This window comes from Hyperolius riggenbachi, chromosome 3, assembly GCF_040937935.1.
Source record: "Hyperolius riggenbachi isolate aHypRig1 chromosome 3, aHypRig1.pri, whole genome shotgun sequence".
Classification (NCBI taxonomy): domain Eukaryota; kingdom Metazoa; phylum Chordata; class Amphibia; order Anura; family Hyperoliidae; genus Hyperolius; species Hyperolius riggenbachi.
The window spans coordinates 486757369-487315683 of NC_090648.1; the positions used below are offsets into that span (position 1 = coordinate 486757369).

At 46.1% G+C, this 558315-nt stretch overlaps 3 protein-coding genes and 2 long non-coding RNA genes across 10 annotated transcripts; 3 read left to right on the forward strand and 2 right to left on the reverse strand.

The window, feature by feature from the left end:
* Positions 1 to 28872: 28872 nt before the first annotated feature.
* Positions 28873 to 177015, reverse strand: LOC137564361 (uncharacterized). The gene is made up of 2 exons (XR_011030584.1): positions 176864 to 177015; positions 28873 to 29014 (listed from the first exon to the last, which is right to left on the reverse strand). It is a non-coding gene; the product is annotated as an uncharacterized lncRNA (long non-coding RNA).
* On the forward strand, positions 121348 to 342386 carry CALD1 (caldesmon 1). 6 transcript variants are annotated; one of them, XM_068278142.1, is made up of 16 exons: positions 121348 to 121444; positions 204539 to 204638; positions 238225 to 238325; positions 300015 to 300140; positions 301358 to 302438; positions 304843 to 304914; positions 309440 to 309585; positions 315176 to 315431; positions 316447 to 316587; positions 321573 to 321616; positions 325668 to 325740; positions 330832 to 330969; positions 331972 to 332067; positions 335990 to 336070; positions 337772 to 337805; positions 339520 to 342386. In XM_068278142.1, the coding sequence occupies exons 3-16, from the start codon at positions 238255 to 238257 to the stop codon at positions 339543 to 339545; spliced, it is 2385 nt and encodes a 794-aa protein (XP_068134243.1). In that variant the 5' UTR covers positions 121348 to 121444; positions 204539 to 204638; positions 238225 to 238254; the 3' UTR covers positions 339546 to 342386. The 6 variants fall into 6 exon arrangements, 5 of the variants coding, with proteins under 5 accessions (XP_068134243.1, XP_068134246.1, XP_068134244.1 ...); XM_068278145.1 differs by lacking the exon at positions 304843 to 304914 and having other exon boundaries at positions 301358 to 301781; XM_068278143.1 differs by lacking the exons at positions 121348 to 121444; positions 204539 to 204638 and adding an exon at positions 231942 to 232138.
* LOC137564362 (uncharacterized) lies at positions 304477 to 335137 on the reverse strand. Its single transcript, XR_011030585.1, has 3 exons — positions 335052 to 335137; positions 323219 to 323321; positions 304477 to 304749 (listed from the first exon to the last, which is right to left on the reverse strand). It is a non-coding gene; the product is annotated as an uncharacterized lncRNA (long non-coding RNA).
* A 38132-nt stretch (positions 342387 to 380518) lies between the features above and the next one.
* Positions 380519 to 409743, forward strand: LOC137561722 (hepatitis A virus cellular receptor 1 homolog). The gene is made up of 4 exons (XM_068273060.1): positions 380519 to 380794; positions 403642 to 403977; positions 406925 to 407299; positions 409660 to 409743. Exons 1-3 carry the CDS (start codon positions 380734 to 380736, stop codon positions 407086 to 407088), a joined length of 561 nt encoding a protein of 186 aa, XP_068129161.1. The 5' UTR covers positions 380519 to 380733; the 3' UTR covers positions 407089 to 407299; positions 409660 to 409743.
* Positions 409744 to 478769: 69026 nt separating this feature from the next.
* LOC137561723 (hepatitis A virus cellular receptor 1 homolog) lies at positions 478770 to 503305 on the forward strand. Its single transcript, XM_068273061.1, has 6 exons — positions 478770 to 478834; positions 482089 to 482430; positions 487431 to 487459; positions 491691 to 491805; positions 495574 to 495604; positions 502002 to 503305. The coding sequence occupies exons 1-6, from the start codon at positions 478789 to 478791 to the stop codon at positions 502069 to 502071; spliced, it is 633 nt and encodes a 210-aa protein (XP_068129162.1). The 5' UTR covers positions 478770 to 478788; the 3' UTR covers positions 502072 to 503305.
* Positions 503306 to 558315: the final 55010 nt, after the last annotated feature.

Genomic DNA, 558315 nt, shown 5'->3' on the forward strand with positions numbered 1-558315 from the left:
CAGCACAGGTATGCAGTGGTGGGTTCACTGAACAGGTATACAGTGGCGGGTCCACTGAACAGAACAGGTATGCAGTGGCGGGTTCACTGAACAGAACAGGTATACAGTGGCGGGTTCACAGAACAGGTATGCAGTGGCAGGTTCACTGAACACAACAGGTATGCAGTGGCGGGGTCACTAAACAGGTATACAGTGGCGGGTCCACTGAACAGAACAGGTATGCAGTGGCGGGTTCACTGAACACAACAGGTATGCAGTGGCGGGTTCACAGAACAGGTATGCAGTGGTGGGTTCACAGAACAGGTATGCAGTGGTGGGTTCACAGCACAGGTATGCAGTGGTGGGTTCACAGCACAGGTATGCAGTGGTGGGTTCACTGAACAGGTATGCAGTGGTGGGTTCACAGAACAGGTATGCAGTGGCAGGTTCACTGAACAGGTATGCAATGGTGGGTTCACTGAACAGGTATGCAGTGGTGGGTTCACTGAACAGGTATGCAGTGGTGGGTTCACAGAACAGGTATGCAGTGGCAGGTTCACTGAACAGGTATGCAGTGGTGGGTTCACAGCACAGGTATGCAGTGGTGGGTTCACAGAACAGGTATGCAGTGGTGGGTTCACAGCACAGGTATGCAGTGGTGGGTTCACAGCACAGGTATGCAGTGGTGGGTTCACAGCACAGGTATGCAGTGGTGGGTTCACAGCACAGGTATGCAGTGGTGGGTTCACAGCACAGGTATGCAGTGGTGGGTTCACAGCACAGGTATGCAGTGGTGGGTTCACAGAACAGGTATGCAGCCAGACAGGAACAAGTTAAGCCTAACTAATCTTTCCCTGAGAGACAGTCTGCAGCAGCTCGCCCTACTCTCACTAACGCAGGCAGCACACGAGTGACCGTAATGGCCGCCGCTGCCTGCCTTACATAAGGGGGGGTGGGGCTCCAGGGGCTAGTGTAGCCTAATTGGCTACACTGGGCCTGCTGACTGTGATGTAGAGGGTCAAAGTTGACCCTCCATGTGCATTATGGGGCGAACCGAACTTCCGCAAAGGTTCGCCTGCGGGACGCGAACGCGAACCACTGAAGTTCGCATGGAACCGTTCGCAGGCGAACCGTTCGGCCCAACTCTACTGATGTATCAATAAAGGAAGAAACGTTTTACACCCACCCTTGGTGCAGCGGGACATCATTCTTCTATTTGAGTTTAGATGAACTTTAAATAAACATAAGACAGACCATGCTTAGAGGATTTTACCAGTTGCTCTTCGGCATCTTGAAGCAGGAGCCTAAAGGATTAATGTCTGCAGGGCTGCAGGAAACTGCTTCCTGTGCCGTGTCTCTTCTCTGCTGCCTGGTAGAGAGAAATGAGTCCCGTCCGGCAGTATGGATCAGTGAATAATGGCGCACAGTGCCTATGCATGAAAATGGCGCCACATTAAAAAGATACGCTTATCGCTACTTATCGTTAGTACTGCATAATAATGGCGCACAGGGAAAAAAGAAGAAAAACGGCACACACTAACGTTATTTATCAATAGCGCCGTTCATATGCCAAACAGCAGACGTTATTGCGCACAGTACGTTATTTATCAATAGCAAAACGGTGAATGGATTTAATGTAACACTGTGAAGGTTAGGGTTAGGCACCATCAGGGGGAATTTAGGGTTAGGCACCACCAGGGAGGTCTTAGGGTTAGGCACCACCAGGGAGGTCTTAGGGTTAGGCACCACCAGGGGGTGCTTAGGGTTAGGCACCTCCAGGGGGGTCTTAGGGTTATGCACCACCAGGGGGGTGGTTAGGGTTAGGCACCACCAGGGGGGTGGTTAGGGTTAGGCACCACCAGGGGGGTGCTTAGGGATGGCACCACCAGGGGGTGGTTAGGGTTAGGCACCACAAGGGGGGTCTTAGGGTTATGCACCACCAGGGGGGTGGTTAGGGTTAGGCACCACCAGGGGAGTGGTTAGGGTTAGGCACCACGGGTTAGGCACCACCAGGGGAGTGGTTAAGGTTAGGCACCACCAGGGGAGTGGTTAGGGTTAGGCACCACGGGTTAGGCACCACCAGGGGGGTGGTTAGAGTTAGGCACCACCAGGGGGGTTTAGGGGTTAGGGATAGGTACAGAGAGGGTTCTGTGTGGTAATGCTAAATAACGATAAGGCTTTAATGTTAAATAGCGGTAAGCGACAAACGGATTAGCAGCAACACTGTGCGCCATTATGCGCAGGCGCCATTTTCAGATGGATCCCCGGCAGTATATCGACACCAATGGAGGGAGTAGCAGGATGGGGCGGCTCCTTACATTGGCTGTCTCCCTTGGCTGTAACATTTTATCAAAGGCCTGATTGTTGGTTATGGACAGCTCAACGCTGTAAATAGATACCTCACATCTCACTTGATTTTGCTGCATGCTCTAATCTTTGTGAATTGACATTTCTTGTGGTATTTTATGCATAAGTTGTTAACTAACCTCACTGGTCGGTAATTTCAGCTTGCCATACTGTAATAGCTGTAGTGAATTGACATTTGATAAACTGTTCGGTAAAATCGGCTGTTTTCAATGCTTTGTGAATTGTTCCCTATGTCCCCTGCCTGTAAACTCACTGCAACTGCGGACAAACTCCCAGGCCCTCTCGTCGTCCTCATCTGTCATGTGAACAGGCCCGGAAGGAGACCAGCCACATTAAACACCTCATCATTTCACAGCCAGAAATATTAGATGAGATTCTAAATAAATCACTAGCCAAGATTAATCACAAGACAGGACAGCTATTTCAAGAATGAGACAAAAGCAGGTCTGCCGTAGACTGGAGCTCTCCAAACATCGTGGAAAAATCATTTCTCTCTTGTTAGTTGTAAATTCGGAAAAAGTTTGGTGATGTGGTGTGAATCTTTACACGTCTCTCCGAGTGGAACAACAATTTCAGTTTCAAAATCAAATTGCTTCCCAGGAAATTAGTCCTAGTCCAGGCCGTTAAATTAAATGGCCCTGATGCAATTCCCTTATTCTACTAAAGCAGTGATCTGCAAAATTGGCTCTCCAACTCTACAAGTCCCACAATGCATTGCAGGAGTCTGACAGCCACAGTCATGAATCATAAAAGCAAATGCATTGTGGGACTTGTAGTTCCTTAACAGCTGGAGAGCCAAGTTTGCAGATCACTGTCCTAAGGGGTAATACATAATGAAGGAGGGGAGGAGGATTCCAGTGGCAACCTTTGGCTCTCTTGTGACCTCCATGCCCAATTTTAAGGCAGCGCTGGAAAATAATGGTGGCACACAAAATATGTACACCATATGTACACCATGGCAGAATGTTGGCATTCTTCACTTGTCACTTTTGTACCAGCGGATTAGACAATACTGGCTGCTTTACATTGGGCCTCATTCACCAAGCTTTCCTGTTAAATTATCTCACCTTATTTATCAACTCACAATTTACCTCTCCTTACTTACTTAACTCATGATTTACCTCTCCTTATCTAACTTAACTCATGGTTTAGCTCTCCTTATCTAACTTAACTAATAGTTTAGCTCTCCTTATTGGACATAACTCCTGGTTTAGCTCTCCTTATTTGACATAACTCCTGGTTTAGCTCTCCTTATTTGACATAACTCAAGGTTTAGCTCTCCTTATTTGACATAACTCATGGTTTAGCTCTCCTTATTTGGCATAACTCATGGCTTAGCTCTCCTTATTTGGCATAACTCAAGGTTTAGCTGTCCTTATTTGGCATAACTCATGGCTTAGCTCTCCTTATATGACATAACTCATGATTTAGCTCTCCTTATTTGACATAACTCATGGTTTAGCTCTCCTTATTTGGCATAACTCATGGTTTAGCTATCCTTATTTGACATAACTCATGGTTTAGCTCTCCTTATTTGACATAACTCATGGTTTAGCTCTCCTTATTTGACATAATTTATGGTTTAGCTCTACTTATTTGACATAACTCATGGTTTAGCTCTCCTTATTTGACATAACTCATGGTTTAGCTCTCCTTATTTAGCATAACTCATGGTTTAGCTCTCCTTATTAGACATAACTCATGGTTTAGCTCTCCTTATCTATTTATCTCATGATTTATCTCTCCTTTTTTGTTTATCTCCTGCATTAGCACTCCATACAATTAAAGTGAAAAATAAGTAACCTTTTGTGCGGTTTAGCAAATTTTCGTAATATTGCAAAAATAGTCTATTTTTGCGAAAATTTTTCGCAAAATTGAAAATGCCATTTTTGTTGAGAAAATGGCTTTGCCAAAAAGTTGCAAGCTAAGGATTGCAACTCTATAACCTGTTCCTATTTGTCCTGCAATCTGACATGCTTTCAATGGCTTATTTAGTCAAAGTTGTTTCATTTGTAAAAAAAAAACAAAGTAATATTTAGGCCTAAAATACCCTTTCATTCCTAATGTATCCCATTTCCCACCAACGTCCAGAGCGGTTTGTCAGATCCCAGCCTGTAATATTTTCCAGTTGTCCCCCTGCCAGCACTGTGGTATCAGCTTCTTTTGGACGGGGAGATATTTGCATTGTGGGTATTTCTTGCATTCTTGTCGTTAGCAGTTTTTTAGACTTTCTTTATTCTTGCCGTTCCCGGTCTCCCGGCACGGCACAGTTGCCGTCGTCAGCAGAGCGGCTGCCATTTGTCACCAGGCCGGTTATTTGACAGACTTCCCTTAGATGTTCTTTGTGCCGTACTGAGGGTCCGCCCTTCATGATGGAGGAGATATCCGGTTAAAAGGAATTTATTCATCCGTATAATTGTGACGGTAAAATGTATGGAGTGGTCTGGGTTTAATCACTGGAAGCTGGATGCCAAATACCTGTGGTTAAAGGGTAGCCCCACCTTGAGAGATTTTTCTCTTTCTTGTTTTTGGCCAAGCTCAGATTCCTAGCCAGGGCAGAGAAATGATCGACTTGTAGACAGTCCTCATCACTACCTGAGACTCAATGTTCTTCCCTCCCTTCTCTGAATTGCTCTCTAATGTATTTGTCTGACTGTTAGGCCCTGGGCCTAAAAGACAAAACAATGGACCATTTCTATGTTAATTATAGGATCCATGCACAGTTGTCAGTCTGCAATGGATCTGTTTGATCCCTTGCAGTAAGGAAAGAACTCGAATAAGAACTCAAATTTGGGACCTGCGGACCACCAGGGAAAGAGATGCCAACGGAGTGAATGCAAGCCTATGAGAATAGACAGTGCCTATTGTCATATCTCCCACTTGTCCCTTTTTCGAGGCGACAGTCCCTCTTTGGGAACCAAATCCCTCTCTCCCTCTTTCTTCCTCATTTGCCCCTTTTTCAGGACTGATGTACAGATCTGTGTAAATAGATGTTTTATATTTGTTTGTTTTTTTATCTCCTGAAAAATGTTTTAAATTGACTTTATTCTCATTTTTTAAATTAATATATTTCTTACTTTTAAACAGACACTGAAGCGAAAAAAAATGATATAATGAATTGGTTGTGTAGTACAGATAATTACTAGAACATTAGTAGCAAAGAAAATATTCTCATATTTTTATTTTCAGTTATATAGTGTTTTTTTAACATTGCATCATTCTCTAATATTTGCAGTTTACACACTACTCAGCATTTTAAATGATTTTACAGAGCAGGCCAGTGAACTGTTGAACCCTTCTCTGCAGAGAAAAAGACATTACAATGACTGACAGTTGAGATGACAAGCTTCAGAAAACAGAGCTCTCTGCGACTTTGAAAGTTGTGGAGCTCAATGGCTTTTTTGCATAGATAACAACTGGAGTTTCTTAACTCTTCCTGTACTGGAAGCTGTACTGCACATACAAATCATTATACCATCTTTTTTTTCCACTTCAGTGTTTCTTTAACCTCCTTGGCGGTAACCCCGAACGTAGTTCGGAGTAAGCCGCGCAGGAGGTTTTCTCCGGCCCTGCTGGGCCGATTTGTTTATTTTTTTTTTTTGCTGCACGCAGCTAGCACTTTGCTAGCTGCGTCAGCACACCGATCGCCGCCGCCCCGCGCTCGATCGCCGCTATTCGTCGCGCCACACGGGCCCCCCCTTCCCCCCAGACCCCGTGCGCTGCCTGGCCAATCAGTGCCAGGCAGCGCTGAGGGGTGGTTCGGGACTCCCAATGACGTCCCGACATCGGTGACATCATCCCGCCCCGTCGCCATGGCAACGGGGGAAGCCCTCCAGGGAATCCCGTTCTTTGAACGGGATTTCCTGATCGAAGAGGGCGGGGGGATGCCGCAGAGCAGCGGCTATCATGTAGCGAGCCCTGGGCTCGCTACATGATATAGGAAAAAAAAAACTTAAAAAAAACCTGCTGCGCTCCCTCCTGGCGGATTTTTTTATACCGCCAGGGGGGTTAAATGTTATCATGAAATAAAACTAATGGTGATAGAAAGGACTAGTGTGGTATAAATGATAATATAACAACTTTTGCTTATGGATTCTTTGTGGTATGCATGACTAAGTGTGAGGGTGGGCGTGGCAAGAGGGGTGTGGCAGGGGCATGTCTTAAGGTGTCCCTCTTTCTTTACTGAAAAAGTTGGGAAGTAGGGGTGTGGCCTGATGACGAGTTGCATGGACGCATAGCCCTGTAGCAAGCTCAATTTTCGCGTTTATGCAGAATTTGGTAATTAAAATCGTTTTTCATAATTACAATCGTTTTCATAATGGAAACTAATCGTAATTTTCGTATTTAACAAGGAAATTTGTCTGTTCTTGAAATTGTGTTTCAGTCTAGAGCCTCCTGATACATTTAAAGTGACAGCACTTGCAGGGACCTTTGCATTATCAAATACAGGATCTTCTCAAAAGATTAACATATTGTGATAAAGTTCATTATTTTCTGCAATCTACTGATAAACATTAGACTTTCATATATTTTAGATTCATTACACACAACTGAAGTAGTTCAAGCCTTTTATTGTTTTAATATTGATGATTTTGGCATACAGCTCATGAAAACCCAAATTTCCTATCTCAAAAAATTAGCATATTGCATCCGACCAATAAAAGAAAAGTGTTTTTAAAACAAAAAGTCAACCTTCAAATAATTATGTTCAGTTATGCACTCAATACTTGGTCGGGAATGATTTTGCAGAAATGACTGCTTCAATGCGGCGTGGCATGGAGGCAATCAGCCTGTGGCACTGCTCAGGTGTTATGGAGGCCCAGGATGCTTCGATAGCGGCCTTAAGCTCATCCAGAGTGTTGGGTCTTGCGTCTCTCAACTTTCTCTTCACAATATCCCACAGATTCTCTATGGGGTTCAGGTCAGGAGAGTTGGCAGGCCAATTGAGCACAGTAATACCATGGTCAGTAAACCATTTACCAGTAGTTTTGGCACTGTGAGCAAGTGCCAGGTCGTGCTGAAAAATTAAATCTTCATCTCCATAAAGCTTTTCAGCAGATGGAAGCATGAACCCACTTTTGAACCAGAAACAGCAGCAGAAGCGCCTGACCTGGGCTACAGAGCAGCAGCACTGGACTGTTGCTCAGTGGTCCAAAGTACTTCTTTCGGATGAAAGCAACTTTTACATGTCATTCGGAAATCAAGGTGCCAGAGTCTGGAGGAAGACTTGAGAGAGGGAAATGCCAAAATGCCTGAGGTCCAGTGTCAAGTACCCACAGTCAGTGATGGTCTGAGGTGCCATGTCAGCTGCTGGTGTTGGTCCACTGTGTTTTATCAAGGGCAGGGTCAATGCAGCTAGCTATCAGGAGATTTTGGAGCACTTCATGCTTCTATCTGCTGAAAAGCTTTATGAAGATGAAGATTTCATTTTTCAGCATGACCTGGCACCTTCTCACAGTGCCAAAACCACTGGTAAATGGTTTACTGACCATGGTATTACTGTGCTCAATTGGCCTGCCAACTCTCCTGACCTGAACACCATAGAGAATCTGTGGGATATTGTGAAGAGAAAGTTGAGAGATGCAAGACCCAACACTCTGGATGAGCTTTAGGCCGCTATCGAAGCATACTGGGCCTCCATAACACCTGAGCAGTGCCACAGGCTGATTGCCTCCATGCCACGCCGCATTGAAGCAGTCATTTCTGCAAAAGGATTCCCAACCAAGTATTGAGTGCAAAACTGAACATAATTATTTGAAGGTTGACTTTTTTGTTTTAAAAACACTTTTCTTTTATTGGTCGGATGAAATATGCTAATTTTTTTAGATAGGAAATTTGGGATTTCATGAGCTGTATGCCAAAATTATCAATATTAAAACAATAAAAGGCTTGAACTACTTCAGTTGTGTGTATTTGAATCTAAAATATATGAAAGTCTAATGTTTATCAGTACATTACAGAAAATGATGAACTTTATCACAATATGCTAATTTTTTGAGAAGATCCTGTATTGCAAGGCCCAAAACTAAGTGTCTCAGCATGCATGACCACTAAGTGCACCTTGGCAAAGAGCACCTGTCTTAGAAGTGGCTGCAGGTAGAGCCTCCTGATACATTTAAAGCCACAGCACATACAGGGGCCTTTGCATTATCAGTAATTGCAATCAATGAGTGACTTTCCAAAGTTTAGTAATGTCTTAAATTTGCATGATTACTATTAAAAACAAAATTATGTCCATTTTCGTAAACAAAATAACTTTCGTAAACAAAATTAAACGCAAATTTGCGCTAAAACGCAAAATTAAACCATGGAAATTACACTTACGGAATTCCGAATGACAGTTTGTATGGGAATTACGAATTTGCGGCAAAAATTGTGTCCGTAACTACAGAAACGCAAAATTACCCAAATTTCGGCTTAACACTAGTGACACTGTAGCAGCAACGGCACCCTAGAGAAAGCCCCCATCACCCTCGCAATATTTCTATTATGTGTCCCAGCGGTGGAGGATACGATCAGAGTTAGCCTCTCATTTCGATCTGAAGAGGTTGACGCTATATCGGATTTTATCCAACCACAGCGCCACCTGGTGGCAGTCAATTTTCGTATGTCAGACTATGTCCAACAATGGAGTGGAAAGGGTTAAGTTAGCATTTCACACAGATGAAGATACTTTGAGCCAAAGGCAGGTAGGATAACTATATGGACAGTAAGGAGTTGGGTAACTGTATTCCTTCTTTAAGGTGGCAGTTTTGGTATTCAGGAATTTCAGCTTTAAGAAAAGAAAAGACAAAAACACTGTTTTTTGCTCGAGAAGAAGAATTGAACGCGAGACTAAGTGGTTCTGTCAGAGCCAAGAAAGTGTCGAGTTAATAATCTGAAGAAAATGAGAAAACGGATACAGTAGTCCGCCCATCTGCTGCGAGGAGCACGAGACCCCAGCGTTGGCCAGACTTCACTAGTTTTAATGATTCTTCACATCTGTTTCGAAATTTGTCTGGTAACCGCCACGCTGCTTTGATAGTGAGCCCCGGATTACATGCCTGCGCAGTGCTCCATCTCGCTGTCAGGGGGAGGAAGGTGCAGCTGTTACACAAACCACCTCTTTTCTACCTCTCTGTGCATATTATGGGCAAGGTAACGCAACTTAAAGAGACACTGAAGCGAGAAAAAATATATGATATAATGAATTGGTTGTGTACTATGAATAATTACTAGAAGTTTAGCAGCAAAGAAAATATTCTCATATTTTTATTTTCAGGTATATAGTGTTTTTTCTAACATAGCATCATTCTATAATATGTGCAGATTACACAACACTCAGCATTCAAAATGATTCTTTCAGAGCAGTCTGTGAACTAATGACCTCTCCTCTGGCAGAGAAAAAGTAAATTGTTCAATAACACTTAACAGCCCTCTCCACGACTTTGAAAGTTGCATAGCTTAATTGCTTTTTTGCATAGAGATAACAACTGGAGTTTCTTAACTCTTCCTGTACTGGAAACAATTAGACTGATGTATCTGATCTTAATGTTTTATTTCTTAGCTGTACTACACATACAAATCATAATATCATATTTTTTTTTTCGCTTCAGTGTCTCTTTAACCTTTTGTGCACCGCTAATAGTAAATCCTAAGCCGCACTTGTGGCTTTCTGAGCCAGATGCGGCGTAGGATCTACACCAACTGCCATTTTCGCACCCGACGCAAGGGGAGATTAAGCTCTAGATTGTAAGCCTTTGGCAGGGCCCTCTCCACTTTTGTATCATACATAACTGTGTGCACTTTACCCAGAATTTGGAACTTGTCTGCATTGTGTTGTGTATCTTTTTGCTATTACCTGCATTGTTGAATCTATTGTCTATTACCTGTATTCTGCTGTCACCCCTGTTATCATTGTCTGTAATCCTATTTATTGTACAGCGCTGCGTAATATGTTGGCGCTATATAAATCTAATAAATAATAATAATAATAATATGACAGCTGACATCTCCCCTCAGTGATCAGGAGCCATCGCAATTGGTGAGTGGCGTGATCACCATGATCGCCGGCGGATTGTAGTGATCATTATTAGAGCAGCGGCGGTAGGCGGGAAAGAAGAGGATCCACTCACCTTCCTGACATTCCACTGGCGATTGGCCCTCCCCTCCGCTCTGGCCCGGCATCCCCACTTGCTCTGACGCAAGTGTCAGGTCCTGGCTTGATGACGTCATCAATCCACAACCCGGTACTTAACGGCAGTGCGAGTGGGGATGCCGGCCAGAGCGGAGGGGCTAGAGCTGTTCATTGCTGGAGCCTGGGAGGTGAGTAAAGGCTGCTGGCAATACAGGGAACACCTGGCAATACAGGGGACCCCATGGGCAGCTATCTATAGTGGGGATGCGGTGGCCTGACCCCCCAAAATGCGCCCCCCCCGAATGTAAAAGGGCCTGGTCCTTATGGGGGGTTAGGCAGCCGGTCCCCAAAGGGTTGAAGCAAACCTGAACTGAAAATTAAAAGTCAAAATTCATACACAGGTTATACTTGCCTCCTGTGTAGTCTACTCATCAATCTCTTTCTCCTCTCCCGTGTCTTGTTTGTCCACTGTGATCAATGGAGTTCTACGTCCTCCATTGGGAAAATGGGCATTACCCCATAGCAGCTTCCTGGTCAGCACACTGTTAGGCCTAGTGCACCCCAGAGCGGTTCGGCTGCGTTTTGCGATCCGCTTGTGGCTGCGGATACGCTTGGGTAATGTATTTCATTGGGCTGGTGCACACCAGAGCGGGAGGCGTTTTGCAGAAACGCATACTCCCGGGCTGCTGCAGATTTTGGATTGCGGAGGCGTTTCTGCCTCAATGTTAAGTATAGGAAAAAAGCAAACCGCTCTGGAAAACGGCAGTTCAGAGCGGTTTGCCAGGCGTTTTTTGTTACAGTAGCTGTTCAGTAACAGCTTTACTGTAACAATACATGAAATCTACTACACCAAAAACGCTTCACAAAACCGCAAAATGCTAGCTGAAACGCTACAGAAAAGAAGAAAAAGCGTTTCAAAATCTGCTAGCATTTTGTGGATCTGCTAGCGGTTTTTGGTGTGCACTAGGCCTAAAACTGTAATATCGCCCACTTGAGCCATAGGAAAACATGGACATCACCTTGCACATCAGTTGTCCTTTCAGTTATAACTGACGGCAACTGATATATAACTGACAGCAACTGATATATTTCAGTTCTGAAAAAATCTTGTCAAAATGTAGGAATGGGGGACATTCTGGCTCCGCATTCTGGCTATCCCAGCCCAGACCAGACAAGGGCTGAAAGAGGCTCAGGAAGGGGGACCCCACGTCATTTTTAAAAAAATTTGCCACACTGAACATATATATATATATATATATATATATATATATACACACACAGTATAGTAGCAAATTTAGTGTTTCTAGCAAGTAAGGGGGCTTTGCTATTAACCGCTAAAGTCGGCGGCTGCTGAAACATTTCCCACACTCTGCACTAGAACTTTAAAATCGATTTTCTCAAAAATGATAAGGTCTTTTTGAAAAAAATGCCCCTCTTGTTTCCAGTGTTCTTCTTAACCTTTCCTGGACCGACGCGGTACGAATCTACGTCCAGCGGGTGGTGATGCGGCCCTGACTGGACGCAGACTCTATGTCGCATTGGCCGCGCATCCCGGATCCTGACTGGCGCACAGCACAGGAGAAGGAGGAGGAGCCTGCGGCGGGGACAGGACAGCATGACCGGCGGATTTTGCGGCGATTCTTCGGGAAGCGGCGTTTTACTATACCAGCAGCCTCTGGTCCTTAAGGGGGCAGAGACTGCTGGTACCAAAGTGGTTAAGATACCCTGAAAATGTGGTGTTTCTAGCATGTAAGGGGGATTTCCTATTAACCCGCTAAATTCGGCGGCTGCTGAAACATTTCCCCCACACTGCACTAGATTTTCTCAAAAACTATAAGGTCTTTTTGAAAAAAAAAATGTCCCTCTTGTTCCCAATGTTTTTCTTAACATACCCTGCAAATCTGGTGTTTCTAGCATGTACAGAGGCTTTGCTATTAACCATTAAACTAATCATGGGGTTCGACTCGTGATTACGGATGTAATGCGAAATTCTGACTCGTAACCGCATTTGAAACTCCGATTCTATCTGTAATCATGTTCACAGCAAAACCGGAGGTGGGTGGAGCTGTGATCAAAACCACTCCAATACAGAATCGGGTGCATCCAAGCAACACTGTCTGTAGCTACGCCATCGTCCAAATTCTTCCAGAGGGGTAAGATTACCTCTCTGTTTATACGTAAGATCCCCAGCTTCATTAGCCCATCTCCTATGCACTGGACTCCACTCCTGTTTTAATATCTCAAAATGAGGAAACTGACACCAATGAAAACTTGTCCTTATTTGCTTTATCCACATTTTTAAAATTAAAGAGTTGTCTGTAGCAGGAAAAAAGGGTGCCGCCTGAGGGTGGACGAAAAGGGCGCCGCCATAGACTTTAATGCAATTATCGTTAATACGGCAAAAAAAGCAGAAAAAAGGTTGCCGTGAAAAATTTCGTTAATAAGATTATAACATTATAGTTTTTGAGGTAGTTATCATTTTAGAAGTTTACAACGTTATAGTTTTTGTCATATTTTGTTAATAAGTACAGATTTTATGTTTTCAAAGGTATTATCGTTAATATATTTAAAGGGTGTTCCTGCAGAGGGAGTGGTTAGGGCTAGGCACCACCAGGGGGAGTGGTTAGGGTTAGGCACCACCTAGGCAGTGGTTAGGTTTAGGCAACACCAGGGGTGGTGGTTAGGGTCAGGCACCACCGGGGGGTTAGGGTTAGGCACCACCGGGGGGGGGTTGGTTAGGGTTAGGCACCACCGGGTGTGTGGTTAGTGTTAGGCGCCACTAGGGGAGTGGTTAGTTTTAGGCACCACCAGGGGAGGGTTCTGTGTGAGAGTGGGGTTGGGTTAAGTAGTATTGACAAAAACGCAACGACATTTAATGTTAATAATTGCAGTATTTGTATAGCGCATTTCTCCTGTCTGACTCAAAGCGCTTGCGAGGCAGCCACTAGAGCGCACTCAGTAGGCAGTAGCAGTGTTAAGGAGACTTGCTCAAGAAACTCCTTACTGAATAGGTGCTGGCTTACTGAACAGGCAGAGCCGAGAATTGAACCCAGGTCTCCTGTGTCAGAGGCAGAGCCCTTACCATTACACTATTCGTTATTATACCTCGTTTGTTTTTTGCAACAATAAATATCATTAATAAAGCTTGACAACGATGGGTCTCGTTATCAAATTTCGTTAATACCTGGCGCCGAATTCGTTAATAAGTCGGGCCATTTTTCATACGTGCGAGTTGTCCTTGTGCTGTGAATCCCGGGATTGCTACAGATTGTGAGGATTGAGCAGCTGCAAAGCATCAGCAGCAGGAGACAGACTGGGGCGCCCCGGCGGACGTACATAGCAGTAAAACTGACATCTGAGGGGATGGCTGCTCATATCTTTATTTCAGGGATTTATTGTATTAAGGTTAAAGTAATTGCTGTTTTTGATTTGCTACTGGTATCTGCCCATCCTTTTACCTCCTCGCCATAAATGTCCACATCCCCTCCTCTGATAGGTTACTGCGACCCCGCCGAGTTACTCCCCACTGCTAACCCCTTTCCATCTCAGCCACAGTATTAGATCATAAATAAGCTTAAAGTTCTCCAGACAACTAACAAACCATCTAATAGCTCAATGATCAGGAGTCAGGACTAGAATAAGATGCTAATTATTCTGGATTGCGTGCAAATTTAATGCAGCTTGAAGGAAAAAGAGGTTCAGTTGTGAAGAAGGCTTCAGGGTGCCCATGAAAGTCCACTAAGTGCCAGGACCGCCTCCTGAAGATGATTCAGCTGCAGGATCGGGGTACAACCACCAGTGCAGAGCTTGCTCAGGAATGGCAGCAGGCTGGTGTGAGTTCATGGATATGAGGAAAGGCCATAAAGGCCATGGCCTAGGGCACAAAGAAGCAAGAGGCGGGAAGAGGGCTGGCACACTAAGGCAATTAAACTGCCAAACATGTAAACTGCAGCAGTCACAAACCCAGTACGTGCGTCCTGCTTCCACACTGCTCCTGTGCTCCCCCATCCTGTGCTGTGCTGTGCTCCCTCCAAGGGCGGGGCTGGTGACAGTGGGCCTTGGGAGGTAAAATGTCCAGATTCAGCCCTGCATGCACAGGGAGGCAAAGATGTGTGGAGGATGTCCTGGCGTCAAGAAGGGCAGCAAAGAAGCCACTTTTCTCCAAGAAAAACCTCAGGAACAGGCTGATATTCTGTAAAGAGTACAGGGACTGGCCTACTGTGGACTGGGGTAAAGTCATTTTTTCTGATGAAGCCCCTTTTGAAATGTTTGGGGCATGATTGTCGGGAGAAGAAAAGTCCTGTCTCATGCCAACAGTAAAGCATCCGGAGACCATCCATGTGTGGGGCTGCTTCTCATGCAAGGGAGGGGGCTCACTCACAATTCATGTGTGGGGCTGCTTCTCATGCAAGGGAGCGGGCTCACTCACAATTCATGTGTGGGGCTGCTTCTCATGTAAGGGAGGGGGCTCACTCACAATTCATGTGTGGGGCTGCTTCTCATGCAAGGGAGCGGGCTCACGCACAATTCATGTGTGGGGCTGCTTCTCATGCAAGGCAGGGGGCTCACTCACTATCCATATGTGGGGTTGCTTCTCATGCAAGGGAGCGGGCTCACTCACAATTCATGTGTGGGGCTGCTTCTCATGCAAGGCAGGGGGCTCACGCACAATTCATGTGTGAGGCTGCTTCTCATGCAAGGGAGGGGGCTCACGCACAATTCATGTGTGAGGCTGCTTCTCATGCAAGGGAGGGGGCTCATTCACAATTCATGTGTGGGGCTGCTTCTCATGCAAGGGAGCGGGCTCACTCACAATTCATGTGTGGGGCTGCTTGTCATGTAAGGGAGGGGGCTCACTCACAATTCATGTGTGGGGCTGCTTCTCATGCAAGGGAGCGGGCTCACGCACAATTCATGTGTGGGGCTGCTTCTCATGCAAGGCAGGGGGCTCACTCACTATCCATATGTTGGGTTGCTTCTCATGCAAGGGAGCGGGCTCACTCACAATTCATGTGTGGGGCTGCTTCTCATGCAAGGCAGGGGGCTCACGCACAATTCATGTGTGGGGCTGCTTCTCATGCAAGGGAGGGGGCTCACGCACAATTCATGTGTGAGGCTGCTTCTCATGCAAGGGAGGGGGCTCACTCACAATTCATGTGTGGGGCTGCTTCTCATGCAAGGGAGCGGGCTCACTCACAATTCATGTGTGGGGCTGCTTCTCATGCAAGGGAGCGGGCTCACTCACAATTCATGTGTGGGGCTGCTTCTCATGCAAGGGAGGGGGCTCACTCACAATTCATGTGTGGGGCTGCTTCTCATCCCAGGGAGTGGGCTCACTCACAATTCATGTGTGGGGCTGCTTCTCATGCAAGGGAGGGGGCTCACTCACAATTCATGTGTGGGGCTGCTTCTCATGCAAGGGAGCGGGCTCACGCACCATTCATGTGTGGGGCTGCTTCTCATGCAAGCGAGCGGGCTCACTCACAATTCATGTGTGTGGCTGCTTCTCATGCAAGGGAGCGGGCTCACTCACAATTCATGTGTGGGGCTGCTTCTCATGCAAGGGAGCCGTCTCACTCACAATTCATGTGTGGGGCTGCTTCTTGTGCAAGGGAGGGGGCTCACTCACAATTCATGTGTGGGGCTGCTTCTCGTGCAAGGGAGGGGGCTCACTCACTATCCATGTGTGGGGCTGCTTCTCATGCAAGGGAGGGGGCTCACTCACAATTCATGTGTGGGGCTGCTTCTCATGCAAGGGAGCCGTCTCACTCACAATTCATGTGTGGGGCTGCTTCTCATGCAAGGGAGCGGGCTCACTCACAATTCATGTGTGGGGCTGCTTTTCATGCAAGGGAGGGGCTAACTCACAATTCATGTGTGGGGCTGCTTCTCATGCAAGGGAGGGGGCTCACTCACAATTCATGTGTGGGGCTGCTTCTCATGCAAGGGAGGGGGCTCACTCACAATTCATGTGTGGGGCTGCTTCTCGTGCAAGGGAGGGGGCTCACTCACAATTCATGTGTGGGGCTGCTTCTCATGCAAGACAGTGGGCTCATTCACAATTTTGCCTAATAACACAGCCATGAATAAAGAATGGTACAAAAACATCCTCCGACAGCAACTTCTACCAACCATCCAAAAACAGTTTGGTGAAGAACAATGCCTTTTACCAGAATCGTGGAGCACCGTGCCATAAAGCCAAAGTGACGACAAAGTGTCTCCAGGGAATAAAGCATTGACATGTTGCGTCCATGGCCAGGAAAATCCCTAGAGTTAGTTAAGCAATCAACTTTACTGGGCGATCAACTACAGTGTGGTTGATAAAAGTCGATGGACTAGCGGCCTGCACACTGCAAGCGAGATCCTGTTGATTCTCCTTCACTGATCGACTTGAACAATGTTGTGCCTCCATACTATGAAAAAAAAAAAACGATTCTGTATCGATCAAAATCATGTGAGCATTAGCTGCTTGATTTATGATCCACCAATATTTTCCATCCTGCTGATCGAGTAAGTTTGTTGATTTAGGAAGATACGGGATACCTTCCATAGATCGAGCAGATTGATCCAATAAAATGATCTAATTAAACGGTCGATCAAACAGGAATGTATGGGCACCTTAAAGTACCCCAGAACCAAGGGTTTTTTCTTCGCGTGTTTTTAATCTTATTTTATGCGCGGTGCTGTGATCTATGTCACAGCCCCATCCTCAGCGCCCACTGTGGTCCCCGCACTGCTCAGCAGTAAAATTTCACTGTCCATTGACTTGTATTTACTCCGCCGAAGCCACAGAAGTCGCATGCTAATGCGCTGTTTAATTTGCAGCGGTCGGAAATATCCGACATGATGGGGTAAGTATACTGAGCCTCATAGACTTTCTTTGCTGTTGCATTACCCTGCGTGCAGAAAAGGTCAGGGCCAGAGCTACCATAGGAAAAAATGGGCAATTGCCCCAGGGCCCCAGAGCCTGTAGGGGCCCCCAAGGTGTCCCTCCCCTATCTTAAAGGGGCACTATTGCGAATTCCCTGGATTTTAGTCCCTTTAACATAGATATGTGTAAGTGGAGCAATGTTATTGCCACTTATTGTGACTGATCAAAAGGATTTTATACATTGCCACTGACCATTTATAGTTAGTGAGTCACGTCGGAAGGTTTACCTTTCTGACGCGACTTAGCATAATCCATTCTGCAGTAGGAGGCATCTGTAGTTGTAGTTACTGCAGCTGTTACATCTCCCCCTCTGGTCAGCCCAAGTTTGGTCCAACTTGTAACTGAACTATCGTGCAGTTACGAAGTTCTGTGTACGCTGCAGCCGCCATACGGGTCTATAGTTACATGCTGCCCGCTGAGGACCTCTTATTTGCAGCTGGCACAGTGACGGACACCTATTGGTGTCCGTTGCTGTGGTAACCAGCAATCGGCTTTCTAATTGCGCAAGCCAGCGACGGCATCAGCGAGCAGACACAAACGTGTATCTGCTCACTGATGCCGCCGCTGGCTTGCACAATTAGAAAGCCGATTGCTGGTTACCACAGCAACGGACACCAATAGGTGTCCGTCACTGTGCCAGCTGCAAATAAGAGGTCCTCAGCGGGCAGCATGTAACTATAGACCCGTATGGCGGCTGCAGCGTACACAGAACTCCGTAACTGCACGATAGTTCAGTTACAAGTTGGACCAAACTTAGCTGGGCTGACCAGAGGGGGGGATGTAACAGCTGCAGTAACTACAACTACAGATGCCTCCTACAGCAGAATGGATTATGCTAAGTCGCGTCAGAAAGGTAAACCTTCCGACGTGACTCACTAACTATAAATGGTCAGTGGCAATGTATAAAATCCTTTTGATCAGTCACAGTAAGTGGCAATAACATTGCTCCACTTACACATATCTATGTTAAAGGGACTACAATCCAGGGAATTCGCAATAGTGCCCCTTTAACTGTTGCTCCCCAGGGACTCTGCAGAGTCTGTTAAGTTGGGAGGTGATTGGGGGAGGGTCAGCAGCCAGCTCTTGGGCCCAGGAGGAAAATTTGGCTCCAACAAAGGACCTCTAATGACGCGTTTTGGTCGGGGGGTGTCTGTTGGGGGGCCCCAGGCTAATTTTGCCCTAGGGCCCAATTGTTACTTGAACCGGCCCTGGAAAAGGTAACACACCGCAAAGAAAGTTGGAAAGTGTAAAAGGGGCCCAAAGGAAACCTAGAGCAAAAAAAAAACAAAACCAAAAAAATAGTTACAAATTATTTCCCTCATTGCAATGAGGTTCACAGACAGCAAACTGTCAGCACCTTGGTCCTGACATCACACTGTGGGAGGGGTTTTGCCACAATATCAGCCATACAGACCCCCCTGATGATCTATTCAAGAAAAGGAATACATTTCTCCTGGGAAAGGAGGTATCAGCTACTGATTGGGATGAAGTTCAATCCTTGGTTTACGTTCCTCTTTAAATCTGGTTTATGAACTCCTTAGATCTGTGAGAAGCAGAGCCGCCTGTGCAGCCAGCCTATAGGAGATGTGTATTATTCTTCAGCATACATGTGCTTTGTCATATCTTTGTTCTCATTTACTGGCGTGGATAAATTATAACATCGCTCACCTGAGAGGGTCACTTGGCCGTAGCGCAATGAAGAACGAGCGGAAATCGCGCTGATCTCGTCAGAAACATGCACAGAGGCCGAGCCTGCAGTTTGTCTGCTGTAATTAGATGTAACAGCTGTGTGAGATGAATTATGTCTGGCCCCTGCCGATGTGTTTCAGCGTGTGGCGTGGAATCGATCGCACGCACGCTTCTCCTTAATGTGAATCTGGCACGTCAAGCGAGAGCCATCAGTCTGATCGTTAACGAATAAATGAACTTATAAAAATCTGCCAAGTTAGCTCCTCCTCGGTCCATAATACATTACTAATGCTCCTCCAGCTGGCTTAGGCTGGGTGCACACATAGCAGAAACGCTAGCGTAGCGGAAAACACTGCATTTTCACTGCTAATGGAAGTCTATGGGCCGCCAGAAAAACGCATATCAAAAACGCACTGCCTGCGCTTTTGAAAACGCTGGTTTTGTTACATAATCTTCAAAAATGCATCAAAAACGCACATAATGAAAGTCAATGGAAACGCAAGGTATGCGTTTTCCATGCGTTTTTGTTAAAAAAATTGTTTTGTGATGTATTTCCACTTCCTGTTGTCTTCCTAGTGATTTGCATAAAACGCAATTAAAAACGCAGGAAAAAAGCATACAAAATGCATATACGTTTTGTATATGCAAACCGCAAAAGCATTAAAATGCACGCAAAATGCGCTTGCGTTAAAAAAACGCAAACGCACCAAAGACGCATAACAAAAACGCACACAACATAAAATGAAACACGTCATAAAAAATGACGTCAACATTTCATGTTATGTTATGTATGGACCTACCCTGAGGCCTCATTCACACCTAAAAACTAAAACGCCAGCGTTTTTGTGCGCTTTCCCCCCCTCCCGGCGCTCCACTGCGCGCTGCATTTCTGGTAAAAGCGCTTTTCTAAGCACTTTTCCAGAGCGGTTTTGTAATTCACTCCCTGACGCAAGTCAGGACGTGAACTCTTTGACCTGGAAAAGAATAAATACAATTTATTTATTCTTAAAAACGCTCACGCAATCTCTGCACAAAGCGATTTTGTGAGTGTTTTGCGTTTTTCCTATACCTTCTGTTGAGACAAAATCACCTCAAAGATGGTCCAGGCAGCGCTTTGCTGAGTGGATCGCAAACGAACCGCTTGGATGTGAACTCCCTCATAGGGAATCGATGCACAAGCGATTTTAGGGCGATTTTGAAAATCACTTGTGCTTCAAAAAAAGGGCCTTAGTGTGAACGAGCCCTGAGAGAAATTGAGTACGATGCATGCCTGACAAATTAAGTGCAGCCATATTCCCTAATGTAATTAGTGCTTATGGTGTACCTGTCTCTATCTTTTACCAGGTTTACATTTATTTATTTATATATTGCTAACATATTACTGAGCCCAATACTACCTATGGGGCATCTTACTACCATTGGGGGCACATCTGGGGCACCTTACTACCTATATGGGGGTACCTTACTGCCTTAGGGCTGGAACCCACAAGGGCGATTTTATGAGCGTTTAGGGAGCGTTTGAAAACGCTAGCGTTTTTCAAAAATGCTCAGCTAATGTAAATGGATGGGCAACTTCCACTGGAGCGATTGCGATTAGAAAAATCACAAACGCAGGACATGCAGCATTTTGGGAGAGTTAGTGCTTCAATGTTAAGTATGTAATCGCTCATCAAAACCTGCACTGAGCGATTTTGCAAGCCTTTTGAAGTTACTGCACACTGTAACAAAATTAAAATTAATTGAAAGGACCAATCAGACTTTAAAACGCTAATCTCTAATCAACCGCTGGCAAATTGATACACTTTTTAAAAGCGCTCCCTAAAACGCTGATGAAATCGCTTACAAACTGCTCATACAAAATGCTAGCGATTGCGATTAGTGATAGCGTTTTGTAGTGAGTTCCAGGCCTAATGGGAAATTCTGCTGCATTACCTGTATGTATTGGAGAAAAACTGTGCCATTATGTGTATTTACTGGGGAAATGCTGCAACGCTCCCCCAAAACCCACCTTTTCCGACAAGCATATTCTCTAGCTTAGGCCATGCACCCTTCAACCTCGCATCTACATTTACTCCTCACTAAATAACCTAATCACGCACTGCCTGTACATATACTGTATACTTCCCCACCTCTTGTTTCCACCCCATTCCTTTAGATTGTAAGCTCGCAAGGGCAGGGCTCTCATCCTTTTGTGTCATGGAATGTTATTAATTTCATTGCTTGCACGCTGTTATACATTTATACATTTTAGTCATCATGTTACATCTGCTATTGTAATCACCTGTTCTGTATTTTGTATCAGTGTCCATATTTGATGTATATCATTGTCTGTATCATTATGTATCCCTTGTTTGTTTTCTTACATTGTACAGCCCCACGGAATATGTTGGCGCTTTATAAATAAATAATAATAATAATAATGGTGGCGCTTAACCACTTCACCATTTCCTCCCTTATGGACCAGAGCAATTTTCACATTTCATCCCTGCTCCCATTCATTCGCCAATAACTTCATCACTACTTATCCCACCAAAATTATCTATACATTGTTTTTTGCCACAAATTGGGCTAAGAACTACAGTATTTTATTTTATGTGCATTTTAATGGGAATAATATGAACTCTTAAAAAAATCATTATTCCTTAGTTTTCAGGTATTATTGTTTTGAAATAAAATGTGCTACTGTTGATGACACCCAAACATTTTATTTGCCCATTTGTCTCAGTTATACCAACATTTAAACTATGTCCTAAGTACAATGCATGGTGACAATATTTAGGTGTGAAAATTGATATATTTTTTCAGTTTTGTGTTTCTTTATACTATAACAGTGCTGTCCAACTTTGCGGGTATGGAGGGCCCCCAACCCCCCCCCCCCCCCCCAAGAAAAAAAATCTAGCAGCAGTTTCCCCACAAAGTGCAACCAGATTGGCAGCAGATTCCCCACAAAATGCAATCAGTTTAGCAGCATATTTCCCCACAAAATGCAATTAGATTAGCAACATATTTCCCCATAAAATGCAACCAGATTGGCAGCATATTTTTCCACAAAATGCGATCAGATTGGCAGCAGATTTCCCCACAAAATGCAATCAGATTGGCAGCAGATTTAACTACAAAATGCAACCAGATTGGCAGCATATTTCCCCACAAAATGCATTTTGACTGGCATCAGGAATACAGCCATAATTACCCAATAATGTCAATCAGGTCCACCATAAACCCCCTTTCCCTCATGCTGCGGCTGCTGTAATGTACATATTTACAGCCCCCCTCGTTCTTCCCGTGCTGCCGCAGCCGCTAACACACCTCAGATTGGCGGCGAACAGGAGATAGGAGCCAGCCAGACCGGCGCATAGCAGCCACACGGTGAATTCAAATGCAGGAAGTGACATCATTGGTCACGCCCAGCATTTAAAATCCACCGCGCGCCTGCTATGCGCCTGTCTGGCTGGCTCCTATCTCCTATTCGCCGCCGATCTGAGGTGTGTTAGAGGTGGCGGAAGCAGCAGCAGCACGAGGGAGAATGAGGGGGGGCTGTAAATATGTACATTACAGCAGCTGCAGCATGAGGGAAAGGTTTTTTTTTTTAAAGTCCTCTCAGCTCTGGGGACTCGGGGGGCTTTATAGCGCTGGCACTGCATGGAGCAGGCGGCAGGGGGTCACAATATGGAATGCCATTACAGCAGCACACCTGATCGAGTGATCGATGGGCACCCTTGTTCCTCCATTCTCCATCAGTTTAATCATACTATTTGCCTCTCCTTATCTTTTTATCTTGTGAATTATATCTCTATAACTAAGGTGAAGAATAAGTAATGTGAGCTAATTCATGAGATAAAAGGGAGAGAGACAGTGTGGAGGGGGAAGGTGGAAGAAGGCTCATAGACACCTCTAACATGCACACAACCACATGACAAACCACACAACCTGACGAACCACACAGTCTGTATGTCCACACGGTAAAGGCTCATAGACACGTCCAACATGCACACAACCACATGACAAACCACACAACCTGACAAACCACACGACCTGTACGTACATACGGTATGCCAAGCCCTAGACGGCTAAACAACCAACTCAATTAACATACTGCACACACAAGAGGACTGAAGAACTACACATTCAAAACAAGTACAAGTCTTTCAAATAACTTGTACACACTTGTACACACACACCAACTGCGTGATATCAGACCAACATAGATCCAACAGTTGGATTGATCAAACTGCCTGTTATCAGTTGTTCATCAAGATGTTTTGCACGCGTACACATGCCTGATTATCATCCAACAGACTAAAGTCAGATGATATAGTCAGGCTGCAGGTTGGTCTGTGTGTACTTGGCTCCAACTGATTATATTTGCTGTCTGGATTTACTTATCCATCTCTGCCAGTAGGGCTGCCATCTCAGCGGGGCACAGGAGCCCTATAAATCTGAATGAAAGCTCTGTGCCCGGGTCACGTCATAAATATTGATGGAATGCAGACAGTTGTGACGCTGGTGGAGGCAGATCGCCATGCGTTTCACATTAGTCACCATAACGCTTGTTCTTCCAGAGATGGTAAAATGTAAATGTCTCAGCCTCGGGGGTTACAGGAAGGGCGGGGCCCCTGGAGATTTCCTGACAGAGGCTATTTAGTGAAGGTAAGCTTTCATGCCACATGGGCAGCACATGGCAGCGGACACTGTCTGAGCAGGACGGGCAGCTGGAAGCGAAACTTACATCTTGGATTGCTCAGTGAGTCGCAAAGTGGACCTGTCTTTTCACAAACCTATCACACTGTGCAGCTGTGCTTAGGCAGCGTGTGTTTTAGTTACAAAAAGTCTTCTCTATCCTCTACTTAAAGGACATCTGAGGTGAAAATAAACTGATGAGAAAAACAATTGTATCTATCCTCCTTCTCTTAAAAATGACTTTTTTTTTAGATATCCCACAGTTTTATTTTATATTTAAATCTAGTTTTTACGTTTTTACTGTTTAATTATCCCTGCTCAATGACACGTTTAGTAAAGTATGCTAGAGCTCAAATCTATGAATTATTGACCTTTTTGTAATCTCTTTCCTGCTCTCAGAAGCCATTTACTGACAGGAAAGTGTTTTATGGCTGTAATTACTTATCATTGAGGGTCATGCTGTAGTCTGACCCAGTCCGGCCGGGGTAGAAACCGGGTAGAAAACCTGATTTTTAACTTTTTCAGGAAGAGAAAGAAAAACAGGAACACAGCATAGTTATTTGTGTGCTAGGCACTGTACATACACACGTCTGTCTCATCACATCACATGTCCTTGGGTTGTCCTTTAAAGAGGCCCTGTAGTGACATATAGTAGAAAATTATTCAGGATACCCACTTTTACAGTAATTAACCTGGTTTCAGTATCAGATACACTGACTTCCCAAATATTGCTGTATGTAGCCCCTCCCTCCCAGTGATGTCACAGCCAAGGTAATTTCGCTATGATGAATTCTCCTCCCAGAGCATTCTAAAAGTGGCAACTAATGGTCCAATTTCTAGAGAAAAATTGTGCGAGTGATCCGAAATTCTGATCGAATTGGTTGTAAATAATCTCCATTGATGGACACAATCGATTACGTAAGATTATACAAATAGTCGTCCGATTGGATTTTGGTCAAACCAACATTTGGATTTTCTAGTCGGTTGTAATAGATAGGAAGCAAAGATTGATTTGTTGATGGTGTAGTGAACGATTTTTCTTCCAATCAGAATTATCTGATCGCTCGAACACTGTTTCGCTAGCAGTTGGATCATTAGTGGCCACCTTAAAGGACATCCGAGATGAAAATAAACTGATGAGAAAAACAATTGTATCTATCCTCCTTCTCCTAAAAATGACTTTTCTAGATATCCTGCAGTTTTATTTTATATTTAAATCTAGTTTCTATGCTTTTACTGTTTCACTGTCTCTGCTCAATGACACATGCATTGAAGTATGCCAGAGCTCAAATCTATGAACTTTTGACCCTTTGTGTACCCTTTGTGTCTCTTTTCTGCTCGCAGAAGTCATTTACTGACAGGAAAGTTTTTATAGCTATAATTCCTTATCAGTGAGGATTACGGTATAGTCCGACCCAGACAGAAACCGTCACTTGCATACCAGACTCTTTCAGGCAGAGGAAGAACAAAAGGAACACAGCATAGTCATTTGTGTGCTAGGCACTGTACATCTACACATGTCTATCTCATCATGTCACATGTCACCTCGGTTGTCCTTTAAAAAAAACAGGTATATTTTATACTGGATTCTAAACTCTCGGCACATACGCATGACATCACAACTATGTAGTGCGCATGCACAGAGAGCTCCCAGCCGCAGGTTTGTGATCAAGGACGCGTGTCTCTGTGCAGCGCATGCGCACTACTCACTGACCTGGCTGACCCGATAGTAACTTTGAGCGGCCTTTAGGAGATAACGAAGCTGGGCAGAGGAGAAGGTGGAGGCTACCATGAGCACGAGGACTGCTTCCTACACTTTCCTCCCCCCCCCCCCCCACGTTTTTACAATTTGAGACCGCTCAGGTATTCTTTCAAGAGAAACCGTAACCAAGAATTGAACTTCATCCCAATCAGTAGCTAACACCCCCTTTCCCAGGAGAAATCTTTGCCTTTTCACAAACAGATCATCAGGGGGCTCTGCATGGCTGATATTGTAGTGAAACCCCTCCCACAGTGTGATGTCAGGACCCTGGTCCTGACAGTTTCCTGTCTGTGAACCTCGCTGCATTATGGGACGCAACAGCTGTTTACAGCTGTTTCCAACTGCCAAAAAAAGCAAGCAGCTTCTCCTTCCACTGACATCACCTGCCAGCAGTAAAAATGTCACCATGTAATAAATGTCAGAATGTATATCAGGGAGAGGAAAGATTTTCCAATGGGCAAACACTGACTAAATAAATAATTTATACATAATTATTGTAAAAATGAAGCACTTTTTTATTACATTATTTTCACTGGAGTGCCTCTTTAATGCAAACAAGAGATTATAAGTGACGGCTGTCAGCACCAACCATCACAGAGGGGGAAAAGTCTCAAGAGAACACATCCTGGTCTCACTTCTGCTTTTTGCTGATTTATATTACATCTGCTGCTTTGTCACTGGTGGCCTCCCTGGAATAAGCTGCAATTAGTGAATCAAATGTAAATTAGACATGCTGTTCTGTCGGGTGTAATTTACCCGAGTGCGTTCTGTGGCCTGGATGGTGGAACGAGGCAGCCAATAGCAGAGTTTACTGGTCAGGCTTGGGGGCAGGAGGGGGTACAATGAACATTTTTTAGAATGTGGGGCTGGAAGGCAGATTTAATTACTCGATGCTTCGTGTTTCCAAAATTCCGAGAACATTCAGCTAAAAAAATGCGTTCTGTGTAATAATACAGTAAATTGGCATCCAACGCGCGAGCTGTGGTCAGGCCCAATTCTCAGCGGGGGGAAGTGATATTTTTAAAGAGTTAGTCATGAAATATAGGCACAGAGATGCTGAGCTGTGCAGCCGAATACAAGGGTGCATATTTGTGCAAATTTCACCATTATATAGAAAGATAGATAAACACATATGGGGTAGAAGTTGTCACAAAAAAAAAACTGTAAGGTTTAAAGCAGGGCTGGATTTACTATAAGGCACTGTAGGCACGTGCCTACAGGCGCCTGAGGATGGAAAGGCGTCTCACTTTGCTCCTTGAGTACCTCTCTCTCTCCTTCCCTATGCAGGGTCCTGAGCAGAGTGTAAATGAGAGGTTACTCACCCTGATCTCGGCATTCCACTGACCAGATCTTCCTCCAGTCAAGCAGAGCCGGCCTTTGGGGGTGGCAAGTGGGGCAATCGCCCCAGGCCCTGCACCCTCTGCGGCGGTGGGGAGAGCGGGCATAGTAGTTAAAACTCACCTTTCTTCCGCCGATGCTCACAGCTTCCACCTCCTTCCTGCATGTCATCACAGGGGGCGCTGTTACCAATACACAGATGCCGGGACAGGAAGGCGATGGAAGCTGTGAGCATTCGCAGAAGAAAGCTGAGTTTTAACTACTATGCCTGCTCTCCCCACCGCTGCAACCACCAATCGAACCTTTACTCAGGGAACTTACCTATCTAATCTATACTACAGGCACCTATCTAATCTATACTGCAGGGTAGGGATGCTCAAATCCGAATCCGGGTGAATCCGGATAGTTGCTATCCGGATTTCACCCAGATACCTGTGCGGGGTGGGCGGAGGGGTCAAGCTTACCTGTCTGACGTCTTCTTTGGTCCGTCCCTCGGCGCCTCCCATGATGCATTCCATGCGGCGGTCACGTGAGTACAAACACTTCCTCCTTCCGGGTTAAAGGAGGAAGTGTTTGTAGTCACGTGATGCGCGTGGACCACATCGTGGGAGGCACCGAGGGACGGACAAAGAAGACGTCAGACAGGTAAGCTTGACCCCCCGCCCACCCCGCACAGGTTTACTGGGTGAAAAATGTCCAGCCTGTTGAGGGACCCCCGTATAAAAAAAACTCAAGGGGAATGACCTGTACTGGGTGGCTGCGCTACTAGACCCTCAGTATAGGTACAAAGTGGCAGACATGTTACCAACTCACCTGAAGGCAGAAAGGATGCAGCACTTGCAGAACAAGCTGGCAACTATGCTTTACAATGCGTTTAAGGGTGATGTCACAGCACAACGGAATAAAGGTACCACTACTAGTAATCCTCCTCCTCCCATGTCCACGCAGGCAAGGACAGGATGCTCCAGCGATCTCATGGTGATGTCAGACATGCGGACATTCTTTAGTCCAACGCCTCGCCTTAGCCCTTCCGGATCCAACCAACCTCCACCAACGCCTCGACCGGCAGGTAGCCGACTACCTGGCCTTAAGTCTGGATGTAGACACTATGAGCAGTGATGAACCCCTGGACTACTGGGTGCGCAGGCTTGACCTGTGGCCAGAGCTGTCACAATTTGCCATCCAACTTCTGTCTTGCCCTGCCTCAAGCTTCCTGTCAGAAAGGACCTTCAGCGCAGCTGGAGGCATTGTCACTGAGAAGAGCAGTCGCCTAAGTCAAAAAAGTGTTCAGCAACTCACCTTTATCAAAATTAATGAGGCATGGATCCCGGAGGGCTACTGCCCGCTGGCTCAGTGGTACTGCACATGCACGGACAGGCTTGCGTGGCTACTGCATGGCCACGCTGTAGGAAGAGGAGCTAGGGGGCCCCGATGTGGAGGCCGCACTCAGTGACAGGGGACATCTGACCACCGAGGGAAGCCTCAATAGGATTCTGAGTGAGGCTTCTCTCTCTTCAGGTAATGTCTTATTTTGGTCCAGGGCTTTGGCTCAAGATTACTTGCAAACCCATGTGTACACATAGGGCTAGGAACACATTAGGCAGAAAAGCTAGCATTGAGGAAAAGGCTAGCGTTTTGCCGCTCATGAAAGTCTATGGGCCGCGTGTAAAAACACACATAAGTGCCTTTTACATTGTGCATTTTTGAAAACGCAAAACTTGCTGCATAGTTGTAAAAAACCCTGTAAACCGCACATAATGTATCAGAATCTTAATGAAGATGCACCAGTAGCGAAGACTTTGGCGCCCAAATTTCCAGTGTTTTGCTGCTTATCGCAGCTATTAATATGGGTGTCTATGGCCACGTCCAATCTTCCCCACATTATTTCCCCATTTTTCACTCTGCCGCCAGGTCAAAAACATGAGCTCATGGTAAAACATTCTGGAACGATAACCGTGGATTCTTATCCCCGCGATGTGATGATTTTGCTCCCTAAATAAATAAAACCGGTCTGGCCATTCAATTTATTGTGGTAACCGTCACATATGTTGCCCTGGAGACATTTGTTCTTTTGTACTGGAGGAATCCTTGATGTGGTCTTTCCATCGGGTCTCGTCCTCTTCTCCCACCTCTCGCTGTTCTGCATCCCAGCCTGTGTTTCATGACATGAGAATGAGTTAAACACTATCATCATGTAATCAAAAACATCCAGTGATAACATACTTACACAGCACTAAGAGGCCTGCAACCGCCAACGGATAAGTAACGCGATCTGAAGAAGGCCGCTGCCTATTATTTGCTTCTAAAATGGAAACAATGCAAATTCCTGGTATCCATTTAGAAGATCTGCAGTTTGAGGAAGGAATTTATTGTTTTGGTGCCTTTCGTATCATGTACACATTAGATCAGGGGTAAGGAACCTTTTTGGCAGAGAGAGCCATAAATGCCACATATTTTAAAATGTAATTCTGTGTGAGCCATGCAATATGTTTCAAACTGGCACAGTGCGCATGCGCAGCAGAGGGCTCACGTCCCTGTTGCTATGGTGATGTGCATACAGTTGATCCTCCGGGCAGTGGAAGTGTCAGACACATCTTCAGCTTTTCATGAGTTTCAGCAACATCAGCAATGTCCCCAAGAGCCAGACAGGAGAAATACAGACTAACAGCTTGTACAATTAGCTAGCTGACTTGGGTTTTGATTCACTTTGTAGGATGAGATCCTCGCACTTTGGCCCAATAGGCTTGAGCCAATCAAAGTGCAGGGATCTTGTCCTACAAAGTCACTGGACCTGACAGGATTCAGGGTGAGACAATTGGAGCGGCCGTTAGTTTTGGGGGGGAGCGCGAGTAAGTTAGTAGTGCATGCTACAGCAGTAGCACGCCTACTTTAAAAATGTTACTTGCAGTGCCACACTAAGCTGTACTGCTTGGGCAGTGTAGCTTAGTGAATCAGCCCCCACTGATTTGTATGTGAGCCACATGTAGCCATCAAAACAGCCACATCTGGCTCCCGAGTCATAGGTTCCCTACCCCTGCATTAGAGTATACAAGTTGATGAAAAAGCATTGTACTAATCTGCTTTATTCTCCAGGCTGTTAACCCTCTCAAGTTAGGTTTCGCACACACCTCTTGCAGATCTATGAATCTAAGCAGAGTATAATGATGTCATCATTTAGTACCTCCCCCTAAACTATTGGAAGGCGCAAACAAATTACAGAACAGGAGGCTTCATTCAGGGGTGTAACTACAAATCATAGGGCACCCCAGCAAAACTTAGATGGAGCCCCCCCAATGTTTACCCCCTTTGTCTAGCCTACCCCTGGCGACCCTCACAGCCTGGGGATTCCATCTTTCCAGGGTTATAAAACAAGTGTGCACATCATGACCTTCACAACTATAACTAGTGTAGCCACAAAAACACCTGATATGAAGGATGGAGCCCTTTATCGGAGGCAGTGCAGTAGTGGTTGGAGCCCCCTTACAGTTCTGGGCCCCCCTGCGGTCGCAGGAGCTTCTTCCCCTGTAGTTACACCACTAGCTTCATTGTAGGTTGCTGTTTAGAATTACAAAGTAGAAGCTGTTAGGCCGTGTCCACACTATAAGCGCTTTTGTGAGTGCTTGCGTTTGATTAGCGCTTGCTGAGCGCTTGTTAAAAAATCACTCCCATTCACTTTCATGAAAATTGCTGTAAAAATCACAGATGTTCACGCGATATTTACCATGATTTTCATGAAAGTGAATGGGAGTGCTAATCAAACGCAAGTGCTTATAGGGTTTGATTCACTAAACCTTGATAACTCAAATATCACACCTTATCACAGATCACCCCTTATCAAAGATCACACCTTATCAAAGATCACACCTTATGAACCGATATCACACCTTATCAAAGATATTACACCTTATCAAAGATCACACCTTATGAAACGATATCACACCTTATCAAAGTTATCACACCTTATCAAAGTTATCACGCCTTATCAAAGTAGCATAGCGAGCGCTACGAACGTATGCCTGCTAATTGGCAATGGCACTCGTCCTGCCCTGAGCGCTCACTATACTACTCCAATAAGGCGTGCATACTTTGATAAGGTGTGATGTCTTTGATAAGTTGTGATATATTTTGTGATATCATTGATAAGGTGTGATATTTCAGTTATCACGGTTTAGTGAATCAAGCCCCTAGTGTGGACCCGGCCTTAAGGTGGCCATACACTTATAGATTTGCAGCAGATTTGACCCACCAGATACATTTCTGTCAGATGCCTGTCAAGTCGAATCTGACAGGAATCTTATGTGTGCCACACACTAGGAACAGATTTCCAATAGATTTCAGAATGAAATCTATTGGAAACCTATCTAAATGCATTATTGCACCGTTAGATCCAATGCAACTCTATGGGCCATGGATCTGCTGCCAGCAGCAGATTGGCCTAGATCTTCCATCCTGTCAGATAGATCAAATCCATCGAAATCGACCAAAATTGGCCACAAATCGATCGATCGATAGATTTGAAAGAATCAATTTCTGATGGATTCTATAGAATCGATTGATCGAATTATGGCTAAAATCGACCAGTAAGGGCCCCTTTACAAAGCCAAACGTGAGAGTGGCAGTGAAAGTGGCAGAACCTCTTTTCATCTAAAAAGCTTGGCTTTCTGAAGAGGTAATCAGAAATTGTTTGTAATTTTAGCCCAATCACAGACCTTCGGGAAGCATTGCACCAATCAGAGAAAGCAGAATTTCACAGCAGTAATTGGAAATGGGAAATTTTAAGCCAGTCACAACACTCGGAAATACTCGGTAGTATCCGAATCTTGTGATTGGTCTATAATCTCCCTGGCGATCTGATTTTCGCTGAAAAATTCTACATTCTCTGATTGATCCAATACTTCTGATTCCGATGTATTAGGCCAATCAGATAATTTGGAAGTGCAGATGTACGCATTAACCACTTGAGGACCACAGTGTTAAACCCCCCTAAAGACCAGGCCATTTTTTCAATAAATTGGCCACTGCAGCTTTAAGGCCTCGCTGCAGGGCCGCACAACTCAGCACACAAGTTATTCCCCCCTCCCCCCTTTTCTCCCCACCAACAGAGCTTTCTGTTGGTGGGGTCAGACCCCTCCACCCCGTGTTTTGTTTTTTTACAAATATTTATGTTTATTTTTCTAATACATTTTTTAATTTATTTTAAAAAAAAACCCGCCCTCCCACACAAAACCAATCACTGTGATCGGCTGTCATAGGCTTCAACCTATGTGCGGTGCGGATCCTGACATCTATTTGATAAAGTACCCTGTGCACTCCAGGGTTGATCGCTGCACGTCGAGCTCCACTGGTGCTGTCACAATTGAAGATTCTATAGGCTTTAACCTATGACAGCCGATCACCCCTGAGCCAGTGGAGGGGACAGCCGTGTCACACGGCTTTCTCCAGTACAGCGCTACCTTAGATCACAGCTCTGTACGGGAGAATTAGATGGCGGTTTCGCCGTCTAACAGTCTCCAAGCGGCAATCACCGCTGGGAGACTGAAGCCAACGGATATACGCACGCATCCGCGCGCGATCTCCTGCAAAAGCCAGTCCCAGGACTTAACGCCAATTGGCGTTAGGCGGTCCTGGGGCTGCCGCGATCACACCCATTGGCGTAACGCGGTCTTAAAGTAGTTACAGAAAATCTGTAACTAAAAAAAGTTCCCCTGGGGGTACTCACTTTGGGTGGGGGAAGCCTCTGGATCCTATTGAGGCTTCCCCCGTCCTCCTCTGTCCCATGGCGGCGGAGATAAAGCTCCCCGAACAGCGAGGATGTAAATATTTACCTTCCCGGCTCCAGCGCAGGCGCAGTATCGGCTCTCCGCTCGGAGATAGGCGGTAATAGCCGATCTCTGTTGGGTCCGCTCTACTGTGCAGTCTCCTTGGGCTTGATTCACAAAAGAGTGCTAACTGTTAGCACGGCCGTTTTCGCGCGAATTTTCGCATTGCGTACGATGGCGAATTTTCGCACGAAACGATAACATTTTTGCGCGCAAACGCGAATTTTCCCGCTAAATCGATAAAGTTTTCGCGCGAAAATTTGCGTTTGCGCACGAAAACAATATCGTTTCGCGCGAAAATTCGCGATCGCGCGCAATGCGAAAATACGCGCGAAAACGCCGCGCTAACAGTTAGCACTCTTTTGTGAATCAAGCCCCAAGTCTCGAAAGAGATCTGCTATTACTGCCTATTTCTGAGCGGAGAGCCGCAACAGCGCCCCCGCTGGAGCCAGAAATGGTAAATATTACACAGCCTGACAAATTGGCCCCTGTGCGTTCTGTGGGCTGCAGCGAGACCGCCGGGGGACAGAGGAGGATGGGGAAGCCTCGATAGGATCCAGGAATTTTTTTTTTTAATGGTGTACCTGGCTGGGTTCACACATAAAAGGTATCCAGTCCTGTCAGTTTTTGACAGTTGGCTTCAGTTTTGTATGTGTTTCTATGGCTCTGTTCACACATAAAGGGCTTGATTCACTAACCGGCGCTAAGCCGGTTAGTGTGCCCTAAGACTTAGTGTGCGCAAACCACGGCGTTAGGTGGTTATCAAGGCGCAGCACCCGCTGCGCCTTGATAACGGCGCATCGGGTGCCCCCGATGTGGCGCTTCAGGGGCACCCGATGCGCCGTTATCGTCGCACCAGGTGCGACGTTTAAGGGGCAGCGGGTGCGACGTTATCGTTGCACCGCGTACTAATATAGGCGCCCCCGCACTGTGTGCGCAGTGAGCGGGGATGCGCGCAAAGTCGCTTTGCGCGCACTAAGGGGAAAAAAAGGCTTTTCACACTGCCGCTAAGTGTTAGTGAATTAAGCCCAAAAGGTGTACAGTTCCAATCCGGTCAGGTAAAACTGATACAAAACTGACAGGACAGTACAGGACTGGACTGGACTGGACCAAAAATGTATGAACCAAGCATAAGTCCTAGTTCAGGCTCACATATACTGTATATGACCTGATATTGGTCTTTATTAAAATGGATATACAGCAAAGTCCCCGTTAACTGGAATTCAGGCAACTGGCAGTTTCAACTAATCGGCATGCCTGAGGGACAACGGGGAGCTCTCTCGTGTGGGGCCTTCTGTGGGTGCTGGCAGGTGGTAAAATACTTACGGTGACTCCAGCAATGTCTGGCATTCTCCCTCTATCTCCTCGTGGGATCCTAGCAGCTTCCGGCATCCGTGTACGTACAGAAGCCAGAGTGTCACATGACCCAGTGCAGGTCAGCTGACACTTCGCCTTCCGTGCACTGGGGAATCTAGAAAACCACTCCGAGGCCATGGGGAAGAAAGAGGGAGACTGCCAGACATTGCTGGAGCCTTGGTAAGTGTTTCAGGGGGGAGGTTTGTGCTATTTCAGTTACTCAAGCAACCGGCAAGCACAGGTATCAGGCGATCACCGCCGGTGCCGGTTACAGGGGACTTTTCTGTATAGAATAAAAGTATGGTGAGCCAAGCAGCATCAGCGCCCCTAGCCGCAGAGCCTCCTGGTGGTACCATGAGCTGGGCTCCATTGGATCACATGACCAGTTTTCTAAAATAGAATTTTTAGCTGGATTTTTATTGTGAATTATTTCCTATGGCAGAGTTTCCCCGTGGGATTTGCCTGCGGGAAAACTGCGAATTCGGCCCGGTTTCCACGCTAGTAGAAACGGGCCCTTAGCCATAGGCCCTGAACAAGCATGCAGCAGATCAGGTATTTCTGACATTATTGTCAGATCTGACAAGATTTGCTGCATGTTTGTTTCTGGTGTTATTCAGACACAATTGAAGCCAAATAGACCAGCAGGGCTGCCAGGCAACTGGTACAGTTTAACAGGAAATAAATATGGCAGCCTCCACGTACCTCTCGCCTCAAGTTCCCTTTAAGTTAGGAGCCATCTGTACCCACAGAGTTGGCCGGTATTTTGGAGAGATACATTTTTTCATTTTCACAACATGGGGAATCATTCTGGCCAAAATAATGGATGACATTTTGGTTTTATCCACTTCCTGCCAAGAGTTCCTTCATCATGCATTTCCTGCGGACTATTTTCAGTCCGTTATTGTTTCACAATGACACGCTTTAATTAGAGGGAAATTTACGGATTTGCGGGCTCAGCGGAAAATGAGCGTGACATTGTGAATCCTCGCCTTTATTCTGGTGACATGAATCCTCGACTTGATTCTCTTGATGGTCTTTGCCTTTCCTGTACTCCGTCACACCGTACCGCGGCTCGGAGACTTTTCCAAACTTTTTCCGCGATGTGTAAAATTGCGAGTCTTCCTTCTTCCAGAATGGGATTTATTTTCGTTAGATTTCTAGCCTGGGGAAGTGGGTGAATCTGCACTTCCAACAACCCTGGGAGAAGAGTGTAATGGTGGAACTGGCACAAGTATTATTTTACCTTTCACTTGTATGTATTGCTTACAGGGCCGGCCCTACCATGAAGCAGACTGAATCACGTGATTCAGGACAGCAGACTGTAGGGGACAGTATCAGCTCTACACTCCACTGATCTTTTTCAGTCACTCCTTCTGCTCTGCTGCTACTTCCTGATTCACAGAGCACAGAGCTTGCCTGCTGTGAGTTTGTGTGTGCTGGCGTACCCCTTACTTAACCACTTAACATCTTAGTCGTTTTCAGCTTATGCATCCGAGCAATGTTCACCTCCCATTCATTAGCCTATAGCTTTATCACTACTTATCACAATGAACTGATCTATATCTTGTTTTTTCCGCCACCAATTAGGCTTTCTTTGGGGGGTACATTTTGCTAAGAGCCAATTTACTGTAAATGCATTTTAACAGGAAGAATAAGAAAAAAAATGAAAAAATTCATTATTTGTCAGTTTTCGGCCATTATAGTTTTAAAATAATACATGCCTCCATAATTAAAACCCACGTATTGTTATTGCCCATTTGTCACGGTTATTTCACCATTTAAATTATGTCCCTATCACAATGTATCGCGACAATATTTTATTTGGAAATAAAAGAGCATTTTTTCCGTTTTGCATACATCACTATTTACAAGCTTATAAAAAAAAAATAGAGAGAAATATTTCATCTTTACATAGATATTTAAAAAGTTTAGACCCTTAGGTAAATATTTATGTGTTTTTTTTTTTATAGTAATGTTTTTTTTGTTTTTTTTTATTAAACATTTTATGTAGGCATTTTTGGGAGGGTGGGATATAAAAGTGTTTTATTTGGGGAAATATTGGTGTAGTGTAATGTTTTTGGGTATTTACTTGTAGTTTTACTTTTTGGCCACAAGATGGCAATCTCGATTTTTTTTACATGACGTCACTCTAAGCCAGGGTCGGGAACCTATGGCTCGCGAGCCATATATGGCTCTTTTCATGCCCGCATATGGCTCTCTGGCTCGCTAAAATACGTGTGACAGAGCGGCCAGAGAGCCTGTGTTTACTTCTGAAATCTGCGCCGCCGCCCCCTCCTCCATGCCGGGTCTTTATATTTACATGTGTGCCTCCTTCATCGGCACCGCCTCCCCTGCCAGAATTCCGCCTTTCTCCTTTCTCCTCTATCTCGCTGGCGCTGTGTGTGTGTGTGTGTGTGTGTGTGTGTGTGTGTGTGTGTGTGTGTGTGTGTGTGTGTGTGTAGACGTCGGCGCAGCCAGCGGGAACAGGCAGAACATCCATCACGCTTGGCGGGGGGGAGCAGGCGAGTCACTCAGCCAAGCCACTCAGCTAGATCTCAGCAGCAGCAGGAATGGGAACTTCAAGGAAGGAAGACTCAAGGCAGCTCAAGGTGGGTGGGTGTCCACTGTCCAGCCAGCCACCTGCCCTAATATTTTTATTTTTTTTTTGCACCAGCCACCCAGGCCTGAGCTGCCCTGAGCTGAGCCCGGCACGGCACCACCACCAACCACCAGGCCTGACTCTGAGCGCCCCACTGGGGGGTCCCAGCCCACCAGCCAGACCTGAAGCCTTCCCACCACCACCCAGGCCTGAGCTGCGCTGGGGCCTCCAGCCCACCACCACCAGCCAGGCCTGAGCTGCGCTGCGGCCCCCAGCCCACCACCAACAGCCAGGCCTGAGCTGCCCTGGGGCCCCCAGCCCACCACCACCAGCCAGGCCTGAGGTGCCCTGGGGCCCCCAGCCCACCACCTCCAGCCAGGCCTGAGCTGCCCTGGGGCCCCCAGTCCACCACCACCAGCCAGGCCTGAGGTGCCCTGGGGCCCCCAGCCCACCACCACCAGCCAGGCCTGAGGTGCCCTGGGGCCCCCAGCCCACCATCACTAGCCTGACTACCTATACTGGGGACAGCTATACACCTGGCTACATATACTGGGGATATCTATACACCTGGCTACCTGGGGACACTGGCTGTCTGTCATTATGTGCATTAACTGGTGAAACGCTGTCTCATTACATGCATTTACTGGGGAAAGGCTGTCTGTCATTATGTGCATTAACTGGTGAAAAGCTCTCTCGTGTGCATTTACTGGGGAAACGCTGTCTGTCATTACGTGCATTAACTGGTGAAAAGCTGTCTCTTATGTGCATTTACTGGTGACGTATTGTATGGCTCTCACGGAATTTCATTTTAAAAAATGTCGTGTTTATGGCTCTCTCGGCCAAAAAGGTTCCCTACCCCTGCTCTAAGCGTACAATGTACGCTTAGAGGGACACAGCTTCAGAAAGAGCGAAGCTTCCGAGAGAAGCTGTCGCTTTTTCAGCGGGGGAGAGGAATCAATGATCGGGCTCCCCAGCCCAATACATTGATTCCGTGGCTACCGACTCCGCGGCCGGGAGTGCGCGTGCACTCGCGCGATCGGCCGCGGGAGCGCGCCTGTCCTCCTTGACGTTTTTATACGTCAAGGAGGACAAAGTGGTTAAAGAGGAACTCCAGTGAAAATAGTGTAATAAAAAAAGTGCTTCATTTTAACAATAATTATGTATAAATGATTTAGTCAGTGTTTGCTCATTGTAAAATCTCTCCTCTCCCCGATTTACATTCTGACATTTATTACTTGGTGACATTTTTACTGTGGGCAGGTTATGTAGCTGCTCCTAGCTGTTTTGGCTGTTAGAGACAGCTGTAAACAGCTATTTCCTGTCTGTGAACCTTGTTACATTGTGGAAAACTGTCAAAAGTACCGCGGTCCTCAGAGCTTCTTGTGGGAGGGGTTTCAGCACAAAATCAGTCATACACCGCCCCCTGATGGTCTGTTTGGGAAAAGCAATAGATTTCTCAAGTAAAAGGGGGTATCAGCTACTGATTGGGATAAAGTTAAATTCTTGGTTGGAGTGTCTCTTTAAATATGCACTGCTCCCTGGTAGCCCCACCTCCTCTCCATGTGCCCTTCTGCCCTCTGGTTTCCCTGTGCAGGTAAGCTGCAGTTTATTGCATGTATGACGGCGGGGGAGGGTGTGTGTGTGTGTGTGTGTGCGTGTGTGTATTGTGCATGTGTGTGTGTTTTGTGTGTGTGTGTGTGAACCTCAAATCAAATCAGAAAGATATTGGCATAACCAAGATTCATACAAGCGTTGCCAAAGCAAGGGGAAATGGGGGACATGGAAAACGGTTTGAAAAAGTCTTGTGACTCCACGTAGGCTGGGTTTTTGTTAGGAATGGTGCAGTACTCTGATTTGCCAGCTGGTGGCAGTATGCGCCTGGACTGGAGATGGACCAGTAGGGCTGGGTTCACACTGGCTATAAAAACATTTTTTTTTTATGGTAAAGAAATGAAACGGGTCCAAACAGATGCATTCGGATTTAATGCAAAGCTATAGGATCTGTCCCCATCAGCCCATTCGGTCCATTCCGGTGAGCTGAAAACAAGTATTACTTTTCCGGGTCGGCTGGATGAAGGGGATGGCGACAGGCCTATGAGCGCGTCACGTACATTTCGCAAAATACTCACCTCCCAACGCCCAATCTGCCATACATTCAAGCCCCTGTATACTAGAAACACTGTTATACCGATCCCAGGCATACTGTACATGCAAAACTGGCGCTGGGAAATTGAGGCGAAGGGTGAAGCAGAAAAACAGCTCACCCTGCTACAGCAAATTTCCCACTCCAGGCCGCCTCAGGGGGTAAGATGTCATTCGTCTGCGAGCTATTGCTGGCAGCTCAATTACACTGTTTTAAAAGTCATTTGGACTGTTGACGGTAATTTGGTCTCTGTTGACAGTTGGTCTGTTGACGGCACCCAAATTACTGTCTGAGCGTCACTATAGCCGTAATTCACATTAGAGCCTATGACCGCGCATGGTGTGTCCACATTTCCCTGAACTGTTGTGTGCTGTTTCGTGAACCCAGCGCCCCGGAAGAAGCATCAGGCTACAATTGGTTTGCAGTAGACCAAATGGGAATCGTCCCCCCCCCAGCCAGGATTCTCATTGTTTCACTGAGTATTGGACCAATGAAAACCCTCTCTGGAGCTCCGGGAGGATTCCCATTAGTCTTTTGTAAGCCAATGGCAGCCTGATGCTCCTGATGGGGCTATGAGATCTGTATATATGCATTTCTAGCGTGCAGAGGCCTGATTGGACGGCGGCTCCGGAGGAACACGGCAAGAGGTATTGAGCGGGTTGAGATGGGAAAACGGAATGGAAAACAGAGAGAAAAACTGATGCCCATTTACAGGATCAGCTTTTCATCCAGTACAGTGTGACCACGGCCTAAGCAGCCATCTGCAGGACTATGGACAGAGTGGCAGTTCCGTTTTGCCTGTGAGTGGCGTCAGGAGCTCAGACCCTTGTGAATTTACATCTCTCCCCCTAGAGGTGTAACCCATTAGCTAGGGAAATATGTTTGTGTGAGGGGCGGGAGGGGGTGTGTGGTTAGAGTTAGGCATCAGAAAGGGTGTTTGTGTGGTTGGGGTGTGGTTAGGGTTAGGCATCAGGAAGGGTGTTTGTGTGGTGGAGGTGTGTTTGTGTGTGTGTGTGGGGGGGGCAATTAGGGTTAGGCATCAGGAAGGGTGTTTGTGCAGGGGGGAGGGGGGTGTGGTTAGGGTTAGGTGTCGGGAAGGGTGTTTTACGCAGGGGGATGGAGGACAGGGGAGTGGTTTGTGTTAGGCATCAGGAAGGGTGTTTGCGTGGTGGGGGGTGTGGTTAGGGTTAGATGTTAGGAAGGGTGTTTTTTGTGGTGGGGGTGTGGTTAGGGTTAGGCATCAGAAAGGGTGTTTGCGTGGTGGGGGTGTGGTTAGGGTTAGGCATCAGAAAGGGTGTTTGTGTGGTGGGGGTGTGGTTAGGGTTAGGTGTCAGGAAGGGTGTTTTTTGTGGTGGGGTGTGGTTAGGGTTAGGTGTCAGGATCAGGAAGGGTGTTTTTTGTGGTGGGGGTGTGGTTAGGGTTAGGTGTCAGGAAGGGTGTTTGTGTGGTGGGGGTGTGGTTAGGGTTAGGTGTCAGGAAGGGTGTTTTATGCGTGGGGGATGGGGACGGGGGTGGTTTGGGTTAGGTGTCAGGAAGGGTGTTTGTGTGGTGGGGGGTGTGGTTAGGGTTAGGTGTCAGGAAGGGTGTTTGTGTGGTGGGGGTGTGGTTAGGGTTAGGTGTCAGGAAGGGTGTTTGTGTGGTGGGGGTTGTGGTTAGGGTTAGGTGTCAGGAAGGGTGTTTGTGTGGTGGGGGTGTGGTTAGGGTTAAGTGTCAGGAAGGGTGTTATGTGTGGGGGATGGGGCCAGGGGGTGGTTTGGGTTAGGCATCAGGAAGAGTGTTTGTGTGGTGGGGGGTGTGGTTACGGTTAGGTGTCAGGATGGGTGTTTGTGCAGGGCGGCAGGGTTAGGCATAGGGATGCTCGTTCGGATTTTGCAGAAATGCTTTCCACATTTCTGATCAGAAATTGCATTTCCGCATCGGAATTCAGAAATTGGTAATACAAGTGACATTGATTTTCTCAAAAACTACAAGGTCTTTTTAAAAGACTTTTTCCTCTGACCATCCCTAGTTAGGCAGCACCAGGAGGGGTTAAGGATAGGCATCGGTAGTGAAAGATTCTGTGTGAGAGAGTAGGTTTAGGTTGAGCTGTAGTAAAATATCGGTAAGATTTTCTACTGTTTTATCATTTTTAACATTTCGACAATTATTAACATTTCGACAATATAATTACAGTAATATACACCATCCACACTTTAAAAATGAAGAATATCGGTAGATATTATCAATATTTTATTAACTAAATGGATATTATTAACATTATATTTTCTTGAGCCTCCTTTTCATGGACCCCCTTCCTCAGGACTATCTGGTTCCTGCCCTTCAGGAAATTACCACAAATCTGAACCTTACCCCTGGAGCCCCCAGCAACTCCTGCCTGCAGAACCCCCCCCATTTTGACTCAATAAAAATTGAAAGTGGAGTTCTGGTCTAATCTGGTTGATATGAGGTGGTAAATGTGTCAGACAATCAATATCAGGAAGATACCAATGGTTTCCTAGATCGAGTAAAAAAATTACTAAGTACTGCCTAGCTTCAGGGTCTGACTTCTGGAAAGGCCACCAAGGCCCAGGCCTTGGGCGGCTGCAGCTCAAGGGGGCACCTGGACATTAAAGAAGGGCTGCTACATATAGGCTGCAAATGGGGCGCAACTCATGAAAAGGAAAGCTGATGTCCAAGAGAGCTAAAAAAAAAAAAAAAACGGTTTGCAGTACAGGATACACATGGACAGTGTTGGACTGGAAGGTTGAAAAACTGAGGAAATCCACCTTCTGGCCAAGCAGCAGTAACCCTGTGTTATCACTCCTAATAGAAACCTGAAGCAAGTCTTCACTGTGAGCGGCGACACCTGATTACTGCTGCTTGGCCAGCAAGTGAATTTCCCCAGCTCTCCCAGTTCGTCACTGCACATGGAAGAGGGGGTGGCACATAGAATGGGAGGAGCTTAGCTGTACTTGGAAGAGGGGCCCAATATCTTGGCCTAAGGGACAAAAAAGTATAAATCCGGCCTTCTTAGCTTTAGTGTGAATCAGGCCCAGATCTGACATTTAGCATCCCCGGGAGATGCAGAGGAAGCTTACTCCTCGTGTCAGATGAGACAGTTCAGGCCCCACATCCTTTTAGAGTATGACATTTTCCACAGTTGGGTGCGTTGTTATAGACTGTGTATACATTGAGGCGTCAGGACTGCAAGGAAACAATGGTAAGAGCATTTCAGCAGTGAAGGTGGAGCGAAGGTGCAGGCTCTAAATTTAGCTGCTTTTTGCTTTGCAGATAATAGAGTCTCACTGTAAAAGGATAAAAAAGGTGAAGTCTTGTTCATATAGGCCCGACTGCATGTTCTCAACGTGTCACGGACGCTTGACGGGACTTTGAAATCTTACCTCTCGGCCTGTGGCAATGAACTGGTTAATGTTAGTTTCAAGGAGCTCCAAAGTCCATACATGGCTCTGTCCCCACGAGAAATGCTCCAGATTTATTGCTAGTAAATTTACCTTCTTGCCTCAGTTGGAGGTTATCTCCCTAATGTCTCAGTGATGCCTATGTCCACTGTCTGCTGTTTGTTATCACATCACCACTACAATTTTTTGCCTCTGGATTTCCTTCTACATTCACAAATAATAATTTCCAGTGCCAAAGGTTTGCTCACAGCCCGTGTGCAGCCACGCCCCTTACAACTTCCTATAGCCACACCCCAGTACAACTTCCTGCAGCCACACCCGATTACAACTTCCTGCAGCCACACCCGATTACGACTTCCTGCAGCCGCACCCAGTGCTGCCAACTTAGCGACTTTGTCGCTATATTTAGCAACTTTTCAAATCCCCCTAGCGACAATTTTTTTAAAAAAGCGACTAGCGACAAATCTGGTGACTTTTTCTTGTGTTATCGACTCTGATGTGACTGTACTGACTCTTCTCAACTTGCCACAGCAGCTGCCGCTGCCGCCCCCCCCCCCCCTCCGTCCCAAAGCACTCACAGACAGGCCCGTCCTCTCGCAGGAGTCCCCCCCCCCCCCCCAGCTGCAGTTACAGCAGGAGAAGAATAAACTCAATGTCATGAGATAAAAGTCGAAATCTTACAAATGGGTTTGTCAGATACAAATACACATTCTTACCATATTTCAAGCTTCAAATAAGTGTCACGTAACTTTATGAAAGCCATGTGACAGAATTGTCTCTTACTTTCGGTTTCTGAATTTGCAAATAACTTGCATGTGTGCAGCGTGCATTATGCAAATTACGTGATGACGTCATCTAGTGACTTCTACGACAGCCAATAGCTACTTTCCTTACTGACGAGTTGGCAACACTGGCCGCACCCCATTACAACTTCCTGCAGCTGCACCCCAGTACAACTTCCTGCAGCCACACCCCAGTACAAACTTCTGCAGCCACACCCCATTACAACTTCCTGCATCTACACCCCATTACAACTTCCTGCATCTACACCCCATTACAACTTCCTGCAGCTACACCCCAGTACAACTTCCTGCAGCTACACCCCATTAAAACTTCCTGCAGCTACACCCCATTGCAACTTCCTGCAGCCCCACCCCAGTATACCATCCTGCAGCCACACCCCAGTGCACCTTCCTGCAGCCACACCCCAGTGCACCTTCCTGCAGCCACACCCCATTACAACTTCCTGCAGCCACACCCCATTACAACTTCCTGCAGCCACACCCCAGTACAACTTCCTGCAGCCACACCCCATTACAACTTCCTGCGGCCACACCCCATTACAACTGCCTGCAGCTACACCCCAGTACAACTTCCTCCATCCACACCCCATTACAACTTCCTGCATCCACACCCCATTACAACTTCCTGCATCCACACCCCATTACAACTTCCTGCATCCATACCCCATTACAACTTCCTGCAGTCAAACCCCATTACAACCTACTGCAGCTACACACCAGTACAGCTTCCTGCATCCATATCCTAGTACAACTTCCTGCAGCCACACCCTATTACAACTTCCTGCAGGCTCACCCCATTACATACCTCCCAACTTTTTGAGATGAGAAAAAGGGACACTTAAGCCACACCCTTGGCCACGCCCCCACCACACATCTAGTCACGCATACCATAAAAATTTCATAAGAAAAATATGTTGTTTTATAATTCAAACCACACTTGTCCTTTCTATCCTGGCTCATTTTCCTTCAGGGTAACATTTTAAAATTAGTAATATATCAATTTAAAGGATGGGAATAAAGTTCACAGTCAATCAAACATATTTTTAGTATAGAAATATATATATTTATATAGAAAGAGGGACAAAGTCCTGAAAGAGGGACAAATGAGGGACAGGGCTCCCAAAAAGGAACTGTCCCTCCGAAAAAGGGACAGTTGGGAGCTATGCCATTACAATGACCTGTAGCTACACCCCAGTAGAACTTCCTTCAGCCAGTTCATCTATAAACCGTCCCGTAGACAGACGCCATGGGAGGTGCGGTAACGGTAAGCTCATGCGCCCCCCCCCCCCCCCCCCACACACACACACACACAAGGTGTCAATTACAGAATCCATTTAGGACTTATGCTGGGCATACACTGCTCGACGCAGGCTTATCAATCGAGCCGCTGATGGCTCGATTGATAATATCTGACGTGTCCGATCACCGCTGGGGTCGATTCCGTGCTCGATACCCACGGGTGGACAATAGCGCCAAATCAAGCGGAAGATAAGACGCACTGGCGGGGACGAGCGGAAATCGATCCGGGCGCTCACGCGGACGAGCTGGGACGTGGCGGAAGCCGATTGGATCGACCCGTGTATGCCCAGCATAAGGTATTCTTTAAAGAGAATCTGTATTGTTAAAATCACACAAAAGTAAACATACCAGTGCGTTAGGGGACATCTCCTATTACCCTCTGTCACAATTTCGCCGCTCCCCGCCACATTAAAAGTGGTTAAAAACTGTTTTAAAAAGTTTGTTTATAAACAAACAAAATGGCCACCAAAACAGGAAGTAGGTTGATGTACAGTATGTCCACACATAGAAAATACATCCATACACAAGCAGGCTGTATACAGCCTTCCTTTTGAATCTCAAGAGATCATTTGTGTGTTTCTTTCCCCCTGCATCTCTCATGCACTGAAGTTTCAGGCTGCTCTTTTCTTCCTGCAAACAGCTTTGCCCTTGTCTGTAATTCCTCACTATGTGAAAGCCCAGCCAGCTCAGAGGACGATTTATCCAGCTTGTAAGAGAGAAGAGAGAAGCTGCTCTAATCTAAATAACACACAGGCAGTGTGCAGAGAGGGGCCTGGAAGTGGGAGTTCATAGCAGAACCACAACACTGAAGAACTTGGCAGCCTTCCAGACACAGGCCGACAAGTCTGACAGGAGAGAGATAGGTTGATTTATTACAGAGACTGTGATAGCAGAAAGTGCTGCAGTAAGCCAGAACACATTAGAATAGCTTTTGGAACTTGTAGGATGATAAAAAACAGGATGCAATTTTTGTTACGGAGTCTCTTTAAGGTCTTTACATCGTGGAATGACACAACAATACACTCCCAGCTTTGCAGATCATCTGATATTGGAAAGAAGCTCTGGTTATTCTTCCATCAGCTCCTAATGACACAGATAGAAGAATGAAGACACACACAAAGACTTCTTTTCTGTTTTACTCCCCATTCTTCTTAGCCATTTCCACATCAAACCTTTTATAGCGGTTTTTATTTAGTGGTGATGGCGGTCGGTTGCTGACGTGTTGTGAGGCCGATACGCATGAAACCCAAATGTTTTCCCTTTGCCAGATGACTTGGTTTAGAGATGTTTGCAGGATCTGTCTCGGGGAAAAAACAAGACAAACCTCCAGCTAAACTTTGAGCACCCTTAGGTGGGGGCCACGTAGATGTGTTGGGATTCCACCGCGATTTTCCATGGAGCTTATCCTCGTGACGCAGGCACAATTGCCTTGGTAACGGCACGCTGTTATGATGAGCAGTCTTCCCCAAGTTTCCAGTTCACACCATCTGATCTGAGCACTAGTGAGCATGTTAAAGAGATGCTAATAATGCAGAGTTGAAGCAAATTTCATGCTCATTTTATGCAAATGTAGAAATGGAACAATCCCTGTTCCAAATGCATACATACGATTCAATAAAATTAGCTCAAAATGTTCATAAAATCTTGAACTATTAGCATCTTATTGACCACACCCCTTGTTGCTCTTAACCACCGGGCTATTTTTGGCAGATCTGTGCTGGGTGGGCTCTTCAGCCCACAGCACAGATCAGGATTGAGGCAGGGCGATCAGACTTCCCCCCTTTTTTCCCCACTAGGGGGATGTCCTGCTGGGGGGGTCTGATCGCCGCCGCTCTGTGTGGCCTAGCTGGGGGGCTCCTCAAAGCCCCCCTGTGCAGCGATATTCGGCCTCCTCTCTCTCCCTCCCTCCCATGGTCAGTACAGGACAGCGATCCGTCCTGTACCGCCTCAGATAGGCTTCAGCCTATCAGATGCCGGCGATCCCTGGCCAATCAGAGGCTGGGGATCGCCGATCTCCTGTACGGCGCCGTGCGACGTAAACACCGGGGATTTCTTCCCCGGGTGTTTACATTTAGCCTGCGAGCCGCGATCGGAGGCTCGCAGGCTGTTCACGGAGACACCCTCCGTGAACTGACATGGAAAGGCTCCATGGAAATCCATTTACGACCTGCCGCCGACTATCGGCATTAGGCGGTCGTTAAGTGGTTAAAGGACAACTGAAGTGAGAAGAATATGGAGGCTGCCATATTTATTTTTTAAACAACAACAGTTGCCTGGCTGTCCAGCTGATCTATTTGGCTGCAGTAGTGTCTAGATAACACCAGAAACAAGCATGCAGATAATCTTGTCAGATCTGACAATGTTAGAAACACCTGATATGCTGCATGCTTGTTCAGGGGCTATGGCTAATAGTATTAGAGGCAGAGGATCAGCAGGATAGTCAGGTAACTGGTATTACGTAAAAGAAAATAAATATGGCAGCTTCCATATCCCTCTCACTTCAGCTACCCTTTAAAGAAGGAAACCTGAGATGGGATAAAACAACAAAATATACATACCTGGGGCTTCCTCCAGGCTGATTGCTCCCACGCCTCCGCCTCCTCAATCTCCTGGAATTGGCACAGGAAAATCCTTCAGTCGGGGTCAGTCGGCGCAGCTGCAGTATGGGCGTGAACGCTCCTGCCGCACTCACATTGCCGGGGAGTGAGACGGGGAGAGTGCGCCCATACTGGGGCTGCGCCGACTGACCCCGACTGGAGGATTTTCCGTGGCCAGTTGTGGACAAACAGGGAGGCGGAGAAAGATGGCATGGAAGCGATCAGGCCGGAGTGGGCTGGAAGAAGCCCCAGGTATGTATATATTTTTTTGTTTTATCCCATCTCAGGTTCCCTTTGAGGCCTCTTTCACTGCGCGACGTTAAAGTCGCACGTTAGAAAATGTTTCAACGCAGAGTAACGCACAGCAATACTAAGTCTGTGCGACATTCACAGTGCACACGTTGCATTCGTGTGTAACGTGTAGCGTTATTAGAAAGTGCTGCATGCTGTGTGTTATACACGTTATTAGCTGCGTTGGACTGTTTGCACATGCTCAGTAATGATTTGGAAGTATACTTTTCATTTCCTGTATGCTCTACTCATGCAACGATAATGGGACATTAAGTTGCATTGCGATTTTTTTGGGGCGTAGCGTTGTAATTTGCGTTGCGACTTTAATGTTGCATCAAAACGCAACGTCCTACTGTGAAAGAGGCCTCAAAGTCTCCCCACACTTAGAAAATAGTGGAGTATCTGTTTTATATTCTATGTAAAGAGTTACTAAGCAGCTCGGGGTGACCCAAAACCACAAGGAAAGTATAGAGGACAAAGGCCCGGGTTAACATCTGTGTTTTTTTGAGGAGCCGGCCGTACAGATCCGGCCATCAGGATCAGGTAAAAACTGTTTTTACATCCAGTTTTCTATTTCTTCCTATGTAGCTGCAAAACCTTCCATTTACGTTCCGCTGAGCAAAACAGCTTGGAAAATTGCTGCATTTTTTTGTCCGTTCCGCTAAACGGACAACAGAACCATACGGCCGGTTCCATTGGCAAAAGAGATTGAAAAGCCCAACTTCTAAAACGCAATGCTTGGTGTGAGTTGCCTTCTTAAAACAGAAGGTATTTGCGATAATTCAGCTTTAAGCTAGCATCTGTGGCTACCCACAATGCTCCGCTAGTGAATATGCAAATTATCTGTCTATGTCTCTGAATAAAAGTGAACCTGAAGTCAAAACTGGAAGGAAAGTTAGATACTTACCTTTGTAGAGGCTTTCCCATTGTCCCCGACGATCCAGTACTGGGACCCTCTTAGCCAGGCTTATCCAAAGTCTGGCCCGGGGGGCCAAATGTGGTTTGCCAAGCCTTTTCTGGTGGCTCCCAAAGCACACTACAGTTGTTAATTCCATGCAGTCCGCAGGCCATAGCTGAGGTGCTGCATGCAGGGGGCAGCAACAGCCACTGAATAGCAGCCGCCACAGTAGGTGGGTTATTTCTGGTGGAAATGTTTTGGCAAAATTTCACAGGCATAGTGTACCCAATGACATTCAGCCAAAAATTGTGTTTCATTTCACTAGTTTGGGCGCCACCCAGCACTAGGGATGCTCAGTCGGATTCCGGGGAAATGAAATTTTTGCATTTCTGAGCGAAAACCGGCATTTAAGATCGGAAAACAGAAATCTGATTTCTGCGTCAATACCGCATTACCGCAACTCATTTTAGCCCAATCACAGAAAGCGGAAGCATTTGTCCAATCAGAGAATGCAGAGTCAACTCAGAAGTTTTTCTACCTACATCTCAGAGCTTGTTCACAGGTATACACCAGGTCGCCCCCTCCGATCCTCCAACGACCTTCGCCTCACCACCCCACGCATTTCACACTCCCATGCCCGCCTGCAGGATTTCTCAAGAGCTGCCCCCACCCTCTGGAATGCACTTCCACCACTCATCAGACTGGCTCCCTCTTTCAACTCATTCAAGCAAGCCCTCAAACCCCACCTCTTTATGATGGCCTACCCACCTCCTACCACACAGTAACTCTCTACTGAATATTTAACAGCCCCGCTTGGTGTTTCCACCCCACCCTTTAGATTGTAAGCCTCTGGCAGGGTCCTCCTTTCCCTAGTGTTATCTACAGGATCATGTACTCCTTTCCTATGACAGCCTGTAATTGTATTACTGGGCCTACCCAACCAGCCCATATCGCATGATCATGTATTTTGTACAATTTGCATGTATAACTTTGTTCTATGTTGTATAACCTTGTTATGTCTGTCATCCTTGTATCATTGTATATATTTATTGTCCAGCGCTGTGTAATATGTTGGCGCTTTATAAATACAATAAATAATAATAATAATATTATTTGGCCAACCAGAGAATGCAAAAAAATGACCAGAAAAAAAAAGACTCCTCGGAAATCATACATTCGGAAATCTGCGAAATCCATGATTGGCACTAACGGCCATCCCTACCTAACACTCTCAAGAACGGTGATATGGCCCTTGGCCTAAAAAAATGTGGCCACCCTTGCTCAAAGCAAATCTGATCTTTTTGGGGGATTTGCTCCTGTGTTTGCGCTTCCTTTCGTGTACGAGCGGTGGCGGCAGTGTGCCTGTGTGAGTTCAGGACGCGCCTGCGCAGTAGCAGGAAGCCGTTCATGCGCAGGGCTTTCTTCCATGCATGGACGGCTTCGTGATAATGTGCATGCGTAGGCAGGAATCCCACCGCAGGTGCACTGTGGCTCATACATGTGGGGGGAGCGGCCTTGAAGAACAACATGATCCCCGTCGTCAGCAGTGTGGTCGAAGAGGAGATGGGAAGGAAGGTGATGGATCATCCAGAAGCTTTCCTCTGCTAACTTTTTCTTTTTTTTTAATCACAGGGAATATTTTTTTCAAACTATTAGAATTTTTTTTTCCCTTTTAGGGCTCGTTCACACTTTGGGCTTGATTCACTAAACCGTGATAACTCAAATATCACACCTTATCATAGTTATCACCCATTATTAAAGTTAACAAGCCTTATCAGAGTAGCATAGCGAGTGCTATGAACCCGCAGGGGCTTAGGGCAGGACGAGTGCCATTGCCAGTTAGCAGGCATAAGTTTGTAGCGCTCGCTATGCTACTCTAATAAGGCTTGTTACTTTTGATAATGTGTGATATATTTGATAATGTGTGATATCTTCTTTGATAAGGTGTGATATCTTTTCATAAGGTGTGATATCTTTGATAAGGCGTGATATTGGAGCTATCACGGTTTAGTGAATCAAGCCCTATGAGCGTTTGCATGTATTTTTTTAAGCGCTGGTGATTTTAGAAATCCCCCAAAAGCGCTTGTGCAATGTTTTCCTATGAGAGTGTTCACATGTGCGCGTTTCGATTTTACTAAAATCACAAATGCGCCACATGTACCATTTTCTGAGTGCTTTGGCTCAATGGAAGGTATAGGGAAATCGCAAAGTGCTTGAAAAAGCGCTTTGTATAGCGATTTCCCGAGCGCTTCTATGAATAAAAACATTGTGTTTATTCATTTCCGGTGAAAGAGTTCACTTCCTGACTTAAAAAAAAAAATTGCTGAGCAAAAGCGCTTTTCTAAGCGTAAATCGCAGGGAAAAGCTCATCAAAAATCACAGCATAAGCACTTGCGAAAGCTCTGGTGATTTATAATGTGAACAAGGCCTTAAAGGGGAACTGAAGTAAGAGGTATACGGAGGCTGCCATATTTATTTCCTTTTAATCAATACCAGTTGCCTGGCAGCCCTGCTGGTCTATTTCTCTGCAGTAGTGTCTGAATAACACCAGAAACAAGCATGCAGCTAGTCTTGTCAGATCTGACTTTAAAGTCTGAAACACCTGATCTGCTGCATGCTTGTTCAGGGGCTATGGCTAATAGTATTAGAGGCAGAGGATCAGCAGGGCTGCCAGGCAACTGGTATTGCTTAAAAGGAAATAAACAAGGCAGCCTCCACATACCTCTCTCTTCAGTTCCCCATTAATTCTTGCTGAGAATGGGTAAGGTGTAAATCAAAAAGCCTTCTTAAAAAAAAAAAAAAAGCAATGCTACAAAAATGTGCTCACCTCCTGTTGCTCCCATTACTCATTTGTAAGCCCGATTGTTTTAAATATTAATTTGCCATCCTAAAAATACCTGTAGTAAATGAAGGACCCCCCCCTGGGGGTACTTATCTCCTGTGGGGGAAGCCTCTGGATCCTAATGAGGCTTCCCTGTCCTTTTCACCCTCCGGGATCCAGCGCTGGCAGACCCCAAATCACATGCAACAATATTTACAGTCTGAACTGCTGAGCAGGCGCAGTACAAGTTTCCCCTCAGGCTCCGACTGAAATAGCCGATCTTGACTCGCCTGCGCAGTAGAGCTGACCCAATCGGGGAAGGGAGCTTGTACTGCGCTTTTGCATGAGGTGCAGTAAATATTGCTGCGCGCTGCAGCCCCTACTGCATCTGCGCATGCTGCCGACTAACCTGTCGGCGGATTTTCGGGGGCTGCCAGCACTGGATCCCTGAGGATGAAGAGGATGGCGGAAGCCTCATTAGAATCCAGAGGCTTCCCCCTCCCAAGGTATTCAGATTTAAAGAGAACCAGAGATGAAGCACCCTCTTGTATTGTACCTTATAAATCAATGGGAACATGACAGTAAATACCTAATCTGCTCTTTGTTTCATTGTTCTCTGTTTAATCCGACTTTTATCACCTCTGATAAGAATCCCCGACTGAGCATTCAGTCTGGCTTTGCTACAGAAAGATTATAGCTGAGTCTGTCTTCTCTGGTGTCTTTTCAAGCCCAAGCCTGCCCCCTTGTGGCTCTGCTATAATGATTCAGCTATAATCATTCCCGGCAAAGCCAGACTGAATGCTCTGTCGGGGATTCTCATCACAGTTGATAACAGACACTTTTAGCAGTGAGGATGAAACTGAGAGCAGGGGGCGTGGCTAGGCACGCAGTGATGGCGGACGCATAAGAGCCGAGCTCCGGACCCAGTGCTTCTTTCTACCTAAAGGACGATCGATTAACGCAACTAAAATATACCTGGGCATGCAGACCCGAATCCAAACAAATAAGAGGTCACATATGGACGGCTACAACCCGGCTGGCAAGACGGTTCCCGAGATATTCAAGAACCAACAAGCGAGAAAGCAAAACAACGCGGCAGGGAAAATGGCGCCTACCCGCAGTGACAGCGCGGCTTCCCCCGCTCCATTCGAGGGATCCCCGGACAAAAGTAAGAGCCCCTCTACTTCCAAAAACACCCCTAAGAAAGACCCCCCCCCCCACACAATGGCAGACATGAGAGCTCTAGCAGAGGACATAAAAGCCTCCATTACATCCGCGATAGCTCAAGTCAGGGAGGAGGTAGTCGCCATCAACACAAGATTATCTGAGATAGAACAAGCGGGGAGGAAAAGGGATGTGAAAATAAAAAGCCTACATAGCACAGTGACTTTACACAACCGCAGACTGATAGATCACTGCAGGCATCTAGAAGATTTAGACAACAGAGGGAGAAGATCCAACATAAGGGTGAAAGGCCTACCCGAGACGGTCACCTCGGACACACTCACTGGCGCTCTCTCGGCATCTTCAATGAGCTCCTTGACAGGGAAAAAGACACCCCTATAGACTTTGTCAGGGCTCACAGGACCTTGAAACCACGAGGCTCGGACAGCGATCCCCCGAGAGATGTGGTCTGCTGTCTATCGTCATTTCAGCTAAAGGAGGACATTATGAAGGCAGCCAGATCACAAGAGGAAATAACCTTCAACGGCACAACGATCAGTCTGTACCAAGACCTCTCCCTCATAACCCTCACCAACCGCAGGGCGCTTAAACCACTAACGGCCATCTTGAAGGAGAGAGGCCTGCTGTATCGATGGCGCTTTCCCTTCGCCCTAACGGTACTACACAAAGGGCGTACGGCTATCCTGAGAACACCACAGGATCTACCAGGCTTCACGAAGCTTTTAGGTCTCCCTAAAATTGCTCTTCCAAGCTGGTACGAGGAATACCAAGTACAAGAAACGAAAACCGCGGATCCAGGAGGGAAAGGGGATCCACCTGAATCTCCTGCACGCACGCAGAACAGGGGAGCCCCGAGGAGCGTTTCCAGCCCCTCCAGCTTGGAAGACGGGGAGGCTTCCTAATCATCCTTTTAGAACTGTAAGTTACTACTTTCCCTCTCCTTACACGGAATACAGCGCTTTGTCCCACTCGTAAACCGCTTAAAGAAGATACGGACCTCACAAAAACACTTCCAACCAAGATTCTCACTAAAGTATGCGTATACAGGCTCAGGCCTACACGCCTGACGAGCAACACGGGACAGACCAAAGAAGGTTGACCCCATTTATGCTCCCGAACACGAAGTTATGAAACACCCCATGCTAAGCTTCCCATGCTTGACTAATACACTTTGTGGCAGTAAACCTGGGAAAAGACAGACAATCAGGCTAAAGGCGACCTGCTTGCCCCCCTTTTCTCAACCCGCGTCTCCGCTTGAACAATACCTTATGGCTTTATCATTCAAGGGAAACTAAAAGCTTTCATATACCAATGTCATACATACCTGAATGTACTAGAATTAATGCATGCTATTAGAAATGTGTAAAGGATATGATAAGCGCACACCAAGCGGACAAATTTCAGAGATGCTACATGTGGGCAACATGAAAACCTTGGGCGGGAGGGGGGGGGGGGAGGGGGGATGGTGTAGCAGACACTAAACCCACACCGAGATAACATCGAGTACGCTAACCTTAAATGTCCTTCCCCCAATAAATCAACCTTCTAACACCTTAAAAGTGAATAGCGAGGCGCAACCTCATATACGCCTTCCCCTAGCATAAAGCGCCTAGTACAGACATAAGACCTTAACATAGTGGCATGAGGGAAGGCCTTTGGGCCCTCCCATCGCCTCTACTCTCCCAGACTAGCCGTCCACTAAAAAGACACATGGGAACACGCATACACCTCACAAAATAATCTCTGTAACTCCAGTATCTTTCATATGTCCTATCTAATAAAATTCCAACTTGGGTCCTTAGACCTTGGCTTAAAATATCACTAGTGAAAAACTTTCTTACATTCATAAGAAAGCCTATAACCATTACCCCAGATCAGGGAATCTCAAATTAGAGACCCCTGAACACACCCCAATTTTATTTTGGGTGGGTATTTAGGGGTGGGTACTTACTGCCCGCCTCAAACTACCCCCCAAGGGGGCTCTCATCCAATCTCCACCTTTAAGAAATCACCCCACCTTCATATACCTTGCGTTGGTGGCCCTCGAGACTAACACCAGATTCCACAAGACAACCTCACTCTAAAGACATTAGTGAACACCTAACCCTTAAACCCGATTTGCCCAACCCTCAGGAAGGGAAATGAAAGCAAACAAGGAAAACTGGAAAGCGGAAAAGGAAACCTGGATAGTGACCTCCTGGAATGTAAACGGTCTTAATACTCCAGAAAAGAGGTCTTCCCTTCTCAGAATGCTTCAGAAGCAAAAAACTTCAATCGCCATCCTACAAGAAACACATTTCAAAAAAAATAAAATCCCGTTTCTAAAAGACAAAAATTATACTAGAGGCTACCATGCAACCTCAGGGGAGGGGAAAAGCAAAGGGGTGTCCATATTACTTCACAAAAACTGCCCCCTGAACATCACTGACAGCTAAATAGATCCAGAGGGCAGGTACCTCCTCCTTAAAGGCAATTCGGGCAACAGAATAATCACAATAGCTGCAATATATGCTCCAAATGAACATCAGGAATCCTTCCTAAACAGAATAACCAACATGATACATGACTTTGCACAAGGCATGATAATCTTGGGAGGAGATATGAATATCTCTTTAAACCCCCTCATAGACACTTCCAACGGTAAATCGTCGGTGCCCTTCAAATCATTAAAAAAAATCAAACAGGACCTACTCTCACTGAGACTCATGGACGCATGATTGGAGACTTCAACACCCACACACAAAGGACTACACATATTATTCAGACCCACACGCTAAATATTCCAGAATTGACTATATTTTGGTGACTCAAGCAGACCTGGAATGGGTTACTGAGACGGTCATTGGTCAGCGTGTGCTTTCAGACCATGCGCCGGTCTATATGACATTACAGTTCCCTACCAAAAGAACAAACCAATTCATATGGAGACTCAACCCAGACCTGCTTGATAAGCAAAACTCAATAGCTCATATAAACAAAACCATAACAGACTATTTGCACAGCAATGTAAATGCAGATAGTTCACCACTATTAATTTGGGAAGCCCACAAGCCGGTAATCAGAGGGGAATTTATTAGATTAGGCAAACAACAAAAGAAAGAAAAAGAAGCTAAGCTAAACAACCTGCTATTGAAATTACAGCAACTAGAAAGGAAACACAAAGCAAAACAAGCAGAACACATTTTCACAGAACTTCAACATACCAGGGAGGAGATTAAAAACTTACTCCACTCTTCCGCAAAGAAAAAAATTCTGAGGGCGGTAAAATACTATTATGAATGGTCTAACAAAGCAGGAGCATATCTGGCCAGGAAATTAAAAAAAAAAACAAGCAAAACAACAGATAGACATGATCATAGATAAAAAAGGTAAAAAACTAACAATCTCCAAATATATCCTAGAAACGTTCAGACAATATTACGAAGACTTGTATAACATAGAAGGCAATAACCTGACCAATCAACAAAAACTTTTAAGACAAAACAAAATCCAAAACTTTCTATCTAAATTTGGCCCAAAACCCCTACAAAAGCTAAAAACAGAGGAACTAGACCAACCAATTACAAAGGAAGAGCTCCTGCACACAATTAAAAACCTAAAAGCAGGAAAGAGCCCTGGACCAGACGGCCTAACAGACATATACTACAAAACTTTCGCAGACACCCTAGCGGACCCTTTCCTATTAGCTTTCAATACAATAGGACCCAACCCTAACCCTTCCAACCAACTCTTAGAAGCCCACATCACAATTATACACAAACAGGGCAAGGACCCAACCAACTGTGCAAGTTACAGACCCATTTCCCTCCTGAACAACGATTTAAAAATATTCGCAAAAATTATAGCCAATAGAATTTCCCCATTACTCCCAAGCTTAATAGAGCAGGATCAGGCTGGCTTCATTCCAGGAAGAGAGGGCAAGGATAATACTACCAAAGCAATAAACATTCAGCAGTGGCTGATTCGGCGCGGCGTGGAGGGCTGTTTTATCTCCACGGACGCCGAAAAAGCTTTCGACAGGGTGGCTTGGGACTATATAGCTGAAACGATTCTCCACTTAAAATTTGGTCCCAAGATGATCAACTGGATTAACCTGTTGTACTCCCGACCAACAGCCCGAATCAAAGCCAATTTCTTACTGTCTGATTCCTTTTCCCTCTCAAATGGAGCGAGGCAGGGCTGCCCTCTGTCACCTCTCATCTACATCCTCACTTTGGAACCCTTCCTGAGCCAAATCCGTCAAAATCCCAAGGGCCGGCCCTAGACTTTTTGCCGCCTGAGGCAAATTTTTTAAAAATTGCCACCGCCGCCCCCCCCCCCCTTCTGGGGGCCGCCGAGCTGGAGGGGTAGCTGGCAGGACGGGGGTATTGGGCCAGCGGCAGGGAGGGGGGTCGGACCCCCCCTACCTCGCCTGGGTCCCCCGTCCTCCGCTCCTCTCCAGCCTTAAATAGAAGCAGCCGTATGTGTGTAAGAGGCACGGGCGGGGAGGACACTCACCTCTTCCCAGCGTGCGCTCCACTGACGTCACTTCCTGCAGCGTTGCAGGAAGTGACGTCAGTGGAGCGCACGCTGGAACGAGAAAGAGGTGAGTCCTCCCCGCCCGTGCCTCTTACACACATACGGCTGCTTCTATTTAAGGCTGGAGAGGAGCGGAGGACGGGGGACCCAGGCGAGGTAGGGGGGGTCCGACCCCCCTCCCTGCCGCTGGCCCAATACCCCCGTCCTGCCAGCTACCCCTCCAGCTCGGCTGCCGGCTCCCTGCACCCACGGACAGGCGGGTGCCGCCCCTGGAAATTTGCCGCCTGAGGCAAAAGTTTCACCCCGCCTCATGAGCGGGCCGGCCATGATCCCAAAATACATGGAGTCACTGTACAACAAAAAGAACATAAAATTGCAGCTTTTGCAGACGACATGCTCTTCTTTATCACGCAACCCTTAGAATCAATCACAAACCTGATCAAATGCTTAGAAGATTTTGGAGCAAAATCCAATTTAAAAATAAATTACTCCAAATCGAGTGCGCTTAATGTTTCCCTGTCTAGCCATACACTGCACCAGTGCCAACAATCTTTCCCCCTAAGGTGGGAGTCAACAGCCATCACGTATCTTGGAATCAAACTTCCCCCCGACCCACAAATATTATTTTCACTAAACTACACCCCTTTAGAAACCAAATTACACGCGGACCTGGAAAACTGGGGGAAACTACAGGGAATTCCCTGGTTCGGGAAAATGTCAATTGTAAAAATGATAATTTTACCTAAATTTCTCTATCTTTTCCAAAACCTTCCAATAACGTTACCCAAATCTTATTTACTAAACATACAAAAGAAACTTACACAATTTATCTGGAACAAACAAAAACCTAGACTAAAATTCGACACTCTCACGAAACCCAAAATTGCAGGAGGGGTGGGCCTACCAGACTTCCACAAATATTATCTGGCAACACATCTGGTTAGAATTCTGGGATGGACAGGAAACAACCCAGAGAAAGACTGGGTGCAAATAGAGAACGCCTCCCTACAACCTCATGTATTGAAGATTCAAAGCTTACTATGGGACCCCATATCTCAACGCTCTAAAAGCATACAACAACACCCACTAATAGGCCCAACGCTAAAAGCCTTCACACTGAGCAACAAAAAGTATAGTTTAACCGGGAAAGGTAGCCTCCTGACACCTTTACTAAACAATAAGGGATTTATCCCAGGGCTAGACAAGACCTTCCTTAAAGGTTGGTTCAAAAACTCCATGCCCAGAATTGGAGACTTTGTCAAAAAAGGCGAAGTCCTCCCATATATGCAGATTAGAGATTTTACTACACCGAACGGTATACCAAAATGGCAATACTTCCAAATAAGACACTATATTAACTCGTTAAAATCTAAACACTGCTTAAAATATACAACCACGCTGTTTGAGGAGAGGATCCTATCTAACAAACCACAGAAACACCTTCTGGCATGGGCTTACTCTCTCTTAAACAACCAATACCCTGATGAACTGCTGAGGTATCAGAAAAAATGGAACATAACCTTAAAAAGGGAAATCTCGACAGATCAATGGAGAAACATAGCTCTAAATACACATAAATCATCCAGAAATGCATGGGCCCAGGAACAAAATTTTTAATTCCAGTCCTTATGGTACAACCCCCCCGAAATTATTCACAAATTTGCTCCGGAAGTCCCTAATAGGTGTTGGAGATGTGGTGGGGAGGACGGATCCTTTCTGCACTTGGCGTGGAGTTGCCCTCTTTTAAAAGCTTACTGGAGCACGGTACATGAATATACACAAAAGATACATGGCTCTCCAATCCCTTTTGAACCAGAACTTTTCCTGTTACACTGCTCTAAAACAAGCCACCAGCAATATAAAAACTCAATTCTCCCCCATTTAATCAATGCAGCTAGAGCACAAATACCTGCCCTCTGGAAACAAAAAACAATCCCCTCCATACACAACTGGTTTCAAAAAATAACTAAAACTCAAAAACTCGAAGAGCTAATACATAGCGCACAATACACAATGGACAAATTCCATGCAATATGGGATAGATGGTCTTCCTACAGTGAGGAGGCCTTTCTTCAGAACCCCTCCCCCTCCCACCCCGGTCCCTTCCTTCCTCTGAGGTTGCAACGAAACTGGAATTCCTAGAGGATCAACAACTTCCTTCAAGTAAGGCAGATAACTATCAAGGGCTAATATTAATGTCACAGCCTAATTAACATTAGAGGTTGCCTCTAGCAAAAGAGGTTCACTGACGCGAGGTACTAGTACTCTACTTACCCCATAACCCCATCTTATCTACACGAACAGGTTAGTAGGTGGAAAGATGGTGAAATAAATATGTAAAAGATATAAGGCATACTAGTTGCATAACTAACTTCTACCAAGACAACTGATAAGAAATGCCTAATTGTGATTGTTCAAGAAGTATAGTATAGATCAACATTTACAAGTTATGACAAATGTTATGTGTTTGACTAAATGACTTTATTATAGCTTGAGTTTTATACTTTAATAAATTAGCTATAGTCTGGCTTAAGTACACCCAGAAGGAATGCTCAGTACTGTGTTAAGCCACTTTGTGTGGCCTAATTTCTTAAGAAATGGAACATGATCATTCGGTGTGTACAGCCAAAATGTTTTTTCTGCATTGATATTTGTACCATTCAACCATTTATGCATCCAATAAAAGATATTGAAAGATATTGAAACAGAAACAGAGAGCAGGGTAGGTGTTTTCTCTAATGTTCTTACTGATATATATGGTAAAATACACAAGGGTGCTTCGTCTCTGGTTCCCTTTAAGTGATTGTGTTTTGTAGGCACATAGAAACAAAGTAATTGAGTCCTAAAAACATGTTTGCAACTAATCTTTACAATCTATTGAGACAAAATGAATACAAAAGTGTAATTTATTTTTTATTAGCCCTGCAAAACTCTTCTCCGGACATTAATGAGACGTGATTGCAGCCAAAGTATCTTTGCTCAGTTTTGTAGATTCTTGGCAATCCTGGCGGAGGAGGGGGGGGGACGGTGTTAGCTTGTGTACTGGAGTGTTCTAGGTACAAGCAGCTACGGCAAATGTCCTTATTATATTTTGATTACGTTGAAAAAACCCTGGACCCCTGGAATAAGCGATATGGAGGCTGTCACATGTATTACCTTTTAAACCCCCCCCCCCCCCCCCCTGAAAAGACCAGGCCATTTTTAACAAAAAGGGCCACTGCAGCTTTAAGGACTTGCTGCAGGGGCGCACAACACACCACACAAGTGATTCCCCCCTCCCCCTTCCTCCCCACCAGCAGAGCTCTCTGTTGGTGGGGTCTGATCGCTCCCCCACTGTTTATTTTTTATTACAAATATTTGTTTATTTTTTGAATAAAAAAAGACTATTTTTTTAATTTATTTTATATTACCCCCACCTCCCCCCCCCCCACCAGCCAATCAGCGTGATCACTTCCTGCATTACAGAGGGGACAGCCGTGTCACACGGCCGTCCCCAGTACATCACTGCCTTAGATCGCAGCGCTATACGGGTATATTAGACGGCCGTCTAACAGTCTCAGAGCGGAGCTCTGCCTTCCAAGCCGAGATGTGCACTCGATCTCCTGCAAAAGCCAGCCCCAGGACTTTATGCCCATCGGTGTTAGGCAGTCCTGGGGCTGCCGCCACGGCCACGCCCATCAGCGTGACGCAGTCAGGAGCTAGTTCAACAGTTCACATCGCCTGGCTGTCTTGCTGTTCTCTAATACTTTTAGCAATAGACCCTGAACAAGCATGCAGATCTGGTGTTTCTGACTGACATCCGACTAGATTAGCTGCATGCTTGTTTTTAGGTGTGTGATTCAGACAATACTGCAGCCAAAGAGATCAGCAGGACTGCCAGGCAACTGGTATTGTTTAACAGGAAATAAATATGGCAGCCTGCATATACCTCTCTCTTCAGGGTCCCTTTTACACAACTTATCTGCGTTCACAATCATGTATGTGCTGCATAGTTCACACATCACTTTATTTGCGGTTGCCAGGCTGAGGTCGTGCTCATGCCGTCTGCAGTCAGTTATTTTCTATTTCAGTACATCTTCAGGTGCTACAAACACAGCTTGCATCATTTCTCTGAATGCAACACAAAGCAGCAGAATACAAATGTAAAAAACATACGCATATATACATATACTATCACAATATATCTAAAAAGTGAACAAATGCAGTTTAAAGTGAAGTGAAAAAAACCTCATGATATATTGATTTGTATGTGTAGTACTGATAATTAGTATAACATTAGTAGCAAAGAAAATAGTCTCATAATTTAATTTTTAGATAGTCTTTTTTTTTTTATAACATTGCATAATTCTTTCATATTTGCAACTACATGCCACACGCTGTATTTTAAACTATAAGGCTACTTTCACACCAAGACGTTGCGTTTCAGGGGACATTATGGTCGCATAACGTGCCCCTAACGCAACGCAACGCCTGGTGCTCTCTGATGTGGACTTCAGAGTGAGCCGCGTTGTGCAGCTCACTCTGGCGTCCGTGATGCGTACTCTTGGACGCATGCGGCATCACGTGGTCCCGCCAGCCAATTGCCGCACGGAGTGGCGCTCCAGGAAGTAAACACTGCACGTCACACCGTGCAGTGAATATTAATTAGACATGTGCCTGGCCGAGGAGGAGGAGGGAAGACCTCCTCCTCCAACACTACTGAGCATGTGCGCACAGTCTAACGTGGCTTAGCCGCGCATAACGCACAACATGCAGCACTTTCAACTTACGTGCTGCGTTACAATGTAACGCAACGTGGGCACTGTGAACAGCCCATTGATTAATCATTGCTGTGAGTTGGGAATGCGTTACAGGCTGCACTAACGTGCGTCTGTAACGTCTTACTGTGAAAGCAGCCTAAAACAAGCAGAGTTAATGACCCTTTCAACTTCCCTGCAGTAAAAATCTTAAAGAAACTCTGTAACAAAATTTTCTGCCTTATTTCCTCTACCCTACTGTATAAGTTCCTATACCTGTTCTAATGTGGTCTGGATTGCTGCAGCCTTTTCTAGTTGCACTGTCTCTGTAATATATCTAATCTTCTGAATGGGTTGCCTCTGTTGTAATGAATACAAGTTATGCACGCCCCCTACAGGCTCTGTGTGCTTTTACTCCTCACAGACAGTTGACCCTCATGCTACATATGAGGTGGTAAAATTGGTCAGTGATTGGCCAATCATAATTGAAAGTGTGTACCAGGCTTTAGCTGTTTAATAAGTAGAATTCTCCTTTCTGGGGGTACAGGCATTATTTTCACTGGCTTCTGAACTCTCCCATAAACCAACATTCAGCAGAGCTGCACCTGCCAGGGCCAAAGAGGTCACCTCCTGTGATACATTTCAGAATGTAAATCAGGGTGAGGAAAGATTTGACAATTGGCAAACACTGATTAAATACTTTATAAACGAATACTGTAAAAAATTAAAAATAAATAGCAATTTTCTTCATTAAAGGGCAACTGAAGCGAGAGGGATATGGAGGCTGCCATATTAATTTCATTTTAAGCAATACCAGTTCCTGGCTGTCCTGCTGATCCTCTGCCTCTAATAATTTTAGCCACAAACCCTGAACAAGCATGCAGCAGATCAGGGGTTCCTGACATTATTGTCAGATCTGACAAGATTAGCTGCATGCTCGTTTCTGGTGTGATTCAGACACATAGATCAGCAGGACAGCCAAGCAACTTGTATTGTTTAAAAGGAAATAAATATGGCAGCCTCCATATTCTTCTCACTACAGTTGTCCTTTAAGTTATTTTCACTACAGGTCCTTTTAGGTTTGCAGGTGTTTTGTCCCATGTTGCGGGCGTCCTTTCCTTCTGGAATAGCCGCTTTGTTTGTCCCGCCTCCTGCGCTGAGCGTGGCGTCGGAGCTCATCACAGCCTGACAGCAGAGGGTGAATCATCGGATCATCACAATGGAGGAAGGGCTGACGGATATTCTCTGCGCTGAGAAACAGTCCGGGGTGACAATGCCAGTGAATCGTCCCAGCACATTTCTGGCAAGCAGGAAAGGTCACCGTCCTGATGTGACGATCGGCGCCGGTGACACACCGCAGGCCAAGGAGCTTTCCGTAAATGACAGATCTCAGATATCACTGCAAATGCCTGACTGTATCCCGGGACCCTGCGACCTTTATCACAACAATCCCTCACTGTGCGGATGTGTCACTCACTCTCTGACGCCCCCTCAGGCAATCGCAAATCTATTTTTTTAAATAGAAGCTTTGATGTGGTTTGATGAGTATTCTTTAAAAGGCATATTTATTTCAGTTTCTTTGGGAGCTATAGTCTTATTATTATGTATTTATATAGCTCTCACATCTTCTGCAGCACTTTATATTATTATTATTTATTTATATAGCACTGACATCTTCTGCAGCACTTTACAGAGTACATAGTCATGTCACTGACTGTCTTCAGAGGAGCTCACAATCTAATCCTACCATAGTCATAGTCTAATGTCCCCCCATATTATTATTATGTCTTAATATAGCACTGACATCTTCTGCAGCACTTTACAGAGTACATAGTCATGTCACTGACTGTCCTCAGAGGAGCTCAAAATCTAATCTTGCCATAGTCATAGTCTAATGCCCTACCATATTATTATCATGTATTTATATGGCACTGACATCTTCTGCAGCACTTTACAGAGTACATAGTCATATCACTGACTGTCCTCAGAGGAGCTCACAATCTAATCAATACCATAGTCATAGTTTAATGTCCTACCATATTATTAATATGTATTTATATAGCACTGACATCTTCTGCAGCACTTTACAGAGTACATAGTCATGTCACTGACTGTCCTCAGAGGAGCTCACAATCTAATCAATACCATAGTCATAGTCTAATGTCCTACCAGTTCATTATTATGTATTTATATAGCTCTGACATCTTCTGCAGCACTTTACAGAGTACATAGTCAAGTCACTGACTGTCCTTGGAGGAGCTTACAATCCCTAACATGGCTTTACTGTCGGGGAAGGGGGTTTGGATATGGGATCAGAGGGGACGAATTATTGAAACGTAAATCCTCAGTACTCCATATAGATCTGCTATATCAGCCCCAGTCTAGCCCCTTGTAAGAATCTCTCTCCTTCCCCGGCTGTGATGCTCGGTCCCATGAAATTCATTTGGAGAATTTGGCAGAGATATATTATGGTTGAATCAACAGAACAGAGCATTCCAATAAAATTGCATGTTCTGCGTGTAAAACAACACTGTAACAGGAACAAAAGCGCCCGTGTCTTATCATGTCACGTTCCCTGGCAACACGCCACCGCTAATGTAAACACCGCGGCAATGACACGCACGCTTATCTCTCTATAAGTCATTATTTAAAGGAAGGCAAGGGCTACAATCCAGCGTGACGCGAGTGTTATCATCTCGATATCGGTATGTCTTGTACAGATGCGATTTTCAATTCCGCTCCACTCATCTTTGCTTTACATTTATCGGTAATAATGAGCTGGTACTCTGCCAATCAGAGTAATTAATTCACCCAACAGCTTGATTAACTAATAACAGGCTGTCAGCCGATTAATCATTAGTTTTACGAATTTCATTAACCCCATGCAAGGTTGCTGTTCTGCCCTTGCTTAATTCCAAAAACTGTAGATCAAAAAAAATCACATGAAGTCAAAGTTTAAAGTAAAGCAGAGGTGAAAATAATCTGATGAGATAAACAATTATATTTATACTCCTACTCCTTAAAGGGAAGGTTCAGGGAACCGTTGAAAAAAATAAAAATCCATATCCACTTACCCGGGGCTTCCTCCAGCCCGTGGCAGGCAGGAGGTGCCCTCGCCGCCGCTCCAGAGGCTTCCGGTCGTCTTCGGTGGCCGACCCGACCTGGCCGGCTGCCAGGTCGGGCTCTTCTGCGCTCCACGGACGGGCTCTTCTGCGTCCCACGCGGGCGCGCTGACGTCATCGGACGTCCTCCGGGCTGTACTGCGCAGGCGCAGAACTACTGCACCTGCACAGTACAGCCCGGAGGACGTCCGATGACGTCAGCGCGCCCGCGTGGGACGCAGAAGAGCCCGTCCGTGGAGCGCAGAAGAGCCCGACCTGGCAGCCGGCCTGGCCAGGTCGGGTCGGCCACCGAAGACGACCGGAAGCCTCTGGAGCGGCGGCGAGGGCACCTCCTGCCTGCCACGGGCTGGAGGAAGCCCCGGGTAAGTGGATATGGATTTTTATTTTTTTCCACGTTACCCTGAACCTTTCCTTTAAGGCTACTTACACACCAAGACGTTGCGTTTTAGGGGAGGTTATGGTCGCATAACGTGCCCCTAATGCAACGCATGGTGGTCTTGAAGTTGGACGTCAGATTGAGCTGCTTTATGCAGCTCTCAAAGCAGCAGGTTAGTGATAGGAAGTCCGGATCTTTTTAAGGATTCAGATCATTTGAATCAGATAATTGAAAAGATCCGGATCTTTGAACCGAATCATTTGAATCATTTTACTAGGGAAGCAGACTGGGTGAAATGACTAGCAGGACAGGACTTTTCCTGCACTGTACATTCTGTATGTTCCTGTTTCTTCCGGACAGATATCCACTGTGAACCGCATCTTTCATTGTGATGATCCGGATGATTCGACTCACAAAAAAGATCCGGATCAAATGACCGATTCGTTCATGATCCGGACAACACTACAATCCTACCATGAGTCTCTGCAGTGCAGTGAATATTAATTAGCCATGTGGGAGGAGGAGGAGGAGGGACCTCCTCCTCCAACATTACTGAGCATGTGCAAGCAGTCTAATGGTGGCCATACATGGTACAATTTTTTCATACAATCTTACCATTTCTATGTAATATAAGGGAACTGCCTAAATTATCCTTTCAGTATATTCACTTAATTAACCCTTATACTACATAGAAATGGTAAGATTGTATGAAAAAATTGTACCATGTATGGCCACCATAACGCTGCTTAGCCCAGTATAACGTACAGCATGCAGCACTTTATGAGACCGTGTAGCGTTACAATGTAACACAACGTGGGCACTGTGAACAGCACATTGATTTTACAGTGCTGTGAGTTGGGCTGCGTTACTGGCTGCTGTAAGGTGGGACTTTAACGTCCCACTGTGAAACCAAGGGACTCCAAGTTAGTGTTGGGCGAACACCTGGATGTTCGGGTTCGGGAAAGTTCGCCGAACATGGCCGCGATGTTCGGCATGTTCGGGCCGAACCCCGAACTCCCCGAACATCCCGCTTTTGGGGGCCCTATGGGGTCGCAGGCATAAGGGGGGAGCATGCCCCAATCGCGGGGGGGTCGGAAATTCCCCCCACCCCCTCCGCTAGCGCTCCCCCCTCTGCCCGCTTCCCCATACAAAAGTTTAATGAAGTAAAACAGTACCGGTCCGGTGGTAGTGGGTGGCTGGCAGTGGGCGGCACTGTGAAGTGAGTGACTGAGGAGGAGGAGTCCGGAGAGTGACGCGTTGAGGGAGGCCGGGCAGCGGGCGGTTCAGCAGTAGTACGGTACTACTGCTGAACCGCCCGCTGCCCGGCCTCCCTCAACGCGTCACTCTCCGGACTCCTCCTCCTCAGTCACTCACTAAACAGTGCCGCCCACTGCCAGCCACCCACTACCACCGGACCGGTACTGTTTTACTTCATTAAACTTTTGTATGGGGTAGCGGGCAGAGGGGGGAGCGCTAGCGGAGGGGGTGGGGGGAATTTCCGACCCCCCCCGCGATTGGGGCATGCTCCCCCCTTATGCCTGCGACCCCATAGGGGGGCAGTATTCGGCCGAACATCGCGGCCCTGTTCGGACGAACAGGGGCCCTGTTCGGCCCTGTTCGCGGCCATTTAGTAGTTCGCGGCGAACCCGAACTTAAAAGGCTGAACACCATCAGGTGTTCGGCCGAACTCGAACATCACCCGAACAGGGTGATGTTCTGCAGAACCCGAACAGTGGCGAACACTGTTCGCCCAACACTACTCCAAGTAACTAACCTGTCATTTACACTCTCATCAGGACTCTGCATAGGGAAGGAGGGAGGGAGGCACTTGGGGAGGGAAGTGAGCCGCCTTTCCACCATCGGGCGCTTGTAGGCACGTGCCTACAGTGCCTTATGCTAAATCCAGCCCTGATTTCATATATTTTTTTCACCTAAGTTAAATTAGTGAACTAAATGGTCTTTTGCATCCCTCCTAACTTTTTAAATTGAGAAAGAGGGACACTTAAAGAGAAACTCCGACCAAAAATTGAACTTTATCCCAATCAGTATCTGATACCCCCTTTTACATGAAATCTATTCCTTTTCACAAACAGTCCATCAGGGGGTGCTGTATGGCTGATATTGTGACGAAACCCCTCCCACAAAGAAATTCTGAGTACACAGTTTCCTGTCTGTGAACCCTGTTGCATTGTGGGAAATAGCTGTTTACAGCTGTTTCCAACTGCCAAAACAGCAAGCAGCAGCTACATCACTTGCCAGCAGTAAAAATGTCACCATGTGATAAATGTCAGAATATAAATCAGGGATTTAAAATATTTTACAATGGGCAAACACTGACTAAATCATTTATACATACTTATTGTAAAAATTAAGCACTTTTTTTATTACATTATTTTCACTGGAGTTCCTCTTTAAGCCACTCCCCTGCCACACCCCATCACGCCCCTAGTCACACATACGATAAAGATTTCATATGAAAAATATGATGTTTTATCATTCAAACCACACTGGTCCTTTCTATCCTGGTTCATTTTCCTTCATAGTAACATTTTAAAATTAGTAGTACAGGTATATCTATTTAAAGGATGGGAATAAAGTTTACAATCAAACACATTTTTTAGAAGAGAAAGATATATAGTTACATAGAAAGAGGTACAAAGTTCTGAAAGAGGGACACATGAAGAGGAAAGAGGGACAGGGATCCCAAAGAGGGACTGTCCCTCCACAAGAGGACAGATGGGAGCTATGTCTTTTGCACGACATTCTAATTTTCAAGTTTCACCTGTATAATAACAGGGTATGGATATCAGTGAAATAGGTATATAATGACCTGATATGGATATTTATGAGAGCGGACGGCTGCTGTGGCTTAGGGCCAGGGATGGTCACTGTGTGCGACCTCTGCCATTCTCATCTGTAGGAGGTCAGATCTAACGTCTCATCCTCAGTCCCAGCTGTACACAGGAATATGTGCCCCGGGGCAATGGCTCTAGGAAAGGTATTTTAAATGCACACTTTGACCCCTGACCCCGTGACATTCTGCAACTTTCATTAATCGGTTAGTGCTTTCTGTTTATTTGTGTCAAGGGCTTTAAAAGTTGTGCTTTTAGTATGTTTGTAAACTGTATACTTAAAGCGGACCTGAACTCATAACTTCCTCTCTGCTCTAAAAGATAAGCAACATCATAATAACCTTTAAAGAACAACATTTCTTTGTTACAACTGATACAAATCCTGCAATAAATCTGCAGTGTGTCTACTTCCTGCTTTCATGGAACAGACATATTAACATCCTGTGTTTTTCAAAATTGCGCTATTGAATTACACTAACAGCAGTGCACAGAGTCTCCAGTTAAGTTGCCGGCCGGGGCTATCTGGATCGACCGGTCCTGGGGGAAATCCAGGCTGAACTTTCTCAATACGGATGTGGTAAGCTCCACACTTTGCACTATTACTAACGCATATATATACGCTGGAACTATTTGCTAAACGACGGTGACGTCATACGATAAACATTGTATAACAACAAGGAGATCAGCATTGTAGCCATACACTGGTCGATTTGCCATCAGATTCGACCAACAGATAGATCCCTCTCTGATCGAATATGATCAGAGAGGGATCGTATGGCTGCCTTTACTGCACACAGATTGTGAATCGATTTCAGCCTGAAACCGATTCACCATCTGCTGAGCTGCTGCTGTCGCCTGTCCCCAAACTCCCCCGCATACATTACCTGAAGCCTGGTCCCGGGCATCTTCTCCGCATCACGGTATCCGCGTATAACTTTCTGTCACTCTAGTGACAGCGGAAGTTCAAATAGAGCTCCCTCTATTTGTACTTCCGCTGTCACTGCAGTGCCACAGGAAGTTATACACGGTTGCCGTGATGCGAAGAAGGTGGGAGCCGGGAGGTGATGCGGAGAAGATGGCGGGAGCCAGCTTCAGGTAAGGTATACCTGCGTCGATCGTACGCCGCTATCGATGCACTCCCTACCCGCGGGCGATCGACGGTAATTTCCCGCACGGAGCGATCAACGGGACTGATCTATTTCGGGACGGAATCGATCAAAATTTAGTGTTTAGCATGAACGATTTGACAGCAGATTCGATCCCAGTGATCAAATCTGCTGTCGATCGGCGGGTAATCGGCCTAGTGTATGGCCAGCCTTACTGCTACTGTGATCCCTCTATCTCCATTAGAAAACAGCGACACATCAGTCTGTCCTTTGGGGCTGAGGCGGCAGCTGATCAGCAGCATACTTTATAGCGGCAGGGGAGGTTTAATTTTGAACCGCCAACCAGCCTGCTACAGTGTGACTGTATGTGTGGTTGTTTTGAATGGTAACAAGATCCTGTGCATTATTTTATTTTATATATATTCTCTTGTATTGTATACCAATTGAATTTTGTTGTATATGTTTTTAATTGCTAATCATGAAATACCTAATACTTTATGCTATATGGTCTCATTAGTCCAGAAGCGCACCCTGGCCCATATGCAATTACGTTTTTCTCTTGAGTTTTCTCCAAGGTGATATTTTTAAACGTGTCAATAAAATGCCCTTTAAACCACCACAAAGCAACAAAATACTCAAAATAATTTTGTTAGTACTTTTTCACCTATTTTTTGGTACCTTTTTAGTTGAAAAGGCATGGAAAATTACTTTAACCATTTATGCCTCCAGGACGTAGTACCTACGTCCAGGAGGCCACGTGCACGTCCGCGCACTCCCGCGGCCGATCGCGTGCGCTCCCGGCCCGCGGTTCGTTAGCCAGGCAATCAGTGAATCGGGCTATGGTGCCCGATCACTGATTCCTCTCCCCCGCTGAAAAAGCGACAGCTTCTCTCGGAAGCTTCGCTTTTTCTGGCTTCATGCGTCCCTCTAAGCGTATGTTACGCTTAGAGTGATGTCATGTAAACAAACAAATGGCTGCCATCTTGTGGCCAAAAAGTAAAACTACAACTAAATGTAAAAAATAAATAAAAATGCACATATATTTACCCCAAACAAATACTATTTACATCCCTCCCTCTCAAAAATACCCAAATAAAATGTTTAATATATAAAAAAGAAAAACATTACAATTAAAAAAAACAAAAAACATGTAAATATTTACCTAAGGGTCTAAACTTTTTAAATATCAATGTAAAGATGAAATAGTTCTATTTTTTTTTTTTTTTACTATTAAACTTGTAAATAGTGATGGATGCAAAACGGAAAAAATGCACCTTTATTTCCAAATTAAATATTGTCGCCATTCATTGTGATAGGGACATAATTTAAATGGTGTAATAACCGGGACAGATGGGAAAATACAATACGTGAGTTTTAATTATGAAGGTATGTATTATTTTAAAACTATAATGGCTGAAAACTGAGAAATATGAATGAAATGATTTTTTTCCGTTTTTTTCTTACTCTTCCTGTTAAAATGCATTTACAGTAAAGTGGCTCTTAGCAAAATGTACCACCCAAAGAAAGCCTAATTGGTGGCGGAAAAAACAAGCTATAGATCAGGTCATTGTGATAAGTAGTGATAAAGTTATAGGCTAATGAATGGGAGGTGAACATTGCTCGGATGCATAAAGTGAAAACGACTGAAGGCTGAACTGGTTAAATCAAAGATGAAAAAGTATCTCCTGGGAGAAAACTCAGGTGAAAAAGTGAATTGCATACGGCCCCATATATCCATATTGTTTTTCAAAAATAGCTGTTTTGCCAAGGCAGCCAGCTGACACAGCTGAGTGATCAAATTACACGTGTGATTAGTCACAGAGGAGTGGGCATTAGACAGGCTAAACTCTGTAAATACACACAGGGTGCATTTCTCTATGTTTTCCTTCTGTTAATTGTATGTGGAGTACGGACAATGAATAGAACATAAGTAGTAGCAAAGAAAAGAGTCTCATATTGTTGTTTTCAGTTCTATTGTTTTTTTTTATAACATTGCATCATACTGTCACTTCTACTACTGTTGTAGTTTTAAAACCACACTGTGTCTTTTAAGCATTAAAACAAAGCCGGAATAAACTCTCCTGCAGTAAAACCTTATCTCAAGCTGTTTCTCACTGTTTTTTGGCTGTTGAAGTGCTTCAGAAAACAGGACTGTATTTAACCAAGTTGGGTCGGAGAGCTCAGAGAAGCGCTTTTGCATAGATAGCAAATGACGTTTCTTAGCTCTTCCTGTACTGAAAAACAATATGAGACTATTTTCTATGCTACTAATGTTCTATTTCTTAGCTGTACGACACATACAGTTCACTATCTCATAAGTTTATTTCTGCTTCAGATTTGCTTTAACTCCATGGCCTCAATTCACTAAGCAGTTTAGCCTAGTCTACTGATGGTTTTTAGTCTACTGATGGTTTTGGTGTAATGTTTTAGACCTGGTCTAAAACATTTGGTGATTAGGTCGGTAAAGCAGGGGAAATGATCAAAAGATGCAATTCACAAAGGCAAACAAGGACAAGGAACCACGCCCACTTTTTCTGACAGGGATTAGACCAGCTGATTTCTGTCAGTAAAGTAATTCTGTGAGGTATTTTAGACGTGAGAATGGAACCTTTTGAATTACTTATGCAGGAGTTTAATTGTATCCCGATGAGAGCTCATCAAAGGAGAAGGATGTCAGTCATAGCTACTCGTTTTTGAATTGCACCTTTGATAATTTCCCCTGCTTTATTGACTTAATTACCGAATGTTTTAGACCAGGTTTAAAAAACAGGTCTAAAACATTATTAATGAATTCCCTCTTGATACAACTGATTTACACCAAACCATCAGTAGACTAAAAACCATCAGTAGACTAAAAACCATCAATAGACTAAAAACCATCAATAGACTAGTCCAAACGGCTTAGTGAATTGAGGCCCATGTATCAGGTCTTTAGAAATGTATTAATCTGCACTTCGTAACCACTGCATGCAACTGAGAAAGTGGGATAAGAAAGTGGTGACAAATTGGCTGCACTACCAACGAAGTATGCTAAAGTGTCGAGCTTTGTTCAACCACAAAAGTCATAATTGATTACAAACAATTAAGAGTAAGACCAGGTACACATAGGACCAAAAGAGTACCCCCTCACACTTGTGTAATGCGGGAGGTAACCTACTGAAGAGTACTGGACCCAATACTGAACTCTGTGGTACCCCTACCCCACTGCTAATAATCATCCATATTAAATATGATCCACTGGCCCCAACTCTTTGCTTTTTTGTCCATACAGTATAATCCTACTATAGTAAACTCTGATGTAGTAAAACAAAACATAAATTGGAAAGGCAGGGCAGGCAGGAGAAAAAAATACAGTATAGGTAGCCAGGTATAGGTGCCCCCGGTATAGTTTAGTCAGGTATAAGTGCCCCCAGTATATGTTAGCCAGGTATAGGTGCCCCCAGTATAGGTAAGCCAGGTTTAGGTGCTCCAGTATAGGTTTTTCAGGTATATGTGCCCCCAGTATAGGTTAGTCAGGTATAGGTGCCCCCAGTATAGGTTAGCCAGGTATTGGTGCCCCAGTATAGGTTAGTCAGGTATAGGTGCCCCAGTATAGGTTAGTCAGGTATAGGTGCCCCAGTATAAGTTAGTCAAGTATAGGTGTCCCAGTATAGGTTAGTCAGGTATAGGTGCCCCAGTATAGGTTAGTCAGGTATAGGTGCCCCCAGTATAGGTAAGCCAGGTTTAGGTGCTTCAGTATAAGTTATTCAGGTATAGGTGCCCCCAGTATAGGTTAGGTAAGCCAGGTTTAGGTGCTCCAGTATAGGTTTTTCAGGTATATGTGCCCCCAGTATAGGTTAGTCAGGTATAGGTGCCCCCAGTATAGGTTAGTGAGGTATAGGTGCCCCAGTATTGGTTAGTCAGGTATAGGTGTCCCCAGTATAGGTTAGTCTGGTATAGGTGCCCCCAGTATAGGTAAGCCAGGTATAGGTGCCCCAGTATAGGTTAGTCAGGTATAGCTGCCCCAATATAGGTTAGTCAGGTATAGGTGCCCCAGTATACGGTGTTATAATTTAAGTAGGCCTCAGTTATTTGGACTGAGTTAGTCAAAAAGGCTTGGGGAGCAGACCTGCCCTTTAAGGGGATTTTCTCTTAGAGAGAAAATCTTCAGTTCTGTCAGAACTAGAACATACCAAGAAGCTGTTCTATGGACAAGGCCACAGGTCTCCCTGACCTGTGCATGTACACCACTAGAACAATAAACATCAGCCATATTTACTAAACACCAAATTCTTGTATGTATGTCAAAAGCCTCACTGAATATTAATAGAGTAGGTGTGTATGATGACACCACGAAGGGGTCCACCAATAGTCTGATCTAGGGGATGGCGAAGATGATGTCATATTTAACTCTTTCCTAGTCGGTATTAAACCCCGAGTGAGCGATGGGAGCTCACTCTGCTTCTTACTTTCACACTAGCTCTCAATGCTGACTGGAACCTCTAAGTATTTTTCATTCTATATGTAATCTGATATAATGTATGCTGTACATAGGTAGTCTAGTGTAACGTAGGTTAGAAAGAAGGTACCTGATTGACTTCAGCAGGAAGTTTAATCAAGAAGCTTGTAACGCAACATGAAGATTGGCGTGGCTAGGATATGATGAACTGTATCTATCTGTATTCCTGTTTCCTGAATAAATAACGTGAATATTGAAGAAGCCTGAGAAAGTCTATCTCCTGCTTGCTGTGTTGAGAGTCAAGTTATCTCACAGTCCGTGAGACGCAACTATAAGAAGTTGCTGGTGCCGGAAAAAGGTGATTAGAACAGTTTATAACAATGGTGCCGATTAAACCCTTCGCTGCCTAGCAATACAAGCAGACAGGGGGCCGAAGAAGTTTTCAAGAAGTTTTCAAGATATTCCACAGCAAAACAAGCGGAATAGATGCGGACTGTAAAGCTTATCAAGCTGATAAGCTGGTGTGGGGAGTGTGCGGGCTGCAATTCGAGGAAATCAGCGGCGAAACTCATGGACATTACACTGTAACTGCATGTGCACAACAGTTACAAGCCTAAACCTGGGTCGGAAGGAACCCTCCGAGGCTACGGCTGCTCGCAACTGCCGCTGGAGATCGATCCACTGTGGGGGAAGGTGGTAGTCCCCCAGAAGTTCCGGAGTCCAATCTGACATTTCGCGGAGGAAAAGTTGCGAAAGCTGGTGAATTGCGAAGAGTCCGCAGATCAGGCATGTATGATTTACGTTGTTATATTGTGTTATCTGTGTTGTATTTGGTGTTGTGCAAGGAGTTGTTAATGTGTACATTCTGTGTTAATTGCAGCTTGGAGGCTGCGTGCTTCATTTTTTTTTCTTTCTTTCTTTCTTTCCTCCTTCTCTGTTTTTTGTTTTTGTTTTTCTCTCTCCCTGTCCAGAGACTGGGAAGGATGCCAGATGTGGGGGGAGGTTTGGGGGGGGGGGGGGGTGGTGGTCCCCCGCGTCAGAGAGAACCCAGCAGTGTTTCAGTCTGTTAGTAGTGGATGAGGGGGAGAGGGAAGGGTGAAAAGAGAGGAAAGCGAGTGAGAGACAGTGGTAAGCTGGTTTTTTTTTTCTTTTCTCTTTTTTTCGGTGAGCTAGGTAGACAGGAAGGCACAGCCCATGTCTCTGGGTCACTGTGAAAGTAAGTTTGTAGCTACAACTGAGATAATGGGTGAGGTGCCATTGTACTCTGGCGTTTTTTTTTCCGATCAGTGTGTTTTTTTTCTCTGTCCGTAGTGGAAGGCGTAGAAAGAAAAGCAAGTTTCTCTCGTTCCAGTCAGTGCTGCTAAAATGGTGTAATGTCTGCTTAAGTTTAATGGTTTCACGCTCTAGTAATTCTGAGCTATGGCTGAGATAAGCAGATGTTTGTGTAGAGAGAGAGATTCAACGTCACTGGGTGATACTAAGGTATATAGCATTTAGAATTACAGCTGTGACGGGTTTTGTCTCAAGTTTTGGCGGGCATCCCAGAGAGTGTAGGTAGCGGAATGCTGACTCTCTGCAATATGTATCGATGCTGTGTGTAACTATGCATAAAATGTTTGTTCTGTTTGAGTTTGTTTTTTCTCCTAATGTTTATAGGATTGAGGGGTTGCTATGGGAGCAGCCATCTTAGCTGGCAGTCCAGGACTCAAAATGGCGGCAGTGGGGAGGGCCCCGGCGGCAGTGGGGAGGGCCCCGCCCCCTAGAGTCATGGCCCCCCGCCCCCTAGAGTCATGGCCCCCACACGTCATGGCAGGGGGGGAGGAGGGGCTGGGAGGATCCACGTCACGTCAGGCTGTGCTCGCGGCTCCGGGCAGAGCAGCTGAAAGGAAGGGGGGTAGAAATAATGAGACATTCTACTGAGTATCTCGGATCCCGAATATTTCCCCATAGCCTGGGTCCAGGGATAGGAATGCCAGGATACGTGCACCAAGCTATTACTGTAAGACTAGCATGGTCACGGATAGGAATTGTTTCCCAGCTAGGTGCAGGGTGACACGGAGCATCGCAGATCAGGAAAGTATTTGTAGTGAGTGGCTTATGGGATTATTCCTTTAAGTGAGGCACCTTACCGGGTGGTGCAGCATGAGTTCCCAATAGAGAAAAGGGGGGACAGTGCATCAGGGGGGTGCCGGAGTTGGAAAAAAAAGGGAGTTGACCAATCCAGGTATCCGTCGCCGCTGCTGCAGAGCGGTAAAGTTTTTTTTCCGTTTTTTGTCGTGGACAGGTCCAGAGTTTGACTAAGAGGTCTATGCTGGGCTGGGGCTGTTCTTTGTGCGGTTTTTCCATCCACTGATTTGTCAAATATGTTTTTTTCCAGGTCCTATCAATTGTAGCACAAAGAACAAGAACTGACCGCAGTTCATGGGGCAATTATACAGATGATAGAATTGCCATTTACAGAGTGACAGTGTATCAGTACGGTGTTTGCCATATGACTACCTACCATGTGGGCATTCAGGGATCTGCATACAGGCATGTGACGCTGGTATGCTTAGCCCTGCTCCCTGTGTAGTTTAAGTGCAAAGTGCTCCTTCCTACAGGGAGGCAGCCATTTTTTTTTTGTAGTCTGAGGGTAGTGGCACGGCAAACATTGATCAGAGGGTACAACACACAGAACTTCTAGCAGAGCTGGTATCGCAATGAGGTTCTAGATAAGTAAATGCGAAAATGAGTAAGAGCATTGCAGGCTCACCTGCAAAGCAGCAACAAGTGTGGCATCCGTAATCTGTGCATGCGACGGCCGCGCATGGACAGATAGGGGGGGATGTGGAGGGAGCTTGCAATGAGGTGAGAGCTTCCAAAGGTGAAGCGAGCTTCCAAAGGTGAAGTCCACGGGAGCATATTTTACACAGGTAAGTACTTCGGATAGTACTTAGGTAGGGAAGAGAGGTTTAACTCCAATCTACCAAAAAGAGTAAACAGAGTTCATGAGAACCATAAAGCAACGAGATCAATTACGGTATATATTGATCAATTTAAAGTGTACAGAGTACAAGCCACAGGGCGAATCCCAAATCATTAATAAGAATTGATTTGTTTGTATTTCGATTTCAGGAGTTTGGCAATATGGACTCGAGACAGCTGCAGTGCTGGCAGCAAAGATGGAGATGTCAGTCGGATAAGCGAAAGGTTCCAGATGCCAATCTGAGGTTGGAGAACAGCGAGATTCCTGAAATTGGAAAGAGACTAAAAAACGAGATTTCGGAGATCGGAAAGAGACTAACAAAACTGTCTGAGCAAAGCATAATGCAAAGTGGTAATGTTTTCCTTTCCCAAGGAGGTGCTTTCCTAATGAAGAGTACCGTGCTGATGGTGATCCTAGGTTGCCATTTTGTCCTAGGAGAACGAAGAGAGGACATTCTCATGTATAATAAGGGGTTAATGAGAATGCAAGGCCCAAGCATGTTAATGTTTGGTGACAAAGGTACTAATCCTTTCACACCTCCCTCCACTTGGCACAGATGGACTATGCAGGGATGGAGGAAAAGAGCACTTGTGCCAGGTGAAAACAAATTTCATGGCACAAGGTGGGTGACAGGTCTGAAGGGTCAGAGGTGCGGGCAGTGGGAATTTAATGGCAGTGTAAATCTGCTATTGAATGTCACACTCCCAGAATCGATGCACCGATCCAAAGTTTTGTTAAAAGGTACATTGCAGTACAATGGGTACATGCAAAAGGTGGAGTGTGTGATTCAGGGGTCCCTTGTCTTGGTTATGCAGAGTGAGATGGTTCCAGATTGGAGAGGAACGAGCAGGAGGCATCAATTCTCCTGCCGGAGAGACGCGGGGGACAACATCACACTCTGGAACTACCAACAGAGAGTGCCTCTGAAACAACGATACACACGTAAAGGCTGGAAAGCCGAGGGGTGGTGGTTCTCAAAACAAGAAGTAAAATCGAGATCGAGCCACATTTCCAGGTGACAAAGAGGGTGGGGAGAGCGGTCCCGGGGGAGGGAAAGCCAACACAGGGAACCCAATCCACACTACACGGGTCACAACAGGGGACGATATTACACAGTCCATATGCAGCCGCTTATCCTCATGCTAGTTGGGTAAGTGAAGAGGTACTCTTAATTGAAAGATTGCAGAGAGTACAGTCTTCCCGACCTTCGGTACATATTGTGCCTCAGGACATAAGGGGGGAAGAGGTCCAATCAGGACAGTTGGGGACATATTTTGTCAGGGAGATGCTTAAAGATCCTGTCCAACTGAGATTGGACAAGGGGAGGTATATCGATTTTTCTGGAGAAGGTTCTTTTGCATGGAAGCTTCAAGATGTTTGGGTGAACAAATGGAAACGGTGCAACATTCCTTTAGGCACCGCCACTTCCTTAGTTCCCACCTCAACACATGTCTTACACCATGACCTGAGAGGTCAAACTTTTTTGGTGCTAGACGGGGAGGTGAAACGAGTAGAGTTGTCCTCATGCGGGCAATTCTCCCAGAGGTACCTGTGTTTGCCGGGGCAAGTCAAATTTAGTGAAGAAGCCTGCGGGTTAAATAACACAGAATGCGAGGCTACCATTCAAAAGATCCACCCTGAAGCCAAACCGATAGTTCCGGTGGCTGAAGGAAAGGTTTGTTTTTTTTAGCATCATGTCTAAGGACACATTCAAGGTACATTTTCATAATTGTTCCGATAAGGGGGATCTGTCAAGGGGAACATATTGGGTGAGCGGAGATCCCATATGGATCCAGTCATTCAGGTTTGATGACGTTATTTCTCAAATTGTTAAGAGAACTCTAAAGTTCAAAGTTTCACGGGAAGTTCCCCTCCTGAAGGAGAACACGACATGGGACAAAGGGGAACAGGGTTTGATCCAAGACGACCACACTTTGTTACAACGCTTAAACAAACAGTACACTAAGTTAGAGGTAAGATTTCACCATGATCCAGGTGATCTTAACGAGGTAGAACACAAAAATAAGCAGGTGAGTTCCAGTCTGACCTGGTGGAAAAGGTTTCCGGTGATGTTCCAGGGATACTCGGACTGGGCTTCTGCAGGTCAAAAGTTCTTCCTACACCCACTGGTCGTCTGGATGGGAATGACAACTTTAGGCATCATTATCCAGGTGAGGTTGTGTGTTAAAATTACGTAGAACAAATTAACCTGGTCAAGAGATTGGTGCCTCATAAACAATCTCATGAACCAATATTTTTAAATTAAGGGATATATAGGGTTACGGGTATAGGTTTAGTAGTACCGGTGATGGAGCTGATTGTATAAAGGCGCTCTTTTAGAAGGCACCTGGCACTGCTCCGTTGTGTAACAACCAAACGAGTTTCACTTTTCTGTGGTCATGCAAGTTTGTGAGTGATACGCAAGTGACGCAAATGCTGAGTATGTGGTATAGAGGGACTTAGAAGTAGGGCCTCCCCAGAGAGCCTGGTTACGGGAAGACCAAGAGGTCTTGTTCTCTCTCTTCCAGGGATAACCACCTAGAGCAGAGAAGTTGTGTGAGCACGAACATCGAAAAGTGAAACCTAAAGAAAAGAAACCAGGTACTGGTGGGTTCAGAAGCTGGGATCTGCGGGTCAAGCCTTTTTAGGGGGGATTGTTATAATTTAAGTAGGCCTCAGTTATTTGGACTGAGTTAGTCAAAAAGGCTTGGGGAGCAGACCTGCCCTTTAAGGGGATTTTCTCTTAGAGAGAAAATCTTCAGTTCTGTCAGAACTAGAACATACCAAGAAGCTGTTCTATGGACAAGGCCACAGGTCTCCCTGACCTGTGCATGTACACCACTAGAACAATAAACATCAGCCATATTTACTAAACACCAAATTCTTGTATGTATGTCAAAAGCCTCATTGAATATTAATCGAGTAGGTGTGTATGATGACACCACGAGGGGGTCCACCAATAGTCTGATCTAGGGGATGGCGAAGATGATGTCATATTTAACTATTTCCTAGTCGGTATTAAACCCCGAGTGAGCGATGGGAGCTCACTCTGCTTCTTACTTTCACACTAGCTCTCAATGCTGACTGGAACCTCTAAGTATTTTTTATTCTATATGTAATCTGATATAATGTATGCTGTACATAGGTAGTCTAGTGTAACGTAGGTTAGAAAGAAGGTACCTGATTGACTTCAGCAGGAAGTTTAATCAAGAAGCTTGTAACGCAACATGAAGATTGGCTTGGCTAGGATATGATGAACTGTATCTATCTGTATTCCTGTTTCCTGAATAAATAACGTGAATATTGAAGAAGCCTGAGAAAGTCTATCTCCTGCTTGCTGTGTTGAGAGTCAAGTTATCTCACAGTCCGTGAGACGCAACTATAAGAAGTTGCTGGTGCCGGAAAAAGGTGATTAGAACAGTTTATAACATACGGTAGTCAGGTATAGGTGCCCCAGTATAGGTTAGTCAGGTATAGGTGCCCCCAGTATAGGTTAGTCAGGTATAGGTGCCCCCAGTATAGGTTAGTCAGGTATAGGTGCCCCCAGTATAGGTTAGTCAGGTATAGGTGCCCCCAGTATAGGTTAGTCAGGTATAGGTGCTCCCAGTATAGGTTAGTCAGGTATAGGTGCCCCAGTATAGGTTAGTAAGGAATAGGTGCCCCCAGTATAGGTTAGGCAGGTATATGTGCCCCCAGTATAGGTAAGGCAGGTATAGGTGCCCCCAGTATAGGTTAGTCAGGTATAGGTGCCCCAGTATTGGTTAGTCTGGTATAGGTGTCCCCAGTATAGGTTAGTCTGGTATAGGTGCCCCCAGTATAGGTAAGCCAGGTATAGGTGCTCCAGTATAGGTTAGTCAGGTATAGCTGCCCCAATATAGGTTAGTCAGGTATAGGTGCCCCAGTATACGGTAGTCAGGTATAGGTGCCCCAGTATAGGTTAGTCAGGTATAGGTGCCCCCAGTATAGGTTAGTCAGGTATAGGTGCCCCCAGTATAGGTAAGCCAGGTATAGGTGCTCCAGTATAGGTTAGTCAGGTATAGATGCCCCCAGTATAGATAGCCAGGTATAGGTGCCCCCAGTATAAGTAGCTTGGAGGGGGGAGCACTGGGCACACACCGGGACGGGGAGGGGGGGCTGACAAACCCCCTCCCTCACTTATGCTTCCCCCTTCAGTGCTCCCCCCTACAGAAATTGCAGCCAGCGGGCAGAGAACACAGGACTCACCTACCAGGTTCCATGCGACTCTGCTCTCAGTCTGCAATGCTGCTCACTGTACTTCTGCTAATCAGAGAATATGTCTAGGTATGTATGGTACAGTGTATGTATTGTAGTCTAGGGCCAATTTTGGGGAAGCCAATTAGCTTATCTGTATGAGTATGACAATTTCTTATATAGTAATAGTAACCCTATAAAGGGATTCTACTGTAATAAGATAGTGGAAGTCAATTTATACGTTGAGAAAAGTGGTCTCCAAAATAAGAGGTTTTCTGTCCATTCAGAGAGAGATGAGAACAGCGCGTTCTTCCTTCTCACAGACAGCAATCCCTGCAAAAATTTCCGACCATGCTTTGCATGCGGTTAATAACCCGTCACCCATAAAAACGTAGAATTTGCAGACAAAACAATCGGTGTCTGTAGACAGCATCTCGATCTCTGGTCAATTAATGAATTGGCGGCATTGTATCCGAATGACATCAGCCAAGTCTTCTCTGCATCTGAAGGCCTTTCATCCTCTGAGGAACGAAGCCAGCGTCTCGCAAATGTTTCAAGTTCCTCCAGCACTTTGTGGTCAAGAACGTTCATGCAATAAACGTATATGTGTGTGGTCAGTGCAGTGAGGTAACGGAAGAACAGGCAGCCAGGTGACAATGACCTCTGGAATATTCTAGCGAATGTATTGAGGAAGCAACACAAGGGAACTCAGTTATCAGAACTTACCATATCGATAAGTAAACGTACTAGGTTTGGAGGTAACAGAGGTCAGACGAGATTGGGATTACAGTGAGTTAAGGTGGTCATACCTTAATTGATGGCAACCAGATGGACCATCAGATAGATGATCACCTGAATACATTGAGTCCCCGACTTACAAACGCCCGCTGATATAAGCCGCTGACCTGTTGCGATATCAGGGACACACTGTATTGCCCTATGCTCCCCCCCCCCCCCCCCGTGTGTCCTCCACTGCCCATTTTTCCTCCTCTACCCCCCATTTGTTCTCTGCTCCCCCGTGTGTCCTCCTTTGCCCCCCCCCCCCCCGTTTGTCCTTTGCTTTCTCCTCCATGAGTCCTCCTCTGCCCCCCCATTTGTCCTCCACTCCCCCCCCATGTGTTCTCCTCTGCCATTGTGTATAGCTGTCAGAAGCGGCAGTTTGGCTCACCTAATCCACGGCTCTCGCAGTGATCAGGGGTGTTTGATTTTACAATGTGGGTACGCTAGGTTTTGATGGTGGTGGGTAATTTTGAAGTAGGAGGTTATCATGCCGAAAGTGCCAGTATGACCATAGCTGAACATATACGGAAGCAAACAGAAGCATGCGTGCGTTTCAGGTATGGTCTGGATTCTCATATGGATTCAACGGAATTAAAATTTCCGCATTTCCAATCGGAAATCAGCATTTCCGATCCGAACTCAGAAATCGGAAGTCAGAATCCCGTGGAAATCCGATTTACCGCAATTTGGTAATTTTAGGCCACCAATCAGAGAATGCAGAATTTTTCTGCAAAAATCAGATTACCGCGGTAATTTTAGACCAATCACAAGACTGATTTTCCATTTTTCCGATTTTGTTTTTATCATTTTTGCATTTCCTGATGCAAAAAAACGACAAATAAAATACTCCTTGGTAATTAGAAAGTCGGAAATTGACAATGGCAAAAATCTAAATTTCTGTGGAATCGGAAATGGGCATCTCAAACCCTCCCTAGTTTCAGGCGCAGGTTTCTGCATTCTGAATGGAGGAATTGTCGAATGTTTGACCTTGAACGACCCCCAGCACTCCTAGCCACGCCTTTTCTGGATCCGCGGGCCGAGAATAAACCTGGGCGACCCCCGACCGAGGACAGCAGCGAGATCTTTCCTGCTGATCCAATTTTTAGAGTTATCCAGCGTTTTCCTCGGAGGCCACCGGCTGCCAGCTGCGGAGGATTTCTTTAATTAAGAGGCAGTCAATCAATTAGCTTCCCTGCGTACGAGGAAGTGTTCTGGCAGCGTCCGGAGAACTCCTGGCCCTCGCATGTATACATTGGACGTCTCTGCGCTGGGAAGCAGCGAGTTTACAGCTAATCATCCCTCAGACAGAATGTGCTCTCACCCCATCATTACATGCAGTCAGGTGATTACTGGCTGCCAACATACCTTGGCAAACCGCAAAGAGAAAACGGCGACACACAAGCAATAAACGTTAACAGCGCTGCCTGCACCAATCTTATATCGGTATATTTATCAGCGGGTCCAAATAATACTCATGGAAGTTGTTGCTCCTCATTTATTGAATTTAAAGTAGAACCCAGTAAATTATTCAGGATATCCACTTTCAGGGCCCATTCACACTTGCTGATCGCGATTTTGCTAGCGTTTTGCTCTGGCGATTTTTGGCGAATAACGCCAAAAAATCACCATTCCCGCCTGGCGATTTTTTTAGCGATCGTGTTTTGCGCTTCTATAGCACTAAAACGCGATCACCGGGAAATCGCCTGAAAATGGTGCAGGCTACGCGTTTGCATTTAGCGTTTTGGGGCGATTTGCGGCGATTAGCGCAAATCGCCCAAATGAGAACGGGACACTTTTATTACCTAAAAGCTCTAGCGGTTGAGCGTTTTGCCGAAATCGCCGGCAAAACGCTCAAGTGTGAATGGGCCCTTATGGTAATTTTCCTGGTTTAAGCATCAGAAACACTTCCTATAGTCCAAACTTGGCACTTTTTTTTTCGGAGAGCAGATCTCCACAGAGGCAGTTGTTGCCGGGTGCTTCTGCTGGGGCACTGGGAGTCACGTATACCAGCGTTTTTAGCGCATGAGGAATCCGAATGGGTGGTGGCCACAGCAGCGGAGGACATGAATGGACGTTGGCCGGTGAGTATTTTGCAAAACGGACTCAGGGAGAAGCCTGGTGGGAACAGACACCGTCCATTCTCATAGACTAGCACTGATTCTGTTGGCCTCTGTCGCCATCTGGCCGATCAAGAATTATCGCAGAGCACCTACAGTAGGCTTATGTTCCCCCTGATAGAATGGAACAAAGGATCTGTTCCAAACAGACTCATGTGAATAGATCCCAGAGCTGAATCATCCACCAGGCAACCTAGGCAGGTGCTTAGCGCCTTGTGGGTGTCAAGGGGCCTGTTTGCCACCTTCTCTGACCTCCCTCCACTCAGCTTCCAAAAAGGACCACAAGGGAGCGCCAGATCCACGACCTTGCCTAGGGCACCATTACATCTTAATCCATCTCTGATAGCTCCTATTGCTTTGCAACCATTTGGATCCTTTTTGTTTCATTACGCTAAACAGAACATTTTTACTGCCCCTCCAATATTTACCATCACACTATTAAGCTACTTATAGGGTGTTTTTTAATAATTTTTTTTTAATCTGTATTAACCATTTCGGGGTGGTGTCCAATTATCAGGAACCAATTCTGAGGTGTTCAGATACTGTCTGCTCAAATCTAGCTAAATGCAGTCAAATCGATTGGGCGGCATTTCATGATACAAATGGACAATGGATCAAAACATACAGCCAAAGCAGCCCAGGAGTTTATGAACCTGTTAACAGCCAGAAACGAGTTATTTCACTTTAATATAATGCACTTCTTTTGTCTTCAGCTGGCAGAACTCGTGCTGTAAATTCTTGGCTTCCTTTGATCTTTCTCTTCAAGCAAAAAACAAAGAAACTGAAAGCAGAAGTCCTCTTTTATTGCATCACACTGCCCCCTTGTGACAAGTGGCCATAAATACACATTACAGCAGTACTAATTAAGAGTTAGTATATGTAACAAAGAAGAATTTAAAAAATGTGCTAAAAATTAAATTGGCCTGGAGAACTTGCAAGCCTCTAAATACATTGGCTGCTAAAGGGTTATAGCAAAAAAAGTGGGAAATTCTTGAGTGGCCAAGCAAGTCACCTGATCTTAAAGAGAAACTCCGACCAAGAATTGAACTTTATCTAAATCAGTAGCTGATACCCACTTTTACATGAAAAATATAATGATTTTCACAAACAGACCATCAGGGGGCGCTGTATGACTGATTTTGTGCTGAAACCCCTCCCACAAGAGGCTCTGGTACCATACGGTACTCTGGGCAAACTGCCACAATGTAACAATGACACACACAGGAAATGGCTGTTTATAGCTGTCTGTTCAAGCCAGAACAGCTACATAATCTGCCCACAGTAACAATGTCACCATGTAATACATGTCAGAATGTGAATCGGGGAGAGGAAAGATTTTACAATGAGCAAACTCTGACTAAATCATGTATACATAATTATTGTAAAAATTAAGCACCTTTTTATATTAAATTATTTTCACTGGAGTTCCTCTTTAACTCCTTGAGCATGCATGTAATTTGTTGAAGACTAAACTTTGTACAGAAAGGTCCACAAAGAAACAGCAACTGAAAACTGCTGTAGTAAAGGCCAGGCAGACCATTAAAAAGGAGGAAACCAATCATCTGGTGATGTCTGTCCATGAGTTTCATTTGTCCAATTACTTTTAAGAACGTAAAATTAAGGGATTGTGTTAAAGAGGAACTCCAGTGAAAATAACGTAATGAACAAAAGCGCCTTATTTTTACTATAATTATGTATAAATGATTTAGTCAGTGTTTGCCCATTGTCAAATCTTTCCTCTCCCTGATTTACATTCTGACATTAATCACATGGTGACATTTTTACTGTTGGCAGGTGATGTCAGTGGAAGGAGCTGCTGCTTGCCTTTTTTTGGCAGTTGGAAACTGCTGTTATTTCCCACAATGCAGCAAGGCTCCCACACTGTGATGCCAGCACCATGGCCATGACATCACACTGTGGGAGGGGTTTCACCACAATATCAGCCATACAGCGCCCCCTGATGATCCGTTTGAGAAAAGGAGAAGATTTCTCATGAAAAGGGGGGTATCAGCTACTGATTGGGATGAGGTTCAATCCTTGGTTACAGTTCTCTTTAAAACAATGCTTTAGTTGCCTCACATTTTTATGCAATCCTTTTGTTCACCCCACTGACTTAAAGATGAAAGTCTGCATTTCAACTGCATCTGAGTTGTTTCATTTACAATTCCTTGTGGCAATGTACAGAACCAAAATTAGAAAAAAGTTGCCTACGTCCAAATATTTATGGACCTAACTGTAGATCTCCCCATATCTGACTTTATTTTTGTTATTGCATTGTAGACTTGGGGTGAGCACACATGCAGAGGGGCTGACCTGCAGAGCAGAGGTGTAGCTAAAGATTATGGGGCTTCCCCAGGTGTGCCTGGTCCACCAGGCCAACCAGGTAATGGGGCACTGTGTGGGGCGGGGGGGGGTGCGCTGCCGTGGGAGGACCGTGCCCCCGTGCCAGTTCATTCCCCGAAGCCCGCAGCTCACCTTAGCCTGCGGGAGTCTTCTGACAGGCAGAGCAGGCCTACGGGAAGATGGCATCCGAAGCCCTGCACTGGAGACTAACAGGGCATCGGGTGTCATCTTCTCGTAGCCCTGCTCTGTAGTGTCAGCATGGGAGTTGTGAAGATGATCTGGGAAGCTGGGAGAGGACTCTTCTTAGTAAATCTTCTTAGTAAATCTGAGTAAATGCTTTTTATTTACAGGTGCACATTATTTCCTGGTGAAACGCTGCCCACATTACAATTATTTTCTAGTGAAACATTGCTGCCATACGATTATGTTCTGGTGAAACATTGCTGCATTATGATTATTTTCTGATAAAACATTGCTGCAATACGATTATTTTCTGGTGAAAGATTGACACATGTGGATTATTTTCTAGTGAAACATTATGATTATCTTCCAGTGAAACATTACTGCATTCCGATTAATTTCTGGTGAAACGCTGCCCACATTACATTTATTTTCTGGTGAAACGCTGCCCACATTATGATTATTTTCTGGTGAAACGCTGCCCACATTATGATTTTCTGGTAAAACCCTGCCCACATTACAATTATTTTCTGGTAAAACACTGCCCACATTAGGATTATTTTCTGGTGAAATATTGCCACAGGTTTTCTTACCTGGAGTGACAAAATGGCTAGAGGCACCCCTGGGCCTCACAGCAGAATTTTGATGGGGCCCTCAGACCTAGGCACTCAAGAGCAATGCCATCTGCCCTATCCTGTAAGATATACGTTGACTGGCCAATATGCATTCCTATGCAATGTACACTGCAAACAGTCTATGGGCACTGAGATAAAGTCAGAGCGTGGAGAAAAACAAGAAAATAAATAGACCACACATTACCGCTTGGGCCCCCCTTTTCTCCAGGGTCCCATAGCAGTTGCTATGGCTGCGATGACTATTGTTACGCCCCTGCCGTATAGTGTGACAGTGTGCTTTATGTACAGCTGCTGCAGGATGGTTATCAAATAATCCTGGAACTGAAAATAAAAATAGCTTATATCAGTCATTCCCAAATTGTAATTTTTTTTCTTTGCAGCCTGGCCTAGATATGACCAGCTTCCTCTATGACTGCATTACCCAGAGGGAGGGGCGTGGTGTCATTTATGACCCACGAGATATGGGAGGCCTCTCCAATATTTTCACATATGCCTGTAAGAAACACGTAACTTGTTTTCTGAATTCACTCATTTTTAAAGGAAACCTCAACCCACACTGAGATTAAAAACAACTACTGCAGTCAATCTAGGTTTGTACAGCAAACACTTACCGCACTGTCTGCTGTTTTCAATAGTTCCTCTGAGCCCTGTAGTGCGCTGCGTGTTTTTGGGCCGACTGACCAGTCGCACAGTACTTTCCCCGGAAGTACTGGCTGATCTGCCTCCCTCGCATGGTCCTAGCGCCCGTCTCTTCTTCGCGCCTGCGCAGTACTCCACCTTGCGCGCAGGCGCATAGAGCATCATAGCGTGCGAGTGAATCTGCTTGATTCACGCTCGTCACGCTGTGTGTAGTTGTCACATACTCCCTGCAGCTTCTTGCGGGGGACAGGCAAAAATGGCGCACAGCACCAATAGTGTCAGAATGGCGCTGCACTTAAAACGATATTTATCGTTTTATATGTTAATTTTTTTTGCAGGGATCGGGCTGGAGAGGCAGTGGGCTGGCAGCGGGGGTCGGGCTGGAGAGGCAGCGGGCTGGCAGCGGGGTCAGGGTGGAGAGGCAGCGGGCTGGCAGCGGGGGTCGGGCTGGAGAGACAGCGGGGTGGAGGGAGGATTACGCAGCATGTGTATACATTACCTCGTCCCGGCCGGCGATCGCTCCTTCATTTCATAGCTTGCACGAGTCCTGCATCCAGCCAATCACCATGCGGAAACTGAAGCCGCATGGTGATTGGCTGGATGCAGGACTCGTGCAAGCTATGAAATGAAGGAGCGATCGCCGGCCGGGACGAGGTAATGTATACACATGCTGCGTAATCCTCCCTCCACCCCGCTGTCTCTCCAGCCCGACCCCCGCTGCCAGCCCACTGCCCGCTGCCTCTCCACCCTGACCCCACTGCCACCCCGCTGTCTCTCCAGCCCGACCCCCGCTGCCAGCCCACTGCCCGCTGCCTCTCCACCCTGACCCCACTGCCACCCCGCTGTCTCTCCAGCCCGACCCCCGCTGCCAGCCCGCTGCCTCTCCAGCCCGACCCCCGCTGCCAGCCCACTGCCCGCTGCCTCTCCACCCTGACCCCGCTGCCAGCCCGCTGTCTCTCCAGCCCGACCCCCGCTGCCAGCCCGCTGTCTCTCCAGCCCGACCCCCGCTGCCAGCCCACTGCCCGCTGCCTCTCCACCCTGACCACGCTGCCAGCCCACTGCCTCTCCAGCCCGACCTCCGCTGCCAGCCCGACCCCCTCTGCTAGCTCCCTGCATTGTTCAATGGCACACCGTTCTGCTGTTTTATAAAACGCTATTTACCATTTTAATGTATTTACATTAAAACGGTAAATAGCGTTTTATAATCGGCAGAACGGTGCGCCATTATTTCCTCCGCGCCATTTTTTACTGTATTCTTCTCGCGGGAGATGTACGGCAACTAGCGTGGCAGGCAGTGTTGTTCCATGCCTGCAGTGATCAATAGGACAACATTTCTCATAGCGGGCCTAACTTATATATTGGAACATAGTGAAACTGTAGATAATGGGATCGTGATTACCTTCCTATGGCCGGCTGTACGTTCCTCTTACTAGCAAACAGTGGGAGGTACTGTACACAATGAGGAAGCACAGCCGGCAACTACACTGTTTCTGAGCATGCTCCCCACTGAGACGCTCAATCTGCGTGCTCGTACGCAGCAGCAGATTCTGACAGTGAGGGAGTACGCGCTGACGTGAAAGTCAACCTGGCCACCACGCTGCCCCGGAAGTACTATCTCTCCATCGCCGCCATGTTGCTGACGTCACAGAAACAAAACTGTACCGCCGAGGGTGAACGGAGAAGAGCAGAGCGGCGAAAAAAGAAAGATTGTGCAGAGCTAATTGTGAGTAGCAAGGGGATACTTTCATTTATAAAAACAGCTCACAGTTAAGGTTCCCTTTAATGCCAATGTGTGGCTAAAATGCTACTGTCAGGGGCAATTATAGCCTTTTTGTCACTCCAAGCAAGAAGTCGTGTGTCACCCCCCCAACAAGGAAAAAAAACACATTCACTCACACACTAAAGAATATGAACCATGTGGTGTATAAGGTGAATGCTTAATACAGGGAGTCCCCAAAATAGAAACAACGTGGTGATCTTGTCGCATTTCATTGCACACCCCCTTCCTGCACTTCCCCAACCTAGTTTGTAAATGCAGAGTATAGTGCAGCAGAAGCTGTGCTCTCACCTCTCTGGTGGAGTCCAGTGCAGTGCTTCCGCCTATCCGCTTGGCCTAATGCCCATCATCTCCTACCACATGTAGCATGATTACACGCGACTTGAGGAGAGTGAGCTGCCAGCACTAGAGGGGGCAGGAGACGGACAGGATGGTCGCACAGGCACAGCACTGGACTTTGGCAGGGAGATGAGAGTACAGCTTCTGCTGTGCTATTCTATGCATTTACACACTGCTGGGCTGGGAGATTGGAGGAGGGGCCAGGGACAGATAGTCGCACAAGGGGACATAAGGAGGCACAGGGGAACAGAGAGAGAGGTACAAAGGGGACAGAAGGAGCCTGGACACAGTGGAAGGGAGGGATGCACTGGGTGGCAGAGGAATCACAAGGGGTCAGAAAGAGGCACAAGGGGAAAGAAAGAGGAATAGAAACAGAAGGAGGCACAGGAGGACAGGAGGAGGCCTGAGGGCCAGAAGGAGTCACAAAGAGGGACAGAAGGAGGCACAGGCGGGCAGAAGGAGGTACACAGAGGGACCGAAGGAGGCACAGGGGGACAGAAGGAGGCACAAAGGAGGACAGAAGGAGGCACAGGGGGAATGAAGGAGGCACACAGGGGGAGGAACAGTGAGACAGCAAAGGGCACAAAGGTCACAGAAGGAGTCACAAAGGGGTACAGAAGGAGACACGAAGGACAGAGAGGGGGACAGAAGGAGGCACGGAGGACAGAGGTCAGGTAAATAGGGACGCAGGTGGGGCAGAGGTGGCACAGTGGGGCTGAAGGTAGCACAAGGAGACAGAGGAAGGTACAAAGGGGGCAGAGGGAGGCACAGAGGGACAGAAGGAGGTGCAGGGGGACAGAGGTGGCACGGGGTCAGAAGGAAGCACAAGAGGACAGAAGGAGGTACAAAGGGGGACAGAAGGAGGCACAAGCATCTGTGGGGGCGTGTCTTTGGGATGTGTAGATTTATTCAGGGGTGGGGTTTAGTTTAGACCCCCCCAAGACCAATGGCACTCCAGGTAATGGCTTGGAATGGATTTGCTTAAAAAGTGCCGTGTGGACAGGAATCAAACCAAAGACTCCTAAGTACTTTATATATTGACTATCAATGGTTTCTATGAGCAGATCCATCAGATCCACTTACAGCTGTCAGTACAACGTAACATAATCTACATAGAAGCCTGTTAAAGAAACCAAGGACAGCCACTCGTGTTTAAACTTAAGTAGAATTCTAGACATGTTGCCAATTGTTTTCTCTGGGGATCAGTAATCCCTGAGAGCATTGGAAGAATGTCTTAACTGTTTGTTGTGGCTCTCAGTGGAGTCTGAAGACATGTGAGATTTCTGTGACATGGAAGCTTGTGAAATGCTGGTGCAGACATTTCTACATTCTGTCCATAAAGTGACAATATGTAACATAAGTGATAAGCGCATGAAACGCTGGTGCGGAGATACAAACCTTCTGCATTCCTTCCATAAAGTGACAATATGTAACATAAGTGATGAGCGCGTGAAACGATGGTGCAGAGATACAAACCTTCTGCATTCCCTCCATAAAGTGAGAATATGTAACATAAGCGAGAAGCACATGAAACGCTGGTGGGGAGATACAAATCTTCTGCATTCCCTCCATAAAGTGACAATATGTAACATAAGTGATAAGCGCGTGAAACGATGGTGCGGAGATACAAACCTTCTGCATTCCCTCCATAAAGTGACAATATGTAACATAAGTGATAAGCGCGTGAAACGCTGGTGCAGAGATACAAACCTTCTGCATTCCCTCCATAAAGTGAGAATATGTAACATAAGCGAGAAGCGCATGAAACGCTGGTGGGGAGATACAAATCTTCTGCATTCCCTCCATAAAGTGACAATATGTAACATAAGTGATAAGCGCGTGAAACGATGGTGCGGAGATACAAACCTTCTGCATTCCCTCCATAAAGTGACAATATGTAACATAAGTGATAAGCGCGTGAAACGCTGGTGCGGAGATACAAACGTTTTGCATTCCCTCCATAAAGTGAGAATATGTAACATAACTGATAAGCGCATGAAACGCTGGTGCGGGGATACAAACCTTCTGCATCACCTCCATAAAGTGAGAATATTTAACATAAGTGATAAGCGCCGTGAAACGCTGGTGCGGAGATACAAACCTTCTGCATTCCCTCCATAAAGTGAGAATATGTAAAATAAGCGAGAAGCGCATGCAACGCTGGTGGGGAGATACAAATCTTCTGCATTCCCTCCATAAAGTGACAATATGTAACATAAGTAATAAGCGCGTGAAACGATGGTGCAGAGATACAAACCTTCTGCATTCCCTCCATAAAGTGACAATATGTAACATAAGTGATAAGCGCGTGAAACACTGGTGAAGAGATACAAACCTTCTACATTCCCTCCATAAAGTGACAATATGTAACATAAGTGATAAGCGCGTGAAACGCTGGTGCGGAGATACAAACGTTTTGCCTTCCCTCCATAAAGTGAGAATATGTAACATAAGTGATAAGCGCATGAAACGCTGGTGCGAATATACAAACCTTCTGCATCACCTCCATAAAGTGAGAATATTTAACATAAGTGATAAGCGCATGCAAACGCTGGTGCGGAGATACAAACCTTCCTCATTCCCTCCATAAAGTGAGAATATATAACATAAGTGATAAGCGCGTGAAACACTGGTGCAGAGATACAAACCTTCTGCATTCCCTCCATAAAGTGAGAATATTTAACATAAGTGATAAGCGCGTGAAACGCTGGTGCAGAGATACAAACCTTCTGCATTCCCTCCATAAAGTGAGAATATGTAACATAAGTGATAAGCGCATGAAACGCTGGTCCGGAGATACAAACCTTCCGCATTCCCTCAATAAAGTGAGAATATGTAACATAAGTGATAAGCGCATGAAACGCTGGTGCGGGGATACAAACCTTCTGCATTCCCTCCATAAAGTGAGAATATATAACATAAGTGATAAGCGCATGAAAAGCTGGTCCGGAGATACAAACCTTCCGCATTCCCTCAATAAAGTGAGAATATGTAACATAAGTGATAAGCGCATGAAACGCTGGTGCGGGGATACAAACCTTCTGCATTCCCTCCATAAAGTGAGAATATTTAACATAAGTGATAAGCGCGTGAAACACTGGTGCAGAGATACAAACCTTCTGCATTCCCTCCATAAAGTGAGAATATGTAACATAAGTGATAAGCGCGTGAAACGCTGGTGCAGAGATACAAACCTTCTGCATTCCCTCCATAAAGTGAGAATATGTAACATAAGTGATAAGCGCATGAAACGCTGGTCCGGAGATACAAACCTTCCGCATTCCCTCAATAAAGTGAGAATATGTAACATAAGTGATAAGCGCATGAAACGCTGGTGCGGGGATACAAACCTTCTGCATTCCCTCCATAAAGTGAGAATATATAACATAAGTGATAAGCGGATGAAAAGCTGGTCCGGAGATACAAACCTTCCGCATTCCCTCAATAAAGTGAGAATATGTAACATAAGTGATAAGCGCATGAAACGCTGGTGCGGGGATACAAACCTTCTGCATTCCCTCCATAAAGTGAGAATATTTAACATAAGTGATAAGCGCGTGAAACACTGGTGCAGAGATACAAACCTTCTGCATTCCCTCCATAAAGTGAGAATATGTAACATAAGTGATAAGCGCATGAAACGCTGGTCCGGAGATACAAACCTTCCGCATTCCCTCAATAAAGTGAGAATATGTAACATAAGTGATAAGCGCATGAAACGCTGGTGCGGGGATACAAACCTTCTGCATTCCCTCCATAAAGTGAGAATATGTAACATAAGCGAGAAGCACATGAAACGCTGGTGGGGAGATACAAATCTTCTGCATTCCCTCCATAAAGTGACAATATGTAACATAAGTGATAAGCGCGTGAAACGATGGTGCGGAGATACAAACCTTCTGCATTCCCTCCATAAAGTGACAATATGTAACATAAGTGATAAGCGCGTGAAACGCTGGTGCAGAGATACAAACCTTCTGCATTCCCTCCATAAAGTGAGAATATGTAACATAAGCGAGAAGCGCATGAAACGCTGGTGGGGAGATACAAATCTTCTGCATTCCCTCCATAAAGTGACAATATGTAACATAAGTGATAAGCGCGTGAAACGATGGTGCGGAGATACAAACCTTCTGCATTCCCTCCATAAAGTGACAATATGTAACATAAGTGATAAGCGCGTGAAACGCTGGTGCGGAGATACAAACGTTTTGCATTCCCTCCATAAAGTGAGAATATGTAACATAACTGATAAGCGCATGAAACGCTGGTGCGGGGATACAAACCTTCTGCATCACCTCCATAAAGTGAGAATATTTAACATAAGTGATAAGCGCCGTGAAACGCTGGTGCGGAGATACAAACCTTCTGCATTCCCTCCATAAAGTGAGAATATGTAAAATAAGCGAGAAGCGCATGCAACGCTGGTGGGGAGATACAAATCTTCTGCATTCCCTCCATAAAGTGACAATATGTAACATAAGTAATAAGCGCGTGAAACGATGGTGCAGAGATACAAACCTTCTGCATTCCCTCCATAAAGTGACAATATGTAACATAAGTGATAAGCGCGTGAAACACTGGTGAAGAGATACAAACCTTCTACATTCCCTCCATAAAGTGACAATATGTAACATAAGTGATAAGCGCGTGAAACGCTGGTGCGGAGATACAAACGTTTTGCCTTCCCTCCATAAAGTGAGAATATGTAACATAAGTGATAAGCGCATGAAACGCTGGTGCGAATATACAAACCTTCTGCATCACCTCCATAAAGTGAGAATATTTAACATAAGTGATAAGCGCATGCAAACGCTGGTGCGGAGATACAAACCTTCCTCATTCCCTCCATAAAGTGAGAATATATAACATAAGTGATAAGCGCGTGAAACACTGGTGCAGAGATACAAACCTTCTGCATTCCCTCCATAAAGTGAGAATATTTAACATAAGTGATAAGCGCGTGAAACGCTGGTGCAGAGATACAAACCTTCTGCATTCCCTCCATAAAGTGAGAATATGTAACATAAGTGATAAGCGCATGAAACGCTGGTCCGGAGATACAAACCTTCCGCATTCCCTCAATAAAGTGAGAATATGTAACATAAGTGATAAGCGCATGAAACGCTGGTGCGGGGATACAAACCTTCTGCATTCCCTCCATAAAGTGAGAATATATAACATAAGTGATAAGCGCATGAAAAGCTGGTCCGGAGATACAAACCTTCCGCATTCCCTCAATAAAGTGAGAATATGTAACATAAGTGATAAGCGCATGAAACGCTGGTGCGGGGATACAAACCTTCTGCATTCCCTCCATAAAGTGAGAATATTTAACATAAGTGATAAGCGCGTGAAACACTGGTGCAGAGATACAAACCTTCTGCATTCCCTCCATAAAGTGAGAATATGTAACATAAGTGATAAGCGCGTGAAACGCTGGTGCAGAGATACAAACCTTCTGCATTCCCTCCATAAAGTGAGAATATGTAACATAAGTGATAAGCGCATGAAACGCTGGTCCGGAGATACAAACCTTCCGCATTCCCTCAATAAAGTGAGAATATGTAACATAAGTGATAAGCGCATGAAACGCTGGTGCGGGGATACAAACCTTCTGCATTCCCTCCATAAAGTGAGAATATATAACATAAGTGATAAGCGGATGAAAAGCTGGTCCGGAGATACAAACCTTCCGCATTCCCTCAATAAAGTGAGAATATGTAACATAAGTGATAAGCGCATGAAACGCTGGTGCGGGGATACAAACCTTCTGCATTCCCTCCATAAAGTGAGAATATTTAACATAAGTGATAAGCTCATGAAACGCTGGTGCGGAGATACAAACCTTCTGCATTCCCTCCATAAAGTGAGAATATTTAACATAAGTGATAAGCTCATGAAACGCTGGTGGGGAGATACAAATCTTCTGCATTCCCTCCATAAAGTGAGAATATATAACATAAGTGATAAGCTCATGAAACGCTGGTGCGGAGATACAAACCTTCTGCATTCTGTCCATAAAGTGAGAATATTTTACATAAGTGATAAGCTCATGAAACGCTGGTCCGGAGACACAAACCTTCTGCATTCCCTCCATAAAGTGAGAATATGTAACATAAGTGATAAGCGCGTGAAACGCTGGTGCGGAGATACAAATCTTCTGCATTCCCTCCATAAAGTGAGAATATATAACATAAGTGATAAGCTCATGAAACGCTGGTGCGGGGATACAAACCTTCTGCATTCTGTCCATAAAGTGAGAATATGTAACATAAGTGATAAGCGCATGAAACGCTGGTGTGGAGATACAAACCTTTTGCATTCCGTCCATAAAGTGAGAATATGTAACATAAGTGATAAGCTCATGAAACGCTGGTGCGGAGATACAAACCTTCTGCATTCTGTCCATAAAGTGAGAATATGTAACATAAGTGATAAGCGCATGAAACGCTGGTGTGGAGATACAAACCTTTTGCATTCCGTCCATAAAGTGAGAATATGTAACATAAGTGATAAGCTCATGAAACGCTGGTGGGGAGATACCATCCTTCTGCATTCCGTCCATAAAGTGAGAATATGTAACATTAGTGATAAGCTCATGAAACGCTGGTGCGGGGATACAAACCTTCTGCATTCCGTCCATAAAGTGAGAATATGTAACATAAGTGATAAGCGCGTCAAACGATTGTGCAGAGATACAAACCTTCTGCATTCCCTCTATAAAGTGACAATATGTAACATAAGTGATAAGCAGAGCCAGGACAAGGTCCTCCAGCACCCAAGGCTGAGACACCAAAGTGCGCCCCTCCATCCCTCTCATCCCAGCCGTTCCACACTGATTGCTACTAGACTAAGAGGCGCCACAGGGCCCACAACCTCCCCAACACCTTAATAACTAGTTATCTGGCTTGTAGTCACTGCCATGTATCCCCTTTTCTTATTTCTTTCTGCTTCATACACAATTAGGAATGACAGCTGTATAAATTCTGCGCCCCCTCCTACACTGCGCCCTGAAGCTGGAGCCTCTCCAGCCTCTGCCTCGGCCCGGCCCTGGTGATAAGCGCGTGAAACGCTGGTGCAGAGATACAAACCTTCTGCATTCCCTCTATAAAGTGACAATATGTAACATAAGTGATAAGCGTGTGAAACGATGGTGCGGAGATACAAACCTTCTGCATTCCCCCAATAAAGTGAGAATATGTAACATAAGCGAGAAGTGCATGACCCACTGGTGCGGAGATACAAACGTTTTGCATTCCCTCCATAAAGTGAGAATATGTAACATAAGTGATAAGCGCATTAAACGCTGGTGCGGGGATACAAACCTTCTGCATCGCCTCCATAAAGTGAGAATATGTAACATAAGTGATAAGTGCATGAAACGCTGGTGCGGAGATACAAACCTTCTGCATTCCGTCCATAAAGTGAGAATATGTAACATAAGTGATAAGCGCATGAAACGATGGTGCAGAGATACAAACCTTCTGCATTCCGTCCATAAAGTGAGAATATGTAACATAAGTGATAAGCGCATAAAACGCTGGTGCGGAGATACAAACCTTCTGCATTCCGTCCATAAAGTGAGAATATGTAACATAAGTGATAAGCGCATAAAACGCTGGTGCGGAGATACAAACCTTCTGCATTCCGTCCATAAAGTGAGAATATGTAACATAAGTGATAAGCGCATGAAACGCTGGTGTGGAGATACAAACCTTCCGCATTCCCTCCATAAAGTGAGAATATGTAACATAAGTGATAAGCGCGTGAAACGCTGGTGCAGAGATACAAACCTTCTTCATTCCCTCCATAAAGTGACAATATGTAACATAAGTGATAAGCTCATGAAACGCTGGTCCGGAGATACAAACCTTCTGCATTCCCTCCATAAAGTGACAATATGTAACATAAGTGATAAGCTCATGAAACGCTGGTCCGGAGATACAAACCTTCTACATTCCCTCCATAAAGTGAGAATATGTAACATAAGTGATAAGCGCGTGAAACACTGGTGCGGAGATACAAACCTTCTGCATTCCCTCCATAAAGTGACAATATGTAACATAAGTGATAAGCTCATGAAACGCTGGTGCGGAGATACAAACCTTCTGCATTCCCTTCATAAAGTGACAATATGTAACATAAGTGATAAGCACGTGAAACGCTGGTGCGGAGATACAAACCTTCTGCATTCCGTCCATAAAGTGAGAATATGTAACATAAGTGATAAGCGCGTGAAACGCTGGTGCGGAGATACAAACCTTCTGCATTCTGTCCATAAAGTGGGAATATGTAACATAAGTGATAAGCGCGTGAAACGCTGGTGCTGAGATACAAACCTTCTGCATTCCCTCCATAAAGTGAGAATATGTAACATAAGTGATACGCTCATGAAACGCTGGTGCGGAGATACAAACCTTCTGCATTCCGTCCATAAAGTGAGAATATGTAACATAAGCGGGAAGTATATGAAACGCTGGTGGGGAGATACAAACCTTCTGCATTCCCTCCATAAAGTGAGAATATGTAACATAAGTGATAAGCGCGTGAAACGCTGGTGCGGAGATACAAACCTTCTGCATTCCCTCCATAAAGTGAGAATATGTAACATAAGTGATAAGCTCATGAAACGCTGGTGCGGGGATCAAACCTTCTGCATTCCCTCCATAAAGTGAGAATATGTAACATAAGTGATAAGCTCATGAAACGCTGGTGTGGAGATACAAACCTTCTGCATTCCCCCAATAAAGTGAGAATATGTAACATTAGGCGGGAAGTGTATGACCCGCTGGTGCGGAGATACAAACGTTTTGCATTCCCTCCATAAAGTGAGAATATGTAACATAAGTGATAAGCGCGTGAAACGCTGGTGCGGAGATACAAACCTTCTGCATTCCCTCCATAAAGTGAGAATATATAACATAAGTGATAAGCGCATGAAACGCTGGTGTGGAGATACAAACCTTTTGCATTCCGTCCATAAAGTGAGAATATGTAACATAAGTGATAAGCGCGTGAAACGCTGGTGCGGAGATACAAACCTTCTGCATTCCCTCCATAAAGTGAGAATATGTAACATAAGTGATAAGCTCATGAAACGCTGGTGCGGGGATCAAACCTTCTGCATTCCCTCCATAAAGTGAGAATATGTAACATAAGTGATAAGCTCATGAAACGCTGGTGCGGAGATACAAACCTTCTGCATTCCGTCCATAAAGTGAGAATATGTAACATAAGTGATAAGCGCATGAAACGCTGGTGTGGAGATACAAACCTTCTGCATTCCCCCAATAAAGTGAGAATATGTAACATAAGTGATAAGCGCATGAAACGCTGGTGTGGAGATACAAACCTTCTGCATTCCCCCAATAAAGTGAGAATATGTAACATTAGGCGGGAAGTGTATGACCCGCTGGTGCGGAGATACAAACGTTTTGCATTCCCTCCATAAAGTGAGAATATGTAACATAAGTGATAAGCGCGTGAAACTCTGTACAGATAGAATCAGTTTTACTCTCCTGGGGCTCACCTGCAGCCGTCCCGTGCCCCCGCAGTCACTCTCGGATCCTCCTGTCCCCCGCTGCCAGCTAGTGTCTTTTTTCAGCTGACAGGCTTACTGCGCCTGCGCAGGCCATGCGTCTCCTTTTACGGGTTCCCACCCGCAATACCGTCCTGTGCCTTGCGGACAGTAACGCGATGAAGGCTACTTGTGGCCAGGCCTGTCGGCGAAATGAATATACTGTATGCTGCAGCTTATCTCTGACTCCAGAGTTCCTCTGCGGGCTTTTTCTGCGCCACAGCTGCTATTTATAATGACTCGAGTTCTATCTGTACATTGCAATATGTGAATGAGGACAAACCATCAGCACTATTCCTCTCAAACTGGAAAAAGAAATCAAAACTTTTGGCCGTGTGCACACTGTCTGTGAGCAGAGCAGCTAATTCAAGCATGACAAAAAAGCGCACCCCGGTAAATAGCAGGGGGTTATTAGCTACAAACAAACTGCTCAACTTCAGTCATTCTCCATTCCTCCTCACTCAGGACAGCAGTGTCACCTCCTCCCTTCTAGTGTGCAAGTCAAATGAAACACTGCTGCTGTTCTGCCTCTCCCTTCCTCACTCGCTGCCAGACTCCTCACACAGCACAACAAGCTGCTTTTCCCCAATGATGCTCTCTTGCCTCCCCCTCCTTACTCACTGTCAGACTCCTCACACAGCACAACAAGCTGCTTTTCCCCAATGATGACCTCTTCACCTCGCTCTCCTCTCACTTCTCCTCCTACTCTGACTGCATGCTGTTAGTGTAAACACAGTACGAACATGCTGCACCTGTAATCTCCACGCCCCGATGCAAATATTTCACCTTGCTTCTTCAGAGAACCGGTCCTGTACAAACTGCCTATCCCCCGCCGCCAGCTACTTTCGTTTTACTGCGCCTGCGCACGCCTGGCCATGTCTCCTTCTATGCGTTTCTGTCCGCAATAGTGTCCTGCGAAGGCATAGGATGCTATTGCGGACGGGAACGCGAATAAGGCAATGCGTTGCCAAGCCTGTCAGCAAAAGGAAAGCAACTGGCGGCGGGGGACCGGAGGAGAGACTGCGAGGGCACGAGACAGCTGCAGGGGGCTGGTAGAAGTCCTAGGTGAGTAAAACTTTTTTAAAGGCTTAAAGGACACCTGAAGTGAAAATAATCTAATGAAATAAACTATTGTATCTATCTTCCTTCTCCTAAAAATGACTTTTTTCAGATATTCCACAGTTTAATTTTATGTTTAAATCTACTATTACATTTTTAACTGTTTTATTGTTTTTGCTCAATGACACATTCATTTAAGTATGCCAGAGCTAAAATCTATGAACTATTGAACCTTTTTGTCTCTTTCCTGCTCTCAGAAGCCATTTTCTGCTAGGAAAGTGTTTTATAGTTGGAATTTCTTATCAGTGAGGGTCACACTGCAGTCTCTTCCTGTGAGTCAGGACTTAGTCAGCCACTTACATACCTGATATTTAACTCTTTCAGGCAGAGAAAGAAAAATAGAAACACCGCATAGTTATCAGTGTGCTAGGTACTGTACATATACTGTACATGTCTATCTCATTATGACACAGGTCACTTCGGGTATCCTTTAAGTATCCCTTTAAACTCTCCCTCTAAACTCACTTTTTCAGTGGAGTGGTACTCCTTGCTAAATATAAACTTAAAACACACTTCCCCTAGGAATACATACTGTATATTACCCCACCTCTTGTTTCCTCCCTATTCCTTTAGATTGTGAGCTCCCAAGGGCAGAGCTCTCTCACCCTTTTGTATTTTGGAATTTGCTATACATTTTGATCATCATGTTGATCAATATTTATTCTGTATTATGTACCGGTGTCTATATTTTGTGTATACCATAGTGAGTATTATTATATAAAGCATGTTTTGTTTCTTACTCTATACCGAGTCACAGAATATCTTGGCAATTATAAATATATATATATAGGCATGTGAAAGTTTGGGCAAAGTTGTTAATCGTCATGAATTTGAATTTCCTGTATAAATCGTTGGTTGTTACGATAAAAATTGTCAGTTAAATATATCATATAGGAGACACACACAGTGATATTTGAGAAGTGAAATGAAGTTTATTGGATTTACAGAAAGTGTGCAATAATTGTTTAAACAAAATTAGGTAAGTGCATACATTTGGGATTTATGGGATTTTTAAAAAAAAGAAATGAAATCAATACTTAGTAGATCCTCCTTTTGCAGAAATTACCGCCTCTAAATGCTTCCTGTAGGTTCCAATGAGAGTCTGGATTCTGGTTGAAGGTATTTTGGACCTTTCCTCTTTACTAAACATCTCTAGTTCATTCAGGTTTGATGGCTTCCGAGCATGGACAGCTCTCTTTAACTCACACCAGTGACATCACAGATTTTCAATTATATTCAGGTCTGGGGACCGAGATGGCCATTCCAGAACGTTGTACTTGTTCCTCTGCATGAATGCCTTAGTGGATTTTGAGCAGTATTTAGAGTCATCCTGTTGAAAGATGCAGCCCCGGCACAGCTTCAGCTTTGTCACTGATTCCTGGACATTAGTCTCCAGAATCTGCTAATACTGAGTGGATCCCCGTAGTATTCCGCGGAATTCCGCATTCCGGCGGAACCACAATGTTAAAGGGAACGTAATGGATGTTTCCTTTTAAACAAATACCAGTTCCCTGGCAGTCCTGCTGATAACTTTGGCTGTAGTGGTGGCTGAATCACAATCCTGATTAATTTTTTGGGTTTTTTTGGAGCAGCCTGAGCTGTCGTAGGCCATGAGACCTAGAGGTGGTTTCACAGCGGTCATGACAATTTTTTGGGGGGAGCAGCAGGAGTTGTCATAGGCCATGGAACCTAGAGGTGGTTTCACAGCAGTCATAGTTTTTTTTGGGAGCAGCAGGAGTTGTCGTAGGCCATGGGATCTAGAGGTGGTTCCACGTTAGTCATTACAGCAAAATTGTAATTTAGTCTGTCCAATCTTCAGTGTGAATCAGTGAGAGGGGCCTTGTAATTATCACTGATCCATGACTCGTTCATTTTTATGAACGTTAGTATGTCCACATTGTCTGTGGGCAGACGGGTCTGTTGGTCGGTGACCGCCCCACCTGTAGCACTAAATACTCTCTCAGAAAGAACACTGGCGGCGGGGCATGCAGGAAGCTCCAGTGCATACTGAGCGAGTTCAGGCCAGGTATCCAGTTGTTTTGTCCATGGGGTCATCATTACTCTCCATATTGTCTGGAGCACCGGCCGACCCCAACTAATCATTCACCGTACGGGCCAGCCGATGGCGGTGACTACTTTGCCCTCTGGTGGTGCTGCTCAGGGATGAGCAGAAACTACACCATTGTGAATTTACGCATCGTAGTTCGCATCTACGCATCGTAGTTCATAGGCGAAGTTTCAAAACGACGCTTACGAATTTACGCCCACTATGCGTAGTTAACATGTGTATGCGTAGTGAACTACGAATGTGTTACTCGCGTCTAATTTCCCGCGCGCGATTGTATGCTTACCAATTTATGCATTGGAAAGGGGAATGTAGGCATAGAAGAGTTCCCGGTATAAGCATTTAAAGAGGTATTAATGCGTAAAATTTTCTGCATGCGGGCATAAGCATCAGCATACACTATGCTTCACACTACGGGTAATTGCGTATTTTAACGCGTAGTCTACGAAATGCATACAAAGCGAATATTTGATTTCGGAGCCGTAGTTTGGCAAAGCGTAATTGCGTAAAACTACTCGTAGTTCCAGCGTAGCAAAGTTGGCTGGCTACGACCATACCTGCTTACCTAATTCCTTCTGGGTGTCCCTATCCTCCATGGAGACTGGCGGCATCTTCAGTACTTTGTTCCACTGGCTCCAGAAGATCTGCCAGTGGAGAATACAGGTCTTATGAAGTGGGCTGCAGTGCAGGGGCGTAACAATAACCCCTGCAGCTGCTGGAGGGCCCGGGGGCCCACTCCTTCTCCCTCTTCTTACCCACATGCAGAGTAGCACAGGTAGTGGAGTAATGTTTACCTGCACCAGCACTGTGTGTCTCCTTCATGCATCACAGCCGCATACTTTCTGCTGCAATTCGCTGCCTCCCGATCACATGAGCAATGAGAGTCACATGATCGGGGGCCAGCAAATGGCAGCAGAGAGTGTGCAGCTGTGATGCACGGAGGAGACCAGCAACGCTGGAGAAGGTAAATATTACTCTGGTCCCTGAGCTATTCTATATGCGTATCGGAGCAAGGTATGTGCGGGGGGGGGGGGGGGGGGGGGGGGGAGTCAGGTAGGGTGTGGAGAAGTTTGCATTCCAGGGGTAGTCCCATGACAATTTTGCAGGGGGGTCTTGTGGGCTGTTGTTTCACCTCTGCTGCAGCCAGGCATACAAGGGAGTACAGTTACAGGTATATAACATTATTCTTTTTTTTCTAAATTCTACACAGTCACTCTTTGAAGACGCGCAAAAACTTTTTTATTTAAAGTGACTCTTCAGGCAAAATGACTTGTGCTTTGTACTCTGTCCCACTAGTTGTGCAGGACGAGATTCAAAGTGTACAAAAAAAGTTCAAAAATGCCTCTACAGTATTTAGCTGCCTTTTGAAGTCCCTCTCTCTGGGTCTGGTGGGAGAGTGAAGCCTTCTGGGAGGTCAGGTGGGGCTGACATTCCTCGCCCCTCCCAATCCCATGAATGGTGCAATTTAGCAAACTGTCAACCTTACGATCGGTCAGATCAGGTAGTGTTGCTGGTGGCTGGTGCCAATCGCCAACAAATGATCAATAATGGTTTTTTTTTTGGATTGATGCCTTGTTGCCTTGTTAAATTATTTATCCCGTTTGTAGGCCCATCATTACCCTCCGATCACAATTATTGGAGGTCATTTGTTTGCTAAATTTGTATTGTTATTGGGCACCTTAAGTTTTCACTATGCGCTGCACACAAGTCAATGGACTGGGTTGAATCCAACTGAGGCAGTGGGCTTGTGGTTCCGGCTGTGGACTCCCAGAAAGTCTTCAAGAGAGCCTGACAGTCTTTTGGAAGTTACAAATTGTCTCCTCCCCCTCAACTCTGCTTAGAACAGCCCATGCCCCTCAACCAATAGCGGAAAAATCAGCCACTGTGCGACTGTCAACCAAAATCACAGATGATCAGGCTCAGCCATTTCCGTGGGAGCGGGTAGCCGCTAGTACACCTGCGTGCACCGCCGACAAGCAAGGTCCCCTCTGGTAAAGGACTGAGGGGGGGGGGGGGGGGGAAGCCTCTTTAAGATCCAGAGGCTTCCCCCTCTCGAGGTAAGTATCCCCTAGGGGCATGTTTTTCCCCTCAGGTACACTTAAGGTGTAATACCTTGTATCTGTGATGCTGACAATAACAACGCTCCATGCTGAGTGAAGAGGGACGCACTCTGCGTGGAGCACTGTTGTTATCAGCATCACAGATACAAGTTATTACACCTTAAAGAGACTCCGAGGTCAAAATAAATAAGAAAATAGTACTCACCTGAGGCTTTCTGCCGCCCAGTGTAGGTCGGGACGTCCCACGGCGGCCTCCTGGCTCTTCTCCCAAGGCCTGTCCATATATGGCTGTCCGGCGGCTCCCCTGCGACACTCGGCCGAGTGTCGGGCTCCTTCTTCCGTATAGGTCATAGCTGATGTCACACACCGGCCGCCTCGCGTCATCACGGCATCCGGCGTGACAGTACTGCACATGCGAGGTTTAATCGCGAATTCGCGTACTGTCACTGAGTCCCTTTAAGGAACTGACTGTACTTGTTATTTCTTGTTCCTCTGAGGAAGCGGTTGTTCGCCACGAAACACATCAGGCCATTATTTAGGACTCTGTATGTGAAGTTGCATGTGAACCCTCAATTTGTAATGATCTGAAGATTTTGTACAAGAATTAAATATGATTTTTTTTTTGACCAACAAAAAAGTGTTTTGGCACCATTTGAAACCCCATTCTTTAAACCTTCGGTGATATTCTAAGGTTTAGGTACTTACCACACCTTCAAGGCCTTGTTTCCACTACAAGCTTGCTTTCTGCGCTCAAAGGTCAACATTTATTGTGTTTTTTTTATGTGAATTTTTTTGTGTTGCTTTTCCGCAAGTGTCCATTCTATATAGTCCATCTAGTAAGATCAACATATGATAACTTCCTCCTCTTTACTTCCTTCACGGGTTGAAGTAGGACAGTGTTTCTCAAACCTGACCTCGTGACTCCCCAACGGTGCATGTTTTGCAGGCAACCTTACTTATCCGCAGGTGGGGTTAATTAGTGTCTCAGCCACATGGAATCCACCTAGCTGAGACACCAATTACTCCGCCTAAGCATAGGTGAGGCTGCCTGCAAAACATGCACCGCTGGGGAGTTACGAGGACAGGTTTGAGGCACACTGAAGTAGGCGAATGGTTGCAGGCAGGGCCTGTTCTAGACTTTTTGTGCTTGAAGCAATACATTGCGGGGATGCTCCACGACATGTGTGTGCAAAGTTGGACGTGAGAGGAGAGACACATTGGGTTGTGCATTGCAGGCACTGGCACTACGCTTACCTCCCTCCTCTTCCTCCAAGACAGCATCTCCTCCCTGCTGGCCCGCAGCATCTGATCCCCAGGATGCCGGGTATGTGTTGCACTTCCTCCCATAGCATCTCCTCCCTGCTGGCCCGCAGCATCTGATCCCTAGGATGCCGTGTATGTGCTGCACCTCCTCCCATAGCATCTCCTCCCTGCTGGCCCGCAGCATCTGATCCCCAGGATGCCAGGTATGTGCTGTGTCAGGAACCGGCCCGCGGCACGCCTGCGTATACGGTTCCCGACTGCGGGTTTGACCAGATTAAGCGGGGAACAGCCTTATTTAAGCTACAAACAAGGCTGGAACCCCTCAAAACACCTCTCACTGCCACCACTAGCGTTGCTAGACACTTCCACTCTGCTGTCGAGTCCTCAGCACGCACTCCGCGTTTTCGTATTTGGGTCAGCTTTGCGCTTAGGCCAACTACGGGAACGCCACGCACCCACACACACACACAGTTGCAATCTTACACTGTCGTGAAGCAAAGACCCACTAACAGTCGTTCCGAACGATACTGTTAGCTACTCGCACTGGCGTTGTTCGTACGTTGGGTCAGCTGCGCGCTTAGGCCAACGTATGACAAACGCCCCCACACACAATGCAATTACAATTTCCTACGGTAGTGTTGCTCAAGCGTACAATTAGGCATGAACTTATACACGGTTACACTTCAGTCTCTTCTAGGCTATGAGTGTTAGTTTAGTACGGCAGAAGTCAAACTTATTAAATAATAATTTAATATTCTAGAAAAACATAGAACAGTGCAAAACTGAATATATACAAAAAGATTACAAAAAAACAAAGTAAAACTAGTTACAAGATAAAATGTACAAAGATAACACACAAAGCGATTTTGCTTACCAAAATAAACGGGAAATAAACGTACCAGCGTATCGATCTGGTGTTGTTGCGGGCGGTACGCACTTCTGGTCAGGAACCAGGTTAGTTCTAGCCGTGTGAGCTACCTCCAAGAACTACAAGTTGTGGCTATCCCAGCTGCGGTTTTATACTATGAAATACGCCTGGAGGCTGTAAGCCTGTGTGGACGGGGGGAAGCTAGATTTAATAACATCCTCAGACATAATTTGATTTCCCAGAGATCTGACATCCACATGTGAACAGTGTCCTATACAACAAAAGACTTTGTTAACCTCCCATCTCCCCAGGTTACAGGTGACAATTGATTAAGGCTTTCACATTGCAGCAGGATGTCCTGTGTGATCTGCTTCAAAGCAACTGTCTGATTAAGTGTTTCCTAATTACCTGTTTTCTGGCTGTCCAGAGGAACTGTATGCTAATGTCCCAGCCCCCTGCTTCCAGAGATATTCAATTTCCACAGGTAAAAAATGGTATCAAAAGGACTTCACCCATTTCTAATAGCCTGTCATGTACATTTCAGAGGTTCCTGTGTTAGTCTCCAGACACTGGTCCTCTGGCTTAGTGTATTGAGACAATGGGCCATCTCCTGAGTTCAAACAGCCAGGCAGATAATCCCATTAGCACTCTCAGAGGAACTGCATACAGACTCAAAGCACCTCATGGTCAAGACAATCACCCATTTCCTGGCCCCAAGCAACTCAAGGTAACAGCTCCCTTCTGGCAGACTTACACGGAACACAGGCAGAAAAATGAAAGAATATATTCCTTTATTCCTAACATCATCAGCACCCCAATATATCACCACAACTCCCCTCTTTAGAATGGGGCAAGGCAGATGATCTTCCCAGATTATCCTGCCAGCACCTACATTGTTGGTTCTGCTTGACGGGACAGTCCATCAGCATTCCCATGATTGCTCCCCTTCCTATGTTGAATGGTGAAGCTATACTGTTGGAGAACTAAGCTCCATCTCAGCAGTTTTCCATTGTCCCCAGAAACCCGATGTAACCAACTAAGAGGGTTGTGGTCGGTTACGACGGTGAATACACGACCGTAGAGATAGTGCTGCAGCTTTTGTAGGGCCCATACAATTGCCAAGCACTCCTTCTCTATGGTGGCGTAAGCTACCTCCCGGGGTAGCAGCTTCCGACTTAAGTACAGAATCGGATGTTCTTCCCCAGTTTGGTTTACCTGGCTTAATACAGCACCTAGGCCAAAGGCTGAGGCGTCCGTCTGGACTACAAACCGTCGGCTGAAGTCTGGCGCTTGCAACACGGGAGGGCTGGCTAGGGCCCTCTTCAGAGCTGTGAATGACTGTTCACATTCTGGTGTCCAGAGAATCTGCTTGGGCAGCTTCTTTTTTGTGAGGTCTGTCAAGGGCTTGGCGAGGGCACTGTAGCTGGGGACAAACTTTCTATAGTACCCCGCAGTCCCTAAGAAGGACTGAATCTGCTTCTTCGTGTGGGGGGTGGGCCAGGACACAATGGCATCTACCTTCCCAGTATCTGGACGAAGCTCTCCCCCCCCCACCACATGTCCCAGGTACTGTACCTGTTTCATGCCTATCTGACACTTGCTAGGCTTGACTGTTAGTCCTGCTGCAGTGATGCGCCCCAAAACCTGTGACAGCTGCGCTAAGTGGTCGTTCCAGTTGGCGCTAAACACGGCGATGTCATCTAGGTAGGCGACAGCGCAGTGTTCCAAACCTTCCAGGAGACCATTTACAACCCTTTGGAAGGTGGCTGGGGCGTTTTTCATCCCAAAAGGCATCACATTAAACTCAAACAGACCTGAGGGGGTGATAAAGGCAGACCTCTCCCGTGCCTCAGCTGTTAGAGGGACCTGCCAGTATCCCCGACTCAAATCCACGATTGTTAGATATTGCGCGCCAGCTAGCTTATCTAACAATTCGTCGACCCTCGGCATTGGGTAAGCATCTGATGCAGTTATCAAATTTAGTTTTCGATAATCTACACAGAACCGAGTGGTCTGGTCCCGTTTGGGTACTAGCACTACAGGTGATGCCCATGCGCTGTGCGACCGTTGGATCACCCCTAGTGACAGCATTTCCTCAATCTCCTTGCTGATGTGGGCCTGAACCTCAGGGGAGACTCTATAGGCTGACTGTCTAACCGGCTTGTTATTTCCGGTGTCAACATGGTGTACAGCCAGGCTGGTCAGACCAGGGCGGGCTGTAAAGGTACCACGGTAAAGGGTCAGCACATCAGATAGCCCAGCCTGCTGCTCTGCTGTCAACTCCGGATTGATCTGCACCTCGGTAACAGAGTCGGTTTCCTGGGTGGATGCCAGGATGTCAACCAGAGCCTCTGCTTCACCATCCGGTAGCAAACTGCAGACAGGGAGAGCGCAAGCGGTTCTAGCATGATGTTCCTTTAACATATTTACATGGTATGTTTTCAGCTGCTTACCTCGGTCATCCAGCGCGACCACATAGGTCACATCACTAATCTTCCTATGTATGGTATAGGGCCCATCCCAAGCGGCCTGCAGCTTATTCTGTCGCATCGGGTTTAGGACCCATACCTTGCGACCTACCTCATAAACTCTCTCCCTAGCCCCGTGGTCATACCACTGCTTCTGGGTGGCCTGGGCTTGAGTCAGATTCTCTCGCACTAACCCCACCAGGGTGTCCATCTTTTCCCGGAACTTCAGAACGTATTCCACTATGGAGACCCCGGGGCCCATATCCTGCCCCTCCCAGACCTCTCGAATGAGATCGAGGGGTCCGCGTACCCTCCTCCCATATAATAGCTCAAAGGGCGAGAACCCGGTGGATGCCTGGGGCACCTCACGATAAGCAAACAGTAAGTGGGGCAGGTATCGCTCCCAGTCTCTCCCTTGCGATTCAACAAACACCCTTAGCATCTGTTTTAGAGTACCATTAAACCGCTCACATAACCCATTTGTCTGGGGGTGGTAAGGGCTGGCCATGATGTGTTCTACCTGCATCTGCTTACAGAGGCATTCCATTAGGCGCGACATGAATTGCGGGCCGTGATCGGTGAGCATTTCGCGGGGAAAACCGACCCGTGAGAAAATGCGCACCAATGCGTCCGCAACCTTGTCTGCCCGTATGGAGCTCAGGGCTACAGCTTCAGGGTAGCGAGTGGCATAATCTACCACCGTAAGAATGAAACGTTTCCCTGTGCTGCTGGGTACCGCTAGAGGCCCAATTATGTCAACAGCAACCCTTTGGAAGGGCTCCTCTATTATGGGTAAGGGCCTCAGTGGGGCTTTGTCGGTGTCACCTGCTTTGCCGACCCGCTGACAGGCGACACAAGACCGGCAAAAATCAGCAATATCTGTCCCCATGTGGGGCCAATAAAAATTGTGGGCAAGCCGGGATTTGGTCTTGCGGATCCCCAAGTGACCAGCCAGGGGCACCTCATGTGCTATTCTCAATAGCTGCTCCCTGTACCTGTGAGGAACAATCAACTGCCGGTCAGCCTCCTCCACTTCAGACGGCTCAGAGGGAATAACCTCTCTGTACAGTCTGCCGTGTTCCCAGTACACCCTCACTCTGTCGCCCTCCACCGGTGCCCTGTCCGCCAGACTCCTGAGCTCTTCCAGGCTGCTATCAAGTCGCACAGCCTCGGAGAACTCAGCGCTGTCGGCCACAGGCACCAGGGAGGTGGCAAACTGAGAGGCCTCTGGGTTCTCAGAGCCAGGCTCTGAAGTGGAAGAGCCCGACCCAGTGACATCAGCCCCTTCAGTGGACAATTCGTCTGCTGCAGCCCGGTGAGCACTGCGGGTCACCACTGCAGCTGACGGAACGTTCACGGTACACATGTCATTATGCAACACATCACATTTTACATCAACATTATCTGCATTCATGGTAACAACATGTCCTCCTCCAGGCCTGGGTACTGGAGACTCACTAGAGCTGGCTCCTAGTACACAGTCCGTAGCCCCTGGGGCCTCACCAGCACTCCCCGCTTGCACAGCATTATCACACAGTACCTTGCAAGAGTCCTGAACTTCTGCTGGGGGTGCAGGCCCCATGGGGTGTGGAGTAGGCTCATACCGGGCCACTAACCGTCCCAGGTCAGTACCCAACAAAACGTTTGTGGGGATGGCATCCGTTACCCCCACTTCTTTCATTCCGCTGCCGGCCCCCCAATCCAGGTGGACCAAGGCGGTGGGTATGGCGGGGGTGACACCCCCAACTCCTTTGACAGCCATAGTCTTGCCAGGAATGTACTCCTCAGGGTTCACAAGCTGGGGGTGCACTAGAGTCACCTCTGCTCCAGTGTCTCTTAGACCGGTGGTAACCGTATCCCCAACCGTGACAGGTTGCAGATTCTCTGCATAGCTACCTGAATTCCTGGTGGCACACAACGCATTCCGGGCCCCGCCAGAGTTTGGGGCTTCCTTCTTCTTTTCTGGGCACGTAGCACTGATGTGACCCGGTTTGTTACAGGCAAAACATCTCCGAGTGTCAACGGTGGCTGTTCTACCTCCAGGCGGCTGCGGGACCTGGCTTCGCTGGGTGCTCAGAGGAGAAGGTCTCGCAGGCTTTTCTCCCTTCCAGCTGGGCGCCGTAGTCCTCCGAAAATCAGATGCTCGATTGGACGTGTAGGCATCAGCAACTTTCGCGGCCTCATCCACGGTCTTTGGCTCTCGGTCCCGTACAAACTGCCGGACCTCAACAGGGCAAGTGTGGAGGAACTGGTCTTTTATTATCAGTTCCTGCAGGGCATCAAAGGTTTCAACAGCCAGTCCTTTTACCCACTGCTGGAAGGCAGTGCGCAGGTTGCAAGCATGATCCAGGTAACTGTCATTAGGACCTCGCTGCACTGTCCTGAAACGTTTGCGATACACCTCTGGCGTGAGGTGGTATCGCGCAATGATGGCTTTCTTAATTGCCTCAAAGTCTGTTTCTTCCTCCTGGGGGAGACGCACAAACGCCTCCAGGGCCTTGCCTCTCAGCCCTGGTGTGAGGTATCTTGCCCACTGCTCACGGGGCACCCCATACTGCCGACAAGTCCTTTCAAACCCCTGTAGGAAAGTGTCTATGTCAGAGTCCTTGTCCATAGCGGGGAACTTATCCAGGGGGATTCTGTGGACTCGCTCACCTTCGCGTTCTGCGGGTCCAGCAGACCGGTTCTGCTGCTGAAGTTTAGCCAGCTCCAGCTGGTGTTGCCGTTCAGCTCTTCCCTCTTCTGCCCGGAGTCTGTCCCTCTCGGCCTGGAGTCGCTGGGCAGCTTGTTCCCTCTCTGCTTGCCGATGTTCCAGAATCAGCTTTAGGCGCAGTTCAGGCTCAGCCGAACCTAGTAGCTGTAGGTCGGCTTCCAGAGATGTCATCTCCGTGTTAGGTGGATCATCCAGGACATCGTCTCCACTCGCATCCTGTGGCGGGAGCGATTCCTCCTCTGGCGTGTCGTGAGCTGCATCTGCTGACGTTGAAGCACGGGCTCGTTCTGCCTCATCATGCTCCTCGAGCGCACGAACTAACTGCTCCTTAGTCTGGCCGCTCACCGTCTCGATGCCTTTGTGCTCACACAGGTTGAGTAGTATCTCTTTGTTTTGCCTCGCATAGCTGGATGCTTTCTGAGCCATCGTGTTGCACAAAATAAAAAGAAAAAAAAAAGGGGGGGAGGGAAAGCAAACACCAAGTGTGTATCTTTGAACAAAAAAAAAAACGTATATAGATTCTGCACTGAGTAGACTTCTGTAGGCTAGTTGCTTCTAGCAAGCTTCCAGCCTTTAGTACTCAGAATAGCGAGCTAAACTGCGTACTAATGTACTAAACGATGCCACCACTGCCAGCCAGTTATGTCAGGAACCGGCCCGCGGCACGCCTGCGTATACGGTTCCCGACTGCGGGTTTGACCAGATTAAGCGGGGAACAGCCTTATTTAAGCTACAAACAAGGCTGGAACCCCTCAAAACACCTCTCACTGCCACCACTAGCGTTGCTAGACACTTCCACTCTGCTGTCGAGTCCTCAGCGCGCACTCCGCGTTTTCGTATTTGGGTCAGCTTTGCGCTTAGGCCAACTACGGGAACGCCACGCACCCACACACACACACAGTTGCAATCTTACACTGTCGTGAAGCAAAGACCCACTAACAGTCGTTCCGAACGATACTGTTAGCTACTCGCACTGGCGTTGTTCGTACGTTGGGTCAGCTGCGCGCTTAGGCCAACGTATGACAAACGCCCCCACACACAATGCAATTACAATTTCCTACGGTAGTGTTGCTCAAGCGTACAATTAGGCATGAACTTATACACGGTTACACTTCAGTCTCTTCTAGGCTATGAGTGTTAGTTTAGTACGGCAGAAGTCAAACTTATTAAATAATAATTTAATATTCTAGAAAAACATAGAACAGTGCAAAACTGAATATATACAAAAAGATTACAAAAAAACAAAGTAAAACTAGTTACAAGATAAAATGTACAAAGATAACACACAAAGCGATTTTGCTTACCAAAATAAACGGGAAATAAACGTACCAGCGTATCGATCTGGTGTTGTTGCGGGCGGTACGCACTTCTGGTCAGGAACCAGGTTAGTTCTAGCCGTGTGAGCTACCTCCAAGAACTACAAGTTGTGGCTATCCCAGCTGCGGTTTTATACTATGAAATACGCCTGGAGGCTGTAAGCCTGTGTGGACGGGGGGAAGCTAGATTTAATAACATCCTCAGACATAATTTGATTTCCCAGAGATCTGACATCCACATGTGAACAGTGTCCTATACAACAAAAGACTTTGTTAACCTCCCATCTCCCCAGGTTACAGGTGACAATTGATTAAGGCTTTCACATTGCAGCAGGATGTCCTGTGTGATCTGCTTCAAAGCAACTGTCTGATTAAGTGTTTCCTAATTACCTGTTTTCTGGCTGTCCAGAGGAACTGTATGCTAATGTCCCAGCCCCCTGCTTCCAGAGATATTCAATTTCCACAGGTAAAAAATGGTATCAAAAGGACTTCACCCATTTCTAATAGCCTGTCATGTACATTTCAGAGGTTCCTGTGTTAGTCTCCAGACACTGGTCCTCTGGCTTAGTGTATTGAGACAATGGGCCATCTCCTGAGTTCAAACAGCCAGGCAGATAATCCCATTAGCACTCTCAGAGGAACTGCATACAGACTCAAAGCACCTCATGGTCAAGACAATCACCCATTTCCTGGCCCCAAGCAACTCAAGGTAACAGCTCCCTTCTGGCAGACTTACACGGAACACAGGCAGAAAAATGAAAGAATATATTCCTTTATTCCTAACATCATCAGCACCCCAATATATCACCACATGCTGCACCTCCTCCCATAGCATCTCCTCCCTGCTGGCCCACAGCATCTGATCCCCAGGTTGCCGGGTATGTGCTGCACCTCCTCCCATAGCATCTCCTCCCTGCTGGCCCACAGCATCTGATCCCCAGGATGCCGGGTATGTGCTGCACCTCCTCCCATAGCGTCCCCTCCCTGCTGGCCCGCAGCATCTGATCCCCAGGATGCCGGGTATGTGCTGCACCTCCTCCCATAGCATTTCCTCCCTGCTGGCTCGCAGCATCTGATCCCCAGGATGCCGGGTATGTGCTGCACCTCTTCCCATAGCATCTCCTCCCTGCTGGCCCACAGCATCTGATTCCAAGGATGCCGGGTATGTGCTGCACCTCCTCCCATAGCATCTCCTCCCTGCTGGTCCACAGCATCTGATCCCAAGGATGCCGGGTATGTGCTGCACCTCCTCCCATAGCATTTTCTCCCTGCTGGCCCGCAGCATCTGATCCCCAGGATGCCGGGTATGTGCTGCACCTCTTCCCATAGCATCTGCTCCCTGCTAGCCCACAGCATCTGATCCCCAGGATGCCGGGTATGTGCTGCACCACCTCCCATAGCATCTCCTCCCTGCTGACCTGCAGAATCTGATCCCCAGGATGCCGGGTATGTGCTGCATCTCTTTCCATAGCATTTCCTCCCTGCTGGCCCACAGCATCTGATCCCCCGGATGCCGGGTATGTGCTGCATCTCCTCCCATAGCATTTTCCTCCCTGCTGGCCCACAGCATCTGATCCCCCGGATGCCGGGTATGTGCTGCACCTCCTCCCATAGCATCTCCTCCCTGTTGGCCCACAGCATCTGATCCCCAGGATGCCGGGTATGTGCTGCACCTCCTCCCATGGCATCTCCTCCCTGCTGGCCCACTGCATCTGATCCCCCAGGATGCTGGGTATGTGCTGCACCACCTCCCATAGCATCTCCTCCCTGCTGACCTGCAGCATCTGATCCCCCAGGATGCCGGGTATGTGCTGCACCTCTTCCCATAGCATCTCCTCCCTGCTGGCCCACTGCAACTGATCCCCAGGATGCCGGGTATGTGCTGCACCTCCTCCCATAGCATCTCCTTCCTGCTGGCCCGTAGCATCTGATCCCCAGGATGCCGGGTATGTGCTGCACCTCCTCCCATAGCATCTCCTCCCTGCTGACCCAGCAGCATCTGATCCCCAGTATGCCGGGTATGTACTGCACCTCTTCCCATAGCATCTACTCCCTGCTGCCCTGCAGCATCTGATCCCCAGTATGCCGGGTATGTACTGCACCTCCTCCCATAGCATCTCCTCCCTGCTGGCCCGCAGCATCTCATCCCCAGGATGCCGGGTATGTGCTGCACCTCCTCCCATAGCATCTCCTCCCTGCTGGCCCACTGCATCTGATCCCCAGTATGCCGGGTATGTGCTGCACCTCCTCCCATAGCATCTCCTCCCTGCTGGCCAGCAGCATCTGATCCCCAGGATGCTGTGTATGTGCTGCCCCTCCTCTCATAGCATCTCCTCCCTGCTGGCCCACAGCATCTGATCCCAAGGATGCCGGGTATGTGTTGCACCTCCTCCCATAGCATCTCCTCCCTGCTAGCCCACAGCATCTGATCCCAAGGATGCCGGGTATGTGCTGCACCTCCTCCCATAGCATCTCCTCCCTGCTGGCCCACTGCATCTGATCCCCAGTATGCCGGGTATGTGCTGCACCTCCTCCCATAGCATCTCCTCCCTGCTGGCCCGCAGCATCTGATCCCCAGGATGCCGTGTATGTGCTGCCCCTCCTCCCATAGCATCTTCTCCCTGCTGGCCCGCAGCATCTGATCCCCAGGATGCCGGGTATGCGCTGCACCTCCTCACATAGCATCTCCTCCCTGCTGGCCAGCAGCATCTGATCCCCAGGATGCCGAGTATGTGCTGCACCTCCTCCTATAGCATCTCCTCCCTACTGGCAGCATCTGATCCCCAGGATGCCGTGTATGTGCTGCCCCTCCTCCCATAGCATCTCCTCCCTGCTGGCCCGCAGCATCTGATCCCCAGGATGCCGGGTATGTGCTGCACCTCTTCCCATAGCATCTGCTCCCTGCTAGCCCACAGCATCTGATCCCCAGGATGCCGGGTATGTGCTGCACCACCTCCCATAGCATCTCCTCCCTGCTGACCTGCAGAATCTGATCCCCAGGATGCCGGGTATGTGCTGCATCTCTTTCCATAGCATTTCCTCCCTGCTGGCCCACAGCATCTGATCCCCCGGATGCCGGGTATGTGCTGCATCTCCTCCCATAGCATTTTCCTCCCTGCTGGCCCACAGCATCTGATCCCCCGGATGCCGGGTATGTGCTGCACCTCCTCCCATAGCATCTCCTCCCTGTTGGCCCACAGCATCTGATCCCCAGGATGCCGGGTATGTGCTGCACCTCCTCCCATGGCATCTCCTCCCTGCTGGCCCACTGCATCTGATCCCCCAGGATGCCGGGTATGTGCTGCACCACCTCCCATAGCATCTCCTCCCTGCTGACCTGCAGCATCTGATCCCCCAGGATGCCGGGTATGTGCTGCACCTCTTCCCATAGCATCTCCTCCCTGCTGGCCCACTGCAACTGATCCCCAGGATGCCGGGTATGTGCTGCACCTCCTCCCGTAGCATCTCCTCCCTGCTGGCCCGCAGATTCTGATCCCCAGGATGCCGGGTATGTGCTGCACCTCCTCCCATAGCACCTCCTCCCTGCTGGCCCTGCAGCATCTGATCCCCAGGATGCCGGGTATGTGCTGCACCTCCTCCCATAGCATCTCCTTCCTGCTGGCCCGTAGCATCTGATCCCCAGGATGCCGGGTATGTGCTGCACCTCCTCCCATAGCATCTCCTCCCTGCTGACCCAGCAGCATCTGATCCCCAGTATGCCGGGTATGTACTGCACCTCTTCCCATAGCATCTACTCCCTGCTGCCCTGCAGCATCTGATCCCCAGTATGCCGGGTATGTACTGCACCTCCTCCCATAGCATCTCCTCCCTGCTGGCCCGCAGCATCTCATCCCCAGGATGCCGGGTATGTGCTGCACCTCCTCCCATAGCATCTCCTCCCTGCTGACCCAGCAGCATCTGATCCCCAGGATGCCGGGTATGTGCTGCACCTCCTCCCATAGCATCTCCTCCCTGCTGGCCAGCAGCATCTGATCCCCAGGATGCCGTGTATGTGCTGCCCCTCCTCTCATAGCATCTCCTCCCTGCTGGCCCACAGCATCTGATCCCCAGGATGCCGGGTATGTGTTGCACCTCCTCCCATAGCATCTCCTCCCTGCTAGCCCACAGCATCTGATCCCAAGGATGCCGGGTATGTGCTGCACCTCCTCCCATAGCATCTCCTCCCTGCTGGCCCACTGCATCTGATCCCCAGTATGCCGGGTATGTGCTGCACCTCCTCCCATAGCATCTCCTCCCTGCTGGCCCGCAGCATCTGATCCCCAGGATGCCGTGTATGTGCTGCACCTCCTCCCATAGCATCTCCTCCCTGCTGGCCCGCAGCATCTGATCTCCAGGATGCCGGGTATGTGCTGCACCTCCTCACATAGCATCTCCTCCCTGCTGGCCAGCAGCATCTGATCCCCAGGATGCCGAGTATGTGCTGCACCTCCTCCTATAGCATCTCCTCCCTACTGGCAGCATCTGATCCCCAGGCTGCCGGGTATGTGTTGCACCTCCTCCCATAGCATCTCCTCCCTGCTGGCCAACAGCATCTGATCCCAAGGATGCCGGGTATGTGCTGCACCTCCTCCCATAGCATCTCCTCCCTGCTGGCCCACTGCATCTGATCCCCAGTATGCCGGGTATGTGCTGCACCTCCTCCCATAGCATCTCTTCCCTGCTGGCCCGCAGCATCTGATCCCCAGGATGCCGTGTATGTGCTGCCCCTCCTCCCATAGCATCTCCTCCCTGCTGGCCCGCAGCATCTGATCCCCAGGATGCCGTGTATGTGCTGCCCCTCCTCCCATAGCATCTCCTCCCTGCTGGCCCGCAGCATCTGATCCCCAGGATGCCGGGTATGTGCTGCACCTCCTCCCATAGCATCTCCTCCCTGCTGGCCTGCAGCATTTGATCCCCAGGATGCCAGGTATGTGCTGCACCTCCTCCCATAGCATCTCCCCCCTGCTGGCCTGCAGCATCTGATCCCCAGGAGGCCGGGTGTGTGCTGCACCTCCTCCCATAGCATCTCCTCCCTGCTAGCCCACAGCAACTGATCCTCCGGGATGCCGGGTATGTGCTGCATCTCCTTCCATAGCATTTCCTCCCTGCTGGCCCGCAGCATCTGATCCCCAGGATGCCGGGTATGTGCTGCACCTCCTACCATAGCATCTCCTCCCTGCTGGCCCGCAGCATCTGATCCCCAGGATGCCGGTTATGTGCTGCCCCTCCTCCCATAGCATCTTCTCCCTGCTGGCCCGCAGCATCTGATCCCCAGGATGCCGGGTATCTGCTGCACCTCCTCCCATAGCATCTCCTCCCTGCTGGCCCGCAGCATCTAATCCCCAGGATGCCGGGTATGTGCTGCACCTCCTCCCATAGCATCTCCTCCCTGCTGGCCCGCAGCATCTGATCCCCAGGATGCCGGGTATGTGCTGCACCTCCTCCCATAGCATCTCCTCCCTGCTGGGCCGCAGCATCTGATCCCCAGGATGCCGGGTATGTGTTGCACCTCCTCCCATAGCATCTCCTCCCTGCTGGCCCGCAGCATCTGATCCCCCGGATGCCGGGTATGTGCTGCACCTCCTCCCATAGCATCTCCTCCCTGCTGGCCCACTGCAACTGATCCCCAGGATGCCGGGTATGTACTGCGGAAACAGTAAATTCGGGCGCCTGAGGCTAGTGGACAAATCGGGCGCCGCCATTCACTCCTATAATAAATATCGTTTAATGGGCGCCCGCTAGGAAAAAAGGGCGCCGGAGAAAAATAACGTTTTAAAAGCGGCGCCCGGAGACTTAATGTTTTATTACTGCTTCTCATGATTACACATTATTTAATGATTTATACATTTTTAAATATTATTTTTAAACGAAAAACAGTACAATATTTTTTTTCAAGCATTATTTTTAAACGAAAAACAGTACATTTTTTTTTTTTTTTTTTTACATTATTTTTAAACGAAAAAACCAACAGGGGGGTCTTAGGTTTAGGCACCAACAGGGGGGTCTTAGGTTTAGGCACCAACAGGGGGGTCTTAGGTTTAGGCACCAACAGGGGGTCTTAGGTTTAGGCACCAAAAGGGGGGTCTTAGGTTTAGGCACCAACAGGGGGGTCTTAGGTTTAGGCACCAACAGGGGGTCTTAGGTTTAGGCACCAACAGGGGGTCTTAGGTTTAGGCACCAACAGGGGAGTTTTAGGTTTAGGCACTAACAGGGGGGTCTTAGGTTTAGGCACCAACAGGGGGGTCTAGGGGTTAGGGGTAGGTACAGGGAGGGTTACTTAGGCACCAACAGGGGGGGGCTTAGGTTTAGGCATCAACAGGGGGGTCTAGGGGTTAGGGGTAGGTACAGGGAGGGTTACTTAGTAATTTTTTTTTTTAAACGTTATTATACGTTTCACTATTTAAACGAAAGATTAACGTTTTTACAATTGCCGATTTAATGCACAATATTTAATGATTTATAACTTTATAAAACATTAATTTTAAACGAAATACAGTACAATACATTTTTAAACGTTATCCATGCTTATCGTTAAAAACCCGGCGCCCTTTTTTCCCAGCGCCCCTTTTTAACGTACGCATGTACTGCACCTCCTCCCATAGCATCTCCTCCCTGCTGGCCCGCAGCGTCTGATCCCCAGGATGCCGGGTATGTGCTGCACCTCCTCCCATAGCATCTCCTCCCTGCTGGTGTGCAGCACCAGCCCCCGCATCACTCACCCGCTCTCAGATTAGCGATCAGATCACCAGCCAGGCAGCCATGTGGGAAGTTTTGCTTCCTGACTACAGCGGCCCCTCATAGTACCCGGCAGCACTTACCAGGTCACCTGAGGGACCACTGTAGCCATGGATACAGGATGCTGGACAGGCGGATGGAGATCCCAGTGCTGGAAAGCTGAGACCAGGTGAGTGAAGCGGCGCCACACATCTAGGGAGGGGGAGACAGGGAGTGTAAGAAGGGGGTAGGGACGGATCTAGACCAAGTTGCGCCTGGGGCAAGGTCAGGTTTTGGCACCTAAAGGTCAGGTTTTGGCGCCTAAACTGCCATTCCCCATCCAAATTTTGCTGCCTTTTTAAGAATTCAACAAACTGCACCTGGGGCAAGAGACCCGCCTGCCCCCCCCCCCCCCCCCCTAGATCCGTCCCTGGAAGGGGGGCATTTGGGGAAGGGACAAGGAGTCACCTCTTCCCTCCTGATGCAGGTGATTCACTTTACTTCATGGAAGAACCGCCTCTGGTTGCAGATTTAATTTTGTGTGCGATTTTCACACTAAGAGGCACAAAATTGCATTTCGCAGCTGGTGCCCTTGAGAATCAATACAAGCGATCTGGACACAAATGTGTGCGGTAAGCAAAAATGAATATTTGCATGTAATGGAAATGGCAGGACGGCGCTAGTCTAGTTAAGGGGACCCAGCAGGAAACCTCATAGGGAAATTCCGCTAAAGTGATTGGGTGGACGGCACCCTCTCCAACTGCTAGGTTTCCGTTAGGTTGTAGTTAGTTACACCCACACTATTCAGCCAATCACAACGCTTGGTGCTGTTGAGGGTGCTGTAATTGGAGAACTGTTCCTCATGAGGTTTCCTAAGGGTCCCCTAAACTAAAATACAACCCTTTAGACTGTCACATGCACATTTTTTTACAGGAAAAGTGCAAAAAATGCATTATCACAGAAATTGGGTCTAAGTATTGATAAATATCTTATTGCGCTACTGGAGGGGGAGGCATGGAGATGTATGGTTTGAAAAATTCGCTTATAAAATAACAGACACACAAGGGCTTTAGAGAAGGCTCAGGCTGTCACCGCGGCGGCGCATAAAACCTTTGCGTTCTGTCGGATGCAGGATTATCGTCTGTCCCAGACACCCCGGCACGTATAAACACATGTCGTATTATTCCCTAACATCCCAGAATGTATGTACATCAGCGGGACGGTCGTTCCAAGCCTACGCACACACCTATTGGGACCGCGGCCAACCGTACGACATTACCAGGCCGCGCTCTTGTTGCTCCTGCACTGCTCGCAGGCAGACAAGCCCAGGAAAGATTTTTTTTCTCTCCCCCTTGTTCTCTGAATAGCAGCGGAGACCGCATAATCTAACATGTGGTTTTAATTGAAACCAAACTTACAACCCTCCCCCCTTTTTACATTTTTTTCCTCCTCATTTTTTCCCCCCACTACCTACATTTTACCAGTCGCCTTTATTTCTACCGATTTCTCTGTCAGAACTTTGAAAAAGTAAAAGACGAAATTCTTTGTGGGTCTTCGAGACATCCTTATTTTTTTTTAAAAAAGGAAAAAGATTAAAGATTTCTTATGATCTCTTCCTGACGGTGGTTTTACTTACAAAAGCCCGCAGAAAGCATAACCAAAAAAGGACATGTTAGGAGTTTTGGCAGGCTGCTTGAATTTGGTTTTGCGATGAGAGTTGACTCTGAGCATGCTTACGGAATGACAACTATTTTTCTACATTCAGATTAAAACCCACCTTTTTTTTTTCTTTCTAAACTCGCTCGAGGAAACCGATTGGCTGCGGCCTGAGGAAGGCTGGAGACAATGGCTGCTGCTATAGGAGAGAAGGATTCATTTTAGGCAAGATTTTTTTTCTCTCTCTCTTTCTCGTCCTCTTTTTTTGGGGGGAGTGGCTAACAAAGAAAAAAAAAGTCTACAAGTTTAATTCAATAGAGCTGTGTTTAAGCAAGCCTAGGGCTGAGTTTTTTGCCTTTGCTCGGTGCAGAGCAGCCAGTGACTATCCTTACTGCTGCACCAGGTTCTTCGAAGAGGTGAGGGAATGACCCCCTTTTTCTAACCCCCCCCTCAATACAATCAAAGTTATGCATAAGATGTGACTGTTCCACTAATGAATGGCATTAGTAATTAATTACTATTATTTCTTTCTTTTCACTTTGTGAATCTTTGAGGTTGAAAGGGATGCTGGGACACTGGTTTTTGCTTTATGCAGATACATTATTATTGTTAGTATTGTTATTATTTCTTTATGCAGGTGAGGGCAGTCGCACATTGATTCTTTTTATGCTTTTTATTTTTGTTTTTCAAATCGGTTGGTTTATTGCTTCTTCTCATTGCTTGTTGTGTATCCAAGTTGGGGCTGGATACACACACGTTACAACTGAGTGGAAAAGGAATTGGACAGAGATTGTGGACCGGCGTGGGATTTGCACCAGAAATATTTTAATCAGAAAAGTATGGATGAGGTTGTGTAGACCGGTTACTGAATAAGTGGGACAGTCTTTGCGTACAGTGCAGGAGATTGTACTGTTGGCCACACATGGGGCAATCTATTCATGCAATTGCCTGAAGTTTCTGTTATTACTTTTTTGTTTTTAAACTTGTAGTTGTTCATACATTCCAGTTGCAGCATGTATGGAAAACCAGTTCTGACTGTTTGTTAAGCATTGTTCATTGTACAGTATATCTTTACCCTGCTTTTTTCAGTATCGTTTTTATGACTTGTTACTTTTTTGTATCTTATTTGATGTTGTTGTTTGCGATAACCCTTACTGTGCAGAGGAATCAGTTTATATGTTTGAACTTTGTAAATTGTAATGTATATACTTTGTAAACGAAAAAAATGTTTGATAAGGCAGCTATAGCATCCAAGCTGGATATAATCTTCTATAGCAACCAAACGAAAGCAACCAAATAAAGTATCGCCTCTAGCAACAAAATGCAATATCACCTATAACAACCAAATTAGCTATCATCTTTTATAGCAACCGAATCAGGTATCGCCTATAGCAACCAAATGAGATATAACCTATAGCAACCAAACTCGTTATCTTCTATAGCAACCAAATTAGGTATCGCCTGTAGCAACCAAATGAGATATCACCTATAGCAATCAAACTAGCTATCATCTTCTATAGCAACTGAATCAGGTATCACCTTTAGCAACCAAATGAGAAATCCTCTATAGCTATAGCAATCAGTTATCACCTCTAGCAACCAAACAAAATATCATCTATAGCAACCAAACCAGCTATCATCTTCTATAGCAACTAAATAAGGTATCGCCTCTAGCAACCAAATGAAAAATCCTCTATAGCAACCAAATTAGCTATCATCTTCTATAGCAACCAAATCAGTTATTGCCTATAGCAATCAAATGTAACATCCCTTATAGCAACCAAAGCAGCTATCATCTTCTATAGCAACCAAATCAGTTATTGCCTCTAGCAACCAAATGAAACATTCCTTATAGCAACCAAACCAGCTATCATCTTCTATAGCAACCAAATCAGCAATCAAACCAACTATCATCTTTTTTAGGAACCAGAATGGGAATTTTCTACTATAGTAACCAAATGAAATATCACCAATAGGAACCAAAACCAAATATTGCCTATATTAACCAAACCAGCTATCATCTTCCATAGCAACCCAAATAGGCATTGTTGTCTACTATAGGAACCAAATGGGCCATCATCTTCCATAGCAATCAAACCAGATATCACCTACAGCTACTAAACCAGCTATCATCTTCTATAGCAACCAAATTAGCCATCATTTACTATAGCAACCAAATCAGATATCTCCCACACTGCAATCAAACTAGCTATCATCTTCTATAGCAACCAAATTAGCCATCATTTACTATAGCAACCATATGAGATATCACCTACAGCAACTGAATCTACTGTAATTTTCTATAGTAACCAACATATTTTATAGCAGATTGGGTATTAGCTTCTGTTCTGTATAGTAACTATTTACTCTTCTTAGTAAAGTCAAAGACAGAATATAACATTATTATTATTTGCTGTAATCATAACAGGCGTGCCCCTTAAACTGGACCTGATCTCAGAAATTCCTCTCTGCGCTAAAAGATAAGCAACAGCAAAATAACCTTTAAACAGAAACACATTTCTTTGTTACAGCTGATACAAATCCTGCGATAAAGCTGCAGTGTGTCTACTTCCTGCTTTTGTAGAAGCAGCCACAGGGTTAACATCCTGTGCTTTAAAATTAGCCTCTCTGCTGACGCAGTCAGCTGACACAGCTCAGGGATCAAATTACAACTTGTGATTAGACTCAGATGAGGGGGAATTAGGCAGGGTAATCTCTCTAAATACATAAAGGGTGCATTTCTCTCTGGTTTGTCCTGTGCAAGAGTTCAGGTCCACTTTAATGATAAAGTTTTGGTATACGGTATTGCTGTATTTATAACGTATATTTTCAAGTGTCATTTTTTTTAATAAATCCCCCCCCCCCCACGTCCTTTGTGGTGAAAGTACATTAGTCACTGTGAAGATAAAATGCTGTCATTTTGATCTCTGTGGCTTGTGACGTAGAATAAGCAATTTGGAGAGGGTCACAGTGTGGGCGTGGCTTGTGAAGACCAGTGTGACAAAAACCAGAGTAAAAATGGAGCAGTTGCCCTGGGCGACCAACCAGCCTCACTGCGGCTGACATTAGGTACACAGAAACCGAGATAAGCATTAGTGCAGTTGCACAGAGCAACCAATGAGAATCCTTGTTTCATTTAGCAGCAGGAAGCTGGTTGGCTGCTGCTCCACAAAGGCAGATACCGTCTGATAGAGGAGTATGCAGAATGCTGAGGTATTCCGTCATATGAAGCCTATGCTGCTAAAAAAAAATAAAAAAAACTGGGTGCACACTTGTCAGTGCGTGAAAGGTTGCGTTTTCTGTCTAGTGCGTTTTTGTATTTTCTGTGTAATTTGCATTTTTTCCCCCTGCATATGCGTTTTTCTAGCGTTTTGCATGCATTTTCGCATATACAAAACCCATATGCGGTTTCTATGCGTTTTCCATGCAAATCACTAGGAACAGGGAGCAGAAATACAGCAGAAAACGGTTTGTTTGTTTGTTTTTTAAATGCATGAAAAATGCATACAAAATGCATTACATTGCATTAACATTGACTTTCATGATAATTGGGCGGGTCCTCTCGGAGTGATCGCCCAATCCTTGTGTCATGCAGCTATTCCAAGAAGACAGGAAATATGACCCCCCTTCCCCCCCAACAACATGCTGAGGCAGCTCAGACTAGATGGAAGGAGCGATAGGGCCGCTGGGATGGCATTCCTGGTTGCGCAGTCATAATCCTGCTCTGGAAGGAATGACAAGAAATCTGATAACCTTTGACAGATGATTCCTTATCTCTCCAGAGGCTGTGTGATCCTCATTTCTCTCTGTCTGTGGAGAAACGCTAGATCATAATGCTGTCACCATGACATGATCAGATGTTCCTGTTTATATTAAGCTTGTATTTGATGTGAAAACACCTTCTTACATTTATACTAAAAAAAAGAGGCCCTGTGGCGACACATAGTAGAATGCAGTAAATTATTCAGGATACCGTGATTTTCCTGGTTTCAGCATCAGAGCATTTCCTATATCTGTATATTTCTGTCTATTGCCATGTATCTCCGCCCTCCCTGTGATGCTTAAGCCTAGGCTGTTTAGTTAGTGGAATTCTCAGCTTAGAGCATTTTGGGAGACCTGGTATATTTTGCATTGGCTTCGAAACAAACATTCCGCAGAGCTGCTCCTGGCAGGACTGAAGATATCATCAGCTGTGATAAATATCTGAATGTAAGTCAGGGAGAAGATTGACAAAAAAACCCTCAACAAATATTCCATTTGTTCCTCTTTAAAGGGGAACTGAAGTAAGAGGTATACGGAGGCTGCCATATTTATTTCCTTTTAAACAATACCAGTTGCCTGGCAGCCCTGCTGGTCTATTTCTCTGCAGGATAAATCTGAATAACACCAGAAACAAGCATGCAGCTAGTCTTGTCAGATCTGACTTTAAAGTCTGAAACACCTGATCTGCTGCATGCTTGTTCAGGGGCTATGGCTAGTAGTATTAGAGGCAGAGGATCAGCAGGGCTGCCAGGCAACTGGTATTGCTTAAAAGGAAATAAACATGGCAGCCTCCATATACCTCTCTCTTCAGTTCTCCTTTAAGGCTGTGTTGTAGTGATATCACTGTGTAGGTATGGCTTCCTAATTAACCTGCTTGTTTAATCTCATTCTCTGTGATCTCACCCCATATATATGTTTCCTCTCAGTGAGACACTTATGCAGGGAGGGCTCAGCCTCACCTAGGCCCAGCACTTACAAGGGGCAACTGGGCACAAAGCACAGGTTTCAGAAGTCATTATTTGCCATGACCACACCCCTGGTTTAGAGGCGGGGCCTCACTGGTGCCCCCCCCCTTCATCTCCTGTCTCTGTCGGCATGGATACTTAGAAGACCCGCTATGCTTCTGAGTTTTATCTCCATCTCTTTCTACTGGTCTTCCTTGGGATGGGGGCATTGAAGGCCGAATTTATACTTTTTATGTCCCTATGCCAACTTTTTTTGTTGCTTCCATTCCATGTGCAGCCCCCTCTTCCATGTGTATCATCCATGTACAGCAGCCCCTCCCATTCCATGTGCAGCCCCCTCTTCCATGTGTAACATGCATATACAGCAGCCCCTCCCATTCCATGTGCAGCCCCCTCTTCCATGCGTATCATCCATGTACAGCAGCCCCTCCCATTCCATGTGCAGCCCCCTCTTCCATGTGTATCATCCATGTACAGCAGCCCCTCCCATTCCATGTGCCACCCCCTCTTCCATGTGTATCATCCATGTACAGCAGCCCCTCCCATTCCATGTGCAGCCCCCTCTTCCATGTGTAACATACATGTACAGCAGCCTCTCCCATTTCATGTGCATCCTCCTCTTCCATGTGTAACATCCATGTACAACAGCCCCTCCCATTCCCTGTGCAGCCCCGTCTCCCATGTGTAACATCCATGTACAACAGCCCCTCCCATTCCCTGTGCAGCCCCGTCTCCCATGTGTAACATCCATGTACAACAGCCCCTCCCATTCCCTGTGCAGCCCCGTCTCCCATGTGTAACATCCATGTACAACAGCCCCTCCCATTCCATGTGCAGCCTCCTCTTCCATGTGTAACATCCATGTACAACAGCCCCTCCCATTCCCTGTGCAGCCCCGTCTCCCATGTGTAACATCCATGTACAACAGCCCCTCCCATTCCCTGTGCAGCCCCGTCTCCCATGTGTAACATCCATGTACAACAGCCCATCCCATTCCATGTGCAGCCTCCTCTTCCATGTGTAACATCCATGTACAGCAGCCCATCCCATTCCATGTGCAGCCCCCTCTTCCATGTGTAACATCCATGTACAGCAGCTCCTCCCATTTCATGTGCAGCCCCCTCTTCCATCCCTTGGTCGGCAGCTCCCTTTTTCCGGGTGTTTCTGATCGCTCGAACGATTTTTCGCTAGGAATTGCACCGTTAGTGGCCACCTTAAGACTCATCATCCTGTGGTTATATAACAATGGTAACTACCATGACTCCTCCCACCAGTGCTGTCACTGGAGGTGTGCCCTGTACTGGATTGGAGGAAGGATGAGAAGATGCCCCTGCCATGCTCTGGGCCCCCTGAGACTGTAGGGCTGCTTCCCCAGCTGCTCTTTGAGGGCACATTACGGTAGGTGCATTTACCATATGAATGGGGGGGGGGGGGGGGGGCACGATAATAACATCTCAATAATGGCTTCTAAATTCAGTTTAACTTAAGCATAAGTTTATCTTTGTTTATCAGTTGCGCGTCTGCATAAAATGGCATTTTGCTGTCGGTACAGTATTAAAACTCAAAGGCCCACACATCCGCCTTCCCCCGGTTTACTAACCCCCCCGCTAGCATGCTGCGCTGAGTCTCCAGCTTATCTTGGCGTATCCAGACATCCACTGGACGCCCATCTTGGCATCGTTTCACCAGGCGCAGGATATCGGATTTAAGAGGAATTCCATTTCTATTATTGTAGAGACAAGAGTTTCAGAAATGTCCATAAGGCAGCTAAAAGCGATTGAGTGAGCAATAACAGCGGACTGTTCACCAGTGTTATGGAATCCATGTTTGGCTCACAGTATCAGTATTGAGCGTGCAATAACAGCGGACTGTTCACCAGTGTTATGGAATCCATGTTTGGCTCACAGTATCAGTATTGAGCGTGCAATAACAGCGGACTGTTCACCAGTGTTATGGAATCCATGTTTGGCTCACAGTATCAGTATTGAGCGTGCAGTAACAGCGGACTGTTCACCAGTGTTATGGAATCCATGTTCCGCTCACAGTATCAGTATTGAGCGTGCAGTAACAGCGGACTGTTCACCAGTGTTATGGAATCCATGTTTGGCTCACAGTATCAGTATTGAGCGTGCAGTAACAGCGGACTGTTCCCCAGTGTTATGGAATCCATGTTCCGCTCACAGTATCAGTATTGAGCGTGCAGTAACAGCACACTGTTCACCAGTGTTATGGAGTCCATGTTCCGCTCACAGTATCAGTATTGAGCGTGCAGTAACAGCACACTGTTCACCAGTGTTATGGAATCCATGTTTCGCTCACAGTATCAGTATTGAGCGTGCAGTAACAGCACACTGTTCACCAGTGTTATGGAATCCATGTTTCGCTCACAGTATCAGTATTGAGCGTGCAGTAACAGCACACTGTTCACCAGTGTTATGGAATCCATGTTCAGCTCACAGTATCAGTATTGGGCGTGCAGTAACAGCACACTGTTCACCAGTGTTATGGAGTCCATGTTCCGCTCACAGTATCAGTATTGAGCGTGCAGTAACAGCACACTGTTCACCAGTGTTATGGAATCCATGTTTCGCTCACAGTATCAGTATTGAGCGTGCAGTAACAGCGGACTGTTCACCAGTGTTATGGAGTCCATGTTCCGCTCACAGTATCAGTATTGAGCGTGCAGTAACAGCGGACTGTTCCCCAGTGTTATGGAATCCATGTTCCGCTCACAGTATCAGTATTGAGCGTGCAGTAACAGCGGACTGTTCCCCAGTGTTATGGAATCCATGTTCCGCTCACAGTATCAGTATTGAGCGTGCAGTAACAGCACACTGTTCACCAGTGTTATGGAATCCATGTTTCGCTCACAGTATCAGTATTGAGCGTGCAGTAACAGCACACTGTTCACCAGTGTTATGGAATCCATGTTTCGCTCACAGTATCAGTATTGAGCGTGCAGTAACAGCGGACTGTTCACCAGTGTTATGGAGTCCATGTTCCGCTCACAGTATCAGTATTGAGTGAGCAATAACAGCGGACTGTTCACCAGTGTTATGGAATCCATGTTCCGCTCACAGTATCAGTATTGAGCGTGCAGTGACAGCGGACTGTTCACCAGTGTTATGGAATCAGGGACGGATCTAGGGGGGGCAAGCGGGTATCTTGCCCCAGGCGCAGTTTGTTGAATTCTTAAAAAGGCGGCAAAATGAATGGCAGTTTAGGCGCCAAAGCCTGACCTTTAGGCGCCAAAACCTGACCTTGCCCCAGGCGCAACTTGGCCTTGATCTGTCCCGTATGGAATCCTTGTTCCGCTCATAGTATCAGTATTGAGCGTGCAGTAACAGCGGACTGTTCACCAGTGTTATGGAATCCATGTTTCGCTCACAGTATCAGTATTGGGCGTGCAGTAACAGCGGACTGTTCACCAGTGTTATGGAATCCATGTTTCGCTCACAGTATCAGTATTGAGCGTGCAGTAACAGCGGACTGTTCCCCAGTGTTATGGAATCCATGTTCCGCTCATAGTATCAGTATTGAGCGTGCAGTAACAGCGGACTGTTCCCCAGTGTTATGGAATCCATGTTTCGCTCACAGTATCAGTATTGAGCGTGCAGTAACAGCGGACTGTTCACCAGTGTTATGGAATCCATGTTTCGCTCACAGTATCAGTATTGGGCATGCAGTAACAGCACACTGTTCACCAGTGTTATGGAATCCATCCATTGAGCAGCGGGGACGGGGCATTGAGCAGCGGGGACGGGGGGGGGGGGCATTGAGCAGCGGGGACTCGGCAGAACTGCACGGAGGGCGTGGATGGTGTCCTCCGTGCATTCAAATTTGGTACAGAACTTTTTTTTTACATTTCGCCTCGTAAATCCTTTAACCACTTGATGACCGCAGTGGTAATCCCCCCTAAAGACCAGGCTCATTTTTGCAGTGCTGGGCCGTGCAGGCTTTTCAGCCTCCTGCACAGCCCAGCTTAGGAGCCCAGCGATCGGACTCACCTCTTTTTTTTGTCCCTAAGGGGACATGCTGCCAGAGGAGTCCAATCGCTGCGGCCGTTTTTTTTTTTTTTTTTCCTTCAGCCTCTATGAGGCTCTCTCTCCCTTCCTCTCTCCCCTCCGGTGTCTGAATTGGACCAGGACGGCGATCCGTCCTGTTCCGCCTCTCATGAGCAACAGCCTACGAGAGGACAGCGATCCACGGCCAATCAGAGGCCGGGGATTGCCGAACTTGTACAGCGCTGCCGCGGACCGCAGCGCTGTACAGTTGTAAACAATGGGAATTTCTTTCCCCTTTCGTTTACAAACAGCCGTCTAGCCGCGATTGGCGGCTAGCAGGCTATTCCGTTCCGTGAAGTGGCATGCGCGCGGCCGTTCCCTGTGAAACTGCAGCCCCAGGACTTGACGCCAATTGGTGTTAGGCAGTCCTGGGGCTGCCACCGCAGTCACGCCCATTGGCGTGAGGCGGTCTTCAAGTAGTTAAAGGAAATCTGTAATCTGTATGTGGGCAGTGCTATACTGGGGCACAGCCCCCCCCCCCCCCCCCCCTTGGGAACCCCTGTGCCCCCCTGAGTGCCCCCTCCCCCCCGCTCAATAACATACAGTTAACTGTTTCCAGGTTCCAATAGCATACAGTAAACAGAATGGGATCAATAAAAAAACACTCCATGTCAACCTGAGTCTATGTAGGCATCATGTAAACCAAAGGTCATATCTATTTTCCATAAATACCTCACAATCCTTTCAAGATCCCTTGTAAATAATGTATCTTATATTTATATTTGCAAAAAAATGCCTCTACCTACTTCTGACTGTAAGCTCTAACATTGTTAGTCAACAGGAATAGGGTCTGAAGAAGGCTTACAAGCTGAACGTTTACAGTTTTTCTTAAATTAGCCTATAAAATAGAGCTTGTATTTTTCAGACAAGAAGTTTTGAATCAGGATAATAATCCTGTCTGTAAAATACAAGCTCTAGTGTCCAGCAATGCTTAGCTTCTTCCCCCTCTCCTTGCTTGTAGTGATTTTAGACACAGGTTGGTGGGGGCTGAAATGATTTGTCTGTGATCTGTCCACACAGGAGCAGCTTGCTAGCGATGTTCGGATTAAAGCATGGCAGCAAACTAGCCAAGTACATCCGTTGGTCACTTTTCTTCAGTAATAGCACCATCATTTGGACAATCTGCCCTGCTCAAAAGCCTCTGAGTTCTGTTTGTGCTATTTAAATTTGGTTCCTATCATTGCTGAGCTAGTTGACCTTAATTTTATCACCTGAGTTAGGCAAAAATATCTAAAGGTCGCCATACAAACAGTGATTTTGATCACCCAAATGGGCCGCACCAGCCAGCCATAGCGCCCCTTTGAGCCCCCCTCCCCCCACAATTTGAAGCTGGAGCTGCCCTACTTATCTCAGCAGGGAGAAGGTTCTGAATTCTAATGAACCCACTTTTACTATAAAAGTGTTTTTGCAATTATAATATGATGACTATCTGGTGCAGCAGTCCATAGGTGCTGAACTTCTCGCTAGGAGTTCACTTCCTGTTCCTCCTCCACAAGTCGGAACCAATTGAGGGGGAGGCGATCAGAAACCTGGACTTCTGCAGTGAGATCAGCACTAATGAACTGCCGCACCAGGTATTTTAAATTGTTTTTAATCCCAAACAATTTTTTTTTCACAGTGATATTGCTTTTAAATCTTCAACACATGAAAAAAGTATTGAATCTCCTCATATAGCAACCAGTTTCTTGCTCCCACTTCCCACCTACTCTTTAGCTAGTCGCCACAGGGAGCCGATTGGTTGTTACGCTTAGGGATGAGCTTCCGAGTTCCATAGAATTCCGATTTACACGCTTCCAATTGAAAATCAGCTTTTTGAATTGGAAAGCATGTTTTGGAAATCGGAGGGCAGAAATTGGAATTCCGCGGAACACCAAGACGCAGAGTTTTACACCAATCACAAGACTCGGAATTATTAGGCCAAGCAGAGAATTAGGACGTGTGCCGCAGTTGCGTACGAGAGATAACGGTGCTGGAGACTTGGGCGCAGGATACAGCCGGTATATGGATGAATCTGCTGCTGCACAACTTCCCGGCGGTGGTAATTACTATTCCCCCTCCAGGCCGCCATGGATGGTGGGGAATGAAATAATTCAGCTTCCAGCAATTCTGGAAGCCAAATTATTATGTTTTTAAAGTAACTTCAGCTCCGTCTTGTGACAGCGCCGGAGTTACTCTGTGTGCGCTGCTATAGCCGTAATTCCTATTACGGCCTATGGTGGCGCCAGCTGCGCCCAAATCTCCTGTGCTGGATTTACTGTGTTTGGCCGCAGTTGGCATAACAAGCTCCCTAGCAGTATTGACGGATATACACGTCCATACAAAACATGCTGTGAATAGTATTGCCATGCATAGACAAGACAAGACACAGAACATTTATATTGCACTTTTCTCCTGGCGGACTCAAAGCGCCAGAGCTGCAGCCACTAGGACGCGCCCTATAGGCAGTAGCAGTGTTAGGGAGACTTGCCCAAGGTCTCTTACTGAATAGGTGCTGGCTTACTGAACAGGCAGAGCCGAGATTCGAACCCAGGTCTCCCGTGTCAGAGGCAGAGCCCTTAACCATTACACTATCCAGCCACTTCAATACTCTCCTGCACTGTATACTAGATCCTTGCTTGACACATTTTGGCAAGTTATAGGAAAAAAAAGGTTATGACAATTAATTGGATCACTTAATGCACAGAAATCCTGGGAAAATTGAACGTCAGGGAGGGTAAAGGACACCCAAGGTGAAAATAAACTAATGAAATAAACAATTGTATCTATCCTCCTTTTTCCTAAAATTGACTTTTTAAGATATTCCACAGTCCTGTTTACATTTACTTTTTAAGTTTTTACTGTTTTATTGTTTTTGCTCAATGACGCATTCATTGAAGTATGCTAGAGCTAAAATCTATGCACTATTGACACTTTTTATCTCTTTCCTGCTCTAAGAAGCCATTTTCTGCTAGGAAAGTTTTTTTATAGTTGTAATTTCTTATCCGTGAGAGTCATACTGTAGTCTGATCCAGCCCTGACTCAGACAGGAACTGCCACTTACATACCTGATGTTTAACTCTTTCAGGCAGAGAAAGAAAAAAAGGAACACAGCACAGATATTTGTGTGCCTGGCACTGTACATACCTATGTCTATCTAATCATGTCACCTCGGGTAGCCTTCAAAAAGAGTATCTAAAAACCATTCCTCAGGAGTTCGGAATTTTCAATTCTGATTTCCGCGAAGTTACACAGAATTCAGAATGTTGCATGTCGGAATGCAGAATTCCATCACAATCGGAAAACGGCATTTCCAACCATCCCTAGTTACGTGTGTCACAGACAGTTCTGGCTTCTACATTATTCCCCCACAAGGCTTATTACTTGATTTTATAAGGTGCTATCTTTATAGCAGGTTTGGTGTCATCCCTCAGCCATGCTGCCCCTCCCACTTGTCACGGATGATGCTGGCAGAGAGGTCTGCCATCATCATTTAGTCCCATTATCTCCCTCTCTGCACGTTCCCTCACTGCCAGAACTCAGCAGATCCCATAAAAATAACATTCCTAATTGTTACGGAAGACCATAAAAATATTGTATGAGAAAAGCCGGTATTTAGCAAGCAGGATTAATGATGTTCCGGGATTATTAGCATCACAGCAGGGAGGCTTTTGTAGGAGGAGCGCTCAGTGTTCCTAAGTACAGCGGCCGATCTTGTGGATTACCTTACCCAAGATTCCCCTGAGTGATGAGCCCCCCCCGCCACCTTCCTCATATATTCCCTGGCTACATACAGCAACTCAAGGACTAAGAAGAGTGCCAGCAAGATACTAAAGAGTTAATGGTCCAGAAAGGATTAGAAGGATACAGAAGGGATAATGTGGCATGTAGGGTCAATATTGTAGACAGGGCCAGCCCTACCATGAGGGCTTCGCGGGCGAAGGGGCCCAATCAATATAGCAGAGCACGCAGTGGAGCACAAAGGCCTACTCCAGCGACGGGCCTCTCCTTCTCACCGGCCCATCTCCGCAGGGCGTATGTAATAAAAGGGCACCTTGAAATTTGGGTTGCCCAGGAAAGCCGACAGTAGAATACTGGTAAATGAAATACTCTGCTTTTAGTGTAAATAAAGATCATCAAATATTGAATACGGATATTTTACCATAGCTAAACCTAACGCTACTCTCACACAGAACCCTCCTCTTGACCCCTAACCATACTCTCCCCCCCCCCCCCATCCTTCGTACAGTTACCCTTCCAGACACCTAACTTTTACCATCACCTTTCTCCACACACACCCTACCTGATGCCTAAGCTTAACCTCCTTGCCGGTTATCCCGAGCTGAGCTCGGGGTAACCCGCCGCAGAGGATTGCTCTGGCCCTGCTGGGCCAATTTACATAATTTTTTTTTTAAATCACGCAGCAAGCACTTTGCTTGCTGTGTGTTACATGCGATCGCCGCCGATTTGCCGCAACACGCCGCATTAGAGGGCCCCCCACCCGCCGAGACCCTGTGTGCAGCCTGGCCAATCAGTGCCAGGCAGCGCTAAGGGGTGGATCGGGACGCCCGCTGACGTCATGACGTCGGTGACGTCGTCGCAACCGTCGCCATGGCGACGGGGGAAGCCCTAAAGGAAATCCCATTCAGAGCGGGATTTCCTTATGGGCGAGTGCACAGGCGGCGATCGGAGGGGTGGCACCAGGAGTGTATTGCACAGGCCCAGTATGGTCTGTGTCTGCGCAGTACGCTCCTGGTGACATCAGCAGGAGTGAGGACACGGCAACGCAGGCGCAGTGGTTTTCAGACTTTAAAGGCTGAAATTCCAGAAATGAACCGGAGGCGGGGCCGGAGCATTAGGGAGTGGCTGCGCGGGCACAGGATGCCTGCGGGGGACCATTAGAAGCCCCGGGTAAGTTCAACTCATTTTCCCCCGACCCCCTACAGTATTCCTTTTTAAATAAAGCTTATGAATAATAATTGCTCTGTGAATGCACATTTTGCACGATGGCCTGTGTTGTGACGTAGAACATTCCTGAAGAATCTCATAAGAGGTTGATAGTAACGGACGATGCATGCTTCCTGGTTAATGAGTACAAAGCGATTTGGAGGATTTAGACCAATCAGGCGCCTTGGCCAAACATGTCAGGAATTCAGTGCAGCCTCCGGGTGGCTCCAGATGCGGCAGGAAGATGGCAGGAATGCTGACATGCTCCGAGGTTAATTCTCTTGTTAGCTAATTAGAGCATCACCTCCGAGCTCTGACATTCCACTACCTTAATTACTGCTCTGCCTAATCTTTGTCATCTACTGTTTAACATGGGACCTGTGCCAGGAATCCTCTGACTTTACTGTACGTTCAACGGAGATTTACGACTTCCTTAAAAAATCAGTGCCATTGCCATACATCACAAACCATTGATCTGGGTGCCCAATTTTCATATGCATGCCGATATTTACAATGGGCGCCTGATACTTATTATACTGTTTTTTTTTAAATCATTTTTTGCAGCGGACTCTTGGGGGCTGGAGGAGCTGGCTAGGCGTCCGCGGGGAGGGTTTTAAGGGTTGGCGGGGGGGGGGGTGTGTGTGTTGAGATTTCACACCGGGGGGGGGGGGGGGGGTTGTGTGTGGGGGGGGGAGGGGGGCTAGGCATCAGGAAGGGTGTTTGTGAGTGTGGGGGCATTAGATGTCAGGAAAGGGTGTTTGTGTGAGGAGGGGGGTGGTTAGGGTTAGGCAGGGTGTTTGTGTAAGGAGGGGGGTGTTTGGGAAAGGGGGGGTTAGGGTTAGGCGTCAGGAAGTGTGTTTGTGTGGGGGTGGGTTAGGGTTAGGCATCAGGATGGGTGTGTGGGAAAGGGGGGGGGGGGTAGGGTTAGGTGTCAGGAAGGATGTTTGTGTGATGGGGACAGTTGAGGTCAGGCTTCAGGAAGGGTGTTTGTGTGTGGGGAAGGGGGGGGGGGGGAAGGTTAGGTGTCAGGAAGGGTGTTTGTGTGTGAAGGGGGGAGGGGGCATTAGGCGTCAGGAAGGGTGTTTGTGTGATGGGGGCAGTTGGGGTCAGGCTTCAGAAAGGGTGTTGGGGGGGGGGTTAGGCTTAAGGAATGGTGTTTATGCCCACTCTGTCCTGCGCCTCTCCATTGGTCCTCCACCCACTCCATAGCCTGGAAGCATGCAGCACATCTGTACAGAACTCGCCCCAACTCAGTCCCCATCCCCGCCGGGCAAGATTCGTCGCACATGAGTAACCAGCTTCAGCCAACTACTGTACTTAATAAAATGTTCTCACTTCTTCACTAGAGATGGCCCGATCAGTTAGCCGGTGGACAGTTCCCGGCGAATTTCCGATGTTCACATTTGCGGCGAAACGCAAACATTTGGCGTGCTCAACCCGCCCCCTATACTTCATTATGAAGTCATACTTTGACCCCTTACCTCACAGTCAGCAGACACATGGCAGCCAATCAGCTAGCACCCCTTCCTGGACCACCCGACCCCTATCAAAAAGCAGTTGCGGTGGCCATATTGGATTCATTCTCTGCTGACTGTTAGTGAGAGCAGGGTCAGACTCGCTGAAGATAGGTAGGGAAAGCATTAGCTAGGCCTGTGTTCTTGTTCCTCACTTGCTGTGAAAGCACCCCAAATAGCCCTTTTGAGGCCTAGTACATCGATCTCCTGTGGGTTTTTTTTTTGTGTGTGTGTGACACTCCACAGCCCACTGACACCCACAGCTGTGCGCACACTACTGCTGTTGCTACATTAAGTTGCAGGCACAGAACCACTCCAGTGCATTATTATTTCACTGTATTCTGATAGTACTACTGCATTTCTCTGTGTGTGACATTCCGCAGCCCAGTGACACCCAGAGCTGTGCACACTACTGCTATTGTTGTTACATTAAGTTGCAGGCACAGTACCACTCCAGTTCATTATTTGTAGGAATGTATGTGTTTTCTGCCCTTTAGGGTTTAAAACCCGACTTTTGCGTCAACTCCATAATTTTTAAGGGGCACCTTTGGCATGGGCCCCCCTCCGGTATGCCACAGTCCAGGTGTTAGATCCCTTAAAACAACTTTTCCATCACTTTTGTGGCCAGTAGCAGTCTTTGTAGGTTTTAAAATTTGCCCGCCCATTGAAGTCTATGGCGGTACGCCAGGTTTGCCTGTTCACAAAACATTTGCAGAAATTCAAGTTTATTGTTCGCGAACGGAAAATTTGATGTTTGTGACATCTCTATTCTTCACTAGGTTTGCATTGGTTGACAACATAAAAAATGCTATGCAGAAATAAATCTGCCACTTCTTCAATCCCCCCCCCCCCCCCTCCATCATATCCCGCCCCCTTCCTTTCTTGCCCATATTATTCAAATTCATTACTGTGTCCGATCAATACACTGTACAAAATCAGTGAAATGGGCTTGCAGAGGTAAACGGATCACAAACAAATTTGATTAACGTGATGCTGGGAAAATTCACACATGTAAGCCCACCTGAAACCAATATCTGTGTTCGGTCATCTACCTGTCAGGTCTGTCTAGGGTGAAAGGAAGAAAGTGGATTACAGGAAACACTGTTCATGCTGCCAGGCACATAGCAGATCACAGATATGGAATTGAGATCACAGACGGGTAAGTAATGCTAATACAGCACTTCTGTGCATGGCGTACAAATCACGTTTATGGAGAAGTATCTACGAGCTTTGAGTGTCTTTATACTCCAGCTCCTTTTGTGGTAGCGTTGTATGCTGTCTTAGCAATTCTTGTTAGACCTCATTCCCTGTGTCTGATAAATCCTCATTATAACTAAGTTGGCTGTAGAGCTTAGTAAATAGGTGGGCAAAGTTTTTAAGGTGGCCATACACTGGTCGATTTGCCATCAGATTCGTCCAACAGATAGATCCCTCTCTGATCGAATCTGATCAGAGAGGGATTGTATGGCTACCTTTACTGCAAACAGATTGTGAATCGATTTCAGCATGAAACCGATCACAATCTGTGGAGGTGGTGCCGCCCCCCCCCCCCCCCGGCAGCTATACATTACCTGTTACGCCGGCGCGTGTCCCTCGGTCTCCGCTGTCTCTTCTCCGCTGGGTTCCGGACCGGCAGGCTTCACTTCCTGTCCGGGGAAGTTTAAACAGTAGAGGGCGCTCTACTGTTTAAACTTCCTGCCGGGACAGGAAGTAAAGTGAAGCTGGAGCCCAGTGGAGAAGAGACAGCGGTGACCGGGAGGACTTGCGCCGGCCTGAGCAGGTAATGTATTGCCGCTGTATTGCATCGGTCGTCGGGCATTCGAACGCCACTATCGACGCACTCCCGACCCACCGGCGATCGGCAAAATGTTCCGCACGGACGGGAATAGACGGGAATGATTGATTTCGGACGGAAATCAATCATTTGCGTTTGCGCAACAATTTCACAGCAGATTCTATCACAGTGATCGAATCTGCTGTATATCGGCGGGAAAATAGTTAGGTGTATGGGCCCCTTTTCTCAGTTTCAGTTAAGCTCAGTTGTGCTGAGTTTTGTTCAGATCACAAAATAATTTTTGAGTGGCAAAAAAATTCAACCACTTTGTTTAAAATGATTAATATTCTATTTTTGGGCTGTGCGTGGGTTTAGTGTCGGCGGGAGAGACCGTGGGAGACGGGATTAATAACGATGAAGGCGATACTGTATGAAATCCAAGGCAGGAAATAGAAAATAACAAATTGTTCAGAAGTGTTGTGTTTACAAAGCTGGTAGATGCCAAATTGTTGTGTTTTATTACATCCAAATTCCTAAGATAGAAAAACATTTTGTCTAAGCTTGGCCAATGGCATTTGAGCATTGGCAGCGCATATCATATTCAGAGTATTTTTTTTTATGTTCTTGGAGAGGAAAAAAACCTCTAAGAAATCCCTGCTCGTATTTGTTCCCTAGAAAACGTTTCCTTATAAGGGTAGGATCCTATTCTTCATTCATGAGATAGTGAAGATGGTATTCACAGCAGTGGCCAAAATCCAGGAACGGACACAGTGCTGTCACTCTGTACTGAGGTCTGAGAGCCAGACTCTGCAATTCATTGATTATCTATTTGCGTATCTACAGGGCTGTATTTTCCATAAGGCACTGCAGGCATGTGCCTACAGGCTCCTCATTTGGGAACCCCCTCCCCCCCCCGCCCCCCTCAGGTCACTGACCTCAGGAGATTATAGTTTAATCCTTTCCTCATGTTACTAAGGATGATATGAGACAGTGATTAGAGTGTAAGATTCTAAGAACAGTTAGTGACACAAGAAAATTAGAGTTCACAATATTTTTACTTGGGAGTGGGGCCTGTGTTCAAAGGCGCCAGAACGCCTGTGCCTACAAGCATCTGATTCTGAGTTGTAAATCTGGCCCAGTAGTTTACTATATCATAAATTGTCATACTCAAGCACATAAAGCATACTGTAGTACTGTATCTTAATTCAGTCAATAATTGGGAGTCATTTTTTCATTTTAATGCTTCAACAAGTGAGCACAGTCAATGTTTAAAGTGGACCTGACCTCTTGCACAGGAGGACAGAAGGAAAACATAGACAATGTACCCCGTATGTATTTAGAGAGTTTAGCCTGTCTAATTCCCCCTTATCTGAGACTAAACACAAGTTGTAATTTAATCCCTCAGCTGTGCCAGCTGGCTGCCACGGCAGATAGCTCATTTTGTAAACACAGGAGGTTAACAATATGTCTGCTTCTGTGAAAGCAGGAAGTAGTCACACTGCAGATTTATTGCAGGGTTTGTATCAGCGGTAACCAAAAATTGTTTTTGTTTAAAGGTTATTATGCTGTTGCTTATCTTTTAGAGCAGAGCGGAAGTTCTGAGTTCAGGTAGACAAAAATGTGCAGTGCTCAATATGCAGGGACTTGCATGCAGTAATCATGCAACAGCTTGCACAGGAAAAATAGGTCTTCCTGTTAACGCAGGTAGAGAACTGATAGTGGGCTCCTCTGTCCAAATGTCTATGCAGCCTGGATAATACTGTAGTGTTGCAGCCATGCACAAGCAAGTCACAGATGACAGGCAGTTCCCTCAGTAATCAGGCAGCAGGTTACACAGGAAGCATAGGTCTCACCAGTTAATGCAGGTACAGTACTAATAGGGTGCTCCTTGGTCTACATTTCTGTGCAGCCTGGATTATACTGTAGCGTTGCAGCCATGCACAAGCAAGTCACAGATGACAGGCAGTTCCCTCAGTAAAGGAAGCATACGTCTCACCAGCTGGTGCCTTTGAGGTAATCCACACGGACCCAGAATAGTGTGAAGATAGTGAGCTGGCTAAAAGTGGCTGCCAGCCCGCCCACTGACCACAGCTCATGGGTCTCCGACTGATGAATGATGCATGATCCCGCCCACTTTCCACTATAGCCGGATACCGCAGAGGAAAAAAAAAATAGGTTCACTATAACCGAAGTTCTATGTACTATACCAGGCGTTACTTTCATATACTTATAATAATGATTGGCCAGGACCTGGACATTTAGTTCACTATACCCGAAGTTCTGCGTTTACTATAACAAGATTGTATTTTACAACAAGATCAGTGATTGCATCTGATGATTTCTCAGTGTATGACTGAGCTGCAGGTTTTGGCTTGCGGAGAAGCGATTGTGCTGAGCAGTGACTGTAGTTTTATAGGCAATGGATGACGGCCTGTTTACACTATTAGTTTCTCAAACGAAGAGGAAACTCCCCTGATTAAATCACATTTGAAGTAATGGTGGTGGCAGCAGGAAATGCCTCCTCCATGCACAGGATCTGGGAGGTGCCCTGTGCCAACTCTGCTGACATTCCCAGCCTGGTCACATGACCTGCTTCATTCCCAGCCTGCCGGTGTAATGTCTGATTACGCTACCCGGAAACTCCCTTCCACACTGAATAGCGCGCATGCTCAGTGTGAATTTAATTATGCTGCTGGAGATAAAATACGAAATATCTCCGCTCCCACACCTCTTACACTCCCCAAATTTTCAGGGTAGGGAGGGGACCCCCCGAACGACCTCTATGCCAAATTGCAGCCCCCGAAACCCGCTGGTTCCCGAGATAGGTTACTGTAATCTATCTCCTGAACCAGGGGGCTGCAATTTGGCATAGAGGTCGTTCGGGGGGTCCCCTCCCTACCCTGAAAATTTGGGGAGTGTAAGAGGTGTGGGAGCGGAGATATTTCGTATTTTATCTCCAGCAGCATCGTTCTATAGGAAATGTGGCCGCACAGTCTCCTACTGCGCATGCGGGGCAGCGCAAATCCACAGGCAGCGCAATCAGACATTACACCGGATGTGCAGACGGCTTCTACAGAGTTCACAGGCAGGAGCTGGCGAAACAAGACTGTCCAGATATCCGAGAACCCACCAATCACATCTGTGTGTGAAATACGGGTACCTGAACAATCCAAAAATAATATTTTTGAGAAGGTGGAAGCAAGTTTAAAGTGTACCTGAGATGGAATGATATAAAAAAAAAAAAATACATACCTGGGGCTTCCTGCAGCTCCCTTACGTCTTCAGTCGCCTCCTAATTCACCCACAGCTGGCCACGAAAAATCCTCCAGTCGGTGCAGTCGTAGTCCGGCCAGGCGTGCTCCCCCGTCTCACTCCCATCCCCGGGAGCGTTCTGCACCTGAAGGAGGAGGCGACTGAGGACGGCGAGGGAGTGATCAGGCTGGAGGGGGCTGGAAGAAACCCCAGGTATGTATAGTCTTTTGTCTTAGCCTCATCTCAAGTTCCCTTTAAAGTGGATCCGAGATAAACTTTTATTCATTGCATAATTGTGCCCCTTACTTATAGTTTATAGGGTGTTCCTCAATCCAAATACTTTTTTTTGTTTTAATGCCCTAATTCCCTATAAACTAAACAAGCCTCCAGGACCAGGCCGAGGCAGAGGCGAGAGAGGCTCCAGCCTCAGAGCGCAGTGTAGTAGGGGGCGCACAACTCTCTCAGCTGTCATTCCTAATTGTGTTTGAAGCAGAGAGAAAAAAGAAAAGGGGATACATGGCAGTGACTGCAAGCCAGATAACTAGAGGTGTTGGAGGGGTTGGGGGCCCTGGGGCACCTCTTAGTCTAATAGCAATTAGTGTGTGATGGCTGGGGTGTTGCACTTTGGTGTTTCAGCCTTGGGTGCTGGGGGACCTTGTCTCGGCTCTGCAAGCCTAGCCCACAGCTCCTCCAGCACCTAGGCATTCTAAGTCCCATGTAGCAAGTGCTCATGGGAGCTCAGTCTGGGGAGGAGGACTAGGAGGTTTTCAGAGGCAAGGGGGCGGAGAGAGGAGTGGAGTTTTCTCAGGCTAAGGGGAGGAGAGGCAGAGCAGCTTGCCTGTGTGATGACAAGCAGAACATGGCTGCTCTCATTGTATCACAGGAAGAAATAATCATATACTGTTGAAGCTGTTTGCAGACAGATTTGCTGAGTAAACCATCTAAACTTTAGACAAGATATATAGACAAGTTACTTGTTATAGTTAGTTTTTCATCTCAGATCCACTTTAAGCAGGACTTAAAGGGACTCAGAGCTCCCTAAATTTTTGTTTTTCCGTCAGTCAGAGCCAGTCTGATGTAAGGGAAGTGTGCCCTCTACGTATCTCTGGTGTGATTCAGACACTACTGCAGCCAAATAGATCAGCAGGTCTGCCAGGCAACTTGTATTGTGTAAAAGGAAATAAACATGGCAGACTCCATATCATTTTCACTACATTAGTCCTTTAACCACTTCAGGACCACAGGCTTTAAACCCCCCCCCCCCCCCCCAAAGACCAAGCCATTTTTCCCAAAAAATGGCCACTGCAGCTTTAAGGCCTCGCTTCAGGGCCGCACAACTCCCCCCCACCCTTTTTTTCCCCCCACCAACAGAGCTCTCTGTGCTCTATTGGTGGGGTTTGATCGCCCCCCAGGTGTTTGTTTAATTTTAAATAAATATTTATTCGTTTATTAATATTTTTAACTTTTTTTTTATAAATTATATACTTTCCCTTCCCTCCCTCCCCCCCCCCCCCCCCCACGCCAGCCAATCAGCGTGATCAGCTGTCATAGGCTTCAGCGTATGACAGCGGATCACTTCCGCAGTTACAGAGGGGATGGCTGTCCCCAGTACAGCGCTGTCTTAGATCGCAGCGCTGTACAGCCTAATTAGACTGCGGTTTCGCCGCCTAACAGTCTCCGATCGCCGCTGGGAGACTAAAGGCGGAGTTGGGCTCAGCCTACCAAGCAGAGATGCGCGCGATCTCCTGCAAAAGCCAGTCCCAAGCGATCGGCGTTAGGCGGTCCTGGGGCTGCCACGCCCATCGGTGCGACGCGGTCATACAGTAGTTAAAGACTGATAAGTAATCACAGTTTACCAGAAAATAGAAAACAAAAATGAAAGAAAGGCAGATCTACAAAATGCAGAGGCAGCAGCAGTGCTGGGCCGAAATTACGCATGAACGTAATTACGCATCGTAATTCAATGTAAATTTACGCGTAAGCGTTACGCGTAACTTACGGTCTTACGCGTAATTATTTACGCGTAAGACCGTAAGTGGTATCGTAATTACACTGTCTACCGTAATTGCTAGGCATGCGTAATTTTACGAACACTTACGCGTAATTTTACGCGTAATTACTAACGTAAAATCTCCCATTTTCTAAGAGTAGCCAATCAGTCAACATCCTAAGCAACCAATAGTATCTTCTCCCGCCCTTCAGTATAAGCGTACGTTTTGACGCATACGAATGATATGTACGCAATAACTGTCACATTGACGGCTATTGCGTACATATCGTCCGCATGCGTAAAAAAATACGCATTAATGGGTATTACGGCACTACGCGTAACATTGTAGTGTAAGCGCCTTCATTACGGTATCCTTACGCGTAATTGCGTAAGTTTGCGCGTAATTACAGTGATGTACCGTAGATAATTTCCTACGCCGTAACCGTAATTGCGTAATGCGTAAAATTACGCGTAATGATCCGTAAGCGTAGATTTTTCCATTACGACCAGCACTGGGCAGCAGTGATAAACAGGGGCGTAGCAATAGGGGGTGCAGAGGTAGCGACTGCATCGGGGCCCTTGGGCTAGAGGAGCCCTGTAGGGCCCACCCTCAACTGCAGTATTAGCTTTTTATTGGTCCTGTGCTTGTAATGATCACTTCTATAAATGCTTTGAATGTTAATAATCATTAAAGGATACCGGAAGTGACATGTGACATGATGAAGTAACATGGGTATGTACAGTGCCTAGCACACAAATAACTATGCTGTGTTCCTTTTTATCTTTCTCTGCCTGAAAGAGTTAAATATCAGGTATGTAAGTGGCTGACTCAGTCCTGACTCAGAAAGGAAGTGACTACAGAGTGACCCTCACTGATAAGAAATTCCCCTTTTTATCTCTTTCTTGCTCTCAGAAGCCTTTTTCTGCTAGGAAAGTGTTTTTATAGTTGGAATTTCTTATCAGTGAGAGTCAGGGCTCGTTTCCACTATCGCGAATCTGCATGCGTCCAACGCATGCAGATCCGCACATGTAATACAAGTGGATGGGCCTGTTTCCACTGTAGCGTTGTTGAGGTGCGTTTTTTTCAGCGTGAAAAAAACGCACAAAAGAGCCAACGATTTCGCCTGCGTCGGGAATCCGTGCGAATCGCCGCTAATGTATTGAATAGTAAAAACGCATGCGTTTGTTACATGCGTTTTTACCCGCGATTTCGCGTGCGATTTCGCACCTTTTTCAATTTTATTTAGCCCTGGCAGTGTCATGGTTAATTTCGCATGGCACCCTGCCATGCGAAATCGCAGGCGAAATCGCGGGTAAAAACGCATGTGGAAACGCATCCGCATGCGTTTTTACAAGCGTCGGAATGCGGCCGAAATCGCGTCGCAACAGTGGGAACGAGCCCTCACAGTCACTTCCCGTCTGAGTCAGGACTGAATCAGCCACATACTTACCTGATATTTAACTCTTTCAGGCAGAGAAAGAAAAAAAGGAACACAGCACAGTTATTTGTGTGCTAGGCACTGTACATACCCATGTCTATCTCATCATGTCACATGTCACTTTATGTATCCTTTAACAAGCTGTTCCCCATCCCCTTCCTGCACCTCTGACACTGTGGCTGTCCTTGGCAGGTTTTAGTTGGCCGTATTCAGGCCCGGTCCGCCCATGATGCCAAGTGAGGCAACTTCCTCAGACGGCACTAGTCTGGGCACCAGGCAGAAACAGGAAATAAAGAGAGTGCCTGGCCAACCTATACTGGGGGCAACTGTACCTGGATAACCTATACTGGGGGCAACTGTACCTGGCTAACCTATACTGGGGCAGCTGTACCTGGCTAACCTATACTGGGGGCAACTGTACCTGGCTAACCTATACTGGGGCAGCTGTACCTGGCTAGCCTATACTGGGGGCAACTGTACCTGGATAACCTATACTGGGGCAGCTGTACCTGGCTAACCTATACTGGGGGCAACTGTACCTGGCTAACCTTTACTAGGGGCAGCTGTACCTGGCTAACCTATACTGGGGGCAACTGTACCTGGCTAACCTATACTGGGGCAGCTGTACCTGGCAAACCTATACTGGGAGCACCTATACCTGGCTAACCTATACTGGGGGCAACTGTACCTGACCTATACTGGGGGCAACTGTACCTGGCTAACCTATACTGGGGGCAACTGTACCTGGCTAACCTATACTGGGGAAGCTGTACCTGGCTAACCTATACTGGGGGCATCTATACCTGGCTAACCTATACTGGGGGCACCTATACCTGGCTAACCTATACTGGGGCACCTATACCTGGCTAACCTATACTGGGGGCAACTGTACCTGGCTAACCTATACTGGGGGCAACTGTACCTGGCTAACCTATACTGGGGGCAACTGTACCTGGCTAACCTATACTAGGGGCAACTGTACCTTGCTACCTACCTATACTGAGGGTGTTTTGGGGGGAGCTCACCGCAGCTATAACATGCAGTGCACATTGTTGAGTGCTGTGCTATCATTATCCAGCTTGCACTGGGGCCCAGAGCTCCTGAGCTATGCCACTGGTGATAAATGAATGAAATATATAACGAAGAAAACCTGCAGATCAGCCACCATAGTTGTTTTCTGTATCTGAACACATTGTCCGTCCGCTGATGGCAGCGCTACTCTCAGCGCCTGTAGGAATATTGTGTCCATAGACTTCAGAATGGAGTGTTTATTAATATTTGACATGAAAGGAAGGCCATATGTTTTCGGTTTGGCCCTGACAGCGAGATTAGATCTCTTTGGCAGCGCTGTGAGCTGCGCGGGGGAAATGTGTATTTGCTTTCCTAATAGGGAAGCGGTCCTTGTACCGTACCCAGAATATAAGTTATAGCCGGGGAAGAGGGAAGCTAGGCAGTCCAATTGCTCCCAGATCGGGAAGCACTCCTTCTATGGGTCACAAATGAACCGCCAGAGGGAATCTGCAATGACGGGAGGACCGTTCTAAACCTGCTGCCTGCCGATGATGACTTTTTATCTCTTTCAAACCAGAAGCAAACGCCGCCAGGGTTGAGATGAACAGTAATCTGTGTTCTCATGTTGTAATGAGGAAAGGAGATGATTCAGTTAATCAAGTACTTTTTTCCATTATTAAAACAAAAAAGTACAGAAGAATCCCCTTATAGTAAACTGAAAGGGACTGGGCAACGTGGTTTACTATGGGTCCCGGGTCGAATCCCAGCCAAGTCAACATCTGCAAGAAGTCTGTATGTTCTCCCTGTGTCTGTCTGGGTTTCCTCTGTGCACCCCGGTTTCCTCCCATATCCCAAAAACATACAGATAAGTTAATTGGCTTCCCCCCTAAAATTGGCTTTGATACACACACTACACGATACATACATAGACATATGACTATAGTAGGGATTAGATTGTGAGCCTCTCTGAGGGACAGTTAAAGAGGAACTCCAGTGAAAATAAGGTAGTAAAAAAGTGCTTCATTTTTACCATAATTATGGATAAATGATTTAGTCAGTGTTTGCTCATTGTAAAATCTTTCCTCTCCCAGATTCACATTCTGTATTACATGGTGACATTGTTACTGTGGGCAGGTTATGTAGCTGCTCCTAGCTGTTTTGGCTGTTAGAGACAGCTGTAAACAGCTAATTCCTGTCTGTGAACATTGTTACATTGTGGCAGTTTGCCCAGAGTACCGCGGTACTCAGAGCTTCTTGTGGGAGGGGTTTCAGCACAAAATCAGTCATACAGTGCCCCCTGATGGTCTGTTTGTGAAAATCATTATATTTCTCATGTAAAAGGGTGTATCAGCTACTGATTGGGATAAAGTTCAATTCTAGGTTGGAGTTTCTCTTTAAGTGACAAGACAATTAGTGATAAGCGTAGTGAGCAGTCTACGCTACGCTGGAATTACGCGTAGTTTTCCGCAATTACCCATTGCTAAATTACGACTACGAAATCAGATTTGAAATATAAAATCGTAACTAAGCATAGAAAATACAAAATGACTCATAGTGCGAAACGCAGTTTATGCAGACGAATATGCCCTTATGCGGAAAAGTTTCCGCATGAATCCGACAAAATGCGCATGCGTGGAACTCTCAAATGCATACGTTCCACCTTCCAAATGCGGTATTTTATACACATAGGGCTCGATTCACAAAGCGGTGCTAACCCAGTTAGAGACTTTAGGCATGATAACCATTGCACCACTCTGGTGAAAAGCCAGTTTAGGTGTGATAAGTTTAGGCATGATAAGTTTAGGTGTGATAAGTTTAGGCATGCTAAGTTTAGATAAGTTTAGATCACTTGCAAAGTCCCGCACGCAAAGCAGCGCCATTAAACTTTATACGAAGTGCACCAGTCTTTTCTAGCGTAAAACTTTTGATCAGCTGTGCACTGCGGTGCTAACGCAGTTGGCGCTTAAACTTATCACACCTAAACTTATCACACCTAAACTTATCATGCCTAAACTTATCATGCCTAAACTGAGTTTAGGCATGATAAAGGGCTTTTCACCAGAGTGCTAACTGTTAGCACCGCTTTGTGAATCACGCCCCTAGAATGGGCAATGACACTTCTGAGCATGCGCAAGTGACCATTTAATCCGTACGCCTCAAAATAGACTCGTTTACCGCATTCATAGTTGACTTCGCTATATACATGTAAACTACGAGTAGGAGCCGTAACTATGCATAGCGGTACTTCGCTACGCGTAGATTCATAAGCGTATTTTTTAAACTACGCATTCACACTACGATGCGCAGTTGCCGAACTACGACGCGTAATTACGCATATGCATAACCCTAAAGACAATATACTCTGTACAGCGCTGCGTAATATGTCGGCGCTATATAAATACTTAAATAAATAAATAAATAAATAGTACTAGATCTTTATTCAGTCCATAATTAGGAGTTGTTTTTTTTTCTTTTCAATGCTTCAGCAAGTGAGCACAGACAGTGTCTAAGGCCTGGTGCACACCAAAAACCGCTAGCAGATCCGCAAAATGCTAGCAGATTTTGAAACGCTTTTTCTTATTTTTCTGTAGCGTTTCAGCTAGCATTTTGCGGTTTTGTGTAGCGGTTTTGGTATAGTAGATTTCAGATATTGTTACAGTAAAGCTGTTACTGAACAGCTTCTGTAACAAAAACGCCTGCAAAACTGCTCTGAAGTGCCGTTTTTCAGAGCGGTTAGCGTTTTTCCTATACTTAACATTGAGGCAGAAACGCCTCCGCAATCCAAAATCTGCAGCAGCCCGGGAGTATGCGTTTCTGCAAAACGCCTCCCGCTCTGGTGTGCACCAGCCCATTGAAATACATTACCCTAGCGTATCCGCACCCGCAAGCAGATCGCAAACCGCAGCGGAAACGCTCTGGTGTGCACTAGGCCTAAGAGACGGTGCACACCTAAAAGCACTAGCATACATGCAAACGCTGAGCGCTTTTAGAAGTGAGCGCCCGTTTCCACTAGTGCGGTGCGATTCCTTTGCAGAAAACGAAAAAACAAATTTGCATTCGCATGCAAATTTGTACGCGTTTGTATGCGAAAACCCGTTAAAATTTGCATCTGTTTAGTATGCAAATTTAACCATGTCAGTACCTGTGTGCTTTTACATTGATTATTATTTTAATAGATACCTTTAGATTTAATTCTTCATACGGTAGTTTATTGCGGTTCAAGCCTTAGGGCCCATTTCCACTATCGCAAATTCGCATAGCAATACAAGGGAATGGGACTGTTTCCACTTGTCAGGATTCCTTTGCGTTTTTCTGTGCAGAAAAAATTTGCATGGCAGAGCCATCAGAATTTGCATATCGCTATGCAAATCGCATACAATGTATTTAATAGGAAATTCACATAAGGTTTGGGTATGCGAATTTTCATGCAAATTCGCACGAAAATTCGCATAGAAACAATGGAAAAGCACACCAGCACTGCCATTCGCATACATCGTCATCCATGCGAATTTTCATAGACCCGCCCGCAAAATTCGCATTCCGCATGCGAATTTTTACCACAGCGATTCGCACCGCACAAGTGGAAATGCAGCCTTAGGGCTGGAACCCACTAGAGCGATTTTCTGAGCGTTTAGGGAGCGTGAGAAATCACTAGCGATTTCCCTAAACGCTCTGCCAATGTAAATAGATGGTACAAATTCCTCAGAAGCGATTGCGGTTAGCAAAATCGCAAACGCAGGACATGCAGCATTTTGTTAGCGTTTGCCCTTCAATGTAAAGTATATAATCGCTGGCGTAATCGCTCATCAAAACTTGCACGAAGCGAATTTGCTAGCGTTTTAAAGTTACTGCACACTGTAATAAAATTAAAAATAATTGAAAGGACCAATCAGACTTTAAAACGCTAATCGCTACACAACCGCTGGCAAATTGATTACACTTTCTAAAATCCGCTCCCTAAACCGCTCATGAAATCGCTTACAAACTGGTCATACAAACCGCTAGCGATTGCGATTAGCGATAGCGTTTTGTAGTGGGTTCCAGGCCTAAACGTGCCCACTAACAGTACAATTTTCATTGAAGAATCGCCCGAGCGATCAGATACATTTCATATCCATCACAACTTTTTAAAACCCTTTTTCCGATCTATTACATTGTCATGTAATGATCACTATTCAGGTGCCCATACATGGTACAATTTTTAATTTTTTTTTCCGATTAGATAATCTAGTTTGATTACTCCGTTATAAAGATTTTCGAATATAAAGATTTTTCCAACATGTCTGATCTGATTTTTATCGAAAAAACGGGTTAATCGTTCGTTTTTCTTGAACGAAAAAAAAAAAGATTCTTTTCAAGTTTCATTTGATTCGATCGTTTTGGTGGAAAAAAAAAAAAAAGGGAAAATCTAACGTTTTTATTGTACTGTGTATGGGTACCATATGAATCGTTAACAGACCATTTGGGACATTATTATTATTTAGTATTTATATAGCGCCAACATATTACACAGCTCTGTACAGTATATATATATATATATATATATATATATATATATATATATATATATATATATATATATATATATATATATATATATATATATATATATCTTGTCACTAACTGTCCCTCAAGGAGCTCACAATCTAATCCTCTAATCCCTACCATTGCCATATGTCTATATTATGTAGTGTAAGTACTGTAGTCTAGGGCCAATTTTTTTTTTAGGGGGAGCCAATTAACTTATCCGTATGTTTTGGGAATGTGGGAGGAAACCGGAGTGCCCGGAGGAAACCCACGCAGACACGGAGAGAACATACAAACACTTTGCAGATAGTGCCCTGGCTGGGATTCGAACCAGGGACCCAGCGCTGCAAGGCGAGAGAGCTAACCACTACGCCACCGTGCTGCCCACACGATCGAAGGTTTATTTTCTGCCAATCTGATCGTTTTTTCACAATGCTTGAACGATTCTTTGCTGAAGATTGTACTGTTAGTGGAAACCAGTTTAGGCAACGGCTGCTGATTGGTTGGTTTGGCTTGCAGGGAATCTTTGCCTTTTTAATCCAGGCGTATTTGTGGCTGTAGCTGTGTGCACATAGCAGGATGTGGTCCTGGACTCGCGCTCTGCATAAACACATTAATCCGCTCCAAATATGACAGTCCTTTCATGCAGCTCCTATTCTAAAATGGAAAATCCATCCATAATCCTTGCAGTGAAGGCTTTGGAAAAGGCCGGCAGACCTGGGAGGTGTATTATACAGACAGACAATAGTTACTGAGGATACAGTGCAGGATTTTCCTACACCATACTCTCTACATAGAGGGAGACCCACTCGCTACACTGCACTTAAAATGTGGAACTTAAAGAGAAACTCCGACCAAGAATTGAACTTTATCCCAGTCAGTAGCTGATACTCCCTTTTACATGAGAAATCTATTCCTTTTCACAAACAGACCATCAGGGGGCGCTGTATGGCTGATATTGTGGTGAAACCCCTCCCACAAGAAACAAGAAAAGTACGTACTCTTGGCAGTTTCCTGTCTGTGAACCTTGTTGTATTGTGGGAAATAGCTGTTTACAGCTGTTACCAACTGCCATAACAGCAAGCAGCAGCTACATCACCTGCCAGCAGTAAAAATGCCACCATGTAATAAACGTCAGAATGTAAATCAGGGAGAGGAAAGATTTTACAATGAGCAAACACTGACTAAATCATTTATACATAATTATTGTAAAAATGAAGCACTTTTTTTATTACATTATTTTCACTGGAGTTCCTCTTTAAAGGACAGCTGAAGTGAAAGGTATGTGGAGGCTGCCATATTTATTTCCTTTTAAACAATACCAGTTGCCTGGTTATCCTCCTGATCCTCTGCCTCTAATACGTTTAGCCATAGAACCTGAAGAAATATACAGCAGATCAGGTGCTCTGAGGGCTGCAACGCACTACAGCAATTTTCTGAGCGTTTAGCGAGCGATTCAAACCTCTAGCGATTTCCCTAAACGCTCAGCTAATGTTAATGGATGGGCCAAATTCCACTGGAGCGATTGCGTTTACCAAATCGCAAAACGCAGGACATGCAGCATTTTTCGCGTTAGCGTTTCTGCAATGTAAAGTATATAAACGCTGGCGTAATCGCTCATCAAAACCTGCACAGAGCGATTTGCTAGCGTTTGAAGTAACTGCACACTGTAAAAAAATTAATTAATTGAAAGGAGCAATCAGAATCCAAAACGCTAATCTCTAATCGCTACACAATCGCTGGGAAAAACCTTACACTTTTTAAAATCGCTACAAAAATCACTCATGAAATCGCTTACAAAATGCTCATACAAAATGCTAGCGATTGTGATTAGCGATTTGTAGTGGTTCCAGCCCTGACTCAGCTGACACAGGTATTACTGGATTAGCCATATGCTTATTCCAGGGTTTTCACTCAAACACTACTTATGCCTGAAGATCAGCAGGGCTGCCAGGCAACTGGCATTGTTTACAAGGAAATACATCTGGCAGCCTCCATATCACCCTCACTTCAGGTTCCCTTTAAGCTTATGCTAAAGGAAATCTATTACTTTCTCAAATGTATGCAAAGGTTCCAGTATCACTTTCACATCTTACCTGAAAATTCACACAGATATGCATGTCAAATGTGAAAATGTGATGCCATTGACTTTCATTAGATGGCTGGTGAACGCAAATATTCAAAAAAGTAAATCACACACAAATTCTGTCATGTGAGAAAATGGCCTCATTTTAAATGCAATGCATTTGCGTTAGGGTTTAAAGGACACCTAAAGTGAGAGGGATAGGGAAGCTGCCATATTTATTTCCTGTTAAACAATACCAGTTGCTTGGCAGTCCTGCTGATCTCTTTAGCTGCAGTAGTGTCTGAATCACACACCTGAAACAAGCATGCAGGGCCGGGCTGAGGCAGAGGCAAGAGAGGCTCCAGCCTCAGGGCGCAGTGTAGGAGGGACGCACAACTCACTCAGCTATCACTCCCCTATTGTGTTTGAAGCAGAGAGAAATAAGAAAAGGGGATGCATGGCAGTGACTGCAAGCCAGATAACTAGAGATTAACCTGCTGAGCGGTCTGGACGAGCTCAGCTCGTCCAACACCGCCAGAGGCTGCCGCTCAGGCCCTGCTGGGCCGATTTTCACCAAATAAAAAGCAGCACACGCAGCCGGCACTTTGCCAGCCGCGTGTGCTGCCTGATCGCCGCTGCAGCGCGGCGATCCGCCGCGTGCAGCGGCGAAAGAGGGTCCCCCCAGCCGCCCGAGCCCAGCGTAGCCGGAACAAACAGTTCCGGCCAGCGCTAAGGGCTGGATCGGAGGCGGCTGACGTCAGGCCGTCGGCTGACGTCACTCCGCTCGTCGCCATGGCGACGAGGTAAGCGAAACACGGAAGACCGCTTATTGCGGCCTTCCGTGTTACTTCTGGCCGCCGCAGGCGATCGGAAGAACGCCTCCGGAGCGCCCTCTAGTGGGCTTTCATGCAGCCAACTTTCAGTTGGCTGCATGAAATAGTTTTTTTTAATTTAAAAAAAACCCTCCCGCAGCCGCCCTGGCGATTTAATCAGAACGCCAGGGTGGTTAAGGTGTTGGGGGGGGGGGCACCTCTTAGTCTAATAGCAATCAGTGTGTGACGGCTGGGGTGGGAGGGATGGAGGGGTGCACTTTGGTGTCTCAGCCTTGGGTGCTGGAGGACCTTGTCCCGGCTCTGCAAGCATGCAGCTATTCCAGTCACTGTTCAGCCAGAACATCTGCATGCTTGTTCAGGGTCTATGGCTAAAAGTATTAGAGGCAGAGGATCAGCAGGACTGCCAGGCAACTTGCATTGTTTAAAAGGAAATAAATATGGCAGACTCCCGATCACTCTCACTTCAGGTGTCCTTTAACTGGCTCGGTACCGCGGTAGTTAGAATCTACGCCGCATCTGTGGCTGTCTAACTCTGATGCGGCCATCGCTGCTTGCTGTGGATATAAACTCGGCTGTCATGTGACAACCAAGCTTCCTCATATTGGTAATGCCCCAGTTTCATTGGCTCCTTACCAGGTGATCACTATGAGCCAATCACGATGATCACAGAATGGCCGCATTAAAACAAGGCCCAAGGTCGCTAAAGGACAACTGTAGTGAGTAGAATATGGAGGCTGACGTATTTATTTCCTTTTAAACAATACCTACTCTCACACAGAACCCTCCCCCCCTGATGCCTAGCCCTAACCACCACCCGCAAAGACGCCTAACCCTAAAAGCATAGCTCCCTACTGTCCCTCTTTTGGAGGGACTGTCCCCCATCCTTTAACTTGATATATTACTAATTTGAAAATGTTAATATGAAGGAAAATGAACCAGGATAGAGAGGACCAGTGTGGTTTGTATTATAAAACATATTTTTCTTATGACATCTTTATGGTATGCGTGACTAGGGGTGTGGTGGGGGCATGATCAGGAGCGTGGCTTAAGTTGGGAGGTTGGGTTGGGTGTCCCGCCATAGACGCCCATTGAAATAGCAGCATTGACAGCTATTTTGGGCACCTGCGGCTATGACCCAGCACTTGCTATTTATCGGGTGTCCAAATTTCCCCTCATTACCACTATTTCAATAGGTGCCTACGGCAGCACCCAAACTTCTGCCACTATCGGGCGGGTGCCTGAATTGCCTGCTTTGATCATAATCCAAACATGTGTATAATGGCCCATACTCACGGGCTACAAATGTCGCCGCAACACGCGGCGTGAGCGTGCTGCGGCGACAGGTCGCCCGTGAGTATGAGGCGTTGCACGGGCGCGCACCCCGAACCGTCGCTTGTCGCTGCTGTCGCCAGGCGTGGGTATGCGGACTAGCGACAGCAACAACCAGGGAATACCTTCAACTTGCGGGGGGGGGAGGAACAACAGCGACAGCTTACGCTGCATTAGTTGCCAGGTCCCTCCGCCGTGTGTATGCGGAGGGACCTGGTGACGAGCTGTCGCCGGCCTGTCGCGCACACGCTCCCGTGTGCTAGCAACAGGCCAGAATGTTGCCCGTGAATATGGGGCATTACGCTTTTCTCCTGTTGGACTCAAAGCGCTCAAGAGCTGCAGCCACTAAGAGCACGCTCAAGAGTTCACCCTGCAGTGTTAGGGAGTCTTGCCCAAGGACTTCTTACTGAATAGATACTGACCCTAGACAGGATAACCCTGGTCTCCTGGGTCAGAAGTGTTGCCCTAAACCAGTACACTATCCAGCTACTATCATCACTCCAGTCCTCAACCGCCCCCTAAATGACTGAACGTTTCCCTGTGTGCGGCTGCAGTAAATTCTCATAAATGTCTATGCGCTTATGTTATGCGGTTATGCTATGCGGTCATTTTGGGCACAAACAAAGCTTAATGGATTTTGCCTTTGAGAAAGCAGACTAATTAAGCTTGTCTGAAGACATTCCCGAGAAGTGACCGCGGAGTCGCACCTTGATCCGGGGGTCCGCCGCCATGCCGTAATGAGGACAATGATGTCCTACCCTGGAAAACAAAACGCACCAACAACAAGGCGGGAGGGGCAGGGCGGGATTATGGCGCTGCATGTGACTTTTATGTATTTCCTTTAACACTGGACCTATTTTGTGTCACCTCCAGCGGATAATCGGGCGACTCCAGGCAACGGGTGACCACGGGGGTGTTTGCGCGGGAGACCGCTAGGCTTGTTGCGCTGTGTTATTCCATCCTGTACCCCGCGTAGAAATATTTATAACGCTCACATAACCGGATCTCTCTGGGGAGTTTCCGGAGGACAGATTTACGAACCAGATGTTGCTTTGCATTTATACAGGTGTGGTGCGATCGCTGCGTAGCGAGCAGCTTGTAGGGGAAACGCATTACTTATTTAGGCCATTTCCATTTACCTTGTTTGACTTTTGCCACGTACAGCGCGGAGCAATGCATTCAGCATGAACCACGAAACTTAAAGCATATTTCAACTTTTCATAAAAAATGTCTAAAAAAAAAATCTTTGCCAACCCTCTCTGTATATTTTAAATATACTGAAGTGTGAAGATGAAGAATATGGAGGTTGTCATAATTTATTTCCTTTTAAACAATACCAGTTGCCAGCCAGCCCTGCTGATCTATTTGGCTGCAGTAGTGTGTGAATCATACACCTGGAACAAGCATGCAGCTAATCCAGTTACACTTCAGTCAGAAGAAATCTGATCTGCATGCTTGTTCACTAAATCACGAAATTACAATTTAATGCGCAATTACAGCGCAAAATTACGAAATGTTCTGATAATTACGAATTTTGTGTCGTATCGTAAATTGCAAATAGTCATGGTAGCTACTTGTAATAGAAATTTAAATTAGATATCGCTCCTCGCGGCAGAGGGGTGTTAACTTAACTACGTCACCGCCTATAGCTGATGCGTTCCACTCGCGGGCCGCCCACGTAATGCCACTACTTCCTGTTTCTGGGCTTGAAGGAGGCAGTAGTGCTGTTATGTGAGCCGCAAGTGTCAATGTATTGTATATATTGTAGTCTAGGGCCAATTTATGGGGAAGTCAATTAACTTATCTGTATGTTTTTTGGACATGGGAGGAACCCAGAGTGCCCGGAGGAAACCCACACAGACATGGGGAGAACATACATACTCCTTGCAGATAGTGCCCTAGCTGGGAATTAGCAGATAAATCACTGACTGGATTTTATTTCCAAGCGCCGTATGAAACTCTACCTGATAAACTTCTTTACATTTTTAGTACTAAAAAAAATATATGCAGCAATTCTTTCCATCCTATACATGATGTGGAGATCAAAGGCAGGGGATCATTTTCTGCAGATGAGATAATTATCTGTGGACGTCCTCCCTTAACCCTGATAATCCCTGGAAATGGGATCAGCCATATCGTTGTCCATGTAATTTATTGTTTGTTAATGTAAAGCCATCCAGCAGAGAGAGGTTATAAATATATGGCTGGGAATACGCAGGATTCTTCCCTTTACATCCAGAGAGACTTCGCAGAGGTGTCTGTGTGATTTGTGGATCGTGGGCACTGCTCTGAAGGGGGTGACACGACTTTTAACAGAACATGGAGATGTCATTGTGAAGCTGTTTTGCTCTCACCCCTCCTACACTGACTACGAGAGTTCTGGGGATCCAGAAGGGTTTTCTTGCAAGCTTTTGAAATTTGGTATGGCTCTGATCCAGCTCTGTATCCAGGGCAGTTCTCTCATGAAGCAAGGTGAAACATTTGCATCAGGCGCGGAGATTACAGGGGCAGCATGTTTGTACTGTGTTTACACTGAGTGAGTGAGGAGGGGGAGGCAGGAGAGCAACATTGGGGAAAAGCAGCTTCTTGTGCTGTGTGAGGAGTCTGGCAGTGAGTGAGGAGGGGGGAGGCAGGAGAGCATCATTGGGCTAAAGCGGCTTGTTGTGCTGTGTGAGGAGTCTGACAGTGAGTGAGGAGGGGGGGGGGGGGGGAATCATAATTGGTGAAAAGCAGCTTGTTGTGCTGTGTGAGGAGTCTGACAGTGAGTGAGGAGGGGGAAGGCAGGAGAGCAGCAGTGTTTCATTTGACTTGCACAGCAGAAGGGAGGAGGTGGCACTGCTGTCCTGAGTGAGGAGGAATGGGGGAGGGGGAGATGCATCCTTACAAGTTTACCTCAGGCAGCGAAACGTCTAGAAGCGGCCCTGAGCAGCTTCAATGCAAACAGAAACAAGCTAAGCAATCCAGAGGCAGCACAGGTCCACAAATACATGTTGTGCCTTTAACCACTTTCCACGTTCTCATGAAATATCACAGTCTCCGTGGTGCTTTTTCTTTATGTGAAATTTGAGCTTGCGCCTGCTCTTGGCTCGGACCGCTCAGCCTGGAGTGACGGGTGTGATCCAGAAACACATGCGGAATCCTCAGCCAGACAACCATTGTTCTAGCATCCCAAACGCTCGTAATCTGAAGATATTCTAACGTCTTACCGAAGCTGGGGCTCATTCACAAATATTGGACTCTGAAGATCACAGAATATCCTGCAACGCTGGGCTAAAATCTTTAATAAGTGTCTATCTGGGTCATGATATCAAAACATAAATATCTGGGTCATATCAAAAAAGAGAGGGTAAGAATGGCTTACATTCTGCATTGTCCTTCACCCTTCTTAGAGAGGAACTGCAGTGAAAAGAATGTAATAAACAAAAGTGCTTCATTTTTACAATAATTATGTATAAATGATTTAGTCAGTGTTTGCCCATTGAAAAAGCTTTCCCCTCCCTGATTTACATTCTGACTTTTATTACATGGTGACATGTTTACTGCTGGCAGGTGATGTCAGTGGAAGGAGATGCTGCTTGCTTTTTTTGGCAGTCGGAAACAGCTGTAAACAGCTATTTCCCACAATGCAATGAGGTTTACAGACAGGAAACGGTCAGGACCATGGTCCTGACATCACACTGTGGGAGGGGTTTCACCACAATATTAGCCATACAGACCCCCCTGATGATCCGTTTGAGAAAAGGAAAAGATTTCTCATGGGAAAGGGGGCATCAGCTACTGACCGGGATGAAGTTCAATTCTTGGTTATAGTTTCTCTTTTAGGCTACTTACACACCAAGACGTTGCGTTAGGTGCCACGTTAAGGTTGCATAACGTGCACCTAACACAACGTATGGTGCTGCAAGATAGGACAGTAGAGTGAGCCGCAGTAGGCGGCTCTATCCCTATAAGGTCTCCCAGAGTGGCGTTGATTGGCCGGCGGGACCACGTGATGCGGAGCGAGACACTCCGCATCACGTGGTCCCGCCGGCCAATCAGCTGCCGCCAGTGCAGTGAATATTAAGTAGCCATGTGCGCGACTACTGTAGCTGGCTCTCCCCGCCTCCTCTATGCCCCCCACTGAGCATGTGCAAACAGTCCAACACAGCTATAGCCGCTCTAACGCCGTAGCATGCTGCACTTTCGGGAGAACGTGCAGCGTTACAGGTAACGCAACGTGGGCTGTGTGAACAGCCCACTTGTGTTACATTGCTGTGCGTTGGGGGAGCGTTACAGGCGCACTAACGTGCGCCTGTAACGTCCCTGTGTGTAAGCAGCCTAAATCCACCCTTTGGCCTGGTGCACACCAAAAACCGCTCGCAGATCCTCAAAATGCTAGCAGATTTTGAAACGCTTTTTCTTATTTTTCTGTAGCGTTTCAGCTAGCATTTTGCGGTTTTGTGAAGCGTTTTTGGTGCAGTAGATTTCATGTATTGTTACAGTAAAGCTGTTACTGAACAGCTACTGTAACAAAAAACGCCTGGCAAACCGCTCTGAAGTGCCGTTTTTCAGAGCGGTTTGCGGTTTTCCTATACTTAACATTGAGGCAGAAACGCATCCGCAATCTAAAATCTGCAGCAGACCGGGAGTATGCGTTTCTGCAAAACGCCTCCCGCTCTGGTGTGCACCAGCCCATTGAAATACATTACCCTAGCGGATCCGCACCCGCAAGCGGATCGCAAACCACAGCAGAACCGCTCTGGTGTGCACTAGGCCATAGTGAGTCTCGCAGTTTGCTTGGATTTCTCCTTGCAGCGCAAGTGTCCACACAGGACAGGTCCTCCTTCAAAGACAAGTTGTCTGGAACTTTTTTTGTGAGCTTGTATTAGACAGAGATCCTTAGATGGCAGCACAGGAGCCGGGAGAGCAGTCATCTCGGCTGCATATGTAAACCGTTATACCAGGCATTGCACCAGGGCTACATCAACATCGGCCTAATGTAAAGCAGAGTGAGCCTGACATGTTACCTCTCCATTAGAGACATTCATGTCCCATGACACTCTTCAAACTCTATTTATGAGAAGCTTTAAACACGCCGGGCTCTCTCGCCGCCATTCCTGAGAGCAAGGAAGGATAATAGCTCATTATTAGAAGAAGGAGTCTGAAAATGAGTGTCTCAAGCTGAAATGTCCACCATCAAGTGATTTATGGACTGCCTATAAAAATGGCTTATGAGTTACAGGAGAACGATCATGAAAAACCACCCTTTATTCTGTCCACCTTCGATGTCTATCTTTGAAAGGAAATGTCCGAGCTCCCCTAAAAAATGACATCTACTAACCCGGTGCTTCTCCCAGCCCCTGGCAGCCGATATTTCCCTCGCAGCAGCTCTGCTTCCAGACGGTGTCCGGGGTCCCCTCAGTTCGCGATGGCGACCTTGCCAGGTTGCGATCTTCTGCACCTGCGTGAGTGCCACTCCATGTCACGTCCACGTGGTCTGGAGTGTACTGAGCAGGTGCAGTAGTTCTGCGCCTGCCGGTATGGTGCCCCTGCCTGGTTTACATCATCTAGAGGTATATAGCAGTATGACCGCTATGCGGCCCAAGAGCAAGGACAAACTCCAATCATCCTGAACCTGAGGGAGATTTGGGTTGTGTGCGGTATAGAGTTGCTCCCCAACAGGAAGTGACCTCACTGGTCTCTTGTTATTGGGGGTCACCTGATTGAAATCCATTACTCTATAAATTTGGGTGGAAAACAATTGGCCACCTCTGGATTGTTGAGAAGGTCTGTTTTGGAGATTTAAAGAGTCCCAGAACATTTTGGAGACTTTGGACATTCCCATTCCAGGAAATAAGACTGAGGGTTTCTCGCTCCTTCTGAAGGTCTCCAGTGGGGACCTAAAGTGCCCTAAGCATTTCATTGTCATTGACTTGGGCTCACCTCATCCAATCCATTACACCCTAACTTTTTCAATGAGAAGGCTTTGAATATAAAACAATTGATCATTTCTCGATTGTTCAGAAGGTATGTGTTGGTGACCTAAACTGTACTGAAGCATTTTGGAGCCTTCAGCCATTCCAGGAAATAAGAGGGTTTCTCGCTTAAAGGTCACCTGATCAATTCCTTTACTCCATAAAATCTCCGAGACCTTGAGTGGAAAGCCATGTCTAGGTTGCTGAAAAGCTCTGCATTTTAGACCTAAAGTGTACTTAGCATATGGGGTACTTGGGGTCACCTCATCCAATCCGTTAAACCCTAACTTTTCCAAGAGGAGGCTTAGAGTAGGAAAGCAACTGATCATTTCTAGATTGTTGAGAAGGTCTTTGTTGAAGGCGTAAAGTGTAACTGGAGCATTTTGGAGACTTCAGCCATTCCAAGAAATAAGACTGAGGGTCTCCCGCTCTTATAACATAATAAAATGCCCTCTTTGTTTTCCACGGTCTAGCCATTCTCCCAGCTGCCTCTGCTGTGACTGACACGCGAGTCTTAACACCACATTACAATTCAATTTATTTGGTGTGAGCAGGCAGCGAGAAGGACTTTTTAATATACTCACAGCTCAGGAGAACAACATTACGGTCTTGGCGAGGTACAGCTGCATTATGCATTCCATCTTTGCTTGTAAAATGCGAAGATCTCGGCAAAATATTCAGATAGGTATTAGCACGATGAACTGAGTAAGCCGAGGAGGGGGAATTGCGTCTGGCGTAGAGGGGTGCCAAAACTAGTTCTCGAAATTAGATGTGTAAACAGATTTTTTTTCTGTATCTGTTTTATTTGTAGGGTAAGTCCAGAAATGGAAAAATGCTGATTGTACATTAGCTGCCTCCGGTCTAGACTGCTATGACTGTCAAGATATGATCAAATGTTGGCCACACACATGCATGGCGACCTTGGGGACAATCTGTCCACAATTTTCCACATCTTTGTAGTAGGAGGGCCTACTTCAAATCCCATTTCTGAAATCCCCATTCCTGCTACACTCCTACCTCACAGAACCCACCCCATCCCACTCCACTGTGCCCCCTCATACTTACAAAATTCCATGAAGATATGGAAGCTTCTGGTTCTGGTCGCCATCCTGATGGCCCCTTGAGAAGGTCTGCATGTCATACCAAGGCACCAATTATGCCACCTGGGTGGGGACATTATGCTCATGTTTTTTTTTTTTCCTCATAGTGTGAGAGAAACATGACAGTTACAGCCAGGGAACACACTTGTCTCATTTTGTTCTATGGTGGGAACATGATGACATCAGTGGCCAAAGTGTTTACAATACTGCAAGTGGATAGGTAGGAGGAGCAAAAAAAAAAGAGGGGGAGGGGGGAGAGAGAGAGCAACAGCCTAAAGCCTGCGTTGCTGTGGGAGGGTGGGATTATTTCCTGGTCCATCATCTGGGAAGTGACGTCACTCATAGGCAAGGCCGGATTTATAGTTTTTCCATCCGTAGGCCAACATTCTTTCTTCCAAATGCAGCAATCCCTCTTCCATGTCCAGCCACCCCTTGGCCAGCTGCCGCCCAAGACCCGGGGCTTTGGTGGCTTTTCCTGCCGTGCCCAAAGGTGAGTATGAGGGTGCTTTTGATGGTCAGGGAAAGACCTATCTGTCTGTTGGGGTGGAGGGAGAAAAGCAAATTCAGGACATTGGCCTTTGGTTTTAACAATTCATTCTAATTAAAGCATTCAACCAAACAAGTTATGTGAGTCATTGTCAAGTCTTCTGACCCTCATGATGCATGGAAAGATTGGTAAAAATTATTTCTATGGCACTGGCATCTTCAGCAGCATTTTATAGAGTACATAGTCATGTCACTGACTGTCCTCAGAGGAGCTCACATTCTAATCCTACCATAGTCCTAGCCTAATGTCCTACCATATTATTATTATGTACCATATTATTATTATTATTATGTATTTATATATCACTGACATCTTCTGCAGCACATTATATCTGTCCACAATTTTCCACATCTTTGTAGTAGGAGGGCCTACTTCAAATCCCATTTCTGAAATCCCCATTCCTGCTACTCCTACCTCACAGAACCCACTCCATCCCACTCCACTGTGCCCCCTCATACTTACAAAATTCCATGAAGATATGGGAGCTTCTGGTTCTGGTCGCCATCCTGATGGCCCCTTGAGAAGGTCTGCATGTCATACCAAGGCACCAATTATGCCACCTGGGTGGGGACATTGTGTTCATGTTTTTTTTTTGTTTTTTTTCATAGTTTGAGAGAAACATGACTGTTACAGCCAGGAAACAACTTGTCTCATTTTGTTCTATGGTGGGAACATGATGACATCAGTGGCCAAAGTTTTTACAATACTGCAAGTGGATAGGTAGGAGGAGAAAAAAAAAAGGGGGGGGGGAGAGAGAGAGTAACAGCCTAAAGCCTGCGTTGCTGTGGGAGGGTGGGATTATTTCCTGGTCCATCATAGTCATAGTGTAATGTACCATATTATTATTATTATTATTATTATGTATTTATATAGCACTGACATCTTCTGCAGCACATTACAGACTACATAGTCATGTCACTGACTGTCCCCAGAGTAGCTCACAATCTAATCCTACCATAGTCACAGTGTAATGTCCAACCATATTATTATTATGTATTTATATAGCGTTGACATCTTCTGCAGCACTTTAACAGTACATTGTCATGCCATTGAATGTCTTCTAGTCAATTTTGGCATTGCAAGCTTCATTGAAGTTGTATGAAATTTGCACATGAGCCAAAATAATCTGCATCTTATAGACCATCATCTCTATTTAGGGCCGGATTTAGGCCAAGGCCTAGGGTACCACAGGAGCAAGGGCACCAAAGCCGCAAGCTTGGACTTGGGCAGCATTGGAGACGTAAAGGAAGAGGAAGCTTCTGCACTGGAGATGAGTGGAGCAATGAGTGACACTGATGGCTGCTGCGGTGTGAAGCAGAGCTGGCTAACTATAGTGAAAGGGGGAGGGGGGGGGGTTAAGGGAGTCATCTGGCTACCTATACTGGAGGGAAGAGGGGAGGGGTCATCTCACTACCTATACTGAAGTGGGTGGCTGGTGACAGTGGCCTTGGGCTGTAGAAAGTACAAATCCAGCCCTGTCTCTATTCCCATTTGTGATTGTTTCAGGTGACAGTATGCCCAGCATTATTGGACAGCCAGCTTGGAGCCTTAGTTGACTGTCAGACTTGCTGGGAACTGATTGTCTTTTGTGATTACCGCAGCAGGCCCTGTGTATTGTTACCGCATCATCCTTTGTGCAGTGACAGCACTGGGGACATTGTCACACATCCGACACCGCTACCCGAGCACAATGACGTGGTTACTGAACAGAATATCCGCTCAGGTGTCCTCAGTGCTTCAAAGTGCAAATAGTAATCTCTAACAAAGGCCACATTAACAGAAAGAATGTAATTTAAGAAGAATCTGTGATATGCAGCAAAATGGATTTTCTGTGGAATTCAGTAATGCGGATCAGTTTTCAGCCTGTTCCTGGCATATGGTCAAAACTGCAAGGAACTGTATGGGACCCAAAATAATAGATTATTATTAGTCAGGAGCCACCCTAATCATAACAAACCCTGTCTGACAACTAACATTAATATTTTGTTATATATTATCCACTTTCCCACCACAGGTTATTTTCCCTTAAAAATCACAGCAATTTTCACATTTCAGCACTCTGCCCATTCATTTGGCAATAACTTTATTGCTACCTATCACACCCAAATGATATATATTGTTTTTTGTGGGACAAACTAGACTTCCTTTGGGTGGTCATTTTTCCTACAAATTATTTTATTTTTTATACATTTTAAAGGGAACGAGAAGAAAAAAAATTGAAAAAAATGATCGTCAGGTATTTGTGGGTAGACATCATTGTTGTAGTACCTATCAAGTGTGTTACCCTGCGGCCAGTTTCACACTAGCAACCAGTTTTATAGGTGTGGCGCAATGCGATGATCTCATCACACCGCAACATTACAAACAGGCTTTGGAGATTACCGCGGCAATGCGCGGTAATCTCACTTCTGGCTGCAAGCGAAACTATAAGTGAAGCTCTCTAGCACCCACTTCCTGTGGCCGTATAAGAATTGCACGGAAGTGTATTGAAAAAAATAAGCCTTTGCGCATACGTACCGCAAAAAAAAAATGTAAAAACAAGTGCGTCGCCGCTGACTTACATGACTTTCAGACGCTGCGGATGTTAAATGGTGAAGCGCTAATGCTGCGCATCACATCAGGTATGAAATGTCCCATAGACTTTCATTGCTTTAGCATTACCCTGCGGCAAAAAAGGGTAACATATCGCAATTAAAATGTCAAAATGTGAGAGGCCTAAGGGGTTAAATTTGGACTATGATTCTATGATGTCACTATGGTCAGCTGACCAGGGAGGTGCTGTCCAGGATGTGGTGGTTTAAAGGATACCCGAGGTGACATGTGACATGATGAGATAGACATGTGTATGTACAGTGCCTAGCACACAAATAACTATGCTGTGTTCCTCTTTTTCTTTCTCTGCCTGAAAGAGTTAAATATCAGGTATGTAAGTGGCTGACTCAGTCCTGACTCAGACAGGCAGTGACTACAGTGTGACCCTCACTGATAAGAAATTCCAACTATAAAACACTTTCCTAGCAGAAAATGGCTTCTGAGAGCAAGAAAGAGATAAAGAGGGTCAATAGTTCATAGATTTTAGCTCTGGAATACTTCAATGAATGTGTGATTGAGCAAAAAAAAATAAAACAGTTAAAATTTAAAAAGTAGATTTAAACATAAAATAAAACTGTAGAATATCTTGAAAAGTCATTTTTAGGAGAAGGAAGATAGATGCAATTCTTTATTTCAGTAGTTTATTTTTGCCTCGGGTGTCCTTTAACACTTGTATACTGTATAGTCACTGTTGTTTGATGGAAGTATGGACACCTGATGAAGGCGGGTTCTGACAATAATAAATGAATTATTTTTTGTCAAATAATGTTTTCCTGTCTTTCCCTTAAAGCGATACACAAAAAGTGACACAAACATAATTGAAGGGTCAGGCTTCTCTGTATTAAAGCGGACCTGAACTAAGAACTTCCTCTCTGCTCCAAGTAACAGCATAATAACCTTTAAAAAAACCTGGTCCTGGGCGGCTTCCCTGCCCATTTATCAGGTATGTAAAGTCCTTAATTGGACGTAATCAGAAAGTTTATTTCTGCTGGAGCTGCTTCTATCCTCATAAATCGGAGACCTGTGGAAAAGTTTTCAGACGACGTTTCAGGTCCCGAGCGTGGTTTCTGGCAAGGCCTTTCCCCTCCGGATAGAATGTTTTCTCTTCCTCGGCATTCCACATTCTCCCCGTGTTTATTTGACATGACAAAACTTTATTATTTTTGGACAATTGGCTGAAAAACAAGTTTTGTAATATCAGGCCACTGAGTTATGGGGGAATCATTAATGCTAATCAGGAAAATAAAGAAGGTCTGGGAGTTTACAAGAGGGGTGGGGGGCATAAAGTGGAAGGAGCTGGCATTGTACAGAGGTGCTGGGAGGGCAACAAGCTGACAGCCAGACTCTTCTGCTGAAATACTGCACTCCGAAATAACAGATAAGAAAAATAATGGAAGCAAAGGAAATGCAACGAGGATTCCCAGATCTGTCTCGTATAATAAGAGCTGACATCAGTACTCTTGTTGATGTCCCCCTGATGATGGCGGAAGGCCGAAACCTAGTCGGGAAGGCAAACTGGTATACGCCTAACTACAGTCTGGTGACATTTTAAGCACTTGGCACTTTACTGGTTATTGTGCAAATACTGTGCACCAAAATGATCGATAAGAAAAGTAATAGAAGCAGAGGAAATGCAACGAGGACTCCCAGATCCGTCTCATATAATAAGTGTTATGCCGACCAGTACTTTTGTTGATGTTCCCCTGCAGGCCGAAACCTATCGGGAAGGAGAATGGGGATACTCCTAACTACAGTCTGGTGACATTTTAAGCACTTGCCACTTTACTGGTTATTATAGTGTATCGATGAGTTTTAATGCAAAGGGGTCCAGTGTGCATGGCCCCACAATGAGGAATGCTCATTCAGACTCCGGGGAATTGAAATAGGAAAAAGGGGGGCAGGGGTGGAAGAAAAAAGTAGACGGGTTTTCAGTATTCAAAATGTTTTAAAAATGGGACACTGGTCAGTAATGCTTTACATGTTTAGGGCTTGTTCACCTTGCGTTCTGTTCGCGTTGAGGTTTTTTGTAGCGACTTTTTTTTTATTCCTGGCGCTTGGGTGGGCGTTCCGTTTTTTTAAAAAGCACTTTTCTAAGTGCTTTTCCTGAGCGTTTTTTATCCACTCCCTGACGCAAGTCAGGAAGTGAGCTCTTTGACCCGGAAAATATTAAATACAAGGGGCTTGATTTACTAAGCATGCAAAGTGTTAGCAGGCTAGTGAAAAGCCACTTTGCACGTGCTAACTAGGGTGCTAAGTAGTTTGCACATGCAAAGCTTTTAGGCATGATAACTGAGTTATCACTCTTTTTTGTGAATCAAGCCCCATGTATTTATTCTTAAAAATGCGAACACAATCGCTGTACAAAGGGATTTTGTGAGCATTTTGCGTTTCTCCTATATCTTCCATTGAGGCAGAATCACCCCAAAAATGGTCCACGCACCGCTTTGCTGACCGCACAGCTGATATGAACATTCTCATAGACATTCATTGCAAAAGCATTTGGCAGGCGATATTTTAAAAAATCGCCTGCGTGTGAAAAAAGGCAGAGAATGCCTGCAGTGTGAACGAGCCTTAATTGTTGTTTTTGCCCCCAAATTATTTAGTTAGGCAATGTGACCCTCCGAAAATCATTAGGCAGAGTGCCTCCAAACAACATAATTGAGCAGTTTTTACCTGCCATATATAACGCGGTTAGTCAGTGTGCCTGCCTGCAGGTGCCCCAATAATTATGGAATGTGCCACCTTATACAAAATTAGGCGGCATGTATCCTCTCAAACACACAAGTGAGCAGTTCCCCCCACAAACATAATCAGGCAGTTTGCCACCCAAATCATTGGTCTTTAAGTAAAAAAAAAAAAAATAAAAGACGTAATACTCCCACCTCAAACTCACTCACGCACCCATCTTTGACATGTCTGTCAAGATTTGTAGGCATGATGCGAATGTGTCGTTTGTATGCATGTACGCGTTTATGCATACGCATGCCTGTATGTTCTTCCGACTGCTGTTGCAAAAATCTTCTGAGCTTTATTTGGCATTAATTTGCTTTAATTGAACCTGAGGTGAAAATAAACTGAAGAGATAAACTGTATTTATCCTCCTCATCCTAAAAGTGACTCTTTTTTTTTTTTTTAGCCATTTCTTGGTTTTATTTTATATTAAACATTTACAAAGTAGATTGAATATTTTGTTGCCTCTGCTCAGTGGCAGCCTATTAAGTGTCCCTAAATGAAAATACCTGAACTATTGACCTTTTCCTATCTTCCTCTGCTCTCAGAAGTTGTGTTTTGCCAGGAAAACTTTTATGGCTGTAATTTACTTATCAGTGATGTTTGTTATATTCCTGATCAGGTACCAACAAGACAGAAGCTGTCACTTCCATGCCTAGAAATTAACTCTTTCAGGCAGCAAAATAAAACAAGTAAAACAGCCTGGTTATTAATGTCTTGCACTGTACATACACATGTTTATCTCATGATGTCACATGTCGCCTCCGGTACACTTTAAGAGGAAAAAACAAAATTGTGCGGAGTGATTTTTGAAAATACAATAGAACATTATTGTCTGTTTGGCATCCTTCGCTGTCTCTTGTAAGCTGGATTCCTCCTGTGGTTATTAATGGTTGGGCTCTGGATAAGTGGAGCTGCCATATCTTTGGCCGGTCTGCTGTCTTGTCTGTGAATCATTTTTCCCATCATGCCCTCTGATAGCGGTGTGATCTAATCAGAAGCAGAGCCCCTTGCAGGAGTCCAGGAATGCATGAGCAAGCCTAGGAGGAATGTTTTCTCGGTTACGCTGGGCTTAGTACAAAGGAACCTTTTAATTGGATTTCGTTGCTCTGCGAAGGAAGAATTACACGATGGTTTATTTTATGTTCAGAAAAGGGCTTCATTTACTACATTTCATGTTTGAGGCATCACTCTGGGCCTTGTGTATCGGGGTGTCAGAGATGAGCGTGGCTATGTTTTCACCCCACATGCCAATGAGATACAGGCTTTCCAGAATCCAAATCACGCTATGTAAACAATGGCGTGCCTATGGACACCGCAGTACAGGTGTGCCCGTTCTAACCCCTCCCTCCCTGGACATGCTGGATAAGTACGCAGGTGTCAGAGAGCTCTGTGCATGCAGAAATGTACAGAGGTTAGCATGGGGGCTTAGTGGTTGGCATTCTTGCCTTTCAGCACAGGGGTCCCAGATGCCGTGGCTGCCATAGGCTTCGGTGTTAAAGCCGCGATTAGCGGCTATAAGAGGTAATAGCGCCCCAAAAAATAATGATGGCCGGGGCCACCTGCTACGCAAACTGCAGCTAAAAATCTTAGCCACAGTTTACATAGCAGGCGGTGCCAGCAACATAGGGGGGGGGGGGGGGGGGGGGGGTCGATAGACTAAAGGCATTAGTTGGGTTGGTTAGTAGGGATCAGGGCCAGATTTACCATAAGGCACTGTAGGCACATGCCTACAGGCGCTTGATGATGGCTCCCTCCTTCTGTATGCAGAGTCCTGATAGGAGCGTATATGAGAGGTTACTCACCTGGGTCTCTGCATTCCACTAACGAGATCTCCCTTCAATCAGGTAGCTACTTAATACTGAGTGTACTTTTGGCTACCTAATGCTCAAGGGCACCTTTTAGCTACCTATGAAAGCCAAGGGAAGTAAGGGAGAAGTGACAGCTGGGACAGCCAGCACACTTGTGGTTCGGTGGGGGTGTGTAGGTTCATGGAGGGTGAAGTCTAAGGTGCCAGGACATCTGTGCCTATAGGCTCCTGTGATGTAAATCCAGGCCTGGTTAGGGGGTTGGTTAGTAGGGATGTCCATTTGGATTCTGCGGGAATGGGATTTCCGATCGGAAAACCTAAATCTTTCTGCAGAAATACCGCATTACAGCAACTTGGTAATTTTCGCCCAATCACAGAACTCGGAAGCATTGGACCAATCCGAGAATACAGAGTCAACTCAGAAGTATTTGGTGAATCAGAGAATGCCAAAAAATGACCAAAGCAATACCAGTTTCCTGGCTATCCTCTGCCTCTAAGGGCCCCTTTCCACTACACGCGGTGCGTCCTGCGAGTACTCAGCTGAATCTCGGAAGCTGTGCCATGCATGGCTATGAGATTCACTGCCTGTCGCTGCAATATTGGCAGCGACAGGTAAGCAATATGGACGGCGGCAGCATTATCCCCTATGGCAGAGTTTCCCTGCGCGATTTGCTTGCGGGGAAACTCTGCGGATTCGCCCCGATTTCCGCAGCAGTGGAAACAGGCCCTAATGCTTTTAGCCATAGCCCCTGAACAAGCATGCAGAAGATCAGGTGTTTCTTACATTATTGTCAGATCTGACAAGATTAGCTGCATGCTTGTTTCCTGTGTGAGTTTCAGACACTGTTGCAGCCAAAAAGACATCAGGACAGCCAGGCAACTGGTATTATTTAACAGGAAATATAATGGCAGCCTCCATATCACTCTTACCTCGGGTATCACATTAAAATCAGAGATGGTTGGCCATATCCAGAGATCGAAGGAAGAAGGCCACATTGTTGTGAGTGACTGAAAATATTTGTACCTTTTGACAAGGCATGCTGGGATATGTAACCATAGAAAAGCTAAAGCCCCCCCCCCCCCCCAGATCTGTTCCTGAAATTCCGCTATGTTCCCTGTAAGGCCCATGCAGTACATCTCACCATAATCATCTATCATGCTGCACCTGGGCGGACGCCTGGCCAGAGCGATCATATGGAGATGTGTCAGCGAAAGGTTTGACTTTGTCTTTACATCTGAAAATATGGGCTGTTTCTGTCAGGAACCAGATGCTCCTATAGAACCCCCCCTGGATTCCAGGCATGCCACGTACATCATTATGTGATCTATTCTATAAAAAGGAGGCAGCCGTTAGCATGTGAATTCCAGGGGTGAGCTACAGCTGGGAGGAGGGTAGCAGGAAAAAAGTGCGCCGGCTGAGGGTGGACGAAAAGGGCGTCGCCATAGACTAATGCAATCATCGTCAATACGGCGAAAAAAGGGCACCCGATAAATATCGTTAACACATTTAGAGCATTAAAGTTTTTGAAGTATGTTATCGTTTTAGAAGCTTGCAGCGTTATAGCGACTAGGGATGCCCATTTGGATTCCGCAGGATTGAAATTCCTGCCTTTTCTGATCGGAAATCGAAAAACTGAATGCAGAATTTTTCCACAAAAATCGGATTACCGCAGTACTTTTTTAGTCATTTTTTGCATTCTCTGGTGCCAAAAATTGAGAAATAAAATACTCCTCGGGAATTGGGAAATTGGAAGAAAGGAAATTCAGAAATTGGCGATGGAGCAAATTTGAATTTCTGCGTAACCGGAAATGGGCATTTCCAACCATCCCTAATAGCAACACTGCCGCCAACCCCCAATCCACTCCCCCCATTTTCATGTCCCCTTCCCCGGTGCCTGTGCGGTGTAAAACCTCATCTGTCCTGCTGCCCCGACTTCCAGCTCCGCCCCCCCCCCCCCTCCGTCAACCCTGTGTCTGCTGTCACACCAAGAATAATCATGTGGTGGCGCATCCTACGTCATCCCCGTGTCTGCTGTCACACCGAGAATAACCATGTGGTGGTGCATCCCACGTCAACCCCGTGTCTGCGGTCACACCGAGAATAACCATGTGGTGGAGCATGGGGGTGACGGTGGAGGAGGCCAGTAGGACAGGTGAGATTTTAAACCGCGCAGGGTAGCATTAACACTTGGGAGCGGCCAGGCAGGCGGGGTGTCTCGTGTATGACTGTCACCATGGTATTGGACGCCATTACCACCATGCACGCGATCAAGCACTTGCAACAAAGACCTTTCCAGCATGCCCAAGCTACGTATACGACTGATTTCAGCCCAAAAGGGCATGCTTGTTGCAGAATTGATCCTTATTATTATTATTTTGTATTTATATAATAATAATAGTGAATAGATCGAAAATCAATCTGCCTCTGATACGGTTAGCCATAGCCGCTGAACAAGAATCCAGCAAATCAGGTGTTTCTGACATTATTGTCAGATCAGAGGCGTCATTAGGGTTGGAGTCACCCGGTGCGGAACCTCGTGGCATCACCCCTCTCTTACCCCATGAACCTCCAACCTCACCAGGTAGTAACGTTGCTTGCTATACGGGGGCGTTAAGATGATCACCACCATGCTTCGTTTTCAGCTCAGCACGGAGCAGCCAAAAGGGAGAAGAGCAGGAGGGAGAAGTACATCAGGCACTAGCCTGGTCTGTGTTTACGTAGCCTTACTCCACTCTCCCTTATCCTGGAGCTTGGTGTCACCCCTCCTGCTGGAGACACCTGGTGCGGTCCGCACCCCCCCAGTGACGCCACTGTTTCAGATCTGACAAGATTAGCTGCATGCTTGTTTCTGGTGTGATTCAGACACTACTACTGCAGCCAAATAGCTTGTCAGGGCTGCCAAGCAACTGGTATATATAGCAGCCTCCATATTCTTCTTACTTCAGTTGTCCTTTAACTCTTCATGTACTGGGAAGTGGTTTGGAGAGGGTGATGGTTTTGTGGATGGCGGTTTGGTGAGGATGACGTTTTTTTGGATGGCGGTTTGGTGAGGGTGACGGGTTTGTGGATGGCGGTTTGGGTGATGGTTTTGTGAGGGTGACTGTTTTGTGGACGGTGATGTGATGAGGATGACAGTTTTGTGGATGGCGTTTAGTGAGAGTGGTGGTTTTGTGGACGGCGGTTTGGTGAGGGTGATTGATTTGTGGACGGCGGTTTGGTGAGGGTGATTGGTTTGTGGACAGCGGTTTGGTGAGGGTGGTGGTTTTGTGGACTATGGTTTGGTGAGGGTGACGGTTTTGTGGACGGCGGTTTGGTGAGGGTCTCGGTTTTGTGGAGGGCAGTTTGGTGAGGGTGATGGATTTGTGGACGGCGATGTGATGAAGGTGGCGGTTTTGTGGACTATGGTTTGGTGAGAGTGACGGTTTTGTGGACGGTGGTTTGGTGAGGGTCTCGGTTTTGTGAAGGGCAGTTTGGTGAGGGTGATGGATTTGTGGACGGCGATGTGATGAAGGTGACGGTTTTATGGACGGCGGTTTAGTGAAGGTGATGGTTTTGTGGATGGCGGTTTGGTGGATTTGTGGATGGCGGTTTGGTGAGGTTGGTGGATTATTTGTGGATGGCGGTTTGGTTAGGGTGGTGGTTTTGTGGACGGGTAGTGCTATTACTTGTTATGAAGGTTTTGTAACCCTTTGAGGAACAGTGCAGCTCCAGAATCCACGCTCAGCCATCTGACACCGGCCACTGCCATCCGCAGGAATCTTATCTTTCATATCAGTAAATCTTTTCTCGCTTCCTGGCTGGAATTTCAGCCATCACAATCCTCACTGTTACTGTACAGCTCTGGAATCCCAAATATGTGCTTCATGGCTCTCTGAGAAGCCCAATCCTGCCTCCTCTACACTTCAATCACTGCAGACCTCCTGGGGGCAATAAATCAATCTATCCCTGCTAGCAAAAGATCACTGGACTTTTTACTTAAAGTGGACCTGAACTCTTGCACAGGAGAGAAGGAAAACACAGAGACATGCACCCTGTATGTATTTAGAGAGATTAGCCTGTCTTATTCCCCCTCATCTGTAACTGATCACCAGTGTAATTTGATCTCTCAGCTGGCTGCCTGGAGCAGAGCAGCTAATTGGTAAATACAGAATGTTAACCCTATGCCTGCTTCCATTAAAGCTGGAAGTAAACACACTGTAGATGCATTGCAGCATTTGTATCGGCTGTAGAATTGAAATGTTTTTCTTTACAGGTTAGTAAGTCGTTCCTTATCTTTTAGAGCAGAGAGTAAGTCCAGGTCTGCTGAGGAACTGTAGTAAAAATAACCTCAATAAAATTGCTTATTGTTTTACAATATTCATTTATACATTATTTAGTTAGTGCTGTAAAATCTTTTCCCTTCTGATTTACTTTCTGAAATTTATCACAGGTGGAGACACGACCCCTTTAGTCATGTCAGGCGATCTCTGTGGAATTTTTTTGTAGCAGGATAACAGAGGCGCCAGGTAGAGTAAAATTAATTAAAATTGTTAAAAAGGGCGAAGTGAGTGGACTCACCTCCCTTCTGGAAGAAATGGCCGGACAACGGGCAAGTTACTTGCAGTTTAAAGTAACATTTAATAATAACTCCAAAAGTGCAACGCGTTTCACGGGTAACAGTCCCGCTTCTTCAGGCAAACGATTTTTGGAGGGTACACTGTCTGGTCAAGAGCTGGGTATAGCAGAGGCGCTATACCCAGCTCTTGACCAGACAGTGTACCCTCCAAAAATTGTTTGCCTGAAGAAGCGGGACTGTTACCCGTGAAACGTGTTGCACTTTTGGAGTTATTATTAAATGTTACTTTAAACTGCAAGTAACTTGCCCGTTGTCCGGCCATTTCTTCTAGAAGGGAGGTGAGTCCACCCACTTCGCCCTTTTTAACGATTTTAATTAAATTTACTCTACCTGGCGCCTCTGTTATCCTGCTACAAAATAATTTAATCCACCCTTGGTGGAGGGGTGTATCCCCACTTCCTCTTATCTACAGAGAGCGACTTCTTAGACCAGAGCGGGGTCAGGTTATAATTCTCCCCGCCTGCTCGCCCAGTGGTTGCCTTGGTGGCGACCTACCTTTGTGAGTATAATCACCTTCTTTATCACCAGATACCATTACATTAACATACTACACCATATCAGGCTCTCGGTTTCCCTCTCTTCACATCGATCTCTGTGGAATGTTTGTTTTTGAATATTTTGAAGCCAGTCAATGTCCATGGCCTCCCAGAATGCTCTGGGAGGAGAATGCCACCTAGCTAATCAGCCTAGGCTGTGACCTCACTGGGAGGGCGGGGCTACATTTAATATACAATATATAGATATAGGAAGTGTTTCTGATACTGACACCAGGAAAATGACCATAAAAGTGGGTAATATTGTACTGCATTTTACTATAGGTCCTTGTGACATGTAAGGAGAAAGAAAGTAAAAGTTAATACTTGCCTAAGTAGAGAAAAAACTGAGGTTTCCCTTCTCGTGTCCACCAATCCAGCGCTAGGTCCATGACCATGCTTCTGTTTATGTAGGAGTACCGCCATATTGGGCATGCACAGAGTGCACCTGTATAGTTCATAAAGCTATTTCCCCCGTACACAAGCAGCTGGGCGGGTTAGAGACTTTTTGCTGCTACTTGTGAGGATGCCCCCCCCCCCAATGATCGCACAGCACCCGATAAATTGCACCACACGCTACAGCTGCAGTGAGCCCCCCCCAAAAACACCCTCAGTATAGGTAGGTACAGGGCCGGAATTACAACTCAGGAGCCTGTAGGCACAGGCATTCTGGTGCCCCTAACTCTGCCCCTTAACACAAGCCACACCCCCAAGTAAAAATGCTCCAAACTCTATTCCCTACCTCATGTCACTATCTGCCTTAGAATCTTATACTCTAATACAGCCTTTCTCAACCTTTCTACCCTGGAGGAACCCTGCAAATAACTTTTTGATCTCAAGGAACCCCTGCATTTATTTTGCAGGAGGCATGGTCTTTAAAAGTATGTTTGGCTGTTTATTTCACTACGCCCTATTACACTGCCCCTCATTATACTGTCTTCTGACCCCCCAAATTAGTGCTTATTGTTACAGTACCACCTATTATAGTGTGCTCTATATACTTCCGCCACGATGGGGTAAAATGCCAAGAAACCCCTGCAGAGTACTCAGGGAACCCTGGTTGAGAAAGCCTGCTCTAATCACTGCCTCATGTTATCCTTAGTGACGTGAGACAAGGATTGGGGTGTAAGCTCTTGAAGGTAGTGATAGGAGACAGGGATTAGACTGTAAATGTCTGAGGGAAGTTAGCAGCATCAGTCAGGGAGCCCCCAATAACCTTGGCAGTGTAGTGAACCCCGGGCTTCCCTCCCTCCACCATTAAAAAGTTGTGTCCCCATGCTGCGCTCCCATCCCTGCTTACGCAGTGTTTCTTCACAAATAATAGTGCGATTCTGGACAGTATGCCGCAGTTTTACGTAGCATGCATCTGAATCCCTATAACCATGCATGGGATGGCTATAACGATTCCGATGCTTCACAACAGCATGGGTGCCTCGTCCAATTCAGAAACAGACACGGCACCAGTGGAAATAGGGCCTTAGAATACTGACAAAGCTACACATCTTTGGAGTCCACTTCAAAATCTTTGAACACGAGCGCACACACAAAAACACACACTTCAACTCAGGCACAGACACACACACACACAAACACACATACACACTTCAACACAGGTGCACACACACATACACACTTCAACACAGTCGCGCGCACACACACTTCAACACAGGCACACACACACTTCAACACAGGCGCGCGCACACACACACTTCAACACAGGCGCGCGCGCGCGCGCACACACACACTTCAACACAGGCGCACGCACACACACACTTCAACCCAGGCGCGCGCGCGCACACACACACACACACACACACACTTCAACCCAGGCGCACACACACTTCAACCCAGGTGTGCGCACACACACACACACACACACACACACACTTCAACACAGGCGCACACACACACACACACACACACACACTTCAACACAGGTGCACGCACACACACACACACACACACTTCAACACAGGTGCACGCACACACACACACACACACACTTCAACACAGGTGCACGCACACACACACACACACACACTTCAACACAGGTGCACGCACACACACACACACACACACACACACACACTTCAACACAGGTGCACGCACACACACACACACACACACACTTCAACACAGGTGCACGCACACACACACACACACTTGAACACAGGTGCACACACAGACACTTGGCACACACATTTGAAGACAGGCACACATACACACACACACAAACACACGCACAACTAAACACAGACATACTTGAACAGGGGCAGACACAATGCTCACAATTTTAAGACACAATCACCTCTTCTCCTATATTTCCTCTGATAGGATTCTCACTTCAAAGGACGGACCTATCAAGTGCTCTCCGTTATCTGAGCTATGTGATGTGCCCTGTTCCTCCCTCCAATGCAACTATCCCCATATCCCCGTGCTGTGCTCTGCACAAGAAACTTTACGCACTTGCTATGCAAGCAAACTACAGGGAGACTCAGAATTTACCTCAAAGCCTCTGCATTCTCCCTTCACGGCAGTTTTAAAAACGGGTCACCAGGCAGGAGTGTGAAGATCTGAATCCAAACTCTGCAAGTGCTCCTCTCTGCCTCAGATGGCTGCAGGTGTCCCGTGCTGTGCTCTATTCTTCTCCTCCATTAACTCTGAATCTGATGCAGGAAAGGGCACTCACCCTCTGTCCTGCTGGCAGCGGCTCTGCAATTGCATACACCGGAGGCGACCTCCTGTAGTGAAAGGGTCCTGACTTGATGACCTCATCAAGCAAGGGCCCTTAAAGACACATGCAGAGCCGTCGGAGGGACAAATAGAGATGGGAAGTTCGGATCTTTTCAATGATCCGGATGATTCGAATCGGATCATTGAAGAGATCCGGATCTTTGATCCGAATCTCGGATCATTTTACTACCAGAAGCATTCGGGGGTGAAATGAACAGCAGGACAGGTCTGTGGACAGGAGAAGGGGAGGGAGTGGACACACAGAGAAGGGGAGAAGATGGACAGAGGGCAGGGAGTGGACAGAGAAGGGAGGAGGGACGAGCAGAGAGCAGAAATGTTTGCACGTAATACCCACATGCTGAAGTCATATGCTTTACATATATTTCACCTATATGTTCATCTGTACACTTTGAAAGAAAAGGTCGCACAGTGAAAGAAAGCATTCCCAGAAGATAAGTGCAGCTGTTTAGTGCCGAGTGGAGGAGGATCACATTGCCCGGCAATCACACTGTCTGCAAAGTTACTGAGCTGTGCTGAGCCAAAAGCTTCCAATGTGTTCACTGTGCAGCACTACGGAACAGCCAGCCTATAATGGGCAGCACATTATAGCCAGTATGTGTGCTCTACACATATCTGGCAGTGGCACCCATGTCCCCTCTCTCTCATCTACCTGTCTCCCTGCAAGGCTGCCTCCCTTCCAACAGAGCGATCCCTGCTTCCAGGACCCCGCTGCCCGCTGAGAGGGGGCGTGTCGCTCCTGGCCCCGCCCCTTTTGCGATCCGAATCACTCATTTTGATGATTCGGATGATCGACTCATAAAATAGATTCGGATCAAAGATCCGAATCGTTCATGATCCGGACAACACTAGGGACAAAGCGCGGAGCTAGTCTACTTTAGGGGACCCACCGTAAATCCCCATAGAGAATTTGAGCTGTGCTGAAAACGGAACGAATTTCCGCTTTCAGCTCTTTTAAAGCCCCACAAGCCATATATCTATGGAAAGCTGAGAATCTGCTCTAACGAATGATGCTACTTTCGGTGAGCAAAAGGTGAAACTCACCGTGTACGAGGCGCCGAACGGTCGCGATCGCGGCTCCGTCGGCCATCTTGGTTCTGTGCTGCTCATATTTTTCTCCCTCCTCATTGGAGGGATTGTTAGCTGGGGGCGTGCCAGAGAGAGAGAGAGAGAAAAAAAAGTGAAGTTTTCTACTGGCTTCCTATTACTACTGCGCTGGGCGGTGTGTTGGCAGATGGGACCCCCTCCCAAACTGTGCCGAACAGATAGGAAATTACATCCTCCTGCTCCCCCCGTGCAGGAGGATGTAATTTCCTATCTGTTCGGCACAGTTTAATTTCAGTCGGCCAAACGTATTATTTTCACAGCCCTGAAGGTCGGTAGACATGGTAACTTGTGAGTCTTGTGAGAGAGCAGTTTCTGGCACGCCCCCAGCTAACAATCCCTCCAATGAGGAGGGAGAAAAATAGGAGCAGCACAGATGTAAGATGGCTGACGGAGGTGCGATTGCGGCCGTTCGGCGCCTCGTACACAGTGAGTTTCTGCTTTTTCTCACCGAAAGTGGCACCCTTCGTTAGGTCTGATTCTGAGCTTTCCATACATATATAACTTGTGGGGGTTTAAACAAGCTGAAAGTGGAAATTCGCTCCGTTTTCAGCACAGCTTAAATTCTCTATGGGGATTTACGGTGGGTCCCCTAAAGTAGACTAGCTCCCAAAGCGCTGCTGCCTGCATCCTATATCAGAGGGACAGAGGAGAAAGGCGCACAACACTGGACACCTGCATCTGAGGCGGAGAGAAGAGCGGTAGGGGGAAATCTTTATCGGTGGGAAGGGAGCACAAAAGCTGCAACTCCTATCTCTCCATGGGGTCTTGTGGGCCCCGCCTCTTCCACTTAAGGTGCCTGTAGGCACGTGCCTACAGTGTCTTATGGGAAATCCGTACCCCCAGTGTTGGTAGCTAGGTGCAGTTGCCCCCAGTATAGGTTGGCCCGCTGTAATGTCAGATATTGCAGCCCGGAAGCAGCCTTCCTCACTGAGTATCGCGCATGCTCAGTGGGAAGTTAGACATTATTTAGCTGAAATATCTCCGCTTCCGCACCACGTACACTCCCGAAATTTTCAGGGGAGGGAGGGGACCCACAGATCCAGCTCTGTGTCGAATTGCAGCCCCCTAGCCCCGGTAGTTCCCGAGATAGGTTTGCTGCAATCAGTCTCGGGAACCAGCGGGGCTCGGCGGCTGCAATTCGGCACAGAGCTAGATGTGGGGGTCCCCTCCCTCCCCTGCAAATTTCGGGGGTGTACGTGGTGCGGAAGTGGAGATATTTAGGATGTTTCACACGTGGCTGCACAATGTAATGGGGCGCAGGCTCCTACTGCGCATGCGGGGCTGCAAAATCTGAGAGGCTGCAATAGCTGACATGACACCGGCACTCCCTTCACTTCCTGTTTCTGCCTGGTGCTGCCCCCAGACTTCTGACTAGTGTTGTCCGGATCATGAACGATTCGGATCTTTGATCCGATTCTATTTTGTGAGTCGAATCATCCGAATCATCAAAATGAGTGATTCGGATCGAAAAAGGGGCGGGGCAAGGAGCAACACGCCCCCCTCTCAGCGGGCAGCGGGGTCCTGGAAGCAGAGCAGGGATGGATCCCTGAGTTGGAGGGGAGGCAGTAGAGATGGGAAGTTCGGATCTTTTCAATGATCCGGATGATTCGAATCGGATCATTGAAGAGATCCGGATCTTTGATCCGAATCTCGGATCATTTTACTACGGGAAGCATTCGGGGGTGAAATGAACAGCAGGACAGGTCTGTGGACAGGAGAAGGGGAGGGAGTGGACACACAGAGAAGGGGAGAAGATGGACAGAGGGCAGGGAGTGGACAGAGATGGGAGGAGGGACGAGCAGAGAGCAGAAATGTTTGCACGTAATACCCACATGCTGAAGTCATATGCTTTACATATATTTCACCTATATGTTCATCTGTGTACTTTGAAAGAAAAGGTCGCACAGTGAAAGAAAGCATTCCCAGAAGATAAGTGCAGCTGTTTAGTGCCGAGTGCAGGAGGATTATATTGCCCTTCAATCACAGTGTCTGCATAGTTACTGAGCTGTGCTGAGCCAAAAGCTTCCAATGTGATCACTGTGCAGCACTACGGAACAGACAGCCTATAATGAGCAGCACATTATAGCCAGTATGTGTGCTCTACACATATCTGGCAGTGGCACCAATGTCCCCTCTCTCTCATCTACCTGTCTCCCTGCAAGGCTGCCTCCCATCCAACAGAGCGATCCATCTCAGCTCTGCTTCCAAAACCCCGCTGCCCGCTGAGAGGGGGCGTGTCGCTCCTGGCCCCGCCCCTTTTGCGATCCGAATCACTCATTTTGATGATTCGGATGATCGACTCATAAAATAGATTCGGATCAAAGATCCGAATCGTTCATGATCCGGACAACACTAGGAGGCAGCCTTGCACAGCCACAGGTAGTTGAGAGAGAGGGGACATGGCTGCCACTGCCAGATATGTGTAGAGCACACATACTGGCTATAATGTGCTGCTCATTATAGGCTGTCTGTTCCGTAGTGCTGCACAGTGAACACATTGGAAACTTTTGGCTCAGCTCAGCACAGCTCAGTAACTTTGCAGGCACTGTGATTGAAAGGCAATATGATCCTCCTGTCCATCTTCTCCCCTTCTCTGTGTGTCCACCCCCCTCCCCTTCTCCTGTCCACAGCAGGGAAAGACCTGTCCTGCTGTTCATTTCACCCCCGAATGCTTCGGTAGTAAAATGATCCGAGATTCGGATCAAAGATCCGGATCTCTTCAATGATCCGATTCGAATCATCCGGATCATTGAAAAGATCCGAACTTCCCATCTCTACTTCTGACGCCTGAGGAACTCGCCTTACTTGGCATCATGGGCGGACCGGAATAAGCAGTGTTGTGCTACTCGGCAGGCACAGATCATCCTCGGGGCAGGTTCTAGACTTTTTGCTGCCTGAAGTAAACTTCATTGAGTATGCATCCTTCCATCCCAAGAAAAGCAGCAATTCAATGAATATTAAAGGGAACCCGATGTGAGGGTGATATGGAGGCTGCCATATTTCTTTCCTTGTAAACAATACCAGTCCCCTGGCTGTCCTGCTGATCTTCTGGCTTAAAGAGGATCTGTAACGTCAAAAGATCCCCTGGGGGGTACTCACCTCGGGTGTGGGGAAGCCTCCGGATCCTAATGAGGCTTCCCACGCCGTCCTCCGTCCCTCAGGGGTCTTGCTGCAGCCCTCCGAGAATAATGACGTCAATATTTACCTTCCTGGCTCCTGCGCAGGCGCTCTGACGGCTGTCGGCTCCGAACTACACGGAAATACCCGATCGCCGTCGGGTCTGCTCTACTGCGCAGGCGCAAGTTTCCTGCGCAGTAGAGCGGACCCAACTGAGATCGGGTATTTCCGTGTAGTTCGGAGCCGAGAGCAGCCACAGCGCCCCCGCTGGAGCCAGCAAAGGTAAATATTGAACTGACAGTCGGGTCTGTCGCCGGCTGTTCGGAGGGCTGCAGCGAGACCCCGGTGGGACAGAGGACGGCGTGGGAAGCCTCATTAGGATCCGGAGGCTTCCCCCACCCGAGGTGAGTACCCCCCAGGGGATCTTTTTGATGTTACAGAGTCTCTTTAAGCAGTGTCTGAGTCAAAACCCTGGAACAAGCATATGGCTAATTCAGTAAAAGTAAGTCAGAGTAACTGATCTGCATATGCTTGTTCAGGTTCTATGGCTAAACATATTAGAGAAACAGGATTAGGAGGACTGTCTGGCAACTGGTATTGTTTAAAAAGAAAATTAATATGGCAGACTCCACATCCCTTTAAAGGATACCCGAAGTGACGTGATGAGATAGACACGTGTATGGATAGTGCCTAGCACACAAGTACCTTGCTGTGTTCCTTTTTTACTTTCTCTGCTTGAAAGAGTTAAAGAGGAACTGTAACGACAAAACGGCCCCTGGGGGGTACTCACCTCGGGTGGGGGAAGCCTCCGGATCCTAATGAGGCTTCCCACGCCGTCCTCCATCCGTCAGGGGTCTCGCTGCAGCCCTCCGTGCAGCGGTGACGTAATATTTACCTTCCTGGCTCCTGCGCAGGCGCTCTGACGGCTGTCGGCGCCGAAGTAGGCGGAAATACCCGATCGCCGTCGGGTCTGCTCTACTGCGCAGGCGCAAGTTTCCGGCGCCTGCGCAGTAGAGCGGACCCGACGGAGATCGGGTATTTCCGTCTATTTCCGTGACGAAAGTCGCCACAGCGCCCCCCGCTGGAGCCAGCAAAGGTAAATATAGAACTGACAGTCGGCACAGTCGCCGGCTGTTCGGAGGGCTGCGGCGAGACCCCCGTGGGACAGAGGACGGCGTGGGAAGCCTCATTAGGATCCGGAGGCTTCCCCCACCCGAGGTGAGTACCCCCCAGGGGATCTTTTTGATGTTACAGTGTCTCTTTAAGTGGCTCAGTCCTGACTCAGACAGGAAGTGACTATAATGTGACCCTCACTATTAAGAAATTCCCCTTTTTATCTTTTTCTTGCTCTCAGAAGCCATTTTCTGCTAGGAAGGTGTTTTATAGTCGGAAAAAAAGGAGCACAGCATAGTTAGTTATTTGGGTGCTAGGCACTGTACATGTCTATATACATGTCTGTCTCATCATGTCACATGTCACTTCGGGTATCCTTTAAGGGGCAGGTCCAGCACACATAGACTCAAAGCAGGCCAGCTCTGTGCTCTGTGAGTCAGGCAGAAGCAGCAGAGCAGAGTGAGGGACTGAAAAAGATCAGCTCAGTGTATGCTGCCTCCTACAGCCTGCCGCCACAAATCACGTAATTTAGTCAGCTTCATGGTAGGGCTGGCCCTGATCGTACTCACACATGCGCAGTGCAGCTTTGTTGGAACATGGACAAGAGCCCAGAAGAGGGTGGTGGTGGTGGGGAAGAGGACATAAGAAGCCTATGGATCATCTCTGAGGTAAGTAGCTAACTTTTACTTTTTTTTTTTTTTCTCTATGCAGGTTTGCTGAACCAACATTCTCATTTAAATGCACAGAAATCTGTAAGCCTTTTTCTAATGCAGAAAAGATGGGGCCTGTACTGCTGAGGGTACTGAGCTGGGGAGGGCCTCCATGATACGGCTAGCTGAGCTGTTGGGTATGCAGGGGTTAAAGTTGTGAGTGGAAGGAGTGTACTTTCTGGGAGACAGGAAGGGTTTGTTCAGGGGGAGGAGTTAAGCTAAGGCTAAAGAGGAAGGGGAGGAGTTGAGGCCTAGCATTGAGTCTGTGGCTGAGGTGAAAAGTTCTCACCCTTCCTCTCAGTATTTGGGGTTTTGGGTGTAAGGTTGGTGTTGGTTTCTCATTGCAGCAGGCGGGGTAAGGGCTCTGACGGTTGGTCAAAGAATGGTGTAAAGCTGGCCACTAACGGTCCAATTTCTAGCGAAAAATCGTTCGAGCGATCAGAAATTCTGATCGGACGAAAAATCGTTCACTACACCATCAACTAACCAACCATTGCTTCCTATCTATCACGACCACCAAGAAAATCCAAATTTTCGTTCGACGAAAATTCATTCGAGCGACATTTTTTGCACTCGTTCATAATCGATTGTGTCCACCAATGGAGATTATTTACAACCAATCCGATCAGAATTTCTGATCGCTCAAACGATTGTTCGCTAGAAATTGGACCGTTAGTGGCCAGCTTTAGGGTGAGGATTCGCCCTGATATATCTCTGCTTAGTGTTTTTTTCTTCAATGACCAATGGTGACACCGGTGGCATGCAGCTGTCCTTGAGTCAGCGGCTGCGACTGGGGGCCGGTTCAAGGGTTGCCTGCCTGGTATGGTTTTACCCTCCAGGATCCCTTGCCCTTGTCAAAGTCTGATTGATTGTGAGCTCTTTCACACGAAATCGGTTATGGTGTGACGTTGGTACCTTGCGGTTTGACGCTGATCAGCGACGCTAGTTCTAATTCACCCAATAGAAAAAACACTTGCGGTGGACGATTAAAAGCTCCCAGGAGCGTTACTACAACGTAATGCCCTGACACGCTTTGTCTAATGTGAAAGGTAACATGAAAGTCAAATAGACGAATGTTACCTCACTTACTGCATCCTAGGAGCGATCCGTCAAAACACACATATCAGCTCGTAGTGTGAAAGAGCCGTTTGTTGGTATTTTTATTTTATTTATTTCATTTAAGTATTGATCTAGCGCCAACATATTACACAGGGCTGTACAGAGTATACTGTCTTGTCACTAACTGTCCCTCAGAGGGGCTCACAATCTAGTCCCTACCATAGACATATGTATCGTGTAGTGCATGTATCATAGTCTAGGGCCAATTTAGGGGGAAGCCAATTAACTTATCTGTATGTTTTTGGGATGCTAGAGGAAACCGTATTGCCTGGAGGAAACCCAGCCAGACACGGGGAGAACATACAAACTCCTTGCAGATGTTGTCCTGGCTGGGATTGAAACTGGGGACCCAGCGCTGCAAGGCGACAGCGCTAACCACTACACCACTGTGCTGCCATTTACTGTACTATTTTATTATAGTACTTTATGTTATATACCGTGTTTCCCCGAATTTAAGACCTCCCCCGAAAATAAGACCTACGATATATTTCGAGTATTCTCGAAATATAAGACCTCCCCCTACTATAAGACCTAGTGGCAGACCTGCTCCTGCCCGCCCGCCGCTCCCTTTTCCTTCCCCTTGCTCCTGGCCCAGTTAAAGTCCGGAACCCTCTGCTGATTATGCCTGGGATAATTCACACCGCACATTAGCAGTGACTTGAGGTGAAAGCAGCTACAGTAATGTATCCAGTAACAGCGCCACCCACTACAGGAAGTGATCTGTTTACTTCCTGTCGGTGCTGTTACTGGATACATTACTGTAGCTGCTTTCACCACAAGTAACCGCTAATCTGCAGTGGGAATTATCCCAGGCATAATCAGAAGATGGTTCCGAACTTCAAGGAGGGGGCTAGGAGCAAGAGCAGGGAGGTAAAGGGAGCGAGCGGGTGGAATCTATCTATCTATTGTATATACTAGGGGATCTGGCTACCACCATAGATTATAAGAACTCCCCGAAAATAAGACCTAGCACAACTTTTGAAAGACAAATTAATATGACTTGTCATATTTTCGGGTAAACACGGTATCTAATTAAATAAAGAAGGGCTGCTTTGGCCTTTGGCCTTAAAATTCCAATTTATATAAGCAGTCCTGGTGTTATTTATAGTGGATCTGATGTGAACTTTTACTCATTGCATAATTGTATTCCTTTCCTATTGTTTATAGGGCATTTCTCAAGCCAAATACTTTTTTGTTTTTGTTTTAATACTCTAATTCCCTATAAACGAAATAAACCACGCCCACAGGTTTTCAGAGAGCCTTGGCAGTAGCAAGGGCTCATGGGAGCTCAGTCTGGGCAGGAGGAGGAGGTGTTACTAGCCATTGATTTCAGAGACAGAGGGGAGGAGGGAGGAGGAGGATTAAGGTGGCCATACACTGGCCCGATTCGCGGCCGTTTCGACAGCAGATTCGATCCTGGGTTTGAATCTGCTGCCAATCGTTCGCGCTAAACGCACCCGCCGATCCGATTTCCTCCCGAAATCGGATCGGTCCGTCGATCGCGCCGTGCGGGAAATTACCCTCGATCGCCCGCGGGTAGGGTGCGCATCGCTAGCGGCAACCGATCCGATCAGGTATACATTACCTGACGCTGGCTCCCGGGCGTCTTCTCCGCGCTGCACCGCTCTGTTCCGGCTCCATCCCGGCGCTTCCTGTGTCACTGCAGTGACCAGGAAGTTCAAATAGAGGGCGCTCTATTTGAACTTCCTGGTCACGGAGTGACACAGGAAGCACCGGGATGGAGCAAGAACAGAGCGGTGCGGTGCAGCGTGGAGAAGACGCCCGGGAGCCAGCGTCAGGTAATGTATGGGGGAAGGGGCACAGGCGGCAGGAGCAGCTCAACAGATTGTGATCGGTTTCAGGCTGAAATCGGTTCACAATCTGTTTGCAGTAAAGGCAGCCATACGATCCCTCTCTGATCAGATTCGATCAGATAGGGATCTGTCAGCTGGTCGATCTAATGGCAAATCGACCAGTGTATGGCTACCTTTAGGGTTTTTTTCACAGGCGTGATCAAGATACAGATAAGCCTGCCTCTGTGTAATATTTACAAACAACATGGCTGCTGTCATTGTATCACAGGAAGAAATAATAATTTTCTATTAAAGCTGTTTGCAGCTATGAGCAAGAGAAAGTGGTCCGCAACAAGGTCTCTCCACAGAAATCAAGGATTTATTAAGGACGTATCCTCACAGCAAAAAAAGGAATACAAATGCTGACATGTTTCGGGCCATGCGGCCCTTAATCATAGCACAGCTATATTTGCTAAACTTTAGATAAGATATATAGACAAGTTACTTGTTATAGTTAGTTTTTCATCTCTGATCCGCTTTAAGGTAAATAAGAGTTTGGATACCCGGTAGCAATAAGCTATGCTCATTTCAAGAAAGAGCGCCAGATGAATGTGTGTGATTCCCTGCGGGCAGATGACAACGTTTGTGTGGAAATGTTTTATGCGTAGCACTCATCTCTGCAGTGGCTTCTTGCAGGAAGTGATAGATTTACGGCCGGGAGAGCGCAGTACGGACATTTCACTGCTTGTGTTAGACGGTCAGTGATGCCATTTGCCGCGTTCCCCTCCATTTGCGTTGCGGTATGGTACATTGGTGCGAGGAGTATCTGCTACTTGAACATTGCACACCGAGGACACATAAATCCTGGAAACGCGGCAGATTTCAGCACTTGCAGCCGGCCTTCCTATTGGAGGAAGATCTGGATCTGGTGAGCGATTAGTACCACACGGAATGATGTCACGTACCGAAATCCAACAGCTGAGGCTGCACAAGGGGGCAGCTCGCCAGTCCCTGAAGCATATAGTTTATTCAGACACCCTTTTCTTTAAAGCTGGATTGTCACCTTAAAAATTGAATTTCAACAGCAACTGGTCTGTATTAAGTGATAAAGATGCTAATCCTGCATTCAAAACTTTTTCTGCTGTTATGGTTTGGAGTTATTACATACCTTAGGAGCACTGGCCCTTTAATTACCATTGCCAAACAGTTGCATGCTAGGGGGTCTTTTTATCTATAATATATTCCTCCTCTTCCCTTTAGTTCCCCCTCCTTCTAATGACATAAGACAGTGCACTTCCTAGTATAGACCTCTGTGGGAGTGTCTGAAGACTCTGGGAGGAGGGCGGGTAATGAACACACAATTAGCAAGATGAGAAAAAAAGAGTGAGGGAGGAAATTATCAGGAGGTCAAAGGCAACAAAGATGGAAACTGCCTAGAATAGGATCCTCGGCTTTTCCTTTGTAAAATTCATATGAATCATAACGGGGACAGTGCAATACATCTGTTATGTAAGTAGAACTAGTATTTATCTACTTATATACAAACCGGGGACTACCTGTTTGTGTTTTTTATTCTAGGTTAGCATGGGTGTCGCTTGTTCTTTAAAGCCAGACTGTACTATTTTGTTTCAGCTCTCTATCTCTCCTTCTCCCCCACCTAACACTAAGGAGGACCCCCCCGCAGACGTCCCCCCTCCCCCCCCCCCCCCTAGTATTATGAGCAGCCAATTAAGGCACTACAAAAACATGAGGAAGTGAGTGTCGCCCACAAAATGCATTGTCTGTTTCAAAGAGGAACTTTAGAGAAAAAAGGAAAAAACCCATCAATACATTGCAAAGGGATACCGGTAAGACATCAAGAAATGATTGATATTCACCATGTAATTTGTTCATACTGTTTGATCCACAATCATCCTGCAGGTCATCATCTTTACTACTGGCAGACATGAAAAAAAAACTACACAGCACCAGCTGCTATTATCTATAACCACACCCCCTAGCAATGCGATAGGCTATATGGTCATTTTTTTTTATAGATATACATATGCACAGAGGGAGATATTGGTCGCTTGGCAGCTGGAAACAGCCGTTATTTTCCACAATGGATCAAGGCTCACAGACAGGAAACTGTCAGGACCATGGACATGACATCACACTGTGGGAGGGGTTTCACCACAATATCAGCCACACAGCCATTCTTGATGATACGAGAAGAGGGAAAGTTTTTTCATGGGAATGTGGGTATGAGTTGCTGATGAGAAATACTGATGAGAAGTCCATTATTTTTTTAGGATTTATTTGTACAAGTTACTCACAGCTCTCATATAAACCCATTTCTTTTCTCTTTAATGTTCGGATGTCTCTGTCGATCACCCTGAGGCGAAGAATAAGTCTTTTCCTTGCCCAAATGTTATGTCTCAGGAGTAAATAACAATACGTCCTCTTTACTTTTACCCCCAAGTCCCGCCGTATTTGTTTATCTGGAACGCCGACTTTTTAATGTGTGCAAAAAGAAATCAAAGCTTGTCCTCTTTGTTTGTTCTCCTGCAGTCGCTAGATGCGATTGGCCACCTTGGAAATGCCACACGTAGGTCTAGGAACAGAGTCTATAGCATGAAGTGAAACCGTCACGTGGCCGAGGATGAGGTCTGTTATTTACTTTGATGGGATCCTGGATGGCGGGCCTGTGTTGTGTTAATGCTGGAAAGTGCTCTTGGGGTGGGCTTGAAAGTAAACGAGTTGACATTTCAGTTTAGACACACTCTAAACAGATGCCCGTGGCACACGGCACAATGGGCGTCTGTTGGGTTTGGCGTGAGAGTGCTTTGCCATATTAGGCTAACAGGAACAGTGCCAGAAAAAAAAAATCGGCTGGGCTGCTAGGTGAGGCCAGGTCTGCTGTTTTGAGAAAAGGTTTGCTTTCAAGGCTAACTCCAGGTGGAAAATTGAGGGAAAAACTGAGAGCAGGGCCAGATTCTACACTAGGCACATAGGCATCACTATTGGTGTCTCTGTGCTGGAGAGGCCAGTAGTACTGGCCAGTACCAATGCCCAGGTGTTCCCCGACATCACTTCTACATCCAGCTATGTCCTGCTATCCCTCTAAACACTTACAGCTGTCTTCTACTCTCGCTCTATGCAGGGCTGGTTCTAGCCCCCCCCCCCCCCCCCAAATTTGGAATGATCGTGCCGCACCCGACAATTTGCACCACTTGTTATAGCCACGGTGCGACACAAAAAAATAAAACACCCTCAGTATATTTAGGTAGGTAGGTAGCCAGGTGTAGGTGCCCCCTGTATAGGCTAGCCAGGTATTGGTTCCCCCAGTATAGGTAGGCAGGTATAGGTACCCCCAGTATAGGTAGCCAGGTATTGGTTCCCCCAGTATAGGTAGCCAGGTATAGGTACCCCAGTATAGGTAGCCAGGTATAGGCGCCCCCTGTATAGAAAGCCAGATATAGGTGCCCATAGTGTAGGTAGCCAGGTATAGGTTCCCCCAGTATAGGTAGGCAGGTATAGGTACCCCCAGTATAGGTAGGCAGGTATAGGTACCCCCAGTATAGGTAGCCAGGTATAGGTACCCCCAGTATAGGTAGCCAGGTATAGGTGCCCCCAGTATAGGTAGCCAGGTATAGGTGCCCCCAGTATAGGTAGCCAGGTGTAGATGCCCCCTGTATAGGCTAGCCAGGTATTGGTTCCCCCAGTATAGGTAGCCAGGTATAGGTGCCCCCTGTATAGAAAGCCAGATATAGGTGCCCGTAGTGTAGGTAGCCAGGTATAGGTTCCCCCAGTATAGGTAGCCAGGTATAGGTACCCCCAGTATAGGTAGCCAGGTATGGGTACCCCCAGTATAGGTAGCCAGGTATAGGTGCCCCCAGTATAGGTAGCCAGGTGTAGATGCCCCCTGTATAGGCTAGCCAGGTATTGGTTCCCCCAGTATAGTTAGCCAGGTATAGGTGCCTCCAGTATAGGTAGCCAGGTATAGGTGCCCCCTGTATAGAAAGCCAGGTATAGGTGCCCGTAGTGTAGGTAGCCAGGTATAGGTTCCCCCAGTATAGGTAGCCAGGTATAGGTACCCCCAGTATAGGTAGCCAGGTATAGATACCCCCAGTATAGGTAGCCAGGTATAGGTGCCCCCAGTATAGGTAGCCAGGTATAGGTGCCCCAGTATAGGTAGCCAGGTATAGGTGCCCCCAGTATAGGTAGCCAGGTATAGGTGCCCCCAGTATAGGTAGCCAGGTATAGGTGCCCCCAGTATAGAAAGCCAGGTATAGGTGCCCGTAGTGTAGGTAGCCAGGTATAGGTTCCCCCAGTATAGGTAGCCAGGTATAGGTACCCCCAGTATAGTTAGCCAGGTATAGATACCCCCAGTATAGTTAGCCAGGTATAGGTGCCCCCAGTATAGGTAGCCAAGTATAGGTGCCCCCTGTATAGAAAGCCAAGTATAGTTGCCCCCTGTATAGAAAGCCAGGTATAGGTGCCCCCTGTATAGAAAGCCAGGTATAGGTGCCCCCTGTATAGAAAGCCAGGTATAGGTGCCCCCTGTATAGAAAGCCAGGTATAGGTGCCCATAGTGTAGGTAGCCAGGTATAGGTTCCCCCAGTATAGGTGCCCCCAGTATAGGTAGCAAGGTGTAAGTGCCCTCAGTATAGGTAGCCAGGTATAGGTGCTCCCAGTATAGTTAGCCAGGTATGCGCCCCCATTCCTCCCCAGCCATTGCTCGTTTACCTGATCAAATTGGCGGCCAGCCACCTCCACCACATTGTCCCCCGACACTCGAGGTATGCATGGCGCAGCATGCAGCACTGAGACCTCAGTTCAGCGGTGACCCGCAGTGGAGACAGGAGAGGGTTCCCCTAGTAACGGCACATATACAGAAAGTATGCACTTCCTGTATACGAGCCGCTACTAGGCCACCGCTCTCCTGTGTCCACTCCGGGCCACCGTTGAACTGAGGTCTCAGTGCTGCATGCTGCGCCGGACATGCAGCGAGGGCATGCTGAGATCAAGTGAAAAAACGCTTTAACTTTCTAACTTAGGCTTTTCCTCCTGTGACCTCTGATCACGTTGTACACCTCACTAGATAACCTAAAAACACACCGCCTGTATGAATACTATATATTACCCCACCTCTTGTCCCCCCCCCCCCCCCCATTCATTTAAATTGCAAGGTCTCTCGCTCTGAAAAATGCTGTTGTCTCAAAGGCTGAGAAATGCCGTGGTCTCATAGGCTGAGAAATGCCGTGTTCTCATAGGCTGAGAAATGCCGTGTTCTCATAGGCTGAGAAATGCCGTGGTCTCATAGGCCGAGAAATGCCGTGGTCTCATAGGCCGAGAAATGCCGTGGTCTCATAGGCTGAGAAATGCCGTGGTCTCATAGGCTGAGAAATGCCGTGGTCTCATAGGCTGAGAAATGCCGTGCTCTCATAGGCGGAGAAATGCCGTGCTCTCATAGGCGGAGAAATGCCGCGGTCTCATAGGCGGAGAAATGCCGCGGTCTCATAGGCGGAGAAATGCCGCGGTCTCATAGGCTGAGAAATGCCGCGGTCTCATAGGCTGAGAAATGCCGCGGTCTCATAGGCGGAGAAATGCTGTGGTCTCATAGGCTGAGAAATGCCGTGGTCTCATCGGCTGAGAAATGCCGTGGTCTCATAGGCGGAGAAATGCCGTGCTCTCATAGGCTGAGAAATGCCGTGGTCTCATAGGCTGAGAAATGCCGTGGTCTCATAGGCTGAGAAATGCCGTGATCTCATCGGCTGAGAAATGCCGTGATCTCATCGGCTGAGAAATGCCGTGGTCTCATAGGCGGAGAAATGCCGTGGTCTCATAGGCGGAGAAATGCCGTGGTCTCACAGGCTGAGAAATGCCGTGGTCTCACAGGCTGAGAAATGCCGTGGTCTCACAGGCTGAGAAATGCCGTGGTCTCATAGGCTGAGAAATGCCGTGGTCTCATAGGCTGAGAAATGCCGTGGTCTCATAGGCTGAGAAATGCCGTGGTCTCATAGGCTGAGAAATGCCGTGGTCTCATAGGCTGAGAAATGCCGTGGTCTCATAGGCTGAGAAATGCCGTGGTCTCATAGGCTGAGAAATGCCGTGGTCTCATAGGCTGAGAAATGCCGTGGTCTCATAGGCTGAGAAATGCCGTGGTCTCATAGGCTGAGAAATGCCGCGGTCTCATAGGCTGAGAAATGCCGCGCTCTCATAGGCTGAGAAATGCCGCGCTCTCATAGGCTGAGAAATGCCGCGCTCTCATACGCTGAGAAATGCCGCGCTCTCATAGGCTGAGAAATGCCGCGCTCTCATAGGCTGAGAAATGCCGCGCTCTCATAGGCTGAGAAATGCCGCGGTCTCATAGGCGGAGAAATGCCGTGATCTCATAGGCTGAGAAATGCCGTGGTCTCATAGGCTGAGAAATGCCGCGCTCTCATAGGCTGAGAAATGCCGCGCTCTCATAGGCTGAGAAATGCCGCGCTCTCATAGGCTGAGAAATGCCGCGCTCTCATAGGCTGAGAAATGCCGTGTTCTCATAGGCTGAGAAATGCCGTGCTCTGATAGGCTGAGAAATGCCGTGCTCTGATAGGCTGAGAAATGCCGTGCTCTCATAGGCTGAGAAATGCCGTGCTCTCATAGGCGGAGAAATGCCGTGCTCTCATAGGCGGAGAAATGCCGTGGTCTCATAGGCGGAGAAATGCCGTGGTCTCATAGGCGGAGAAATGCCGCGGTCTCATAGGCTGAGAAATGCCGCGGTCTCATAGGCTGAGAAATGCCGCGGTCTCATAGGCGGAGAAATGCTGTGGTCTCATAGGCTGAGAAATGCCGTGGTCTCATCGGCTGAGAAATGCCGTGGTCTCATAGGCGGAGAAATGCCGTGCTCTCATAGGCTGAGAAATGCTGTGGTCTCATAGGCTGAGAAATGCTGTGGTCTCATAGGCTGAGAAATGCCGTGATCTCATCGGCTGAGAAATGCCGTGATCTCATCGGCTGAGAAATGCCGTGGTCTCATAGGCGGAGAAATGCCGTGGTCTCATAGGCGGAGAAATGCCGTGGTCTCATAGGCTGAGAAATGCCGTGGTCTCACAGGCTGAGAAATGCCGTGGTCTCACAGGCTGAGAAATGCCGTGGTCTCACAGGCTGAGAAATGCCGTGGTCTCACAGGCTGAGAAATGCCGTGGTCTCATAGGCTGAGAAATATCGTGTTCTCACAGGCTAAGAAATGCCGCGGTCTCATAGGCTGAGAAATGCCGCGGTCTCATAGGCTGAGAAATGCCGCGCTCTCATAGGCTGAGAAATGCTGTGGTCTCATAGGCTGAGAAATATCATGTTCTCACAGGCTAAGAAATGCCGTAGTCTCATAGGCTGAGAAATGCCGTAGTATCATAGGCTGGGTGGGGGTGTTGGTTAGGTGTAGGGAGGTCAGGATTAGGCATGGGTGGTGTCGTTAAGGTTCGGCAACAGTAGGGGGAGGGGTGGTCGGCAGCGCTGTGGAGTCAGTGCAAAAATCAACTCTGACTCCTCAGTTTATGAAACTCCAGGTACCCAAAATGACTCAAACTCCTTAACTCTGACTCTTTAGTCTAATACTTACCAGGGCTGTGGATTGGGTACAAAAATCACCCGACTCCTCCTCAGTTTATGAAACCATCGACTCCGACTCCAGGTACCCAAAATTGCTCCTCAACACTGACTCCACTGCCCTAGTGGCTGGATAGTGTAATGGTTAAGGGCTCTGCCTCTGACATGGGAGACCAGGGTTCGAATCTCGGCTCTGCCAGTTCAGTAAGCCAGCACCTATTCAGCAGGAGACCTTAGGCAAGTCTCCCTAACACTGCTACTGCCTATAGAGCGCGTCCTAGTGGCTGCAGCTCTGGCGCTTTGAGTCCGCCAGGAGAAAAGCGCTATATAAGTGTTTGTCTTTGTCTTTTTAGTGTTCGGGGAGGGTTATGCATCGGTGTGGGGCGTTAAGGGTAAGGCACTGCTGTGGGGGCAGTTAGGGTAAGGCATCAGTAGAGGAAGGGTTTGTGCGAAAGTAGGGTATGGTTTAGTGTTTTAAAATTTACCACCACTTTACTATTGAAGTTCATTTTACCAATATTTTAGTAGCCGCCTTTTCCGGCACTCAAATGACCACAGTGCAATTTTTGCATGTATGCGAGCGTGAAGGCTACAGTGTCTGGAGAGTGATGGACGGATATGTTTTGGAAGGGAATTCCAGAGAAAGGGAGAGGCTCAGGAGAAGTCCTGTGTATACGACGTGAATGGGAGGAGGCGACTCCAACATGGTGTAGTAAACTGGTCCCTGCTTCCTCGTGGATGAGTGGCTGGTCACTAGTAAGTAGGCAGATCTACTTGTAACCTGTGGCTGTGTGACTGTCCCTAAAGAGTAAGGGTTCGCGAGTCCTCAGGGGAGGGGGGAAGGGTGCGCAATTTTTACACACTTGCCCTGGGTGTAATTTAGCCCACAAACTGCCCTACTAATTGAGAACTGTCCGCACAGATACAGACAGGCTCTGTCACTGAGTACTGCCTACTGAAGACATCTGTCCCTGGACTTCTACTGTAGGAAATTTAGTATATTGCTTCTTGTTTGAAACCTGCAGCGGAGCACCTGGCAGTGAATTTCTTCGGCTGCTGCTGAGATGGTAAAGGTTACCTTCTTGCGGTCTGCAGCCACACAATGCTTGTTTGCCTTGCTCTCTGTTGTTTTGTGTGCTTTACATGGAAGAAAAAAAAAAGGTCACGCTTCCCCGATGACATTCACACGTAAAACTATAAATATATATCGACATAACTAGTCAGGCATAACATCAAGATGTGAAAACAAAGATGAATTATGTCATGTCTAAGCCTGCCGCTGTGATGCATGGCCTATGGAGCAACTCCGAACAAGTCTAGCCAAAGTTTATTGACATAGCCCTGTGTCTGTGTCTCTCGCTATACAGCCCAACCGCCTATAGGCAGAAGACTGAGAAAGGCCGTTGTTGTGTCTCGTAACATAATAAGGGTGGGAAAAATAAAGACAAAACAAAGCCTATCAAGTCCCATCCTCAGGTTAGTTTATGATGTAATACTGTTCCAAAGAAGGACAAACAAAAACCAGAATTGAAGATGCACCCACCCTATATTTGGCCGGCCTGGGGAATAAAATATGTTTTTGTCTTTATTAACCCACTTGCCGGTCCAATTCATGCGGCAAGGGGGCAGCGCAGCACTTTTTTTTTTTAATTTATTTATTTTTTTAATCATGTAGGAAGCCCTGGGCTCGCTACATGATAGCCGCTGACAAGCAACATCCCCCCACCCACTCCGATCGCCTCCGGCGATCAGAGTACACAGGAAATCCCGTTCAAAACGGGATTTCCTGCTGGGGTTCCCCGGTCGCCATGGCGACGGGGCGGGATGACGTCACCGACGTCATGGACGTCAGAGGGAATCCCGATCCACCCCTCAGCGCTGCCTGGCACGGCTTGGCCATGCTGCGCAAGGGGTCTGGAGGGGGAGGGCCGGCGCGGCGGGTAGCGGCGATCGTAATATGCACGCAGCTAGCAAATAAAAAAAAATTATGCAAATCGGCCCAGCGGGGCCTGAGAAATCCTCCTGCGCAGGTTACCCCGAGCTGAGCTCGGGATAACCGGCAAGGAGGTTAAATGAAGTTATGTGAAGCTATAGAATGAAGGGGCTTAGTCTTGCTTTTTAGATACCTGATGAAGCAGGGATGTTAGCCTTCGAAACGCATTGTGTCTCAAATAACTTTTTACCTTATCATGGCTATAGTGATGCTTTAGAGGTACTCTTTCCTCCATTTTACATTGTTTTTATTATTTTGGGGAGCCTCCTAACCTAGCTGTATTAAAAAAAAAAAAAAAAAAAAAAGCACCATAGTGACATATATTAGACTGCAGTAAATTATTCAGGATACCTACTATTATGATAATTTTCCTGGTTTCAGCATCAGAAACACTTCCTATATCTACATATTACTGTATATTGGTATTTAGCCCCGCCCTCCCAGTTATGTCACATCCTAGGCTGTTTAGCTATGCGGAATTCTCCTCCCAGAGTATTTTGGGAGACCAGACCTTATTGTCAATGGATCAAAAATAAAGAAACAACCATTTTGCACAGATACGCCTGACAGGGCTAAAAATGTTACCACCAGTGATAAATGTCAGAATGTAAATCAGAGAGAGGAAAGATTTTACAATGACTAAAGCCAGACTCATCTACCCCTCCCACCGCTCTGTCTCCACGACTCTCCTATGCAAATCCCTTCATTGGCTTCCAATTCGCTTCAGAATCGGCTACAAGATCCTATGTTTGACATACAAATCCCTACACAAGTCCTGCCCAACCTACATCTCTGACCTGGTCAGCAGATATACACCTGGCCGCCCACTTCGCTCCTCCAACAACCTCCTCTTAACCACCCCACGCATCTCGCACTCCCATGCACGACTGCAGGACTTCACTAGAGCTGCCCCCATCCTGTGGAACTCTCTCCCACTGCCCATCAGGCTCGCTCCCACCTTCAACACCTTCAAAAAAGCACTCAAAACTCACTTCTTCAAGGAGGCCTACATCAACTCAACACTGCCCTAATCCTTTCTGCCAAGAACTTCTTGCTGCATCCCCTCCTTTTGTGTCACCAACCCCTCCCTCTAGATTGTAAGCCTTTGGCAGGGCCCTCTCCCCTTGTGTATCATACTTGACTGTGTGCACTTTACCCAGAATTTGGAACTTGTTACCACTACCACTCCAGTGTATGATCTGGCATTGTACTACTGTCTGCATTGTGTTGTGTATCTTATTGCTTGTTACCTGTATTGTTGTATCTATTGTCTATTACCTGTATTCTGCTGTCACCCCTGTTATCATTGTCTGTAATCCTATTTATTGTACAGCGCTGCATAATATTTTGGCTCTATATAAATCCAATAAATAATAATAAAGCATTTATAAATAAATATTGTAAAAAAAAAATAAGCAATTTTTTTTTCATTACGTGCTTTTTGCTACAGTTCTTCACCCAAAATGACTGTTTATAATTGCTCTGAGTGGCAATCTAGCATGTGTACAGGTATTTCCCTCCTCTTTTGTGATCTACAGAGTAAGAAAATCTTAGGGCAACTACTAGGGATGATCAATGATATGCAAATATTTCAGTGTTTATGCAAATGTATGTAAATTTTTATGCAAATATATGCAGCTTAACAATGGACCAAACGAGTCCCTCTCAGGTTTAAATTGATTGGTCCATTTTCAAGCTGCATATATTTGCATGAAAATGTACATACATTATTATGTACCTCATGTTTGCTCCTTACTTTGTACAGCGCCACGGAATATGTTGGCGCTTTATAAATTAATAATAATAATAATAATAATAATAATAATTTGCATAAACTCGGAAATATTTGCATATCATTGATCAACCCTCTCAACCACTACTGTATATTATGGTTGCATCTTGCAGTTGAAAGCCTCATGCTTGTTCTTCCGCTTTGTCTTTCTGTAGAACAATACAGGCTGCTCAGCTGAGAGCCAATTAGCAACTCTATATAACAAATATGAATAATATGGCACAAAAGAGGATTGCTTTAGCGGCCTGTAATCCAGCATGTGTAAACAACTGTAGGATCAGGAATGGGGTGAATAGCTATGAAACTGGACTTTATGATCAACATATTGAATAAGTGGTAAGCAGTGCTGTAGACGACTGGTTTCGCTTCAATATAAATTCTGCTAATCCTTGATTGGCAGGCCCATGGCATGATCATGTGATCTTCTCTCATGTCTGTTTCCTGCTTTAGCCTACACAAGAATCAGAATTGATACAGGTTTGTGACCATATACCAAAAACTGCAAAAAATGACCTGAAGTAGTGACTATCGTCGGTGTAAGAACAGCCCCTGCAAACCCTGCGATTGCAGGGGGGCTCAGTGGCCCCTCCTCCTGCATTCCGCATGCAGAGTAGCGCAGGTATTGTTATGTTTACCTGCCTCCAGTGCCGGTAATCTCCATGCATCACAGCAGCAGCACTCTCTGCTGCCCGTTCCCGAGCTCCCGATCACATGACTCCCAGCGGTCATGTGACAGGGAGACAGTTCGTGGCAACAGAGCGAGTGTGCTGTTATGTACAGAGAAGACCCGTAGCAATGTAAGCAGGTAATATTACACGTGCTACTCTGCATGGTGGGAGGGGGTGGCAGATATGTCTGTTTACCAGTTGCCTGGTCCTGGGGGGTGGGGGGGGAGGGAGAAGACCACGGACTTAGGGGGTACCATGTAGTCTTTTTTTGCAAGGGGGCCCCATACATGACTATACCTCACGAGATGCACTGTTGAACCAAATTGCTTCAATTTTTTAACACAAGATTTCTTTTTGAACTAGCAGTGTTGCTATCTCAAGTTTTTCTATGTCCTTCTCAAAGATAAGTGCTCCAGTTTTCAAAAGGTGGTCTGCAGATAGGGGGTCCAGAATACTACAGAGTATTCTGGATGTGGTCTGTAGATAGCATAGCTCCCAACTGTCCCTCTTTTGGAGGGACAGTCCCTCTCTGGGAGCTCTGTCCCTCTTTCCTCCTCATTTGTCCCTCTTTCAGGACTTTGTCCCTCTTTCTACATAAATATAGATATTTTTCTACTGAAAAATGTGTTTGATTGACTCTAAACTTTATCCCCATCCTTTAAATGGATGTATTTCTATGTTTCAAATGTTAATATGAAGGAAAATGAACCAGGATAGAAAGGACCAGTGTCGTTTGAGTTATAAAACAACATCTTTTTCTTATGAAATCTTCATGGTATTCATGATTAGGGGTGTGCCGGGGGTGTGATCAGGGGCGTGGCTTAAGTGTCCCTCTTTCTCATCTCAAAAAGTTGGGAGGTAGGAGATAGGGGTCTGAAATTATACAGATTTTTTTCAGATGTGGTCTTGTACGTATTTATAGACTGGTTAAAGTTTATTTGCTTCTCTGATCTGTAGTATTTAGCAATACCGACCAAGTGAATATTGTGCAATAGGCAAGCTGTCAGCACTAATTCAATTTAAATTTAGGAACACTTTTCACGTAGCTTATCAGTTTGGTGAGAGATCTGTTCATACTCAGAATTTTATGCGGGTTCTTATTTTCAGATGAGCCCGATGAAGGACATAGTTCTCTTAGGCAGGGAGAACACTTGTCTATGCAGAAAACCATGAGTTAAGTGTTAGCAGTGAAAAGCCCATTAGCGCATGTAAAGTAGCTTTGCGCACACTAATAGTTGCGCAAAGCTACATCGCGCCAAAAACGTAGCGCGATGCGACGATAACCATATGCCCCGTTTTCGTCGCACCGCATGTGACGTTATGGTCGCATCGTGTGACGTTTTTGGCGCACCGCAGTACCGCGCGCAGTGTGACGTTTTCAGCTCTCACAAATTCGTTTGCACGCCTTAACCTTTAAGATGTCCAAACTGCCATACCGCTGCTTTGTGAACTGAGCCCCTTGTGTGTTTCTGTGTTTTTCCCCTGCATTTGCATTTTTGAATTGGCATTTGTATTTTTCTTGCGTATGCGCTTTGCGTCATTTAATAATCTGCCTTTCACAACAAGTAGAAAGATACAGTATCGGATCTATTTAAAAAAAAAATGCAAGTGAAACGCATGTGGTTTTTGCTTTTGTATGTGATTTGCATGCGATTCGCATACAGTATGCGGGAAGAAGCAACATACTGCATGATTTTAAAATGAGCATTTCAAATCGCAGAAAGCAGCGATCATGTGGCTCATAATCTTTAATCCAATGTGATTTCACATGCGTTTTCTGTCCCCCCACGCTAATTTGTATTACAACATTTTATTTCTGATCGTACTTATCTGATCACTTGGGCGATTCTTTGTTGAAAACTGTAGTTAGTGGGCACCTTCAGGCATATCAATTAGAGGGTTAATATTACAGTTACATTTATATTTCATATTTTCCTGACTGAAAATTTTTTATAAAAAATATATAAATAATAAAATGCTAATAAAACATTTCAGTACTAAACCTAATGATTACATGAGACAAAAATTAGGGGGCGGATCACCCTCTGCCTTTCCCATGTCGCTCAAACTATGTGAGGTTCAGCCATTCAGACACAAACCACGAGGAAGGGGGCCTGAGCTACGAAACGTGTGGCAAAAGTTGCAATAAAAACCCTCAAAACCTATTTTTCCCAACTTTTATCAATTGTAGGGTAAGTGTCACACTTACCTCTTTCTAACTTTAGTCTCCAAAAATCCCCCCTCCCCCCAAGAAACAAACAAAAAAACAAACAAACCCACCCCTCTATTTTGATTACTGTCAAGGAATTCCAAGTGCAAAAACCTTAAATTATTTCAGATAAGAGTGTGTAGAAAACCCTTGCATGGCCGCAGATTGTGTCGGGTGTGGGGAGGAGGGGTGGGGGGTGTAGAATGTTGAATATGGAACATTGTAAACTCCACTTCCTCTTCAGAGTTTAATAAACTTCGAGGTCTCAAATACGTCCCTAATTTGTTGCTCTTGGCACGGCGGACAATGCGATAATAGCTCGTTAGAACCAAAACAAGAGCTGGCGCACGTTCAACTAAAATACAGCGTGTTTAGTCTTCTGATAGAGGCAGTTGTTTATCCTGCGTTTTCTCCCGCAGCCATTTTGTCGAAGATCGCGTATGGCAGGATGGAACTCGTCTGTTGCGCAATTCGCGTAATCCTCGTTATCGTGTCACCTGATCGGTAGCAGAATTCCTGCGGCCTGTCATCCTTCGCCAATCTGCCATCCAGCATTGGGAATTTTTTTCCTATGGCGAGAATAAATGTTATTTTTGTTGAAATAAATGGAAGAATATTTATTAATTTTCATATGGGCGGTTACCGGGCTGTTCTGCCGTCTCTGTTTAACGCAAGTGTTATAGTGAACCTGAAATCTTGCAAAGGACAGAAGGAAAGCATAGAGAAATCCACCCTGTATGTATTTAGAGAGTTTAGCCTGTCTCATTTCCCCTCATCTGTGACTAATCACCACTGTAATTTGATCTCTCAGCTGTGTCAGCTGGCTGCCTCGGCAGAGCAGCTGATTTGTAAATACAGGATGTGAACCCTATGTCTGCTTCCATGTAAGCAGGAAGTATACACACTGCAGATTTATGGCAGGATTTGTATCAGCTGTAACAAAGAAATGTTGTTCTTTATAGTGTTATGCTGTTGCTTATCTTTTGGAGCATTGTTTCTCAACATTTTATTGGTATGTACCCCTTTTTAAAACCCTGTACTCACCAAGTACCCCCTAGCATAGTAAACATTATCACAAACATCACAAGTACCCCTTGACAAATATACATTTAATTGTAGTAGATAATAATTGGTTCTAAACAATTTCCAAGTATTTACTATTGCTTTTAATTAGCTAAACTACTAATTTGGTGTTGTTTGACCACATCAGCCTTCAGTCGTTTTCACTTTATGCATCCGAGCAATGTTCACCTCCCATTCATTAGCCTATAACTTTATCACTACTTATCACAATGAACTGATCTATATCTTGGTTTTTTTCCGCCACCAATTAGGCTTTCTTTGGGTGGTACATTTTGCTAAGAGCTACTTTACTATAAATGCATTTTAACAGGAAGAATAGGAAAAAAACGGAAAACAAATAATTATTTCTCAGTTTTCGGACATTATAGTTATATAATAATACATGCCTCCATAATTAAAACCTACGTATTGTATTTGCCTAATAGTCCCAGGTATTACCCCGTTTAAATTATGTCCCTATCACAATGTATGGCGACAATATTTTATTTGGAAATAAAAGTGCATTTTTTCAGTTTTGCATCCATCACTATTTACGAGCTTATAATAATAATAAATAATAATAATAATAAATAAAAAAATATAGAAATATTTCATACACATGTCTATCTCATCATGTCACATGTCACCTCAGGTATCCTTTAAGTATATCAAACCTGAGTACTCCCTGGAACCATCAGAAGTACCCCTTGGGGTACGCGTACCACACGTTGAGAACCTAGTTTTTAGAGCAGGCAAGTTCTGAGTTCAGATCCGCTTTAAACGAATTCACAGTGTAAAGTATCACTGAACAAAGACGATCCCTTCAAATGAAGTCTATACATTGCAGAGATTGATGTCAAGGCTTTAATCGATCTGCCAAGTAACAAATGTTTTCCAGTTGCAAATTAATGCAGCTGAATAGCAGCACTACCAAGCAATCGTGTGTTGGCGGATGGTATTTCGCAACAGAAAACTGACTCTTGCAATGGTAGCATGCGGCTGCCGCCATTCTCAGATGTAGATGCGTAGGATAGACACCACCTTACAGCCTTTCCTCTACGCTTGCACGTTTTCAGCATACTTACAGGAAATGCTGACAGGTGGTGGATATACGGCCTGTCAGCTGCCCGCATCACGGCCCTTTTTCACTAGATCTTCAGATCGAAATTGCGCCCATTTATTTGCTCGCAACAGCACTGCTATTAACATGTAAATGGCGGTGCAGTTTTTCCACTCCTGCAATTAGTTTTTCCACGAATCGCAGTCGCCGGCTGCATGATTTGTGATGTGTTTGTGCTTGTACCCGATGGACATCGGCGCAATCGCGGGTAGTGGAAATAGAAGGAAGCGCAGTCACATTGCAGTACGATTATGCCTGTGATTGTGTCCCCTAGTGTTAAAGAGACTCTGAAGCGAACAAAAATTGGTACTTTTACCTGCTAGTTTCCTTCAGTAGTCTCATTAGATGTAAACCCAGGGTCGGCCCTAGACTTTTTGCCGCCTGAGGCAAAATTAGAAAAAAATCGAGGGGGGCGCCGAGCTGGAGGGGTAGCGGGCAGAAAGGGGGTATTGGGCCTAGCGGCGGGGAGGGGGGTCGGACCCCCCCCTCCCTCGCCTGGGTCCCCTGATCTGCGCTCCTCCTCCAGCGTTACGTACGAGACTGCATATGATGAAGATTTTAAGAGGCAACGGGCGGGGGAATCACTCACCTCTTCCGCGTTCCATCGTGCGCTCCACTGACGTCACTTCCTGCAAGGCCGTCCACTTACAATACAGTGGGCAGCGTTGCCGAAAGTGACGTCAGTGGAGCACGCGATGGAACGCGGAAGAGGTGAGTGATTCCCCTGCTCGTTGCCTCTTCATCATACGCAGGCTCGTACATAACGCTGGAGGAGGAGCGCAGATCGGGGGACCCAGGCGAGGGAGGGGGGGTCCGACCCCCCCTCCCCGCCGCTAAGCCCAATACCCACTTTCTGCCCGCTACCTCTCCAGCTCGTCGGGCGGCCCCCAGCGGTAGCGTCTATGGACAGGCGGGTGCCGCCCCCCCCAGATTTGCCACCTGAGGCAAATGTTTCACCCCACCTCATGAGCGAGCCGGCCCTGTGTAATCCGCCGCATCCCCGCCACAAAACGAGGGCTTTAGACCCCTCAAATCCCGGGGGAAACATCCACGACCATCTTGGTCGTGGATTGTGCTGCCCTGAGAGGCAGAGCTTTCTGCTGTAGCTCTGCCTCTCTTTCGTGCGGATCTCCGCCTCTCCCCGCCCCTTTCTGTAAAGGACGAGTGAGAGGGGCGGGGAGAGGCGGCGAGTGACATCAGTAGAGGCAGAGCTGCAGCTGAAAGCTCTGCCTCTTTCAGGAAGCACCGGCCGGATTACCCCCCGGGGATTTGGGGGGTCTAAAGCCCTCGTTTTGCGGTGGGGATGTGGCGGTTTTCATCTAATGAGAGTACTGTAGCGAACTAGCAGGTAAAAGTAGCAATTTTTGTTTGCTTCAGTCTCTCTTTAAGGGGCCTTCAATGAGGTTTTTCACTATCAGCATTTTGCGATCTGATTCTGACTCTTTACAGAACGCAGCATGCTGGGGGCATACAACGCTGGTGGAAAATGGGCGGGAACGTTTCCATTTAGTGCAATGTGGTTAGGATGCAATCGTCAGTGCTTTGTGCGGTTGCGATCGAGTTTACAGCAATCGCAATGGGGCACTCGTCAGATCGTGCCATATTGGCTGCGATCACAATTTCTATTGGAATACTGCCCTGAAAGAGGCCTAAAAAAACAGCAATTTTGGCCTCAGTCAGTTTTGGAGATTTGATAGTGGTCTGTAAATTGAAATAGAAATATACTTTTATTAAACTATAGAAAGTCACATGAAGCTTTGATATAACTAGATAGATTTACCTCTCCGGAGCCTATAGAAGCTCTTGTAGATGAACTGGGGTGCATAATGGCCCACAAGGGCAAAATATGAAACTCTGTGCGCTTGTACCGTGGTTGTGTCACGTTTATACCGTGGTTGAAAAGCATATGTTTATTACGCCCCTGCTACAATAAGAGTGTATTTCCTCTTTAACTGAGTTGTTGTGTTTCCTGTATTTACATGAAATTATAATTGCCCACATTTGCTCGTTGCCCGGAGCAGCCTATTAACTGTCGCCTCTTCTGTGTTTTCCAGCGCAGACCGCCGCCCGCCGTTGTATGCCTGACTGCTAGGCGTCTGCTTCGCTAGACTGACAGGACCTGGGCCTAGATCCTCCGTATCCTGCCGCTTTCATGTAAGTATCAATAAAGTTATTCCCTTTGAAGTCCCATCTATGGGCAGTTCTTGCAGATCGGATTTCAGCATTTTTTGATAGGTGTAATCCCACAATATGGCTGAGTATCTGGTTTATGAATGATGAGGAGCTTACTGTGTGGAATGACGGAGATATCTGATCTTATCGCTCCGCTGCTCTGCCAATGACCTTCCAGAATTTTTTGATGTTTCCGCAGTTTCAGACATGCAATAGAATATTATTAATGCTTAATCACAAAAATATGTGATTTAAATTTTGCTCAGCTACCCGGTGAGGAGGAGCAGATTGTTCTTATCTAATGCCCTACCATATTATTATTATGTATTTATATAGAGCTGACATCTTCTGCAGCACTGTACAGAGTACAGAGTACATAGTCATGTCACTGACTGTCCTCAGAGGAGCTCACAATCTAATACTACCATAGTCATAGTCTAATGTCCTACCATATTATTATCATGTATTTATATAGCACTGACATCTTCTGCAGCACTTTACAGAGTACATAGTCCTGTCACTGACTGTCCTTGGTCTATGTCTATTTTATTGCCCTCTCTGTGTTTGGACTGAATGTACAGACTCCATGTTCCATATAAAACCCCTGTATGACCTCACTTGTGCCAGTGAGTTTTGCAATTGTCAAGCTCATTGTGAATTGTAAATTTGTCGCCAATTTCTGGCGACAAAGTTCTTTTGTTTCGCTTATTACTGTATTTTATCGCTTCGAACGTCTTAAGGAATTCCACACTTCATTGCTGCTACTTCCTGAGCGTCACAGTATAGAAGTGACCCAGGGATGGATGGGGGTACAGCGGGCAGCTCGCTCTCCCTGGGACTGGCGAAGGGGATGTGGGAGGGTATTTTGGTCCTGGCATTTCAACAGGAAGTTTGATTTAAACTTGGGTTGGCTTTTGCCAGACACTCCAAACAAATTAACTGTCATTTTCACATTCCTGTTATTTTTTGGAGAGGGGCTAAAAGGCCACATAACTCGCATAGCTGGGTCTCCGGCAGGAAGGGGGAGGGGCCACTGAACTATTCAGACTTCAGGGGAAATGCCAATTTTATTCTGAAGTCGCCAAAGGATCCTTTAACACTATAGCGGTGCGATCGCCCAGCGTTTGTTGGAAGATCGCACCGCAATGGGCTAGGCAAGTCACACCGCGCGTTACAGCCGCGGTGCGACCATAAATGAAAGGCATTAACGTGGGACTTCTGGTAATTGCAGAATAACGCACGGCAGCCTGTGAGTTACGTCTGCGGTGCCCGGAACACTTCCACTGCATCGCGTTGCACCGTGGGTACTGTGGCCTGTCTCATAGATATTAAAGTGGACTTGAACTCAGAACTTTCCTTCTGCTCTAAAAGATAAGCAACAGCGTAATAGCCTTTAAAGAAAAAAACATGTCTTTGTTACAGCTGATACAAATCCTGCAATAAAGCTGCAGTGTGTCCACTTCCTGCTTCCATGGAAGCAGACATGGGGTTACCATCCTGTGTCCAATGCTGCCGAGATTCTGTAGCTGACAGAGCTGAGAGATCAAATTACACTAGTGATTGCTCAAAGATAAGGGGGAATTAGGCTAAACTGTAATGCATACAGGGTGGATTTCTCTCTGTTTTCCTTCTGTCCTGTGCAAGAGTTCAGGTCCACTTTAATGGCCACTGCGGTGAGCTGCGGCACGGGTGAGCACCGCAACGTAATGTAAAGCAGTAACTATGAAAAGGGCCTAAAACATATATTGCTGCTGCTCCAGTCTGTTTGTAATATTGTTAACAAGAATTCTCTCTCAAGAAATTCTAAAACTGACAGGAAGTTCAGTTGGCAAAATTTGCAGCCGTGGAAGCAGTTTGGAGTACAGAAAAGCCACCTAACCCTCCATCTTGCTGCAGTTCTTCCCTGGATAGAGCAGGAGCCTCTGTTGCCAACCACCTGCGCTAATCCATTGACTGTAAACAGGAAGTGAATGTGATTGGCCCAATTTCAGTCTGCATAACATTTGCATACAATTTGCATGCGAGTCCCAATTATTACCATCTTAGTTACCACAGTGGGATCGGGCTGAGGGAGAGGCTCAAGAGGCTCCAGCCTCCAGGCGCAGAGCTGTGAGGGTGCCCAGAGGTTCCACCTCCCCCATTGTCACCCCTCCTCCGGCCACACCAGCAGTAATGAAGAGATGCAAGCAGAGTGCTTGGAACTGGGAGAACTCACCTCTCCCAGTTCCCTGACAGGCTCAGCTTCTTTTCCCCAGCGCTGCCCCGAGCCACTCTCCATGGCTGCAGCCGGTGTCTCACATTATGTGACTCATAAATATGTGCCACGTCTGCTGATGAAATAGCCTTCCCGCATACCTCCCCAACTTTTTGAGTTTTGAGATGAGAAAGAGGGATACTTAAGCCACGCCCCTGCCACACCCCTGATCACGCCCCCATCACAACCCCTAGTCACGCATACCATAAAGATTTCATAAGAAAAATATGTTGTTTTATAATTCAAACCACACTGGTCCTCTCTATCCTGGTTCATTTTCCTTCATATTAACATTTTAAAGCTAGTAATATATCAATTTAAAGGATTGGAATACAGTGTAGAGTCAATCAAACACATTTTTAGTAGAGAAATATATATATTTACATAGAAAGAGGGACAAAGTCCTGAAGGAGGGACAAATGAGGAGGAAAGAGGGACAGAGGGACAGGGCTCCCAAAGAGGGACAGTTGGGAGCTATGTACCCATCAAATCTGCCTACATTTAGTGACAAATGCATAGACAGGAAGGCCAGGTTTAGGGAGGGGGAGGGTATAGTACAGTCTATGGGATGTAGGTTCGTTCGACGATTTAAGCTATTTCGTTGGATCATCAGCAAATTCCTGATGAGCGACGCCAGCTGCAGTCATAAACTCTGGACACTAGCTGGCGCTGAGGAGGAGAAGAAGCTGAAGATGCTGGTAGCCTGGAGAGGTGGGAGAGGTGAGAGAGGGAAGTGGGAAGGACTCTGGCTAGCTACACTTAGGAGGGGGTGACTTTTTCGGAGGGACAGTCCCTCTTTGGGAAACCGTTCCCTCTGTCCCTCTTTCTTCCTCATATTAGTGATGGGAATTCCGCCTCTTTTAAGAGAATCAGCTCTTTTGGCTCGGCTCCCATTAAAGAGCCGACTCGTATGGCTCTCAAACGGCTCTTCATTTAATATCATTAGAAGCCACTCAGATACGGAAGAAAAGCCCCGCCCCGTCTCCATGACAACTCCAGGCTGCTTCTCTGAGTGGGGCAATCCCTCTTGCTGCGCCCCATACATCCCTACAAGCTACAGGAGGAGGACTACATCTCCCGGCATGCCTCGGCGCCCTTTATTACAGAGCAGAGCGCACTGGCTCAGCTCCCATTTGCAAGCTTGCAAATGCTGCAATGCATGGAGATCAGGTAAGTGCCTGACTGCGGTACTCTGCTGCCAGCCGCCTGTGCAGTAGTCACCTTGCTCTCTGTGCAAGTTTGCATTGTGGCCGGCGGCTATGGACTTGGGCAGCTTTAGAGACGGAAAGGAAGAGGAAGATTCTGCACTGGAGATGAGGAGAAATGAGTGACACTGCTGCGGTGTGAATGTGAACTGGCTACCTATACTGACATTTTCATTAGGCTATCGGAAATATATTCCCATACTGTCTCCATATTGAAACACTCGCCCTCTTCCCATAATACTGGTTTCAGGCCTCGCATACATGCAGGATGGCTGTGCTGCTCTATAGCTTTATGTGAAACTTACATCCTTATAGAGTAAAACACCCCTCCTCTTCCCTCCCTCTCCCAGGACACATATGGCTTTAATCTAAATTTTGTTTATGCAACTTTTTTTTTTCTTTTGACCCGAATCCATGCTGTTACTATTAAAACTTCTAGCATATTTTTGTTCATGTTCAGACAAAACTGAGGCGGTAGGTAAAAAACGGCATTCCTGCAGAAGCCCCCCTCTCCACGCGCCCGCCATTTTCTCAGGGGTGTCTACAGGCCTGCGGTAACCAAAGTATTTTCAGCTGAGGCAAAAAAACGCTTTGCTCAGTACATAAAGTTGGGGAGGGGGGTGACGCTGCCGAAAAAGATAAGTCTTGTTTTTGTTTTGCTTTGTTTATAAGAACATCACGATTTTCAGCAAAGCGTAACAGAATTTGAGGTCCTGTCAAACACGTCCCGTTCCCAAAAGCAAAGCTGAGGATAATTTTGGACAAGGGAGTTCTTCCAGAAAAATGCAGTATAGGTCTGTAACCTTTTTTGGCAGCGGAGGGCGACTTCATAAAAATGATGGAGTGTATTTTCCCAAGTCGATATTTTCTCACCAGCTGAGACTTTGTTGCTTTTTGAACACTAAACAAATAAACAGATTCCGTGAGAAATGGCGTGTTTGAAATCACGGCCAATCAATATTTTATTGTCTGCGGAGCGAGGCAGCAGTTCCCATTGCCAAAAATTCCAACCAGAGCAAAAAGAATTGGCTTATAGAAACATTTTCTTCCGTTGATCTGATCACTGCCATGCTCTACATACCTAAATAGTGTTATTTTTACTTCTGCAAACTGTCACCTCACCTGGTGGTCACAGTTGTGAATGTACTGTGTCCTCTTCATGGGGCCGCCATCTTGTCTCTGTTTCCTAGCAGTGGCCATCTTGTCTGTGTTTCATGGGGCCGCCACCTTGTCTCTGTTTCCTAGGGGTGGCCATCTTGTTTGTGTTTCATGGGGCCGCTGTCTTGTCTCTGTTTCATGGGGCCGCCACCTTGTCTCTGTTTCATGGGGCCGCCATCTTGTCTCTGTTTCCTAGGGGTGGCCATCTTGTTTGTGTTTCATGGGGCCGCTGTCTTGTCTCTGTTTCATGGGGTGGATGTCTCTGTTTCACAGGGGTGGCCATCTTGTCTCTGTTTCACAAGGAAGGCCAACTTGACTTTGTTTCATGTTGGAAGCCACCTTGTCTCTGTTTCATGGAGGCAGCCATCTTGTCTCTGTTTCATGGGGGTAGCCATCTTATCTCTTCTTTGTGCTGACTGCCATCTTGTTACTGCTTCACCTATTGGCCATCTTGTTTCTGTTTCAGGGGATGTGTCCCCTTGCTTTTTAGAACTTCTGAAAATGGCATAACCTGTACAGCTCATGGTTCAAAGTAGCTTGCGTCACACACTAAAGGGTTATATTGGGACTCTAACCTTCTCTGAGAAATCAGTGGGGTAGCTGGAAATCAGAGGGCATCCCAACAAAACTTTGATAGGTCCTAAAGCAAATGGTGTCTGCCGCCGGGTCCCTCAAGGCATTTCCTTTTCTCTAAGGCACAGGTGTCAAACACAAGGTTCTCAGGCCCAATGCAGCCCTCCTTGCCATTTTATGTGGCCTTCAAATGTGCATTGTAGACATTTAAAGAACGACTGCACACTGCCTTCCCATCAAAACAAACATGGTCAGTTTTAGCCTCGTTACAGCAACAACTCGTTGTGCTGTGAGTTGTGCGCCCCTACTACACTGCGCCGTGAGGCTGGAGCCTCTCTCGCACACAAACACACACACCTCCTCCCCCCCGCTCCCCCGGGCACCATCTCCACACATAGACCATGATTCTCATTGGCCTATTGCAAACCAATTGTAGCCTGATGCTTCTCTCTCTGCTCGGCTCTGTATACCGGTGTTTGCAGTGTGAATGGTCCCCAATGGACAGCGGTGATGGTGCTGTAGGACCTGAATGGATGGCGGGAGGTGAGTATTTTGCGAAATGTTCATGGCGAGCTGGTTGAGGAGAATGGACACCGTCTGTCCATCCAGCCTGGTATCTATTTTAAAATATAAATGTTGCCCTCTGTTGTCCAGTTCTTAGTAAATTTTATGTTCAATCCCATTTAGGCCAGTCTTGCACACTACGGCTTGATTCACTAAACCGTGATAACTGATATCTGGTTTTCGCGTGCAATCACAAATTTTCACGTTTGCGTGCAGAAAATTCGCAATTGCGCGCTAAAATTTGCGATTGTGTGCGAAAACCGTTACACGCGTTAAAACGACTGTGATATCAGTTATCACAATTTTGTGAATTCCTGCATCGTCCATTGACTCCAATGACTTCTGCTGATATTGCATAGACAAAGTCATACTGTAACGTGCTTCTGACTTCTCGGCAGAAATCGGACAACTTCCGGCACAAGCAGTATGTGAGCTAGGCCCCATTGACTTGCATTGCCGCACCGCAGTAAAACAGGGTAACGCAATGCACACTTACAATCCAAGTGTAAAAGGGGTCTTAAAGTGAACCAGGGATGAACTGGTGAGATAGACAATTGTATTTATCCTCCTAATCCTAAAAATGACTTTTTTTTTTTTTAGATATCCCATGGTTTTATTTTATATTTAAACATTTACAAAGTAGATTGAGTGTTTCATTGTCTATGCCTATTTATGCTACATACACACTTGAAAGATAAATGAAAGATCACAGACCAATTTTACCCCCTTCCATGTAGTATGAGAGACATACTCTACACAGTCTATTCTATGGAGCTGAACTCCCCATCAGACAGAAATCTTTGCAAGATGCTGCACACACAGATGCTGTACACATGCAACAGATCAGTATCTGCAAAAGATCTGTTCCTGCAAAATGCATTCATAGTCTAGGAGATCTGCAGATCATCATACACACCTTGTTTAACAGACATTCGTCTACAGATCAGATCCACCAGGATGGATCTTCAGATCTGTAGATGATTGTCAGATGAACGTCAGTTAAACAAGGTGTTGTTGAGGATCTGCAGATATCATAGACTATGAATGCATTTTGCAGGAACTGATCTTTTGCAGATACTGATCTTTTGAATGTGTACAGCATATTTGTGTGCAGCATCTTGCAAAGATTTTTATCCGATGGGGAGTTCAGCTCCATAGAATATACTGTGTAGAGTATGGCTCTCATACTACATGGAAGGGGGTAAAATTGGTCTGATATCTTTAATTTATCTTTCAAGTGTGTACACACCATAAGTGTCTCAGAAACAAAATACATGAACGATTTACCTTTTCCTAGCTCAGAAGTTGTATTTTGCCAGGAAAACTTTTATGGCTGAAATTTGCTTATCAGTGAGGCTATATTCCTGACAAACTACCGACAACACAGAAGCTGTCTCTTGCATGCCTGAAAATGTACTCTTTCCGTCAGCAAAAAAAAAAACCCCAAAAAACACAGCCTGGTTATTTAATATTTTTTCACTGTACATACGCGTTTATCTCATCATGTCACATAACGCCTCGGGTACATTTTTAAGAGTAGTTTTTCAGAATTTTCATCTGTTCTGTTGAAATTTCAGTAGTGTGTCCTATAACGCAAAAAACACCCACGATTGGGCCTGGATAGTGCGCTTTCCAAACCACTATAAACTGTTCAGTAGACGCTAGCGTTCCGATCGCTATCTGTTGTATGACATGACTATTAAACAGCGACACCAGAACATTCTGTCTCCGCCAATCCCTACAGGGCGAATAAAAGAATTGTTTTGCTGATCGTAGATGATTATCTTAGGACAACACAGCTTTGCATCCTAATACAGAGCAGTTGTTGTAATAGAGCGGAGTAATTGGTTTCAGCTCGCAAGTTATCTCAGCATTGTTGTGGATCTTTTTATGGAATAGTTCAGATGTTGTTGCATAAAGAATTCGGATCCAAGAAAAATGTTAGCATCAGACCGGGTTTCACGGTTTCTCTAGCGTTTTGGACGCTAGTCTCATGGAGAGGTTTGCCAGAAGTAGACATTAGATGAATATTGCAAAACTGAGGTTGTATTTAATGGGCAGAGAATTGTCTTAAGGAAAATTTCACAAAGCTGCATTGGATTGTGCATTGAATATGAGTAACATTTGTAATTCATACCTTTTTAAAATGTTTCATCCTTCAAAAGTTATAGTTTGCAGAAGTATTTAACATTCTCCAATCTGTCTCTCTAGTGACTGTCATTGTGTCTGACAACAACTTCCTGCACATCTCCAGACTTCTGGAGGCTGGGGGCTGCTCTGAGGGCTGGGCTAGGGGCAGGAGTCCAGGCAGGACTGAGGGCAAGGCTGGAGACTGGGCTTGGGGCTGGACTATTGGTTGTCAAGGAATCTGGGCTTTGGGATTCATTATAAGCGTGGGCCATTTTGGTGCAGGGTTAAGGCGAAAAACTGCTCACTCTGCTACTGCACAAACTCCAGGCCCACGCTGATTATTATTCCCCCTCCAAGTGGTAACCACTCTGGGGGACATCTAATTCGGCTATCGCCATTAGCTAAATTACCTTTTTTTTCTTACTAATTTGTGTGGCACCCGACTGAAACTCCAGGTGCCCAAATCAGGCATGCAGTGCTGGTGCCGAAACAATCGCGTTGTGCTGTATTGGGGGTAGGACTGTGGTTGGGCGGGAAGCTGTGATTTGGGCTGGATTGGAGGCTGGGCAGTGGGTTGGGCAGGAAGCTGGGGTTGAGGCTGGACTGTGAGCTGGACTTTAGGTTTGGGCTGGACTGGAGGCTGGGCAGTGGGTTGGGCTTGGGGCTGAACTGTGGGTTGGGCTTAAAGCTGAGCGTGGGGCTGGACTAGAGGCTGGACAGTGGGTTGAGCAGGAAGCTGGGCTTGGGGTTGGACTGTGGGTTGGGCAGGAAGCTGGGCTTGGGGCTGGACTGGAGGCTGGACAGTGGTTGGGCTTGAGGTTCGACTGTGGGCCAAATAGTAGATATAGGGCTTGATTCACAAAGCGGTGCTAACCTACTTAGCACGTCTAAAGTCTTTAGACGTGCTAACCAGGGTGCTAAGTAGGTTAGCACCGGATTTCTCAATTAGATCGAGCACTAACTTTGCGCGCGCAAAGTCCTATGCCTGCTAAGTCCCATAGGCTTTAATGGGCACTTCATGCGGAGCGCCTAGCACTCTGTGCAGTGCGCGAGTAACGTTTTGCGCGCATAAAGTTTTGTGCACGAAAAGCTCGTTTAGACGTGCTAAGGGGGTTTTTATAGGCATGCTAACAGTTAGCACCGCTTTGTGAATCAAGCCCTTAGTCACAGAGATGCTAATAATTCCTGTTTGCATGCACCATTCATGCCAACTCTATGCAACTTGGAGCTGAGATATTGAAATTAATCTACTGACCATCTGGATTGGCCCAGTCCTGAACTGCATACAATCTGCGTAAAAGTTTGCGTACAAGTCGTGGTTACTGATATCTCTACTGCCAGCCATGTAAATTATTTAGTAAATCAAGTCTGGGGAGCAGAGCTGGGTTTAGGTGAAATAGGTCCCTGAGCAATTGTAAACACCCCCTCTCCCCCCATACAGCGGTATTCGGTGGCCTAGGCAACATAGCAAATTTGGCTTCCCTTGCTGGCCACCTAGCCTCTTTGCTAAGGTAAGATTGGGATCAGAAAAAGGTGTCATCCAGGCCCTGAACCGCCAGGCTCGGAGTTTTGGGCCACCCATACCCCCATATAACAGTATTACTAGATGGTCTTAGTGCTCCCACTCCTCAGATAGCAGTGTTAGGTGGCTTTTGTGCCTACACTCCCTGATACCAGCATTAGGGTTGGTGTTTGTGCCCCCTTTCCCTATGAGTACAGATTGCACAGAGGAGCGTTATATCTCACCTTCTTTCACCACGCACACTCTTCATCTTCTTCTGCCTATTTTAGCCTCCTGTATGTACCAATTGGCACCTCGTCTTCACACCTGGCCTGCAGGCTAGGCACGTACACACTGTAACCTGCCTGCATTTCACCAGGACGGAGAGGTAACCTATAACCCTCTACCATGCACTTTGTATTAACCTCTGGGTATCACCTGGTGTGCGCCGCGGGAGCGTGCAATTTGGGTGCCAGCTATCGGCAGACATTTGAGCGCCGTCCGAGGTGCCCATTGAAGTAGCATTGAGTTGAAATTTGGGTGCCCCATAAATAGCGGGCGTCCAGATTATCGCTCAATGCTGCGATTTCAACGGGCAGGGTGGCAATTGGTGGTGGAGGGAAGGGCTTAAGGTTAGGCGTGTGTGCGGGAAGGGGGGGAGGGGGGCAGGTGGGTAGGCGGCAGGTAGGGTGTTTGTGGGAGGTCTTAGGGCACTTACATTACATAACGCTTGTAGGAGCCAATTTCCTGCAAGCGTTATGATCTGCGGCGTGGACGTCGGGATGTTGCAGTGTGACGCTGATTAGTGGCGGTAGTTCTAATTCACCCGATGGGAAACCACCGATGCCGGAGGATTAAAAGCTCTCGGTTACGTCATACCATAACGCGCCAAAACGCAGCATTCGATGTGAAAGAGTCTATGGACTTTCATTTTACCTCGATTAACGCAAAGTATTGACTTTGCGTCAAAACGCCAAAAATCAGCTCTGGTGTGAAACAGTCCTTAGGGTTAGGCGTCAGGGGGAGGGTTCTGTGTGAGAATAGGGCTAGGTTTAGTTATAGTAAAATATCGGTATTTAATACTGATATTTTACGACCTTGCTTTACACGTTTTTTAATTGTATAATATCAGTAAATTTACCGATATTTTGCTATAGGCTTTTCTGAGCGCCGAAATTTCCAGGCGCCCTTTTTATTATGTATGTGTGAGCCGCAACCTCACACCTCAATAGTGACGCCCTTTAACAAAACTTGAGGACCCCTACAGGCTCTGGGGCCCTGGGCAATTGCCTAGCTTGCTCTTATGGAAGCGTTGACTTAGACCTCTGGCAGGAGCTAGATGCGGGAGTCTGGCTCTAACCACTGATGAATGAGCTTTCGACACCGTGCTAGTAAACGCCGGAGGTGGCGGTGCGATGCCAGATGCCAGCGTAGCCTGGCATTCCAAGGACAATCCCGCCAATATCTGCTGCTTGCACAAGACTTTCTGCGGTGAAGCAATGCTCCACTTGTAATCCATGTTAACAGCACAGCTTACCTCCACACCCCGTAATTGTCACAGGAATGTGCCATCTTCTCACAGCAGGATCACACGGGACCACACACATCCCCGCGCTACACTGGCTGTGTGCCGGCTGAAACCCAATCCCGCCATGGGATGCAATATGGTGCAAGCGAAATAACTGAACGCTCTATAGGCCATCTCTCACTCTGCAAGGATCAGATCACAAAGAATGCCAGGAATGGGAACAGCTCTTCTCCTGAACCCACTTACAGCTTCTGTACAGCCCAATTCCAGAAAAAAAGTACGACACACACTGCAGCTAGTTTACAACCAGTACAGACACAGAATAACTGCTTAGTTGGGGTTTCCTCCCACATCCCAAAAACATAAAGATAAGTTAATTGGTCCCCCCCCCCCCCTAAATTGGCCCTAGACTACAATACATACACTCCACAATATAGACATATGACTATGGTAGGGACTAGATTGTGAGGGACAGTTACTGACAAGACTATATATATATATATATATATATATATATATATATATATATATATATATATACTCTGTACAGCGCTGCAGAATATGTCAGCACTATATAAATACTAAATAATAATATTCAGCACACACTGCAGCTAGTTTACTATCAGTACAGGCACAGAGTAACAGCTTATACGGTACATGCTGGAGGTAGCAGAGATCAGCACACACTACAGCTAGTTTACTATCAGTACAGGCACAGAGTAACAGTTTATACTGTGCATTACGCAAAAGGTGGATCAGCGTATCACCAGGCCGCCTCCGAATGGCCTACAATCAGAGGAGGTGGCCTGGTGATGCGCTGATCCACCTTTTGCGCAATTTTAGATTTTACTTGGTAGCGCACCCAGGCTATGCATATGCATAGGTTAGGATTTAGTTAGTGTTAGGTCCCCTCCCATAGGGGGATGACTTCTCCGCAGTGGGAGGGACTAGTACTTAACAAGTTGCATGCAAGCTGTTACAGGAAACCAACATCCTCCAGTGGTAGACAGGTTATGTGTATGCTAGTGTGTGTATTTTATCCCACAAGTGGGGCTTGCACTCTCTTGCAGGTAGGCACTCATCCGTTTTTAAGTAGCGCTGTTCATTTCTTTGCTTTATACTGTGCATACTGGGGGTAGCAGAGATCAGTATACATTGCAAATAGTTTACTATCATTAGACACAAAATAACAGCTTATACTGTATATACTGGAGGTAGTAGGTACCAGCTCACATTGCAGCTAGTTTACTTTCAGTACAGGCACAGAGTAACAGCTTATACTGTACATACTGAAGGTGGCAGGGATCAGCACACACTGCAGCTAGCTTATGATTAGTACAAGCATAGAGTAACAGCTTATACTGTACATACTGGAGGTAGTAGGTACCAGCACACACTGCAGCTAGTTTACTTTCAGTGCAGGCACAGTGTGACAGCTTATACTGTACATACTGGAGGCTGCAGAGATCACCCCACACTGCAGCTAGTTTACGATCAGTACAGGCATAGAGTAACAGCTTATACTGTACATACTGTCACCTCCTTGGCCATATGATTCTTTCTGGATTTTAGGGTCTAAAAGCTTTAGGCAGTGGCTGGATGGTGTAATGGTTAAGGGTTCTGCCTCTGACACAGGAGACCAGGGTTTGAATCTCGGCTCTGCCTGTTCAGTAAGCCAGCACCTATTCAGTAGGAGACCTTTGGCAAGTCTCCCTAACACTGCTACTGCCTATAGAGCGCGCCCTAGTGGCTGCTGCTCTGGCGCTTTGAGTCCGCCAGGAGAAAAGCGCGATATAAATGTTATTTGTCTTGTCTTGTCTTGTCAAAAGCGGTACAATTAGCAGTACTTATCCTGTAATGTGTAGGAGGTACTGAAATCCCTCATAACACTATACTAATAATACTTTGATGACGTCCTTGACAAGCATCTGATTTGGGCGTCACTTCAGCCTGTTCCGCGCTGCCCCTTTAAATCTCCCCGCAGGAAGAAAGGGGGTCGAGCGGGATAAGCAGTATCCATGGAGATGAATCTGCTAATGAAGAAAAGACAACATATTCGGGGGTCAGGGATAATGTTGCAGGTCATGGAACGGGCTGTGACCTCCCAGTTGGGTATTTCCTGTGTTGTTGTCTATAATTCTGCGCTGGCCAAGGCTCACATTTCTGCCTCTTCACTTTTCCAGATGATCTAAGGTACAAAAACCACCCCTTTCTGCAGGAATTTGGGGAGAGCGTCTGCTGTCTGCAGAAATCGCAGATGGCAGACGCTCCCCCCAAACCTTCGTCTCTCGCGAAATATCCAGACGTGAACGTCCCCCTGAACTGATCGTGTCTGACAAATCACGGTAGGGAGGCCATATACTGACAGCGATAGCTGAAATCTGACCCTATAGGCAGATAGACGGGTGATATACAGTATATAGACAACCTTAATGCACAGATCGATAAGTGCCCACTAATGACAATCTTGATTGTACAATCTTACCAAATCTATTATTATTATTTAATGTATTTATAAAGGTGCCCATTAAATTTACAATTTTTTGCTTTACTACTTTTGACGCACTTTTTATGATCAAATTGTATAGAAAACTGCACCGTTTTGTTGCGCAAATCAATGGGATACTATTCTTTGATCGTTTGGAAATGGAAAAGAATGATCTATCCGAAAGTTAGATTTTATGATCGAATCGAAATGTAAAACGTTCTTAAATCGGGGACCCCGAGCAGTAGATGAAAATGAAATCGGTACTTACCTGGGGCTTCCTCCAGCCCACCGTAGGCCGCGAGGTCCCCCGGGGTCGTCCTCCTGGCTCCTCTCCAGGGCCCGCTGGAGACTTCCTCATAACAGCGGCCGGCGTGACAGTCCTGCGCATGCGCGGTTTTCTACCTCTGAACCACGCATGGGCAGGACTGGCACACTGGCCGCCGCAATGACACGTAGCGGCCGGCGTGATGACACGGAGCATCACCATTCAGGAGGTTTTGGGCCGACACTCGGCCCGGGTGTTGCCGGTAACAAAGTCTCCAGCGGGACCGGGAGAGGAGCCAGGACGACGCCAGGGGACCTCGCGGACTACGGGGGGCTGGAGGAAGCCCCAGGTAAGTACTGATTTCATTTATAGCTACTGCTCAGGGTCCCTTTAAAGGGAACAATCGATAATTGCCTTCCGATTAGTTACGGTCGTTTAAATTGCGTCGAAAGATCGCATCTGATGAAAAAATTGTACCATTAAAGGGGAACTGAAGTAAGAGGTATACGGAGGCTGCCATATTTATTTCCTTTTAAGCAATACCAGTTGCCTGGCAGCCCTGCTGATCCTCTGCCTCTAATACATTTAGCCATAGCCCCTGAACAAGCATGCAGCAGATCAGGTGTTTCAGACTGTGAATAACACCAGAAACAAGCATGCAGCTAGTCTTGTCAGATCTGACTTTAGATACTACTGCAGAGAAATAGACCAGCAGGGCTGCCAGGAAACTGGTATTGATTAAAAGGAAATAAATATGGCAGCCTCCGTATACCTCTTACTTCAGTTCCCCTTTAATGTGCACCTTAAAGCGCCAACATATTACAAAGCGCCGGACAATAAATACATACAGTGGTACAAAGGACGACAAATGTAAAAAGTGTAAGTGATAGACAGCTGACCACGCCAGCCCTAGTGCCCGCTATTTATTATTATTATTTAGTATTTAGTGTATATAGCGCACAACATCTTCCGCAGGGCTGTACAGAGTATATTATCTTGTCACTTTAGGCCCTTTCACACTATGGGCTTGATTACAGCAGTTATCACGCACTCTGCCACTCACAAAAGTTTACACGCGAACAGCATTAGGTTATCGTGCGAAGGTTATAAGACAAATATCACACCTTATCAAATGAATCACACGTTATCAATAGTTATCACATATTATCAAAGTTAACACGCCTTATAAGAATAGCATAGCGAGCGGTAGGAACCCGCAGGGGCTCAGGGCAGGACGAGTGCCATTGCCAATTAGCAGGCATACTGTAAGTTCATAGCACTTCCTATGCTACTCTGATAAAGCGTGTTAACCCTTGATAACGGGCTTGATTCACTAAACCGTGATAATTCATATCACGGCCATACTAGTGTTTTCACGCACGTTTTTGCGCAATTGCGATTCTTTGCACGCAATTGCGAATTTTCTTGCGGAATCGTGGGCAAAAATTAGGGATTGCGCAAGAAAACGCAAAAACGCGCACAGCTGTGATATTAGTTATCACAGTTTAGTGAATCAAGCCCAATGTGCGATAACTTCGATAACGGTGTGATATTTGTCCCATCACGGTTTAGTGCAGTGGTCCTCAAACTAAGGCCCGCGGGCCGAATGTGGCCCCCTGAGGCTTTTTTACCGGCCCCCCACACACAAAATGTATTACTTATAGATGCGGTCAGCTACATCTTTAAATATTGGTGGCCTGCATATAGAATAGCAGTTCTGGCTCCTCCCATCCACATGGAAGCCAGAAAGCAGTAATTTGCTGGTTTCCAATCAAATTCCAGGCGACACTATTGTCCAATTGGACTGCAGGTTGTCACCTGGGTATGCTTCACTGTCTGGCCCGCAAAGACTTCTACATCATGTTATGTATACTCCGGCCCCCCAGTCTGAAGTACGTTGACCCAGCCCTTGACCCAAAACGTTTGGGGACCCCTGATTAGTGAATAGAACCCTATACACGCTGCCATGCACATTTCAGCAGCGCATATAGTATGTGATCAGCAAAAACATCAGAAGTGCATGGACAGTACTTCTGACACTCAGAATATGCGCGCTGCACAGCAGTGCGATGCGCTATCACACTGCTGCACGCTTTTTTGGCAGAGCGCATTGCTGATCCCATTCATTGTAATGAATGGGATCATCAGCGCGACACACGGCATCGCGGATGGAGTGCAATCAGGTGCGTTTGCGTCCCTAACGCACGGCCATACGCATTGCCTAATGTGAACAAGGCCTAACTGTCCCTTAGAGGGGCTCACAATCTAATCCCTACCATAGTCATATGTCTATGTATGTATGGTGTGATGTATGTATCATAGTCTAGGGCCAATTTAGTGGAAAGTCAATTAACTTATCTGTATGTTTTGGGGATGTGGGAGGAAACTGGAGTGCCCAGAGGAAACCCACACAGACACAGGGAGAACATGCAAACCCCTTGCAGATAGTGCCCTGGCTGGGATTGGAATTGGGGACCCAGCGCTGCAAGGCAAGAGCGCTAATCAATACGCCACCGTGTTATTGTGTCGGGTGCTTATTCAACAGGTGCCTGTGGCGGCGCCCAAACTTCCATCACTAGCAGGGTGCCCAAATTGCCTGATCAGTTCTGGGAGACCAGGCATTACTTTCACTGGCTTCAGAACTCTCAGTAAACAAACATTTCGCACAGCAGCACCTGACAGGACTAAAGATGGTCTTGCCTGTGATAAATTTCATAAAGTAAATCGGGGAGAGGAAAGAATTTACACCGGACAAACACTGTGTAAATATTCTATAATTGAATATTGTAAACAAAAAAAAAATATATGTACATGTTGTTATCCTTTAAAGGATACCTGAGGTGACATGTGACATGATGAGATAGACATGTGTATGTACAGTGCCTAGCACACAAATAACTATGCTGTGCTCCTTTTTTTTCTCTGTCTGAAAGAGTTAAATATCAGGTAAGTAAGTGGCTGACACAGTCCTGACTCAGACCGGAAGTGACTACAGTGTGACCCTCACTGTTAAGAAATTCCAACTATAAAACACTTTCCTAGCAGAAAATGGCTTCTGAGAGCAAGAAAAAGATAAAAAGGGGAATTTCTTATCAGTGAGGGTCAAACTGTAGTCACTTCCTGTCTAAGGCCTGGTGCACACCAAAACCAGCTAGCAGATCCGCAAAATGCTAGCAGATTTTGAAACGCTTTTTCTTATTTTTCTGTAGCGTTTCAGCTAGCGTTTTGCGGTTTTGTGTAGCAGTTTTGGTGTAGTAGATTTCATATACTGTTACTGAACAGCTTCTGTGACAAAAACGCCTGCAAAACCGCTCTGAACAGGCGTTTTTCAGAGCGGTTTGCGTTTTTCCTATACTTAACATTGAGGCAGAAACGCATCCGAAATCCAAAAAATGCCTCACCCCGGGAGGATTCGTTTCTGCAAAACGCCTCCCACTCTGGTGTGCACCACCCCATTGAGATACATTGACCAAGCGGATCCGCAGCCGCAAGCGGCTGCAGAAACGCTGAAAAAGCCGCTCGGTGTGCACCAGCCCTGAGTCAGGACTGAGTCAGCCACTTTCATACCTGATATTTAACTCTTTCAAGCAGAGAAAGAGAAAAAGGAACACAGCATAGTTATTTGTGTGCTAGGCACTGTACATACACATGTCTATCTCATCATGTCACATGTCACTTCCGGTATCCCTTAAAAGATAAAGAAGGATTCGGTCTTAGAAATCACATTAGAACTGAATCATATCTGTTGGTTCACATCACTATTCCGCATACAGCTTTACACAAGCAAGCCCGGGCTGTGACTAATATAAAACACAAAACACCAGTTCACATGAGCTAATGGTTCTCTTACAATCCCCGGACTCGCGTTCCCTCTAGAATCGTGTCCGGGAATGAGTAAAGTTTCAGCCCTTCACTGTGCACAAATCGCCAGTTTACAGAAAGCAGTGGAGAGCTGCCTCATTACTCTAACGGGGGAAGGCGCTTGGCTGAGGAATGGATTGCAGCGGTGGGAAACGCTTGCAGGGTGTATGAGGCCGAACGGTGAGAATTCTTTCCCGAGTGGCTGTAAATCATCTGCTCGCAAACACCACACGCATTTTAATTGTCGTTTATTTGCCAAAATACACAATATGGAACAGGTAAAAAAGGCTGAAGCTCTCTGTATCCCAGCTTATTACGCTATTATGTGCATGACTACACAGCATAAATCACAAGCGCTTTGTTTTATGGAACTGTTGTTGTTATTATGATGCTTTGAGAGACTCTTTCAGATACAGTATATATGTTTACATATATAGTATGGAGCAAATGGAAAATGTCCCCAGTACTTCCTGATCTCATTCTATCCCATCCACCAGTAGTTATGTGGCTTGTAGATGTGCAGGCAGAGAAGGGTTTAGGTGCCTTGTAGATGTGCAGGCAGAGAAGGGGTTATGTGCCTTGTAGATGTGCAGGCAGAGAAGGGGTTATGTGCCTTGTAGATGTGCAGGCAGAGAAGGGGTTATGTGCCTTGTAGATGTGCAGGCAGAGAAGGGGTTATGTGCCTTGTAGATGTGCAGTCAGAGAAGGGGTTAGAGTTATGTGTCTTGTAGCTGTGCAGGCAGAGAAGGGGTTATGTATCTTGTAGCTGTGCAGGCAGAGAAGGGGTTATGTATCTTGTAGCTGTGCAGGCAGATAAGGGGTTATGTGTCTTGTAGCTGTGCAGGCAGAGAAGGGGTTATGTATCTTGTAGCTGTGCAGGCAGAGAAGGAGTTATATGTCTTGTAGCTGTGCAGACAGAGAAGGGTTATGTATCTTGTAGCTGTGCAGGCAGAGAAGGAGTTATATGTCTTATAGCTGTGCAGGCAGAGAAGGGGTTATGTGGCTTGAAGATGTGCAGGCAGAGAAGGGGTTATGTGTCTTGTAGTTGTGCAGGCAGAGAAGGGGTTATGTGGCTTGAAGATGTGCAGGCAGAGAAGGGGTTATGCGCCTTGTAGATAGGCGGGCAGAGAAGGGGTTATGTGACTTGTAGATGTGTAGGCAGAGAAGGGGTTATGTGGCTTGTAGATGTGCAGGCAATGCATCTTGTAGATGGGCAGGCACAGAAAGGCTTATGTGGCTTGTAGATGTGCAGGTAGAGAAGGGGTTTTGTATCTTGTAGTTGTGCAGGCAGAGAAGGGGTTATGTGTCTTGTAGATGTGCAGGCAGAGAAGGGGTTATTGGCTTTGTAGATGTGCAGGCAGAGAAGTGGTTATGTGTCTTGTAGATGTGTCGGCAGAAAATGGGTTTCGTGCCTTGTAGCTTTACAGGCAGAAAAGGGGTTATGTGTCTTGTTGCTGTGCAGGCAGAGAAGGGGTCATGTGGCTTGAAGATGTGCAGGCAGAGAAGGGGTTATGTATCTTGTAGTTGTGCAGGCAGAAAAGGGGTTATGTGTCTTGCAGATGTGCAGGCAGAGAAGGGGTTATGTGGCTTGAAGATGTGCAGGCAGAGAAGGGGTTATGTATCTTGTAGTTGTGCAGGCAGAGAAGGGGTTATGTGTCTTGCAGATGTGCAGGCAGAGAATGGGTTTGTGCCTTGTAGCTGTGCAGGCAGAGAAGGGGTTATGTGCCTTGTAGCTGTGCAGGCAGAGAAGGGGTTAATGGCTTTGTAGATGTGCAGACAGAGAAGGGATTATTGGCTTTGTAGATGTGAAGGCAGAGAAGGGGTTAGGGTTGTGTGTCTTGTAGCTGTGCAGGCAGAGAAGGGGTTATGTATCTTGTAGCTGTGCAGGCAGAGAAGGGGTTATGTGTCTTGGCAGAGAAGGGGTTATGTGCCTTGTAGCTGTGCAGGCAGAGAAGGGGTTATGTATCTTGTAGCTGTGCAGGCAGAGAAGGGGTTATGTGGCTTTGTAGATGTGCAGGCAGAGAAGGGGTTATGTGGCTTGAAGATGTGCAGGCAGAGAAGGGGTTATGTGTCTTGTAGTTGTGCAGGCAGAGAAGGGGTTATGTGTCTTGCAGATGTGCAGGCAGAGAATGGGTTTGTGCCTTGTAGTTGTGCAGGCAGAGAAGGGGTTATGCGCCTTGTAGCTGTGCAGGCAGAGAAGGGGTTATGTGCCTTGTAGCTGTGCAGGCAGAGAAGGGGTTATGTGCCTTGTAGCTGTGCAGGCAGAGAAGGGGTTATGTGGCTTTGTAGATGTGCAGGCAGAGAAGGGGTTATTGGCTTTGTAGATGTGCAGGCAGAGAAGAGGTTATGTGGCTTGTAGATGTGCAGGCAGAGAAGAGGTTATGTGCCTTGTAGCTTTGCAGGCAGAGAAAGAGTTAAATGTTGTGTAGCTGTGCAGGCAGAGAAGGGGTTATGTGCCTTGTAGATGTGCAGTCAGAGAAGGGGTTATGTATCTTGTAGCTGTGCAGGCAGAGAAGGGGTTATGTGTCTTGTAGCTGTGCAGGCAGAGAAGGGGTTATGTATCTTGTAGCTGTGCAGGCAGAGAAGGGGTTATGTATCTTGTAGCTGTGCAGGCAGAGAAGGGGTTATGTGTCTTGTAGCTGTGCAGGCAGAGAAGGGGTTATGTATCTTGTAGCTGTGCAGGCAGAGAAGGGGTTATGTATCTTGTAGCTGTGCAGGCAGAAAAGGAGTTATGTCTTGTAGCTGTGCAGGCAGAGAAGGGTTATGTATCTTGTAGCTGTGCAGGCAGAGAAGGAGTTATATGTCTTATAGCTGTGCAGGCAGAGAAGGGGTTATATGGCTTGTAGCTGTGCAGTCAGAGAAGGGGTTGTGTCTTGTAGATGGGCGGGCAGAGAAGGGGTTATGTGACTTGTAGATGTGCAGGCAGAGAAGGGGTTATGTGGCTTGTAGATGTGCAGGCAATGCATCTTGTAGATGGGCAGGCACAGAAAGGCTTATGTGGCTTGTAGATGTGCAGGTAGAGAAGGGGTTTTGTATCTTGTAGTTGTGCAGGCAGAGAAGGGGTTATGTGTCTTGTAGATGTGCAGGCAGAGAAGGGGTTATTGGCTTTGTAGATGTGCAGGCAGAGAAGGGGTTATGTGTCTTGTAGATGTGTCGGCAGAAAATGGGTTTCGTGCCTTGTAGCTTTACAGGCAGAAAAGGGGTTATGTGTCTTGTAGCTGTGCAGGCAGAAAAAGGGTTATGTGTCTTGTTGCTGTGCAGGCAGAGAAGGGGTCATGTGCCATGTAGATGTGCAGGCAGAAAAGGGGTTATGTGTCTTGCAGATGTGCTGGCAGAGAAGGGGTTATGTGTCTTGTAGCTGTGCAGGCAGAGAAGGGGTTATGTGTCTTGTAGATGTGCGGGCAGAGAAGGGGTTATGTGCCTTGTAGCTGTGCAGGCAGAGAAGGGGTTATGTATATTGTAGCTGTGCAGGCAGAGAAGGGGTTATGTGGCTTTGTAGATGTGCAGGCAGAGAAGGGGTTATGTGGCTTGAAGATGTGCAGGCAGAGAAGGGGTTATGTGTCTTGTAGTTGTGCAGGCAGAGAAGGGGTTATGTGTCTTGTAGATGTGCAGGCAGAGAATGGGTTTGTGCCTTGTAGCTGTGCAGGCAGAGAATGGGTTTGTGCCTTGTAGCTGTGCAGGCAGAGAAGGGGTTATGTGGCTTTGTAGATGTGCAGGCAGAGAAGGGGTTATTGGCTTTGTAGATGTGCAGGCAGAGAAGAGGTTATGTGGCTTGTAGCTGTGCAGGCAGAGAAAGAGTTAAATGTTGTGTAGCTGTGCAGGCAGAGAAGGGGTTATGTGCCTTGTAGATGTGCAGGCAGAAAAGGGATGGTGTGTCTTGTAGATGTGTAGGCAGAGAAGGGTTATGCGCCTTGTAGATGTGCAGGCAGAAAAGGGGTTATGTGTCTTGCAGATGTGCAGGCAGAGAATGGATTATGTGTCTTGTAGATGTGCAGGCAGAGAAGGGGATGTGTGCCTTGTAGATGCGCAGGTAGAGAAAGGGTTATGTGTCTTGTAGCTATGCAGGCAGAGAAGGGGTTATGTGTCTTGTAGATGTGCAGGCAGAGAAGGGGTTATTGGCTTTGTAGATGTGCAGGCAGAGAAGGGGTTATTGGCTTTGTAGATGTGCAGGCAGAAAAGGGTTTATGTGTCTTGCAGATGTGCAGGCAGAAAATGGGTTATGTGCCTTGTAGCTGTGCAGGCAGAAAAGGGGTTATGTGGCTTGTAGCTGTGCAGGCAGATAAAGGGTTATGTGTCTTGTAGCTATGCAGGCAGAGAAGGGGTTATGTGTCTTGTAGATGTGCAGGCAGAGAAGGGGTTATGTGTCTTGTAGCTATGCAGGGAGAGAAGGGGTTATGTGTCTTGTAGCTATGCAGGCAGAGAAGGGTTACATGCCTTGTAGATGTGCAGACAGAGAAGGGGTTATGTTTTATAGGCTGATAATGTATTAAATGTATTATAAATATAGTCAGATACCACAGGATACCTTCTCTGGTCTTGTAAAATCCAGTCCTGACCACCAGGGCGAGCTGCACTATACTATAGGCTAATTGTGTATTATAGATATACTGTATTATCAGATACCACAGGACACACTCACAGACAGGTCTTGTGGAGTCCAGGCCTGAGCTGCACTATATTATAGGTTGATAGTATATTATATGTATTATAGATATATGGCCTCAATTCACTAAGATCATGCTGGAGATAATAAGGCAAGAGATAACTTACCTCCACACAGTGAGAGTTATTTTATCTCTTCATTCCTTAAGTTACCTCTTCTGTATGTAATTTACCTCCTCTGTAGTTAATTTACCTCCTCTGTAGTTATTTTCACACGCAGTTAATAACCAGCCTGTCTTTAACTCTGGAGTTATTTTAAGGATTGAAGAGTTAACTTAAAGACAGAAGAGTTAACTTTAGGTTTGCCTGAGGTAAAATGTTTCCAGAATACTACATGCTTTATCACCATGGTGATAACTCTAGAAGAGTTATTAAAGACAGGAGATAAGCTTAGTGAATTGAGGCCATAGTCAGATACCACAGGACATTCACAGGCCTTGTGGAGTCCAGGGCTGACCACCAGGGGGAGCTGCACTATATTATAGGTTGATAGTGTATTATATGTATTATAGGTATCGTTAGATACCACAGGACACAGATATTTTGTCTGATCAGTGCATGGGTCTAGATATCCATTTTCCTTTCATCTAATTTGAACTGAAGAACTGTCTTGCTATATCTACAAAACATCTTCTGTCTAAAACATGCAAGAGATCTGGTTTAAACTACTTCCTTTTTCTTTGTATATACCACAGCCTGGATCAACGGCAAAATTGACGGACGCAGTGCAGTTGCTGTGTGTTCAACATCTAAATTTAAAGAGGAGCTGTAGTGAAAATAACATAATGAACAAAATTGCTTATTGTTTATAATATTAATTTATGGATTATTTAGTCAGTGTTTGCCCATTGTAAAATCTTTCCTCCCCCTGACTTACATTCTGAAATGTATCACTGGTGGTGATAGCTTTAGTTCTGTCAGGTGATCTGCACGGAATGTTCGTTACTGAGAGTTCTGGGCACAGAGTGAGATACTGCTTGCTTGGCAGTTTGTAAAAGCTGTTGTTTCCTACAATGCAATGAGATTCACAGACAGTAAACTGTCAGAACCATGGTCATGACATCACAATATGGGAGGCAGGGTCGGACTGGGCCTCAGTAGTACAGTTTTTCCCTCGGTGGGCCCAGCCTCCAGGTCTCTGGTGGGCCCCCACTCCTTGTCTGACAGAGCTCCAATTGCTGCCTGCAGCACAAAAATTCTCTTCTCAGTGCTGTAATCCCTCATGCTGAGAGCAGTGGCGTAGCTAAGGAGCTGTGGGCCTCGATGAAAATTTTACAAATTGGGTCCCCCAAGCACTCTATACATAACAATTGATACGACGCACCAAAACCTGCCAATGGCAACTACAGTGTCAGAGGTGCAACAAAGGGATGGGAAATAGCTCGTTAATGTTTACCACTGTTAAAAGTATCTATAGAAGTGATTTATTATGAGCACAGGACCAATAGAGAGGTAATACTGTAGTTGAGGGAGGGCCCTTCAGGGCCCCTTTGGCTCAAGGGCCCCGATGTGGTCGCAACCTCTGCAAAGTAGGACATTACTTTATATTGAAGGAGGGGACTTTGTGCAAAGATTTGCTGGGCAGCAGTGTCTCTTAATTACAATGCTGCTGAGATCATGTACATTTGGCCCTGTCCATAATACATCATGACCACGCCCACCTTCCGGTGCATGGTCACGCCCTTTTTTCACCGTAATCCTGGGATGTGTGGGCCCCAGGTTGAAATTTCTTTGGTGGGTCCCCAGTGTCCCAGTCCGACCCTGGTGGGAGGGGTTTCACCACAATATCAGCCATACAGACCCCCTGATGATCTATTAGAGAAAAGGTAAAGATTTCTTATGGGAAAGGGGGTATCAGCTACTGATTGGGATGAAGTTCTACCCTGGATCCTCTTTAAAGGCTTCATATTATAGCTGTTTTGTGTTTGGAGGATTTATGTCAGGAGATATTAACCTTTAGCTTGAAAAGAAAGTAACTGGGTAGCGACACATAAAGGATGACTTTCCTGCAGAGCAGTGTTGGCCTGCGTGAAATGTCAGCGGAGTTTAGTAAAGATTCCCGGCTCATTGTCCTGTGGCATTTTGGCATTACAGATATAAATGACCTTTCCTCGATGTTCCTCAGGATACAAAAAAAAAAGGATGTGAGGGTCACGGGGGCAGGAGAGGGCGTCTCTGGGAAAGGGTGGGGGCAGGAGATGGGCGTCTGTGGGAAGGGGTGGGGGCAGGTGATAGGCATCTGTGGGAAGGGGTGGGGGCAGGAGATGGGCGTCTGTGGGAAGAGGTGGGGCAGGTGATGGGCATCTGTGGGAATGGTTGGGGTCAGGAGATGAACGTCTGTGGGAAGAGGTGGGGGCAGGTGATGGGCATCTGTGGGAAGGGGTGAGGTCAGGAGATGGGTGTCTGTGGGAAGGGGTGGGGTCAGGAGATGGGCGTCTGTAGGCAGGTGATGGGCATCTGTGGAAAGGGGTGGGGTCAGGAGATGGGCGTCTGTGGGAAGGGGTGATGCGGGTGATGGGCATCTGTGGGGAGGGGTGGGGTCAGGAGATGGGCGTCTGTGGGAAGGGGTGATGCGGGTGATGGGCATCTGTGGGGAGGGGTGGGGTCAGGAGATGGGCGTCTGTGGACAGGAAAGAGCCCAGTCACCAACATTTCGGACTGTGACAACCTGAAGTGATAAGCTGACCATACGTCAATCGATTTTGCGGCCCAATCGACCATCCAATTTGATAATTTTATTTAATCAAAAATCAGTGCCTCATGGGTCTGTAAATTAAGAAATTGGCAATGAACCCTACACCATTCAATTTTCTTAAAAATAGAATTACCCACACACTTGGGCGAAACAATCACCCCCGCAGTGGATGCAGGAGAAGCCAGGGAGGGGGGGGGGGGGTCGGGAGTCCGTGGCTCTTGGGCCCGTACAGGGACGTTTTTGCGGCCGGCGTGCATCACAGGAGGGGGGAGCAGCGGGCACACAGAGCCACGGGGAGGGGGCCGACTGCCCCCTCCATCACCTCAGGCCTTTCAGCGATCCCCCTTCCAGAGTTAGAGCAGCGGCCAGGCAGGGATACTCACCTCACTTCCGCGTTCCATGTGCTGGAGGCTCACTTGCACTGGTCTTCTCTGTCTCCACCACTCACTCTCTACTTCCTCATTAGTGGAAAAAGTGAGAGTGATCGGCGGAGACAGAGAAGACCAGCAGTGCATGAAGATCCAGAGCATGGAACATGGAAGTGAGGTAAGTCTCCCTGTCTATCTGCTGCTCTAATTCTTGAGGGGGAGCGCTGAAGGGCCCAAGGTGATGGAGAGGGGAGTCGGCTTCCCTCCCCATGGCTGTATTTGCCTGCTGCTTCCCCTCCAGGCTACCTATACCTGGGGCACCTACAGCTGGCTACCTATACTGGAAAACCTATACCTGGCTAGCATATACTGGGTCACCTATACCTGGCTACCTATCGCGGGGACACCTATACCTGGCTATCTGTAATGGTGGCACCTGTACTTGGCTACCTAAACTGAGGGCACTTATAGCTGGCTACATATACATGGGGCACTTATTCCTGGCTACCTATACTGGGGGCATCTATATCTGGCTACCTATACATGGGGCACTTATACCTGGTTACCTATACTGCAGACACCTATATCTGGATACCTATCAAGGGGGCACCTATAGCTGGCTACCTATAATGTAAGTATGTTTTTTACTTTATTTTTATATCCTACCTAGCCTGCCTTTTCAATTTCTATTTTGAGGGGGTACCTGGTATCTGGCTACCTATACTGGGGGCACCTATAGCTGACTACTTATATTGGGGGCACCTATACCTGGCTACCTATACTGGGGGCACCTTTACCTGGCTACCTGTAGTGGGGACACCTATACCTAGCTACCTATAATGGTGGCGCCGATACCTATCTACCTATACTGGGGGCACCTTTACCTGGCTACCTATAATGGTGGTACCTGTACCTGGCTACCTATACTGGGGACACCTATAGCAGGCTACCTATAATGGTGGCACCGATACCTAGCTACCTATACTGGGGGCACCTTTACCTGGCTACCTATAATGGTTGTACCTGTACCTGGCTACCTATACTGGGGACACCTATACCAGGCTACCTATACTGGGGGCACCTTTACCTGGCTACCTATAATGGTGGCACCTATACCTGGCTACCTATACTGGGGGCACCTATACCTGGCTACCTATAGTGGGAACACCTATACCTGGATGCCTATAATGATGGCACCTATACCTGGCTACCTATACTGGGGGCACCTTTACCTGGCTACCTATAGTGGGGACACCTATACCTGGCTACCTATATAGGGGGCACCTATTATTTTTATATCCTGCTTGGCCTGCCTTTCCAATTTCTGTTTTGAGGGGGTAGGAGAAGATGGGGGGGCATCCAAAGTTTTGCAGGGGACCCAGTGTTTTCTAGTTATGCCCCTGCACACACTACAGATTTTAAAACCTCATTGAATGAATGTATGTCCTTGTTAAAATAAAGGGGCCCTTACACTCAGCCGATTTTCTGGCCGACCGATCGATCCCGATCGATCGATTGAGCGATCAATTGCAAATCGGTTGGCCAATCGACCGATCGATGGCCGATTTCGATCAATTTCGATGGATTTCCATCGAACTGGCAGGGTGGAAAATTTAGGTCGATCTGATGAGATTGCTTATCAGTTTGCATTGGCCTTAATGGAAATCTGATGGCAAAAAAATGCCATCAGATCGAATTTCAATAGATTTCAAACTGAATTCTATTGGAATTCTATCCTGGTAAAAAATGTTCTAAAAACGCATCAGATAGATCATCAGATGCATTTCTTATCTATCTGCTGCCAATCTGACGAGTGTATGGGCACCTTAAGAGTGTGTGACTATACAAAAGACATCTGATTTGAAGTACTGCATGTCCCAGAATTCCTTGCCAGCCATTGTAGGAAACGTATCCCATATCCTCTCAGTCCTCAGCACAGTGGAGGAGTTGCAGGCAGCCCAGCCTTGCTGTACAGGAAGCTATGCTGAAACTGAGCAGCAGATCTGGCATCCAAACCCCCAGCATAGCCAATGACTGGACAGTTTAGACAAACACAAGGACAAAACTCTTTTCCTTTTCTGGTAGCACTTCCACTCCATCCAGCCAGGGCGGAAGAGAGACAAGCGCTCCCTCTGCTGCAGCGTATTGTGTTTGTATGATGTGTTTGCCTGCTGACATTGCGGAGGGCACCTTCCTGTGTATCTAGACCTGGGACTGCATACAAGAGAGAGTGAGTACACAATGTGAGCTGATGTCTGCATGCTGGCTTGGAATGGGGCAGTCCATTGTCTGGTCCCATAGATGGGGCAGTGAAGAAGAGCCACTCCTAGATAAAGGCTTGGTTCTCCGATATAGCTAAGTACACACACAGTACGATAAATAATGCGATTGGGATCAGCTATTTCTACCTTAGCCCATCGGGGAGCCGGTACTGCGCTGGACCCGGGGAAGGTAAATATTGCAGGCGCTACTGCGACTCCACCACAGCTTGACTTGACAAATTGTCGGCTTTGGCTTCGGAGGAGCCCATCAAGACTACCGTGGGACGGAGGAGGATGGAGGAGGGGGGGGGGGAGCCTCAATAGGATCCAGACGCTTCCCCCTACCGAGGGGGTAAGTACCCCCAGGGGCTCTTTTTTGTTAGCGTCTCTATAATGCACAAGCAGGACCGATTGGTGACTGCTGTACAAACACAGGCCGATCGCCAGCTGAAATGGTCCTTAATGGTCGCTTCTGCCAATAGCTATCGTACTCGTCATGTCTGGCCACACTCACCAAACTGTGTGCCGGTGCTAAATCCAGATCCCCAAGAGCTGTCTAATCTCATGTCTATGGTGGGGTGTAACTTGGAGGGGATTGTATGAATTAGGATTGGACTGGATGTTAAATACGAAATAAGATTTTCATTTTATACATTTTGAGAATGTTCTCTTTGTCTCTTTCAAACGTTATCAGCTGTGAAAGTTCTATACTCGTTGCTAGTCTGCTTGAGGGGACCCAGAAGGAAACCTCATAGGGAACAGTTTTCCAATCACAGCACCCTCTACTGCACAAAGCCTTGTGATTGGCCGAATAGCGTGGCGTACTTTACTCCAGCCTATTAGAAACCTAGCAGTTGGAGAGGGTGCCGTCCAGCCAATCTCGTCAGCAGAATTTCCCTGTGAGGTTTCTTGCTGGGTCCCCCTAAACTAGACCAGCGCCCAATAATCTTCAGACTCTCGCTTTTTGATGGTCAGTCACATGGTTTTGAGAGGTGGAAGGTGGAGTAGTAATAAGTGTTCTGAGTAGAGGTGATCGTAATCTGCTAATTATGATTACGCAAAATTTCACGTAACTTTTCGCAATTACGACCATATGTAATTATGACTGGGAAATTCTACTGCGTAATTTTGTGCCAAATTTAGCGGTTAATAGCAAAGGCCCTATACATACATGCTATTGTCACAAACTTATGCAACAAAAATGGGAGATTACGAAATTACGGTTATTAACTACTGTTACAAACGAAAATGAATTACAATTTTCCTGAAATTTTGCATTACGATTTTGCAACATAATTGCCATTTACAATGCAAAATTACGATTATGCATAATTACAATCATTCATTTGTGCTCGTCCTTACTAGTGCTGAGTTTACGATTTTATGATTTACGAGTTTCGCTTTCGAAAACCGTTATTTCAAAGTTGAAATACAGTAGCTGTAGTTTCATTAAGCTGGCAGTTGTTGCTGAATTTGTTATGTATGTCAGGGCTACGTGTGGGAAGTCACAAAACAAAAGTAAGACCTCCAAGTTTTTGTGAAAATAAAAGTTAAACTTTTGTTGGAAAAACAGGGATTTAAACCCAGTGGACGGAGGAATCGCAGCAGTGTTAAGCTACCCTGACCAGACATCCCGCTTTATTCCGGGACCCCGATTTGGGGTTCCCTTTCCCGGGCTAAAGTACGTCCCTGGTAACGGCCCACTTTGACCCTCTGGACATCCTGGCAGCGGGACTCTGAGTGGCCGCATGATCCGCCTCCTACCCCACGTCCTCCTATCCAGTGGCGTCCAGCCTCCTCTTCAATATCAATCATAGTAGCGGTAGGCACAACAGCCTAGCCACATACATAAGCCCTGCCCCCAGCGTTGCTCTGCCGTCAGACGCAGCCCAGGTAGCCAGGCCAGCCATGATGCGATAAGCAGAGACCAACCATTGGCAAGCGATACAGACACACCCAGCACGGGCAGCAGCCATAAAGCATGGCTTCTGCAGCTTCTTTTTTGCACAGGTACAGTGTTTCACCTGAGGCTAGCTAGCCTTTTCTTTCCTGCCTGGTTGCGTTTTTTTTTTTTTTGGAGGTAAAGTTTGCTACATTTTGTGTGTCAGAAGTAACGTTTTTTGCAATTCATGTGTCGGAGGTAACGGTTGTTGCATTTCATGTGTTGGAGGCAACGGTTGTTGCATTTCATGTGTCGGGGTAACAGTTGTTGCATTCATTAGTTGATGGTCATAATGGCTGCATTTGCTACTTTGGGGTTATTGTTGCAGCATTTGGGGCTCATGATTACTAAATTGTAATAATAGATAGCTTAGGAGCAGTTTCTGCAGATCCATAATGTGAATCTCCTGTTTCCCCACATGTGCCTTTATGTGTGTGTGTAACATTGTCTAATTACCTTTAAGCCAGTTTCACACTGAATTTCTGTGGTTGCAGTGAAGCCTGGGGGCCGCACCGCCTAAAACAGCCTTCAGGGATTACCAGTGGCGTAGCAATAGGGGTTACAGAGGTAGCGACCGCATTGGGGCCCTTGGGTCAGAGGGGCTCTGGGGGGCCCTCCCTCAAGCACAATATTAGCTCTCTTTTGGCCCTGTGCTGGTAATAATCACTTCTATAGATGATTTAAATAGTGGTAATCATTAACAAACTGTTTCCCATCCCCTTCTTGCACCTCTGACACTATAGTTGCCATTGGCAGGTTTTGGTGCGCTGTATCAATTGTTATGTATACAGTGCTTGTGGGGCCCCATGTAAAACTTGCTTTGGGGCCCACAGCTCCTTGGCTACGCCACTGGGGAATATCGCGTTAGCACGCGGATATCCCTGTCTGGCAGCAGGCCAAGCAGGAAGTGATGCTCACTTCCTGTGGCCAAATCTATGCCGTGCTTGGAAGTGTACAGTATTGCTAAAATATGCTTCCCGCATGCTGCATGTCGCCATAGACTTACATGACCTACGGTCCACCGCACGTCGCCGTAGAGGTCGCACGGTAACATAGGTTTGCGATAGAATAGCCGCACCACGTCACGTGTAGTGTGACATGCCCAATAGACTTTCATTGCCCTAGCGTTAGGTTGTGGTAAAATGCCGCACTGCACTGCACAAGTGTACAAGGCCTCTTAGAGTCACTTCGCCTAACTGTGTTTTGGGAGGAAACTCTGGCCCACTGCCTCACAGTTACACCATTATATTAGCTTCGCTTGACTCCTGTCTACGCCCATGTCACGGCCTCGCCCATTTTTCACTGTTTACTTCCAAACATAACCAGTAGAAATGGTCAATGAAATGCTAATAATTGCATTCATGTAAATTTAACGCAATTTGTATGCAGCTTGGAATTAGGCCAGTCTAAATCGACAGGAAGTGAATTTGATTGGCTCCTATAGAAGCCCCCACACTATTTGCATTAAATCTGCATTCAGGATGGAGCTATTATGTTAAAAACGTATCGGTGGTATCTTCTAAGAAGCCCCCATATTTGACATAGAAAGAAAGGGGAAACAAGACAACTTGATCCCGTTTACGGTCTTGCTTACCCTTATCTCCTCCATATCCTGGTGTTTGTGAAGCCACACCTCCTTAGAAAAGATTTTATAAACTGTGAGTCAGCAGAGAGGCGTGGTTTCAGCTGACAGGGCTGTCCCTCTGCTCTTACATGCCCATGTGACCAAAAGGGGCGTGGTGTAGACTGCCTGAGAGTGAACAGGCAGCCGTGGGTCACTGTGGAGGAGAGGAGAATCTATAAACTGGTGGTGCAGAAGATGGTATTTTCTTTTTTCACTTTTTTTAAATGCATATAAAACTATGCCTGCTTCAATTTAAACAAATGCCTTTATTTCAATTCCTAGAAATGTAGGGGAAATGGAGACACCGCAGATTTACTGCAAAGTATTTCAGCATGTGGCTTGTATTAGTCTGCTCCCTCTGTCTCTCTTGTTGCTAGCGATGCCTGGATGTATAACTGGGATCACATCTGGCCAGACATCACACAATGATAACTGAAAATCACATTTAATCAACCATTCTGCCTGTCTGGTCAGGTGTCACCTTGGTGAACTAGCGAGGAGGTCCGTTTGGGTCCTTTGCACTTTTTCTCCGCTCAGCAGCAGCACACATGCTTACTAAGCACAGGCTCCGCCTCCAGTGGTTGATGACCTTGGGTCAAATGTCAACCTCCAAGTAGGGTCATTTTACCTTGAGGTGCAGATGACTTGACATGAGTGTTGTTACAAATTAAAAAGCACAACCCCTCACCCCCTCCCAAAAAAAGCTTTGATGGTTTCCCCGCATTTCCCCTGTAGTGATAACCATAGTTATCCTAACATGACCTCCCCCATGGCTCCGCCCACCCATAACAGTTATGGCCACAAGAACTGAGTTAGAAATGTGGTCCCTGTATCAGAGTGAGGGTAAGGAATTTGGCCATCCAGTTGCAACGAGTAATTCAACCTCTGTTTACAATGCACACGTCTTAACTTGGCATGAATCTGGGGCTGCACATGAGTTATACAGATGGAAGAGGGGGTTGCATATGAAATGCGAGGGGCGCTGCTGTACATGGATGTTACACATGGAAGAGGGGGCTGCACATGAAATGGGAGGGGGCTGCTGTACATTGATGTTACACATGGAGGAGGGGGCTGCACATGGAATGGGAGGGGGCTGCTGTACATGCATGATGCACATGGAAGAGGGGGCTGCACATGGAATGGGAGGGAAAATCTATTAACCCTTCGCACTCTCGCAAGCAAATGTTCAAACAAATGCATTCACAGATACACTCATCCAGGCACAACTGTTATCCCTACAGCTAAGTTAATGGAATGGGAGGGGGCTGCTGTACATGGATATTACACATGGAAGAGGGGGCTGCACATGGAATGAGAGGGGGCTGCTGTACATGGATATTACACATGGAAGAGGGGGCTTCACATGGAATGGGAGAGGGTCTGCTGTACATGGATGATACACATGGAAGAGGGGGCTGCACATGGAATGGGAGGGGCTGCAGTACATGGATGATACACATGGAAGAGAGGGCTGCACATGGAGTGGGAGGGGGCTGCTGTACATGGATGTCAAACATGGAAGAGGGGGCTAAACATGGAATGGGAGGAGCTGCTGTACATGGATGTCACACATGGAAGAGGGGAGGCACATGGATTGAGAGGCGACTGCTGTAAACAGATATTACAAATAGAAGTCAGTGTTTTGGGGCTTACAGAACCCCTTTATCAAGAACTAACCTATCACTCACTTGATAAAGGGGTTCTGGTAAGCACAAATGGTTGGCTTTTTACAATGTGGGGATTAGCCTACCTCACAATCGGCACCTGGACTGCTGGCCGCTGAGGGACGGTGTCCGGGGACAGGAAGCTGTGGATAGAGCGGGAAGGATCAACCCAGTACGCTCGGAGGGAAGTGACACCATCCCTGAAGTTGTGGAGCCTTGCGAGTATGGGAGGGTTCAGCAGAGAAGGGGTTCCATTTTTCATTCACGGATGGGGAGGCAGGAGGTAATGAGTAAGAAATAAAGTTCCTAGAATTGGGCTTTAAATATTTTTGCAACACAAATGATTATTATTGATGTTATTACTGTGCCTTATCCTGTTTGCTGATGTTGCTTTACATAGTTTTGTAAGTTTATCTTTATGACCTCTATCTGTGTGCAGGGCCGGATTTGTACTCATTACCGCCCAAGGTCATTGTCACCAGCTGCCCCCTTCAGTATAGGTAGCATGATGACCCCTCCCCCCTTCCCTCCAGTATAGGTAGCCAGATGACCACTCCCCCCAGTATAGGTAGACAGATGACCCCTCCCCCTTTCCCTCTAGTAACATGGTCAGGCACTCACCTGATCTCCCTGCATTACAGCATTTGCAAGCTTGCAAATGCTGCACCAGTTTAGCCTGCTGCTTTGGTGCCCTTGCTCCTGTGGTGCCCTAGGCCATAACCTAAGTGGCCTTAACCTAAATCCGGCCCTGTCTATGTGCAGATCTCATTGTAGATGTGATTTGCTTGTTTGCCTAACAGAACGCCTAATTTCTCCTTTCAGATCCCCGACTGACCAGCTCGCACAGCCGCCATGGATGACTTTGAGCGTCGCAGAGAGCTCCGGAGACAGAAGCGCGAGGAGATGAGAGCAGAATCAGAGAGGTAATGTGGTTTGAGGCTGGCTTGCCAAGGCCTAGCTCATCATGTCAGATTCATGTTTCCAGTGTTTGAATTGGAGGTTTCCCATGTCGGGCAGACAAGTCACACTTGGCAAGCGCGCTTTCCACACCATGAACTCACCGGCCATGTTGTATACCCAAAAATGGTCATAAATAAAGGCAGGCCACGCCCACTGGAAGAGGGTCCAAACGCTGCACGTCAGGAATGTGTTCTGGGCGAGCGAGCTATTTATAACCCACATTGATGAGATCATCACTTTCTAATAGTTCCTTTTATTTCCTGAATGTATTGCAGTGAACAAAAAAAAAAAATGACTGGAATCTGCATGGAACAAGCAAACGCAAGAATTTCAATTCTAATGGTTCAACTTATTGTTTCACTCTTTTTTTTAATTATTTCGTTATTTTTATGATTTAAAGTAAAATTGTTTAGAGAAGAAAAAATCCTATCTGTTTTTGAGTTTCAGTGTTGTAGCAGGGTCAGTGGAATAGTTTTAAATTACGTGCCCCCCCCCCCCCCAACAAAGAAAACTTTGATGGGCCCCCCAATGTCCACACCCTTTGCCATGCCTACCCCTGATCACCCTCACAACCCATCTTGCAAGGGCCATAAAACATAATCTTCAGACCTATAACAAGTGTAACCACAACAATATATGTAGCATTTTGGGTCCCCTTACATCTCTGGGTTCCCCTGCAGTCGTGGGGGCTGCTCCCCTGTAGTTACTACTTACGCCCCTGTTACAGTTGGAAAAAAATTGTCCACCTACAGTATATATTTACCCTGAGGAAGGTTTCAAGCTGATTTGCTTCAAAAATGTTGATAGCAATAACGCCTTGATTTTTTAATATATATTTTTAAGAAGACATCCAAAGCACTTCCTGTATTTAGGAAGAAATATGGAAAACAGTTCTTCAATCTCACCAAGTATTCCACAGATTTCTACAACTTTCCCCAATTATGAAATACAAAAAAAAAAAAGATTTAAAAAAATTGCTCGGGCCTATAAATCTGACACTCTACACCAGTGTTCCCCAACCCTGTCCTCAAGGCCCACCAACAGTGCATGTTTTGTGGAAATCCACAGAGGTAGGTAATCAGACACTAATTACCCCACCTGTGGATGTTTGTGGTTTCCTGAAAAACATGTACTGTTGGTGGTACTTGAGGACAGAGTTGAGGAGCTCTGCTCTACACCATTTAATTTTTATAAAAATTAATCAGAAAAATCCACTACTTTTCTTTTATTAAGAAAAAAGGGGGTGGGGAGGGGGTGGAGTTAATCAGATATCTTGAACAAAAAAAAAGGCTTTCAAATTTTCTGTACAACTTTTTTTTTTATCAAATGACTGTAAACCTGCATTATTTTATTGAATTGTGTGTGGCCTGCGGGAAGGAGGGGTGGAATATTGTGTAAAGGTGGCCACATACATTACAATTTTTGTCTGATTCAATTGGACCAATCCAATTTTTCAGTTCAATAGAAGATTTGAAGAAATTGTTAGATTTAGCACACACGTGTTCATGTTTGCTGCGATTTCAGGGAAAAAAAAAGATTGTAAGATTGTAAATGTCAAAAAGGTGGTTGTTTAAAAAGTATATAACTCTCACGTGTATTATCATTATTATTATTTATATAGCGTCGACATATTCCGCAGCGCTGTACAAAGTATGTAGTCTTGTCACTTATCTGTCCTTCAGAGGCGCTCACAGTGTAATCCCTACCATAGTTATACTGTATATCTATGTATGTATCGTAGTGTATGTAGCGTAGTCTAGGGCCAATTTTAGGTGGAAGCCAATTAACTTATCTGTATGTTTTTGGGTTGTGGGAGGAAACGGAGTGCCCAGAGGAAACTCGCGCCAGTGATCTGGCTGGAATTTGAACCAGGGTCCCAGCTCTGCAAGGCGAGAGTGCTAACCACTACGCCTCTTTTAATAAAACAAAATCTTGCTAGCTTTACAATCTATACATTGGCGCTGCAGGCGCCAATTGGGTCTTATGCAGACATCCATCCAACAAATTGTTGACTTAAATAATACCTTAAATGACTATCTGTGCATCGCTTACTGCAAGCTTTAGAAATGTTAAGTTTCTTCTTCAGGCATTATAAAGAACTGGATCAGAACCACACCTTTTTGTACAGTTCTGATCCAGTTCTGTATAATACCTGCTAAGAATGGAAAATATCACAAGAGCTAGAAGGAATCTTGACATACATTACAGTTTAGGTAATGTAACAGTGACTCCTACTGGCTGGAGGCAAAAACACCATGGTTGCGTAGATGAAACCATGTTATGGTGTTGATCCTACACTAACCTTTAAGCAGAGGAGGAGGGACTTTCTCTGAGTATGCCATGCCAGAAGCCCCTTGGCGTTCCCCCACCTCTCTATATACTCATGACATTTTCAGGGATAATGAGGGAGATTTTGCCTGTGAAAGTAAATGGTCCCTCATACCTCACGTGGCCTATGTAGGCGCAATTTCAGTCTCCATCGCAGTACTGCAAAAATGACCTTCTAGACCCAACTGTAATCCACAAATCCTACTTTAAAAGCACCTTGGCATTACCCCACTTCTCTATGTACACATGACATATGCAAGGATGATGGGGTAGACTTTGCCTGTGATCAGGGGCGTAGCAATAGGGGGTGCAGAGGTAGCGACCGCATCGGGGCCCTTGGGCCAGAGGGGCCCCGAAGGGCTCTCCCTCATCTACATTATTACCTCTCTATTGGTCCTGTGCTCATAATAATCATTTCTATAGATGCTGTGAATAGTAGTAATCACTAACAAACTGTTTCCCAGCCTCTACTTGCACCTCTGACACTGTAGTTGCCATTGGCAGGTTTTGGCATGCCGTATCAATTGTTATGTATAGAGTGCTTGGGGGGCCCCATGTAAAACTTGCATCGGGGCCCACAGCTCCTTAGCTACGCCACTGCCTGTGATAGTAAACGGCCCCTCATACCTCACATGTGGCCCATATAGGAGCGATTGCAGTCCCCATCGCAGTACTGCAGAGTGACCTTCCAGCCCCAACTGTAATCCACAAATCCCACTTTAAAAGCGTCTTGGCATTTGGTATTTGTTGATGTTTCTGCGCAGCGATCCAAACTCTTGTGCAGCTGCAGACAGGACGGCCTTTCTGTAAAATCACTCTTTCTACAGGGAGTTATTAAACACTGCGGCGATATACAACTTATGCAATGTTTAACGGTCGGAAAAAATAACAGCAGATTTTCAGAGATGGGAATTTTATGCTCCCAGCAATAATAATAATCAGATTTGTTTGTAAGGACTTGTGCAACAATGGCTTAAAGGGAAACTGCAACAGACTCTAGTGAATTTTATTTATTGATTTTTGTTACAGAATATTACTTTTTTTTTTTCCTCTTATGTCTTTTACAGACAGTCATTCAGATTAGTTTTTAAAGTAAATTTTTGGGTCATTTTATTCTGATTGTGTGTATAAGAAATGTATTTTATATTTTTAATGCATTTTATTCTTAATAAAAAATCCTTTAAAGAGGCCTTGTAGTGAAATGTAATGCAGTAAATTATTCAGAATACTAGTGATGAGCGTAATCAGCTAATTATGATTGCGCCTATACGTAATTACGAATTGTTAATTGAATTGATTTTGTATAAGCATTCGTAACCCCATGCATACTATTGCTACCAAAATTGCTACATATGAGAAGTAATGTGTACAAGTCAAAAAAATGTTTTTGAAAAAGACCTTTTGAGAACATGGTTTTTAAATATGCAAAGAAAATTGGTTTGTAAACTCAAAAAATCAGTTTAAAAAACATTTTTCTTTATAGTCTTAAAATGTATTTTCTCAAACTACAAGGTCTTTTTGAAAAATTATTTTTTTTAACTCGTACCCACTATTCTCCTTAACATATGTAGCAATTTTTTAATTCATAATTCAATTTTAGTAGCAATATTCTGTATGGGGACTTTGCTATTTACTGTAAATTACACGTAAATTTACCCGTAATTACGAATGTTTACAATCACTTACGAAATTTCGCATTACAATGCGTAAATGCAAATGATGATGCGTAGTTACGCACAGGCGTAATTTCTGCTCATCACTACAGAATACCCATTTTTATAGTAATTTTTTCTGGTTTCAGCATTAGAGACGCCTCCTATGTCTATATATTTCTGTATATCGGTATTTAGCCCCACCCTCCCTGTGAGCATACCAGGGGCGTAACAATAGACCCTGCAAGGGATGCAGCCGCAGGGGGGCCCAGAAGCCAGAGGGGGCCCTGTCCTGAGAGGCTGACAACTCACGGCAAGGAGAGAAAAAAACGTTCTGCTCTGTGCACAATTGTTCTAATGACTGCATCTGCTCAGTCACTGATAACGAACCATACAAAGTTTTGTAGACAAAGACTTGTAGACAGTACCTATGAAGTGTGCAGGGGAAGAGGACCCCATGTAAAGTTTTGCAGGGGGGCCCAGTGAGTTCTAGTTACGCCCCTGGAGCATACTTAGCACTTTGCCGCACAAATTCGGGGGGGGGGGGGAGGGGTGTTAAAAACTATTCCCCCTCTGAGCCATCGCAGCTTGGAGGGAGAAGTTATTCGGAGTCCGGCAATCTCTGGATCCCAGAATTACCCGTGTGCGGACTATAGCAATACTGATATAGCCGTGCCAAGCTTTGCCGCTACACGGCGAGCGGCGGGAGCCAAAAAGCCCTGGCTTGTCCAGTGATGCTTAGCCTAGGCTGTTTAGCTATGCATGAATTCTCCTCCCAGAGCATTCTTAGAGGCCTGACATTATTTTCACTGATTTTGGAACTCTCAGTGAACAAACATTTGGCAGAGCTGCCTCTGACAGGACAAAAGATGTTGCCACCTGTTGCCAAATAAAACATTTGGGTATTACACCAATGTAATTTTGTGTAACTTTTGGAAATTGGATGCTGGTATTCTGAGAACTTCAGATTTCAACTCAAAATTGGAAATCTCTGATGCGAAAGTAGCAAAGGCCAATGGGATCATCCACAGTCCATTTTCAACTGAATATATTTGCATAATCCTGCAAATGCTGTCTCCTCCCACAGCTTGATACACTGCGCTGGAGCGGCCCAGCAAAGGAAAGAAGGAGGGGCTTCCCTCTCTTTAGGGAAGTACCCATGGGAGGGAGGGGCTTCCCTCTCCCTAGGGGAGTACCCATGGGAGGGAGGTGCTTCCCTCTCCCTAGGGGAGTACCCATGGGAGGGAGGGGCTTCCCTCTCCCTAGGGGAGTACCCATGGGAGGGAGGGGCTTCCCTCTCACTAGATAAGTAACCATTTGGGGCAATTTTTTTTCAGGGGTTTCCTTTAAATTCTGATGCACTGGTCAATTTGAGTTTGGGGGGAGAGTGATGAGAAGATGTAATAAAAGGCTAAATGTCTTCTTCTTTGTCTCCTGAGCCAAAACATGAGTTTGAGTTTGATGGGTTTAACGCCGACATACAGGAAGGAAGCTGTTCCCATAAGAGATAATGATGCCGTGTCCATCAAAGAGGCGGAAAGCCCCCAGTCACTTCCTAATGCACAGAAATAGCTCCCTCCATCATTCTCTATGGAGCTTTATGTGGTTTGGTTTAAAGGGGAAATCCACAAACTATCATTGACTTGGTTGCTGACTAAAGAGACCATTTGTCATGACTTACTGATATAATGGATTGTATGTGTAGTACAGATAATAAATAGAACATTAGTAGCAAGGAAAAGAGTTTCCTATTTTTATTTTTAATTATATTGCTTTTTTAATAACATTGCATCATTCTGTCACAGTTGCAGTTTTAAAACCATACACTGTATTTTAACCAGTTCAGCCTTCAATCGCTTTTCACTTTATGCATCCGAGCAATTATCACCTCATTCATTTGCCAATCACTTTATCACTACTTATCACATATCACAATGAATTGATCTATATCTTGTTTTTTCCGCCACCAATTAGGCTTTCTTTGGGTGGTACATTTTGCTAAGAATTATTTTTTCTAAATTAATTTTAAGGGGAATCTTAAGGAAAAAATGGAAAAAATTAATTATTTCTCAGTTTTCGGCCAGTATAGCTTTAAAATAATACATGCTACCATAACTAAAACCCACGTATTTGATTTGCCCATTTGTCCTGGTTATTACACCATTTACATTATGTCCCTATAACAATGTATGCCGCCAATATTTTATTTGGAAATAAAGGTGCATTTTTTTCAGTTTTGCGTCCATCACTATTAACAAGCTTTTAATTGAAAAAATATAAGTAATATACCCTCTTGACATGCATATTAAAAACTTCAGACCCTTAGGTAACTATTTATGTTTTTGTTTTGTTTTTTAAATTGTAATTTTTTTTAATTTTTTTTTTTTTTTTTGTTAAAAATGTTATTTGGATATTTTTTGTAGTGTGGGAGGTAAACAGTTAATTGTAAATGTAATGGTTTGTGAATTTATTACAAAAAATGTATGTAGATGTAGTTTTCTTATTTGGCCACAAGATGACTTCAGTCAATTTTTTTTTTCTTCCTGTAAGCGAGTGCTCTCGCTTACAGGAAGTATAGGGAGGATGTGAAACGTAAGAAAGATTGCAGCTTCTAATAGAAGCCGTCGGTCTTTCTAACAAGGACTTAGATCAATGTGTTCCCATTCATTGATCTCCTTGCTAATGGGCAGCGTAGCGCGATCGGCCCTGGGAGCAGCAGCCTTTTGAACGTAGCGTATACGTCCAAAAGGTGAAAGTAGTTAAGCTATAAAACAAAGCAGGAATAAATGACACTTTTAACTTTCCTGCAATAAAACCTTATCTAAAGGTGTCTCTCACTGTTTCTTGGTTGTTTAAAGAGACACTGAAGTGAAAAAAAATTATGATATTATGATTTGTATGTGTAGCACAGCTAAGGAATAAAACCTTAAGATCAAATACATCAGTGTAATTGTTTCCAGTACAGGAAGAGTTAAGAAACTCCAGTTGTTATCTCTATGCAAAAAAGCCATTAATCTCTATGACTTTCAAAGTCTTCTAACTTTTATTATCTCAACTGTAAGGGCCTGTTTCCACTACACGCAGATTCTGCATGCAGAAAACTGACTCCAATGAATGTCTTTGGCAAATCTGCATCAGAAAAATCGCGTTCAGTGGAAACAGGCTCATAGACATTAATTGGAGTCAGTTTTCTGCATGCAGAATCTGCGTGTAGTGGAAACAGGCCCTAAGTGAACAGTTTTCTTTTCCTCTGCCAGAGGAGAGGTCATTAGTTCACAGACTGCTCTGTAAGAATCATTTTGAATGCAGAGTGTTGTGTAATCTGCACATATTATAGAATGATGCAATGTTAGAAAACACACTATATTCCTGAAAATAAAAATATGAGAATATTTTCTTTGCTGCTAATCTTCTAGTAATTATTCATAGTACACAACCAATTCATTATATCATATATTTTTTTCGCTTCATTGTCTCTTTGAGGGCTTCAGAAAACAGGACTGTATTCAACCAAGTTGGTGGAAGAGCTCAGAAAAACATTCTTGCACAGATAACAACTGAAGTTTTATATAACTCTTCCGTTAACGGAAAACAATATGGAGACTCTTTTCTTGGCTACTAATGTTGTATTTTGGCTTCAGATTGGCACTATGCATATGACCCTGTCGGCGCCCTCTATTGTTAGGTATGTGGTGCGTTGCGTTACGGTGCACAGGGGCAGGGCATTGCACCACAAATGCTCATTTGAAGTGTAAAACCGGCCTGAGTAACTTTAATGAAAATAACAAAATGAATGAAATTGCTTATTTTCCTACAATATCTATTTGAAAATTATTAAGTCCATGTTCAGGAAGGAACTCCAAGAACCTCTCATGGGTACTTCCGATCAGTACTGCACAGTGCTTAAATTGAACCTCCAGACTAAAAATGGACTCAGCAGCACTGGAAAGGCCTGGTGTTTCTTTAACTGTTTTACAGCATCAGAACTTTTTTTCTCATATACAAGCCTCATTTTTAGCTGCACAGAAAAAAAAACTGCCCGGGCATATTTCCCCTAATGCTGTGCAAAGCATGATGGGATTTCTGATGTTGTTGTTCTCGTTCTGCTGTTCTGGTGCAATTTTTTTTTTTTTTTTACATTTTGAATTTGACATTTGAAGCCTAGCGCATGCAGCTGGGAGGGGTTATCAGGACACAGGACAGTTGGAACTGTGTCTTATGCTCCCTTTCACCTCCTTTCAACCAAAAGATGGCTGCCCCCATGACAAAGATGGCAGCCCCCATGAATCACAAACATTTGCCTGTTCTTTTAAAACGGGGTGGGTAAGAGATTATATTACCTATCTATTCTAATAAACATAACTAATGTAACTTAATGACAGTATGTTTGTTTAGGCTGAAGTTCCCCTTTAAAGTGGAACTGTAGATATAAAATAAACACATTGTTTCACTTACCTGGGGCTTCCCCAAGCCCCCAGCAGCTGTCCTGTCCCGCGCCGCTCCTCAACGAGCCTCCGTTCTCCCGCCGCCAGCTACTTTCGGTTTCGCCACTGCGCCTGCGCGGCTCTGGCCACACATATCCTTTCTGCGCGTTCCCCGCTATTGCAGAGGGGAATGCGAAGAAAGGATACGCTTGGCTGGAGCCGCGCTGGTATCGACTTACAAGTCGAGGTACGGGACTGAGCAGCAGCGGGGGAACAGAAACTCGTTGAGGAGCGGCACGGGACAGGACGGCTGCTGGGGGCTTTGGGAAGCCCCAGGTAAGTGAAACAATGTGTTTATTTTATATCTACAGTTCCGCTTTAAAGATGCATGCCATTCTGTAGCTTGTGCTCACCTCTTTCATTTGATGCCTGAATGCCGTTCTACACTAAATAGTTTTCGTTCGATTTCAATTTAAAAATCGCGGCTGCATTCTTGGCTATGTTATACGGTAACTTCCGGGTCACCCCAGACTTCTGTAACTGTCAGGCTGCAGACGCTAAATTAAACCTCTATTCTCCTGTGTTAAACAGTTTAGAAGGAAGCCAAAAAGGCATTAGTGAAGATAAAAATCTATCTTACCTTTGATGTGTGCTTATCAGCAAAGCTGTTATTCTTAAGAAGACGCAAGCCGCATACCATACTGCAAAGCATTCTGGGGCTCTCCCCTCGGCTTGTAATCAGTCCAGTGCGTAGCACTGATAAATCTCTGGGCAGAGTACACTGCAGGAGTCAGCTATTGTTCCTAGCCACATGGCTCATTAATATTCACTGCACACTGTGTTATTCAGTACGAGCTTTTCTGTGATCAGGAAGCAGGCAGGACATGACGACACAATTGGCTTCATAGAAGACAGAAAAACATGGAACCTGCCATGAGCTGTCAGGAGCATCAATCTCTGCATATACTATATAAAAATTCTGTGAAGTACAAACGTGGACAGTGAAATGCATATGTAATGTAAGTACAGCCAATCTTTAGCTACTGATATATGTGTTTATTTTCTCTGAGACCTTATACCTAACAGCTCCTCTGTTAAAGAAGTGCATCACTGAATGAAGCAGGAAGAGGAAGTGACATGCATGGCCATTGCAAGAGGATCCTCCAGAGGGGGTCATAGCACGACTTTGTTGGAAGTCATCTGGCTTAAAGGCATGCCCATGAGAGGTGCTCGGAGTCCCTTCAATGCTGGCAGGTGCTTCATTGCGAAATGTTTGTTTACTGCAATTTCTAAAGCTAGTAGAAAATAATACCTGGTCTCCCAAAATAGTTAAATAGCCTAGGTAAAGCATCACTTGGTGGGTGGGGCTACATACCAATATCCAGCAATATATAGCTATCGGAAGTGTTTCTGATGCTGAAACCAGGAAAATTACCGTAAAAGTGGGTATCCTGAATAACTTACAGCACTATGTCACTACAGGGCCTCTTTATGTACCAAGCTGTATTGTGAAATAGGGCCAGATGCTGAAATCGTGTTAATATTCTGCTGTTAAGGCCTATGTCTCGTCCACTCCCTCTGCAAGTTTCCAAAACCGCCGGACTTAACACAAATATACATTTCCCTCTCCCGCAATCCTGTGGGGATTCTGTGAGTTTCATGAAACTATTTAAAATAAAACTCTGATTTCACTGTAAGCTGTCACTGCGATGTGCAATGAATGGGGCCTTTCAGGCGAATACACTCCCTGTGAAAACTGCGGCCAAACTTACGCTTGGATCCCCGAGGAAGAGGAGTCCTCAATTACTGAATGCTGGAAAACTTCACTGAAAGTCTGAGTTATTTTTAGGAAAATAGGGACTCATCTGGGTATATTTACACCTGACAGCTCTGAAGGTTGAAAGCTGATTACTTACCTGACGATCAATTGGGAAACACTCACAGCAATGTCTCCAGAAAAACAAGGTTCCCCGATTCGTCTTCCTACTCGCGGGAACACGCAATTGCGGCACTTTGCGCGGAGTCGTTGGGAGCTGTAAAGATCCAATCTCCTGGGACGTTGTTATCCCCATATCTCAAAGCGTTGTTCACCTAATCGCACGCCTCTACCCCCATCGCGAGATTGCAGAAATGATCGCTCGTCATTCAAAACAATCGTGGGTTGTTGGAAAAATCGCGGACAAAATCACCCAAATTTCCAAATAAAATATTGGCGCATTGTGATAGGGACATAATTTAAATTGTGTAATAACCAGGACAAATGGGCAAATATGTATTATTTTAAAGCTATAATGGCCGAAAACTGAGAAATTTTTTTTTTCATATTTTTCTTAATATTCCTGTTAACCACTTGACGTCCGCAGTGGTAACCCCACCTAAAGACCAGGCCCTTTGTTGCAGCGCTGGGCTGTGCAGACTTTTCAGCCTTACGCACAGCCCAGCTTAGGTGCTCAGCGATCGGACTCTCCTCCTTTTTTTGTCCCTAAGGAGACATGCAGCCAGAGGGGTCCGATCGCTGCTGCCACTTTTTTTTTTTTTTCAAGCCTCATCGAGGCTGTTCCTCTCCCCTTCCTCCCTCCCTCCCTCCCCTTCCCTCCTCCCCTCCGATGCCTGCATTGGAACAGGACGGCGATCCGTCCTGTTCCTCCTCTCATAGCCATCAGCCTATGAGAGGCCGGCGCTCCCCGGCCAATCAGAGGCCGGGGATCGCCGATCTCGAACAGCGCTGCAGCCCCCTGTTCGCATGTAAACAAAGGGGATTTCTTCCCCTTACGTTTACAAGCAGCCTGCTAGCCGCGATCGGCGGCTAGCAGGCTATTCACGGAACTCCGCCCGTGAACGGGCAGGGAACGATCGTGCAAGCCCGCGGCCGTTCCCTGGGAAACTGCAGCCCCAGGACTTGACGCCAATTGGCGTTAGGCAGTTCTGGGGCTGCCGCCGCGGTCACGCCCATTGGCGTGAGGCGGTCTTCAAGTAGTTAAAATGCATTTAGAAAAAAATAATTCTTAGCAAAATGTGCCACCCAAAGAAAGCCTAATTAGTGGTGGAAAAACAAGATATAGATCAATTCCTTGTGATAAGTAGTGATAAAGTTATTGGCGAATGAATGGGAGGTGAAAATTGCTCGGATGCATAAGGTGAAAAAAATGGCTGAAGTGGTTAGACCCTCTTCTGACCCAGCAAGGCTCCAGTCAAAACTGAGGGAGGGCATGCTCATGCAGTCAGTGAAGAGTGGGAGGAGATTTGGAAGCAGCCGATCGATTCCATTAGGCCTTAATGTCATTTCGGATCTGAATTTGTTTGCGGGTAATCAGAAGAAATCACGTCATGTGGAAACTGATCGTAATTGATACACATTTTATGTTATTTTAAGCAAATATACAATATGCCTCTAGCAAGTAGGTCAATCAAAATGCAGCCGTTGCCATCCGCATTGAAAGTAAGAAAGTGTGATGCTTAGCGATACGTTTTTCTGTTGGTTTACATCACTTAAAACTCGCCCTTCGAGCGCCAAGATGTCCACCTGGCCCCTGTTTACTTATTTGTACATCCATTTCTGGCCTGCCATTCAGATTTCGCAGCTGTTTCTCATTGTCCCACATTTTATCTTGACGTTCGTTCCTCGACAAACGATTCATGTGACTTGTATTGTTTCGCGTGATAAAAGCGTGAGCGGTTCTCCCCGACAGATTATGGAAAACAGATTCCCGGAATGTGTGCGTCCAGAGGACCATTTATCTGTCTTGCATTTTTTAAGATTATTTCAGTTGTCAGTTAAAAATCACAGAAAGGTTTTTCTCCCGCCAAAACACGAGGCGGAAAGAAGGCTTCAGACAGCGACTCCGGGATCTGCGAGATAATGGCGTGGTCGGGCTGCGGGCACCTGGCGTGGCGGAGACAGAGCAGGACTGGCCCCGCCCGCATCCTATAGTAGTAAATATGCTCATTCAGATTCCGCGGGATTGAAATTTCAGCATTTCCGATGGAAAATTTACATTTGTGATTGGAACTCCAATTAGAAATCCAATTTACCGCAACTCTGTAATTTTAGCCTAATCACAGAACTTGGAAGCACTGGACCAATCAGAGTTTTTCCTGCACAAATCAGATTAACGCAGTCATTTTAGACCAATCACATGAATGATTTTTGTGTTTTTTTTTCTAATTCCGATGTTCCAATTTTTTTTTTGTCATTTTTTTGCATTCTCTGATGCAAAAAATGGCAAATAAAATACTTCTCAGAAATAGGACGTCGGGAAAAATTGGAAAAATGGAAATTGGCATTGCCGTAAATCGGAATTTACACTGAATGACATTTGCAACCATGCCTATATAGTAGCTAGGTGAGATGGTCAATGAGATGTAAATAATGGCGAGTTGATGCAGGATTATACAAATTTTTATACAAATGTATGCAGTTTGAAAATGGACCAGTCAGATTAAACCCAGGTGTGATTTGCATAAATTGTCATACAAAATTTACATCATACTGCATCAACTTGGAATTATTGGCATTTTATTGACCATCCCTGAGCCCTGGATTCGCTGCAGCGCTTTAAAATCACCTCAGAGCTGTGTGCAGCAGCGATTCCCAGGGCGATTGAGCTTGTGATTCCTGACGCTTACAAGCGCTGTACAGTAAACTGTACAGCGCTTCTGATAAGCAATTCACTTTTTAAAAAAAAAAAATAAACTTTATTATACTTGCCAGACATATGGCTTCCATCCATAGCCCCGCCTCTAAAGGAAGAGGTCATGGATGCTTCCCTAGGACCAATCCGAGAAGCCCCAGGCTGTCACCTCTCCCTTTAGGGGGCGGGGCTACTGACGGAAGTCGGAAAGCTGGACACCTGGTGAGTGATTATTATAAAGTTTATTTCAATTGTATTCGCTCGGCCCCCCCACAGGGTTGCAAAATGACTTTGAAAAGCCATTTTGCTACTCACAGCACCCCACTCTACCGAACACGGTAAATCCAGCGCTGGAGACTTAGGCGCAGCAGCGCAGGAGAGTTGGGCGCAGCCGGCGCCACCATAGGCCGTAATAGGAACTACGGCTATCGCAGGCACAGGGAGTAACTTCAGCGCCGTCAGAAGACGGACCTGAAGTTGCTTTTAAAACAATAATTCGGCTTCCAGCAATTGCTGGAACCTGAATTATTTCATTCCCCCACTATCCATGTCGGCCTGGAGGGGGAATAGTAATTAACACGGCCCGGACTTGTGCGGCAGCAGGATCAGTCATATACTGGCTGTGTCCTGCGCCCAAGTCTCCGGCGCCGTTCTCTCTCGTACGCCACTCTACTGTCTATAAACAACCATGTTCTGCCATAATTCCTACCATTGACGATGAAGACTGGGAAAATGCTCTCATAAAACCATTTGAATATTTAATTGCCTCAAAAGACAAATTAATTCAATTTAAAATACCGTATTTTTCGGACTAGAAGACGCTCCTGACCATAAGACGCACCTAGGGTTTAGAGGACAAAAACCAGGGGAAAAAATATATACTAAACCTGGTGCATCCATGGTGAAGGGGCATCTTGTGGATTATGCGGCCCCCTTTGTACCTCTTGTGTCCCCCTGTGTCCTTCTCTGTCCCTTATGTGTCCGCCTCTGTCCCCCTTGTGTTCGCCTCTGTCCTCTTTGTGTCCTCCTCCATGCCCCTTTGGGTCCCCCTTGTGTCCTCCTCTATGCCCCTTTGTGTCCCTGTGTCCTCCGCTTGATCCCCTGTGTCCTCCTCTGCATGGACACAGTAAAGGGAATACCTGGCATTGCAGCGGGTTGAAGGTTCGTATTGGCGGGCGTTCACACGTCAGGGACTCCCTGCATTAGGACTATAAGATGCAGCGACTTTTTCCGCCCTTTTAGGGGAGAAACAGTGAGTCTTATAGTCCAAAAATTACAGTAATTCACAGGGCTTATATGACACCTACTAAGCTCGCAAAATGTCAGCCTTCGGACCATGCCAAGTGCTGGAGATGTGGTGAGGAATCCGCAAATCACAATAGCATCACAATAGGAGGAAGTATGTGCATACATTTCTCGATTAACTAAAATAAGGGTCTTCTCTGGGAAGTGTCAGCTTAGAGCACAGAGAGCGTTACTAGGTTTATTATTATTTTACTACAGGAAATGCATTTTACTGCAATGGAAACAGCATGATCCCCCAACAAACGCATACTGGAAAAATCTAATCCATTCATCATTGCACTTATATAAAGCGCCATATATAGCCAGGGGATGTGCTGCTAAATTCCAGAAGGTTTGGGGTATATGGACTAAAAGCCATGACACACTGTCTTCAGAGTAAATGCAAGGGCGTAGCAACAGGGGTTGCAGAGGTTGCGACCGCATTGGGGCCCTTGGGCCAAAGGGGCCCTGAAGGGCCCTCCCTCAACTTCAGTGTTAGCTCTCTATTGCTCCTGTGCTCATAATGATCACTTCTATAGATACTTTGAATAGTGGTAATCAGTAACAAGCTGTTCCCCACCCCCTTCTTGCACCTCTGACTCTGTAGTTGCCATTGGCAGGTTAAGGTGCACCATATCAGTTGTTAGGTATAGAGTGTTTGGGGGGCCCCAGTGTAAAACTTGCATCGGGGCCCACAGCTCCTTAGCTATGCCACTGAGTAAATGATAAGGCTTACCAGGTTCTCTCTATATGGGTACAACACTAAATACTTTGCATAGCGCCCATTAAATGAGTGTATACAAAATTAAAAAAATAAGTAAAAAATATATAGGGGGCTATAAAGAGTCTAGTGGGTTTTATTGTCTCATGAATATCACTGGGGGGAGGAGGTGGGGGAGAGAGGAGGGATGTACAATTGTATATATGATTTTGAGTAAAAAAGAAGGAATACCAGTAAGATGCAAAATATTATCATCTAGATGCTGAGTATATTTTATACATTGCAGATGATGTATATGTTATGCACATTGTAAGCTTCTTCTGAATGGTTCTCTGTTTGTTTGTTTTTCTGGTTATCCCCGACTGTTTTTGGTGACTGTTTTTGGGGTTAAATATAATTGTATGTCCACAAATTGAAATAAAAAGAAACTTAAAAAAAAAGGAAACCGATTTTGCAGCGCTTCTATACTTAGCATTGAACGTAAACACGCTCAAATTGCTGCATGTCCTGGGATTGCGATTACCCGTAATCATAATTGCATTAGTGGGTTCCCCATCACTCACTTTCATTGGCAAAGCATTTTTGGGAATTGCTGGTGAGTGTCGGCAATCCCAAAACGCTGCCAAAATCGCCCCAGTGGGTCCCAGCCCACATTCTGACACCCTATCTTCATCCATGAAATGACATATTTAAAGCAACCTTAAAGAGAGCCCGAGGTGGGCTCAAAAATGGAAAAAAAAAGTAGGCTACCTGATCCGCGGGGCTGAGTGGATCAGGTAGCCGAAAAACCGCTGCTCCCGTGGGCCGCACTGGCCCACTTTCACTTTTGTGACCTCTGGGTCACGACGCTGCAAGGAGAGACTGTGTGTCTCTCATCCAGGAGAAATCTTTACCTTTTCTCAAATAGATCATCAGGGGGGTCTGTGTGAGTCATATTGTGGTGAAAACCCTCCCACAGTGTGATGTCATGACCATGGTCCTGACCGTTTCCTGTCTGCAAAGCTCATTGCATTGTGGGAAAAAACTGCTTTTTCCAACTGCCAAGCAACCAGTATGGGTCCTTTTCCACTGCAAAACGTTTTTGACCTATTTTTGATGTGCGTTTTTTGCGCATTTTTTATGCGTTTGCGGTTCCGTTTTTCTCATTGGCAAGTGTTTAAAAATAGATACTAGTGGTTCAATCAATAGCAAACGCATTTCTATGCATTTTTCATGCATATTTCATGCGTTTTTCATGCATTCCTATACTTTACATTGAAACGCAAAACGCATAATAATCGCACAGACATGCGTTTGCGTTTTTTTAAAAAATCGGAACGCAGCAGTGGAAAAGACCACCCAAGATTATTATTTTAAACAGGCTGCACTTTAGAATAAGCAAACGCATGCGTTTTGCGTTTTTGGCAAAAACGCAGCTAGTGGAAAAGGGCCCTATCTCCCTCTGTGCATAGAACTGTCAGTAACAAACATTCCATACAGATCACCTGGCAGAACTAAAGATGGCGCCACCAGTGATACATTTTAGAATGTAAATCCGAGAGAGGAAAGATTTTACAATAGGCCAACACTGACTGACTAAATAACCTATAAATGGATATTGTAAACAATAAGCAATTTTATTCATTGTGTTATTTTAACTACAGTTCCTCTTTAAACTGAACTCAGCAATCGTGTTGCAGATACGTCCAGCTTATCGTGTCTTTTCTCTTGATATTATTAAATCGCTCCCTGTTTTCATTAAATGATAGGCACACGTTTTCCTTTGCGGCGTTTTGCGCGCTGTACAAACATCATGCGGAAGTCGGTCTCGGTTTACACAGGACCAGCCGGTGTATCTGCTTTCAGGCGTCCGTACAAGAGCAATAGCGAGCGTATTTTGGAAGGTTATTGATTGTCATCCACTTTCACACGGACTGAATGGCCCTTTGTTCTGGGCGCCGTAATTATGTTCTCAAAGCAAGACGTGCGCTGATTTTATTCTGCAAGGCTTAGCTTTTTCTAGGGATAACTGGAAACGAACTTACAGCCTGGTACACATTTACAATTTTGATTGGCCAATCATTGACCAGTTTTACCACCTCCATTTAGCAGGAGGGCACAGGATGGTCGGAAATGACTATTTCTTGTTAGCAGTGATGGTAGTTGCAGATGATGAGATGGCGTGGAAGCCGCACATTGCGCTCCCCAGTGGTGTAGGTGTCATGGTCACAGCGGTCATCTGTGCGACTGGGGCCCTGGTGCCACGTGGGGGAAGGGGGCGCAGCAGAGGACGCACGAGCAACGGCTGAGGGGGCAATCAGATACTCACATTGCCAGGATTCAGCGCTGCATGTACTACCTACTTCCTGTCTCTGTTACTGTAAGTTGGAACGCAGGAACAGGAAGGAGTAAGTATGTGTCACATGGAACCCAACCAAGTATCTGATTACCCCCCCCCGCCGATGCGCCCCCCACTGCCTATTCCTGGCTACTTATACTGGGGGCACCTATACCTGGCTATCTATACTGGGAGCACCTATAGCTGGCTACCTATACTGGGGGCACCTATAGATGGCTACCTATACTGGGGGCACCTATAGATGGTTACCTATACTGGGGGTGCCTATACCTGACTACCAATACTGGGGGCACCTAAACCTGGCTACCTGTACTGGGGAACCTATAGCTGGCTACCTATACTGGGGGCACCTATAGCTGGCTACCTGTACTGGGGCACCTATTCCTGGCTACCTATACTGGGGGCACCTATAGCTGGCTACCTCTACTGGGGGCACCTATAGCTGGCTACCTCTACTGGGGGCACCTATAGCTGGCTACCTCTACTGGGGGGCACCTATAGCTGGCTACCTCTACTGGGGGCACCTATAGCTGGCTACCTCTACTGCGGGCACCTATAGCTGGCTACCTCTACTGCGGGCACCTATAGCTGGCTACCTATACTGGGGGCATCTACATCTGGCTATCTATACTGGATGCACCTATTCCTGGCTACCTATACTGGGGGCACCTATAGCTGGCTACCTATACTGGGGGCACCTATAGCTGGCTACCTGTACTGGGGCACCTATTCCTGGCTACCTATACTGGGGGCACCTATAGCTGGCTACCTCTACTGGGGGCACCTATAGCTGGCTACCTCTACTGGGGGCACCTATAGCTGGCTACCTCTACTGGGGGCACCTATAGCTGGCTACCTCTACTGCGGGCACCTATAGCTGGCTACCTATACTGGGGGCATCTACATCTGGCTATCTACACTGGATGCACCTATTCCTGGCTACCTATACTGGGGCACCTATTCCTGGCTACCTATACTGGGGGCACCTATAGCTGGCTACCTCTACTGGGGGCACCTATAGCTGGCTACCTCTACTGGGGGCACCTATAGCTGGCTACCTCTACTGGGGGCACCTATAGCTGGCTACCTCTACTGGGGGCATCTATAGCTGGCTACCTCTACTGCGGGCACCTATAGCTGGCTACCTATACTGGGGGCACCTATAGCTGGCTACCTCTACTGCGGGCACCTATAGCTGGCTACCTATACTGGGGGCATCTACATCTGGCTATCTATACTGGATGCACCTATTCCTGGCTACCTATACTGGGGGCACCTATAGCTGGCTACCTATACTGGGAGCACCTATAGCTGGCTACCTATACTGGGGACACCTACATCTGGCTATTTATACTGGATGCACCTATTCCTGGCTACCTATACTGGGGGCACCTATTACTGGCTATCTATAATGGGGCACCTATTCCTGGCTATCTATACTGGATGCACCTATTCCTGGCTACCTATACTGGGGCACCTATTACTGGCTATCTATACTGGGGCACCTATTCCTGGCTATCTATACTGTATGCACCTATTCCTGGCTACCTATACTGGGGCACCTATTCCTGGCTATCTATACTGGGGCACCTATTCCTGGCTATCTATACTGTATGCACCTATTCCTGGCTACCTATACTGGGGGCACCTATTACTGGCTACCTATACTAGTGCACCAATACCTGGCTGCGGGGGTGGGGTGAAGGAGTGGGGCACATCTTGCTACCATACTGGGGTGGGGGCATTATTTAATGTAGGGGGGGCGGGTCCAAATTCCACATCGGGATCCCGAGGTCTGTAGCTATGGCGGTGGTGCTCCTGTGACTCGCAGAAAGGCCTCATTGCTCCTCAGTGTAGGGAGTGTTACATAAATTGCATTGTGTCGGTAATGTTAGATCAGGAAACCCGTGTAGAAGCCACAATGGTGCATTAAGTCCTCACTCACACGCCTGCATTCCTCCCTGTGACTCTCTATAGGCGGGCAGGAAATGCCCCCCTTCCACAAGGCCAGCCACTAAGCCGAGCGTGACCGGTGCTCCAACACTTTATCCTACACGTCGAACTAACCTACATCCCATAGACTTTTACTATCCCTTCCCCTCCCCCAACCCTAACCCCTAACCCTCCTGGTATACGTTTGATAGTGGATGTAGGCAAATTCGACGTGTAGGTTATCACGTCGGAACACCGGCGCTTTCTATCACTCTCTATACAAATATTCCCCCTTTTGTGTACTTAAAAGGCCTGCGTTTGAATGACAAGTTACTCCTGCGGAGAAGACGCCTCGTTTGTTTATTGCGAGAATCTAGATCGTTCCTTAATGGTCTCCATTAGACATGTCCTTTTGGTTTTCTTTTTTGTTTCTCCTTTAAAGAGGACCAGAGATGAGATAATACTAAATTTATACATACCTGGGGCTTCCTCCAGCCACATAAGCCTGGATCGCTCCCACGCCGCCGTCCTCCGCTTCCTCTGTCCGCCAGTACCGGGTCCTGTATTTTTGGCCAGCCGACGCAAGCGCAGTTAGCTCTCTCCGTACAACTGGTCGTGTCTGGCGGAAGTAACGGGACCCGGTACCGGCGGACAGAGGCAGCGGAGGACGGCGGCGTGGGAGCGATCCAGGCTTATGGAGCTGGAGGAAGCCCCAGGTATGTATAACATCTTTTTTTTTTATTTTTCATCTAGCCTTCGTCTCTGGTTCCCTTTAAAGTGGAGCTGAACTCTTGCACAGGACAAAAGGAAACCATAGAGAAATGCACCCTGTATGTATTTAGAGAGTTTAGCCTGTGTAATGCCCCCTCATCTGTGACTTATCACAGCTGTAATTTAATCTCTCAGCTGTGTCAGCTGGCTGCCTCAGGAGAGCAGCTAATTTGTAAACACAGGATATTAATAATATGTCTGCTTCCATGAAAGCAGGAAGGGGACACACTGCAGATTTATTGCAGGATTTGTATCAGCTGTAACAAAGAAATGTTTTTCTTAAAAAAATATTATGCTGTTGTGTATCTTTTAGAGCGGAGAGGAAGTTCTGAGTTAAGGTCCGCTTTAAAGGACAACTGAAGTGAGAAGAATATGGAGGCTGCCGTATTTATTTCCTGTTAAAAAAAATACCAGTTCCCTGGCATCCCTGCTGATCTATTTGGCTGCAGTAATGTCTGAATAACACCAGAAACAAGCATACAGCTAATCTTGTCAGATCTGACAAGAATGTCAGAAACACCTGATCTGCTGCATGCTTGTTCAGGGTCTATGGCTAAGGCCCTGATCACAGTGATCAGTTGCTTTGCAGAGTAATTCTGCTTGTCACCTTCCTGCCCATACAATTCTATGGGCCTGTTCACAGTAACTGATTGCTTTATTCTAACTCGCTGCAAGCAGGCTTTGTCCAGTCTCCATTGTAGTTTACACACATTTTTAGGCGTGTGTAATGCAACTGACAACTGTGAACCCAGCCTAAAAGTATTAGAGGCAAAGGATCAGCAGAATAGCCAGGCAACTGGTATTGCTTAAAGGAATACTGTAGGGGGGTCGGGGGAAAATGAGTTGAACTTACCCGGAGCGTCTAATGGTCCCCCCCCCCCCCCCCCCCCGCAGACATCCTGTGCCTGTGCAGCCACTCCCCAATGCTCCGGCCCCGCCTCCAGTTCACTTCTGGAATTTCAGACTTTAAAGTCTGAAAACTACTGCTCCTGCGTTGCCGTGTCATCGCTCCCACTGATGTCACCAGGAGTGTATAGCACAAGCCCAGTATGGTCTGTGCCTGCGCTATGCGCTCCTGGTGACATCAGGGGAAGCGAGGACACGGCAACCCAGGTGCAGTGGTTTTCAGACTTTAAAGTCTGAAATTCCAGAAGTGAACTGGAGACGGGGCCAGAGCATCGGTGAGTGGCTGCACGGGCACAGGATGCCTGCGGGGGACCATTAGAAGCCCCGGGTAAGTTCAACTCATTTTCCCCCGACCCCCTACAGTATTCCTTTAAAAGGAAATAAATATTGCAGCTTCCAGAGGCGTAGTTATGGTTTTCAGCGCCCGGGGACAAAATGGACATGGTTAGGGGTGGAGACAGATGGCTAAATGCTGTTTAGATAGCCACATGTGCCTCCATAGATAGACAGATATGCCCTTTTTATATAGCCAAATGTGACCCCCCCCCCCTTCCTCCTATATACAGTATATATAGCCACATTTGCCTCCCTCCTTCTATTTATATAGCCAGATTTGCTCCCCTTCCTCCTGTTTATATAGACAGATGTGCTCACTTTTTTTGCTGCTGTAACATCGAGGGAGGGGGGCCGGGGGCGCAGGAAGGAGCCCCAGGTAAGTTTTGTCTCTCACCTCGGGTGTCCTTTAAAGTTCTCGTTCTACCTCCTAATTTTTAAAGAGCAGGATAGCACAATTGACATGCAATAGAAATGGGTAAAGATTACAATATCGCACACCTGTACATTTTGCAATAATTATATTGAAAGTACCTCGCTGGCTGGCTCCTGTTGCTCCATTTCCAGCTCAGTCCTATTGAAGAGGCAGTGGTCTCCATCACCTATATGAGCTGGTCAAGGAGGAGTTAGGAAGGGACAACAATTTTATTAGAGAGACAGTGGCCCAAACTTCCCAGCCCCCCCATCACCTACATGAGCTAGACATGGAGGGACTAGAAAGAGACAGCGGATCACCTGATTCCACCCATATAACTCACTGTGGCCAGCACAACAGCTCATCGGAGTGTTATCTCCCTGCCCTTTTTCCATGCCTTGAGTGCAAAAAGCATTTAACCAATCCAACACTCACCCTCTGCAGTGTCTTTATAAAAGGATTAAACTGAATAACAGAGAGGCTATTACTATTTTTAAATTTATATAGCGCCAACATCTGTAGCGCTGTGCATAGTAAAAAAAACTAATAGTGGCGAGCATAGATACATGAGACACTCAAAACTTTCTTCAATCTAACAAACTATGTATGTATTTGTATTTCTGGATGTTCTATCCAGTAATACAAATAAATATATAGTTGATGTCTCAGGGCAGGGTAGTGAAAGCTACATGTGGCTTTTAGAAACACACTGGGGGAGGGGGCGATGATGGTGGGGGGAGAAGTTAAATGCTTTATTGCAGATTGAACAAAAAGGAAATGGGCAGAAAGATGATGAAGCTGCTGAGTTGCAGTGCTGACCACAAAGAGGCAAATCTCTAGTTTCAAATTGGTGAACAGGGAGTTTTTACTTACATAGATTTGATACAACCAGAGGAATTCCCTTTGGAGTCAGTCACATGACCCACAGATCTGTGCACAAAGTATAGTGCTCAACCCCTCCCACTCAACCCCACCCACTTCCTCTGTCTGCTCCCTCCTGTGGGTGGAGTTTCACCTCCCAGCTCCTCCCTGACTACCTCCTGTGGGTGAAGATGGGATTAGAGGGTGATGATGGAATAAGAGGGAGGAGTTTTACTGCTGTTTAATCCAGCCAAGCTGTATCTGGCGTTAGCACAGGAAGTCAGCATTGCACGCTTATCTAGCCAGGTAGGTAATAATAAAAAAATGAATATTGCAGAAATGGATTCTGGGAAAAGCATGAATTTTAGTGCAGCGCAGATAATAATATATTCCACATAATATGCATAAAAACAAACACAAACCTGAACTAGGGCTATTATCTCTCTGCACTACTGGGAGGAGGTGGCTCAGAAAACCTGCTAGCAGAAAGAAGCTACAGAACCCAGCCAGCTAGATACTGTCACTATATAACGCACAGCATATATATTTATTACATTAACATTGTATTTATTAGCATCCCATTGACCATCACCAGCTCAAGCCACACCTCCCTGCTTACAGATAGCCTATCACAGCTGTCAGTCTCTCTGAGGCCTTGTTCACATTAGAGGCGTTTTTGTTAAATTTTAAAGAGCATCTGTATTGTTAAAATCGCACAAAAGTAAACATACCAGTGCGTTAGGGGACATCTCCTATTAACCTCTGTCACAATTTCGCCGCTCCTCGCCGCATTAAAAGTGGTTAAAAACAGTTTTAAAAAGTTTGTTTATAAACAAACAAAATGGCCACCAAAACAGGAAGTAGGTTGATGTACAGTATGTCCACACATAGAAAATACATCCATACACAAGCAGGCTGTATACAGCCATCCTTTCGAATCTCAAGAGATCATTTGTGTGTTTCTTTCCCCCTGCAGCTATCTTCCACTGAAGTGTCAGGCTGTTTCTTCCTGCAGAGTGCAGACAGCTGTGCCTGTATGTAATTCCTCAGTATGTGAAAGCCCAGCCAGCTCAGAGGAGGCTTTATCCAGCTTGTAAAAGATAATAGAACAGAGAGAAGCTGCACTAATCTAAATATCACACAGGCAGTATGCAGAGAGGGGCCTGGATGGGGGAGTTCATAGCAGAACCACAACACTGAAGAACTTGGCAGCCTTCCAGACACAGGCCTGACAAGTCTGACAAGAGAGAGATAAGTTGATTTATTACAGAGATGGTGATAGTAGAACGTGCTGCAGTAAGCCAGAACACATTAGAATAGCTTTTTGAACTTGTAGGATGATAAAAAACAGGATGCAATTTTTGTTACGGAGTCTCTTTAAGCGCGGGCGGTTTTCAAAATCGCCATGAAAGCACTTGTGCAATGATTCTCTATGAGAGAGTTTATATCAGAGCAGTTCGTTTGCAATCCGCTTTTCTAAGCGGTGCTTGGGCCATTTTTGAAACGATTTGTCTCAATGGAAGGTATAGGAAAAACGCAAACCGCTCACAAAATCGCTTTGGCAAGCTATTGCGTGAGCGTTTAAAAAAAAAATTACATTGTATTTATTCCAGATTTTTTTCCGGATCAAAAGACGGACGCGCTATACAAAAGCGCTTACAAAAACGCCCACAAAAATGAGCGAACGTGCAGAAAATCGATGGAAAACGCTTTAAAAAACGCCCAAAAAAAGCCCACTGCGGACGGACACGCGAGCCGAACGCAATGTGAACAAGGCAGGGAGGGCAGTGAGCAGGCATTACGAATCTGCTGAGAATCTATAACAGCCGTAACAGCGATGGATCATGACCTTGGCAAGATTTGGTGGGGGCTAGCCTCAACCAGGCCCCTAGACGCTCTCCGGGTCCTAGGCACTTGCCTAAGTTGCCTTGTGGATGATGCGGCTCTGAGATTTACAATTTTGCAAAAAATGCATTTTTTTGCAAAATTTAAAAAAACAAACATAATTTTAAATTATGCTTTATTAAATGCCTATAAAAGAAATGTACTTAAACTGGGACTTAATTGAGATTAGGTTCTCATACATTCCTACCTACCCAAAAAAAACACTTAAAAAAAATCCTTAAATTCTTCTTGACTTACTTTGCCCACAGCAAAACCCTAAAATATCCCAGAGTGATTTTTTCCCTGCTGATGTCAGCCTGGCATTCGCATTCCTGCTTTATCAGGGGGGTGGGAAGAATGTATGTGGATTTGGGAGACAAAGAACAAGGAGCCTATACTAGAGAGATTACGGTAGAGAGAGGACAGAGGGAAGGGGGGAGTTGTTCACTGAACTCTCCTGGAATCATGTGATGGTGAGGCTTGGTGGGTCACAGTCAGCCTGGCAGACTGCTGGGCATGGCACAGGTACAGGCAGCTGTCTAGGAGTACAGAGCGCCCCCCATTGCCCAGTGCTGGAGGATGACACTGGCCCTCTGCACGCTGTGGATGAGTATTTGGAAGAAATAGTGACTTCTACACAGGCAAACATGATCAGCAGATCGTACAGCAGGCAGCACAGCCTCAACGCTCTCTCCAAGTGAGTCATTAACTTTCTCATTCTCTTTGCAACTGTTCTGGCTCCAACCTGGCCTTTGTTTCCAGCCTCAGCCTTGTAGACGGGGCAGAGAGCGACACTTTCCAAAATTCCCAGCGCTGCTTAGGTGTGCGCTGGATAGTGCTAAAGTCCTGTTCACATGGACGGCGTGTTTTCATGTTCAACGTAAAAAGCAATCGCATCAAAGGTTAGATGTGTGTTTGCCGACCGCGCTCGATTACGTTTCTCGACTGTCTATTATTATTATTTAGTATTTATGTAGCATTGACATCTTCTGCAGCACTTTACAGAGTACACAGTCATGTCACTGATTGTCTTTAGAGGAGCTCATAATCTAACCATATTATTATTATGTATTTTATAGCACTGACATCTTCTGCAGCACTTTACAGAGTACATAGTCATGTCACTGGCTGTCCTCAGAGGAGCTCACAATCTAATCCCTACCATAGTCATAGTGTAATGTTCTACCATATTATTATTATTATTATGTATTTATATAGCACTGACATCTTCTGCAGCACATTACAGAGTACATAGTCATGTCACTGACTGTCCTCGGAGGAGCTCACAATCTAATCCTACCATAGTCATAGTCTAATTGCCTACCATTTTATTATTATGTATTTATATAGCACTGACACATCTTCTGCAGCACATTACAGAGTACAAAGCCATGTCACTGACTGTCCTCGGAGGAGCTCACAATCTAATCCTACCATAGTCATAGTCTAATTGCCTACCATATTATTATTATGTATTCATATAGCACTGACATCTGCTGCAGCACTTTATAGGGTACATAGTCATGTCACTGACTGTCCTCGGAGGAGCTCACAATCTAATCCCTACCATAGTCATAGTGTAATGTTCTACCATATTATTATTATTATTATTATGTATTCATATGGCACTGACATCTTCTGCAGCACTTTATAGGGTACATAGTCATGTCACTGACTGACCTCAGAGGAGCTTATAATCTAATCATATTATTATGATGTATTTTTATAGCACAGACATCTTCTGCAGCACTTTACATAGTACATAGTCAAGTCACTAACTGTCCTTAGAGGAGCTCACAATCTAGTCCTACCATTGTCATAGTGTCCATCATAGTCTAGGGCCAATTATGCATTTTTGCACTTATGTATTTGTTGACAGCTGATATGTGGGGGCTTGGTACTGTAACTACACTGCTCCCTTTCCTGCACTGGGTCTGTAGGTTTTGCATTCTTCAGCCCATTCTGGTGCCTAGCGGCTTTGCGGTCCATTTGGGAATGCAGGCCATACACCATGAGACCATGATTTATGAGACCATATATAGCTTGTTCTATATTACCTCATCCATGTATTAGAAGGGGGGGGGGGGCTACGTAAAGATTGTGTTTACTGTTTATTCATTCTGTTTACTATAACACAGGGGTATCAAACTCAATCACGTATGGGGCCAAAATCTAAACCATAGCCTAAAGGTGCGTACACACATGCGACTATAGTCGTTTGTAACGATCGTTCCCCGATCTTTACCAACGACGATCGTTACAAAAAACGAACCACCGACTATTAAGGCAAACGACGAACGAGCCAAATCGCTACAAAAGAAAGTTCTGTCTCGGCGGATTTTAACCAACGACGATCGTTTGCAAAAGTAGTACATCGTTGGAAACGGTCGTTCGTACTAGGCTTGACATGCGCATTTCCCAATTTCTCCGTGAAACTTCTCATTTTTATGCGCAGGCGCAATAGTTGCTTTACGTGATGTAACGTTCGTTCTAACGATCAGATCGTTACACACCTTTTAAAACTAACTTTACTTAGGTCGTTCTTTTATCAATTAAAAGTTCGTTCGTCGTCCTCAACGGACGATCGTTGTCGCATGTGTGTACGTAGCATAAGTCGCGGGCCAAATAGTGTATTAAGATTCATTGAACAGTCTCAAACAAAGTGGCGTAACTATAGTGACTGGGCGGGGTGGGGGCCTTGGCTGCTGCTCCCCCCCCTTCTGCTGAGTAGCACGGTGGAGCAGTTTATTATTTCCCTGCTCCAGTGCTGCTTCAGGTCTCCTCTGATCTTCCTGACAGCCACACACTCTATGCTGCGTACCTCTGTCTCCCAATGCATGTCACGTGATCGGAAGAAGGTGTGGAAGAACAGAGCGGGCGGCTGCCAGGAAGAACAGAAGAGACACATTGCTGGAGCAGGTGATTATTGCTCCGCTGTGCTACTGTGTGGAGAGACGGTGTTGGGCGGGAAGGTGTGTGTGTTTTCCATTAGTAATGGAAAATATATATTTATTCATGTACAATAGACAAACCGTTTCATGGGTGTTAGCCCGCTTTCTCAGGTCAATCCAGGTGCCTGCAAAACATTTGGTCATGAGTGTGAATTTTAAGTTTGGCAGCCACTTGTACTGACCTGAGGAAGTTGGCCACGACCCATGAAACGGGTTGTCTATTGTGCATGAATAAATATACCTTTTCCATTACGAATGGTTTGTTCACTAGGAATAACAATTCCTAGTAGCAGTGTACCATCAAGGGCACCTTCACCAGTGGTTTAGTAAATCTCTGACACCTAATGAAATATCGATTTTTACTGCCTCCACAGACAGCTTTGCAATGCTCGATACAATAGAAAACAATGGGAGATCAGATCACGTACTGCTCCAGCCTGCGCCATCCACATCTGTCAGAGAAAACAATGGCCTTTCTCTAATGGCTGCTATACACACATAACAGGAAGGTTCTATGATTTGTAATAGGGGTGGGTGGAAATTCTAACGTCCGATTCCATGGAAATTCCGATTTCTGCCAATGCCACGATTACTAATTCTCTGGATTTCCCGATTCTGATTTCTGAGGGGTCCTTTTTTTGGTAATTTTTTGCATTCTCTGATTGGCCGATCAGACTTCTGAGTTGACTCTACTTTCTCTGATTGGTCCAATGGTTCAGAGTTCTGTAATTGGGCTAAAAAGTTGCGGTAATTTTGCGTTATTTCTGCAGAAATCCAATTTCCGTTTTCTGAGTTTTTTTTTTTTTTGGGGGGGGGGGGGGTGTATTTTTTTGCATTCTCTAATTGGCCAAATACTTCTGAGTTCTGTAACTGGGCTAAAATTAGCAAGATGCCATATTTCCACAGAAATCCCTTTCCCGAGTTCTGATTGGAAATAACGATTTTCGATCAAACATATAATTTAATGCAGAGTCTGAATGTGCATCCCTCATTTTGTAATCAGATCTGTCTATTCCAAATTATTACAAAAATCAACAAAGTTCCCATTTTGGGTTTGAAAATTTAATTACTCTTTGAGACTCCAATTTAGAGTAGGGAGAAATTAGATCACATTGGTGGTGGGTTGAACGGGCAGTATATATGTATGGATAGGGACAGTACTGAACATATAGGGCAGCACGGTGGCGTAGTGGTTAGTGATTTCGCCTTGCAGCGCTGGGTCCCCGGTTCGAATCCCAGCCAGGTCAACATCTGCAAGGAGTTTGTATGTTCTCCCCGTGTCTGTGTGGGTTTCCTCCGGGCACTCCTGTTTCCTCCCACATCCCAAAGCCATACAGATAAGTTAATTGGCTTTCCCTTAAAGGAACACTGTAGGGGGGTCAGGGGAAAATGAGTTGAACTTACCCGGAGCTTCTAATGGTCCCCCGCAGACATCCTGAGACCACGCAGCCACTCACCGATGCTCCAGCCCCGCCTCCGGTTCACTTCTGGAATTTCAGACTTTAAAGTCTGAAAACCACTGCGCCTGCGTTGCCGGGTCCTCGCTCCCGCTGATGTCACCAGAAGCGTACTGCGCAGGGCCAGTATGGTCTGTGCCTGCGCAGTATGCTTCTGGTGACAACAGCAGGAGCGAGGACACGGCAATGCAGGCGCAGTGGTTTTCAGACTTCAAAGTCTGAAATTCCAGAAGTGAACCGGAGGTGGGGCTGGAGCATCGGTGAGTGGCTGCACGGGCACAGCATGTCTGTGGGGGACCATTAGAAGCCCCGGGTAAGTTCAACTCTTTTTCCCCCGACCCCCCTACAGTATTCCTTTAAATTGGCCCTAGAAATTGATACATGCACTACACAATACATACATAGACATATGACTGTGGTAGGGTTTAGATTGTGGAGGGACAGTTAAGCGACAAGACTATATATACTCTGTACAGCGCTGCTTTAGATGTCAGTGCTATATAAATACTAAATAATAATAATAACGGCAGGCCCCAAATACTTTATCGAAAACACGGGCGGTAACAGCTTCGGGACACATAGAGTGATCGTAGGCCAGTCAGTGAGGTCGTCCATTGTGCTGATTGCAGTGACTGAAAGGAAACGTTAAGCGGCTGAAAAGTGTTGAGTAACCTACATGTTTACAGAAAACAGGAAATGAGTATTTATAGGAAAGTGCTATTAATTTACAGAAAGTCCTAAGTTTACAGAAAGTTCTCAACTCAGTCAGTTCCGAGACGACGACACCCAAAACATGGTGATCAAAAGCGTCCCTTATATTCCAGAATCCGTTCTGTGACTGCCATGGAAACTGGCTGCTGGTTGGCTGCCGGGGTGTACTAGTTCCTCAACTTCCTGTTAATTTTGGAAGCAGGAAATTTGGGCGCATGAGGCAGGTGGACAAAAAGGGCGCCGCCATTCACTCCCATAATAAATATTGTTTAATGGGCGCCCAACAGGAAAAAAGGGCGCCAGAGAAAAATAACGTTTTACATGCGGCGCCCGGAGATTTTTAATGTTTTATAACTGCTTCTCATGATTTCACATTATTTAATGATTTATAATTTTTTAAACATTATTTTTAAACGAAAAACAGTACAATATTTTTTAAAACATTATTTTTAAACAAAAAACAGCACAATATTTTTTTAAAACATTATTAATGCTTATCACAGGGGGGTCTTAGGTTTAGGCACCACCAGGGGGGTCTTAGGTTTAGGCACCACCAGGAGGGGTATTAGGTTTAGGCACCACCAGGGGGGTCTTAGGTTTAGGCACCACCAGGGGGGTCTTAGGTTTGGGCACCACCAGGGGGGTCTTAGGTTTAGGCACCACCAGGGGGGTCTTAGGTTTAGGCACCAACAGGGGGGTCTTAGGTTTAGGCACCACCAGGGGGGTCTAGGGGTTAGGGGTAGGTACAGGGAGGGTTCTGTGTGAGAGTAGGGTTAGGTATAGTTTTAGTAAAATTCTTATTAATCTTTTATAAAACGTTATTATACATTTGACTTTTTAAACAGGGAAGATTAACGTTTTTACAATTGCCGATTTCATACACATTTATTTAATGATTTATAACTTTATAAAACATTATTTTTAAACGAAATATAGCACAATTTTTTTTTAAACGTTATTCATGCTTATCGTTAAAACCCTGCGCCCTTTTTTCCCGGCGCCCTTTTTTAATGTACGCGTTAATTTCTTAAAATTCAAAAGCAAGGCTGAATTTTCAAAGACAAAACACAAATCTTTCTCTTTAAAACCTCCCTTGCTTAACCAAAAATTGCCATTCTTCTCCTTGCTTCACAAACTCCTCCCCGTTTTCTTGACACTACCCCTGGGCCACATCTCCCTCCCATAGCACCCATCCCTACATAACTGCTTCACTGCTTCATAATGTGGGCCTGTAGTATGAGGTAGTAGTGTGGTGCTGTAGTGTGAAGCTGTAGTACGGGGCTGTAGTGTGAAGTTACAGTATTGGGCTGTAGTGTGAGGCTGTAGTGCAGGGCTGTAGTGTCAATTAACAGTGTTGGGCAGTAGTGTGAGGTTGTAGCATGAGGCCATAGTGTAAGGCTGTAGTGTGGGCCTGTAGTATGAGGCCATAGTGTAAGGCTGTAGTGCGAGCCTGTAGTATGAGGCCATATGGTAAGGCTGTAATGTGGGCCTGTAGTGAGAGGCCATAGTGTAAGGCTGTAGTGCGGGCCTGTAGTATGAGGCCATAGGGTAAGGCTGTAGTGCGGGCCTGTAGTATGAGGCCATAGGGTAAGGCTGTAGTGCAGGCCTGTAGTATAGGCCATAGGGTAAGGCTGTAGTGCAGGCCTGTAGTATAGGCCACAGGGTAAAGCTGTAGTGCCGGCCTGTAGTATGAGGCCATAGGGTAAGGCTGTAGTGCAGGCCTGTAGTATAGGCCATAGGGTAAGGCTGTAGTGTGGAGCTGTAGTGCAGGGCTTTAGTATGAAGTGTTGGGTTGTAGTGTGAGGCTGTAGGTTGAGGCTGTAATGTGAGGCTGTAGTGCAAGGCTTTATTGTGAGGTCATATTGTGGGCCTGTATTGTGATACCGTAGTGTGATGCTGTAGTTCGGGCCTGTAGTGTGAGAGACCACAGGGTGAGGCTGTAGCGTGGGCCTGTAGTGTGAGGCTATAGTGTGGTGCTGTTGGTGTGGGGCTGTAGTGCGAGGCTGTAGCGTGGTGCTGTTGTTGTGGGGCTGTAGAGCGAGGCTGTTGGTGTGGTCAAGTTGGTGTGGCACTGTAGTGTGAGGCTGTAGTATGGGCCTGTAGAGTTAGGCTGTAGTGTGAGGCCTTAGTGCAGGCTTGTAGTGTGGTGTTGTAGTGTAAGGCTGTAGGGTGAATCCATAGGGTGAGGCTGTAGTGTGGGGCTGTCATGCAGGGTTGTAGTGTGGGGCTGTCATGCAGGGTTGTAGTGTGGGACCGTAGTGTGAGGTTGTAGTGTAGGGCTTTAGTATGAAGCTGTAGTGTGAGCCTGCAGTGTGAGGCCATAGTGTCGGGCTGTAGTGCAGGGCTTTAGTATGAAGCTGTAATGTGGGGCTGTAGTGCAGGGATTTAGTGTGGGCCTAAGTGTGAGGCTGTGGTGTAAGGCTGTTGTGTGAGTCTGTAGTGTGGGGCTGTTGTGTGAGTCTGTAGTATGGAGCTGTGGTGTAAGGCAGTTGTGTGAGTCTGTAATGTGAAGGTACAGTTTTGGGCTGTAGTGTGAGGCTGTAGTGCAAAGTTGCAGTGCGGACCTGCAGTGTGATACTTTAATGCAGGGCTTTAGTATGAAGCTGTAGTGTGAGCAAGTAGTTTGAAGCTGTAGTGCAGGGTTGTAGTGTGGGCCTGTAATGTGAGGCTGTAGTGTGGGGCTGTAGAGCTGAGCTTTAGTGTGAATCTGTAGTGTGAGGCTATAGTGCGGGCCTGCAGTGTTAGGCTGTAGTGAAGGCCTGTAGTGTGGGATTGTTGCGTGGGGTTGTAGTGCGGGCCTGAGTGTGAGGCTGTAGTGTGTAACTGTAGTGTGAGGCTGTAGTGCAGGCTTGTAGTGTGAGGCTGTAGTGTGGGCCTGTATTGTGAATGATGCTGTTGTGTGGGCCTGTAGTGTGAGGCTGTTGTGCAGGGTTGTAATGTGGACCTGTAGTGTAAGGCTATAATGTGTGGCTGTTGGTATGGGCTTGTAGTGTGGGCCTGTATTGTGATGCTGTTGTGTGGGCTTGTAGTGTGAGGCTGTAGTGCAGGCCTGTAGTGTGAGGCTGTAGTGTAGGGTTGTAGTGTGAGGCTGTAGTGTGGGCCTGTAGTGTAGGGTTGTAGTGTGAGGCTGTAGTGTGGGCCTGTAGTGTAGGGTTGTAGTGTGAGGCTGTAGTGTGGGCCTGCATTGTGAATGAAGCTGTTGTTTGGGCCTGTAGTGTGAGGCTGTTGTGCAGGGTTGTAATGTGGACCTGTAGTGTAAGGATATAATGTGTGGCTCTTGGTATGGGTTTGTAGTGTGGGCCTGTATTGTGATGCTGTTGTGTGGGCTTGTAGTGTGAGGCTGTAGTGCAGGCCTGTAGTGTGAGGCTGTAGTGTAGGGTTGTAGTGTGAGGCTGTAGTGTGGGCCTGTAGTGTAGGGTTGTAGTGTGAGGCTGTAGTGTGGGCCTGTAGTGTAGGGTTGTAGTGTGGGCCTGTATTGTGAATGATGCTGTTGTGTGGGCCTGTAGTGTGGGGCTGTTGTGCAGGGTTGTAATGTGGACCTGTAGTGTAAGGCTATAATGTGTGGCTGTTGGTATGGGCTTGTAGTGTGGGCCTGTATTGTGATGCTGTTGTGTGGGCTTGTAGTGTGAGGCTGTAGTGCAAGCCTGTAGTGTGAGGCTGTAGTGTAGGGTTGTAGTGTGAGGCTGTAGTGTGGGCCTGTAGTGTAGGGTTGTAGTGTGAGGCTGTAGTGTGGGCCTGTATTGTGAATGATGCTGTTGTGTGGGCCTGTAGTGTGAGGCTGTTGTGCAGGGTTGTAATGTGGACCTGTAGTGTAAGGCTATAATGTGTGGCTGTTGGTATGGGCTTGTAGTGTGATGCTGTTGTGTGGGCTTGTAGTGTGAGGCTGTAGTGCAGGCCTGTAGTGGGAGGCTGGAGTGTGGACCTGTTGTGTGGGGCTGTAGTGTGAGGCTATAATGTGGGGCTGTTGGTGTGATGCTGTTGTGTGGGCCTGTAGTGTGAGGCTGTAGCACAGGGTTGTAGTGTGAGGCCTGTAGTGTGAAGCCACAGTGTGAGGCTGTAGTGTAAGGCTGTAGTGCGGATCAGTGACTGGGAGGGGAGAGGATTACATGTACTCTGGTAAGCGGATAATAATAGGGGCGCTGCCTGCTACATGTAATACTACAATATTCCCAGACCAGCAGCGCTGCTAGAGGTTAACTGCCTCATTGCTGCTGAGAACAGTCCTGGTCTCCTAATATTTATCAATGTACCATCTCCCTCTGGGAAGGGGGATTCACAGACACACATTTCAATACTGAAATTCAATTTGAAAGGATGCTCAATTTTTATATATCATATTTCTGAATGGTCTGTTCTGAGCACCAGGAAGTGGTTACAGAGCCTGAGGGGCCCATTCTGAGCATCAGGAAGTGGTTACAGAGCCTGAGGGGCCCATTCTGAGCACCAGGAAGTGGTTATAGAGCTAAAGGGGCCCATTCTGAACACCAGGAAGTGGTTACAGAGCCTGAGGGGCCAATTCTGAGCACCAGGAAGTGGTTACAGAGCCTGAGGGGCCCATTCTGAGCACCAGGAAGTGGTTATAGAGCTAAAGGGGCTCATTCTGAGCACCAGGAAGTGGATACAAAGCCTGAGGGGCCCATTCTGAGCACCAGGAAGTGGTTACAGAGCCTGAGGGGCCCATTCTGAGCACCAGGAAGTGGTTATAGAGCTAAAGGGGCTCATTCTGAGCACCAGGAAGTGGTTATAGAGACCAAGGGGCCCATTCTGTGCACCAGGAAGTGGTTATAGAGCCCGAGTGGCCCGTTCTGAGTACCAGGAAGTGGTTATAGAGCCCGAGTGGCCTATTCTGAGCACCAGGAAGTGGTTATAGAGACCAAGCGGCCCATTCTGTACACCAGGAAGTGGTTCTAGAGCCCGAGTGGCCTGTTCTGAGCACCAGGAAGTGGTTCTAGAGCCCGAGTGGCTTATTCTGAGCACCAGGAAGTGGTTCTAGAGCCCGAGTGGCCCGTTCTGAACACCAGAAAGTGGTTATAGAGCCGGATGGGCTTGTTCTGAACACCAGGAAGTGGTTCTAGAGCCTGGGGAGGCCCATTTGTGGAGGTCTTTAGCAAAAGTCAGTCTAACTGCCATTCTTGTGACATGCATTTTTAATTTTGGAGGATTTCGGAGCATTCTGTCCCGAGCTGTGTTCTGATATTTTCGGCGTGTGTTTTTTGGAAACCGTTCTGCGAGGGGCTCAGCTCCGTCCAGGTCTGTTGTTGACACTGGTCTGCGCTCAGCGTTCACCAGATAAGACTGTGGAATTTGGAGGAAACTTAGCGCTGCTCCTAATCCATGAATTAAGATCTGCTGTCTTTGGACTACTTTCGTTATCCGCATTTAAGAGAAACCTGAGCTGAGAAGGATACGGAAGCTGCCATTACTGAGCCTCCTTCATAAACCGCCAAGAGGTCTGGCGGCTGCGATGAATAGAGATAGCCAATGAGATGCTGATAATTCCAGCTTGCATGCAGTTTTAATGCAAATTATATGCAGCTTGGAGAGTTGGCCAATCAAATAAACTTCCTGCCAATTTTGATTGGCCCAGTTCCAAACTGCTTACAACGTAAAGGTTTGGAGAGTACACCGCTTAGCACTAGATGCAGCTGGGATTTCTCCTATTGCTTACAACTTGCAGGAAATTTTCGTGTAAACTGGAAATAGCATCTCTAGCAATGGAGGGCACTACTATAGCAGATGGCATTATTCTATCAGAGGGCACTACTATAACTGGGAGCAAAAGAGGGCACTATTACAACTGGGGGCAACAGAGGGCACTACTAGAACTGGAGGCAACAGAGGGCCCCAATATAACTGGAGGTAACAGATGGCACTACTATAACTGGGAGCAACAGAGGGCCCCAATATAACTGGGGGCGACAGAGGGCCCTACTATAACTGGGGGCAAAAGAGGGCACTATTACAACTGGGCAGCACGGTGGTATAGTGGTTAGCGCTTTCGCCTTGCAGCGCTGGTTCCCCGGTTCGAATCCCAGCCAGGTCAACATCCGCAAGGAGTTTGTATGTTCTCCCCATGTCTGTGTGGGTTTCCTCCGGGCACTCCGGTTTCCTCTCGCATCCCAAAAACATACAGATAAGTTAATTGGCTTACCCCTAAAAAAAATTGACCCTAGACTACAACACATACACTACACGATACATACACATAGGACATATGATTATGGAAGGGACTAGATTGTGAGCTCCTCTGAGGGACAGTTATTGACAAGACAATATATACTATGTACAGCGCTGAGGAAGATGTCGGCGCTATACTAAGTAATAATAATAACTGGGGGCAACAGAGGGCACTACTAGAACTGGGGCGACAGAGGGCCCTAATATAAATGGAGGAAACAGATGGCACTACTATAACTGGGGGCAACAGAGGGCCCCACTATAACTGGGGGCAACAGAGGGCCCTAATATAACTAGGGGCAACAGCGGGCACTCCTATAACTTGGGGAAACAAAGGGCACTACTATAACTGGGGGTAATAGAGGGCCTTATTCTGTTAGGAGGTAATAGAGGGAATAAGTATAACAGGGGCAACAGCAGGGGACAATAGAAGGCTGTACAAATCAAGGGCCAGAACATTAGTTAGCAGTGAATTGGGGGCAGAGAGCCCACTCTACAGCCCTTCAGACCAGCCGGGAGTAATGCTACTATGGAGTGTTATGAGTCGGGGTAACTTTATTGCTCTTCCCCACTTACCATCCTGCGCTGTGAATAACAAACAGAGCAGTCCATCTGTGGAAGCCTATATATAAACCTGCGTATTATTCACTGGCAAATGAAGCCCCATAAACCGTGAGCGCGTTACCACAAGCCATTTACTAGGGAGAAGGCCGGCAGAATGGCGGCTTTATGGGAGAGAGGAGAGGAGGTGAGGTAAGCGGCGCAGGGTGGCCTGACAATGATGTTTTGTTGTCATTGTTTATTTTCACAGCTCTCTCCACCTCGGGGGTTTCAGGAATGGTGCATGCTGGGAAGGTGACCGGTAGGGGTGAAAGCTGTGGTTTTTCCGGACCATTCATGGGAGATTCCGTGACGTGTGATTGAAAGTCTAGGAATGCCGTTGAGTCATCAGAAAATAAACGAGTTGGGAGGGCAGATGGTGCCGAATTATATAGAAAAGGGTGTCTTGCTTTAAAGTAACACTGAAACTACATATTAACACTGCGCTAAACTATCCAGACCTGAGCAGCAGAGTGCAGAGAGGAGTGTGAGCCATGAGGCCTGAGCAGCAGGATGCAGAGAGGATGGTTTTGTGTGAGGCCTGAGCAGTAGAGTGCAGAGAGGAGTGTGCTGAGCAGCAGGGTGCAGTGAGGAATGTGGTGTGTGAGGCCTAAGCAGCTTTCCTGTAACTAATTCCCGTACTCCTTGGCAAAAAAAAGGCATTCCTCAAGCCAAATACTTTTTTTTTTTTTTTGTTTTGTTTTAATACTCTAATTCCCTATAAACTAAACAAGCCTTGCCCACCGCATTCCGAGTCCCATATAGCAAGTGCTCATGGGAGCTCAGTCTGGGAAGGAGGAGGAGGCGTTACCAGCCAGAGATTTCAGAGGCAGAGGGGAGGAGGAGAGGGGAGTGGAGTTTTCACAGGCTGAGGGGAGGAGATGCAGAGCAGCTTGCCTGTGTAATAATGACAAGCAGAATATGGCTGCTCTCTTTGTATCACAGGAAGAAATAATCATATACTGTTGAAGCTGTTTGCAGCTAGATTTGCTGTGTAAACTATCTAAACTTTAGATAAGTTATATTGACAAGTTACTTGTTATAGTTTTTCATCTCGAATCCACTTTAAGAAGTTGTCAAACTGCTAGTGAAGTCTATAAGGCCAGTTATCCCTCGCCACTCCTCCACGCTTTTCCTCTCCACTCCTCCACGCTTTTCCTCTCCTCTCCTCCACGCTTTCCATCTCCACTCCTCCACACTTTCCATCTCCACTCCTCCACGCTTTCCATCTCCACTCCTCCACGCTTTTCCTCTCCACACCTCCACGCTTTTCCTCTCTACTCCCTCACGCTTTCCCACACTACTCCTTCACCCGTTTCTTCTCCACTCCTCCACGCTTTTCCTCTCCACTCCTCCGCGCTTTTCCTCTAAACTCCTCCACGCAGTGGCGTAGCTAAGGAGCTGTGGGCCCCACTGCAAGTTTTACAATGGGGCCCCCCTAGCACTCTATACATAATTGATATGATGCACCAAAAAATGGCAACTACATCGTTAGAGGTGCAAGAAGGGGATGGGGAACAGTTTGTTAATGATTACCACTATTCAAAGTTTCTATAGAAGTGATTATTATGAGCACAGGACCAATAGAGAGCTAATATTGTAGTTGAGGGAGAGCCCTTCGGGGCCCCGATGCGGCCGCTACCTCTGCAACCCCTATTGCTACGCCCCTGCCTCCACGCTTTTCCTCTCCACTCCTCCACGCTTTCCATCTCCACTCCTCCACACTTTCCATCTCCACTCCTCCACGCTTTCCATCTCCACTCCTCCACGCTTTTCCTCTCCTCTCCTCCACGCTTTCCATCTCCACTCCTCCACACTTTCCATCTCCACTCCTCCACGCTTTCCATCTCCACTCCTCCACGCTTTTCCTCTCCTCTCCTCCACGCTTTCCATCTCCACTCCTCCACACTTTCCATCTCCACTCCTCCGCGCTTTCCATCTCCACTCCTCCACGCTTTTCCTCTCCTCTCCTCCACGCTTTCCATCTCCACTCCTCCACACTTTCCATCTCCACTCCTCCACGCTTTCCATCTCCACTCCTCCACGCTTTTCCTCTCTACTCCCTCACGCTTTCCCACACTACTCCTTCACTCATTTCCTCTCCACTCCTCCGCGCTTTTTCTCTCCACTCCTCCACGCTTTCCATCTCCACACCTCCACTCTTTTCCTCTCCACTCCTCCACGCTTTTCCTCTCTACTCCCTCACGCTTTCCCACACTACTCCTTCACCCTTTCCCTCTTCACTCCTTCACGCTTTTCCTCTTCTCTCCTACACGCTTTCCCTCTCCACTCCTTCTTACTTTCCCTCTCCACTCCTTCTTACTTTCCCTCTCCACACCTTTAAGCTTTCCCTCTCCACTCCTTCACACTTTCCTTCTTCACTCCTTCACACTTTCCTTCTCCACTCCTTCACGCTTTCCTTCTTCACTCCTTCACACTTTCCTTCTCCACTCTTTCACACTTTCCTTCTCCACTCCTTCACGCTTTCCTTCTTCACTCCTTCACACTTTCCTTCTCCACTCCTTCACACTTTCCTTCTCCACTCCTTCACACTTTCCTTCTCCACTCCTTCACACTTTCCTTCTCCACTCCTTCACGCTTTCCTTCTTCACTCCTTCACGCTTTCCTTCTTCACTCCTTCACGCTTTCCTTCTCCACTCCTTCACGCTTTCCTTCTTCACTCCTTCACACTTTCCTTCTCCACTCCTTCATGCTTTCCCTCTCCACTCCTTCATGCTTTCCCTCTCCACTCCTTCAGGCTTTCTCTCTCCACTCCTTCACACTTTCCTTCTCCACTCCTTCACGCTTTCCCTCTCCACTCCTTCACACTTTCCTTCTCCACTCCTTCACGCTTTCCCTCTCCACTCCTTCACACTTTCCAACAGAGCTGTGGAGTAGGTACAAAAATCATCCAACTCCGACTCCTCAGTTTAAGCAACCACCGACTCCAACTCCAGGTACCCAAAATTGCTCGAACTCAAACTCCGACTCCACAGCCATGCTTTCCAACATGTCCAGTCACCTTTTTCAAGCTCAGTCGAAAGTTGATCCATCAGACATGGTGGAGGTAACAGTTCGGTAGAGTCAATCAAAGTGATTGGTCAGCTAAAGAAATGATATGCACATACAGTGGTGTGAAAAACTATTTGCCCCCTTCCTGATTTCTTATTCTTTTGCATGTTTGTCACAGTTAAATGTTTCTGCTCATCAAAAACCGTTAACTATTAGTCAAAGATAACATAATTGAACACAAAATGCAGTTTTAAATGATGGTTTTTATTATTTAGTGAGAAAAAAAACCTCAAAACCTACATGGCCCTGTGTGAAAAAGAAATTGCCCCCTGATCCTAATAACTGGTTGGGCCACCCTTAGCAGCAATAACTGCAATCAAGCGCGTGCGATAACTTGCAACAAGTCTTTTACAGCGCTCTGGAGGAATTTTGGCCCACTCATCTTTGCAGAATTGTTGTAATTCAGCTTTATTTGAGGGTTTTCTTGCATGAACCGCCGTTTTAAGGTCATGCCACAACATCTCAATAGGATTCAGGTCAGGACTTTGACTAGGCCACTCCAAAGTCTTCATTTTGTTTTTCTTCAGTCATTCAGGTGGATTTGCTGTTGTGTTTTGGGTCATTGTCCTGCTGCAGCACCCAAGATCGCTTCAACTTGAGTTGACGAACAGATGGCCGGACATTCTCCTTCAGGATTTTTTGGTAGACGGTAGAATTCATGGTTCCAACTATCACAGCAAGCCTTCCAGGTCCTGAAGCAGCAAACCAACCCCAGACCATCACACTACCACCAACAAATTTTACTGTTGGTATGATGTTCTTTTGCTGAAATGCTGTGTTACTTCTACGCCAGATGTAACGGGACACGCACCTTCCAAAAAGTTCAACTTTTGTCTCGTCGGTCCACAAGGTATTTTCCCAAAAGTCTTGGCAATCATTGAGATGTTTTTTAGCAAAACTGAGACGAGCCTTAATGTTTTTTTTTGCTTTAAAGTGGTTTGCGCCTTGGATATCTGCCATGCAGGCCGTTTTTTGCCCAGTCTCTTTCTTATGGTGGAGTCGTGAACACTGACCTTAATTGAGGCAAGTGAGGCCTGCAGTTCTTTAGATGTTGTCCTGGGGTCTTTTGTGACCTCTCGGATGAGTTTTCTCTGCGCTCTTTGGGTCATTTTGGTCGGCCGGCCACTCCTGGGAAGGTTCATCACTGTTCCATGTTTTTGCCATTTGTGGATAATGGCTCTCACTGTGGTTCGCTGGAGTCCCAAAGCTTTAGAAATGGCTTTATAACCTTTACCAGACTGATAGATCTCAATTACTTTTGTTCTCATTTGTTTCTGAATTTCTTTGGATCTTGGCATGATGTCTAGCTTTTGAGGTGCTTTTGGTCTACTTCTCTGTGTCAGATAACTCCTATTTAAGTGATTTCTTGATTGAAACAGGTGACGCAGTAATCAGGCCTGGGGGTGACTACAGAAATTGAACTCAGGTGTGATAAACCACACTTAAGTTATTTTTTAACAAGGGGGGCAATCACTTTTTCACACAGGGCCATGTAGATTTGGAGTTTTTTTTTCTAACTAAATAATAAAAACCATCATTTAAAACTGCATTTTGTGTTCAATTATGTTATCTTTGACTAATAGTTAACGGTTTTTGATGAGCAGAAACATTTAAGTGTGACAAACAAGCAAAAGAATAAGAAATCAGGAAGGGGGCAAATAGTTTTTCACACCACTGTAGCCAGATTGATGGTCGTGTGTTCATATCTGTGAGTATATCTTCCTTGAACCCTCCTCTGATTTTCTTGCCAGGAACGAGATTCTCACCGTGCTTAACATCCGTGTCTTGGGTGACGCCATGCGGGTGTGGATTTAATCATATGAAATCTCTGAAGAATCTTAATGACTGTTTTCTGTTGACAGTTGTGATAAAGAACAACCCGCTGTAATTTTCTGCAGAAGATCGCTCTCTGCAGGTGGCCACATTCTGCTCTTCTTCCACAGAACACCGTGATTGACGACCTGGAACTAAAGCTGTTTGTGCGTGTGTCAGCCATCACCGCCGGTGGTTAGACCTACGGATTATGTAAATCCGCGTGGCATATTTATTGTAGAAAGGAGGAATACAGTGATAGGCTTGTGTGACACAACTCTGAATTGTGCTTGAATTGTGGAAAAGAAGAGAAGGCAAGATGTCCTGCAGATCTGGCCTGGAAACTTAAGGTGGCCACTAACGGTCCAACTTCTAGTGAAAAATCGCTCACTACATTATCAACGTACCAATCTTTGCTTCCTATCTATCACAACAAACAAGAAAATCCAAATTTTGGTTTGACAAAAATCCAATCGGACGACGATTTTCATAATTGTTCATAATCGATTGTACCCATCAATTGAGATTGTTTATAACCAATTTGATCATAATTTCTGATCACTCGAGCGATTTTTGTACTAGAAATTGGACCATTAGTGGCCACCTTGAGGCTGATTTTCCACTTGCAAGCACGATCGCGCTGTGTTTGCAGATATTTTCGAGTTTATGCAAATTTATGTAATTTTTTTAATTCAAATATATGCAGCTTGAAAATGTACCAATCAAGTCCCACCCAGGTTTAAATTGATTGGTCCATTTTCAAGCTGTATAGATTTGCATAAAAATGTACATAACTGCATAAACGCAAAAATATTTGCATCTCATTGATTATCCCTACCAAAGTTGGCCTCCGCCAGAGTGCAACTAAAAACCTTTGGAGCAGGGGCGTAGCTACAAATCTTGGGGTCCCCCTGCAAGACTCTGATGGGTCCCCAACATTCACGCCCTTTCTCTTGCCTACCCTTGGTGACCCTCACAGCCTGGGGGCCCATCTCACAAGGGTCATAAAACAAGTGTGGCCATCATGATAGTCACACCCATAACAAGTGTAGTGTAAGGATCCCTCCTGTAGCGTATTCTGTCCGTTGCAGTGGAGCTGCAAACGGACAGTTCTGGCTTATCTGCTTGCATTCGGTTGTGCATTTGCAATGGGTCTCATTGTCATTTGCAATCGCTCTGCAGTTCTGGGCAAGTCAGGATGCTGTCATCATTCCACCAATTGCTTGTTGCAGCTGAGCTGCGGCCGGATAGCCCTGGATTTCCTGCATGCATGTTGTTACATAATACTGCATGTATTTGTTATGGGAGTCCTTTGCATTCGCAGCCAGCTAGCAAATGGTAATCAAGCCAGCTCAGGATTGAGTGATTACCATTCAGCTGTGTGGAGATTTGCATACCTGCGTCCATTGGCTGATGCCAGCATAAAAGTCTGCCTCCCATTTCATACCCCGCCCGTCATAGTGGTCAGTACATCGCACTGCGTTGCCATTGTGTTTTATTTGTAGCGATATCGGAAGCCCAGAGCTGCAGTTGCTCTGGGCAGCCTGTGTAACCTCTTTCATTATCTAGCGCTTAGCCTTGTTGCGCTGGGTGGTCAAAGTATGACCCCCCAGCATTGCATGTAGCCACAAAAACACCTGATCTGAAGGGAGTTGCAGGGGTTGCTCCCCCCTGTACTTACGCCCCCGCTTTGAAGCCAGAGCTTTTTGTTATGCTGCCCTAACCCTGTGAAATGCCATGCCAAACTTAATCAATAGAGCTCCAACCCTAGACACAATTAATCACTTATGCCTATCTGGACTAATATGTTCGTCCAGATAGACTGTGCTGCTGCTGCAGCTGAATGAGGTGCTCCCGCCGCCTGCCGTTTGAATATACTTCCCATTCATCGATCTAAGTCCCCCCGAGAAAAAAAAGTTCCCCGTCCTCATTCTGTTCCTGGAAGCGTGTGTGTTTTACTGTGGCTATCTTTTGGCCAAATAGTAAAACTATACCCACGTACATTTTTTAATAAATACATTATTTTACATTTAAAATTAGCTGTTTACCTCACACACCAAAAATTACCCAAATAAAATGTTTAATTAAAAAAAAAATACAATTAAAAAAACAACAAAAAACAACATAAATAGTTACCTAAGGTTTTGAACTTTTTAAATATGCATGCCAAGAGAGTATGTTAATATCATTTTTTAAATTATAGGCTTGTAAATAGTGATGGACCCAAATTGAAAAAATGTATCTGTGCAATACATTGTGATAGGGACATAATTTAAATGGTGTAATAACCGAGACAAATGGGCAAATAAAATACATGGGTTTTAATTACGGTAGCATGTATTAATTTCAAACTATGATGGCCAAAAACTGAGAAATAATGATTTTTTTCAATTTCTTTCTTAATCTTCCTGTTAAAATGGATTTAGAATAAAATAATTCTTAGCAAAATGTACCACCAAAAGAAAGCCTAAATGGTGGCGGGAAAAACAAGATGTAGATCATTTCAGTGCGATAAGTAGTGATAAAGTTATTGGCTAATGAATGGGAGGGGAAAGTTGCTCGGATGCATTAAGTGAACAACACTGTGGGCTGAAGTGGTTAAAGGGGCACTATGACGAAAAATTGTAAAATTTAAAATATGTGCATAAGAAGTACATTTTTTTTCCAGAGTAAAATGAGCCATAAATTACTCTTCTTCTATGTTGCTGTCACTTACAGTAGGTAGTAGAAATCTGACAGAAGCGACAGGTTTTGGATTAGTTTATCTCTTCCTGGGGGATTCTCAGGGATTTATTTATTTTCAAAAGCACTTAGTGAATGGCAGTTGCTCTTTCCAACTGCCCAAAAAAACTGTGTAGTGAGCAGGGAAGCTGACCAGCATCATTGTTTAAATCCTTTTTGGGGAATATATTTATAAAGAATAAAAGCTTTGCAGAGAATCACCTATGAAGAGATGGACTAGTCCAAAACCTGTCACTTCTGTCAGATTTCTACTATCTACTGTAAGTGACAGCAACGTATGAGAAAAGTAATTTATGGCTCATTTTACTCTGGAAAAAATGTACTTCTTATTTGTTTGTTTGCACATATTTTAAATTTTACAATTCTTCGCCATAGAGATCCTTTAAATCAAAACTGAAAAGCCACCTGTTTAGTCTGGCATTTATGATCACTACTTTTTCCCCTGTACACATCACTATGTACTTATCTGAGACAAGCTTATGCGCTTTGGGTCCTATGGGGAAAAAAACACTTCACAAATGGTTCGTCGTTGTTGCTTTTTTCACTTGCCGCAATTGCGCCATGAACCGCCAAGAACGAAATGCGATCGTACCGAAAAATGTGCAGTAATACGATTGAGAAATCAAGCAAAAACAAAATCAGTAGCGATCTGCGATGGGAAAGGCAATGAAAGAGAACAGCGTTGATTGAAGATTTATTGACTGACATCGTTGTTACTGTGCGTTGCCAGTGCATGTAAGGATTACCGGGCGTTACATAAAGTGCTTAATGTGCATTATGCAATTAGCATTGTGCAGGCAGCGGCATGTAATTCAGATTATGCACTTTATATTTATAGCTATTACAATCTTTTAATGGCGTATATAACGCATGTTACAGCAGCATTGTGTAGGTTGGTGCATAACGTGTTTCATACATTTGCCTGCTAAACTTTTCATGCACTGTCAGCGCACAGACAAGATTAATTACTGCACCAGCTTCCATGACTTCCCTACCCAGCAGCTGAATCCAGGGAGGAGACAAAGCAAGCTGCATGGCAGTGACAAGCACATTTAGCCAATGAAACTGTTTTTCTATAAACTCTTTAAAGAGAACCTGTAACAAACAAAAGTTCCCCTGGGGGGGTACTCACATCGGGAGGGGGAAGCCTCAGGGTCCCAATGAAGCTTCCCCTACTCCTGTAGCTGCAGGCAGTCCAGTGCTGGCTCCCCTGAAGAGTCCCGGAATCCTCCCTCGACATGCCTGACAAGCGCTGTTAAGCACTGTTTTATTTACCTCTCCTGGCTCCAGCGGGGGCGCTGTTGCGGCTTTCCGCACAAAGATAGGCGAAAATAGCCGATCTCCGTCGGGACCGCTCTACTGTAGAGTTGGGCGAACAGTTCGGCTGTGTTAGCCGAACTGCAGCCGAACTGTTTGGCTGCCCAACCTGTCATTTTGCTGTGGCTCTTACTACTTCCGGGTCGCAATGACCCGGAGTAGTACGTCTGCGCTGGCCCGGCGTAGCGCGTCCTAGATCGCGCTCCCGTTGCCAGGCACTCTCTGCGCATGTGTGTGACGTCATGAGTCCAATTGCAAAAAAATATAGAGCTAGAATCTCCGCAAGGCTTTTATCGTCTTGTGTGCCCATTTAGGCGTGTCCAGGCGACAAGCAGTCACTAGTTAAAGAAAGAGATAAAAAATCTTTGAAAAAAAAAAAGGGGAAACGCACCGCAACGTTGTCGCAAAGATTTAAATCATCCAGAGCTTTATCCAACGCTGAAATAAAACATTTTGGCTGAAGTGAGGCCGTTTTAATTGCGTGTGATCGAGAGATCCAACTCCTCGCTGACTAAGTGCCTCGTTTAATATAAGCACAGTACGGATATAGTGAATTATTACAAGACGGTAAATCTCCTGATCTCGAGCAATTAATCTCGCCAGCGCGGCTCGCGGCCCGGACCTCACATCGGGCCTACTTTTACTGAAGCCTCTTTGGATTGGCTGCCGCTTAGCAGCTGATTCTCAGAGCCGTCTGCTGATTGGCTGCATTTAGCGTTTGGGAGTTTGGCAGCTTTCATCCAGTGTGTTTCTAAAGTAACCTCTTAATTTTTCCCCGGCCGGCGGCCTCTCTTGGCTTCGCTAAATCGCTAGATTAGGCAATTTTTCTGCTTTGTGTTTGATAATCATCTTTAAGCCTGAGAGGGATTCTTTTTTTCTTTACAGTGGAGTAATCTGTATTACATGCTCTGTGTTTGTGTAATAAAATGCTTGTTTGTTGGACTGGAGAGTCTTCGTGACTCAGCTACACGTGTGGAACAATGCCGCCTTCCCAGATATTGCCCACAATTCACTAAGCTCATCTGCTGTCTTTAATTACTTGCCGACCGCGTCACGCCGATGGGCGTGGCCGCAGCGGCAGCCTCAGGACCGCCTAACGCCGATCGGCGTAAAGTCCTGGGGCTCTGTTTTGCAGGAGATCGCGCGCAGGTTGCGCACGCATCTCCTGCTTGGTGGGCGGAGCTGAGCTTCACCTTCAGTCTCCTAGGGCTTGATTCACAAAGCGGTGCAAAGTGTTTGCACGCCTGTGAAAAGCCCCTTATCACGGCTAAACTCACTTTAGGCATGATAAGAAAAAACTCGCGCGAATTTTCCGCGCGCAAAGTTCACGCGCAGCGGCCATTGATCCCTATGGGACTTTGCGCGCGCGCCTGTGCGTTTGCGCGCGGGAGCTTCGCGCGAAGAGCAGCAAAAATCGGTGATAACTCAGCAGTGCACGGCTTATCACGCCTAAAGTCTTTTAGGCGTGATAACTGAGTTATCACCGCTTTGTGAATCGGGCCCCTAGTGGCGACCGCCGCTCGGGAGACTGTTAGACGGCGGTTTTGCCGTCTATTTACCCGTATAGCGCTGCGATCTACAACAGCGCTGCACTGGGGACAGCCATGTGACACGGCTCTCCCCCTGTGGGACACATGAGCAATCCGCTGTGATAGGCTTGAAGCCTATCACAGCCAATCACTGTTATAGGCTGGCTGGGGGAGGGAGGGAGGGACGGACGGAGGGAAGCTGAATAAAAAAAATACCAATTTTTATTTTAAAAAATTAAACATAAATGTTTGTATACAAATAAACAAACATGCTGGGGGCGATCAGACCCCACCAACAGAGAACTCTGTTCGTGGGGAGAAAAGGAGGGGGGGATCACTTGTGTGCGGTGTTGGACGGCCCTGCAGCTTGGCCTTAAAGCTGCATTGGCCAATTTCACACAAAAAGGCCTGGTCTTTAGGGGGGGTTTAACACTGTGGTCCTCAAGAGGTTAAAGAACAAGTGACACCCATGCTAACCTAGAAATAAAAAAGCCATATATAAGTAGATAAATAATACTTCTACTTACATAACAGATGTATTGCGCTGTCCACGTTATGATTCCTGTAAATTTTATAAAGGAAAAGCAGAGAATCCTATCCTAGACAGTTTCCATCTTGGTTACCTTTAAATGAAGCTAATCCTGACATTTCTTCCCTCACTCTTTTTTTCTCCTCTTGCCAATTGTATTCATTACCCGCCCTCCTCCCAGAGTCTTCAGACACTCCCACTGAGGTCTAAACTAGCAAGTGCACTGTCTTATATCATTAGAAGGAGGGGGAAATAAAGGGAAGAGGAGGAATATATTATAGATAAAAAGACCCCCAGCATGCAACTGTTTTGCCATCCGATGGCAATGGTAATTGAAGGACCAGTGCTCCTAACGTATGTGATAACTCCAAACCATAACCGCAAAAGTTTTGAATGCAGGATTAGCATCTTTACCACTTAATACACTCAGACCAGTTGCTGTTGAAATTTGATTTTTATGGTGACAATCCCTCTTTAAAGTGTAACTGTCGGGCATAAAATAAAAAATCAATTCTTTATTTTTATCTGGTAAACAAGTAATAAAGATGCTAACCAGGCAATCCAAAAGTTAAAATCTCTATTACTTTTCTTGTTTATAAATGATCATTCCCCGGTTTACCTGACTCTTATTTGGTGCGCTGCCGCAAAAAGGAAGTTGCAGGGCATGCTGGGTTGTCCTTTTATGCTTCTGTACATTAGTTAAGTCTGAGGGGAAATAAAGAAGCAAAAAAGACAGTTACACTTTAATAACGATTCTGGGCTATTTTTACTGTCATTACCATGGTGATGAAACATTTAGTGTTCACTATGAAATTTACCTCAGGCAAACCTTAACATAAGAATTCAGACCTTAAGATAAGGAGTGACCTTAAAGAGAACCCGAGGTGGGAATTACTTTTACTATTGGGGCACAGAGGCTGGTTGTGCGCACTAAGACCAGCCTCTGTTGCCCCATCGTGTGCCTCCATGTCCCCCCTGCTCGCCGCTATACCCCCCGCATTGCTGGCTGTGTCGCCAGCTCAATGTTTACCTTGCGCTGTCAGTCAGCGCCGCTCCCCCGCCTCCTCCGCATCGGCGCCACCCGCCGCGTCACTTCCCTCCTATCAGCGGGAGGGAAGGGACACGGGCGGGTGCGCCGATGCGGAGGAGGCAGGGGAGCAGCGCTGACTGACAGCGCAAGGTAAACATTGAGCTGGCGACACGCTGCGTGTCGCCAGCAATGCGGGGGGTATAGCGGCGAGCAGGGGGGACATGGAGGCACACGATGGGGCAACAGAGGCTGGTCTTAGTGCGCACAACCAGCCTCTGTGCCCCAATAGTAAAAGTAATTCCCACCTCGGGTTCTCTTTAAGGTTTCAATTCTCAAAATAACAGAATTCTAAAGTTAAAGACAGGATGTTTATTCACAGAGAGGAATGCAAATGTAAAGTGTTTGAGGAGTTATCACCTGGTCATTATTCTGAGCTGTCTGCTTTATTTTCTAACTAGTTTATGCTGAAGGGGCTTTTTATAGAGATAAATATACACAACAGGCACAGAGAGAGGGAAACATACACACAAATTCAACACACAAATTCACACACAGAAATACACTCAGCCACAGCCCCATTCTCTCCTTTTCTGGCTGTCCTACATAGGCTAGTTGTAATCGTCCGAGCAGAGGAGACAGCAGGAGGGGTGGAGCTACATCCTGCCTGCATCTGCTCCTCCCCTTCCTATCTACTACATGTGAGAATTTCTACAGAGGTGAAGTGATCAGACAACACTCTCACTATGAAAACTTGTCACTACATTGTTAATAAAGCAAGCTTCTTTAGTGAATTAACACTTAAAATACCGATCGATGTGTGGTTATACGTTTTCTCTTGCCTTATTATCACCAGCATGATTGTAGGGAATTGTGGCCAATGTGTCTGAGCTGTACCGCTGACAGCGGGGGCAGGAGAGACTGGATACTCTCTGCATGTGAGGCCTGCTTCATCTCTACCTATCCTGCAGTGCCCACTTGTCACTCCAGCTGTGGCAAATCATTATGGGCAGCTGTCCAAGGCCACCTAGGCATTTGGGGCCTCCATGTAAGGGGTCACAGAGGTTTTAACCACAACTAATCCCATGCTTCAGAGGAAGGACCATGCTGACTCCACTGTTCAATCAGAGATTAGCATGAGAGTGTGGCGCGTCAGGCATACTTGAGGCCCTTTACTGCTGGCAGCGTATTTCAGTCGTTTGCTGTTTACAAAAAGTCGTGTCTAAAGTGATGGAACGTGGGATGTTTGCATTTTTGTCTGAAATGCAAATGTCAGTCCTGTTGTTTACGCTCCTGTATAAAATATAGTACATTCCGACTGAACCGCACAGCAAGCATAGTGATGCACCATAGGACTATCATTGCTTCTGCATCGTGATGTTTTTGTGTGACGCAACACAACGCAACAGTGGAAGTGTAAGAGGACCCTTATTGTAACTTAGGGGGTTACTTTTGGTTGAGCAATGGAATTCTCTGTCTTCCATTTTGAAAATGGCAATTACCCCATATCAGCTTCCTGGTCAGCACACTGTTAAACTGTAATATCACCCACTTGAGCCATAGGGAAACATGGATATTACCTTGCACATCAGTTGTCCTTTCAGTTATAAGCAACTGATAGAACTGGAAGAAATCATTGTAAAAAGAAAATGGTGAGATTCTGAAAAGGAACTGAGGGCGAGGTATTTATGTAATATTCATTTGCAGGTGTATTATGTGTTTATTTGAGATGATTTTACTCTGAGGTTCACTTGAAATGCTCATACACACGCTCAACAAAAGTCTTTTAAGGCCTCTTTCTTTTATAACGCAGACTATCGCACAGGAATACAAAGTCTGTGCGACATTCACAGTGCACACGTTGCTTTGTGTGTAAAGTGTAGCAATATTTAGAGAGTGCTGCATGCTGTGCGTTTAGCAATACATTTGCTGCGTTATGTGTTTTGCACATGCTCAGTAAAAAAATTTTTTTTTTAAATGTAACGCACGCGCCGTTTTCGTTCCATCAGTATGCAACAGAAATGGCGCACATAACGCAGTGCAAAATAACGTCCAATTTCATAACCTACATGCGCTGTGTTAGGGGCACGTTGTGCGACTTTAACGTTGCATCAAACGCAACGTCCCACTGTGAAAGAGGCCTAAATGCATGATTATCAAAAAAACTTGAATAATTTGGACGATTTTTGTCAAGTAAAAGACGTGCAAACGACAAGGCGTTATCACTGATAAGAGGCGTCCAATGGGAATGATAAGACCCAGTTCAAGTCAATCCAACTGTGGGATTGACTTGACGAACAACTGAGTTGTATCCAACATGGCAATGTGTACAGAAGTCTGCTATGACTTTTCAATGACTTCCACTACTAACTAGAACATATTAGGGTCCGTTTCCACTACTACGGCGCGATTTCGACGGGAAATCGCGGTAACAAATCCGCATGCGGTTGCCTTTCGTTGCCGTTTCTATGCGGATTTCCACGCGGAATCACTACGCGATTTTAACCATGTCATTGCCGGCAAGCATTGACATGGGTTTTTAAGCGGAAACGTACGCGGGAACGCCGGGAAAACCGCAAGACTAAAATGCTTGCGATTTTCCTATTTAGTTACATTAAGAAACGAATCCTGTGCGGCGTGCGAATTCTGATGGGTCTGCCGTGCAGATTTTTTTCTGCACGACAAACCGCACAGAATCCCGCACAAGTGTAAACCGTCCCATCCACTTGTATTGTCTATGCGAATTTGCATGCAGGAAACTCATGCAGATTCGCTCTAGTGGAAACAGGCCCAAAGTCGTTCACCAGTTGAGTAACGATATGTAAATTTGTAGTTGTTCATCAAGTCGTCCGTCAAATCGTTCTGTGTGTATAATAGTTGTTTGCATGCCAAGATGTATCTTTTAGTTTTTTCATCGTAGTTGTTTGTAAAGTTATTTATAGGAAAAGACTTTTGTTGAGCAAGTGTATGGGGCTTAAAGGGAACCAGAGACGAAGCACCCTCGTGTATTTTACCATATATATCAGTGGGAACATTAGAAAAAACACCTACCTTGCTTTCTGTTTCATTCTGCACTGCACAGCTTGCTTCTAATCAGCCCTGATAAAATCCCCGACAGCATTCAGTCTGGCTTTGCTCAGGAATATTTATAGCTCAGTCTGTGTTCTCTCATGTCTTTTCAAGTCCAAGCCTGCCCCCTGCTGGCTCTGCTCAGGAATCATTACAGCTGAGTCATTATAGCAAAGCCAGACTGAATGCTCAGTCAGGGATTTTATCAGGGCTGATTAGAAGCAGGCTGAGCAGTGCAGAATGAAACAGAAAGCATGGTATGTGTTTTCTCTAATGTTCCCACTGATATATATGGTAAAATACATGAGGATGCTTCGTCTCTGGTTCACTTCATGTGTGTGTGTGTTCATGCTAGTTTTTAGGTGGAGTAGAATTTAGGCCGTTATAGACTTTGGGGGTAGTATTTTCATCTCCAGAGAAATTTTACTAGGTCCTTGGGGTGGAAAGTATTTTGCACAAGTGGGGCATTAAAGCGGATCTGAACTCAGAACTTCCTCTCTGCTCTAAAAGTTAAGCAACAGCATACTAACCTTTTAAAGAAAATTACAGCTGATACAAATCCTACAATAAATCTGCAGTGTGTCTATTTCCTGCTTTCATGGAGGCAGACATGTTGTTAACATCCAGTGCTTTCAAAGGAGTTGCTCTGCCGTGGCAGTCAGGTGACACAGCTGAGAGATCAAATTACACTTGTGATTAGTCACAGATGAGGGGGAAATTAGACAGTCTAAACTCTCTAAATACATACAGGGTGCATTTCTCTCTGTTTCCCTTCTGTGCTGTGCAAAAGTTCAGGTCCACTTTAAACCAGGTTTAGGGTCTCATAGCATGAATTACTGGTATATATAAAAGCTAACAAACATTGACCAATTATGACAGAAATATGCAGTCCCCGCCTCTTGGAGACAAAGTCACAGGGGGGAGGGGTTATATCAGGGGTCTCAAACTCAACTTACCTGGGGGCCGCAGGAGGCAAAGTCAGGATGAGGCTGGGCCGCATAAGGAATTTCACAATCACGGTGCATCGCCGCCTCTGCCCGCCCCTCTCACTCTTCCTTCACAGAGAGGGGCGGGGAGAGGCGGCGATCTGTGCGGCGATTGAACGCAGGAGGGGCAGAGCTGAAGCTGAAAGCTCTGCCCCTTCCAGGAAATGCAGGCCGATTGCCCCCCCAGGGGATTTGGGGGCTCTGCAGCCCTCGTTTAGCGGCGGGGATGCGGCGGATTACTTGGGAGCACTGAAGCGAACTATAAGGAAGCTTTTGCCGGCGAGGGCCACAAAATATTGTATCGAGGGCCGCAAATGGCCCGCGGGCCGCGAGTTTGAGACCCCTGGGTTATATGGATGCAATCGCATATGCAGCTGGAAAATGTTGGCACTATGGAAATAAACTATATCAGCTATAAAAACACCATCACACACAATCAAATCACTGCCTGTCAGATACGGTTTGGCTTGTGACCTTTTGCACCGTTTCTGCGATGTTATGACATTTTTCTTCGCCACACATGGTTATTGTCACCGCGATGGGGGATTTTTATTATTACACAGTCATTGTCCTAATAAGGGAATAATTTTTGCGGTTTTGTTGGTGGAATAGAAAGCGTCCTGCTGTGACTCCTCCAGCCTCGATGATGGATGAGGATGAGGTGGTGTTTGGCAGATCGCGCCCGGGCTCAGCTAAACGCTGTAACCGTGTTGACGGTTTTATGGGACATTTAAAATAGACATTTTTTAGAAAGCAGTTTTTACAAGCGTCACGTAGTGCCAGAGTCTCTGAACGCAACACTTCCCCCCCCCCCCCCCGATCCGGCCGACGCGCTCGTTTCCCCGCGACTTTCATGGTTTACAGCAGAATTATAAAAAAAAACTATACAGTAATTAACCACTTCCATACAAGCAGTCTCTGGCCTCTTAAAGGGAACCCGAGGTGAAAGGGATGTGGAGGCTGCCATATTTATTTCCCGTTAAAGCGGGCCTTGACTCAGAACTTACTCTCTGCTGTAGAAGATGCGCAACAGCAAAATAACCTTTAAAGAAAAACATTTCTTTTTTTACAGCTGATACAAATCCTGCCATAAATTTGCAGTGTGTCTACTTCCTGCTTTAACCAGCCTGGCGGTATGGACGAGTTCAGCTCGTCCATTACCGCCGGAGGCTGCCGCTCAGGCCTTGCTGGGCCGATTTTTATCAAATAAGAAGGTGCACACGCAGCCGGCACTTTGCCAGCCGCGTGTGCTACCTGATCGCCGCCGCATCGCGGCGATCCGCCGCGTGCAGCGGCGAAAGAGGGTCCCCCCAGCCGCCCGAGCCCAGCGCAGCCGGACCAAACAGTTCCGGCCAGCGCTAAGGGCTGGATCGAAGGCGGCAGACGTCGGCTGACGTCCATGACGCCACTCCGCTCGCCGCCATGGCGACCGCCATGGCAACGAGGAAAGCAAAACAAGAAAGGCCGCTCATCGCGGCCTTTCTTGTTACCTGCGATCAGAAGTACGCATCAGGAGCGCCCTCTAGTGGGCTTTCATGCAGCCAACTTTTAGTTTGCTGCATACGATAGTTTTTTTTTTTTTAAATAAAAACGTCCGGTCGCCAGCCTGTCGATCTTAATAGAACGCCAGGCTGGTTTTTAATGGAAGCAGACATATTGTTGACAGCATGTGCTTTCAAATGAGCTTATCTGCCATCTCTGCCGTGGCAGTCAGGTGACCCAGGGGAGAAATCAAATGACAACTTGTGATTAGACACAAATGAGGGGGAATTAAACAGGCTAAACTCTCTAAATACATACAGAGTGCATTTCTCTTTGTTTTCCTTCTGTCCTTTGCAAGAGTTCAGCTCCACTTTAACCACCCTGGCGTTCTATTTTAAGTTTCAGTTGGCTGCATGAAAGCCCACTAGAGGGCGCTCCGGAGGCGTTCTTCCGATCGCCTCCGGCAAGCAGAACTAACAAGGAAGGCTGCAATGAGCAGCCTTCCTTGTTTGGCTTTCCTCGTCGCCATGGCGACGAGCGGAGTGACATCATGGACGTCAGCCGACGTCCTGACGTCAGCCGCCTCCGATCCAGCCCTTAGCGCTGGCCGGAACTATTTGTTCCGGCTGCGCAGGGCTCGGGCGGCTGGGGGGACCCTCTTTCGCCGCTGCTCGCGACGGATCGCCGCAGAGCGGCGGCGATCAGGCAGCACACGCGGCTGGCAAAGTGCCGGCTGCGTGTGCTGCTTTTTATTCCATCAAAATCGGCCCAGCAGGGCCTGAGCGGCACCCTCTGGCGGTAATGGATGAGCTGAGCTCGTCCATACCGCTAAGGTGGTTAAACAATACCAGTTGCCTGGCAGCCCTGCTGATCCTGTTTCCCTAATACTTTTAGCCATAGACCCTGAACAAGCAAAGGCAGATCAGCTACTCTGATTCAGTTGACTCTGGATTAGAAAAATCCCCTAACCAATCCAATCAGATTGGCATGGTGGATCCGAAAATCAAATCAACTTAATCTGAGCGAATTGGTTTGGAGATTTTTGTCCATTAGTGGTCCCACGTGATCATTTCTGATCATTCAGACGAACAATCAATCAAAGGTGCCCATTAACGGTACAATTTTCTTCCAGATTCAATCTTTCAACGCAATTTTTATGATCAAGTTGTATTGAAAACTGCTCAGTGTGTGGCGCAAATCAATGTGATACGATTCTCTGGTCGGTTGGAAAAAGAAAAAAATATTAATTTGAAAGTTGGATTTTATGATCGAATCAGAATGTAAACTCTTCTTCAATCTTCCATCAGTGGGAATAATTGATAATTGCCTTCTGATTAGTTTCAAATTGCATCAAAACATCAAATCTGAAGGAAAAATTGTACCGTGATGGTGCAAACAAAGACAAATAAGAAGTACGTTTTTTCATCATCGTCATAAATTACTTTTTTCCTATCTTGCTGTCACTTACAGTAGGTAGTAGAAATCTACAGTAGTAGTAGAAATCTAACAAAAGCGACAGGTTTTGGACTAGTCCATCTCTTCATAGGGGATTCTCAGCAAGGCTTTTATCTATATATATATATATATATATATATATATATATATATATATATATATATATATATATAAAATCGTGTGTGTGAGTGTGTGTGTGTGTGTGTGTGTGTGTGTGTGTGTGTCGCGATCACGCGAAAACGGCTTGACCGATTTGAACGAAACTTGGTACACAGATCCCTTACTACCTGGGATGATATGTTCTGGGGGTCTCGCGGCCCCCCTGCACACCTGGGCGGAGCTACAAACAGCAAATCAGATTCCACACATTCAAGTCAATGGAAAAATGTAAAAGGCTGCCATTCTCACAGTAATCAAGCCAGAGTCCCCACACTTTGCACAGTTGGTCACTTGGTGAGTGAGGTTACAAATCCAGGAAAAGTGGGCGGTGCATAAAACAGCCAATCACATTTCAGCCGTTCATTTTAAATGGGAAAATGTAAACTGCAGCCATTCTTAGACTGTTAATCGCAGGGTTCTCAAACTTGCTACTGTTGGTCACTGGGTGAATGAGATTAAGCTTCAAGAAAGTGGGTGGAGCCTACAACAGCCAATCAAAATTCACCTATTGATTTTCAAGGGGAATATTTAAACTGCTGCTATTCTTACACTTTTAATGGCAGAGGCTTCAAACTTGCTACAGTCGGTCATTGGGTGACTGGGGTCAAAGTTCACTAAAGGGGCGGGGCCACATACAGCCAATCAGATTTCCTTGGTGGATAAACTGCTTCCATTCACACATTTTTGATGCCTTGAACCTGACAGCTCACAAACTTGGTCATTGAGTGACTGTTTGTCAAGGTTACAAAAAGTGGGTGGAGCCAAAACAACTTTTACTGGGAAAATATAAACGGCAGCCATTCTTACACCGTTAATGGCAGGGTTCTCAAACTTTGCACAGTTGGTCATTGGGTCACAGATTAAGATTTTGGAAGGTGGGTGGAGCCTACAACAGCCAATAAAAATTCCCCTTTTGATTTTCAAAGGGAATATTTCATCTGCTACCATTCTCTTATACTGGTAAAAGCAGATGCCTCAAACCTGGTACAGTTGGTCACTGGGTGACTGGGGTCCAAATTCAGGAAGGGGGCGGAGCCACAAACAGCCAGATTTTTTTATTTTTCAATGGGAATATACAAAGTATTGATACCAAGGATCCCAAAGCTGATAAACTTGATAATTGAGTGACTGTATGTCAAGGTTAGAAAAAGTGGGCGGTGCCAACAACTTCATTTTTTACATTGCAGGGTTCCCAAACTTTACACAATTGGCCACTGGGTGACTGGGATGAATATTCAGAAATGTGGGTGTAGCCTACAACAGCCAATCAAAATGTACCTATTAATTTTCAATGGGAATATTCACATTGCTACCATTCTTACACTGTTAGTGGCAGAGGCCTTAAACCTGGTACAGTCAGTCATTGGGTGACTGGGATCCAAATTCACTAAAGGGGTGGAGCCACAAACAGCCAATCAGATTTGTTAGATTGATTTCAGCCATTCTGTTATTGCCAGGGTTCTCAAACATGACACAGTTGGCCACTGGGTGACTGTGACGAATATTCAGAAAAGTGGGTGGAGCCTACAGAAGCCAATCAAAATTCACCTTTTGATTTTCAAGGGGACTATTTACTTTGCTGCCATTCATGCACTCTTAATGGCAGAGGCCTAACATCTGCTACAGTCAGTCACTGGGAGACTGAAATTTAAATTCTGAAGGGAGCGGGCCAAAAACAGCCAATCAGATTTGTTTAATTTCAATGGTAAAATGCAACTTATTGATGCCAAAGACCCCAAAGCTCATAAACTTGGTCATTAAGTGACTGTATGTCAAAATTAGAAATAGTGGGCAGAGCCAAAAACAACTAACTTTTTACATGGGGAAATGTAAACTGCAGCTTTTCTTACACTGTTAATTGGTGATTAATATTCAGAAAAGTAGGTGGAGCCTACAAGAGCCAATCAAAATTCACCTATTGATTTTCAAGGGGAATATTGAAACTGCAGCCATTCTCACACTGTTAATAGCAGAGGCCTCAAACCTGCTACAGTCGGTCGTTAAGTGTTTGGGGTTCAAATGCAGTAAAGGGGCGGAGCCAAAAACAGCCAGATTTCTTTGCTGGATAAACTGCTTCCATTAGCACAATTTTGATGCCAGGAACCCAAAAGCTCACAAACTTGGTCATTGAGTAGTGACTGTGTGTCAAGGTTACAAAAAGTGGGTGGAGTTAAAAACAGATTTTTCTGGGAAATTGTAAACTGCAGCCCTTCTTCACTGTTAATGGCAGGGTTCTCAAACTTAGCATAGCTGGTTACTGGGTGACTGGGATTAATAATCAGAAAAGTGGGTGGAGCCTAAAAATGCCAATCAAAAATCACATGTCGCTTTTCAAGGAGAATATTAAAATTGCTGCCATTCTTGCACTGTTAATGGCACAAGCCTCAAACCTGGTACAGTTGGTCATTGGGTCACTGAGGTTCAAATTCAGAAAAGGGGACAGAGCCACAAACAGTTAATCAGATTTGTTTCATTTCATGGGAAAATACAAATTATTGATGCCAAGGACCCCAAAACTCACAAACTTGGGCATTGAGTAGTGACTTTGTGTCAAGGTTACAAAAAGTGGGCGGAGCCAAAAACACATTTCACTGGGAAAGTGTAAACTGCAGCCCTTCTTACACTATTTATTTCAGGGTTCCCAATCTTTGCCCAGATGGTCACTGAGTGACTGAGATATTCAGGGAAGTGGGTGGAGCCTATAATAGCCAATCAAAATTCACCTGTTGATTTTCAAGTGGAATATTTAAATTGCTGCCATTTTTACACTGTTAATAGCAGATGCCTCAAACCTGCTACAGTTGGTCATTGGGTGACTGGGGTTCAAATGCTGGAGAGGGGTGGAGCCACAAGCAGCCTATCAATGTTTAATTTCTATGGGAATATACAAATGATTGATGCCAAGAACTCCAAAGCTCACAAACTTGGTCATTGAGTGTTTGTGTGTTAGGGTTAGAAAGTGGGCGGAGCCAACACCAGTCAAATACATACCCGGGCAACGCCGGGTCATCAGTGGGTGGAGACAAATACAAATTTCACTGGGAAAATGTACACTGCAGCCATTCTGTTAATGGCAGGGTTTTTAAACTTTGCACAGTTGGTCACTGGGTGACTGGGATTAATATTCAGAAAAGTGGGTGGAGCCTACAAAAGTAAATGAAACTTCACCTGTTGCTTTTCAAGGGGAATATTTAATTACTACCATTCTTGAACTGTTAATGGCACAGGCCTCAAACCTGGGACAGTTGGTTATTGGGTGACTGGGGTTCAAATTCAGAAAAGGGAGTGGAGCCACACACACTCAATCAGATTTGTTTCATTTCAATGCAGATTATTGATACCAAAGACCGCAAAGCTCACAAACTTGGTCAGTGAGTAATTGTGTGTTAGGGTTAGAAACAATAGGCGGAGCCAACACCAGCCAAATACATACTCGGGCAATGCCGGGCAATTAGCTAGTTCTTTATAAAGATATTCCCTAAAAAGGATTTAAACAATAATGCTGGCCAGCTTCCCTGCTCGCTACACAGTTTGTTGGCAGTTGGACAGAGCAACTGCCATTCACTAAGTGCTTTTAAAAATAAATAAATCCCTGAGAATCCCCTATTAAGAGATGGACTAGTCCAAAATCTGTCACTTCTGTCAGATTTCTACTACCTACTGTAAGTGACAGCAACATAGTAGAAAAGTAATTTATAGCTCATTTTACTTTGGAAAAAAACGTACTTCCTATTTGTATATGTTTGCACATATATTAAATTTTACAATATTTCACCATAGTGTCCCTTTAAGCTCTCGCCAAAGCTGGATGAGCTGTTTGCAATGTATAGAGTCAGCTAGCAGGGAAGCGTTTCTCCTGTCAGCAGAGGCAGAGTTGTCCTTGCCAGATAGTGTGCAGGTCACCTGCATCCTCATACATATTTCATGAAGTAGATTAGGTGTCCTCTGTACATAAGCCCAGCTACAAAAGGGAACGCTGCCTTTCCTGTAGTAGAACGGCCGCTGTGAGATGCAGGACTATGGATCACAGGTGAGTCTAGAGAACCGGCGGGCGTCACATGACGGGAGAAAGAGAACCTTCCTACTTCTTATTATACAGTGTAGGCCAATAATACTCAGTCTGCGCACCATTATAAGTGGCTGAGGTATTCTTCATGACAACTGAACTGTTAATGTGTGATGGAGGCTCAGGAAAATAATAAAATGACAGAGATGTGAGACTGACGTGGTCCCGCCTCCAGCGCTCCTCAGCACGCTTTATGTCATTTATTACCTGAGGAGGCGGGTTTCCTCCTGTGAAATATGTTGTTATGGTGATGAGAAGGAAACCTATGTGTATGCAATGCTATGATGTCATATGCATGTTTAAGGCCATGATGTCATGTGTGTATAAAGCTGTGATTTCATGTATATATAAAAAGGCATGATGGCATTTCTGTGAGTAAAATTGTGATGTGAAATGTATATGTAAATCATTGGGATAGTTTAAAAATCAGTGATGCCATATGTGTGTATAAAGCTGTGATGTCATAAGTGCGTATAAATTAGTGATTTCACATGGGTGTATAAAGCTGTAATGTCCTATGTGTGTATAAAGCTGTCATGCAATGTGTGTATAAAACTGTGATGTCGTATGTGTGTATAAAGCTATGATGTCATATGTGTGTATAAAATTATGATGAAGTGTGTATAAAGCTGTGATGTCATATGTGTGTATAAAGTTGTAATGTCATGTGTATTAAGCTGTGATGTCGTTTGTGTATAATGCTGTGATGTCATATGTGTGTATAAATTAGGTATGTCACATGGGTGTATAAAGCTGTTATGCAATGTATGTATAAAACTGTGATGTCATATGTGTGTATAAAGCTGTGATGTCATATGTGTGTATAAAGCTGTGATGTCGTGTGTATAAAGCTGTGATGTCATATGTGTGTATACAGCTATGATGTCATATGTGTGTATAAAGCTGTGATGTCATATGTGTGTATAAAGCTGTGATGTCATATGTGTGTATAAAGCTGTGATGTCATATGTGTGTATATAGCTGTGATGTCATATGTGTGTATTAAGCTGTGATGTCATATGTGTGTATATAGCTGTGATGTTATATGTTTGTATAAAGCTGTGACGTCATGTGTGTATAAAGCTGTGATGTCGTGTGTATAAAGCTGTGATGTCATATGTGTGTATACAGCTATGATGTCATATGTGTGTATAAAGCTGTGATGTCATATGTGTGTATAAAGCTGTGATGTCATATGTGTGTATAAAGCTGTGATGTCATATGTGTGTATATAGCTGTGATGTCATATGTGTGTATTAAGCTGTGATGTCATATGTGTGTATATAGCTGTGATGTCATATGTGTGTATAAAGCTGTGATGTCATATGTGTGTATGAAGCTGTGATGTCATGGTTGTGCATAAAGCTGTTATATATTATGAATGTATAAAGATATAAAGCATAGAGCATTGTTGCCAAAATTTGTTGCTGCTTTCGATGCGCACCATGGTGGTAGAGGGCATGATGGTGGGGTGGGTGATGGTCTTGAGAAAGGCCTAGCTGGGCGAAACGTTGACCGGCCTTACCTCTCCTACCTCCTTGTGATGCCAGTGTCAGATAAGTGAACTACTTTTTAGAGCTTGTTTTAATCAAGTGGATCAATAAAGAGGTGTTTTATATCTTGGATGTGACATTCCATGTGACTTCTTCTTACACCATAATTCAATAAAACTGGTTGTACAGAAAAATGTAAAGCTTTTTTTTATTCGTTTGAGAAATCGAGTCTTTGTTTTTATTGGTTTTGTTTTGTTTTGTAAAGAAAATCAGGAAGGGCGGATTTTTCGAATTCATTTTTATGAAACTTGAATCTTGTAGGGTAGATTGCTGATTTACTGATGTGTAGAACAGTTTTTTTCAGTTTTCAATAATAATTTTTTTTCCGTGTGTGTGTGATACGTGGGTCAGATTTTCAAAACGTTTAAAGCAATCAGAAGCATTAAACGTACTGTAAATCTTAAAATAGATTTAAAAAAACTATGGTGTGTGGCTGAGTCTTTCATAGTACCCAATCATTGTCTTTCTTCCATTACAGAGTAACCTATGAGAGAACTGATGACGATGAGGAGGAGGCGGCCAGAGAGAGGCGCAGACGAGCTCGTCAGGAGAGGCAGAAGCTGCGGGATGATGTGGATGGGAATAATGTGAACTCTCAGAATAGGTAAATATAACCTCCTGCTGGTGTGTACTTGTTTTTGGCCTATCAAACTGCAACAGAATGCGAGTTTCATAGTAACTGTGTCAGTTGATGGTAGCTTAGGTTATTGGCTTGGTTTTCACATATTTATATTGAATAAAGTTTTGGCTAGATGGACTGGTTGGAGTAACTTGTTTCGAACCTCCAGAATTTTGGCTAGGTAGACTAGTGCTGGACTAACTTCAGCCTAAACAAACATACTGTCATTAAGTTACATTAGTTATGTTAATTAAAATAGATAGGTAATATAATCTCTTACCCACCCTGTTTTCAAAGAACAGGTAAATGTTTGTGATTTTCATGGGGGCAGCCATCTTTTTGGTTGAAAGGAGGTGACAGGGAGCATGAGACACAGTTCCAAGTGTCCCGATCACCCCTCCCAGCTGTGCGCGCTAGGCAACGAGAACAACATCAGAAATCCCATCATGCTTTGCACAGCATCAGCGGAAAAAATGCCTGGGCAGATTTCTTCAATGGGGCGGAGCTTACCTTCTGTGCAGCTAAAAATGAGGTTAGGGTAAGAAAAACAAAGTTCTGATGCTGTGAAACTGTTAAAGAAACTCCAAGCCTTTTCAGTGCTGCTGAGTAGATTTTTAGTCTGGAGGTTCGCTTAAAAGTGTACCTGTGACTGTACTTACGGCTGTATCTATTCTTGCCTGGGGTTTCCTCCAGCCCCATATGGTCCATCACCTCACTTGCCGTTCGTCGTCCCATGGAAGTCTCTGATATTTTCTTTAGGAAGGCTGGGTGAGATTATCATCTGGAAAAAAATAATTGCTAATATCTTCAAATTAAAGTAGCACAAACCTTAATTTTTGCAGCACATATGTAGCTCTTACCAGACATGATGGACGTTTTCACAAAATGGGAGGAGGCTGCCCCTATGTAGTATGCAATGGTTAAATGTGGGTAATGAAACAATCTCAGCTAAGGTGGGAGGTTTAAAGATAATTTTATTATCACAAGAAAACAAGAAAAGACGACACGTTTTGCACACCTGCATGCTTCCTCAGGTGTATAGTACAGTGTCTTATGCAGCTGCACGCACTGACTGGGAGCTCCTAGGCCAGAGGCAATGCTAGTTCGTGCATGCAGCTGATACTGATCATTGTTGTCATTGTAATTTAAGACTTAATAAAAACATTTGGCGTGAAATTAATGATCACGATTAATTTTAACAGTGTCACAATAGAAGAAACAAGGACCACGTCAATAACGAACACTGACGCTACAGGCGATGACGAGGCAGCATTGCTGGAGCGACTGGCCAAGCGAGAAGAAAGGAGACAGAAGCGTTTAAAAGAGGCTATGGAGCGCCAGAAGGAATACGATCCAACCATATCCATAACGACCAATGAAAGTTATTCGGAGTCTAAGAGCACCAGGAATGGGGAGAGCGAAGTGCAGGAAAATGATACTGCTCCAAAAGAGAATGACTCCGAGCCGTTTAGAAGAAAATATGAAGTGGAAGAGACTGATACCGTAGAAAAGCCCACAGAGGATGGCAGCAAAGAGGAGGAGGAAGAAGAAGAAGTACATCAAGTTGAGGTCAAGGAGGAAGTTCAGGAGGAGTCTCCTGAGGAACCTCTTGTTGAAGAGAATCAGGTAGAAGTGACATTCCAAATTAAAAACGTTGAAGTATCTAAGGCTGCAGTAGATGAGGAAGTAAGGATAGAAGCTGTTGTGACCATAGATAAGAGTAAGCAGGAAAGCAGAGAGGTAGAACATAGTGAATCTGAGGAGAGGATAACAATTGAGGTAGAGAGGAAGGCTGAGGAGGAGAGGGAAAGGATGGAGGAAAAAGATAAACATGAGGCAGAAGAAAGGGAAAGACTTGAGGCAGAAAGGAAGGCCGAGGAGCTAAAGAGGGAGGAAGATACCAAACGAGAGGCAGAAAGACAGGCAGCTGAGGAACGGGAAAGACTAGAGGAACAGCAAAAGGAAAAAGAGAGAGCAGAGGAGAGGGAGCGTCAGAAGAGGTTGGAAGAAGAGAGGAGGACGGCAGAGCTGAAAGCAGCAGCTGAAAAGAAAGCCGAGGAAGAGAGGATAAAAGCAGAACAAAAAAAGGCAGAGGAGGAAAAGAAAAAACGAGAAGCAGAGGAGAAAAAGGCAGCCGAGGAAAAGAAAAAAGCCGAAGAGAAAAAAGCAGCAGAAGAGAAGGCTAGGTTAGAGGCCAAAAAGGAGGAAGAAAAAAACGAGAAGAAACAGGTAAAAGAAAAGAAGGCGGAGGAAAAGATCCAGTCGCCCTTCCTGAAGAAGCAGGTACAATGTTTTTCCTCCCACCGGCACGTTCTGCACCTGTGTTTTGGAAAATGGAATGCTGGCCAAAGTTTTGTGCCTCGCTCACACCATAGATTGGGGGTTTTTTTCACTCTGAAATTTACTATCCTTTCCTTGAGCTCTTGACTTGCTGACAGCTCTGGTTTCTGCTTAAAGATTAACACCTGGCTTACAACTTTCACTTCTTCTATGGCATGATCAGTCGTTTCTTCCCCTTCCTGGTTGTAAGGCATGTGAGGGAAATTAGGGATCAGATTTTTGAGTCACGCGTGTTGGGTGCCACTGGTGCTGTCACGTTTGCAGCCAGCGTTTTGTGTTTGTGTCACAAGCTTCCATGTTGCCCTTCACTGTGTGGACCACCGTGCAATGCAGTCACAAAAATCGTTGTCTTGAAGTACATATAGATGCAAATACTATTAAAACAACAAAAATGCCCCAGGAAAAGAATATCAAAGTCCACCTTTGGTTCCATATATCTTGCCTTGCTTACTTCCCGTGTTCGTTTAATAACATGTAAGAAGTTATAAAGAAATAATAAAGAAATAAATAGTTATTAAAAAAAGTTATTAAGAAATAAAAGAAATAATAACAAAAAATAATAATACAGGAATACCGTACCATAAAAGTCGGACTAAACACTTTCAGATGATAAGCACCAAAAACTGTTGAAAAATCCAATGTACCACTAAGGGCGTGGCCTGTAGAGGTGGCTGTGTTCCCATTGGGGGGGCTCTTGGAAGGTATGAGAGGGGCCTACCTATCTGGACACCAAAACTGCAGATCATGTGACCCACACCTACCGGTTTGCAGCACACTTAACAAAGTGCTGTAGTCTACATCACGAGAATTTACAGGAATTAGGAATTTTTTTAAATTAAGGAATTAGGAATTTTTAAACCTTATGACACACTGGTTAAACTTGAAAAATTAGAATATCGTGCAAAAGTCCATCTATTTCAGTAATTCAACTTAAAAGGTGAAACTAATATATGAAAAGACTCATTACATGCAAAGCCAGACATTTCAAGCCTTTATTTGTTATAAGTTTGATGATTATGGCTCACAGCTTATGAGAACCCCCAAATCAAAATCTCAGCCCATTAAAATATTGGGAAAATGTTCAGTATTCTTGGCTCAAAGTGTCTGACCCTAATTAGCTAATTTATGCAAAACACCTGCAAAGGGTTCCTATTTCATGTATTTAGCTAAGTACACACATACGACAACGATCGTTCGTTGTGAACGACGAACGATCGTTTAATTGACGAAAGAACGACCTAGCTTTTGAAGGTGTGTAACAATCTGATCATTTAACGAATGATCCGGAACAACATCACCTACTGTTCCCGGAAGTTACATCACAGTAAGTTCCACCCGCACGTAACGAACGGTTCAAAACGTATGTTACACTGTAAAACTGACGTTACACATATGACTAAATTTCTATTTCATACTGTCGGTATGTAGTAGAGCATCTAGATAATATAGTGTTGACAAAACATACAAAAATACACTTTGTCCTGTTAAAATAAAAATTATGGTATAATCATGTAGTATGCAACGCATCACTGGGCATCGCGAGAAGAAAATTTAATGTGCTGTGACTATAAAACGAAGTGTGCATGTCTTGCCTACTATGAACAACCTTTTGCTATGGATCGTCGTTTAAAAAAATCCGCCAGGACAGATCTTTCGTTTTTAACGATCTAGCTCGTCCGTCATTTGACTTAATCATCGTTGGCTTTTTTTTTTAAACGATCGTCCTTTGAAATGATCCGGGAACGATCGTTTCAAACGACTATAGTCGCATGTGTGTACGCACCGTTTCACCTTTTATGTTAAATTACTGAATTAAATAGACTTTTGCACTATATTGTAATTTTCCGAGTTTCGCCTGTAAGTTGCAGCAAGGCTGGGGGGAGGGTGGGTGGGTGGGAAGTAAAGGGGGAAAACAGAAGGCAGAAAGAGGTCATAACAAAAAAAAATTGCGTGAACTGAAGGACAGCAAACCACTTGCCATAAAATTGCAGTAGTATGTGGTGACTTATAGACTTTGCAGCCTCGATATTTTTATTTTTCGAGGCAACTGCAGTTTTTGTTTTATTAAAGTTTTGGGGGGAGTCTGTTTTCTTTCCTTTTAAAAGTATAAAGCATGGTATGTGAATCGCCCATTAGACAAGAAATCTTGCAGTGATATCTAAATTCCAAGTAGAGGCAGATTAGTCGCGGTTCCAGATGCCCAGGCAGGGATGCATCTTGTAGCACGTCTCGGCCTTGTCAAGCACCACCTTGCCTGCAGAGACAAAAATGCACCGTGAGATAAATATTTGCACGCATACCAACAGGCTGATTTCAATAGTTACATTTCAACTTTAAATACGAAAAGGGAGAAGACAAAGAGAATAAGTTTGAAGCTAAAAAGGACGAGAAAGGGCGAGCGGGATTCAAAAAAGAGGAGGTAATTATTTTCCTGCTGTAGTATTAACAACATATTTCCTCAGAATTTGTTTTTATTGGCTTTATCATTTGAGACAGTTGGCTCAAGATTTGATTTATATCATTGAAGAACATATGCCTGAATTCCTTACTGTCTGCAGATCTTCCAGGCTATTAAAGGGGAACTCTGCGATGTGTCACTGGATCAGGCTTTCAATAGCAATAACATTAGTAATTTATAACTACCCCAATGTCTAGTGGCCACTTCCTTCCTTATGAGGTTCTTTAGTGTCCAATGCCTCCTCCCTCCCCATACAGGTTCCTGGGGCTTGATTCACAAAGCCGTAAAAATGCCCGCGAATGCGCAAAACGCTAGCGCGACCGTGATGAGAGTTATCACGGCTTTGTAAATCAAGCCCCTGATGTCTAGTGGTCCTCCCTCCCTCCTCTGTACAGTTCTCTGGTGTCTAGTGGCCCTTTACTTCCCCTGTACAGTTCTCGGTTGTCTAACGCCCCCCTCCCTTATACAGTTCCCTGGTGTCTAGTGGTCTACTCTCCCTCCCCTATACAGTTCCCTGGTGTCTAATGCCCCCCGACTCCTCTATACAGTTCCTGGATGTCTAGTGGCTCTCCTCCCTACCTTATACAGTTCCCTGGTGTCTAGTGGCCCCTTCCCTCATCTATACAGTTCCCGGTTGTCCTCTCTCCTTCCCCTATACAGTTTCCTGGTGTCAAGTGGTCCCCTCATCCTCCCCTATACAGTTCCCTTGTGTCTAATGGCCCTACCTCCCACCCCTATACAGTTCCCTGATGTCTAATGGCCCTCCCTCCCCTATACAGTTCCCTGGTGTCTAATGGCCCAACCTCCCACCCCTGTACAGTTTTTTACTCATTGCTGGCTTTAGTTCAAAATAACAAAACTAAATAATATTCCTTGTAGAATCATAAATTATAAATCATCCCATTCAACCGGAACCCTGCTACTTTGGAGCAGCTTAAAGTGGATCCGAGATAAACTTTTACATAGTTTGCATAGTTGTGTTCCTTTCATATAGTGTATAGGGCATTCCTCAAGCCAAATCCTTTTTTTGTATTTGTTTTAAATCTCTAATTCCCTATAAACTAAACAAGCCTAGCCCACAGTTCCTTTTGCGCCTTGGCACTGTAGCAAGGGCTTATGGGAGCTCAGTCTGGGAAGGAGGAGGAGGTTACTAGCCATTGATTTTAGAGGCAGAGGGGAGGAAGAGGGAGTAGGAGAAGGGGACTGAATTTACACACAGGCAAGCTGATAGCATCTCCAGCCCTCAGCCTGTGACAATGTGACAAACAGAACATGGCTGCCCTCATTGTATCACAGGAGTAAATAATCATAAACTTTTGAAGCTGTTTGCAGCTAAATATGCTGTGTAAACTATCTAAACTTTAGATAAGAGACAAGTTACTTGTTATAGTTAGTTTTTCATCTCGGATCCGCTTTAAAGTGGAAACTTTTTTTTTTTCATTATTTACCTTGTTTGATTTTTTTCAATTTATTTTGTCATTTTCCTCTCCTCCACTCTCCACAGGGCTTGTATTCCCTGAAATGTCCTCCGAATGGGATACTGCATGTTACCTTACATGTATTGGCTAAACTTTGACTTTAGTTAACATAATAACACATAACTCTTCTTAATCATCTGAGACTAATCTATTAATAAGTAGTGAGTAGATGAGACTATAATTTGGCCTTCAACAGAATTTTCTGCATTACATTTTATTAGAAACACAGGATGTGGTGCAAATGAGTTCTGCCCTAGAGGTGAGTATTAAAAAAAAACAACTGCCTACAGTATTGTTAGCATTTTTTATCAACCATCTTTGTCTACTAGTTCCCAACTAGTTACTCTGCTCATCTCCCAGTTGTTACCTGTCCTCTGAAAAAAATGGGTGGGTTAATGAGTGCTCTGTTAGGGCCCATTCACACTAGAAGCACTTTTCTGAGCATTTTTTAAAAACCCTCCCATTCACTTTTATTAAAATCGCGGTAAAAATTGCGGCGATTTTCGCGTACGCGTTCGCTGTGATTTTTACCGTGTTTTAATGAAAGTGAATGGGAGCGATTTTAAAAACCGCTAATCAATCGCAAAATGCTCAGAGAAGCGCTTCTAGTGTGAATTGGCCCTTAGGGCTCATTCACAGTACAAGAGCTTTTCTAAGTGCTTTGTGATTTTAAAGGATACCCGAAGTGACATGTGACATGATGAGATAGACATTGGTATGTTCCTTTTTTTTCCTTTCTCTGTCTGAAAGAGTTAAAAATCAGGTATGTAAGTGGCTGACTCAGACAGGAAGTGACTACAGTGTGACCCTCACTAATAAGAAATTCCAACTATAAAATACATTCCGAGCAGAAAATGGCTTCTGAGAGCAGGGAAGAGATAAAAAGGGGAATTTCTTATCAGTGAAGGTCACACTGTAGTCACTTCCTGTCTGAGTCAGCCACTTACATACCTGATATTTAACTCTTTCAGGCAGAGAAAGAAAAAAAAACACAGCATAGTTATTTGTGTGCTTGGCACTGTACATACTCATGTCTATCTCATCATGTCACATGTCACATGTCGCTTTGGGTATCCTTTAAAAGCTCTTGCTAATGTTATCCTGTGTGTGTGATCACACTAGACTCTAGTGACTAGAGGGATGTGATTTTGTAAAAAAATCCCCCATAGCATTGCATTAGCAAGAGTTTTTAAAATCTCTAGCATTTAAAAAGCTCTTGTAGTGTGAATCAGCCCTTAAAGTGTGAAATCAGCCTATTACAGATGCCTATTTGTATCTATTTCTCTTGAATTTTTTACCTCCTTTATTTGTTAGATTTTGTATTACAAAACAGAGTATTAAGTGTATGTGTGATATGTACAGTATACCAGTATGTTTTTATATATATATATTTTTTCTTTTTTAATCTGAAAAATATAAAATATCACAAATGAAAATGTATATTTCCTTCAAGCGTCACCTGCTGGTTCCGACTGTGCAGGTAAAGAGAAGAGAAGATAAGTTCCACGTAGATCAATAGGTCACAGTTGTTAGCGCACACCGGAAGTGAGAGGGATATGGAGGCTGCCATATTTATTTCCTTTTAACCACTTGAGGAACAAAGTGTTAAACCCTCCTAAAGACCAGGCCATTTTTCATGAAATAGGCCACTGCTGCTTTAAGGCCTCGCTGCAGGGCCGTGCATGTCAGCACATAAGTCATTCCCTCCCCTTTTCTCCCCACCAACAGAGCATACTGTTGGTGCTGTCAGATCGCCCCCAGCGTGTTTGTTTATTTTGTTATAAATATTTCTTTTTTTTTTTTTTAATTAAATTTTTGTACTTTGTATTTTTTTCCCTCTCCCTCCCTCCCTCTCCCCGTCAGCCAATTACAGCGATCGGCTTTGATAGGCTTCAGCCTATTACAGCAGATCGCTTCTCCCCAGTACAGCGCTGCCGTAGACCACAGCGTTGTACTATATAAATAGACATCGGTTTTGCCGTCTAACAGTCTCCGAGCGGTGATCGCCGCTGGGAGACTGAAGGCGGAGCCTTCCAAGCAGGGATGCGCGCACAATCTCCTGCTAGTCCCACAGAAGGCCGTTCACGCCAATCGGCGGGGAGCGGTCGGCAAAGGGTTAAACAATACTAAACACATGATCAATTAGATGAAAATATTTCCGAGTTCATCCAGATTTATGAACATTTTTATGCATAACTATGCAGCTTGAAAATGGACCAATCAATTTAAACCTGGGTGGGGCTTCATTGGTTCATTTGCATGCTGCATATATTTGCATAACAATTGACATAAATCTGCATGAATACGGAAATATTTGCATCTTATCGATCACCCCTACAATACTAGTTGCCTGGCTATCCTACTGATGTTTCCGGCAACAGTAGTATCTGAATCACACACCTGAAATAAGCATCCGGCCAATTCAGTCAGAAACACCTGATCTGTATGCTTGCTTCGGGTCTGTGGCTGAATGTACAGCCAGGCAATGTGCACTGTTTAAAAGGAAATAAAGATGGCAGCCTCCATATGTCTCTCTCCTCGGGTTCACATTAAGCGTTATACATATACTGAATGGTTCTTGGCCACAGGGGTGTCTTCTACCAGGAATCTAGCAGGACGGCCCTCAATCCCCAGTGATTCGGCAATAGATCGGGATTTGCTGATCACCGTCTCAGTCAAGCAGAGCGAGCTTGTTGTTCTCACTCTGCCCGCTCCATACTGCTCTGTTGTACACCGCGTGCTGTCATAGCAACTGCCTGTAGGTGTGCAGCACGTCTGTACAGAACTCGGCCCCGATCTGTTGCCTGAGGATTCGAGTCCTGATCTCTGTGGGTGACAGAACAGTAATATATGAAATAATACAAATAAAATGTAATTTTTTCCCACTATGTAAAAATAAAATGAATGTGCTAAAAAAGAAAAGAAAACCGTTCTATACATTCCCTATAAAGGAGAATTGAATCTAAATGGATTGTCTCTCTCTGTTTCTATGTGCGTGTCTCTTTAAGGTGAAGGACGAGAAGGCGCGAGGCGGCAAGGAAGAGTTAAAAGCCAGCTGGGAGCGTAAGAAAGGATTTCCGGAAAGCAAAGCTCAGAATGGGGAGAGTTTACACGAAGCTACGCCACAGAAACTCAAACATGCCGACAAATTTGGGTAAAGAACTTTCTCTGTCAACATTCGAAGCCTGAGTGCCTCCTAATAATGCCTTACCATTTCCTGTGTACAGCTGAGCCCAGCCACAGCTATTACAGTCCGTACGTCATGACTCCACTCCCCTCCCCCCACTACGGGGTCCAGTATATAACTGAGAGATCAGAATTCTGGAATCATCTGTTTGGGAGTGAACTCCTTCTTCTCTCCCCCTCTCAACTAACTTATCTCTTTTTTGGTTTCTGTAAGTTCAAAGTGGTTATCACAGGCGTAAGAGATAAAAGCATGGAACAGTTGTTAAGAAAAATAATTCTTGCAGTGCATTCCTCTGGCTCTGGTATTTCTAAAGGAGCAAATGCAGTAGCTGGTAGTAGCAGAAGCAAATGACCCTTTATTTAGCAACCTGAGGGTCAGAACTGCAGGAGTGACGGAAAGTATTCACATAATAAAGTAGTTACATCATAAAAGGACTTTGGCTAAGTTCACGCAGAATCCGTGGCGACGTGCGTGCGGCAGTTAAATTCTAGTTTTAGTGGAAATTGCACCGAGAACTGTAAACACGTCACCTGCTTGTCTGTCCGCCTGTCAAACCTTGCCATGTAACCTATCCAGTGGGCTCACCTGAAACAGCCATGGTTTCACCCAATATCCACCAATCCTGACTCTCACCGACAAAGCGCTTTACAACCTAGCTCCTCCTTATTTAAATAATCTTATTTCCAGATACCATCCTACACGCAATCTCTGCTAACCATATTCTCCTCCTGTCTTCCTCTCTGGTCACTTCTCACTCCTGCTTACAAGACTTCTCTGGATCCTCTCCCGCCTCTGGAACTCCCTCCCTCAACACTTGCCCACCCTTTTTAATAGGCAACCTGAAACCTCAAATCTTAAGGCAAGTATACTCTCTCACTTAGGACACCCTGGCAATTGACCACCATTTTTACCATCTCATACACGATTTCCCCCTCACACACCCATTCCCTGTCCTCTGTCCTTGTTGTTGCCGCGCCTCCCGGAAGTTCCTTTGAGTGGCACAGAATATTCTGAAGTGTGCAGGTGCACGTTTCGAGTAGGGATGGTAGACACGGGTTTTCCAGACTCTCCTATCCCACAATATTCAGCATAGCCAATAGGGTTCAGGGGCAAACCCAGGATTTTCAAGGGGGGGGATTCCTGAAAGGTCTCCCTCAGCCACGCACAATACAGTATAATAATATGGTTGTACATTATGCTGGGTACACATAATGCAATATCCTGGCCAACTGACAGATAGGATCTCTGACAATTATTTCCTTGTTGTCGGATCTACTCCTGATTAACAACTGGATCGATCAGGAGCAGTTTGAATACAGATAATAATGAGGACAACCGGCATGGGTAGTGAAGGGGAAAGTGAAGCATTCACACAGCAGGGCAAAGGGCTGTGCTCATACCTGACTCTAAGTTCCCCAGAGCTGCTCCATGCACTGTACACACGCTGCTGCTCCATGCTCTGTACACACGCTGCTGCTCCATGCTCTGTACACACGCTGCTGCTCCATGCTCTGCACACACGCTGCTGCTCCATGCTCTGTACACACTCTGCTGCTCCATGCTCTGTACACACACTGCTGCTCCATGCTCTGTACACACGCTGCTGCTCCATGCTCTGTACACACGCTGCTGCTCCATGCTCTGTACACACGCTGCTGCTCCATGCTCTGTACACACACTGCGGCTCCATGCTCTGTACACATGCTGCTGCTCCATGCTCTGTACACACACTGCTTCTCCATGCTCTGTACACACACTGCTGCTGTATGCTCTGTACACACACTGCTGCTCCATGCTCTGTACACACACTGCTGCTGTATGCTCTGTACACACACTGCTGCTCCATGCTCTGTACACACACTGCTGCTCCATGCTCTGTACACGCTGCTGCTCCATGCTCTGTACACACACTGCTGCTCCATGCTCTGTACACACACTGCTGCTCCATGCTCTGTACACGCTGCTGCTCATTGCTCTGTACAGTACACACCCTGCTGCTCCATACTCTGTACACACACTGCTACTGTATGCTCTGTACACACACTGCTGCTCCATGCTCTGTACACACACTGCTGCTCCATGCTCTGTACACACGCTGCTGCTCCATGCTCTGTACACACACTGCTACTGTATGCTCTGTACACACACTGCTGCTCCATGCTCTGTACACACACTGCTGCTCCATGCTCTGTACACACGCTGCTGCTCCATGCTCTGTACACACACTGCTACTGTATGCTCTGTACACACACTGCTGCTCCATGCTCTGTACACACACTGCTGCTCCATGCTCTGTACACACGCTGCTGCTCCATGCTCTGTACACACACTGCGGCTCCATGCTCTGTACACATGCTGCTGCTCCATGCTCTGTACACACACTGCTTCTCCATGCTCTGTACACACACTGCTGCTGTATGCTCTGTACACACACTGCTGCTCCATGCTCTGTACACACACTGCTACTGTATGCTCTGTACACACACTGCTGCTCCATGCTCTGTACACACACTGCTGCTCCATGCTCTGTACACACACTGCTGCTCCATGCTCTGTACACACGCTGCTGCTCCATGCTCTGTACACACGCTGCTGCTACATCCAAAGTCAACTGTAGCAGGGAAAGAAAGGGAGCTGCAGGATACTTGCAGATATTCTTGTGTTTCAACTTGTGCCTGTCCCCAGACACTGCACCAGCCCTGGTCTGAGGGGGGATTCTGGGCAGCTGTAATACCCCCCTGCGTTTGCCTATGGGGTTGTAGTTTGCTGCAGAGACCCGCTGGTCTGTGAGCATCAGAGGCCAGCTGATGTCAGGTCAGAGGTCATGCTAGTCATTATGGGATGGGGGTTAGCCGCTGGTAAACTACCATCTCTTGTTAACTTTTCCAGCTCAATATCAAATGATTCTTTTTGGAAGACTGCAGCCTGTGTTCCCTGGATCACATTCCCCCTGCTCTGATCTCTAACCTTCTGTAAATCAGAGCCATTGTCATGGCGATAGCAGCAGCGGCGGTTTGGTCGCTAGGAAGGTAATTGCCCGTGTGACATCGGCCTGGCCTCAGAACACTTCACACACTTGTTCAAGAATGATTGGAATGGCCACAAAAATATGCATTTTTTTGTATCTTTATTAACACTCGTCTGTTTGAGACGTACAATGCGTGTTTGATGTCCGACCATGAGAGTAAATTCCTCCTCCGCCGTTATTTCCTGGATTCCACAGACGCCACCGTTTGACGCTTTGTATGTATAAATGTGAAACGTTTCGCAGTGAACTTGTCCCCTCTGACCCGAGGATGTCCTGGGAAAGTGTCCTGCTCCTTCAGTCATCTCCTGCTTATTCTCATGCTCCAGCATTCTTCTCTGACCCTCCAGATGTGTACAGGCAAAAAGGGAGTCAGAAATAGCTGCTAATAGAATATCGGTAACATTGACAACATTCTACTATTAGGTAGTGGTCATTCTGATAATAAAATATATTTTACTAACACTGAACCTAACATTATTCTCACATGAGCCCTTCCTCTACCGATTCCTAACCCCAACAAACCCTCCCACCGATGCCTAACCCTAACCAGTCTTCCCCCACCCACTGACGCCTTACCCTCACTGACCACCCCACCGATACCTTGCTCTAACCAACCCCCCCACCACCACCTACACCTAACCCTAACTGATCTCCCCCCACCCGCCAATGCCTTACCCGAACCGACCACTCCACCAATGCCTTACCCTAACTGATTTCCCCACCCACCAATGCCTAACCCTAACCAATCTCTCCCCACCCACCGATGCCTAACCCTAACTAAAGTGTAGAGAAACCGAGAGCCCAATATAGTGTAGTATGTTAAGCATAAATGAAGTAAAGGTTATCGTGAGAAAATTATACTCACAAACGTGGGTTACCACAAAGGCAACCACTGTATAGGCAGGTGAGGAGATTAGACCTGTCCTCACTCAGGGATAAGAAGTCGCTCTCTGTAGATGCGAAAGGGGGTAGATCACCCCTCCACCAGGGGTGGACACGGTATAGCAGTAGGAGAACAGAGGCGCCAGCAGGATAAAAGCGGATAAAAGCTTTAAAATTTGCTGGGAGGAAGCGGTGGACTTACCTCCATAAAGCAGACACGAAAGACTGTCTGAATAGTAGCAATCACATTTATTAACTAGTACCCCAAAACAGTGCAACGCGTTTCACAGGCCCAGCCCGCTTCATCAGACAATAAACATGGGGACAAGACAGAATTTCAGCAATAGCAGGTGTAGCGCCTCAGGGTGCTGAGGCGCTACACCTGCTATTGCTGAAATTCTGTCTTTTCCCCATGTTTATTGCCTGATGAAGCGGGCTGGGCCTGCGAAACGCGTTGCACTGTTTTGGGGTACTAGTTAATAAATGTGATTGCTACTATTCAGACAGTCTTTCGTGTCTGCTTTATGGAGGTAAGTCCACCGCTTCCTCCCAGCAAATTTTAAAGTTTTTATCCACTTTTATCCTGCTGGCGCCTCTGTTCTCCTACTGGTAACCCTAACTGACCACTCCACCGATGCCTTTCCCTAACTGATTTCCCCACCCAACGATGCATAACCCTAACCAACCTCTCCCCACCCATGATGCCTAACCCTAACTGACCACTCCACCGATGCCTTGCCCTAACTGATCTCCCCCCACCCACCAATGCCTTACCCTAACCAACCACTCTACCAAAGTTAGGGTAAGGCATTGGTGTGGTGCCTTACCCTAACTGATTTCCCCACCCACCAATGCCTAATCCTAACCAACACCTTTCCGCCTCCCCCCAGTGATGCCCAACCTTAACTAATTTCCCCCACCCACCGATGCCTTATCCTAAACTATTTCCCCACAAATGCCTTACCATAATTTACCCCTTCTCCCCTCACTAATGTCTAACCATAACCGATTCCCAATTTATGTTGAACCCCAACTGTCCTCCACCGCAAAACCGCCAATATCTGCACCGCCATTGTCACTATATAGGCAAAATATTGGGTGCCATGGAAGTTAAGCCACTCCATAGGTGCCAAAAATAATGAGTACCGGAGCCGCCCACTACACAAAATGCAGCTATAAATAGCAGATGCCCACTATTTGTAGCCAAACATCCAAATTTCCTGTTTCCCTCCAAAGTGCATCTCCCACCGGCCGGATGTTCTATTCTGGTTCTGAACTCCAGTCCTCCATGGCCACATCCATGTCAGTGTTTAGGATGTGCTGCGAAATATGTTCTACTTGTTGAACCACTTTTTTCCTGATTTGCTCCCATCAGTTAATTTGAGCTGTACCAAAAATGTGTGAGGACCTCGGCCCTTGAGTACTGGAGCTACACATGAGATAAGGGGTATATATGATGCTATAAAGAGAATTTCCTACTTTGTCTCTGTCCACTTCAAATAGCCCATGAGTAGGGATAGTCAATGAGATTGTTAGGCATTTTGAGCGGATGGGAATGTTATGGTAACTGTAAACTGTTAGAGTTTAGCTGAACGTTCTCTTGTGTGTTACTGACCTCCTGCTTGTATTTTACTTTTTTTCTATCAGTGGGGTTAAAGGGCAGTCGAGCATTGATGAACCCGATGCCGGGAACAAGGTGGAAGCGGGAAAGAAGCTGGACGAACTGCGGCGCCGCAGGGGGGAGACAGAAACCGGGGAGTTTGACAAGTTAAAACAGAAACATCAAGAGTCTGCGGCGGAACTGGAAGAGCTGAAGAAGAGACGCGAAGAGCGGAAGAAGCACATGGAGGAGGAGGAGCAGAAGAAGAAACAGGAAGAGGCGGAGAGGAAAGCCAGAGAAGAGGTGGGCTTCTGTCTTTAGCATTTTAAAGAACGACTGAAGCCAGAGTGATATGGGGGCTGCCATATTTATTTCCTTTTAAAGTGGTCTGAAACTCTGACATAACATTCAATAAAAATGTGTTTTCCTACTTTTTATTACTCATACAGTTATCACATTTGCTTTTGTGCACAAGTAATATTGTCTGTTATCAAATTACAAGTTTCCAAAGTGTAGTTTTTCTTGCCCTGAAAGGCATTGCATTTTATTCATTTTCTATTAAAACTGCTTATTATTTTATTAAAATCTTCTAATGAGCTATTCTGAACTGTGTGTGTGCCTGAAGCAGAGACAGTTTCACAGAGAGTGTTTGCTTACATTCCAGTGTTGATACATTTGTGTTTAACAAGTAAAAAATATACTGTTATCTCCAATTTGGATGCGGATTAGAAGCTGAATAGCAAGAGAAAGTGCTTTGTTTAACCATTTCACTGATGTTCTGCTAGAATTTGTTTCTGGGATAGTAGCTTTCAAGCTGCGAGCAATCTTTTAGAGCAAAGTAGAAATGCTGGCTTTCAGATCACTTTAAAGGGGAACTGAAGTAAGAGGTATACGGAGGCTGCCATATTTATTTCCTTTTAATCAATACCAGTTGCCTGGCAGCCCTGCTGGTCTATTTCTCTGCAGTAGTATTTGAATAACACCAGAAACAGGCATGCAGCTAATCTTGTCAGATCTGACTTTAAAGTCTGAAACACCTGATCTGCTGCATGCTTGTTCAGGGGCTATGGCTAATAGTATTAGAGGCAGAGGATCAGCAGGGCTTCCAGGCAACTGGTATTGCTTAAAAGGAAATAAACATGGCAGTCTCCATATACCTCTCTCTTCAGTTCCCCTTTAAGCAATGCCAATTGCCTGGCTGACCCACTGCCTCTAATACTTTTAGCCATAGACCCTGAAAGAAAAATGTGGGTTAAAGATGAGAGTAATTTAATAATTTTTTTTATATATGTAATTATTGCAACCATTGTATTCTTAGGAAGAGAAGAAGAAAATGAAGGAGGAGATAGAGAGGAGAAGGGCGGAGGCTGCAGAGAAACGCCAGAAGCTGCCGGACGAAGGATTATCAGAAGACAAGAAAGCATTTAAATGTTTTACTCCGAAGGGCTCATCTTTTAAGGTACGGCACAAGGTCACTGACTGTTACATTCACATAGGACGGTATATTCAGGAGATGAGGGGGCGGGTAAAGGGCGAGGTTTTTGTTATGGCTATGGTTATTGTGAAGGTTAATGTTAGAGTTGGGGTTTAGGCTAGTGTTAGATTAACCATTTCAGACCGCGGGTATTTTTCGAGAGGAATTGTCACATTTCAGCGCTCCTCCCATTCATTCCCCAATAACTTTATCACTACTTATCACAACAAAATGATCTATACCTTGTTTTTTCCACCACCAATTAGGCTTTCTTTGAGTGGTACATTATGCTAAGCATTATTTTATTCTAAATGCATTATACTGGGAATATTAAGAAAAAATTGAAAAAAAAAAACACATTATTTTTTAGTTTTTAGCCATTATAGTTTTAAAATAATTCATGCTACTATAATTAATATCCACACATTTTATTTGGCCATTTGTCCTGGTTAATGCAACGTTAAAATTATATCCCTAGTATAATGTATGGTGACAATATTTTATTTGGAAATAAAGGTGCATTTTTTTCAGTTTTACATCCATCACTAATTTTTAGCCCATTATTTAATAATGATAGGCCCTCTTGACATAGATATTATTATTATTATTATTATTATTTTTCCCTAAAGTCTGTAGGTGTATTTTACTATTTGGCCACAAGATGTCCCTGCTGAGCAAAGGTCTATGTAGCGTACAAGTACGCTACATAGGATACAATGTATTGCTACATTGTAACTAGGGAAGTGACGCAAGGTTTCAATGGAAACCTGCTGCGATCACAGTGCCGGCGGGGAGATTAATGTTCCCATTCATAAATTGAATGATCGGGCGGCGGAAACCGGCAGAAATCACGGTGGCTCTATGTAAGCATAAACACTGTTTTTGAACAACAACAGTGTTTATTCTTGGCGGTAAAGTACGGATTGGCACAGGGGACTTTTGTCCCCTGCAGCTAATCTCCCCCTGCTCCCTGTAACAGCGCGGTCATGGGCATTTCCCCGCACAATCCCCTGCAAACCCCCCAAACTGCAGGACCTGACTAGCGGCTCTAGCAGCTGCCGCTGCAGACTTGAAGCTTACGTCTGCGCGGCATAATTGGTTAAGGGAGTTTCTTCTTCTGGGTGGTTAAAGGGACTCTGAGCAGAGCTGCAAAATGGAAAACTGAACTTGCCTGGGGCTCCCTCCAGCCCCCCTGTAGACCGTGAGGTCCCCCGGCATCCTTTGGGTCCCTTCGTCTGTCCCGCTGGCGGATCTGTAAGCAGCTTGATCTAGCCGGGAGTCGTGCGCAACTGCTCCTGCACGGCCTGTCCACGCGCCTGTCGCGACCGCCCACCTGATGGCATGAGCGTTCTGCGCATGAGCGGTTCTCGAAATAATGAACTGCATGGGGGAGGGGGGTGCGTTAAATACTATTTCCCCTCTAAATTGTCGCAACTCAGAGGGAGAAGTAATTTGGGGTCCTGCAACTGCCGGATCCCAAAATTACCCATGTGCGGGGCACGGACTATAGTATCACTGTAGCTGCGCCAAGCTTCGGCACTACACGGCACGTGGCAGGCACCACAAAGCCAAGCTTTGCTTTCAGGGGTGTGGGACCGGACAAGAACACTGGTGGAGGCGTCCGGTTATATACCGGTAATAACTATTCAACAACTTTGCATACGATAGGCAATATCAATTTTACCTCTTTAGAAGGATGAACCAATATTATTAGAAAAATTATACTTTTCCGTTTAAGCACTTAAAGAGGAACTCTAGTGAAAATAATTTAAGTTTTTTTTAAAAAATTTAAAAAAATAAAAAAAAAGTGCTTCATTTTTACAATAATTATGTATAAATGATTTAGTCAATTATTGCCCATTGTAAAATCTTTCCTCTCCCTGATTTTTCATTCTGACATTTATCACATGGTGACATTTTTACTGCTGGCAGGTGATGTCAGTGGAAGGAGATGCTGTTTGCTTTTTTTCCCACAAGGCTCCCACAGTGTGATGTCAGAACCATGGTCCTGACATCACACTGTGGGAGGGGTTTTCCACAATATCAGCCATACAGAGCCCCCTGATGATCCGTTTGTGAAAAGGTAAAGATTTCTCGTGGGAAAGGGGGTATCAGCTACTGATTGGGATGAAGTTCAATTATTGGTTACGGTTTCTCTTTAAAAGGGCCTGTATTAGGAGCTGTGTCAGCGTGAGCGATACCTGCCCAATAGTCATAAGCCATTCCCTGTCAGTGCCGGATAACCGAGACTTTACTGTATTGTGCCAAAATAATGTAGTGCCGATGTTAAAGTGTCAATGTCTAACATTTTGCTTAGATGAGCCTCTTTTACTAAATTCATTTAGTAGAGGATTAAAACAGTGTTATAAAATAATCTGGATTATCAGAGATCGCTGTGTAACTTTGTTTTACTGTTTTCTCTACTAACAGAGGTCCATTATCATTTTATATAGCGTATGTGAAAAACTACATGTGACTTTTAGTGGCTTGCCGTGGTGGGTTGTATAAGGGTGTAAGGAACGGAGAGAGGCCCATTCTACGCCAGCGGCAGAACTGCGTGCTTGCCACGTGGCTTGGCCACCAATCTGCCGGGTGATGAATGTCATCTGGTTGCTACCGATTGGCAGAGCTTGCAACCATTAAGCCATTTGCAGCTTCAAACGAAATTTTCCGTTAGAAAGCGGCTGGTGGATTCTAAACCTATGCCGGCAAATTTAATTTGGCTGCCTAGTGCGAGCGTCTGGGAGTGGTTATAGTTACCTGTTCCAGGTGGCTTCTTCTCTTCCTCCACCAGTGGCTCTGAACTTCCGACAGGTCTTCTGGGTCCCGATCACATGATATGACATAGGATCCAGGAGACCGTGTCAGTGTTACAGAGCCACCCAATGGTGGAAGAGAAGTGATGGAAGAGACTCTTCCTTCACCCTCTTCTACCACCGGATGGCCTCCTGGATCCTGATCACATGTCACATCATGTGATCGGAACCGAGAAGACATGTCGGGATTACATCGCCCCCGCAATACATAACTGTGCCAAGTACTAGCTTCCACTGTCCACACACTTGCTTCCCTGGGCAGCTCTGCCATTTCTCCGTCTATCACAGCACATTTCCCCCCCCCCCTTCCACCTGCCTCCTACCACACCCACAGCAAGACCCAATGAGTAATAGTTTTATTTGTCACCCTTATCAAGCCTGTACACTGTGTGTACCAGCAGGTACACAATCTCCAGCTAGGAAAGTCAATTAACAAGACACAGAAAAATTACATACCGTATGTATAAAAAGTCTTCAGCAAATAAATAAAAAATATTAAAAAAAGTAAGCAAAAAAAATTATTTTCATCTGTCAATCCTTTATAGAATCCACCCAAGTGTGTATTTCGATTCTTTTTTCTATCTCTTTTTTTTCATATTTGTGACGTTTGTGTACAATGAGTTTAGGGGTTAAACTCTCAGGTATTTAATCACTTGCTCTCTTAAGGCTCATACACATGTCCAAAGAATCTGCACAACTATCTTTCACACTTGTTCTGTTGGAAGATAAATTTGGCGTGTGTACAGCTGGCAAACAACCAGACGACCAACTGATAACGGGTCGTTTGCCAGATCCAACCGGTGGGTCAACCTGCCCAACTATCATGCAGTTTGGAACATGTGTACAAGTCTTTTCAACAACTTTGTTGTTTTTGAACGCTGACATGTTGTGCAGTTTGACATTTAGCCTGCACGCATAGTATTTAAAGAGACACTGAAGCGGAAAAAAAATTATGATATTATGATTTGTATGTGTAGTACAGCTAAGAAATTAAACATTAAGATCAGATACATCAGTCTAATTGTTTCCAGTACAGGAAGAGTTGAGAAACTCCAGTTGTTATCTCTATGCAAAAAAAGCTATTAAGCTCTCCGACCAAGTTAGTCGTGGAGAGGGCTGTTATCTGACTTTTATTATCTCAACTGTAATTGAAATGTTTACTTTTTCTCTGCTAGAGGAGAGGTCATTAGTTCACAGACTGCTCTGAAAGACTCATTTTGAATGCTGAGTGTTGTGTAATCTGCACATATTATAGAATCATGCAATGTTAAAAAAACACTATATACCTGAAAATAAAAGTATGAGAATATTTTCTTTGCTGCTAATCTTCTAGTAATTATTCATAGTACACAACCAATTCATTATATCATATATTTTTTTTCCGCTTCAGTGTCTCTTTAAGGGGGTTGGTTGTTTTGTTGGTTGGCGTGTGTGTATGTACTTGTCGTGTTAACAACTTTTTGTGCGGTTGGTTGTGAATTCTGTTGGACGTGTGTATGAGCTTTTAACCAATAACTGGGATTCTGCCCCGCCCCCTCATCATACTGAATAAGCTCTGCTCTTTGCATGGCCACAATTCCTTTTCATGTTCAGGAAGCAAAGAGATGATTTAATCCAAACCAGACATGAACCAATTAGATGCTCATTAGGACATCCCTAAATTGTCATGGTTAAATTATTTTTATACAGAAGTTAAATAAGAACTTGTGGAGTTCTTAGAAAATCACCCATAGACATTCTTGGCCCTCCTCTCATTAAGTCATTTATTCAGTATGTGGGTACAGCATGTCCTTTTTTAATATTTTGTCTGGTGTTTCTCTTTAAGTATGTGTGTTTATGTATTTAAAGAAAAGGCGGTGGAAGGGGTCCAGACGTTTTTGATTGGTGCTTTCATATATTTACTCTCATGGTCGATTATATGCTAATAATTCTACCTTGCACGCAAATGTGATACAAATTGTACAGAGTCTGAAACTGGGCCAACCAAAATTGGCCGGAAGTGATTTTCTGTCTGCATACAATTTTCAATTTAATTATTTGCACCTCAGTTCAGTGACCATCTTTATTATCTATATGAGTTTTGAGCTCAATATTACTAGATAACAAGGCTCGGGTGATATAAGATTGTTATAACCAGTTTTGCTCTCTTTACAGATTGAAGAACGGGCAGAATTCTTGAACAGATCCTCTCAGAAAAGGTAAAATCTGACAAATCCGACCAACAAATCTGAACACGAGTTTTACTGTAACTGTTTGATGAATATGCGCACTTCCTTAGAAGTAATGGATAACACATATTGGCCCCTATGTACCGTAATTCACTTTTTATCCTCATTTTTCTCCTAGTACATACTATACATGTCAAACTCTGGCCCACGGGCCGAATCTGGCCCTCAAAGCCATTAGATTTGGCCCACAGATGGTTTACCCCACTTTGCATTATGTTTGGCTCACTCTAGACCATCAGGGAAGCTATATTGGAGGTGAAGCCCTAGATCACCAGGGAAGCCATAAGGTAGAGGGATGGGGAAAGTACTAGACACCAGCGAACTGTATGGGAATGAGAGGGGGCGGGGGCACTAGACACCACAAAACTGTATAGAGGATGGAGGGAGGACCATTAGACACCAGGGACCTATATAGGGGAGGGAGGACCCTTAAACACCAGGGAACTGTTTAGGGGGTGGGGCTATAGACCCCAGGTAACTTTATAAGGGAGGAAGGTGGCCATGAGACATTGAGGCTGGCCTGCCACTTGGTCCCTGTGTTTAACGTCAGCCCCCTTTTTTATTTGAGTTTGATGTAGACGCTACTGATGCATGAGGATGTCAGGCAACTGGTATTGTTTAAAAGGAAATAAATATGGAAGCCTCCATATCCCTCTCACTTCAAGTTCCCTTTAAGCCTGTAGGGATTTGCTATTCATCTTCACAAGGGTATTTACAAAAAAACAACACTTATAATTCACGCTACTCAACGTCTGTTTGCAGAATTTGTTTGGTTTTGGGTTTACTTGAGATTTAAAACTCCTGCAGTTGATAGACAACATTTTTTTTAAAAAGTTTTAAAAGTTCAAATATTGAATGCTCAATCCAAGGGAGGTTCTGGAGAGACGGATAATCAAGAATACAAAATGGACGGGTATTTGAAGGGATCGAGGTGACAGATGACTCTTCTAAGATAGTGCGTCTTCGCTCTATATCCCCTGACATCACCGGTGTTCATGTATGCTAGTATAACCTAACCTGTCGCTACTCTCACACAGAACCCTCCTCTGGCGTGTAACTAATAACTTCCCCACCCCCAAAGAACTAATAGCCTACCGTTGGTGGGCTACCAATAATGCCCCCGCCCTTGGTGGGCAACTAATAACCCTCCCTCCCAGAGGGAAAATATACCCGCCCCCTGGTGGAAAACTAATAACGCCCCCTCCCTGAGGAACTGATAACCCCCCCCCCCCTTGGTGGGCAATTTAATAGCCGTATAAATGCATGCTGCTTTGATAAGTATGCTAGGATGTTGGAACACCGGTGGGTCTGGCTGCGGAGATGACCGTCTGCAGTCTCTCACCCCCCCTCCCCTAATTGTTCTGCCGCCTTCCATCAACTTCCTCCAACCTCGTCCCTGCACAGAGTGCTTTCTGTTCCCAGGCAAATGCTCATTACACAGAGTGACGAGTCCTGTAAACCAAAGCTTTGTTCGTTGATTAAAGCGGACTCCTTCAATTCCCGGGGACGCAGACTGTCATCTATAATCTGTGATGCTATTAGCACAGGAAGTGGGAGGTTGTCGCTCATTACCGTGTACCATTAGTCCTGATATTCCTGGAAGAGCTCAGCCTCTCTGCCCTTGTCTGTCTTCAGCTGTCATTCCACACTGCCAACACCAGAGGGCAGCCATTACCTGGAAAAAAAAGACTTTTTCAGAACTATCCGCACATTGCAGGTCTTAGCAGTTGAGGGACATACAATTTCAACATTTAAAGAGAACCCGAGTTGGGGTTCTGACAATGCAATCCACATACAGAGGCTGGGTCTGCCTATACTGCCCAGCCTCTGTTGCGATTTCAATTCCCCCTAAGCCCCCCCTACGTTCTGCCATCCCCCATAAATCACAGCCACGCTGCCGACACGCAGCGTGTCACAGCGGGCTGTGTTTCTCTGTACTGTCAGTCATGCCACTCCCCCCGCCTCCTGCATAGCTCCGGTCCCCGCCCGCGTCCCTTCCCTCCCCGCTGATTGGATCGTGGTGGGTCGGCGGTTCGTAACAGTGGGCATTTGTAAGTTGGGGACTCACTGTATTTGCAATATAAGACCCAGGGACTTTCTTTCCCCTTTTTTGAGGAGCAAAAAAGTGCGACTCATATGCAAAAAATACCATAATTAACCTGCAGAATTGTATAAATGTGCTGTTGATGTCTGAGTAATTGTATAGACAGGTGAGGAACACTTTAAGAGTTATTTTCCTATTATATGAACCTTGATATGAAGTTTAGGCAATGCTTTTGCCTCCCACTGATCGTATTTTCTCAGCAAAATTTTTAAGTAAAGCATAAGGCCTGGATTATCCTGGCTGATCATTCTGATTGGCCCAATACCAAGCCGCACAAACTTGCATTAACACAAATCATTAGCATCTAATTGACCATGTCTAAGGCCGCATACACACTTCCAATGGATGTCGCCCGTCGTGGGTCAGGACCTGATCCCCCTTGGGCAACAGTGCTGGGCCGGGCTGCAAACACACGCGTTAGCTGTGTAGCTGATGACGCGCTGTGTTGCTATGCGGTGGGATGAAGAGCGGCCTTTGCTTCACGTCACACAGGAGGAGGGGTGCAAGCAATGGGATCAGCGTCGCTGGGGGTGAGTAGATCTGCTTGTTGGATTGCTTACGGGTCGCACACACGCCTGATTATTGGCTGAGGCTGTCGTTATCAGGCATGTGTACGAGGCCTAACAGACACAGGGGAGTTGTCTTAAAGGACAACTGTAATGAGAGGGATATGGAGGCTGCCATATTTATTTCCTTTTAAACAATAGCCGTTGCCTAGTTGTCCTGCTGCTCTTTCTGGGATCAGTACTGTCTGAATCACAGACCTTAAACAAGCATGCAGAGAGCTAAACCAGTCACACTTCAATCAGAGCACCTGATCTGCATGCTTGTTCAGAGTCTGTAGCTAAAAGTATTAGAGGCAGAGGATCAGCAGGGCTGCCAGGCAACTGGTACCAGTCTACCGACAGCTATACTTTTAGCTACAGACTGACCAATAAGAGCAGATCTCCACTTTTCTTTAAAGTGTTCCAGACAAAAATAAAAAGATTTATACGTACCTGGGGCTTCCTCCAGCCCCATCCGCATGGATCGCTCCCACGCCTCTGTCCTCCACTGTCCACAGCTTCAGGAACCGGGTCCCGCCACTTACGTCAGTCATCGGCAGTCTACGCAGGAGAAGTGCGCCCTCTATGTATCTCTCCAGCGGCTACTGGAGAGATATGCAAACAGCGCACTTCTCTTAAGTCAGACAGGTTCCGACTGACGGAAGTGACGGGACCCGGTTCTCGAAGATGCGGGCAGCGGAGGACGGCGGCGTGGGAGCGATCCGAGCGGATGGGGCTGGAGGAAGCCCCAGGTACGTATAAATCTTTTTTATTTTTGTCAGCTCTGAGTCCCTTTAAAGGACTACTGTAGGGGGGTCAGGGGAAAATGAGATGAACTTCCCCGGGGCTTCTAATGGTACCCCGCAGACATCCTGTGACCGCGCAGCCACTCACCAATGCTCCGGCCCCGCCTCCAGTTCACTTCTGGAATTTCAGACTTTAAAGTCTGAAAACCACTGCGTCTGCGTTGCCGTGTCCTCGCTACCGCTGATGTCACCAGGAGTGTATAGCACAAGCCCAGTATGTTCTGTGCCTGCACCGTGCGCTCCTGGTGACATCAGCAGCAGCGAGGACATGGCCGCGCAGACCCAGTGGTTTTCGGAATGTAGAGTCGGAAATTCCAGAAGTGAACCGGAGGCGGAGGCACGTAGAGTGGCTGCGCGGGCACAAGATGTCTGCGGGGGTCCATTAGAAGCCCCGGGTAAGTTCAACTCATTTTCCCCCGACCCCCCCCCTACAGTAGTCCTTTAAGTAGACCTGCTTGACTAGTATTCCTGTTATGAAATGTCAATCATTTGTCCATCCTGTATAATAATATCATGTGGAAATGTTTTATTTGTACACATTTTTTAAATTCGGTCTCTTTTTGCAGTACGAAAGCAGCACAGCCGGCCGTGGTGTCCAAGATTGACAGCAGGCTGGAGCAGTACACCAGCGCAGTCGGGGTAGGTAGAGATAATACCACATATCACACTTTATAAGTGTCAACACTTTCATCAAGTGAAAAATGTTACTTTTTGATTTCATTGCCACATACCTGCATCTGTGTCTGTTCTGAGAAAATCTATTAACCCTTCGCACTCTCGCATGCAAATGTTCAAACAAATGCATTCACAGATTCACTCATCCAGGCACCACTGTTATCCCTACAGCTAAGTTACAAGCCGGGGTCTTAGTTCACAGAAGAATGCATTCTTATGCTTAGTCACCTATACTGCGCAGAAGTACCCAGGTAAACATAGGTGTCCTAACTCTGGCCCTGTAACATGCATAGTGCAGACATGCAAACTCATTCATTGCATCAAACCTATCAATGGATAAGAAGCACACATCCTGACGTCCTCTCCTGGGACACATAGCGCATCTTACCAATCGCACAAGGGAGCTAACGTAATGTATCCATGCGCACCATGCACGTACACCAGCATAAGCTGTGTGCATGCTGACAAAAAAACACATACAGAGGAAGGAGGGAGTGCACTGAATTAAAACCCTGGCCACAGGGGTCAGTAACAAGAAAAAAAACATATATATCCAGGCACATCACCTCTAGTTAGGACATTAAATAAGTTATTAAGGAAAGGGAGGTGCTGAAGGGGGTGTGGCCAGAAAACAGGGCCAGAGTTAGGACACCTATGTTTACCTGGGTACTTCTGCGCAGTATAGGTGACTAAGCATAAGAATGCATTCTTCTGTGAACTAAGACCCTGGCTTGTAACTTAGCTGTAGGGATAACAGTGGTGCCTGGATGAGTGAATCTGTGAATGCATTTGTTTGAAAATTTGCATGCGAGAGTGCGAAGGGTTAATAGATTTTTGCTGTTTTCTGGCCACACCCCCTTCAGCACCTCCCTTTCCTTAATGACTTTAATGTCCTAACCTAGAGGCAATGTGCCTGGATATATCTGTTTTTTTTTCTTGTTACTGACCCCTGTGGCTAGGGTTTTAATTCAGTGCACTCCCTCCTTCCCCTGTTTGAGCTCTTTTTGTCAGCATGCACACAGCTTATGCTGGTGTATGTGCATGGTGCGCATGGATACATTACGTTGGCTCCCTTGTGCGATTGGTAAGATGCGACCCCGGCTTTTAACTTAGCTGTAGGGATAACAGTTGTGCCTGGATGAGTGAATCTGTGAATGCATTTGTTTGAACATTTGCATGCAAGAGTGCGAAGGGTTAATAGATTTTTGCTGTTTTCTGGCCACACCCCCTTCAGCACCTCCCTTTTTCTTAATAACTTATTTAATGTCCTAACTAGAGGCGATGTGCCTGGATATATATGTTTTTTTTCTTGTTCTGAGAAAATGTCTTCATTGAATATACTGTAATGTAACTGTATTTTCCTAAGTTCTGGACGGAAATTAAATGAAACAAAAACACAGAACATTTATTTCGCGCTTTTCTCCTGGCGGACTCAAAGCTCCAGAGCTGCAGCCACTAGGGCGCGCTCTATAGGCAGTAGCAGTGTAATAGTGCCCATACATGGTACAATTTGCACATACATGGTACAATTTTTTTCATCCAATCTTACCATTTCTATGTAATATAAAGCAACTGCCTAAATTATCCTTTCAGTATATTCACTTAATTTACCCTTATACTACATAGAAATGGTAAGATTGGATGAAACAAATTGTACCGTGTATGGGCAACATTAGAGAGACTTTCCCAAGGTCTCCTACTGAATAGGTGCTGGCTTTATGAACAGGCAGAGCCGAGATTCAAACCCTGGTCTCCTGTGTCAGAGGCAGAGCCCTTAACCAGTACACTATCCAGCCACCACTTCCTATCCTGGTAAGTTCATCAATTTAGGACATATTTATGCTATGAGTTTCAGTTCAATCATTTTTCCCAAATCTTTTTCCTTTTGTTTTTTTTTTTTTTTGCAAATATCGCAGACAATTAGCACCTAATTGCAGACTTGTTGTAATGTAATTGTGATCGCTCGATAGCTGTCCAGTGTTCTGTGAGGAGACGACCATGTGACTTTACTGCTGCAGTAAATGAGTCTGTAAGGGTCCGCTATATGCATGTGACTTTACTGCTGCAGGGAATGAGTCTGTAAGGGTCCGTACACGCTATATGCATGTGACTTTACTGCTGCAGTAAATGAGTCTGTAAGGGTCCGTACACGCTATATGCATGTGACTTTACTGCTGCAGGGAATGAGTCTGTCAGGGTCCGTACACGCTATATGCATGTGACTTTACTGCTGCAGTGAATGAGTCTGTGAGGGTCCGTACACGCTATATGCATGTGACTTTACTGCTGCAGTGAATGAGTCTGTGAGGGTCCGTACACGCTATATGCATGTGACTTTACTGCTGCAGTAAATGAGTCTGTAAGGGTCCGTACACGCTATATGCATGTGACTTTACTGCTGCAGTGAATGAGTCTGTGAGGGTCCGTACACGCTATATGCATGTGACTTTACTGCTGCAGTGAATGAGTCTGTAAGGGTCCGTACACGCTATATGCATGTGACTTTACTGCTGCAGTGAATGAGTCTGTGAGGGTCCGTACACGCTATATGCATGTGACTTTACTGCTGCAGTAAATGAGTCTGTAAGGGTCCGTACACGCTATATGCATGTGACTTTACTGCTGCAGTAAATGAGTCTGTAAGGGTCCGTACACGCTATATGCATGTTACTTTACTGCTGCAGGGAATGAGTCTGTGAGGGTCCGTACACGCTATATGCATGTGACTTTACTGCTGCAGTGAATGAGTCTGTAAGGGTCCGTACACCTTATATGCAAGTCACCACAAACTAGCGACGACGCGTAAATTACTTTACTGGCAACAAACACAAATGATGAGTCCTTCCAACAACATTGCCCACACAGCGATATTAATCCTGCGCGTGACATTGTACACCTGTAGCCAACGGCACAATATCTGCCCTACAGTCCTCTGAATTGATCCTCCAAATGGATCAGGCAAAATGCTCAATATCGGTTTTGTCGTCCAGTAATGCTAGGTACACACCATACGTTTTTCGGCAGATAGATCGATCAATACATTCCGTCATGTCTGATATTATTTCCAATCGTTTTTCTGGTCGATTTCTCATAGAAATGGAAATTGATAAGAAAAGATCAGGGAATCGAACGGAGAATTGATCGGAGGGAAAATCGACCGAAAAAACGCGTGTGTACCTAGCATTACATTTTTCACAAAACGAAATCTGACGTTTCTTGGACATTTCCACTGACCTTGTATTGCCTGTGTACTTAGCGTAACACAACAAGAGCAAAGTCCCCGGACTTGGTAACCTGTGGCAAGTTGACCAAATGAATAAAACTGAAACAACAGTTGTTACCACAGACTACTGGTCATGTGACCTCAGCAGAATGCCCTTTACTTATCGTCTGGCTCCCCTCCCCCTTTTCACTCAGAAGGTACCCCAAAAATTTAGTGATGATGGGCAGATTTGACCAAGAGACAAATCTCTCTCTCTTATCAAATCTGGATAATTTGCATATTCAGTAGAGCATTGTGGGTAACCACGTATGTTCACTTATAACTGAATTATTGCAAATTTCCTTCTGTTTTAAGAAGGCAAATTACACCAAGCTTTGCTCTTTTAGTAGGAGGGCTTTTTGGTTCCTTTTATCCTCCTACACATTCCTAGTAGTTTGGGTCACCCTGAGCTGCTTGGTTACTCTGTTGTACTCGTCCAAGCCCTATTTCATACAGCTTTATCAATCCCTGCCATGTACTGATGAGGACCAAAAGTCCGAAACAGGCTGTCTACATGTGGGTTTGATATGGCTGTGTAAAACTTAAAGCTATATGCTTGCTATACACCAGCGGTTCTGGATGCTTGCTTGGCTTACAAGGGCAAAAAGGGATAATTTGCATATTCAGTAGAGCATTGTGGGTAACCACATATGTTCACTTATAACTGAATTATTGCAAATTTCCTTCTGTTTTAAGAAGGCAAATTACACCAAGCTTTGCTTTTTTAGTAGGAGGGCTTTTTGGTTCCTTTTATCCCCCTACACATTCCTAGTAGTTTGGGTCACCCTGAGCTGCTTGGTTACTCTGTTATCAAATCTGATTAGAAAGAAATCTGTCGGCTGCCCATACACCTCAGGCTGATCACCGATTAATTTTATGCTGAAATCGATCCGGAATAGGTCCGGCCCGACGCTTCCCCCCCTCCCCCCCCCAATGTTTAATGTTCCCTCCCCATGCCCGGTGCACGCTATACATTACTTGTTTGCGTCCGCCGCTGCCTCCGGGCTCTCTGCTGAACATACACGCACCCCATAAATTAATCCCTAGGGAGGACAGCATCGGCGGTCTCGGCGCTCGTCCCGATATTGCTTGCTGTTACCGCCGCACACCGGATCAAGGAAGTCCGCCCTACATCTTGCAGCATGTCCAACCGATTAATGCGACCAATTTTGGCCTGACATTGATTGCATTGTCGGTCCGGCATTCAATTGGCGGCAATTTTCATCGGATTATAACAATTGAAACAGATGGTCGATCGGCCGCCAAGTCGCCTGATGTGTGGCCGTCTTTATGTCAGTTCACATATGTTTGTATAGCTAGGTGGATCAGGAGAGATAATACAATAAGCAGACCTATAATGTACTGCTCTGATCTGCTGATTCAGAAGCCACGGAAGTATGAAGTAATGATGGTCAGAGACCAGAACACTGGACTTGTGTACAGCAGTTTTCAGAGCAGGATTTCAGGATGTAATAAGTATAATTACAATACATGTTATGCCTGGTACACACCATGCAATTTCCTATCAGATAGATGGATCGATAGATAATTTCCAACAGATCCTTCCGATCCTTTTTCTGATCACTTCTATGCAAATCAATCAGAAAATCGGAAATCAGATCGGACCTGTCGGAAATGATTCGACCCATCTATCTGATGGGAAATTGCATGGTGTGTACCAGGCTCTAGTTAGGCTATCATGCCTGATCACACTGAGAACTGTGTGGGAATGTTTTGGGGGACTGCAGTTACACTTTAGAGTTTGATGAAATTGGGATGTTCTCACTTTTTAGAGCAACAAAAGTGCCAAACCTACCAAAGCTCCGCCATCAGACCTACCGCTGCCAGCCGACGGCGTCCGTAACATCAAGAGCATGTGGGAGAAGGGGAACGTGTTCTCTTCGCCTGGTGGGGTGGTGTCACCCAACAAGGTATGTCCGCCCTGGGGCAACTAGGGGCGTCTTTAGCAGATGCTTCTATGATAAAACATCGCTGACTGCTGTAACTCTTAAAGAAAACCTGTAGCGACAAAGTTCTCCTGGGGGGTACTCACCTCGGGTGGGGGAAGCCTCCGGACCCTATCGAGGCTTTCCAGTCCTCCTGTGTCCCACGGCGGTCTTGCTCTAACACTCCGAACAGCGGGGATGTAAATATTTACCTTCCCGGCTCCAGCGCAGGCGCAGTATCGGCTCTCCGCTCGGGGATAGGCGGAAATAGCCGATCTCTGTTGCTCCGCTCTATTGCGCAGGCGCAAATCTGTGGACCCGACGGAGATCGGCTATTTCCGCCTATCTCTGTGCTGACAACAGCGCCCCCCACTGGAGCCAGGGAAGATAAATTTATCAGCGCTTGTCAGGGGAGGATTCCGGGACACTTCGGGGGAGCCAGCGCTGGACTGCCTGCATCTACAGGGGAGGGGGAAGCCTCATTGGGGCCCTGAGGCTTCCCCCTACCGAGGTAGTACCCCCACAGGATTTTTTTTGTTACAGAGTCTCTTTAATCAAGTCATGTGATCAACTTGGCAGCCATTGAAAACACAGAGGGGGAAGGGCAGGAACTTTACCTTACGAAGCAAAAGCAAATTGGTTAGTCATTTCCAGAAATAGCAGGACATTTTCCATCAGGATGTTTCATTCATTGGCTAAATTAAAGAGTCCCTGTAGTGACACAGAGTAGAATGCAGCAAATGATTCAGGATTCCCACTTTCACAGTAATTTTCCTGGTTTCAGCATCAGAAACACTTTCTATATCTATATATTGCTGTATATTGGTATGTAGCCCCACCCTCACAGTGATGTCACAGCCTAGGCTGGTAAGATATGTGTAATTCTACACCCCTTTCTAGGAAACCAGGTATATTTTGTACTGGCTTCAGAATTCTCAGTAACCAAACATGAATAACTGAATAACTCATTTACTTTTGTGGTTTCAGGAAACGGCAGGATTAAAAGTTGGTGTTTCGAGTCGTATTAATGAATGGCTAACTAAGACGCCAGAGACCAACAAGACGCCTTCGGCTAAGCCGGCAGTAAGTTGAAGAGAACCTCCTATTGAAATAAGTGCTACAGCTGGCCAAGACTGGCTAAATAGTACAACAAGGAGTCCCTGCGATGAGAAAAGGGGGGGGGGGGGGAGAGGCTGGTTTTGGGCCCCTTTGTTAGCTGTCAGTCACCCCATCTCTTTCTGGCAGCAGTATGGATAGAGCACAATTTGTCTAACTGCTTCCGGACTGAAGCAGTATGAATCTTCGCCCAGCAGTTGGTGCTGCGACTTCGACTGGACGTAGATTCTACTGCTTCAGTATTCCGCCGCTACTCCGATCTAGCCGCTCTTTCCACGCCGCAATTCACTCGCTCTGCCGTCTATAGGCACTGTGAGCAGGTCAGGAGCCACTTTCATTGGCTTCTGACCGCGTGATCACGGAGAGCCAATCATATTGGCTCACATTGATAGCGTCAGGAGCCAAAGAAAGCGGCTCCTGACCGGCTGACAGTGTTCTGCCATCATAGAGACGACAGAGAGAGGAGCCTGCGGCGATGGGACAGCGTTGTGACCGGCGAGCAACAAGCACGAGAAAACCCCCGGCGCTGTTACAGCAATGTATAAACGTGCATGTATGTCTGCATTTCTACAATACTTGTCCTGTGTCGCTTTGCCCACCCGTCTTCCAAATCCGCCGCTCTTCCATCAGCTCCATACAGGCCCCCTGAGTATGGAGAGGTTTCAGGGCAAGGTATCTGTCTCTGGAAACTGGGCTGCTGAGGTTTCTGGCAGCTCCTTTATTACTCAAGTGAAGCTTTCCTCCTCCTCCATTGCTACTTCCCCTCCCCGCTCCTCTGCCAGCCTGATCAGCTGCCCGTAGTCTGTGCTCTGGGAGCTGAGGGCTGCAGGTCACTCTACAAACACCTGCAGGGTTAGATGAGCCGGAACCTCAAAGCTGAGCTGAATGTGACTCTTTTGTTGGTGGATTGCCTAGATTAGTATATGCATATTTTACGTTCTATACATCAGTACTGCCTGCTAAAGGATTTTAATTTCTGTTTCATTTTCTGCAATACTTTGTCAGATTTGCATGTTATTTCCCTTCGGTCTCTTGTCTGTATTTAACACCTTTTATCTTTCAGCTGATTTTCTTTCCTTACTGGTCTGTCCATCGGCCTCTCCGAGAGATCTCCTCTTTCCTACTTCTATCCTTCTTGGATTATGATCTCTTTACTGTGATAAGAAGGTAATATTGTTAATAAATACAGATGGGGTTCTTGGTTTTTAGAGTGGCTTTAATGTTTTTTCTGGTGGACTCTGAGAAGTTGTATAAAACTTTCTACAGCTTTACCAGAAGCCTAACGATGATTGTAGAAGCCTTAGCAGATGTGCTGAAGTCTGTTTGCAGTGGAGACTTCTACTTCTGAATTAAAAAAACAAACAAAAAACAAAACCGGAAATAAACACATTTTAAATACTTACCTCTTGCAGATTTTCCCCGGCATCCTCTTGCAGGCCTCCCTATTCCAGTTTGTCCGTTGTGTGTCTAAGAAAAATTTCAAAAATTGCACCGATTCTGTAACAGCATCTGGGTCCACGCCTCCACATACTGAATGCTCATTCGTGACAGGGGGAGCAAGCCCAAGGGGGCAGCAACTGGATAGCATGACGGGGAGCGAGTATGAAGGGGCAGCAACTGGACAGCATGACAGGTGGAGCGAGTGCGAAGGGGCAGCAACTGGACACTATGACGGGGAGCTAGCGCGAAGGGCAGCAACTGGACAGCATGACAAGGGGAGTGAACGAGAAGGGGCAGCAACTGGACACTATGACGGGGAGCTAGCGCGAAGGGCAGCAACTGGACAGCATGACAAGGGGAGTGAACGAGAAGGGGCAGCAACTGGACAGCATGACAGGGGGAGCTAGCGCGAAGGGCAGCAGCTGGACAGCATGACAAGGGGAGTGAACGAGAAGGGGCAGCAACTGGACACTATGACGGGGAGCTAGCGCGAAGGGCAGCAACTGGACAGCATGACAAGGGGAGTGAACGAGAAGGGGCAGCAACTGGACAGCATGACAGGGGGAGCTACCGCGAAGGGCAGCAACTGGACAGCATGACGGGGGAGTGAGTGCGAAGGGGCAGCAACTGGACAGCATGACAGGGGGAGCTACCGCGAAGGGCAGCAACTGGACAGCATGACGGGGGAGTGAGTGCAAAGGGGCAGCAACTGGACAGCATGACAGGGGGAGCTAGCGTGAAGGGGCAGCAACTGGACGCTATGACAGGGGGAGCTAGCGCGAAGGGCAGCAACTGGACAGCATGACAAGGGGAGCTAGCGCAAAGGGACAGCCACTGGACCGCATGACAGGGGGAGCTAGCGCGAAGGGGCAGCAACTGGACAGCATGACAGGGGGAGCTAGCGCAAAGGGTCAGCAACTGGACAGCATGACAGGGGGAGCTAGCGCAAAGGGTCAGCAACTGGACAGCATGACAGGAGGAGCCAGCGCGAAGGGCAGCAACTGGACAGCATGACAGGGGGAGCTAGCGCGAAGGGCAGCAACTGGACAGCATGACAGGAGGAGCTAGCGCGAAGGAGCAGCAACTGGACAGCATGACAGGAGGAGCCAGCGCGAAGGGTCAGCAACTGGACAGCATGACAGGGGGAGCTAGCGCGAATTGTCAGCAACTGGACAGCATGACGGGGAGCTAGCGCGAAGGGCTGCAACTGGACAGCATGACGGGGAGCAAGCGCGAAGGAGCAGCAACTGGACAGCATGACAGGAGGAGCTAGCGCGAAGGAGCAGCAACTGGACAGCATGATGGGGAGAGCGCGTAAAGGGACAGCAAGGGGACGTACACTGGGTGGAAAATAGGATGGGCTGGGTGCAGACAGACTAGGAGGACAGCTTCCTCTCCGCATCCATATTCAACGAGCGTCCCAGTCAAACAGTTAAAGACTACCTTAAGCATAAAAAGACAGCGCCTGTCTTAGTGCTGCAGAATCGGCAGAGTCATGGTTAAATACTTACCTGATTTGATGTAATCAGGACTCAGATAACACTCCGCCCCCTCCTTGGAAACGCAGAAGCTGCTATGGTAGCTAAGTCTGCTAAAGCTCTTCAGAAACCACCAACTGTATTGCCGAGTCCCACCCCCAGCTTGTCAACTATCAAATAAGCCGCAGCTGCCAAGCTGGTGAGTGGGCCATACCGATGCAGAGGGGTCGGCCAGAGCCTTGGCAGAGATTTGAAAAAAAAACCACTGGGGCTGCTATTCCGAGTGGGGTAGAGTGATCACCTGTCTGGATGAATTACCTCAGATCAGGTAAGTATTTAAACCTGAAACCCCTTCCCCCTTCCTCAGTCCCGTATCATTAAGACAGAGCCTGGCATGACAGCTATGGTTTACATTTATAGCTATGCAGCAGTATATTTGGAAGCACACGTTAGCTCCATTCAGGGCTACTTTGGGTATTTTTTTGTTTGTTTGTTTGTTTGTGTCTTTTTTTTTTCTTTTCCAACCCTGAAACTTCCAGTTACTTTTACTTAAACCTTGTAGTGGAAGTTGGGGATGGAATATGTACAGGAGAAATCATTGGGTACATTCAGAGGCAGAGCCTGAAGGAAAGTAGTGCTGACTATAACAGCATCTTTCTTGAGCAATGTTATGAACTTCCTTCCTTTCAGGATGTGACATCACTGATCACAAGTCCTCATTTGGGAGATGCAACACAACTTCCTTGCAGACTCTGCCTCTCTCTGTGTGCGTGTTTAGGGGGAGGGGCCTGTGTGTTGTATGTACTGTCCATTTTCATGTCCACTCCTATCCATGGAGAGGCAAGGGGGCGTGGTTTGTACAATGCTTCAAAATCACGTGACTCTCAACAAATAACATGCTGCATAGGTGACCATAAAACCAAATGGCAACAAAAATATCATTTATATGTTTTTCATATGTTCACTTTCAGGATTTAAGACCCGGGGACGTGTCTGGCAAGAGAAACCTCTGGGAGAAGCAGCCAGCGGACAAACCTTCCTCACCAACCAAGGTGAGCTCAGTAGAGAAAGAGGTGCCCAAAGATGTTTTAAAGATTGGACAGTTAGGGCTCATTCACATTATGTGCTGCGCTGTCTGTTTTGACGCAACATTTTTTCTGCTGGTAGGTGTTGTCACTGGAAGGAGATGCTGCTTGCTTTTTTGGCAATTGGAAACAGCTGTTAATGCCCCCAATGCAACAAGGCTCCCACAGTGTGCTGTCAGCACCATGGTCCTGACATCACACTGTGGGAGGGGTTTCACCACAATATCAGCCATACAGACTCCCCTGATGATCCGTTTGTGAAAAGGTATAGATTTCTCATAGGAAATGGGGTATCAGCTACTGATTGGGATGAAGTTCAATTCTTGGTATCGGTTTCTCTTTAAAGCACCACGACATGCATTCCATGTGATGGGAACAGATGCACGAAATTGAGCTGGTGCTTGCGTTCTGTAGTGTGAATGAGCCCTAAAGCTAGTCATGCACAGTCCAATTATGAGCTGATGTGCCATCTGATTGATCTCTCCTATCAGAATCTGCCCAAATTGTGATTGATTGTTCACACACACAGTACATCGATTTTTCAATATATTCCAGGAGATAATCTTGCTATGGCCCTTTGTTTGACTACTGCCCTGCCCCCCATTAAGGGAAATGTTACGTCCTGTCTGATCAATACTTTCACTCGATTTTAAACTTAAAGGAGAAGCCCCCAAAAAGAGAGTTTAACTTACCTGGAGCTTCTACCAGTCTACCGCAGACGTCCTCTGCCCGCGCTGGGACAAAACAATCCTCCAGTCCCCCACCGCAGCTCACTTCCTGTTTTTGCGAGTTTATTGTCGCGAGCCACTGCGCCTGTGCAGCCCTGGCCGCGTGCGTCCTCGCACACATCGCCGGGAGCGTCTTGCGCCTGCGCAGAACACACCTGGCAACGGGAGCAAGGACTCGCAGGCGCAATGGCCCGCAACATTAAAGTCGTGAAAACCGGAAATGTGAGCCGCGGTCGGGGACTGGAGGTATATGGAGGCTGCCATATTTGTTTCCATTTAAGCAATACCAGTTGCCTGGCTATCCTGCTAATCCTCTGCCTCTAATACTTTCAGCCATAGGCCCTGAACAAGCATGCAGCAGCACAGGTGTTTCTGACAAATTTGACAGATATGACAAGATTAGCTGCATGCTGGTTTCTGGTGTGATTCAGACACTTCTTCAGCCAAATAGACCAGCAGGGATGCCAGGCAACTGGTATTACTTAAAAGGAAATAAATATGGCAGCCTCCATATACCTCTCACTACAGTTCTCCTTTAAAAAGCAGACCTGAACTCTTGCACAGGACAGAAGGAAAACATTGAGAAATGCACCCTGTATGTATTTAGAGAGTTTAGCCTGTCTAATTCCCCCCTCATCTGTGACTATTCACAGCTGTAATTTGATCTCTTAGCTATGTTAGCTGTCTGTCTTGGCAGAGCAGCTAATTTGTAAACAGAGGATGTTAACCCTATGTCTGCTTCCACGAAAGCAGGAAATAGACATACTGCAGATTTATTGTAGGCTTTGTATCAGCTGTAACACACAAAAAGGCTTTTCTCTAAAGGTTACTATGCTGTTGCTTATCTTTTACAGCAGAGAGGAAGTTCTGAGTTCAGGTCCGCTGTAAATCACAAGTCAATTGAATTGTTTCACTAAACGCTTTTCTTTCTTCATTATAGATGGCAGTCGGCGGGAAAAAATCTGACAGCAATGGTACGTAAGGTTTATCCACAATATCTTTCCAATTATAGCATTAAACTCAGCAGTCTTTAAAATACATCAAATGAATCCGTATCACATAATGGCCTCAATTCACTAAGCTTATCTCCTGTCTTTAATAACTCTTCTAGAGTTGTTACCATGGTGATAAGGCATGTAGTATGAGGGAAACATTTTACCTCAGGCAAACCTAAAGTTAACTCTTCTGTCTTTAAGTTAACTCTCCAATCCTTGAAATAACTCCAGAGTTAAAGACAGGCTGTTAATTAACTGTGTGTGAAAATAACTACAGAGGAGGTAACTTAACTACAGAGGGGGTAAATTAACTACAGAGGGGGTAAATTAACTACAGAGGGGGTAAATTTACTACAGAGGAGGTAAATTAACTACAGAGGAGGTAACGTAAGGAATGAAGAGATAAGATAACTCTCTCACTGTGTGAGGTAAGTTTTCTCTTGCCTTATTATCTCCAGCATGATCTTAGTAAATTGAGGCCATTCATTTTCAGAAAGCTGTCATTTCATTTCTACACTGATTGGTGTACAGGTAGAATATACCAAGTGATGAGGGGACTGTCGGGGTTTGTCATTTTCTGAAAGCCCTTCTTTTACTGCTGTGTAATAAATGCACACAGTCTACACAGAAAACTGTAGGACTCAAAGTGACGTTGAACCCACTTTTATTATTGTAATAAAATCATTCTTCAGTTACAACTGTGTTAGCATATGTTATTTTTCCAGCTTGCCACCAGGGAGAAAAGGGAGTGGGTCCAAATCTGTGAAGTTGTTGTTGTTGTTTTTTGTAATAAAATACATTTTTACTCTTAAATATTACTGATTTTTGTGTAAGTCATTAACGGTGCTTTCTTAAGAAATGAAGTAAATAAATTGACTTCAGTTCCACTTTTTAACAATTAGTTACCATATTTTTTCTGAATATAAGAAACCCTTTTTCTCCCACAAAACTAGTGTTTGTTATACTCTGAATGTATGGCAGATCGCAGCGGAACCCTCAATGACCTACCCCCCAGCGCAATGTCTCCCGTGCTCTGCTCCGAGTCCCGACTTGCTAACAGCCACTCCTCCAATGCGTAAATAGCACGATTTACTCAGATTTCCTCATAGTCCTGTTTCATTGGCAAATGTAACATCTTTGAATTCACATCACTTTCTTTACTACTGCCAGGTGTCACAGGAAGTGGGGCATTGTCAAAGGAAGTGGGGCATTGTTACAGGAAGTGGGAAATTGGGGACATTATCTTAGAAAAAGGGCTTTGGAACAGGAAGTGGGGCATGATCAGAGGGACAGGAAGTGATGCATTGTCACAGGACAGCCGCTCCTCCATTGCTGTCGGCCCTGCAGTACATAGGTATTGGCAGAGAAGAGACTTTAAGGTTACGTCCGTGGAGGTATCTGGGGCAATAGTAATGATTTTAGAAGGTGCACATTACTATTGGCTCAGATATCTTTGCGGGCCGGACCTAGATGTCAGTCAAAGTTAATGTATCAAAGACGGAGGTTTTCTCAAACAACTATAAAAAAAAAAAAGGCTTTCAGTTTTTCAGAACAACCAATCTTTTTTTATCAAATTGCTGTAGAAATTGTATTGTATTTTGTGTGTCCACCTTTAGTCAGATCCGATAAATACCCTTTAAAAAATAAATTTTCCAGTGGATCCTGTTTTAATTTTATTTTTTTTCCCTTATAGGATTAAGATTTGAAAAGGAGCCATAGAGGATCAATGAAGCCACCAGACCGACTCGGATATATAAAGTGCTAAACTGTCCTTTTTATATTTATGTTTACTTACCAAAAATGTGTTTCTCATTATGCCGAATACAACCATGTATATTAGCACTGTATTTATCACCCACCTCCTCCCGTCAGCAGGACTAGAACGACTACAGAACTGCCTTTGCACAAGAGCTTAAAGGGTTATTCCACTCAGGTGCAGATTTCCAGAATTTTTGGTCACGTAGACATCAAAGTATTTTTGGTATTTACAATTTACAATAATTTTGGACACAATAGAGATGGGTTGTTACCTCTGTCTGTTTATTTTTTTCTCTGTCTGCCTCCGCCTGGAAAAAGTTTTCTCACTTCCTGTTCGAGGGACATAACAGGAAGTTGGAGGTAATCTCTCCAAAGCTTTGAGAAATCGCATGATTTACTCAGATTTCCCCCATACTCCTGTTTCATTGGCAAATGTAACATCTTTGAATTCATATCACTTTCTTTACTACTGCCAGGTGTCACAGGAACAGGAAGTGGGGCATTGTTACAGGAAGTGGGACATTGGGGACATTGTCACAGAAAAAGGGCTTTGGAACAGGAAGCGGGGCATGGTCAGACGGACAGGAAGTGATGCATTGTCACAGGAACAGGAAGTAAGAGGTTTTCAAAGTGAGATGAAAAGAGGCATTGTTACGGGGTAGGAAGTGAGGAATTGTGAGGATGATTGTCGCTTGTCCATTTCAGCAGGGGTACAAAAAGAGGCATTGTCACGTGTCTTTCATGTCAGGGACAAGAATTTAGGGCCAAATCTAATGGGAGTGGATACTTTAATAAAAAACAGGTTTTTTTTTCATGTCCCCACACTTTACAGAAATAAATAAATAATATAAAAAAGTTTACTTGGCCTTCCAGTCTAAGCTAACTCTTGAAACATCATCTGTAAGTTGTCTCCTGTCATCTGTCTTTCTTGAGACGACTGACCTAACAACTCCACTTTTTCCTCACTGTTTTGGATTTAAACAAGAAGTTCCCCAGGCAGTTCTTAGGAGCGAATGCGATCTCTGCATACTAGGCCACAGAAACGTGTCTCCACAGGCAGACTAGCTGGAACCAAGAGGAAATTCTGTGACCGAATGGTGTATCCCTTGAAAAAGAACCAGCTGTGAATCAATTTTTATTTCTACTGATACATAAACGGCAATACCGCCCATTACAATTACATAAGGAAGGCAGTTTTCCTGATACTATGCACCAACAGAATCGCGCTGCACTTTAGAGTAGAACACAGTTTATTAGTCTATGTAACAACCATTGTCTGTTTAAAAAAAATGAAACAATACTGATTAGCTCAAATGACTATTTTATTATATATTTCTTTTGAAAACTACTTTTAATATCAACCTCTTCACTTTGTTGCCGGTAAAGCCAATTTTTTGGGCTGTAATAGTCAACTTTTGGTACTTTTATGGTTGACCGTATAGTGTTATATTCCACCAACTGCGATTTTTATACACAAGTCGCTTTTAGCGTCACAGCACTATTAAATGCAAAAAAAAAAAAGAAAAAAAAAAAATGCTTTTTATATGTGCTAGAATATACAGTATCAAGTAATTTCCTTTTCTTTTCTTTCTTTTTGTTTTTTTACATAAATAGCCAATTTCACTGCTCTTGTTAAAGGGAACCAGAGACTAAGCACCCTTGTGTATTTTACCATATATATCAGTAAGAACATTAGAGAAAACACTTACCATGCTCTCTGTTTCATCCTCACTGCTAAAAGTGTCTGTTATCAGCTGTGATAAGAATCCCAGACTGAGCATTCAGTCTGGTTTTGCAGGGAATAATTATAGCTGAGTCATTATAGCAGTGCCACAAGGGGGCAGGCTTGGGCTTGAAAAGACACCAGAGAAGACAGACTCCGCTATAATCTTTCCGTAGCAAAGCTAGACTGAGTGCTCAGTCGGGGATTCTTATCAGAGGTGATAACAGTCAGATTAAACAGAGAACAATGAAACAAAGAGCAGATTAGGTGTTTACTGTCATGTTCCCACTGATTTATAAGGTAAAATACAAGAGGGTGCTTCATCTCTGGTTCTCTTTAATTCACTATAGTTTTAGGATTTTTTTTTTTAAATCATGAATCAAAATTAGACAAAGAATGTAAGCCCCGCATTATCGATAAATGTATAAAAATAAATCAGTATTTAGGTACACTATAAAGAGGCTTACTAAATTAGTTATTGGATTTGAGAAAAACAAAATCGTAATTAATTTATGAACAAAAACTTTATTATTTTTTAAAAAATGGTAAATTTCACTATCCTGCCACTGGGTTTAAAATATTCCATTATTCTTAAAATTATGTATTTTTTCCATTTTTTTTTATTTTTATTTTTTTGTCCATCCAGGTTGACAGGCAGATTTCATTGTATATGTATATAGTAAACCTTGGCGTAATCGCTGCAGAAGAAAAAAACAAAACGTTTTTGACTGTATGGCGGACAGTGTGGGCTTGTCAAATGTTGTTTTAAGCGGTAAAATAAATTGTTACAGCGTTTTATTTTGACATCTTAATGTACAAAAAAGAAAAAAAATCACACTGTTTTGTTATTCCAAAGATTAAAACCACTGCTTTGCTGAAAATTGTATTCTTAAACTTAAGTAATGATAAAGTTGCTGACATTATGCAAACGCACCCGGTTCTGTGTGTGTGGAGTCAGCCTATGCAATTGCTTTGTTACGCCTGCAAAACCATCTTCTGTGATCATTTCAGCTGCATAGAATAATTTGTTTCAAAAATGTATTATGAAACTGCAACCACAATAAACTGATAAATCTCAAGTTGTTTCTTTTATTTATTTTTCTGAATGGCGATGGGCTTCTTTTTTTAAAACTTTTTTAATCCACATTTGAAAGCTGTTGGCTCTGAATCTTGGTCACAGGAAGTAGGAGTGTATGCATTAGCCTTACTCAACTTGGTCACAGGAAGTGGGAATGTATGCATTGGCCTTCTTCGGCTTGGTCACAGGAAGTGGGAGTGTATGCATTAGCCTTACTCAACTTGGTCACAGGAAGTAGGAATGTATGCATTTGTTTTTCTCGGCTTGGTCACAGGAAGTAGTAGTGTATGCATTAGCCTTACTCAACTTGGTCACAGGAAGTGGGAATATATGCATTTGCCTTTCTCAGCTTGGTCACAGGAAGTAGGAGTGTATGCATTTGCCTTCCTCAGCTTGGTCACAGGAAGTGGGAATGTATGCATTTGCCTTCCTCAGCTTGGTCACAGGAAGTGGAAATGTATGCATTTGCCTCCCTCAGCTTGGTCACAGGAAGTGTAAATGTATGCATTTGCCATCCTCAGCTTGGTCACAGGAAGTGGGAATTTATGCATTTGCCTTCCTCGGCTTGGTCACAGGAAGTGGGAATGTATGCATTGGCCTTCCTCGGCTTGGTCACAGGAAGTGGGAGTGTATGCATTGGCCTTCCTCGGTTTGGTCACAGGAAGTGGGAGTGTATGCATTGGCCTTCCTCGGCTTGGTCACAGGAAGTAGGAGTGTATGCATCGGCCTTCCTCGGCTTGGTCACAGGAAGTGGGAGTGTATGCATCTGCCCTCCTTGGCTTGGTCACAGGAAGTGGGAGTATTATGCATTTGCCCTCCTTGGTTTGGTCACAGGAAGTGGGAATGTATGCATTGGCCTTCTTCGGCTTGGTCACAGGAAGTGGAAATGTATGCATCTGCACACCTTGGCTTGGTCACAGGAAGTAGGAGTGTATGCATCTGCCTTCCTTGGCTTGGTCACAGGAAGTAGGAGTGTATGCATCTGCCTTCCTTGGCTTGGTCACAGGAAGTGGGAGTGTATGCATCTGCCTTCCTTGGCTTGGTCACAGGAAGTAGGAGTGTATGCATCTGCCTTCTTTGGCTTCTGTGAAAATGACTGTTGGTTCCGCTGACCTCTGGTCTGATGGAATTTTTTCCTGTTGTATCCTCTTTATTCAGCACTGCACAAATAGTTCCAGATCAGTGCAGTTGCAGCACAGACCTGTGTCATATCATAAGTTTAAATATTGCAAACAGAGCATGAAGTAACAGCTCTCCTAGTACAAGTAGAATCCCTTTATGGTAAACTCCAAGGGACTGGGAAAAGTAGGTTAGTATATCAGAAATGGTCATGCTCAAGGACATAAAGTATACTGTAGTACTGATTTTAAATCAGTCAATAATTGGGAGTCTTTTTTTTTTTTACTTTTCAATGCTTCAGGGAGTGAGCACAGATGGTGTCTAAGCTATATCACAATGCACAGTGCTCAATATGCATTTGCATGCAATAATCACACAACAGCTTGCACAGGAAGCATAGGTCTCACCAGTTAATGCAGGTACAGGACTGATAGTGTGTTCCTCTGTCCACATTTCTGTGCAGCTTGGATGATGCTGTAGCATTGCAGCCATGCACAAGCAAGGTAATTCCATCAGTAATCAGGCAGTAGCTTACACAGTAAGGACAGGTCTCACCAGGTAATGCAGGTACTGTACTGATAGTGTGCTCTGTCACATTTCCGTGCAGCTTGGATGATGCTGTAGCATTGCAGCCATGCACAAGCAAGGTAATTCCATCAGTAATCAGGCAGTAGCTTACACAGTAAGAACAGGTCTCACCAGTTAATGCAGGTACAGGACTGATAGTGTGTTCCTCTGTCCACATTTCTGTGCAGCTTGGATGATGCTGTAGCATTGCAGCCATGCACAAGCAAGGTAATTCCATCAGCAATCAGGCAGTAGCTTACATAGAAAGCATATGTCTCACCAGGTAATGCAGGTACTGTACTGATAGTGTGCTCTGTCACATTTCTGTGCAGCCTGGATGATCCTGTAGTGTTGCAGCCATGCACAAGCAAGGTAATTCCATCAGTAATCAGGCAGCAGCTTGCACAGGAAGCAAAGGTCTCACCAGTTAATGCAGATAGGAGTACTGATAGTGTGCTCTGTCACATTTCTGTGCAGCCTGGATGATACTGTAGTGTTACAGCCATGCACAAGCCTCAGTAATCAGGCAGCAGCTTGCACAGGAAACATAGGTCTCACTGGCTGGTACTTTTGAGAAAATCCATGCCGACCCAGAGTAGTGTGCAGATAGCGAACAGGCTAAAAAAGATTGCAAAAAAACCCCACAGAATTGCAAATACGAAATTGTGGAAAACTGCGGCCGCAAAACTGCAGGAGAAGGAACCCTTGGTCTTCAGTTCTACCTTCGGGAAAATTGTTATTTGGGGGTTTGGCCACTAGAGGGCAGAGCTTGACTTATTGGCTGTTTGTTTTAGAAACATTGAGAACCTAAAAACTAGTGTCAGCACTAAAATATTTTGAAATACATCATTGCCTTCTACAGGCTTAGCTGAACTAGAGGTCAAACAAAGAAAGCAGCCCAGCTGTGTGGGGAAGGCTAAAGGAACATTTATAAGTCTGCCCCTCTAGAAATGACTTTGCTGTCAAGATGCCACATGTGTTGGTGAGCATGCCTATTGCTTCCACTGCTTTCTACTGCTAAAGCCTTAAAGCAGACCTGAACACTTGCACAGGACAGGAGGAAAACACATAGAAATGCCCCCTGCATGTATTTAGAGTATTTAGCCTTTCTAATTCCCCCTCATTTGTGACTAATCACAACTGTAATTTGATCTCCCAGCTGTGTCAGCTGACTGCCTTGGCAGAGCAGCTGATTTGGAAACCCAGGATGCTAACCCTTTGTCTGCTTCCATGAGAGCAGGAAATAGACACACTGCAGATTTATTGCAGGATTTGTATCAGCTGTAACAAAGAAATAATTTTCTTTAAAAGTTATTATGCTGTTGCTTATCTTTTAGCGCAGAGGGGGAGTTCTGAGTTCAGGTCCACTTTAAATCCTAGACAAGATCATGTCATGGAAATGAATAAAAATAAATTAATTTAAAATTTCATAGCAACCATATTTTGTTTTATTTTAATTTTTTGGGATAGAATAAGCACTTTGTTTTTGTTACCTTTTTTTAAAAATTAAAACAATTAAATAGTAAATGTTATCATTTATTATTTATTTTAAACAAAATTGCACACTGCTGTGAAATGAATACTGTGATTGAATGACAAGGCTGCCACGCATGTATCCGATAGATCTTGGGCAGTGTGATGGCCGGCACTGTGTAGAGAAACATGCATGACAGGTGCCCCCTTTCCTTGTTGCACTCTGATGGAGCCACGGGCAGCCACGGCAACAGCCTCCTGCATACCACGACCACCTGCCTGCTCTGTTGGTGATTGCGGCAGCACTAAGCTGATGTATTGTTGTGTGCAACCCCTCACCTCAGTAAATTAGATAATGCAGTGGTGTACTTGGGGCATATGACACCCAGTGCTGGGGTGTTAAGACACACCCCCATCCAAAAAAGAAAAGAGCAAGTGCGGCATGCTAAGCACGTCACGGCGGGTAAAACCAGGTATAGGTGCCCCTAGTATAGGTAGCATAGTTGCCCCAATATAACTAGTATAGGTGCCCGCTGTATAGGTAGCTAGTATAGTTGCCCCAGTATAGCTACTAGTATAGTTGCCCCAGTATAGCTACTAGTATAGTTGCCCCAGTATAGCTACTAGTATAGTTGCCCCCAGTATAGGAAGCATAGTTGCCCTCAGTATAGATGGTATAGTTGCCACCAGAATAGCTAGTATAGTTGCCCCCAATATAGCTAGTATAATTGCCCCGGTATAGATAATATAGTTGCCCTAGTATAGGTGCCCCCAGTATAGGTAGTATAGTTGCCCCCAGTATAGCTAGTATAGTTGCCCCCAGTATAGATAGTATAGTTTTCCCAGTATAGCTAGTATAGTTGCCCCCAGTATAGATAGTATAGTTGCTAGAGGTGTACCGAACGGTTCGCCGGCGAACGGTTCCAGGCGAACATTGGGGGTTCGCGTTCGCCTACGCCAGGCGAACTTTTCCGGAAGTTCGATTCGCCCCATAATGCACTATGAGGGTCAACTTTGACCCTCTGCATCACAGTCAGCAGGCACATTGTAGCCATTCAGGCTACAGTAAGCCCTGGAGCCCCACCCCCCCTTATATAAGGCAGCCTCCGGCGGCCATTAGCCTCACTCGTGTGCCTGCTAGAGAGAGGAAAGGGACAGCTGCTGCAGACTTTTTCTCTTAGGGACAGATTAGTTAGGTTCTAGGCTGCTTTGCTTGTTCCTGACTGATTAATATTGCTTTTAAAGCACCCAGCAACAGCTCTTTTCAGAGCTCAACCTGTACATTTTTTTTTCTGACACTTTTGTTGCATGCACAGCCTTGCTAATTGATAGTGTGTGTGCCACTGCCAGCAGCCCAGCACATTCAGTGACTGACTGCCTGTGTGTGTGACAGGGAGCTGCACATTGTACTACCCAGTACTGCATATACCCCAGTACCTGTTGTGTTTACTTAACCCACCTCATCACTGCATATACCTAGCCTTGTGTTGAGTGAACCCAGCTCACTGCATCTAATTACCTGTTGTGTTGAGTGTGAACCCACCTGGCCACCTCACTGCATCTAACTACCTGTTGTGTTGAGTGAGAACCCACCTCACTGCATCTTAAGTACCTTTACTGTTGAGTGAACCCAGCTCGCTGCATCTAACTACCCAGTACCTGTTGTGTTTACTTAACCCACCTCATCACTGCATATACCTAGCCTTGTGTTGAGTGAACCCACCTCACTGCATCTTAAGTACCTTTACTGTTGAGTGAACCCAGCTCACTGCATCTAACTACCCAGTACCTGTTGTGTTTACTTAACCCACCTCATCACTGCATATACCTAGCGTTGTGTTGAGTGAACCCAGCTCACTGCATCTAAGTCTAACTACCTGTTGTGTTGAGTGAGAACCCACCTCACTGCATCTTAAGTACCTTTACTGTATACTGTTCAGTGAACCCAGCTCACTGCATCTAACTACCCAAGTACCTGTTGTGTTTACTTAACCCACATCATCACTGCATATACCTAGCGTGGTGTTGAGTGAACCCAGCTCACTGCATCTAACTACCTGTTGTGTTGAGTGTGAACCCACCTAGCCACCTCACTGCATCTAACTACCTGTTGTGTTGAGTGAGAACCCACCTCACTGCATCTTAAGTACCTTTACTGTTGAGTGAACCCAGCTCACTGCATCTAACTACCTGTTGTGTTGAGTGTGAACCCACCTGGCCACCTCACTGCATCTAACTACCTGTTGTGTTGAGTGAGAACCCACCTCACTGCATCTTAAGTACCTTTACTGTTGAGTGAACCCAGCTCACTGCATCTAACTACCCAGTACCTGTTGTGTTTACTTAACCCACCTCATCACTGCATATACCTAGCCTTGTGTTGAGTGAACCCACCTCACTGCATCTAATTACCTGTTGTGTTGAGTGTGAACCCACCTGGCCACCTCACTGCATCTAACTACCTGTTGTGTTGAGTGAGAACCCACCTCACTGCATCTTAAGTACCTTTACTGTTGAGTGAACCCAGCTCAATGCATCTAACTACCTGTTGTGTTGAGTGTGAACCCACCTGGCCACCTCACTGCATCTAACTACCTGTTGTGTTGAGTGAGAACCCACCTCACTGCATCTTAAGTACCTTTACTGTTGAGTGAACCCAGCTCACTGCATCTAACTACCCAGTACCTGTTGTGTTTACTTAACCCACCTCATCACTGCATATACCTAGCCTTGTGTTGAGTGAACCCAGCTCACTGCATCTAATTACCTGTTGTGTTGAGTGTGAACCCACCTGGCCACCTCACTGCATCTAACTACCTGTTGTGTTGAGTGAGAACCCACCTCACTGCATCTTAAGTACCTTTACTGTTGAGTGAACCCAGCTCACTGCATCTAACTACCCAGTACCTGTTGTGTTTACTTAACCCACCTCATCACTGCATATACCTAGCCTTGTGTTGAGTGAACCCAGCTCACTGCATCTAATTACCTGTTGTGTTGAGTGTGAACCCACCTGGCCACCTCACTGCATCTAACTACCTGTTGTGTTGAGTGAGAACCCACCTCACTGCATCTTAAGTACCTTTACTGTTGAGTGAACCCAGCTCACTGCATCTAACTACCTGTTGTGTTGAGTGTGAACCCACCTGGCCACCTCACTGCATCTAACTACCTGTTGTGTTGAGTGAGAACCCACCTCACTGCATCTTAAGTACCTTTACTGTTGAGTGAACCCAGCTCACTGCATCTAACTACCCAGTACCTGTTGTGTTTACTTAACCCACCTCATCACTGCATATACCTAGCCTTGTGTTGAGTGAAACCAGCTCACTGCATCTAATTACCTGTTGTGTTGAGTGTGAACCCACCTGGCCACCTCACTGCATCTAACTACCTGTTGTGTTGAGTGAGAACCCACCTCACTGCATCTTAAGTACCTTTACTGTATACTGTTCAGTGAACCCAGCTCACTGCATCTAACTACCCAGTACCTGTTGTGTTTACTTAACCCACATCATCACTGCATATACCTAGCGTGGTGTTGAGTGAACCCAGCTCACTGCATCTAACTACCTGTTGTGTTGAGTGTGAACCCACCTGGCCACCTCACTGCATCTAACTACCTGTTGTGTTGAGTGAGAACCCACCTCACTGCATCTTAAGTACCTTTACTGTTGAGTGAACCCAGCTCACTGCATCTAACTACCCAGTACCTGTTGTGTTTACTTAACCCACCTCATCACTGCATATACCTAGCCTTGTGTTGAGTGAACCCAGCTCACTGCATCTAATTACCTGTTGTGTTGAGTGTGAACCCACCTGGCCACCTCACTGCATCTAACTACCTGTTGTGTTGAGTGAGAACCCACCTCACTGCATCTTAAGTACCTTTACTGTTGAGTGAACCCAGCTCACTGCATCTAACTACCTGTTGTGTTGAGTGTGAACCCACCTGGCCACCTCACTGCATCTAACTACCTGTTGTGTTGAGTGAGAACCCACCTCACTGCATCTTAAGTACCTTTACTGTTGAGTGAACCCAGCTCACTGCATCTAACTACCTGTTGTGTTGAGTGAGAACCCACCTCACTGCATATAGCTAGCATACCCCCGAGATGGACAAAATGGACAAACCAGGTAGAGGAAGAGGTAGAGGCAGACCCAGAGGAAGGCCACCAGGCACCGGCAGGTCTGTGGCTGTGCGAGGTGGTGTTGCTGTGATTTCATGCGGACCTGCCCCAAAATACAGTGCTCAGAAGAAGGCACGTGCCATCACTTCCCAAAATCGTGAGGAGGTAATTGAGTATTTAACACAGAACACCTCATCTCCCGCAGCCACCAGCGCTACAACAAGCACCACATCCGCTGCATATGACACTTCGCAGGAGTTATTTGGTGGTGGTGGTGAAATCACTGATTCCCAGCCACTACTGCAACAACAACAAGAAGGCGCAGGTACACCACCTCATACGTCTGAGTTAGGTGGCGATAGTATGGACGTAACGTGTGTGGATGGGGATGATGGTGGACCACCTGAAGTTGGTGCACTTGAGGAGGTGTCTGAGGAAAGCGCAGCTGGCCAGGAGGATTATGATGACGATTATACGGATAGCACATATGTTCCCGGTAGAGGAGATGACCAGGGGGACAGTTCAGAGGAGGAGTCAGAGAGGAGTAGGAGGAGACGACTCCATGATAGAAGCAGAGGGAGCTCGTCCTCAGAAACAGCTGGGGGCAGTGTCCGGTGCCATGTATCGCCAGCTATGGCCAGGGAGCACACATGCCCTTCAACGTCAGCTGCTGCTGATGCCACCGTAGCGCCATCACCCCAGGGGGCCTCAGCGGTTTGGAAATTTTTTCACGTGTGTGTCTCAGATCGGAGCAAAGCCATCTGTTGTCTCTGCCAGCAAAAATTGAGCCGTGGAAAGGCCAACTGTCACGTAGGGACAAGTGCTTTACGAAGGCACCTGGAGAGAAGGCACAAACAGCTATGGCAAGAACACCTGAGGAAAAGAAGCACCCCTCAAAAGACAAGCAGCGGAGAACAACCGTGGCAGCCGTCACAGGGGGCTTCTGCTGCTCCACGTTCCCATGGTATTGTTCGTGGCTGGGGGGGAGGAAGAATGGATACACTTTTAAACAATTTAAAAATACAACCATCTAAACTTTCAAACAATTTAAAAATACAACCATCTAAACTTTCAAACAATTTAAAAATACAACCATCTATCATTTTCAAAAAATTTAAAAAAAGGGCAAAAAAACTTGCCCTCCGTAAAACATTCTTGGCAAATGCTTTCGACTTGGTTTGTCTTCCGCTGGCTCAAGGGTCCATCTGACCACAGATGCCTGGTCTGCAAAGCACGGTCAGGGCAGCTACAGCATGGGTCTCAGCAGGCTCCCACTTCGGGCCGCAATCCAATCTTCATTCCCCGCGGTGACAATGGCAGACTTGCCCTCCATAACGGATTCCCGTTAAAGGATTTAAAGTTAATTCATTTCAAATACACAGCAGGGCCTCGAAAGTCCGCCTCCTGTATTGTTATTTTTGATCACTACCTCGGGGCGGGCGTGCATGCCTACCTGCTGCCCTCCTTGGATGTGTAGTGGTAGCCGTTTCTCAGGCTCCACACCGGATTCCATCTCTCATTTCCCGGCCATTACCCGGGGTCACAAATGACAGACTTGCCCGCCTCCATATGATTCTCGTGAAAGGAATGTGGTGTCATCTTTGCCCGCCATAACTGGTTCTCGTTAAAGGATTTAAAGTACATTCATTTCAAATACACAGCAGGGCCTCGAAAGTCCGCCTCCTGTATTGTTATTTTTGGTCACTACCTCGGGGCGGGCGTGCATGCCTACCTGCTGCCCTCCTTGGATGTGTGGTGGTAGCCGTTTCTCAGGCTCCACACCGGATTCCATCCCTCATTCCCCGGCCATTACCCGGGGTCACAAATGACAGACTTGCCCGCCTCCATATGATTCTCGTGAAAGGAATGTGGTGTCATCTTTGCCCGCCATAACTGGTTCTCGTTAAAGGATTTAAAGTACATTCATTTCAAATACACAGCAGGGCCTCGAAAGTCCTCCTCCTGTATTGTTATTTTTGGTCACTACCTCGGGGCGGGCGGGCGTGCATGCCTGCCCGCTGCCCTCCTTGGATGTGTAGTGGTAGCCGTTGCTCAGGCTCCACACCGGATTCAAACCTCTCATTCCCCGGCCATTACCCGGGGTCACAATGGCAGACTTGCCCGCCTCCACAGGATTCTCATTGTAGCGGTACTGAACAAGTACACAGCAAGTAGAAAATGTAAATTAAAAACAAAACGTAAGCTTTTTAACAATGCCATGGAAAGTTGAGAAGGAAGTCACACATTACCTGACATCACTGAGTGAGGAAGAGCAATCACGCCATGTTGCGCAGTAGTCCAGCATGGCCGTCACTACACAAACAGCTGTTTGCGGTGCGTTACACAGTGAGTTTGGTGTGTCAGTGTGAAGCAGTACTCTAATTACACTCCCTGTTTGATGTATACACATGCAAGATGTTGTAAAGCACTTTATGCCTCCAATTTAGCATTCAATGTGATTTCTGCCCTTAAAAGGCAGTGGTGGCGGGTGGGGAATTACTCACCTGACTCTTGCGTTCCAGGCGCTGGAACCCTGCATCACCGTCACGTGCCACATGCCTCCGGCCTCGATGCCGATCACTGAGCTTCCTGATTAGCGGAAGCACAGTGAGAGGCATTGAAGGCAGAGCCTTGGCACGTGAAGATGACGCAGCAATCCAGCGCCTGGAACGCAAGAGTCAGGTGAGTAATTCCCCGGCCACTGCCTGCCGCATATCTGGAGGGGGATAGGAGGGGACCCAGGTGAGGGAGGGCGGGTGTTTACCCCCCTGCCCGATGCTTTCCCCGCTGCCCCTTCTTGCGCTGCTTCCCCTTTCCCCCTCCTGCTAATGGCCTCTGTGGGAGGCCTTTTTGACACCCCTTAGCTGTCAGTCACCCGGTGCACCACGCCCCCTGGCGCCCAATGGACGGTTCTATGGACTATGGACTACTAGTACTGCCTTGGATGTGGAGTGCATCAAACCAGACAGCAAATATCGGATATAAGGCGCCTGAAGCAGAAAATTGGGCACACGATAATTATTGTTTTAAAAATTACAAAGTTATACTGTACATTTTGAAATTGTTGTTTTAAAAATTAGAAGGCTATAATTTTTAACATGTTTAATATTTAGTATTTAGATATTATTCATTTTGAAAGTTTTATCATTTTGAAATTTATCATTTTAATATTTTAGGCTTAGTAAGCGGGGTTTAGGGTTAAGCCTCAGGAAGGGGGAAGGGGGTTAGTATTAGGCATCAGGAGGAAGGCTTTAGAGTTAGGCATCAGGAAGGGGGTTTAAGGGTTAGGCATCAAGAAGGGAGGTCTCAGAGTTAGGCATCAGGAAGGGGGTTTAAGGGTTAGGCATCAGGAAGGGAGGTCTCAGAGTTAGGCATCAGGAAGGGGGTTTTAGGGTTAGGCGTCAGGAAGGGAGGTCTCAGAGTTAGACATCAGGAAAGGGGGTGTTAGGGTTAGGCGTCAGGAAGGGAGGTCTCAGAGTTACATAGTTACATAGTTATTTTGGTTGAAAAAAGACATACGTCCATCGAGTTCAACCAGTACAAAGTACAACTCCAGCCTGCTCCCTCACATACTCCTGTTGATCCAGAGGAAGGCGAAAAAAACCCCAATTAGCCCCAAAAGGGAAAAATTCCTTCCTGACTCCAGATGGCAATCAGATAAAATCCCTGGATCAACATCATTAGGCATAACCTAGTAATTGTAGCCATGGATGTCTTTCAACGCAAGGAAAGCATCTAAGCCCCCTTTAAATGCAGGTATAGAGTTTGCCATAACAACTTCCTGTGGCAATGCATTCCACATCTTAGTCACTCTTACTGTAAAGAACCCTTTCCTAAATAAATGGCTAAAATGTTTTTCCTCCATGCCCAGATCATGTCCTCTAATCCTTTGAGAAGGCCTAGGGACAAAAAGCTCATCCACCAAGCTATTATATTGCCCTCTGATGTATTTATACATGTTAATTAGATCCCCTCTAAGGCGTCTTTTCTCTAGACTAAATAAACCCAGTTTATCTAACCTTTCTTGGTAAGTGAGACCTTCCATCCCACGTATCAATTTTGTAGCTCGTCTCTGCACCTGCTCTAAAACTGCAATATCTTTTTTGTAATGTGGTGCCCAGAACTGAATTCCATATTCCAGATGTGGCCTTACTAGAGAGTTAAACAGGGGCAATATTATGCTAGCATCTCGAGTTTTTATTTCCCTTTTAATGCATCCCAAAATTTTGTTCGCTTTAGCTGCAGCGGCTTGGCATTGAGTACGATTATTTAACTTGTTGTCGATGAGTACTCCTAAGTCCTTCTCCAAGTTTGATGTCCCCAACTGTATCCCATTTATTGTGTATGGTGCTAGACCATTGGTACGACCAAAATGCATGACTTTACATTTGCCAACATTGAATTTCATCTGCCATGTATGTGCCCATATAGCCATCCTATCCAGATCCTGTTGCAAAATGACACTAGGCATCAGGAAAGGGGATTTTAGGGTTAGGCGTCAGGAAGGGAGGTCTCAGAGTTAGGCATCAGGAAGGTGGGTTCTGTGTGAAAGTACAGTTAGGTTAAGTTGTAGTAAAATATTGTTAATATATACCAATAGTCTATTATGATAATTTCCTATTTACGCTTTAAAAACAAAGAATATTGGTAGACTTATTAACAATAATTTTATTAATAAAAATCGGCACCCATTTTCCCTCGCGCCCCTATTTCATGCACGCAGTTGAAGTGCCCTCACTGAGTTACAGTCCTCTACCCCTCCCCACCATATTCCCCCATCATAGTGGCCTCACCTACAGAACCTGTGACACATTTACACTATTTACATTATATCTCTCCATTTGTTTGGCGTGCTTTTTAATTGCATAGGAATGCTTCTCAAACATCTTCTTATACTTTTCAATGAGTAGGCTTTTACTTAATTAGTTTGTTTATGTGCAATTTATCATTTTTATCTCAAACATTACTTGACTATGACAAGTATAAGTACCCCCAGTACTCCCGAAGTGCCTCGGGGAGGGGGGGGGGGGGCTCAAGTCTCGCTCGCTGGGGTCCAAAGCTTTACAAGGAATTCCTTTTAGGTCTTTGGTGGTGTTGAGTACTTTATATACTGATCATCTCCCTTCAGTCAGGGGCACCTCTAGCTACTTAATATTGAGCGTACTTCTGGCTACCTAATACTTAGGGCTCGTTTCCACTATTGCGGTGCGGAATCGCCTGCATTCCACCGCTGATGAAATCGCATGCGGATGCGATTCCGCATGCGTTTTTTGCCGCAAATTCGCATGCGAATTCGCATAGGTGAATTTACATTGGTACCTATGCGAATTCGCAGCAAAAAACGCATGAGGAAAACGCATGCGATTTCCCTATTAAATACATTGTGTGCGATTCGGCTGCATTCCACACGCAGGCGAATTCTGAGGGCTCTGCCGTGCAGAAAAATCCTGCACAGAAAAACGCACAGCAAAACTGCCAAGTGGAAACAGGCCCATCCATTTGTATTGGCTGTGCGAATCCGCATGCGGACAACGCATGCGGATTCGCGATAGTGGAAACGGGCCCATACAATGGAACCTTGGTTTGCGATCATAATTGGTTCCTGAAACATGCCTGTAATGCAAAGCACTTACAGTGCCACAAACATGAATCCATTTTATAGGAATTCCACGAGAAAGACCAATACAAAGTGGTGTACAGAAGTGGATCGAAAATCATTCATCATTCCAAACATTTTTACAAATAAATAACTGCAAAGTGGTGTGTGCGTAATTATTCAGCCCCCTGTGGGCAAGATCTGAAAACTGCTGTTTACAAACTCTGTCCATCTAATCTGACTGAGCTGGAGCTGTTTTGCAAAGAAGAATGGGCAAGGATTTCAGTCTCTAGATGTGCAAAGCTGGTAGAGACATACCCTAAAAGACCGGCAGCTGTAATTGCAGCAAAAGGTGGTTCCATAAAGTATTGACTCAGGGGGCTGAATAATTACGCACACCCCACTTTGCAGTTATTTATTTTTTTAAATGTTTGGAATCATGTATGATTTTCAGAGCAGCTGTATTTGTACTGACATTACATTACACACAGGTGCACTCTATTTAGTCATTAGCACTCATCAGGCAATGTCTATGGGCTACTGACTGCACTCAGACCAAAGGGGACTGAATAATTACGCACACCCCGCTTTGCACTTATTTATTTGTAAAAAATGTTTGGAATGATGTATGATTTTCGTTCCACTTCTCACGTGTACACCACTTTGTATTGGTCTTTTACGTGGAATTCCAATAAAATTGATTCATGTTTGTGGCAGTAATGTGACAAAATGTGGAAAACTTCAAGAGGGCCGAATACTTTTGCAAACCACTGTATATCAAAGTCAATTTCCCCATAGGGATTCATGGAAATTCAGATAATTAGTTCCACAATCCAAAAAATGTTTATAGAAAGACATTTAATACAAAGTACTGTATAAAGTAAAAATGTAAAAAAGACTTTTACTTTAAAAGGGAACCTGACCCAAGTAAAATTATTTAAAATAAAAATATGATGTACCTGCAAATTAATATTACGTACTTGCCTTGCTGTCTGTTCCTCTCAGAAGCTCAACATTTTATTCTTACAATTCCTTCCAGTTCTGCTAAGATTTTTTTAAAAGTTGGGCAATTCCACTTATCGCAGTGGACAAACAGGAATGCAAAAGAGGGGAAAGAGATTGCTGAGTAGACTACATGGGAGGTAAGTATAGACACATGTATGTTTGTTTTGACTTTTGATTTTCAGTTCAGGTTTGCTATAACTAACAGAATCATGGCTACCTGTTGGCTCACCCCAACCTTTCTTGTGTGCGGGACTTTAACAAGGAAACGTATCCAGTGACAGTTGCTTTTCCCTACTTTTGAGGATCTCACAGAAATGTGACACTGTGCAGTCCCTACACTCACATTAAAGAGAACCAGAGATGAGTCTCACTGCAGTTTTTTACTTACCCGGGGCTTCCTACAGCCCCATAAGCATGGATGTGTCCCTCACCGTCCTCAGCGCCGCCGTTCTCCTGCAGTCAACCCCCGTAAGCGGCTCAGTCGGACTCAGTATGACTAAGTGACGTCAGGCGGGGCCTTCAGCACATGCGCAGAAGGTTCGCTGCTGACATCACTGAGCTGCTAGTAGTGGCTGGATGGTGTACTGGTTAAGGGCTCTGCCTCTGACACAGGAGACCAGGGTTCGAATCTCGGCTCTGCCTGTTCAGTAAGCCAGCACCTATTCAGTAGGGGACCTTGGGCAAGACTCCCTAACACTGCTACTGCCTATAGAGCGTGCCCTAGTGGCTGCAGCTCTGGTGTTTTGAGTCCGCCAGGAGAAAAGCGCGATATAAATGTTATTTGTCTTTGTCTTGCTAACTGGGGCTCACCGCTGCTAAACGGGACATCGTAGGAGGATGGCGAGGGACACAGATATGCTTATGGAGGCTGGACGTGTGGCTGTTCATAGACGCCCACTGCTATGTGCAAACCCTGTGTAGCAGAATAAATGTTTGAGAGGCTAACTACTACTGCCACCTTGCTGCTTACAGCCTGCCCCTTGCTTTTCTGGTGCCCTAGGCCATGGCCTATGTGGCCTTACCTGAAATCCGGCCATGAATGTGACACGAGTACATCCTGCGCTTGTATATCAAGTTGTTGCCTGCTTATCAAATCAAGATTTCATGAAAACGTTTGCTGGTCTTGCAAAGCGCTTTTAAAGAGTGAAAATAACATAATGAATAAAATTGCTTATTGTACACAATACTCATTTATAGATTATTTAGTCAATGCTGGCCCATTGTAAAATCTTTCCTCTCCCTGATTTACAATCTGAAGTTCATCACTGGCGGTGACATCTTTAGTTCTGGCAGGCGATCTGTACGGAATGTTCATTACTGAGAGTTCTATGCATAGAGGGAGATATTGCTTGCTTGGCAGTTGGAAAAAGCCGTTATTTCCCACAATGCAACAAGGTTCACAGACAGCAAACTGTCAGGACCACGGTCATGACATCACACTGTGGGAGGGGTTTCACCACAATATATCAGCCATACAGACACCCTTGACGATCTATTCGAGAAAAGGAATAGATTTCTCATGGGAAAGGGGGGATCAGCTACTGATTGAGTTGAAGTTCAATCCTTGGTTATTCTTACTCTTTAAACCAAGTTAGGGCCGGTTCACATGGACATTTTTGTGGCGTTTAAGACACTGAGTTTTTTGGGATCTGCCGTCATCCCATTCAAGTGAATGGGAGCGTTTAGAGCTGGCTTTTGCAGGCTTTCATGAAAGCCTGGCGGTAGATCCCGGCGTTGCGTCTAGTCTCGAAAGCAACATGTTGCTTTCAGAGGCGGTAAACGCCAGGAAACAATGGCAGAGACCAGAACTGCTAGCCTTGAACGCTTCCCAAACGCCAGGGGCGTAGCAGCAGGGGTTGCAGAGGTTGCGACCGCATCAGGGCCCTCCCTCAACTACGGTATTAGCTCTCTATTGATCCTGTGCTCATAATAATCACTTCTATAGATACTTTGAATGGTGGTAATCATTAACCTTGCACCTCTGACACTGTAGTTGCCATTGGCAGGTTTTGGCGCGTCATATCAGTTGTTATGTATAGAGTGCTTGGGGGGGCCTAATTGTAAAACTTGCATCGGGGCCCAAAGCTCCTTAGCTACGCCACTGCCAAAAGCCTTCAAAAGCTAGCGTCTAAACGCTGGCGTTTGAATAAAGCCCGTGTGAACCATCCCTTACTCACAATCCAAGGTTTTACTGTATGCAGATTGTCCAGCTGGAGATTTCATTTCACCGTGACCTCTAAGTCCCCAATCTCTAGTAAGAAATGCTGCCATCACTGAGTCGTACTTAGACAGATATGTTAATACCCGTTCATTATCTCCCTCTTATAGTGAATGGTAGATTGTCCCGGCTTCCTCGTCCCCTCCCGGGGAGCTGGATATAAATATATATTCCTGCAGCATGGCACAATACGGACTCTGTGTGATAAGCACAACCTCGGGCGGTACTAACCGATCTAGATATAATTCCTATGGGTGATACAATAATTAACCGTGGAGGAGTTTATTCTGCAAATTCCTTGTGTGACCAACTGAAAAAAAAATATTATTAAAGTCTGTCTCCGGGCAGAGCTCCTGCTTATCTGCGTCTAGATTAGCTGATGTCGGTTAAATCACCGTTTTAAAGTTGACAAAGACACATCTTAAGTAAATGGCCCTTAGGAAAACCTATTTTTACTCTTTGTAGGTTTCTCTCATGTCTTTTTTTTGTTGTTGTTAAGATTCCATTAGGAAGGTTACCTGGCTCCTGTGGCGTATTTAGTGGGGTGCAAGCGTGGCTCTTGCCATGTGCACCATGCTTGCCCCCTCCTCCCTCATACTCCACCGCAATACTGGCGATGTCTCTTACTACCTACAGTATACTGGAGTGGTGGTGGTGGTGGGGGGGGGGGGGGGGTGATTTATACTGGGTGACACCTTTCATTACCTTTACTGGGGGACACTTCTTACCATCTTTACTGGGATAGATAACTTATACAGAGGGACCTCCCTCACTACCTACATTGCAGTAGAAGGATACTTAAATAGGAACTCCAGAGAAAATAACAAAATGAACAAAAGTGCTTAATTTTGTAATAATTATGTATAAATGATTTAGTTAGTTTTTGCCCATTACAAAATCTTTCCTCTCCCTGATTTACATTCTGACATTTATCACATGGCAACATTTTCACTGCTGGCAGGTGATGTCAGTGGAAGTAGCTGCTGCTTGCTTTTTTAGCAGTTGGAAACAGCTGTTATTTCCCACAATGCAACAAGGCTCCCACAGTGTGATGTCAGGACCTAGGTCCTGACATCACACTGCGGGAGGGGTTTACCACAATATCAGCCATACAGAGCCCCCTGATGATCTGTTTGAAAAAAGGAAAAGATTTCTCATGCAAAAGGAGGTATCAGCTACTGATTGGGATAAAGTTCAATCCTTGATTACGGTTTCTCTTCAAACTAGGAGACCTCTTTCACTACCCATACTGGGAGGGCTACTGTATTTTTCGGACTATAAGATGCACTTTTACTCCCCTGCACCTTATATTCCGAATAGAGGGAGTCCCCGACATACGATCACCAGCATGACCCACCGTAATGTTGGGTACTTCCTGGCATCCTGCTCCGCTCCCCCTGTGTAAGGGCCTGTACACACTGCTGCGCTTACGCTGCGTTTTTAAAATCGCATTTGATTTTCAAAACGCAAAGCCTTCATGAAAATAGAAAAATCGCATCGCACCAGTGTGCTCAGGTATTCAAGATTTTCATGATTTTTCAAAAGACGTTGCGATTAAAAAACACATGCGATTTTAAAAACACAGCGCAAGCACAGCAGCGCAAGCGCAGCAGTGTGTACACGCCCTAATTAGCAGCAGCCGCGTGCATCAGTCACCTGACCCGAGGGTGTGCGCGGCGATCAGCTGCTTCTCGCTGCACTCCCCGATGTCCGCTCCCTGTATGTGATGTAAGTAGCTGCAGTCGCATTACACTCACCTGACCCATGGGTGTCCATGGCAACAGCAGCTCTTCTCTCACTCACACCTAGGGCTTGATTCACAAAGCGGTGCTAACTGTTAGCACGTTTTTGAAAAGCCACTGATCACGCCTAAAACCCATTCTTGCGTGCAAAACTTTGTGCGCGCAGAGGCCGGTGCGCGCAAACGTTGCACCGACATTTTGCGCGCACCGGCCTTTGCGCGTGCAAAACTTTGCGCGCAGGACTTTGCATGCAAGCTGATTCACTTTTCTTGGTGCTAACTACTTAGCACCCTAGTTAGCACGCCCAAAGCCTTTGGGCGTGCTAACTAGGTGAGCACCGAATAGTGAATCAGGCTCCTAGTGATTAATTAGCTGCTGCTTATTACATAGGAGGAGTCAGCAGGACACCAAGGGGACATGGAGGAGGACTCAAAGGGGGAACATAGAGGAGGACAACAAGAGAGACAGGAGGAGGACACTGGGGGACAGAAGGAGGACATTGGGGGACAGGAGGAGGACACTGGGGGCAGGAGGGAAGACACAATAATTGAAGAGGGAGAACATCTATAAGACGCTAATAGACCATGGATACACCAGGTTTAGAATATTTATTTAGTTCCCTGTTTTTTGCCTTCTAAACCTAAGTGTGTCTTATAGACCAAAAAATATGGTAATTATGCCATGGGGATACTTGGGGGGGGGGGGGGCTATTTATACTGAGGGGACACCTCCCACCACCTATACTGGAGGGGGGGGGGGGCAATACTTATACTATAGGGCACCTATCACTACCTATGCTAATGGGGGCTATTTATACTGGGGAGACACCTCTAACTACTTATACTGGGGCGTCAACCTAAACCGGAGGGCTACCTATACTGAGTGGACTACCTCTGGCTACCTGTACTACGGTGTTACCTCTGGGTACTTGTCCCGGGTGCAAACTCTAGCCATTTATACTGGGGAGGGGGGCAATGTCAGTGTTTGCCACAGCCGCTATATTACCCAGATATGCCCCTGCCTGGTTCTCTTGAACGTAACACCCCCTACCTTAGTTCTACCCCCTTCCTTAGTAAGAAGTGCACCTAGTTGAAAAATCTACCCCCATGGCGTAGCAAGTGATGCGACCAATATCTGCGCCCCCAAAAGTAATTGTGGCTATTGTATGTGTTAGCCCAAGGGTTAAGGGGGCCTCACTTTCTCCCAGGTTTGAATATCAGAGCAGCTGCAGCAGAGCACATATACTTACTCCAGCACTATGTCAGCCTTCCTCTTCACTACAGCTGGTTGTTCACGTGACAACTGGAGCCTATGGAGGACCTGGTGCTGTAAGGAGTATATGGGCTCCGCTGAGCCACTCTGCTATTCAGATGGGGAGAGAGAAGCTGCATACATTTGCATGCAGAATTTGCATAATCTTACAACACCTCTGAATTATTAGTATTTTATTGACTACCCCTCATGCCCCTTCTATAGCACCAGCAATAGCCAAAAGACATGCTACAACACTTCCTGTCAAATCTCGAATCACACCTCCTTCCTCAAACACATCCCTCCTGTCATGTTACAACTTCCTGTCACACCTCCAATCACGCCCCCTTCCCCAAACACATACCTCCTATCATGCTACAACACTTTCTGTCACACCTCCAATCACACCCCTTCCCTCAAACACACACCCACTACTCTCATGCTACAACACTTCCTGTCACACCTCCAATCACACCTCCTTCCTCAAACACATCCCTCCTGTCATGTTACAACTTCCTGTCACACCTCCAATCACGCCCCCTTCCCCAAACACATCCCTCCTATCATGCTACAACAATTTCTGTCACACCTCCAATCACACCCCTTCCCTCAAACACACACACACTACTGTCATGCTACAACACTACCTGTCACACTTTCAATCACACTCCCTCCCTCTAACACACACCCACTACTGCCATGCTACAACACTTCCTGTCACACCTCCAATCACACTCCCTCCCTTAAACACACACCCACTGCTGTCATGCTATAACACTTCCTGTCACACCTCCAATCACACAATCACCCCCCCCCCCCTTCGTCAAACTCACCTTCCTGTCATGCTACAACACTTCCTGTCATATCTTCAATCACACCCCCTTCCTCAAACACACCCATCCTGTCATGCTACAACACTTCCTGTCACACCTCCATTTACACAGTCTCCCCCAAACACACACCTTTCTTCATGCTACAACACTTCCTGTTGCACCTCCAATCACACCCCCTTCCCAAAACACATCCCCTCCTGTCATGTTACAACACTTCTTGTCACACCTCCAATCACACCCCCTTCCTCAAACACACACACATTACTCTCATGCTACAACACTTGCTGTCATTCCTCCAATCACACTCCCTTCCTCAAACTCACCCTCCTGTCATGCTACAACACTTCCGGTCACATCTCCAATCAGTCAGCTCTCCCCAAACACACACCTTCTGTGATGCTACAACACTTCCTGTCACACCTTCAATCACACCCCACTCCCTAAAACATGCACTTCCTGTCATGCTACAACACTTCCTGTCACACCTCCAAGACACACCCCCTTCCTCAAACACACCCCTTCTGTCATGCTACAACACTTCCGGTCACATCTGCAATCAGTCCCCTCTCCCCAAACACACACCTTCTGTGATGCTACAACACTTCCTGTCACACCTTCAATCACACCCCCCTCCCTCAAACACACACTTCCTGTCATGCTACAACGCTTCCTGTCACACCTTCAAGGCACACACCCTCCCAGAAACACACATCTCCAGTAATGATGCCAGGACACTTCCTGTAATGCCTCTAATCACACCCCTCCCTCAAGCACACACCTCCTATCATGCTACAACACTTCCTGTCCTATCTACAATCATAACCCCTCCCTCAAACACACCCCTCCTGTAATACTACAACACCTCCTGACACTTCCCTCTCTTCCAAAAACATAATTGGTTTATGCATATCTCTACAACAACCCCCAAAGACGAACATTCTCGGGTTATTCAGGATATTCTCCCAGCATGCACTTCTTCACTTACCAAACAAACGAAAGATGTGAGTGTTGATAAGCAGCCAGTGGCTTTCATTTGCTAGCCCTTTTTCCTCTCTCGGGGTAAGCAGAGATTTTCATGTCAGAGGAAACCTCCTCTCGTCCCCAGCGGCTGCTCTCATGGCTCGAAAAACATGGTTTTCATTTTGTTGATCAGGACTTCGATTTATTTCTGGGAAAACGTCATTTATTTTTGTTAAATTGCACAATAGTTCCCTTTTCCTCTGGGTGAAACCATCTGGACGCTGCAGTGAGTCATGACTGGGCAAAAATATAACACGTTTCTACAAAAATGGGACGGTCGATTAGCAACTTATGGCACAACGAAACTGATTAGATTTAAAAATCTGCGCTGCTTGCTTTTGTGGTTATTCTTTCCAGAAACCATCATATATTCTGTCTATTGAGTGTGACTATGGTAACCTGGTAACCCCATCCTACTGCAGCCAAAACACAATCGCTAATCAAAAATGCGTTTCTATATTTATCCACAAAGAATGTGCGATATAAAGTACAAGATTATTTCTGAATCATTTGTTTTTGAAACATTTGTGCAAACTCAGAATTGTTTTAGAGCAGGGATGTGAAACTCGATCACATAAGGCAGTGGTCCTCAAACTAAGGCCCGCGGGCCGAATGTGGCTCCCTGAGGCTTTTTTACCCCCCCCCCCCCACCCACCCACACACACACACACAAAATGTATTACAGATGCGGTCAGCTACATCTTTAAATATTGGTGGTCTGCATATAGAATGAAGCCAGAAAGCAGTAATCCACTGGTTTCCAATCAAATTCCACACCAGGTGACACTGTTGTTCAATTAGACTGCAGGCTGTCACCTGGGTATGCTTCACTGTCTGATGCACAAAGACTTCTTCATCATGTTATGCATACTCCAGCCCCCCAGCAGTTTGAAGTATGTTGACCCAGCCATCAACACAAAACGTTTGGGGACCCCTGACATAAGGGGCCAAAATCTGAAACATGGTCTAGTTGCGGGCTACGTTGTTTATCAAATTTACAGGGGTGAAGCATACCTCCCAACTTTTTGAGATGAGAAAGAGGGACACGTAAGCCACACCCCTGCCACATCCCTGGTCACACCTCCATCTAACCCCTAGTCACGCATACCATAAAGATTTCATAAGAAAAATATGATTATTTATAATTCAAACCACACTGGTCCTCTCTATCCTGGTTCATTTTCCTTCATATTAACATTTTAAAATTAGTAATATATCAATTTAAAGGATGGGAATAAAGTTTAGAGTCATTCAAACACATTTTTAGTAGAGAAATATATATATATTTACATAGAAAGAAGGACAAAGTTCTGAAAGAAGGGACAAATGTGGAGGAAAGGGACAGAGGGACAGGGATCCCAAAGAGGGACTGTCCCTCCGAAAGAGGGACAGTTGGGAGCTATGGTGAAGGGGCAGGGCCATGCAGAAGATCCATTCCTTAAGTGGAGGATACTCAAATTTAAAAAAAGGGGCCACGGCAATTGATGTAAAGTCCTGGGGCCGGCTACTGCAGGAGATCGCTCGCAGGCTGCACGCGCATCACCTGCTCCGCTCCGCCTTCAGTCTCCCAGCGGCGATCGCTGCTCGGGAGACTGTTAGATGGCTTAACTGCCGTCTAATTACCTCGTACAGCGCTGTGATCTAAGGCAGTGCTGTACTGGGGACAGCCGTGTGACACGACTGTCCCCTCTGTTGCTATGGAAGTGACCACTGTCATAGGCTGAAGTCTATAACAGCCGATCACGCTGATTGGCTGGTGGGGGGAGGGTGGATTATAAAATGTAAAAAAAAATAGTAAAAAGTATTATTAAAATAAAGAAATAGATATTCATAAAACAAAAAACAAACACCTGGGGGGGGAGGGGGGGGGGGGCGATCAGACCCAATCAACAGAGAGCTCTGTTGGTGGGGAGAAAAGGAGGGGGGGATCACTTGTGTGCTGAGTTGTGCGGCCCTGCAGCGAGCCCTTAAAGCTGCAGTGGCCAATTTCTCAAAACATGGCCTGGTCTTTAGGGGGGGGGGGGGGGGTTTAACACTGCAGCCCTCAAGTGGTTAAAAAGTGCTTGGCTAATGTATTTAAATGGGATGGCTCACACAACAGCGATGTGATTTTTCCCCAAACGCAGGTCCTGCAGCATTTCTGCGCTTTTCTGAGGCAATTCAGCCTCAATGTTAAGTATAGAAAAGTAGAAAATCCCTCTGAAAAGCGCTAGATCAGAGCAATTTTCCAAGCGTTTTTGTTACAGAAGTTGTTCAGTTACAGCTCTACTATAACAAAAAATAGCAAACACTACACCAAAACGCTCCACAAATCGCTAGGCATGCTTATAAAATCGCTCTGCACAGGCCTTGATTCGTTCTGAAAAATCGCCTTCAAAAAGCGCTGAGCGTTTGCGATTAACCTTGCACTTTTCGGCGTGCACTGGCCCATATACACTAGTCACTAATGCTTAGTACACATGATGCAATTTTCCGTCAGATTGATGGTCGAATGGATTACTTCCGACAGGTCCAATCTGAATCGCAACCGTTTTTCTGATCAATTTTCTGATCACTTCTATACAAAATTGATCAGAAAAACAATCGGGAATCAGATCAGAACAGTCTGAAGTAATCGATTTGACTCTCAATCTGACGGAAAATTGCATTGTGTGTACTAAGCATAATGCCTGGTACACACCATGCAATTTCCCATCAGATCAATGGGTCAAATTGATTTTTCATGGAAGTGATTGGAAATTGATCAGAAAAACAACTGGAAATCAGATCGGACCTGCTGGAAATTATCGATTTGACCTGTCGATCTGTATTGTGTGTATCAGACATAAAACATGTTTTTCCTACTGCCAGAGCTGTATGAGTTGTACGAGAGCCGGGTACAGAGCGCCGCGTGCTTCTTATATGGTCCGGTCACCACTGACGGAGCATAGAGAGCTGGTTCCCATCTAATATTCGTCTAACAAGACGAATAGTGCTCGCTCACGCACGCGTCATCGGGAGCTTATTGTGCAGGCGCAGTACGAAGTTTTCTTGTACTGCGCCTGCTCAGTAAGCTTCCGATGACGTGCACAGGAGTGAGCATGCGCGCTGCCACGGCCGCGCAAGCACAGTTGGATCAGATGACGCTTTAGACCAGGACCGGCAGATCGTTGGAGAACGGCGTGGGACATTACAGCTGCAGGGGGCCGGTAGAAGCCCCAGGTAGGTGTCCATTTTTATTTTCAACCCCCCCCCCCTCACAGAACCCCTTTAAGTAGTTAGAGGTGCCCCCAAGTATCTAGAAGAACCTCAGTATTAAGTAGCTAGAGGTGCCGATGACTGAAGGGAGATCTGGTCAGTAGAATGCCGAGAGCCAGGTGAGTAACCTCTCATTTACACTCCCCTCGGGACTCTGCATAGGGAAGGAGGGAGGGAGGGAGGGAGGCACTCTGGTAGTGAGCCGCCTTTCTATCATCAGCCGCCTGTAGGCACGTGCCTACAGAGCCTTATGGTAAGTCCGCCCCTGGCTGGATGGTCACATCCAAGGGAAAGCCAAGGGAACAGGATATTACCCAGACCGGCAGCCAGCACAGATACGGTGCAGTTCAGTGGACAAACCAGTGTTCATGCTGAATTTGATAGTTTGCGAACACCAAAAGCTAGCTTGTGGGTTGGCCGGTACACCATAACGCAAGCCAGCCCCATCACCGATGAACTGCACCTCGCCAAACATGCTCAACACTACTATAAGTTTGGCTGGGGGCCACAATTTCAGTGTAATTTCACTCTTGCTAAAATCTTGATTAAAAAAAAAATCAGGTCTACATAGATATTTTTGCTATTTTGATTTTATTTTAAAAAATGAGCTTTTCATGTCAATTTTCATCCTTTTTTGTGAATTTCTAGAACTGACTTTAAGCCCTAATTACCTTACTTTTCTAGTCTGGAATCTCAACTCCGTGTTTCTCTAACCTCCAGTACAACGATCCCAGGTATGTTCCTTTTTCTGCATAGGTAATAAGCATCATAGAGCAGAGAACTATTGTTGCTTATTTTCTACACTTGTACAAACTGAGTGACTGGCAAAAAAACTGACACTCCCGGCCTTGATAGAGTCGGTTCTGCTTAGCGATTTATGCAAAGTTAGCAGTTAAGTAAATAGGTTTTATTAATCCCAACAATATTTTAGATCTGAACTGAAAGGGTTGCTAACTTCTCAACTAAACTGAAATATTAGAGAAGCCATAATGACAAATAGTGGAATGTAGTAAATTATTCCAGATACTCACTTTTAGGGTAATTTTCCTGATTTCAGCATCAGAAACACATCCTAAATCTATATATTGCTGTATATTGGTATGTAGCCCCGCCCTCCTAGTGATGGTTAAAGCGGAATGAAACCCAGCATTTCTTCTTTGCTCTAATAGATTATTTACGGCATAGTATACACAACCAGCATTTTTTTTTTTACTAGAACAGCATTCAAAGGGTTAAACACAGGACTTAGAAGTTCCCTGCCAGCAAAGCTGGACGCATCTAAACTTTTGATAATGTTATCTTGTATTTAATTGTGAGGAATGTAAATAAACACTTCTCTGACACTGCAGGCTCTGCTGAACAAAGTCAGACACTCAGAAAGCATTTCTTAAGCTAGAAAATTAATAAAGCAGTTATAAATAAAATGCAAAGTCAGCTCTCAGGGTAAAAAAAGTGTACTTTGGGAACATTGAATTTGTAAATGAATAATAATACTTATGCACGAAAGCAAATATGATAACCGTATGGCATATAACAAGTAGGAAAACATGTTTTTATTTAATATTATGTCAGGGTTTTATACCGCTTTATACAGACTCTGTAACAAAAAAAAAAGTTCCCTTGGGGGGTACTCACCTCGGGAAGGGGAAGCCTCAGGGTCCCAATGAGGCTTCCCCCTCCCCTGTAGCTGCAGCCAGTCCAGCGCTGGCTCCCCCGAAGTGTCCTGCAATCCTGGCTCGACAAGCCTGACAAGGCTTGCTATATTTACCTTCCCTGGCTCCAGCGGGGGCGCTGTTGCGGCTCTCAGCATGGAGATAGGCGGAAATAGCCTATCTGTGTCAGGTCCGCTCTACTATGCAGGTGCAGGAGACTTGCGCCTGCGCAGTAGAGCGGGCCGACAGTGATCAGATATTTCCGCCTATCTCCAAGCGGAGAGCCGATACTGCACCTGCGCTGCAGCCGGGAAGGTAAATATTTACATCCCCGCTGTTCGGAGGGGCACAGCGAGACCGCCGTTTGACACAGGAGGATGGGGGAAGCTTCGATAGGACCCGTAGGCTTTCCCCACCCGAGGTGAGTACCCCCCAGGGAAACTTTTTCTCGTTACAGGTTTTCTTTAACCTACGCTGATTAGCTATGTGGCATTCTCCTCCCTGAGCATTCTGGAAGACCAGGTTCTGGCTTTAGAACTCTCAGGAAACAAACATTCTGTAGTGATGCGCCTGCCACTGCCGGTATTAAAGATGTTGTCTGTGATAAATTTCAGAAAGTAAATCAGGGAGAGGAAATATTTTACAATGTGTAAACACTGACTAAATAATTATAAATGAATGTTAAAAAAAAACAAAAAAAAGCAAATAAACAATGTTTTATGTTATTTTGATGGCAGTTCCTCTTTATGGAAAGAAAGAAAGGCCACATTCTTGGCTGACAGAGAGCAATAGAAACCTCGCATCCCTCCAGTAACCTCCTCACAGTTATTAGGGTTTCCTGTTTGCTCCCGCAGTTCCCTGGCAGTGCTGCTCAGTGAAAGAGGCACAAGGAATCCATAGAAAGACACTCGTGTTTCCGCTCTCTGGCTGTTTGCTCAATAGTGAAAGCTGCAAGCTGGTTCCTCGGCTTTGCCAATGTTTCTGCTGAATTTTGCTGAGGTGGACTCTGAGGAAGACAAGCTGTCTGCTGGCAGCGCTCAGTGGCTGCGAATGCCTGAGCCCCTCGCCGAATGAGACGGAAGAGACGCAGCTACACCAAACCACAGACCAGCGACTCGCAGGATTAACCCATAAACATTGCTTAGTGCAGGGGTGTCAAACTTAAATACATAGTGGGCCGAAATTGCAAAGCTGGGACCAAGTGTTGGGCCAACCTAAATGTCTAGTGGCCACCTCCCTCCCTTATAAAGTTTACTGGTGTGTCTATTGCCCCCCCCCCTTATACGGCCCCCCTTCTCTGGTGTCTAGTGGTCCTCCCTCCCTCCACCAATACAGTTCCCTGGTGTCTAGTGGTCCTCCCTCCCCTATACATTCCCTGGTGTCTAGTGGTCCTCCCTCCTTCCCCTATACAGTTCCCTGGTGTCTAGTGGCTTTCCATCCTCACCTATACCATTTCCTGGTGTCTAGTGGTCCTCCCTCCTTCCCCTATACCGTTCCCTGGTGTCTAGTGGTCCTCCCTCCCTCCCCTATACAGTTTCCTGGTGTCTAGTGGTCCTCCCTCCCTCCCCTATACAGTTTCCTGGTGTCTAGTGGTCCTCCCTCCCTCCCCTATACAGTTTCCTGGTGTCTAGTTGCCCTCTTTCCTCCCCTATACCGTTCCCTGGTGTCTAGTGGTTCCCTCCCTCCTTTACAGAGTTCCTTGGTGTCTAGTGCTTTCCCCCTCCCTCCCTCATATAGCTTCCCTGTAGTTCCAGGGCTTCACCTCCAACATAGCTTCCCTGGTGATTTGAAAAGTTCTTGCTAATGCAATGCTATGGGAGATTTTTTTAAAGTCACATCCCTCGAGTGGGATCACACCCACAGCATTACATTAGAAAGAGTTTTCAAATCACAAGCGCAGCGCTTACAAATGGCTGCTAGTGGGTCCCAGACCTGCAATTATCTTGAACTTTATTTAAAGGCACACAAAAGCCCACAAAGTTGCTGCAAAATTGCTTTTGAGAATCGATTCAAAAACAATTTTGCTGCGCTTCCATCTTTTGTATTGCACACAATTGTTGGTGATCCCCAAGAGGCTCTCAAACCTTTTGCTCAGAGGCAAGAGAGGCTCCAGCCTCAGGGCGCAGTGTAGGAGGGGGGCGCACAACTCACTCAGCTATCATTCACCTATTGTGTTTGAAGCAGAGAGAAATAAGAAAAGGGGATACATGGCAGTGACTGCAAGCCAGATAACTAGAGATTAAGGTGTTGGGGTGAGGGCCCTGGGTCAACTCTTAATAGTCTAATAGCAATCAGTGAGTGACGGCTGGGGTAGGAGGGATGGAGGGGCGCACTTTGGTGTCTCAGTCTTGGGTGCCGGAGGACCTTGTTCCGGTTCTGCTTTTGCTTATCATTCTTGACAATCCTCATAGCAGGAGGCATCATGGGGGATGAGTCCTTTGCCTAAATATTTTTGTACCAACATTTTTCTCATTCCAAAAAGTCAGGATTGATGGCAGGGCACCTCCTAGGCATCATTTTTCATAAAAACATGCATCGCCCATATGACAGGCCCCGGTGACGCAGATGGAGGTGACATATTGCAGGCAGGAGTCCAGGGACGTCTGTCCACGCCTGTCTGAAGAGGACCAGGAGGACCATGTTGTGCTGGACAAGTATTGGGTAGGAGCCGCTATGGTCGCTATGGCCGTGTAACATGTGTTTTGTATTATGCTGTATCCCGTCTGGTATGCGCACCACGGTGATGCAATGCACCTAAGTGATTAACCCTTTACTGCCACAGTGTGAAGGGAAACACAGTCAGTTATGTGGAGTCTGGCCAGTTACAAAGCTCTCTGGTGTTATTGGTAAGCTCAGAAGATGAGGAGCTAAGAAGAGCAAGAATTAATATTGATGGTGGTCCGCTCCAGCCAAACATGGAATGTTTCACCAAGAAACTAATGCTGGGTACACACCATACAATTTTCTGGTATATTTACCTGTGAGATTGATTATTTCCAACAAGTCCGATCTGAATTTCGATTGATTTTTCGATTTTCCGATAGTTTTTATTATCCTTTTAATTTTTTTTTATCGATTTTCATACAACTGAACGAAAATAGATTGGAAAAAACAATAAAAAAAAACAAACTTTTAAAAAACGATTGAAAAATTGAAAAATCGATCGAGATTCAGATCGGACATTGTGGAAATAATCGATTTGGCAGGTAAATCTGGCAGAAAATTGTATGGTGTGTACCTAGCATAATAAACTGTCTACAGCTTGCACGAAACTTAATTTTACATTGGGTTTTGTACTTTGTATACCAGTGAGAAGCACTACTTTCTCTAGAGATGAAAATAAACGAATGAGATAAATAATTGTATTTATCCTCCTACTCCTAAAAATGACTTTTTTAAGCCACCCCATGTTTTATTTTATACTTAAACATTTACAAAGTAGGTTGAATTTTTTATTGTTTCTGCTCAGTGTTAGCCTATTGAATGTCCCTGAGGGGCCTTTTACACTGGTGCGGTGTGGTGGGTCATTTTACTGCACCTCACCGCTATGCCAATGAAAGCCTATGAGTGCTTTCATACAGCATGCCGTGCGGTGCGCCGGAAGTCGCCAATCTACTGCAAGTGCAGCCACACGACCATATTTTTTACAATACGTTTCCATTCACTTCCATATTTCCAAAACAGGAAGTGACCGCAAACGAGCGTCACTTCCGGTTTGGCTTTTAGCCAGAAGGGGATTACTACGTACTAACGCAATAATCCCGAAGGCCTGTTTTTGGCGGTGCGGTGACTGACGTCACACATGCTCCCTTACGCATGTATGGACAACGGAGGGAGCCCGGAACAAGCGGAGGCCATGGACAGGCAGAGCCGGGACAAGGTCCTCCAGCACCCAAGGCTGAGACACCAAAGTGCGCCCCTCCATCCCTCCCACCCCAGCCGTCACACACTGATTGCTATTAGACTAAGAGGCGCCCCAGGGCCCCCAACTCCTTAATCTCTAGTTATCTGGCTTGCAGTCACTGCTATGTATCTCCTTTTCTTATTTCTTTCTGCTTCATACACAATTAGGAATGACAGCTGGATGAATTGTGCGCCCCCTCCTACACTGCGCCCTGAGGCTGGAGCCTCTCCAGCCTATGCCTCGGCCCAGCCCTGTGGACAGGTAATGTATAGAGTGCACTGGGCACCACATTAAACATTAGGAAGGACAGCGTCGGGTCGGCAAGGCGGTCGGTTGCGGCGTCACAAGGCAAATTCCAGAGAGATTTCAGCATGAAATTGATTGGGAATCGGCCTGCGGCGTATGGGCCGGCAACAGACCTCTCTCCAAGCAGAATCGATCAGAGAGCGATCCTTCTATTGGTTGAATCTGACCATCATCCCTAGATATAAGGCTACCTAAAGTGTATGGCTAGCTTTATGCAATAAACAAAATCGGTACTCAAGTAGTTTGACCGTTACTACGGTATCGAGCATGACTAACGATCATGCTCATTAGTAATGCATGTCACCATAGTAACGGTTGCTCTACTCAAGTACCGAGGGCTCTAATAGCATTACTCGCGGTAGTTGCTGCGGAAGGATGGGTAATATTGCCATGTGCTGTGTGTGCGCTGCAGGATTACCGCGAGTTACTGCATCAGGCCCGATTGGCTGGAAAGTGTAATGGTAAGGGCTCTGCCCCCTGATGCTGGGAATACACGGCTCGATTCTGAGCCATTTAGATGGCTCAATAGATAATTTCCGACATGTCCGATCTCGCGCCCAATCGTTTCCGCGCTCGATTCTGCATGGAGGACAATGGGAAAAGATAAGAGAATCGAGCGGAAGATAAGAGAATCGCCTGCAGAATCGAGCGCAGAAAACGATCGGGCGTGGAATCAAGCAGCAAAATCGAGCCGTGTATGCCCAGCACAGGAGACCTGGGTTCAAATCCTGGCTTTTCCAATTCAGTAAGCCAGTACCTATTCAGTAAGGAGTTTTTTGTGCAAGACTCCCTACGGGTGCATACACACATCAGACCATAGTCTTTGGAAAAGGCAAGATCTTAGACCAATTTTACCCCCTTCCATGTAGTATGAGAGCCATACCTACACAGTCTATTCTATGGAGCTGAACTCCCCATCAGACAGAAATCTTTGCAAGATGCTGCACACAAAGATGCTGTACACATGCAACAGATCAGTGTCTGCAAAAGATCTGTTCCTGCAAAATGCATTCATAGTCTATGATATCTGCAGATCCTCAACAACACCTTGTTTAACAGACATTCGTCTACCGATCAGATCCACCAGGATGGATTTTCAGATCTGCAGATGATTGTCTGATCTACAGATGAATGTCAGTTAAACAAGGTGTGTATGATGATCTGCAGATCTCATAGACTATCATTGCAATTTGCAGGAATGGATTTTTGGCAGGAACAGTTCTTTTGCAGATACTGATCTTTTGTGTCTGTACAGCATCTGTGTGTGCAGCATCTTGCAAAGATTTTTTTCTGATGGGGAGTTCAGCTCCATAGAAAAGACTGTGTAGAGTATGGCTCTCATACTACAGGAAGGGTGGTAAGATTGGTCTGTGATCTTTCATTTTCCACAGACCATAGTCTGATGTGTGTATGAGCCTTAACACTGCTACTGCCTACTGAGTGCACTCTAGTGGCTGCAGCTCAAGTGCTTTGTGTCCGACAGGAAAAAAGTGCTATACAAATAAAGGAATTATTAAAGGAATTAAAATGATTATATGAGGAAGGGGACATATTTACACGTTTAGGTGCTTGCGCAACTGCAGAGATAGCTTCTGAAAAGCAGACCTGTTCCTGTTTCTTGAAGCTGATCTGGGTGGAATTCGGAATCACGAGGCAGAAAAAATGCTGAAACCGTAAGAAAACGGAAACTAAGTATTTTTAAATTTTTAAGTTACGTTTTTAAGTTTCTATCATTTTCATTCTTGGCAATAATAATAATCCAATACAAAAAATATTATCACCAGTAGTCCTGTAGGCACCTAGTTCTCAATAACACATTAAAGCGGGACCTGAACTCAGAACTTCCTCTCTGCTTTGAAAGATAAGCAACAGCATAATAAGCTTTAAGGCTACTTACACACCAGGACGTTGCGTTTAGGGGACGTTATAGGGCACATAACGTGCCCCTAACGCAACGCCTGGTGGTGTTGGAGCAGGACGCTACCAAGAGCCGCGTTACAAGCAGCTCTTGGTGCACCTGCTCTGTCGGAGGCGCTGCGGAGACCACGTGAGCGGAGCTCTCCGCATCACGTGGTCCCGCCAGCCAATCAGCGGCCGCTCCAAAGAGTAAACACTGCAAGTGCAGTGAATGCCAAGTAGCCATGTGCCTGGCTATGTAGCGGCCTCTCCCCGCCTCCTCTCCGCCCCTAAAATAAAAAAAAACCACCCGTACTGAGCATGTGCAAACAGTCTAACGCGGCTTAGCCGCGTGTAAAGTACTGCATGCAGTACGTTGTCTTGACGTGAAGCGTTACTATGTAACGCAACGTGGGCACTGTGAACAGCCCATTGATTTTTCATTGCTGTGCGGTGGAGTGCGTTACAGGCTGCACTAACGTGCGCCTGTAACGTCCCACTGTGAAAGCAGCCTGCAAGAAAAACATTTCGGTACTTATCCGTTAGCCGGGGCGCATCCGGCAGGTGGCGCTAATTACTATTCCCCCTCCAGGCCGACATGGATAGTAGGGAAAGATGTAACTCTGGTGGAGTTTTGTCGCCACCTGCCGGATGCGCCCGGCTAACGGATAAGTACCAACATTTCTTTGTTACAGCTGATACAAATCCTGCAATAAATTTGCAGTGTGTCTACTTCTTGCTTTCATGGAAGCAGACATAGGGTTAACATCCTACGTTTTGCAATTAGCTGCTCTGGCATGGCAGTCAGCTGACACTGGTGAGTGATCAAATTACCACTTGTGATTAGTCACAGATGAGGGGGGTAATTAGACAGTCTAAACTAGTGACGTGGCTAGAAATTATGGGGTCCCATAGCTAGATTGTCATGGGGCCCTCAGAACTAGCAATGACACCTTCCGCCACCCTATCGATATGAGTTAAACGGGCAAATTACATTTTCATGAAATGTACTCTGTGTATAGTTCTTGGGCAAAGAGACACAGAGGGCTTGATTCAAGACAAACAGCATGCCTTATCAGAGTTAAGGTGCCTTATCAAAGTTAACATGTCTTATCAGAGTAGCATAGCAAGCGCTACGAACTTATGCCGGCTAATTGGCAATGACAAGAGCTCCACTTGTCCTGCCCTGAGCCCCTGCGGGTCCAATCACTTTATAGGACATGATCCCCGCACTTGGATTGGCCCAATAGGCTGCCTGTCACTCGACATGCACAAACAACCTCAAGAATCAGAATTCCCACTCTGAAGTCCTAATTGACAAAATCAAAATTAATCACTGCTTCACTGTTCGGAAACTCTTTATTGTATCAAATTTGTATGATTAAAAACAATGTTAAAAACAAGGCATGACATCCATAAGTCTGTATACAGACTAATAATAAATAGGCAAGGCTCTATAGTTCCTATTATGAAGATTAATATACAACATGATAATGAAATATGCCAAAATTTCCAGGAATACTAGCGGCATAAACAGTATATATATATATATATAATATAACTATAAAATGTGCGATCTCTCAAGACCAAATTGCAAAAACAGAAAAAAAAATATTTAAATATTATCAGTGAAGCATACAATAAACATGCAGATAAAATATACATAGATCTGTGCAATATTGTTAATATAACACCATAGAAAAATGCCAAAATAGTGAAAAAGTATTTAGAGTGAAGCATACCAATGAAAGTGCTAGTGCAAAAAGATGGCCAATACGGCCAATATAGACACAAAGTGCCAGTGTAAACCTCTACATCGTATCCACCAAGAATATATTGCAACGTTATTTGTGTATCCTGATATTTCCAAGACTGCTGTATCCCCGCTTTTGCTTTTACCACATTAACTGCAGATGCGGTATTTCCTCTATAATACTTCTTATTGTGATACTTTCTGTTGCATTATATTCTTGGTGGATACGATGTATTTATTATTAGTCTGTATACAGACTTATGAATGTCGTGCAACCATGCCTTGTTTTTAACATTGTTTTTAATCATGCAAATTTAATACAATAAAGAGTTTCTGAACAGTGAAGCAGTGATTCATTTTGATTTCGTTAATTATGACTTTAGAGTGGGACTTCTGATTCTTGAGGTTGTTTGTGCATGTCAAGTGACAGGCAGCCTATTGGGCCAATCAAAGTGCGGGGATAATGTCCTTTAAAGTGATTGGACCCGCAGGGGCTCAGGGCAGGACGAGGGGAGCTCTTGTCATTGCCAATTAGCAGACATAAGTTCTTAGCGCTCGCTATGCTACTCTGATTAGACGTGTTAACTCTGATAAGGCATGATAACTCTGATAAGGCATGCTATTTGTCTTAGTGAATCAAGCCCAGAGAGTGGAGAAACAAAGAAAAGTTAATAGTGAACACACAAATACAACCCGGGCCCCCTCTGCTCAAGGGCCCCATAGCGGTTGCTCTGTCTGCTATGGCTACTGCTACGCCTCTAGGCTAAACTCTCTAAACACATACAGCGTGAAATTCTCTGTTTTCCTTCTGTCCTGTGCAAGCATTCAGGTCCATTTATACATGAGGTATTTTTAACCGATTTGCTTTCCGATTGATTTTCCGATTGTTTTTCTGATCGTTCAGAAAAACGAGCGGAAATCAGATCGGACCTGTCGGAAATTATCTATCGAGCCATCTATCTGCCGAAAAAACTCAAGGTGAATTCCCAGCATAAAGGTCCGTACACTCGCCGGACTGCAGGCAACGACGGGTCCGTCGTCACCTCCCGCTGGGTGGGCGTTCCAGCGACAGTCCGGCGTGTGTACAGTCTGTCTGCAGACTGATACGGCTGTTTCTGAGCGATCCGTACGGACCTTTAGGTGACTATTACCACATAGAGAGAGGATTGATATCAGCAAGAAAAGTTTATTCAGTAAAACAAAGATACCATTTGGGAACAATAGATAATCTCATTGTGGCTCGAGCACAACAGGAACCCAGCAAGGGAAACATGCATATAATGTGCACATAAGGTGCTAGTGTGAAAGCTTGTCAGCTGAATAATGCCCCCTCTCCAAAGCATTATGTCAGCTGACAAGCTTTTGCACTAACACCTCATGTGCACATTATATGCGTGGATCAATTCTTGGGTCCCTGCTGTGAAGGACCCACGATATGATTATCTATTGTTGCCATGTACTTCCGATAGAATTGAACAGAAAACAATCGGAAAATGATCAGAAAACGATTGGTAAACAGATCGGACATGTTGGAAATAATCGATCTGACAGTAAATCTGCCTCATAGTGTGTACCTAGCATAAGGGCTCGTTTCCACTACAAGCATGCAAATTTGTGTGTGTTTACCGTTTTTTTTCATGCGAATTCGCATGCGCACGTGAATAGTTTTTTTTTTTGTCATTTCTTCACTATACACATATGCACATGCAAACGCGCAAAAAATCCCCTGTGAAAACGCCCCTCGCACATGGAAAAAAAGCCCGCCTCTGTAAAAAGTTTATGTGGTTTACGCGTTTTTGTGGAGTTTTTTTGCATTTTCACAGGTTTTTTTTTTTGCGCGTTTGGAAACAGGCACAGTTAAATACATTGTGTATGCGAAATAGCGTGCGGCTGATACATGCAAATTCGCCATTGTGGACACGGGCCATCTCTCTTTAAACGGGGTACTGATATCACGTGCCTATTGGAAAAGGGCCCTAAAAGAGGTAAAAAAATATCTATCTAAAAATGTCATTTAAGTTACCGTACTTATTTCTATTAAAAAAATACCCTTTCACATAGAACTTTCGGGTTTGCTGAGATCTTTTTTTGTTTTTGTTCAGATCAGTTGTAGATTTTGTCTAGTTTGGAAGCTCTGTAAAAACAGGATCGTAACACAACGGCAGGGAAAATTAGCATTTTGCATTTTGCTTGCCATGCGCCACATACGGTGAAGCGTACGGTAAGTAAAAAGTATGCTTTACTACAACTGTATCCAAGAATGCTGTTCAGTACTGCACCACGCAACTCGCGTTTTTCCAACGGCTTTCACCAGACCACGCCGCTTTAATGCTGATGTGAACATCCCATTACTATATAATGACATTGTGTTTGTGATGGGTTCATATTGTCCAATGTACCGTATTTTTCAGCATATAAGATGCTTCAGACTATAAGATGCTTTAGAGTGCAAAAAACAGGGGAAAACAATATATATGTTACGGCCAGAACCCGAAGTGTGGCCACTTCGGGTTCTGGCCGGCCAATGCGCGAAGTGGCCGCAGCGCAGCGGCCAATGTTAGAAATGGAATGTTTCCTTTTAATATGAATGTAGTTTTCCTGGCCGTCTCTGGCCAAATGTAGCAAAAAAACAGTTCGTTCATTGAATGAAATGAAGCCGCCCGGCTTCTGCTCCGCCTCCTCTCCTCCGCCCCTGCCTCTCTCTCTCTCTCTCTCTCTCTCTCTATCTTCTTCGGGCAGCCGGCGGGGACACGCGTGTCCCCGAGAGTCGTTCGTGGCGCCAGGAAAGCAGAGCGGGGAGGCTGCAGACATTGCTTCTGCCAGCCCCCGCTCTGCAGGGACGAACGACAGGATTGCCTGCCGCTACGAACGACTCTGGAGGGGACACACATGTCCCCCACTGCCAGTGTCGGGGAGAAGAGAGAGAGAGAGGCAGGGGTGGAGGAGAGGAGGCGGAGCAGAAGCCGGGCGGCTTCATTTCATTCAATGAACGAACTGTTTTTTTGCTACATTTGGCCAGAGACGGCCAGGAAAACTACATTCATATTAAAAGGAAACATTCCATTTCTAACATTGGCCGCTGCGCTGCGGCCACTTCGCGCATTGGCCGGCCAGAACCCGAAGTGGCCGGCCAGAACTAGAAGTGGCCACACTTCGGGTTCTGGCCGTAACATATATACTAAACATGGTGCATCCATGGTGCAGGGGCATCTTGTAGATGTTATCCCCCAATTATTGTGCCCTCCTTGTACCTCGTGTGTCCCCATGTGTCCCATTCTTTCCACATGTGTCCCCTTCTGCCCCCCATGTGTCCCAGTCTATCCCCATGTGTCCCCTTCTGCCCCCCATGTGTCCCAGTCTATCCCCATGTGTCCCATTCTGTCCCCATGTGTCCCCTTCTGTCCCCATGTGTGTCCCCTTCTATCCCTATGTGTGCCCCAGTCTGTCCCCCATGTGTCCCCTTCTGTCCCCATCTGTCACCCATGTGTCTCCTCCACTCCCCCAGGGCCCCCCTCTGCTGGAACCATTGGAGGAGGTGAGCTGTGCTGCCGCTGCTTATAACTTTACATGGGCAGGGCCGGTTAAAGGGGCCCTGGGGCAAACTGTAGCGTTGCCCCCCCCCCCTCACCATTACCCCTCTGCTCCCTGGGGCCCTGTGAGTATAATAGCAAACGTAATTATGTATTAGTTCCGGCAGGTGAGGGGACGGGCAGCGGCTGCACTCTGAGACACTCTGTCTCCCTCCCACTCTATGACCCGGTGCGTCATGTGTAAACATGCGCCGGGTCATAGAGTGGGAGGGAGACAGCGTGTCTCAGAGTGCAGCCGCTGCCCGCCTGCTCACCTGCCGGGACCAATAGGTAATTATGGCTGCTATTATATTTGCAGGGCCCGGGGAGCAGTGCGAGCAGGGGGAGCAGGCTGAATGCAGCAGGGTCGGCACTGCGGGGGCCTCAGCAAAGGTCGGGGCCCCGGGGCAATTGCCCCCTTTGCCTCTATGGTAGCGCCAGCCCTGTACACGGGGGGGGACCAGAGAAGACATGGGGACAGTACAGGGAGTGCCCGACATCGCGGCGGGTTGGTGGTTCGTATTAATAGGCGTTTGTAAGTCAGGGACGGACTCCCTTTGATTAGCATATAAGACACAGTGACTTTTTCACCCCATTTTTTTGGCAGTTCTGCACCTACCTAGAAGATCAAAACACGACGCCACAACGAATCAACGGGAAGCGATGCCCAGTAGCAGAACAGCGTTTAGCTCTAGACAGAACCTAAACCAGCAGCGACTGCGACACGTGGATATTTACTGAAAACAAATCCCTCCATACAGCTGTGATCCTTTCGCTGGCGTTCCCCAAAACCCCCACCCATTGCTCTGCGCTACTCGGCCAATTCTGATGTCACTGACGTACCAGAGAGAGAGAGAGAGAGAGAGAGAGAGAGAGATGCAAGTAGCCGTGCCTGGTCTCTGCGCACAGCTCCATGCAGAGGGTCTGTGCTGAATGAGACCCCCAGAGTGTGGGGATAGACTTGTGTGTGGGATGCTGCACAGGGTGACATGTGCTGACTGAGTGAAGAGGGAGGGACTAAATCACACAAGTATCACACAAGTCCCTGCAGACTCCTCCAACATTACCACAGTCAGGATGCTGCAGACAGGACCAAGTCTGACTATCGCCCTCCTCCTGCTCGGATCTGTCGGCCCAGGTATGTGGAGGCACCCCGTGCTTCTGGGGGGAGGGGGGGGGGATTGTATAAGATGGGCTGCTCAAGCAGGGGGGATTACCCAGGACAGCTGCAGGAATAGTTTTACTGAGAGAAATAATCCAAGTGTTCCCTGTGATAATCTGTTTGCACCTTTGGGGCTAGTACACACCAACAATCACTAGGCGGAATCACAAACGCTTAGCGATTTTTGTAGCAACTCTGGGCATTTGCCTAACAAATTCCTATTTACACCTAACGATTTTGGAACGTTTTGTTGTAGTGATTTTATAGCTCTGGCAAACATTGATTTGGAAGTGATGAGCTTTTAAAAAAAAAAAAATGCTAGGAAAATCACCCTTTTCAGAGCTTTTTAGGCCTGGAACCCACTACACCGCTAATCGCAATCCCTAGCGTTTTGTATGAGCATTTTGTATGAGCGTTTTCTGGTGATTTGGGTAGCGATTTTAAAAAATCTAAGCGTTTTGCCAGCGGTTGTGTAGCAAATAGCTTTTTTAATTCTGATTGGTCCTTTCAATTCATTTTAAATTTTTTACAGTGTGCAGTAATTTCAAAACGCTAGCAAAATCGCTCTGTGTAGGTTTTGATGAGCGATTACGCCAGCGTTGATATACTTTACATTGCAGAAACGCTAACGCGAAACGCTAAAAATGCTGCATGTCCTGCATTTGTGATTTTGGTAATCGCAATTGCTCCATGGGAATTTGGCCCATCCATTAACATTAGCTGAGTGTTTAGGGAAATCGCTAGCGTTTTGAATCGCTCCCTAAACACTCACAAAATCGCTCTAGTGGGTTCCAGCCCTCAGAGCGAATTTCCACTTTCCTATACTTAACATTGAGGCTTATTTATAATCGCCTCCAAAATGCTGCAGGACCTGCGTTTGCGTTTTGGAGAAAATTACGTCGCTGTGGTGTGATCCATCCCATACAAACACATTAGCCAAGCACTTTTTCAAAGCGCTAACGATTTTAAAAGCGCTCAGAAGCACTCTTGGTGTGCACCAGCCCTAAAACTGCTGCAGGGTTATACCTGGTAAACACCATGCAATTTTTTTTTCTTCAGATCTGATTTGAGCGATCGCATATAGAAGTTTGCAACCATATGCACATATGCTTGTTTTGTTTTAATTCCGATCCAATTTATGATCATTTTTCTGTGTGAATATTGATCGAAAAATCGATTGACAGGACGTACAAAGGGAATGATAGCCAGTGTTTTGATCAACAACATCCAGCATGTCCGATCTGCTTCTCATTGAGAAGGGGATTGATTTAGGGCTTGGGATCAGTCGATGACAGTCTGTAGGATGTATATTTTCTGCCAAATCTTTTTCTCAATCGTAAGTAGGATTTGAAGTGAAGATTGCATGGTGTGTAGCAGGCTAGTTCTTTTTTTTATCTTTTTTTGGGGGAGGGAGGTTTAAAGTGAACACAGGGTGAGAGTGTATATGGAGGCTGCCATATTTATTTCCTTTTAAACAATACCAGTTACCTGGCAGCCCTGCTGATCTATTTGGCTGCAGCAGTGTCTGAATCACACCAGAAACAAGCATGCAGCTAATCTTGTCAGAGCTGACAATAATGTCAGAAACACCTGATCTGCTGCATGCTTGTTCAGGGTATATGGCTTAGGGCTCGATTCCACTATAGCGAATCCGCATGCGGGCACTGCATGCGGATTCGCATAGTCAATGTAAGTGGATGGGGCTGTTTCCACTTGTGCGGCGGCAGGAGCGTTTTTCGGTGCGCCAGAAATCTGCACGGCAGAGCCGTCAGATTTCACGTGCGGGAGGAATGCGGGCGAATTGCCGCTAATGCATTTAATAGGGAAATCGCATGTGGCTTTGTCATGCGGATTTCCCCGCGATTTCGCGTGCGATTTCGCATGGTTTGCTATGGTGCTTTGCTCAGGCAGTGACATGGTTAAATTCGCCTGGCTCCTTGCCATGCGAAATCGCATGCGAAATCGCGGCTAAATCCGCATGCGGAAACGCAGCCGCATGCGATTTGTTCTGCGGTGGAATCCAGGCGATTCCGCACCGCAACAGTGGAAACGAGCCCTAAAAGTATTAGAGGCAGAGGATCAGCAGTACAGCCAGGCAACTAGTAAAGGAAGTAAATATGGCAGCCTCCATATACTTCTCAACTAATATGCTCAACCAGAAATAAGTGGCACAGCAGAATGTAAAGCTAAGCACACACATGAGATAAAAGTCTTTGGAAAATGAAATATCACTGACCAATTTTACCAGCTCCATGTAGTATGAGAGCATGATGCAGGGGCGTAGCTAGAAATGACTGGGCCCCATAGCAAAAAAAAATTATGGGCCCCCCCCCTCCCCCCACGACCTTCCAACCCCACGGACCTCAGACCTCCCACCCAAACATTTTGTGGGGCAATCTGATTTCCCCACAAAATGCAACCAGATTGTCGGCAGATTTCTCTACAATATGCAACCAGATTGTCGGCAGATTTCCCTACAAAATGCAACCAGATTGTCGGCAGATTTCCCCACAAAATGCAACCAGATTGTCGGCAGATTTCCCCACAAAATGCAACCAGATTTTTGGCAGATTTCCCCACAAAATGCAACCAGATTGTTGGCAGATTTCCCTACAATATGCAACCAGATTGTCGGCAGGTTTCCACACAATATGCAACCAGATTGTTGGCAGATTTCCACACAATATGCAACCAGATTGTCGGCAGATTTCCACACAATATGCAACCAGATTGGCGGCAGATTTCCCCACAAAATGCAACCAGATTGTTGGCAGATTTCCCCACAAATTGCAATCAGATTGTCGCCAGATTTCCCCACAAAATGCAATCAGATTGTCGCCAGATTTCCCCACAAAATGCAGTATATGTAGTTAGGTCTATAGTGGGCTAACATTAATTACCTGGAGGGAGGGTGGTTGGGCAGGCTGGCACACTATTTGCGGTGCAGGCAATGCACTGGGTAGGCAGTTAGGTAGCTGGGTGGGAGGGTAGGGAGATAGGTAGACGAGTGGGAGGGTAGGCAGATAAGTAGACGGGTGGGCAGTTAGGTAGCTGGGTGGGAAGTTAGGTAGAAAGGTGGGCAGTTAGGTAGCCGGGTGGGAAGTTAGGTAGCTGGGTGGCAGGGTAGGCAGATAGGTAGCTGGGTGGCAGGGTAGGCAGATAGGTAGCCAGGTGGGCAGCTAGGTAGCTGGGTGGGCAGTTAGGTAGCCGGGTGGGCAGTTAGGTAGCTGGGTGGCAGGGTAGGCAGTTAGGTAGCCGGGTGGCAGGGTGGGCAGTTAGGTAGCCAGGTGGGAGGGTGAGCAGTTAGGTAGCCGGGTGGGAGGGTGGGCAGTTAGGTAGTGGGCAGTTAGGTAGCCGGGTGGGCAGTTAGGTAGCTGGGAGGCAGGGTAGGCAGATAGGTAGCTGGGTGGGCAGTTAGGTAGCTGGGTGGCAGGGTAGGCAGATAGGTAGCAGGGTAGGCAGATAGGTAGCTGGGTGGCAGGGTAGGCAGTTAGGTAGCTGGGTGGGCAGTTAGGTAGCTGGGTGGCAGGGTAGGCAGATAGGTAGCCAGGTGGGCAGCTAGGTAGCTGGGTGGGCAGTTAGGTAGCCGGGTGGGCAGTTAGGTATCCAGGTGGGAGGGTGGGCAGTTAGGTAGCCAGGTGGGCAGTTAGGTAGCCGGGTGGGCAGTTAGGTAGCTGGGTGGCAGGGTAGGCAGTTAGGTAGCCGGGTGGCAGGGTAGGCAGTTAGGTAGCCAGGTGGGAGGGTGAGCAGTTAGGTAGCCGGGTGGGAGGGTGGGCAGTTAGGTAGTGGGCAGTTAGGTAGCCGGGTGGGAGGGTGGGCAGTTAGGTAGCCCTCAGTTAGGTAGCCGGGTGGGAGGGTGGGCAGTTAGGTAGCCAGGTGGGAGGGTGAGCAGTTAGGTAGCCGGGTGGGAGGGTGGGCAGTTAGGTAGTGGGCAGTTAGGTAGCCAGGTGGGAGAGTGGGCAGTTAGGTAGCCGGGTGGGCAGTTAGGTAGCCCTCAGTTAGGTAGCCGGGTGGCAGGGTGGGCAATTAGGTAGCCAGGTGGGAGGGTGAGCAGTTAGGTAGCCGGGTGGGAGGGTGGGCAGTTAGGTAGCCCTCAGTTAGGTAGCCGGGTGGGAGAGTGGACAGTTAGGTAGTGGGCAGTTAGGTAGCCGGGTGGGAGAGTGGGCAGTTAGGTAGCCGGGTGGGTGGGTGGGCAGTTAGGTAGCCGGGTGGGTGGGTGGGCAGTTAGGTAGCCGGGTGGGCAGTTAGGTAGCCGGGTGGGCAGTTAGGTAGCCCTCAGTTAGGTAGCCGGGTGGGCAGTTAGGTAGTGGGCAGTTAGGTAGCCGGGTGGGAGGGTGGGCAGTTAGGTAGCCGGGTGGGAGGGGAGGTAGCTGCCTCACCTGGGGTCCCCCCTCCTTTTATCAGTGGCGGGAGGTGAGTCATATACAGAAGGCTCCGTCGGAGTAATCAGCCACTAGAGGTTCAGCTGCCTCCGGGCTACAGTGTCCCCACTGTATTGCTGCTCGCACCGCCTCCTGGTTTATTGCGAGCAGCAATACAGTGGGGACACCGTAGCCCGGAGGCAGCTGAACCTCTAGTGACTGATTACCCCCCGCCGGAGCCTTCTGTATATGACTCACCTCCCGCCGCTGATAAAAGGAGGGGGGACCCCAGGTGAGGAGGGGGGACCCCAGGTGAGGAGGGGGGGGGGGGGCACTGAGGTGAGGGAGGGGGGCCCCAACCGGCGAAACAAAAAGTAAACAAAACAAAAAAAAAAGTCCTCTCGGGCAGCTGCGGGCCCCCTGTGACGTAGCGCTGCCGCGGGGCCCCGTAGCAACGCTATGGCGGCTATCCCCATTGCTACGCCACTGGCATGATGTGTTTGTCTGAAGAGGTGCATTTAAAGGGAACCCAAGGTGAGAAGGATATGGAAGCTGCCATATGTATTTCTTTGTAAACAATGCCAGTTGCCTGGCAGTCATGTTGATCTTCTGGCTTACAAAGTGGCAAAACCCTGGAACAAGCATATGGCTAATCCAGTAACATCTGAGTCCGTTAAGTCAGAGCTCCTGATCTGCTGCCTGCATGTTCAGGGTCTATGGCTAAAAGTATTAGAGATCAGGGGGACAGCCAGGCAACTGGTATTGTTTAACCTCTTGCCGAACGCGTCACACCGATGGGCGTGGACTCGGCGGCAGACCCAGGACCGCCTAACGGATCGGCGTAAGGTCTTTGGGGCGGGGATTGCAGGAGCTCCGCCATCAGCCTCCCAGCGGCGAGCGGCGCTCAGGAGACTGTTAGACGGCGAAATTGGCATCTATTTACTTAGTACAGCGCAGCGATCTACAGCAGTGCTGTACTGGAGACAGCCGTGTGACACGGCTGCCGCCTGGGAGACAGGATAGTGATCGGCTGTCAGATCACGGTGGTTGGCTGGCGGGGGGAGGGAGGGAGGATGGGCCTGCAGTGGGGGGGGGGGGGGGGGGGGGACAGTACAATTTATTTAAAATGTATTTTAAAAATATACATTTATAAACAAATAAAAAAATAAACAAACAACATCTGGAGCGATCAGAGCCTACCAACAGAAAGCTCTATTGGTGGGAAGAAAAGGGGGGGGGGGGGGGGGGGGGGGTGGAATCACTTGTGTCCTGAGTTGTACAGCCCTGCAGCGAGCCCTTAAGGCGCGTACACACGCCATACTTTTTCAAACGACGGGTCCGTCAGACCCTCCGGTGGGGGCGGTCGTTCTGCCGACAGTTGCACGTGAGTACAAGCTGTCGGCAGACTGATAAGACTGTGTAACTGTCGGCAGATCGACCGCCCTGCGTTTGAAAAAGTACAGCATGTGTACGCGCCTTTAGCAGCACAGACCACCAGAGCTGCAGGCTGCAATCTTCACTGCAGAGATCTCCATTTGCCTCTCATCCCCTTGTTATCAAAACAGATAGATGTGGCTAAGCCAAACACCAGGGTCAGACCCAGATACCTTGTGTGACCCCCCCCCTTCCCCTTCCCCCCAGGATTATCAATTAACGTAATTAATCTTTATGCACCCTTTTTCCTTTTCATTTGCTTTAAAAGATAACTTATCACATCAATTCTACTCTTGGAGTGTGGTAAACTTTCACACCATTTGTGTTAAGAGTGACAAGCCATTTACCTCAGGCATTCTATTGTGTTTGAAGATAACCCCTTAGCTGTAGTGCAAATAACCCCTGTCTCTGCTTATCTCTAGACTAATGCCAATAACTTTTGATTAAGTTGAAAGTAGTATAGGTGGCCATACATGTCTCGACCTGGCGGCAGAGCAATCATGCGATTCCATGATTATTTATCAGATTGGATGGAAATCAGTGCTGCCAAAAGCAATGCTAGCGATTTCGGGAAGAAATTGGTCGCATGTATCGATCGGACATGCTGTATAGGTGCCCATAGACCTGACGATTATGGGCAGATTCGACAGAGACAAATCTATCTCTGGTGGCTGGATAGTGTAATGGTTAAGGGCTCTGCCTCTGACGTAGGAGACCTGGGTACAAATCTGGGCTCTTCCTATTCAGTATGCCAGCAGCTATTCAGTAAGGAGACCTTGAGCAAGATTCTCTAACACAGCTACTGCCTACTGAGTGCGCTCTAGTGGCTGCCTCGCAAGCGCTTTGAGTCCGTCAGGAGAAAAGCGCTATACAAAAAAAGGAATTATTATTATGATGAAATCTTCAGGGAATCGGCTGAGTCCGCACAGCCGCTGCCCCCAATGTACAATGTGCCCCCCTGTGTGTGCATTTTTACGTTACCTGCCCTGTAGCAGCCTCTGCGCGATGTCCGTAATCCTCCGGGACGATATCCAAACACGCCACTTGCACATAGCGTCTGATGTCACACACTATGCACCAGTAGCGTGTACGGAGAGCCGCCCGGAGGATACAGACACCATGCGGAGGCTGCTACAGGGCAGGGAACGTATAAATGCACACACAGGGGGGCACATTATACATTGCGGTGGTAGCGGCGGGGGTTTCGTCGTCTCGTCGCTATCAGATCGATCTGTCGATCTGACTGAAAATTGCATTTTGTGTACTAGGCTTAAGAGTCGGCCTAGTTTTTAAACCACTGCAGCCAGCAACTTGTGAAAAAACTGAAGAAAAAGAAAAGTTGGCTATCTGCAAAGCGTGAGGATGCCGGCACAGCAATGTAAGGCCAGAAACCCACTAGAAGAGCTTTTCTCAGCGCTTTGTGATTTGAAAAGCTCTTGCTAATGTAGTGCTATGGGTGTGATCCCACTAGAGCGATGTGATTTCATAAAAATCCCCCATAGCATTTTTCAAATCACTAGCGATTAGAAATCGCTCCTAGTGGGTTTCTCGCCTGAAGGTAGCCAAACACTGGTCGATTTGCCATCAGATCGACCAACAGATAGATCCCTTTCTGATCGCATCTGATCAGAGAGGGATCGTATGGCTGCCTTTACTGCAAACAGATTGTGAACCTATTTCAGCATGCAATCGATTCGCCATCTGTGATTCCCCCGGTCTCCGCTGTCTTCTTCTCCGCTCCGGGCTGCACCTTCACTGAAGTTGCTGTCCGGGGAAGTTTAAACAGTAGAGGGGGCTCTACTGTTTAAACTTCCTGTCGGGACAGGAAGAAGTGAAGCCTGCGGAGCCCAGCGGAGAAGGAGCAGCGGGGACAGAGGGGATACGCGCCGGCCGGAGCAGGTAATGTATTGCCGCTAGCGTCGGTCGTCGGACATTCGAACGCCACTATCGACGCACTCCTGACCTGCCGTCGATCGAGCGAAATCTTCCACACGGACGGATCGACGGGAACGATCGAATTTGGATGGAAATCGATCGTTTGTTCAGCGTTTGCGCAACGATTTCACAGCAGAATCGATCACAGTGATAGAATCTGCTGTATATCGCCGGGAATATCGTTAGGTGTATGGGCCCCTTTAGTCATGGTTACACCTTTTCTTTAGCACAATAGGATTTAGATCCATTTTGGCCTGATAGGTCTTTTGCATTTTCGAAGCTTTTTGCGCTTGTGTAGAATTTATAGAAGGGTAGGAAAGATCGCAGGCGGAACACAACGCTTTGCCATTTTCTTGCAATTAAACCATAACCATAAAGACTTGCTAAAATGTATTTTCTCAACCAAACCAGAGAAAATCACTAATTACCAATGCAGACACAAGAAGACAAAATGCAGAGAGAATCGCATGCTGGAAAACTTTATGGACTCGTTCACACTAGGTGCGTTTTCAGCCTTTTTTCAAGCATAGGCAATTTTCAATATCGCCCGCAAAACGCTTGTGCAATCAATCTCTGAGAAGGTTCATATCAGCACGGGTCGTGCTCTGTGCGTTGAGCAAAGCGGTGCCTGGACCATTTTTGGGGTGATTTTGCATCAATGGAAGGTAGAGGAAAAAACGCAAATGCTCACAAAATCGCTTTGTGCAGAAATTGTGTTCGCATTTTTAAAGGATACCCGAAGTGGCATGTGACATGATGAGATAGACATGTGTATGTACAGTGCCTAGCACACAAATAACTATGCTGTGTTCCTTTTTTTCTTTCTCTGCCTGAAAGAGTTAAATATCAGGTATGCAAGTGGCCGACTCAGTCCTGACTCAGACAGGAAGTGACCACAGTGTGACCCTCACTGATAAGAAATTCCCCTTTTTACCTCTTTCCTGCTCTCAGAAGCCATTTTCTGCTAGGAAAGTGTTTTATAGTTGGAATTTCTTATCAGTGAGGGTCACACTGCAGAAAAAAAAGAAACACAGCCTAGTTATTTGTGTGCTAGGCACTGTACATACACATGTCTATCTCATCATGTGACATGTCACTTCCGGTATCCTTTAAGAATAAATACATTGTATTTATTATATTCCGGGTCAAAGAGTTCACTTCCTGACTTGTGTCAGGGAGTGAAATACAAAACCACTCTGGATAAGCGCTTAGAAAAGCACTTTTACCAGAAACGCAGTGCGCAGTGGAGCGCTCGGAGGGGGGAAAAAGCGAACAAAGGCGCAAAATGCTTGCAGTTTTAGGTGTGAATGAGGCCTAAAACTGTGTTTCCGATTGCATTTTGTAATGGAAAACAGCTCTGAATGGCAATGCGTCTGCGCAGAGCAGGATCATCCACTAGGCCAATAGGCAGGTGCCTGGGGCCTAGTTGGTGTCAAGAGGCCCGCCAGCCGCCTTCTCTGACCTCTCTACACTTCAGCTTACCAAAAAGAGCACAAGGGGCCCCAAATACCTTGCCTAGGGCCCCTTTACACTGTAATCCAGCTCTGAGAATATCATACAGGTCGGGTTTGTGCTTTGCAGACAAACGGGGAACCAGTGGAGACGGATGTGTGGACAGGCCAATAAAAAGACATGGATCTGTTCTGTGCATTCATTGGTCCTCTGCCATCAGGAAGCACTCCAGCGTTTGGCATAGTGTGAACTGGCCGTAAACTCCCCCTGCAAACCGCCTGCCTGGGGTCAGAAAAATTCTGCATTCTGTGATTGATCCAATACTTCCAAGTTCTGTGATTTGGCTAAAATTACCGAGTGGCGGTAAATCGGATTTCCGTGGAATTCCAATTTCCGTTTCCAAATTCTGATTGGAAATTCCAATTTCCAATCAGAAATACGGAAATTTCAATTTCGTTGAATTACGAGTGAGCATCCCTACTGCTGACTATGACTATGACCAGTCTTTCGGAACGCACGAGAATTGACACAGATCAAAAACACGCAGTTTGCTAGCGTTTTATCAGCTGATATTAGTTGTTCATTTTGTGCAATTTTTTATGCCGCGAATAAGAGGCTTAAAGGGAATCTGAGGTGAAAATAAACTTATGAGATAATGTATTGTATGTGTTGTACAGCTAAGAAACAGAACATTAGTAGCACAGATATGAGTTCCATATTGTTTCCAGTACAGGAAGAGTTAAAGGAGCACTACGGCGAAAAACGGTAACATTTAAAATATGCGCAAACATAGACAAAAAAGAAGTGCGTTTTTTCCAGCGTAAAATGAGCCATTAATGACTTTTCTCCTATGTCAGTGTCACTTACAGTAGGTAGTAGAAATCTGACAGAAGTGACAGGTTTTGGACTAGCCCATCTCTTCATAGCAGATTCTCAGCAAGGCTTTTATTATTTATAAAGATATTCCCTTAAAAAGGATTTAAACAATGATGCTGGCCAGCTTCCCTGCTCACTACACAGTTTTTTGGCAGTTGGACAGAGCAACTGCCATTCACTAAATGCTTTTGAAAATAAATAAATCCCTGAGAATCCCCCATGAAGAGATGGACTAGTCCAAAACCTGTCGCTTCTGTCATATTTCTACTACCTACTGTAAGTGACAGCAATATAGGAGAACAGTAATTTATGGCTCATTTTACTCTGGAAAAAATGTACTTCTTATTTGTCTATGTTTGCACATATTTTAAATTTTAAAATTTTTCGCCATAGTGCCCCTTTAAGAAACTTCAATTGTTATCTATGCAAAGAAGCCTCTCTGAGCTCTGTGACCCGACGTGGGCCGCTTTTCTGGAGCACTTAGGGCCCATTTCCACTATCGTTTTTCGCATGCAAATTCGCATAGCAATACAAGTGAATGGGACTGTTTCCACTTGTCAGGATTCCTTTGCGTTTTTCTGTGCAGAAAAAATTCGCATGGCAGAGCCATCAGAATTCGCCCACCGCATACCGCTATGCGAATCGCATACAATGTATTTAATAGGAAATTCGCATGAGGTTTGGGTATGCGAATTTTCATGCAAATTCGCACGAAAATTCGCATAGAAACAATGGAAAAGCACACCAGCACTGCCATGGTTAAATTCGCATACATCGTCATCATCATCATCATCATCATGCGAATTCACATGAAAATTTACATGAAAATTTGCATAAGATTAAGATTTTTACCGCGGCGATTCGCACCGCACAAGTGGAAATGCAGCCTTATACATCGCAGAAACAGAGACAGATTTAGATAAGATTTTTAGCAGGGAAGTTGAAACGGTCATTATTAATTATTATTAATTAGCTCTGCTTGTGTTATAGTTTCAAATACAGTGTAGCTTGTAATTGCAATTATGACAGAATTATGCAATGCTATAAAAAAAATAGCTCTGCCCACTTTTTCTATTTTTTTGGTTATGGGGATAAAAAGTATCCTGAGCTCTAAAGCTTGGGGTGACCCATGCTTCACTCCTTTCTCATGTGGTGCCCCCAAGTTAATGCGCATGTAGCAGAACGCAATGGACGTTAAAGTGAACCTAAAGTGAACTAAAAAAAATGAGATTAACTCACCTTGGGCTTCCCTCAGCCCCCTGCAGACGATCGGTGCCCTCGCAGCCCCGCTCAGATGCTCCTGCACCCGCCGGCGATGACTTCCGGTTTCGCCATCACCGGCCGACAGGCATGGGAACGCGAGTGATTGTTCGCGTTCCCAGCCTGTATATCGCCCCCTATGCCTGTATATCGCCGGAAGTCGTCGCCGCCGGGTGCAGAAGCATCTGAGCGGGGCTGCGAGGGCACCGATTGTCTGCAGGGGGCTGAGGGAAGCCCCAGGTGAGTTAATCTCATTTTTTTTAGTTCACTTTAGGTTCACTTTAAGGTAAGTGCCTGTTTTTAATTTTGGGAGGTTGGAGCAGACTGCTCCCCCGGCGCTGGCCACGCTTGGGGGGGGGTCCGCCTGCGCCACCCAGCCTCCCCCTCCGGGGTGCTGCTGTGGTTCCCAGGCGGTGAGAGTGCCTGGGACCCCGCGGTCCCCCGGTTGTATGGGGGTATTGGGAAGCCTCCTCGTGGCGCTCCTGGATAGTGATAATGTAACATGAACTAATTCCGACCGCTTTACGGTATTTGTTTTTTGACCCTGCATAGTTTGGCGTGCGAAAGCAAATGCATATTTGCATGAGCATTGCCTCATGAATAGCCAATTGAGCCAGATTTGCAGAGCCAGACTTGCTAGGGTTAAAACTTGGTGTTAGAGCACGCATACATTTTCCTCAGGTAAGCATAAAAAGTATCCTATATGTTATTCCAGGTAATGTACTATGTGTGTGCCAAATGTCATTCACATCCGTTCAGCCATTGTTGCGTGATCGAGTAACAAACATCCAAACTTTTGCATTTATAATTTTAGTAAGATTAAAATATGAGACTATTTTTTTTGCTACTAATGTTGTATTAATTATCAGTACAACACATACAAATCATTACATCATAAGTTTTTTTTTTTTCACTTCAGTGTCACTTTAAGACTAAACTGAACATGGGAAACATGTTACCGCATCTAATTAGTGAACGGCTGCATGTCCCGGCCTTCCTTGTGTCACCTTCCCTATTGTGGGACGGAGGCCTTGGAATGAATGCAGATTTGTGGGGGGTCGGCAGAGGAATGTGGCCCAAGCGGGGAGCGAGGGGCCCGGCTAGCAGTGAGGGGGTGGGGGTTGGGGGGCTCACATCCTGTACATACAGTGATCCTGTTACAGCTGAACCTCATCAGGCTGTCAGAATGGAGGAATGTAGTCTGGCAGCACAGAGGTTAATATCCCACACATGTGCGGTGTCCATCTGTCACATTATAGCCATGACATACGCCATGTGTCACCGCTATGCCTGATGTCATATTATGCAGATGTAATTTGTTTACCTCACTTCCTGTCTTAGGCCCTGTTCAGACTGTCAGAGTTTGTAGAACGCGTATAAATTCAAAGAAACGCAAGTTGAAAAACGCATGCGTTTTTCTTGCGTTCGAATGCATTTTCTACTGCATTTTGCACACACACGTGACCCGGGAAACAAAAAAGAATTATGGGAACCGCAGAGGTAAACGTACGCTAAACCGCAATAATACGCGTTTTTGATACGCGTCCATAGACTTTCATTATGTCCGTTTTCTGTGCGTGCAGCAATGCGGATGAGAAACGTATGCGTCTCATACGCATACATGTGAACGAGGCCATTAGAAAACATTAGCCGTTTCTATGTGTAAAATCTTTCTGTATGTGTTCTGTAACTAGGAACGCACATAGTCTGAACAGGGCCAATGTTAATTGTTGTGCCAAATTCCACTGGAGCGATTGTGATCACCAAATCGCAAAACGCAGGACATGCAGCATTTTTAGCGTTTAGTGTTAGTTTTTCTGCAATGTAATGTATATGTAATGTATATAAACGCTGGCCTAATCGCTCATCAAAACCTACAGAAAACGATTTTGCTAGCGTTTTCAAGTTACTGCACACTGTAAAAAATATAAATTAATTGAAAGGACCCAACAGAATTAAAACCGCTAATCGCTAATCGCTACACAATCACTGACAAAACGCTTACACTTTTTAAAAAGATTGGCTTTTGTAGGCTCCACCCTCCTTTCTGAATATTAATCCCAGTCACCCAGTGCGCAGACCTGTCACGCGGGCAGCCATGATGACACCAGGCCCGGGTGTCGCTGAAAACCGGGATGGAGGTGGGGCGGCGGAGGCTGAAGGAGACGAGCCAAGAGGACGCCGCGAGACCTCACCGCCTACCCTGAGCTGGAACAAGCCCCAGGTAAGTGTATTCTTTTAAATTTGGGCACTCCTCAGAGAGCCTTTAACATTGAGGCTGAATCGCCTCAGAAATCAGCAAAAATGCTGCAGGACCCGTGTTTGTGTTTGGGAGAAAATCTCATCGCTCTGGTGTGCACCATCCCATTCAAATACATTAGCCAAGCGCTTTCAAAGTGCTGGAGTTTTTGAAAGCGCTCAGAAGCGCTCTTAGTGTGCACCAGCCCTATATGTATCTGCTCAAGAGTAGAGATGGCCCAAACTGTTCTACAGAGAACAGTCCATGGCGAATGACCTCAGGGTCACTTGTTCGCCTGCTTCCGTATTACCGCGCAGACGCTTTCCCTGCAGCCGCGCGGCCTCGATCGCGCCCGCAGCTGGGAGCGCTGTTGCGCATGCGCGTGACATCATACGCATGTGCAGAGGACTCCAGGCTGCAGGCACGCGACAGAGGATGCACTGGCGCCGGGAAAGCGTCTGTGCGGTAGTGCTTTCGAACAAGGACGTGACACCGAGGTCATTCCCCGTAGACTGTTCTCTGTAGAACAGTTTGGGCCATCTCCACTCAAGAGCCCTTGTACCAGCTGTTTCCTGCAGCACTCCCTGGCGGATCGCCTGATGCCGGATACATGTACTTGCCGGTTGCTTGAGCAACTGGCGGAAAAAGCACAAACCTTCCCTCTTTGCAGCTGAAAATATCCTGCGCTGTCTTCTAACCATCCTGAAGCTCCTAGCGGCTTTCCGGCGTCCTCTGCGTTGGGTCAGGTGACACGCTGGGAGCTCTGCATGGGTGCCGGGAAGCCGCTGGGAGCTACAGGAAGGTTAGAGGACGGTGCTGGACACTTGGTGAGTATTTTCCCTAAGGCATGCCGGTTAGTTGACACTTCCGGTTGTCTGAGTTCTGGATAACAGGGACTTTACTGTATATTGTTTTATGTTGTTTTTATTCTCCTTCTCCTGATTGAAGGAATAATGACTCGGCATTCCTCTATGACCGCTGCGTCCTTCTCATCCTGTAATCGGCTCCTCCACATGCTGGCGGCGTGCCCTGACCGCTGACACGGCGTTCTCCAGGTCACAGCGCCGCGGCCGCGCTGCTCGCCGTGTGGCTTCTTTCACTTTTATAAATAATATGTGAAACTGCTGATAAGATTAGAGGAAGGGAATCTGCTGATCGTCATGTTTCTGTTCCCCCTCTGCCGGAAGATGCGGCCGCCACAAGGGTGCCGCCACGCCGACTATCTCCTCAGGTTTCGTCACACTTATTAGTTTCCTGTTTTTTAGACTCTTCTTGTTATGATTTCTGATAAAACTGTCAATTATTGAGCGATCACCACTTCTCGTTTCCTTATAGTAAGCTGCTTGCTTAGTCATTTATACAGTTTAATCATGACAGGTCCTCGCTACACGGATCCATCTGAAAGTGGCGCCTGTGAATATTGGCGCACGGTGTTGCCGCTAATCTGTTTGCCGCTTATCGCTATTTAGCGTTAAAGCCTTATTGTTATTTAACGTTAAAGCCTTATTGTTATTTACCGTTAACACACAGAACCCTCTCTGTACCTATCCCTAACCTCTAACCCCCCCCCCCCCCCCTGGTGGTGCCTAACCCTAAGAGCCCCCTGGTGGTGCCTAATCCTAACCACCCCCCTGGTGGTGCCTAATCCTAACCATCCCCCCTGGTGGTTCCTAACTCTAACCACCCCCCCTGGTGATGCCTAACCCTAAGACCCCCTGGTGGTGCCTAACCCTAACACCCCCCTGGTGATGCCTAACACTAACCACCCCCCTGGTGGTGCCTAACCCTAAGACCCCCCTGATGGTGCCTAACCCTAACCTTGACAGTGTTACATTAAATCCATTCACCGTATATAACGTTACTGTGGGTAATAACGTCTGCTGTTTGGCAAATGGACGGCACTATTGATAAATAATGTTAGTGTGTGCCACTATTGATAAATAACGTTAGTGTGCGCCGTTTTTCTTCTTTTTTTCCCCGTGCGCCATTATTATGCAGTACTAACGATAAATAGCGATAAGCGTATCTTTTTAATGCGGCGCCATTTTTATGCATAGGCGCTGTGCGCCGTTATTCACTGATCCGTCGCTACACATCTATCCCAGGGGTACTACTGATCAAATGGAGTGTGATACCATTATTATTATTATTATTGATTTATACAACACCATTGGCGCTGTACAAAGTAACGAACAGATGGGGTACAAAGCAATGCAGAGAATGGTATACGGCAGACACTGGAACAGAATACAGAATTGGTAAATATAGTAGTTACAGCGACAAAAGTAACGTCATCAAAATATATCGAAACTTCCAAGACACAAAAGGGCGAGAGAGTCCTACTCTTGTGAACTGACAATCTAAAGGAATAGTGGAGGGGGCAAGAGGTGGGGCTGTATACATTATGTACTGTATACACCACGCTCCAAATTATTATGCATATTATATTTTTCTCTGACTTTTTTTAAATAGTTGATGCAAGTGGTAGCCAGCATAAACTTGAGTCATCAACCATTAGGCCAGGTTCACACTATAATCGCTTTTGTGAGCACTTGCGTTTGATTAGCACTTGCTGAGCGCTTGTTAAAAAATCGCTTCCAATCACTTTCATAAAAATCACGGTAAAAATCACGTAAAAATTGCTGTAATCACGTACACGAAAAAGGTACACGATCACAGCAATTTTTACGTGATTTTTACAGCGATTTTCATGAAAGTGAATGGGAGCGATTTTTTTAACAAGCGCTCAGCAAGCGCTAATTAAACGCAAACATTCACAAAAGCGCTTAGGGGTTGATTCACTATAACAAATAGCATGCCTTATCAGAGTCGACATGCCTTATCAGAGTCAACACACATTATCAGAGTTGACATGCCTTATCAGAGTAGCATAGCAAGTGCCTTGAACTTATGCCTGCTAATTAGCAATGACGAGAGCTCCACTCATCCTGTCCTGAGCCCCTGCGGGTCCAATCACTTTAAAGGACATTATCCCCGCACTTTGATTGGCCCAATAGGTTTCCTGTCACTTGACAGGAAACTTGACAGAACTACTGTGCCTGTGCAGTAAGCCCCGACAACGTGGCCGTGATTGACAGCGGCATTTGACGCAGGCGCAGTAAGGGAGACCTCGATGTCGGCCTCTGTACCGTGCGGTGACAGCGGGACAGTGGCGGAGAGCAGAGCGGTCAGCGTGGGACAGGCGGCTGCAAGGGGCGTAAGTAAGGTGAGTAAAGCAGATTTTGTCCAATTTGCCTGATGATTCCTTTAAATACAATTTGCATAATAATTTGGAACGCAGTGTAGCTAGAGGTAGTGTGTTTTTAGGTTATCTTTAGTAAAGTTGGTCATACACTGGTCAATGTTGCCAACAGATAGATCCCTCTCAGATCATTACCTGATCAGAGAACGATCTATCTGCTCAATTACCTCCACACATTACACACAGATTTTCAATCGATTTCAGCATCTTTGAAAATCAGTGTGTGGCTGCTTGGTCTCCTTCCATAGCCTCACCCTGCAACCACCGGCAGGAGCATCGCATTACCACCGCAATGCAAAAAATAGGTGTAATTAAAAGTGTCCTCAAACATCAGGATAAAAAAGGCTCCTGGCCCAGATGGCATCCACCCCCTGGTACAGCTGGTGTTTTTTCCACAGGGCTCTATTCCACTGTATGCAAATTTGTGTGGATCACAAATCTTCATAGCAAAGCATTTCAATGGCCCTGTTTTCATTAGATCTGGACAGCAGTGGCACAATTTTCTGGATGCCGCATGCAATTTTCGCATCTGTTCTCCGAGTTTGTTTTTTTCACCTTTTTGAATATATTTTTGTAAAATAGTATTTGCACATATGAATTTGCATGTAAGAAAACAGACGCATACATATGTGAATTCATGAATTTCTAGTGGAAATGGGGGAGGGGGGGGGGGTGTTAGGGTTAGGCGTCAGGGCAGAGGGTTCTGTGTGATAGTAGGCAGAGCCTACTAGCCATTTTGTCACTCCAGGTGAGAAAACCTGTGTCCCCCCATGAATACAATCGTAATGCGGCAATGTTTCTCCATAAAATAATCGTGATGCGGCAATGTTTCTCCATAAAATAATTGTAATGCGGCAATGTTTCCCCATAAAATAATCGTAATGCAGAAATGTTTCACCAGAAAATAATCATAATGTGGCAATGTTTCACCAGAAAATAATCATAATGTGGAAATCTCTCACCAGAAAATAATTGTAATGCAGCAATGTTTCACCAGAAAATAATCGGAATACAGCAATGTTTCACCAGAAAATAATCGTAATTCCGCAATGTTAACCAGAAAATAATCGTAAAGTGGAAATGTCTCACCAGAAAATAATCAGAATGCAGCAATGTTTCACCAGAAAATAATAGTAATGCAGCAATGTTTCACCATAAAATAACCGTAATGTGGAAAGCATTTCACCTGAAAACAATCTTAATGTAGGAACTTAGCATTTCACCAGAAAATAATCATAATGTGGGAAGCATTTCACCAGAAAATAATTGCAACCTGTACAAAAAAAAAAGAAAAAAGCATTTACTTACCTCCTCTCCCGGCGCGCAGCTCACACGGCTCCTTCTGTGAAACTCCCACCACACTGACCGTCAGAGAGCAGGGCTACAAGAAGATGGCGCCCGAAGCCCCGTACTGGAAACACAAATAGTCTACAGTGCAGGGCTTTGGACACCATCTTCCCGTAGCCCTGCTCACCTGCCAGAAGATTTTGCAGGCTGGAGAGGGGAGCTGCGGGCTGCGGGGAGTGAATAAGCGCTGTGTCAATTAGACACAGTACCAGTTCACCACGCGGTCCCACAATTTGGAGGGGGGTGGGCACAGTGTCCCCCCCCCCAACCCCCAGCTATACATTTACAGATATTTTACTTTTCAAAATGAACACTGGGGGATTATCAGGGTTTTCTTTGTTTTCGACAGCATTTCCTGAACAGTAGTTATCTGCCAAAATAGTAAGGTACCAGGAGCCAGCCTCCCTACACACTTGCACACTATTTTGTCACTTAGACTTTGTTCAGGAAATCCCCCATGAGGAGATGGACAGGCCCAAAACCTGTCGGTTCTGTCAGATTTTAACTTCCTACTTTTTTCGCTATAGTGGTCCTTTAATAGCACTTCAGATTGTGTAGCAGTGTAGACTAGAAATGATTTGTAAAGTGCTCTTCCCCCCTGCTGAATTCCTCTCTCTCAGAGTATGCCAGTATCAATACAGCAGGTGTATTGGTTACCTCAGCAACAGCAATTTCCCTCACACACTGCACTGTCTGATTAACCTTCCTAGCTCCTCCTATTTTACAACAGTTTAACCTCTTCAGGACCATAGGCAGGGCCGGATTTACCATTAGGCACTGTAGGCAAGTGCCTACAGGTGCCTGATGATGGAAAGGCGTCTCACTGTCCTCCCCTAGTGCCTCCCTCCCTTCTTCCCTATGCAGAGGTTAATGAAAGGTTACTGTAACGATTGTGGAATTCTCTCCATGATCAGCGCACAAGGCATGCGCTGACACTGCGGAAATCCTCCACAAGCGTATAATTTGCGGGAACCCAGCAAAAGGTGCAAGGCACCTGTAGAGGGAAATTCCTGTCGGCAGGTGGAGCTGTGGAGTGCAGAGGAACAGCTCCTCTGCCCTGCCACACACGCCAGACAGGAATTGCACGAGGGGCAGAAACGCAATCGCAAGAGAAGCGATTGAGAATGAGCACAGAGACAGATTGTATGTGTGTGCACCAAACTAGTCGCCAACCCGCGACGGTGCGCACACAACAGCAGATATGAAGTAAGAACGCGATCGCGAGAGGTGCGATCGCCAGACGTGACACAAGGCTACAGCAAGGCAGAGCACGAGAGTAGCAAAGGCACAGCAAATCATACAATGAGGAGACAAGGAAAATAACAAACGCTAGCTAAACGCGAACACCGCACTCATTCGCAACAGTGCACGCGTTCATGCGCGGTCCCCGCGTGATAAGCACAACAGGGACAAGCACGCCTAACTAACCACCGACAGACAAACATAAAACAGAGGACGCGAGCGCTTGCTTAACGGTTACCTCACCGAGCCTCCAGCAAGCGTTCGTACAAGACAAAACAGATACGTGAGCGATACAATCCACTGCTCTTTCCGCCAGAGCGAGTGCGATCCAAGAAAGGAAACAGAGCGAGCTGGATCCACTGCTCTTACCGTCAGAGCGAGTGCGATCCAAGTAAGCAACAACAGAACAGAAGGGGTCTACCAGTAACAACCGCTGCTCTGGTTAGCACCCCACAGACAAACAGAACAGGCAATACAAATGATGCAATCCTCACTGCTCTAGCAAGGCTGCCTAGTGCAGTCCCTGAGAATTACTCTAAGCTAATCTTCAACAAGAAGCAAGGCTGACACTCTCCGGAGTGTTTCACAGGATAAATCCTTATGACCAGCGAAGGTCTGTGATATCACATGGTATATATAGAGCAAGCCCACAAGGGATGTGGCTAGGCAATTTGCATGACAAACGTATGCAAATTCCTCAGGAGCAGCAAGCTGAAAAACTGACAAAAGGTCTCTCTTCCAGAGACCTGCAGAATGCAGACCTGAACAATGGTCAAAAAGCTGCCCGCCTGCACAGGCAGCTGAGCAGATCATTACAGTTACTCATCCAGCTTTTGCCATTCCTCCGACAAGATCTCGCTTCAGTAGGGGGCACCACTAGCTACTTAATACTGAGGGTACCTCTGGCTACCTAATGCTAAGGGGCACCTGTAGCTACCTATGATTGGCAAGGGAAGTAAGGGAAAGTGACAGCTGGGCCAGCCAGCTCACTTGTGGTGCAGTTTGGTGGGGGTTGGAGGTTCATTGACATTGAAGTCTAGGGTGCAAAGACATTTGTGCCTATAGGCTCTTGTGATGTAAATCTGGGCCTGACCATAGGCTTACACCCCCCTAGGGACCAGGCTATTTTTTACAATGTAATGCTCTCCAGCTTTAAAAGCTTGCTGCAGAGCCATACTATGTAGCACACAAGTGATTCCCCACCCCCCCCCCCCCCCCCCTTCAGCCCACCAACAGAGCTTTTTCTTGGTGGGCTCTGGTTGCTGATGTGATGTTTATTTAATTTGTTTTTATTTATTTGTACTTTATTTTTAAATAAATTTGTATTTTTTTTTCTATGTTCATTAACCCCCTCCCTCCCCTCGACAGCCAATCACAGCGATCGGCTCTCATAGACATCAGCCTTTTATTGATACTGGGATAAGTCCTTAATAAAATTATTATTACTATTGTTACTTGGTGGTTTGATGGTGATTGATTATGATTGCCTAGATGGACACTTTTCTTGTACATATCAGCCTATGAGAGCCGATCGCTCTCTGAGCCTCTCCTGGGGACAGCCGAATGACACGGCTGTCCCAAGTACAGAAATACATTGGATCCAGTGGCGTAGCTAAGGAGCTATGGGCCCCGATGCAAGTTTTACAATGGGGCCCCCCAAGCACTCTATACATGACAATTGATACGGCGCACCAAAACCTGCCAATGGCAACTACAGTGTCTGAGGTGCAAGGAGGGTATGGGGAGCAGTTTGTTAATGATTATCACTATTCAAAGTATCTATAGAAGTGATTATTATGAGCACAGGACCCATAGAGAGCTAATACTGTAATTGAGGCAGGGCCCGTCGGGGCCCCTCTGGCCCAAGGGCCCCGATGCGGTCGCTACCTCTGCAACCCCTATTGCTACGCCCCTGATTGGATCGCAGCGCTGTACAATGTAAATAGATGGCGGTTTCATCGTCTAACAGTCTCCTATCGGCGTTCGCCGCTGGTAGAATGATGACTGAGCAGAGCTCTGTCACTCAAGCTGGGATGCGTGCGCATCGGCGTGCGATCCCCTGCAAACCACTCCCCCAGGACTTAACACCAGTTGGCGTTACGCGGTCCTGGGGGAGCCACCATGCGACCACCAATTGGTGTTAGGCGCAGTACCAAGGAAGTTAAGAAGGAAACTGCACTATCTAGGCTGATAGGCGGCATCAGAGGCACGGGAGGAGAGGTGGATGAGGCGGGCAGCCGATATCAGTAGGTGCCAGCAGGGGCGTTACTACTATCCTAAAAGATCCGGGGCACTTTTGGGTACTCCAGACCAAAAAATGGGTGTGGCCACGCACCAAAAATGTGGGTGTTGTCATGGGTGTGGCCAAATTTACATGAAGTTAACAGCGGTCTAAGTAGGCCTGCCCAGCAAAATGTTGAATGAAGCTCCCATCTCCATCAATACAAAAAAAAAGGCATACTGGGGCATTCTGGGTGTTGTGTGGTGCCATGCTGGGTGCTGTGGTGCCATGCTGGGTACTGTGGTGCCTCTATAGGGCATACTGAGTGCTGCAGTGCCTCTATGGGGCATGCTGGGTGTTGTGGTGACATTCTGAAAGCTGTGGAGCCTTCATAAGGAGCATGCATCATTGTGTGTGTCCTCACTGTTCCTTCCACCGAACTTCACCTAGTTCTCAGCAGAGCAGCAAAGCGGGAGGAACTACTCATCTCCTTCATCCACTCTCCAAGTCTGGAGAGCTCTTCTGTAGCTGACAATTCTCCCCCTAGCATCCGAGAATCAGACGCTAGACCAAGCAGCCGGAGATGAGTACTGCTGCCTGACTCTGCCTGGAGGGCATCCGGGGCACCCCAGAATAGATACGGGGCATGTGCTACTGATCTTTAGGGCTAGCAACACCCCTGGGTGCCCGTATGGTTTTTGGTAGACCGCAGAGTAGGGTGTGAAATGCAGTTCTTTGTAGTCATGCAGTTTAGGTGGAAGAAAGATCTCAAAAGCTAGGACAAAAAAGAGCTACAATACAAAGGCCACACAAAAGACGACCAATCAAAACTGCTCGTCTTTCAGATCTGGAAACAGGCCCACAAAACAGTCCAAAGAAAAGGTGAGTGATATGAAAATATATCCAGTGTCCCAAAATGGAGGTGCTTAGGTCTAGTATTATTTGTTGTGATATTCAGTTTGAGTTGAGGAAGAAAGTATATCACCCACGAAACGTGGTGTCATTGAATAGTAATGGAGGTTGACCCATTGTTGTGGTTTGATTCATTGGTGGTAAGTCTGACTCTTATTCTCCTTTTTTCTTTCTTTTGGTATTTCTTTTCAACACCTCTTATAGAGTTTTTTTCTCAATGTTTATAGCGTTCCTTTGCCTGTGTATACCTATACTAAAAGATCTCCTTGTCTTCCTTTCCAGCGGTTTCGCAGACAGGCTCGCTGCTCATAGAGGGGGTAGAAGGACAGCCGGTCACCCTACCGTGTACTTACAAGGGTGCCACCACCACCATGTGCTGGGGGCGTGGCAGCTGCCCCAAGTCCCAGTGCAACGATGTCCTTATCTGGACCGATGGAGAAAAGGTCACACATCGGTCATCCGACCGCTACCGCCTCAATGACCAGATCCAAGGAAGGAAGGTGTCGCTAACCATCACTCAAGCAAGAATGGATGACGAGGGGACGTATTGCTGCCGTGTAGAGCATGCCGGGTGGTTCAACGATGACTTATTTGAAATCAAACTCAAAATGAGAAAAGGTAGGAGAGTAAAGATGGAGGATTTGTATGGCCTCATTTACCAGGGTGAGGAAAAATGCAATAAATTACCTGTAGCAACTAATCAGAAGACCAGAGGTGTATCTAGGGAAAACAGTGCCCTAGGGCAAACATTGAAATTCACCCCCAGGGAGTGGGGGGGGGGGGGGGGGAGTGGGGGGGGGGGGAGTACCCCTCAACTATTTTAATGTGTAGTCTCGGTTGATTTGGTTGTGTCCAAGTTGAAGAGAACCATGGCCTATAACAATTGAATATCGCAAGAGGTCACCGTGTAGAAATCCCCCAAAATAACAGGCAGCTTGTCCCCCAAAAGATTTAACCAGGCAGCAGAATGTCCCCATGATAAAAACTAGAATCTGTATGGAGAACACCAAGAATGCTACAGAGCAGCGCCCCAGTAAGAGGCACTCATGGCATATGCCATACCTGCACCCCTGTAGATACATCTATGCAGAAGATGTCCCCAAAGTGCGACTCCGCTTTTGTTAAAACCCAGTTATACGATTCAAAAAAGAGAGAAAATTGATGAGCAATAATTAATAATTCAATAAGGTGCCAAAGTTCATAATTGATTCATGGATCAGAAGATAGCTTATGGTTCCTGTGATTGTAACCAGGGGCATAACTAGAAATCACTGGCCCCCCCTGCAAAACTTTGGATGGGGCCCCCTCCCACCAAACTCCTCCCAGCCGCAGCTTATTACACTCACTCTGTCCATCTCTGATAGAGCAGAACTGGCTCTGCAGACTTCCCCAGCATCCCTACAGCACAGAGCATGTGTGGAGAGGTAGAGAGGTTGGGGCCAGGGCTCTGTACACAAGTGCCTGCTGCACACTGAATAGGGGCTGTCTACAAATCTTTGTATGATACCTTATTGGTGGCTGAGCAGATGCAGTCATTAGAACAATTGGGAAGAGAGCAGAAAGTTTTTTCCCTACTATCCCTTAGTTGTCAGTCTCTCAGGACAGGACCCCCTCTGGCTTCTGGATCCCTCTGCAGCTGCATCCCTTGCAGGGTCTATTGTTATGCCCTGATTGTAACAGCCACAGGCTCATCTAAAAGACAAAAGGAGACCAGGAGGAGGAGTGTGCCAGCAAACAGGCGAGTATGCTCCAGTGAAGGACATTACATGGGAGAGACCTTGGGGCCCAGCAGGCAGTGGCAGCAGCACAGATTTTCAATATATTTCATGCTGAAATCTATTAAAAGTCTGTGTACAGAATAAAGCCCCATCTACACAAAGCTACATCGGAGCGATCCGGCGGCTCAATTAGCCTCTTTCGCATCCCTGCGCGTACCTGCTGCGTCACCGCTCGCCCGCGCGTGCGTCGCATTCGATCCGCCCTCGTCCCCGCCCGGCGTTGCTTCCGCTCGATTCCCTGCCATTGTCCCCTCGTGGGGAGCGAGCATGGAATCGGCGGTGGAGAGATCCGATCTGTCGGATCTTATCAATCGAGCCGCATCAGTGGCACATCGGAGCCTCATCTACCCGTGTAGATGAGGCTTTAGATACCTCTCTGATCATATTTCAATCAGAGCGGGATCTATCTGATGGTCGAACCTGGTGGCCACCTTTACTCTCGCTTAACTTGACTGGACCTTGTGACCTGATGTTTAGTGATGTTCACTTCTAGGAGAACTCATGGAGAAGCATGTGATTAGTTTGATCAGCTGATAGATTTGCAAAGCTCTTTGATTACATCCTGCTATAGCACATGACCATGACTAGCTAATCAGAGAGTTCCATATCTTTCACCTGACCAAACTGATCACATGCTTCTCCGTGAGTTCTCCTAGACATGAACCATCATGATTGATGTTATGAAACCATCAATATCCACGTTCACCTGTGTGTGGAACAGTATCTCAGTGATGCATTACATGGAGTTCCACTAACCACCAGCAGGTGTCGCACTGCAGTTCCCAACTTACAGATATGTTTACATGCTGCAAATGATACCACGCCTATTCCTTTTTGGGAAGCACATACTTTTCACATGCCGCGTGCAATCAGAGAGTACTGATGCCAGAATGATCAGAGGGACACTGGGCAATTGGTATTGTTTAACCCATTAGCAGCTTCATATATAGTTTGCGATAAGTGCACTGCTTTTGACCTCAGCCGGCAGAACTCATCGTGCTGTAAATTCTTGGAATGCTTTGATCTCTCTCTGCTGGCAGAAAATATAGAAGCTGAAAGCAGTCCTCCGCTATTGTCTCACACTGCCCCTAGTGGCCATAGATAAACATTTCAGCAGTACTAATTATTGGCATGGAAATATAACAAATATAAATAAATGTGCCTAGAGCACAATCAATCGTCTAAATAATTTGGCTGTTAAAGAGTTAAATTGAAATAAATATGGCAGCCTCCATATACCTCTGGCTTCAGGTTTCCTTTAACTCACAGTGCCAGATCATGGATACATTTCCACAGTGGAGACATTGGTCTTTATTTCATTAACTTTTCTCCTAATTTGTAGGCAGAGAAAGAGGTTGACACTAAATGCACTGGCAGGGATGCACTAGTGCCTCTTAGGTGTGGTGTGCTCCAGCAAATGTCAATCTGTTGATACGGATTCTCCTAAGTTTTCTCCCAGGAGATAATTTTTCATTTTCTCTAAAAAATAATTTCTCAGCACTTAGCAACTGAAAAAGTACTAAAAATAGGTAAAAAAAAAAGTAACATTAAACATATTTTGAGCATTCTCTTACTTGCTGGGTGCTTCAAAGTTTTTAATGCAAAATTGTGAAAGTATCTTCCAGGGAAATCTCAGTAGGAAAGTTGTATGGGGGCGATAGACGTCAATAAAAGCTCGATGGATGTTCTAACGCTACTTTGTGCTGCTGATAATAAAAAGTAAACATAGTTTGGGCTGGAATACCATCTTAAAGCAGTATACTGTATTGTTTTCTGTATTTCTTCAGCTCCAACAACAACTCGTCCTCCTCTGACCACCACTACAAAGGCTCCTACAACCACCACTACAAAGCCTCCTACGACCACTACCACTCCGCCATCTACAACTGCATCAACTACAACATTACGCCAACCTCTCCAAGGACTACTCCATCACCCAGACCTGAAATAGTTACCACTCTGGAGCCTGCTGAAGAGACAACGGTACTTCCAGTAACAGATGAAGATGAAGGTGGTACGGCTCCACAGCCTACATCTAAAGAAGATACTCCATCACCATCTGTGGGTTTTCCCTACGACTTTATGACAACTCGACTTCCAGATGTGAGGACGCACCTTTCCACCATCTAAGTCAACAAATGATCCAGAGCCCAGGACCACAGGTAATCTTCACTGTCAACAGAAATCAGAGGCATGGCAAAAGAGGATGGGGGAGGATGGGGGTTAAGTGTCACCTCCAGGGGTCATGTTGTAGGGGGATCAAAGGGCTTCTACCATCCTGGACATCTTGTTCTGGAGAGTGCTGTAGATATGCCTACAACAGTGTTGCTCTAGTCAGTTTTGTTAATAGGTTGCCAATAGTTTTTCAGTTTATTCTGATCTTTGTAATAGCTATTATTATTACATATTTTTTTTTTTTTGGGGGGGGGGGGGGGGGTGCTTGGCCAGTGGAGGGAGGTGGGGCTTGGTTTGAAGATGCTTGGCTAGTAGAGGAAAGCATGATGGATTTGGAGAGGCTTGGTCATTGAAGGAAGGCAGAAGAAGGAATTGGAGGAGGAAGGCATGGGGCATTAGGGGAGGCTTGGGCTGAGGAGAAAGGCATGGGCATTAGGGAAGGCTTGGACAGAGGAAGAAGGCATGGGGGATTAAGGTGGTTTTGCCAGTTAAGGAGAGATTGGGTGAGGCCTGGCCAGTGCAGGGAGGTTGAGGTAGGCTTGGCCAGTAGAGGAAGGTACTGAGATTTGGGGTAGGCTTGGACAGTAGAAGAAGGCAGGGACAATTGGAGGAGGCTTGTCCAATGAAGGAAGGCGGGGGAATGGGGATTTGGAGTAGGCTTGGCCAGTAAAGGAAGTCTTGGCCAGTGGATGATGCAAGAGGAGGGAGATTGGGGAGGTTTAGCCAGTGGGGGAAGGTGGTGGCTGACTGGAAGAGCCTGGGCCATTGGAGGAAATCAGAAAGGATTGGGGGAAGCTTGGCCTGTGGAGGAAGGCAGGGAGAATTAGGGAGGCTTGTCCAGTAGGGGGGGGGGGGGGGGGGAATTGGAGGAGGCTTGGGCAGTAGTGGAAGGAAGGGAGAAATGGGAAAGGCTTTACCAGTGGAGGAAAGCTGGGGGGATTTTGGGAGGCTTGGCTAGTGAAGTGAGGCATGGACAAGTAGGTTTGTGGGAGGTTTTGCAGTAGAGGAAGATAGAGGAGAGGGGGATTGGAGGAGGCATGGCCAGTGCAGGAATGGAGGTTTGGATGAGGAGTTTGGGGGAGGCTTGGCCAGTGGAGGAAGGCAGGATAATTGGGGGAGGCTTGGTCAGCAAAGGAAGGCAGGGGTATTGGAGGAGGCTTGAACAATGCTGGTAAGCATCGATGAGAGGTTTGGGGGAGGCTTTTTGGCAGTAGAGGAAGGCAGCGATTATTATTATTATTTAGTATTTATATAGCACCGACATCTTCCGCAGTGCTGTACAGTGTATATATAGTCTTGCCACTAACTGTCCCTCGGGGAAGCTCACAATCTAGTCCCTACCATAGTCATATGTCTATGTATGTATTGGTGTAGTAGTATGTATTGTAGTCTAGGGCCAATTTAGGGAAGGCCAATTAACTTATCTGTATGTTTTTGGGATGTGGGAGGAAACTGAAGAGCCCAGAGGAAACCCACACAGACACAGTGAAAACATACAAAACTCCTTGCAGATATTGACCTGGCTGGGATTCCGTGCTGCCCCAGGGATACTTTGGTGTTGGCTTGGCCAGTGGAGGGATTGTGGGGGTTAACTGGGGGAGTCTTGACCAGTGAAAAAAGGTGGGAGGAGGGGTTTTGGTAGACGCTTAGCTAATGTAAGTACGAAGGAACTTTTTAATACATTAACTTGTAAATGCATTTCTGCAGTGATGGCCTATATCTATAGAACATTTTTATTGAGAATAGAATGTCACTTTAGGCTACTTGCACACTAAGACGTTGCGTTAGGTGCCACGTTAAGGTTGCATAACGTGCACCTAACGCGACTCCTGGTGCTCTTCTATGTGGACGTCAGAGTGAGCCGCGTTGTGCAGCTCACTCTGGCGTCCGTGATGCCGTGATGCGTACTCTTGTGCGCATGCGGCATCAGGTGGTCCCGCCCGGCCAATCACCTTCACAGAGCGGCCGCTCCAGGAAGTAAACACTGCACGTCACAACGTGCAGTGAATATTAATTAGCCATGTGCCTGGCCGCTCTCCGCTCCTCCCCAACATGACTGCGCATGTGCAGACAGTCTAACGCGGCTTAAGCTGCTCTAACGCCGTAGCATGCTGCACTTTCGGGAGAACGTGCAGCGTTATATGTAACGCAACGTGGGCTGTGTGAACAGCCCACTTGTGTTACATTGCTGTGCGTTGGGGGAGCGTTACAGGCGCACTAACGTGTATATGGGGGAGGGTTGTATCACAGCTGAACAGGCAGCGGGCTGTAGAGGGGTGTCATCTACTGTTGTGACGTTATTTTTGCACGTGAGGATAATTATACTTCTTGGCTTCCATATCTGCAGTGCTTTCTGATGTCGCCTATGAATCCAACGATGTAGAAAAAGAACATTACAACCCAAGTGGCCAAATCCCGCCACAGCACGACATCAATTACGGCGAAAACGGTAAGATAAACATAGATTAGAGAGGTTAGAATCCAGTGCAGCATAACTACACTAGCATACCAGTTATCGGCAACTCACCTAAACAGCAGTCTCAACCAACCAGCACAAATTGCTGGCAGTACTCACAGTGGTGAAGGTCAACTTCTTAGGCAGTTTGTGGGCTCTGCTGTGCTTAGTGAAAATGACATGATAATAGCGCTGTATAAGCTGGGCCTATAATACAGAGATAATGGTATGTATATAGAGTGGGGTATAGTGCTGTATTAGCTGGGCCTGTAATACAGAGATCATGGTATGTATATAGAGTGGGGTATAGTGCTGTATTAGCTGGTCCTATAATACAGAGATCATGGTGTGTATATAGAGTGGGGTATAGCGCTGTATAAGCTGGGCCTATAATACAGAGATAATGGTATGTATATAGAGTGGGGTATAGCGCTGTATTAGCTGGGCCTATAATACAGAGATCATGGTATGTATATAGAGTGGGGTATAGCGCTGTATAAGCTGGGCCTATAATACAGAGATCATGGTATGTATATAGAGTGGGGTATAGCGCTGTATTACCTAGGCCTATAATACAGAGATCATGGTGTGTATATAGAGTGGGGTATAGCGCTGTATAAGCTGGGCCTATAATACAAAGATCATGGTGTGTATATAGAGTGGGGTATAGCGCTGTATTACCTGGGCCTATAATACAGAGATAATGGTATGTATATAGAGTGGGGTATAGCACTGTATAAGCTGGGCCTATAATACAGAGATCATGGTATGTATATAGAGTGGGGTATAGCGCTGTATAAGCTGGGCCTATAATACAAAGATCATGGTATTTATATAGAGTGGGGTATAGCGCTGTATTACCTGGGCCTATAATACAGAGATAATGGTATGTATATAGAGTGGGGTATAGCACTGTATAAGCTGGGCCTATAATACAGAGATAATGGTATGTATATAGAGTGGGGTATAGCGCTGTATTTCCTGGGCCTATAATACAGAGATCTTGGTATTTATATAGAGTGGGGTATAGCGCTGTATTAGCTGGGCCTGTAATACAGAGATCATGGTGTGTATATAGAGTGGGGTATAGCGCTGTATTAGCTGGGCCTATAATACAGAGATCATGGTATGTATATAGAGTGGGGTATAGCACTGTTTTAGCTGGGCCTATAATACAGAGATCATGGTGTGTATATAGAGTGGGGTATAGCGCTGTATAAGCTGGGCCTATAATACAGAGATCATGGTATGTATGTAGAGTGGGGTATAGCGCTGTATAAGCTGGGCCTATAATACAAAGATCATGGTATGTATATAGAGTGGGGTATAGCGCTGTATTACCTGGGCCTATAATACAGAGATAATGGTATGTATATAGAGTGGGGTATAGCACTGTATAAGCTGGGCCTATAATACAGAGATAATGGTATGTATATTGAGTGGGGTATAGCGCTGTATTTCCTGGGCCTATAATACAGAGATCATGGTATTTATATAGAGTGGGGTATAGCGCTGTATTAGCTGGGCCTGTAATACAGAGATCATGGTGTGTATATAGAGTGGGGTATAGCGCTGTATTAGCTGGGCCTATAATACAGAGATCATGGTATGTATATAGAGTGGGGTATAGCACTGTATAAGCTGGGCCTATAATACAAAGATCATGGTATTTATATAGAGTGGGGTATAGCGCTGTATTACCTGGGCCTATAATACAGAGATAATGGTATGTATATAGAGTGGGGTATAGCACTGTATAAGCTGGGCCTATAATACAGAGATAATGGTATGTATATAGAGTGGGGTATAGCACTGTATAAGCTGGGCCTATAATACAGAGATCATGGTGTGTATATAGAGTGGGGTATAGCGCTGTATTAGCTGGGCCTATAATACAGAGATCATGGTATGTATATAGAGTGGGGTATAGCGCTGTTTTAGCTGGGCCTATAATACAGAGATCATGGTGTGTATATAGAGTGGGGTATAGCGCTTTATAAGCTGGGCCTGTAATACAGAGATCATGGTGTGTATATAGAGTGGGGTATAGCGCTGTATTAGCTGGGCCTATAATACAGAGATCATGGTATGTATATAGAGTGGGGTATAGCGCTGTATTACCTGGGCCTATAATACAGAGATCATGGTGTGTATATAGAGTGGGGTATAGCGCTGTTTTAGCTGGGCCTATAATACAGAGATCATGGTATGTATATAGAGTGGGGTATAGCGCTGTTTTAGCTGGGCCTATAATACAGAGATCATGGTATGTATATAGAGTGGGGTATAGCGCTGTATAAGCTGGGCCTATAATACAGAGATCATGGTATCTATATAGAGTCGGGTATAGCGCTGTATTAGCTGGGCCTGTAATACAGAGATCATGGTATGTATATAGAGTGGGGTATAGAGCTGTATAAGCTGGGCCTATAATACAGAGATCATGGTATCTATATAGAGTCGGGTATAGCGCTGTATTAGCTGGGCCTATAATACAGAGATCATGGTATGTATATAGAGTGGGGTATAGCGCTGTATAAGCTGGGCCTATAATACAGAGATCATGGTATCTATATAGAGTCGGGTATAGCGCTGTATTAGCTGGGCCTGTAATACAGAGATCATGGTGTGTATATAGAGTGGGGTATAGCGCTGTATAAGCTGGGCCTATAATACAGAGATCATGGTATGTATATAGAGTGGGGTATAGCGCTGTATAAGCTGGGCCTATAATACAGAGATCATGGTATCTATATAGAGTCGGGTATAGCGCTGTATTAGCTGGGCCTGTAATACAGAGATCATGGTATGTATATAGAGTTGGGTATAGCGCTGTATAAGCTGGGCCTATAATACAGAGATCATGGTATGTATATAGAGTGGGGTATAGCGCTGTATTACCTGGGCCTATAATACAGAGATCATGGTGTGTATATAGAGTGGGGTATAGCGCTGTATAAGCTGGGCCTATAATACAGAGATCATGGTATGTATATAGAGTGGAGTATAGAGCTGTATTAGCTGGGCCTATAATACAGAGATCATGGTATGTATATAGAGTGGGGTATAGTACTGTATAAGCTGGGCCTATAATACAGAGATCATGGTATGTATATAGAGTGGGGTATAGCGCTGTATTAGCTGGGCCTATAATACAGAGATCATGGTGTGTATATAGAGTGGGGTATAGCGCTGTATTAGCTGGGCCTATAATACAGAGATCATGGTGTGTATATAGAGTCGGGTATAGCGCTGTATTAGCTGAGCCTATAATACAGAGATCATGGTGTGTATATAGAGTGGGGTATAGTACTGTATTAGCTGGTCCTATAATACAGAGATCATGGTATGTATATAGAGTGGGGTATAGCGCTGTATTACCTGGGCCTATAATACAGAGATCATGGCATGTATATTGAGTGGGGTATAGCGCTGTATTAGCTGGGCCTGTAATACAGAGATCATGGTGTGTATATAGAGTGGGGTATAGCGCTGTATTAGCTGGGCCTATAATACAGAGATCATGGTATGTATATAGAGTGGGGTATAGCGCTGTATTAGCTGGGCCTATAATACAGAGATCATGGTATGTATATAGAGTGGGGTATAGCGCTGTATAAGCTGGGCCTATAATACAGAGATCATGGTGTGTATATAGAGTGGGGTATAGCGCTGTATTAGCTGGGCCTATAATACAGAGATCATGGTGTGTATATAGAGTGGGGTATAGCGCTGTTTTAGCTGGGCCTATAATACAGAGATCATGGTATGTATATAGAGTGGGGTATAGCGCTGTTTTAGCTGGGCCTATAAAACAGAGATCATGGTGTGTATATAGAGTGGGGTATAGTACTGTATTAGCTGGTCCTATAATACAGAGTGCATGGTATGTATATAGAGTCGGGTATAGCGCTGTATTAGCTGGTCCTATAATACAGAGTGCATGGTATGTATATAGAGTGGGGTATAGCGCTGTATTAGCTGGGCCTATAATACAGAGATCATGGTGTGTATATAGAGTGGGGTATAGCGCTGTATTAGCTGGGCCTATAATACAGAGATCATGGTATGTATATAGAGTGGGGTATAGCGCTGTATTAGCTGGGCCTATAATACAGAGATCATGGTATGTATATAGAGTGGGGTATAGCGCTGTATAAGCTGGGCCTATAATACAGAGATCATGGTGTGTATATAGAGTGGGGTATAGCGCTGTATTAGCTGGGCCTATAATACAGAGATCATGGTATGTATATAGAGTGGAGTATAGAGCTGTATTAGCTGGGCCTATAATACAGAGATCATGGTATGTATTTAGAGTGGGGTATAGCGCTGTATTAGCTGGGCCTATAATACAGAGATCATGGTGTGTATATATAGTGGAGTATAGAGCTGTATTAGCTGGGCCTATAATACAGAGATCATGGTGTGTATATAGAGTGGGGTATAGCGCTGTATAAGCTGGGCCTATAATACAGAGATCATGGTATCTATATAGAGTCGGGTATAGCGCTGTATTAGCTGAGCCTGTAATACAGAGATCATGGTGTGTATATAGAGTGGGGTATAGCGCTGTATAAGCTGGGCCTATAATACAGAGATCATGGTATGTATATAGAGTGGGGTATAGCGCTGTAATAGCTGGGCCTGTAATACAGAGATCATGGTGTGTATATAGAGTGGAGTATAGAGCTGTATTAGCTGGGCCTATAATACAGAGATCATGGTGTGTATATAGAGTGGGGTATAGCGCTGTATTAGCTGGGCCTATAATACAGAGATCATGGTATGTATATAGAGTGGGGTATAGCGCTGTATTAGCTGGGCCTATAATACAGAGATCATGGTATGTATATAGAGTGGGGTATAGCGCTGTATAAGCTGGGCCTATAATACAGAGATCATGGTGTGTATATAGAGTGGGGTATAGCGCTGTATTAGCTGGGCCTATAATACAGAGATCATGGTATGTATATAGAGTGGAGTATAGAGCTGTATTAGCTGGGCCTATAATACAGAGATCATGGTATGTATATAGAGTGGGGTATAGCGCTGTATTAGCTGGGCCTATAATACAGAGATCATGGTGTGTATATATAGTGGAGTATAGAGCTGTATTAGCTGGGCCTATAATACAGAGATCATGGTGTGTATATAGAGTGGGGTATAGCGCTGTATAAGCTGGGCCTATAATACAGAGTGCATGGTATCTATATAGAGTCGGGTATAGCGCTGTATTAGCTGAGCCTGTAATACAGAGATCATGGTGTGTATATAGAGTGGGGTATAGCGCTGTATAAGCTGGGCCTATAATACAGAGATCATGGTATGTATATAGAGTGGGGTATAGCGCTGTATAAGCTGGGCCTATAATACAGAGATCATGGTATGTATATAGAGTGGGGTATAGCGCTGTATTAGCTGGGCCTGTAATACAGAGATCATGGTGTGTATATAGAGTGGGGTATAGCGCTGTAATAGCTGGGCCTGTAATACAGAGATCATGGTGTGTATATAGAGTGGAGTATAGAGCTGTATTAGCTGGGCCTATAATACAGAGATCATGGTGTGTATATAGAGTGGGGTATAGCGCTGTATAAGCTGAGCCTATAATACAGAGATAATGGTGTGTATATAGAGTGGGGTATAGCGCTGTATTAGCTGGGCCTATAATACAGAGATCATGGTATGTATATAGAGTGGGGTATAGCGATGTATAAGCTGGGCCTATAATACAGAGATCATGGTATGTATATAGAGTGGGGTATAGCGCTGTATTAGCTGGGCCTATAATACAGAGATCATGGTATGTATATAGAGTGGAGTATAGAGCTGTATTAGCTGGGCCTATAATACAGAGATCATGGTATGTATATAGAGTGGGGTATAGCGCTGTATTAGCTGGGCCTATAATACAGAGATCATGGTGTGTATATATAGTGGGGTATAGCGCTGTATTAGCTGGGCCTGTAATACAGAGATAATGGTATGTATATAGAGTGGGGTATAGCGCTGTATTAGCTGGGCCTGTAATACAGAGATCATGGTATGTATATAGAGTGGAGTATAGAGCTGTATTAGCTGGGCCTATAATACAGAGATCATGGTATGTATATAGAGTGGGGTATAGTACTGTATAAGCTGGGCCTATAATACAGAGATCATGGTATGTATATAGAGTGGGGTATAGCGCTGTATTAGCTGGGCCTATAATACAGAGATCATGGTGTGTATATAGAGTGGGGTATAGCGCTGTATTAGCTGGGCCTATAATACAGAGATCATGGTGTGTATATAGAGTCGGGTATAGCGCTGTATTAGCTGAGCCTATAATACAGAGATCATGGTGTGTATATAGAGTGGGGTATAGTACTGTATTAGCTGGTCCTATAATACAGAGATCATGGTATGTATATAGAGTGGGGTATAGCGCTGTATTACCTGGGCCTATAATACAGAGATCATGGTATGTATATTGAGTGGGGTATAGCGCTGTATTAGCTGGGCCTGTAATACAGAGATCATGGTGTGTATATAGAGTGGGGTATAGCGCTGTATTAGCTGGGCCTATAATACAGAGATCATGGTATGTATATAGAGTGGGGTATAGCGCTGTATTAGCTGGGCCTATAATACAGAGATCATGGTATGTATATAGAGTGGGGTATAGCGCTGTATAAGCTGGGCCTATAATACAGAGATCATGGTGTGTATATAGAGTGGGGTATAGCGCTGTATTAGCTGGGCCTATAATACAGAGATCATGGTGTGTATATAGAGTGGGGTATAGCGCTGTTTTAGCTGGGCCTATAATACAGAGATCATGGTATGTATATAGAGTGGGGTATAGCGCTGTTTTAGCTGGGCCTATAATACAGAGATCATGGTGTGTATATAGAGTGGGGTATAGTACTGTATTAGCTGGTCCTATAATACAGAGTGCATGGTATGTATATAGAGTCGGGTATAGCGCTGTATTAGCTGGTCCTATAATACAGAGTGCATGGTATGTATATAGAGTGGGGTATAGCGCTGTATTAGCTGGGCCTATAATACAGAGATCATGGTGTGTATATAGAGTGGGGTATAGCGCTGTATTAGCTGGGCCTATAATACAGAGATCATGGTATGTATATAGAGTGGGGTATAGCGCTGTATTAGCTGGGCCTATAATACAGAGATCATGGTATGTATATAGAGTGGGGTATAGCGCTGTATAAGCTGGGCCTATAATACAGAGATCATGGTGTGTATATAGAGTGGGGTATAGCGCTGTATTAGCTGGGCCTATAATACAGAGATCATGGTATGTATATAGAGTGGAGTATAGAGCTGTATTAGCTGGGCCTATAATACAGAGATCATGGTATGTATATAGAGTGGGGTATAGCGCTGTATTAGCTGGGCCTATAATACAGAGATCATGGTGTGTATATATAGTGGAGTATAGAGCTGTATTAGCTGGGCCTATAATACAGAGATCATGGTGTGTATATAGAGTGGGGTATAGCGCTGTATAAGCTGGGCCTATAATACAGAGATCATGGTATCTATATAGAGTCGGGTATAGCGCTGTATTAGCTGAGCCTGTAATACAGAGATCATGGTGTGTATATAGAGTGGGGTATAGCGCTGTATAAGCTGGGCCTATAATACAGAGATCATGGTATGTATATAGAGTGGGGTATAGCGCTGTAATAGCTGGGCCTGTAATACAGAGATCATGGTGTGTATATAGAGTGGAGTATAGAGCTGTATTAGCTGGGCCTATAATACAGAGATCATGGTGTGTATATAGAGTGGGGTATAGCGCTGTATTAGCTGGGCCTATAATACAGAGATCATGGTATGTATATAGAGTGGGGTATAGCGCTGTATTAGCTGGGCCTATAATACAGAGATCATGGTATGTATATAGAGTGGGGTATAGCGCTGTATAAGCTGGGCCTATAATACAGAGATCATGGTGTGTATATAGAGTGGGGTATAGCGCTGTATTAGCTGGGCCTATAATACAGAGATCATGGTATGTATATAGAGTGGAGTATAGAGCTGTATTAGCTGGGCCTATAATACAGAGATCATGGTATGTATATAGAGTGGGGTATAGCGCTGTATTAGCTGGGCCTATAATACAGAGATCATGGTGTGTATATATAGTGGAGTATAGAGCTGTATTAGCTGGGCCTATAATACAGAGATCATGGTGTGTATATAGAGTGGGGTATAGCGCTGTATAAGCTGGGCCTATAATACAGAGTGCATGGTATCTATATAGAGTCGGGTATAGCGCTGTATTAGCTGAGCCTGTAATACAGAGATCATGGTGTGTATATAGAGTGGGGTATAGCGCTGTATAAGCTGGGCCTATAATACAGAGATCATGGTATGTATATAGAGTGGGGTATAGCGCTGTATAAGCTGGGCCTATAATACAGAGATCATGGTATGTATATAGAGTGGGGTATAGCGCTGTATTAGCTGGGCCTGTAATACAGAGATCATGGTGTGTATATAGAGTGGGGTATAGCGCTGTAATAGCTGGGCCTGTAATACAGAGATCATGGTGTGTATATAGAGTGGAGTATAGAGCTGTATTAGCTGGGCCTATAATACAGAGATCATGGTGTGTATATAGAGTGGGGTATAGCGCTGTATAAGCTGAGCCTATAATACAGAGATAATGGTGTGTATATAGAGTGGGGTATAGCGCTGTATTAGCTGGGCCTATAATACAGAGATCATGGTATGTATATAGAGTGGGGTATAGCGATGTATAAGCTGGGCCTATAATACAGAGATCATGGTATGTATATAGAGTGGGGTATAGCGCTGTATTAGCTGGGCCTATAATACAGAGATCATGGTATGTATATAGAGTGGAGTATAGAGCTGTATTAGCTGGGCCTATAATACAGAGATCATGGTATGTATATAGAGTGGGGTATAGCGCTGTATTAGCTGGGCCTATAATACAGAGATCATGGTGTGTATATATAGTGGGGTATAGCGCTGTATTAGCTGGGCCTGTAATACAGAGATAATGGTATGTATATAGAGTGGGGTATAGCGCTGTATTAGCTGGGCCTGTAATACAGAGATAATGGTATGTATATAGAGTGGAGTATAGAGCTGTATTAGCTGGGCCTATAATACAGAGATCATGGTATGTATATAGAGTGGGGTATAGCGCTGTATTAGCTGGGCCTGTAATACAGAGATCATGGTGTGTATATAGAGTGGGGTATAGCGCTGTATAAGCTGGGCCTGTAATACAGAGATAATGGTATGTATATAGAGTGGAGTATAGAGCTGTATTAGCTGGGCCTATAATACAGAGATCATGGTATGTATATAGAGTGGAGTATAGCGCTGTATTAGCTGGGCCTATAATACAGAGATCATGGTGTGTATATAGAGTGGGGTATAGCGCTGTATTACCTGGGCCTGTAATACAGAGATCATGGTGTGTATATAGAGTGGGGTATAGCGCTGTATTAGCTGGGCCTATAATACAGAGATCATGGTATGTATGTAGAGTGGAGTATAGAGCTGTATTAGCTGGGCCTATAATACAGAGATCATGGTATGTATATAGAGTGGAGTATAGCGCTGTATTAGCTGGGCCTATAATACAGAGATCATGGTGTGTATATAGAGTGGGGTATAGCGCTGTATTACCTGGGCCTGTAATACAGAGATCATGGTGTGTATATAGAGTGGGGTATAGCGCTGTATTAGCTGGGCCTATAATACAGAGATCATGGTATGTATGTAGAGTGGAGTATAGAGCTGTATTTGCTGGGCCTATAATACAGAGATCATGGTATGTATATAGAGTGGAGTATAGCGCTGTATTACCTGGGCCTATAATACAGAGATCATGGTGTGTATATAGAGTGGGGTATAGCGCTGTATTACCTGGGCCTATAATACAGAGATCATGGTGTGTATATAGAGTGGGGTATAGCGCTGTATTACCTGGGCCTGTAATACAGAGATCATGGTGTGTATATAGAGTGGGGTATAGAGCTGTATTAGCTGGGCCTATAATACAGAGATCATGGTATGTATATAGAGTGGGGTATAGCGCTGTATTAGCTAGGCCTATAATACAGAGATCATGGTATGTATGTAGAGTGGAGTATAGAGCTGTATTAGCTGGGCCTATAATACAGAGATCATGGTATGTATATAGAGTGGGGTATAGCGCTGTATTAGCTGGGCCTGTAATACAGAGATCATGGTATGTATATAGAGTGGGGTATAGCACTGTATAAGCTGGGCCTATAATACAGAGATAATGGTATGTATATAGAGTGGGGTATAGCGCTGTATTTCCTGGGCCTATAATACAGAGATCTTGGTATTTATATAGAGTGGGGTATAGCGCTGTATTAGCTGGGCCTGTAATACAGAGATCATGGTGTGTATATAGAGTGGGGTATAGCGCTGTATTAGCTGGGCCTATAATACAGAGATCATGGTATGTATATAGAGTGGGGTATAGCGCTGTTTTAGCTGGGCCTATAATACAGAGATCATGGTGTGTATATAGAGTGGGGTATAGCGCTGTATAAGCTGGGCCTATAATACAGAGATCATGGAATGTATGTAGAGTGGGGTATAGCGCTGTATTACCTGGGCCTATAATACAGAGATAATGGTATGTATATAGAGTGGGGTATAGCGCTGTATAAGCTGGGCCTATAATACAGAGATAATGGTATGTATATAGAGTGGGGTATAGCGCTGTATTTCCTGGGCCTATAATACAGAGATCATGGTATTTATATAGAGTGGGGTATAGCGCTGTATTAGCTGGGCCTATAATACAGAGATCATGGTGTTTATATAGAGTGGGGTATAGCGATGTATTAGCTGGGCCTGTAATACAGAGATCATGGTGTGTATATAGAGTGGGGTATAGCGCTGTATTAGCTGGGCCTATAATACAGAGATCATGGTGTGTATATAGAGTGGGGTATAGCGCTGTATTAGCTGGGCCTATAATACAGAGATCATGGTGTGTATATAGAGTGGGGTATAGCGCTGTATAAGCTGGGCCTATAATACAGAGATCATGGTATGTATGTAGAGTGGGGTATAGCGCTGTATTACCTGGGCCTATAATACAGAGATAATGGTATGTATATAGAGTGGGGTATAGCGCTGTATAAGCTGGGCCTATAATACAGAGATAATGGTATGTATATAGAGTGGGGTATAGCGCTGTATTTCCTGGGCCTATAATACAGAGATCATGGTATTTATATAGAGTGGGGTATAGCGCTGTATTAGCTGGGCCTATAATACAGAGATCATGGTATGTATATAGAGTGGGGTATAGCGCTGTATTTCCTGGGCCTATAATACAGAGATCATGGTATTTATATAGAGTGGGGTATAGCGCTGTATTAGCTGGGCCTATAATACAGAGATCATGGTGTGTATATAGAGTGGGGTATAGCGATGTATTAGCTGGGCCTGTAATACAGAGATCATGGTGTGTATATAGAGTGGGGTATAGCGCTGTATTAGCTGGGCCTGTAATACAGAGATCATGGTGTGTATATAGAGTGGGGTATAGCGCTGTATAAGCTGGGCCTATAATACAGAGATCGTGGTGTGTATATAGAGTGGGGTATAGCGATGTATTAGCTGGGCCTATAATACAGAGATAATGGTATGTATATAGAGTGGGGTATAGCGCTGTATTAGCTGGGCCTGTAATACAGAGATCATGGTGTGTATATAGAGTGGGGTATAGCGATGTATTAGCTGGGCCTATAATACAGAGATCATGGTATGTATATAGAGTGGGGTATAGCGCTGTATTAGCTGGGCCTATAATACAGAGATCATGGTATGTATATAGAGTGGGGTATAGCGCTGTATTAGCTGGGCCTATAATACAGAGATCATGGTATGTATATAGAGTGGGGTATAGCGCTGTATTAGCTGGGCCTATAATACAGAGATCATGGTGTGTATATAGAGTGGGGTATAGCGCTGTATTAGCTGGGCCTATAATACAGAGATAATGGTATGTATATAGAGTGGGGTATAGAGCTGTATTAGCTGGGCCTATAATACAGAGATCATGGTATGTATATAGAGTGGGGTATAGCGCTGTATTAGCTGGGCCTATAATACAGAGATCATGGTGTGTATATAGAGTGGGGTATAGCGCTGTATTAGCTGGGCCTATAATACAGAGATAATGGTATGTATATAGAGTGGGGTATAGAGCTGTATTAGCTGGGCCTATAATACAGAGATCATGGTATGTATATAGAGTGGGGTATAGCGCTGTATTAGCTGGGCCTATAATACAGAGATCATGGTGTGTATATAGAGTGGGGTATAGCGCTGTATTAGCTGGGCCTATAATACAGAGATCATGGTGTGTATATAGAGTGGGGTATAGAGCTGTATTAGCTGGGCCTATAATACAGAGATCATGGTATGTATATAGAGTGGGGTATAGCGCTGTATTAGCTGGGCCTATAATACAGAGATCATGGTGTGTATATAGAGTGGGGTATAGCGCTGTATTAGCTGGAGCTATAATACAGAGATCATGGTATGTATATAGAGTGGGGTATAGCGCTGTATTAGCTGGGCCTATAATACAGAGATCATGGTGTGTATATAGAGTGGGGTATAGCGCTGTATTAGCTGGGCCTATAATACAGAGATCATGGTATGTATATAGAGTGGGGTATAGCGCTGTATAAGCTGGGCCTATAATACAGAGATCATGGTATGTATATAGAGTGGGGTATAGCGCTGTATTACCTGGGCCTATAATACAGAGATCATGGTGTGTATATAGAGTGGGGTATAGCGCTGTATTAGCTGGGCCTATAATACAGAGATCATGGTATGTATATAGAGTGGGGTATAGCGCTGTATTACCTGGGCCTATAATACAGAGATCATGGTATGTATATAGAGTGGGGTATAGCGCTGTATTAGCTGGAGCTATAATACAGAGATAATGGTATGTATATAGAGTGGGGTATAGCGCTGTATAAGCTGGGCCTATAATACAGAGATCATGGTATGTATATAGAGTGGGGTATAGCGCTGTATTAGCTGGGCCTATAATACAGAGATCATGGTATCTATATAGAGTGGGGTATAGAGCTGTATTAGCTGGCCTATAATACAGAGATCATGGTGTGTATATAGAGTGGGGTATAGTGCTGTATTAGCTGGGCCTATAATACAGAGATCATGGTATGTATATAGAGTGGGGTATAGCGCTGTATTAGCTGAGCCTGTAATACAGAGATCATGGTGTGTATATAGAGTGGGGTATAGTGCTGTATAAGCTGGGCCTATAATACAGAGATCATGGTATCTATATAGAGTGGGGTATAGTGCTGTATTAGCTAGGGCTATCTTTAACATGGAGTCACCAGCAAACAGAAAGGACGCTTATCTGACATCAGCCGATCATTATCGATGCTGGATAACCAGGACTCTACTGTAATAGTTTCAAACAATATCCACCAGAGGGCAGTAAAGGAACACCATTCAAACAAAGTTGCACAAAAAACTTTCGCCTGAACTGCACAACTGTGATGGATAAGAATTATGAATCAGATCTGGGCTGGATTTATTCTTCTAAATGTCAGATTTTGCGTAAAAATAATTATTTTTCGAGTTTCCAGAAATGTCTTTTCTCAAAATCAAAAATGCCTTTTTTAATGACTTTGCGAGCAACACTGCTCAGTGCTATAAAAAGAAAAGACAGAAAAGCAAAAGCAAACAGTTTTATGCGTTTCTGCCCCTGTCCGAACTGTAGAGATCTACTCACTTCCCACATTTTCCTGGTGGGGTCAAAGACAGCAATAAAAACTACTTTCTATGCTGCCTAAAAGTAAACAAACAAATGAGAAATGTTCTTGGAGTCGGTCTTTGATTATGTGCCATTTATGTCTTTCCTCTGTAGAAATCGCAGATCACCTGCACGCAAATGAAACGGCAGTGGAGAAAAGGGTAAATATTGCATGAAAATATTATTTAAATTGAATCCCTCTATTAAAAATAACAAACAAAAGTTTGCTTTCCTAAAACAGAAAGAATATGCGATAATTCAGGTTGGAGTGAGCTTGAGATGTCTCCCAGGCACCACTGCTGAATATATGCAAATTAACCATTGTACCCTTAGAAGCTAAACACACCTCCAGAACCGCTGGAATGCAATGATGTGTCAGCTTGTTAATTTGTACAGAGCCATAATAATTCAACATGCATACAGACTGTTTCGGATTGTTTGATCCTCATCAGTGCATGGCATGGATTCATTTGGCTCTATGGAGTAGGGCTTGTAAATCCGAGAGGTACAGACTAACCAGCAAGCTCATGGTGACCCAAAACTCATTGGAGTGTGTAAGGAACTACAATGGTCCTAAAAGCCCCCTTACTAAGATGTTAAGAAAAACAAAAGTTTGCTTTCCTAAACCAGAAAGAATTTGCAATAATTCAGGTTGGAGAGAGCTTGAGATGTCTCCCAGAGGACCACTGCTGAATATATGCAAATTAACCATTGTTAATGGTCAAAAAGCAATGCTAAATGTAACTTTGCCTACTTAAAGAGAGTCTGTAGCGAGAATAGATCTCGCTTCAGACCTCATAGCTAGCAGGGGCATGCGTGCCCCTGCTAAAACGCCTCTATAGCGCGGCTTAACGGGGGTCCCTGTCCCCCCAAACCCCCTCCGTGCAGCGGGGGAGCGCTTCCTGGTTGGGGCAGGGCTAACCGCCGCAGCCCTGCCCCATGCGCGTCTGTCAGACGCGTATCTCCGCCTCTCCCCCGCCCCTCTCAGTCTTCCTTCACTGAGAGGGGCGGGGGAGATGCGGCGATGCGCGTCTGATAGACGCGCTGGGAGGCAGGGCTGCAGCCGTTAGCCCTGCCTCCAGGAAGAGTTTTCCCTACGACCATTTTACGACCAACTTTTGCGGGGGGTGGGTTGGGGGTGAAGGGACCCCCGTTAAGCCGCGGGATGGCGAGATTTAGTCTCGCTTCAGTGTCTCTTTAAAACAGGAGGTATTTACGATGATACAGCTGTGAGTATCTGTGGTTTCCCACAATGCATCACTACTGAATATGCAAATTATCTCTTTATGCCCCTGAATCCAGGCACACATCCAGAACTGCTAGTGTATAGCAAGCCTATAGCTTTACATTTTACAGAGCCACATCAACCCAACATGCAGACAGCCTGTTTCAGACTCTTTGGTCCTCATCAGTGCATGGCAGAGATTGATATGGCTCTATGGGAGAGGGCTTGGACCAGTACTAAGGAATAAGGAAAAAAGCAATGCTAAATGTAATTTTTGCCTTCTTAAAACAGAATGTATTTGCAATAATTTAGCTTTAACGTGAACCTACCTTAACCACTTCAGCCTTCAGTCATTTTTCACCTTATGCATCCGAGCAATTTTCACCTCCTATTCATTCACCAATAACTTTATCACTACTTATTGCAATTAATTGATCTATATCTTGTTTTTTCCACCACCAATTAGGCTTTCTTTGGGTGGTACAGTTTGCTAAAAATTATTTTTTTCTAAATGCATTTTAAACGGGAATATTAAAGCGGAACCAAACCAAACATTTTTTTAATTCAAAATATTTAGTTGCACCACTCTGACACATACAAAGATAAATAAACACTCCCTCAAGCCTATGAGCATTGCAGTGCATGCTTTTCACCCTTCTCTTTTCATAAATAGGTTTATACAGATGGCAGCCATTAGCAATTCCTCCGTTGCCAGGCAGCCATTAGCAATTCCTCCATTGCCGGACACCTCCTACTCCATCAGTTTGCCGGATTCTGTCCCGGCCATATGAAAGGAAGGGAGGGGTACCTCCAATAAATGTAAAATATTTTATATTTGTCCTCATGCAGCTGAAAAAAGGCTGCTACTTATTATTATCATTTAGAAAATAGATTTTATTTCTGAAATCTTGTATTTTTAATTTGGGTCCACTTTAAGAAAAAAATGGAAACAAAATCATTATTTCTCAGTTTTTGGCCATTATAGCTTTAAAATAATACATGCTACCATAATTAAAACCTATGTATTTTATTTACCCATTTTTCCTGGTTATTACACCATTTAAATTATGTCCCTATCACAATGTATGGCGCCAATATTTTATTTGGAAATAAAGGTACATTTTTCCAGTTTTGCGTCCATCACTATTTACAAGCTTATAATTTAAAAAATGTTCGTAATACACCCTCTTCACATGCATATTAAGAAAGTTCAGACCCCTAGGTAACTAATTTTTTTTTTTGTTTTTTTTTTTGTTTAATTGTAATTTTTTTCATAAAAAAATTTATTTGAGTAACTTTTGGTGTGGGAGGTAAACAGTTAATTTTAAGTGTAATAATGTGTGTTTATTTCATAAAAAAAATGTATGTAGATGTAGTTTTACTATTTGGCCGCAAGATGGCCACAGTCAAATTTTTTTTTCTAGTCCTGGAAGCGAGCTGTGAGGCTTGGTGGTGTATTCTTCACAGTCAGCATGCAACGCATGAGCTGACGTGGAGGAGGTACACACACTAGCACAAGGAAACAGGCTATCCCTAGTATAGTGGAGGGGAGGACTGACTCCAATAGGAGATTGTGGCGCACAGAGCCGGTGCAGATCTGACAGCCACAAACAATGCTTTCGTTATAACGTCTCAGCGCAAAGTAGCGCTGAGCGCATAAACCAGAACTGAGGAGATCAGGACAGGTAAACAGAATGAACGCTTGCTTAACTAGCCACTACTTAGTGACAGCAAGCGTCCACAATAACACAGACTGGAATGAGGCAGCCAATGCGTTGCGGCGATGGCGTGCCTCACAAAGACAGGACAGGATAGTCAGGAAATAGCAGGATCAAGATAGATGAACGTAACACAGACAAATATACAATAAGTATGTATTCCTAGCGTATTACAATTACAGCTATCAATGAAACTATTTGTAACGTCTGACTAACATATGTATATATCGGCAATGAACCGATATATGACATAAGCAGGAACGCTGACTAGGACTGGAGTAATACAGGGAACAGGACTCAGAAGGATTCGCTATCTCTTCGCAGAGATGAACGCAATCCACAAACGGTAACAGAACAGGATTCAGAAGGATTCGTTATCTCTTCGCAGAGATGAACGCAATCCACAAACAGTAACAGAACAGGATTCAGAAGGATTCATTATCTCTTCGCAGAGATGAACGCAATCCACAAACGGTAACAGGACAGGATTCAGAAGGATTCGTTATCTCCTCGCAGAGATGAACGCAATCCACGAACAGGACCAGGAGCAGGATACTAGCTCAGCACGGGTGCTCACGATACGCGCAAACTACCAAAACGTGCTGGAAAGCTGACTAACTGCACACAGGATATAAACAGTTCGTGTACGTATACATCAGCGACACTGATGTATCAACGTAACACGAATACAAGGAGAATAATAAACGTGCTGGTATGCATATATATGGGCAATGAACCAATATATGATGCAAAACCAGCAAAGTATCTTTTAGAACAAGAAACACGAACGGGGCTGAAGCGACAGCAAGACAGGCTCAAACTGAAGCTATGAAAACCCAAGGAAACCCTGCAGGAAGCAGATCTTTATACTGAGGTCATCCAATGGGAGCAGACATGCAGATTCCCACACAGGTGAATGATAATCAGTCACAAGCTGACAGCAGGGAAAGGCCGACAAAGCTATGCAGCTTGCATGAAAAGAGATCAGAACTACCTGAGCTGCAGCACTACTACTTCCAGCAATGCCTGCTGCAGCAGCGATCATTACAGTACCCCCGCCCTTAAAAGCGGATTCCAGACGCTTTTCAAAACTGAAATTCCCAACAAAACAGTCTGACTGATAATTCATGATGACCGGGACAGCCCGGCAAGACCGAATTCCAGAATCAGTCCCCACAAGACTGGACCCATCAGAACCAGAACCTACAGAACCATGCCCATCAGTACTACAAGCCCCAGTGTGACACCCATCAGAACCATGATTTCCAGAAGAAAGCCCTCCGAAACTCCCTGAGCGATACCCACCGCCTTCCAGGAACCGTTCAAAAACGCCAAAGCCTTTGCAATGCCCACCGGGACTGTCTTTACCAACACAAAACCCACTGTTGAACCAGTCCAAGGCACCAGGACAAGTTTTCTCAGAGACCTCCCAGAACACCTTGAAGCTCCAAAGAGATCCCCATAGGTCAGAACGCCCCTTAGGCTCACATGGGGAACTATCAAGAACCCCTATGGAACCTAGGGCAATTCCCGAGTCAGGGCCACAAGGACAAACATCAAGATCAGGGCTTTCAGGGACCAGAACCATCTCTGGGCATGCAGGCAGACTGGCAACATCAGAACATGTTCCCACTAAGGAAGCATCAGAGCACGCTAACACCTTAGACACACTTGGGCATTCTGGCACACAAAGAACATCTGGGCACACTGGCACAAGAGAAACCTCTGGGCATGTCAAGGAACTGTGAGCCTCAGGGTCAGCCAAGACAGGACTAAAACCAGGACTGGCCAAAAAAAAATCATCATGACTAGACTTCGCAACTACTGGACTTTAGCACGAGAATGCAGGATCAGACTTAGATGTCGCTGATTCCAGCAAAGTCAGTAACAAATCAGATTCAGGGGCACTAACAAGACAGGACAAATCTTCTGATGTATGCACTGAACCAGATAGGGACTCCACAACTACCTCTGGACTGGACAGAGACTCATCTAATACACTGGATTGGAGCTCATGAGGTGCTGCAGAACAAGTCAGTATTGCAGCAGCCCCCACTGGACTAGGGAAAACTGAGGTATTCTCTGGACAGGAAGGGGACTCTGGAACCTCTGCCACAGCGGCTAGAGAACCAGAATCTTTCAGGATACAGGGCTGGGTTTCAGGAACACTCATCAGACCGGACTGAAATTCTGAGATTTCTATTATTTTGACCAGAGAATCAGAATTATCCATGTTACAGGGCAAGACTTCTGAAACATTCAGAGGACAGGGCTGGAGTTCCTCGGCTGTTACAACACTGGAGAGGGACTCAACAACATTGGTTAAATCAGACTGTCTACAGGGCAAGGTATCTAACACACTTGCTGACGAGGACAATATTTCAATGGCTTCTGCTTTGCTGGGCAGAAATTCATCAAGTTTTATTAGAGCAGACTGTAATTCCAAAACAACTGCTAGACAAGTGAATATTACTGCAACACCAACTGAGGTAAGCAGTGCCTCAGACTCCTCTGCTAGCGGGTTTGAAGTATCCAAAGTACTGGGTGAAGCATAAGACTCTGCGACCACAGCTTCACTGGACAGGATCACTGAACAGTCCATATTGCAGGGCAAAACCATGGAAGCACCTGCTGGACAGCATAATGATTCTGTGACCTGAGTTTCATTGGAGAGATCTACTGCACAATTCATGGTACAGGGCAAATTTACTGGAACATTTTCTGAACAAGGTAATAATTCTGCGATTTCAGGTTCACATAGCAGATGCTCTGAGCTATTCACAATACAGGGCAAATTTATTGGAACATTTTCTGAACAAGGTAATAATTCTGCGATTTCAGGTTCACATAGCAGATGCTCTGAGCTATTCACGATACTAGAGCGAGGTGTAGAAACAGGAAGATCAAGACACAATGTTTGCGCATCTGAATCACCATTCATTTGTAAAATTGGAAAATTCAGATGCTGGGGTTCTGAGGTTTCTAGACAGGATTGCTGGGACTCGGAAACTGATGAAGTGCATCTATTGGCATCTGCTGGATCAGACAGGAGTTGAACTTTATTAACACAGGTAATTTCTGCAGAAGTGTTTGCAGAGGCAGGCAAGATTTTTCTGGTGTCTGTTTCACTGAACAAAGAGTCATGAGTACTGGCTAGGCTGGACTCGGAAGTCAGCAGGACCTCTGGATTCTCTGCTGAGAAATTTGCGCAGGGCAAGGTTAAGAATGTATCAGTGGCTTCTGTTTTACTGGTAAGTAACACTGAGTTATCCATGGTACAGGGTGGAATTGCAGGAACTTCAATTTCACACAAAAAGAGCTCCGAATCACCCGCTGAATCAGCCAAAGGTGCTAAAGCAGGCGGGTCAGAACGCCAAATTTGCGAATTCGGAGTCACATAAAAATCATCCAAAATCAGTTCCCATACATCAATCAATGGAGCCACAAAGTCATACCCACACACACCAGTTTTTATTAGGTTATAGGCAGACTTAATGCATGCATTCAATACTAATTCACTTTTTGCTCTGTAAAATTGACAAAATGAACTTGAATCATTCTTCCATTCATTGACCAGAGCTTCCATCTCTCCTTTCTCAAATGGAGGATTCCAAGCATACTTAACAGGCAGATCATGGTTTGCAGATATGATTGTAGCAGGGACATATATTGGGTTAATTAGCAGGTGATTGGCAGATTCCTTATTCCTAAGAATCTCCAATACCTGTAGCAAGTGTTGAACTGTAGTGTATGCAAACTTTCCTTGCTTCACAAATAAGTTGATTTGTTCAATACTCTGTAATATCTCCTCATAATCATACTCAGATAATTCTTTTAAACAAAAATCTTTATTTTCCCTAGCCTGGGAGGAAAGTTCATTAGTAGGTTCATAAGTCCATTTAACTCCCCTGAAAGACAATTGCATTTCATTATCTGTTGATGGCAGAATCTCATTATAGGTCTCAGTCGCTAAGGATAACGACTCTGCAGATCGGACACGTTTCTTAGAACGTTTGCGTTTTGCCTTAGACCCTGCTGTTTTTGGTGATTTATTCAAGGCTGCAGGAAAATTATCAGTAACACTTTCTGCTTGCTGAACATTTTTGCAAGCAATTGAAGGAGAAGCTGATTGGCCTGCTGCCAGGAGTTCATTAAAGAGACTCCGTAACAAAAATTGCATCCTGTTTTTTATCATCCTACAAGTTCCAAAAGCTATTCTAATGTGTTCTGGCTTACTGCAGCACTTTGTACTATCACAGTCTCTGTAATAAATCAATGTATCTTTCCCTTGTCAGACTTGTCAGCCTGTGTCTGGAAGGCTGCCAAGTTCTTCAGTGTTGTGGTTCTGCTATGCACTCCCCCCTCAGGGGGGAAAGAAACACACAAATGATCTCTTGAGATTCAAAAGGAAGGCTGTATACAGCCTGCTTGTGTATGGATGTATTTTCTATGTGTGGACATTCTGTACATCAACCTACTTCCTGTTTTGGTGGCCATTTTGTTTGTTTATAAACAAACTTTTTGAAACTGTTTTTAACCACTTTTAATGCGGCGGGGAGTGGCGAAATTGTGACAGAGGGGAATAGGAGATGTCCCCTAACGCACTAGTATGTTTACTTTTGTGCGATTTTAACAATACAGATTCTCTTTAAGAGGAAAAGGCAATGGATCTATGCGCAACCAGTTATGGATCACAAACGCTAGAAATTCCAGCGGTCTCTCTTTCAAATCGGAATGATTGAGAACATCAAATGCCCACTGGAATAATTCCCCTTTAAACAAAATATAACTTAGTTGGAGTGCCCAGGTTGAAACAGGAGTTGCTTGGAGATCGGGATTGGCCAGGAACCTGGCACATTCAGAGAAAAACTCATTTTCTGTTTCAGAGTTAAGTTCTTCAAATTTCTTAAAGGAACAGGAACCATAATTAACAGTGTCATACTTTCTGGGAATCCCCCCCACAATGGGGATTGGTAATGGGGTTTTCATAATGTGAGGCTTGGTGGTGTATTCTTCACAGTCAGCATGCAACGCATGAGCTGACGTGGAGGAGGTACACACACTAGCACAAGGAAACAGGCTATCCCTAGTATAGTGGAGGGGAGGACTGACTCCAATAGGAGATTGTGGCGCACAGAGCCGGTGCAGATCTGACAGCCACAAACAATGCTTTCGTTATAACGTCTCAGCGCAAAGTAGCGCTGAGCGCATAAACCAGAACTGAGGAGATCAGGACAGGTAAACAGAATGAACGCTTGCTTAACTAGCCACTACTTAGTGACAGCAAGCGTCCACAATAACACAGACTGGAATGAGGCAGCCAATGCGTTGCGGCGATGGCGTGCCTCACAAAGACAGGACAGGATAGTCAGGAAATAGCAGGATCAAGATAGATGAACGTAACACAGACAAATATACAATAAGTATGTATTCCTAGCGTATTACAATTACAGCTATCAATGAAACTATTTGTAACGTCTGACTAACATATGTATATATCGGCAATGAACCGATATATGACATAAGCAGGAACGCTGACTAGGACTGGAGTAATACAGGGAACAGGACTCAGAAGGATTCGCTATCTCTTCGCAGAGATGAACGCAATCCACAAACGGTAACAGAACAGGATTCAGAAGGATTCGTTATCTCTTCGCAGAGATGAACGCAATCCACAAACAGTAACAGAACAGGATTCAGAAGGATTCGTTATCTCTTCGCAGAGATGAACGCAATCCACAAACGGTAACAGGACAGGATTCAGAAGGATTCGTTATCTCCTCGCAGAGATGAACGCAATCCACGAACAGGACCAGGAGCAGGATACTAGCTCAGCACGGGTGCTCACGATACGCGCAAACTACCAAAACGTGCTGGAAAGCTGACTAACTGCACACAGGATATAAACAGTTCGTGTACGTATACATCAGCGACACTGATGTATCAACGTAACACGAATACAAGGAAAATAATAAACGTGCTGGTATGCATATATATGGGCAATGAACCAATATATGATGCAAAACCAGCAAAGTATCTTTTAGAACAAGAAACACGAACGGGGCTGAAGCGACAGCAAGACAGGCTCAAACTGAAGCTATGAAAACCCAAGGAAACCCTGCAGGAAGCAGATCTTTATACTGAGGTCATCCAATGGGAGCAGACATGCAGATTCCCACACAGGTGAATGATAATCAGTCACAAGCTGACAGCAGGGAAAGGTCGACAAAGCTATGCAGCTTGCATGAAAAGAGATCAGAACTACCTGAGCTGCAGCACTACTACTTCCAGCAATGCCTGCTGCAGCAGCGATCATTACACGAGCACTCTCACTTCCAGGACGTATAAGGAGGATGGGCAACTGTTTTTTTCTTCAGAAAGATCATGGCTTCTCAAAAAAGCCGTCGTTCTTTCTACCGGGGACTTTCAATGAATGGGAACTATGTTCCCATTTATTGATATCCGGGCTAACAGGGGCGGCACGGGAGCACACGTGTGCGATCCTGCGTGGGAGCGCCCAGCAGTGCGCAGCAGCACAGCAGCAGCTTTTTGGACATGACAGTCAGGTCCAAAAGGCTAAAATGGTTAAAGGACATCCAAGGGGAAAACAAACTGATGACAAAAACAATATATTGTTTTTAGGGGTTTACGGTTTCATTTCCTCTGCTCAATGACACCTTCATTGAAGTATGCTAAAGCTCAAATATATGAATTATTGATCTTTTTAATCTCTCTCCTGCTCTCAGAAGCCATTTACTAATGGGAAAGTGTTTTATGGCTGTAATTACTTATCAGTGAGGGTTATACTATAGTCTGACCCAGCCCGGTCCCAACCCAGACAGAAACTGTCACTTGCATACCTGATGTTTTATCCTTTCAGGCAGAGAAAGAAAAAAGGAACACAGCCTAGTTATTTGTGTGCTAGGCACTGTACATACACATGTCAATCTTATCATGTTACATGTCACCTCGGGTATCCTTTAGAGAAAAAGAGTGCCCCTGGGGGATACTTACCTCAGGATACTTACCTCTTTAGGATCCAGAGGCTTCCCCCGTCCTCCTCAGCAGAGGCGCTGGGACCCTCAAAAATCAGCTTGTTGCCGATGTGCGCTCTCTGCTCAGGCCCCAGCAGAAATAGCCGAGTTCGATCGGGTGTGCTCTACTGCGCAGGCGCGAGCTGCAGCGGTTCTGGATGCTTATCTTGCGTTCAGGGGCATAAGGAGATGATTTGCATATTCAGGAGTGATGCATCATGGGAAACCACAATTGCTCACCTACAGCTGAATTATTGCAAATACCTTCTGTTTTAAGAAGGCAAAATTACTTTTAACACTGGCTTCCGTCCAGATCAACCCTAGACCATGGCAGGGATATCAGATTATGGTAAGGACTACAGAGGGCCGAGAAAAAACAAATTATTCCAAAATGCCTGCAAATTGCATGCTGCTTGAAACTGAACCATTTGAATCCACTTCCTGCTGATTTTGATTGGCCCATTACCAATGTCCAGAACAGGCGTTAGATTGTCAGCTCCTGTGAAAGACATCTAGAGACATACTGTATTTTTTGGTATACAAGACGCTCCGGACTATAACACGCACCTGGGATTAGAGGGCAGAAACCAGGGAAAAAAATATACTAAACCTAGTGCATCCATGTTCCAGGAGCCTCTTGAAAATGTTCTTCACCAATTATTGTGTCCCCCATGTGTCCTCCTCTGTCACCCCCCCCCCCCCCCCCCCGTGTCCTCCTTTGCTCCTCCATGTGTCACCTTCTGTCCCGGTGTCCTCCTCTACACCCCATGTATCCCCTTTTTTCCCTCTGTGTCCTCCTTTGCTCCCCTTGTGTCTTCCTTTGCCCCTGTGTGTCCCCTTCTGCCCCCGGTGCCCTCCTTGGTCCCCCTGTGTGCCCTCCTTTGCCCCGTATGTCCCCTTCTGTCTCCCTGTGTCTCTCCCTGTGTCCCCTTTTTTCCTCCTCTGCTACACTGTGTGTCCCCCGTGTCCTCCTTTATCCCATTCTGTCCCCCTGTCCTCCTCGGTCCCCCTGTGTGTGCTCCTTTGCCCCCTTATGTCCCCCATGTCGTCCTCTGACCCCCCCCCCCCCTGTGTATCCCCGATTGCATCATCAGCAGAAGCCGTCAGTAGGGGGAGCCGCACAGGAGAAGAAAGGTCTGTGATCGCCGCTGGATTAGGTGAGGGTGCTGCCGCTACTTGTACATACATGCAGGGCGCGGAGGAGACATGCCGGGGGGCGGGGCAGAGGACAACACAGGGGGGACAATACAGGGAGTCCCCGACTCCCTGACGTCGTGGAAGGTCGGCGGTTCATATAGGCGGGCGATTGTAAGTCAGGGCCTCCCTGTATTCAGCATAAAAGACGCAGGGACATTTTTGGGGGGTAGAAAAAGTGTGTCTTCTATGCCGACAAATATGGCAAATTGTTCAGTGAAGTCTATACAGTACATACTAATAATAATAATGTCCCTCTCTTGCAGGAAGGTGGGCTTTCCCAGCACATCATCATCACTGCAGTATGTCTGTCTATAGTCGTCTTAGTTGTGGTCACAGTTCTGATTCTGAAATTTAAAGGTGAGTGTCCCCCTTACTGACACCTGTTATAGCGTTATTATTATGTTCTGTCGGTGATAAATATAGAACATTGTTCCCCGTCCTACTCAGTCCTCATGTTTTCATCAAGACGATGTCATGTGATAAAGTTACGGAAGGGCTGGAGTATTCTAAGAGTGCACGCAGACTGGGACCCACTAGGGCATATTTTGGCAGAGTTTTGGGATCTCCGACAATCGCTGGCCACTCCCAAAAACACTGTGCCAATGTATCTAAATTAGGCTGAACCCGCTAGTGTGATTATGATTAATGTTAATTGCGATCACAGGAGATGCAGCATTTTGAGCGCATTTGCGCTCAATAATGCTGTGTATGGTAGTGCTGCAAAATCGCTTTGCAAAGCGATTTTGCAGCGATTTGACGGCGAGTGATTGTAAATTTAAACAAAGGTTTTTAAATTTACCAGGTGTCCAAATGTCCAGCTTCAACCCAGTAGCCCCGCCCCCTAGCAGAAGAGGTCACCGGCGCTTCTCTGATTGGTCCTAGAGAAGGACCTATGACCTCTTCCTTTTGGGGGCGGGGCTACGGACGGAAGCTGCTGGTAAGTAGAATAAAGATTATTGAAAAACAAAAGTGCATTGCTAATTGGAAGCACTGTACAGTTTACTGTAGAGCGCCTCTAATTGCTGGGAAACACGAGCACAATCGCCTTAGGAATCGCTGCACACAGCGCTGCCACAATTTTAAAGTGCTGCAGTGAATCGTAGTGGGTTCCACCCCTTCAAACAATTTACAACATGCAAGAAAATAATCTGCATTTTGGGGGTGTTTTCTTTTCCTCTGCGATTTTTGTGTACATTTTTCATATGAAACAGGATTTTTGTTTATTTCTATTGACTTGCATTAGATGCAAATTGCACATCCTACACACACAAAAAGCAGACCTTCTGGGCAATTTAACCACTTCATCCCACAGGCCATTTTATCCTTTTAGCGCTCCTCCCATTCATTTGGCCATAACTTTATCACTGCTTCTCACACCTGAATGATCTATACATTTTTTCGCCACAAATTAGGCTTGTCGTGGGCAATACTTGTTTTCAGTAATGACTTATTTTTTATGCATTTTATAGGGAAAAACAAGGGGAAAAAATGAAAGAATGCACTATTTATCCAGTTCCATCCCATTTAGTTGTAAAATAAGCAATGCTACGGTAGATAAAGCTCACACTTTTTATTTGACCTTTAGTTCCGGCTAAATAAAGGCATATTTTTCCAGTTTTTTATTTTTTGTATCCTGTCAATAATGTCAAGCCTTTATTTGTTAAAATAACAGTAATATACCCTCATGACACACATATTTAAAAAGCTGAGTCCTTAAGGCAACTATTTGTTAGTTTTTTTTAAGTTTTTTACTACAAGTTTTGGAAATGCAAAGGAAAGGTTTTAAAAATGCGAAGGAAAAATGTTTTCTAAACTGAAGTTTTTCTGAGTTTAAAATACATTTTCCTTCACATTTTCGAAATTGTTTATCTTAAGAAACACAAGGTATTTTTTTTTTTTTACTTGTTCACACTCTTTCCCTTAACATACGTAGCAATTTTGGTGACAATAGCTTGTATGGGTGCTTTGCTATTAAAGTTGGCATGAAATTTCATGTACTTAAGCAAATTTACGAATTGATTACACAAAATCAATTGAATGTCCAACTTGTAAATATGTATAACTGTTATTGTGAAAAGTTTGCAAAATTTCACATAATTATCATCACTACACAGATCTGTACATTAGTCTTGAAAGAGGGATAGTTGAGGAAGAAAGAGGGACAGAGGGATTTGATTTCCAAAGAGGGACTGTCCCTCCAAAAGAGGGACAGTTGGGAGCTATGGTTTTTGGAATGTATATTTTGCAATCTATTATGAGTCTAAGATGCTTTACCAGCTACAGGGCGGCAGTGTACTTTTAGTGGCAGAGGTCTTTCTACATCCTGTATCTGTGAAAGGAAGTTGTGAATAAACTTGTTTGTATTCTTGGTGTGCAGGGTTGCTCGGATAGCCCTGATCACAAATACGAGTGATCACGAGCATGACTCCACCCACTTTCGAATTGACTCGTGATTATGATCACGAGTAGAAAGGGATATCTGACTCGAGTGTGGTTTTAGCTGGCCATACACCGACCCGATTTGCCGCCATTCGACAGCAGATCCGATCACTGGGATCGAATCTGCTGCCAATCGTTCGCGCTAAACGCACCTGCCGATCCGATTTCCTCCCGAAATCGGATCGGTCCGTCGATTGCGCCGTGCGGGAAATTACCGTCAATCGCCCGCGGGTAGGGAGCGCGCCGCTAGCGGCAGCCGATCCACTACAGGTATACATTACCTGACACTGGCTCCCGGGCATCTTCTCTGCGCTGCACCGCTCTGTTCCTGCTGCATCCCAGCGTACATTAACTTCCTGTGTCACTCCAGTGACCAGGAAGTTCAAATAGAGGGCGCTCTATTTAAGCTTCCTGGTCACGGAGTGACACAGTGTACGCTGGGATGCGGTGCGGGATGCTGGGATGAGGTGCAGCGCGAAGAAGAGGACCCGGAGCCAGCTTAAGGTAATGTATACAGGGGGGGGGGGGGGCAGTCGGCAGGAGCTGCTCAACAGATTGTGATCGGTTTCAGGCTGAAATCGATTTACAATCTGTTTGCAGTAAAGGCAGCCATACGATCCCTCTCTGATCAGATTCGATCAGAAAGGGATCTGTCAGTTGGTCGATCTAATGGCAAATCGACCAGTGTATGGCTACCTTTTTGAGTCGAATAACTGCATGTAATCACGAATCATTATTCGTGATTTAAAACCCGCCGACTCATGATGAGCTTTGAGGTGTTAATAATATCTGTTTCTCCTGCATTCTACATTGCTATGCACTAAGAAGCTAGATTACATTGGTCAATGAAGACAATCACTGGAGGTTACCTTACATCTAAATTGTCTCCTGTCTAAATTTCTGTCTCAATTTGTCTCTGCAGGGAAGGAACGAGGACACTATCCTGTGGGCTTAGATCCTAAGTAAGTAAAAGCTGTGCTGCATCTATCTGTATAGCATGGCTATCTACTCTCGGGGCCCCCACAGGCGTGCGCACGTGTATGGGCATATGCAAGAAACGCTTTGTTGCCAGATTCAAATCCACTATAAGGAGACAGGTGACAGCTGTCAAGTTCTGTAACTTTTGAGCAGCTTGGTGCTAGTTACCCGTTACAGCACAGTCCCCCAACCCTATCCTCAAGGCCCACCAACAGTACATGTTTTGTAGAAAACCACAAACATGCACAGGTAAGGTAATTACTTAGTGTCTCAGTAGAGCTGATTAACTACCTCTGTGGATTTCCACAAAACATGCACTGTTGGTGGGCCTTGAGGACAGAGTTGGGGAACACTGTGTTAGAACTTTCTGCCTATTGTTCCAGTGTCCCTGTTGCTGACCCAGCCTGTTCCTGACCTTTACCTGCCAGCTGCCTGCCTCGACCCTTGCTTGTTTACCGTTTACACCTGCCAGCCACCTGTCTCAACCCTTGCTTGTTTACCAATATTGTCTATCTGCCTCCTGCCTCTGATCTGCTCATTACATTTGGTCTCGCTTAACCTCTCTCAAGTGAGCTTAGTCGTTCTCTCTGCCAGAGGCACCGGAGGTGGGACAACCCTGGGGACCAAAACCTTTTGGCTACTAGGCAGCAAAGTAGTCCACTGCCAACTAGGGCTAGCAGCTCATTGTGCCTTGCGGGGCGCAGGTCACTTGCCACCTACTGGTGTCATAGCCCGTGCCAACTACTGGTGTCAGGGTCAACGGCTTTCCTGTCCTAGTAACACATGTAAACTAGGCAAATTCTCACAGCTGCTCCTATTGCCAAACTGTCACTAGACAAATGTCCCCTGCCTGTGTCTGTCAACAATTTTGAATTTCAAGAGATAGGGACAGGTGGCCAAGGGGAGCATCTTATTCAGGGGAAGTGTTGGGTTAATATATGTTATGTCTCAGGTGTGTGTCTCACTCCATAAACAGTTGCATACAGGTACATTTTTAAGACCTCTAATATCTGAGTAGCTTCTAAGACTGAGGTCTTACAATTGCTATGGTCTTGGTTGGGCTAACTGCTTGCTTTGTGAACCACAAGGCAAGTCTTTGCTTGAACGCCACTTTAGCCAAGTTGTGGAACATCGACATCACTGACTGTATCTTATCTCCAGTTTAGAGTTGGTCAACCATGCTGAAGACTTTTCGCATGCCACCACGCTGGAGGTTGATAACGTGAAGGTCAACGGAACCAATGTTTCATGGGAAAAGACAACAGAGAAAACTGAGGATTGATTTCTCCAAGCTTCCAATCCAAGGAGAGAAATTTGTGTTGCTCTTGCCGCCGGCGGTGCTCTGTTGTGGATAATGTAAAGGACAGTAATGAAACTGTGGTTGGTTACTCTCTCCAAATTACCCCATAGCCCATTACACGCACAATCCAGAGATTTTCTACTACGGGGCATGAGATATAAGCAAAGACCTGATTGGTTCATGGGTTATTTACAAACCTCTTATATTAAAGTGTTTTAAAGATAATCTCTCTTGTTTCTAATGGCAACCCATCAGTTTCCAATTAACAATTGTTTGTTTAGGACACTTTACATACATGAACTACAAAGGACTCATTTTATAAACAATGTCAGGATTTATAAGTGAAAACAAGTTTGTCTTCTACTTCTACGATGACTCCGAATTACTTGGACTTCAGAAAGAACACTTCCAGTACTTGCAGGTGACTTTTATCCTTGGCCAGTCTTGAGAAGAGAAATCACCAACAAAAAAATCATTACTGCTATTTCCTTTCTCCCAGTGATTTTCTGCTACAAATGTTGTTCATTTAGAATGGTCAGGTGGTTCTTCATGTAATCAAGATTCATACAGAAATTCGTAACTAGATATTACTTATTACAGAAAAGTTTTTGCTGGGAATAAGCGATTTGCAGCATATCTCTGGCCATTTGTCACTTGTGTGAATTTAAAACTATCTTCCCTTTACTCCACCCCTCACTAAGAAGCACTCCACATCTCTCAAACTCCAACTTCAAACTTAAGAAATCTTTTCTTTTAATTTTTTTTTTTATTTAATTATTTTAGATGTACAGCCCTTTAACTCAGTATTTTTATTTTCAGTGTTGTTATCCACAGAGGTTGATAAGATGTTGTTCAAAACCACAAACTGATCAATTAGCTCAATTTATTTCTATTTATTGCTTGTACTCCTCAGAAACAACCGACCTACCAAATTCCATTCAATGAAAATGGGGACCAATGAATTTTTTTTTTTTTTAACTCTGATCATAATTTTTTTTATCATATTTTTTTTCTTTTCAATTAAAAAAAATGACTGAAATGTATTAAATGAATAAAGTAGAAATAAATGGTTATTTGGTCATTTTAGCAATAAATAATTTAATGAAATGGAAAAATAATTTGCATTAGAGAAACTCGAACCATTGTCCACCTTTATGGGTCAGGGGATTTGGAACAGCATACATGTAATTAAGGCGTCGGGAAATGTGGGCATAAGGAAAAGCCGAAAAATTTCTCACCATGCTACTGCAAAAGTCCCGGCGATGTTAATTACTATTCCCCCTCCTGGCCGCCATGGACTCAGGGGTAAGACGCTACTGCTGGCGGCCAAATTATGCTGTTTTTATAGTATTTTGGGTGCAGTCTTTGGACGGCACCCAAATTACTGTCTGAGCACAGCTAAAGCTGTAATTCACATTACGGCATACGGCAGAGCATGGTGCACCCCAAATTTCCTGCACCGTTTTTGCCTATCTCGTTCGGGACACTGGAGGAGAACATTGGGTAACACAGAGGAAGATGCAATACATTTAAGCACTGTCGAAGACCCAATAGAAGTTAGTGACCTGGCACCATGTTTTCAATTGGCTGCCAGTACCTACCGGGCTGCCCGTACTTACCTATTATATATATATATCTCAACAGTTTTTCAATCAAATAGTTAATCGGTGATGCAAATTTTTTTTTAAATAAATTAGCAGGGGTGTAATGGCCACAAAGTGTTGAGAGGTACAAAGCTAGCAATAGTTGGTAATTTGATTACTACTATCAGATTGTTTTCTGATTAGGTAGTGATCTAGCAATTGCTTGCCAGATCGGTTCGTTATTGACTTGTGTATGGCTAGCTATTGTTCTGACAGTGTAGACTATGCTGAGATGTCTTCTCCACATCCCAGCTCTGAATTTGCACCAGCACTGCCTATGGTTGTACATATTCTTGCTTATATTCTTTGTATCTACTTTTGTATTTTTTTTAACTCAATAAAATCAAAATTTGTTTTCCACTAAACTGTGGCCGCGTTTTGTTATTTGGGTCATAGCAGAGTTATATTGACTGGGACCTATTAAGCCTGAATTTAAAGCGGATCCGAGATGAAAAACTAACTATAGCAAGTAACTTATCTATATATCTTATCTAAAGTTTAGATACTTTACACAGCATATCTAGCTGCAAACAGCTTCAACAGTTTATGATTATGTATTGCTGTGATACAATGAGGGCAGCCATGTTCTGTTTGTCACACTACACTGAGGCAAGCTGACCAAGACAGCTCTCAGCCTGTGGAAAATTTCACTCCCCCTTCCTCCTCCCCCTCCCCTCTGCCTCTGAAATCTTTGGCTAGTAATCTCCTCCTCCTCCTGCCCAGAGTGCCAAGGCTCTCTGAAAAGCTATGGGCGAGGCTTGTTTAGTTTATAGGGAATTAGAGTATTAAAACAAAATAAATTATTTGGCTTGAGGAATGCCATATAAACTATATGAAAAGAACACAATTATGCAATGAGTAAAAGTTTATCTCGGATCCACTTAGGAAAGGCCACATGGGTTGCTGCCTAAGGAGGTGAAAATTCACAGGGCAACTGGCTGCTTTCATGTTCTATGTAACTTTTCTCCTATATACTATAATAAGAACATTACATTTAAAGCGGTATAAAACTCTGACATAATATTCAATAAAAACATGTTTTCCTACTTTTTTATATGCCATATGTTTATCATATTTGCTTTTGAGCATAAGTATTATTATTCATTTATGAATTACAAGTTCCCAAAGTACAATTTATTTGCTCTGAGAGCTGCCTTTGCATTTTATTCATAATTGATTTATTTATCTTGTAATGTCCCCAGAAATGCTTTCAGCTTCATCATGTGTTTATTTTAAAGGGACTCCGAGCATCTCTCATGGGCATGCCTTTAAGCCAGATGACTTCCAACAAAGTCGTGCCCCCTCTGGAGGAGCCTCTTGCAATGGCCATGTGTGTCACTTCATTTTCCTGATTTATTCAGTGATGCAATTCTCTAACAGAGTAGACAGGGGTGACAGTTATAACAGAGCCAAGATGGCAGCCGCGATTTTTAAATTGAAATCGAACGAAAATCATTTGGTGTAGAATGGCGATTCAGTCATCAAATGAAATAGGAGAGCACAAGCTACAGAATGGTACACATCTTTAAAGAGGAACTCCAGTGAAAATAATGTAATAAAAAAAGTGCTTCATTTTTACAATAATTATGTATACATGATTTAGTCAGTGTTTGCTCATTGTAAAATCTTTCCTCTCCCAGATTCACATTCTGACTTGTATTACATGGTGACATTGTTACTGTGGGCAGATTATGGAGCTGTTTCTAGCTGGTCTGGCTTTAACAGACAGCTATTTCCTGTCTGAACATTGTTACATTGTGACAGTTTGCCCAGAGTACCGTACGGTACCAGAGCCTCTTGTGGGAGGGGTTTCAGCACAAAATCAGTCACACAGCGCCCCCTGATGGTCTGTTTGTGAAAATCATTATTTTTCTCATGTAAAAGTGGGTATCAGCTACTGATTGGGATAAAGTTCAATTCTTGGTCGGAGTTTCTCTTTAAGTACTTTGCAGTACTGGTCAGAGTCTTAAAGGCATGCCCATGAGAGGTGCTCAGAGTCCCTTTAAATAATTTTACTCAGTTCAGGTTTAGGTTTTATTGCAAAAACCTACTGTCTCTACAGATCATAAGTGGCCAGGTCCTCACTGCCAACATTCTGAAACCTCCTCAGGGACTCCCTATCTGCTTCCCACTAGCAGCCAGCCATATAACCTTTTAACCTACCCACTACCTACCTTGTCATTTGAACCATTTTTTATCTCATAGAACTTAGAGACAGAAATTAAAAGATAATTACCGGTATGATTATCCTAAATCCCGGCCTCCTGTATGCCTTCTAGAATCTTTGTGGTTTTTCCCACTTCATTCCTCCGGCCCCACCCGCAGGCTCTGGACAGTGAGTGATCTGAAGCCAGGACTCTGCTTGCCTCCATTCATCGCCACCGTCCCCTACAGCCACTAGTTGGCGCTGTTGACTCTCACTGTTGTTACTTGAATGGGAAGAAGCTCTACTTTCCAGTATAGACTAAGGTCAGTGGCCAGGCCAGAGTGCTAGTGCGGGAGGGGAGATCCTGCTGTTCATATCACATGATCTGTGGGTGTAGAGTAGTGTTGGGCGAACAGTGTTCGCCACTGTTTGGGTTCTGCAGAACATCACCCTGTTCGGGTGATGTTCGAGTTCGGCCGAACACCTTATGGTGTTCGGCCAAACTGTTCGGCCATATGGCCGAACTAAGAGCGCATGGCCGAACGTTCCCCGAACGTTCGGCTAGCGCTGTGATTGGCCGAACGGGTCACGTGGTTCGGACCCGAACGCGCTCCGATTGGCCGAACGTGTCACGTGGTTCGGGTAAATAAATACCCGAACCACGTCATTTCTCCGCCATTTGTCTGTGGGTTTAGCTTTGGGTAGGAAGGCAGGGTAGTTCTCTCTCCAGCCGGACTAGCCAGGGTCCCCCCCAGTCATTGTGTCGCTGCTGGGAACAGTAGTACACCGCTCAGCCACACTATATAGCATTGTGTTTACTGCCACTCTGTGTACACCGCTCACCCAGCACTATATATAGCATTGTGTTTACTGCCACTCTGTGTCTGCTGGGAACAGTAGTACACCGCTCGCTCAGCCACACTATATAGCATTGTGTTTACTGCCACTCTGTGTCTGCTGGGAACAGTAGTACACCGCTCGCTCAGCCACACTATATAGCATTGTGTTTACTGCCACTCTGTGTCTGCTGGGAACAGTAGTACACCTCTCGCTCAGCCAAACTATATAGCATTGTGTTTACTGCCACTCTGTGTCTGCTGGGAACAGTAGTACACCGCTCGTTCAGCCACACTATATAGCATTGTGTTTACTGCCACTCTGTGTCTGCTGGGAACAGTAGTACACCGCTCGCTCAGCCACACTATATAGCATTGTGTTTACTGCCACTCTGTGTCTGCTGGGAACAGTAGTACACCGCTCGCTCAGCCACACTATATAGCATTGTGTTTACTGCCACTCTGTGTACACCGCTCACCCAGCACTATATATAGCATTGTGTTTACTGCCACTCTGGGTCTGCTGGGAACAGTAGTACACCGCTCGCTCAGCCACACTATATAGCATTGTGTTTACTGCCACTCTGTGTCTGCTGGGAACAGTAGTACACCGCTCGCTCAGCCACACTATATAGCATTGTGTTTACTGCCACTCTGTGTCTGCTGGGAACAGTAGTACACTGCTCGTTCAGCCACACTATATAGCATTGTGTTTACTGCCACTCTGGGTCTGCTGGGAACAGTAGTACACCGCTCGCTCAGCCACACTATATAGCATTGTGTTTACTGCCACTCTGTGTCTGCTGGGAACAGTAGTACACCGCTCGTTCAGCCACACTATATAGCATTGTGTTTACTGCCACTCTGTGTCTGCTGGGAACAGTAGTACACCGCTCGCTCAGCCACACTATATAGCATTGTGTTTACTGCCACTCTGTGTACACCGCTCACCCAGCACTATATATAGCATTGTGTTTACTGCCACTCTGTGTCTGCTGGGAACAGTAGTACACCGCTCACCCGCCACTGCATAGCATTGTGCTCTGTGTCGCTGCTGGCAATAGTGGTACACCGCTCACCCAGCACTGTATAGCATTGTGCTCTGACTCGCTGCTGGGAACAGTAGTACACTGCTCGCTCAGCCACACTATATAGCATTGTGTTTACTGCCACTCTGTGTACACCGCTCACCCAGCACTATATATAGCATTGTGTTTACTGCCACTCTGTGTCTGCTGGGAACAGTAGTACACCGCTCGCTCAGCCACACTATATAGCATTGTGTTTACTGCCACTCTGTGTACACCGCTCACCCAGCACTATATATAGCATTGTGCTCTGACTCGCTGCTGGGAACAGTAGTACACCGCTCGCTCAGCCACACTATATAGCATTGTGTTTACTGCCACTCTGTGTCTGCTGGGAACAGTAGTACACCGCTCGTTCAGCCACACTATATAGCATTGTGTTTACTGCCACTCTGTGTCTGCTGGGAACAGTAGTACACCGCTCGCTCAGCCACACTATATAGCATTGTGTTTACTGCCACTCTGTGTCTGCTGGGAACAGTAGTACACCGCTCGTTCAGCCACACTATATAGCATTGTGTTTACTGCCACTCTGTGTCTGCTGGGAACAGTAGTACACCGCTCGCTCAGCCACACTATATAGCATTGTGTTTACTGCCACTCTGTGTACACCGCTCACCCAGCACTATATATAGCATTGTGTTTACTGCCACTCTGTGTCTGCTGGGAACAGTAGTACACCGCTCACCCGCCACTGCATAGCATTGTGCTCTGTGTCGCTGCTGGCAATAGTGGTACACCGCTCACCCAGCACTGTATAGCATTGTGCTCTGACTCGCTGCTGGGAACAGTAGTACACTGCTCGCTCAGCCACACTATATAGCATTGTGTTTACTGCCACTCTGTGTACACCGCTCACCCAGCACTATATATAGCATTGTGTTTACTGCCACTCTGTGTCTGCTGGGAACAGTAGTACACCGCTCGCTCAGCCACACTATATAGCATTGTGTTTACTGCCACTCTGTGTACACCGCTCACCCAGCACTATATATAGCATTGTGCTCTGACTCGCTGCTGGGAACAGTAGTACACCGCTCGCTCAGCCACACTATATAGCATTGTGTTTACTGCCACTCTGTGTACACCGCTCACCCAGCACTATATAGCATTGTGTTTACTGCCACTGTGTCTGCTGGGAAGAGTAGTACACCGCTCACCCGCCACTGTATAGCATTGTGCTCTGTGTCGCTGCTGGCAATAGTGGTACACCGCTCACCCGCCACTGTATAGCATTGTGCTCTGTGTCGCTGCTGGCAATAGTGGTACACCGCTCACCCACCACTGTATAGCATTTCTGTACTGCCACTGTACTGCTGCCAGTCAGCGTGTACTTTAAGGATAAGTGAAATGAGGAAGAAATCCGGTGAAAGAGGGAGGGGCAAGGGAAGAGGTGTTTCCCCTGACGGTTCACGTGCAGGCCACAGGGGAGCACCCAAGAAAACCCACTCAATACCGCCCATGTTGTCCAGGACAACAACCCTCACAAATCCAAAAGAACAGGACCAGATAATTACTTGGATGACCTCTCAAGCGTCCAGCAGTGGGTTAAGCAGCACCAGCACATCACGCACGAGGTCCGAGTCCTCAGCCAGTTACAAGGAGCCAGTGGGCACAAAGCTGACACAACCGGCAGCGACACCACGCACACAACTGCCAGATAACCAGGCCGAAGAATTACCTCAGGACACAATGGGATATTCGCAGGAGCTATTCCCAGCCCAACAAACTTCCACCTTTGAAAGGTCAATGGAGGAACAGCCAGAAATGTTGTGCCCGGATTCACAACCATTAACTGTGGGAAAAGCAGAGCCCGTACTGGGGGCCGCAGGACCTGGGGAGGGCGGACATGATGGGGCTAAGCTAGGCTCCATCCAAGAAAGGGTTAAAAATCCTGGTCGGCTGTGTCCTGTTTGGCTGGCCAATCAGGACCAGGAAGGGGCTGGACGGGCGGGAATAAGGAGTTTAAATAGGGTGGGCGGAGCAAGGCCCACAGGGATTTCCTCCAGGAAAAGCTTGAGCTGGCTGAGTGTTGTGCAGCGGAGATCCCTTACCTTGCGATGGACGTGGAGGCCTTAATTCAGCGCATCCGGCAGGAGGCTGCCACCCGGGGAGCGGACTGGGTCTCAGGCCAGTTCAGCGCGCTTGATGCGCCTTCACCTCCGGCCACAGCAGGGGCATCCACGAGGGCTCGGCGTCCGCCCGAGCGCCTCAGCCCTGATGCCTCCCCCAGAGCCCAGCGCCAAGTCGGGAGCCCCTCCGGGGACCCTCCAGCCCCACCGGCCAAGCGCTCCAAGTCTGGCAGCGGGCAGGCGGCTGGGAGGAATCCGCAACATAGGCGGGGTTCTTCCGGCGGTGCGCGCAAGAAAAGTTCCCCTAACGCACCGCCGGCGTCCTCCAGTTCCTCCACAGCGGCAGTTCCCCCTGCGGGGACCAGGCCTGCTCAGCGCAGGAAGAAGACCGGGGCGGGTGTCTCCACCCGTGGCAAGACGGCGGCCACATCCGGGGGGCCGGCCCAGCATTCTAGCGCAGCATCCCCAGGCCAGGCCGGGCCGTCCACGGCTGTCCCATCCGGACAGGCCTCAACTTCTGGGCAAGCCACGCAGCCTGCTGCGTCGGGCATGACGGCTGCTCCCTCCGGGCAGGCTTCCCCCCTTATCACCCCCTTCACTGGCAGGAAGGCAAGCCAAAAGTCGCAGAGGCCCCAGCCCGGGGAAGAAAGTTCTGGAACCCCTCCTCGAGGAGTCGCCGGGGTTTCCCCCAGGCAGAGCTCTAGCTCCTCCTCGGAGGGTGAAGCCTCTGATGGTGATCGTCCTGGTGGATCCGGAGCGTCGGCTGACCTGGGCTCATGCTCGGTGCAGCCAGGTGAGATGCCTCTGTTACAGCATAGTTACGGGGCGGGGGTGGGTGTTGCGGGGGGTTTAACTGTTAATAATGCTGTTACCGCTGTTTCCCCTGCTATCAGCACCCTCCCCCCTGCATCTGCCTTGTCTTTAGTTACTGTTTTGCTGTCTGGATTGCGAGAAGCCTTACAGGCCTCGCCACTCACTGCCGTCCCGACAAATAGCCCGTCGGCGGCATGGGTGGGCCCTCCGGGTCACACACCATCAATAGTTCAAGAGGGTCTGGGGGCTTTTTTGACGCAGTCCCCGCCCGCCTCTTCTCCCGGGCTACAGTCTGGTAACATGGGTGGGGGTAGGGGTACTGTTTTGTCGCAAGTGTTGCCCCCTCCTCCCACTTTGCAGCCGGCAAGCGCAGGGGCTCAAGTTGCCGACGCGGTTCCGGCTCTTGCACCCAGCTTAGGGGTGGGTCCAGCACTGGCAGTCGCCTCTCCCTCCCCGTCCTTAGCAGTGGATCAGGTTAGGTTAGCAGATTCTGCAAAAGGGGAAGTTTATGTTTGCTTTGAGGGTCCATTAGGTACCCATTTAAAACCAGAAGTGAAGGAACGCATTTGGAGGGGCGAGTATGTTGAGATCTTTTCTTTACTCCAGTTAGAGAAATTTAATCTCGATCGGGCGAAACCGGACGAGAGTAAGAAAGAGGAGGAGGAACGCAGGCGGTATCGGCTGATTCCGCGTACGTTCCAGAATTGGCAACAGGCCTTTAATATACTGGCGAGCGTGCTGGGCGAGCGTTATCCTGAACTTTGCTCGTCCTTATTTTGCTATTCGGACGGTATTGCTAAAGCTCATCGGGCTTACGGCGGCATTGCTTGGTTGCGCTACGACGAGCAATTCCGCCAGCGCAAGGCAGTTCGTCCTTCGGTCCAGTGGGACCATAAGGACATCATGCTTTGGATGGAGTTGACGATGCCGTCGGGTCGCAGCAGCCAGTCCTTTCAGGGCGGGGCCAGTGGCCCAGGAACAACTGGGCAGCTGGCCGCAAAAAAGAAAGGACTGTGTTGGCAGTTCAACGAGGGTTCGTGCCGTTTCGGGGGATCGTGCCGGTTCAAGCATGAGTGTTCCTCCTGCGGTGGCAGCCATGCCTTATCAAGATGTTACAAGGCAGGCAAGGGTCGTTCATCCGAGTCTTCAGGGAAGAGGGAAGACTCCGGTGAAAGTTCAAGAGATGGAACGGCACCTAAGCAGGTATCCCGATTTGGCCGCCGCAAAGTTGTTACTGCACGGCTTCAGGGATGGCTTTGTTATCCCTAGCGCGTGCACGCCGTCAACTTCCCCTCCTTATCGTAATTTAAAATCGGTTGCATTGCGCCCGGATGTTATTTCCCAGAAATTGTCAAAAGAGGTCGCACTGGGGCGCATGGCGGGTCCGTTCTGTTCACCTCCAATTGAGGATTTAGTGATTTCCCCGCTGGGTTTGGTTCCTAAGAAGGAACCAAACACTTTCCGACTCATTCAGCATCTATCATATCCCAGAGGTGCGTCTGTTAATTATGGCATAGACCCGGGGCAATCATCAGTGGTATACACATCCTTTGATGCGGCTATCAAATGGGTCAGGCGTTTGGGACAGGGGGCACTCATGGCAAAAACGGATGTGGAATCTGCGTTCCGTTTGTTGCCAGTTCATCCTGACAGCTTTCGCCTGCTAGGCTGTTTTTGGGATGACAGCTTCTATGTTGATTTATGCCTTCCCATGGGTTGTTCCATCTCCTGTCAGTACTTTGAGTCATTCAGCACTTTCATTGAATGGGTAGTGAAGGATGTGTCAGGTCTAGGGTCGGTCATCCATTATTTGGACGACTTCCTTTTCCTGGGTCCAAAAGACTCGCCGCATTGTAGTTACCTTCTGGCAACCATGCAACAGGTTTGCCATTCGTTTGGAATTCCGCTGGCCGAAGATAAGACTGAGGGCCCTCAGTCTGTCATCAAGTTTTTGGGCATCACTATCGACTCGGTCGCCATGGAGTGTCGCCTGCCGGGCGACAAGGTGGCGGACCTGTGTGCTACAATAACAGAGGCACTTAAGGGGCGGAAGATTACATTGCGGGCGCTGCAATCTCTCTTGGGCAAGTTAAATTTCGCATGCAGAATTATGCCCATGGGGCGCATTTTCTGCAGGCGTTTGGCATCAGCAACAGCCGGGGTTTCGGTCCCACACCATCGCATTAGGCTGCGCAAGGAGCTGCGGGACGACTTGGTTATGTGGCTGTCCTTTTTAGCCGAGTTTAACGGTCGCTCAGTATGGATGGACAAAGGGATTACCACTTACGACCTGGAACTGTTTACAGACGCTTCAGGGTCTTGTGGTTACGGGGCCTACTTCGCTGGACAGTGGAGTGCGGCCCCCTGGCCAGATGTGTGGGTACGGGCAGGTTTTACAAAAAATCTGCTTCTGTTAGAGCTTTTTCCAATTGTGGCGGCAGTTGAGTTATGGGGTAGCCAATTAAAAAACAAACGGATTAAATTCAACTGCGACAATTTGGGGGTTGTATTGGCTATCAATCAAGTGTCTGCTTCATCCCCACCGGCTGTATGTCTGCTTCGGCATTTGGTGCTGGCTTGTCTTCGTAACAACATGCATGTGTATGCTGTTCATTTGCCTGGAACGGCTAACGACGTGGCTGATGCCCTCTCTCGTTTCCAGTGGGATCGTTTCCGAAGAGAAGCTCCGGGAGCCGAGCAACAGGGCCTGCCCTGCCCGGAGGCCTTATGGACGATTCCTTTCGGACGATAGAGGAGTGGATGCAACGATCGGTGTCGCACTCCACTTGGAGCGGTTACTCGGCGGTTTGGTCCCAATGGAACGCCTTACTGCAATGCGACGGTGCGACGGTGTCCTCTGAAGATCGTCTCTGTCAATTATTCCATTTTATGGCGCGCTGCGGAGCCGAAGGTGTTTCACCCTCGGCACTGGCTAAAAAATTGGCGGCTCTTGCATTTTTGTTCAAAATGCAAGGAGTCCAGGATGTTACAAAAGACTCTCGGGTTCGTCTGGCTTTGAGAGGCTATCGCTACGGTATTGTAACCCGGGATACACGTCGACCAGTATCTTTTTCAATTCTGTCTGCCATGTGCTTGCGTATGTCTGATGTTTGTGTTTCGCCATATGAGTCTCGTTTGTTTGCTGCTGCCTTTTCCCTTGCCTTTTTTGGTGCCTTTCGGATTGGGGAATTGGTTAGCGCCAATAAAAAAAGCCCTGGGGGTTTATTACAAGGGGATGTTTCAGTTTCTGATGCTTCTGTGGTAATCTATTTGCGAAGATCAAAAACTGATCAGTTGGGTCAAGGTAGGATGGTCACTCTATTTCCTATTCAGGGGTCCCCTGCTTGTCCAGTTATGTCAGTAAAAGGTTTTTTGGAGGTTAGGTCGGCTAAGGGGATCTCTCTCTTGTGTCATGAAGATGGGACTTCTTTATCCCGTTTTCAGTTTGTGGCAGTTTTTCGGAAACTGCTTAGCCTCCTAGGCCATGATCCTTGTAGTTTTGCATCCCATTCTTTCCGGATCGGGGCGGCAACTGAAGCCGCTAGGTGGGGTTTAAGTAACTCCTTGATTAAGAAAATCGGCCGGTGGGAATCGGCCCGCTTTCTTTCTTATGTTAGGCCTCACCTGTTATGATGTGTTTTTTAATCAGGTTGTTGTTGCAGTTTTCTAAATAAGCGTTATGCTGGTTATGTGTTTCAGACGTCTCACCTTGCCTGGTGTGGATTCTTGGCCACTCCTACGTGGCCTGGGGAGCTCAACGCGCTGGAGCCAGGCCCGAGGGCCGTCAGCTGGGCATATCCCGAGCCCAGGCTCGCGTGCGCTGGATTGGTTTTCCGGGTATGATATGGGCACGAGTCGTGCCAGAGGTTCACCGCTTTGCCAGACTGGATCGCCCTCCGGATGTTTTGGTGATCCATGCAGGCGGTAACGACCTGGCTTCATGCCCTACCAGGCGCATCATGCGGGACATAAAATTTGACTTTTTAAGATTGCGCTCCAGCTTCCCGAACATGATAGTTGTTTGGTCAGAGATGGTGGGCCGGCTTAGGTGGAGACAGGCTAGGTCAGTTGACAGGGTAAACCGGGCAAGAAAGAAGTTAAATAGAGATATATCCAGGTTCGTGTTTCGTAACGGGGGGGGTGGCAATACGTCACGTGGATTTAGAAGGGGATAACTCCAGGTTCTTGAGGATGGATGGGGTCCACCTGAACGCGGTGGGCACAGATCTATGGACCCTAGCGCTTAGCGAAGGGATTCAGAGAGCCCTTAGGTTATGGTGGGCCGCGCAGGCATGAGGGGTCCTGCCAGCTCGGGGTGGAGGGGGTATGGTATCCGGAGGTGGTCAAGAGCTGGGAGGTGAGGTGTTCGCCTTTGGTGCGTTCACCTCCAAAGAAGTTCAACGCCTTCAAAGACTGCTGTGATGGGCGGAATGCAGCCGTCCCCGAGCCGGTGCCTGCGGCGGGGGGCCGGTGTTAAGAGCTGCTTCCCTTTACGTTCTAAATGTTTTAATGTTGTACCTCCGGATCCCTCCCCTTAATGTTCTATTGATGTTTTATTAATGTTCTAAGTTTTACATTATTGTTAAATTATACAATAAAGATTAAGGGCTGCTCTGGCCTTTATTTTCCCCACGTCATATGGTAGTCATGTGTCTCTGTGTTATGGTTGGCTGGGGAGTAAAGGGGGTTGGTTAAGTGTACGAAGGTTGGAGGTAATTAGATTATGCCCTCATCAAGCAGAGCCCGTACTGGGGGCCGCAGGACCTGGGGAGGGCGGACATGATGGGGCTAAGCTAGGCTCCATCCAAGAAAGGGTTAAAAATCCTGGTCGGCTGTGTCCTGTTTGGCTGGCCAATCAGGACCAGGAAGGGGCTGGACGGGCGGGAATAAGGAGTTTAAATAGGGTGGGCGGAGCAAGGCCCACAGGGATTTCCTCCAGGAAAAGCTCCCTCCCTCCCTCCCTTTGTATTCTACATGTTGTTTTCTCTGTGTTTGTGTGTTTTTTCTTTTCTTTGTCATTGCAGCTGGAGGGGGTATGGTATCCGGAGGTGGTCAAGAGCTGGGAGGTGAGGTGTTCGCCTTTGGTGCGTTCACCTCCAAAGAAGTTCAACGCCTTCAAAGACTGCTGTGATGGGCGGAATGCAGCCGTCCCCGAGCCGGTGCCTGCGGCGGGGGGCCGGTGTTAAGAGCTGCTTCCCTTTACGTTCTAAATGTTTTAATGTTGTACCTCCGGATCCCTCCCCTTAATGTTCTATTGATGTTTTATTAATGTTCTAAGTTTTACATTATTGTTAAATTATACAATAAAGATTAAGGGCTGCTCTGGCCTTTATTTTCCCCACGTCATATGGTAGTCATGTGTCTCTGTGTTATGGTTGGCTGGGGAGTAAAGGGGGTTGGTTAAGTGTACGAAGGTTGGAGGTAATTAGATTATGCCCTCATCATGCACCGCGCACTGAAATACAAGGCGAGTCTGAGGACTTTGAAACCCAAATCCCAGAGCAAGTTGGGCAGGAGGGGTTGCAATTGCAGGAGGTCGGCCGAGAAGATCTGGAAGACGACGTTGGAGTGAGCTGCGCAGAGGTTGTTCTGGGGAGCTCTACTCCACGGCGGCAGCCCCCCACAATGACATATGACGAGTTTGAGGAGATGGAAGAGGAGGGTATGGACAATGTGGACATAGACCCAGATTTTGTATGTGAACGAGAACATCGCCGTCGTAGCAGCACAGATGAGTCTGTTGAAGAACCCACTGCTGCACAAGTTCGCCTTGTGCCACAAGGTAGGTGGCGCGAAATTTCAGGCACCACAAGCGTGGAAGTTCCTTTGAGACGCAAAAGAGGCGCAAACAGAAATCGCCAGCAAGGCAGGTGCTCCAAAGTCTGGGCTTTCTTTGAAGACTGCACTGAGGATGGTACCATGGCGATTTGCAAGGTGTGCAAGACCCGCCTGAGCAGGGGGAAAAGTATTACCAACCTCTCCACCACCAGCATGAGCCGCCACATGCTATCCAAACATCCCACTCTGTGGGCAAACGCGACAGGACAGGGTACCAGCAACACTGCCTCCCTTGGGGTCACCAGACTCACCACCAGACCCGCCTCAGCAGCAGCAGTAGCCCAGCCATTGCGTGGTTCACAACATTCACAAACATCAGACGACGCTGACACTGTCACTTTCCGGAGTAGTGCTCTTGAGGTCTCCCAGTGTTCATCAAACACAACAACCAACAGCCCTTCAGTGTGCAGCCCTACGGTTCAGTTGTCTGTCTCGGAGATGTTTGAGCGCAAGAGGAAATTGCCAGCAAATGACCCCCGGGCCGTGGCAGTAACAGCCAGCATAGCCAAGCTTCTGGCCTGCAAAATGCTGCCATATCGAGTGGTGGAGACAAACAGCTTCAAGGGCATGATGTCAGTGGCCATCCCACGTACGTGGTTCCCAGCCGCTACTTTGCGCGCTCTGCAGTGCCTGAGTTGCATGAGCACGTGGTCAGCAAAATAACCCGAAGCTTGAAGAATGCCGTTGCCTGCAAGGTTCACCTCACCACTGACACCTGGACGAGTGCATTCGGCCAGGGTCGATACATCTCCCTTACCGCGCACTGGGTGAACCTTGTGGAGCCTGGCAGCTATTCCTCACCTGCTTCGGCGCGGGTGTTGCCCACGCCGCAAACAGCTGCACCACCGTCCCTCCCACTGTATAGCAACAGCAGCACCTACCTCTCTGACTCCTTCTCCTCCAACGCATCTCAAAGCTGTACCTCATCCGGAAACGCTAACCCAGCACCAGCAGCAGTAGGATCGTGGAAGCAGTGCAGCACAGCTGTTGGCATGCGTCAGCAAGCGTTGCTGAAGCTGATCTGCCTTGGGGATAAGCAGCACACAGGGGAGGAAATTTGGAGGGGAATAAAGGAACAGACGGATTTGTGGCTGGCACCGCTGGACCTGAAACCGGGCATGGTTGTGTGTGATAATGGGAGTAATCTCATTCGCGCTTTAAGGTTGGCTAAGCTGACACACATCCCTTGCCTGGCGCACGTGATGAACCTAGTAGTTCAGCGGTTCCTGAGGACATACCCAGGCGTGGCCGATCTTCTGTTGAAGGTGCGACGAGTGGCCAAGCATTGTAGAAATTCCAGTACTGCTTCGTGGGCACTCGCCAAGATGCAGGAGCACTTCAATCTCCCCCACCATCGCTTGCTGTGTGATGTCCCTACGCGCTGGAATTCTACGCTGCACATGCGAGCCCGCTTTTGCGAGCAGAAGAGTGCAGTGGTCCAGTACATGACGGCGCAGTACCGAGGCGCATCCGGACAGCTGCCAAGCTTCTGTGGATCCGATTGGGCCAACATGTTGGACCTCTGCCAAGTCCTCCAAAATTTTGAGCAATCCACGTTGCTTGTGAGCAGTGACAACTCTTCAGTCAGCATTACCATACCACTGCTGTGTTTACTGAAGAGGTCAATGTTGAAGATCAAGGAAACAGCTGTCATGATGCAACAGGGGGAATCAGAAGGAGAAAACGATCAGCGTGATTGTACCAACATCAGGCCATCTGCCTCAGGAAACGCTGGCCCCAGCAGCTATGACGAGGAAGAGGAGGAGGAACAGCTGGAGTTGGAGCAGGAATTTCATGCCACCACTGACGAGGGCCAGAGCGGTGCACGTTGGACTTCCACAATTCAGCGCGAATGGTCAGCAGAAGCAGACCAGGAAGAAGGTGACGACTATGATGCATCACAACAATCACAACGCCCACAAGAGGATGATGATGGTTCTGGCAGGACTCTGGCACACATGGCTCAATTCATGCTAGACTGCATTGAACGCGACCCACGCATTGTGCGCATTCATGACAACACCAATTACTGGGTTTATACCCTTCTGGATCCACGGTACAAACACAATGTTCCAAAACTGCTTGAAGAAAGAGTCAGACAGGTCAAAATGGAAGAATACCAGCAGGCCCTTGTGGAGACTTTAGAGAGGAGATTGACATCCTCCCCCTCCTCTAGCCAGTTGTACGCCAACAGACTAACTTCCGCAAACCCAGGACGACCAGGAGGGCAGCAAACAACACAAGCCGCAGCTAGTGCACAAAAGGGAATGGTATCGGCAGTGTCCTTGGAGTGGGAAAATTTTCTGGCACCCATGCAGCAGCCCACAGAACAGCAAGCGTGCACATCCACCTCCAACACCGATCGCCTGGAGAAGATGGTCAAGGACTACATGTCAGATGGCGTAGCTGTGTTGAACAATCCATCTGCACCCTTCAACTATTAGGTATCGAAGCTAGACACCTGGCACGAACTGGCAATGTACGCAATAGAGGTGCTGGCTTGCCCGGCAGCCAGCGTTATGTCGGAACGCTGTTTCAGTGCTGCCGGAGGCATCATCACAGATCGGCGTATCCGCCTCTCCACAGAAAATGCAGACCGTCTGACTCAAATTAAAATGAATCAATCCTGGATTGGAAACGACTACGCAACACTCCAGGACCCCAACCAAGTAACATGAACAATGAACATCTGTGATGGGTTAGCGTTGCCGGTCCCTTGTTACGGAACCTCTCATCTGTATTACATTTATGACTGCATGGCGGCAAAAATCATTGCTATATCCGCACGCTTTTTGTCCTCATGCAAGGCCTGGGTTGTTGTGTCTCAAAAAGCGTGGCCTTCTCCTCCTGCGCCTGCTCCTGTTCCATCACGTGTGCTGCTGCTGGGTTAGCGTTGCCGGTCCCTGTTTATGGAACCTCTTATCTTTATTACATTTATAACTGCGTGGCGGAAAAATGCATGCTATCTGCACGCTTCTTGTCCTCATGCAAGGCCTGGGTTGTTGTGTCTCAAAGCGTGGCCTTCTCCTCCTGCGCCTCCTCCTGTTCCATCACGTGTGCTGCTGCTGCTGGTTTAGCGTTTCCGGTCCCTGTTTATGGAACCTCTTATCTTTATTACATTTATGACTGCATGGCGGTAAAAAGCATGCTATCCGCACGCTTCTTGTCCTCATGCAAGGCCTGGGTTGTTGTGTCTCAAAGCATGGCCTTCTCCTCCTGCGCCTCCTCCTGTTCCATCACGTGTGCTGCTGCTGCTGGGTTAGCGTTTCCGGTCCCGGTTTATGGAACCTCTTATCTTTATTACATTTATGACTGCATGGCGGCAAAAAGCATGCTATCCGCGCGCTTCTTGTCCGCATGCAAGGCCTGGGTTGTTGTGTCTCAAAGCGTGGCCTTCTCCTCCTGCGCCTCCTCCTGTTCCATCACGTGTGCTGCTGCTGCTGCTGGGTTAGCGTTTCCGGTCCCTGTTTATGGAACCTCTTATCTTTATTACATTTATGACTGCATGGCGGCAAAATGCATGCTATCCGCACGCTTCTTGTCCTCATGCAAGGCCTGGGTTGTTGTGTCTCAAAGCGTGGCCTTCTCCTCCTGCGCCTCCTCCTGTTCCATCACGTGTGCTGCTGCTGCTGGGTTAGCCTTTCCGGTCCCTGTTTATGGAACCTCTTATCTTTATTACATTTATGACTGCATGGCGGTAAAAAGCATGCTATCCGCACGCTTCTTGTCTTCATGCAAGGCCTGGGTTGTTGTGTCTCAAAGCGTGGCCTTCTCCTCCTGCACCTCCTCCTGTTCCATCACGTGTGCTGCTGCTGCTGGGTTAGCGTTTCCGGTCCCTGTTTATGGAACCTCTTATCTTTATTACATTTATGACTGCATGGCAGTAAAAAGCATGCTTTCCGCACGCTTCTTGTCCTCATGCAAGGCCTGGGTTGTTGTGTCTCAAAGCGTGGCCTTCTCCTCCTGCGCCTCCTCCTGTTCCATCACGTGTGCTGCTGCTGCTGGGTTAGCGTTTCCGGTCCCTGTTTATGGAACCTCTTATCTTTATTACATTTATGACTGCATGGCGGCAAAATGCATGCTATCCGCACGCTTCTTGTCCTCATGCAAGGCCTGAGTTGTTGTGTCTCAAAAAGCGTGGCCTTCTCCTCCTGCGCCTCCTCCTGTTCCATCACGTGTGCTGCTGCTGCTGCTGGGTTAGCGTTACCGGTCCCTTTTCCTGGAACCTCTTCTCTGTATTACATTTATGACTGCATGGCGACAAAAAGCATGTTACCTGTGCAAAGAAACATGACATTTTCCGCATTTAAAAGACAGTTTTTCCTTTGAAACTTTACAATCAATTTTCTCAAAAACTATAAGCTCTTTTTCAAATATTTTTTTCCTCTTGTACCCACTCCCAAGGTGCACATACCCTGCAAATTTGGGGTATGTAGCATGTAAGGAAGCTTTACAAAGCACGAAAGTTCGGGTCCCTATTGACTTCCATTATGTTCGGAGTTCGGCGCGAACACCCGAACATGGCGGCCATGTTCGGCGAACGTTCGCGAACCCGAACATCCAGGTGTTCGCCCAACACTAGTGTAGAGTAGACAAGGTGAGAGCACATAGTGGAGATCTTCAGGGAGGCTGAGGAGGGCTATTTTGGTGAACAGTTCTTTATAAGTTCAATTATTCTTTAAATGTTTATAGCTAGAAAAAGAGTGTAATATGGAAAAAAAATGGAATTTCCAGAGAGGATTTTGGCGGCCACTGTGACATATCCTTAGCTGTGGTCATCAAGATTAGCTGGATCTGTACATTGACAAGCACTAATTTATTTTTTATGACATACAGATAAAGGTAACCTAACAAGAGTCAGCAGGCCAGATCCCGATGGAAATCTTTGGTGGATTGTGGCTCCAAGTTCAGTGAAGGTATCTGTATTCCATGCCTTTCTTCAAAACTTAGCTGGCCAGGTCCTGCCAGGTCACGTTCTGCCAGACTTCTGGTATTTTGTATCTAGATACATATATCAGCTTGTCATGATATCGCAGCTAGTTATGATGTTAAGGATAATACAGGAACATATTTTTCATTTTTCATTGTGTGTCACATGTGTATGGTTGAAGGAAGCTGCTACCTTGAGTCTGTATTCAGTCCTCTGGAGGTTGGAAGCTGCTAATTGGATCTCCTGTAATACATTTGCATCTGAGGGTGAACAATAGCAGTAAGGTCTTCACTTTTGATCTGCTGTCTCAGATGTGATTGTCTGTGTCTGGGTACAGGTAATTACATAACAACATTGCTTTGAACTCTGTGTACATGTAAACAGCTACCTGTTGGCAAAAATACAATCAGACTAATTGAGTCTGCCAAGTTCAAAGTGGACAGGAAAAGTCTTGGAATTTACATATGAGGAAGCCTCACTCCACAATATTTTGATGTATGTACTAGACTATAGTTTTACCCCAAACTTCACAAGCTAAAACAGGAATGCTTTGAAGTTGCACGCGTTAAACAGGAAATAGGATTATTCCTGGACCTGGACATTGGGGTGGCCCCGGGGCACAAATTTTGCTATAAAACAGCAGCTAGGACAGTCACAGATCGTCTTCTCTTGGAGGTAGCGCATAGCTAGAGATGATACCGATCGAATCGGAAACGGCGTTCTCCAGCCAACCACATTCTAACCTACGCTGGTAATGTTTTTTATTTCCCTATTATTTTTGCAACTTGTCTTGGTGTGTTTCCTTGTAACTTTTATTTTGTAACTTTTTACTTTGTTTTTGTAAATCTTTTGTATATATTATTTTATGCATTGTTCCACTTTTTTCCTGGAATATTAAATAGTTATTTAATAAGTTTGACTTCTGCTGTACTAAGCTAACACTCATAGCCTAGAAGAGACTGAAGTGTACCTGTGTATAAGTCTATGCCTGATTGTATGATTGAGCGACACTACCGTATAAGATTGTAATTGCAGTGTGTGTATGTGGCACTTCTGCGCTTGACAGCAGAGTGGGAAGTCTCGGAGTGGCTAACCGTATCGTTCGGAACGATTGTTAGTGGTTTTCCTTTACTACTGTAATGATTGGTGTCAGCACGCAGAGAGAATCTGATTATTGGTGATCTGCAGTATCACCAAGAATGCAGATATATACCCGATTATTGATGGTCTGCAGTATCACCGATAATCAGATATATTGCTAACCTCTGGACACCTATGGATATGTGAGTGTTTGGTGTAACAGTAATACTTTGAGTAATGTACCTGCTGAGCAGGCGATATACAGTACAGAGACACCGCTCTGGGAACACAGGAACCAGATATACGAGGTACCGAATCAGAAGACAGAGGAGTAGTCAGAAAAGCTATAAGTCATAACATATATCAAACAATGCCTATTCTGGGTGCGAGGTCCTTGGTCTCAGCACCCCGGAACTAGTCTGAAGAGTACACAGATAATACAGTATTCCCTAGACTGGGTGCGAGGTCTGTAGTCTCAGCACCCCGGAACTAGTCTGAAGTATAACACAGGTGATAGCACAGTTCCCTAATCTGGGTGTGAGGTCCTTGGTCTCTACACCCTGGAACTAGCTTGAGGTATAACACAGATAATAACACAGTTCCCTAAGCTGGGTGTGAGGTCCTTGGTCTCTACATCCTGGAACTAGCTTGAGGTATAACACAGATAACACAGTTCCCTAAGCTGGGTGTGAGGTCCTTGGTCTCTACACCCTGGAACTAGCTTGAGGTATAACACAGATGATAACACAGTTCCCTAAGCTGGGTGTGAGGTCCTTGGTCTCTACACCCTGGAACTAGCTTGAGGTATAGCACAGATGATAACACAGTTCCCTAAGCTGGGTGTGAGGTCCTTGGTCTCTACACCCTGGAACTAACTAAAGCATAAACAGAATACAATTCAAATAATCTGGCTAAGTGTGTATTCCCAGGTCCACCTGGTTCAAACACACTGAGGATCTGACTAGGTCTGAATGCTTCCACGTAGTGATCGCAACGGCAGACCACTTGCAAGTGACCAGCAGGAACTATATATGGAGTAGTGCTCTCCAGCGCCACCCCTAATTGCTCAACCAATAGTATCCCGCTCAGGAGTCAGCTGATCGGCGTGGTCAGCTGACTCTTCCTGCTTAGTATAAGAACACTGCCTCTCAGCGCGCGCGTATTCCTATGTCTATGTGCACCAACAGACTCAGCCACACCAGACACACGCTGCCGTGTGCAAACCGCAGCGATGGACGCGGAACCAGCCGCCTTACTGTTGTTGCATGCGGCGGCTTTTCTGCCCTGCTACCAAACACACGCATCCACGTGCAAACCGCCGCACTGGACGCGGAATCAGCCGCCTGCTCAGTAGCACATGTGGCAGCTTTTCCGCGATCTCTCACAGTACCCCCCCTCGAGGAGTGGACTCCGGACATCTCCTGCCCGGCTTCTCAGGATGTAAGTTATGAAACTCCTTTTTTAACTCCTCTGCATGCATGCGATATTCTGGCACCCCAGTTCTCTATTCAATGCCATACCCTTTCCAATGCACCAAATACTGCACGGAGTTCTGCACAAGTCGGGAGTCAAGAATCTTCTCAATCTCATACTCAGGTTCGTCATCAATCAACACGGGGGGGGGGGGGGGAGCGGAATCCACGTGCACTGCCGGCTTGAGCAAGGACACATGGAAAGATCTCACACCCCGCATGCTGGCGGAGAGATCAATGACAGAAGTGACATCATTGATTTTCCTTATCACAGGAAACGGACCCACAAATCTGGGACCTAACTTGGGAGACAGTTGCTTCAGAGCCAAATGTCGTGTGGACACCCAGACCAAGTCACCTGGAAGAAACTCCCACTCAATGGAACGTCTTTTATCAGCCTGTTTCTTCTGACTCTGAAAAGCCCTCCTCAAGTTTCTTTCTACCATTCCCCACGTCTGCTTCAAGGACCTCTGCCAATCCTCCAGGGCTGGAAACGGGGTGGCAGCCACTGGCAATGGGGTGAACTTAGGTGACCTTTCAGTCACCACCTGGAATGGAGAAAAGCCTGAGGAGGAGCTCCTCAAGTTGTTGTGTGCAAATTCTGCAAATGGCAGGAATTTAACCCAGTCAGTTTGAACATCTGCCACATAACATCTCAAAAACTGTTCCAGAGACTGATTGGTTCTCTCGGTCTGGCCATTGGTCTGTGGGTGGTAGCCTGATGAGAAAGATAGCTCCATGTCTAACTGCTGGCAGAATGCCCTCCAGAATTTAGAAACAAATTGGAATCCCCGATCTGACACTATATTTTCCGGAATGCCATGCAGCCGGAAAACATGTTGGACGAAGAGATAGGCCAACTCCTGGGCCGAGGGGAGTCCTTTCAGGGGGACAAAATGGGCCATCTTGCTAAAATGATCGACTACCACCCAAATGACCGTCATGCCTTCAGACCTAGGGAGTTCGCCCACAAAATCCATGGACAGATGGGTCCATGGTTCCTTCGGGACTGGCAGTGATTGTAATGTCCCAACAGTTGCCTGACGGGAGGGTTTGCTTCTTGCACACACTGCACATTCTCTTACATACTCTTTACAGTCAGTTGCCAATGAAGGCCACCAGGCACATCTTGCTACAAGGTCCTGAGTTCTGGTGGCTCCAGGATGCCCAGCATTCTTGTGAGAATGAAACAACTGCAGTATTTGTAGACGAAAAGGCAGTGGTACAAACATGACCCCTTCAGGCTTTCCCTCAGGTACATCCTGTTGGAACGGACTCAACGTTTTAGTCCAGTCCCTCCAGGTCTCAGTGGCGGCCAGAACCACTTTCTGCGGCAGAATGGTTTCTGGGTCTGAGGGCTGTGCTGTCTCGGGCTCAAAACATCTGGACAAAGCATCAGCTTTGATGTTTTTACTACCAGGGGTGTACGTGATTACAAATCTGAATCTCGAGAAGAACAATGACCACTGAGCCTGTCGGGGGCTAAGTCTCTTAGCGCCCTCAATGTACTCCAAATTCTTGTGGTCAGTATAGACAGTAATGGTATGTTCTGCACCCTCTAGCCAATGTCGCCATTCCTCAAAGGCCAACTTAATGGCTAGAAGTTCCCTATTGCCTATATCGTAGTTTTTCTCAGCGGGTGAGAACCTACATGAAAAATAGGCACAGGGGTGTAGCTTTCCCTGCAACCCAGAACGCTGAGACAGCACAGCCCCTACCCCTACCTCTGAGGCATCTACTTCCACGATAAAGGGTAAGGTGGTGTCAACGTGTCTCAAAATGGGTGCAGTACAGAACAATTTCTTTAACGTGGAGAAAGCAGCATGGGCCTCAGGGGACCAGTGGTGAGTATCTGCCCCTTTCTTTGTGAGACTGGTGAGAGGTGAGATCACCGTAGAGTACCCCTTTATGAACCTTCTGTAGTAGTTAGCGAACCCCAGGAACCTCTGGAGAGCCTTTAATCCCACAGGTTGAGGCCAATCTAACACAGCTGAAACTTTCCCAGGGTCCATAGAGAGGCCAGAGGTTGAAATTATGTACCCTAGAAAGGCGACAGAGTTCACTTCAAATATGCATTTCTCCAATTTAGCGTACAGCATGTTTTGTCTCAATTTTCGTAACACAAACTTAACATGATCTCTGTGCTCTGAGAGGTTGGACGATAAAATTAGAATGTCATCTAAGTATACCAAGACGAATTTGCCCAATACCTCTCTGAAGACCTCATTGATCAGTTCTTGAAAGACGGCCGGTGCATTACACAACCCGAAAGGCATCACTAGGTACTCGTAATGCCCGTCGGGTGTGTTAAAGGCCGTCTTCCATTCATCACCGTCCCTGATTCGCACAAGGTTGTAAGCACCCCTCAGATCCAACTTTGAAAAAATCTTAGCATTGGTGACTTGAGTAAACAAATCGTCTATTAACGGCAAAGGATAGCGATTTTTTACTGTGATTTTATTTAAGCCCCGATAGTCAATGCAAGGGCGTAGACCACCATCTTTCTTTTTCACAAAAAAGAACCCTGCCCCGGCCGGGGATCGAGAAGGGCGAATAAAACCTTTAGCTAAGTTTTCTCAGATGTATTCCTGCATGGACAATTTCTCTGGCCCAGATAAGTTATAGAGATGACCTCTAGGGGGCATACAACCAGACCTAAGATCAATGGGGCAATTAAAGGGACGGTGTGGAGGAAGTTTATCTGCTGACTTGGGACAGAATACGTCTGCAAATTCTGAATAGTGATCTGGCAATCCCTCCATGTGAATCTTGGTTTTACCAAAGGTTACTTTCGCAAGACAATGATGATAACAGTGGGTAGACCAGCTGGTTAGCTGACCCGTGGCCCAATTAATCTGAGGCGAGTGAATCTGTAACCATGGCATGCCAAGAATGATCGTGGAGGTTGCCATTCGTAACACAAAAAATGATAGACTTTCTTTACGCAAGACCCCTATTGTGACCCCCAAATCTGGTGTCTGGGAAAGAGGGTGATTACTCTGCAGAGGGGAATCATCCACCGCTGTGACCCGAATCTGTTGTTTCAAAGGGGAGATCGGGATCCCCAATTTCTTAGCAAATTCGTAATCCATAAAATTAGCTGCTGAACCTGAATCAATGAAGGCCTCAGTAGTCTCTGTCTTATCTTGCCAAGATATAGTGCAAGGGAGAAGAAAACGTTTATCATCGAGAGGTAACGACTGCTCGCCTAGGGTATTACCTCCGACTACACCTAGGCGGCAGCGTTTCCCGACTTCTTGGGACAATTCTGTACCTTATGACCCCCTCTGCACAGTAAAGACAGAGCTGCTTTGTTTCCCTGCGTCTCCGTGCCACCTGAGAAAATTTCGACCGACCAATCTGCATTGGTTCCGGTGGGGGTGAATCAGGTGGAGAAGGAGCAGATGGAGACGCTGCGTAGGACAAGTACCTCACATTGTTCCTACCTCGGGTCTGTCTTTGATATCGTAAACGACGATCAATTCTGATGGCCGATGAAATGGCCTCATCGATGGATTTGGGTTCAGGATGACCCAACGTTAGATCAGAAACTGCGTCTGACAACCTTGATAGGAAACAGTCAAGTAGAGCAAATGAGTCCCATCGAGCTGACACTGCCCACTTTCTAAACTCAGCAGCATAGTTTTCTACCGGACCTTTGCCTTGCCGCAATAACTTGAGTTTCCGTTCAGCGGTCGAGGCAATATCCAGGTCATCATAAATTATAGCCATCGCTTTAAAAAATTCCTCTACCGAGGTTAGGGCCTTATCCCCTGTGGGAAGGTTATACGCCCAAGTCTGGGAATCCCCTGACAATAGAGTCTTAATGAAAGTTACTCTCTGGGCCATGGTCCCTGAGGAATTAGGTCTTATGATGACACTCTGTTTCTAAAATTCCGGAAGTCAGATCTGTGGCCAGAAAACTTTTCAGGTATAGGCATACGAATGTCTGTGCTAGGAGGAGATCGCACGGTATCCACAGCCGTCTGATAAACTTGTACAGTCCCAGACAAAGTGTTGAGTTGAGCCTGGTGACTGCCCAGTACTCGGTTGTAATTCTCCACCGTAGTGGTGAGTACATCGAGACAGCTGCAGAATGCGTCCATTTGGGTTTGGTCTGCCATTCTGTAACGATTGGTGTCAGCACGCAGAGAGAATCTGATTATTGGTGATCTGCAGTATCACCAAGAATGCAGATATATACCCGATTATTGATGGTCTGCAGTATCACAGATAATCAGATATATTGCTAACCTCTGGACACCTATGGATATGTGAGTGTTTGGTGTAACAGTAATACTTTGAGTAATGTACCTGCTGAGCAGGCGATATACAGTACAGAGACACCGCTCTGGGAACACAGGAACCTTCCAGCAGCCTGAGGCTCTCCAAGGGGAGGAGTCAGACTGGAGACGGGAAGGGCCTAGGAGAGGGTGACACCTAAGATGGATGTCACTATCTGATCTGGAGACTATCTCTTTAAGGGGAGAGATAGCTCTCGAGGTCGGGCACGCCGGGTCGGCAACACACTGACAGATAAAGTACAAAGACAGAAGGCTGATTCGGTATCCAAGTCAAGCAGGGTCTGGCAACGGAATATCAGATATATGAGGTACCGAATCAGAAGTCATAACATATATCAAACAATGCCTATTCTGGGTGCGAGGTCCTTGGTCTCAGCACCCCGGAACTAGTCTGAAGAATACACAGATGATAATACAGTATTCCCTAGACTGGGTGCGAGGTCTGTAGTCTCAGCACCCTGGAACTAGTCTGAAGTATAACACAGATGATAACACAGTTCCCTAAGCTGGGTGTGAGGTCCTTGGTCTCTACACCCTGGAACTAGCTTGAGGTATAACACAGATGATAACACAGTTCCCTAAGCTGGGTGTGAGGTCCTTGGTCTCTACACCCTGGAACTAGCTTGAGGTATAACACAGATAATAACACAGTTCCCTAAGCTGGGTGTGAGGTCCTTGGTCTCTACAACCTGGAACTAACTAAAGCATAAACAGAATACAATTCAAATAATCTGGCTAAGTGTGTATTCCCAGGTCCACCTGGTTCAAACACACTGAGGATCTGACTAGGTCTGAGTGCTTCCACGTAGTGATCGCAACGGCAGACCACTTGCAAGAGACCAGCAGGAACTATATATGGAGTAGTGCTCTCCAGTGCCACCCCTAATTGCTCAACCAATAGTATCCTGCTCAGGAGTCAGGTGATCGGCGTGGTCAGCTGACTCTTCCTGCTTAGTATAAGAATTGTGCCTCTCAGCGCGCGCGCGTGTATTCCTAAATCCATGTGCACTAACAGACTCAGCCACACCAGACACACACTGCTGCGTGCAAACCGCCGCGCTGGACACGGAACCAGCCGCCTTACTGTTGTTGCATGCGGCGGCTTTTCCACGTTCTGCCCTGCTACCAAACACACGCTTCCACATGCAAACCGCCGCACTGGACGCGGAATCAGCCGCCTGCTCAGTAGCGCATGTGGCGGCTTTTCCGCGATCTCTCACAACTACAGTGTAAGATTGCAATTGTGCGTGTGTGGGGCGTTTGTCATACTTTGGCCTAAAGCGCGCAACTGACCCAACGTACGAAAACGCCAGTGCGAGTAACTCGACAGCAGAGTGGAAGTGTCTAGTGGCAGCTAGTGGTGGCAGTGAGAAGTGTTCTGAGGGGTCACAGCCTTGTTTTAGCTTGACTAAGGCTGCTCCCCTCTCGAACTGGTCAAACCCGCAGTCGGGAACCGTATACGCAGACGTGCTGCGGGGCCGGTTACTGACACAGCTGATCTATCAAAATGTTAAATCCATCTGCTTGATATTGTGTAGGACCCCCTTGTGCTGCCCAAACAGCCCTGAGCAATCATCAAGGCCTGAATTTCATGGATTCCACAAGACCTCTGAAGGTTTTCAGGCCACCTTCTTCCATCATTCTATCCTGCAGGTCTGCTGATCAGCCTATTGCAGGGAACGTTTCTGGGAGTCATAGGTCAGCATGGGCATGGTGTCTGGGCTGCAGTTATGTTGCACCATATGCAGAACAAGTTGTTCACCGTGTTCTGACACCCCTTCCTCCAGCAATAGGTTTATCAACAAATTGTGCTCTTCTGTGAAATCGTAGCAGACAGTGTAGCCTTCGTTTCCCATGTGCTTCAGTCAGCTGTGGATTCCCACGCCCAGGGCCGTAACTACAAATCATGGGGGGACCCCCAGCAAAAATGTAATGGGGCCCCCTTAATATTCACAACCCTTCCCTTGCCTACCCCTGGTGACCCTCACAATAGGGGGGTCCATCATACAAGGGTCATGAAACCAGTTTGGCCATCAGGATCTTCACACCCATAACAACCGTTGCCAGAAAACCACCTGATCTGGAGTATCAGAGGAGGGGAAGGTTAGTAGTTGGGGCGCTCCCATAACTCCTGGCCTTCTTGCAGTTGCAGGGGCTCCTTCGCCCTAGTTACGTCCCTGCCCACGGCCCTGTCATCTGTTCACCTGTTGTCCTTTCTTGAAACTCTTTTGGTAGATACTAACCAATGCATGGTAGGTACACTGCACAAGACCCGCCAATTTGGAGATGCTGTAGCCCATTTGTCTAATCACCTATAAGGATCCCTCCTGTCGGTTGCAGTGGAGCAGTTTTGATTTCTGTCCCTGAATTTGGTTGCTTAGTTTTGATTGCATTCGCAATAAGTCTGATCGCCATCTACAATCACTCTGCACTTCAGAGCAGCTCAAGATGTTGCCATGATTCCACCTATGGCTTGCTGCGGTTGAACTGCAGCCAGACAGCTGTGGATTCCTTACATGCATGTGGTTGCATAATCTGGCATGCATTTGTAATGAGAGTTCTTTCCATTCACAGTCAGCTTGCAGCCTTCAATCAGCCTAACATAGGATTGCATGATTACCATTCAGCTGTGTGGGAATTTGCATGCCTGCTCTCATTGGCTGATGTCCATAGAAAAGCCTGCCTACCCTCTTACACCCCACCCATAATAGCATTCAGCTTAGCCAAAGTTGATTGCTGGGTTCCTTGTGTGAAATGTGAATTGTATATTATTGCATTACCTTGTCTCGCTCGCTTGGACATTCACTGCACCCGCGGGGGTACAGTGAAGTCTTTTTCTATCCTGATAGTTTGGATACTGCCTTCACCACGTTGGTGACTGGTAGTATTCCTGCTAGTTCTGTTCCTGTGGACGTGACTGTAGCAGTGGTTGCTATTAGTTACGCTCCTACTTGTTTGTCTTGTCCGTGCCAGTGTGGATTGTGAAGGATTGCGGAAAAGCCGCCGCGTGCTCTGACGGTGTGGCGGCTGTTTCCACGTCTAGTGCGGCGGTTTACGAGCGGCGACATGTGTCTGATCTGTTTCAGCCTTCCTGTGCACATAGGCTGAGGAATACGCGCGCGCACGCGGATAGGCAGAGGCTTTATGGGAAGCAGAGACGGATCAGCTGACTCCCTTGGTCAGCTGATCCAAAGATGAATGCGAATTGGCTGGAAGGGACTGGGTGGCACTGATTAGCGCTGCACTATATAACCACTCGTCCCTCAGTCTCACGTTGTCTGCCGTTGCAAATGCTTAACGTGTTAGCACACAGACCTTAGTCAGATCCTACAGTGTGTCAGAACCAGGACGGACCTGGGAAATCACACTGAGCTAGAATACTCTCGCATGTTAGTTCCAGGGTGTTGTGACTACGGACCTCACACCCAAGCCTAGGAAACTGTCTCAATGCTATGTTATGCTCTAGACTAGTTCCAGGGTGTTGTGACTACGGACCTCACACCCAAGCCTAGGAATATGTCTCAATGCTATGTTATGCTCTAGACTAGTTCCAGGGTGTTGTGACTACGGACCTCACACCCAAGCCTAGGAAACTGTCTCAATGCTATGTTATGCTCAAGACTAGTTCCGGGGTGTTGTGACTACGGACCTCACACCCAGGCCTAGGGAACTGTGTCATTGCTATATTATATTATAGACTAGTTCCGGGGTGTTGTGACTACGGACCTCACACCCAAGACTAGGAAACTGTGTCAGTGTAACGATTGTGGAACTTTCTCCGTGATCAGTGCACAACGCGTGCGCTGACACGGCGGAAATCCTCCACAAGCGTATATTTGCAGGCACCCAGCAAAAGGTGCTACGCACCTGTAGAGGGAAATTCCTGTCGGCAGATGGCGCTGGGGAGTGCAGAGGAACCAATCCTCTGTACCTCCACAAGTGCCAGACAGGAATTGTACGAAGCGCAGAATGCAATCGCAAGAGAGGCGATTGCGAATGAGATTGAGCAAAGGGATAGGTTGTATGTGTGTGCGCCAATCCAGTCGCCACCCCACGACCGCGCACACACAACAGCAGATACGAAATAGGAACGCGATCGCGAGAGGTGCGATCGCCAGACGTGACACAAGGCAGAACAGAATAGAATACGAGGGTAGCAAAGGCACAGCAAATACAATAAGGAGATACGGAAAATAACAACCGCTAGCTAACCGCGAACACCGCACTCATTCGCAACAGTGCACGCGGTTATGCGCGATCTCCACGTGATAAGCACAATAGAGACAAGCACGCCTAACTAACCATAAACAGACAAACATGAAACAGAGGACGCGAGCGCTTGCTTAACGGTTACCTCACCGAGCCTGCAGCAAGCGTAGCGGACAAGACAGACACACGAAAAACAGGAACTAGGCAGAAAGGATCCACCGCTCTTCCGCCAGAGCAAGTGTGATCCAAGCAGGAACACAGATCAGAAAGATCCACAGCCGCTGACGCTAGCGGCTAGTGCGATCTAAACAAGACAGATCAGATGAGGTAGCTGGTAGCAACCGCTGCTCCAGCGTTCACTCCAGGAACTAGATCAGAAGGATCCACAGCCGCTACCGCTAGAGGCCAGTGCGATCCAAACAAGACAGAGCGATTCGCTATCAACCGCCACTGGTGACAGCACAATCGCGACAGACAAGACAGAACAGAAGGATCCCCAGCGCTAGCAAAAAGTAGCTAGCGCGATCCCAGGAGACAGAACAGAAGGATCCCCAGCGCTAGCAAAAAGTAGCTAGCGCGATCCCAGGAGACAGAACAGAAGGATCCCCAGCGCTAGCAAAAAGTAGCTAGCGCGATCCCAGAAGACAGAACAGAAGAGATAGCTGGTAGCAACCGCTGCACCAGCTATACTCCAAGAACAGAGATCAGAACCATTTCCTGTCAACCACCATAGGGACAGGACAATGGCAAACAGGCAAGACAAGACAGAACAGGCAATACAGATAATACCACCTGACTGGGCTAGAAGGGGAGCCTAAAGCAACCCCCAGGAATTAACTATACTAGATAGCAATGGCTGACACTCCAGCAGTGTCCATCAGGAACAGACCATGGAAAGGAAATGACCAGCGAAGCATTGTGGGAAAGACATAGTACTTATAGTACACGCCTCCAATGAATGTGGCCAGGCAATTTGCATGACAACGTATGCAAATTCCTCTGCAAGCACAAGCTGCAAAACGGACAGACGTTTCTTTCCAGAGTCCTGCAGCATGCAAACCTACACAATGGTCAAAGGGCTGCCTGCCTGCACAGGCAGCTGAGCAAATCATCACAGTCAGTATTATCTTATGCTAGTTCCGGGGCGCTGTAACTATATACCTCACACCCAAGTCTAGCATTGTGTATCTGTACTACCTTAGCCCGCCACTAGGGTGTAGAGAGCTAGGATCTCTCATCCGATAGGGCAAGTTCTTTATTTAGCAGCAGGGCATCCTGCAGCCTAGCCTAGGTCCCTCTCCTAGGGAGCCTTAGGCCTATAGGGATTCTCCCACAGTCTGGGGTGAATTCCCTCCTTTGTCCTACCTCCAGTTCCTCTGGTGGTTCTCGCTCAAAGTGTTACTGTTATTCCATACACTCATATATCTCAGGTATCCAGAGGTTAGACATACCTGGATTATTGGTGATACTGCAGATCATTCATAATCTGGTGTATATCTGCATTACTGGTGATTCTGCAGATTGCCAATAATCAGATTCTCTCTGCGTGTTGACACCGATCGTTACATGGATGTTTGCTATTGCTGGGGCAGCAATTAGATTGACAAACAATCCTTCTGTCTGTCTGTTGTCTGTCTGTTACGCTTGGTGGTATATCCTCCACAGTCAGTACGTAGCGTATTTCCTGATGAGGAGGAGATACACACACTAGCACAAGGGACCAGGATATCCCCAGTTTAGTGGAGGAGAGGACTGACTCCAACAGGAGATGTAGCGCACAGAGCAGGCGTAGATCTGAATAGCCACAAACAATCCTTCCACTGAAGTGGCTCAGCACAAGGTAGCGCTGAGCGCATAAACCACAACACAGAAGGTCAGGACAGGTAACAGAATGAATGTTTGCTTACTAGTCACTGTTTAAGTGACATCAAACGTCCAAGACAAGACAGACTGGAATGAGGCAGCCAATGCGATTGCAGCGGTGGCGTGCCTCACACGGAGAGGACAGAATAGTCAGGAAATAGGATCAAAGAAGACAGACGTAATACACACAAATATACAATAGGTATGACTTCCTAGCGTATTACGATTACAGCTATCAATGAACTACAAACCACTGACTGACATATGTATATATCGCAGGGCCGAGCCTGGGTGGGTGCTGCGGGTGCAAGGCACCCAGGCGCCTGCCTCTGAGAGGCGCCGCCCGGCCGCCGCTCTCCCCCTGTGGCCGCCGCTCCCTCCCTCCCTCTAGCCGCCGGCGCCGCCGTGTCAGACCTCGATCAGGCGGGCGGGCGCTAGGACCTGGCACGCCGCACTGATATGCGGAAGTTACATCACTTCCGCATATAGAGCGGGTGCGTACGGCACCTTCTCACTGGTCGGGTCGCCCGCTGATTGAGGTCTGGAGCTGCTGCAAGGTGAGAGGGGGAGCGGCGGCAGCAGCAGCGGCGGGAGGGGAGGGTTGGGTGCGCTCCTGTAACTCCTGTCACTCACTACCTAAACGGGGACCCTATAACCCCTGGCTACATATCCTGGTCACATATACCCCCTGGCTACATATACTGATCACATATACCCCCTGGCTACATATACTGATCACATATACCCCCTGGCTACATATACTGATCACATATACCCCTGGCTATATATACTGGGCACATATTACCCCCTGGCTATATATATACTGGGCACATATTACCCCCTGGCTACATATCCTGGGCACATATTACCCCCTGGCTACATATCCTGGGCACATAATACCCCCTGGCTACATATACTGATCACATATACCCCCTGGCTACATATACTGATCACATATACCATACCCCCTGGCTACATATACTGATCACATATACCCCCTGGCTATATATACTGATCACATATACCCCCTGGCTATATATACTGGGCACATATACCCCCTGGCTACATATACTGATCACATATACCCCCTGGCTATATATACTGGGCACATATTACCCCCTGGCTATATATACTGGGCACATATTACCCCCTGGCTACATATCCTGGGCACATAATACCCCCTGGCTACATATACTGATCACATATACCCCCTGGCTATATATACTGGGCACATATTACCCCCTGGCTACATATCCTGGGCACATAATACCCCCTGGCTACATATACTGATCACATATACCCCCTGACTACATATACTGGTCACATATACCCCCTGGCTACATATCCTGGTCACATATACCCCCTGGCTACATATACTGATCACATATACCCCCTGGCTATATATACTGGGCACATATTACCCCCTGGCTACATATCCTGGGCACATAATACCCCCTGGCTACATATCCTGGGCACATATAGCCCCTGGCTACATATCCTGGGCACATATACCCCCTGGCTACATATTCTGGGCACATATACCCCCTGGCTTCATATCCTGGGCACATATACCCCCTGGCTACATATCCTGGGCACATATACCCCCTGGCTACATATCCTGGGCACATATACCCCTTGGCTACATATCCTGGGCACATATACCCCCTGGCTACATATCCTGGGCACATATACCCCCTGGCTACATATCCTGGGCACATATACCCCCTGGCTACATATCCTGGGCACATATACCCCCTGGCTACATATCCTGGGCACATATACCCCCTGGCTACATATCCTGGGCACATATACCCCCTGGCTACATTTCCTGGGCACATATACCCCCTGGCTACATATCCTGGGCACATATACCCCCTGGCTACATATCCTGGGCACATATACCCCCTGGCTACATATCCTGGGCACATATACCCCCTGCCTACATATACTGGGACATATACCCCTATCTACATATACTGGGGACATATATCCATGGCTATATATTCTGGGGACACTGGCTGTTTGTCATTATGTGCATTTACTGGTGAAAATCTGTCTTATTATGTGCATTTGCTGGTGAAAATCTGTCTTATTATGTGCATTTTCTGGTGAAAAGCAGTCTTTTATGTGCATTTGCTGGTGAAAAGCAGTCTTTTATGTGCATTTGCTGGTGAAAAGCTGTCTTATTATGTACATTTGCTGGTGAAAAGCTGTCTTGTTATGTGCATTTGCTGGTGAAAAGCTGTCTTGTTATGTGCATTTGCTGGTGAAAAGCTGTCTTGTTATGTGCATTTGCTGGTGAAAAGCAGTCTCTTGTTGTTATGTGCATTTGCTGGTGAAAAGCAGTCTCTTGTTATGTGCATTTGCTGGTGAAAAGCAGTCTCTTGTTATGTGCATTTGCTGGTGAAAAGCCATCTCTTGTTATGTGCATTTGCTGGTGAAAAGCCGTCTCTTGTTATGTGCATTTGCTGATGAAAAGCCGTCTCTTGTTATGTGCATTTGCTGGTGAAAAGCCGTCTCTTGTTATGTGCATTTACTGGTGAAAAGCCGTCTCTTGTTATGTGCATTTACTGGTGAAAAGCGGTCTCTTGTTATGTGCATTTACTGGTGAAAAGCGGTCTCTTGTTATGTGCATTTACTGGTGAAAAGCCGTCTCTTGTTAAGTGCATTTACATGGGGAAAAGCTGTCTCTTATGTGCATTTAGTGGGGAAATTTTGTCAGTAAAAATCTTTTGTCAGTAAATTTTTAGGTATTTGTCAGTAAAAAATAACGTGAAAGGTTGGCAACACTGGCAGGCTGTGTGGCGCAACGAGAAAGATACAGGTAGCCCACCGTGGGCTTGGCAGGGGGGAGGAGCCGACGTCAGCGAGCGAGAGTAGGGTGGCCGCAGGCAGCCATAAATACGCAGTGTGTGACTGCGTCGCACTCGCAGAGCCTCTCAGCCTTAGTCAGCCCAGAGACTAGCAGACTCGCAGGAAGCCAAAGCCAGCCAGGAGCAAGCCCATGGAAGAGGGGTAGGAATAGGGTATCACATGCATGCGTAAAGAGGTGGAAGGTGTGGGTGTGATTAGGCAGGACATGGGTGTGGTTATGTGGTTGGGCGCGGTTAATTTAACCACTCCCATAGGCGCCAGAGAAAATCTTGCACCCAGGTGCCAGGCACCCCAGGCTCACCCCTGATATATCGGCAATAAACCGATATATGACATAAGCAAGGAACACTAAGAACTGGAGCAGGACTAGGAGCAGGACTGAACTAGCTAGCATGGGTGATCACGATACGCGCAACCTACCAAAACGTGCTGAAAACTAACTGACTGAACACAGGATATCACAGTTCGTGTACGTATATATCAGCGACACTGATGTATTAACGTAACACGAATACAAGGAAAATAACAAACGTGCAAGTATGCGTATATATTGGCGATGAACCAATATATGACACAAGACAAGCAAAGTAACAACTTCTGATAACAAGAGCAGGACTAGGAGGACTCGCTGACCCCTTCGCAGGAGTCAGCGCAGTCCACACGGACTAGGAACGAGGTGGAGCACGAGCAGAGTAACAGCCAGAATCTGAGACTATGGTAGCTCATGGAGCACTGCAGGAAGCAGTTCTTTATACTGAGGTCATCCAATGGGAGCAGACATGCAGATTCCCACACAAGTGAATGGTAATTAATCACAGGCTGACAGCAGGAAAAGGCAGACAATGATATGCAGCCTGCAGGAAAGGGATTGCCACTCCATTGCAGCAGACAATGTTTGTTTTCACAGAAGCATATTAAACTGTCATTAACTTCAGAGCGACTGCAGATGGAATCAGCAACTAGTTTGAGTGCAAACCAAACTATGCAAGCAAATGCATGTAATGACATCAGAACTGCTTGGGTTGCAATACCACTGCAGCCAGCAGTAAACGCTGCAGAAGCGATCGCGAACTGTTCTTGTTACTCAGTGAGGTGAACATCAGATGCTCAGTGCTGCGGTAGCACTGAGCAACCATTGTGTCTTGTTAACTGCCAAGCATTCCGTCTGTCTCTCTGTTGTGTGTCCTTGCTACTCAGTGTGGTGGACATCAGATGCTCAGTGCTGTGGACTAGTGTTGGGCGAACAGTGTTCGCCACTGTTCGGGTTCTGCAGAACATCACCCTGTTCGGGTGATGTTCGAGTTCGGCTGAACACCTGATGGTGTTCGGCCTTTTAAGTTCGGGTTCGCCCCGAACTACTGAATGGCCGCCGAACAGGGCCGAACGAGGGTACCGTCACGCGTACCCTCGTATGCGTCATCACGTAGAGGACGTGAGGTCAGAGAAAGGGCGGAAGTACCACAAGGGTACTACCGCTGAACCGCCCGCTGCCCGGCCTCAACGCGTCACTCTGCTACTCGGACTCCTCATCCTCCTCACTCCACTGCCAGTGCCAGCCACCAAGTACTATTTAACTTGCCTTAAACTTTTTTTATGGGGAAGCGGGCAGAGGGGGGAGCGCTAGCGGAGGGGGTGGGGGGAATTTCCGACCCCCCCCAGCGATCGGGGCATGCTCCCCCCTTATGCCTGCGACCCCATAGGGCCCCCAAAATGGGCATGTTCGGGGGTCCCATTGACTTCCATTGAGTTCGGCGTTCGGGCCGAACATGCCGAACATCTGGCCCATGTTCTGCCTGAACCCGAACATCCAGGTGTTCGCCCAACACTACGTGTGGACGCACTGAGCAACCATTGTGTCTTGTTAACTGACAAGCATTCCGTCTGTCTGTCTGTAGAGTTGGGCCGAACGGTTCGCCTGCGAACGATTCCATGCGAACTTCCATGGTACGCGTTCGCGTCCCGCAGGCGAACCTTTGCGGAAGTTCGGTTCGCCCCATAATGCACCATGGAGGGTCAACTTTGACCCTCTACATCACAGTCAGCAGGCCCAGTGTAGCCAATTAGGCTACACTAGCCCCTGGAGCCACTCCCCCCCTACTAAAAGGCAGGCAGCGGCGACCATTACGGTCACTCGTGTGCCTGCATTAGTGAGAGTAGGGCGAGCTGCTGCACACTCTCTCTCATAGGGAAAGATTAGTTAGGCTTAGCTTGTCCCTGGCTGCATACCTGTTCTGTGAACCCACCACTGCATACCTGTTCTGTGAACCCACCACTGCATACCTGTTCTGTGAACCCACCACTGCATACCTGTACTGTGAACCCACCACTGCATACCTGTTCAGTCAAGCCACCACTGCATACCTGTTCTGTGAACCCACCACTGCATACCTGTTCTGTGAACCCACCACTGCATACCTGTTCAGTGAACCCGCCACTGCATACCTGTTCTGTGAACCCACCACTGCATACCTGTTCTGTGAACCCACCACTGCATACCTGTTCTGTGAACCCACCACTGCATACCTGTTCTGTGAACCCACCACTGCATACCTGTTCTGTGAACCCACCACTGCATACCTGTACTGTGAACCCACCACTGCATACCTGTTCAGTGAACCTGCCACTGCATACCTGTACTGTTCAGTGAACCCGCCACTGTATACCTGTTCTGTTCAGTGAACCCGCCACTGCATACCTGTTCTGTTCAGTGAACCCACCACTGTATACCTGTTCTGTTCAGTGAACTCGTCACTGCATACCTGTTCTGTTCAGTGAACCCGCCACTGTATACCTGTTCTGTTCAGTGAACCCGCCACTGCATACCTGTTCTGTTCAGTGAACCCGCCACTGCATACCTGTTCTGTTCAGTGAACCCGCCACTGCATACCTGTTCTGTTCAGTGAACCCGGCACTGCATACCTGTTCTGTTCAGTGAACCCGCCACTGTATACCTGTTCTGTTCAGTGAACCCGCCACTGCATACCTGTTCTGTTCAGTGAACAGTTTGGTGTGTCAGTGTGAAGCAGTACCTTAATTACACTACCTGATTGATGTATACACATGCAAAATGTTGTAAAGCACTTTAGGCCTGTCATTTAGCATTCAATATGATTTCTGCCCTTAAAACGCTGCTTTGCGTCAAATCCAGATTTTTCCCGGGGACTTTTGGCGTGTATCCCACTCCGCCATGCCCCCCTCCAGGTGTTAGACCCCTTGAAACATCTTTTCCATCACTTTTGTGGCCAGCATACATTTTTTTTTTCAAAGTTCGCATCCCCATTGAAGTCTATTGCGGTTCGCGAACTTTAACGCGAACTGAACCTTCCGCGGAAGTTCGCGAACCCGGTTCGCGAACCTAAAATCGGAGGTTCAGCCCAACTCTATCTGTCTGTTGTTTGTCCTTGTTACTCAGTGTGGTGGACATCAGAGGCTCAGTGCTGCGGACGCACTGAGCAACCATTGATTTTTGATTATTGTGGCGGTTATTGGAAGTTCAGAGCTGCGGTCGCTCTGAGCAATCCTGCTTCCTTGTTCATAACTCCTGGTGTGATCTGTGTACTTCCTCCAAGAGCATCCTGCTCTACTACCTAATATTACCCAGCTGCATAGTCTTGTTTGCTCTGGTGGTACTCTGGCTTTCTCGGCCTCAGTTGCTATACCTTGCACGTTAAGACCTGGGGGTAACCGAAGTCAGGAGACATATTCAGTGTCCTGTTCAAGTGGGGGCTTGTCTATAGGTGAAGACGTCGGCCGAGCTTAGAGCTGCGGCACTAGATTGGGGTATAGTGGCTGAAAGAAAGCAGGAGATCTGCCAGGCATTACATCAACACAATCTGTTGTTCAGATCTTTATGCTCGCCCATTGTTGTGGTGTGTAGTTATGTGCTTCGAACTATGGATTCACAGGTCGGTAGAAGTAGAGGGAAAAGGATTCAATCATTGGCATTTGCCAAAAACTGAGCTAGACCTTTCAGAAGTTCTGCGCCTTGCCTGGCAAGTTACGAAAGTTCATCTGTAGTTCCTCTTTCCCCTGCACACTTTCACTCATTTGTACTTCACTCTGCCGGACTCACCACCACAAAAAGCTCAGCTTCCAACCCCGACAAGCCACAGTATGGACGCCTGCAGTTTCTGGCTGTCTGTTGTCTTTTTACTCCACGGTAAGTTTTCTTCCCCCCATAGTCCAACAATAGGAGCTTAGAAGACTGGCCACCGTGTATAGGTATACGGGCAGCAAGCTTTTCTTGGAGCACTGCGGTTTGGGAATGAGTGCCCGTCCACAAGATCTGCATGGTGCCTGTGTGTACCGCCTATTTCTTCCAAATACATACTGGTAAATTAAAGGGCAACTTCAGGATGTATTTAATAAAAGTGTCTCAGAGTTTTATCAACTTTTGAAATTAATCTTTAAATACCAGTTTCCCTTTTATTTATAATAGGCTTTGAAAGACTGCTAAGATCAGAACTGAAACTGGAGCTTAGTGACTGACTCTGGGTAGGTACAGCCTGAGGGCGGAGTTTTTCATACTTAGTGTCCAACCTCTTAAAGATGTAGCTATACTCCACTGGTTACATTGTATCCCAAAATTAACTCAAAGGTCATTGGGTGTCACAGTGGTGGAATGCAGGGCGGGGCTGTCCAACTCTAGTTCTCAAGGGTCGAGGTCTTCACACATTTTTGGCACAGCTCAAATTAATTGATGGGACTGAATCAAGAAAGGTGATGTTCATGTTCATCAAGTAGAAAGAATTAGTTAATTTCTCAGTCCATCCTAAACACTGGCATGGATATGGCCCTCGAGAAATTACTGGAGTTGCACAGCCCTGGTGTAGTGAATAGCACTCTCGCTGTGCAGCTCTTGCATTCCATATTCAAACCTAGGCCAGACTTCAGTCACTCTGGACTCCTCGCACATCCCAAAAACTTACAGATAAGTTAGCTAGGGATGGTCGGAAATGCCAAATTCCGATTCCGCGGAAAAAACGATTTCTGCCATTGCCGATTACCGCTACTGCTACCGATTCCGCTTTCAGCCACCGTGGAAATTTCCGCCGACTTTAACATCGATTTCCTCAAAAATTACAAAGTCTTTTTGAAAAACGTTCCTTTTTTGTATTAAAGTTTTCAGCATTCTGATGCGGAAATGCGGAAATTGCTTTTGTGTGGAATACGAACGAGCATCCCTAAAGTTAGCTGGCTTTCCCCAAAACTGGCCTAAGATTGTGAGGGATATAAATGGTTGTAATCAACTAATCATGAGAAATTTCACGTAGATTTTAGCAATTATGCTCATACGTAATTACGCTTTGTAAATTCAATGGATTTTGTGTAATTGTAGGTAATTTCGCATAATTTTCATGTAATTTCGTGCCGACTTTAGCGATGAATAGAAAAGCCCCCATACACGCCATTGTCGCCAAAATGCTATGCTACATATGTTAAGGAGAATAATGGGTGCAAATTAAAAAAAAATTCAAAAAGATCTTGCAGTTTTTGAGAAAATCGATTTTAAAGAATGCAAAGGAATTTTTTTTTTAAACTCAGATAAAGGACAGTTTAAATACCATTTTTCCTTCGCATTTTAAAAATCTATTCTCTCAAAAATGTTTGTGTTAAAGGTAAAGCAAAACTAGATACATGCAAAACTATGCAAACATTTCATAACATTATAAATGATTACAATTACGGACAACATTAATTATGATTTTTCCCAAAGCGTTGCATTACAATTTTGCATCATTATTGAGAATTTCGGTGCATAATTACATCTATGTGAAATTTGTGCTCATCACTAAAGACTGTGGTAGGGATTAGATTGTGAGCTCCTCCGAGGACAGTCATTGACATGACATTGTATTCTGTAAAGTGCTGCAAAATAAGTCATTGTTACATACTGGTAAATACATGATAATAATATGGTAGGACATTAGACTATGACTATGGTAGGATTAGATAGTGAGCTCCTCTGAGGACAGTCAGTGACATGACTACTTCACTGCTTAACGACCGCCTCACGCCAATTGGCGTGAACGTGTCGGCTCCCGCAGAACCGCGTAGCGCCACTAGGAGACTATTAGACGGCGAAACCACCGTCTATTTACATTGTACAGCACTGTGATCTACGGCATCGCTGTACTGGGGGCAGCCGTGTCACTCGGCTCTCCCCCTGGGAGGCTCAGGAGCGAATGGCTCTCATAGGCTCATGCCTATGAGAGCCGATCACTGTCATTGGCTGCAGGGGGAGGGAGGGTGGAAATAATAAATACATAAAAAAATAGGCAGATTTATTTAAAGAATATATATAAATTAATAAAACAAACAAACAAACAAACACTTCACAAGCGATCATAGCCCACCAACAGAAATCTCAGTTGGTGGGCAGAAAAGGGGGGGGGGGGGATCACTTGTGTGCTGAGTTGAACAGCCCTTAAAGTTGCAGTGGCCTTAATTGTAAAAAATAGCCTGGTCACTAGGGGGGTGTAAGCCCACGGTCCTTGAGAGGTTAAAAAGCATTTTATTCACAAGGCATGAAAATATCTCCTAGGAGAAAACATAAGAGAAAAAGTGAATTGCATATGGCCCCTGGCAGTGGCATCACTAGGGGGGTGTGGTGGGTGCGGACCGCACCAGGTGTCACCAGCAGAGGGGGTGACATCAAGTTCCACGGTAAGGGAGAGTGAAGTAAGGCTACGCAAACACAGGCCAGGCTAGTGCCTGATGTACTTCTCCCTCCCGCTCTTCTCCCTTCTGGCTGCTCTCTGCTGAGCTTATAACGGAGTGCAGAAGCCACCAGGGCCACTTGGTGATCATCTTAACGCCCTCCCCCCCCCCCCCCATAGCAAGCAACGTTACTACATGGTGAGGTTGGAGGCTAATGGGGTAAGAGGAGGTGACACCATGAGTTTCTGAACCAGGTGACACCAACCCTAGTCCTCCAGCAGCCAAGGCTGAGACACCAAAGTGCCGCCCCTCATTCCCCCCATCCCAGCCGTCACACACTGATTGCTATTAGACTAGAGCCGCCCCAGGGCTCCCCAACCTCCCCAACACCTTGATCTCTAGTTATCTGGCTTGCAGTCACTGCCATGTATCCCCTTTTCTGATTTCTCTCTGCTTCAAACACAACAGGGGAATGATAGCTGAGTGAGTTGTGCCCCTCCTACACTGTGCCCTGAGGCTGGAGCCTCTCTTGCCTCTGCCTCGGCCCCCCTCCTACACTGCAGCCTGAGGGTGAAGCCTCTCTCACCTCTGCCTCGGCTCCCCTCCTACACTGCGCCCTGAGGCTGGAGCTTCTCTTGCCTCGGCCCGGCCCTGGGTATGTTGGATTTCAAACAAGCCCAGTCATTGTAACTGATAAATATGTTTTTTTCTATTACTGCATGAATATTTTATGCAATGATGTCTCCCTTCCAGCTGCGGCAGCACCAGAGGAGATGATAGAGGGTACGGCAGGGGATGTACTGACTCTGCCCTGCACCTATTCTGTTACTGAGCATGGACTGACCACCATGTGCTGGGGGCAGGATGGCTGCTCAAACCTGTACTGTAATAAAGTGATTGTCAAGGTTGACAGCAGCGCAGTGACGGAGGTGACGTCTGACAGATACCGGCTACTGGGGAACATCACACAGGGGGACGTGTCACTCACCATCACCAATGTCACCAAGTCAGACGAGGGGCAGTTCTGCTGCCGGGTGGAGGTTCCCGGATGGTTTAACGACAAGATGGTGAATTACATTGTGAGCATCAAGGAAAGTAAGTGCCGATATTGGAGTATTGATGTCGGGATTTGAAGTTTCTGACCTGTCCTAAACTTCACTGCAGTTACTGAAACTCTAATCTGTGCAACATTGTTTGTTGCTGTATCACTTTTTTGTGTATTATTGTTTAAAGGACAACTGAAGTGGATCTGAACAGTCATACGGAGGCTGCCATATTTGCGTCCTGGTGATCTCTTTGGCTCAGGGACGTTTTTAGGTGATGGCTGTCTTTAGGTGGAGGTGACCTAGGCAGATGCCTGGGGTGACAACCAGGGCCGGTTCTAAACAGGCACATATGAGGGGGCAGTCAGAAATATGAAGGGGGCATCATGTGTACATGTTCGAGCACAGTCTGTCTGTTCCTCCACCCAGCTGGAATGTGGCAAGGAGCTAGTGTGCTCCTGGTTACCTGCTGCTGCCTGGGGCTGGGGGAGAGCAACTGAGGAGGACGGAGGGTGAATCAGACTCTGTGACGGTGACCATGATTACTCCCGTAATCCTGGACCCATGTGGTGCACTGCTCCTGCAGGTTGCTGCCACAGTTGTGGGGGGCGGGCTCTCTAGGCTGCTTCTCTCTCTGGCTCTTTCTCATTGGCTGGAGAGAGACAAAAGCAGCAGAAAGAGCACTGCTGATTGGAGGGTGGGAGGAAAGGAAGAGAAAGAAGCCTGAGGCTTCTTACAGAGCTGCCTGGCACTCCTTAGAGAGCTGCCTGGCACTTCTTACAGAGCTGCCCGCTCACTCAGGGACCAGACTGTATAGCCAGGGTGAGCATAAAATCGCGGCTGTGATTATTTTAGCTCCGGTGTCACCTTCCTTTGAGTGGGCAAGATATTTATTTAAGGGGGCGCTGCCCCCTCTCGGCCCCCCCATCCCCCCAGAGTTGGCCCTGGTGACAACTGTGGGAGGGGACATTGCAGAAGTAGACTTAGCACACTATACTTTATGGAGTTTTTACAGTCGACTACTAGTTCCATTAACACCTAAATGAACACTGCTGTGTTGATTCTTGCAACTCCAGTTCAACCTGTAAGGACCCAAGCTGTACATTAACAGTATAATGTTTATAAAGTGGATACACACCTTGAAACTATTATTAGAAGGGTTTGTTATGTGGGTTCAGAGAGTTTGGGCCAGTGAGATGTATATTCCCTGATAATAGTTTATTTATCCTTTACAAACTTATTTTGAGAAACAACAATATTCCTATGTAAACAATCCATTTTTTGGGGTGCCCCAAAAAACAAATTAGTGTTGGTTATGATCTTCCTGTTCATGAGATGTGGTAGGGAGACAAAATGTGCCTCCCTGGGGATGGCCAGAAACAGTGTGGCTGCAGTAGTTTCTGAAGCACACACGTGAAACAAGCATGCAGCTAATCCAGTAACACTACAGTCAGAGCACCTGATCTGCATGCTTGTTCAGGGTCTATGGCTAAAAGTATTAGAAGCAGAGGATCAGCTGAAAAGCCAGGCAATCTGCATTGTTTGAGGACCCTTTTACACTTGTCTTGCAAGTGTCCATTGCATTAACCTGTTTTACCGCAGAGAAAAGGCCATGGGGCCTAGCACACTTAACTCATTGCGTCGGAAGTGCCCACCCACTGACCCACCGCAAAGTTAACAGCGTGTTAACGGTTGGACTCTCCCGGCGATGCAGCGTTGGCAGAAGCAATGAAAGTCAATGGGCGAGTCGTGACACAGCAATTCTAAGTTAGTGGCGCTCATCACAAGCTCGTGATCACAAGTAACTCATGATCACTACTAGTCGGTATTCGTGATTAAAAACCTACCGACTTTAGCGGTTAATAGCAAAGCCCCTTTACAATGTATACTTTTTCATTTAAAACTTTAAAATCGCTTTTCTCAAAAACTATAAGGTCTTATTGAAAAAAAATTCCTTTTCTTCCCACTGTTCTTCTTAACATATCTGGTAAATTTGGTGTTTTTTAGCATGTATGGGGACTTTGCTATTAACCGTTAACCTCGTCAGGTTTTTAATCACGAATACCGGCTTGTGATTACATGCGGTTATTCGACTTAAAACCGCACTCGAGTCGGATATCACTTTCTACTGGTGATCGTGATCACGCGTCAGTTCTTAAGTTGGTGGACTCGAATTTGTGATTGGGGGTGTCCGAGCACCACATGTTGGCAGTAGCGGTGCGGCATGCGATGGGGAAACGCGGGGATCCCAGTGTCCAGCAGAGAGTGGGCAAGGGTCGGTGAAAGGTGTGAGTGGGGTTTGTGTGTGTGTGTGAGGGGGGGGGGGGCGCAATATGCATATGACCTTGTTGGCGCAGTCTGTTGCAGGGTCACATGAATTAAGTTTTTTGCATTGCGCAATGAAGTGATGGGGCGGAGCATTGCAGCGCAATGGTCAGGTGTAAAACCGGCCTACAGGAAATAAATATGGCAACCTCCATATCTCCCTCATTTCAGCTGTGCTTTACTGTTGTAATGTCTTTTCTATCTATTGTACAGTGCTGTGTCAATTGTTACTTCTGACCTCATCCTGTGACTCTGGCCCCAGAACTACAGCCACAGTCTGATGACTCAGCAATCCTGCAGCTGTCCTGAGAGCATTACATATTGCAGCATGCACAGTGTCTGTATGTAGGACAGCGGAGGAGCGTGATCAGGGAATGTACACATTACACTTCTTCTTTCACCTCTCCCTTATACAGCAAGCCTGTCTCCTTTCCTATCCAGCTATTACAGTCAGTCTACATACCTCCCAACTTTTTGAGATGAGAAAGAGGGACACTTAAGCCACGCCCTTGCCACACCCCTTATCACGCATGCGATAAAGATTTCATAAGAAAAATATGTTCTTTCGTAATTCAAACCACACTGGTCATTTCTATCCTGGTTCATTTTCCTTCATATTAACACTTTAAAATTAGTAATATATTAATTTAAAGGATGGGAATAAAGTTTAGAGTCAATCAAACACACTTTAGTAGAGAAATATATACATATATTTACATAGAAAGAGGGAAAAAGTCCTGAAAGAGGGACAAATAAGGAGGAAAGAGGGACAGAGGGACAGGGCTCCCAAAGAGGGACTGTCCCTCCGAAAGAGGGACAGTTGGGAGCTATGCATAGGAAATATACTCACAAACAAGGGTTACCATACAGGCAACCACTATCAAGGCAGGTGGGGAGAATTAGAACGTGACCCCACTCAGGTTTAAGAAGTTTGTAGATAAAAGAAAGGGGAGACTCCCCTCCACATATGTAAACAGAGGCGCCAAGAAGAATTAAAAACGTCTAAAAAACGTGTAAAAGGGGGAAGCTATGGTGGACTTACCTCCCTTGTAGATCAACAGACAGAAAACCGTTATTTTAATTAAAAAATTACATTCTTTAGAAGCTCCACAAAGCAACGCATTTCGAAGGCAACAATCCCGCTTCATCAGGCAAATTAATGGAGAACACTCCTCTAAGCAGAAACAAAAACAGGTTGATAATATGTTAACAAGCACATTTATTTATATGCACACTCCAAATGGTCCCTTTGGAGTGTGTATATAAATACATTTGCTTGTTGATATAATTTGCTTGTTGTCTGTAATTAAGGGAGTTAAGTACACCATAGCTTCCCCCTTTTAAACGGTTTTTAGACGTTTTTATCCTTTTTGGCACCTCTGTTTACATATCTGCATACAGTGAAATATGGTGGAGGTTCAATGATGTTTTGGGGTCGTTTTGCTGCCTCTGGCACAGGGTTGCCTTGAATGTGTGCAAGGCACCATGAAATCGGAGGATTACCAAAGGATTGTGGGAGAGCCCAGTGTCAGAAAGCTGGGTTTGCGTCCTAAATCTTGGGTCTTCCAGCAGGACAATGACCCCAAACATAAATCAAAAAGGACAAAGAAATGGATGGCAACAAAGCGCTGGAGAGTTCTGAAGTAGCCAGCAATGAGTCCAGATTTAAATCCCATTGGACGCCTGTGGAGAGATCTAAAATTGCTGTTGGGAAAAGGCGCCCTTTTAATAAGAGAGACCTGAAGCGGTTTGTAAAGGAAGAGTAGTCCAAAATTCCGGGTGAGAGGTGTAAGAAGCTTATTGATGGTTATAGGAAGCGACTGATTTCAGTTATTTTTTTCCAAAGGGTGTGCAACCAAATATTAAAGGGACACTTAAGTCAAACAAAAAAAAAGTTTTACTCACCTGGGGCTTCCAATAGCCCCCTGAAGCTGTCCTGTGCCCTCGCCGTCTTCCTCCGATCCTCCTGGCCCCGCCGGCAGCCACTTCCTGTTTCGGTGACAGGAGCTGACAGGCTGGGGACGCGAGTGATTCTTCGCGTTCCTGGCCACAATAGCGCCATCTATGCTGCTATAGCATATATCATATACCATATAGCAGCATAGAGGGTGCTAATGTGTCTGGGAACGCGAAGAATCACTCGCGCCCCCAGCCTGTCAGCTCCTGTCACCGAAACAGGAAGTGGCTGCGGGCAGGGCCAGGAGGATCGGAGGGAGACGGCGAGTGCACCGGACAGCTGCAGGGGGCTATTGGAAGCCCCAGGTGAGTAAAACTCATTTTTTTTTGTTTGACTTAAGTGTCCCTTTAAGTTAAGGGTGCCAATAATTCTGTCCAGCCCATTTTTGGAGTTTTCTGTGACATTATGTCCAATTTGCTTTTTTTTTTCTCCCTTTTTCTTTTCTTTTGTTTCAATACACACAAAGGGAATAAACGTGTATAGCAAAACGTGTTACTGTAATACTTTTCTGTGAGAAATACTTGATTTTCTGGAAACGTTTTTTTTTTATTTGTAATACATTTGCCAAAATTTCAAGTAAACATTTTTCACGTTGTCGTTATGGGGTGTTGTGTGTAGAATTCTGAAGAAAAAAAAATGAATTTAATGCATTTAAAATAAGGCTGTAACATAACAAAATGTGTAAAAAGTGATGTGCTGCTAATATTTTCTGGATGTACTGTACATAAAATTTTACTAATCACAATCGTTTCCCCTCCATATATCTTCAGGAGATCCCGTCACCTTGTTTCCTACCCGGGTAAGTTGTGGTTCAGTCAAACCCCATACGCCAATCAAATAAAGAACCCATAACAAGATTAGTGATTTTACAACTTCATTAACAAGCTAAATCTAAATCCTGGGGGTTCTGGCTCAACAGGACTTAGGATCAATCCACACTAGACCCGGTTGCAGAACGCAATCCGTGGTCCGGGCTCCAGTTTTCAGAAACCGGAACGCAAACAGATCCATGCAGCCCTTTTGCAGCATACGTCTTTGATCCGTTTGCGTTTTTTTTCACCAAAAACAACCCCGGATGGCTGAGGGGATAGCAGCCAAGACACGGGGCTGCGGGCACAGCGGTGGGGAAGCAATTATCTTACTTCCTCTGCTCGTCGCGTGACCACTAGAGGGCGGCATTGGTGGAAGTCAAGGCGAGCAGAGGAAGTAAGGTACTTCCCCGCTCCCTCGTTTATTTTACTTTTGCCGCACATACTGTAGCTTATTTTACTTTTGCCACACATAGCTGGAGGGGGAGAGGGGATGGGGGGGGGGGGGCATTCCCGCCGCGGGGGACAACTATAGGGGGAAGGAGTAGGCAATGCGGATCTCCCTCCGTTTTGTGTGCAAAGTTCTCTGTGTAGAGGGAGATCCATTTTTGCATTGCCTGTTACTACCCCTCTGTGTATCAGGGATCGATCCGGGTCCGAGAAGTCCAGACAAGTCGGGACCCTCCATTCAGTTTTTGTATCCGGATCCCACGGATTGCCAATGGATCCGTTTTTGAAGTAAGTCCATGGCTCCGTTGATCCGTGCCCATAAACGGAGAAACAGACAGGTTTTTAAAACAAGTTTGAACTAGCCCTTAACTAGATATTCTGTAAAATGTATTTTCCATTGAACTGTTATAGCCGTCCTTAAAGAGACTCTGAAGCGAGAATAAATCTCGCTTCAGAGCTCATAAATAGCAGGGGCACGTGTGCCCCTGCTAAAACGCCGCTATCCCGCGGCTAAACGGGGGTCCTTTCACCCCCAACCCACCCCCCGCAAAAGTGTGTCGTAAAAAGGTCGCAGAATTTCCCTTCCTGGAGGCAGGGCTAACGGCTGCAGCCCTGCCTCCAGTCGCGTCTGTCAGCGGCGCATCGCCGCCTCTCCCCCGCCCCTCTCAGTGAAGGAAGACTGAGAGGGGCGGGGGAGAGGCGGAGATACGCGCTGACAGACGCCCGTGGGGCAGGGCTGTGGCGGTTAGCCCTGCCCCAACCAGGAAGCGCTCCCCGGGTGTATCGAGGGGGATTTGGGGGTGAAGGGACCCCCGTTAAGCCGCGCTATAGCGGCGTTTTAGCAGGGGCACACGTGCCCCTGCTATTTATGAGGTCTGAAGCGAGATTTATTCTCGCTTCAGACTCTCTTTAAAGGATACATCCAGGCTAAATCAAAAACTCTTACCGGTGGCTTTCTTCAGCCCCTGGCTGCCCTCCTGTGCCCTCACCGCAGCTCCGGTGGCTCCCGGTATCCTCCACCTCCACTGCAGAAGCCAGGTCGGCTTCCGGGCCGGCTTCTTGTGCACTCCGCTGCGCGGGTCATGTGTCTGGCCGACATCATCAGTGATCTGGCCTGCGCAGTACAGACCTGATGATGTTGGCCAGACCACAAGATCCGCACGGTGGAGCACACAAAAAGCGGCCCCGGAAGCTGACCTGGCGAGGTCGGCTTCTGCAGTGGAGGTGGATGATACCGGGAGTCAGCGGAGCTGCGGCGAGGGCACAGGACGGCTGCCAGGGGCTGGAGGAAGCTCCAGGTAAGTGAATTTTGATTTTTTTATTTAGCTTGGACCTCTCCTTTAAAGAGAAACTGTAATAAAAATAACAATGAATAACATTTCTAATTTTTTACAATACTCATTTATAGATTAATTAGTCAGTGTATGCCCATTGTAAAATCTTTCCTTTCATTGATTTACAATCTGAATTTCATCACTGGTGGTGACAGCTTTAGTTCTGCCAGGTGATCTGTACAGAATGTTCGTTACTGAGAGTTCTATGCACAGAGGCAAATGCTGGTTGCTTGGCAGTTAGAAAAAGCCGTTATTTCCCACAATGCAACGAGGTTCAAAGACGGGCAAACTGTCAGGACCATGGTCATGACATCAGAGTGGGAGGGGTTTACCCACAATATGAGCCATACAGAGCCCCTGATGATCTATTTGAGAAAAGGAAAAGCTTTCTCGTGGGAAAGGGGGTATCAGCTACTGATTGAGATGAAGTTTTATCCTGGGTTAAAGTTCCTTTTTATTTATTTAATTATTGTATTTATAAAGCGCCAACATATTACGAAGCGCTGAACATTAACCACTTTACCCCCGGCGGTACGAATTTCTCCGTCCCTTTTTTCCCTCCTAAAAAACCAGGGACGGAGATATCCGTACCTTCCGCGCTACCGCCGCTGTCCGCGCCACCGCCGCACGTGCGCGCGCACCCGCCGCTTGTGCACGCCGCCGCCCGCTCGCCCGGAGATCAATGAACGGGAAAATCCATTCCCGTTCGTTGATCTAAGCCCCCGCAATGATCTGCTGCTTCTTTCAGAAACAGCGCGATCATTGTGAGTCTCCCAGCCTCCTACTGCTTCCTGTAAGCGTCCTTCCGGTCGCTTACAGGTCGCATGTAAACATACTCACTGTGGCCATCTTGTGTCCAAATAGTAAACTACACCCTAATGCATTTTACACATAAAAATAAATTGTTTTACATAATAAATTAACTCCTTACCTCCCACACTCCCCATTTTTTTTTTTTTTTGTAATTTAAAAAAAAAAAAAAAATATAATTAAAAAAAAACATAAATAGTTACCTTAGGGACTGAATTTTTTAAATATTTATGTCAAGAGGGTATAACACTGTTACTTTATAAACTACGGGCTTGTAAATTAGGGATGGACGCAAAACTGAAAAAAATGCACCTTTATTTCCAAATAAAATATTGGGGCCAAACATTGTGATAGGGACATAGTTTAAACGGTTTTATAACCGGGAATAATGGGCAAATACATTTCATGGGTTTTAATTACAGTAGCATGCATTATTTAAAAACTATAAAGGCCGAAAACTGAAAAATAATATTTTTTTCATACATTTTTTCCTATTTTCCCATTAAAACACATTTAGAATAAAATAATTCTTGGCATAATGTCCCACCTAAAGAAAGCCTAATTGGTGGCGGAAAAAACAAGATATAGTTCATTTCATTGCGATAAGTAATAATAAAGTTATAGACGAATGAATGGACGGAGCGCTGAAAGGTGAAAATTGCTCTGGTGTAAAACCCCTCAGTGGTGAAGTGGTTAATTTAGGTTACAGACAATATTTAGGGGTGACATACAGCAATATGACAATACAGGAATACAAGAAAACCAGATCACACACCATAGTATGAGTACCAGGTAATACTTAGTCAGTCACTGGATGGAGCATGGAGATTAGGCAAGTTAGGTTCACTCAGATGCATAGCATGGGTGCACAGTAATGGAGGTGCATGATCAGGTAGGACACAAAAGGAGGAGGACGCTGCCCAAAGGCTTACAATCTAGAGGGAGAGGTAAGGACACGAATGGTAGGGGACCAGAGTTCAGCTGTAGGTTTAGAGCACTTGTGAGGGGTAGTAGGCCAGAGTAAAAAGGTGAGTTTTGAGGGCTTTCTTGAAGATGTTAAAGGAGGGGGCTGCCCTAATGGGTGGAGGTAGGGAGTTCCATAGTGTTGGAGCAGCTCTTGAGAAGTCCTGGAGGCGTGCATGGGACTGGGTGATGCGGGGGCGGTTAGGCGAAGTTCATTGGAAGAGCGGAGTGAGCAGCTAGGTGTGTACCTCTCAGTAAGATCGAAAATGTAGGTTGGACAGGTTTTGTGGACAGATTTGTAGGTCAGACACAGTATCTTGAATCGGATTCTGGACTGGATAGGAAGCCAGTGGAGGGATTCTAGGAGGGGATCTGCCGTGGTGGAGCGATGGGAGGAGTGGATAATTCTGGCTGCTGCATTCATGATGGACTGCAGTGGGGCTGTTCGGGTCATAGGGAGACCAGACAGCAGGGCATTGCAATAGTCAAGGCGGGAAATTATGAGGGCATGGATGAGGAGTTTGGTGGTGGCAGAGGTCAGGAAAGGGCTAATCTTACAGATGTTACGAAGGTGGAAGTTGCAGGACTTTTTAAATGTTTTATTCTAACTCTTATCATCCTCATCGTGTGATTTTTCACTGCAATATTGTTTCTGGTATTTCAGATTACACCATCGCCATCCACTAACGTTCAGAATCACTTTCAGAATCACACGGCGGTGATTATTCCAATTTTCATATTACTAACAACAGCAGTAATAATGCTGATTGCATGCAGATGTGAGTACAAAACTTTACATAATTATGATACTTGCTAGTGTCAGATGCTGCTTGGCTGGTCTGATTACCAGTCTGTGAGCTGTTTAACCCCCCTTCCCTATACCATCATCACCCACATATTAATCAGGGAGGGGCTGGGGGCACCAGCCAATTCTCCACTGTGAGCACTGTTCATGTGACCCAGCTCAGTTCCTCCCTCTTCTGTAAGAGTTTAACTCTTTGCAGCCAGCACAGCAGCTATAGCTTTGTCTTATTTTTCTGTCCCTGCTCAGTGTATAATAATGCATCTAACCCTCCTCACCCCCGCCCCTGTGTGTTTACGAAAGCAGTGATAAAGCAGTGATCAATTGTCTCTTACTGCAGGCAGAGCAGGGTGGCAAGAGGCGTCTATAAACACAATGGGGACAGGGTGGGAAGGGTTAAAGAGGAATTCCAGTGAAAATAATGTTATAAATAAAGTGCTTTATTTTTTACAATAATTATGTATAAATGATTTAGTCAGTGTTTGCCCATTGTAAAATATTTTAAATCCCTGATTTATATTCTGACATTTATTACATGGTGACATTTTGCTGCTGGCAAGTGATGTAGCTGCTGATTGCTGTTTTGGCAGTTGGAAACAGCTGTAAACAACTATTTCCCACAATGCAACAAGGTTCACAGACAGGAAAGTGCCAGGAGTACCACGGTCCTCAGAGTTTCTTGTGGGAGGGGTTTCACCACAATATCAGCCATACAGCGCCCCCTGATGGTCTGTTTGTGAAAAGGAATAGATTTCTCATGTAAAAGGGGGTATCAGCTACTGATTGGGATAAAGTTCAATTCTTGGTCGGAGTTTCTCTTTAAATGATTCATTATTTACTGAGCTGGCAGGAGGAACTGTAGCTGCAGCATGGGAATTATCTTATTATATATGCATTTTAAAGGAAATAAGAAGAAAAAAATTATAAAAAATCAATGTGCTTGATTCACAAAGGAGCGTGGCTTCAGCAGCACTCATTAAAAGCAATTAGCGGCCGCTACGCACACTACGCTTGCTCCTTTCAGCGTAGCGGGTCTTACTTAGTTACATGCATTGCTTGCATAGCAATGCAAGTTCCTTTAAATTCCTTTAAATTATTATTATAATAATCGACTATGTTAATTAACACAGTAGTGGCCACACTAGTGAAGTATCACGGTTGCGATTCTTTACAGCAGTGGCCGGTATTCTTAGGAGCGCGTGTTGCTATGTAAGCAACGCATGTAGCTAAGGAAGGAACGCTATGCTGTAAGGAGTGAGCGTAGCGTGCATAGCCACCGCTAATTGTTTTTATTTTGAGAATAATGGGTTTCCTGGTAAAAATATAATGAAATCATCGTTTAGAGGACATTAATTGATAAGAAGACATGTACGAGTATTTTATCACCCATACTGCATCACTGCAGAACAGGTGATGATACCTGCAAATCATTCTTCTATTTTGTATATTTAATAATCCATAGGTGTGCTACAAATGGTGGTTCTTCTGGACATAAGTTTATTTATAAGAGCATATAGGAATTATTTGTGTATTACCTTATTTTTCACCGTATAAGACGCTCTGGAATATAAGACGCACCCAGGTTTAGAGGGCAAAAAGCAGGGGAAAAAAAATATTCTAAACCTGGTGCACCCATGTTCCAGGAGCGTCTTGTAGATGTTCTCCCCCAATGATTGTGTCCCTCATGTGCTCTCTTTGGCCCCCCATGTACTCCCTTCTGTCCCCAGTGCATTCCCTTCTGTCAGCAGTGTGTCCCCCTTCTGTCTTCAGAGTTTCCCCAGTGTGTCCCATTCTGTCTACCATATGCCCCCAGTGTATCCCCTTATATCCCCATGTGTACCTTCTGATCCCATTGTGTCTGTCCCTAGTGTTTCCCACTCCCCTGTGTATGCTGTCCCCACATGTTCCTCTGCCCCCTCCATGTATGCTGTGCTGCATCCGCATGTTGCTCTGCCCCCTCCATGTATGCTGCGCTGCCCCCGCATGTTCCTCTGCCCCCTCCATGTATGCTGCGCTGCCCCCGCATGTTCCTCTGCCCCCTCCATGTATGCTGAGCTGCATCCGCATGTTGCTCTGCCCCCTCCATGTATGCTGCGCTGCCCCCGCATGTTGCTCTGCCCCCTCCATGTATGCTGTGCTGCATCCGCATGTTCCTCTGCCCCCTCCATGTATGCTGCGCTGCCCCCGCATGTTCCTCTGCCCCCTCCATGTATGCTGCGCTGCCCCCGCATGTTCCTCTGCCCCCTCCATGTATGCTGTGCTGCATCCGCATGTTGCTCTGCCCCCTCCATGTATGCTGAGCTGCATCCGCATGTTCCTCTGCCCCCTCCATGTATGCTGCGCTGCCCCCGCATGTTCCTCTGCCCCCTCCATGTATGCTGCGCTGCCCCCGCATGTTCCTCTGCCCCCTCCATGTATGCTGAGCTGCCCCCGCATGTTCCTCTGCCCCCTCCATGTATGCTGCGCTGCCCCCGCATGTTCCTCTGCCCCCTCCATGTATGCTGAGCTGCATCCGCATGTTCCTCTGCCCCCTCCATGTATGCTGTGCTGCATCCGCATGTTCCTCTGCCCCCTCCATGTATGCTGCGCTGCCCCCGCATGTTCCTCTGCCCCCTCCATGTATGCTGCGCTGCCCCCGCATGTTCCTCTGCCCCCTCCATGTATGCTGTGCTGCATCCGCATGTTGCTCTGCCCCCTCCATGTATGCTGAGCTGCATCCGCATGTTCCTCTGCCCCCTCCATGTATGCTGCGCTGCCCCCGCATGTTCCTCTGCCCCCTCCATGTATGCTGCGCTGCCCCCGCATGTTCCTCTGCCCCCTCCATGTATGCTGAGCTGCATCCGCATGTTCCTCTGCCCCCTCCATGTATGCTGTGCTGCATCCGCATGTTCCTCTGCCCCCTCCATGTATGCTGCGCTGCCCCCGCATGTTCCTCTGCCCCCTCCATGTATGCTGCGCTGCCCCCGCATGTTCCTCTGCCCCCTCCATGTATGCTGTGCTGCATCCGCATGTTGCTCTGCCCCCTCCATGTATGCTGCGCTGCCCCCGCATGTTCCTCTGCCCCCTCCATGTATGCTGTGCTGCATCCGCATGTTGCTCTGCCCCCTCCATGTATGCTGAGCTGCATCCGCATGTTCCTCTGCCCCCTCCATGTATGCTGTGCTGCATCCGCATGTTGCTCTGCCCCCTCCATGTATGCTGAGCTGCCCACTGCATGTTGCTCTGCCCCCTCCATGTATGCTGTGCTGCCCACTGCATGTTGCTCTGCCCCCTCCATGTATGCTGCGCTGCCCCCGCATGTTCCTCTGCCCCCTCCATGTATGCTGTGCTGCATCCGCATGTTGCTCTGCCCCCTCCATGTATGCTTTGCTGCCCACTGCATGTTGCTCTGCCCCCTCCATGTATGCTGAGCTGCCCACTGCATGTTGCTCTGCCCCCTCCATGTATGCTGCGCTGCATCCGCATGTTCCTCTGCCTCCTCCATGTATGCTGAGCTGCATCCGCATGTTCCTCTGCCCCCTCCATGTATGCTGCGCTGCATCCGCATGTTCCTCTGACTCCTCCATGTATGCTGTGCTGCACACCTAGCGTGTTGCTCCACCCCCTCCACGTATGCTGCTCCTGCATGCCCGTATGTTCATCTGCCCCCTGCGTCTCCTGCTCCTGTGTATGCTGCTCTGCCCCCCCCCCCCCGGCATGCCCACATGTTTCTGTGTCTGTATCCTAATCCTTGTATGTCTTACAGGTATATTAAAGATGAAGAAACCGCCTATCAGGTAAGTTAACTTCTTGGCGACCGCGTCATGCCGATGGGCGTGCATGCGGCACACCAGCCCCAGGACCGCCTAACACCGATTGGCGTAAAGTCCTTGGGGTGGAGTTTGCAGGGGATCACGCATACCGATGTGGCGATCCCCGCTAGGAAACTGTTAGACGGCTCAACAGCCGTCTCATAACAGTGTGCAGTGCTGCGATCTACAGCAGCTCTGCTACTGAGGACAGCCGTGTGTCTGTTGGTGGGGGGAAAGAGGGGGGGGGGGGTCACTTGTGTGCTGAGTTGTGCGGTCCTGCAGCGAGGCCTTAAAGCTGCAGTGGCCCAATTAGTAAAAAAAATGCCCTGGTCCTTAGGGGGGTTTAACACTGCGGTCCTCAAGTGGTTAAAGGATACATTATTCAAAAAAAACAAATAAATATAAACTATACAAGTCTCCCCAAAAACACAGGGCTGATGTATGAAAGTGGTTTTTAAAGCCCTCACTGATCTATCTCCTTTTATTGTTGTTACTAACATGTGGCCCGTGCTATGCGGCGTGGGGCAGGAGCGCGCACATCATTCCACCATCCAATCATCGCAGCAGCCAATCACAGTGAGTCGGGGCAGGAGGGAGCATGTCCGGGTCCAGAGATGGATTAAGATGTAATGGGGCCCTAGGCAGTAGATTTAGGGCCCCCTTGTGTTTTTTTTTTGGTAAGCTGAAGTGGAGAGAGGTCAAAGAAGGTGGCAGGTAGGCCCCTTGACACCCACTAGGCCACAAGCACCTGCCTAGGTTGCCTGGTGGATGATTCTGCTCTGTCCAGGGCGAACAGACAAACAAAAATACGGAGGTCTCCCATCAGTAAGTGCTTCATGTTACTTCCTGTGTAAACAGGAAGTAACATGAAGCTCTTAGAGATTGGAGACCTCCGGCACTAAGGAGGTATGTGTCCAGTCTGCCGCAGCCCGCCCGCTGCCCCTATTGATTGCAGGAGGGGGAGTTCTGAGTGGAGAGTAGAGTGGGGCTGAACCTCCGATTTTAGGTTCGCGAACCGGGTTCGCGAACTTCCGCGTAAGGTTCGGTTCGCATAAAAGTTCGCGAACCGCAATAGACTTCAATGGGGATGCGAACTTTGAAAAAAAAAAGTTATGCTTGCCACAAAAGTGATGGAAAAGATGGAGGAGTGGGATACATGCCAAAAGTCCCCGGGAAAAATCTGGATTTGACGCAAAGCAGCGTTTTAAGGGCAGAAATCACATTGAATGCTAAATGACAGGCCTAAAGTGCTTTAAAACATCTTGCATGTGTATACATCAATCAGGTAGTGTAATTAAGGTACTGCTTCAGAGTGACACACCAAACTCACCGTGTAACGCACCGCAAACAGCTGTTTGTGTAGTGACGGCCGTGCTGGACTGGTGCGCACCATGGCGAGAGTGCAGGTTTTGGTGGCTTTACAGCCTATATGGTCGCCTGGCTGATAAACAGAACAGGTATGCAGTGGCGGGTTCACTGAACAGAACAGGTATGCAGTGGTGGGTTCACAGAACAGGTATGCAGTGGCAGGTTCACTGAACAGGTATACAGTGGCGGGTTCACTGAACACAACAGGTATGCAGTGGCGGGTTCACTGAACAGGAATACAGTGGCGGGTTCACTGAACAGAACAGGTATGCAGTGGCGGGTTCACTGAACAGAACAGGTATGCAGTGGCGGGTTCACTGAACAGTACAGGTATGCAGTGGTGGGTTCACTGAACAGGTATGCAGTGGTGGGTTCACTGAACAGGTATGCAGTGGTGGGTTCACTGAACAGGTATGCAGTGGTGGGTTCACTGAACAGGTATGCAGTGGTGGGTTCACTGAACAGGTATGCAGTGGTGGGTTCACTGAACAGGTATGCAGTGGTGGGTTCACTGAACAGGTATGCAGTGGTGGGTTCACTGAACAGGTATACAGTGGTGGGTTCACTGAACAGGTATGCAGTGGTGGGTTCACTGAACAGGTATGCAGTGGTGGGTTCACTGTACAGGTATGCAGTGGTGGGTTCACAGAACAGGTATGCAGTGGCGGGTTCACTGAACAGGTATGCAGTGGTGGGTTCACAGAACAGGTATGCAGTGGTGGGTTCACAGAACAGGTATACAGTGGCGGGTTCACTGAACAGGTATGCAGGTATCCAGTGGGCTCACTGAACAGAACAGGTATGGTGGGCTCACTGAACAGAACAGGTATGCAGCCAGGAACAAGCTAAGCCTAACTAATCTTTCCCTATGAGAGACAGTCTGCAGCAGCTCGCCCTACTCTCACTAATGCAGGCAGCACACGAGTGACCGTAATGGCCGCCGCTGCCTGCCTTTTATTAGGGGGGGAGTGGCTGCAGGGGCTAGTGTAGCCTAATTGGCTACACTGGGCCTGCTGACTGTGATGTAGAGGGTCAAAGTTGACCCTTATGGTGCATTATGGGGCGAACCGAACTTCCGCAAAAGTTCGCCTGCGGGACGCGAACGCGAACCACTGAAGTGGAGTGGAGAGCCCAAGGTGAGGGGGGGAATGTACCCCTCCCCACCGATCTGCAGCCACACTCTCCTCTTATGTTGCGAGTCGACCCCTCCTGCCCACCAAAAGTCCCTGAGCGGGCCCTAGGGAGGGGGGGGGGGGCAGATTTTTTTTTGTAGGGGGGCCTGGGGATTTCTAGTTACACCCCTAGTGTGCTCCTAATATCTTTTAGATAGATTTGATGCAATGAATGTTAGCATGTCTGCACTATGCATGTTACAGGGCCAGAGTTAGGACACCTACTGGGGTACCTCTGCCTGATGTAGGCGAATACGTATGAGAATGTATTCTTTTTTTACTAAGACCCCGGCTTTTAACTTAGCAGTAGGGATAGCAGTGGTGCCTGCATTTGTATGAACGTTTGCATGCGAGTGTGTGCGAAAGGTTAATTGGCTTTACTATTTTATTGGCCACACCCCCTTTAGCACCTCCCTTAAAACGTATTTAAATATCCTCACTTGAGGCAATGCGCCTGAATCTATGTGTTTTTTTCCTGTAGTGACATAATAGAATGCAGTCAATTATTCAGGATAAATTAACTTGGAGTATTATACTCGATAGGATCCTAAATGAGCAGACTGCTTAACACTAAACGGCCACAATAGTGTACCTATAGATACATTTCTATGTCAGTCATGCGGGTTATTACACAACCACTAAATATACAATATACTTATAAAAAAATTCTTGGTCATAAGTGTAGATACAAATGTATGTATGGAAGTTTAATTAGGCAAAAAAACCTGAAAAACACAGACATTTAAAAACAAAAGCAAGCATAGCTGGCCAGCCATGATAAACTACACACATACATTCACTCCACAATCAACCTAGATGGCCATCACCTACAGTATGAACTACTTAATTTTGGTCAGGGTGTGGAAACGCCCATGGCGTGAAACGCGTAGGTGGGCGGAGCCTAACCACGTCTGGCCAGCACGTCGCAGGGTTTCCTGCAAGCCTGCGTTACTACACCACGAGACCGGAACTAACGCGGAGCCTGTCTCCTCAGTCGTGCTGGGACGTCAGCTGGCATGAAGAAAGCGTCTAGCTCAAGGCATGGGCAAACTTGGCCCTCCAGCTGTTAAGGAACTACAAGTCCCACAATGCATTGCAGGAGTCTGACAGCCACAGTCATGACTCATAAAGGCAAATGCATTGTGGGATTTGTAGTTCTTTAACAGCTGGAGGGCCAAGTTTGCCCATGCCTGGTCTAGCTGGTGCATGTTAATGGACTTTGTCATCTAGATGGAATATACCTTTGTTCACCTTTGGAAGTGGCCTGTATTGCATCGCAGTGTGTGGTGAGATTAAACTTGCACTTTAAATATTATACCAGCTCTTCAGCCTATTGAATGGCCTTCATCCGCTTTCTGCTATAACATGCATGTTTGCTGCTAAGCCTATTTTCAGCTATCACTATATCAGTGGGCCTTAAAGAGAACCCGAGGTGGGTTTGAAGAATATTATCTGCATACAGAGGCTGGATCTGCCTATACAGCCCAGCCTCTGTTGCTATCCCAAACCTCCCTAAGGTCCCCCTGCACTCTGCAATCCCTTATAAATCACAGCCACGCTGCTGACAAACAGCTTGTCAGAGCTGGCTGTGTTTATCTCTTTAGTGTCAGTCTGCTGCTCTCCCCGCCTCCTGCAGAACTCCAGTCCCCGCCTGCATCCCTTCCCTCCCTGCTGATTGGAGGGAAGGGACGGGGGCAGGGACCGGAGCTATGCAGGAGGCGGGGGAGCAGCTGAGACTGACACTACAGATGTAAACACAGCCTCACAGCATGGCTGTGATTTATGAGGGATTGCAGAGTGCAGGGGGACCTTAGTGGGGTTTGGGATAGCAACAGAGGCTGGGCTGTATAGGCAGATCCAGCCTCTGTATGCAGCTAACATTCTTTAAACACACCTCGGGTTCTCTTTAAGAAGAGACAATGGGGACTTTGTAGTGGCCTTTGGCGAAGATCATTTTGTATTGAAGCTGTGATATGAAGTTTGATAAATTGCACAGCCTTTTGGGATATTACTAACTACTGCTTGCCATATCTATACCATCAATGCATCCTGTTATTGATATCTTAAAGTGAACCTCCAGACTAAAAATCTACTCAGCAGAACTGAAAAGGCTTGGTGATTCTTTAACAGTTTCACAGCATCAGAACTTTGTTTTTCTTATAGAAGTCTCATTTTTAGCTGCATTTTTAGCTAAGCTCCACCCCGTCAAATAAAACTGCCCGGGCTTTTTTCCCCTAATGTTGTGCAAAGCATGATGGGATTGCCTATGTTGTTATTCACGTTGCCTAGCAACTGGGAGGGGTGATCAGGACACAGGACAGTTGGAACTGTGTCTCATGCTCCCTGTCACCTCCTTTCAACCAAAAAGATGGCTGCCATCATGAAATCACAAACCTTTGCTTGTTCTTTTAAAACAGGGAGGGTAAGAGATTATATTACCTATCTATTTTAATTAACATAACTAATATAACTTAATGACAGTATGTTTGTTTAGGCTGAAGTTCCCCTTTAAATTACACTATCTTATCCATATAATTAGGTAGTTCATAGGTGATGGCCATCTAGGTTGATTGTGGAGTGTGGTTTATCATGGCTGGCCAGCTATGTGGAATAATGGACTCCCCTACTTGCTCTTTTTTTTTTTAAATTTGTGTGTTTTTCACTTTTTTTTTGCATAATTACGCTTTCATACATTTGTATCTACACCTGTGACCAAGAAAATTCTTTTTAGTATAGAATTATGCAGGATACCCACTTTTATGGTCATTTTCCTGGTTTCAGCAACAGAAACACATATACTATATCTATATAATGTTGTATGTGGGTATGTAGCCCCACCCTCCTAGATGTTTAGCTATTTGGAATTCTCCTTCCAGAGCATTCTGGGAAACCAGGTATATTTTCTACTGGCTTTAGAATTCTCCATAAACAAACATTCCACAGATACAAAAGGAACACTGAGAGCCAAATATAGTGTAGGATGTACTGGAATGAATGTTTGAGTGTGAGAAAAGGATACTCACAAACTAGGGTTACCCTCCAGGTAACCACTGTCAATGCAGGTGAGGAGATTAGACCTGACCCCACTCAGGATTAAGAAGTCACTCTCTTTAGATCGGAAAAGAAGGGGGTATATCACCCCTCCACCAGGGGTGGACACAGTACTTGTAGATAGAGAACAGAGGCGCTCCAGGATAAAATGAACTAAAATGTAAAAAAATGCTTGGGAGGCAGTGGTGGACTTACCTCCAAGAATCAGACATAATAACTGTCAATTTCGAAAAGACATAAATGTATTGTATACTCCCAAAAAGTGCTGCAACGCGTTTAGCAGGTACAACCCGCTTCATCAGGCAATAGATAGGGGTATAACAGTAATTTGTCAGTGATGCATCCAGCGCCTCTGAATGCATCACTGACAAGTTACTGTTTATACCCCTGTCTATTGCCTGATGAAGCGGGTTATACCAGTGAAACGCGTTGCAGCACTTTTCGGAAGTATACAATAAATGTACTTCTTTTCGAAATTGACAGTTATTATGTCTGCTTCTTGAAGGTAAGTCCACCACTGCCTCTCAAGCATTTTTTTAAATTTTAGTTCATTTTATCCTGTTGGTGCTTCTGTTCTCTATCTACAAACATTCCACAGAGATCACCTGGCAGGACTAAAGATGTCACCACCAATGATACATTTCAGAATGTAAATCAGGGAAAAGTAAGATTTTACAACGGGCAACCACTGACTAAATAATCTATAAATTAATGAATATTATAAAAAAAAAAGCAGTTTTATAAATTATTTTATTTTCACTACATTTCCTCTTTAATGTTTCTACCTGCAGTGCTGGACCAATGGCTGAGCTAGCTGCTTCTGTGACACAGACTGAGGAGAATCTGTACGTGACAGAATAACAGGCCTTTCCCAGAATGCTTTGCTGGACTATTCTACTGCTTTTTGAGAACATAGAATTTCCTAGGACAGGAAGGCCACATACAGTCAGAAATCCACCCTGTGCAACCATTCATCCTTTGATATCTATTAGCAGCTTAATACTGGTTTACACTCACTCTCTGATCCACCTTTTTTTCAATTTCCAAGGCCATTTTTGCTTTCGCTGACACTTTCATCTCTTGAACTTATTTTAAATTCTCCAGAGGGGATATTTATTTCCAAGAGCATGGGTAAGGGTTTTATTCCATTTGTTTCTAAGGTACCTGGACTGAAATGTCCTGCCTAAAGTTCATAAATCCCTGGTGGAGCCACCCAGTAGGCCTATTGTCTCGAAATGCGGCTTGGTTACAGAACCATTATCCTGCTACCTGGACCATGCCCTTATGCTGGGCATACACAGCCCAGATTCTTATCAATCGAGCCGCTGATGGCTCGATTGATAATTTCCGACATGTCCGATCACCGCGCGGATCGATTCCCCGCTCGATCCCCGCGGGTGGACAATAGCGGTAATCGAGCGGAAGATAAGGAAGCGCCCGCGGGGACGGGAGTCGATCCGGCGGCTAATCGAGCCGCCGGATCGGACCGTGTATGCCCAGCATTAGACCCTTTTTATTGAACACTAGCTGATTGCCCGGCGTTGCCCGGGTATGTATTTGGCTAGTGTTGGCTCCGCCCACTTTTTCTAACCCTAACACACAATTACTCAATAACCAAGTTTGTGGGCTTTGCGGTCTTTGGAATCAATAATTTGCATTGAAATGAAAAAAATCTGATTGGCTGTTTGTGGCTCCACCCTATTTTCTGAATTTGAACCCCAGTCACCCAATGACCAACTGTAGCAGGTTTAAGGCCTGTGCCATTAACAGTGCAAGAATGGCAGCAATTAAATATTCCCCTTGAGAAGCAATAGGTGAAGTTTGAGTCACTTTTGTAGGCTCCACCCACTTTTCTGAATATTTAACCCAGTCACCCAGTGACCAACTGTGCAAAGTTTGAGAACCCTGCCATTAACAGTGTAAGAATGGCTGCAATATACATTTTCCCAGTGAAATTTGTATTTGTCTCCACCCACTAATGACCTGGAACTGCCCGACCGTGTATGTATTTGACCGGTTTTGGCTCCGCCCACTTTTACTAACCCTAATGCACAAACACTTAATTACCAAGTTTGTGAGCTTTGGGGTCTTTGGCATCAATAATTTGTATATTCCCATAGAAATTAAACAAATCAGATTGGCTGTTAGTGGCTGCGCCACTCTCCAACATTTGAACCCCAGTCACCCAATGACCAACTATAGCAGGTTTGAGGCATCTGCTACAGCCCCGTTTCTATGGGCGTGCGATACGTGCAATCACCCGGGGCGCTTTATTGTGCTGCAGGAGGGGGGGGGGGGCGCCGGAGCGGGGGAACGGCCATAATAGTTATAACTCACCTTCTTCATCCGTTCCCCCACAGTTTCAATATCTTTCCTCTCCCGGCGTCTGTTGCCTGGTAACAGCGCCCCCTGTGATGACGTACCGCATGTCATCACAGGAAGCGCTGTTACTAATTAGATAGATGCCGGGAAAGGAAGGACATTGAGGATACTATAGATGTGTTGGAAAGACTTGAATTGTGGCCACATCATGGGGAGTGGTTCCTTGCCACAATTAATGTGATCAGTCTTTACAGTAAGATTCCGTAAAAACTTGGGGTGCAGGTCTTTTCATCAGCACTGCTGAGGTTCTACAAGGCTGATTATATGGATTTCATCTGTAAGTGCCTTGACTTCGTGAAATCCCACAATGCATTTAAATTTGATGGGGATTAGTATCACCAGATAGCTAAGACACCTCTGGGGACGTATATGGCCCCTATGATTGCATCCTATTTGTCTGAGTGGCAGGGCCGAATTTACCATAAGGCACTGTAGACTCGTGCCTACAGGCGCCTAATAATGGAAAGGCGGCTTACCCCCCACCCTGAGTGCCTCCCTACCTCTTATGCAGAATCCTGATTAAATTCGAGGTTACTCATCCTGGTTTCGGCATTCAACTGACGAGATCTCTCTTCAGTCAGAGGGCAGGGCACCTCTAGCTACTTAATATTGAGGTTCCTCTAGCTACCTAACGCTAAGGGGCACCTGTAGCTACCTATGACAGGCAAGGGAAGCAAGGGAGAAGTGACAGCTGGGCCAGCCAGCACACTTGCGGTGCAGTTTGGCGTTGGAGGTTCATGGAGAGTGAAGTCTAAGGTTCCAAGACGTTTGTGACTATAGGCTCCTGTGCGGCAAATCTGGGCCTGCTGAGTGGGAGAAGTCTTGTGTTCTAGCAGATGCAAATCCATGTGGGAAACATATAAAGGGCATGGTCCAGGTACATTGACGATGTACTACAAGTTTAATCAACCACCAGGGAGGACTTTGAGTAGTTTCTGCAGTATCTGCAGATTAATGACTTTAATATGTCCTTCACAGGTGACTGGGGTGGCAAGGAGGTACCATTCCTGGACCTGGTGGTGATTAATGGCTCTGAGGGCTACTATTAACAGGGCTATAGGAATATCACGTCCACCAATAGGCTATTACACTGGAAAAGTTATCACCCCCTATATATTAGGAAATCAATTCCATATAGTCTAGTTTGTTAGACTGAGGAGGAACAACCAAATGGAGGATGATTTCTTGAATCAGTCGTAGGCTCAACACACACCATACAATCTTGATTGTTCAATATTACCACTTTCATGTAGTATAAGAGCTTATCCAATCAATCATTCAAGGTATTTTCAATCTGTTGGCCCTTATACTACATAGATTTGGTAAATCTGTACAACCAAGATTGTATGGTGTGTGTTGAGCTTAATGGTGGCCACTAAGAATCCAGTCTTTTTCATCCAAGACCTGAAGGCAAGGATTCAGGAGCACGTCAGGTCAATTGATAACAGAGATGGGGTCCTTCGATTGATTGAACATCTGTGGAAGGCTCACAGTGGTCACGCTAGAGCACTCAGGTTCATGGGGCTACTGGCGGTACCACCACCTCCACCTGTTGGACATAGAAAGAATATACTCCCGGGGAGGGAAGTATCCCAGACTGGAACTGTAGGTAATTTAGATCTTAATGACCGTAATGACCTGTCATGCTTTCTGGATCCTTATTGGTCACTCACGCCCACTTCCATTGTATAGGATGTGATCTGTTTACTGTGACTACATAGAATTATATTTATTTATAAATATATTTATATGAGCTGCTTTATGACCCCTCCCTGTCTATCTGCTAATCTTTGCTTTATCTATGGGTTCCTATTGGTCTACACTCTTGCTCTTTTTTGTTTGACTCTGCTCTATCCTCCACTGCAATTACCTTGCACGCCCAGTCAGGATTGTATCGGTACATCTTGACCTGCTTTCCCCTCTGTCTGAGGTGCCCCTTTATACCATCTGCACCTCACACTATTTGTTCCCCTTTCCTCTCACCCCTGAATAATTAGCCACAAGGATTTGAATGAGTGATGTGCAGTGCCCTGCCCCTATGAGTGTGGCTGCAGCACAGTAATGCCTTGATTGGCCAGCGGGGGCTGGAGGGTTGGACTATGTGCGCCGTCGTGCGCACCATTTAGTCTGGGATGGCGTGAGTGACGTGCGTGCAGGCCCCGATTTCTGGAAAGGGCACTAAGGCCTGGGCCTTGGGTGGCTGTTGTCCAAAGGGCACCTGAACACGAAAAAGGGGTTGCTACACATGAAAGAGGAGGAGTATGAAAAGGGACTCACAACATACTTGGCCTAGGGGCATAAAAAGTATAAATCTGACCTTGCAGGCATGTCTGGGATGAGAGGGGGGGGGTTGACATTGCACACACACCAGGAAGTATATTAGGTGGCGTGGTAGATGGCTTCCCTACTGTCCCTCCTAGAACACCATATACCTCTGATGACATGGCTACGAGCCATGAAACATCTGTAAGGTAGAGGGGATTGTCCCTTTGCATGGATCACTGCTGCTTGTCTGCTATTAAAGGCCAGTCATTCCTATATCCTATTCCCATTCTGTGTTCTTTGCTGCTGCTTCTTGATATATGGATGCACAGATGTTTTAGCAATAGATGTCCCATCATTTCCTTCTTCTGCTGAATCCCTGAGAGCCAGATGCTTTGTCTCATTGCCCCTTTTGTATGGCTATGCAATGTTTCAATTGGTGAACTCCTTGTGGAGCCTCTGAGGAAGCGGCAGTATCACCACAAAATGCAGGCGTTGAGAATGAAGCACTGAGAACTACTAACTAACTAGCCATTTGTGCAGTGTTATTGCATTGTATCTACAACCAGTATTGCTAATTATCAGAAATGTATTAAAATGGAATGTATTATTTTGAATACAATTTTTTTTATCCCTGGTTATAACGGAAGCCCCATTAATTACATTCAGGTTCTGCTGGTTTGGGACAATCTTAGTCCCTTATGAAAGAGATGGTTAGTGGCCTGATTAACGGGAACCTGAAATTATGTAAAACATGTGATGTACCTGCAAATAAATATTACATACTTACCTCGACATCAGTTCCTCTCAGAAGCTCACCATTCGCTTCTAACAACGATTCCTTCAAGTTCTGACAAGATTTTGTCAGAACAGTTTCCTACTTTGCACAGCGGAATATGTTGGCTTTATAAATCAATAATAATAGTAATAATTGAAATATTTCTGACATGATCTGCGCATGGAGGAAAAACGTTTTAGCCATTTATTTAGGAAAGGGTTCTTTACAGTTAGAGTGATTAAGATGTGGAATGCATTGCCACAGGAAGTCGTTATGGCAAACTCTAAACCTGCATTAGAAGGGGGCTTAGATGCTTTCCTTGCGTTGAAAGACATCCATGGCTACAATTGCTAGGTAATGCCTAATGATGTTGATCCAGGGATTTTATCTGATTGCCGTCTGGAGTCGGGAAGGAATTTTTCCCTTTAGGGGCTAATTGGACCATGCCTTGTAAGGGTTTTTTCGCCTTCCTCTGGATCAACAGGGATATGTGAGGAAGCAGGCTGGAGTTGTTCTCAACGGGGATATGTGAGGAAGCAGGCTGGAGTTGTACTTTGTACTGGTTGAACTCGATGGACGTATGTCTTTTTTCAACCAAAATAACTATGTAACTATGTAACTATATATTTCAGTTGCTGTCTAGTGATGACCGTAATCAGCTTATTATGATTACGCAAACTTTTGCATACATTTTTGTAATTACGCCCACACGAAATTATGATTCGTAAATTCTATTTATTTTGTGTAATCATTTGTAATTTCATGTCATTTGTGCGTAATTTTCACATAATTTTGTGCCAAATTTATCGGTGATTAGCAAAGTCGCCATACATGCTATTATCACCAGAATCGGTACATATGTTAAAGAGACTCTGTAACAACAAAAACCTCCCCTGGGGGGTACTCACCTCGGGTGGGGGAAGCCTCCGGATCCTAATGAGGCTTCCCACGCCGTCCTCTGTCCCACGGGGGTCTCGCCGCAGCCCTCCGAACAGCCGGCGACTGTGCCGACTGTCAGTTCAATATTTACCTTTGCTGGCTCCAGCGGGGGCGCTGTGGCGACTTTCGGCACGGAAATAGACGGAAATACCCGATCTCCGTCGGGTCCGCTCTACTGCGCAGGCGCCGGAAACTTGCGCCTGCGCAGTAGAGCAGACCCGACGGCGATCGGGTATTTCCGCCTACTTCGGCGCCGAGAGGCATCAGAGCGCCTGCGCAGGAGCCAGGAAGGTAAATATTGCGTCACCGCTGTACGGAGGGCTACAGCGAGACCCCCGAGGGACGCAGGACGGCGTGGGAAGCCTCATTAGGATCCTGAGGCTTCCCCCACCCGAGGTGAGTACCCCCCAGGGGCCGTTTTGTCGTTACAGTTCCTCTTTAAGGAGAATCGTGGGTACAAGTCAAAAAAATTTTTTTCAAAAGCACCTTGTAGATTTTGAGAAAACCGATTTAGAAAATGCAAAGGAAACATGTTTTTTAAACTCAGCAAAATGACAAATTAAAAAATTTTTTCCTTTGCATTTTTTAAATCGATTTTCTCAAAAACGACAAGGTTTTTTTGAAATTTTTATTTTTTCTCCTTAACCAACTTGGCGGTAATGACGAGCTCAGCCCTGGTGGTCCGATTGCTAGCTGCTTGACTTATGCGATCGCCGCCGCCCGCCGCCGAAGCGCCGCAAAAGAGGGCCCCCCACCGCAGACCCCTTGCGCGGCCTGGCCAATCACAGACAGGCTGCGCTATGGGGTGGATGGGGATTCCCTCTGACGTCACGACGCCGATGACGTCGTTCCATTCGTCCCCATGGTGATGGGGAAGCCCTAAAGGAAATCCCGTTCAGAACGGGATTTCCTGATGGGTTTGATCGCCGGCGGCGATCGGAAGGGTGGGAGGGAGCAGGGAGGGGTAATCATGTAGCTAGCACTAGGCTAGCTACATGATTTAAAAAAAAAAAAAATACTGTTGCGCTGCCACCCTGGCGATCTTAATAGAACGCCAGGGTGGTTAACCACTATACGACCGCTCCATGGATTCGGCGGGAGCCCCAGGACCACCTAACGCCATTTGTGGCGTGCAGTCCTGGGGGCGGAGTTTGCAGGCGACCGCGCATCCCCGCTTGAATGACGGAGCGCCGCTCCACCATCAGTCTCCCAGCCACTAGGAGACTGTTAGATGACGAAACCGCCGTCTTTTTACTCCGTACAGCGCTGCGATCTAAGGCAGCCCTGTACTCGGGACAGCCGTGTGACATGGCTGTCCCCCTGGTAGGCTCGGTGGTAATCCACTGTCATAGGCTGAAGCCTATGACAGCCGATCACACTGACTGGCTGATGGAGGGGAAGGGAGGGGGGTATGTAAAATAAATTAAAAAAAAATAGGCAATTTTATTTAAAAAAATAATAAAATAAATATTTGTTTAAAAAGAAAATAAACAATGGTGGAGCGATCAGACCCCACCAACAGAAAGCTCAGTAGGTGGGGAGAATAGGGGGGGATCACTTGTGTGCTGACATGTGTGGCCCTGCTGCGAGGCCTTAAAGCTTCAGTGGCCTATTTATTGAAAAATGGCCTGGTGACTAGGGTGGTTTAACACCGCGGTCCTCAAGTGGTTAACATATGTGCAATTTTGGTGGCAATAGCATGTATGGGACTTTGCTATTAACCGCTAAAGTCGGCAGAAAATTGCGGCGCGAGAATTACGTGAAAATTACACGAAATTATGAATGTTTACAATCGCAGACAAAATTCATTAAGATTTTTCCTAAAATTTCGCATTACGATTTTACATCGTCATTTCAAATTTTGTTGCAAAATTACAGCTATGCAAAATTTGTGCTCATCACTATTGCTGTCAGTTATATATAAGTTGCTGTCAGTTACAACTAAAAGGACAACTGGTGTGCAATGTAATGTCCATGTTTCCCTATGGCTCATGTACGCGATATTACAGTTTAACAGTGTGCTGAACTGGAAGCAGTTTTTAAAGGTGAAGGACGGAGAATTCCATTGATCACAGTGAACAAACAGGACACAGGAGAAGAGAAAGAGATTGAGGAGTAGACTACACGGGAGGTAAGTATCTATCTATCTATATATATAACTAGCTGATTGCCCGGCGTTGCCCGGGTATGTATTTGGCTAGTGTTGGCTCCGCCCACTTTTTCTAACCCTAACACACAATTACTCAATAACCAAGTTTGTGGGCTTTGCGGTCTTTGGAATCAATAATTTGCATTGAAATGAAAAAAATCTGATTGGCTGTTTGTGGCTCCACCCTATTTTCTGAATTTGAACCCCAGTCACCCAATGACCAACTGTAGCAGGTTTAAGGCCTGTGCCATTAACAGTGCAAGAATGGCAGCAATTAAATATTCCCCTTGAGAAGCAATAGGTGAAGTTTGAGTCACTTTTGTAGGCTCCACCCACTTTTCTGAATATTTAACCCAGTCACCCAGTGACCAACTGTGCAAAGTTTGAGAACCCTGCCATTAACAGTGTAAGAATGGCTGCAATATACATTTTCCCAGTGAAATTTGTATTTGTCTCCACCCACTAATGACCTGGAACTGCCCGACCGTGTATGTATTTGACCGGTTTTGGCTCCGCCCACTTTTACTAACCCTAATGCACAAACACTTAATTACCAAGTTTGTGAGCTTTGGGGTCTTTGGCATCAATAATTTGTATATTCCCATAGAAATTAAACAAATCAGATTGGCTGTTAGCGGCTGCGCCACTCTCCAACATTTGAACCCCAGTCACCCAATGACCAACTATAGCAGGTTTGAGGCATCTGCTACAGCCCCGTTTCTATGGGCGTGCGATACGTGCAATCACCCGGGGCGCTTTATTGTGCTGCAGGAGGGGGGGGGGGGCGCCGGAGCGGGGGAACGGCCATAATAGTTATAACTCACCTTCTTCATCCGTTCCCCCACAGTTTCAATATCTTTCCTCTCCCGGCGTCTGTTGCCTGGTAACAGCGCCCCCTGTGATGACGTACCGCATGTCATCACAGGAAGCGCTGTTACTAATTAGATAGATGCCGGGAAAGGAAGGACATTGAAGCAGCGCGGGTTCGGCGGAAGCAGGTGAGTTATTACTATTATGTCCGCTCCCCCCGCTCCTGCGCCCAACTCATGCCGCCCATACCTAACTAACCTAAACTGCGGGATCCTACCTAACACCTATATTGCGGGGCACCTACCTAACTAACCTAAACTGCAGGAACCTACCTAGCTAATCTAAACTGCAGGAACCTACCTATTTAACCTAAACTGCAGGAACCTACCTACCTAACTAACCTATACTGCGGGAACCTACCTAACTAACCTATACTGCGGGAACCTACCTAACTAACCTATACTGCGGGAACCTACCTAACTAACCTATACTGCGGGAACCTACCTAGCCAAGCTATACGCCGGGAACCTACCTAACTATCCTATACTGCCGGAACCTACCTATATAACCCATACTGGGGGAACCTACCTATCGAACCCATATTGGGGGAACCTACCTATCTAACCCATACTGGGGGAACCTACCTATCAAACCTATACTGCGGGAACCTACCTATCTAAACTATACTGGGGGCACCTACCTATCGAACCCATACTGGGGGAACCTACCTATCTAACCCATACTGGGGGAACCTACCTATCGAACCTATACTGCGGGAACCTACCTATCGAACCTATACTGCGGGAACCTACCTATCGAACCTATACTGCGGGCACCTACCTATCTAAACTATACTGGGAGCACCTACCTATCTAACCCACACTGGTGGCAACTATACAGGCTACCCTATACTGGAGGCACCTACGTAGCTAACCTGTACAACCTGTACTGTGGGCACCTATGCCTGGCTCCATGGGGGGGGGGGGGGGGGATTTTCCCTTTGAAAATCAACAGGTGAATTTTGATTGGCTATTATAGGCTCCACCCACTTCCCTGAATATTAATCTCAGTCACCCAGTGACCATCTTGGCAAAGTTTGAGATCCCTGCCATTAACAGTGAAGAAGGGCTGCAGTTTACATTTTCCCAGTGAAATTTGTTTTTGGCTCTGCCCACTTTTTGTAAACTGGACACACAGTCACTCAATGACCATGTTTGTGAGCTTTGGGTCCTTGGCATCAATAATTTGTATTTTCCCAGTGAAATGAAACACATCTGATTGGCTGTTTGTGGCTCTATCCCAGGCATGGGCAAACTTGGCCCTCCAGCTGTTAAGGAACTACAAATCCCACAATGCATTTGCCTTTATGAGCCATGACTGTGGCTGTCAGACTCCTGCAATGCATTGTGGGACTTGTAGTTCCTCAACAGCTGGAGGGCCAAGTTTGCCCATGCCTGCTCTATCCCCTTTTCTGAATTTGAACCCCAGTGACCCAATGACCAACTGTATCAGGTTTGAGGATTGTGCCATTAATAGTGCAAGAATGGCAGCAATTTTAATATTCCCTTTGAAAATCAACAGGTGAATTTTGATTGGCTTTTTGTAGGCTCCACCCACTTTTCTGTATAATAATCTGTGCCATTAACAGTGCAAGAATGGCAGCAATGTAAATATTCCCCTTGAAAATCAAAAGATGAATTTTGATTGGCTGCTGTACACTCCACTCACTTTCCTGAATATTAATCCTAGTCACCCAGTGGCCAACTGTGTCAAGTTTGAGAACCCTGCCAACAACAGAATGGCTGAAATCAATCTAACAAATCTGATTGGCTGTTTGTGGCTCCACCGCCTTTAGTGAATTTGGTCCCCAGTCACCCAATTACTGACTGTATCAGGTTTGAGGCCTCTGCCATTAACAGTGTAAGAATGGTAGCAATGTAAATATTCCCCATGAAAATCAATAGGTGAATTTTGATTGGCTGTTGTAGGCTCCACCCACATTTCTGAATAATAATCCCAGGCATTCAGTGGCCAATTGTGTCAAGTTTGGGAACCCTGCCATGTAAAAAATTAAGTTTCTTGCACCGCCCACTTTTTGTAACCTTGACATATAGTCACTAAATTACCAAGTTTATCAGCTTTGGGGTCCTTGGTATCAATACTTTGTATATCTGATTGGCTGTTTGTAGCTCCGCCCCTTTCTGAATTTGAACCCCAGTCTCCCAGTGACCAGCTGTACCAGGTTTGAGGCATCTGCTATTAACAGTATAAGAATGGTTGCAGTTTAAATATTCCCTTTGAAAATCAAAAGTTGAATTTTGATTGGCTGTTGTAGGCTCCACCCACTTTCCAAAATCTTAATCTCATTCACCCAATGACCAACTGTGCAAAGTTTGACAACCCTGCCATTAACAGTGTAAGAATGGCTGCAGTTTATATTTTCCCTGTAAAATTTGTTTTTGGCTCCACCCACTTTGTGTAACCTTGTCACACAGTCACTCAATGACCAATTTTGTGAGCTTTCAGGTTCCTGGCATCAAAAATGTGTGAATGGAAGCAGTTTATCCAGCAAAGAAATCTGATTGGCTGTTTGTGGCCCCGCCCCTTTAGTGAATTTGGACCCCAGTCACCCAATGACTGACTGCAGCAAGTCTGAAGCCTCTGTCATAAACAGTGTAAGAATGGCAGCAGTTTAAATATTCCCCTTTAAATGCAATAGGTGAATTTTGATTGGCTGTTGTAGGCTCCACCCACTTTCCAAAATCTTAATCTCATTCACCCAGTGACCAAGTGTGGCAAGTTTGAGAACCCTGCGATTAACAGTGTAAGAATGGCTGCAGTTTACATTTTCCCATTTAAAATGAATGGCTGAATTTTGATTGGCTGTTTTATGCTCCGCCCGCTTTTCCTGGATTTGCAACCTCGGTCACCAAGTGACCAACTGTGCCAAGTGTGGGGACTCTAGCTTGATTACTGTGAGAATGGCAGCCTTTTACATTTTTTCCATTGACTTGAATGGGTGAAATCTGATTTGCTGTTTGTAGCTCCGCCCACATGTGCAGGGGGGACGCGAGACCCCCAGAACATATCATCCCAGGTAGTAAGGGATCTGCATACCAAGTTTCGTTCAAATCGGTCAAGGGGTTTTCGAGTGATCGCGGCACATACACACACACACACATACACACACACATACACACATACATACATACATCCGATTTTATATATATAGATAGACTAAGTGCCTCAACCTTGGAGCAAGAAGAAGAAGTACTTTGCATGAGAAAATGTATGCGTGCTCAATTACCAAGTTTAAGGCCTCTTTTCCACGGACTGTTGAGCTGTGTGCTCAGCAAGCAGTTACCAGGGAGCAGCGAGCAGTTACCAGGCAGCAGCAAGCAGTTACCAGGCAGCAGTAAGCAGTTACCAGGCAGCAGCAAGCAGTTACCAGGCAGCAGCAAGCAGTTACCAGGCAGCAGCAAGCAGTTACCAGGCAGCAGCAAGCAGTTACCAGGCAGCAGCAAGCAGTTACCAGGCAGCAGCAAGCTGTTACCAGGCAGCAGCAAGCTGTTAACAGGCAGCAGCAAGCAGTTACCAGGCAGCAGCAAGCAGTTACCAGGCAGCAGCAAGCAGTTACCAGGCAGCAGCAAGCAGTTACCAGGCAGCAGCAAGCAGTTACCAGGCAGCAGCAAGCTGTTACCGGGCAGTAGTGAGCAGTTGTAAGAGTTTGAGAGGCATTTTACTGCCTATCAACTGTACGTGGTAAAGAGGCCTACCCTAGCAAGTCTGGCTTTGCAAATCTGGCCTAATTGGCTATTCATGAGGCAATGCTAATGCAAATTTGCTTTTGCATGCCAAACTATGCAGGGTCAAAAAACCAATACCGCAAAGCAGTCGCCCTGCTACATGCCAGTGATGAGCGAAAATGCAAGAATTTGTTTCGACAAATTTTTACCGAATTTTCGCCTAATTTCGTTTTGACAAGCATATTTTCCATCTGAATTTTTCGCGTTAATTTTCGCCTAATGCCAGTCATTTTCGCGTTACTTGCGTATTATTGCTGACATTTTCCGCATAAGGGTATTAGCGTCCGCATTCAGAGAAGTTTCTTGCGCATCATTGCGGACATTTTTCCGTATAAACTTCCGCATAGACAATTTCCATGCGGATTATTGTGGACATTTTTCCGCATAAGGGCATAAGCATCCGCATACAATGAATTTTCGATGCTGGTCGAAAACGCAAATATTTCTAAAGATTTTCGTGAAAATTCGCCAAAAACGAAAATGGGATTTTCGATGCAAAACTGCTACATGTTACATTAGCACTATCCAGGAGCGCCACAGGGAGGATTCCCAATGCCCCCTTTTTATACAACCGGGGGGACCGCGGGTCCCAGGCTCTCTCACTGCCTGGGAACCACAGCGGCATCCCGAAGGGGGAGGCTAGGTGGTGCAGGCGACCCCCCCCCCCCAAGCGTGGCCAGTGCCGGGAGAGCCGTCTGCACCCACCTCCCAATATTAGAAACAGGCACTTACCTTAACGTCCATTGCGTTCTGCTACATGCGCATTAACTTGGGGGCACCACATGAGAAAGGAGTGAAGCATGGGTCACCCCAAGCTTTAGAGCTCAGGGCTGGCTCACATACAACACTCCAGAGGGGGGGGGGGGGGACAGGCGCAGACTACTCACTCCAGGGCTCACACCACCAGAGCAAGCCATCCACCACCTGCCTCCAAAGGATACAAACTGCAAAAAATGCTTTCCATGAGAAAATTAATGCGCATGTAGCAGAACGCAATAGACGTTAAGGTAAGTGCCTGTTTTTAATATTGGGAGGTGGGTGCGGACGGCTCTCCCTGGCGCTGGACACACTTGGGGGGGGGGGGGGGCGGCTGCGCCACCCAGCCTCCGGGGTGCCACTGTGGTTCCCAGGCAGTGAGAGAGCCTGGGACCCTGCGGTCCCCCCGGTTGTATAAAAAGGGGGGCATTGGGAATCCTCCCCGTGGCGCTCCTGGATAGTGCTAATGTAGCATGAACTTATTCCCGCAGGGCGACCGCTTTGCAGTATTGGTTTTTTGACCTTGCATAGTTTGGCATGCGAAAGCAAATGCATATTTGCATGAGCATTGCCTCATTAATAGCCAATTAGGCCAGATTTGGAAAGCCAGACTTGCTAGGGTTAAACTTGGTGTTTGAGCACGCATACATTTTCTAATGGAAAGCCTAAGGCTGCTTACACACCAAACCGTTACAGGCGCACGTTAGTGCGCCTGTAACGCTCCCCCAACGCACAGCAATGTAACACAAGTGGGCTGTTCACACAGCCCACGTTGCGTTACATGTAATGCTGCACGTTCGGTGCAAAGTGCAGCATGCTACGGCGTTGGAGCGGCTATAGCCGCGTTAGACTGTTTGCACATGCGCAGTGGGGGCGGAGAGGAGGCGGGGAGAGCCAGCTACAGTAGCCGCGCACATGGCTACTTAATATTCACTGCACTGGCGGCAGCTGATTGGCCGGTGGGACCACGTGATGCGGAGTGTCTCGCTCTGCATCACGTGGTCCCGCTGGCCAATCAGCGCCACTCTGGGAGACATTATAGGAATCAAGCAGCCGAACGCGGCTTACTCTACCGTCGGCTTTTGCAGCACCATACGTTGTGTTAGGTGCACGTTATGCGACCTTAACGTGGCACCTAACACAACGTCTTGGTGTGCAAGAAGCCTAAAGGTGGGTACACACATCATATTAAAAGTCTTTGGAAAATGAAAGATCACAGACCAATGTTACCCCCTTCCATGTAGTATGAGAGCCATACCTACACAGTCTATTCTATTGAGCTGAACTCCCCATCAGATAAAATTTTTTGCAAGATGCTGCACACAAAGATGCTGTACACATGCAACAGATCAGTATCTGCAAAAGATCTGTTCCTGCAAAAAATCACTTTCTGCAAAATGCATTCATAGTCTATGATATCTACAGATCTCATGCTGGGCATACACGGTATGTTTTCTACCATGTAATCGAGCCGCTGATGGCTCGATTGATCATTTCCGACGTGTCCGATACCCCGCCGGATCGATTCTGCGCTCGATACCGGCGGGCAGGACAAAAGAAGAAACGAGTGGAAAATAAGAAAGCGCTCGATTACACGGTAGAAAATGTACCATGTATGCCCAGCATAATACACACCTTGTTTGACGGACATTCATCTGCAGATCAGACAATCATCTGCAGATCCAAAGATCCATCCTGGTTGATCTGATCTGCAGATGATTGTCCGTTAAACAAGGTGTGTATGAGATCTGCAGATATAGACTATGAATGTATTTTGTAGGTACTGATCTTTTGCAGGAACTGATCTTTTGCAGATACTGATCTTTTGTGTCTGTATAGCATCTGTGTGTGCAGCATCTTGCAAAGATTTCTATCTGATGGGGAGTTCAGCTCAATAGAATAGACTGTGTAGGTATGGCTCTCATACTACATGAAGGGTGGTAAGATTGGTCTGTGATCTTTGATTTTCCAAAGACTTTTATCTGATGTGTGTACCCACCTTTATTCTTCTTGCTTCAAGGTTGAGGCACGTACTCTATTAGATAGATAGAAGATGCGGCGTATGCTACGACGCGGGTCGGCTAGTGATGTGTGTATTGTTTATATTATCTTTTAATTTTCAGTTCAGGTTTGCTTTAAGTTAAAAAAAATATTTGATTCCCACTGTGCCCTTTCATGTCAGTTATACCTGAAAGTGACGCATCGGCTGAGATAGGACTGCTGAATGTCAGAATGGCACATACGTTATTGGTTGCGTTTGGCAGAAACGAGCGGGTGACACAGCGATGCAGGGAAATGTACAGTATTACTCAGCATAATGAAAGCCACAAGGGCAATGATGGTCCATGTAGTACACCGAGAGTTCAAGGAAATATTACTCATTATAAGGAGGTATCAGTGTCGTTCTGGTGTGAAAAAAAGTGTCATTTCTTCCACAGTCATGCACAATAAATATCTGTATTGTGTCATTACTTGTCCCATTAAAATGCTCCATTTAACTCAGAACTTTCTCACTGCTCTAAAAAATTACCCACAGCATGATAACCTTTATAGGAAAAAAAATATTTATTCCAATTTATGGAAATCCTAAAAAAAAAACCCTGAAGTTTCACTTGGTGTCACTTTTGCAGAAGGCACTAAAAAAGTTAAAACAGGATTGTCAGCCGTAAAATCAAATTCCATTTACCCATGGCTCTGTGTTTATTATGTAGCCTGCAACCTAACCCTGCACTGCAAGCATTCCAATATAATCATAAATGTTTCTGCGATAATAAATCTTATCTCAGTCAGCCTGGCTTTATTTGGTACATTGCCAATGAGGAGGAAGCTTGCCAGCAACCCTCCCACCCCACTTTCCTTCTTCTCACTGATTGGCTGAGGGCAGTTCAGTGTGATGGGCTGAGAAGGGAGAAGCTGCTGAGATAAGATCTATGCGGAGCTCACATCGGTTTAAAAAGCAAGACAGGGCAGTTTCAAGGAGAAAAAAAAGAATAAGGGAGGAAATTACATCAGGATTGGCTTCAGTCAGAGGCAGTAAAAAAGGAAAATGCCTAAAACAGTTTTCTCTTTATTTACTACTAGCTGATTGCCCGGCGTTGCCCGGGTATGTATTTGGCTAGTGTTGGCTCCGCCCACTTTTTCTAACCCTAACACACAATTACTCAATAACCAAGTTTGTGGGCTTTGCGGTCTTTGGAATCAATAATTTGCATTGAAATGAAAAAAATCTGATTGGCTGTTTGTGGCTCCACCCTATTTTCTGAATTTGAACCCCAGTCACCCAATGACCAACTGTAGCAGGTTTAAGGCCTGTGCCATTAACAGTGCAAGAATGGCAGCAATTAAATATTCCCCTTGAGAAGCAATAGGTGAAGTTTGAGTCACTTTTGTAGGCTCCACCCACTTTTCTGAATATTTAACCCAGTCACCCAGTGACCAACTGTGCAAAGTTTGAGAACCCTGCCATTAACAGTGTAAGAATGGCTGCAATATACATTTTCCCAGTGAAATTTGTATTTGTCTCCACCCACTAATGACCTGGAACTGCCCGACCGTGTATGTATTTGACCGGTTTTGGCTCCGCCCACTTTTACTAACCCTAATGCACAAACACTTAATTACCAAGTTTGTGAGCTTTGGGGTCTTTGGCATCAATAATTTGTATATTCCCATAGAAATTAACCTCTTGCCGACCGCGTCACGCCGGTAGGCGTGGCCGCGGCGGCAGCCCCAGGACCGCCTAACGCCAATTGGCGTAAAGTCCTGGGGCTCTGTTTTGAATGAGATCGCGCGCACGCTGCGCGCGCATCTCATTCTCGGAGGGCGGAGCTCCGCCCCCTCTTCAGTCTCCGAGCGGCTATTGCCGCTCGGGAGACTGATAGACGGCGTGATCGCCGTCTATTTACCCGTACAGCGCTGCGATCGGCAGCAGCGCTGTACTGGGGACAGCCATGTGACACGGCTGTCCCCCTGGGACACTGGAGAGCGATCGGCTCTCATAGGCAGAAGCCTATGACAGCCGATCGCCACAATTGGCTGGCTGTGGGGAAGGAGGGAGGGAGGGAGGGAATAGATTTAAAAGAACACGCTTTTTTTAATAAAAAAAGAAACAAAAATATTTGTAAACAAAAAAAAAAACAATCTGGGGGCGATCAGACCCCACCAACAGAGAGCTCTGTTGGTGGGGAGAAAAGGGGGGGGGGAAATCACGTGTGTGCTGTGTTGTGCAGATCTGCAGCTTAGCCTTAAAGCTGCAGTGGCACATTTTGCTTAAAATGGCCTGGTCACTAGGGGGGTTTAGCACTGCAGTCCTCAAGAGGTTAAACAAATCAGATTGGCTGTTAGCGGCTGCGCCACTCTCCAACATTTGAACCCCAGTCACCCAATGACCAACTATAGCAGGTTTGAGGCATCTGCTACAGCCCCGTTTCTATGGGCGTGCGATACGTGCAATCACCCGGGGCGCTTTATTGTGCTGCAGGAGGGGGGGGGGCGCCGGAGCGGGGGAACGGCCATAATAGTTATAACTCACCTTCTTCATCCGTTCCCCCACAGTTTCAATATCTTTCCTCTCCCGGCGTCTGTTGCCTGGTAACAGCGCCCCCTGTGATGACGTACCGCATGTCATCACAGGAAGCGCTGTTACTAATTAGATAGATGCCGGGAAAGGAAGGACATTGAAGCAGCGCGGGTTCGGCGGAAGCAGGTGAGTTATTACTATTATGTCCGCTCCCCCCGCTCCTGCGCCCAACTCATGCCGCCCATACCTAACTAACCTAAACTGCGGGATCCTACCTAACACCTATATTGCGGGGCACCTACCTAACTAACCTAAACTGCAGGAACCTACCTAGCTAATCTAAACTGCAGGAACCTACCTATTTAACCTAAACTGCAGGAACCTACCTACCTAACTAACCTATACTGCGGGAACCTACCTAACTAACCTATACTGCGGGAACCTACCTAACTAACCTATACTGCGGGAACCTACCTAACTAACCTATACTGCGGGAACCTACCTAGCCAAGCTATACGCCGGGAACCTACCTAACTATCCTATACTGCCGGAACCTACCTATATAACCCATACTGGGGGAACCTACCTATCGAACCCATATTGGGGGAACCTACCTATCTAACCCATACTGGGGGAACCTACCTATCAAACCTATACTGCGGGAACCTACCTATCTAAACTATACTGGGGGCACCTACCTATCGAACCCATACTGGGGGAACCTACCTATCTAACCCATACTGGGGGAACCTACCTATCGAACCTATACTGCGGGAACCTACCTATCGAACCTATACTGCGGGAACCTACCTATCGAACCTATACTGCGGGCACCTACCTATCTAAACTATACTGGGAGCACCTACCTATCTAACCCACACTGGTGGCAACTATACAGGCTACCCTATACTGGAGGCACCTACGTAGCTAACCTGTACAACCTGTACTGTGGGCACCTATGCCTGGCTCCATGGGGGGGGGGGGGGGGGGGGATTTTCCCTTTGAAAATCAACAGGTGAATTTTGATTGGCTATTATAGGCTCCACCCACTTCCCTGAATATTAATCTCAGTCACCCAGTGACCATCTTGGCAAAGTTTGAGATCCCTGCCATTAACAGTGAAGAAGGGCTGCAGTTTACATTTTCCCAGTGAAATTTGTTTTTGGCTCTGCCCACTTTTTGTAAACTGGACACACAGTCACTCAATGACCATGTTTGTGAGCTTTGGGTCCTTGGCATCAATAATTTGTATTTTCCCAGTGAAATGAAACACATCTGATTGGCTGTTTGTGGCTCTATCCCAGGCATGGGCAAACTTGGCCCTCCAGCTGTTAAGGAACTACAAATCCCACAATGCATTTGCCTTTATGAGCCATGACTGTGGCTGTCAGACTCCTGCAATGCATTGTGGGACTTGTAGTTCCTCAACAGCTGGAGGGCCAAGTTTGCCCATGCCTGCTCTATCCCCTTTTCTGAATTTGAACCCCAGTGACCCAATGACCAACTGTATCAGGTTTGAGGATTGTGCCATTAATAGTGCAAGAATGGCAGCAATTTTAATATTCCCTTTGAAAATCAACAGGTGAATTTTGATTGGCTTTTTGTAGGCTCCACCCACTTTTCTGTATAATAATCTGTGCCATTAACAGTGCAAGAATGGCAGCAATGTAAATATTCCCCTTGAAAATCAAAAGATGAATTTTGATTGGCTGCTGTACACTCCACTCACTTTCCTGAATATTAATCCTAGTCACCCAGTGGCCAACTGTGTCAAGTTTGAGAACCCTGCCAACAACAGAATGGCTGAAATCAATCTAACAAATCTGATTGGCTGTTTGTGGCTCCACCGCCTTTAGTGAATTTGGTCCCCAGTCACCCAATTACTGACTGTATCAGGTTTGAGGCCTCTGCCATTAACAGTGTAAGAATGGTAGCAATGTAAATATTCCCCATGAAAATCAATAGGTGAATTTTGATTGGCTGTTGTAGGCTCCACCCACATTTCTGAATAATAATCCCAGGCATTCAGTGGCCAATTGTGTCAAGTTTGGGAACCCTGCCATGTAAAAAATTAAGTTTCTTGCACCGCCCACTTTTTGTAACCTTGACATATAGTCACTAAATTACCAAGTTTATCAGCTTTGGGGTCCTTGGTATCAATACTTTGTATATCTGATTGGCTGTTTGTAGCTCCGCCCCTTTCTGAATTTGAACCCCAGTCTCCCAGTGACCAGCTGTACCAGGTTTGAGGCATCTGCTATTAACAGTATAAGAATGGTTGCAGTTTAAATATTCCCTTTGAAAATCAAAAGTTGAATTTTGATTGGCTGTTGTAGGCTCCACCCACTTTCCAAAATCTTAATCTCATTCACCCAATGACCAACTGTGCAAAGTTTGACAACCCTGCCATTAACAGTGTAAGAATGGCTGCAGTTTATATTTTCCCTGTAAAATTTGTTTTTGGCTCCACCCACTTTGTGTAACCTTGTCACACAGTCACTCAATGACCAATTTTGTGAGCTTTCAGGTTCCTGGCATCAAAAATGTGTGAATGGAAGCAGTTTATCCAGCAAAGAAATCTGATTGGCTGTTTGTGGCCCCGCCCCTTTAGTGAATTTGGACCCCAGTCACCCAATGACTGACTGCAGCAAGTCTGAAGCCTCTGTCATAAACAGTGTAAGAATGGCAGCAGTTTAAATATTCCCCTTTAAATGCAATAGGTGAATTTTGATTGGCTGTTGTAGGCTCCACCCACTTTCCAAAATCTTAATCTCATTCACCCAGTGACCAAGTGTGGCAAGTTTGAGAACCCTGCGATTAACAGTGTAAGAATGGCTGCAGTTTACATTTTCCCATTTAAAATGAATGGCTGAATTTTGATTGGCTGTTTTATGCTCCGCCCGCTTTTCCTGGATTTGTAACCTCAGTCACCAAGTGACCAACTGTGCCAAGTGTGGGGACTCTGGCTTGATTACTGTGAGAATGGCAGCCTTTTACATTTTTTCCATTGACTTGAATGGGTGAAATCTGATTTGCTGTTTGTAGCTCCGCCCACATGTGCAGGGGGGACGCGAGACCCCCAGAACATATCATCCCAGGTAGTAAGGGATCTGCATACCAAGTTTCGTTCAAATCGGTCAAGGGGTTTTCGAGTGATCGCGGCACATACACACACACACACATACACACACACATACACACATACATACATACATCTGATTTTATATATATAGATAGATATAAAATTCACTGAAATCAAAATGTAAACAGTACAGTACATCTGTTATGTAAGTAGAACAAATACTTATCTGCTCATACTTGTTGTTTTCGTTCCTGGGATAGTATGGCTGTCCCTGCTGCTTTAAGCCTGTGTTTACTACTATATTGTATTGTATTGTAAAATTGGATCTTGAGGAAACAGAAATTTGGTGGACAGAACATCAATAACCTTCAGTCTGCTGGTGAGTGATGACACAACTCTTCTCTCAGAAACGGCCTGCAGCATCTAATTAATCAAATGAAAGATGAATGTGCAAAGTTTGGACTCCTCCTGAATATAAAAAAAAACAAGATCATGACAACGGTAGATGACGGCAATATCAAAAGAGCAGTTATCAATGAAAAGATTGAATGTGTGCAGGAATTCCCCTTCCTCGGCACTGAGATTGATCAAATGGTGATTGTAGAGATGAAATAAAACGTCGGATAGCCCTCAACAGAAACGCGATGGTACGCATGAACCAAGTATGGAAAAGCCAAGACATTAGCATTATGACCAAATGTAGACTGATTCATGCCATAGTTTTCCTCATAACCATGTATGGCTGCAAAAGTTGGACCTTAAAGTGAACCAGAGACGAAGCACCCTCATGTATTTTACCATATATATCACATGACTCAGCTATAATGATTCCTGAGGAAAGCCAGACTGAATGCTCAGTTGGGGATTTTATCAGGGCTGATAACAAGCAGGCTGAGCAGTGAAGGATGAAACAGAAAGCAGGGTAGGTGTTTTCTCTAATGTTCCAACTGATATATAAGGTAAAATACATGAGGGTGCTTCATCTCTGGTTCACTTTAAGAAAAGTAGATAGAAGAAAAATCAAATCCTTCGAGTTGTGGTGCTGGCGACGGTTGCTTCGCATTCTATGGACAGCAAGGATGACAAACATAGAAGTATTGGAACGTATAAGACCAGATATGTCACTGGAAGGCAAGATCACCAGACTCGCACTCATATTTCGGCCACGAGATGCAATCAAATTCCTTAGAGAAAGACCTAATGCTAGGACTGATCAGTGGCAAAAGGCGACAAGGCCACCAGAGAACGTGTTGGCTTGACACCATTAAAGCTGACACAGGACAACCAGGGCCGGATTTGTACTTCTTACCGCCCAAGGCCGACTATTACCAGCCGCCCCAACCGAAACCGTATCCTACCACCTCTCTCCACACACACACACAAAAAATTTTGGGCCGCTGGTGTCCACTATTGTGGCTAGTGCCGAGGTCTCCATGGTAACGTGAAGTGAATCAATCACGTCACACGGGGGAACTGGTCAATCAAGCGATCTACAGGTGATGGGCGTGGTGGGAGCCGTCCACCACACACACATTGTCAAAAGTTGCTCACAATTGGACATTGGGTGGGGTCAGCAACACGTAAAAGTGAGTCCTGTACCCACTGCTGTCTCCAGGGTAACAGCGCTGGCCAATCAATAATTAAGAAATGGGTACTGTGAGAGGCTGCCTTCTGCATTCTGTACTATTTGCTGGTGCTGCCCCTGGTCCTTTCATCCCCCACACCAAGTGCGTGAGACCCGGCCTTCTGTAACTGCCTGCAGCTGCTGCTATGTCATTGGACAAGGTCTGGCTTTTTGCTAGTCACACACTGTTCACAAACATTTATTTAACGGACTGCAGCTGCCTGTAGCACTGCACAGGCAGATGCCAGCTGGTACTAATAGTGCAGTTATCCTGACCCCTTTCATTTGTTTGGACACTTGCAAATAATGTCCTGCAAATAATGCCCACTGTCTGCAGGCCACCCCTTGTTTATCTGGTGCCCTAGGCCATGGCCTATGTGGCCTTGCCAGAAATCCAGCCATGAGGACAACCCAGCATGCCCTGCAACTTCCTTTTGTGCGTACCAAATTTTTTGTGTACCAATTAAGAGTCAGGTAAACCGGGGAATGATCATTTATCAACAAGAAAAGTAATAGTGATTTTAACTTTTGGACTGCCTGGTTAGCATCCTTATTACTTGTTTACCAGATAAAAATAAAGAATTGATTTTTGATTTTATGCCCGACAGTTACACTTTAAGGCAACTGGCAGAAATGATACAAGGTTGGACAGCATGGAGAGAGAGCTAACCCATAGAATCACCAAGAATCGGATACGACTGAATGGATAACATCATCGTCATCATCGTTTACTATATAGAGAGCTGCCTAGGCAGAGCTTTCCTGCAGTCTATTTACAGGTGCTGATAAAAGCTAATTAGACAAGATGATCTGCCTAATCAAACATGGAACACAGGGAACTGCATTTCTTCAGTGACTATATGTGGAATAAATACTTTTCCAGGGGCAAACGCAGGATTTTTAAGGGGGGGATTCCTGAAAGGTCCAGAAGCACTTATGTCCCAGAGTGCTTCCGAATACAGGTGGCTCCATACTGCCCATGCACAAAAGTGCGCTGGCGTATTACGGAGCTGCCTATCTTTGGAAGTACTCAAGGACACGAGTGTTTCTGAGGGCTTCTGGTAGCAGCAAATGTGAACGGTGGACAGCGCTGGAACAACTCCCCGAGAGAGGAACGGGAGATAGACTTAGTTTGGACAATTCAGTGGAATATGCCACATAGTGTCACATAGCGCAAGCGATACCCATATGATGTAGGGATATATGCATCTGCGAAAGATGGCGGCGCTATATAAATACTAAATAATAATTTGCCTCACCAGGATTGCACTTTTATTTAGCTTCCCTGTATGACAAGAAGACACAGCCAGCTCTAGGGGAAGAGGGAAACAAAGGTGAATGAAGGAGGCTGGTGCACACCAAGAGGGCTTCTGAGCGTTTTTCAAATCAACAGTGATTTGAAAAGCGCTTGGCTAATGTTACCCTATCCCACAGCAGCGTTGTGACTTTTTCAAAATCGCAGGTATACTGCATGTAGCATGTTTTTGAGCGATTCATTCAAAAATCGCTCTGAAAATCGCTTCACAAAATCACACTCACAAATTGCTAGCGATTGCTATTGTCATTTTGGCGTTGCACTAGCCCAGAGAGAGGAGTGGAGAAATTGAGAATAGCCTGAGATGGAGCAGAGAACTTATTTGTATTGCAGTCCCACATCAGACAGGCTACATGCCTGTAATCGGACTCCTGTCCCTGCCAGTCTCCCACACAAGTCAGAAAGCAGCCCTCCTGGAGTCTAGAGACTGTCAAAAACTTTTCAACTTGTTTAACACCTTATCCACACATGCAGTCATTATAACAATGGGGAGAGACCAGACAGATGTTTGCCCACGGACCCTCCAGGCAAGCTCTGCATCATGCTGTGTATATTTACCAGCTTGCCTGCCCTCTAATTGCATCATGTCTGACACTTCTGTGCTGTGGAGAGTCTGGACTCCATAATCAACATTCTCTCACTGCAGGCTGCATCTTCTTGTGGGGGAAGCTCGGCTGCCTCTCTCATTTTATTAGCTGGAGGGAGGCACCAGAAGTAAGGACGGAGAATGAGACTGTTTATATTATGCGGGCTTCCCTGGCTGAATACACAGCTCAGTGTAGAGAGAGTTTGTTTATTGAAACTACCATTGCAAAACTGGCAACAGAATATCAGTAACCCTTGGCAGCAAAATGAATGCATGGCTCTATTAGATGGCTGTGAAGAGGGGACATAAAATATGTGCTTATCTCTTTTAGTACAGTTTTAACTCCCCCCCCCCCCCCACTCACCTAAATAATAATAATATTGAAAGAGATTTAAAAATATTTTTGGCAGTGGTACACGAGGAAGCAGGATGTTCATATGCAGAAGTTTCTGCATTTCAGGTGATGTTTCGTGTCATGCTCCCTTCTTCAGGCACCTTCTTTTTTTTTTTGATGGTGGGGTCAATTCTATGTTTTCTGCACAGGATGGATAACCAAGGCACTGACCCTATGTAATATGGTACTCAAGTAGTGGGACCATTGCTACAGTAACGTGCATTACTAACGAGTAACTAGCTTACTAACTAGCCCCTTAATAGTGTAACTCGCGGTACTGCAGGTGCAAGTATTGGTTATATTGCTTATTGCCATGCGATGTGTGTGCACGGCAGTGTTACCACAATGTTGTACATCACCCCCCTATATGTGACATTAAAGGAATGACTCAGAGGTGGTCGTCACACGTGACAAACTCTCAGTGACATAAAAAAGTCATAACAGAACTCATATGATACTCTGTGAAGATTCTGCCTTGCTGTACAGTGTGGCTTCCTATTTCTTAGACAGACACTGTGAATGAGGCATGCTAGGCTTCTGATTCATTGACCGCACCGACTTCCCTATAACATCTAGAGAGACATGTCACATAAGAGATGACATGAGAAGTTATCCGCCACTCGCTACGGTAGACATGAGGGAATCCTGGGTCACGATCTGCATCTTACTGCAACTGCTGCCCAGAGGTATGTGATTGGCAGGACTATTAATAATCCATTATCGGCAGGGCTATCCTTTTTCCATTAACCGCTTGAGGACCGTAGGCTTAAGGTGGCCACACACAATACAATAAAATGATCCGATGTTGCGAAAATTCGATAAATAAGATCTCCCGAAAAGATCGAAAGGTTTTTTTTCATTCAACTGAAAAATCCGATCGGATTTCCTGTTTTTTTCGATTTTTAACGATCCGAAATGCTGGAAATTTTTCTTCAATTTTTCTAAAGATTGTATGGTTTGTGTTAGATTGTCATTTATTAATATACACACCCAAGCAATTTTCTCAGAGTTTCCAATCATTTTTCTCATAATTGGTGAAAAATGTAAGATAGGTGTGGTCAGATTTTTGAATTGTTACAATCAGTCAGAAAAATTGATTGCAATTATTGAATAGAACAGATATTTAAAAAATTGTATTGTGTGTGGCCACCTTTACACCCCCTAGTGACCAGGCTATTCTTTACAATTCAGGGCTCTGCAGCTTTAAAAGCTTGCTGCAGAGCCATACAATGCAGCACACAAACCAATCCCCCACCCACCAACAGAGCTTTCTGCAGTGTTTGTTTATTTTATTTTTCTTTTTGTTTATTTATTTGTGTTTTTTACATACATTTCGCTATATTTCTTTAAATTTTTTTAACTCCCCTCCCTCCCCCCCACCAGCCAATTAGGGTGCTCCCTTCTCATAGGCATCAGCCTATGAGAGGGGATTGCGATCAAAGCCTCTCTTGGGACAGCGGAGTGGCAGGCTGTCCCCAGTACATTGCTGCCATAGATCGCAGAGCTGTACAATGTAAATAGATGGCGGTTTCACTGTCTAACAGTCTGCTAGCGGCGATTGCTGCTGGTAGACTGGTGGCGGAGCAGAGCTAAACATCGGCGCGTGTGATCCCCTGCAAAACCCCGCCCCAGGACATGACGCCTTTTGGTGTTAAGTGGTCCTGGGGCTGCCACATTCCCAATGTGCGCCTTTTTTGTGCCATGCATGCGGAGACCACGTGATCCGCATCACGTGGTCCCGCCAGCCAATCGCCGCACAGAGCGGCCGCTCCAGGAAGTAAACACTGCACGTCACTGAGTGCAGTGAATATTAATTAGCCATGTGGCTGGCCGCGGAGGAGGAGGGGAGACCTCCTCCTCCAACATTACTGAGCATGTGCTCAGGCGCACGTTACGTCTTACTGTGAAAGCAGCTTTAAACAATGCACATTGCCTGGCTGTCCTGCTTATCATCTGCCTCTAATACCTTTAGCCATAGCCCCTGAACATGCATGCAGATCAGATGTTTGATGATGGATTAGCTGCATGCTTGTTTCAAGCGTGTGATTCAGACGCTACTGCAGCCAAAGAGATCAACAGGACTGCCAGGAAACTGGTAGTGTTTAAATCAAATACTCAAAACAAGCAAATAATTATGGCAGCCTCCATATTTCTCTCAGTTCGGGTATGCATAAAGAGGAACTGCAGTGAAAATTGTTTATTTAATATTTTTTTTACAATATTTATTTAAAAATGATTTAGTCAGTGTTTGCCCATTGTAAAGTCTTTCCCCTCTCTTATTTACATTCTGAAATGTATCACAGGTGGAGACATCTTTGGTCCTGCCAGGTGATCTGTACGGAATGACTATTACTGTGAGCTCTATGCACAGAAGGAGATACTGGTTGCTTGGCATTTAGAAAAAGACGTTATTTCCCACAATGCAAAGGGGCTTACAGACAAGAAACTGTCAGGACCATAGTCCTGACATCACATTATGGGAGGGATTTCATCACAATAACGGCCACTCAGACTCCCAGTACTCTGTTTGAGAAAAGGTAAAGATTTTTTTCATGGTAAAGGAAATATCGGCTACTGATGAAACGCAATCCTGGGTTAAGGCTTGTTCACACCTAGAGCGTTTTGCGTTTTTTTTTTTGAGCACTGACAATTTTTAAAAACGCCTTAAAAGCGTTTGTGCAATTATTCCTTATGGGACAGTTTATATCAGCGCGTTGCGTCCGCTTTCCGCTCAGCAAAGTGCTGCATGTACCATTATAGGGGAAAGTACAGGAAAGATGCAAAACGCTCACAAATCGCTTTATCCAGCGATTAACTGGCGATTGCGTTCGCACTTTCATGAATAAATACATTGTACTTATTCTTTTCCGGGTGAAAGAGTTTACTTCGTGACTGACATCAGGAAGTGAAAAAAACGCAATCGCTCTTCAAAAGCACTTTGTACAAAATAGTAGCACGCAGTGGAGCGCCTGGAGAGGAGAAAAAAAAAACACGCAAAAAAAAAATCGATTTTAGATGTGAACAAAGCCTAAAAGTTCCTCTTTTAATGCAAAACTCTTAGGGTCCATTTACACTTAAACACGCAAAATGCTAGCGATTTGCGTTAGCATTTTCCACGGGTGATTTTTCTGCGATTTAACGTGGAAAAATCACTGGACAAATTTGTGTTTTTGGAGCGATTGCAATTAGTGGTTCTATACATGGTAATGGCAATTGCTCTAAAATCACCTGAAATTTGTTGCAGGTAGCACCCTGGTAGCATCTGTTGCACCCTTGCCCTGGAATCTTCCAGACTTCAAATTGCTGTCCTTTGCTGTGTGTGTTACACAAGTATCATCCAGGGGGGCACATGATCTTTCTGAAGACTTGAATTGAAGCCTGTAAGCAGTATCACCATGTGTCCCACTGCTTTCATCTAACAAATTAGGCAAATAAGCAAGCTCATTTTTCTCTTGGGTAGATCACAATGGTACATGATAGGCTGGCTTCTGTGTGTAGCGTTGGTGGTACAGTGGTGAGCATAGCTGCCTTCCAAGCAGTTGACCGGGGTTTGATTCCTGGCCAATGTAAGTGAGGTTGCTTTTGACATCCTACAAATCCCTTAGCAAGCTCATTTTTCTCTTGGGTATTTCACAATGGTACATGCTAGGCTGGCTTCAGCATGTAGTGTTGGTGGTACAGTGGTGAGCATAGCTGCCTTCCAAGAAGTTGACCTGGGTTCGATTCCTGGCCAATGTATGTTAGGTTGCTTTTGACATCCTACAAATCCCTTAGCAAGCTCATTTTTCTCTTGGGTATATCACAATGGTACATGCTAGACTGGCTTCAGCATGTAGCGTTGGTTGTACAGTAGTGAGCATAGCTGCCTTCCAAGCAGTTGACCTGGGTTCGATTCCTGGCCAATGTATGTGAGGTTGCTTTTGACATCCTACAAATTCCTGGAAGACAAGACAAGAGAAGGGAGGAGGGAGGTATCCATATCCACTTGCCGACCGCACGCTTATACCGTGCGTCGGCAAAGTGGCAGCTGCAGGACCAGCGACGCAGTACTGCGTCGCCGGCTGCAGCCTGATTAACGAGCGATCGCGCGGCTGTAGCCGCGCGATCGCTACGTCACACTCTTCGGCCCCCATGTGACTTCAGCCCGCCGGCCAATCAGCAGCGCCGGCGGGCTGTAAACATTCAAATTGCCCAATAGAATGAGTATAATACAGTTTGTTTACGTAACAAACTGTATTATACTGCCTGCCTCCCGCTGGTGGTCACACTTAGCGATCGACCACCAGCGAGGAGAGCAGGCATAGTATAGCAACACACACACACACTTTAGGAGCCCCACAGACCCCCCGATCACCCGCAGCACCCATCAGACACCCCCCTGTACCCCCCTGCAGCCCGCAGATCAGACCTAACCACCCCCCATATCACCCATCAATAAATCCCTGTCACCACCTGTCACTTCTATCCATCAGAGCAGACCCCCAACTACCCCTTAGGGGTATCTGATCACCCCCACACCTCCAGATCTCCCCCCGACCCCCCCCCCCCCTGTATACTGAACCTATCTATCTCCCCTGCATCTGTCTATCTCCCCAGTGATCAGCTGCCAATCACCTATCAGTCACCTGTCAATCATCCCTTGTCACCACCTGTCACTGCCCCCCATTAGATCAGACCCCCAACTGCCCCTTAGGGGTATCTGATCACCCCCCACCCCTTCAGATCTCCCCCCCCCCCGTATACTGCATCTATCTTCCCTGTAATTGCCCGCTGATCAGCTGTCAATCACCTATCCGTCACCTGTCAATCATCCCTTGTCACCACCTGCCACTGCCCCCCATCAGATCAGACCCCCAACTGCCCATTAGGGGCTTCTGATCACCCACCCACCCTTTCAGATCCCTCCGAGACACCCCCCCCCCCCCCTGATCACATCAGCAGTCCATTGTTTACATCTGTTTTTCCCTGTAAACACCCACTTATCACCCGTCAATAACCCATCTATCACCACCTGTCACTCCTATCCATCAGATTAGACCCCCAACTACCCCTTAGGGGTATCTGATCACCCCCCACCCCTTCCGATCCTCCCCACACCGTCCTAGTTCATTGATTGCGTATATTCTCCCCCCTGCCATTGTGTATCTTATCTCCTGTCTGTAAGGCTTGATTGTGCTTTGTTTGGCTACAATTGTCTCAATTGCACTGTGATTGGCATCGATTGTCGTGTGATTGGCTTCGATTGTCACGTAATTGGGCTTCGATTGTCGCGTGATTGGCTTCAATTGTCCGTAATTGGTTTTGATTGTGCCAATTGCCCACTGATTGGCTGTTTTGCCCTGTGATTAGTATCGATTGTCGTGTGATTGGCTTCAATTGTCACGTAATTGGTTTTTGATTGTCACGTTATTGGATTCAATTGGTCCGTGATTGGCTTTGATTGCGCCGATTGCTGTAATTGTGTTGTAATTGTCTCGTGATTGTTTTTGATTATTTGTGATTGCTCTCTGATCCCCAACCCCCCCCCCCCCCCCCCCCCCCCTCACCATCACCATCACTATCACTGTCCTAGTGATCTAAAAAAAATTTTAGTATCACTAGTGGTAACAAACAGTTAGGCCAGTTATCTAAGCAAAAGGGTTGTTAGTGTCAGTTAGTGCTCAGCCCACTGCACCACAGTCACTAATTAGCGTCATCACTGTCGCTAATCAGCATTGGTACTATATAGTATCTGTAAGTGATTATTAGTGATCACAGTCAGATCTATATTAGGGTCTCTAGGATCCACAAAAAAACGCAGTGTTTGCCCGATCAGACCTGATCGTTCGCCTGCACTGCGTTCAGCCCGCCCCACCGCAGTGACAGAAATTTCTTTTTTCTGATCACTGCAAAAAACACTGTACACAAGCTGTGGCACTGTAAACATCAGTTTTGATTTTTTTTATCTAAACTCAGTGACCACAGCTTTCTACCTCTCAAGTACTCCCTTTCGCTAGGTAGGTGCTCTTTTCCTGGGTAGTCTCAGAGGAATACCTCCTAAATTTAGCAGGCCACCATGGCAAAAAAGAGGTTTTCCAATGAAGACATCTACAGGTACATGGACCAGTCGGATGAGGATGATTGGGTCGACTTATTCGACGAATCTTCGGGTTCAGAGTACGATCCTGTAGACAGCAGTGGCTCTCAGACCGATAGTTCCGATGACGAGGTTGAGGTCCCGGCTAGAGCCAGGCGTACCACACCCCATGTCACTGGACTGCAGGTGGCGGAAGATCAGTCTCAAGGGCAGCAGAGTGGCGCTGATCTGATTTTTCTTGGTGAGGCATGCACCAGCAGCGCAGCATCTCCTGGGCCTATCAACACCAGTACTTCCGCAGAAGACCCTGATGAAGTGGCGGACACCATCCTGGAAGTAGAAACTGGTTCGGTGGTACGTGAATTAAGATCCGATCCGCAGCCACCAAGTAGACGGGCCCGTACTCCCATTGGTTTTCCAGAGGTGCTGGCAAACCCTGATTGGCATTCCCCTGATCCCGCCGCACCCATACTGCCCCCTTTCACCGCCCAGTCTGGAGTCCAGGTGGAGACATTTGAACTAGGATCGGCCCTAGACTTTTTTGAACTGTTCCTCACCCAGGATCTCCTTGACTTAATTGTGGCTGAGACCAACCTATATGCCACACAATTTATAACCGCCCATCCGAAAAGCTGCCACGCCCAGCCTTTTCGGTGGAAACCACTCCAAGTTTCCGAACTTAAAATTTTTTTGGGCCTTCTCCTCAACATGGGTATTACTAAAAAAAATGTATTGCGCTCTTATTGGTCTACACGCCAAATACATAACATGCCCGTGTTCTCTGCTGCCATGTCCAGGACGCGATTTGAGATCATCCTGCGCTTCCTGCATTTCAATGACAACGACACCTGTCATGAAAGAGACCACCCAGCTTATGACCGGCTCCACAAAATTCGGCCCCTCATAGACCACCTGTCATCCACATTTGCAGATGCTTATACCCCTGAACAGAACATCTGTGTAGATGAGTCCCTCGTACATTTTACCGGGCGCCTTGGCATCAAACAGTACATCCCAAGCAAGCGCGCCCGGTATGGGGTGAAACTGTATAAGCTCTGTGATAGGGCCACAGGCTATACATCTCGTTTTAGGGTCTATGAGGGAAAAGACTCAAAATTGGAGCCGGTCGGATGTCCTGACTACCTGGGGAGCAGTGGAAAGATTGTGTGGGACTTGGTGTCACCCTTGTTCCAGAAGGGGTACCATCTTTATGTGGACAACTTTTACACAAGTGTGGCCCTCTTTCAGCACTTAAAGTTAGAAGGAATCCGATGCTGTGGCACCGTGCGGCCTAGTCGCCGGGGCTTCCCCCAACAGCTCGTTAACACCAGACTTCAACGGGGGGAGAGGGCCGCCTTGTGTACCGATGACTTGCTCTCGGTGAAATGGAAGGACAAGAGGGACGTTTACCTTCTGTCTACCATTCACACAGACACGACAGTACAAATTACACGGGCAACAGAGGTCATTGAAAAGCCCCTCGCCGTCCACAGCTATAATGCCAACATGGGAGGGGTGGACTTCAATGACCAGATGTTAGGGCCCTATTTAATTTCCCGGAAAACCAGACGCTGGTATAAGAAAGTGTCTGTGTATTTAATTCAATTGGCGATGTACAACAGCTTTGTTCTCTACAGTAAGGCTGGGAGAACTGGATCTTTCCTTCAATTCCAGGAAGACATTGTTTCGGCACTCCTCTATCCAGAAGGTGACAGAGCCCAACCCCCAAATGCAACTAGCCGGCTGCATGGAAGGCATTACGCCTACCCGATTCCCAGTACCCCAACTCAACGCAACCCCAGAAAAAGATGTCGTGTCTGCAGCAAGGCTGGAATAAGGCATGACACCCCCGTTTACTGTCCCCGCTGTCCTGACCAGCCTGGCCTATGCCTAGGGGAGTGTTATGAGAGGTACCATGAGAAGGCACACTTTTAGAACCTAGGGAACTACAGACACAGCAGTAGGCACACAAGGGTCTCTCAGTGCTATTTCACACTGGCGCGATGCGTTAGGGCAAATTGCCTAGCAAAAGTCACACTTTGCGGTCCCCCCCTACGCCGGAAGTGCTTGACTTAACGCTAGTGCATGCCTACGTTACTGCGTGGCTTCTGCGGCAATTTGGGTCGGCCCGGAAGTCATGTTAGTCTACGGCGACGCAGTTAATTACTAGGCCGAATGCTACTCTTGTGGTATTCCCTGAAGATCTATTTTGGGCGAGACGGTGCGGCGGGCTCGACCGACCGGATAGGCCAGTATGCAGTGTGAACCCAAACATCAGGTTTTGAGAGATCCAAATACACTGGCCTGCCAGAAACCTCTCCTTTCACTTGGGACAGAATGCATAATGTACTTCGCCACATATCTGTGCGATTTGCACTTTGCACATTGACCCATGGGGGAGGAGAAGTTTATCCTCAGCTCGCAGGTAAAAAAAAACAAAAAAAAAAAAAAACAGGTAAGCAAAAAAGTTAATATTTGGTTACCAATGTTATTGTTTGGTTTGAACATATTTAATAAAGTTTAAAAAGTTAATGTTATTGAAGTGCTTTGCTGCTTGCTTGCTTTTTTTTTTTTTTTTTTTTTTCTTCTTCTCTCTTTTTTTCCAACCGACCAATCAGCTGCAGCACTGATGATGCATCCTGACAGAAGCATTGCGCTTCTGTCAGGTTACACAAAATCGGTGCATGCAGCGCTGTAGGACGAGATTTCTCCTCCACAGTAAAAAAGATACGTTTGCCGAGGCATATGGGCCAAGGTGTGGTGTTGGGGATTCATATGCTTTGGCAAGCACTTTGTATCAAAAAAACTCAAGCAATGATTTCTCCATTCACATCGATCAATGTGGATGAATAAATCAGGATTGCCTGGGCATACGAGCTGGTGGGTTTGGATTTTTGGGGTGGCAGCTCCTATGTCCAGGCGAACGCCTTCCCCTCCTTTTTGTTTTGTTTTTTTCGTTTTTCTTCTCTCTTTTTTCTATCCAGACCGACCGACCGACCGACCAATCAGCTGCAGCACTGATGGTGCATCCTGACAGAAGCATTGCGCTTCTGTCAGGTTACACAAAATCGGTGCATGCAGCGCTGTAGGACGAGATTTCTCCTCCACAGTAAAAAAGATACGTTTGCCGAGGCATATGGGCCAAGGTGTGGTGTTGGGGATTCATATGCTTTGGCAAGCACTTTGTATCAAAAAAGAACTCAAGCAATGATTTCTCCATTCACATCGATCAATGTGGATGAATAAATCAGGATTGCCTGGGCATACGAGCTGGTGGGTTTGGATTTTTGGGGTGGCAGCTCCTATGTCCAGGCGGACGCCTTCCCCTCCTTTTTGTTTTGTTTTTTTTCGTTTTTCTTCTCTCTTTTTTCTATCCAGACCGACCGACCGACCGACCAATCAGCTGCAGCACTGATGGTGCATCCTGACAGAAGCATTGCGCTTCTGTCAGGTTACACAAAATCGGTGCATGCAGCGCTGTAGGACGAGATTTCTCCTCCACAGTAAAAAAGATACGTTTGCCGAGGCATATGTGCCAAGGTGTGGTGTTGGGGTTCATATGCTTTGGCAAGCACTTTGTATCAAAAAAGAACTCAAGCAATGATTTCTCCATTCACATCGATCAATGTGGATGAATAAATCAGGATTGCCTGGGCATACGAGCTGGTGGGTTTGGATTTTTGGGGTGGCAGCTCCTATGTCTCTCTTTCTTTTCTTTTTGTTTCACATTTTTTGGCAGATATTTGTTCATCCACATTGATCGATGCGAATGAAGGGATGTTTGCCATTCATTTTTCCTTTCAGCCCAGAATGCACTACCTGTATGCCCAATATAAGGAGTATAGCAGAAATACTGGCCATACATGTAATGATTGCAGAGGCCCTAAAATGCCAGGACAGACCCCACAAATGACCCCATTTTGGAAAGAGGACACCCCAAAGTATTCCGTGAGGTGCATGGTGAGTTCATAGAAGATTTTGTTTTTTGTCACAAGTTAGCATAAATTGTTGTTTTTTGTTTTTTTTCACAAAGTATCCTTTTCTGCTAACTTGTGACAAAAAAGAATTTTTTTTATAAACTCACCATGCCCCTCATGGAATACTTTGTGGTGTCTTATTTTTAAAATGGGGTCATTTGTGGGGTTTGTTAACTGTCCTGTCATGTGGGGGGGGGGGGGGGGGGCTAAATTGTGAGCACCCCTGTAAAGCCCAAAGGTAGTCATTGCACGTTGGGCCCCTTAGCGCAGTTAGGCTGCAAAAAAGTGCCACACGTGCTATCGCCGTACCCGGGAGAAGTAGACCAATGTGTTTTAGGGTGTATTTTTACACATACCCATGATGGGTAGAAGAAATCACTCTGTAAATGACAATTTTTTGATTTTTTTTACACACATTTGTCCATTTACAGAGATATTTCTCCCACCCAATATGGGTATGTGTAAAAATACACCCCAAAACACATTGTACTACTTCTCCCGAGTACGGCAATACCACATGTGTGGCCCTTTTTTGCACCCTAACTGCGCTAAGGGGCCCAGAGTCCAATGAGTACCGTTAGCATTTCACAGGTCATTTTGAGAAATTTGGTTTCAAGACTACTCCTCACGGTTTAGGGCCCCTAAAATGCCAGAGCAGTATAGGAACCCCACAAATGACCCCATTTTAGAAAGAAGACACCCCAAGGTACTCAATTAGGAGTATGGTGAGTTCATAGAAGATTTTACTTTTTGTCACAAGTTAGCGGAAAATGATTGTTAATGGGTTTTTTTTACCAAGTGTCATTTTCCGCTAACTTGTGACACAAAAAAAAATCTTCTATGAACTCACCATACTCCTAACGGAATACCTTGGGATGTCCTCTTTGTAAAATGGGGTCATTTGTGGGGTTCCTATACTGCTCTGGCATTTTAGGGGCCCTAAACCGTGAGGAGTAGTCTTGAAACCAAATTTCTCAAAATGACCTGTGAAATGGTAACGGTACTCATTGGACTCTGGGCCCCTTAGCGCAGTTAGGGTGCAAAAAAGTGCCACATATGTGGTATCGCTGTACTCGGGAGAAGTAGTACAATGTGTTTTGGGGTGTATTTTTACACATACCCATATTGGGTGGGAGAAATATCTCTGTAAATGGACAATTGTGTGTAAAGAAATCAAAAAATTGTCATTTACAGAGATATTTCTCCCACCCAATATGGGTATGTGTAAAAATACACCCCAAAACACATTGTACTACTTCTCCCGAGTACGGCGATACCACATGTGTGGCCCTTTTTTGCACCCTAACTGCGCTAAGGGGCCCAGAGTCCAATGAGTACCTTTAGCATTTCACAGGTCATTTTGAAACATTTGGTTTCAAGACTACTCCTCACGGTTTAGGGCCCCTAAAATGCCAGAGCAGTATAGGAACCCCACAAATGACCCCATTTTAGAAAGAAGACACCCCAAGGTACTCAATTAGGAGTATGGTGAGTTCATAGAAGATTTAGCTTTTTGTCACAAGTTAGCGGAAAATGATTTTTATTGGGTTTTTTTTACCAAGTGTCATTTTCCACTAACTTGTGACAAAAAAAAAATCTTCTATGAACTCACCATACTCCTAACGGAATACCTTAGGATGTCCTCTTTGTAAAATGGGGTCATTTGTGGGGTTCCTATACTGTCCTGGCATTTTAGGGGCCCTAAACCGTGAGGAGTAGTCTTGAAACCAAACTTCTCAAAATGACCTGTGAAATGCTAACGGTACTCATTGGACTCTGGGCCCCTTAGCGCAGTTAGGATGCAAAAAAGTGCCACACATGTGGTACCGCCGTACTCAGGAGAAGTAGTATTATGTGTTTTGGGGTGTATTTTTACACATACCCATATTGGGTGGGAGAAATATCTCTGTAAATTGACAATTGTGTGTAAAGAAATCAAAAAATTGTCATTTACAGAGGTATTTCTCCCACCCAATATGGGTATGTGTAAAAATACACCCCAAAACACATTGTACTACTTCTCCCGAGTACGGCGATACCACATGTGTGGCACTTTTTTGCACCCTAACTGCGCTAAGGGTCCCAGAGTCCAATGAGTACCTTTAGCATTTCACAGGTCATTTTGAAACATTTGGTTTCAAGACTACTCCTCACGGTTTAGGGCCCCTAAAATGCCAGAGCAGTATAGGAACCCCACAAATGACCCCATTTTACAAAGAGGACATCCCAAGGTATTCCGTTAGGAGTATGGTGAGTTCATAGAAGATTTTATTTTTTGTCACAAGTTAGCGGAAAATGACACTTGGTAAAAAAAACCAATAACAATCATTTTCCGCTAACTTGTGACAAAAAGTAAAATCTTCTATGAACTCACCATACTCCTAATTGAGTACCTTGGGGTGTCTTCTTTCTAAAATGGGGTCATTTGTGGGGTTCCTATACTGCCCTGGCATTTTAGGGGCCCTAAACCGTGAGGAGTAGTCTTGAAACCAAATTTCTCAAAATGACCTGTGAAATGCTAACGGTACTCATTGGACTCTGGGCCCCTTAGCGCAGTTAGGATGCAAAAAAGTGCCACACATGTGGTACCGCCGTACTCAGGAGAAGTAGTATTATGTGTTTTGGGGTGTATTTTTACACATACCCATATTGGGTGGGAGAAATATCTCTGTAAATTGACAATTGTGTGTAAAGAAATCAAAAAATTGTCATTTACAGAGGTATTTCTCCCACCCAATATGGGTATGTGTAAAAATACACCCCAAAACACATTGTACTACTTCTCCCGAGTACGGCGATACCACATGTGTGGCACTTTTTTGCACCCTAACTGCGCTAAGGGGCCCAGAGTCCAATGAGTACCTTTAGCATTTCACAGGTCATTTTGAAACATTTGGTTTCAAGACTACTCCTCACGGTTTAGGGCCCCTAAAATGCCAGAGCAGTATAGGAACCCCACAAATGACCCCATTTTACAAAGAGGACATCCCAAGGTATTCCGTTAGGAGTATGGTGAGTTCATAGAAGATTTTATTTTTTGTCACAAGTTAGCGGAAAATGACACTTGGTAAAAAAAACCCAATAACAATCATTTTCCGCTAACTTGTGACAAAAAGTAAAATCTTCTATGAACTCACCATACTCCTAATTGAGTACCTTGGGGTGTCTTCTTTGTAAAATGGGGTCATTTGTGGGGTTCCTATACTGCCCTGGCATTTTAGGGGCCCTAAACCGTGAGGAGTAGTCTTGAAACCAAATGTCTCAAAATGACCTGTGAAATCCTAAAGGTACTCATTGGACTTTGGGCCCCTTAGCGCAGTTAGGGTGCAAAAAAGTGCCACACATGTGGTATCGCCGTACTCAGGAGAAGTAGTACAATGTGTTTTGGGGTGTATTTTTATACATACCCATGCTGAGTGGGAGAAATAACTCTGTAAATGGACAATTGTGTGTAAAAAAATCAAAAAATTGTCATTTGCAGAGATATTTCTCCCACCCAGCATGGGTATGTGTAAAAATACACCCCAAAACACGTTGTACTACTTCTCCCGAGTATAGCGATACCATATGTGTGACACTTTTTTGCAGCCAAACTGCGCTAAGAGGCCCACAGTGCAATGACTACTTTTAGGCTTTACAGGGGTGCTTACAATTCCGCACCCCCCAAAATGCCAGGACAGTAAACACACCCCATAAATGACCCCATTTTGAAAAATAGACACTTCAAGGTATTCATTGAGGGGCATGTTGAGTCCATGGCAGATTTCATTTTTTTTTGTTACAAGTTAGCAGAAATGGAAACCTTTTTTTTTTTTTTTTTTTGTGACAAACTGTCATTTTCCGCTAACTTGTGACAAAAAATAAAATCTTCTATGAACTCACTATGCCTCTCAGTGAATACTTTGGGATGTCTTCTTTCCAAAATGGGGTTATTTGTGGGGTATTTATACTATCCTGGAATTTTAGCACCTCATGAAACATGACAGGTAGTCAGGAAAGTCAGAGATGCTTAAAAATGGGAAAATTCACTTTTTGCACCATAGTTTGTAAACGCTATAACTTTTACCCAAACCAATAAATATACACTGAATGGGTTTTTTTTCATCAAAAACATGTTTGTCCACATTTTTCGCGCTGCATGTATACAGAAATTTTACTTTATTTGAAAAATGTCAGCACAGAAAGTTAAAAAAATCATTTTTTTGCCAAAATTCATGTCTTTTTTGATGAATATAATAAAAAGTAAAACTCGCAGCAGCAATCAAATAGCATCAAAAGAAAGCTGTATTAGTGAGAAGAAAAGGAGCCAAAATTCATTTAGGTGGTAGGTTGTATGAGCGAGCAATAAACCGTTAAAGCTGCAGTGGTCTGAATGGAAAAAACAGCGCTGGTCCTTAAGGGGGGGTAAAGGCTGAGTCCTCAAGTGGATATGCAAGATGTTATAAAGCAGTTTAGGCATTCAATGTGATTTCTGCCCTTAAAACACTGTTTTGCGTCAAATCCAGATTTTTTTCCAGGACTTTTGACGTCTATCCCACTCAACCATGTCTCTCTCCAGGTGTTAGACCCCTTGAAACATCTTTTCCATCACTTTTCTGGGCAGCATAATTTTTTCTAATTTTCCAAGTTCGCCTCCCCAAATTGCGGATCGTGAAAGTTTGCGCGAACCAAACTTTTGCGGTAGGTTTGCGGACTTAAAATCGGAGGTTCGGGCAATCTCTAGACAGGAGCCAGACTGCAATCCACAAGACAAGAGCCAGGCTGCATTCCAAAAGACAGGAGCCAGACTGCAGTCAACAAGACAGGAGCCAGACGGCAATCCAAAAGAGAGGAGCCAGATTGCAATCCACAAGACAGGAACTGGACTGCAATCCACAAAATAGGAGCCAGACTGCGATCCACAAGACAGGAGCCAGACTGCAGTCAACAAGACAGGAGCAAAATTGCAATCCACTAGACAGAAGTCAGACTGCAAGCCACAAGACTTGCCATAGGTGTGAGAATCTGAGTAGATTCCATTTAGTACATCCCAGTTTATGGATCTGAAATATAATCTCGTTATTATGTCAGTGGCTCTGCAATGGTGCTCATGGGAGTTATTCAATGATATCCAGCTGTCCCCAAGGTGAAGGGCTGTTTGTTCACACACTTCCCACACTACCTATATTGTATAGTGGGTGGATAGTGTAATGGATAAGGGCTTTGCCTTCGACAAAGGCAAACTGGGTTTGAGTCTTGTCTCTTCCCGTACAGTTAGTCCTAAGGCACGACTCTCGGCAACTGCCTACTGAGGGCACCCTAGTGGCTGCAGATCAAGCTCTTTAAGTCCCCCAGGAGAAAAGTACAATATAAATGTTATGTATCTAGTCTATAAAGTAATATAGGAAACAGGATAAGTAAAAACTTCCTCTTTCTAAAAATTATTGCTCAATCAGTTACTTCTTATTTAATGACAAGAGAAGCATGGGAACAAACATGACAATAATGCAAAATGTTAGGGGATTTTTTTCCCCAAACCCAGCAGTCAATAAGAAAAGAACAATGTTCACTTATCCATGGTGGCCATGCTATGAAGAACTTTAACTCAGGGTTGAACATCATCCCAATCAGTAACTGATTTCCCCTTTCCCACAAGAAATATATATATATATATATATATATATATATATTTATTTTTAATAGATCATCAGGGACAACTTTTTGGCTGATATTGTGGTGAAACCCCTCCCACAGTGTGATGTCATGACCATGGCCCTAACAGTTTCTGGTCGGTCAACCACATTGCATTGTGGGAAATAATGGCTATTTCCAACTGCCAAGCAAGCACTGCATAATATGTTGGAGCTTTATAAATACTATAAATAAATAAATAAGCAGAATCTCCCTCTGTGCATAGAACTCTCAGTAAGGGCTTGTTCACACAGGTGTTTTCAGGTTTTTTTTTACATGTTGACGATTTTTAAAATGCCCACAAACGCTTGTGCAATGAATGTCTATGAGAATGTTCATATCAGCGCGGGTCGTGCGCTGTCCGTTCAGTAACGCGGTGTGTGGACCATTTTTGAGGCAATTCCGCCTCAGTGGAAAGTATAGGAAAGTATACGCAAAACGCTCACAAAATTGCTTTGTGTAGCGATTGCGATTGCGTTTTTAAAGGACCGTGTCACGGACGGTTGCGGGGCCGCAGGCGCATCCTGTAACCGCCCGTAAAGAAAAGCGATCGCACTCGATTCTCTACATCGATTGCGCTTCAAATCGATACAATCTGGGTTGAGTGTGTAGGGGCAGCTGAAGTCTTTTTTTCAGCAGAGAGATAGCACCAGCCCAACTGCTGGATGGCTCTTTTGATATGCTAATGAGCCTGGGCCCAGAGAGTCCCTGGCTTCAAGCTGTGCTGATGGCCCATCCATCAGGTATAGACCATGACAGAAGCAATCTAGTTGGGAGAAAAGCCAGACCCTCCGGCTCCCTCCCAGCAGGGGAGCTGACACCTAGCTAGCTGCCCCAAACTTCAAAGAGCCTTTGCCTGGGAATGACCTGCTATCAATCCCAGGGGTATCTCATATTCCATAGACTGCTATATGTATCATATTTTCTGTGTTGCCAGGCTGGCAGACCCTCCAAACTAACAGAGCATGCTTGGCCCTATCTGGCGCTGGTTCTGAAGAAATTTCAGACCATTCTGAGGGAAATCATTAAGCAATAACATAGCTAATATAGTGGATGGTCATATGGTTCCTATACCCCAATCATGTCTATATGGGGGAAGGCTTAACCCTGGGTATATGCACATCATTAAAGGAGAAAATTGAGGTCATGCAAGCCTTCTAAAGTATACCAAAATCAGCTTTTATTGAATACATATCCACATCAAGCCCCCATAAATACAAAGAATTATCAAAGATACTGTCCCAAACCAATTAAAAACACCACATGCGGAGCATTGGCAACTGTATGCCTGTGTGACAAAAATAACATGCACCTGTAATAATGCCCTCGTAGTTTTGCCGATGTAACTCAGGCCGCACGGGCATTGTATCATGTATACTACTTTCTTAGTGTCACAATTTATAAATGACCTAATAGCATATTCCTTTTCCCCTCCGCAGTCTGAGAAAACATCGGTCCTATCCACATAGGGACACATTTTACATTTTGAGCATTTGTACATTCCCATTGGTTTCCTCTGGTCAAGCCATGTGGAGGGATTTTTCAGCAACTCACTGTGCACCAACCGATCCCTAAGGTTTGGTGCCCTTTTTGCTGTAATTAGTTACTTTAAGTTGATGGAACTGAATCTGGCCTGGCTTCAATGTTTCCACGCCTATGCATTAATTAACAGGGGGCCCCCCAACGTTGCATTACTAACGGCACAAGTGTGTGAGGAGTGAGCAAGCGCGGATGCATGTGGTGCTGTTGTGATATATTTCCTGGCCAGGATAAGCTTGCAGCATTATTATAGGTGCATGTTATTTTTGTCACACAGGCATACAGTTGCCAATGCTCCGCATGTGGTGTTTTTAATTGGTTTGGGACAGTATCTTTGATAATTCTTTGTATTTATGGGGGCTTGATGTGGATATGTATTCAATAAAAGCATTCTGAGGGAAAGACTGCCAGTTAGGCAGTTCGAAAGTGCCCTGCTGATACCACAAGGGTCCCACCCCTCATGTTTGGTATCAGGCTGCTGGGTACATCGAGGCAGACCTGAAAATATTAGTAAATCTGCCCTGACCTGTACGGTTCTGTGAGATAGAGCCAGGGGCGTTTCTAGCCATTTTGTCACTCCAGGCAAGAAAACTTTTGGCGCCCCTGTCCCCCTCCCCCCACACACACACACACGTAGTGTCAACCCTTATTCCACAACACAATAACACACTGGTTGGATTGCTGGCTGTGGGTCTGTGACAAGCAAACTGCACACCCTCAGCCAGTCGTCCGTCCTCCATTCAGTACAGCAGCACCACCTCCACCTTTCTGCTGTGCAACTAGTAGAGATCAGCACACACTGCAGTACAGGTACAGAGTCACAGCTTATACTGTAGGTACTGGAGGTAGAAGAGATCAGCACACGCTGCAGCTAGTTTGCTATCAGCGCAGGCAAAGAGTAACAGCTTATACTGGAGGAAGCAGAGATCAGCACATGCTGCAGCTAGTTTACTATCAGTACAGGCACAGAGTAACAGCTTATACTGTACATACTGGGGGTAGCAGAGATCAGCACACACTGCAGCTAGTTTACTATCAGTACAGGCACAGAGTAACAGCTTATACTGTACATACTTAAGATAACAGAGATCAGTACACACTGCAGCTAGTTTACTATCAGTGCAGGCACAGAGTAACAGATTATACTGTACATATTGGAGGTAGCAGAGATCAGCACACACTGCACCTAGTGTACTATCAGTACAGGCACAGAGTAATGCTGGGTACACATAATGCGATTTCCTGCTCAATCGGCGGGATCGATCGATTATTTCTGACATGTTCGATTGGGTTTCGATCGATACAGCCGTCGATTTTGCATACTTAACATGAGTAAATCGATGGCTGCATCGATCAGGACCTGATCGAAGATGTCAGAAATAATCGATCGACCAGTCGATCGAGCGGGAAATCGCATCATGTGTACCCAGCATAACAACTTATACTGCACATACTAAAGGCAGCAGAGATCAGGACACACTGCAGCTACGGTAGTAAAAGATGCCTCAAAGGAATACCACTGCTCCCTGTCTGATTGTACAGCGCTCAGCCACTTTCCCAGCTGTGCACTTAAAAACTAACTGTCTTCTAGCAGTCTGCAGTCCCTGAAAAAAATAACATGTTCAAGAATTCCTAATTGTCAGCCTGAAGATGAGCAGTGGGCTTTAAAGATAGGTTGCTACCGGTAATTCCTTGTTGTAAGCAGGTTGGGAACTGGAGGAGTTGAAATGTCAGTTATCACAAACCAGAGGTGGGATGTCTCTGGTGGGCAGGTGACTTGCAGGGGTCAGGCAGAGGTGGATATATGAAACCCTGGAATACAAAGGGAATCCCAGGGGTGGGGAAGAGTGGGAGAGAATAACTTTCCAAAAAAGCTCAGCTCTGAGGATCTCTGATCCATTCCACCATCTGAATGTAACCAATTGCCATTTGCTGCTAAATGCCTCTCTCCTCTGACCACAAAGCATGCTTTAGATATTCACGTTAATCTGTCTCACACAGCCTCAGCCAATACCCACCAGGGAGCCCCCTGCTTGTTTTTTTGGGGGGGCAGTAAAGTATTCTAGCCTCCACCTGTGGATCGTTGCTGACTTATTTTCCTCCCCTTCTATTATACAAATGTTGAGGACAGCCAGCTAGAGCTCACAGTATAGGCTGGCTTAAAAAAAAAAAAGCACAAAACAGACACACAAGGGGACAATATAGGCTTCCTCGAACTAGGCCTGGCTGCTGTCACCCCTGCTGCCTGGATTACTGTGAGATGATGATTCCAGGCTCCCACAAGGACACCAACAACCTAACTCTGATTCCCCCAGGCCCCACGCAAACACAGGCTACTGTCCTGACTGCTCCTTCTCCCATTGATTGATGAACAGGAGAAACAGGACTGTCTTGCTTACCCCTTGTCCAGACTCCTGGCGGGCAGCGGCTGGCCAGCTGGGGATCGTCATCTCTGCAGGTCTGCTTGACACTGAGGATTCCCTCCTTGGTGTTAGCAGAGGGGGCAGCAGGCAGGGGGGCAGCGCTCTTCTCCCTTTCTGCCTCTGACCTGCCGCCATCCTCCTCATGTGCAACAGGGTGGGTGGGCTTAGGGCTCAGGCAGACTCCAGGCTCAGGCTGTCTCTGTAGTGCAGCCAGCAGTGGCGCCCAAAATCAAAATGCCTGGTCACACTCACACACGCTGCCTGCGTGCACGTGTGACAGGCGGGGGCGGAGTTAGAGGCGGCACCGCACGTAGTAAACAAACTACTCGTGCGGCTGCTCGCTCTGAGGAGGGGGCGGTCCGGTAGGAGGCACAGCTGCCTATCAGAGGCGCAGCAGCATGATTAAAAGAATAAAAAAAAAAAACGACTGGCCCCCCTGCGTTGCGCTCTATCTCCCATGGCACTCTAGGCAAATATTTAGAGTTGCCTGATGGCTGAGACGGCCCTGGATAGAGCCCATATATGGTTAAGGCATGATTTCTGGTCCCCAGGACAAGGGGAGGACTCATCTCATGTTCTAAGGGGGTGTGTGGGCCCGCCCTCACTCCCTCCTACTGAATCAGGGGCATAAGAATGGCAGAGGAGCCAAACTCAGTGTCCTCCACCCTGAAAACATCTTGAACTCATCGGTGCCAGCTTGAGGATATGCTGGCATCCACCTGGTCTGAACTCTGAACTTTGATTGAAACCAAGAACTTTACAAGTTTTCCCACTAAACTTTCCAGGAACTAAGTATTTTTCTCCCTTCTTTTATTTTTTATACTGGCTATTACTGTTTTAATAATTGTTGATTTTAATAATTGTCTGTATATATTAATTATTTATATTGCTGTGAATAAAAGACTTCCTCCAAGTCATTCACTGTTCCGCTACCCTGCTTATCAGCACACACAGAACTGATCCCGGGTCTCTGAAGATACGCTACTGTTTGTTTGTTGTTGGCTAGACAGAATACCGTGTGTTTAACCGTTTTATTCGCAGGACTAGTCAGTCAGTAAATCGGGTCCACTGGCCCATACCAGTGGTGGTGGCAGATACCGTGGAATCGTGTGTACGTTGTAATTACCCGTGTCTCACAGGCTCCCTTCTGAGTTGTCTGCGGCTAATTCTTAACGGTTCCTGCGCATTGACTGCGACCAGAGTTCGCACAATCCGTGCGCTGGCACCGTTTAGAAGGCTAAGTGCGGTCAGCCACTAGGGTTCCTGTGACAGTGTTAGGCAGCGGTTGGGACCTGTGTTGTGCTGAAAGTATCTAAGATAGCGCTAGCGCTATCAAGAAACGAACTAATTCGTTGGTGTAGCTGGAAGGCAATATATTTTTTATATATACAGAGAGACTGTGTAGCCAGTACCCCTCCCCAAAAGTTTTATTTTATTTGGCATGGAAATGTCTGGGAATTACTGAACATCAGAATCAGAATCAGAATCAGAATCATATTTATTTCGCCAAGTGCGGTGGTTGCCGCACCCGGAATTGTTTGTGGTACACATCGGCATGTAGTATAGTACAAGTGCATAGTGCAGGGAGAAAATAAGGAGAGAAGAAATTTACAAAGAGAAAGTCATTGACCATAGTAGTGCAAAAAACAAAACAAAAACAGCAAACATGCAATGAGCAAACATAAAATAAGACTATACAAGCTATTTTGGCCTAGGTGACAGTCATCCTAGGGGGCTACGCTGTGTGCTGTGCACGAGTACAGTTGGAGTTCAGAAGGAGCACTGCTTGAGGGTAGAAGGAGTTTATGTGCCTGGAAGTTTTGGCGGGAATAGATCTGTAGCGACGGCCTGAGCGCATGCGGTTGAAGAAGTGACTGCCGGGGTGGCGAGGATCATTCGTGATCCTGTTTGCCCTGGTTCTCATCCTGGATTCGTAGAGGAGGTCCAGTGGTGGTAAGGGAGTACCAATAATCTTTTCTGCGGCATTTATGACCCTTTGTAGCTTGTACTTGTCACTAGACGTGGCTCCACCGTACCAAACGATGATGGAGGAGCAAAGGATAGACTCGATGGTTGCCGTGTAGAAACTTGACAACAGCTCCTGCGGCATACCAAACTTCCTTAGTTGTCTTAGGAAGAACAGCCGTTGCTGAGCCTTCTTTTGGCATTTAGTGGTGTTTTCGCTCCATCTCAAGTCATTGGTGATGGTGGTGCCCAGAAAGCGGACACTTGATACTCTTGTGACTTCGGTGCCTTCGATGTAGACCGGATTTAGAGGGGGGAGGCGCTTTCTGAAGTCCACAACCAATTCGACAGTCTTTGCTGCGTTTAGGACGAGATTGTTGTCCTTACACCAGTTGCAGATACGCTCGACCTCGCTGCGGTAGGCCCGTTCGTCATCACTGTCGATGAGGCCAAGGATGGTAGTGTCATCTGCGAATTTGATGACCTTAACACGGTCGGCAGTAGGGGTACAGCTGTTTGTATACAGGGAGAAAAGGATCGGAGACAGTACGCATCCTTGGGGGGCACCAATATTTGTGGTCCTCACTCGGGAGAGGCAGCTGCCGAGTTTGACTTGTTGCGTCCTGTTAGTGAGGAAGTCCTTGACCCAAGCACACAGCGTAAGATCAATCCCTAGTCGCGCTAGGTTGTCGTGCAGGATGTTCGGGCAAATTGTATTAAAAGCAGAGCTGAAGTCTAGGAAGAGGAGCCTGGCGTAGGTGTTTGGTCTGTCCAGATGTTCCATGATGAATGCCAGGCTGGTGTTGATGGCATCCTCTATGGACCTGTTTGCTCTGTATGCGAATTGAAGTGGATCTAGGAGAGCATCAGTAGAGTCTTTCAGGTGCTTGAGGATTAGTTTTTCGAAAATCTTCATAACAGTTGGAGTAAGCGCCACGGGTCTGTAGTTGTTGAGATCCATTACTCCTGGTTTTTTGGGCACCGGAATGATGGTGGACCTTTTGAGGCAGGAGGGTACTATGCCTACCGACAGGGATTTCTGGAATATAGAGGTCAGTACAGGGGCCAGCTGGCTAGCACAGGTTTTCAGGCACATAGAAGACACTCCATCCAGGCCGGAGGCTTTCCTGGGGTTCAGCTTCAGGAGGTGCTTGTGTACATCAGACACCTGGATTGCGATTGGTGCTGGGAAGACACAGTCTGTTCTGGGAGTGGATGCAAGGGCCTGGGGTACTCCGGGGGTGGTCGCCTGGTTTCCTGAAGGGATGGGTTGGAGTTCAAACCTACAGTAGAATTCGTTGTGCCTGTCGGACCTGCAAAATCTTTGCCAAGCGAGAGGCATTGACGTCGGCCGCAGGAAACAACAGGACCTGATAGCAGACTTGTCCAGATGGGATACCCAGCAACTGCGGGAGCCGGGAGTGTCCGCTGAGGTGGATACCAGCCCATCTGACAATCGAGGGGAACCAGAGGCTGAAGATCCTAGGCGTACAGAGGTTGAGCATCCTACGGGCCCTGTTGCAACAGTTACGCCAGAGACTGTCAGTATGGACCCCAATCCCAGAGTTTCTGAAAGTACTCGCCTGGAACCGGCCAGTACTGGACTATCCGGTTGTACTGATCCGCTAATGCAGCAGGCATTACGAAAGCTGATGGACACTGACCTGGATAAGTGCCTGCAGTACATGCGTGAGGAGCGCCAATCTGCAGAACGCAAGGCGGCTGAGGAACGCCACGCGGAGAGGGATGCCGCAGAGGCGCGGGAGAGACGACAGCATGAGCTCAACATGGCAAAGGTTCAACAGGCCAGCCGGAGTTCACCGCCCAGCCTCCCTGCTGAAGGAGCTGCAGCACCCGTAAGTGCAAAATTTAAATTTGCTAATATTGAGAAAGACACAGACATTGACTTGTTCTTGCGATCTTTCGAAAAAGCATGCCATCAGTATCGTCTGTCCCAAGACCAGTGGGCCAGACATCTGACACCTTTGCTGCGCTACAAAGCGCTTGATGCTTTCGCAGAATTGCCTGCGGAGAAAGATAATGATTATGCCGCTATAAAAGACGCTATCATTACTAAGTACCAGCTGACGCCAGAAGCCTATCGGAAAAAGTTCAGGGCCTGGCAGAAAAAGTCTTCTGATTCGTACCGAGATGTGGTCAGCAGCTTGCTCACCACACTCCGCCAGTGGACTCTAGGCCTCACCAAAGGGTCTTATGGCGTCCTGGAGGACTTGATAGTCCTCGAACAATTTCTGAACCATTGCACTGCTGATGTACGACAGTTTGTGTTAGAACGCAGGCCGGCTTCAGCCACTGTCGCTGCAGACCTTGCTGAGACCTTTGCAACTACCCGGGTGTCTGATGCACGCAGAACCGCACCATCCAGCTGGAGGGGAGGTCAGCCCAATACCTGGCAGACTCTCCTGCCCCTGTGAGCCGTCAGCCACAGAGGCCACCCAGCACAGCTTCTGCACCCAGGGCTGCAGCCCCTGGAGAGGTCACCTGTCACTACTGCCGCCAGCCTGGACACATGAAATTCGACTGTACGGAGCGGAGACAGACACCACCAGCACCTGGATCATCTGCATCACCTGTACCTCACCCACAGCAGAGGCAACCCGCCAGCGAACCACAGCCTGGATCATCAGATTTTGTCCTGTTTGCCCGCGGAAAGGAAATCCGCGACCGAACCGACCAGCAGCAACTTGTTAGAGTGAACGGCAAAGTTGTCACCGGATTTCGAGACACCGGAGCTGACATCACGTTAGTTCACTCACACCTTGTGCCAAAGGAGAGCATCAGCTCCAGCCGATCCCTTGCCCTTACTGGAGTAGAGGGCACCCTTTTTCACATAGCCCACGCGAGAGTGAAGCTGGATTGGGGAGGAGGGGTCCAAGAAAGGGTTGTTGGGGTTATGAAGGATCTCCCAGTCCCTGTGTTGCTAGGGACTGATTTGGGCAAGCTTGTGTCCTACTATGAACCTGCCACGACCGCCTTGTCGCTCACGGAAGGAGACGGACTCTCCACCCACCACCAGGTACTTTATACACTTGGGGGAGCACCAGGGGGAGGGGGGTTGAATGTGCCCAGTTCAAGGGTACCCGGTTCAACAGTGCCTGCTTCAAAGGCACCTGAGTTTGATGTACAGACTGTCTGTTGTGATGATGCTGTAACTGTACCTGAGTTGACTGTACAACCTGTCTGTAATGAAAAAATGTCTATACGTGTCAATGTCATTACTGCATGCAATGATGATTTGAGTAATGTCCGTCTGTGCCATTCTGACAGTGTACCTGTGCTAGCAGTACCGCGCAGCTGCACTGCTCAGAACCCGAGCTCAGAACAGGTGGAGGGGGTTCCGGCCTCCTCCCCCTCCTCTGACCACAGGGATGAGACCTTTCAGCCGCTGGCCTCGTGTGACATGAGCCCGTTGGCTGAAACTGACAGCGCCGTATTCTCAGCTGCACTACAAAGAGACCCAAGCCTGGAGGTGCTCAGGCAGCAAGCCGCTGAGCCCCTCGCAGACGGGGCCACTTTCAAGGTGTACTGGGAAGGTGGGAGACTGTACAGTGAGTCTGTACAGCCCCCTACAAGTAGACCCCACGCGAATACCAAATGGATTGTGGTCCCGAGTGCATTCAGGGGACATGTGCTGAAATCCGTACATGGTAATCCTGTGACAGGGCACTCAGGGGTCCGCAAGACACTTGCCGGTATTCGGAACCAGTTTTATTGGCCCCGGATGAACAGGGATGTAGCAAACTACTGCAGAGCATGTGCCGTCTGTCAGGAGCTGGGAAGGTCCAGGGATTCCCGCGGGGTTCCCTTAGGTCCACAGCCACTTAGCAGGGGAACCCTGCGTGGGCTGGCTGTTGACCTAACCAACCCACCCGATGTCAGCAGTCCCGGCAGACACCACGTCCGACTGCAGTGGCGCAAACGCCCTGTCCAGAACGGTCCACGTCGGGTCAACCCTGAGGGTAGCAGACCGCGACCGGTCCAGGGGAACAAACCACAGGCTCCAATAGGTTTTCCCGCCGCACCAGCAACCCGAGACCCGTCAGCCAGGTTGGCCGACACGCAGCGGGCAGCCGACCCCAGAACGCCAACGGGGAACTAGATCAGATATCGCAGGTTAGCGGCAACGACACACATCTTGCTGATGCATGTCTATCTGCCTTCTCCCCAGGGGGGGCTGTCACGGACGGTTGCAGGGCCGCAGGAGCGTCCTGTAACCGCCTGTGAAGAAAAGCGATCGCACTCGATTCTCTACATCGATTGCGCTTCAAATCGATACAATCTGGGTTGAGTGTGTAGGGGCAGCTGAAGTCTTTTTTTCAGCAGAGAGATAGCACCAGCCCAACTGCTGGATGGCTCTTTTGATATGCTAATGAGCCTGGGCCCAGAGAGTCCCTGGCTTCAAGCTGTGCTGATGGCCCATCCATCAGGTATAGACCATGACAGAAGCAATCTAGTTGGGAGAAAAGCCAGACCCTTCGGCTCCCTCCCAGCAGGGGAGCTGACACCTAGCTAGCTGCCCCAAACTTCAAAGAGCCTTTGCCTGGGAATGACCTGCTATCAATCCCAGGGGTATCTCATATTCCATAGACTGCTATATGTATCATATTTTCTGTGTTGCCAGGCTGGCAGACCCTCCAAACTAACAGAGCATGCTTGGCCCTATCTGGCACTGGTTCTGAAGAAATTTCAGACCATTCTGAGGGAAAGACTGCCAGTTAGGCAGTTCGAAAGTGCCCTGCTGATACCACAAGGGTCCCACCCCTCATGTTTGGTATCAGGCTGCTGGGTACATCGAGGCAGACCTGAAAATATTAGTAAATCTGCCCTGACCTGTACGGTTCTGTGAGATAGAGCCCATATATGGTTAAGGCATGATTTCTGGTCCCCCAGGACAAGGGGAGGACTCATCTCATGTTCTAAGTGGGTGTGTGGGCCCGCCCTCACTCCCTCCTACTGAATCAGGGGCATAAGAATGGCAGAGGAGCCAAACTCAGTGTCCTCCACCCTGAAAACATCTTGAACTCATCGGTGCCAGCTTGAGGATATGCTGGCATCCACCTGGTCTGAACTCTGAACTTTGATTGAAACCAAGAACTTTACAAGTTTTCCCACTAAAGGACATCTTTCCAGGAACTAAGTATTTTTCTCCCTTCTTTTATTTTTTATACTGGCTATTACTGTTTTAATAGTTGTTGATTTTAATAATTGTCTGTATATATTAATTATTTATATTGCTGTGAATAAAAGACTTCCTCCAAGTCATTCACTGTTCCGCTACCCTGCTTATCAGCACACACAGAACTGATCCCGGGTCTCTGAAGATACGCTACTGTTTGTTTGTTGTTGGCTAGACAGAATACCGTGTGTTTAACCGTTTTATTCGCAGGACTAGTCAGTCAGTAAATCGGGTCCACTGGCCCATACCAGTGGTGGTGGCAGATACCGTGGAATCGTGTGTACGTTGTAATTACCCGTGTCTCACAGGCTCCCTTCTGAGTTGTCTGCGGCTAATTCTTAACGGTTCCTGCGCATTGACTGCGACCAGAGTTCGCACAATCCGTGCGCTGGCACCGTTTAGAAGGCTAAGTGCGGTCAGCCACTAGGGCTCCTGTGACAGACCGCTATCGCGAAAAAAAGTAGGCATTTAAAATCTGACAGAACCGACAGGTTTTGGAACAATCCATCTCCTCATAGGGTATTTCAAGGGTTTGCTTTGTTTTCAACAGCATTTCCTGAACAGCAGTTTAACTGCCAAAATAGCAAGATACCAGCCGGCCTCCCTAATCACTTGCACACTATTATGTCAGTTAGATTTTGCAACTGTTGTTCAGGAAATGCTGTTGAAAACAAAGAAAGGCCTGAGAATCCCCCTTAAAAAGATGGACTGGCCCAAAACCTGTCATCTGTCACATTTTAACTGCCTACTTTTTTCGCGATAGAGGTCCTTTAAGAATAAATACATTGTATTTATAGTTTTCCAGGTCAAAGAGTTCACTTCCTTACTTGCGTCAGGGAATGAATTACAAAACCGCTCTGGAAAAGCGCTTAGAAAACCACTAAGCACAAAATCAAAACAAATCGCCCACCCAAGTGCCGGGAATTGGAAAAAAAAGACGCATCAAAAACAGCCCAACGTGGACAGACACGCGAACGGAAACGCAACGTGAACAAGGCCTTACAAACATCCCATACAGATCACCTGGCAGGACTAAAGATGGTGCCATCCATGATAAATTTCAGAATGTAAATCGGGGTGAAGAAAGATTTTGCAATGGGCAAACACTGAGTAAATAATAGATAAATATTTTAAAAAATAAGCAATATCATTAATTATGTTATTTTCACTACAGTTATTTTTAAATTGGTTGTTCTTGAACACCCCTCCCCCACTAGTGCAGCACCCCTCCTATTCCATGTGCTGCCCACTCTTCCATGTGTATCATATCTGTAATGCAGACCCTCTCTTTCATGCACAGCTCTCTTGGACAGGTTGCAACCCAGGTGCCCCTGTGGGCTGCAGCTGCCCAAGGCTACTGCCTTAATGGCCTTTCCAGAAATCCCTGTGACAGTTGCCAGGTATAGATTATGTGTGTGCACCAAATTATTCCCATCCTTTAAATTGATATATTACTAATTTTAAAATGATACTATGAAGGAAAATGAACCAGGATAGAAAGGACCAGTGTGGTTTGAATTATAAAACAACATATTTTTCTTATGAAGTCTTTATGGTATTTATGACTGGGGGCGTGATCAGGGGTGTGGCATGGGTGTGGCTTAAAGCGGATCCGAGATGAAAAACTAACTATAACAAGTAACTTGTCTATATATCTTATCTAAAGTTTAGATGTTTTACACAGCAAATCTGGCTGCAAACAGTTTTAATAGAATATGATTATTTCTTCCGGTGATACAATGACAGCAGCCATGTTTTTTGTAAACATTACACAGAGGCAGGCTTATCTGTATCTTGAGCCATCAGCCTAATCCCCTCTCATCCCCTCTGCCTCTGAAATCAATGGCTAGTAACACCTCCCCCTCCTCCTGCCCAGACTGAGCTCCCATGAGCCCTTGCTACTGCCAAGGCTCTCTGAACCTGTGGGCGTGGCTTATTTAGCTTATAGGGAATTTGAGTATTAACCACCTTAGCGGTATGGACGAGCTCAGCTCGTCCATTACCTCCAGAGGGTGCCGCTCAGGCCCTGCTGGGCCGATTTTAATGAAATAAAGTGCAGCACACGGAGCCGGCACTTTGCCAGCCGCGTGTGCTGCCTGATCGCCGCCGCTCTGCGGCGATCCGCCGCGAGCAGCGGCGAAAGAGGGTCCCCCCAGCCGCCTGAGCCCTGCGCAGCCGGAACAAATAGTTCCGGCCAGCGCTAACGGCTGGATCGGAGGCGGCTGACGTCAGGACGTCGGCTGACGTCCATGACGTCACTCCGCTCGTCGCCATGGCGACGAAGTAAGCAAAACACGGAAGGCCGCTCATTGCGGCCTTCCGTGTTACTTTTGGCCGCCGGAGGCGATCAGAAGAACGCCTCCGGAGCGCCCTCTAGTGGGCTTTCATGCAGCCAACTTTCAGTTGGCTGCATGAAATAGTTTTTTTTTTATTTAAAAAAAACCCTCCCGCAGCCACCCTGGCGATCTTAATAGAACGCCAGGGTGGTTTTAAAACAAAAACAAAAAAGTATTTGGCTTGAGGAATGCCCCATAAAAAATAGGAAAGGAACACAATTATGCAAAGTGTAAAAGTTCACCTCGGATCCACTTTAAGTGTCCCTCTTTCTCATCTCAAAAAGTTGGGAGGTATGCTGTGAGCACCTGTAGCCATATGGTAAGTACGCCACTGCATTGGGGGAAAGCAACGGGACGGCAAGCCGGATAGATGCAGCGTCACAAGGCCGATTCCGGATCGATTTCAGCATGAAATGGATTGGTGTGGTGCAGTGATCTGCAAACTTGGCCCTCCAGCTGTTAAGGAACTACAAGTTCCACAATGCATTGCAGAAGTCTGACAGCCACAGTCATGATTCATAAAGGCAAATGCATTGTGGGACTTTTAGTTCCTAAACAGCTGGAGAGCCAAGTTTGCAGATCTCTGGTTTGGTGTATGGGCAGCTGACAGATCTCTCTCTAATCAGATTCGATTAGAGAGAGATTTGTCTCTTGGTCGGATCTGCCCATCACCGCTATATGAGCCCTGAGACTGTCGCTTTCTGATATTTTGGATCAGATCCTCTCCGTGTGCCTTCAGTGGATATTGGCAGTGGTGTAGCTAAGGAGCTGTGGGCCCTGATGCAAGTTTTACAATGGGGCCCCCCAAACACTCTATACATAACAATTGATACGGCGCACCAAAACCTGCCAATGGCAACTACAGTGTCAGAGGTGCAAGAAGGGGATGGGGAACAGTTTGTTGATGATTACCACTAATCAAAGTATCTATAGAAGTGATTATTATGAGCACAGGACCAATAGAGAGCTCATACTGTTATTGAGGGAGGGCCCTTCGGGGCCCCTCTGGCCCAAGGGCCCCGATGCGGTCACAACCTCTGCAACCCCTATTGCTACGCCCTTAGATATTGGAGTTATTTACTCATCACACATGCTTGGCTTGATAACAGTTATGCATTTGTTTGCAACAGGCATTGGAGCAACTCTGTATTTATGCAGATTTTGCTATATTGATACCGGGCCACATTTGTTCTTAGAGTTGCCAAGAATGTACTCTAATTCATTTTAATTTTGACCTTATGTAATAAAGATTTTTCATATTTTTTGCTAAACGTATGATTCACTGAGTTTGTTTTCGGCAGTATTTATTCACTTTCTTCTCATGTGTTGATGTAGTATTGCTGCTCAGTGAATAGAGCTGTGATAAAAGCAAGCAATAGGTAAGAAGAGGAGACCAGCAAAGAGTTCCGATTACTATCAATTTAAAGTTTAGCTGAGTTGGGCATGACATAATTTTGAAAAAAAAATGGTATTTCAATTTTCTCTTAAAGAGACTCCGTAACAAAAATTGCATCCTGTTTTTTATCATCCTACAAGTTCAAAAAGCTATTCTAATGTGTTTTGGCTTACTGCAGCACTTTCTACTAACACCATCTCTGTAATAAATCAATGTATCTTTCCCCTGTCAGACTTGTCAGCCTGTGTCTGGAAGGCTGCCAAGTTCTTCAGTGTTGTGGTTCTGCTATAAACTCCCCCTTCCAGGCCCCTCTATGCACTCTGCCTGTGTGTTATTTAGGATTAGAGCAGCTTCTCTCTTCTCTCTTATCTTTTACAAGCTGGATAAATCGTCCTCTGAGCTGGCTGGGCTTTCACATACTGAAGAATTACAAACAAGGGCAAAGCTGTTTGCAGGAAGAAACAAGCAGCCTGAAACTTCAGTGCATGAGAACAGGGGGAAAGAAACACCCAAATGATCTCTTGAGATTCAAAAGGAAGGGTGTATACAGCCTGCTTGTGTATGGATGTATTTTCTATGTGTGGACATACTGTACATCAATCTACTTCCTGTTTTGGTGGCCATTTTGTTTGTTTATAAACAAACTTTTAAAAACTGTATTTAACCACTTTTAATGCGGCGAGGAGCAGCAAAATTGTGTCAGAGGGTAATAGGAGATGTCCCCTAACGCACTGGTATGTTTACTTTTGTGCGATTTTAACAATACAGATTCTCTTTAAAGAGACTCTGAAGCGAGTCTAAATTCTCTTTATTAACTTGTATTCATTTGAAGCACCATAAGCCCTGCTATCCCGCGGCAAAACAAGGGGTTTATACCCCCAAATCCCCTCTGGAAAATCCACAACTTTCTTGGTCGTGGATTTTGCTGCTCATGGAGGCAGAGCTATGAGCTGCAGCTCTGCCTCCATGCGTGTCAATCTGCTGGCGGATCTCCGCCTCTCCCCACCCCTCTCAGTGAAGGAAGACTGAGAGGGGCGGAGAGAGTTGGTGATCAGCGGGGATTGATGCGCGAAGAGGCAGAGCTACAGCCCTAAGCTCTGCCTCAAACAGGAAGCGCTTCCCGG

Bases quoted from the DNA above. Each gene is read 5' to 3' on its own strand.
- CALD1 (XM_068278140.1), top strand. From the start codon at position 263,313: ATGGTGAGGCTTGGTGGGTCACAGTCAGCCTGGCAGACTGCTGGGCAT. The intron at 325,741-330,831 runs GTAGGTAGAGAT...CTCACTTTTTAG, and splicing joins AGTACACCAGCGCAGTCGGG to AGCAACAAAAGTGCCAAACC. The intron at 337,806-339,519 runs GTACGTAAGGTT...TTTCCCTTATAG, and splicing joins GAAAAAATCTGACAGCAATG to GATTAAGATTTGAAAAGGAG.
- LOC137561722 (XM_068273060.1), top strand. From the start codon at position 380,734: ATGCTGCAGACAGGACCAAGTCTGACTATCGCCCTCCTCCTGCTCGGA. The intron at 380,795-403,641 runs GTATGTGGAGGC...CTTCCTTTCCAG, and splicing joins GCTCGGATCTGTCGGCCCAG to CGGTTTCGCAGACAGGCTCG. The intron at 403,978-406,924 runs GTAGGAGAGTAA...GTATTTCTTCAG, and splicing joins CAAACTCAAAATGAGAAAAG to CTCCAACAACAACTCGTCCT.
- LOC137561723 (XM_068273061.1), top strand. From the start codon at position 478,789: ATGGACGCCTGCAGTTTCTGGCTGTCTGTTGTCTTTTTACTCCACG. The intron at 487,460-491,690 runs GTAAGTTGTGGT...CTGGTATTTCAG, and splicing joins TCACCTTGTTTCCTACCCGG to ATTACACCATCGCCATCCAC. The intron at 491,806-495,573 runs GTGAGTACAAAA...TATGTCTTACAG, and splicing joins AATGCTGATTGCATGCAGAT to GTATATTAAAGATGAAGAAA.